General features: G+C 44.6%; 4 protein-coding genes across 14 annotated transcripts; all 4 read right to left on the reverse strand.

The window, feature by feature from the left end:
• Positions 1-15,218: 15,218 nt before the first annotated feature.
• Positions 15,219-117,300, reverse strand: gnb5b (guanine nucleotide binding protein (G protein), beta 5b). Of its 2 annotated transcripts, none has more exons than XM_085968651.1 (13): positions 117,192-117,300; positions 116,292-116,433; positions 111,176-111,287; positions 106,669-106,805; positions 69,676-69,717; positions 64,269-64,345; positions 59,040-59,172; positions 46,479-46,622; positions 39,504-39,595; positions 39,150-39,198; positions 33,666-33,762; positions 23,706-23,872; positions 15,219-16,434 (listed from the first exon to the last, which is right to left on the reverse strand). In XM_085968651.1, exons 2-13 carry the CDS (start codon positions 116,415-116,417, stop codon positions 16,423-16,425), a joined length of 1,188 nt encoding a protein of 395 aa, XP_085824777.1. In that variant the 5' UTR covers positions 116,418-116,433; positions 117,192-117,300; the 3' UTR covers positions 15,219-16,422. The 2 variants fall into 2 exon arrangements, with proteins under 2 accessions (XP_085824777.1, XP_085824778.1); XM_085968652.1 differs by having other exon boundaries at positions 116,292-116,429; positions 117,192-117,298.
• An 18,467-nt stretch (positions 117,301-135,767) lies between these two features.
• Positions 135,768-236,860, reverse strand: myo5c (myosin VC). Of its 4 annotated transcripts, XM_085968655.1 has the most exons (41): positions 236,652-236,860; positions 215,721-215,831; positions 211,300-211,471; positions 211,049-211,193; positions 208,941-209,097; positions 207,937-208,080; positions 205,915-205,996; positions 205,633-205,740; positions 201,545-201,651; positions 199,786-200,051; positions 196,546-196,627; positions 196,219-196,359; positions 194,355-194,480; positions 194,129-194,212; positions 189,800-189,934; positions 189,602-189,699; positions 189,385-189,471; positions 189,184-189,295; positions 187,586-187,797; positions 184,443-184,608; positions 181,173-181,319; positions 180,267-180,431; positions 179,884-179,977; positions 174,462-174,525; positions 171,042-171,222; positions 166,618-166,711; positions 164,289-164,352; positions 162,182-162,262; positions 159,660-159,840; positions 155,563-155,656; positions 155,216-155,279; positions 153,300-153,468; positions 152,179-152,266; positions 151,765-151,872; positions 149,761-149,915; positions 149,293-149,382; positions 144,042-144,192; positions 141,353-141,638; positions 138,676-138,850; positions 138,006-138,086; positions 135,768-136,535 (listed from the first exon to the last, which is right to left on the reverse strand). In XM_085968655.1, exons 1-41 carry the CDS (start codon positions 236,676-236,678, stop codon positions 136,383-136,385), a joined length of 5,247 nt encoding a protein of 1,748 aa, XP_085824781.1. In that variant the 5' UTR covers positions 236,679-236,860; the 3' UTR covers positions 135,768-136,382. The 4 variants fall into 4 exon arrangements, with proteins under 4 accessions (XP_085824781.1, XP_085824780.1, XP_085824783.1 ...); XM_085968654.1 differs by lacking the exon at positions 236,652-236,860 and having other exon boundaries at positions 215,721-216,311; XM_085968656.1 differs by lacking the exons at positions 135,768-136,535; positions 138,006-138,086; positions 236,652-236,860 and having other exon boundaries at positions 138,735-138,850; positions 141,477-141,638; positions 215,721-216,440.
• A 4,822-nt stretch (positions 236,861-241,682) lies between these two features.
• myo5aa (myosin VAa) lies at positions 241,683-480,727 on the reverse strand. Of its 4 annotated transcripts, XM_085968661.1 has the most exons (42): positions 480,611-480,727; positions 480,405-480,510; positions 392,021-392,131; positions 386,011-386,182; positions 381,801-381,945; positions 362,682-362,838; positions 350,415-350,558; positions 349,011-349,092; positions 348,079-348,186; positions 346,083-346,195; positions 333,382-333,647; positions 330,365-330,446; positions 328,979-329,119; positions 328,232-328,357; positions 325,433-325,516; positions 318,806-318,955; positions 316,202-316,299; positions 308,928-309,014; positions 308,634-308,742; positions 300,444-300,655; positions 298,276-298,432; positions 295,505-295,744; positions 293,971-294,219; positions 293,499-293,592; positions 290,320-290,465; positions 287,765-287,890; positions 286,956-287,099; positions 285,202-285,261; positions 280,005-280,232; positions 277,797-277,897; positions 266,669-266,746; positions 264,348-264,546; positions 260,316-260,390; positions 258,979-259,072; positions 258,128-258,274; positions 254,260-254,414; positions 251,015-251,104; positions 249,852-250,002; positions 248,750-249,032; positions 246,876-247,050; positions 244,773-244,853; positions 241,683-244,118 (listed from the first exon to the last, which is right to left on the reverse strand). In XM_085968661.1, exons 2-42 carry the CDS (start codon positions 480,429-480,431, stop codon positions 243,966-243,968), a joined length of 5,640 nt encoding a protein of 1,879 aa, XP_085824787.1. In that variant the 5' UTR covers positions 480,432-480,510; positions 480,611-480,727; the 3' UTR covers positions 241,683-243,965. The 4 variants fall into 4 exon arrangements, with proteins under 4 accessions (XP_085824787.1, XP_085824784.1, XP_085824786.1 ...); XM_085968658.1 differs by lacking the exon at positions 266,669-266,746 and having other exon boundaries at positions 480,611-480,726; XM_085968660.1 differs by lacking the exons at positions 260,316-260,390; positions 266,669-266,746 and having other exon boundaries at positions 480,611-480,725.
• A 12,029-nt stretch (positions 480,728-492,756) lies between these two features.
• On the reverse strand, positions 492,757-502,472 carry arpp19a (cAMP-regulated phosphoprotein 19a). 4 transcript variants are annotated; one of them, XM_085968665.1, is made up of 3 exons: positions 502,379-502,472; positions 497,353-497,475; positions 492,757-494,465 (listed from the first exon to the last, which is right to left on the reverse strand). In XM_085968665.1, the coding sequence occupies exons 2-3, from the start codon at positions 497,470-497,472 to the stop codon at positions 494,295-494,297; spliced, it is 291 nt and encodes a 96-aa protein (XP_085824791.1). In that variant the 5' UTR covers positions 497,473-497,475; positions 502,379-502,472; the 3' UTR covers positions 492,757-494,294. The 4 variants fall into 4 exon arrangements, with proteins under 4 accessions (XP_085824791.1, XP_085824790.1, XP_085824792.1 ...); XM_085968664.1 differs by having other exon boundaries at positions 502,274-502,437; XM_085968666.1 differs by lacking the exon at positions 502,379-502,472 and adding an exon at positions 502,185-502,249.
• Between the last annotated feature and the right edge of the window lie 16,045 nt (positions 502,473-518,517).

The following is a 518,517-nucleotide window of genomic DNA, read 5'->3' on the forward strand; positions in this document are numbered from 1 at the left end:
AAAAGCTCATCATTGAGAAAATCCAGCCCATAGAGTTTCCCGCCGACTAATCTTTTAATAAAATAAATCTGCAACCGTTTTTACAGAATGAAGGTTTCTGGATATCCCAGCTTTACTATAATATGTAAACATATCTAAGGGCTATTTCCTTCTATTTGGTTGCTAGCTCCTTGCCACAATGGACAAGAACTAGTCTAAATTACAAATTAAAATAAAATATGTTAGCCGAGACATGATGCAACAATTATGATGAAACATAATATTGGAACCAATAGAACTGTAGGAATTCCTGCTAATCTCATCACTGCAGTGTTTTCCATTCAGCGTCGAAATACTAATCAAATAAAATGAACTAAAAATGACAATTGGGAGTGTGTACCAGTTTCACATCAGTTCTCTGATTGACAGCGCCAGTAATCCTTTGTCATTCACAGCTGAAGAGTTTACTGATTGTGTTTCTCCAAGTCCCAGTAACTGGATTGTTCGATTGGCAATGTATTTTGAAAATGTTTCTCTCTCCACAGATGCTGCCTGGGATGCTGAGTATTTTCAGCATTTTCTATTTTTATTTCAGGTTTCCAGCATCCGTAGTATTTTGATTTTGCCCTATTGGATGTCGCATTGCTGAGCCTTTAATTGGCATCTGTAGCAACCAATCAGAGGCACTTGCCTTCCCATCAGTCTCATGTATCTCAGGCAAGTGGTTTGTTCCAAGTAATTTGTTATCAGTCAGATAGGCTCAGAATGCAGCGTTTCAACGCCTTCGGGACCTCTTATGCAAAATTGTGATACACGGACAACAATTCACATTACGTGCACTAACTGAGCAAATTGGCCGGATTTGTCACAGAATGTTGCATTGTGATAGATGCTTGTCCTGTTGACATCAGAAGCCCCATCTGCAACTTCCGGGGCCAGACTCAGACTCTTTGCAATCTTTAGGAGCTTTCCTTTTAAACAGAGACAATGTCGCATTTTTGATTTAATAATTCATCCAAATGAAGCAGATTCAGTTACGGAATTTCATGTCATGTAGAGATCAATGGAATGAAAATCGGGCAGGTTCCGCAATGGAGGGGCAATTCGCTATGTCAGGTTACTGCCTAGGCGGCAAAATCGAAAATGACTTCCAAATGTAACAAAATGTTTTAGTAGTATAACTTCAGTACATTTAGTACTATCATCTGCATAATAACGACCTGGCAAATAGCAGCCAACATGGATTTGTAAGAGGAAGATACTTACATAGGATTACATAGGCTATACAGCACAGAAACAGGCCATTCAGCCCAACCAGTTCATGCCAAAGTTTATGCTCCACTCGAACCTCCTCCCATCTTTCCTCATCTAACTCTAGCAACATAATCCTCTATTCCCTTCTCCCTCATATGCTTATCCAACCGCCCCTTAAATGCATCGATACTATTTGCTTCAACCACTCCCTGTGGTAGCGAGTTCCACATTCTCACCACTCTCTGGGTAAAGAAGTTTCTTCTGAATTCCCTATTTGATTTCTTGGTGACTATCTTATATTGATGGCCTCTAGTTTTGCTCTTCCTCACAAGTGGAAACACTGGCCGCGATTTTGCAAATGGATGCGGCTTGGGAGCAGGTCAGCTGATTTCCGGGTTCCAGTCCCGCCCTCAACTGCATCCAACCAACGGACGTGATTTTACGTCGATTGGCCTTGTTAAGGGCAATTAAGAAGAAGCCAGTCAGATAATGTCATTTGATGATGCGCCATCTGTCGGTTTTCTTAAAGGGACCACGCACAATTTTTTTTTTGACAGCTCATTTCTCGGTGTTTGACCACATTGAGGTGCTGCAAACACTGACAATGACTGTTCACAGGTGAACTCTTGCACCGAGGCTCTCCAGTGACTCCCTCCATAGGCTAGAATAGATGGCAGCTGCAGGTGAGGTTACAGAAGCGATCTGTCACTGGTGAGAGAGGTTCTTCCAATGAGGTGGGACTAGACAGCCAATTCAAAACTTGTTACTTACAGAAAAGTGTAAATGCATTAAAAATGTTTTTCCCAACATTTCCTTGCCTCTGAAACTCACCAGTGCACCATTGGATCCTTCACACCACTTCTGCAGCTGTCATCAATGCAGAAACATTACGGACGTCGGGGAACCCAAGGCAGAAGTGGCAAAATTGAAAAAGAGCCTGTTAACAAGTTAACAGCCAGGTAAGTGGCTATAATCCTCTTCCTGCCGCTAGGTGTCGGGTCCATGCGCAAACCGGGGACCCGACACTTGGGAGGATTGATTGGAGGTGGGTTGACAGCGGGTTTCCTGCCCGCTGTCAATCTTTGCTATTTTGACAGCTGTCCCGCCTCCAATCCCGCACTCTGGGGACCGGCAAAATTCCGGCCACTCTCTCTCTGTATCTACTCTATCAAAACCTTTCATGACTTTAAAGACCTCTATTAGATCAACCCTCAGCCTTAGACCCAGCCTGTTCATCCTTTCCTGATAGGTATACCGTCGGATTTCTGGTATCATCCTTTAAATTTTCTCTGTCCCCTCTCCAGTGCCTCTATATCCTTTTTATAATATGGCGACCAGAACTGTACACAGTACGCTAAGTGTGATACTACCTGACTAACTTCCTTGGCTATTTTAGGGAAAGGACTTCCCAAGTGGATAGTGGAAATCCCAACAACATGGTACATCTTGGCTTTTAAAAAGCATTGGTAACGTTCTTATTATTATTTAATTTTAAAGCGGTGGGGATTCGGGGAAAATCTGGAATTGGATAAAGTTAATTAGCAACAGGTACTTATTAAAGAAGTATCTTGAGTGCAACATTGAATGGGGTGTCCCAGGGATCAGTGTTGCAGCCTCCACTATTTCTATTTTACATTAATGATGTTGGATTCAGAAGGTTAGGGTAAATTTGCAGATGATACCTGTAGTGTATGTACCTTTAAGGGGAGAACTACTTTTTACAGCTCCTGTATACTGTAGTACCGGCAGTGACCACACCTGTATATGAACCCTGAGTAGGGATCTGTACTGTTAGTTTTTAGAGTAACCCTTGTAATGATATCAGCAAATAGTGATGGTATTTGCCTGTTTGATTATGATGCCTTACCAGCATATTTGCCTGTTTGATTATTTATGCCTTACCAGCAGAGGGCATGTGAGAGAGAGAGTTTAGTTTTAGTTTCGGTTTTAGATGGATCTCTAACATGGTGTCTCCTGTAATGCTGTTAACTTAGATGAACAAACTTTAGATTAAAAGACATTCTCTTTCATGATTGTGTCGTCATTGAACCCACATACAAATCAATACAACCCTCATCCAGTAAACACCTGTTGATTGTTCCTCTGCAGTCTCTGTCTATTTCTTGAAGGACACCATACATCAAGATTCACGGACTTAACATTGGCGACGAGGCGATTCGAACCTACCTGCAACCCTGCAGAGGAAGGCCGATTCCAGAGGCACGGGCGTCGACCATCTGGCGGAGACTCCAGCGAGGCGGGCTGGCAACAGGTACGGCGCAGACCCTTCCCGCACAGCGACGGCTAGAGCCGACTGACGGCACAGGAAAAGGTCGAGCAGCATCGACGGGAGCAGAGAGAAAGGGTAAAGTGCACAGGGCGCAGCCGGGGTTCAGGACCAAGCGGCGTCAACGAGAGAGGCGCGCAGGAAAACGCGCAGAGCGCGGCCAGTGTTCAAGGGCTGAGCAGCGTCCACGGGGGAAGAAAGGAAAGCGCGGGAGACGCCATTTGAGCCGCAGCGGAGAAGAAGGGAGAGCGTGGGAGATGCCATTTTTGAGCCGCAGCGGAGAAGAAGGGAGAGCGCGGGAGATGCCATTTTGAGCCACAGCAGAGAAGAAGGGAGACGCCATTTTTAGCCAGTCTAACCACACCCAGGGATGCCGAAGAGTGGCAGTGTCACAGCGTTTGACAATGAAGTCGAAGATTCGGCGACATATGTGGAACGCATAGAAGTGTACTGCAAGGCGAATGAAGTGCCAGATGCCAGGAAAGCACTGGTATTGTTGAATTCCATGGGTGCAAAAATGTATGGCTTACTGCGAAACCTAGTAACCCCAGAGAAGCCAGTGGAAAAGGATTTTGAAAGCATACTGGCAATCCTACAGGACCACTTAAACCCCACACCGCTGCTGATCGCAGTAAGATTTAAGTTTCACAAAAGGAACCAGCATAAAGACGAAAGTAATGCTGAGTATTTAACGGAACTGCGCAAGCTATCGAAACACTGCCAGTTTGGAACAGGACTAGCAGATACTTTAAGGACCAAGTGTGCAGACAGTGTGGAAAAGTAGGACACATAGCAAGAGTCTGCAGGTCGGAAAAGAAAACCAGCAGCAAGAAATCTCCACAGGAGAAGTACAAGAAGGTACATAAGGTGACGGAGAGTAGTTCAGATGAACAGAAAAGGGATACAGACTCCGGAAGCAAGGAGCTGGGTTGTCTGAAACTACATAATGTGATCAAAACGGAGGATCACCAAACTATCTGGGTCACGCTCAAGATAGCCGGAGTCCAAGTGAAAATGGAATTGGACACAGGATCAGCCCTAACAGTCATAAACCGAAGGGACTACAAGCGGCTATTCTCACATATACCCTTGAGAGATACAGAGATCGTCTTGAAGGCGTACACGGGGCAAAAAGTCTACCCCAAAGGAAAAATAAGGGTGAACGTTATATATAACGGCAAGGAAACACCAAAAATGGACCTATATGTATTGCCAGAGGGAGGACCACCACTACTAGGACGTGAATGGATCAGGAAGATACAGCTAGATTGGCATTCCATACAAGCACTGACTGTAGATGCCAAAAAGGATGACGACGTCACACCTGGACGACTGTCAAAAATGCTAACTGACGCACAAGTAGTGTTCCAGGAGGAACTCGGAACACTAAAAGGCATAACAGTGACGATCAAAATAGAGGAAAATGCAAGCCCAAAGTTTTTTAAGGCCAGACCGGTGCCTTATGCGATCCGCCCAGCCGTCGAAGCAGAGCTGGAAGGTTTGGAACGTTCAGGAGTACTGTCCAAAGTGGACTGGAGCGAGTGGGCTACACCCATCATTCCTGTAATGAAGAGGTCGTTGAGTAATATGCCTGGGGAACCAAAGAAGGTTTGCATCTGTGGGGACTTTAAGGTGACAGTGAACCCAGTCCTTCACACGGTACAATATCCGCTTCTGCGGATTGAAGATATTTTCACCTCGCTATCTGGAGGGAAATGCTTCACTAAGATTGATCTGGCCCAGGCGTACCTGCAAATGGAGGTAGAAGAAGCCTCGAAACAGTACCTCACGATCAACACTCATAAAGGTCTCTACCAATACAACCGGCTGGTGTTCGGGGTAGCATCAGCTCCGGTTATTTGGCAAAGGGCAATGGATCAAGTCCTGCAAGGGATTCCAGGGACCCAGTGTTATTTGGATGACATCCTGGTCACGGGCGAAAATGACAGTGATCACCTCGCCAACCTGGAGCAGGTGCTCACTAGATTGAAGGAATATGGGCTCCGAGCTAATCGCCACAAATGCGAGTTTTTCCAGAAGCAGATCTCGTATTGTGGCCACGTTATTGATGAAGAGGGGTTACATAAGTCCCCTGAAAAGATTGAGGCAGTAGTCAAGGCTCCAGTGTGGTGTATGTAACCTGTTCCACCTTAAGAGAACTTAAGCCTGTTCCACCTTAAGAGATGTACTACTTTCTCTGGCTACTGTATACGTAATACCGGTGGTGACCACACCGGTATATAAGCACTGTGTAGTAATATTGTATTCAGTATAGTCCCTACCTCCAACCAGTAAAGACCTGTTGAATTTACTCTTGTAGTCTGTGCAGTAATTATCACTATAACACACAGACTTAACAGTGGCGACGAGTCCGATTCTTACCCTGCGGCAGTTATTTCCACGGCGGCTTCGTCCACAGACAGGACGTCGAAGAGAGGTTTCCACCCTCATCACCCTACTGGAAGACACGTCGAGCGGCAGGCATCGAGAAACCGGAGTGCAGAAGACATCCTGACCTCGAAGCCTCCATCAGCGACTGTCAGCTTCTTCTTTCTACCTCGGTGGTGGGTAAGCCGGGCAGCGACGCGACAGAAAGTCAACCGCGTTGGCTGTACAGACGGGGCTGGGAAGACGGAGGAATAAGGGCGGTGAGATTGATCGCGACCGGAGATAAGGGCCGGGCCGCTTTCGAGTGAGAGGCGCAGCGTGGGGACATCGATCGCGACCGGAGATAAGGGCCGCATTCGGGCTAAAAGGCGCAGCGTCTGGGGAAACTGAAGGCGCGAGAGCCGCGGTGAAGCGGAGACAGCATCGGGGGACGGTTGAAGACCGCCAAGCGCGGGAAAACCGCCATTTTGTGGGCGGAGAACGTCGACAAGAGCGGGAAGCCGCTATCTTGGATAACATAAAAATACAATAAATTGCAACGATGCCTAAACATGGGAACATTAATACCTTTGATAGTGACATCGAAGATTGGGCCATGTATGTAGAACGCATACAAAATGATTGTAAGGCAAATAAAATTCCTGATGCAGATAAAGCACTAACATTATTAAATTTAATGGGTGCGAAGACATACGGGCAATTGAAACACCTTGTATCACCAGATGAACCGGCGGATAAGACGTTCGAGGAGATTGTTACTGTCCTGAAAAATCATCTAAACCCCACGCCGCTGATGCTAGCGGAACGATTTAAATTTTACGACAGAAGGCAGCTGCAGAATGAAAGCAATGCTGAATTTTTGATGGAATTACGTAAGCTAGCAAAATATTGTCAGTTTGGAACGGGACTGACAGAGGCACTACGAGATAAATTTGTGTGTGGTTTATTTAAACAGGATACACAAAAGCGACTGCTCGAGGAGAATGAGCTGACGCTTGAGAAGGCGGTCACTATGGCAGCAGCACACGAAGCCGCAGCGAGAGGCACGGCAGTAATGCAGCTACGGTCACCGGAACTCGGTACAAACAAATTGGGTTTGCGTTCTGTCAAAAGTTATCGTTGTGGAAAGACAACGCACGATCAGAACCAGTGTTGGTTTAAAAACCAAGAATGCAGAACGTGTGGCAGGCTTGGCCACATAGCTAAAGTATGCCGGTCAGGAAAGAAGACCAGCAACAAAAAGTCACCGCAAGGAAAATACGCAAAGGTACACAAGGTGACAAAGAACAGTTTGACCGAACAGAAGTCAGATTCAGACGCTAGCAGTAATAAACTGGATAGCTTAAGAGTACACAACGTTGGTAAGGATGCAGATCTCCAGACAATTTGGGTCACTCTTCAGATAGCAGGAGTTCAAGTAAAAATGGAATTGGACACTGGATCGGCATTGACGGTCATGAATAAGAAAGATTACAGAAGGTTATTCCAACATATTCCCCTACAGGATACGGAGATTATATTGAAAACATACACGGGGCAAAGAGTGTACCCCATCGGAAAAATAGAGGTAGAAATGGTCCACAAGGGCGAAGAAAGCCAAGTAATGGACTTATATGTGCTACCTGAAGGAGGTCCACCACTACTAGGACAGGAGTGGATTAGGAAAATGAATATGGACTGGCACTCCTTGAAGGCACTAACGGTAGATTCCGGGGAAACAGATGTCAAACCTAAACGATTGTCCAGAATATTGGATGATGCTAAAGAGGTGTTCCAGCAGGGACTGGGAACACTGAGAGGAATTACGGCAAACATCAAGATTGATGAACATGCACAACCAAAATTTTTTAAAGCCAGACCGGTACCCTATGCAATACGACCTACTGTTGAAGCGGAACTGGAAGCACTAGAACGTTCAGGTGTACTGTCTAAGGTAGATTGGAGTGAGTGGGCTACGCCCATTGTTCCCGTTATGAAACGTCCTGCGAGCAACAAGCCAGGAGATCCAGGGAAGGTTCGCATCTGTGGAGATTTCAAAATCACCGTTAATCTGGTGCTTCACACGGTGCAGTATCCGCTTCCACGGATTGAGGATATTTTCACTTCATTGTCTGGCGGGAAACACTTCACCAAGATAGACCTGGCGCAGGCGTACTTGCAGGTGGAGGCTGATGAAGAGTCACACCAATACCTCACGATCAACACGCATCGAGGGTTGTACCGGTACAATAGGCTGGTTTTTGGAGTGGCATCGGCTCCAGCAATTTGGCAGAGGGCCATGGAGCAGGTATTACAGGGAATTCCAGGCACACAATGTTACCTGGACGATATTCTGATCACAGGTGATGGTGATGAACAACATCTCGCAAACTTGGAACTGGTGCTCAACAGACTGAAAGAGTATGGACTTAGAGTAAATCGGCAGAAATGTGAGTTCTTCCAGAAGCGGATCTCGTACTGTGGCCATGTCATTGACCGGGAGGGGCTTCATAAGTCTCCTGACAAGATTGAGGCAGTTGTAAAGGCTCCCGCTCCGGAGAATGTCTCTCAGTTGAGGTCGTTTCTAGGATTAATTAACTATTACCATAAATTTCTGCCAAATCTATCCACGGTACTGCACCCGTTAAACGCTCTTTTACAGAAAGGGGTACCATGGGAATGGGGCGAAAACTGTAAGAAGGCATTTCGCAAAAGCAAAGAATTGATCACCTCAGAGGAAGTGTTGGCTCACTTCAACCCGACACTGCCTATTCGGTTGGCTTGTGATGCTTCTCCATATGGTATTGGGACAGTACTCTCACACAAGTTGCCAAATGGCACGGAAAGGCCAGTCGCGTTTGCATCCAGATCATTGACCTCCGCTGAGCGCAACTATGTGCAGATCGATAGGGAGGCTCTTAGCCTTGTATGGGGAGTGAAGAAGTTTAATCATTACCTGCAGGGCCAAAAATTCACACTTCTGACAGACCATCAGCCGTTGGTATCCATTTTTAACCCTAAGAAGGGTGTTTCGGTGATGACAGCGCAGCATCTCCAGAGATGGTCTCTTTTCCTAGGGGCACATCAATATCAAATAGAATTCAAAGGTACGAAACAGCATGGCAATGCTGATGGGCTGTCGTGCCTGCCACTACCTGAAGAAGAAGACACGACGAAAGTTGACCCTGTTGAGTTATTTCATTCGACCATCATCGAGTGTTTACCAGTCACCAATGCAAGTATTGAAAGAGAAACCAGGAATGACCCGACACTGTCCAGAGTCTAGGAGGTGACAGTGAAAGGATGGCCAACACGGGGTGATCCTCTGTTACCGGCATTTTCGGCAAGGCGAGACCAGCTGTCCGTCTGCCATGGTACCTTGATGTACGGGACAAGAGTGATTATTCCTCCCAAGTTAAGGGAAAGAGTTTTAAACGAACTGCATGAAGGTCATCTGGGGGGAGTTAAAATGAAAAGTCTTGCTAGGGCTTATGTATGGTGGCCGGGTATTGACCAACAGATTGAGGAGTTAACGAAAAGCTGCGCTGGGTGCCAAAAAGTGCAAAATGCACCTCCGATAGCACCGCTACACCCATGGGAATGGCCTTCAGCCCCATGGCAACGCGTACACATTGACTTTGCTGGTCCATTCATGGACTCCATGTTCCTAATCGCGGTGGACGCACATTCCAAATGGCCAGAAGTCATCAAGATGAATACCACTACTTCAGGAAAGACAATTGCGGTGTTAAGAACAATATTCGCAAGGAACGGATTGCCAGAACAGATCTGTTCGGACAACGGACCACAGTTTGTATCGGAAGAATTCCGACAATTCTTAAAGAAGAATGGAGTAAAACATTATACCTCTGCCCCATATCATCCGGCGACAAACGGGTTGGCTGAAAGATTTGTCCAGACATTCAAAAAGGCAATTAAGGCCATGAACGATGATCAGATTCCGCTGCAACACAAGGTCGACAAGTTCCTGATGTCATATCGAAACGCCGATCATGCAGTGACTAACCAAAGTCCTGCCATGATGTTTTATAACAGGAGGTTGCGGTCCAAGTTGGACTTGTTAAAACCAAATGTGCGGAGGGAAGTGGAAAACAAACAGTTTCGGCATATTAACAACAAGACCACTCGAACTTTCGACGTAGGACAACCAGTGTTGGCAAGGGGCTATGGAAACGAAAAATGGCAGTCCGGAACAATTCGGGCCAGACAAGGACCTCTGATGTACACAGTAGATATTGGTCATAATGTGATAAGGCGTCATGCGGATCAACTGGTAGAGTCGAGAGCAAGGGTCGAACCCATGGTTGTGACAGAGACAACTGTGGAAGACGTTAATGAACCTGAAGCATCTACCTCGGCAGGGAATGTACTTGATGATGATGACACCCAATACATTGGAAACCAAATAGAGGAGGCACCTCAACAACAAGAATCAGAGACTACTGAGAGGCGTTATCCAAGCCGCATCAGAAAGCCTCCTGAGAGACTGAACCTTTGAACTGTTATACCTGAAGTTATATATGTATATATGTTATTATGTTATGTTAAATGGGGATATGACTGTTAAGCTAAAAAGGGAGGATTGTGGTGTATGTAACCTGTTCCACCTTAAGAGAACTTAAGCCTGTTCCACCTTAAGAGATGTACTACTTTCTCTGGCTGCTGTATACGTAATACCGGTGGTGACCACACCGGTATATAAGCACTGTGTAGTAATATTGTATTCAGTATAGTCCCTACCTCCAACCAGTAAAGATCTGTTGAATTTACTCTTGTAGTCTGTGTAGTAATTATCACTATAACACACAGACTTAACATCCAGCACCGGAAAATGTGTCACAACTGAGGTCGTTCCTCGGGCTGGTGAACTACTACCATAAGTTCTTGCCAAATTTGTCTACCGTACTACACCCACTGAACACCCTACTGCAAACGGGGGTACCATGGAAGTGGAATGACGAATGTAAATGAGCTTTCCAGAAGAGCAAAGAATTGATCACATCAAAAGGTGTTGGCTCATTTCAACCCAGCACTACCAATTCGGTTGGCGTGTGATGCATCACCCTATGGCATTGGCTGTCGCACAAATTCTCGGACGGCTCAGAGAGGCCAATAGCCTTTGCGTCATGATCACTAACCTCAGCCGAGCGTAAGTACGCCCAGATTGACAGGGAGGCCCTCAGCCTAGTGTGGGAAGTGAAAAAGTTCAACCACTATCTGCACGGGCAGAAGTTCACCTTGCTGACTGACCACCAACCACTTGTCTCCATCTTTAATCCAAAGAAGGGCGTTCCGGTGATGACTGCGCAACGGCTACAAAGATGGTCCCTTTTTCTAGGGGCGAACCAATATGAAATCGAGTATAAGGGCACGAAACAGCATGGAAACGCTGATGGGCTATCACGCCTGCCACTGCCTACTGCGGAGGAAGCACCAGCAGTGGACCCTGTCGAAATATTTCATTCGACTATAATTGAACGCTTGCCTGTAACTAACGCTGAGATAGAGAAGGAGACCCGAAATGACCCGACACTGTCTCGGGCATATGACTTGACGGTGAAGGGATGGCCAACACATGGCGACTCACTGTTGCCAGCATTCTCATCCAGAAGAGAACAGCTGTCAGTATGCCAGGGGACCTTGATGTGTGGATCCCGAGTGGTAATTCCACCCAAGTTAAGGGAGAGAGTGCTCAATGAGCTTCACGAAGGCCATCGGGGAGGGGTGAAAATGAAAAGCCTTGCTAGGGCTTATGTGTGGTGGCCGGGGATCGATCAGCAAATCGAGGACCTGACAAAGAGCTGCTCAGGATGCCAGAAGGTCCAAAATGCACCACCACATGCCCCTCTACACCCATGGGAGTGGCCCTCATCTCCATGGCAACGGGTGCATATTGATTTTGCTGGTCCATTCATGGTCTCAATGTTTTTAATAGCCGTGGATGCGCACTCGAAATGGCCTGAGGTGATCAAAATGTCCTCCATCACCACGGATCAAACGATTGCAGTCCTACAGACCATATTTGCCAGGAACGGCTTGCCAGAGCAGATTTGCTCTGATAACGGACCACAGTTTGTGTCCGAAGAGTTTCGGAAATTTATGAAAAGGAATGGGGTAAGGCATTACACATCCGCCCCGTATCATCCAGCCACAAATGGATTGGCTGAGAGGTTCGTACAAACCTTTAAAAAGGCAGTAAGGGCCATGTGCGATGACGACATTCCACTGCAGCATAAGGTGGACAATTTCCTGTTAGCCTACAGAAATGTGACACATGCAGTCACCAACCAGACCCTGGCCATGATGTTCTTTAACTGAAGGTTGAGATCTCGTCTGGATTTGCTCAGACCAAATGTACGAAGAGATGTTGAGGATAAGCAATTCCAGCACATCAATGAGAAGCCGACAAGGAGCTTCAATGTAGGGCAACCAGTCTTGGCCCGCGACTACCGAACAGAGAAATGGCAACCAGGAACGATATGCACACGGCAGGGGCCACTAATGTACACAGTGGATGTTGGGGAGAACATTGCGAGACGCCATGTCGGCCGGATCCTAGAGTCACAGGAACGGGTCAACCCCATGTCTCGCGTACCTGGTGATGAACCCGATATACAGGTAGCATCTACCCCAGAAACAGTAGCATCAGAAGCTGATGAACCAACCGACGACAGGGGGCCAGAATCGCTTCCGCACCAAGAGCAAGACACTCAGGAAAGGCGCTATCCAGAAAGGATCAGGAAGCCGCCCAAAGACTGAATTTATAAATGGACTATTTTCAGTTAATGTTGCATGTTAAAAGTGTTAATTGTTAAATGAATGTTATGGTACTGTTAATCTAAAAGGGGAGGAATTGTAGTGTATGTACCTTTAAGGGGAGAACTACTTTTTACAGCTCCTGTATACTGTAGTAACGGCAGTGACCACACCTGTATATAAACCCTGAGTAGGGATCTGTACTGTTAGTTTTTAGAGTAACCCTCATCCAGTAAACACCTGTTGATTGTTCCTCTGCCGTCTCTATTTCTTGAAGGACACCATACATCAAGATTCACGGATTTAACAATACCAAACTAGGATGGGCACTTGCATCTGATGAGGCAATTTAGGAGCTACAAAAATGGGCAGATTAATGGTAGATGAAATGTAATATGGATGAGTGTAAAGTACTGCACATGGGGGGAAAAGAATGGGTAACTGTTACAAATTTCAATCCTGCACTAGATATTCCCTCGGGTTCAGCATTATTGGTCACACCATAAGTGGACCACACTTCCCCTATGATCTGGAGAGCTCCAGAGTGTGCTCAAAACTGATGTGGTATGTGAGTTTATACCTCTTAGATGGCTGCTTTGTCTGGTACTGTAATTTGCCCTGAACATTATCTCTGATAGTTTGGATGTCTCTGGGAGTTGGCCCTTTGTGAGCTTAACCTAACATCATCATCATATAAATCAAACCAAAATCCCTGCCAGACCAAATAAGGTAAACATTTCAAAATGTTCATGACATAAGTACTCCTTAAATGGTATTGAAATAGCTATTAAAAATTAAATTGAAAGAGATCTAGGGGTTTAATAGACTTGATGCTCAACATGTTCAATCATGGTGCACGAATAGTCAACAAGCCAACTAGAATGTTAAACTATATTGCCAAACCAGCGGCGTGCAAGTCAGAAAGACTCATGCCCAAACTGCATAGTGCTCTGATCAGACCACCTTGGGTACTGTGTCCACCTCTGTCCACCAAGGCACAAAGGGGACACTCAAACCCTGGAAGTGGTTCAGAGCACAGCCACAAGACTGATTTCTAGCACTTGGGGACTGAGGAAAGACTCGAGAATATTCATGCAAACCAAACCAATTCAGATCTAAGCAGATTGTGCCGAACGTCAAGTGTTGCTTAGATCTGTGGAATTCTCTACCACAGAAGGCAGTTGAGGCCAATTCATTAAATATATTCAAGAAGGAGTTAGATATATTTCTTAAGGCTAAAGGGATCAAGGGATATGGAGAGAAGGCAGGGACAGGGTACTGAGTTTGGATGATCAGCCATGATCTCATTGAACGGCGGAGTAGGCTCGAGGGGCCGAATGGCCTACTCCTGCTCCTATCTTCTATGTTTCTATGTTAGATCAATTTAGATTTTGAACACATGCAGGCTATTTTAAGCAGGACTACTCGGGTATTGTTCCTGGATGTAAAATGTTGGAATTCCAGTGCAGAGAGTTCCAAGGATGACCATTGTTGAATTGTAATTATCCTTTGCCATCTGCCCGTTCCAACATAAGTAAAACTAAGCCTTTTAGAAATCCATTTCAAGTTGAGATTTCATAGGGAGCAAATTTGTGAGTGGGTTGTTTAGGTCTGCAGAGTGTGGCATAAAATCCCTATTTACTAACCAAGCATCATATTTAATGTCATAAAAGATATACCTAATGTGAACAAAACTGATAGCTGTCATTACAGTGGTTGAGTGCATGAATGATGTCACTTAATTAGGACACGATATGGCGTTATTAAGATACAAATCAAATGGGTTTTGGAAAAAAAATCAGTTTGACAAATATTCTCTGTAATTTCTGAAAAATATGTCCTCTAAACCTGGAGTTCCAAGTTAAAAAAATCTATGAAATCAAAGGTTTTTTTTCCCCTTTTGATTTACGGTATATTCTTCAGTGCAGAAAAGGAATCAAATATCCTTCAGCTCCAAATATTTCTGATTGGCTGTCCTATTTCTGCACCATATTCATGTCACAGTAACTTTCAGGAGCAGAGGCCCATCAGGATAATAGTAACCTTTGCTGGTTGATACAACTCTTTTTTTTGTTTGAGATTGAGCCCCCTCCCGAACAATTTCCTGGGCCTCTGGTTAGGACCCAGTGCACTCTGGTAATCAAGAACACACTGGTAACGCACTGAATCGCAAGAATTCCTCTGTCTGCTATTTTTAAATGAATGAATTAATGGGCTCATGTGAAATTCCTCGCTATTTTCACAAAGTCATCACCAAAATTCCCCGTTCATTTTTGTTTTTGGGCTGCGCAGACCCTTTAAGCGGCTGCGCAGCCCATTCAACATTCCGTGCATGTACGGTGTTTCCTGTTTAAAAGCCAGTGCTACACGGCCATGTTTCTTAAAGGTAACGTTGGTCATCACCCTATTTATTCTAAATGGGTTAAAAATCACGCACAGTGGAATCTGTAACTGGCTCCTAAATCTGCACAGTCACCCTGTTCCGTACTTGCCCGTCAGTATAACTTAAAATAACCAACTGAAAACTGCGCTGTAAAAATTAAAACATCCGACATTATTTAAAATATTATATGTGCCATTTATTAATTTTTGGTACATTTCAAAAGATTTACACAAGTGTGCACCAAAAGAACTGTTGAAGTAGACACAAAACAATTACAGAAACAAAACCAACATCATACAATTGACCCTCGAGAAAATAGGTGCTTTAACAAGGACCCTACATAGAGTCAGAAGGCATTACTTTTTTTGCCTAGATCCCAGTAATGTTGTAATATAATATTGCACTTCTTACCCAAGTGAATTAAAATCTGCAAAAGTTCACAGTGCATTTAAATCTACTGCATTGGATTACATCAATCGAATTTTACAATTTACCGCTTTAAACAATTCTGATTAGAGTTTCTCTCACTTCAATATGTGAAGTTCTCAAACAGTCGTTGTCTACAGACCTACCCCAGATTTTTCATCTGCTATTAAACATTATTTTACAATTCTGTGTATCAAAAACAAAAAAAAGGTATACTGACAAAATGGACATGCTGAGCTTTAAACAAAAGAGAACTTTGCCACCCATATGTAGTGTAACTATTCAACACAATTCAAATTGCATAATATATATATATATATTCCAGAAAGGACTAGTTTAAATAGATTCTCTACACTTTTCATTATCTAGTCCATTCACCGTCATACCATAGAGTTTCACTTGTAGTTATTTTTAGTCATAGAACATAAACAATTCTTTGTAACAATCTATCGGCGGGTCTGTCCCCATTGTAGCCGCCAGCTTGGCCCAAGAAAGCATTACAAACAAACACAATTAATCATTCTGGTTTGGAGGTTTTCCTTAAGCCTAATTTTTCTCAAACAGAATGGGGAATCAAAGGTATGGAAATGTGAGAGTTTTAATATAAATGTGCATATAATAAAATTTACAAATGGGAACATTATTAGAAAGTGGGGAAACTTATTACTGATCGGCATTTTGGAAAAGGCGGCAACTATTTCTAAATATTTTGTTTGCTACAAGTTCAACTGAATTATGATACCAATCTCATGATTCCCTAATTCCCTCCTAGGATTCTTAAATAATTATATAGTCACTACAGACTCGGTTAAATGTCACAATCCCACAATATTTGCACATTTCCTAAAACAGACACAAGATCTAGGCGTTGAGCCATCATACTGCAAATGCCAAGAAATCCCGGAATGGAATCTTCATTCAGAATTGGAGGAGCAGCTCCAAGAAAACCTTAAGCCCAAATCTGCAGAAACAGAATAATAAATGCAAATTCAGTTTTATTAGTTTGTGCTGCTAATGATCTCAAGAGTGTGAAGGGAAGCCATGTTGGACCGTTCATGGATTTTGAAATATTTGGAGTTCATGTGGTAAGATTTCCTCAGTGTGCTCACTCCAGCAAAAGTGTAAACTTGTTTACACAGAATGGGTTTATAATTTCACTAGTCTAGCACACGGAAACCTTCCTCCATGGGATGTATAGTAACTCGATATTACACAACCACAGCAGTCAAGAGAGAGTAATGATGCTTGGAAGCGATTACAAGGTGGTAATCTAATAGAATTGCTCAGGTCACTTCACAAGCTACAGGCATTGAAAAGATATATATTAACAGCTGGGTTTATTCAATTTTGGTGGCAGCAGTTCGTTGTCAGTAAATGGGCAACTGTCAGTCTGTTCCATGTCATCAAAGTGTGATCACATTCACACTATACCTTCATGACTGTAGGCTAATTGAGAGATAACTTGCAGTACATTACAGTAGTAGCATACGACAGGCAAAACCATAATTAAGCTTTGTGTCTGTGCGCCTGTAATACTGAAAAAGCAGAATACTGTCGTGCGCCTTCACTGCTACTTATTGGTTCATGCTAATCACATTGCGCTACAGACCAATCAGATACAAGCATTGGTCAATGCTAACCAGGTGATACCACGAACCAATCATCACATTTGAGAAAAAAAATCCAAATTATTTTTGGTGCCGTATGTTGTTATCATTGATCCCCCTCATGAATCCTCCACCTCTGTCTTTTTACCCACTCTGTTCAGACTCAGCTCTTTTTCAGCCACCCCCCCCCCCCTCCTGAGTCTCTGCTCCACTTCTGGCTGTGGCCCGCACTCCACACTCTCCCAGGCCGACCACGAGTGCTTCCGCTCGCCTCCATTCCCACGCCTGCCCCAGGTACTCCAGTGCTGTCTTTTCCCTCTCATTTGGTGTTGGTGGGTATATAATAAAGTAAAATGCAACTTTTGTGAGGGAGCATCCACTCAGGCATTTTCACCAATGTAAGCGGCGGCAGCGAGGCGAGGCCTGACCAGAGCAGCGGAGCGGACCTGGGTGTGGAGTGAGGAGCACGGCGAGTTTAAAAGCGAGGCAAGGCTTACCAATTCAGCAGCGGGGGAGAGAGGTAAAAAGTAATCAAAGTGTGAGGTCACCAGGATGCAGTGATTGGTTGGTGAGTATTTTTCTCTTTTTAAACTTAAACTCTGTGGTTTACAGTTGCTAAGGTCTCTCTGGTGTAGCGGGGTCTGTTGGTAAACCATTTAACTGTAGTGTAATTAGGGGGATTGATTGATTTAATTTAATTTCAATTAATTAAAGGATAAGTCATGGCACGACAGCCCGGCCACGTGGTATGCTCCTCCTGCGATAGGAAGTGCATCCAGCTGCAGCTACTGACAGACCGCATTGCGGCACTGGAGCCGAGATTGGATGCATACTGGAGCATTCACGATGCTCGGGACGTCGTGAATAGCACGTTTACGGAGTTGGACACACCGCAGGTAGAGGTTGGACAGACAGAAAGGGAAGGGGGTGACCAACAGGCAGAGTACTAGGCGCAGGCAGGTAGTGCAGGGGTCCCCTGTGGACATCCCCCTCTCAAACAGATACACCACTTTGAGTAGTGTTGGGGGGGATGGCTTATCAGAGGAAAGCAGCAACAGCCTACTTCCTGGCACCAGGTGTGGCTCTGCTGCACAGGACGGGAGGAAAAAGAGGGGTAGAGCTATAGTAATAGGGGGTTCTATTGTAAGGGGAATAGATAGGCATTTCTGCGGCCACAAATGAGACTCCAGGATGGTGTGTTGCCTCCCTGGTGCAAGGGTCAAGGATGTCTCAGAGCGGCTGCAGAACATCTTGGAACGGGAGGGTGAACAGCCAGTTGTCGTGGTGCATATAGGCACCAACGATATAGGTAAAAACCGGGATGAGGTCCTAAAAGCTGAATATAGGGAGTTAGGAGGTAAATTAAAAAATAGGACCTCAAAGGTAGTAATCTCAGGATTGCTACCAGTGCCACGTGCTAGTCAGAGTAGAAATAGAAGGATATTTCTGATGAATACGTGGCTAGAGGAATGGTGCAACAGGGAGGGATTCAAGTTCCTGGGACATTGGAACCGGTTCTGGGGGAGGTGGGACCAGTTCAAAACAGACGGTTTGCACCTGGGCAGGGCTGGAACCGATGTCCTAGGGGGAGTGTTTGCTAGTGCTCTGGGGGAGGGTTTAAACTAAAATGGCAGGGGGTTGGGAACTTGAGCAGGGAGAGGAAAGGGAAACAAGGATAAAAGCAAAAGATAGGAAGGAGAAAAACAAAAGTGGCAGTCAGAGAAATCAACAGTTTAAATCAAACGTGGCCACAGTAAATAATAATTCTAATAATTCAAAAAAAACAAGCCTGAAGGCTTTGTGTCTTAATGCGAGGAGCATTCGTAATAAGGTGGATGAATTGGCTGCGCAAATAGAGGTAAACGAATATGATTTGGTTGGGATTACGGAAACGTGGCTCAAGGATGGCCAAGGCTGGGAACTCAACATCCAGAGGTATTCGATATTCAGGAAAGATAGGCAAAAAGGAAAGGGAGGTGCGGTAGCATTACTGGTTAAAGAAGGGATTAACACAATTGTAAGGAAGGATATTAGCTCTGATGATGTGGAATCTGTATGAGTAGAATTGAGAAATACCAAGGGGCAGAAAACGTTAGTGGGAGTGGTATATAGACCTCCAAACAGTAAGGCGGAGGTTGGGGATGGCATTAAAAGGGAAATTAAAGAAGCATGCAATAAGGGCACAGCAGTCATCATGGGTGACTTTAATCTACATATAGATTGGGCTAACCAAATTAGTAATAATACTGTGGAGGAGGAATTCCTGGAGTGTTTACGGGATGGTTTCCTGGACCAATATGTCGAGGAACCAACCAGGGATCAGGCCATCTTAGACTGGGTATTATGTAACGAGAAAGGATTAATTAGCAATCTTGTTGTACGAGGCCCCTTGGGTCAGAGCGATCATAATATGATAGAATTCTTCATTAAGATGGAGAGTGAAGTAGTTGACTCAGAGACTAGGGTCCTAAATTTAAATAAAGGAAACTACGATGGTCTGAGGTGCGAGTTGGGTAGGATTCATTGGGTAATGTCACTCAAAGGGTTGACGGTGGATAGGCATTCAAAGACCGCATGGATGAACTACAGAATTTGTTCATCCCAGTTTGGCATAAAAATAAAACAAAAAAGGTGACTCAACCGTGGCTAACAAGGGAAATTAGGGATAGCATAAGATCCAAGGAGAGGACATATAAATTGGCCAGAAAAAGCAATAACCCTGAGGATTGGGAGCAGTTTAGGATTCAACAAAGGAGGGCAAAGGGATTAATAAAGAAGGGGAAAATAGAATATGAGAGTAAGCTTTCAGGGAACATAAAAACTGACTGTAAAAGCTTTTATAGATATGAGAAGAGAAAAAGATTGGTGAAGTCAAGCGTAGGTCCCTTGCAGTCAGAATCAGGGGAATTTATAATGGGGAACAAAGAAATGGCAGACCAACTAAATACATATTTTGGTTCTGTCTTCACAAAGGAGGACATAAATAACCTCCCAGAGATGCCGGGGAACATAGGGTCTGATGAAAGGGTGGAACTGAAAGAAATCAGTATTTGTAGGGAAATGGTGTTAGGGAAATTGATGGGACTGAAGGCCGATAAATCCCCAGGGCCTGATAATCTACATCCTAGGGTACTTAAGGAAGTGGCCCTAGAAATAGTAGTTGCAGTGCTGATCATCTTCCAACATTCGATGGAATCTGGAACAGTACCCATGGATTGGAGGGTAGCTAATGTTACCCCACTATTCAAAAAAGGTGGTAGAGAGAAAACGGGGAATTACAGACCGGTAAGCCTGACATCGGTAGTGGCGAAAATGCTAGAGTCCATTATAAAAGATGTAATAGCAGAGCACTTGGAAAACAGTGACAGGATCGGACAAAGTCAACATGGATTCACAAAAGGTAAATCGTGCTTGACTAATCTACTGGAATTTTTTGAGGATGTAACTGGTAAAATAGATAAGGGAGAACCAGTGGATGTGGTGTATCTGGACTTTCAGAAGGCCTTCGATAAGGTCCCGCATAAGAGATTAGCGTGTAAAGTTAAGGCACATGGGATTGGGGGCAAGGTATTGACTTGGATAGAGAACTGGTTGGCAGACAGAAGGCAGAGAGTTGGAATAAACGGGTCTTTTTCCGAATGGCAGGCAGTGACTAGTGGGGTACCGCAGGGATCGGTCCTTGGACCCCAGCTATTCACAATATATATAAATGATCTGGACAAGGGAACTAGATGTAATATCTCCAAATTTGCAGACGACACAAAGCTGGGTGGGCGTGTGTGCTGTGAGGAGGATGTCGAGAAACTCCAGGATGATTTGGACATGTTGGGTGATTGGGCAGAAACATGGCAGATGCAATATAACGTGGATAAATGTGAGGTTATCCACTTTGGTGGCAAAAACAGGAAGGCAGATTATTATCTAAATGGCAATAGATTGGGAGAAGGGGAAGTGCAACGAGACCTGGGTGTCCTTGTGCACCAGTTGCTGAAGGTAAGCATGCAGGTGCAGCAGGCGGTTAAGAAGGCAAATGGCATGTTGGCCTTCGTAGCGAGGGGGTTTGAGTACAGGAACAAGGATGTCTTGCTGCAGTTGTACAGGGCCTTGGTGAGAACACATCTTAAGTATTGTGTGCAGTTTTGGTTGCCTTATCTGAGGAAGGATGTTCTTGCCATGGAAGGAGTTCAGCGAAGATTCACCAGGCTGATACCTGGGATGGCAGGAATGACGTATGAGGAGAGATTGGGTCGACTGGACTTGTACTCGCTGGAGTTTAGAAGAATGAGAGGCGATCTCATTGAAACTTATAAAATTCTGACAGGACTGGACAGACTAGATGCAGGAAGGATGTTCCTGATGGTCGGGGACTCCAGAACCAGGGGACACAGTCTAAGGATAAAGGGTAGGCCATTTAAGACAGAAATGAGGAGGAATTTCTTCACCCAGAGAGTGGTGAACCTGTGGAACTCTCTACCACAGAAGGCGGTGGAGGCCAGTTCATTAAATATATTCAAGAAGGAGTTGGATATATTTCTTAAGGCTAAAGGGATTAAGGGGTATGGAGAGAAAGCAGGGACCGGGTACTGAATTTGGATGATCAGCCATGATCGCATTAAATGGCGGAGCAGGCTCGAGGGGCCGACTGGCCTACTCCTGCTCTTATCTTCTGTTTCTATGTTAATATATGCTTCTGATGTGTGGAATGGAATGGTTAATATTCCAGCAATAAACCCATCCTGATCGTTCAGTACCTTTATTCTTGTAGGCCTAGAAATTGGGTTGGGGCGCCAAAGTGGCGCAAAAGTCGCCTGAGCGCAGGATTTAGCGCAGCGATCGGAGTAATTCCAATCGCCAGAAATTCAGTTTCAGTGCCGCTCGAGGGACACGGGGCGAGGGTCAAGGCGCTCCGCGTCCCTCTTAGGGCGCTGAAACTGATTATCGCAGCGCAACGTGCCGCAGCTCCACACGCTGCAGCACGGCACGCTGCGGTACTGCAGGCCTTCCTCCCACTGTTAAGGGGGAGGTGCCTGCAACAGCGTGATCCCCGATCGCGAGTGCCGGCAAATGAGCCCGGCACCAAGGAGAAGTGCCGGGCTCTCGGGAAACAGCCGGCAATGCCGCGGGGGGGGTTAGGAGGCCGGGGACGGAGGTGCTGGCAGGCGGCCGCCGAAAAAGCGGCCGCCCCGCACCTCCACCTTAACTTGCGCCGCTGCCGGCACAGTAAGGCCCTGTGAACTGGGCGCGGGTAGCGAGCGGTGCAACTGCGGCGTTCACTACCAAATATCGCGAACGGGGCACGAATGGGGCGCTGCGCACACTGATGACGTCATCGGTGGCGGCGCAGCGCAAAAGCCTAACGCCACCATTAGCGCCCCTACTGAATATCGCGGGAGATGCAGCCAGTGGCGCTACAGCCACTGACTGCCTCTTTAGGCGCTAACAGGTGGCGCTACTCACCCAATTTCTCCCCCGTAATATTAGTGTTCGTTTCAGCATCTCTGTGACTAAACCAAACAAACCTTTGTTTTAAAATTTAGCCCAGGTCAAGGAGCCTGGAATTATCCAGGGCCTTCTCAGCGGTTTGACGATTAAATTTCTGGAAGATACAAATCAACAAAACCGCCTTCCCCAACTGATACTAATGGGCACCAACATACCTCATCAACTCAGCTATACAAGGAAGGAAAACGTTGGTAGAGAAAGGGAGCAGGTTATGGTTGAAGTATATGGTCAGTTTGACCCTATTTATATAACAATCTCTCCCAAAAAGACACACTACCCAGTTTCTGTGAGGCAGAATCTGCCCTGTTTATACTGTGGTGGAGATCACATCTGTTGAAAAGTCGAGAATGCAACCCTGAAGCGATTGCGCGGACACAGTCCTGCGTGTGTGCGGTGCAGTACCGAGCTTACCTGGAAATTTATCAGTCTGATCACAGACCTTCTGTCAGCATTGGGCAAAGATCTGTGCAAGCCAGCAATTCCTTCCTGTGTGTGTGGGTTGGGGGCTCAGTCAACCCATGGCTAACTCGATGGCAAGTCGTGGCCACTGCTGCTGGGAGTATGTTGACGGTGGCAAACAGAGAAACTATCTCTCAGTGCCTTGGGAGGCAATGAGCAGTTCCTCATTTTATATTGTGGGTTGTTTCTGGAGGGGGTGATACTTGGTTTTGAGGAAGGGTAAGGAGACTCTGCGTTGGATCTCTCCCTTGAGTGCAAAGTAGAAAAATGATCCTGTTCAGCATCCTGAGGTTAAGTAAGGATATGCACAGATTATTAAATATATAGGAGCAGGAGTAGGCCATTCAGCTCCTCGAGCCTGCTCCACCATCTAATTAATAACATATATAATAAATAGACTGACATAAATCGTGCCATTCATGTAGAAAGGGCTTATGAAATATACTGGACGGCCTGCTGGTGGCACTGTCCAGGGAGAGTATAAATACTCAGGCACGGGCCCAGCTTGCTCAGGGACATTTTGTAAACAGGAACTAGTGAAGGATAACTAGACTTCCATGTTGTGAAACAGTCGATTAAAGCCTTGTTTAATACTCTGACCAAGTGCCTAGTAGTTTTCTTACATTATAGACATTGTATAATAAATAATAACAAAAACACCAACCCTCAGAGTATGATCCCATGATCCTGAGGAGAACGCAGTGCCATCAGGGGAAACGCGTAAAGTGCTGACTCGGTTCTCATGTCCAAACAGAATTGACACTCGAGTTCCCTTCAATACATCCCACACATTGATGGTATAATCGTTGTAACCAGCGAACAGGAGACGACCTGCAGAATAGTCCAAGTGTATTATTGATCATTTTTACCTTTATAGTAGTTTCTCCTACCTTCGTCCCTCAGTGGGGGAGGGGGGGGACTAGATTCTGAGCTGTGGATCGCATGGCTGCAACTCCATACCAGCAGAAAGGAGGCAGAATGACAAAGAGTGTTTTCCCTAAGATGAGGCATTCTGTCATGAAACACTCTATCCTACCGATGGGCTGGTGAAACAAACTCATCGGGAATAGCTGGTTCAAAGGCCGATTATCATTTCACGATGCCTGGGAAATCACCGCTCCCCAGGAGCAGCAAATAGGAACAAAGGGGCGGAATCCTGTTGCATCAGGTCCCCGTGCCACTGCACTGCCCTGGGATTTCCTGGGCCTCCCCATGGTACGTCTTTGGGCCTGTGCCTGCTGTAGGTGCAAGTCCGGCTGAAACAGTGTAAATGGGGTGGGAGGGGCTTTCTTGGCCTCTCGCCCCCCTATGTTTCCTCCTCCTGCTCCCCGGTGGAGAGACTCCTGAAGATACCTGGTGCAAGGACTCACGCTGGTACCCGCTACAGATGGAAAGGGGTCTGTGGGTGTGACCCCGGGGCAGTCCAAAAACGAATGGGGCAGGTTAGTGTTTATTTTAACACCGATGTCCTCTTTCCCCCCAACGAACGATAGGGTTGGGGCTTCATCACTACTACGGCTTTCCTCCCTGACCTTCTGTTACAAGGCCCAGACAAGGGGCTGCAACAGGAGGGCTATGCAAATGGAATTGGGCAGGAATATCACGTGCTCCCATTCTTTAACAGGCACAGTGCACCTCGGGGGGGGGGGGGTGAGTGGTGGGGGGGAGGGGGTGGGGTTTGCACCTAATGGGTGCTCAGCAGTCACCATTAAAAAAAATAGGCCGTTATATATTATTCAAGGCTGTCACTCAAACTCAGGCTCAGCAGTCCTGCACTTCACCAGTGCAACCATTGAGCTGGCAGTTTCACTTTGCGAGCATAAGCAAGATGTAAAAATAACAGTAGCTTTCCATTCAATGATTCAACTCCATTTAGTACAAGCAAGATGGATTGAAGACACCTTCTGCACTTTAGCTCAGAGTTTTGTTGAACCCAGCGCCAGGTTGAAGTGATTAGTTGAAGTCTCATCTCTTTTTGAATAAATGACATTTCCTCTTCACCGCTGTCAACATGTTTTTGTTCTGAGCTACAGTTATACTGAACAAAAATATTTTGCTTGGAAACTCCCCACACCGTTAAAATTCCTGAGAGCTACCAACAATATTTTTAATTGGATTGGTCGTCAAATATATTTTATGAGGCCTTTTGACAGTTATTTTTTTTAACGGCAGTACTGGGGGGGGGATGGAGGGGCACAGAGCCTAACACATTTGTTTTACTGTTTCAAAGCACTTCCACAGAGCTGGAGTCCTGCACAACACGACAGTCGAACCAATGCAAGGGATCTTCTTACATTATAAGTTACAATCACTAACGTTTTGCTGGTACTTTTCTGTGGACAATTTGGCCTCTAATTTCCTCCAAGTGAGTTACGCCGCTGTTGCACCGTTACAAAATCTTGCGCTTGCCGGCGGCCTGCGGGTTTCCTGGGTCAGCTCATTTGCATTCTCAGTGGGGCAGTCGCTGGCGTAAAACCCGTGCATAACGGGTGCAAACAGCGAAACCGCCTCAATACTCCTGCGCAGCCGTGAAAAAAGACAGGTCAGTCTGCACCCTTCAGCAGCAGACTGGGGCACAAGCTAGTAGTTGAAGAATGTGTGCCAAGTGGCATAGAAAGGCTGAAGTAAGAGATGTGGAGGTGTGAGACTGTTAAAGTGGAGGAAGGAGTTTTCGGGTTGCGAATGCCAGTTATTGGTGTTAGGGGAGCTGTCTAGCCATAGTGCGTGAGACGGAGTCTGAGCTGCCCCTAATCAGAGTGTACCGTGAATGATTAGTTGAGGAATAGAGCTTGGCTTTCGCGCCACTCTCAAATAACTTCACTGCAGGTCACAGCAATAGTCTTATTATACTTGTAGAGAATAATGAGCACCATCTGTGCCGAGATGGCACCAGGGCAGGGCCCCATCCAGGAAAGAACACAAAACTTTACTGATGCCAACCTCCAACCCCCTCCTGGAACAGAATGAAGGCAAGAGGCACAGGCTCTCGGGTGTGGGTGCCATCAAGCCTGGCAGGAATGTCACTCGCGCCATCTGGAGGGAGGTGGCACAGGCACCGAGTGCCAACTCCTTTTAACCCCAGGACCGCAGACCAGTGCCGCAAAAAAAAGTTCCAACAAAACCTCAACAGGGCTGGCATGGAAACACAGTGGCTACTTTCACCTTTTCTTCCTTGCCCACTCTGGGCACCAGCACAAATCTCACCTTCTTAAAGCAACGCTGGCTCAACTAATCATTCACGGTGCACTCTGATTAGGGGCAGCTCAAACTCCGTCTCAAGCACTATGGCTAGACAGCTCCCCTTACACCAATAACTGGCATTCGCAACCCGAAAACTCCTTCCGCCACTTAACAGTCTCACACCCATACATCTCTTACTTCAGCCCTTCTATGCCACTTGGCACACATTCTTCAACTACTAGCCTTACACTCATTTACTTTATCTTCCTGCCAGACAAATTAGAATGCAATGCCCACCTAAGACAGGTCACCGGAGGGGGCATGCTCACCTTTAAACCCCTCAGTCCCTTTGAGAAGGTCATGGAGCTAGTATGTATTCACTCAGCTCGCCGCTGGAGATGGCATTTTGCTGGTGCCAGGTTGATGACTGAGAGCCCACACTGTCTCCCTGGCATTCCTATGAAGAATCAATCGGACTTCACCTTTCTCTGTCTCCTTACTGCGAGGGGGTAATGCTGACCCATCCTTAGTTTCTACCCTCCTTTCCTGCAGATCCACCACAGCAACAGGGTGGAGGAGGGATGATGATGATGATGATGATGAAGAGGAGCACTTGGCCAGATATTTCTCCCTTGTGCTGCTACTTCATCCTGCCCCCATCTTCATCTGCCCCAATCCCCACCAACTCATCTCCTGCTGCACATGCTTCCTCATCCCCAGGCACCAGCTCAGATTCTTCCACCCAGGAGGAATTAGATAGTGGTAGTGAGAATGTGGCACTGGGTGATTCATTGAGCTTGAGAAAAACCCGTGGAGTGGAGAGTGGGTGAGGATGTGTCACCTACCCAGCGGAGACTGCGAAAGCTGCCAATGGCTCTGAACCCAGAACCTATGGGTAATCGGCTGAAAAGAAGGATGTTTGAGGAAGATCATATCTACATGCAGGCTCTGATGTTAGTCTCCGAGGATGTGTGGCAACTGGCAATCTACAGCCGTCCTTTGTGGCAACATCACAGAAGCTTTCTCTTCCTTGGATCCAGTGGCAACTTCGTTGGAATCTGCAGTAGATCCCCATCTAAGAAGCAGCCAGGGGCCAGAAGGTGCCTCCACCTTCACAGAAGCATAGATTGCAGCTCTAGAAGCAATATGGGACCAAATGGAACATAGTATGCACCAGGACTTCCAGAGTGTAGCGACCATTGTTTCTCAGGACTGTCAGGATCTTATAGCTGCCACTAGACTAGTTATGCCTCTGATCATTGGGGCCACAGATCTAGGGGCCAGTGAAATGGAAACCACTGGAGACCCCCTACCAGATACTGACGTCACTCGGGACAGCAGCACATACCAGGCCTCCAGCCTTCTCTGTCAGGCCACCACACCAATGGAATGCGGGAGTCTAGACCAGGCTTCCCAGCAGCACCCTCCAGCTGGCAGCTCCATGGCAGGTGCCAGCTGCATGAGGGCCACCACAGTCCTATGACCCTTCTGTAGCGCCACCTCTTGCGATCCAGGCCTTCGGGTGGCACTTCGAAGTAGCACTAGAATAGGTGACAGAAAGGCACGTGTAGGCAGCTGGAGGAAGGTGTTAGGAAAGAGTAGGGTGATTGTTTGCACTTTGCAATTATTGTTTTCAAAGAGACTGTGCACTGACACATCGCTTTGGTATTCATGGAGGTTACAGGCATCCAGCAAAGGGTGCAATCATTGGTGCTGACTTATTCACACAGATGATTATTGGCACAGTCATGCCAGGGCAAAGACGGCTGAAGTTTTATGTTGTAGGATGAGTAATGGATTAAGGAATGTTGCTTTATTTGCAAGTGGAGAAGAGGTCAGGCTGTGGTGCCAAAGGGAGGACGAGTTAGAGCAAGACGACTTTTGGGATGATCTGTCCTCTGAGTGCATGTCATCCTGATAGCCTGCTCCATGTAGCTCTGGATTCACTGGAGCCAGGGACTTCTCCTCAGCTATTTCAAAAACCAGTCCTTCCTGAATGGACGAAAGTCCTATTTTTTCCCCATGTGCTCCAACCATATGCCCAAGCACTAAAGAGGAACATCTGCCTCCTAACGTTTGCAGTTAAACACTTACCAATTTGGTCTTAATATATCTGTTATTGAACAACCATCTTAGATGAGAAAAATTTCTAAACAAGCTGTTAACTTTAAAAGGCTACCCTGCTAAATTCCCTCAGCAAGTAATGATTAACCGCATTAACTCATTCTTCAAAAACCATGGAAACTATGTACAGAATATCTGGCACCAATAGCTTGGAATGTTATTTACATGATTTTCTTTCTTCGCATTCCTACCAGTCACTCATTATGTATTTCATTCTTGACTCTGAAACTGGAAATACTGTACTGGTATTAGACTCACAGGTCAGGTATCCAAGAGCAACTTAAGACCATTTGATGACTGAGTTTCTGCTGCCAAATGGCACTGGAAGTACCGATCACTGCCATTAACCACATGTCTTTCCTGGTATTCAACTAGATAATAAGTGTTTGTACAGCACAAAGGATTGGAATACAAGAACATAAGAAATAGGAGCAGGAGTCAGCCATTTGGCCTTTCGAGCCTGCTCTGCCATTCAATAAGATCATGGCTGATCTTCTACCTCATCTCCACCTTCCCGCACTATCCCCATATCCCTTAATTCCCTTCGTTCCCAAATATTTATCGACCTCTGTCTTGAATATTCTCAACGACTGAGCCTCCAAAGCCCTCTGGGACAGAGAATTCTAAATATTCACAACCCTTTGAGTGAAGAAATTTCTCCTCATCTCAGTCTTAAATGGCCTACCCCTTATTCTGTGACTATAACGCCGTGTTCTAGATTCCCCAGCCAGGGGAAACATTTTTCCAGCATTAACCCTGTCAAGCCCCTTAAGAATTTTATATGTTTCAATTAGATCACCTCTCATTCTTCTAAACTCTAGGGAATATAGGCCTAGTCTACTCAATCTCTCCTCATAAGGCAATCCCCTCATCCCAGGAACCAGTCTAGTGAACCTTCGCTGCACTCCCTCTAAGGCAATTACAGGAAACTTTTTTTTATCCGGCACGGACGGGACCGACGTGGTGCCGGTTCATCAAAAATTCCGGATAACCGAACGCTATAGTAAAAGATACAGAGCTGAGAGCTCCGTATAAAGCAACAAACCCTGTTGCTTAGCAACAGCTTCAGAACAATGTCCACAAGTTGCAAGCGTCTCTGTAGCTTAGCAACAGCTGCAGCCACACCCTTGCCTTCCTCCATTTGTTGCTGTGCAAGTAATAAAAGTTACCTGAACCGACTCCTGAACTTTGCCGGTTAACCGACATTTCCGGTTATTTAGGTGCCGGTAAATCGAAAGTTTCCTGTATGTCGTTCCTTAGGTAAGGAGACCAGAACTGTACACAGTACTCCAAGTGTGGCCTCATCAATGCCCTGTATAATTGTAGTAAGACTTCTTTACTCTTATACTCTAATCCCTTTGTAACAAAAGCTAACATTTGCTTTCCTAATTGCTTGCTGTACCTGCATGATAACTTTGTGATTCATGTACAAGGACACCCAGGTCCCTCTGAGTGCAAACATTTCCCAGTCTCTCACCATTCAAAAAATATTCAGCTTTTTTGTTTTTCCTACCAAAGTGGATAACTTCACACTTCCCCACATTGTATTCCATTTGCCATGTTCTTGCCCACTCAGTCAACCTGTCTATATCTCTCTGCACTTTCTTTGCATCCTCCTCACAGCTTACTTTCCCACCTAACTTTGTAACATCAGCAAACTTGGATACGTTACACTCAGTCCCTTCATCTAAGTAATTAATATAGATTGTAAATAGCTGAGGCCCAGGCACTGATCCTTGCGGTACCCTGCTAGTTACAGCCTGCCAACCTGAAAAAGTCCCGTTTATTCCTACTCTTTCTTTTCTGTCCATTCACCAATCCTCAATCCATGCTAATATATTACCCCCAATCCCATGAGTCTTAATTTCTATGTAATCAGCTCTTGTGTGGCACCTTATCGAGTGCTTTTTGAAAATCCAAATACGCTACACCCACTGGTTCCCCCTTATCCATCCTACTAGTAACATCTTCAAAAAACTCTTAACAGATTTGTCAAACACGATTTTCCTTTCATAAAAGCATGTTGATTCTGCCTAATCATATTATGATTTTCTAAGTGCCCTGTTACCAGGTCCCTAATACTGTAATAGATTCGAGCATTTTGCCTACTACTGATGTCAGGCTAACTGGCCTATAGTTCCCCATTTTTTTCTCTTCCTCCTTTCTTAAATAGTGTGGTTATATTTGCTACCTTCCAATCCTTGGGGACTGTTCTAGAATCTAGGGAATTCTGGAAGATTAATACCAATGCATCCACGATCTCTGCAGCTGCCTGTAAGGACAATCCTAGTAACTACAGGCTGGTCAGTTTAACATCAGTGGTGGGTAAAGTTTTAGAAACAATAATTAAGGAAAAAATTAACGGGCACTTGGAGAGGTTTAAGCTAATTAAGGAGAGCCAACACGGATTTGTAAAAGGCAGATCATGTTTGACTAATCTAATTGAATTTTTTGATGAAATAACAGGGAGGATTGATGAAGGGAATGCAATGGATGTTGTCTACATGAATTTTCAGAAGGCGGGTGACAACTACCACATGAAAGGCTGGTTAACAAAATAGGGCTCATGGTATAGGTGGGTCAGTGGCAGCTTGGATAAGGAATCGGCTTAAGGACAGAAAACAGCGAGTTGTGGTAAATGTCTGTTTTTCAGACTGGAGGATGGTAGACAGTGGTGTTCCCCAGGGGTCAGTGCTGGGGCCACTGCTTTTTTTGATGTATATAAATGACCTGGATAGTGGAATACAGAGTAGAATTTCCAAATTTGCCGATTACACCAAACTTGGGGGTGTGGCAAACAGTGAGGATGATACCAATCAACTGCAAGAGGACATAGAAATGCTAGCAGAATGGGCAGACAAGTGGCAGATGGAATTTAATACAGAGAAGTGTGAGGTGATGCATTTTGGCAGAAGGAACAGGGAGAGGCAATATACACTTAATGGCATAGTTTTAAAGATTATGCAGGGACAGAGGGACATGGGAGTTAATGTGTATAGGTCCCTGAAGGTGGCAGGACATATTGAGAGAGTGGTTAGCAAAGCATATGGGATCTTGGGCTTCATAAATAGAGGTATTGAGTACAAAAGTAGAGAAGTTATGCTGAACCTTTATAAAGCGCTGGTTAGACCACAACTGGAGTATTGCGTCTAGTTCTGGTCACCACACTTTAGGAAGGATGTGAAGGCCCTGGAGAGGGTGCAGAGGAGATTTACCAGAATGGTTCCAGGGATGGGGGATCTTAGCTACAAGGACAGGTTGGAGAAGCTGGATTTGTTTTCATGAGAGCAAAGGAGGTTGAGGGGTTATTTGATAGAGGTATACAAGATTATGACGGGATTGGATAGGCTAGGTGGGGAAAGGCTGTTCCCACTAGTTGATGGTACAAGGACTAAGGGACACAGATTTAAGATTTTGGGCAAGAGATAGAGGGGGGACGTGAGGAAAAACTTTTTTACGCAGCGAGTGGTGAGGACCTGGAACTCGCTGCCGATGGAAATGGTGGAAGCGGAGACACTCAATGTTTTCAAGGGGAGACTGGACAGGCACTTGAGGGAAATAAACTTGCAGGGCTATGGGGATAGAGCAGGGGAATGGGACTGATTGGATTGCTCTACAGAGAGCCGGCACGGACTCGATGGGCCGAATGGCCTCCTACTGTGCCGTTATGACTCTATAACTCTATGACCTGTTTTAAAACCCTAGGATGCAGGTCCTCAGGTCCAGTGGATTTGTTGCCGCTTAGTCCCATTCATTTCTCCAGTACTATGGCCTAGAAATTGGGCGCCAGTCTCGCCAGGGCGCCGGAAGTACCGCCCCGGAAGGAGTCGCGGCCGCCCGCCGCAAATTCAATTTCAGCGCCCCAGACGGAAGCGCGGCGCTACTCGAGGCGCCCCGCATCCCTCTTGGGGCGCTGCAACTGAAAATCGCAGTGCAACGTGCGGCACGGCGCACTGCAGGCCTTCCTCCCCTTCTTAAAGGGGAGAGGCCTGCTGCAGCGCGCTGGAAGAGCGCGAGTGCCGGCAAAAGAGCCCGGCACCGAGGAGAAGTGCCGGGCTCTTGGGACATAGCCGGCACTCCGCGGGGGGGGGGGGCTCAGGAAGCCGGGGACGGCGGCGCCGGGAGGTGCTGGCAGGCGGCCAGCAAAAAAAATGGCCGCCCCGCAGCTCAGCGCCTCTACCGCCGCAGGTAGGCCCCCCTGAACCGGTCGCAAATTGCAACCGGCGTTAAAGCAGGGGGTGCTACTAAATTCCGCATTCGGGGCGGTAGCGGGGCGCTGTGCACACCGATGACGTCATCGGTAGCGGCGCAGTGCTAATGGTTAGCGCCGCCATTAGCATCCCGCTAAATTTAGCGGGAGGCGTGGCCAGTGGCGTAAAACCCACTAAGTGCCCTCTTAGGGCGCTAACGGGCGGCGCAGCCCACGGAATTTCTAGGCCTAGGTCTTTACTTATACTGATTTCTTTAAGTTCCTCATTCTCTCTAGACCCTTGGTTCTCCATTATTTCTGGAATGTTTTTCGTGTCTTCTGCTGTGAAGACAGATGCAAAGTGTTTGTTTAGTGTCTCTGCCATTTCCTTATTGCCCATTATAATTTCTCCTGTCTCTGCCTCTAATGGGCTCATGTTTACTTTCACTCATCTCTTCCTATTTACAGACCAATAGAAACGTTTACAATTTGTTTTTATGTCTCTTGCTAATTTACTCTCATATTCTTTTTTCTCTTTCCTTATCAAGTTCATGGTCCTCCTTTGCTGAATTCTACTCTTTTTGGCAAGATTATAAGCCTTTTCCTTTGATCCAATACTATCTTTAACTTCTCTTGTTAGCCACGGTTGGACCACTTTTCCTGTGGGGTTTTTGTGCCTTAAAGGAATGTCTATTTGTTGTAAATTATGTATTAATTCTTTAAATTCTAGCCATTGCTTGTCTACTGTCATACCTTTTAATATAGTTTCCCAATCTACCTTAGCCAACTCGCCCCTCATATCTATGTAGTTTGTTTTGTTTAGGTTTAAGACCTTAGTTTCGGATTTAACAAAATCACTTTCAAACTCAATATAAAATTCTATCATATTATGGTCACTCTTCCCTAAAGGCCCCTTTACTGCAAGGTTATTAATTAACCCTTTCGCATTGCAAAATACTAGATCTAAAATAGTCTGTTCCCTAGTTGGTTCCTCAACATACTGATTTAGAAAACTATCTTGTATACATTCCAAGAAAGAGTTTAGATTCATGTCATCTTCTTTTCAGTATATAGAATGTAATCCCAATTCCCTAGAATTGGCAGGTTAAGCAATTGTACTGACAGACTCACCACTGAGGGAGAAGTCCACACTGGAGGCTCCAAAGATGATACTGTCCTTCGAATAAATAGCTACTTCTCTGTCTGCACGGAGATCATACAGACGACACTGAAAAAAGGCAACAGTCTTATTTAAACCTCAAATTATTAGAATTTCAGGTATACTTTTGAGAACTATAGGAATTCTGACAAGGTTTCAAATTGGTCAAGGCAGAAGGGGTTACTTTAAAATGTCAGCTGTGGCTCAGTGGGCAGCACTCTCGCCTGCGTCAGAAGTTGTGAGGTTCAAATCCCACTCCAAAGACCTGAGCACAAAATCTAGGCTGTCGACCCAGTGCAGTACTGAGGGAGTGCTGCACTGTCGGAGGTGCCGTTTTTTGGATGAGACGTTAAACCGAGGCCCCATTTGCTCTCTCATCTCATGGCACTATTTGGAAGAAGAGCAGGGGAGTTCTCCCCAGTGTCCTGGGCCAATATTTATCCCTCGACCAACATCACTAAAACAGATTATCTGGTCATTACCACATTGCTGTTTGTGGGAGCTTGCTGTGCGCAAATTGGCTGCCGTGTTTCCTACATTACAAATGTGACTACACTCCAAAAAAAAGTACTTCATTGGTTGTAAAGCGCTTTGGGACATCCGGTGGTCTTGCAAGTCTGTTTTTCTAGTATTTCCGCTGCAACTGAGTATCGCCCCCATTCCAGTAGCTCTATGCTGCATCACTGTCCCCCAATGCACTGAATTTAAAAATCGCGTCCTCACCTTCAAATTCCTATGCAGTCTCGCCCCATCCTAACTTTACATACACCTTCAGCCTTACATTGGTTTCTGTGCCCTCCAATCCTCCAACTCTGGCCTTTTGCGAATTCCCCCATTGGCTAGCCCCAACATTGGTAGTAAAAACTTCAGCTGCCATTGCCCCGCTCTTTGCCATTTCTCTCTTCCTCTTTAAAAACTCTCAAAAAACCCGTCTTTTCGACTAAGCATTCAGCCACCTCTAAAACCCTCCCACCTTGGCTCAGCACCTGTTTCTTATTCCTCTCATCTTTTCTTTTCTCTCCCCCCACCCACCTCCATATGAAATGCCTTGCAACGTTACACTAAAGCCTTTCTATAAATGCCAGCTGTTGTTGTTGGCAACTATTCACAGACACGGAGTGACTCGGTCCAGCCCACCCACCATTCATGGAGTGGGTATCTTTGTTTATATCAATCATTGATGGAACACATAATCCTCAGAGCTACCGAGTCTTTGGTTAGGTCTGGAAAAAAAACATTGGGCCAGAAATTCGCGGCCAGAAGCGTGAGTACGGTCGGGGTACTCACGCATTTGGCCGTTGGAAATGCCGGCGTTCAGCAGGAACAGCGCATGCGGGGAACGCCGGCATTTCCAGACCCGAGGTCTATTCACAGCGCGTGCGACTGCACAGGCAGCGCTTGCGCAGTGAACTTTGTGGATTTCAATGATGGATTCAGTGAGGGTAAGTCCTTAGAAGTTACACTTGAAAAAAGCAAGTGTAAAGTTGTTCATTGGCTGCGGAGGAAGATATATTTTATCGTGGAGCTTCTGAAATGCAATATTTTTGTTTGGGAAAGGGAGGGAAGTTATTTTAAGAAATTTTAAGTAAGTTTTAAAGTTAAAATTTTTTTTTTTTTTAAAAGGGTTTTCAGAACGGTAGGTAGAAGGAGCAATTGTGGCTGTGTGAATGGAATGTGAGAATGAGTTATGTATGTATGTCCACATATATTCCTTTACGTATATGTATGTATGTTTTATATTCCTTTACTAATGTGTATGAATGTATGTTTTTAATTATGATTTTCCAATAAGTTACTTTCTCTGAAAGTCATAACTAAATAATACATTCATACACATAAGTAAAGGAATATATACATAACACGCAAAGGAATATATACAGACATACATACTTTCAGAAGCTCCACGATAATAAATATTTTCCTCCGCAGCCTCTGGAGCAACTGTACCCATGCTTTTTTCATGTGTAAGTTGTAATGATTTGACCTCACTGAAAGCATTAATGAAAGCGGCGAATTATACTGCGCACGCGCTGCCTGTGCAGTCGCACGCGTTCTGCCTCTGAACCCCTTCGTTCAGAGGACAGGAAATGCCGGTTTTCCCCACATGCACTGTGCATGCTGAAAACCGGCATTTCATCCGGCCAGATGCGTAAGTACCCCGACCGTACTCGCGTATTTGGAAGGGAATTACTGGGCCAACATTTTACATGTCAATAAAATGAAAAATTTAACAATTGCACGACTTGCCCCCTCGCATCTGCGACTGAGGGTCCAAGGAGGTGCATTGCGCAAGAGGTCATCATCGTACGTATCCTCACACTGTTCCCTTTGGGGAACTGTATGAAGTGGTGGAAGGATTTATGGCCGTGATTAACGCTCAATCCGTGACCGTAACCATCTTTGAACCAGCCATTAGGGTGGTTAGTCCTATGGCGGGAGGGTTTTACGGGCTCCCACAACCTATCTGGGGGGGGGGGGGGCCACCAACACCCACGGACGCAAGTATCCCGCTGGATGTCCACCCAGAATTTAAAGTTGGAGCTCCGACTCCACTTGCCGGGACTGTCTGGAGTGGGGTTCAAAACCCTACTCCTTCTGGCCCAGCGGCGGGGATGCTTACTGCTACGCAAAAGGCCCACTCCGCACAAAAGGTGACACCCATACGTTTCCTGCGCCTTTTCCCTCCCCGTGACTGGAGCCCTATGCTGCCATTTCACGTTGCTAATCGGATTGGGCCTTTGTCATAGCGGTAGGATCCCCGCCGCTGGGCCAGATCAGGGTAGGGTTTCGAACCCCGCTCCAGACAGTCCCGGCAAGTGGAGTCGGAGCTCCGGCTCTAAATTCTGGGTTGACATCCAGTGGGATATTTGCGTCCATGGGTGTGGGTGGCCCCCCCTCCTTGTATAGCTTGTGGGAGCCCGTAAAACCCTCCCGCCATAGGACTAACCACCCTAATGGCTGGTTCAAAGATGGTTACGGTCACGGAATGAGCGTTAATCATGGCCATAAATCCTTCCACCACTTCATACAGTTCCCCAAAGGGAACAGTGTGAAGACACTTATGACGACGACATTGCTAAATAAATAAATGGAATTAAAAAAATTCTTTTAGGGCTTTTAAAAGTCTTTAAATTGCTTTAATTCTCTTTAAAACTACTTCAGATTACTCAAAATAATGTAAACATTTTAAAAAGTTTATAAAAGTTACCAAAATCTTCAAAAAACTTCCAAAAACCTATTTAAACTGCTGCTTTGCATGTAAAAATGCTTAGCAGCTTGACAGAAACATTGGGGGCGTGTCCAGTGAAACTGAGACCTCAAGGGGCGTGTCTCACTTGCACTGCACGCTCCTGGCTTCGCGCTGGCTGCACTCCTGGGCGGTGTGACGTCATACGCTGCCCGGGATTCTTCTTTTTCAAACACCAAGTCCAGGCGTCCCTGGAGCTGATCGGCAGTAGCGCGGGGTAAGTGCATATACGGGGCTTGCACGCGCGGCAAGCCCCGTTCACCAATTTCTGGCCCATTGGCTATCTTTCCCCAAATGTTTCCAAGATTGGGCGCTGATGGATTCCAGCTCTAGAGAGAAAGGCTAACAAAAGGTTAACAAAATCTGAAGGTTTAGATTATAGAATAATTGCAGTTCCTGTATTCTCAAATGTCAGGATATGACATTGGAGAGTATAGATTATTCTTTTCTAATGTGTTTTTATTCTTTCTCTACTCCATTTTCCTTGTTTGTACGCTGCATATTCCGATCCTGGATGGATCCAGTCAGAACCATCAAAATGACAGCAAACATATAAAAAGATTAGGTATGTTTTAATGTTTTTCTCAAGCAAATTAAAGGCTTGAAACAATGAATTCTGTGGTTTTTGATTTCCTATTGGGGTCTAACCCATGAAATACTAGGGAACTTCTCAACCTACATTCAATGTTAAAATAAACCCACGCAGGTCTGTAAAATCCCAGCTAAAGGATTAAAAGCACAGCATCATTGTTCAACTTTGATGACTCAGTCCTTTCATCATTGGTAATTTCTATTTCTGCAGCACCTCTTGTTGAAGAGCCTGAGGCTCCTGGAAAGGTATGAGAGAAATGCTCCCATCTCTGAAGATTTCAGAACATGGTAGGTCCTTGCCAGTGAGTCGTTAGGTTAAATAATACAACATGTTAGTCAACCTCAGTCAGGAATGGAGAGCGAGAGTGATTACTCACTGAGCCAGATCTCCATTAGGAGTGATATACTTATTGGGGGTATTGCTGATCTCCAAATCCATAGTTGAAGATTCCACAACATGGCAAGCAGCATTTTCTATTTTATCATATTTTCTACCCGAGAAGGATGAAAGGCTAAGCGAACCCTGCCTGATTCAAACCCAAATGTTCAAGCTTCCTTTGCAGCCAAGTGAGCTACCCCATCTTACAAGATAAGATAAGATGGGTAGCTTAGTCAGATGGAAGCTTTCACGGCAACTCTGTAGGTAAAAAGATAGACTAGCTTTTATATAAGCACCTTTTTAACGACCCAAAACACTCTGAGGTGCAGTTACTGTTGTAATGTAGAAAACACGGTGACATGAATCAACTGAGCGGCCTGCGGGTGGCGCTGTCCAGGGAGAGTATAAATACTCGGGCATGGGCCCAGCTTGCACAGGACATTCTTAACAGGAACTAGTGAAGGACACAACTAGACCTTCATGTTGTAAAACAGTTGATTAAAGCTTTGTTTAACGCTTAGACCAAGTGCCTAGTAGTTTTCTTACATCACACGGCAACCAATCTGTGCACAGCAAGGTCCCACAAACAGCAATGATAGTGATGTTTATTGAGCTATAAATGTTGGCCAGGTCACCGGGATAACTCCCCTGCTCTTCTTTGAAATAGCGCCATGGGATCTTTTACATCCACAAGATGGCAGACGGGGCCTCGGTTTAATGTCTCATCCAAAAGACGGCACCTCTGACAGTGCAGCATTCCCTCAGTACTGCACTGGAAGTGTCCATCTGGATTTTGTCCTCAAGTCCCTGGAGTGGGACTTGAGCCCACAACCTTCTGACCCAGAGGCGAGAGCGCTATCCACTGAGCCAAGGCTGACACCATGTTTGGGAATAATAGTTTTACCCATGGAACCACAAAGCTCCTCTTGATTTTTTTTTTAAAAACCAGCTGCCTCAAAAAGATGTCTTTAAATTCACTGAAATGGAAGACTGCCTGAGAACAGAAAGTTAGAACTACCCACTTGTTATCATTCAATGTTCAATGGAGGCAAACAAAAAGCACAACACAAGCGTTATACTGTACCTAAAAGAAACTTATCAGAAGGAATCACAGAAAACAACAACACTGTCAGCTTACTGATCATATCATGTTTGTAAGGACCTTTTCTGAAAAAACACCCCCCTTCTGTATAACATACAAAGGAAACAATGTACAACCTGCGATTAAATTGGACTTACTGTGGCATCATCTGAACCAGAGGCAAAAGCATCACCACTGGGGAAATACCTGTTGTGAGAGAGGGTACTTTAGTATCATCTTTGCGACAGACCAGCGTTAATACTGTATCCCAGAATTTTGTATATTATAGCTATGCAACTATAGCTTCAATGCTAAAAGTCTAACTATAAGCAGTGCACAATCATTACTGCTTACATGACACACGGAGGTTTTCTCAGGTCTGAATGTGGTGCACTTGTGGTAGTTACGAGTGACGCAGTTTGTTAAAACATTTGAGAAAGTTACTTCAAAATCAGCTGATGCCGTTTCAGGCCTGAAAGACTTTTACAGAATAAATCATTAAATCTACTAACCGCACACTATTTATATCAGACTCATGAGTCTCAAAGGACTGGATACACTGGCCAGACCGCATGTCCCAAACCATTGCTTTCTTATCGCAGCCCTGAAAGTAAATAGGAACAAGAATAAGTAAGACAAGAAATTGAACTGAGCTGAATTTAATTGACATTCATGACTATTAAGCACATCCAGTACACGCGTAAATTAAAGGAGGCAAACAATAATCTGAATGGCCACATACAATCTACTCCTGCTATCTCAAAAGTCACGGAATCGGAATTATCCATAATTTCAATTATTTGGGGCATAAAAAAGAGTAAGTGCTGTTATAATTAAGTTGCTTTGTTCAAATTATTGGATCATTTGATTTCTTTGTGCAAAAATGATTAACTAATAGGAATAGACTGCAAGGTTCCCCCTAAGCTGCGCAGGCGCGCAGTAATCCGGAGGTCACGCGCAGGTCGCTCACAAGCTGGAAGAGATACCCTGCATGCACGACCGCTAAAGGGATCACACAAGAAAACAAATTAGAGGGAACATTGCTAGATTGCAATGTGAAATGTTATATAGGGAGAGATCTGTACAAACACTGGTAACTCCCATGCATCCCTCATTTTATGTTATATTGTGTCGTATTCCTGCTGACTTGTGAAATCATCGGTTTGCGTTGGGGAGCTTGACCTGGTTGGGGAAAATCCTCCTAACTAACCCGGCCCTCTCCTTCTCTGTGAAGCCACCTCGCCCTCTCCCTCAGCAGGTTTCCACGTGACTAACTTGGCCACCGGGCCGAGAGAAGGAAAAGAAAACCATAACTGAAAATGAGAGGCAGTAGAGTCAGAAAACGGTCGGTGGAAGGCGCAAACTTGATAGCTTTTTTTCTCCTACCATGTTTTGTTATGGTTTTAAAATACTGGGGGTGATTTTGGCAATGGGGAGCTTTTGGAGGCGGGACTCCCACTTGTCGGGTTTCAGCCCCGCCTCCATCAACTTCTGGCCAACCCACGCTATTTTCCCTTGATTGACCTTGTTAAGCCCGTCTCCTGGCAAGATGGCATGGAGGCGGGTTGGGCACCCGCCCCCAAATTCTGCCATTTCCCCGGCAGTCCCGCCTCCCCAGGGCTGGCAAGATCGCGCCCACTGTGTCCAATACACACATGTATCATTATTGCACAATTCTTTCCCCATGTTTTTAAAAATCTTTAGCTTTCAATTGTGATCCTTCCGGCAACCACCAAAGTAAGTTGAGGGAAACGCTACATGTGATGGGGAGTAGGTGCGGCGACTTTTTTTCCCCAAAAGAAAACGGAATGCAATCTTTGAATGTTGGAACATTTTTTACTTTCCTGCAGAACTCCAGGTTGTTTTGAACACTCATACTTTCCATAAACTAAACAAGTATTGGATTTTTTTGCATTCATCCATGCCTTTGTTACCTCAATGATTTGACTATTCCAACGCACTCCTGGCTGGCCTCCCACATTCTACCCTAGGTAAACTTGAGGTCATCCAAAACTCGGCTGCCCGTGTCCTAACTCGCACCAAGTCCCGTTCACCCATCACCCCTGTGCTCACTGACCTACATTGGCTCCCGGCTAAGCAACGCCTCGATTTCAAAATTCTCATCCTTGTTTTCAAATCCCTCCATGGCCTTGCCCCTCCCTATCTCTGTAATCTCCTCCAGCCCCACAACCTCCCGAGATCTCTGCGCTCCTCTAATTTTGCCCTCTTGAGCATCCCCGATTATAATCGCTCAACCTTTGGTGGTTGTGCTTTCTGTTGCCTAGGCCCTAAGCTCTGGAATTCCCTGCCAAATCTCTCCACCTCTCTTTCCTCCTTTAAGACGCTCCTTAAAACCTACCTCTTTGACCAAGTTTTTGGTCACCTGTCCTAATATCTTATGTAGCACGGTGCCAAATTTTGTTTTAGAACACTCCTGTGAAGCGCCTTGGGATGTTTCACTGCTATATAAATACAAGTTGTTGTTGTTGAATCAAGGCCTGCTCCCTTGTTAGATTTCCACCCCACTGACATTGTGATGCTAAGCTCCAACTTCAATGTGACTGAGAAGGGCTCCCCAAACTCACAATGTGGTTACAGAGAATTCAAAGCAGGAGCCTGTTGTTCTTCTTCAGTATGCGGTCTCCACACACTGCTGGAGTGGCCAAGACGAGGGCATGTGCTTAGACAAAAGATCACATGGGGTGGAGTAACCTCTTTACGATGCCATGGTGCTGTGTCTTCAGAGGTGACCCATCTTAGAATCGTAACATTTTCAGCACAGATAACCATTTGACCCCTCAGGCCTTTGCTAATGCTAGCTCTACATTGCAGCTGTCTCCTCCAATCCTATTTCCCTGTGCCCTTCAATATGTTTCTTCCTTCAAGTGTATATCTAATTCCCTCTTGAATGTCCTGATTGAAGTGGCTTCAATAGCCACTTGTGATAATGCAATCCATATTCTAATGCATTGCATACAATAAATCCTTCTAACCCTCGCGTTACATTGCTGGCACTAATCCTAAATCTAGGCCCCTTATTTTTTTTACCATTTGAATAAACAATGTTTCTCTGTTTCAAAACAGGATTGGAAGGGAAGGAAATGTTCCACTTTTTATTTCAATGTATTTAATTCTCTTCCTGCAGCAAGTCTCACTAAAAGTTGAATTCATTCCAATAATAAAACTCCAAAATCTGCACCACAGCATATTAGATGATGTTGACCAGTAATTTCCCAGATACATGAATAATGAAAGAATGGAAAGTACCTGAGCAAGTCAGCCAACTGGGGAGTGGGCGGGGAGTGGAGGTGTCTGACTGTTTTTAAACCAACAAAAAAAATTGACTGGAATTTTAAAAATTGAAAATCTTGGTAAAATAAGAGGAAGTCCCCGTAGGATTCTTTAGGACTTTTTGATGATACATCACCAGTAGAATATCTAGTGAGTGCAGATCATAGTTGAATGGTGCTGTATGCTAAAGAGTGTCGCAAGCAGGGACAGACTGACCATATGGGAAACCCAGAGATTTTCCGAGTGCCCCTTGCCTGAATGGTTCCATTGGGCTGCATTATCCCTTTTCCTGTGAGGATCCCAAAGAATCTTGAATCCTTTCCCGGGGGGGGGGTGGGGGGTGGGAGGAGAGCCAGTCCGCCCCTGGTCGCAAGACAACTTTCACTGCTTCCTCTATAAAGAACAATGGTGGGGTTTGACAAAGCCAGCCAATTGTTTCTGCTTGTGCAAATTCTCAGTGAGAATAAAGGCAAAAATGATCAAAGCTTTTCATACGAATTCACACACCAGCAACAGCAAATCACACTGGCCACCCTGCTACCTTGCACCAGATACCCTGCTACATTGCTCGGTCTAGCGGACCCAAGTCTATAAATGGAATCCATTATCTCCCTAAAATACAATTTAAAGTTAATTACAGATGGAGATCATGGCATTTTATGGATGGAGATTTTAGCTGCTGTTCCTATTAGGGACAAATTAAACTGATGAAAAAAAACAGAAACAAATATGGAACAAATCAATTGAAATATCAATGTACTTATTATACCCGCAGTCCATGTGATGTAAGAAAACTATTAGGCACTTGGTCTAAGCGTTAAACAAAGCTTTAATCAACTGTTTTACAACTTAGAGGTCTAGTTGTGACCTTCACTAGTTCCTGTTAAGAATGTCCTGCGCAAGCTGGGCCCCTGCCCAAGTATTTATACTCTCCCTGGACAGCGCCACCCGCAGGCCGCTCAGTATTATTTCATAAGTCTTTCTTTCATGAATGACAGATTCATGTCACCATGTAATGATGAAATCTTTCCAGTATTCTAACTGTAACCGTCAGAATGGTTAAGCATTAAGCCAACTCATTAAAGAAGGATATTTAGAATCATAGCTTCTTACAGCGCAGAAGGGGGCCATTCGGCTCATCGTGCCTTGTTGAAGGACTAACTCCCCCGCTCTTTCCCCATAGCTCTGCAAATGTTTCCTTTTCAAGTATCTGTTCAATTCCCTTTCGTTCAGTAACTTTCACTAGTTAAAGGGATGGTGCCACCGTTACAATGTTCTTCTACTGCCCTCCCACCCTGATCGCACGGCCTGCGATTTCTTTCACACATTGAAATGAATTGGTTGGAAAATCACTGACTTTTGAGCCGGCTATTTCCTGCGCTGTGCTTCCTGCAAGACGCCACCTTCCCGTTGACTGGGCAGAACTGGCCTTTATATTTGTGTGTCAGCCATGGCTCAGTGGGTAGCAACCTCACCTCTGAGTCAGAAGGTTGTGGGTTCAAGTCCCACTCCAGGGACTTGACCACATAAATCTAGGCTGACAATCCAGTGCAGTACTGAGGGAGTGTTGTCACTGTTGGGGGTGCTGTCTTTCGGATGAGACATTAAACCAAGGCCCCGTCTGCTCTCTCAGGTGGATGTAAAAGATCCCATGGCACTATTTTGAAGAAGAGCAGGGGAGCTATCCCCATTGTCCTGGCCAATATTTCTCCCTCAATCAACATAACAAAAACGGATTATCTGGTCATTATCACATTGCTGTTTGTGGGCGCTTGCTGTGCGCAAATTGGCTGCCGCGTTTCCCACATTACAACAGTGACCACACTCCAAAAAGTACTTCATTGGCTGTAAAGCGCTTTGAGACGTCCGGTGGTTGCGAAAGATGCAATAGAAATGCAAGTCTTTCTTTACACACGGGGGGATTGCAGTGAGGCTGATGACCACACAGGGCAAAGAGCATTTTAGCTCAAACCAAGGCGGAATCTGAAAACTGCATTGAATGGAAGGTCTGATGCCACATTTGCTAAGATGGCGCTGAATATATGATAGAGTTCACTTCAAAATTTGAAGAGTAACGTTTCATTATTAAAATAAAACTGCTGCCTCACAGGAGGGAAGAAGAACAACAACAACTTGTATTTATATAGCGACTTTAACGTAGTAAAACGTCCCAAGGTGCTGCACAGGAGTATCTTAAGACAAATAATTTAACACCGAGCCACATAAGGAGAAATTAGGGCAGGTGACCGAAAGCTTGGTCAAAGAGGTAGGTTTTAAGGAGCGTTTTAAAGGAGGAGAGGTAGCGAGGCGGAGAGGTTTAGGCAGGGAATTCCAGAGCTTAGGGCCGAGGCAACAGAAGGCACGGCCACCAAAGAACTGCTTTGGTTACTATGCGTGCTGCATTTGTAAATATGCTATGTAAATATTTCTCACAAAATCGTAAAGATGTTCATGATTTCGCAAGAACTACCAAACAAACAAAATCTGCATGAACTCATTTACACTTACAGCGCACATAGCAACCAGAGCAATTCCTCTCCCATTCGAGACTGGAATTTCCTGCGTATTTGCGCCCAGATATATGGGGTGCAATCAAATACGCGGCCTAAAGGAATACGGAATTTTGGGCACCAGTACAATAGCGACCAAATCTCCTTCATCTTTTACGATCGTCTATCAATCCCTCCGTCCGAACGCACCTCCGCTCATAATAATGGCCCTGCCCCCCCAAGTGACAGAGCCTAACACGCGACTTTCCTGCGATTGCGCTTGCTCAGAGGCTCTCTTCAAATTACGACCAGATTTTCAGTCGCAGCAGGAAACAAAGTCATTTTTCTGGTGTTTTATATTTAAAAAATGATCCTCCCCGAGACCTACACTGTATTTTTGTTTCACTGAATGCATTTTTATGGCATAAGTATAAGTCATGTTAAAAACTGAATAGCTTCCCTGATTGCAGGTTGTTTAACATGCTCTGCCTAATGTACACGAATGATGGTTAAATGAATTGAAATTTTAATTTTCACACTTAAAGAAGAAATATATGGTGCGGGTTCGGCACTTTATTGGGCCCTGATTGTTTACGCTGATTTACGCCCATTTTCAGTTTGGGCGTATTCTAATGAGATTTGCAGGAAATTTGAGCGTAACTTGACATCGGCAAAATGGGTACGTTTTTGGGTCTAACTTCCGGGTTCTGCCATGGAGGAAACCCAGGCCATAGGCCTAAAAATTCAGTTGCTTTGCACCTCCCGTTAGCACCCTAAGAGGGCGTTAATGGGGCGCAAAGCAACTAGTGCCCGGGCGCTGCCAACGCCTCCCGCGAAATTCAGCGGGAGGTTAGTGGCGGTGGTAACCGTTAGTGCCCCGCGGCGGGGTGCTGCGCCGCCGGCGATGACGTCATCGCCGTGCGCAGTGCCCCGGCCGCAATCTTCGGTAGCGCCCCGACTTACCACTGAACGCTATGTCCGACAGGGTCAGGGGGGGCCTACCTGCGGCCAGGGCAGCGCTAATTAAAGGCGAGGTGCCGGGCAGCCATTTTCGTTGCTGGCCGCCTGCCAGCTCCTGCCCGTGTTGCCGTCCCCGGCCTCCTGACCAGCACCCCCACGGAGTGCCGGCTGCGCTCCGTGAGCCCGGCACTTCTCTTGAGTGCCGGGCTCTTTTGCCGGCACTCCGATCCCTGGTGGTCCAGCTGGACCCCTCCCCTTTAAGGGGAGGAAGGCCTGCAGTACCGTGGCTCTTGGGGTGCCGCGATATTCCCTCGCAGCACCCTAAGAAGGAGGCGGGGCGCTTCCAGTAGTGCCCCGCTTCCCTCTTGGGGCACTACCGATAAATTATGGCTGCGGGGGGCGCTAATTTTTTCGGGGCACTAGCGCCCCAAAGGGGGCACATCTCAATTTCCCCCCCAGTGTTTAAGCATATAATGTAATTACACGTTTATCCAGCAGAGGGAGATTACTCATTTGGCTGGGACGTTGTTAGGCTGAAAAGAAAATGGCTGATGAATAAAGAACACAAACATTTTGAGCTAGTAAAAAACATGTGACTTCTCTTCAGTGTTATTCAGAATCAGTTCCGCACACACAATCTCACCAAGTTAACATTCCACACTGTGTTCTATACACTACACTGTAGCTTCTTCAAATGGTCTAAATTGTCTTCTCCTTGACTCCGTGAAGTGGAGAGAAACCACTCACCCCTGACACAAATGTATGTCCGGTCTCAGATGGTGCCAAGTCAAGGCAGAGGACATCAGCACCATGCCCATGAAAGCTCTGAAGCAGTTGTCCACTCTCAACGTCCCAGAGTGCGCAGGTTCCATCACCACTTGATGTCAGAATCTAAGGAGATGCATAAAGAGAAATAAAGACAAAAAGGTCATCAAGGTGGCAGGTGCTAAGGAACAAAGGCAAAAAGTGTCAACAGCAAGCATCCCAGCCAGGTGCAGAATAAAGCTATCTCCACTCTGCCCCAATACCATTCCTCAACCTCAAAAGAACACCCATTACTACAATAGCATAAATTTTTTTCCATTTCCCACAACAGCCATCTTGTGGTCTTTCTGAGCAAGACTGTCAATTAGTGCTAAATTAAAAAGAAAAGACTTGCATTTCTACAGCGCCTTTCATGACCTCAGCACGTCTCAAAGCGCTTTTCAGTCAATGATATACTTTTGGAGTGTAGTCACTGTTGTAATGTAGGAAACGCAGCAGCCAATTTACGCACAGCAAGCTCCCACAAACAGCAATGTGATAATGACCAGATAATCTGTTTTAGTGATGATTGAGGGATAAATATTGGCCAGGACACCGGGGAGAACTCCCCTGCTCTTCTTCAAAATAGTGCCATGGGATCTGTTACATCCATTTGAGAGAGCAGATGGGGCTCAGTTTAATGTCTCATTTGAAAGGCGGGCAGTGCAGCACTCCCTCAGGACTTGAACCCACAACCTCCTGACTCAGAGGCGAGAGTGTTACCCACTGAGCCTCAGCTGTCTCCTAGCAACAGTTCTTGCACCCACACCCACTAGAAACTGGAATGAGATTGCCCAAATTCATTTGACAAAGGTCCCTTACAGCCAACAGGCATCCATCAGTCTGGGCTGAATTTGAACTTGGGCTTCCAGAAGTGAAAGGCCGGAGTCTAACCTCACTGTACCATGAATTCCCCAAATGGATATATTTTTAAAAATACAGTATTGAAGTAAGCCAAGGAATAAATGTATCAAAGGGGCGCACTTGATAAGCTACTTCTGAACATTATGTAAGAAGTCACACAACACCAGGTTATAGTCCAACAGTTTTATTTGAAATCACAAGCTTTCGGAGCGCTGCTCCTTCGTCAGGTGGAGTGGAGTCAGGCATCTCTCCACTCCACCTGACGAAGGAGCAGCGCTCCGAAAGCTTGTGATTTCAAATAAAACTGTTGGACTATAACCTGGTGTTGTGTGACTTCTTACATTTGTCTACCCCAGTCCAACACCGGCATCTCCACACCATCTGAACATTATGGCTGAGAGTTTTTGCGGGGAGCTCAGAATCTCCAGCCGTAACTTTGGCAGAATTCCCAGAGAAATGTCCTTTAAGCTGCTTCCCAGGAGGGTTCTGCCAATCTCCCGCTGTAGTACTCCCTCGGCAAATTTAGGCGTATGTGACATTGGGCCAACATTTGCGATCGCAGGCTTCCCGTGGGTGGACACCTCTGACCTGCAAAATGTCTGCGAAAGTACCTGGTGGCCCGGGAAGAATGGCGGCTTGAACTCCTGGGCCTCTCTGGGTCCGCGTGGGCAGAGCCCCACGTATCCCAGGGGCGCCGGCGTTTCGTAGGCGCTCCTGGGATCACGTGGGCCGGCCCAACCAATGGAAGAAGAGAATCCCCATTCAACCTTTTGACAGGTCCGTATGTACAGAACTGCCAAAAGTATGAATGAGGATCAGCTAAAAAATACACCAACACATTAAATAAATAAATTAAAAAATTGCATATTTAAAATGTCATTTAATTAAATATTTTAAACAAAAATGTAATTTTTTTTTCAAAAAATGAAATGTTTTTATGGGGCTAAAAATAAACTTACCTTTTTGAAGAGTATTTTTAATTTATAAATGAGTTTCCAAATTTCATTTTTCTATTTTTTTTAAACTCTTAAGTTGGTAGAAGCTGGCCTTACGCCTGCTTTTACCAGGCGTAAGAAGTTGACAGTCATTCAGCGGGCAGAAGCTGTACAAAAAGCGCACTCTCCACCCGCAGAGGCACTTTTCTTGGGCATACGGATGATCTGTCAAGGGGATTCCTGACAGATCGCAAGTGCCGGGTTTCAGCTCTTCGCATGCCTGAAACCAGCACTTGCGCGGCTCCTACAAGTGCATACGCACCTCGTACGCACCTGTGGGGGTCGCAAAATACGGCCCAATGTCTCTCTCATGTTATTAGTAAATCTGTGAAGGGAAAAACATTTGCAGGGCTATATGGAAAGTGCGGGGGAGTGGGACTAATTGGATCGCTCTTTCAAAGAGCCGGCACAGGCACGATGGGCTGACTGGCCTCCTCTCGTGCTATATGATTCTATGACATCAGTGCCTCGTTAGACGTTTGTGGCAAGTTCATTCATGCATCAGCTTGTCTCAAAATTCCCACTGCTGGACACATTGTTCTGCTCACCGATTTTCCCTGCTCCCCATCTCTCCTGAAAGTGACTGCTCGCTGGGAAAGGGTCCCACGTGCGCCACGCACCCTGGGTGGCTACTTTTCACGTGTCAGCACCACGAGAGCCATCACAACCAAGGCAAACCCTGTCCTCACTTGACGTCCACACACACGAACAGCAATGAGGATCGGAACCTTCACAAATTTCCCGTGCCTGCCTCAGAAAGCCAGCCGAGGTCATCTGACTCAGCACAGTCCAGGGATTGTACCCGGGATCTTCCTAGTCTGTAAAGCTCAGCTACACGCTGGATGAACTCACTGAACCATCAGGGGAGCCTCTGCAAACATTTTCAAAAATTTTTTTCAACTAGCTTGAAGATTAGAAATAAAATCTGTGCTCACGCAATCATCTGAGAGGCGAAACAAAACAAAAAGGATAAAAACTGACACCGATTTAGGAAAACTCTGGAAAATTTCTCTCCGTTCCCCCGCCCACTAAAGGCAATCACTTAAGCTCCAGGAGATTGGGCTCAGTCACCCACATGGTTAAATCGCTTGCGAACATGATGAAAGGCCACTTCAGTGAGAAAGGACGGTGGTCCTTATGGAATCAAACCCCAAGATCTTCAGCAGAGGAGGATTAAAATAGAAACATTTCGAAAACTAAAAATAATATGTCCTTGCAAACACAAACTGGGTGGCAAGAGGATATTGTACGACCATCATGCGCCTCTCTATTTGATTATTTCAGTGATGGATCTCACACAACTCTGCTCTTTTAAACTTCAAACTTCATGAAGCCATTTGCTACGCTCATACATTGCCCACTTCCAGCTATTCTTAATAAACTGGATAAAATGTCAACGGATTATCAGAATCATTAACATATATTGGCAAAACTACTAGGGGGAAAAATTCAGTTGGTTTGGGGCGCAAAGCAACTAGCGCCCGGGCGCGGCGATGTTTGCGCCGCTCGCGAAATTAACTAGACATTTTGCGGTGGCGCTAAACACTACCGCCACGATCTCCTGCGCCGGCAGATCGTGACGTCAGTCGAGTGCGCAATGCCCCGGTAGCGCCCCGGACCAGATATTGAGTGGCGCCCCCTGCCTTACCGCCTGCCGCTAGCAACGACGGGTTGAGGGGAGCGTTTTGCTGTCAGAAAGGGACTGGGGAGCACTATTTAAAGGTGACCACTTCCTGCCTTTTTTTGTTGGTGACATTTTTGCACCACGCATTCTGAGAGAGAGAGAGAGAGAGACTTCAGGAGAGATTCAACGCTGTGTGAAGGAGTTTTGAGTACTGAGCAGCACTTTGCAGGTTTATTTAGATTTGCCCTTCCTTGCTTCACCAGCGCTCTGAGGTAGCGCCTCGCTTCTCAGCCTTAGCGCCTTAAGACAGGTGTGAAGCGCCTGATTTAGCGCTCCAATCACATCCAGGGGCGATAAAAGCCAAGTTTGCCGTCGGAAGCGATAATTAGCGCCAGGTGCTAAACTTTGCGCACTGCCGATAATGGCGCCCCAAAAGGGGAGATACTGAATTTTTCCCCCCTAGAGTCCAAGGAAGGGACTTTCCACTGTGCAGAAGAAATAATTTAATATGGATTAACCCACAGTGTGCAGTTTGTCAGACGTGTTCACATAACAACAGTCACTGCACTTCAAAAAAAGTGATGCATTTTGGACATCCCCAGAGATGTGACTAGGTGCTGTATAAATGCAAGTTGTTTGTAACTGCTTCATATTCCAGTATGGTGCATAGCTGCCATTTCCTGTACACATGTGCCATCTAGTGAGACAAATTCATTCACTGATCTTGCCCTTCGTAGCGGTATATCATTTGTGCCTGAAGGTACGTTTGTGCTTTTTAATCAGAAATTGGCATGTCATTCTCATGCTGCGGAGCTGAGTTGATGGCCCAAACTCATTTGACATTGAGCCTGTACAGCGAGCAGAGAGAGGAGCCTGTCTGGGCTTGAATTCGAATCCCAGAAGTGGAAGGACAGTGTTCAGCCCCATTGCACCACTCAGCCCCTACTGACAATGATTCTTAGTTGCTTTACAGGTGCCAGCAATTTGCCATGACACCTTTTCCTTTGCTACTAAACATGAAGTGATCGGGGCAAACATCTGGATGGTCCTGCAGCACTCAACATTCCAGATGTAGCAACTACAAAGCCAAACACAAGACCAGCAAAGGAGTGGCGATAGAGGGGGGCCTCCCAAAAACCAACATGGGTCTCTAATGCAACGTGCACTAGGCTGCTGGTGAACTCTGAAGCACTGCCTCTACAACGGCACAAACTCCCACCAAATCTGCATTATCCAATGAATCATTATAGACAGATCATCTCTTCCAGGATTCTATATCCATTGATGTTAAGCCACTCCATTGCTTTCTTCCAATAAACTTTGACATAAGAAAACTACTAGGCACTTGGTCTAAGCATTAAACAAAGCTTTAATCAACTGTTTTACAACATGGAGGTCTAGTTGTGTCCTTCACTAGTTCCTGTTAAGAATGTCCTGCGCAAGTTGGGCCCGTGCCCGAGTATTTATACTCTCCCTGGACAGCGCCACCCGCAGGCCGCTCATTATTATTTCATAAGTCTTTCTTTCATGAATGACTGATTCATGTCGGACTTCTTATTCTGTCTACTTAAAAGTGCACAAAATATTAGAAATGAGCTTTCAACTTTGCAATAATACTCATTAATGATCAAGGCCTGTGAACCAAGGAGGTGAATTTCTGTGGAGTTTCCCCCCCCCACCCCCCCCCCCTCCCAACTCTTCAATGGTTAAACATGCCTACCTACATACAATTGTTCTTTCTTTTTGGGTTTCATCAGACTTCTATCCTTGAAAGGGGGGTGGGGGGCAGGTGGGGCTCAGTGGGCACCCTTCCCCAGCTGCAAGATGGCAATGACTCTTTCTCCACACCATTGCATGGAGATGCTGACTGAATGTTGGGTGCCTCCTCACAGTGGTACAGCTTAGATCAAGAACTCAGCAGAGTTAGGGGATTGGCCCTTGCAATCCTCAACACTGTGCCCCGTGCGTCATTATTATTAATTAAGAGCTAGAATTTCATGGTCAACGTATAAAGACGAATGATAGAGCAGGCTTCAAGACAAGCTTCAAAGTCTTGAATTTATATAATGCCTCAGAAATGTCACAAAGAGCTTCCCATACAGCGCAGTGACTGTTGTTATGTGCACAAACACAGCAGCCAATCCGTGTGCAGCAATACCCCACAAACATAAAATGAGATGAGTAACAAGATGATCTGCTTTTGGTGGTGTTGGGTGAGGGAGGAAAGCTGGCCAGGGCACTGGAGAACTCTCTGGTGGTGCCATTGGACCTTGAACGTCCACCTGGACCACTGAAACAGGCAGAAGGGCCTGAGTTTAATGTCTCCTGCAAAAAACGTAGCAAAGAGATTTTCATGAGTTACAAGTTTTGTCTTAAATTTCACTAATGTGTGTAAACCCGCAACATTCTCCTGAAGCAGGTGTTCTTTCACTACAACTGTGCAACGTTAGCTTTCTAAACTAAGCTATGTACTCAATATAATACTTCCGTATACTGTACACAACATCCATTGCAGAAAATCGCTAACTTATTTTCTCCCTTCGCTACAGTTAATCATAGATCAAAAGAGCCAAACGCAGAATGTGTGTGGATTATGGCCCTGCAATAAATATGAATTCTTTTGACAACATGTCAGCACACATTTTTTAGATAAAAGTGTTTCACTTTTGAACATTTTTCAGCAAATCATTTGTATAATAGCTCAGCAAGATTGGTTTTTGTAAACCCTTAGGATTGATTAAATCAGGCTCCTACTGTTGGTGCCACAGTGGATCACAGCAGAGGCCTCTGGGTACATCCTGCACTTTTAGCCGCTGCCATGGTAACTGGTTTCAGAGCCACCAATATATAACCGTAACCACAGGACAAGACTATAAATGTATCCTAAGGAAGGCTGCAGTGTACCAAAAGGATGAGTTAAACTGAATTAGTATTTTTGCAGAAACAATGATTATGTCCTGCAGTAAGGGCATGCAGATAAAAAAAAATTATAATGCATTCAGATAATGTATTAGCTGAAGGGATGTATAGAATACTCAGCGGGAAACTAAAATATAAAGCGAAGTAGGATGATAATTCATGAGTGATTAAGTCACAAGGGTTATTAAAAGGTCTTTCTTATGAGTAGAATTCTTCACTGTACAGTTCCCCACTGACTGTTCTGTTAAGACTAGTCACATCTCATCTTGAATATTTTTTTCTCTTCATCATCAATATTCAGGCCTTAGTGACCATAATGCACTAAAGTGTTCCATGGACTATAATTGATGGGGAAAATCCTTGTTCTTAATTGTGACTAAACTGACAAGAGAATCACAGAAACCTCCATTACAAAAAAGGAGACCATTTGGCCCATTATGCCAGTGCTAGCTCCCAATCGATGCTGTCTATTCAAATTAAATTTTCCTGCTTTTCCCTGTACTCTTTAATATTTTCCTCTTCAAGTATTTATCTAATTGCCCCATAAATGTTGTGGCCGACTCAGCTTCAACAGCCACTCGAGGCTACACATTCCAAACTCTAATAACCCGCTGTACAGCTGAAAACGGTACAGATATTCAAGCCCTGCTCACACACGACATTCTGTTTCTCTCACGTTCTTCCTTCACTCTCTTTCCCACCATCTTTCTTCACTTTTGTGTTTTTATCTCTCTCTCTCTTTCTACTCCATTTTTCCTCACTCTTTCTTCTCCACTTTTCTTTTCAGATCTCCTTTACTTTGATCTCAGTCCTCCTTCACTTTCATCTCTCTCTCTCTCTCTCCGCACTCCATTTTGTTTGCCATTTTCAGCTAAGTAGACTTGAAACAATCTATTTTGACTTGGGAATATAAATGGGTTGTGTTCAAAAACATGCCAGTGTAGCCGTTATGTTTACATTGCACAAATGCACAACTGTAGGCTGATATTCCAAAAAATGAAACTGTCAATGACATCTGCTTTATTCCACCTGCCCGACACCACCCACCATTCCTCGGAGAGGAAAAAAGATGACTTTCCCTCAGAGATTGCCACTTTTTGAAGAAGTTTTTTTTTTAGAAAGGGCACAAGAATGGAAAAAAATAATTAATTATCTAATTGTCCTACTCCCTTCAGAGTTTTGAACAATGCTGTCAACCTCGAAATCGGCCATTCAGAGACACAACTTACTAAAATCAGGTGAAGATGATCAAAATCAGAGACCATTGTCTTTGACTGCAGGTACCACCTCAAAGAAAGACTTGCATTTATATAGCGCCTTTCACGACCGCAGGACGTCTCAAAGCGCTTTACAGCCAATGAAGTACTTTTTGAAGTGTAGTCACTGTTATAATGTGGGTAACGCGGCAGCCAATTTCCGCACAGCAAGCTCCCACATACAGCAATGTGATAATGACCAGATAATGTTTTTTTTTAAGTGACGTTAATTGAGGGATAAATATTGGCCAGGACCATTGATCAAGCCTGCCTTGCATTTTAACTTACATATTTCTGTTTGCATAGTATTCCACCTCAGACCCACAGCACCTGCAAGACACCCGCGCCTTGTTTCAATCCAGGTAAGCTAGTTTTACAGGCCAATTGTGATGTTGGTGTGGTGTTCTTTTGGGTGCAGATGCAACAAAAGTGCAAAATGGGCAAACTCAGATCAATACATTGCCAGTGAAGCCAGCTAGAAGTGGTGATCTCACTGGCAATGCGAGGATGGGCACTGCCCGTGGTGTAAAAGCAGCAGGTATGATGCTCCACACAGTTACGCTTTCTGGAGACCTGCTGTACTATCGCTTCCAGCGTAATGATTGAAAACAGTTGACTTGAACCAATTGTTAGACGGGAACACAATAGAGAAAGTTGAGAAAAATAAAAAGACTGGTCTGTTAGTTTCACATCAACAAAAGGGTAGAAGAGGAAGTTAGATTCTAAAAGATAACATTCATAGTGTAACTGGAGAAGATAAAATGTTAAAATATTTGTCCTGGCACTATTCACGGAAAGGGACAATAACATAGTGTCCAATTGTGGATTACACCCAATACCCTAGCAGATAGCGAGGTCAGTGAGGTGAAGGTCATAGAGTCATAACGGCACAGAAGGAGGCCATTCGGCCCATCGAGTCCGTGCCGGCTCTCTGTAGAGCAATCCAGTCAGTCCCATTCCCCCGCTCTTTCCCCGTAGCCCTGCAAGTTTATTTCCCTCAAGTGCCTATCCAGTCTCCCCTTGAAAACATTGAGTGTCTCCGCTTCCACCACTTCCGTCAGCAGCGAGTCCACACCTGCATAAAAAAGTTTTTCCTCACGTCCCCCCTGTATCTCTTGCCCAAAACCTTAAATCTGTGTCCCCCTAGTCCTTGTACCATCAACTAGTGGGAACAGCCTTTCCCCGTCTAGCCTATCCAAACCCGTCATAATCTTTTACACCTCTATCAAATCACCCTCCTTTGCTCTCATGAAAACAAATCCAGCTTCTCCAACCTGTCCTTGTAGCTAAGCTCCCCCATCCCCGGAACCATTCTGGTAAATCTCCTCTGCACCCTCTCAAGGGCCTTCACATCCTTCCTAAAGTGTGGTGACCAGAACAATACTCCAGTTGTGGCCTAACCAGCGCTTTATAAAGGTTCAGCATAACTTCTCTACTTTTGTATTCAATACCTCTATTTATGAAGCCCAAGTTCCCATATGCTTTGCTAACGACTCTCTCAATATGTCCTGCCACCTTCGGGGACCTATGCACATTAACTCCCAGGTCCCTCTGTCCCTGCACACTCTTTAAAACTGTGCCATTAAGTGTATATTGCCTCTCCCTGTTCCTGCTGCCAAAATGCATCGCCTCACACTTCTCTGTATTAAATTCCATCTGCCACTTGTCTGCCCATTCTGCTAGCCAGTCGATTGGTATCATCCTCACTGTTTGCCACCCCCCAAGTTTGATGTCATCGGCAAATTTAGAAATTCTACTTTGTATTCCAATATTCAGGTCATTTATATATATCAAAAAAATCAGTGGCCTCAGCACTGACCCTTGGGGAACACCACTGTCTACCATCCGCCAGTCTGAAAAACAGCCATTTACCACAACTTGCTGTTTTCTGTCCTTAAGCCAATTCCTTATCCAAGCTGCCACTGACCCACCTATTCCGTCAGCCTCAATTTTGTTAACCAGCCTTCCTAAAATCCATGTAGACAACATCCATTGCATTCCCTTCATCATATTTGACAATATTTGGCATATTTGTATTTGACAAGTTCCCTACATTACAACATGGGCTACACTTCAAAGGTACTTAATTGGTTACATAAGTGCAAGTCTTTTTTTTCAGTTAAAAAAACTGAACACTAGCAAATTTCTTAGGCCAGATGGCATATACCCTAAGGTTCTGAGGAAGTGTGGGGAGGAAATCTGTGCTGTGCTGGCTATAGTCATGCAGGAAGTGTTGGGCACTGGGGAGGTTCTGCAGGACTGGAAGCAAGCTAATGTGATACCTCGAAGCAGAAACGGTGACAAAGCCGACACCAGTAAAATACAGACCCGTTAGCCTCACAGCCATAACAGGTAAACAAGGTAATGGCGACTATTCTTCGGGGTGGTCTGGATTGTATTATAATCATTTAGTAAGAAATAGCTGGCGGGGGTTTCAATGGGGAAGATTCTGCCTGAGAAACCAATTGAGATAAGTTAAAGATCAGATCGATAGATGATGGTACTGACGTAATAAAACTCACTACACACTTGGTTTGAGCATAAAGCAAGGCTTTAATCAACTTGTTTCAGAACATGGAAGTCTAGTTGTACTTCACTAGCTCCTTGTCTTACAAAATGTCCCTGGGCAAGCTGGGGCCACGCCCGAGTATTTATACTCCTTGGACGGCGCCACCAGCTGGCCGTCCAGTGTTATGTCATAAGTAGTTTCTTGATGATGAGATTTATAACAGGTACAGTTTATCTGATTTTTTAAAGGGCTTGTAAGTTGGTTACTAAATAGGAAGCAGAAAGTATTCAGAGAACAGCAATGTCAGATTGGGAGGGGGGGCCGATGCTGAGTGTGATCTTTCAGTGATCAGTGCGAGGGCTCCTTCCTTTCCAATCCACGTTAATGACCGAGGTATCAAAACTAAACCTGGCAATTTAGTGATGACACCAAACGAGGGAGAGCAGTAGGAACAGAGACAGCAGAGCAAGACTTACAGAATGACTTAGATAGGCTATGCAACTGGTCAGACAAATAAGTGTCAACCTACCTCCCTCTGAACTTGCAGCACTCCATTCTCTCAGATCCAACCCCAACATTGTCATTAAACCGGCTGACAAGGGTGGCGCTGTTGTTGTTTGGCGAACCGACCTCTACCGTGCGGAGGCTGAACGCCAACTCTCCGACACCTCCTCCTACCTCCCCCTGGACCATGACCCCACTACCGAACATCAAGCCATCGTTTAAAGCTTTCACAGGCAAATAAGTGTCATTAGTACAGAATGGCCCCAGTTTTGCTACTAAAATAACAGCGAGTTTAATGGCGCTCGCCATTATTAATGTGTAAATCATCCAGCAACTTGTGGCAAGGAAGAGAAATCCCAAGAATTGCAAATCGCCACAAGTTACTGGACAATTTGTGCTGCTGCGCTGTTAGCCTCGCGAAAACGGCAGCGCACCCTCAGCTTCCCCGTTAGTTTCAAGAAATTGCTGTATTTGCACCTTAGTTGCCAACTAAACTCGCTGCAGAAAGTTAGGGCTAGTACTTAACAGCGCAAGTACCCTTTTAATGAGGAGATTTATGCTCCTGCAATGCTACTCAACCTCTCCAGCCCAGAAAGGGAACAATTGAAAATGTGGAGTCTCATTCCTACAGGTAGTAAATTGTTGGTAGAGATTTTTTACATTTTAAATTTTTTCTTACTTTTCCTTTCTGTCTCTCTTTCTCTCTCTCTTAATCCAATCTTTATTTCCCTCTCTGTACCTAATTCACCCGATTTCCTTCTACATCGCTCCTCTGTTTCTTTCTCAATCCTTAAATCTCGTTGGTTAGGGAGATAGACTGTTGGTCCCATTGTTCACCAATGCGTTGTTATCAGCTCGCACTTCTAGCAACTTGCCGGGCAAAATCTTTTCGAGCTGAACAGCGAGAGAAAAAGTCTAACTAACAGGGCACGCCGCAGATTCTGGGCCAACAATCGGACCTGAACTGGCAGGAGGAGACTTAGAAAGAAGCCTGACAGCAATGGGTGACCTATCACTTTCAATGTTTAGACAATGTTGGGAAGCTATTAGAAAAAGCAAACAGACTGCAGTGATGTATAGTGGAGAAGAGTAGAGTTCCACTCTGCTTCTGATATTTCAAAGTCATTTTTTGCACTAAAGATTCAAATTAATTAATTGGAGGAAAACAACACTAGAGTTATTGTTTAGTGCAATTCCAAATATGAATTATTCAGTAATTCAAAATGAAGTGGCTTTGAATTATCAGGAACAAATTGGGGTTATGCTGAGGCATTGGGCAGATCCATTCCTCAGTACTGAGTTTAATTCTGGTCAACACAAGGGTTGCAGAGAAGAGCAGTAGGACCGATCCCGAGTGTAATGGGGATGAGCTCAGAGGATGACGAGAGAAAATTAAGCTCTGTCGTTCAGAAGAGGGGTTAAGCAGGGACCTCAATGAATTATGCAAGATATTCAATTAAATGGTACGAAGAGGATATTTCTTCAAAACAAACCAGGGGAAAGCAGGGCCTAATTTAAATGAGTGAAAAATTCTTTTAAAACAGGAACTAGGAAGGACTTCCTCACTCAGTGTGCAAACAGTTCGAAACAATCGTCCAAGAGGCAGAAATGTTAAGATGTTCCAAAAGAGGGTGAATCCTACAATGGGAAAGCCAGAACATTAGAAGGATGGACCTCAATGGGCCCAATATCCTTTTCATAACCTTGGCTTTTATGTTCTGATGACTTTCCCCTCATTGCTGGAGGTGGGAGGCCTGTAAGCCGCACGGGATTGTGTTCAGCAGACTCTATGATCATTGTTAAAAATGAAAATGCTGTACCTCATAGCCTTACCTGCATATCAGAATTAGTGAAGCTGCAGGCAGACAGGTAGTTTGTGTGCATCGCAACGGACTTCTTCTTTGCTGCCATGCTCTCGTTTTTATCAAAGGTTAGAGGGTACACGGAGCACTTGTTGTCCAAACCACTGGAAAAGTTAAAGAGTTGCCCAGGATTACTGAACACAATAGTGCAAAGACTCCTTAACGTTCTCTAGGATCACCGAAATGACAACACAGACTGAGGCCATTCAGCCCATTAGACCCATGCCGGTGCTTGCTCTTTCACTGAAGCTTTCTCCTCTAATCCCATTCCCCTGCCTTTTCCCCATATCCTTTTAGATGGAATGAGAAAAGGACATTCAGCCAATCCAGCTGATTTCAGACTTATTTCTGCTGTGCACCAGTTTTCTCATAACAGCAGATCTGACTTGAATACTAGTACCTTCCAAGGTAATGATAATTACTTAGGTTTGTTTTCATACCAGTGACCCCCTGGGCATTGGGTGATGGAGGGGGCTGGACATTCATTCTTGAAGCCTGGGACTCAATTTCCGACACGACAGGAGGGATGAAACTCTCCTCTCTCAGCAGCTATAAGGAACCTAGCTGAAAAGATCACGCAAGAACAAAAGTGAACCCACGCCATAGCACGCCATGCTGTGTGTGTCAGTCTCAATCAAGTTGCTGGTGGCATTAGTATATACAACGACCTAGAATTCAGTGAGTGCCCTGCACAATTCACACTCAAGTGTTGAGCGGCCTAGCCAGAGGCTCTTGAAGGTACCACTGGAGGCCGCTGACAAAATGGCCTGGGAAAGTCCTTGTACCCACCCCCCTCCAAAAAAAGCCTCCATCCTGCTACAGGCCGCTCAAGGCCTCTCCACGGGATTGCACCCCTCCCAGACCCGGCATGGGAGCTGGCCGATTTTCCACCCTCCCACAACCGGCGACTCTAGTGGGGCACCCACTTGGCAGCTTTTAAATGAGGCCTGGGTTTTCAATTGGCTCAGGCCTCACACGCACTGGATGAACTCAAGTGAACCAGAAGGGTTGACGAGCCCCCATGGTCTTAGGCTGCGACTTGCTGAACTGACAGTCTGAGCGGCACCATTGTTGGGCAGCACTCAAGTGAACCAAAGGCAGTTCTTCACACAAAGTATAGAATACCAGAGTACGTGTCATCACCAGACTGAATTCAGACACCTCCCAGCAGCCATCTTAAGAGCTGCAGTGGGGGGAGCTTGGGTAGAGGGCACCCATTTTCTTAGCTTTTGTTGCTAAGTGGCCATGGAGGCCTGAATAAAGCAGAGAGCAGATAAGTTAAGAAAAAGGATCGATTTTCTGATCAGCAGAATTGGAAAATTGAGTGAGCAGAGCTTAGCCATGTTTCTTGCCGGATTCCTTCTACCAGTGATTTCCTGGCTGGCTGCATGTTGCGTGCTTGTGTTCTCAAACATTGTGCACCCACACCCACATTAAGGTGCCAGCATTCATGCAAAAAATATTTAAATTAATGCAGGAGGTACAAGGTGAAAGAAACATAGAAGATAGGAGTAGGCCATTCGAGCCTGCTCCGCCATTCAACTAGATCATGGCTGATCATCCAAACCCTAGCACCCGGTCCCTACACCGACAGCTGTCCCACCCAAGCCCTATCCCCATGTATTTAATCCCCCCTAACACTAAGGGCCAATTTTTTTTATCATGGTCAATCAACCTAACCCGCACATCTTTGGACTGTGGGAGGAAACCGGAGCACCCAGAGGAAACCCACGCAAACACAGGGAGAATGTGCAAACTCCACACAGACAGTCGCCCGAGGCCGGATTGGAACCCGGGTCCCTGGCGCTGTGAGGCAACAGTGCTAACCACTATGCCACCGTGCTCGGGTAATCAGCACTGGCTACACCTGCTATTATAACACCACCAATATCTTCAGGCCTTGGCATACCCCCAGAGGCCCTGTGGAATATTTACTGACTTAAAGTCAATAAAAACACCCCGTACAGAAGTGATTATTTAAAAACTTTACTTCTTGCTCGCTCATCCTTTTCAAGATCTTTGTAAATACACACTGTCAGGTAAATTCAGTGACGCTGCACTCCTATAGTAACAACTACTACTTGCATTTATATAGCTCCTTTAACGTAGTAAAAAGGCGCTTCACAGGAGCGTTAACATAAGTAGATATTAGGGCAGGTGACCAAAAGCTTTGTCAAAGAGGTCGGTTTTAAGGAGCGTCTTAAAGGAGGAGAGAGAGGTAGAAAGCTGGCGAGGTTTAGGGAGGGAGTTCCACAGCTTAAGGCCTTGGCAGCTGAAGACACGGCCGCCAATGGTGGAGCGATTATAATCAGGGATGCTCAAGAGGCCAGAATTGGAGGAGCACAGAGATCTCGGAGGGTTGTAGGGCTGGAGGAGATTACAGAGATAGGGAGGGGCGAGGCCACGGAGGGATTTGAAAACAAGGATGAGAATTTTAAAATCGAGGCGTTGTTCAAGCAGGAACCAATGTAGGTCAGCGAGCACAGGAGTGATGTGTGAACGGGACTTGGTGCAAGTTAGGACACGGGCAGCAGTGTTTTGGATGACCTCAAGCTTACGGAGGGTAGAAGATGGGAGGCCAGCCAGGAGTGCGTTGGAATAGTCAAGTCCAGAGGTAACAAAGGCATGGATGAGGGTTTCAGCAGCAGATGAGCTGCTTAATCATAACATCCTAGATTACTATAGCAGGGGCGGCGACGGAGGTGGAAGTAGGCGGTCTTGGTGATGGCGTGGATATGTTGGACGAAGCTCATCTCAGGGTCAAACATGACACCAAGGTTGCTAGTGTGGAGCCTCACTAGATGGGAACACAGATCGGAGAACTGGGGCTTAATGGGGATGATATCCATCTTGGGCAGCAGCACAAAATGGACGACTGAGAATCGGCCGGCCGTGTTACACTGCCAATGGAAAGGAAAATCAGGCGGAGTGTAAAATGGGCTGCTGATTCACTACCGTCCGTTTTGCATTGCCGCCCAAGATGGATTTTACCTCCATTGTTATAACCTTTCCTCCAGTCTGCGCTCCCATCTGGCACGGCTCTGCTCCGAGCGCGCAGCCTTGCTGAGGTTACCCTCCCTACACACCAGGCTTTCAGCAGCTCCAGCGTTAACATTCAGGGGACACAATCCATACAAACATGCAGGACTATGTGGGGGCGTTTCCACTGAGCTTTATCAGTCTCTTGGCCAAATCCTTTACTGTGAGAGGCGTCTCACCAGAAACAAAGTCATGAAGTGGCGACCACAGAGGGAAGAAGCTTGGTCACTATTGTGTTACAGTGCGGAGATACCAGTGTCCTGCAGCATGGAGCACTGTGCTGTTTCCCCATGGTGCAGTGGCGCCTTTAGAAGTGGATTTGCTCTGCATCTGGAAGGGGTTTGGGGCACCCGCCATCCTCCAGAAAATATTTATTTTCAACACTTCATTTATGTGCATTCTGCATTCAAATGTTGCACGTTATTTCGTGGCTGTTACAGAAGTGGCCTTACTGCAAGGTGCACCAGATGCTGCAATGGTAACGAACCGCAGAGATTGCCTGCGTACAGAGAAATTAACCGATCCAATTCAGGACCGACTCCTGACTGCAGCACCACGAGGTGAGTGGCTCACAAGGCTGCTGCATACAGGCACCAGGAGGGACAAACCCTTATCTCCTTCGTTCCTCCTGTGGCTCAGTGGGTAGCACCCTTACTTTGGGGGTCAGAAGGTTGTGGGTTCAAGTCCCACTCCAGAGACTTGAGCACTAAAATCTAGGCTGACACTCCAGTGCAGTGCTGAGGGAGTGCTGCACTGTCGGAGGTGCCGTCTTTTGAATGAGATGTTAAATTGAGGCCCTGTCTGCGCTCTCAGGTGGATGTAAAAGATTCCATGGCACTATTTCAAAGACGAGCAGGGGAGTTCTCCCAAGTGTCCTGGCCAATATTTATCCCTCAATCAACATAACAAAAACAGATTATCTGGTCATTATCACATTGCTGTTTGTGGGAGCTTGCTGTGTGGAAATTGGCTGCCGTGTTTCCTACATTACAACAGTACTTCATTGGCTGTAAAGCGCTTTGGGACATCCTGAGGTCGTGAAAGGTGCTAATAGAAATGCAAGTCTTTCTTTCTTTTTCCCAACGCTGGCGATCCGAAGAAGCCTTTGCTGCCGTTGCCAGCGACTAAAAAGTGAGTAAATGCTTCTCTCCTGGAATTAAAATCAGGCACACGGTCTATACTCTAGGAAGGACAGAGGATCAGAGGGACCTTGGTGTGCCTGTACATAGATCCCTGAAGGCAGCAGGACAGGTAGATAAGGTGGTTAAAAAGGCATATGGGATACTTGCCTTCATTAGCCGAGGCATAGAATATAAGAGCAGGGAGGTTATGATGGAGCTGTACAAAACGCTAGTTAGGCCACAGCTGGGACACTGTGTGCAGTTCTGGTCGCCACACTATAGGAAGGATGTGATTGCATTGGAGAGGGTGCAGAGGAGATTCACCAGGATGCTACCTGGGCTGGAGCGCTTCAGCTATGAAGAGAGACTGGACAGGCTGGGGTTGTTTTCCTTAGAGCAGAGAAGGCTGAGGGGGGACCTGATTGAGGTGTACAAAATTATGAGGTGCATAGATAGGGTAGATAGAAAGGAACTTTTCCCCTTAGTAGAGGGGTCAATAACTAGGGGGCATAGTTTCAAGGTAAGGGGCAGGAGGTTTAGAGGGGATTTGAGGAAAAACTTTTTCACCCAGAGGGTGGTTGGAATCTGGAACTCACTGCCTGAAAGGGTGGTAGAGGCAGGAACCCTCACAACATTCAAGAAGCATTTAGATGAGCACTTGAAACGCCATAGCGTACAAGGCTACGGACCAAGTGCTGGAAAATGGGATTAGAATAGACAGGGCTTGATGGCCGGCACAGACACGATAGGCCGAAGTGCCTCTTTCTGTGCTGTATAACTCTATGAATCTATGACTCGGGTGTACCCATGTTCTTTAACTAACTGGTCTTATCTGGGACTTCTTAGAAAGTACTGAGCAGGACAAGAAAAGGGAAAGAAAGCAGGGAGGAGGGAAGTCACGCTAGCTGCTTTTTCCGAACTCCTGGTAGACTTTTACCTGGAAGTACTGCCAGAGAACTGGGTGTGGGCTAGCTGCCCATTGTGAGAGGAAAATGGAAATAAAGCATATAAGAATTACCACCCAATATAATTGTACTCACCCACATGCAATAGCACAGCCTGATGGGGCATAGGCACAAGCCATCACCCAGGTACAGGGCATGGTCACAGCGTGTTCCTGCAAATGCACAGATACTAATCAGTCAACCAACCAACACAAATCAGGATTGGTCAAAATGAACCTCAAACCCCGAATTCCACAAGGAGAAGAAAGGAATCTTGGAATGTGCTGCGGGCCCAGGATTTTTGGTTGACTTTAAACTTGAATTTACACTGAAAGCTGGAAGTAGAAGCATCAATTCAAGGGAGACAGTATTTAAGGATAACATGCAGTCAGTGCGACAGCAGCGAGCTTTACACTCCGGCTTCTTGAGCCTGCCTTCAGTGTGAACAGAGTCACTTTGTGAAGCAGCAGTGCAATGAATGCGAGTGCTGAGCCCAGACACAGGTCCCGATCTCAGCCTAAATAACATACAAACTGCTCGGCACCAGGTGCTAACCTGCTGTATTGCTCAAATACATTCTTCCGAACCAGACTCGTTTCAGAAAAGTTTTGTTTAAAGGACAATTGTGCTGACTGCTTGTGTTCTACTGAAAGTCCATTTGTACATCTTTCAAAATGCACACAAATAAGTGCATTACTAGGTGTATGTGCGTGAAGTGTGTTTGTGTGTGTGGTGCATGTCTACACACGCAGTGTGTGTGCGTCTGAGAGGTGTGTGTGATGCGTGTGTGGTGAATGCATATGATGTGAGGCGTGCATGCGTGTGATGCATGTGTGATGCGGCGTGATGCATGCGCGTGTGTGACGTGTGCGTGACGCATGTGTGTGAGGGTGTGAGTGTGTGCGCGCACATGTGTGGCATGTGCGCGCTGCGTGTGCATATGAGGTGTGTGTGTGAGGTGTGTGTGCATGCGGTGTGTGAGGTATGTGTGAGAGGTGTGTGCGTGCGGTGTGTGTGTAAGGTGTGTGCGTGTGTCCGAGTGTGAGTGTGTGCGCGCGCGTGCGAGCTGCGTGTGCATGTGAGGTGTGTGTGTGTGTGTGAGGTGTGTGTGTGTGTATGAGGTGTGAGTGTGTGTGAGGTGTGTGTGTGTGAGGTGTGAGTGTGTGAGGGTGGGGTGTGTGTGTGAGGTGTGAGTGTGTGTGAGGTGTGTGTGTGTGAGGTGTGAGTGTGTGAGGGTGGGGTGTGTGTGTGAGGTGTGAGTGTGTGTGAGGTGTGTGTGTGTGAGGTGTGTGTGTGTGTGTGTGTGAGGGCGGTGTGTGTGTGTGAGGTGTGAGTGTGTGTGAGGTGTGTGTGTGTGAGGTGTGTGTGTGTGAGGTGTGTGTGTGTGAGGTGTGTGTGAGGGTGGTGTGTGTGTGAGGTGTGTGTGTGTGAGGTGTGTGTGAGGTGTGTGTGTGAGGTGTGTGTGTGTGAGGGTGGTGTGTGAGGTGTGTGTGTGAGGGTGGTGTGTGAGGTGTGTGTGTGAGGTGTGTGTGTGTGTGTGTGAGGTGTGTGTGTGTGTGTGTGTGTGTGTGTGTGTGTGTGAGGGCGGTGTGTGTGTGTGAGGTGTGAGTGTGTGTGAGGTGTGTGTGTGTGAGGTGTGTGTGTGTGAGGTGTGTGTGTGTGAGGTGTGTGTGTGTGAGGTGTGTGTGAGGTGTGTGTGTGAGGTGTGTGTGTGTGAGGTGTGTGTGTGTGAGGGTGGTGTGTGAGGTGTGTGTGTGAGGTGTGTGTGTGTGAGGTGTGTGTGTGAGGTGTGTGTGTGTGAGGTGTGTGTGTGAGGTGTGTGTGTGAGGTGTGTGTGTGTGAGGTGTGTGTGTGAGGTGTGTGTGTGTGAGGTGTGTGTGTGTGAGGTGTGTGTGTGAGGTTTGTGTGTGTGAGGAGTGTGTGTGAGGTGTGTGTGTGTGAGGAGTGTGTGTGAGGTGTGTGTGTGTGAGGTGTGTGTGTGAGGTGTGTGTGTGAGGTGTGTGTGTGAGGAGTGTGTGTGAGGTGTGTGTGTGAGGTGTGTGTGTGTGTGAGGTGTGTGTGTGAGGTGTGTGTGTGTGAGGTGTGTGTGTGAGGAGTGTGTGTGAGGTGAGTGTGTGAGGAGTGTGTGTGAGGTGTGTGTGTGAGGTGTGTGTGTGTGAGGTGTGTGTGTGAGGTGTGTGTGTGTGAGGTGTGTGTGTGAGGTGTGTGTGTGAGGTGAGTGTGTGTGAGGTGTGTGTGTGTGAGGTGTGTGTGTGAGGTGTGTGTGTGAGGTGAGTGTGTGTGAGGTGTGTGTGTGTGTGGGGTGTGTGTGAGGTGTGTGTGTGAGGTGTGTGTGTGTGAGGTGTGTGTGTGAGGAGTGTGTGTGAGGTGTGTGTGTGAGGTGTGTGTGTGTGAGGTGTGTGTGTGAGGTGTGTGTGTGAGGAGTGTGTGTGAGGTGTGTGTGTGAGGTGTGTGTGTGAGGTGTGTGTGTGTGAGGTGTGTGTGTGTGTGTGAGGTGTTTGTGTGTGAGGGTGGTGTATGTGAGGTGCGTGTGTGTGAGGTGTGTGTGTGAGGTGTGTGTGTGTGAGGTGTGTGTGTGTGAGGTGTGTGTGTGTGAGGTGTGTGTGTGAGGTGTGTGTGTGAGGTGTGTGTGTGAGGTGTGTGTGTGTGAGGAGTGTGTGTGAGGTGTGTGTGTGTGAGGTGTGTGTGTGTGAGGTGTGTGTGTGTGAGGTGTGTGTGTGAGGTGTGTGTGTGAGGTGTGTGTGTGTGAGGTGTGTGTGTGTGAGGAGTGTGTGTGAGGTGTGTGTGTGTGAGGAGTGTGTGTGAGGTGTGTGTGTGTGAGGTGTGTGTGTGTGAGGTGTGTGTGTGAGGTGTGTGTGTGAGGTGTGTGTGTGTGAGGAGTGTGTGTGAGGTGTGTGTGTGTGAGGTGTGTGTGTGTGAGGTGTGTGTGTGTGAGGAGTGTGTGTGAGGTGTGTGTGTGTGAGGTGTGTGTGTGTGAGGTGTGTGTGTGTGAGGTGTGTGTGTGAGGTGTGTGTGTGAGGTGTGTGTGTGTGAGGAGTGTGTGTGTGAGGTGTGTGTGTGTGAGGTGTGTGTGTGTGAGGTGTGTGTGTGTGAGGTGTGTGTGTGAGGTGTGTGTGTGAGGTGTGTGTGTGTGAGGAGTGTGTGTGAGGTGTGTGTGTGTGAGGTGTGTGTGTGAGGTGTGTGTGTGAGGTGTGTGTGTGAGGTGTGTGTGTGTGAGGAGTGTGTGTGAGGTGTGTGTGTGTGAGGTGTGTGTGTGTGAGGTGTGTGTGTGAGGTGTGTGTGTGTGAGGTGTGTGTGTGTGAGGAGTGTGTGTGAGGTGTGTGTGTGTGAGGAGTGTGTGTGAGGTGTGTGTGTGTGAGGTGTGTGTGTGTGAGGTGTGTGTGTGAGGTGTGTGTGTGTGAGTGAGGTGTGTGTGTGTGAGGTGTGTGTGTGTGAGGGGTGTGTGTGAGGTGTGTGTGTGAGGTGTGTGTTTGAGGTGTGTGTGTGTGAGGTGTGTGTGTGAGGTGTGTGTGTGTGGGGTGTGTGTGAGGTGTGTGTGAGGTGTGTGTGTGAGGTGTGTGTGTGAGGGTGTGTGTGTGTGAGGTGTGTGTGTGAGGTGAGTGTGTGTGAGGTGTGTGTGTGTGTGGGGTGTGTGTGAGGTGTGTGTGTGAGGTGTGTGTGTGTGAGGGTGTGTGTGTGTGAGGTGTGTGTGTGGTGTGTGTGTGAGGTGTGTGTGTGTGTGTGAGGTGTGTGTGTGTGAGGTGTGTGTGTGAGGTGTGTGTGTGTGAGGTGTGTGTGTGTGTGGGGTGTGTGTGAGGTGTGTGTGTGTGAGGTGTGTGTGTGTGTGTGAGGTGTTTGTGTGTGAGGGTGGTGTATGTGAGGTGCGTGTGTGTGAGGTGTATGTGTCAGGAGTGTGTGTGAGGTGTGTGTGTGAGGTGTGTGTGTGTGAGGTGTGTGTGTGTGAGGTGTGTGTGTGTGAGGAGTGTGTGTGAGGTGTGTGTGTGAGGTGTGTGTGTGAGGTGTGTGTGTGAGGTGTGTGTGTGTGAGGTGTGTGTGTGTGAGGTGTGTGTGTGAGGTGTGTGTGTGAGGTGTGTGTGTGTGAGGTGTGTGTGTGAGGTGTGTGTGTGAGGTGTGTGTGTGTGAGGTGTGTGTGTGAGGTGTGTGTGTGTGAGGTGTGTGTGTGTGAGGTGTGTGTGTGTGAGGTGTGTGTGTGAGGTGTGTGTGTGTGAGGTGTGTGTGTGTGAGGTGTGTGTGTGAGGTGTGTGTGTGTGAGGTGTGTGTGTGTGAGGTGTGTGTGTGAGGTGTGTGTGTGGGGTGTGTGTGAGGTGTGTGTGTGTGAGGTGTGTGTGTGTGAGGTGTGTGTGTGAGGTGTGTGTGTGAGGTGTGTGTGTGAGGTGTGTGTGTGTGTGTGTGTGTGAGGTGTTTGTGTGTGAGGGTGGTGTATGTGAGGTGCGTGTGTGTGAGGTGTATGTGTCAGGAGTGTGTGTGAGGTGTGTGTGTGAGGTGTGTGTGTGAGGTGTGTGTGTGTGAGGTGTGTGTGTGTGTGTGAGGTGTTTGTGTGTGAGGGTGGTGTATGTGAGGTGCGTGTGTGTGAGGTGTATGTGTCAGGAGTGTGTGTGAGGTGTGTGTGTGAGGTGTGTGTGTGAGGTGTGTGGTGTGTGTGTGAGGTGTGTGTGAGGTGTGTGTGTGGTGTGTGTGTGAGGTGTGTGTGTGAGGTGTGTGTGTGAGGTGTGTGTGTGTGTGAGGGGTGTGCGTGTGTGAGGTGTGTGTGTGGTGTGTGTGTGAGGTGTGTGTGTGAGGTGTGTGTGTGTGTGTGTGTGAGGTGTGAGTGTGTGAGGTGTGTGTGTGAGGTGTGAGTGTGTGAGGTGTGTGTGTGAGGTGTGAGTGTGTGAGGTGTGAGTGTGTGTGAGGTGTGTGTGTGAGGTGTGAGTGTGTGTGAGGGGTGTGCGTGTGTGAGGTGTGTGTGTGTGAGAGGTGTGTGTGTGAGGTGTGTGTGTGAGGTGTGTGTGTGTGTGTGAGGTGTGTGTGTGAGGGCGGTGTGTGTGTGAGGGCAGTGTGTGTGTGTGAGGGCGGTGTGTGTGTGAGGGCGGTGTGTGTGTGTGAGGTATGTGTGTGTGAGGGCGGTGTGTGTGTGTGAGGTGTGTGTGTGTGAGGGCGGTGTGTGTGTGTGGGGTGTGTGTGTGTGAGGGCGGTGTGTGTGTGTGTGAGGTGTGTGTGTGTGAGGTGTGTGTGTGTGAGGTGTGTGTGTGTGAGGTGTGTGTGTGTGAGGGCGGTGTGTGTGTGTGAGGTGTGTGCATGTGCGCAGTGTGTGTCGATCCCTTTCTCCTGGTCCTGAGGCCAATTGCTGCAGCCCCTGCGACCATTCCAATGGAGATTAGCCAATGGAACTGGGGACTCCTGGTCTGCACGGCTGAGTTAAAGTTGGGGCATTTTTGGAGCTTGGTGACTTGTTTAAATCCCAGGTGTTAACATCATATGACTGTAAGAGTACAGAGTTGATATGTTAATACGATTTGGAACCTACCTTGTTGGTGGTGAAAGCATCCCACACAATAACCTTTCCATCCTGGGAACAGAAGAAAGATCAGTCAGCACACACTCTCAAACAGTTTATTCAAAGCACTATTTACAAGGGAACGCAACCCTAATCCAGTGTGGATGCAAAACCGTCCTGTCTCCGCAGGTGCCACCAGGTGTTTGTTCGATTGTTTTTCTCCTGAACATTTGGGAGACTCAATCCTAGCACGAACACAATATCCTCGCACCCAAACCGAGAGAAACCCATTCTAAAAACCGACACATCTCAGCATCCCTTGTGAACTGGCCAATTGCCCAGAAAATGGTAATTTTGTGCAAAATCTTGACTAGATACAGCTAAAAAAATGAAATGGTTCCTTTATTTTCAATAAATGTGCCCATCAGAATAGTCTTCTGACATGCGGCAGGGGAAGCTTAAAAAGGGCCCCTATCTGGCTATGGGGGAAGTTTTGAGGGGAAAATTCAGTCGGTTGCTCTCCTCATTGTTCTCACTGATATGCGGCTAGGCCGTGCAGAACCTCCGATCGCATCACTGCCTGATGTTATGTGAAGTGCCTCAGCAGTGACCCATTTCTGTTCGAGCGCAGGCTTCATTGTGAATGGGTTTATCTGTCAAAATAAATCCACACGGGATCTTATCCAGAATACTGGATAGTAGGACGGCAAATGGTGCATCACGGGAACAGTTGCTGGCAATGGATCTCACACACAAAGTGGGGGTGTGGGGGAGGGGGGGTTGATGACAAAGAAGCATAATGTCAGCCTCCCCTGTGCTGAAGGCAATTCATTGAAAATGTAACGTGCATTTCCACAACACAAACATTCCTAATGGATGTTTCGTTTAATGGGTTGGGTTTCCTGTTAAACACAAAATAAAACATAGCGCCCCAAATATTACACCGCGGGATACTGGTCTGATTTTGCACAAACTTCCGCTCACTGTTATTCTAGTGGTGGCAGTAACCCGCTCATTTTAAAATGGGTTAACACCTCCAGCTCATCCGCTGCTGAAACCCTCCTCCATGCCTTTGTTACCTCAAGACTTGACTATTCCAACGCACTCCTGATTGGCCTCCCACATTCCACTTTGCGTAAACCTGAGGTCATCCAGTACTCAGCTGCCCGTGTCCTAATTCGCACCAAGTCCCGTTCGCCCATCGCCCCTGTGCTCGCTGACCTACATTGGTTCCCGGTTAAGCAGCGCCTCGATTTCAAAATTCTCATCCTTGTATTCAAGTCCCTCCATGGCCTCGCCCCTCCCTATCTCTGTAATCTCTGTCAGCCCCACAACCCCCCGAAATATCTGCGCCCTTGAGCATCCCTGATTATAATCGCTCAACCATTGGTGGCCGTGCCTTCTGCTGCCTAGGCCCTAAGCTCTGGAATTCCCTGCCTAAACCTCTCCGCCTCTCCACCTCTCTTTCCTCCTTTAAGACGCTCCTTAAAACCTACCTCTTTGACCAAGCTTTTGGTCACCTTCCCTAATATTTCATGTGGCTCGGTGTCAAATTTGTTGTCTTAAAATACTCCTGTGCAGCGCCTTGGGATGTTTTACCACGTTAAAGGCGCTATATAAACACAAGTTGTTGTTGTTGTTCCAGACCAACAGGTTCAGAGTCCAGGCGCTAATGACCCGTGGTATAATGCCTGAGAAAACGGGGAGAGGGCGAGGGGCCCCATTGGTGCCCAAGGCCTGCCCGATCCCTCTGAAACAGGCGTACTGCTGCTCAAATATGCAAATCGATGCCCTGTCCGCCGGTTGTAGGACCCTGACTGCAAAATTCAGTTAAAATGGGCGGAGCTTATGCTGAGGAAGAGGCCACAAAAATTTAAGCGAGGAATTATTTTCGTGGTGTCAGGAAGAGGAGGAGGACGACCTCTGACCTCCACAACGTTGGGCCGCTGCTGCCCCATGCCGCCGCCCCCCCCCCACCCCCCCGTGTTCGGTCCCCCTCCCACCATCCGACCTACCTTCCCGCCGGCTGGTTCAGTCTCAGGGCCGCCAGGAGCCGGCGAGCTGCAGCGGGACAATATCCAGGCTTAAACCTGAAGTTGGTTCGGGCCTCGCGCCAACACGAATGGGCGGGCAGAGCTGCCGCACCCCTGACTTCATGCCCGTTTCGGGCGGAAGTGGGATTTCTCCCCCATTGAGGGTGGAGGGGTCAATAGAAAATACAATGAACTGCTGCAAGATTAATGGATCCGAGATACATATGTAATCATGGTCGGTATTCGTATACCAGCCCCGAGCAATTATCCGCTATCTTCAGATTAAAATTATTCAATTCCAGAATACAATGGTGTTTAAAAGCTTGTCTTTCACATTTTCATGCGTATCTATTTTGTCGTCCATTGTTACTGAGTCAAAGTCCTGGAACTCCCTCCCCAACAGCACTTTCACCTCACAGACTGCAGCGGTTCACGGAGAAGGCTCACCATCACCTTCTCAGGGAAATTAGAGATGGGCAATAAATGCCAGCCTTGCCAGCGATGCCCACATCCCGAGAACGGAAAAAAAGAAAGTGTTCCATTGTACCCATGCGCCAGAATCTTGATCATCAGTGGTCAGTGTCAAGCACCCAGGAGTTTATTCACCAGCACCCACGTAATACGATGCATCATCACTACTTTTAATTAACAGAGCTGTGTGAGTCCACAGCACAGCACGCAATCAACGCCCCTGGGATTACGCCTCTTCTCATGCACAAGCGTACAAGGTGAGGCAGGCTGCCTGTCTGCTGTGCCTCTGGCTCCATCACAAACACACTCCTTCTTTCCAAACTCCACAGTCAACGACAGAAAGGTGTGAATCTGTGTCATATGTTCTGCAGCCTCCCTGCAAAGCATTCCCTCTTCCATACAAGCTGCTCTCGCTCCACTTCGCTCTTCAAACACTCTCAAAAGTTAGCAGACACAACACCCAGCAGCCACTAATGATTGTACAGGATTGCATCCTCCACAGTTACACAGTGACGGGTCAATATGGTTCTATATCCATAGAAACATAGAAGATAGGAGCAGGAGTAGGCCATTCGGCCCCTCGAGCCTGCTCCGCCATTCAATGCGATCATGGCTGATCATCCAAATTCAGTACCCTGTCCCTGCCTTCTCCCCATATCCCTTGATCCCCTTAGCCTTAAGAAATATATCCAACTACTTCTTGAATATATTTAATGTATTGGCCTCTACTGCCTTCTGTGGTAGAGAATTCCACAGGTTCACCACTCTCTGGGTGAAGAAATTCCTCCTCATTTCTGTCCTAAATAGCCTATCCCTTACCCTTAGACTGTGACCCCTGGTTCTGGACTCCCTGACCATCGGGAACATCCTTCCTGCATCTAGTCTGTCCAGTCCTGTCAGAATTTTATAAGTTTCAATGAGATCCCCTCTCATTCTTCTAAACTCCAGCGAGTACAAGCCCAATCGACCCAATCTCTCCTCATACATCATTCCTGCCATCCCAGGTATCAGCCTGGTGAATCTTCGCTGCACTCCCTCCATGGCAAGAACATCCTTCCTCAGATAAGGCGACCAAAACTGCACACAATACTTAAGATGTGGTCTCACCAAGGCCCTGTACAACTGCAGCAAGACATCCTTGTTCCTGTACTCAAACCCTCTCGCTACGAAGGCCAACATACCATTTGCCTTCTTAACCGCCTGCTGCACCTGCATGCTTACCTTCAGTGACTGGTGCACAAGGACACCCAGGTCTCGTTGCACTTACCCTTTTCCCAATCTATTGCCGTTTAGATAATAATCTGCCTTCCTGTTTTTGACACCAAAGTGGATAACCTTGCATTTATCCACATTATACTGCATCTGCCATGCATCTGCCCAATCACCCAACCTGTCCAGAACATACTGGAGTTTCTCTGCATCCTCCTCACAATATAGTTCTATATCCATGTTGCAAAACAGTAATACTGCGGATTATCGCTTGGTGATATTTGCACAGTGCTGCCCCCACCTTAAGTCACTTGCTTTCCACTTCTTGTGACAGTAATTAGTAGCTGCAGATTTCAGGCAGCACTGCTCCACTGTACTGTAATATAACTCTTCAAACCCGTCAGGCTATATTTTAGCTACTGCAGTATCCTCAATAGTTAATACACGCTTGAATTCTCTGATATGTTAAAGCACATTTGGTTTCGATGCTGCAGCTTTAAAAAACCCTTGGGGCAAAGTTTGTGAATTTCACTGCCAGAAGCGAATTTCCTCGGCCAGGAGCTAGGGTTACCAACCCTGCAGGAATGTCCTGGAGTCTCCAGGAATTAAAGATTGCTCTCCCGGACTCTGCTATGAGCAAAACATGGTGACTTTTTTTTTCAGTGCCTTGGACCACTTTCATTTATTAGTTACTAGCTGGAGTACCCGGCGTTGCCGAGGGAAATGAAAAAACCTCTGCAACTCCAAGTGTGGTTAGGAGAGAGAGAGAGGGGGGGGAGGGGGGGAAGGAGAGAGAGGGGGAAGGAGAGAGAGAGGGGGAAGGAGAGAGAGAGGGGGAAGGAGAGAGGGAGAAGGAGAGAGAGAGAGAGGGGGAAGGATAGAGAGGGGGAAGGAGAGAGGGGGAAGGAGAGAGAGAGAGAGCGGGAAGGAGAGAGAGGGAGAGGGAAGGAGAGAGAGAGGGAAGGAGAGAGTGAGGGAAGGAGATAGAGAAGAGAGGAAGACACCCCGGGGAAGGGGCTGGACTCAGAGCCTGGCGGGTGAAGAAGGGCGGCCGCCATTTTGTGAGGTCGGCGGGAAGTTTGAATTGCAGCGGCCGAAGGAAGGAAGGAAGGGCCAAGGTGAGATTGTGGGTTTAAATTTTTTTTTAAAGGATCCAGAGAGCGGAGATGTAGGTGAAGCCGAAGGTTCTCATCGCTCGGGCTGTGTGTGTGTTGTGTGAGGAGACAGAGACTCCCTCCCCGCGCTCCTTCTCTCCCTCCCTCTCCCACCCCCTCACTCTTTCCCTCTCTCTCCCTCCCCCTCTCTCTCCCTGCCCCTCTCTCTCCCCTCTCTCTCTCTCCCCTCTCCCTCTCCCTCCCCGCTCTCTCTCCCTCCCTCTCCCTCCCTCCCCTCTCCCTCCCCGCTCCCCCTCCCTCCCCGCTCTCTCTCCCTCCCTCCCCCTCTCTCTCTCCCTCCCCCTGTCTCTCCCTCCTTTCCTCTCTCTCCCTCCCTCCCCTCTCCCTCCCTAGGGCCTCAGGCCCGGCCCGACTCACCTCAGCTGAGCTCCCGCTCCGGCCCAAGCCCCCGTGCGCGGCCTAGCGCCTCAGGCCCAGCCCAACTGACCTCAGCTGAGCTCCCGCTCCGACCCGAGCCCCCGTGCGCGGCCTAGCGCCTCAAGCCCGGCCCGACTCACCTCAGCTGAGCTCCCGCTCCGGCCCGAGCCCCCGTGCGCGGCCTAGCGCCTCAGGCCCGGCCCAAGTGAGCCCTGATGAGCTCCCGCTGTGGGCCTCCGACGCCGCTCCGCTGCTGGATTTATTTTGGGATTAGCCTGGAGAGAGAGGGGGGGAAAGAGCGCCTCAGGCCCGGCCCGATGGACCCCTGCCGCTCCGGTCTCTGGTTTTTCGCGCTGCCGCACTAACGGCAGTTTGAAGGATTAGGCCCCGCCCACACATGCCATGTAACGCCCCCCCGTGACGCAGCACGCTCCCCCCGTAGGATTGGTCAACCTTCACGTCACTCAACGCTAATGAGCCGTAGGATTGGTCAACCGCTAATGAGCGGATTTTGTCCGTTTTTTGTATAGTGTCCGAACAATTTTTGTCTGACCAAAAAGTAAATATGCCTATGACACTCCCCTAATCATAAGCTTTCTTTTGATATAACATATGTGTAGGTATGCTCTATAACTTTTGAGTTAAGCCCGGACATACAGACAGACAGACAGACACCACGATCCTTTTATATATATAATAAATAAATAATATAAATAATAGAGATAAAAATATCGGAGATGGGGGCAAGGGGGGGAAAAGGCTGTTTGACTGACAGACATGAATCATCCAATCAGGTAACGAAGAGGTTGCTCGTGTTCTGATTGGGGTGGGAAGGCGGTGCGTCATGAGGATGGTGACCAATGGCAGGAGAGCAGGGGCGGCGCTATTGGTAGAGAGAGATCAGGTGATATAACCTCCAGAAATACGCCCAACCAGAGCTAGCAGCACAAACAGGAGCATGCACCGGAAATCAGAGGCTAAAGGGGTCAAGGGATATGGGGAGAAGGCAGGGACAGGGTACTGAGTTTGGATGATCAGCCATGATCTCATTAAATGGCGGAGCAGGCTCGAGGGGCCGAATGGCCTACTGCTGATCCTATCTTCTATGTTTCTATGCTCACCGCGGTTTTCCATCATGGACAAAAAACTGTGGGGGGCCACGACCGCGATTTGTGCTTGGCTCCATGCCGGGAGCACACTTTTGTAAAATTACCCGACACAACCAACCTACCCACTGTTCTTTAACAAGCAATAACATTGGAAGCTTTTTTTTCTCTTTCCCAGTTTCTCCCTTCCTCTCCTGAAGCCAATGACTTGCTCTCATGTGGTTCCCAACTGCTGATGACACTCGGGCATTTCACACAAGCACCCATCTTTTGTGTGCTAGCGTAGACAGTATCAGCGGGTGATTCGACCATGGGTTTGCACCACAGCTGACAGTCACACACGCGAGCCCTAATTTTCCTTCCCCACCACCCACCCCCCGCCTTCCCACCCCATTGCAAGTTATAAGCCCTTGACCTCAGCCGATTCTGGCCGTATTTTCTGGGTTCAGCTCATTTAAATGGTCTGGCTGAACACCAGGCAGGCTTAATGCCTTGGAGTTGACACTTGCCCCAAATCAGGTAAGAGAAATTAATGGCCTGGAGCTTTACGTGGGTTAGAAACAGCAGCCAGATGGCCTCCACCCTGGATACCTTGAAACATTTCAAAAACATACTTACCTTAGCTAAGTGGAAGTCGCTGGTTGTCCCTTTCACAGATCCCGTGATCTGAGGGGCAGCCCCACAACCTTTAACATCCAGTTTCTTTGGATGGTCCACTTGGTAGCATCCTTGGAAACTGACGTAGGTGACATCATTCCCACGTCATCTACATAACATTTCAATACTCCCACCTGTTTCAGGCCGAAGCTTCCTGCCCACACTGCAAATGCCTCAGGAAATACGCGTCAAGCGCCAATGGGACGGAGATTCGGTGCTACGGGTCTCTGCCTCTTATTCCTCTCACTAACACCCGGAAACTGGAGAATGCTGGCGAGGAAGATTGCCTCTATTATGTCCGTGTATAATTGAGACACGGACTGCAGGAGTTGATTATAACAAGTCTTTACTGAATGGAGACAACCTGGAAACTGAAACTACAGAAGCCTGCTAGGGCCTTTTATACAGGGGTGGTCACTGCCGGTACTGCAGTCTGAGACCAGTTATTCCCTTAAAGGTACATACACAACAATTCCTCCCCTTTTAGATAAACAGTACATAACATTCATTTAACAACTAAATAATAACTAATTACAATTACAATTACGGTTGCTAGATACATTGGTTGAAGTTAAGCAATTATGGCCTAGAAATTGAGTTGACGCCGCGCCAGGGCTTTAGCGCCGGAAATTTAGCGCCGGCGCTAATTCCCTTGCGCGCGCCAAAAATTCAGTAGCGCCGCGCCCAGACGGCTGCCGGCGCTACTGGCGGGCGTGAGCGCCTCCCAATGGGCGCTGAGTGCCGAATTGCGGCGCTAATCCGGCGCTGCGGCACCCGATGCGGTGCGGCAGGCTGGGGAAGTGCAGGCCTCCTCCTTCAGTTAAGGAGGAGCTGCCTGCACCCGCCCGCTGTCCGTTCAAATCTTGAAAAAATGAGCCCGGCACCTCGGACAAGTGCCGGGCTTGCAGGCCAGACGCATCTGTTCCGCGGGGGGGGGGGGGTGGAGGAGTCCGGGGAGGGAGGTGCGGGCAGGCAGCCGACGGGAAAGCGGCCGGCCGCAGCGCGACCTTAATGCGCCGGCGCTAACTCGGGGAAGACTCGGTTGCCAGAGTCTTAGTTGCGGCTGCCACGGGCGAGGCGGCCGCAACTGAATTTCGGCGCTGGGGCCCGTCGTCATGGCAACCGGGACGCTGCGCACACCGATGACGTCATCGGTGCCGGCGCAGCGCTACCGGCTTAACGCCGACGGAAGGGCCCCACTCAATTTCCCAACTGGCCATAACTCCGGCGCTAGGCCCTCTAGCGCCTCAAATGCGGCGCTAAGGCTACTCAATTTCTAGGCCTATAAGTTCAGTCTTTGAGGAGGCTTCCTGATTCTGTCTGGATAACGCCTCTTTGGGATATCAGGTTCTTCTGGCAAGGTTGAGTCGGGATCAATGTCGTTGTTTGGTTCGTCTGCTTCCAATATCACCAATTCTGCGGTAGATGCAATTGGTACTTCGGTTTCATCGCCAGGTGTATCAGATCGTGGTGTGGAGTTGACGTTTTCCAGTGACTCTAGAATCTGGTCAGCATGGCGTCTTACAATGCTCTCTCCAACGTCCACGGTATACATTAGAGGTCCTTGCCGTGTACAGATCGTTCCTGGCTGCCATTTCTCTGTGCAGTAGTCCCGGGCCAAAACTGGTTGACCTATCTTAAAACTCCTGGTCGGCCTTTCATTCATATTCTGAAACTGCCTGTTCTCCACATCTCTTCTGACGTTTGGCTTAACCAAATCCAAGCGGCATCGTAGTCTTCGATTGAAGAACATCATGGCTGGAGTTTGGTTGGTAACCGCATGTGTCGCATTCCGGTAGGCAAACAAGAAGTTATCCACCTTGCGTTGTAGGGGTATATCTTCATTACACATTGCCTTGATAGCCTTCTTGAATGTTTGAACAAACCTCTCGGCCAATCCATTAGTGGCTGGATGATATGGAGCAGATGTGTAATGCTTAACACCATTGTTCTTTAAGAACCTCCGGAACTCTTCAGACACAAACTGTGGTCCATTGTCAGAGCAAATCTGTTCAGGCAGCCCATTCCTGGCGAATATGGTTCGTAAGACTGTGATAGTTTTTTCTGTGGTGGTTGAGGACATTTTTATTACCTCTGGCCACTTTGAATGTGCATCCACCGCAATTAAAAACATCGAGTCCATAAAGGGACCAGCAAAATCAATGTGCACCCTTTGCTATGGAGATGAGGGCCACTCCCATGGATGTAGAGGGGCTTGTGGTGGGGCGTTTTGGACCTTCTGGCATCCAGTACAGCTCTTGGTCATCTCTTCGATTTCTCTATCGATTCCCGGCCACCACACAAACGCTCTGGCTAAGTTCTTCATTTTTACCCCTCCCAGATGACCCTCATGAAACTCATTGAGCACTCTATCCTTCAATTTGGGTGGAATTACTACTCTGGATCCACACATCAAGGTTCCTCTGCACACTGACAGCTGTTCTCTTCTCGGCGAGAATGCTGGCAGCAGTGGTTCGCCATGTGCTGGCCATCCCTTCACCATTAAATCATAGACCCAGGAGAGTGTCGGGTCATTTCGTGTTTCCTTTTCTATGTTTGCATTCGTCACAGGGAGACATTCGACTATAGTCGAGTGGAATATCTCCACTGGATCCACTGCCAGTTCCTCTTCCACCGTCGGCAACGGTAGGCGCGACAATCCATCAGCATTCCCATGCTGTTTAGTTCCTTTGTACTCTATGTCATATTGGTGTGCCCCTAGGAACAGGGACCACCTCTGTAGCCGTTGTGCCGTCATTATCGGTACGCCCTGAGGGTTGAAAATGGAGACGAGAGGTTGATGATCAGTTAGTAGAGCAAATTTCTGACCGTGCAGGTAGTGATTGAACTTCTTCACCCCCACACCAGGCTGAGGGCCTCTCTGTCAATCTGAGCGTAGTTACGCTCGGCTGAAGTTAACGAGCGTGACGCAAAAGCTATCGGCCTCTCTGAACCATCAAGGAATTTATGTGACAGTACCGCCCCAATGCCGTAGGGAGACGCATCACACGCCAGTCTTATCGGTAGTGATGGGTTGTAGTGAGCCAATACTTCTCTTGAAGTGATTAGGTCCTTACTCTTCTGAAAGGCCCGCTTACATTCATCGCTCCATTTCCATGTTACTCCCGTTCGTAGCAGGGCATTCAATGGATGCAGAATTGTGGACAAATTCGGCAAAAACTTATGGTAGTAATTCACCAGTCCGAGGAATGACCTCAGTTGCGACACACTTTCAGGCACTGGAGCCTTAACTACCGCTTCAATTTTGTCAGGGGACTTATGCAACCCCTCTTCATCAATCACGTGGCCACAATACGATATCTGTTTCTTAAAAAACTCGCACTTGGGGCGATTGGCTCGTAGCCCATGTTCACGTAGTCTAGTGAGCACCTGCTCTAGGTTGGCAAGGTGTTCACTGTCATCTTCACCTGTCACTAGGATGTCGTCCAAGTAACACTGAGTCCCCGGAATCCCTTGCAGGACTTGTTCCATCGCTCTTTGCCATATCGCCGGAGCTGATGCTACTCCGAATACCAGTCGATTATACTGGTAAAGACCTTTGTGAGTGTTTATCGTGAGATACTTCCTAGAGGATTCTTCAACCTCCATCTGCAAATATGCTTGTGCTAGGTCAATTTTTGTAAAACGCTTCCCTCCAGATAGTGAGGCGAAGATATCTTCTAGCCTTGGAAGAGGATATTGTACTGTGTGAAGGACTGGGTTCACCGTCACCTTGAAGTCCCCACAGATGCGAACCTTCCTTGGCTCCTCAGACTTATTGTTTAACGTTTTCTTCATGACAGGAACGATGGGTGTCGCCCACTCGCTCCAGTCTACCTTAGATAACACGCCTGCATTCTCCAGATTCTCCAGCTCTGCCTCGACGGCTGGGCGAATTGCATATGGTACCGGTCTTGCTTTGAAAAACTTGGGAATTGCATTCTCCTCTATTTTTATCGAGGCGGTTACGCCTTTAAGAGTGCCCAGTTCTTGTTGAAATACCTCTTTGGCGTCAGCTAAGATTGTTGACAATCGTCCAGGAGTGACGTCGTCATCCTTTTTACCAGCCACCGTCAGTGCCTGAATGGAGTGCCAGTCTAAACTTATCTTTCTGATCCACTCACGTCCCAATAACGGTGGTCCACCATCTTGCAGAATGTAGAGATACAATTTTCGTATTTTCTTGCCGTTGTATTCGACAGGCACCCTTATTTTTCCTCTGGGGTATACTTTTTGCCCCATATACGTCCTCAAGACAATGGATGCCTCTCTCAAGGGTATGTGTGAGAATAGCCGTTCGTAGTCTCGTCGATTCATGATGGTTAGAGCTGATCCTGTATCCAATTCCATTTTGACTTGGGACCCTGCTATCGTGAGGGTGACCCAAATGGTTCGGTGATCCTCTTTTGCGATTACGTTGTGAAGTTTGAGACAGCTTAGTCTCTTGTTCCCGGATTCACTATCGCTCATCTGGTCTTCGGAACTACTGTCCGTCATCTTTTGTACTTTCCTGTACAGTTCCTTAGTAGCCTTTTTGTTGTCATTGGTCTTCTTCCCAGACCTGCAAACTCGTGCAATGTGTCCCATCTTTCCGCATTGCCTGCATATTTTGTCCTTGGACCAGCAGTCCTTCTGGTCATGGTTTGTTCTGCCGCAGCGATAACATTTTGCAAATCCCCGTGTCATTTTGTGGGTGCCGTATTCCTGTGGCTTTTGTTGTATTTCCGCAGCTCCCCTTGCTGCTGCTTCGTACGATACTGCCACGCTGAAAGCCTTATCTAGCGTCAGCTCTTTCTCTGAGAGTAACCTCTTCTGGGTTCCTTCACTCAGGAGTCCACAGACAAATTTGTCCCGTAAGGTATCTGCCAGTCCTGCTCCGAACTGGCAGTGCTTTGATAGCTTGTGTAGTTCCGTAAGGTAATCAGCATTGCTCTCATTTTTATGCTGATTTCTCCTGTGGAATTTAAATCTTTCTGCTATCAGCAGCGGTGTAGGATTTAGGTGTTCCTGTAGGATAGCAACAATTTCGTTAAAACTCTTCGCCTTCGGTTTGGCTGGAGTAATCAGGTCCCGCAATAGGCCGTACGTTCTTGCGCCCATTAAATTTAGCAATACCGATGCCTTTTTCTCATCGGCTATTTCGTTTGCCTCGCAATATACCTCGACTCTTTCCACATACGTGGTCCAGTCTTCTATTGCATTATCGAAGGCAGTGATATCGCCAGTCTTTGGCATCTTGAAAATCTAAGATGGCGCCTCCCGCGCTTTGCCTTCGTCCCCGATGGATCAAAATGGCGCCTCCCGCGCTTTTCCTTCTTCCCCGCCGAGTTAAGATGGCGCCTCCCGCGCTTTCCCGCCGCTGCCGCCAACGTTGTTGCTGGCGATTATATCTATTTTACTATCCTGTAATGGCGACGCCCTATGGTCTTTGCGCCTCCCCGATCGCTGCTGCCAACGCCGTTCTCCGTGGTATTTTTATTTTTCTATCGCGCTTCAATATTTGCTCCGTTAATTGAAGAACCATTCCCGTCGTGGAGCGGACCCTCTGGGACACTTCCCTCCCTCTTCGGATTATTTTTCTTCTGGCTTCGACCTTCAATAACGTCGTCTGAGGTGCTGCCGAGTTGCAGGTAAGTTTGTTTCTTACTCGTCGCCAGTATTATGTCCGTGTATAATTGAGACACAGACTGCAGGAGTTGATTATAACAAGTCTTTACTGAATGGAGACAACTTGGAAACTGAAACTACAGAAGCCTGCTAGGGCCTTTTATACAGGGGTGGTCACTGCCGGTACTGCAGTCTGAGACCAGTTATTCCCTTAAAGGTACATACACAACAGCCTCCATGAAATTTTACACTAAGGGTCACTAGGTAGTGCTCAGGACCAGGAACCCAAGCTGATCCTATCCCACTACTCCCTTCCTTCCAAACTCAGAATCACCAAAGCCAATTGTACATTCCCCATGCTGGCCTAATTGAGATTAAGGATCTCAGTACAGAGCAGGATCTTCATAGTCAACAATGAAGCAGTATCACTCCACGTGGTGTATTTACCCAGTGACCCATCAGGGAAACTTATTGCTCAGACCTTTGATGAATGACCACACTCTGAAGCTAAATCCACACAGAGATTCAGTGATGACTCTCTCTGTATTAGAAGTTTCTTCAGATTTTACAGAGGTTTTCAAGCATGCAATAAACCCTGATTTCAAGCAACTTTTTTAACCTAATGTGCCCCCATATAGATATTTGTAGGTTTCTGGAGAAACATAAACCACGGCCCCTGAAAATCCATGGGGGAACACATTCCCAGTGCAAGTGCGGCCTATGCCTGCCCACCGCCTCCGTCAATGACACTGGCCAAGTTCACGGGGTCAAGGGGCGGGCTGCGATCAATGGGCCATTGGCGGTATGGAGGCCCCACCCCGAAGAGGAAATACCTGCTGAAGCTTGCCAGGCTGGAGAGTGAGCGAGGGCGAGGGTGGGTGGGGAAAGTGCCAGCCTTCCCCAGAAAGTGAAACAGGCTCCTCTCACCAACCTTGTCCAAAAAAAATCCAGCAGATTTACAATTTCCCATTTCTGATGTACGTTCCCACCAAGAAGAGCTTGTTGTAGTGAGCACAGTGCTGGGAAATGATCTCTTCTCATATCCCTACACTGGCCTCTGAAATGCACTCTACCCTGAAGTGTAGGTTTGTGCTATTGCTGCTAATACAATCACAGCAATTGCTGCCAGCTTCAACCACTTCCATTTTTCATCTGAAAATAGTTAAGAACTATAGATTTTTTTGGCAACAATGCTCAGCTGGACTGATATTGTAACATCAGGAATATCACTGGCTATATCGTATCACTTCACTCCTACCGTTAATAATCAATATTTGTACAAGCAGGGGTTAGCAATATAAAGCTCGAGGAACAGCACCTCATCTTCCGATTAGGCACTTTACAGCCTTCCGGACTCCATATCGAGTTCAACAATTTCAGATCATAACCTCGGCCCCTATTACATTTTTACTTATATTTTTTATCCACCCCTTTGTTTTGGCCCTTCCCCCCCTTTTTTTCTCTCCCACATGGCAGCTGTCTCCGATTCTGCCAGCGCATTTCACACCTCATCTAGAGCCGTCTTTTATCTCCACTAGTCCTGTCACCATCTCGTCTGGTTTTGAATACCTCTTAATGTCTCTTCACTTCTCTTTTGTTCTCTCCCAGCCCCCACACTGGCCTTTTAATCTGTTTCATTTCCTGAGCTTTTTCAGTCTTGCAAAAGGGTTTCGACCTGAAACATTGACTCTATTTCTCTCTCCACAGATGTTGCCTGGCCTGCTGAGTTTTTCCAGCATTTTCTGTTGTTATTTCGGATTTCCAGCATCTGCAGTATTTTGCTATCGTATTAGCAATATAAAAGCTTTTCTGATCTCCTTTCTGATATACACTGACCCTGAAATTCAGCACCTGTTTCAGTGCACACCTGCTGTAATGTTGGGCGGGAGTCTGCTGGAACGTCCCTAACCTCAGCCAGGACGTGGATAGGCAGGGTGCTGGCCATGGGTTGAAGTTTCTGGGATGGCCTTATGGGGCAGAGCCCTCTCCAGCCTCTACAAGACCATCAACATGGGGGAGGGCAGCTGGGGTCGTCCAAGTTTGGAGATCCTGTGCCCCATCTGAGTCGGGGCCTGGCCTAGGGTCGGCGCAGGTACATCTTGTGAGATCAGGCAAATCTCGTCGACAAGTGAGAAGTTAGGGTCCACCTGAGGCTTGAGGCCAAGATCAGGGCCAGGACCGCTGAAGGTGAGGCGTTGAGTTTTTATATATATATATAGCCCCTGCCACAGGAATGTTTAATATGCGCTCTAAGCGTGCAAGGACACTCTCCTTGTCGAAAAATCACCCCTCTACTGTGTACTAAAATTAAAAATTATTTGTTATGGAAATTAAACTAATTAGTTGGGGGGAGGTTTCTAGAGAGCAAATTATAAAAATGACAACAGAGAAGGTCATAGACTTAGATAGCAGTGGGGGAATTAAAAAACAGAACTTGTCAGGAAGGGACAGAATGTATGGAGTAAAAGGTAAAGTAGTAAAAGGGGAAAAAACAGGAACTAAGTGTCACAAAACATATTTGAAAGTTCTTTATCTGAATGCACGTAGCATTCGTAACAAAATGGATGAGTTAACGGCACAAAAAGCTACATATGGGTATGATCTTGTGGCCATTACAGAAACATGGCTGCAGGGTGACCATGACTGGGAATTAAACATACCAGGTTATTTAACAATCAGGAAGGACAGGCAGGAAGGAAGGGGAAGTGGGGTGGCTATGTTAATAAAGGAAGGAATCACTATAATACAGAGAAATGATTTTGGGTCAAAGGAGCAGGATAGTGAAACAGTTTGGGTGGAGATAAGGAATAATAAGGGGGAAAAAACACTAGTGGGCGTAGTCTATAGGCCTCCGAACAGTTGCAACTCTGTTGGACGGAGTATTAATCAGGAAATAGTTGAGGCTTGTAATAAGGGAACAGCTATAATTATGGGGGATTTTAACTATCATATAAACTGGACAAATCAAATTGGGCAGGGCAGCCTTGAGGATGAGTTCATTGAGTGTATTAGGGATGGGTTTCTTGAGCAGTATGTAACTAAACTGACCAGGGGGCAAGCAACCTTAGATTTGGTCCTGTGTAATGAGACAGGATTAATTAAAAATGTCCTAGTAAAGGATCCCCTTGGAATGAGTGACCATAACATGGTTGAATTCCATATTCAATTAGAGGGTGAGAAGATTGGATCTCAAACAAGCGGGCTGAGCTTGAATAAAGGAGACTATGAAGGTATGAGAGCGGAATTGATCAGAGTGGACTGGGAAAATAGATTAAAGGGTAAGACGGTATATGATCAGTGGTGTACATTTAAGGAGTTATTTTACAACTTCCAAAAAATATATATTCCACTGAGGAAAAAAGGGTGTAAAAGAAAAGATAGCCATCCGTGGCTAAGTAAAGTAATTGAGGATAGTATCCAACTAAAAACAAGGGCATGTAAGGTAGCCAAATCTAGTGGGAGGATAGAAGATTGGGAAGTCTTTAAAAGACAGCAAAAAATAACTAAAAGATTGATTAAGAAAGGGAAGATAGATTATGAAAGTAAATTAGCAAAAAATATAAAAACAGATAGCAAAAGTTTCCATAGTTATATAAAAAGAAAAAGGGTGGCTAAAGTAAATGTTGGTCCCTTAGAGGATGAGACCGGGAAATTAATGGTGGGAAACATGGAGATGGCAAAAACGCTGAACAAATATTTTGTATCAATCTTTACGGTAGAGGATACTAAGAATATCTAAACACTGGACAAACAGGGGGCTCTGGGGGGGAGGAGCTAAATACAATTAAAATCACTAAGGAAGTGGTACTCGGTAAAATATTGGGACTCAAGGCAGATAAATCACCTGGACCTGATGGCTTACATCCTAGGGTCTTGAGGGAAGTGACGGTAGGGATTGTGGATGCATTGGTAATAATTTTCCAAACCTCCCTGGACTCAGCAAAGGTCCCGGCAGACTGGAAAACTGCTAATGTAACACCCTTATTTAAAAAGAGTAGTAGGCAGAAGGCTGGAAACTACAGACCTGTTAGCCTAACATCTGTGGTTGGTAAAATTTTAGAGTCCATTATTAATGAGACAGTAACGGGACATTTGGATAAACATAATTTAATAGGACAAACTCAGCATGGTTTCATGAAGGGGAAGTCATATTTGACAAATTTGCTTGAGTTCTTTGAGGAAGTAACATACAGGGTGGATAAAGGGGAACCAATGGACGTAGTGTATTTAGACTTCCAAAAGGCATTTGACAAGGTGCCACACAAAAGATTATTGCTCAAGATAAAGAATCACGGGATGGGGGTAATATTCTGGTGTGGGTGGAGGATTGGCTATCTAACAGAAAGCAGGGAGTTGGGATAAATGGTTCATTCTCAGACTGGCAATCAGTAACTAGTGGTGTTCCGCAGGGGTCAGTGCTGGGTCCCCAACTCTTTACAATCTATATTAACGATTTGGAGGAGGGGACCGAGTGTAACATATCAAAGTTTGCAGATGATACTAAGATGGGAGGGAAAGTAGTGAGTGAGGAGGACATAAAAAACCTGCAAAGGGACATAGACAGGCTAAGTAAGTGGGCAGAGATTTGGCAGATGGAATACAATACTGGAAAGTGTGAGGTTATGCACTTTGGCAGGAAAAATCATAAAGCAAGTTATTATCTTAATGGCAAGAAACTGGAAAGTACTGTAGTACAAAGGGATCTGGGGGTCCCGGTGCACGAAACTCAAAAAGTTAGTGTGCAGGTGCAGCAAGTGATCAAGAAGGCCAATGGAATGTTGGCTTTTATTGCTAGGGGGATAGAATATAAAAACAGGGAGGTATTGCTGCAGTTGTACAAGGTATTGGTGAGACCGCACCTGGAATACTGCATACAGTTTTGGTGTCCATACTTAAGAAAAGACATACTTGCGCTCGAGTCAGTACAAATAAGGTTCACTCGGTTAATTCCGGGGATGGACATATGACGAGAGGTTGAGTAGATTGGGACTCTACTCATTGGAGTTCAGAAGAATGAGAGGCGATCTTATTGAAACATATAAGATTGTGAAGGGGCTTGATCGGGTGGATGCGGTGAGGATGTTCCCAATGATGGGTGAAACTAGAACTAGGGGGCATAATCTTAGAATAAGGGGCTGCTCCTTTAGAACTGAGATGAGGAGAAACTTCTTCACTCAGAGGGTGGTAGGTTTGTGGAATTTGCTGCCCCAGAAAGCTGTGCAAGCTACATCATTAAATAAATTTAAAACAGAAATAGATAGCTTCCTAGAAGTAAAGGGAATTAAGGGTTACGGGGAGCGGGCAGGAAATTGGACATGAGTCTAAGTTCGGAATGGTCGTGGCCCTGTGGGTAGTGGAGTGGGCCCAGGGGCCGTGTAGCCTGGTTCTGCTCCTACTTCTTGTGTTCTAATTCTGTTAGATTTCAGGAGATGGTTTTATTGCTGTTCCTGGCTGGGGTGGAGATCGCCTTTACAGAAGGTAAGTACTGCCTTCGATCTAGTTCCTTTTTGAAGAAGGGTCAAACCCGAAACGTCAACTCAAATTTCTCTCCACGGATGTTGCCTGACTTGCTGAGTTTTTCCAGCATTTTCTGTTGTTATTTCGGATTTCCAACATCTGCAGTATTTTGCTATCGTACTGTAGAAAATATAGGGACAGAGTGATCTCCTGGACGAGTTTCGATCGCCTAGATGGGTCGAAGAGGAATTTCCCAGATTTTTTCTCCCAAATTGGCCATTGGGTTTTTTTAAACCTGTTTTTTTGCCTCTCCTGGGAGATCACATGGGTTCGGGTGGGATGGAGAGTGATAGTATATTTGAGGTTAGGATCAGATCAGCCATGATCTTATTAAATGGTGGAGCAGGCTCGAGGGGCCGATTGGCCTACTCCTGCTCCTATTTCTTATGTTCTTATGAAACAATTGTGTTTACAGAACATCCCCAGCAACCATCCCAGAGAGGTACATAAACTAGTGGCAAAGGCCAAAAAGGATTCCTGAAGCTGTTATTATATCGCTATTTAACCATTCGTCTCCTGCGGCCAGCAGAAACATTAATGTAAATCTGTCAACCTCTAGGTTCCTCATCCAGTACCACTACACTCCGTACCTATATATAAAGAGCATTTATCATTTTACTATAAATCTTATCCCATAATTACTGATGTAAAAATACTACTGAGCGTTTGGTTTAACTATAAAACAAGGTTTTAATCAACTGTTTCACAACCATGAGATTTCTAGTTACATCACTAGGTCCTGGTTACAGAAACATCCTGAGCAAGCTGGGCCCACGCCCGAGTATTTATACTCCTTGGACGGCGCCACCAGCTGGCCGCCCAGCGTTACTTCATGAGTCATAAGATTCATGACAATTACCAAAACCAGAAGGGAATTTTCGACTTCCACCTGAAGAAATGTACAGAGCTACGGAGAAAGAGCCGGGGAGCGGGACTAATTGGATAGTTCTTTCAAAGAGCTGGCACAGATGCGATGGGCCAAACGGCCTCCTTCTGGGCTGCATCATTCTATGATTCTTTGAAACAGACACAAAGTTGGAGGAGTGGAGGCCCGAACCTCATTTGAATGCTGCCAGTGAGGTGTGGGCACCAAACGGGTGTCTTGCTGCAGCTCGCTGGGCGTGGGAGAGCAGGATATCGGTCGATTCCCATGCTGAGCTGACTGGCTGGTTGGGCGTGGGGGGGGTGGGTGCGGGGGGGGAAGGAGGGGAGGGACAATCCTGGAGCGGGTGGAGCATGGGCTGGCAGTGAGCTGCCATATTTTTCGTGCAGCCAGGAGGAGAACTCCAGCTCCACCTGGCCCAACCAAATTTCTCCCCCAAAATATTCCGGGGCCTTTTCTGTCGTGGCCACCAGCAGTCCCTTTAAGGAGCACTGGTTAGGCCGCTCACTTCCTGGCACAAATGGGTGAAGCGTGTGTGGCACATGATCCACCCATTTGTACCTGAAAATTGCGAACGAGGTCCTACAATCCCGATTTTCATATTTAAGCAGCCAAAGCAGACCTGCCTTAAAATTGCATCGGGCGGGCCATGGGCATCAATGGGGCCCAACCCCATCGATTTTCAGCTGCCACCGCCTGCTTTTCAGGCAAGAAATGGATGGCTGGCAGTTGGAAAAATCGCCCCCACAACGTTTTCCTATGAGCTTTTCCATTGCTGGCTGTACAAATGTAAATGATCCCGCTGATGGTCTGGTGCTGTATAGTTCTTAGGTTGGTGCTCAGCACCTCGGGGCTAGAATGAGCAAGGGGAATAATCAGCCTGCACTCGCACTCCTGATCCTAGCTAGTGACCCAGGCTAGAGAATAGGTGTCAGGTGGGAACAGTTCGGGCTCAGCTGTGATGCCCACCTTGTCAGAATAGCCCTCCGACAGTCACTATTGAGGTGATTCTACGATCTGGTGCTCCCTATGTGTCGTGTATTGATTGCGAGTTTGACACCGGTTAATACGGTAATGTAATGTGCGAGTTTAACACCAGTTAATACGGTAATGTAATGTGCATTGCATTATGGGAATTACCCGGGAAAGCTGCAGTCAGCCATTTTAGGAATAAAGTAAAGATCACAGTTATAAGCCTGTCTGCCTGACTCTGATTTAATTTGACATATCTACATGCTTGATTGAATGCATTAAAGCATAGATACAACACTATGGGGAGCAGTGCTCACAGGGACTGCATTGTGGGACGTCACGGGGCAGGGGGCTTAGCCCATTATTTCCCGTCGGGGGAAGCACTTCTTGTACAGGCTCCCACATGAAGGATGGTCACTTGGGTCAGGCAACAATGGTCTGCTGGCACCTATTGGGGGGGGGGTGGGCGGGTTAATGAATGAATAACTCTCCATTTTAATTGCTTATACTTGGGTTTTTTTTTTAAAACAAGATTAGAGAAATCTAAGCAGATGCATACAAATGATAATGGAAATTGGGCCCTCTTTAATTCTCTCTCTGAAGTGGCTACTTCATATATGTGATGTTAATAAAACAAATGAGCTTCCGTCTGTTCTACAGGGAGGCTTCGTGTTTGGTTCTCTTGACAGATGTCGCAGCTCTCTGGGGCCTGGCTGGAACAGGTGCAAAAACACTGAATGGAATTTCATGACTTCTGCCGCAATGCTGGAACCCCAATAGGTGCCCAGTGGGAGGCTGTCGCTGTTAACTACAGTCAATGCGCTTCATTTGACTCAGTGAATTGGCATTTTCTTTTCTGCCCTCTTCAATTTTGAATAAACTGCAAATATAAATTTCCTTTTGAACGCTTCATCATCTGGAAAACCTACAATTTGATAATCCGAGTCTGGCAGCAATGAAATCGAATGAATCCTTCTCTCGGGGGTGGGGGGGGGGCGGAGGGGGAAAGAGCACTGGGTGAGACAATAGATTTGCTTCTCGAACTTTACTGCAATTAAGGGGAAGCTGGAACACCACATGGGCTTGAGCCAGACAGGCTGGAGCTCTGAGCTGTAACAGACAGGCAGGTGGAGCACTGTAACAGAGGGCAGGTGGAGCACTGTAACAGAGGGCAGGTAGAGCACTGTAACAGAGGCAAGCAGGTGGAGCACTGTAACAGAGGCAGGTAGGTGGAGCACTGTAACAGAGGGCAGGAGGTGGAGCACTGTAACAGAGGCAGGCAGGTGGAGCACTGTAACAGAGGGCAGGTGGAGCACTGTAACAGAGGCAGGCAGGTGGAGCACTGTAACAGAGGGCAGGCAGGTGGAGCACTGTAACAGAGGGCAGGTGGAGCACTGTAACAGAGGGCAGGCAGGTGGAGCACTGTAACAGAGGGCAGGCGGAGCACTGTAACAGAGGGCAGGCAGGTGGAGCACTGTAACAGAGGGCAGGTGGAGCACTGTAACAGAGGGCAGGTAGGTGGAGCACTGTAACAGAGGGCAGGTGGAGCACTGTAACAGAGGGCAGGTGGAGCACTGTAACAGAGGGCAGGTGGAGCACTGTAACAGAGGGCAGGTAGGTGGAGCACTGTAACAGAGGGCAGGTGGAGCACTGTAACAGAGGGCAGGTGGAGCACTGTAACAGAGGGCAGGTGGAGCACTGTAACAGAGGGCAGGTGGAGCACTGTAACAGAGGGCAGGTGGAGCACTGTAACAGAGGGCAGGTGGAGCACTGTAACAGAGGGCAGGTGGAGCACTGTAACAGAGGGCAGGTGGAGCACTGTAACAGAGGGCAGGTGGAGCACTGTAACAGAGGGCAGGTGGAGCACTGTAACAGAGGGCAGGTAGGTGGAGCACTGTAACAGAGGGCAGGTGGAGCACTGTAACAGAGGGCAGGCAGGTGGAGCACTGTAACAGAGGGCAGGTGGAGCACTGTAACAGAGGGCAGGTGGAGCACTGTAACAGAGGGCAGGTCGGTGGAGCACTGTAACAGAGGGCAGGTGGAGCACTGTAACAGAGGGCAGGTGGAGCACTGTAACAGAGGGCAGGTAGAGCACTGTAACAGAGGCAAGCAGGTGGAGCACTGTAACAGAGGCAGGTAGGTGGAGCACTGTAACAGAGGGCAGGAGGTGGAGCACTGTAACAGAGGCAGGCAGGTGGAGCACTGTAACAGAGGGCAGGTGGAGCACTGTAACAGAGGCAGGCAGGTGGAGCACTGTAACAGAGGGCAGGCAGGTGGAGCACTGTAACAGAGGGCAGGTGGAGCACTGTAACAGAGGGCAGGCAGGTGGAGCACTGTAACAGAGGGCAGGCGGAGCACTGTAACAGAGGGCAGGCAGGTGGAGCACTGTAACAGAGGGCAGGTGGAGCACTGTAACAGAGGGCAGGTAGGTGGAGCACTGTAACAGAGGGCAGGTGGAGCACTGTAACAGAGGGCAGGTGGAGCACTGTAACAGAGGGCAGGTGGAGCACTGTAACAGAGGGCAGGTAGGTGGAGCACTGTAACAGAGGGCAGGTGGAGCACTGTAACAGAGGGCAGGTGGAGCACTGTAACAGAGGGCAGGTGGAGCACTGTAACAGAGGGCAGGTGGAGCACTGTAACAGAGGGCAGGTGGAGCACTGTAACAGAGGGCAGGTGGAGCACTGTAACAGAGGGCAGGTGGAGCACTGTAACAGAGGGCAGGTGGAGCACTGTAACAGAGGGCAGGTAGGTGGAGCACTGTAACAGAGGGCAGGTGGAGCACTGTAACAGAGGGCAGGCAGGTGGAGCACTGTAACAGAGGGCAGGTGGAGCACTGTAACAGAGGGCAGGTGGAGCACTGTAACAGAGGGCAGGTCGGTGGAGCACTGTAACAGAGGGCAGGTGGAGCACTGTAACAGAGGGCAGGTGGAGCACTGTAACAGAGGGCAGGTAGAGCACTGTAACAGAGGCAAGCAGGTGGAGCACTGTAACAGAGGCAGGTAGGTGGAGCACTGTAACAGAGGGCAGGAGGTGGAGCACTGTAACAGAGGCAGGCAGGTGGAGCACTGTAACAGAGGGCAGGTGGAGCACTGTAACAGAGGCAGGCAGGTGGAGCACTGTAACAGAGGGCAGGCAGGTGGAGCACTGTAACAGAGGGCAGGTGGAGCACTGTAACAGAGGGCAGGCAGGTGGAGCACTGTAACAGAGGGCAGGCGGAGCACTGTAACAGAGGGCAGGCAGGTGGAGCACTGTAACAGAGGGCAGGTGGAGCACTGTAACAGAGGGCAGGTAGGTGGAGCACTGTAACAGAGGGCAGGTGGAGCACTGTAACAGAGGGCAGGTGGAGCACTGTAACAGAGGGCAGGTGGAGCACTGTAACAGAGGGCAGGTAGGTGGAGCACTGTAACAGAGGGCAGGTGGAGCACTGTAACAGAGGGCAGGTGGAGCACTGTAACAGAGGGCAGGTGGAGCACTGTAACAGAGGGCAGGTGGAGCACTGTAACAGAGGGCAGGTGGAGCACTGTAACAGAGGGCAGGTGGAGCACTGTAACAGAGGGCAGGTGGAGCACTGTAACAGAGGGCAGGTGGAGCACTGTAACAGAGGGCAGGTGGAGCACTGTAACAGAGGGCAGGTGGAGCACTGTAACAGAGGGCAGGTAGGTGGAGCACTGTAACAGAGGGCAGGTGGAGCACTGTAACAGAGGGCAGGCAGGTGGAGCACTGTAACAGAGGGCAGGTGGAGCACTGTAACAGAGGGCAGGTGGAGCACTGTAACAGAGGGCAGGTCGGTGGAGCACTGTAACAGAGGGCAGGTGGAGCACTGTAACAGAGGGCAGGCAGGTGGAGCACTGTAACAGAGGGCAGGTGGAGCACTGTAACAGAGGGCAGGTGGAGCACTGTAACAGGGGGCAGACAGGTGGAGCACTGTAACAGGGGGCAGGTGGAGCACTGTAACAGGGGGCAGACAGGTGGAGCACTGTAACAGGGGGCAGGTGGAGCACTGTAACAGAGGGCAGGTGGAGCACTGTAACAGAGGGCAGGTGGAGCACTGTAACAGAGGGCAGGCAGGTGGAGCACTGTAACAGAGGGCAGGTGGAGCACTGTAACAGAGGGCAGGTGGAGCACTGTAACAGGGGGCAGGCAGGTGGAGCACTGTAACAGAGGGCAGGTGGAGCACTGTAACAGAGGGCAGGTGGAGCACTGTAACAGACAGGCAGGCAGGTTGTTGAAAGGGTAAGACTGTGTTTGGGGACGATCCTCCAGTATGAGCTGTGCTACAATATCAATAGTTATTCAAGTACTGTATATATTTTATATAGCAGGGCATTCTGATGTCCACGGGCCGAAGCAGCAATGTAGAATGGTTGCTACAAGCACAAAATTACTTAAAAGACTCCAGGGATTTAACATCCACTGCTGTACCTGGAAGTTAATTCCGTGTGTTATCACCCTTTGTGTGAAGAAGAACTTCCTAACATCAGTCCTAAACTTGATCTTGACTAGTCTGAAACACTGGGGGGTAATTTTAATCTAACGCATCGGGCGGAACACCCACAGGATCAGGTGAAACAGTCCACCCAATAATATTCTCCATTGGCTCTGGGCGGGTTAGTTTAAAATTGTCCGCACTGTCTCCTTGTCCTAATTTGAAGCAATATTCTGGATTTGCCTGTTCCTTCCTGCTTACTCTCTCATTTCTCTGGGAGAGCAGCTCTCAGTCTCTTTTCAAGGCTGAAAAGTCTACGGGCAGGTTGTCCCGACCCTGTGTCTGGGGCTTCTGAATCACATGGATATCAGAAATCGGTCGGGGGAAGCGCACGGCCATAACGGAACCTCCCGATACTTCATCCATTTAAACGAATGGATAGAAAGTCAGACGGCCTTTGTTAGGGGCATGCGCTCTTCCCTGCCAAATCCTCCTGTATTCACTGTACTCGCCCCAGGCACAGGAACAGGCCTACTCTCATAACTCAGACCTTTAAAATTAGAGATCAACTTCATGGCTTTTCTGTAAATGATGCCACTGTTTTGAATGCCTCCTTTGTATCTCAGTGACCAGAAGTAGATACAGTTCTAGTCTGACTAGTGGCAGCTGTGGCTAAGTAGGTACCACTCTTGCCTCTGAGTCAGAAAGTTGTGGGTTCAAATCCCCCTCCAGACACCTGAGTACATAATCCAGGCTGACATGCCAATGCAGTATTGAGGGAGTTCTACCTGGTGCCTGGCCAATATTTCTCCCTCAACCAAAAACAGATTTTCTGGTCGTTATCACATTGCTGTTTGTGGGATCTTGCTGTGTGCAAATTGGCTGCCGTGTTTCCTACATTACAACTGTACTTCATTGGCTGTAAAGTGTTTTGGGATGTCCTAAAATTGTGAAAGGTGCTATATAAATGCAAGTGTGTGACTATGCAGTTTGAGCATGACTTCCTCTAACTAATATTCTATTGTTTGGGCTACGTGACGGCTGATATCGATATGCTGAGTGTTGAATCTACTAAAACCTTTCAATTTCATGCATAGCTATTTCAATAACATTCATGCAGTATGTATCTTCCCCATTTTTCTTCCTACATGCAACACTTGTCTGCTAAATTCCATCTGCGATTTTTCTGCGTTCCAGACCCTCCCCACCCTCTGGGTGAAGAAAGTTCTCCTCAACTCCCCTCTAATCATGCTACCAATTACTTTAAATCTAAGCCCCCTGGTTATTGGCCTCTCTGCTAAGGGAAATAGGTCCTTCCTATCCACTCTATCTAGGCACCTTATAATGTTATACACCACAACTAAATCTCCCCTCGGTCAACTCTGTTCCAAAGAAAACAACCCCAGCCTATCCAATCTTTTCTCATAGCTAAAATTCTCCAGCCCAGGCAACATCCTCGTAAATCTCCTCTGCACCCTCTCTAGCGCAATCACATCCTTCCTGTAATGTGGTGACCAGAACTGTACTAGTGTTTTATACAGTTCAAGCATAACCTCCCTGCTCTTATAAGGGAAATGTTCACAGTCCATCTGGTGGATCTGTTCCTGGGCTTGACTACAACCACCATTCACAGGTCCAGGATGCACAAGATCTGTGGACAAGGGGTGGGGGGGTGGGGGGTCTCCCCCGACAGTTTGCCGCTTTCTCTAGACCTTATGTGCAACTGGGTGGCCATAGAAAGAGATCATGATGTGTCCAGTGGTATGTCTGAAGCCTTCTGCAACCAGTGGGCACTGTTAGACACCACCTGTAGCATTGATGAAGGAAACCAGACCAGGATTTAACTGTAAACATTTAAGTTTGACGGAGTCATAGAATCAGAGAATCGTAGAATGGTTACAGCCGGAAGGCGGCCATTCGGTCCGTCGAGCCCGTGCCGGCTCTCTGCAAGAACACTTCAGCTGGTCCCACTCCCCCGCACTTTCCCCGTAGCCCTGCAGATTTCTTTCCTTCAGATACTTATCCGACTCCCTTTTGAAAGCCGTGATTGAATCTGCCCCCATCACCCTTTCAGGCAGTACATTTCAGATCTTAACCACTTGCTGCGTAAAAATTTGTTTTCTAACGTCGCCTTTAGTTCTTTTGCCAATCACCTTAAATCTGTGTCCTCTGGTTCTCGACCCTTCCGCCAATGGGAACAGTTTCTATCTCTCTACTCTGTCCAGACCCCTCATGATTTTGAACACCTCTATCAAATCTCCTCTTAATCTTCTCTGCTCTAAGGAGAACCACCCCAGCTTCTCCAGTCTATCCACATAACTGAAGTCCCTCATCCCTGGAATTATTCTCGTGAATCTTTTCTGCACCCTCTCTAAGGCCTTCACATCCTTCCTAAAGTGCGGTGCCCAGAATTGGACACAATAATCCAGTTGAGGCCAAACCAGTGTTTTATACATGTTCATCATAATTTCCACCTTTTGTACTCTATACCTCTATTCATGAAGCCCAGGATCCCATAAGCTTTTTTAACTGCTTTCTCAACCTGCCCTGCCACCTTCAACGATTTGTGCACATATACCCCCAGGTCTGTTCATGCACCCCCTTCAGGATTGTAACCTTTAGTTTATATTTCCTCTCCTCATTCTTTCTACCAAAATGTATCACTTCACACTTCTCTGAGTTAAATTTCATCTGCCATGTGACCGCCCATTCCACTAGCCTGTCTATGTCCTCTTGAAGTCTATCACTTTCCTCCTCACTGTTCACTATAGTTCCAATTTTGAAATTGTGCCCTGTACGCCCATGTCCAAGTCATTAATATATATCAAGAAAAGCAGTGGTCCTAGTACCAACCCCTGGGGAACACCACTGTATATCTTACCCCAATCCGAAAAACAACCATTCAGCACTACCCTCTGTTTCCTATCACTTAGCCAATTCCGTATCCATGCTGTCACTGTCCTTTTTATTCCATAGGCTTCAACTTTGCGGGCAAGCCTCTTATGTGGCACTTTGTTGAACGCCTTTTGGAAATCCATGTACGTCAACCGCATTGCCCTCATCAACCCTCTCTGTTACCTCATCAAAAAACTCGATCAAGTTAGTTAAACACGATTTAACAAATCCGTGCTGGCGTTCCTTAATTAATCCACACTTATCTAAGTGACTGTTAATTTTGTCCCTGATTACTGTTTCTAAAAGCTTCCCCACTATCGAGGTCAAACTGACTGGCCTGTAGTTGCTGGGTTTATCTTTACACCCTTTTTTGAACAATGGTGTAACATTTACAATTCTCTAGTCCTCTGGCACCACCCCCGTATCTATGGAGGATTGGAATATTATGACGAGTACCTCTGCAATCTCCTCCCTCAATTCCCTCAGCGTCCTAGGATGCATCCCATCCGCTCCTGGTGATTTATCTACTTTAAGTACAGCCAGTCTTTCTAATACCTCCTCTTTATCAATTTTTATCCTATCAAGTATCTCCACTACCTCCTCCTTTACTATGTCTATGGCAGCATCCTCTTCCTTGGTGAAGACAGATGCAAAGTATTCATTTAGTACCTCAGCCATACCCTCTGCCTCCATGCATAGGTCTCCTTTTTGGTCCCTAATCAGCCCCACCCCGCCTCTTACTACCCTTTTACTATTTATATGTCTATAGAAGACTTTTGGATTACCTTTTATGTTGGCTGCTATTCTATTCTCATACCCTCTCTTTGCCCCTCTTATTTTCTTTTTCACTTCTCCTCTGACCTTTCTATATGTAGCCGGATTCTCAGATGTATTCTCGACCTGACATCTCTCATACACACTCTTTTTCTGCTTCATCTTACTCTCTATCTCTTTCGTCATCCAGGGAGCCCTGACTTTAGTTGCCCGACCTTTCCCCCTCGTGGGAATGTACCTCGACTGTACCCGAACTATTTCCTCTTTAAAGGCAGCCCATTGTTCCATTACAGTTTTCCTGCCAATCTTTGATTCCAATTTACCCGGGCCAGATCCATTCTCATCCCACTGAAATTGGCCTTTCCCCAGTTAAACATTTTTACTCTAGATTGCTCCCTGTCCTTTTCCATAACTAATCTAAACCTTATGATACTATGATCACTGTTCCCTAAATGTTCCCCTACTGACACTTGCTCCACTTGACCCGCCTCATTCCCCAGAACCAGATCCAGCAATGCCTCCTTCCTCGTTGGACTGGAAACATACTGACCAAGAAAGTTCTCCTGAACAAACTTCAGAAATTCTTCCCTTAACACTATTACGATCCCAGTCTATATCAGGATAGTTGAAGTCCCCCATTATTACTACTCTATAGTTCTTGCACCTCTGTAATTTCTCTGCAAATTTACTCCTCCATATCTTTCCCACTATTTGATGGTCTATAGAATACATCTAGTAGTGTAATGGCACCTCTATTATTTCTTAACTCTAGCTATATAGATTCTGTCCTTGCCCCCTCCAGGACATCCTCCCTCTCCAGCACTGTAACATTCTCCTTGACCAATATTGCCACACCACCGCCTATCTTTCCTTTCCTGAACACTTCATAACCAGGAATATTAATAACCAATCCTGACCTTTTTTGAGCCAGGTCTCAGTTATTGCCACAACATCATATTCCCATGTGGCTATTGTGCCTGCCGCTCACTTACCTTGTTTACTATGCTTCGTGCGTTCACATACGTACACTGTAAACCCACCTTAGACCATCCTGTCTTTCTTAGTTTGACCCCCCAATACCTTACTATTTCTTACTTTAGTGGTCTCTGCCTCTCCCAATCCTTTGAGCACTTTATTTCCTCTTTCTAATGTTACATCTTGGTGCCCATCCCCCTGTCAACTTAGATTAAACCCTCCCCAATAGCACTAGCAAACCTTCATGCAAGGATATTGGTTCTGGCCCTGTTGAGGTGCCACCCGTCTGGTCTGTACAGGTCCCACCTCCCCCAGAACCGGTCCCAATGCCCCAGGAATCTGAAGCCCTTCCTCCTGCACCATCTCTCCAGCCACGCATTCATCTGCGCTATCCTCCTATTTCTATACTCACTAATGCGTGGCACCGGGAGTAATCCGGAGATTACTACCTTTGAGGTCCTGCTTTTTAATCTCTTTCCTAGCTCCCTGAAATCTGCCTGCAGGACCTCATCCTTCTTTCTACCTATGTTGTTGATAACGATATGGGCCACGACCTCTGGTTGTTCACCCTCCCACCTCAGAATGTTCTGCAGCCGCTCGGTGTCATCCTTGACCCTGGCACCAGGGAGGCAACATACCATCCTGGAATCATGACTGCGGCCGCAGAAACGCCTGTCTGCTCCCCTAAGAACATAAGGACATAAGAACATAAGAAATAGGAGCAGGAGTAGGCCAATCGGCCCCTCGAGCCTGCTCCGCCATTCAATAATATCATGGCTGATCTGATCCTAACCGCCAATCTACTATCACTGAACCATCTCCTGAATCTAACAGAATTAGACACACGAAATAGGAGCAGGATCAGGCTACATGGCCCCTGGGCCCGCTCCGCTACCCACAGGGCCATGACCAATCCGAACCTAGACTCATGTCCAAATTCCTGCCCGTTCCCCATAACCCTTTATTCCCTTTACTTCTAGGAAACTGTCTATTTCTGTTTTAAATTTATGTAATGATGTAGCTTCTACAGCTTTTTGGGGCAGCATAGTCCATGGACCTACCACCCTCTGAGTGAAGTAGCTCCTCCTCATCTCAGTTTTGAAAGAGCAGCCCCTTATTCTAAGACTATGCCCCCTAGTTCTAGTTTCACCCATCATCGGGAACATCCTCCCCGCATCCACCCGATCCAACCCCTTCACAATCTTATATGTTTCAATAAGATCGTCATTCTTCTGAACTCCAATGAGTAGAGTCCCAATCTACTCAACCTCTCCTCATATGTCCATCCCCTCATCCCCGGGATTAACCGAGTGAACCTTATTTGTACTGACTCGAGAGCAAGTATGTCTTTTCTTAAGTATGGACACCAAAACTGTATGCATTATTCCAGGTGCGGTCTCACCAATACCTTGTACAACTGAAGCAATACCTCCCTATTTTTATATTCTATCCCCCTAGCAATGAAAGCCAACATTCCATTGGCCTTCTTAATCACTTGCTGCACCTGCATACTAACCTTTTGAGTTTCGTGCACCAGGACCCCCAGATCCCTTTGTACTTCAGTACTTTCCAGTTTCTTGCCATTAAGATAATAACTTGCTCTACGATTTTTCCTGCCAAAGTGCATAACCTCACACTTTCCAGTATTGTATTCCATCTGCCAAATCTCTGCCCACTTACTTAGCCTGTCTATGTCCCCTTGCAGGTTTTTTTATGTCCTCCTCACTCACTACTTTCCCTCCCATCTTAGTATCATCTGCAAACTTTGATATGTTACACTCGGTCCCCTCCTCCAAATCGTTAATATAGATTGTAAAGTGTTGGGGACCCAGCACTGACCCCTGTGGAACACCACTAGTTACTGATTGCCAGTCTGAGAATGAACCATTTATCCCAACTCTCTGCCTTCTGTTAGATAGCCAATCCTCTATCCATGCCAGAATATTACCCCCAATCCCGTGATTTTTTATCTTAAGCAATAATCTTTTGTGTGGCACCTTGTCAAATGCCTTTTGGAAGTCTAAATACACTACGTCCACTGGTTCCCCTTTATCCACCCTATATGTTACTTCCTCAAAGAACTCCAGCAAATTTGTCAAACATGACTTCCCCTTCATAAAACCATGCTGACTTTGTCCTATTAAATTATGATTATCCAAATGTCCTGTTACTGTCTCCTTAATAATGGACTCCAATATTTTACCTACCACAGATGTTAGGCTAACTGGTCTATAGTTTCCAGCCTTCTGTCTACTGCCCTTTTTAAATAAGGGCGTTACATTAGCAGTTTTCCAGTCTGCCGGGACCTTTGCTGATTCCAGGGAGTTTTGGAAAATTATTACCAATGCATCCACAATCCCTACCGTCACTTCCCTCAAGACCCTAGGATGTAAGCCATCAGGTCCAGGTGATTTATCTGCCTTGGGTCCCATTATTTTACCGAGTACCACTTCCTTAGTGATTTTGATCGTGTTTAGCTCCTCCCCCCCATAGCCCCCTGTTTGTCCAGTGTTGGGATATTCTTAGTGTCTTCTACTGTAAAGACTGATACAAAATATTCATTCAGTGTTTTTGCCATCTCCATATTTCCCACCATTAATTTCCCGGTCTCATCCTCTAAGGGACCAACATTTACTTTAGCCACTCTTTTTCTTTTTATATAACTATAAAAACTCTTACTATCTGTTTTTATATTTTTTGCTAATTTACTTTCATAATCTATCTTCCCTTTCTTAATCAATCTTTTTGTTACTTTTTGCTGTCTTTTAAAGTTTTCCCAATCCTCTATCCTCCCACTAGATTTGGCTACCTTATATGCCCTTGTTTTTAGTCGAATACTATCCTTAATTTCTTTACTTAGCCACGGATGGCTGTCTTTTCTTTTACACCCTTTTCTTCTCAGTGGAATATATATTTTTTGGAAGTTGTAAAATAACTCCTTAAATGTACACCACTGATCATGTATCGTCTTACACTTTAATCTATTTTCCCAATCCACTCTACTCAATTCCGCTCTCATACCTTCATAGTCTCCTTTATTCAAGCTTAGCACGCTTGTTTGAGATCCAACCTTCTCACCCTCTAATTGAATATGGAATTCAACCATGTTATGGTCACTCATTCCAAGGGGATCCTTTACTAGGACATTTTTAATTAATCCTGTCTCGTTACACAGGACCAGATCTAAGGTTGCTTGCCCCCTGGTCGGTTCAGTTACATACTGCTCAAGAAACCCATCCCTAATACACTCAATGAACTCATCCTCAAGGCAGCCCTATCGAATCCCCCACCACTATTGCTTTCCCACTCTTCTTCCTCCCCACCCACTGTACAGCTGAGCCACCCATGGTGCCGCAGACTTGGCTCTGGCTATGCTTCCCAGAGGAACCATCGCCCTCACCAGTACTCAGAACCGAATACTGGTTGGAGAGCGAGATGCACTCGGGGGACTCCTACACTACCTGCCTGGTCCTCCTCTTCTGTCTGGTGATCACCCATTCCCTTCTGCCTGCACACTCTTGATCTGCGAGTCATTTGTATTAGTGGTGCCCTCCTCTTGATGAGGGCACTTGGTGGCATTGGACAAATGCCAGTGGCACTCTGTTGGCCTAATTCAAAATAGTTCACACTCCACGTGGAATGCCACTTCTTCTAAAAAGTCAAGGTGATTGATCAGTCAGGGTCTTCCTCTTCTGAATACAAGCTGACTGCTGTTTACTATATTATTATTATACAGGTAGTCCTTAAGTTTACTCCTGATAATCGATCCCATTATCTTACATTGAAATAAGACTAATGGATCTGTAGTTCCCTGCATCTGAATGCTCGCCCCTTCTGCAAACAGGCACCACATTAGCCTGTTTCCAGTTCACTGGTACCTCCGCAATGTTCATCCGCTCTCTTACAATCATTGTCAACACCTCACAAATCTCCTGCCTTGTGCTCCAGGATACAAACCATTGATCCAAGTGCTGACAGCCTCACCGTTATTCTTACCGCAAAATACGGGCCAATGTTAGAGCTTGAGGCTAAGTTGAATGGTTTTGGGTTCTACATAGAGGGTCAATGATAAGGTTTCCCTTTCACTCGGCAGTTTATTAGACAAACTCGAAAGATGATGCATTGTTCCAATCAATAAATGTTGCTTTCTCCTGATAATCTATTCCCCTTCGTTTTGGTGACTTTATTGTATTCATTATTGCAAAATACTGCACAGCGGAAGCATTTTTATTGTTTGAACAAAACAAAAATGGAAGGTGGCAGCACAAATATAAACTTAGTTAATGCCATCTGGAGTGCAGCTTGTTCAAAGAGAGCTAATGGGATTATGCTGCTTAACTGCATTTATGCAAAATGCCAGTGCCCTTTCCCTCATTTCTGTGAAACCAGTGCTGCGTTACATTTTTCAGTGAAGGTACGTCAAGCTAATGTAAAGAAAACAAAATATTACATATAAACCTCAAAGTTAGGGTATTCCAGTGATAGATACAACATCGCTTCCATACACCAGTTATAAATCTGCTTGTGGAATGCTGTCCAACCAGAAACCCATGGTTATTGATCGTCAGGATAGGGAGCTAGCTTTCCTCGGGAGTCAAACACACAACTAAAGCAGGGGATAGGGCCACACACCATCCACTACCCTGGCAAGTGCCTCACATAATGAACAGCATTATACTTTCAGTGATTTGTCCCATCTTCTACCCTACATTTTTCAACCTTGTTGATGTCCTGCACTATGGGGCTTGGCCCTCCACCATGTTTTCTCAAAATAAATGGTACGGCCCCTTTTCATTTGCTTGTCCTACAATGACGCAATTCGCAATGTTGCAAAATCACCATCACATCACTTGTGCATGATAATCACCACGACCAATGAACAAGGGGCTCTTCTCCCTTCTCCGCCATTAAGGCAATGGCTCCTCAACAATCAATAGCCTGTGACCAACGTGTAATTTAAAAATGGCGGAAATGCACAGCCCAACATTGCAAACCACTCAACAATCTTTACGCACAGTAGCATACTGGCCCAATTAACGTTAAATGTGGTCAACGTCACACCCACTTCATTTCTAAATCTGGAGAAACGTTAAATGGAGGTGTGCTTGTAGTGAAATACAACAATGTCAGCATGTAGTGAACGGGTTAACTAGAAAAGTAGCTCTTTCCAACTGGACCAAACTGTGGTATTATTGGACACAATTGTATTGTACTGTATTGTGGTATTTGTTTCATTTCCTGTGCTTTTTCAGTCTTGACAAAGGCTTTCGACCTGAAACGTCGACTCTGTTTCTCTCTCCACGGATGTTGCCTGGCCTGCTGAGTTTTTCCAGCATTTTCTGTTGTTATTTCGGATTTCCAGCATCTGCAGTATTTTGCTATCGTATTGTTGGACACGTTACTCTCACATCTATTCTTGTTCACCATACTTGCATCACCTCCTCCCCCATCCCTCACAGCTGCCACTGACTTCCATCCTAACAGTTTGAGTTCTACTTGTACGTGTACCAGATGGCTCCGAGTGTTACAAAATAATTCAACCAATTTAATAAAAGGTACCGACACCACTGGGACGAAGAAAGTTCCATTAAGTGTCCCCGGAACATGTATCAGCCTTTTTTGTTTACAATGTTACAGACAGAGGTTTATGGTCCCTGGAGATGAAGAGGCAGTCCATCATTCAGAGTAAAGATGTTTCAACTTCACAGAATTAAACAACAGTACTGTCTTTTTAAAGGTTAAATTCCACCCCCCCACCCCACCCCACCCCACCCAAACTGGAAGCAATTTACAGCACATTCCTGTTTATGATGCTTCATGTGAAGGTAGATTACTTCCTTATCTGTCAATCAATAGGTGTGGGAGAAGTTTAAAACATGTTAATTTTGAAGAGAATTAAGGGAAATGCCATAATTGTCACCCACTAGAAAACTTGGATAAATAGTATTAGATATTGTATTATTTGTGTTTGAAGAATTAAACAACAACTTGTACTTAGATAAAGCCTTAATATACAAAACATTCTACTTCGCAAAGGGGGACTGGACACAGAGCAGGAGTTGGGAGCAGAGGTAGGGGAAATAAGTAAGGTGTGGCTGAAGAGTTATGTTTTGAGGAGGCTTTTGAAGGTGGGGAAAGATGCAGCAAGGTGCAAGTATTTAGCAAGAGTTCTAAGGATGGGGCCATGATGGATAAAGGCCCTGCCACCAACGGTGGAGTAGAGGCAGGGGCGGGAGGAGTACAGAGCAGTCCAGAGTCAAAGCTGTGAAATATGGCGAGAGGAGGTTGCAAAGAAGTGGAGCAAGACCATGAAGGGATTTGTAAATGAAAATGAGGATTAACATGAATGTGGGGTTGGGAAGGCAGCAGAGGACAGGGGTAATAGGCGAACAAGACATAGTGCAGGATAGGGTGTGAGTAGGAGAGTTCTACATGAGCTGGGGTTGCTGTGGAGTGGTGCTCATAAAGCCAGGTGGCTGGGAGGAGACAAAATCGTGGATGAAGGTGGAAATATGATACAGCGAATCTTATTCGCAGTTTTGGTAATGTTGAACCAATGCTACAATTCGTCTTACGGGCTTCACCTAAGGTTTAGCTGGACCAGCCACATAAATACTGTGGCAACAAGAGCAGGTCAGAAGTTGGGTACTTTGCAGTGAGTATCTCACCTCCTGACTCCCCAAAGCATTTCCACCATCTACAAGGCACAAGTAAGGAGTGTGATGGAATAATCTCCACTTGCCTGGATGAGTGCAGTTCCAACAGCACTCAAGAAGCTCGACACCATCAAGGACAAAGCAGCCTGCTTGATTGGCACCCCATCCACCACCTTAAACATTCACTCCCTCCACCACCGGCGTACTGTGGCTGCAGTGTGTACCATCTACAAGATGCACTGCAGCAACTCACCAAGGCATCTTCGGCAGCACCTCCCAAACCCGCCACCTCTTCCACCTAAAAGGACAAGGGCAGCAGGCGCATGGGAACACCAGCACCTGAAGGTCCCCCACCAAGTCACACACCATCCTGACTTAGAAGTATATCGCCGATCCTTCATCGTCGCTGGGTCAAAATCCTGGAACTCCCTCCCTAACAGCACTGTGGGAGTACCTTCACCACACGGACTGCAGCGGTTCAAGAAGGCGGCTCACCACCACCTTCTCAAGGGCAATTAGGGATGGGCAATAAATGCTGGCCTTGCCAGCGATGCCCACATCCCATAAACGAATAAAGAAAATTATAGTGACGTACCCAAAAAGCCCCAGGACACTTTGGAAAGCCATGACTGAGAAAAGATTTCCTTACCTCATACAAGCAAGACAAGCTATAAAATGCATTGTGTAAATAAAGCTAAAGTATACCGATCATAGACAGTGTTCGAGTGCCTTTTAAGCTCCTCATTTCTAGATAATAAAGTTTTTAAAACTTGGCTGGGCAAAGTTTTTTTCTACCCATGATTAAGAGTTCCCTGAAATGGTTGCACCGTGTTTATAGTAAAAGAACCACAGTTGTCCGTAATCCAAGCATCTGAGCATCATCCATTCCAGTCTCAATTCCAAACTTTAGTTCAGGTGATTCAAATATTCCAATCATAAATTTGAAATTAGATTATTTTCTTCAACAGCAAATATACAAATATAAATGATCAAAAGTAGGAAAGAATTTAACGTAGGCTGCTCTAAAAATTGGGGACAGAGAGATAAGTGCATATTTTCTTGAACTATCTCCAAAATTAGGAGCAAGACCATTCCCTCGCCAACAGATAACTGTTTTTCTTTGCTGCATTTGAGACTTCTCAGGACAAAAGCAGAGGCAGGTTTTATGGCCGGCAAGTTGTTACTAGGAGGATGGAGGGTACTCTCAGTTTAAAATGTACCTTTGCCTGTTGCCAGTGCCATTATCTCCAATAATGCACTGGCAATCAAATGGTGGGTGGATGAACAGCACTGGGCGACATGAATCTAACCTGGGAGGAACTGACAATTCTTCTCTTGTCTCTGCACCAGTCCATGCACAACACTTTGTTTCCATGGCCTTTTAGAGTCCGTCTTGTCTTCATCACAAACTGTCCGAGAGCCTCTGTTCGCTCAGCCACCTGGTGAACTAGATAGGACAGCAAAGAAAAGAATATTTGATGATTTTTAAAACCCAGACATGGCATACGGACAATGACGGACAGGTAAAAACCCTCTGGTCCATCCAGCCTGTCCTGCACAATTGTGATGTCTTGTGTATCACAAAATATACACTCTCCACCCCACCCGAAACCATGTGATCTTCTGGGAGGCGCGAAAAACAGATGAAAAAACCCAGGCCAATTTGGTGAGAAAAATCTGGGAAATTCCTCTCCGATCCATCTAGGCGATTGAAACTAGTCCAGGAGATCACCCTGGCCCTGAATTTCCTGCAGTGCCCACCTTCTATAAGAGGTGATCTCCGCCCCAGCCACAAACTGGTCCATCTCTCGCTTGAAGGAATTCAGCAAATCAGCATCCATTGCATGAGACGGCAGCCTCTCCAGTGATCCACTATGCTCTGGGAAAAGAACCACCTCCTGACATCTAACCTAGATCTGGCTTTATACAACTTAAATCTGTGTCCTCTGGTCCTCCCTCACCTATTTAATTGGAACAAACTGTCAACTGGAACACAATCTATTCCCTTCATTATCTTATAAACCTCAATCAGATCCCCCCTAAGTCTACGCTTCTCTAAAGTGTAGAGTCCCAACTCTTTTAGCCTATCTTGATAACTAAGATGCTTTAAACTGGGCCCTCCTCTGCACCCTTTCCAAAAAGTGTGAGATTATAAAGTGGTTTATACCATGCCATTTGAAGTGGACAGTTCATATAGTGAAAAGTATCTCCATCATGGTAACCCTCACTGTTGCCGTGCCAAATATAAGCAGCACACCTCCACACTGACTGACCACACGTTAAACTCAGGAGGATGCGTGGCATCAATTTAATCTTCCTTCACCATATACATTTTAACACCCAAATGAAAAGTAAAGAGGCTAAATACTGCAGAACACAGAAAATAGAAGAACTCTGGAAATAAAAGCTGGTATCAGAAAGAGTGACCATGAAGCTGTTGGATTGTTGTAAAAATCCAACTGGTTCACGAATGTCCTTGAGGGAAGGAAACCTGCCCTCCTTACCCGGTCTGGGCCTATATGTGACTCCAGTCCCACATCAACGTGGTGGACTGTTAACTGCCCTCCGAAGTGGCTAAGCAAGCCCCAAGGTTGTATCAAACCGCTACAAAGAATTGCAGTGGTTCAAGAAGGCCCACCGTCAGCTTCTCAGGGTAACCGAGGATGGGCAATGAACGTCAGGCTTGCCAGCGACGCCCACAGCCTGCGAATGAGTAAAAAGAAATATTCGTGTGTACCCTCTCCTGAAACAAAAACTAGGAAATTAAATCTTGTCCTATTCTGAATGTAGTTCAATGTACAATAGAAGACCTAACACATTAGATAAAGGTGCATGATAATTCTTCACACAGGCCCAAACTATGTCAGATCTGAGTCTCTCATTTTGTAAGTTGCCTCTCCTGAAACTGTTGGGGTTGTGCAGCCAGTGTGCTGTACTTTTGATCAGTGATTTCTTATAAATGCCAATCAAGTAAAGTCTGCTTTGCCTGACTTCACCTGACGAAGGAGCAGCGCTCCGAAAGCTTGTGATTTCAAATAAAGCTGTTGGACTATAACCTGGTGTTGTGTGATTTCTTACATTTGCCTATTGAAGTTTAAGACCCCCTTTCCTGCAACAACTAAACCACAGTAACAGATACCCAATTCCCATTCATTCAAATAGGTCAAAGTGAAAACATTTTATACAGCCCAGTGCATGTTTTTGAAAATTTTATTTCCATCTTTGTTGTTTAGACTTTCCACCTTCTCTACAACAAGCCATTATTATCTCCCATTATCATCACAGGGCCAAAAACACAGAGACAGCTCTGACCACAGCCCAGACCACAATAAAATAACAGATACGATAGCAAAATACTGTGGATGCTGGAAATCCAAAATAACAACAGGAGATGCTGGAAAAAGTCAGCAGGCCAGGCAACATCCGTGGAGAGAGAAATAGAGTCAATGTTTCAGGTCGAAACCCTTCGTCAGAACTGAGAAAAAAAGGCAGGAAATGAAACAGATTAAAGGGCAGTTTGGGGGCTGGGAAATGGGGGATGAAAGAAAATCACACAGAATCACAGAAACCCCACGAAAAGGGAAGTGAAGAGACATTAAGAGATATTCAAGACGAGACAAGATGGTAATAGGACAGGTAAAGAGACAAAGGATGGCTCTAGATGAAGTGTGAAATGCGCTGGCAGAGTGAGAGACAGCTGCCATGTGGGAGAGAGAAAAAGGAAAAGGCACAAACCAAAGGTGTGGATAAAAAATATAAGTAAAAATGTAATAGGGGCCGAGGTTATGATCTGAAATTGTTGAACTCGATATTGAGTCCGGAAGGCTGTAAAGTGCCTAATCGGAAGATGAGGTGCTGTTCCTCGAGCTTACGCTGAGCTTCCGTGGAACAATGCAAGAGGCCGCGGACGGTGAGGTCTGAGTGGGAATGGAGCAGTGAAAATAACAAATAACTTCTTAATGTTACATTTGTTGGAGAAAATAATTCACTCTTTGTTGTTAGGCCGCACAAATATACTTCTAGCAACACTATGAACCAGCACAAGAGCACAAGGATGACGTGCTACTGTCTTTACTGTCACAAGTTATTTTAATCCACGGTCCATTATCCACTACATAACTGGATGTTAGGATGGAATCAATAGTCTATGAGAAGAGCCAAGATTTTCACAATTCCAAAAGGGCAAAGACTTGTTTCAAATGGGCTAGTAAACCACTAGGGGAGAAGCACAATGAAAACCCAAATTTGATACTTCATGTTAATTTGTAATACTTAAATTCTCCCTCTTTTTTCCCCCCAATATCAGCATACAGATGCAATCACACAAAATGTCCCTCTGCCTATTTTCTTCATCTCTCCAATGTTGTCATTGTTGTAGTGGTAGGTGTTAGAAACATAGAAGATAGGGGCAGGAGTAGGCCATTCGGCCCCTCGAGCCTGCTCCGCCATTCAATGAGATCATGGCTGATCATCCAAATTCAGTACCTTGTCCCTGGGCCTAGGGCCACAGACAACGGGATGAAGTTGATGCCTTTTAAAAATGTGGCCGGGAGCTAGTTTATCTGATCTACTTAGAGTCTAGTAGGAAGAGGCTGATCTCTGGTAATCTAATGAGTGAATGAAAAGAAAGATAACAGCAGATCATTTGTTGATTGTTCCTGGATACTGTCAAGCAGATTCTGAGATGGTGAAAGGAAGTGTCCATATCTGATGTCTGGCAGTGTGGAAATGAACATCCATTAGCTATAAATGCAATGGATATGCCAAAATTCCTTGATGGTCTCAGAAAAAATCCTGAGCTGGTAATTCAGATCAGGTATTCAGATTTGTAAATACCCTAATATTTTACTTCCAGAGCCAGATCCTGAAGGAAAGAAAGGATGGGAAACAACCCATTTAATACATCTGATAGGGGAACTTAGGAATTGTAGGATCAGAAAAGACCATTTTGCTGATCCCAGCATATTTAGTATTTGAGATAGCAGAACAATCGTCCCCCTCGCAAATAGCCCCAGAAATGGTTACGGTGAAAGACAAGGGGAAGGACAGCTGATATAAATATGGTATAGTGGACATATACTGGTGCGTTCCCATGTTTAACAACGAGAGACCTCGCTGCATAAATGTAAGACGTGTCCAATGCTCTTTGAAGCATGATAATTCTGACACTGTTCCTGCATTCATTTTTTTTTTAATGAAGTTACATTTAAGCACTGGCTTCTGTGTCAGGGGTTGGGTCAGAGAAAATCTTGTGAGCTTGGCGTCTCGCGAAAAAGGTTCTTTCACACCTGTGGGACCAGTGAGCCTAAAATGGTTTTTGCTAACTCACTTCAAATATAAGAAGTTTATTCAACAACAACAAAAAATGCTATCTTGATAGAAACTGACGTAAATATGCCCAATTATAAGAAATCATATTCCTGGAAAATCTTTCACATGAATGGCACAGGGAAGCTGGCGAAAGCAGGCAGCTACTCCCATTCGAAGCAGACACACTGTGCAACTAATTGATCGGTTGTTTTATTTGCTAATGCTACATTGTGAACCTTCTAACATTGCTTGTTAAACTGGTTATTTAAAAAAAATCTATGTGTGTGTGTGTGTGTGTGTGTGTGTGGCACACAGCAACATGCACTATCTCCAAAATAAATCCCTTTGCTGTTCTGGTGGCCTGGGGCCATTAAGGAGAGTGCTGGCAACACACACACACACCATCACAGCCACAGACAGAGTGACTCCATGTTCAGACTGAGCCGAGGACAGACTCTGGGCCCCGGTTTCCCCCCCTCTCTCTCTCTCCTCTCTTGCTGTACTTACGTTCTACATCATGGAGCTTTGCCCTCTCCTCCTCCAGTTTACCCTTGAGCGTCTCTGCCTCGTCCCTCAGCGAAGACACAGTTTCGTTTTCCTGCAGCCCCTCGGTTGCCATCTTTCGACACCCCAAAAAAAAAACAACCAACAACAACAAAAAAATATATATTAAAAAGACCAGAGGATTTTGGTTTGTTGTCAGCCGGGGAGATGCCCAGGACCAGCGGCTGCAGCCCAGCCAGTTAGATGGAGGCTGGCTGACGTCAGTGGGAGGATACTGAGATTCAGCAGAGCCTCCACAATATAAAGATTTCCTTCTCCTCAAGTGACCAGGGTCCAGCACACACACAAAATAACAAATAAACCATTCAAGCCGCTCGCTTTAGGAAACCAGGGCTTGGGAAGAGCAGTCACATCCGACAGGCTGCAGCCGAGCTGCTGTATCTGGCAATTATGTTGGTTTCTGCCTGATCCTATTCCACAGGGAGCCAGCATTTGGTCCAGGAATGTGGGAGCGCGTCAGTTCAAAATGTCTAAATGCAGTACATTCCAGGCCAACAAATCCAAATCTCGATTGCGAGAATAAAAGTGCTGATTTACAGATTAAATTAAATCGCTCTCCCGTCACTCTCTTAAGTGCAAAAGGGAGTATTTTGAGTTAGGTTTGCCCATCTAGTCGCAGCTCTCAGTTGTCATTTCCAGTGCATTGCTCGAGCAGTCAGTAAATTATAGGCTGCAAACTGCAGATGGACCCGACCCCATCCACCCCAAAACTCCTAAATTATTCAGGCATGCAATCTGCAACCAGAACAGACCAGTCAGAGCAGATTCCATTAAAGTTAATGGTGTCATTCTATCACAGATTTTTGAAATTATTAAACTGGCAGAGTGGGGGGTGATCTCATTGTTTTATTAGCTCCTCTCTATCCTGGAAGGATTTAATTTCCCTCCCCCATTTTTCTATAGACTGGAAATTGCTGTCTATTAATGTTAGTGGATGGACGTTTAACATATTGCCACAAAATGTGTGTGTTGGTTTAAGAGGGGTTAACCCTAAATGGTTTACTGGAAACATAAGAACATAAGAAATAGGAGCAGGAGTAGGCCAATTGGCCCCTCGAGCCTGCTCCGCCATTCAATAAGATCATGGCTGATCTGATCCTAACCGCCAATCCACTATGACAGGACTATCTCCTGAATCTAACAGAATTAGACACACGAAACAGGAGCAGGATCAGGCTACACGGCCCCTGGGCCCGCTCCGCTACCCACAGGGCCATGACCGATCCGAACCTAGACTCATGTCCAAATTCCTGCCCGCTCCCCGTAACCCTTAATTCCCTTTTCACAGAATCACAGAAACCTCACAGTACAGATAGAGGCCATTTCGGCCCATCGAGCCTGCACCGACACATATCCCACCCGATCCCCGTAACCCCTACACCAACACATATCCCACCCTATCCCCGTAACCCCACGTATTTAATCCCCCTAACACTAAGGGTCAATTTATCATAGCCAATCAACCTAACCCGCACATCTTTTGGACTGTGGGAGGAAACCGGAGCACCCGGAGAAAACCCACGCAAACACGGGGAGAATGTGCAAACTCCACACAGACAGTCACCCGAGGCCGGATTCGAACCCGGGCGCTGTGAGGCAACAGTGCTAACCACTATGCCACCGTGCTGTTCTAGGAAACTGTCTATTTCTGTTTTAAATTTATGTAATGATGTAGCTTCGACAGCTTTTTGGGGCAGCATATTCCATGGACCTACCACCCTCTGAGTGAAGTAGTTCCTCCTCATCTCAGTTTTGAAAGAGCAGCCCCTTATTCTAAGACTATGCCCCCTAGTTCTAGTTTCACCCATTATCTGGAACATCCTCCCTGCATCCACCCGATCCAACCCCTTCACAATCTTATATGTTTCAATAAGATCGCCTCTCATTCTTCTGAACTCCAATGAGTAGAGTCCCAATCTACTCAACCTCTCCTCATATGTCCATCCCCTCATCCCCGGGATTAACCGAGTGAACCTTCTTTGTACTGACTCGAGAGCAAGTATGTCTTTTCTTAAGTATGGACACCAAAACTGTATGCAGTATTCCAGGTGCGGTCTCACCAATACCTTGTACAACTGAAGCAATACCTCCCTATTTTTATATTCTATCCCCCTAGCAATGAAAGCCAACATTCCATTGGCCTTCTTAATCACTTGCTGCACCTGCATACTAACCTTTGAGTTTCGTGCACCAGGACCCCCAGATCCCTTTGTACTTCAGTACTTTCCAGTTTCTTGCCATTAAGATAATAACTTGCTCTACGATTTTTCCTGCCAAAGTGCATAACCTCACACTTTCCAGTATTGTATTCCATCTGCCAAATCTCTGCCCACTTACTTAGCCTGTCTATGTCCCCTTGCAGGTTTTTTATGTCCTCCTCACTCACTACTTTCCCTCCCATCTTAGTATCATCTGCAAACTTTGATATGTTACACTCGGTCCCCTCCTCCAAATCGTTAATATAGATTGTAAAGAGTTGGGGACCCAGCACTGACCCCAGCGGAACACCACTGGTTACTGATTGCCAGTCTGAGAATGAACCATTTATCCCAACTCTCTGCCTTCTGTTAGATAGCCAATCCTCTATCCATGCCAGAATATTACCCCCAATCCTGTGATTTTTTATCTTAAGCAATAATCTTTTGTGTGGCACCTTGTCAAAGGTGTTAACTCTACCATTAACACGGCAGAGGAAAGTGTTAAAAAACAGAAAATGTGGGAAATGCTCAGCAGGTCAGGCAGCATCTATGGAGAGAGAAAACTGCTGTCTGGAAAAAAATGGGAACAGTAATTAGGATCTGCAATTGTTCTAAATCTTCAGGACTCAACATCTGAGTGCAACAATTTCAGATTCTAACCACTGCTCCCATTTTGTTCAGACAGCAGGTGCTGGTAATGGTTCTGCTGTTGCTATTTACACCTCCTCTAGACCCATCTTTTGTTTCTTCACTTGTCCCATTACCACCTCCTTTCACCTTGCACCATCATCCCCTTTGTCATTTAATCTCTCCTGCCTTCCACCCTATCGCAGACCTTCCCTTTTGTTCTCTCCTCCCCCTTTCTCTGCCTTTGTACTTGCTTGAAACCTGTTTAAATCTCTAACTTTCTCCAGTTCTTACGAAAGGTCGACCTGAAACATTAACTCTGTTTCTCTAACCACAGATGCTGAGTATTTGCAGCATTTTCTGTTTTTATTTCAGGTTTCCAGTATCCGCAGTATTGTGCTTTTGTGTTAGAGAAAAGTGTTCAGTGCTTATGTCGCTAAAGGCAATTTCAAATCTTACAGGAGAAATGACAGAATTGTGGAAATTTCAACACAGACAGGCCTTTCAGCCAATGGTATTAGTTCTCCCAGCAGAGCTATCAAACCCAATTTAATTTTCTTACTCTTTCCCCATGCCCTCAATATTTCCCTTCAAGTGTTTACCTAGCTCCCTCTTATGGGGCATTTACAATGCGAAGAAATTTCCACTTTGCACCAACACTAAACGATCAGTGTTAATCTGGCATCAGCGCCTGACGTGACTCAGGAGCGAAGTGGAACGAGACTCCAACTGCTTGGGTTTGGAGTGTAAATCCAGTGCAGGATCACATCTGATTTGCCAAGTGCTTACGGGTTTGTTGGGCCCCCTAGACATATTGTAGACCTACCGGACATGGATTTCAATATCTCGAGAGCAGAGATTCTCCCTTCTCCAAGTTCACTCCTAAAACAAGATGGTTAACGTTGCAGCCAGACTGCAGCCAAGCAACGTGAATTAGATTCTGCCTGGCTGGAACCACAACAGGTTAGTTACATCCTCCGAATCTGTGATTCACTCAGCTTCAACAGACACTTGTGCTAATGCATTCCAAATTCCAATAACCCTATGTGAAAACAATCTTCTATGGGCACATTCTGACTGTACTGTGAAGCCTGTGTGAAGTGCTTTCACTCTGCACTGACACTGCATATATCATATAGAGTGGAATGCACTGTCTGAAAGGGTGGTGGAAGCAGAGTCAATAGTAACTTTCAAAAGGGAATTAGAAGAATACTTGCAATGGAAACCTTTGCAGGGCTTTGGGGAAAGAGTAGGGGAGAGTGGGACTAATTGGATAGCTCTTTCAAAGAGCCGGCACAGGCACGATGGGCTGAATGGCCTCCTTCTGTGCTGTATCATTCTCTGGCAGAAAAAGGAGCCTGAATCCAGCATCCTGAAAGAAGTGGAGTAAGAGTTCCTGGAGAAGGAAGTCTCACCGGGCTTCCTTTTGGAGTCATTTCCGGCCGCTGCTGAAACCCTCCTCCATGCCTTTGTTACCTCTAAACTTGACTATTCCAACGCACGCCTGGCCGGCCTCCCACATTCCACCCTACGTAAACTTATGATCCAAACCTCGGCTGCCCATGTCCTAACCCGCACCAAGTCCCGTTCGCCCATCACCCCTGTGCTCGCTGACCTACATTGGCTCCCGGTTAAGCAGCGCCTCGATTTAAAAATTCTCATCCTTGTTTTCAAATCCCTCCATAGCCGCGCCCCTCCCTATCTCTGTAATCTCCTTCAGCCCCACAGCCCCCCTGATATATCTGCGCTCCTCTAATTCTGCCCTCTTGAGCATCCCTGATTATAATCGCTCAACCATTGGTGGCCGTACCTTCTGTTGCCGAGGCCCTAAGCTCTGGAATTCCCTGCCTAAACCTCTCCGTCTCTCTACCTCTATTTCCTCCTTTAAGACGCTCCTTAAAACCTACCTCTTTGACCAAGATTTTGGTCACCTGCCCTAATTTCTCCTTATGTGGATCAGTGCCTAACTTTTTGTCTTAAAATACTCCTGTGCAGCGCCTTGGGACGTTTTACTATGTTAAAGGCACTATATAAATACAAGCTGTTGTTGTTGTTTATATTCCAAGTATAGCGTCCATGTGAAGGCGTTTTGGGTTCACACCCGTAGTAAATTTGTGGAGTAGTAATGCTGGCTAAGTTTAATAAAGCACCCATATTCCCTCTATGAACCTGCTAAAACACTTTTGAAGTCTGAACCATTTTGGTTGACCTGGCAGATCACGTGGGTGTCGTACCATCTTGACGCACAATGAACAGTAGTTGATCTGCTCTGCTTTGATGTAAAGGTTCCGCAACGGTCCGATTTCGTGGCATTTTTCACAGGGTCCGAAGGTCGCAGCAGCAAACGTCTGGTCACACATCTCTCGGGAAGCCTGGCTTGGAATTGCAGAAAGTAAAAAGGAAAATCAGGGAGGAGTCAGCAGATGTGCAGAAGGACATTCGGTCAGTAATGGCAAATCTGCACAGCCTAATCCGATCAGGCACAGCTACACACACACACATTGCCTTCCCTTCGACCTCATTAACACAGGGAGACAATCCATTCAAAGGCTCAGTTGCATTTTGCCAATTTTGTTTCCATAAAACCACATTCCATGAAGGTAAATCTTCTGATATCTTTATTAAAAGAACATCAGCCCAGATCAGACCACTTCCTCACACAATTAACTTCTTCAGTTTGAAGATTGATCTGACAACCAACCCTGATAGTTTATTCATGTGTTTTACTCACATACAAAACACCCTTAAGTCTGTACTAGATTTAGTCATATATAGAAACATGTGGAATATCCACAAGGTTTAGCAGTTAGAATCGTCATTCAGTTTTCATGAACATTTTCCTTGCTGCAGGTTATTTTCTAGCCTTTTACTGCTGAAAATCAAATCATTCAAAATATGTGCAGGTTAGGTTGATTTGGCTCTGATAAATTGACCCTTAGTGTTAGGGGATTAAATACATGGGGTTACAGGAATAGGGTGGGATATGTGTCGGTGCAGGCTCGATGGGCCGAAATGGCCTCTATCTGCACTGTAGATTCTGTGATTCTGTGATATGCTGGAATGGGCACGTGTAAAACAATTATTTACATTTTAAATGTCTGCATTTGAACACCGAGAGCCAAGGTCACACGTACCTGATTATTGTAGGAAGAATACGGATGGGAGGCTGAAGTCAGGCTCCGAAAGACTGAGGACTTGAGAAACAGATCAAATCTAAAGGACCATCCGATAATCTTCTTAAGAGGTTACAGGGTCATTTGAATATTTTTACTGTCACCTTCACATAAGGCTTTACATTCGCTACAACTTTATTATAGAAAACATAGAGGACTCTAAAACCAAAATGTTTTAAATATTTCACAGCCGTCCCGTATATTTAGAACTATTCATAGTTCAGACGATTTAAGGCTCATTTGACAGCCTCAAATAGATCAACAAGTTGGTCACATGGCTTCGTTTGTCAAACACACATCACAATAGTTTAAAACTGTCAATCATTCCTAAAGCTTTTTTAAATAAAAGTTTAGCACCATTAAGTGGAGAGTAAAATAAGTATGGATTTTAATTCAAATGTACAACCTTGGATACATCAAGCAGACCAGGAGAGGTCTTAACACCCATTGTGGGCGAAAGCTGGGTAGAACATTTACATAATGGGATGATCACTCATAAATTATGTTAATTAAAGTTTTACCAAGGTACTCGACCTCCTCAATGTTGGGCACAAGAGAAAATAAAAGGAAAAAAATAACAAATGCTGGAAATCTGAAAAAAAATAGAAACTGCTGGAAGTACATAGGCCAGTCAGCATCTGAACAGAGAAAGGATGGGTTAATGTTTGGGTTAGGGACCCTTGATGTGAACTAAAGGATGCAGTTTTCGGCCCCTGTTGGATATAGTATCTATCCAACCAGCTTCATATGCAAAAGAAACATTATCAGGCATTCTATGCTGTGATGGTTCCTTATTGGAAAAATATCATATTCACCCTGTCACAACATTTTCTGTTGATGTGTCAGAGAAAGATATGTTGCTGGGATTTTATGTGCAGAAGGTGGGGGAATCCTGGTGTTCGATGCATGATCATCTTCTCCCTGCCTCAATACACCCATCTGACACAGGGCTGCATTAAGAGCCACTGTCTTCAAGTTAATTCAAATCTGTGGGGCTACGAGGGTTAAAAGGATTAAAAGCGGATTACAGGAAGTCACTCCTAGACGGTCTAAAGACCAGGATGTGGTATAAATTGTTTTGCTGGGATCTTTGGGAAACGCTGGTATGTAAAGAAGGGTTTTGATCAGACAGTGAGTGATAATTTGTTACCAATTACTGTCAAAAGTCAAAAACAAGAACGTAAGGTGACCTCAGTATAAACATCAGTGAATGTAGTTATTGGGGTTGTCCCAGTGCTCTGCTTTGCGAACTTACCTGGACTCGGTGCCTTATTTTTCTTCCTAAAATCAATTACTCCAATTTAGTTGATAATGTCACTAACAAAATTCGATAACATATTGAGGGTTTTCTGGTTAAGTTCAACTGTCTTTTCCAACGTATTTGTACATTTTATTTAAGATTTGTTGGTGTATGAGTTAAAGATGTGTTGCATTTTTGCTATATGAGTGGCAAAAATGAATATAAGAATTCTCATAAAACTAAAACACATTGTATAGTAAAAAAAATCAATTTGCTTACTTTTACAAACTAAAAACTGATCCTTTTTTTCCAGATCTGCCATTTTGGATTAATGAATGGGGCCCAGAGGTGGATAACTGTGATACCACATTACTATTCTCTTGTAGAATGATCATGTTATACTAATGATGCTACATCAAATGTGGTGTACAAATCTAACTATGACACTAATGTCCTTGAGAGAAAAGATCAAGGAGGCAAGGTTCACTAGACTTCTGTTTGAGATACTTAAATAATTAACAAATGTACATGTGGTATTTTTTTTAATTATTGCAAAATTCAGGAAAGGGAAACTGCCACCCCTACCTGGTCTGGCCCAGGCAATATTCGTCCCACACTACTGGTTGATCCTTAAGTGTCCTAGCAAGCCACTCAATCGCAGCAATCACAGAAAAGCAAAAAAAGCCCACCACCATCTCAGAAACAACAGTTACTGCACTTCAAATGTAATTCATTGCAGTAAGTGTTTTAAGATATTTTGATAAGATGCTATATAAATGCATATCCATACATTATAAATTCCTTCTCTAGTGGTCCAAAAGGACAAAGTTCAGGAAGCCAAGCTTTACAAAACCTGGAGCTGTTGAACCCTGTGACTGAGATCTCTGGGGGCCTGCCATTCAAGTGTGTCTACATCAAATGCTTGAGCATACAGACCTTTAGAGTCAATCCCATTATGAAAGACACCTCAGGTTACCTCAGTTTATACTTTCAGAAGGGCTCAGTGGCCCAATGTTGGCAGGAAGCACTACACTCCTCGGGGGAGAAATTCGGTATCGCCCCGTTTGGGGCGCTAGTATTGGCGGTGCGCAAAGTTTAACGCCAGGCGCAATTTATCGCCACCTCGAGCGATATTGGGTAGCTGCGCCCCTGAAGGTGATTGCGGCGCTAAATCAGGCGCTGCACCATAGTCTTAAGGCGCTAACCCGGCGGCGCGACGCAATTTCTCCACGGGCGGGCGCAGCGCAGGTGCTGACAATTATCGATTTCACCCAGACACTCTGGTGCCAGCCAGCTCTTAAAGGGTCGGATCGATTCTCATCTGCAGCCACACTCTGCGCCTTGTAGGCCTCAAACTCGGCGGCAACCTACCTGTGGCGGGCAAAACTTCAGCAGCATGGAGAGGGTCAGGGAGAGAGCGCAGCGGTTCAGCGAGGGGGCATTGGATGCTCTGGTTGGCGCGGTGGAGCGCCGGCGAGCTGTGCTGTACCCGGAGAATGGCAGGAGGCCTCAACACACCGAATACCGCAGAGCTTGGAGGGAGGTTTCCCAAAGAGTGACCTCCAGCAGCATGGTTCCGAGGACTCCTGTGCAATGCAGGAAGAAGTTCAACGACCTCACTCGGGTCGTCAGGGTGAGTGCCTTTTCCAGAATCATCTTCATCCCTCCATCTGCACCTCACTTTATGGCCAGAGGGTGTGCAAAGCCCCAATGGCCAGCTGTCATCCAGCACCCATGGCCCTTTCTGGAAACACACACGCACATTCAGCTCAGTGCATAATGTAAGGGCTATTCGACCATGGGAGGCATGTCATGCCAAATCAGGGCAACATAATGTAAGGGCTATTCGACCATGGGAGGAATGTCATGCCAGATCAGGGCAGCATAATGTAAGGGCTATTCAACCATGGGAGGCATGTCATGCCAGATCAGGGCAGCATAATGTAAGGGCTATTCGACCATGGGAGGAATGTCATGCCAGATCAGGGCAGCATGTTTCATCACACCCCATCCTTTCTCTTGCAGGCCAAGCTGGCGAGTAACCGCAGGCAACAGCTTCGGACCGGAGGAGGCCGGCCTCACCTGCAGACCCTTTCAGACCTGGAGGAGTGAGTCCACCGGATCGTTGCAAGCTGGATGAGTGGCCCCGTCGCCTCTGGAGATGCCAACCCCATTGTGGACAGCGATGGTAAGGTCATCACCTTTTTGACCTCTCTCCTTCCACTTGTTCCCCACACCAGCATGCTTTTTCATTCTCGAGCCAACTCAGAGCATTGCAGCACTCATGCATCCCTTGCTGCCACCCTGTCCTTTCGCTAAAGCCACTCTTGAACCTCCCTGCTTTCAGATGCTGCATCACCAGCTCGGGAGGCGGGCCCTCAAGCTGCCACTGCAAGTGACTCCGGAGGCGAGGAGGAGGAGGAAGCCGGACCATCCGTACCACCCTCAGGCGAGCCAGCCCATCTCCAGACTGGGGAGACGCCTTCCCTGGAGGGGAGCGAGGGGGAATAGTCTGAAGAGGATCCAGCTCCAGGACCCAGCGGCCTGCAGCAACGCGAGGGGCATAGGGAAGCTCGGAGGCTGTCTCCCCGGAGGGCGAGTCGGGCCGCGAGTGCTGCTGCACAGACCGCAGAAGAGGTGCGTGCCTTCACTGAAATGAGCACCCAGGCTGGGCTGAGGCACACTGAGCTCATGGCTGCAGTGGGAAGGATGCCCGAATATCATTGAGACACTGGCAAGGAGTGTCCAAGACTTCGGCGCAGCACAGGCAAGGAGTGTGCAGGACTTCGGCGCAGCACTGGCAAGGATTGTCCAGGGCTTCCGCGAAGCACTGGCACCTGCCATGCAAGTGCTGAGTGCTGCCACGCAGTCACTCGCTGGTCTCATGCAGACGTAGATTGAGGCCACGCGAGCACTGACTGCTGCCACCCTCGCTGGATCAGGCAGGGTTCCCCAGGGCCCTCGCCGCGCCACAGCAGGCCAGCAATCTGTGCACCAGCCGATTGCTGCGCATGCTGCGGTGCTGCCCCGTCAGAGTGCCAGTGTGTCGGCCGACCAGGGAGCTGCTGTCTGCTCTCAGGATGACAGCATTCCTGCTGCCACCACTGGCACTTCTCCACTGCAGCTGCCACCACCTGTAGGACAGACTGCTGCCGCCCATGCAGAGTTGGAGCAGTCAGCAGCCGGGCCCTCCAGGCCCAGAGCTTGTCCAGGCCGTCCCTCAAGGGCGTCTGCGGTTTTGGCCAGTCAGCAGGCCTCCCCCAGCCTTGCTGCAGCCACTGGGGTCCCATTACGGAGGAGCTGCAGGGCGGGAAGGGGTCAATTCCGAAAGGGAAGCAGATCACCAGCGAGGGGGGAAAAGTAGAAGGTGCTGCTGATTCCTGTGATTTGTTTCATTCAAGGCCGAGGATGCTGGTCTGAATGTTAGTTATGTTTTGGACAGTCTCCCGGGTGTGACAGTTATGTTTTGGACAGTCAGTTTGTTTATCTTTTTGTTGCCATTGCTTTGTCATGCGGGAAGGAAACACATTTTGTTAAATAAACAACTTTCTTTATTCACAATGGCCATGTCTGTTCTTTGTACAAATTTTGCCCTTGACCGGCTTAGGGGTAGCAGAACGGTTCCATTCATGTTCTTGGAATGGCAGCAAGCCTTCCCTGAGAGGGGCCTAGAAGCGACTTGCTATAAACCTCTGACGGATGACCCTTGCAGTTTGTGCCTCCCTCCCGTCTTGGTGCTCCTCCTCCTCCTCCTCCTGCTCCTCCTCTGCTGGTGCTTCAATGTCTGGTGGCATTGGCTGGGTCCTGAGGATTGCCAGGTTATGCAGCATGCAACACACAACCACAAAGCGGGAGACTGGCTCAGGTGAGTACTGAAGGGCTCCTCCGGAATGGTCCAGACAGCGGAACCGTTGCTTCAGCATGCCGATTGTGTGCTCAATGATGTTCCTGGTCGCTTGATGGCACTCATTGTAACATTCTTCAGCAGGGGTGCTGGGCGAACGGAGCGGGGTCATTAGCCAGGGGCACAGAGGATAGCCCTTGTCCCCAAGAAGCCAGCCTCCTGGGTGAGCCGGGGCCTCGAAAAGGTCTGCCACAGAAGTCTGGCGCAGGATGAAGGCGTCGTGGCTGCTGCCTGGAAAGTGGGCATTCACAGCGAGTATCAGCTGTCGGTGGTCACAGACCAGCTGCACATTCAAAGAATGGAACCCCTTTCAGTTGCGGAAATCCTCCGCGTTCTCTAGAGGCGCCCGCAAAGCCACATGCGTGCAGTCAGTGGCGCCCTGCACCATGGGGAAGCCCGCTATCCTTGCGAAGCCCTCTGCGCGCTCTCGCTGCTTGTCCGGGGTCATTGGGAAGGAGATGTACTGCCGTCTCCTTCTAAAGAGGGCATTAGTCACTTGGCGGATGCAGCAATGCACTGCGAACTGTGAGATGTTGGCAATGTCCCCAGTAGCGGCCTGAAAGGAGCTGCTGGCATAGAAGTTTAGAGCCACAGTGATCCTCACAGCCACCGACAGAGATGTCCTGCACCTTAGCTGAGGCTGCAGATCTGGCTGAAGCAGGTTGCAGAGCTCAGTGACCACCTCCTTACTGAAGCGCAGCCTTCGGAAACATTGCTCCTCCGACATGTTGATATACGAAAACTGTTCGCGGAAAACCCTGGCAGCGTAAAGTCTCGTGTGGCGACGTCTGTAGGCCCTCCTCTGTCTGGCCATGCCTGCCACTCTATCCCTGCGTCTCAGTGCCCTGTCAATATGATTGAGAAGGACGACGTTCCCATCCAATGCAGCCCCCATAGTAAGTGCGCACTGAAAATTATGCCACTTGAGAAGCTTACCAACTGCAAAGTGATGTTCAGAAGGCTAAAGTTCCTCAGCCAGCGCTGGCTCACTGCAGAAATGGCTCTCCGTGTGTCGCTGAGCAACTCTCTCTCTCTCTCTCAAAGAAGTTTTGGTCCAAAAATGGCTCCCACTAATAATCCAGGAAGATTCCCCTTTAAATAGTGCCCCCCCAGCCCGACAGCAACTGGGAAACATTCCAGGTAACCTGTCCTTGTTAGCGCCAGGCGGAACGGAGGGGGCGCCACTGAATTTCCGGTCCGGGGCGCCCCAAGGGCGTTGCACACTGAAATGATGTCATGATCTGCGTGCGCCGGTGAGCGGGCGCTACGGTTTAGCGCCAGCGCTAAATGTCCGCTCAATATGGGAATAGGCGCAGGGTTCGCTGCGCCCGGGCGCTAGTTGGTTAGCGCCCCACTTCTCCACCTCTTTAGGCACTAATGGGTGACACAACCAACCAAATTATTCCCCCCTTGGATTATCAATTCCTGAATGACTCACCCCAAAATTTATACCGCAGTTACAACCCCACTGATAGGGTAGACTTCGCTCCTCTTGACATTTTGGATTTGAAGTGGTCGTCTTGGCAATAATTACTGACTCTAAGAGGGTCAATCAGATTTATTTTCCAAGTTAGCAACTGATTATTAAATTAAAAATATTAGTAATACCCATTGGGAAGCTAATTAGCTGATGAATGCTTAACTGTGTTCCAGTTATAGGTAAGTCAGCACACTATGCCACTGTAATAACGTGATGGGATGAATAAGAGGGCACTCTTTTGTTTGGTCCCAAAAAAAAACCAAAACAAATTGGACTGTAAATTAACAAAAGTTCAACTAAAACTTAACAAATCAAATTAAAATTTGGTTTTCCAGGTTGATGATGCACTCCAGTCCCCGCGGCGCCCACCGGTCGCGGAAAATGAATAAGAGGGTAGAGCCAGTCAGTCCATGAGGACAACAATAACAACTTGTATTTATATAGCGCCTTTAACGTAGTAAAATGTCCCAAGGTGCTTCACAGGAGTATTAAAAGGCAACAAATTTAACACCGAGCCACATAAGGAGAAATTAGGGCAGGTGACCAAAAGCTTGGTCAAAGAGGTAGGTTTTAAGGAGCGTCTTAAAGAAAGAAAGACTTGCATTTATATAATGCCTTTCACGACCACCGGACATCTCAAAGCGCTTTACAGCCAATGAAGTACTTTTGAAGTGGAATTACTGTTGTAATGTAGGAAAAGCGGCAGCCAATTTGTGCACAGCAAGGTCCCACAAACAGCAATGTGATCTGACCAGATAATCTGTTTTGTTATGTTGGTTGAGGGATAAATATTGGCTAGGACACCGGGGATAACTCCCCTGCTCTTCTTCAAAATAGTGCCATGTGATCTTTTACGTCTACCTGAGAGAGCAGACGGGGCCTCGGTTTAATGTCTCATCCAAAAGAAGACAACTCCGACAGTGCAGCATTCCCTCAGCACTGCACTGGAGTGTCAGCCTAGCGTTATGTACTCAAGTCGCTGGAGTGGGACTTGAACCCACAACCTTCTGACTCAGGGGCAAGTCTGCTACCCACTGAGCCACAGCTGACACTGGAGGAAAGAGAGGTAGTGAGGCAAAAAGGTTTAGGCAGGGAATTCCAGAGCTTAGAGCCTTGGCAACAGAAGGCATGGCCGCCAATGGTCGAGCAATTATAATCAGGGATGCTCAAGAGGGCAGAATTAGAGGAGCGCAGGTATCTCAGGGGTGGGGGAGGGGGTTTTAGGGCTGAAGGAGATTACAGAGATAGGGAGGGGCGAAGCCACGGAGGGATTTGAAAACAAGGATGAGAATTTTGAAATCGAGGCGTTGCTTAACCGGGAGCCAATGTAGGTCAGTGAGCACAGGGGTGATGGGCGAACAGGACTCGGTGCAAGTTAGGACACGGGTAGAATGTGGGAGGCCAGCCAGGAGTGCATTGGAATAGTCAAGTCTAGAGGTAACAAAGGCATGGATGAGGGTTTCAGCAGCGGATGAGCTGAGGCAATGGGCGGAGACGGGCGATGTTACGGAGGTGGAAATAGGTGGTCTTAGTTATGCTGCGGATATGTGGTCGGAAGCTCATTTCAGGGTCAAATATGACACCAAGTTTGTGAACAGTGTGGTTCAGCCTCAGACAGATGTTAGGGAGAGGGATGGAGTCAATGGCTAGGGAACGGAGTTTATGGTGGGAACCGAAAACAATGGCTTCGGTCTTCCCAATATTTAATTGGAGAAAATTTCTGCTCATCCAGAACTGGCTCTCGGACAAGCAGTGAGACAATTTAGAGACTGTGGAGGGGTTGAGAGAAGTGGTAGTGAGGTAGAGCTGGGTGTCATCAGCGTACATGTGGAAACTGACGCTGTTTTCTGATGATGTCGCCATGGGGCAACCTGTAGATCCTTGGGGGACACCAGAGGTAACGATGCGGGAGTGGAAAGAGAAGCCGTTGCAGGTGATTCTCTGGCTACGATTACATAGATAAGAATGGAACCAGGCGAGTGCAGTCCCACCCAGCTCGATGATGGTGGAGATGCATTGGAGAAGGATGGAGTGGCCAACCATGTCAAAGGCTGCAGACAAGTCAAGAAGGACGAGGAGGGATAGTTTACCTTGTCACAGTCATAAAGGATATCATTTGTGACTTTCATGATAGCCGTTTCAGTACTGTGGCAAGGGTGGAAACCTGATTGGAGGGATTCAAACATGGAATTACGGGAAAGATGGGCACGGATTTGGGAGGTGACAACACGTTCAAGGACTTGAGAGGAAAGGGAGGTTGGAGTTGAGGTGATAGTTTGCAAGGATGGAGGGGTCAAGGGTTGTTTTTTTGAGAGGGGTGATGACGGCAGATTTGAGGGAGAGGGGTACAGTACCGAAGGAGAGAGAACCGTTAACGATGTCAGCTAACATGGGAGCCAGAAAAGGAAGTTGGGTGGTCAGCAGTTTGGTGGGAATAGGGTCGTGGGAGCAGGAGGTGGGTCTCATGGACAAGATGAGCGTGGAGATGTCATGAGGGGAGATCGGAGAGAAACTGGAGAAAGATGCAAGTTCAGGGCTAGGGCAGGGGGGAACCTTGGAGGAAGTTTTGCACGGTGGGCTAGGGGAAGGAAGGGAAGTGGTAGAGGCAGCTGAACGGATGGTCTCAATCTTAGAGACAGAGACAGGAGAGAGGTGGGGCCAGGTCCATAGTGCTTGAAACTAGATAGCATCAAAGTACTTTCCAGAAAACCGTGGCTAGTTTCAAACCCAGAACAATGTCTTGCTCTACTTGTGTGGGAAATTTTAATCTTTTTGCCACAGAGAGATGAATCATCATGGGATTGTTGTGCAGGGGAATGATTTAACTCTCTGCACTGGGTTCGCTTCTGCAGCAAGTCCTTTCTTATAGGGTACCTCTTGCCCTTGGATCCAATCCTGCGGAGTGTGTTGAGAATTGAGGCAAATTTGATACAATGCCATGTCGTGCTTTCATGATAGAAACCAAAGGCATGGGTCATGGTCACCTGGCATTGAAAAGGCCCAGGTGTAGATAGTGCAATGCTTCAAAGTGCAATGCTTCAAATGAGACAATGGCTTCGAAACATTCAACAGCTCTACAGGAACATTTCAGAAATGGAGAATATGTTGAACAATGTTGAGAAAACTTTGAAGAAGATTGAAAAAAAAAGTCTCGAGTGGGAACAGCAGCAGAGTTTAAAATACAGGGCGCGATCTTGCCAGTCCTGGGGAGGCGGGTTTGGAGGCAGAACTGCCTGGAAAATGGCAGAATCTGGGGGCGGGTACCCATCCCACCCCTGTGCCATCTTCCCAGGAGGCGGGTAGCCAATCTGCGCCGGGTCCCATCTCCTGGAGGCAGGAAGGGGATTACAGCCACTTAACTGCCTGTTAACAGGTAGTTAACAGGCAGTTAAGAGGATTATCCCCATTTTTCCACCAGAGGCGCGAGCTTCCTGACGTCGGGATACCCCGGTAGGGTCACCGAGGCGAGCAGTGGGTCTGCGGGGGTTGGAGGGGTGCAAAAGTGTGCTGTGGAGGTGAGTGATGGGTGCAAGTGTGGAGAGGTGAGTATGTGAGGTGAGTGGAAAGTGATAGAAAATGTTTACTTACCTTTGTTTCTTCCTGCAGGCTTCAACAGTTGGGGATGCGGAGAGTCTCGCATCTCACCGGCAGAGATGACAGATGGCTGCTACATTCTCCAATGCAACAACCATCTAATTTCTGCGCACAAAAGAGGTTTGATGAGTCTTGAATACAAGGACTCATTGTGATGAAATATTCCATTCATCACTGCCTGTGACTGTGGTCGGTTTCAGGTTTCTCCTCACCATTGTATTGTATATCACTGCCTGTGATTGTGGTTGGTTTCAGGTTTCTCCTCACCATTGTATTGTATATTGGAATGTATGGAATGCATTGTGTGTAGGGCTCCGCCCATACCTGGCCCCTATGTAAGCAAGTAGTCTGGCCTCATATCCAGTACTGCAGACCTCCAGATGGAAGATACCTCTCTCCACTGCGTGTTATCTTCTAAGTTAATAAAAGCCTTGTTTTGTTTCGCTAACATCGAGTCTCGGAATTATTGAGGCGCATCAATTTTATTAACTTATTTTTCAACACAATGGATCAACTCCTGAAACCCGAACGTTTGGATTTGGATCAGCATGCTCCGGACGCATCAGCACGCTTCGGACACTGGTTTATGTGTATGGAATTCTTCCTGGACAATTCCGCAGCCGTCAAAGACGCTACAGACGCTGCGAGGATGAAATTCGGAATTCTGCGGAATTGGGTAAGCCACCGGGTTTACCCCCTCATCCAAGACGCCGACACGTACCTGGCCGCCTGCGACATCTTAAAGGCGCATTACCAGCAGCCTACGAATGAGGTGTATACTAGGCATCTGCTCGCCACTCGCGCACAGCGACCTGGGGAATCGGTGGAGGAGTTCCTAGGCACCCTGAAAATGCTTGGCAAAGACTGCAAGTGCCGAGATGTAAAAGCCGCAGTGTACACCGACGAGCTTGTTCGCGATGCCTTTATCACAGGCCTCAGCTCCACTTACATCCGGCAAAGACTGCTGGAAAAAACGGGATTGGACCTGAAACAGGCTGCGGACACCGCGCGATCCCTGGATGTGGCCCAGAGAAACTCGGACGCCTACTCTTCAGCCCGCGCCGTCCACGCCGCCACGTGTGCACCAAGGGCGCCGCCATCTTGGAAGGCATCTTCCCCGCCCGGCAGCCCGACACCGTCGGGGCCCCGCTCTCCCCCCAGAAGCCCTACGACAGCCGCGACGCGTCGGGGACCCAACTGCTACTTCTGCGGGCAGCCAAAGCATACCAGAAACCTGTGCCCGGCGAAAGGCACCACCTGCTTTAAGTGCGGTAAGAAGGGACACTTCGGGAAGGTGTGCAGAGGGAACCCCGCCGGAAAACCAACCGCCGGAAAACCCGCCACCGCCGCGTGCGCGCCGTGGGAGCGGCCATCTTGGACGCCATCTTGCCCGACCTCGTGGGGTCCACCATCTTATGAGCAGACAGCGTGGATGCCATCTTGTCTCGATCAGGGCCCTACAGTGGCATCGGTCACAGTGGACCAGACCAGGCCGCACCCGCTATCCAAATCAATGGTGGACATCGAGGTAAACGGGTGCAGGGTTAAATGTTTAATTGACAGTGGAAGCACAGAGAGTTTTATCCACCCTGAACTGGCACAACAACTCTCCCTAAAGGTGGTCCCTACTCAGGGTACCATCTCTATGGCTGATAAAACCCAAACATCGACCATTCTGGGTTACTGCACGGTACAATTGTCCGTTAACGGAACTGTTTATGATAATTTTAAAGTATTAATCATGAAGAATCTATGTGCGAGCGTGATCTTGGGCCTGGATTTCCAGTGCAACCACCAAAGCATCACGCCCCTCACACTGTGTGGTCTGGCTACCCTGAAGGTAAAGCCGCCTTCGCTATTCGCGAACCTTACCCCTAACTGCCGGCCAATAGCGACCAAAAGCAGGAGGTACAGCTGGGAGGACAGGCGGTTTATCGCGACCGAGGTAGACAGGCTCCTGAAAGAGCGCACTATTGAACGCAGCAACAGCCCGTGGCGCGCCCAAGTGGTAGTGGTAAGGGGTAGCGAGAAGAAACGGATGGTGATCGACTATAGCCAAACGATCAACAGGTACACCCAACTAGACGCCTACCCGCTACCCCGCATATCAGAAATGGTGAACCAAATCGCCCAATACCGGGTGTTCTCCACCATCGACCTTAAGTCAGCATACCACCAGCTCCCTATCAGACCAGAGGACCGCCCGTACACCGCCTTCGAGGCGAACGGACGCCTCTACCAATTCCTCAGAGTCCCCTTTGGGGTGACGAACGGGGTCTCGGTCTTCCAGAGGGAGATGGACCGCATGGTCGATGACCACCACTTGCAGGCAACCTTCCCCTACCTCGACAACGTCACCATCTGCGGTCACAACCAGCAGGATCACGACTCGAACCTCGAGAGGTTCCTGGAAACCGCACAAAAACTCAACCTCACCTACAACGAGGACAAGTGCGTTTTCAACACCACGCGCCTCTGCATACTAGGCAGCGTGGTGGAGAATGGGGAAATCGGACCAGACCCCGACCGATTGCGCCCCCTACGGGAGCTGCCCCTGCCCAACACTCCCAAAGCCCTGAAAAGGTGCCTGGGGTTATTTTCTTATTATTCCCAATGGGTCCCCAACTACTCCGACAAAGCCCGCCCCCTCTTGAAAGCATCCTCTTTTCCGCTCTCTGCTGAGGCCCACGCCGCCTTCAAAAGCATTAAGCAGGATATTGAGCGGGCCACGCTACAGGCAGTGGACGAGAACACTCCATTTCAAGTGGAAAGTGATGCGTCTGACTTCGCCTTGGCGGCCACCCTCAACCAGGCGGGGCGGCCTGTAGCTTTCTTCTCGAGGACCCTCCAAGGGCCCGAGATCAGACACTCCTCCGTGGAAAAGGAGGCCCAAGCCATCGTGGAGGCAGTGCGCCACTGGCGCCACTACCTAGCCGGCAAACGCTTCACCCTACTTACCGACCAGCGGTCGGTAGCGTTTATGTTCAATAATAAACAGAGGGGGAAGATTAAAAATGATAAGATTCTTAGGTGGCGGATCGAGCTCTCCACCTTCGAGTATGACATCATTTACCGGCCAGGGGCCCTTAACGAATCCCCTGACGCCCTCTCACGAGGGATGTGTGCCAGCGCCACCGGGGATCGGCTACAGACCCTCCACAACTACCTCTGCCACCCAGGGGTCACGCAGCTGTTCCACTTCATAAAGTCCCGTAACTTACCCTACTCGATTGAGGAAGTTCGGTCTCTGACCAGGAACTGCCGCACTTGCGCTGAGTGCAAGCCTCGGTTCTACCGCCCAGATAGAGCCCACTTAATCAAAGCTACACGGCCCTTCGAGCGGCTCAGCTTAGATTTCAAGGGCCCCCTCCCATCCGTCGACCGCAATGTTTACTTCCTGAACATTGTGGACGAATACTCCCGGTTCCCATTCGCCTTCCCCTGCCCAGACATGACCAGCGCCACGGTCATTAAATGCCTCAACAGCCTGTTCTGCCTGTTCGGTATGCCGAGCTACATCCATACGGATAGGGGGGCGTCCTTCATGAGTGAAGAGCTACGCCAGTACATACTGTCCAGGGGGATCTCCACGAGCCGTACCACCAGCTACAACCCCCGGGGTAACGGCCAAGTGGAGCGAGAGAACGGGACAGTATGGAAAGCAGTCACTCTAGCTCTAAGGACCAAGGGCCTCCCTATCTCCTGCTGGCAGGAAGTCCTCTCGGATGTGCTCCATTCGATACGGTCGCTATTGTGTACTGCCACTAATGTCACGCCTCATGAACGAATGTTTGTCTTTCCCCGGAAATCCACCTCAGGCGTATCCATGCCGTCATGGCTCTCCACCCCAGGTCCGGTATTCGTGCGAAGGCATGTGAGGGGCCACAAGACGGACCCTCTCGTGGAGCCAGTGTACCTACTCCATGCCAACCCCCAATACGCATATGTCCGGCACGCCGACGGAAGGGAGGACACCGTGTCCATAAAAGACGTCGCCCCAGCCGGTAACGACAACAACCACGGCGATAGCAGCGACAACGATCGCAGCAACCCTTACCCACCCACTACTCTTTCATCACCCCCGGAAGAACATCGACCAACGGCACCCCCACCAACTACCCCTTCAACAACCCTGGCGGCACCCCCGGCAGAGACCCAGGAGGCCCCCGGGGACACCCAGCCGACACCCGCGACACCACATCAGCCACGTCGGTCGCAGAGGACTACCAAACCCCCGGACAGACTAAATCTATGGAAGGGGTGAATGTGATGAAATATTCCATTCATCACTGCCTGTGACTGTGGTCGGTTTCAGGTTTCTCCTCACCATTGTATTGTATATCACTGCCTGTGACTGTGGTTGGTTTCAGGTTTCTCCTCACCATTGTATTGTATATTGGAATGTATGGAATGCATTGTGTGTAGGGCTCCGCCCATACCTGGCCCCTATGTAAGCAAGCAGTCTGGCCTCATATCCAGTACTGCAGACCTCCAGATGGAAGATACCTCTCTCCACTGCGTGTTATCTTCTAAGTTAATAAAAGCCTTGTTTTGTTTCGCTAACATCGAGTCTCGGAATTATTGAGGCGCATCACTCATCAAACTACAGAGAATGTCCGTGTTTGACAGCTTCTCTGTAACCGGCTTCCCCTTAATTGGCCTGCTAAGCCCACTGGGCGGAACAAGGTCAATCAAGGGAAAATAGCGTGGGTTGGCCACAAGTCGATAGAGGCGGGACTAACCTGACAAGCAGCAGTCTTGCCTTCAACGCGCCCCCATTGACAAAATTGACCCCAGTTTCAAATGATAGCCACAAAGAGCTTAGGTGCCGTACACTTGAATCCTTGCAATGGCAAGAACTATAGCTGATCCGACAAGAGAACCTGTATGTAACAGACGACGACAACAGACTAGGTAAGCACCGGAGGCACCACTTCTTGTTTGTGAGACTGCTCTATTTAAATCACAGCCTCACAGCGCCAGGGACCCGGGTTCAAATCCGGCCTCGGGTGACTGTCTGTGTGGAGTTTGCACATTCTCCCCGTGTTTGCGTGGGTTTTCTCCGGGTGCTCCGGTTTCCTCCCACAGTCCAAAGATGTGCGGGTTAGGTTGATTGGCTATGATAAAATTGACCCTTAGTGTTAGGGGGATTAAATACGTGGGGTTACGGGGATAGGGTGGGATATGTGTTGGTGTAGGGGTTACGGGGATCGGGTGGGATATGTGTCGGTGCAGGCTCGATGGGCCGAAATGGCCTCTATCTGCACTGTGGGGTTTCTGTGATTCTGTGAAGAGGGGATAGGGGCAGAATGCAACGATGGCAACAAGAGATGCTAAAGGCGCTCACTCTATTTTCTCAGCAGGAGGGATAAATTAGGAGTTGCATGATCTAAGTTTGTAAAATTAGAAAGGGAATTAAGGTGGGTGAAGAAAGGAACCAGGAGATATGATTATTGGAAGCTAAGAAAGCGAAATGTAATTTAAGGAATGTATTTCTAGAAAAAAATTGTACACTAATGGAATATACTGCCATCTAGTGCATGCAAGAAAGAAGCATACAAATTTTGATTTAGCAAGAGTAGAGGGTTGTGATAGTCCTGAAGCAGGAGGAAAACAAAAATGGTCTGTGGCGAGGATGTAAATAAGGGGCAAAGTGGAAGTACTGAATAACCTTTTTCCCTCATACCTTATGTTCTCAGAACGTTAACAGTTTATTCAGAACAGGTTGAAAGTAGATATTTCATGGCATTTAAGTAACACACACACATACAGTTATGGTTATCTAATGCGGCAGCAAGACTTCCTCTCTGGCCTGCAACATAATAAATGCAGTCATGACAATCTTCCTGTTTGGCACTTCTAGCCAAATCATAAGCAAATTCTTTTAGGAATACTGAACAGAGGAAATCTTCAACATATTTACAATGTCACTGAACATAGTGGGTTAGATGCATTCTTACCCTGTGGTGTCTAAGTTTCAGACATCTGCTAAAGCTTCACTACAGATTCCGAGTTCCTACAGATCTCCAACTATTTACTTATAACCACCATGTTTTACATTAAATAGCAACAATAGAAAAATTAATTTCATAAAAGAACAATTTAATTAAGTTCAGGTTTGTGTTGGTAAATACAACCTGTTTTTATCAGTTGCCTGTAGTTAAGAAAGAACTTGGATTTATATAACACCTTTGATGACCTCAGGACATCCCAAAGCGCTTCACAGCCAATGAAGTATTTTGAAGTGTAGTTACTGTTGCAATGTAGAAAGATTTGCCAAATTGCACATGGCAAAGTCTTACAAACATTGAAATAAATGACAAGATAATCCGTTTTAGTGATGTTGATTGAGGGGTAGAAGTTGGCCAGGACACCGGGGAGAACTCCCTGCTCTTTTTCATATAGTGCCTTGGGACCTTTTACCTCCGCCTGAGAGGGTAGATAGGACCTTGGTTCAACATCTCACCATGCTCCCTCAGTACTGCAGTGAATTGTCAGCCTAGATTTATGTGCTGAAGTCTCTGGAGTGGGGCTTGAAGCCACAACTGTCCGACTCAGAGGCCAGAGTGCTACCCACTGAGCCCAGGCTGACACTTAAAATAATAAAATTCATTGCAGCCATGACGTTTATCAGGAGGTTGACAGCGAAGCACCAGTTGGGCAGTAGTTACCTTTGAGAAAAGAATATCACTTCTGTTCAGTACTAAATCAAACAAAATATGATGAAAGCCCAGAAACTAAAACAGATCTTCAAGTTTATGTAACTGCTGTTAAAAACTGTAAACTGTTATGTTGTTCTGAAACATTATAGATAAATAGTTCACCGGTTAGATGATTTTAAAAAGTGCCATTATAGCACTAGGTAACGTCTAGGTTAAAGAAGGACTAGACGACCCATGGGAGTGAATGCATCTGAACATTATTCTTGGATTGCAGTCAATAATTACCTTCCTCCTCTTAAAAAAAAAGTATTTTGTAGCACATCATTATTGTAGCCATACACCAGCAAGATTTGTAATTAAAATGGTCAATATAATAAAATAGTACAGGTAGACTATCCTTTATCCGAACTTCCGAAAACCGAAAACCTCTAAAAACCGAAAGTTTTTTCGTTCAGCGTAAGTCGTGCGCACGACCCCCACCCCCTGCCGACCCCCCGCCGATGCCGACCCCCGCCCTCCCCCGCCGACCCCCACCCCCGACAAATTTCCCAGTCTTATAAAATACCTTCTGAAATCCGAAATTTTCCGAAAACCGAAACACGGCTGGTCCCAAGGTTTTCGGATAAAGGATAGTCTACCTGTACATTATAAAGGGATGCACTATAATTTGATAAAAATGATAGTAAAGTTAAATATATTTTTTGACAGCTGTGTGGTATTAACGAGTTACAAATTTATGTCACTGCCCGAGTGTTATGTCACTGCCCGAGTGTTATGAACAGTTCAGTTAAAACCATAATAACAACAGAAAATGCTGGAAAAGCTCAGCAGGCCAGGCAACATCCGTGGAGAGAAAATAGGGTCATCGTTTCGGGTGAAAACCCTTTATCAAGACTAAAGAAGCACAGGAAATGAAATAGATTAAGAGGCCAGGCTGGGAGAGAACAAAAGAGAAGAGACATTAAGAGGTATTCAAAACGAGACGAGGTGGTGATAGGACTAGTGGAGACAAAAGACGGCCCTTTTCCAGCATCTGCAGTATTTTGCTATCGTACTAGTTAAAACCATTTCAGGTTAGTCACAAATGGCTGACTCCATTTCCTCCTGAAGTCAAGTAGAAGCTGCGGTACTTCATTTTATGGCAAAACCAGGTCTGGACACAGTCGAACAAGTGACTCCAGTCTGGTAACAGTTTAAACCAAGTTGAATACAATATGGACACTTTCAATCTAGTTCCATACTGCAGAATTCTTTTTAAATAGATTACCATGTGACAACAAGACACTTGAAATCAGGAGAGGGAACTGGCTGATCAGCATATTGCACTTCAATTCCTTTGTTTCCTGCCAGCAAAATTTGGAACAGCACTTGATTCATGCCACAAGGAGAACTCTATCGCGCAGACAGATCCACCTTTGTAGGATGATGTCTAGTTGTATGTAGCCTTGGGGGAATGGGGGAGGAGCGGATCAGATGGAATACAGTAAAAGAGGCAACTGCCTTAATATGCTGTGAGCAGTCTGCAGGAAATTATAGGGAGGCAATAGCCACAGTTGTTTATGTTTTTACAAAGCAATGCATTCATAATTTATGATAAAAAAGAGTTTTTCTTTCAATTTTACAATGTGCAGTGAAACTTCACACAGAAATCAGACAGTGCTGGCACAATTGTTTTTATTTTGCTTTTTTGAACACTCATGGTATAAAGATAAAATATATTCTGTACACAGGAATCAATGTTGTGATAAATAGGTTCATTAAGTGGTGTTCCTATTTTTTTCCTTTGGCTCTAAACATGCATTAATTTTCTATGTCTATTTAAAAATATCTGTACAGCCCAAACCATTTAAAAAAAACCACTAGTACATATTGTTGGGAGAATAATTTATCATCAACATTATGAAAAGCATCACTCTGCCTTCATCTTTATGCTAAAATTTATGCAACTTAAGTCTGCAGCTGCTGGTGAAAGACTTCCACAAATTTGTTTTAGAAGAATTAAATACTGTAATTGTATGAGCAACCAATCCAAACTGAGCATGTTTGAAATTTTGTAAAAATAGACTGCATTATTTTTTTAAAAATGCACAATATAAAAATGTACTTAAACTCAAATAAACCATTCATTTTGGCACTTATTATGAGGATAAAAAGAAATAAACACCCAATCTCCACAATCCAGACCATCAATCAATGTCTTAGATATTCATTTCCAAAATAACTCTCATCTTCATTCAAAGTTCACCACAAATATTCTATGCAGGAGCATGCTTTAGATCCGAGTAAGGAAGTTTAGTTTGAAGCTGTTGGGAATCTGGATTTTCTCCAGCGCCTGCGAAGATGGACTGAATGGAAAAGTCACTTGAAAATGATATTTGGCATCGATTACTAACGTTGAGCCATCTTCACGACTGTTCAGTTGTGACTAAAAGAAAATAAGAACAGTGAGTTTTACTTTTTAAATAGTTTTATAATTTTTCCCTTAACTTCTGTCTCCAAACCCCTGCTTGGGCCTTGGCTCTCCAATACTGCCCTCTTCCTCCTTGGCCAGAAACGCATGGGTTGTTGCTATCTCTGTGGGTAAGATCAATCCCACTCACTTATACTCGATCTAGAATTGTCTGCAGAATTATTCATGAAAGCGGTAGTGTTGAATTAATTCCAAATTCACCCACAATATTTCTAACCAGAATATCTCTTAACAAGTCTGTCAGTCTTTAATATACCACCTACTTAATGCCTTGTTGAAAAAATTCTTCCAATTCGATTTGCCACTATCAATAATTTGCTTTATATTGTCCTTTTGCCCCTTATATTATTCATTTTAATTATACTGACTTTTGCATTACTGCAAGTCACATTTCAATATTTCGTGTGTCTTTAAGTTACTGTATTTTTGTTCTTGCTATTGATATTTTTCTCCTTACAGAAAGCTACATGGAACATGCACACAATAAACAGAAGACTTCCTTTTGAAATGCAATACTTTCTGTAACTTGGTAACTTCAGCCACCAATTCTACGTTTACACTAGATTTAGTGTCATTTTCACAGATGATACAATCTTGCTTACAGCTTATACCAAGGGATGTATTTGAACCACACAGGTAGGTTTACCTGCAGCAGATGACTTGATCAAGACTCATGAAGCTAGCCTTCTAGGAGAAGCTAGAGCACAAATGTCAGTGAAGACTATTGAAGGACGTGACCCTGCTGACACTGGTGAAGCTTCCTCTCTACTGGAAGCAAATGCATAACTCAGTTGAGACGAAGATTTTAACTCTCTTAGTTAGGGTTCCAAAACTCTATAACTATAACTATTAGGCACCTCAAATATCTGTTCTTAGAAAACTATTTTATTTTGGAGGAGGAAAAATAATGCATTTAACAGTCATCAGGCAGAAGCTTTCATCTCATCTATCTAGACTGAATTTACAAGTGTCCCATTATGGGAAAGGAAAGTGTTCTAATCAACTGTACTACATGACTTCCAAATCAATATATTTAATCTTTTGCACAATTAATACCTGCTGCACAAGTATTTTATATTCAAGTAATCCTTTCTGTTTATACTAACTAGTAGACCACCTCTGGTGCTGCTCATAGTGGTGAGTGAGTGGCTCTAGATTTAGCTTGAGTTGGAGACTGTTGCAAAACAAAATCAGCAAAATGAAGAGTTCCAAGGCAAGAGCTTTATAATTACCTCCCCTCTCAATGTTCTAGGATCTCTGCTAAGTATGTGATTGATAATACCATATGGTTAGTAAAGACCAATCAGAAAGTCAGGAGGAACTCTACCACGCGCATTCCTACAGACACTAAGCTTATTAGCAAGATTTATTTGTGTGTGGACTGTGAAATTAGGTTTAACCTCTTAAAATATTATTTTTGCTCACCTGAACTTTGCGTACAAAGGATGGAGCCAAACGTTTCTCAAAGTCATCAATTGGCGTGTAGGAATTCAAGATCTTGACAATCTGTTGAAATAAAGTACTGAAACGTGGGACAGAAATTCCACAGAAGACACTCCCTTAGTCCATAAAGGTATTAGCCATTCAATATGAAAGAACTACTACTGAAAGCTGGTTAATTTGGTGAACTGAACCAATTAAGACAAAATCACAATATTGTATGTCCCTCTATATATATTGTGTAATGGTGAGGATAGTACAGCAACAATCCTTCACCTGACTCTTTCTGATAGAAAACCCATCAGAAATGTATATTATATTAGAAGTAATGGTAAACCAGAGGCAATTATACAAAGGCATGTTGGAATGCAGATGATCAAACCAGAAACCGAAATAGATTAAACCAAATCAGGCAAATAAAAATTACGGAATGGCACTTGATCTTATAAAATGTCTTATCTAATTAACTGATCAGAAATACAGAGATTGAGACAGAAGAAATGAGAGAGTAGGGGGACAAGCAGAAATACATTTGGAGAAAGTGAGAGAGAGAGAGAGAGAGAGAGAGAGAGAGAGAGAGAGAGAACAAACTTAATAACATTTGTCTGACAGCAATCATGGAGGTCAACCAGTAATAATGAAAGCTAAATCAGACCTGCACAGCGGAAAGAGATGAACATCTTTTGCATATTTCCTTAACATCATCATCTGTTGTTTTGTTGACCTGAAGTAGCCAGGCAGCCTGAGAAAGTGGCTCCAGGGTCTCTTTTGCATTGCTACTCAAAATATTCTTATCCTTCAGCCACTCTTCTAAGTAACTAATATTACATCTGTATCAAGAATAAAATAAATTATTCATTAAAAATACGCTGCAACTAGACATGTTAAAAAATTACTGATAGTATCCAACATTGGCACCACAGTGTGAATGATGTTGAACTAAAAATGCATTGCAAATAATTCCATTTAATACACAAAGAATGTGATTTACATTAGTTCCATTACTTTAGTAAGATGCCATTTAACTTTGCAAGTTTAATGTCCTGTACACATTTCTCCCCTTCCCTTAGTCTCCTCGCTAAATGGCAGACATCCATGTTTGTGTCCAGTTTCACTCGTGGCAACAGTGCTCTATTACCACCTGTAAAGCATTACTTTTTATTGTTTAGGTGAATAAGGTAATAGAATGCAAGTTGGAATTAGTGTTTACTGAAAAATAGATATTTTTTCTTACACATTAATTATTCACATTTGTGGTGTTCATGAGTTATGCAGTAGGTGTCGTTCAGTGGTTTATTTTTGCAAACCTGCAGTCTCCATTAAAGCTTATGTCATGTTTACCGCGAGTACATAATCCTGAAAAGGCTAGCACAGTTGAACATAACAAATGCACTCAGAAATCTATGTTTTTTTTTAGCCTTGGCTCACTGGTAGCACTCTCACTTTTGAGTCAGAAGGCTGTGTGTTCAAACTGGAGACCTGAGCACATAATCTAGGCCAACACTTTGGTGCAATATTGAGGGAGTGCTACAGTGTCAGAGATGCTGTCTTTCAGATGAGACATTAAACCAAGGCCCCATCTGCTCTCTTAGGCAGACCACGGCATGATTCGAAGAATCTCTTGGTGTCCTGGCTAACGTCTAACCTTCAACCAACACCATTATAACAGATAATCAGGTCATTAATCTCATTGCTGTGTGCGAGACCTTGCTGTGAGCAAATTGGCTGCCGTGTTTCCCCACATTACAACAGTGACTACAATTTAAAAGTATTTAATTGGTTAAAAAACACTTTGGGATGTCCTGAGGTTGTGCTATATAAATGCAAGTTCCTTCCTTTCTTCCAAGTCCTCTGTTCAGCTTTCAAAGTAAGAGAGACACATAGGGCTGAATTTTCCGTGGTGGTAGCGGGCACGATCAGTGGTGGGCGGGCGGCGAGATGGCAAGTTGGTTTTTTTGACAGTGGGTCGGGGACCCGCTGTTAACTCGTTCCCACGTGTCTTTCCCACAGGTGCGTCTGTCAGCGTGGAGCCGACCCGACCTGCAGCAGCGGGGGACCCAATTGAAATCATTATGAGGTACTTTAAGGCACTTAAGAGCCTTTCTCCCCCCCTACTTTTAAAATTTCCCTGCATGGCCACGGGATTCACACAGCTCAGGAACCCCGTCTGTCAACCTGAGGCGGGAGTTCCATGGCCATTGCTCCAGCTGATTACTGGACAGCATGGAAAACAAACCAAAATAAAAACATGTTGATTACATCAGCTAACAGATTGATGGAGACTCTGTACTACTTGGTAAATGTTAATTTTTCACTGGCCATTCTCGGCTGTTGCCTTCCAACTCAACAATAATTGCAGTGAATTGATCTGCACTGTAAAAAATGACATATACCATTTAAATAAATGTTTGTGTTGTTTCTGGTCAGGCTTTTCTCACAGTATACTGTGATTGTCCAGTTACACATTAAATCAAGTCATCAACCGTAACAATTTCATTCTCATCACTCATTCCACTGGTTCAATTTGCTTTCAGTCCCTGAATATAACTAATTTAATTTTTCAGTCTGAGACTTTAGGGTGAATTTCTGTGAAGCTTCTCTCACTTGTCCATTGTTAACTTCAATGGAAGAGCTACAGAAATCCCAGAAACAAATTGTAAGCACCAATTACACTGTTTGTCAGGGATTCTGCTGCTCTTCCGCTGAACTTGCATAAGATTGTAAATCCACCCCTTTGCAACTACATTTAAAATCTGCTTAATTTTATATATTACCTATACACACACATCTTTTATTTGTACCAGTTACTGATACAAAGTTTATAGATTTGTGATTAAAGCACCAAAAACTTCACAATTAATGTACTTTTTTAATTATGTTCTTGATCATATTTGTAGATGGGGTCATATTACTTAATGATAATTTTATTTAAATATTTGTCACTCATACATAACTTTTATGATTGTACAGTAAAGATTCAACACTCACTATGTTAGATTGAACTTAAAATTTAATGTGGCCAGGGTCCCTTTAAGGATCCCGGCTTAAAACGAGTCATGAATGACATCACCAGACCCGCTCCATCTCATTGGGCCGGGTAACGCGCTGGGCGGGCTTAATAGGCCCCATTAAGGTAAGTTCATTTTCTGCAGTAGGATGGAGCCAGCAGCAGGGTTGGAACCCGCCACGGACATCGACCGCACCAGACCCGCCAAGGTAAGGAAGATTCGGGCCTTAATCTCACCTGGGGTTATATCTCTCACAGATTAAACACAACTCACGCTTTGAGAGGAAGTATTGAAGTACAATGCCTACTCCATTTCCGATTTTACCTTATCTGCATTCCTTTTCTGCACGAGCACATGTCCTTGCGCAGGAAGAGATTATTAAGGGTGATTGCTCCAATCAGAAAAAATAGCTGTTTAACTGACTGTTTGATGAGCTCTGTGTCCATACCATGCTGGCACATTGTGGTAAAGTAATAGCTGAGTTGCTGCAAAATGGAAGATATGGTGTACTGGTCCATTTCTTCTTGAAAGCTTGAAGATCGTTTCCGAAATCCAGTTGGCTTCATGCTCGAAATGCCTTGAAGACTTTCATGTTTGAGCATTCCTGGTACTAAAATAGAGTAATAACAATTGTGTATCAGCAAAGGGGGACCAAGAAATTGATAAAGAAAGGGAAAATGGAATATGAACACAAACTAGCAAAAAATATAAAAACGGATTGTAAAAGCTTCTATAGGTACGTTAAAAGGAAAAGATTGGCGAAGGTAATTGTAGGTTCTTTACAGTTAGAGATGGGAGAATTTATAATGGGGAATGAGGAAATGGCAGAGAAATAAAATAAATATTTTGTTTCTGTCTTCTTGGAGAATGACACAAAAAACCTCCCAGAAATACAAGAAAGCCAAGGCTGTGGTGAGAATGAGGAACTTTAAAGAAATTATTATTAGTAAAAAAACAGTACAGTACTAGCAAAATTAATGGGACTAAAAGTCGATAAATTTCAAGGACCGGATGACCTACATCCTAGGATTTTGAAAGAGGTGGCCATTGGTTGTCATCTTCCAAAATTCTATAGATTCTGGAACGGTTCCTGCAGATTGGAGGATAGCAAATGGCAAATGTAACCCCGCTATTTAAGAAAGGAGGAAGAGAGAAAACGGGGAACTACAGACCTGTTAGCCTCACATCAGTAGTTGGGAAAATGCTGGAATCGATTCCAAAGGATGCAATAACTGGGAACTTAGAAACTAATAGAAAGATTGTGTAGAGTCAACATGGATTTATGAAAGGGAAGTCCTGTTTGACAAACCTATTGGAGTTCTTTGAGGATGTAACTAGTGGAGTAGACAAAGGAGAACCAGTAGATGTGGTGTATTTGGATTTTCAAAGGCCTTCGATAAGGTCCCACACAAGAGGTTGGTGAACAAAATTAGGGCACATGGAATTGGGGGTAATATACTAGCATGGATTGAGAATTGGTTAACAGACAGGAAACAAAGAGTAGGGATAAATGGGTCTTTTTCAGGGTGGCAGGCTGTGACTAGTGGGGTACTGCAAGGATCGGTGCTTGGGCCCCAGCTATTCACAATCTATATCAATGATTTGGATGAGGGGACTAAATGTAACATTTCCAAATTTGCTGATGACACAAAGCTAGGTGGCAGTGTCAGTTGTGAAGAGGATGTGAAGAGGCTTCAAGGGGATCTCGACAGGCTCAGTGAGTGGGCGAGAACATGGCAGATGGATTATAATGTGGATAAATGTGAAGTTATCCACTTTGGTAGAAAAAACAAAGGCAGAGTACTTCCTAAATGGTGAAAGATTGGGGAATGCAGATGCTCAAAGGCACCTGGGTGTCCTTGTACATGAGTCACTGAAAGGGAATGTGCAGGTGCAGCAAGCCATTAGGAAGGCAAATGGTACGCTGGCCTTCATTACAAGAGGATTTGAGTACAGGAGTAAAGAAGTCTTAATCCAATTATATAGGGCCTTGGTGAGACCACACTTGGAGTACTGTATACAATTTTGGTCTCCTTACCCAAGGAAGGATATACTTGCCATAGAGGGAGTGCAACAAAGGTTCACGAGATTGATTCCTGGGATGGCGGGACTGTCGTATGAGAAGAGATTGAGTAAACTAGGCCTGTATTCTCTTGAATTCAGAAGAATGAGAGGGGATCTCATTGAAGCATACAAAATTATTACAGGGCTTGATAGGGTGGATGCTGGGAGAATGTTTCCCTTGGCTGGGAAGTCTAGAACCAGGGGCCACAGCCTCAGGATAAAGGGTAGGCCATTCAGGACTGAGATGAGAAGACATTTCTTCATACAGAGGGTGGTGAATCTTTGGAATTCTCTACCCTAGAGGGCTGTGGAGGCTCAGTCATTGGGTATACTCAAAACAGAAGTCGATAGATTTCCGACTAGTAAGGGCATCAAGGGATATGGCGATAGGGCCGGTGAATGGAATTGAGGCAGAAGATCAACCAAGGTCTCATTGAATGGCGGAGCAGGCTCAAAGGGCCGAATGGCCTACTCCTGCTCCTATTTCCTATGTTCTTATTAGCATTTCCAGTAAAAGACTAACAGGGTGCTTACTAATACAATCATTAACAGTATATAAAAATCCACAGACAAACACAAACAGGCAAACCAGCCATGCATACCAGGGCTAGTGCCATCTCTTCTTTGCACCAATTCGTACATGTACATACCAGTCCGTTTACAATTGCTATCTCTCTTACCCGCCATACGCACTCTAATCATATACATGCATCACAGAAATATAACTGGAACCTTATCCGGTTTCAACTGTAGTACTTGGCATGAGCATAGACCCCAAAACACAAGTTGCATTTCATCTAAGGTTACCATTCTATCTTGTATTTCTTGCTGAAAATCTGGGGTGTATTTTGAATGTGACGCCATAAAATTTTCTGAAGTGATCTGAATCTCCCATCTGATGTACAAGCATTGATAGTTCTAAAGTTGATGAAATAGAAATCATCTTTACCTATCATTGGCTGAAGATCATCTTCCATCACTTGAATGAACTGTTGGTAGATGTGAATGGTCAAGTCACTCAGAATCTGCCTGTACTCAGACAGGTCAAAGTTCTTCAGACACTGTTTATTTTGTTGAGGATTGTTGTGCTTCATAAACTCCTTGATTAAAAACAATAAATATGATGTTAAAATGCACCAATAGTAGTAACATCACAAACAATAAGTCTCTCACATTTTTACTTTTTGAAAAATTTAAAAAACTCATAATCCAGCTGCCAATGGACTAAAGCATTCATTGCTCAAATTGTCACTAAGAACATGACATAAGAAATAGGAGCAGGAGTAGGCCATTTGGCCCTTTGAGCCTGCTCTGCCATTCAACAAGATCATGGCTGGTCTTCTACCTCAACTCTACCTTCCTGCACTATCCCCATATCCCTTAACTCCCTTTGTTCCCAAACATTTATCGACCTCTGTCTTGAATATACTCAACAGCTGAGCATCCACAGCTCTCTGGGGTAGAGAATTCCAAAGATTCGCAACCCTTTGAATGAAGAAATGTCTCCTCATCTCAGTCCTAAATGGCCAACCCCTTATTCTGAGACTGTGACCCTGTGTTCTAGATTCCCCAGCCAGGGGAAACATTTTCTCAGCTTTAACCCTGTCAAGCCTTGTAAGAATTTTATATGTTTCAATTAGATCACCTCTCATTCTTCTAAACTCTAGGGAATATACGCCAAGTCTACGCAATCTCTCCTCATACGGCAATCCCCTCCTCAAAGGAACCAGTCTAGTGAACCTTCGCTGCACTCCCTCTAAGGCAAGTAGGTCTTTCCTTAGGTAAGGAGACCAGAACTGTACACAGTACTCCAGGTATGGCCTCACCAATGCCCTGTATAATCGCAGTAAGACTTCTTTACTCTTATACTCTAATCCCTTTTTAAACAAAAGCTAACATACCATTTGCTTTCCTAATTGCTTGCTGTACCTACATGTTAACTTTCTGTGATTCATGTACAAGGACACCCAGGTCCCTCTGAATGCAAACATTTCCCAGTCTCTCACCATTCAAAAAATATTCTGCTTTTTTGTTTTTCCGACCAAAGTGGATAACTTCACACTTCCCCACATTGTATTCCATTTGCCATGTTCTTGCCCACTCAGTCAACCTGTCTATATCTCTCTGCAGCTTCTTTGTGTCCTCCTCACAGCTTACTTTCCCACCTAACTTTGTAACATCAGCAAACTTGGATACGTCACACTCAGTCCCTTCTTCTAAGTCATTAATATAGATTGTAAATAGCTGAGGCCCAAGCACTGATCTTTGCGGTACCCCGCTAGTTACAGCCTGCCAACCTGAAAAAGTCCCGTTTATTCCTACTCTCTCTTTTCTGTCCATTAACCAATCCTCAATCCATGCTAATATATTATCCCCAATCCCAAGAAATCCTAGGGGGTGAAATTCGGTTAAGCCCTGTTTGGGGGCGGTAACCGAATTAGCGCCTTATATTCAGCACCTGGAGCGGAAGTACCAGCCCAGCGGCGAGGAAGTGGAGCGCTATCTTGGGTGCTCCACTTCCTCTCGGGGTGGGGCGTTGGGCACAAAGTGCGGTAGCGCTGGAGCACTACGCGGCCACTCCGCGTAGCGCTGATGCTTTACTGCGCCCCTCTCCTTCCGTTAAAGGGGAGGGCCGCTGCGCACTCTGCAGGCCGTTTGATGGCCTCCACTAGCCCACCAGCACGGTGTGGTGCCATGGCCGCAGCCCGGCACAGAGAAGCGGTGCTGGACGGCACGATGGCAGCCACGGATCATGCCTAGGGCCGCCAAGAGGGGCCAACCTGGAGGTTGGCCAAAATAAAAAATTTCGGTGCGGCGCGCAGCCAGACCACCCCTTTAATTAACACCCTGCCAGCAGTGTGCGGCCCACCTCATGACCCGCGAGAATTTCGGCCACAGGGCGCTAAGAGGCCGCAGCAACGTGTCAAGGGGTTGCGTCACTCGGCGATGACGCCATCGGAGGCGCTAACGGCGGGTGCAAACGAGGCAAATTTGGCCCCCCCAATTTTGTGTAAGAAGTTCAAATTTTCAAACTCTACTGCTTTTATATAATATATATATATAAATAAAACTGATCAGAAATGTTTGGGTTCCACTAGGACCACTCGGCTCCAGACCGCATTACAGGTTTGGTCCAAACATGGAAACAGGAGCTAAATTCCAGAGGTGAGGTAACAGTGACTGTCCTTGACATCAAGGCAGCATTTGACCGTGTGTGGCACTAAGGCCTAGAAATTGAGTTTGCGCTGCGCCGGGGCTTAACGCCGGAAATTTAGCGCCGGTGCTAAGTCGCGCTGTGCGCGCCAAAAATTCAGTAGCACTGCGCCCAAACGGCTGCCGGCACTACTGAAGGCTGTTTGCGCCTGAAAACTGGCGCTACGCGCCGCATTGCGGCGCTATTCCGGCGCTGCGGCACCCGATGCGGTGCGGCAGGCTCGGGAAGTGCAGGCCTCCTCCTTCAGTTGAGGAGGAGCTGCCTGCACCCGCCCGCTGGCCGGTTAAATCGCCACAAAAATGAGCCCGGCACCTCGGGGAAGTGCCGGGCTCGCAGCCGAGAAGCATCTGTTCCGCGGGGGGGGGTGGTGGGGGAGTCAGGGGAGGGAGGTGCGGGCAGGCGGCCGGTGGGAAAGCGGCCGGCCGCCGCTCCACCTTTATGCGCCGGCGCAAAGTCGTGGAAGACTCTGTTGCCAGAGTCTTAGTTGCGGCTGCCACGGGCGAGGCGGCCGCAACTGAATTTCGGCGCTGGGGCCCGTCACCACGGCAACCGGGACGCTGCGCACACCGATGACGTCATCGGTGCCGGCGCAGCGCTACCGGTGTAACGCCGATGTTGGGCCCTAGTCAATTTCAAAACCGGCTGTAAGTCCAGCGCAATGCCCTCTAGCGCCGCAAAATGGGCGCTAAGCCCACTCAATTTCTAGGCCTAAGGACCCTAATAAAACTGAAGTCAATGGGGATCAGGCGGAAAACTCTCTAGAGCCTGGAGTCATATCTAACACAAAGGAAGACGGTTGTTAGAGACCACTCATCTCAGCCACAGGACATTGCTGCAGGAGTTCCTCAGGGCAGCATCCTCAGCCCAACTACCTTAGGCTATTTAATCAATGACATTCTCTGTATCAGAAGTGATGCTGCTCGCTGATGATTGCACAGTGTTCAGCTTCATTCATAATTCCTCAGTAACGAAGCAGTCCAGGCCCCTGGACAACATCCAAGCTTGGACTGATAAGTGGCAAGTAACATTCACCAAGTGCCAGGCAATAACCGTCTCCACAAGAGCCTAAAATCACATTCCCCTGACATTCAGTGGGATTACCATCACCGAATTCCCACCATCAACATCCTGGAGGTTACTATTAACCAGAGTCTCAACTGAACAAGCTTAAACATCCACTCTCTCCACCGCTGGTGTACCAGTGTGTACTATCTACAGGAGACACTGCAGCAGGTCCTTCCAACAGCACCTCCCAAACCTGTGACCTCTGCCACCTAGAAGGACAAGGGCAGCAGATGCCTGGGATCACCATCACCTCCAAGTCACACACCACCTTGACTTGGACTTATATCGGCCGTTTCTTCACTGTCGCTGGGTTAAAATCCTGGAACTCCTTACCTAACAGCACTGTGAGAGTACCTTCACCACATGGACTGCAGCGGTTCAAAAAGGCGGCCTATCACGTTCTCAAGGGCAACTAGGGATGAGCAATAAAATGTCGGCCTTGCCAGAGACACCCATTTCCCGAGAATGAATATTAAAAAATTGTTAACAAAGATATAAGAGGAAAAGTCGTGGCCAACAGTAATGTGCAATAGGTATCTCAAAAGTGTGCTGAATATGTTAACAAATAAATTATAAAACCATGAATGATTTTAGTAAAATCTCATTGCAGATTAGCACATATTGGGGGGAGAAATTCAGTATCGCCCCGTTTGAGGCGCTAACTTTTAAAAGTTGAAAAAATTAGCGCCTGTTCAACTTTAAAAAAATTTGGGGATTGTGCTCCAGGAAATGGAGCGCTAAATCAAGCTCCACTTCCTTCCTGGAGTGCAGCAGGCAGCAGGCGGGATGGTAGGTGAGCAGCGCTACACAATGGGCCGTGCAGCACTGCCGCGTTGGAAGGCACCTTCCCTCCCTTCAAGGGAAGGGCCATCACTGCAGGCTTTGCAAGGGGAAAACTTACCTGGTCCCCGACGGCAGCCGTGATCTGGCCTGATCAGCCTGATGCACTGCAGCAGAGTGCCGGGCTGATCGATCGCTGGAGAAGTCAAGGGAAAAAAAAAAGAGCATTTCATAATTTTTTTTTACTAACCTCGGCCACCTCGCCTTTAAGTATCGCTCCTGAAGCGGCCGGCCTCCTGATGAATGCCTCCTGCAGCTGCCGGCATTTTCACCCGGTATTTCTGCAGGGTGCGGAACCGAAGTTCGGGTCCGGGGCGTTACGCACGCCGATTACATCACGATCTCCGGGCGAAGGAGATCGGGCGGGGTGCAACGCCATACCGCCTCTGCAAACCTCCTGCTGAATATAGCGAGTGTCGATCTTCTCGCTGCGCCCGGTCAATAAGTGCTTAGCGCCCCCCCCCCGGGAGACGCTAACCAGAGGCACTAAGGTGCCCAATTTCTCCCCCATTGTGTCAGCCGTGACTCAGTTGGTAGCACACTCGCCTCTGAGTCAGTAGGGTGTGAGTTGAAGTCCCACTCCAGAGACTTGAGCACATAATCTAGGCCGACAGTCCAGTACAGTACTGAGAGAGTGCTGCACTGTCGGAGGTGCCGTCTTTCGGATGAGACGTTAAACCGAGGCCCCATCTGCCCTCTCGGGTGGATGTAAAAGATCCCATGGCGCTATATCGAAGAAGAGCAGGGGAGTTATCCCCGGTGTCCTGGCCCATATTTATCCCTCAATCAACATCACAAAAAACAGATTATCTGGTCATTATCACATTGCTGTTTGTGGGAGCTTGCTGTGCGCAAATTTGGCTGTCGCGTTTCCTACATTACAACAGTGACTGCACTTCAAAAAGTACTTAATTGGCTGTAAAGTGCTTTGTGATGTTCTAAGGTCATGAAAGGCGCTATAGAAATGCAATTCTTTCTTTTTAAATTTTTTTAAATATTAATAGGAAACAAATGTGTTTTGTCACAAAATTTGGAGATATGAAGAGCAAATCCAGAATTCCCAGATGAAGCATGTTCTTACCTCCTCTCCACTGTATTGTTTTAAACAGTTAAGAAAGTGGACACTGTTTGAAAGCCAGAATGACAGAATTTCAAAATCTTCATTGTGATTCTGTGAAACAAGGCAAGATTTGAAAGAATGAATATTAACAATTACAGAATTTTCTCCCGACTTGAAAAAGTTATCTTTCATATATAAAAAAAAAATCACAGGAAAATGTAACATAGTTTTGGTATACCGATAGTATCCATAAACCACTGTAGCCGTATCAATATTTCTGATGTTACCTAAACTTTAAGTACGTTACAGGCTTTTTTTGGGGGATGGCAGCTATTTTCTATATCAAATATTCATAACAAATTCTAAAAATACATATATTCTCATTTGTAAAAGCACAAGACACTTTACATGAAACACCTCATATTTTAAAAGTTCATTAAAAAGTAATAAATGTTGTATTAAACACTTCACTTCTGGAGGTTTTCTTACCTTAGTGACTTCTTTGATGCCACCAAGCAGGGCATTCATCAGGGATTTCAGCGTTTCAGCATTATTAATATCATCAGCATAGCGCACACACATGAACAGGATGTTTGCTGGCAGTCCTGGAATCATATTTACCACCACACCTCGTGGTTTAAGGTCTAAAAGTAAAACATAACCATATACATAACAATATATAAGAGTGCTATACACAAGTACAATAATAATTTAATTAATACTTGACGTAAGAAAACTACTAGGCACTTGGTCTAAGCATTAAACAAAGCTTTAATCAACTCTTTTACAACATGGAAGTCTAGTTGTGTCCTTCACTAGTTCCTGTTAAAGAATGTTCCGAGCAAGCTGGGCCCATGCCCGAGTATTTATACTCTCCCTGGACAGCACCACCAGCAGGCCGCCCAGTATTATTTCATAAGTCATTTCCACATGAATGACAAGATTCATGTCAATACTTTTATAGCCAACGCCACAATCGAGCACTGTAAAAAATAAACGACTGCAATTAAAATTGATATGTGACATGAGTGATGGGGGGGAGAATTTGAGTTATTTCCGGGAATCTGTGTAAAATCAGTGACATGTTGAAAACACGCCTGAAGACAGAGGCATGAGGTTCACTTCGAATAGGGGCTCGGGTCTCATCTTCATAACAGCAACGAGCTAGGGGCGCAAATCGGGCATCCCTATTGCAGCTCGCCAGTCCGGGCCTTCCCAAAATCGTCTGGCTTAGACACCTAACCGGCCTAGAGGCAAGTCCTGGGGGGGGGGGGGGGGGGGGGAGGGGAGAGAAGGCGAATGAGAGGGAGACGAGTACGGTCCAGCAGCAGCCTGCAGTATTGCATTACGGTATGTGGAAACCGAAAAAGGTACCTATTATTAGGCCGCCGTATGACCGGGAAAAACATGAAACAGGTGCGATACACACTCCACCCAGTTTTTGCCCGATTTGCTATTGGGGTCCTGAAACGGGCGGCAGGCCTCTGATTAACATATTTAAGGGGCCCAACTCCTGGGGCGCCCTGGGCACTCAGAAGTCACTGACTGCCAAATTAGCAGCTGGTGAACTTCCAGGAGGATCAAACGTGGGCGACTGTGCCTGGAAACTGGACCCCCCCGCACCACCACCTCCATTTCATGTCCAAAAACAGGCGCAGCAGGTACCAATTCCCACCAGAGCGAATAACTTAAACCCAGCAATCTGCAGCTACTAAAGTATTGTTTTTGATACACTAGCAGAGGTCTCATGGGGCTGCGCATCGTAAATTGGGGATTTAATGTTTTCTCAGGACAGGCACATTTTACCATGTACCCAGGAAACTTTGGTTTATCCGGAGGTTAAAAGTCCGGAAAGCTCTATCTACCGGCAAAATTCAGGAGCCGTTTCCTTTAAGTATTTTTACTTCTCGTTGCTTTTTTTTTCCCAGTCAGGCTCTGCAAGGTCTGTAGCTAAGCCACAGCTTCAGCTAGAGACGCTTTTAAGCTGCAGTCGACTGTTTTGAAGCTGTTGCTAAGCAACAGGGTTTGTTGATTCACACGGAGCTGAAAATCTCCGTATGTTTCAACATGTCCGGCAGTTTTGATCTAACGGCAACAGCTCGGTCCCGTCGGTGCCGGATATCACAAAGTTTCCTGTAGCACACAAAGTATTATTTTGCTGATAAAGTATACAAGTACTTTCTTTTAATGCTGATTGCTCCTAACAGATTCTCAGGTCAATCAGAGACCAGATAGGTTGAAGAGGATAAGCTACAAAAGGATTTGAATATACTTGAGAATTGGACAGACGGGTGGCAAATGAAATTCAATTTAGAGAAATGTGAAGTGCATCACATGGGGGAGAAAAATCTCGGAAGGGACCATTAGCCTTGTATCATGTGGCTGCGAGGATGGTAGAAGATGAATTTGGTGGACCTTGGTTTTTTTGTCTACCAATTCCTATGTTTTAAGTCCTTCAGAAATCACAGAAATTGTCTTGAAAAACAACTTTACCCAAAACTAGATTTTTGATGAGTTTTTCTTCATCTTCAGTTTTACATTCCAGCATTCCCAGGTACTCCTTCCTCACAACTTGACTCGGATTCCCATTGGCTTGATTAACTGTTTGGAATTATAAACACATTTGCGTACAAATCAGATTCTTTCTGCTTTCAAAACCACTTAAATCTTCAGACTCTCAAGTATAGCCACAAAAGTCTGCTCTATTCTTTTTAGCTCATATATTTTTGAAAAATATATATATATATGTTACATCAAATGTCAGAGAAATGTGGTCCTTTTGTAAATTAAATGATTGCTCCTTGATTATAAGTGTTAGGATTTGGGTTTAACATATTGCTATCTCTACTACATATCAACACTTTCGGCCAAAAACCACTAATTACGGACAAAGTTCTAATTACATACCTTTCTCAATTGTTTTGGTGAAGGACTTAATCTGATCTTGCAACTTCTTTATTTGCTTTTCTTTCTGGTCAAGTTGTTCCTCAAGATCCTCCAAAACAAAACAGGAACAGAATGACCTTTCTGCTGATGTCGGAGTCCGGTCAACTGATTGTCAGTGTTACAAAGTTCTGTCGCTGGTGCAACGCCACTAACTAGCTTTTTTAAAATCATGCCACAGAGTTCTTTTAATAAGAGAAAAAACTGATAATACCGCCAATCAAGTATGAAATAGTCAAGTAAATTGAAGCATGTAGATCATAAAATATGAGTTTGACAGATTATTTCAACCGGCTGCATCTAACATTAATGTTAACAGGACATGGTCACATCAGGGTTCCACCGTATACAGACTTAACCAAGAAAGTTTTCTGCTTAATTTTTTAATTTCCCTTTAGATCCCGACGACAAACCTCCAATTCCTTTTCCTTCTTTAGTTTAGTTGGAGTACTGTGCAATTTTTGTTCTTTTTGAGCCACCAAATTAAATTTTATATGGGGAGAAATCTAAATGGCATAACACTATGTACGAATTATTTCAAAACAAAAGCAAAACTATTTTCCTATTTTTCACCAGCACCAAGGGGCCTGTATGAGTTACAAACCTCATATTGCCGCTGTGGCGTCAACCAATTAAAAAGGTGCATTTTCAAGGGAACGGCTCTTTTAAGCTGCTCTTTGTCACTGCCTCATATCTAGTGGCGCGTTTTACCAAGTCGCCCAGCTAAGCAATATCAGCTTATCCGTAACAGACATTTCACGTTCAAATATCAATTAACACTACGATCAAACTCAGAATGATCTCTGTGAACTCAATTCTCTATCACTGGAGCTGATGATGCATGTTCTATGTTGTTGATGGAGATATTGAACATCCCCATTGGAGGCAGTCAAGTTTGGATGCCCTCAAGACGAGTATTCAAATTCAGGCGTTCCAGTTCAGTCTTAAGCTAAAGTTGTTAGACTGCCGTACAAAGATTGCATTTCAACAATATTCAGTCCATTTTCGATTTTAAAAGATGATTTGCATCAGCCGACATAAAAACCATTGTAGTATTTTAAGGATGGCATTATTCCAACACTCACCAAGTTTTCCATTGTTAATTGAGATGCTTCTTGTTGTATTCTGTTACTGGCTGCGCTATCAGTTTGGGTCCGATTCAGTAGTTGGTAATTCTCATTTTGAAGTTTTCTGACTTTAGCAAGCAACTCCACATTTTCTTTTGCACAGTTATCTTTCTGGGACTCTAACAATCTATATATTGTTAAGAAATTGAGAACATTTCAATGGCAAAACCTGTTACTGTACCACTGTCAACCACCAGTGCTGACATTTTTTTTATTTGGAGAGGAGCATTGGGGAATTTGCTATTCAATTTGAATATTAAGTGTCTTGGTTTAAATTCACAGAATCACAGAATCCTCACAGTACAGATAGAGGCCATTTCGGCCCATCGAGCCTGCACCGACACATATCCCACCCGATCCCCGTAACCCCTACACCAACACGTAACCCACCCTATCCCCGTAACCCCACGTATTTAATCCCTCTAACACTAAGGGTCAATTTTTATCATAGCCAATCAACCTAACCCGCACATCTTTGGACTGTGGGAGGAAACCGGAGCACCCGGAGAAAACCCACGCAAACACGGGGAGAATGTGCAAACTCCACACAGACAGTCACCCGAGGCCGGATTCGAACCCGGGTCCCTGGCGCTGTGAGGCAACAGTGCTAACCAATATGCCACCGTGCTAAATTCTGGAAACTTTCCAGCTTTGCTATAATTAGAAAACAGGAATGGTAATTTTTTGTTACTGTTTGGGGCTTTGTTCAGTTATAAACTAATTGTAAATAAAGGGACCTTTTCTTTAGATAATCAAGATAAAAATAATTATGACTCTCTATGGTTTTATTCTCGGCATTGCCTCTTGCAAGCCAACGGCAATAAGTACGGTCTATAAATCATATCTAATTTTATAATTATTCTTCTGGATGGGGGGAAAAAAATCTATAATTGCATTGGTTTACAAGTCATTCCTTATATGTGGAGGACAGGCATGAAAGCAACTTGTATACCAGATTTTACAGTAAATTTACTGGAACTTGTTCAAAAATCTTAATGTAATTATCTTGTCCAGCTGCAAAAAAAACCTAGTGCTTTACACAGTAGGAGTCACGCAGCAACAGTTTCACAGATTATAGCTCAGAGCAGAAACGAGAATTAAAACTATAATATCGGAGTAATGAGTAGCCTTGGAAATATTTACTTTTTCAAAATATGACATTCAATTAAAAAATACTGCGCAAAATATAGTTTGGATAACCTGCTGAGTGTTTTCTTCAGTAAAGGCAGGAGACTGGCTCAGTTCTAATGGGAACAAAGTAAGTCATATTTCTGGGGTTTACATTACATAACTGAATAAACATTCTAACAAACTTGAGTGTCATAAATCTGTTCTCATCTCAGACATTTCAAATTGTTCAAGGTATTCAAAATGGAATTTAAAGAAAATAACTGAATAACACACTGCCTGATCCTTCTACATAAGGATAGCTGACTGCTAATGACTGGAATAATGATCACATTCAGCAAATCAAAAATATTTAGGACTAAGGCTGTAGCAATAATACTGGTCAATTCAGTTAACATTATTTATCACACAATGTTGATGATATACTGCACTAAGCAGTAGAATTCTGACTGTAATTCCCTTATCATACTGCACAGTTGGTGCAACAGCAAAACATGCATTAGAATTCTGGTGATTAACAGAAATTAGAAGCTTGGCACCAGTGGTTAAATAGTTGGAGGCTGGTAACTAATACTCTGTTCCTGCATTTCAGTACGCACATCCAGAGCTCTGCCTTCCTGATGCATAACTTTGGCACCCTTCTCGCATTTCTGTTAAAGAGAAAATCTGCACCAATTAGTGCAGTAGAACTGATCATAAACAAAGTTAGGCCCTGAGGGAATGTACTAATATTAGAGTTTTCACACCTTCTTTGGAATCCTTCTTCTTCAAGATTGCCTTGTAATTGATCAGTAGCTTCTTCCATTTTTTCTGTAAATTGCAATTATTTAATCAGTGCACAGATTTTCTTTCATATAATGTGCATAACCTTCACAGTATCTTCGATGAGAGAAGTTAACTGGTAGCTTATTCATTACAATGTTAACAACATAATTTATCAATGCTTGCAAGGTAATGTGCAATACATGTAAAGCTGCAATTTTTCCAGAGAGTACGACAACTGCAAAAACCTTTATTAAACTCTGAAAATCAACGAAGCACACTTCATTATTTGTATGCTTTTAGATAAATGCTACACAGCATACATAGTCACCTTTCATTTCCACAACCTGTCCCTGTAAGTGGCTCTCAATGTCTTGTCTCTCTTTATGCAGCTCTAAGATTTGGAGTTTGAGTTCTGGAATGACCTGAGTGTACACAAAAGTGGTTTACGCCAATGAAACAAATTTCAACACCATCAACAACATGGAACATGCTGCAAGCTCAGTGGCATAAATGAACCAAAGCTCAAATAGCATCAATGAGAAAGATAGCTCAGCATTAATGGCAGGACACTTGGATGTCGCCGATATCTGCCACCATAAAAATGTTGGGGATACATTCCCCATATTTAATTCTTTAACCCCCCCACCCTCTCCTGCCCGTCCTGTGGAGGAGGCCTAGATGTCTATTTCTTGAACCATTATTTTCTCCTCTGATGTCAGAATATAGTTCCACTGGTGTGGGCAGTTCTCCGATACCTCATCCAAATGGTCATTCTTTATGTGTGAATCTACTCAGTGACACCTGGGGGTTCCTTCTGATCTTTTGCCGTAACTTTGGCGGAAATCCAGGAAAAACTGAGGCCATTTCTCAGGGGTTTCTGGCAAAGTGTTAGCGGGAGATCAGGAGAACTCCCACGGAAATTTTGCCTGAGTATCTAGCAGGCAATTTGATTGTGGGGCGCATCACAGCTGGGCCCAGTGCTATTCTAGCCAGTTGTTCAAAGCATCCATACTTTCCAGCAGAGGACCATTAGACAGCAATCAGAAGAGGAACACTGGCTGATTTTCCCCCACCCGAGCCTAAAGTTACTGATAGTAATTACATAGATACATAGATACATAGAAGATAGGAGCAGGAGTAGGCCATTCGGCCCTTCGTGCCTGCTCCGCCATTCGATGAGATCATGGCTGATCCTTTAATTCAGTATCCCGTCCCCGCCTTCTCTCCGTAACCCTTAACCCCTTTTGCCCGTAGAAATATATCTAATTCCCTCTTAAATATATTTAATGAGCTGGCGTACACTGCCCTCTGTGGCAATGAGTTCCACAGGTTCACCACTCTCTGAGTGAAGAAATTCCCCCTCATCTCTGTCCTAAATGGTTTAGCCCTTATCCTTAAATTATGTCCTCTAGTTCTGTTCTCACCCGCCAAGGGAAACATTCCTTCTGCATCCAGTCTGTCTAGACCTGTCAGAATTTTATACACTTCTATGAGGTCCCCTCTCAATCTTCTAAACTCCAGTGTGTACATCCCTAAACTACATAGTCTCTCCTCATAGGTCATTCCCGCCATTCCTGGTATCAGCCTGGTGAATCGCCGCTGCACCCCCTCCATGGCAAGAACATCCTTCCTCAGATGAGGCGACCAAAACTGTACACAGTACTCGAGGTGTGGTCTCACCAGTGCCCTGTACAGCTGCAGCAAGGTATCCCTGTTCCTGTATTCTAACCCTTTTGCTATGAAGGCCAGCATACCGTTTGCCTTCTTGACCGCCTGTTGCACCTGCATGCTCGCCTTCAGTGACTGGTGTACAAGAACACCCAGGTCTCTCTGTACTTCCCCCTCTCCCAATCTATTGCCATTTAAATAATAATTTGCCCTCCCGTTCCTGCACCCAAGGTGGATAACTTCGCACTTGTCCACATTATAGTGCATCTGCCATTTATCCGCCCAATCGCCCAGTCTGTGCAAATCGCTCTGGAGCTTTCTGGTCTCTTCCTCTGAGCCCACCCCCCCTCCTAGTTTAGTGTCGTCTGCAAATTTGGAAATGCTGCATCCGACTCCCTGATCCAGGTCATTAATGTAAATTGTGAACAGCTGGGGGCCCAGGACAGATCCCTGTGGTACCCCACTTGTTACTGCCTGCCATTCAGAAAATGAGCCGTTTATTCCAACTCTCTGTTTTCTATCTGACAGCCAGTTCCCTATCCACGCCAAAACTTTCCCCTTTATCCCATGAGCCTCAATTTTCCATGCTAATCTTTTATGTGGGACCTTATCGAAGGCCTTTTGGAAGTCCAGGTACACCACATCTACTGGCTCTCCCCCATCTATTCTACCAGTTACTCCCTCAAAAAATTCCAATAGATTAGTCAAGCACGATTTACCCTTTGTAAATCCATGTTGACTCTGTCCTATCCTGTCCCCATTTGCTAAGTGCTCCGCTATTTCATCCTTAATGATGGACTCCAGCATTTTGCCCACAACTGATGTAAGGCTTACAGGTCTGTAATTACCTGCTTTTTCCCTACCCCCCTTTTTGAATAGTGGGGTAACGTTAGCTACCCTCCAATCCATCGGCACTGTTCCCGAGTCTAATGAATTCTGAAAAATCATCCTTAGTGCATCCGCTATCTCTAGGGCCACCTCCTTCAGTACCCTAGGATGCATGTTATCAGGCCCTGGGGATTTGTCCACCTTCAATCCCTTTAGCTTCCTTAACACCATATCCTTAGAGATATTGATTTGCGTCAGTTCCTCCTTTGCCAATGTCCCTATTTTTCCCGATATCCCAGGGAGGTTTTTTGTGTCTTCCTTCGTAAAGACTGACCCAAAGTATGCATTTAGTTGATCTGCCATTTCCTTATTTCCCATTATATATTCCCCCGTATCTGACTGCAATGGACCAACTTTGGTTTTCACCAGTCTTTTCCTTTTGATATACTTATAAAAGCTTTTGGAGTTAGTTTTTATATTTTCCGCCAGCTTGTTTTCGTAAGCTATTTTGCCCCTCTTGATTATGCCCTTTGCCCTCCTTTGCTCTATCTTAAACTGTTCCCAATCTTCCGCTCTGGCGCTTTTTTTGGCTATTTTATACGCCCTATCTTTGGATTTTATGCTGTCTCTAATTTCCCCTGTTATCCACGGTTGAGTCACCTTTTTAGATTTCCTTTTATGCCAGATTGGTATAAACAATTTTTGCAATTTTGTCATTCTATCTTTAAATGTTTGCCATTGTTTATCTACCTCCAGTCCTCCCAGGAACGTTGTCCAATCAGACCTACTCAGTTCCCGTCTCATGGCATCATAATTCCCCTTGTTTAAATTCAGGACCTTAGTCTCTGAGTCAATTTCTTCGCTCTCCATTTCGAGTGAGAAATCGATCATGTTATGATCGCTCTGACCCAAGGGTCCCCGTACAACAAGATTACTGATTAGTCCCTTCTCATTGCACAGTACCCAGTCCAATATAGCCTGTTCCCGAGTTGGTTCCTCGACATATTGATCCAGATAACCATCCCTCAAACACTCAAGGAATTCCTCCTCCTCATTATTTTTACTGATTAGGCTAGTCCAATCTATATGTAAGTTAAAGTCACCTATGATGACAGCTGTGCTCTTATTGCACGCTTCTCTAATTTCCCTCGTGATGCCCTCCCTAACCTCTATTTTACTATTTGGAGGCCTATATACCACTCCTATTAATGTTTTCCGCCCCTCGCTATTTCTTAGCTCCACCCATATAGATTCTGTATTAACTGAGTTAATATCCTTCCTTTCAATTGCATTTATCCCCTCTTTTACTAGCAATGCTACCCCTCCTCCCTTTCTTTTTTGTAACACCCCAACTGGTATGGCCTCAAGTTTTCTTTTTTTTAGCCTTTTCCAGCAGATTGGTTGATTGCGGGAATGAGTTGATCATCTAGATGGGACAGGCTTGCTGGACCAGATGGTCTTTTCCTGTCCTTTTCATACGTTTGTATATGTTACTGCTGCCCTGGCCGAGACCAGATAACTCAGAGTATAGCAGGAACTGTCCCCGTGAACTTCTGATCTGTATGGCTTAGTGCTGCACTGGGGAAGCCACACTCTAGATGGTTTGATAGTTACTGAGCTACTGAACTTTTAGTCCATTAGTAAACAGTGCTTCAAAAATGTAGAAATATTGAAAAGTTAGTTGATGCCAGTACTAATTTGCATTCAATCTGTGGTAGAAGTAGAATTCTCTCTGCCATTTTTTCCTATAAGTACTATTGAGGGAGACCTTTATAGTTCAATATTATTCCACAGTTACTGATTGTATACCTTTTTATATTGCAGTTGATTTCTATCAGGTACTCAACTAACCAATCTTGGATTTTGCTTACGTATGTGGGAGAGAAACAGTTGTAATTCACAGCACGCAAGATCTTAATTTTATTGTACCATATTTTCGTTAGCCAGTCTGGTCAGATCCTGCCGGATGTTCTGATTAGTATTATTCTCTGCTTGGAACTTCTGCTGTAGATATGTTGTCTCTTCACAGAGATTATCAATTCTGAAACTGAGTTCCTCGACTTCCTTTTCATAACTCTCTTTCTGAGACTGGATATGCAATTCCATTACTCTACATGATACAGAAGTGCACAATTAATAGAATTATTGCAGTCACAATAGGCACAAGGTTCTTTGTAAACATAACAGAAAATAAAAAGCCACTAGAAAAGTCACTAATTGGCACACATTACTGAAACCTTTGGCATTCTGAATTGTTGTTTGTTGAACTAAAGAGAATTAAATATTTACTAGTTGATTTCCTGTGCCACTGCACATGGATAGTCCAGAGGAAGGCCACTATTGAAGACGGGAACAGACCTTTCCACAGCCGAGTTCGGCGCAGCTGGGGGCTGAGGGGCTAAGCCTGCCCTGTGTCGACCCCCAATTTCAGCTCAGCTGAAGGGAGGGAACAGACCTTCCCACTGGCAACTTCAGCTCAACAGTGGAGTAAAGGGGCAGGTAAGTGGGGGGGAATCATCAAAAAGAGGTCTGCAAGAAATGAACACAAAGTCAAAGACACTCTGATTACCATGGGGCTGGGTAGATGTGATCAGGTTGGGGAGAAGCAGTCAATGGAAGAAGTCATGTGGAAGAAGTCAAATAGGGGCCAGGAGAATCAGAAATCAGGCTTTGGAAGGCCAAGAATGAACCGGGAGATGCGAACAATGGGCTGGGCGAGGTGTAGATCGGGGCAGGAGAGGCGGGGATCAAGTCATGAGTAGTGGAGAATGGCTGCAAATGGGCAGAAAACAGCGATTGGGAGAATGAGTGTCCAAGAAGGGGCCTACAGCTAAAAAATCAATCAGTTAGGGCACAAATGTTGGGCGCGATCGTGCCAGCTCTGGGGAGGCAGGTTTGGAGACTGCCGGGAAAATGGCAGAATCTGGGGGCGGGTGCCCATCCTGCCCCCGTGCCATCTTCCCAGGAGGCAAGTACCCGACCTGCACCGGGCGGGAAGGAGATTACAGCCACTTAACTGCCTGTTAACAGGTAGATAACAGGCAGATAAGAGGATTATCCCCGTTTTACCCCTGCAAGTGTGGGCTTCCCGAAGGCTGCGAACCCCGCCAGGGTCACTGAGGCGAGCAGTGGGTCTGCGGGGGTTGGAGGGGTGCAAAAGTGCGCTGTGAAGGTAAGTGACGGGTGCAAGTGTGGAGTGGTAAGTATGTGAGGTGAGTGGAAAGTGATAGAAAATGTTTACTTACCTTTGTTTCTTCCTGCAGGCTTCAAATGTTGGGGAACCGGAAACTCCCCACATCTCCATGGCAGAGATGACAGATGGCGGCTGCATTCTCCAATGCAACAACCATCTAATTTCTGCGCACAAAAGAGGTTTGATGAGTCTTGAATACAAGGACTCATCAAACAACAGAGAATGTCAGTGTTTGACAGCTTCACAGAGCTGTCAAATGATGACAATTCATCTGTCAAAAATATATGACAGATGAAACGTCATACGCTGAAGTTCTCTGTAACCGGCTTCCCCTTAATTGGCCTGCTGGGCGGGCTTAACAAGGTCAATCAAGGGAAAATAGCGTGGGTTGGCCAGAAGTTGATGGAGGCGGGACTAAAACCTGACAAGTGGGAGTCCCGCCTCCAAAAGCTCCCCATTGGCAAAATCCAGCCCGCTGTAATCTCTAACTTCAGGAAAGGTGGCGTTCAGGGTCAGTACTATGGGGCTGTCACAAAACATTAGGTGGTGCTCCATTGCTTTCAATCGGTCATGTAACATTATCTTTACAATGTCACCTGCTCGTGCAGCACCACTGAAATCTCGAGACCACTCACTTTTAATATATAATAGATAGCAAGGATAAAGTATATACAAGATAATTGTGCAAACCAGGAAGGATATCCATGGAGGTAATAACCAGTGCACTGTTTAGTCTTAACAAAAATGTCATTTACATATAATACTGAGAAAGGGACAGCATCCCCTTGTTTAATAATTTTGTCCTTAAAAATTGTGATTCAATTTTCCCATAAACATAGGTTTACTTCTCCAACAAAAGGGCTGGCAATTCGCTCTTCACTTCCTGGGTTCATTTTTGTCCAGCTTGTATTTAAAGCCCAGTAATCAATACAAGGCTGGCACTACAGTGCGAGTATATATCAAAAAGATAAAATTCTTACAACCACCTTACAAAATGCATGACAGTAAATTGTATGAACATTAATATAATTTGAAGCACTTTAGGAAATCCTGAGGGTGTAATAATTTACTAGATAAATGCAAGCTCTTTTCTTTTTATACTTTACTTAATAATTCTATAGCAGGTGACGCAAAATATATAATTGCAATACGCAGATATCAAGACTGTGCTGCTGTAGGGAACACCCACACACAAACAATTCTGCAGCATTGCCAGTATAAATTTAAACAAAATAGGACTTAATTTATTTTCCATCACCTGGTAGCTCTTTTCAATCCTTCGTATGCCAACCAGAGCTCTCCATCTTCATTTAGCTGTTCCATGTCCTCTGGAGAAAGCCTTAAATGAAACATTATTTAAAAAATATATAACCTAACCAACTATTGCCACATTTAACCTACTGCCAATCAAACTTTTATTTGAAATATGCAACAAGTTTTTGTACAGATACACTAAACTAGGAGAACATAGTGGGGTGGCACCACAGCAAACTGCATGTTCCAATTATACCTTTATTTCACTTTTATATCTTGCTTTCACTTCGTAATGCCATAAGACTAGAGTTCCATGTTATCACGTTTGAATGTGCAAGTGCAAATCAGGCTCCTTCCCCACTATCCAACTAGATGGTAGATTTATACAATCTTCCTTATGTACAGGTTACTCAATTATAAAGTCTTCCCATCACAATTATTTAGATAGATTTAGAAATTCCCTCTCTGAGTGAGTGATTTTTTTTTAATGACTCTCCTCAATCCATTGGCCCAGATTTTACTGAGTGGCGAAGGAACGGCTTTTGCCGTTCACCTCACATACAGCTACCCACAGACTTTTAGCAGGCTCGTCAGCGCAGATTTCCAGTCTTCCGGCATCTGTTTGAATTCAGCGCCCTCTACAGGTGATCTGTGGCATCTGTGAGCAGGTCGAGCAGCAGGGAAGCTGCTCAACCAATCAGATTGAAGAATCCTCACAGACGGCAAAGCGGGAAGTAAAAAACAGGAAATATAGATTACAAGACTGTCAAATTTTCTAATAAAAGAACAAAATTGTTGATTTGGCCGACAAAAGTGATTGATTTGCAGCATTTTTCTAAAAATGTTGGCTTTGCTATTTGAATAGCTACTTCCAGGTGACGGCCTTACAGCTTAAATAAGACACTCACATTTTTTTTCTAGGTGTATGATTTTGTTCATTCTACTGGGCTGAAGCATAATGTTGAGCAAGGTATGCTGGGCTTCAGAAACCGGAAGCCAAGGTGGGAACCTTCAGATTGAGCAGTGCTTGGTTTCAAGTCTCATGATAAAAGCGAGCCAAAATATCAAGTTCATTAGAGTACGCATATTATTGAAATATTAATGTTACTAATATATAAGCAAGCAGCAAAAGATCAAAAATAACAATAATAATCACAGTAGTGAAACTTTTTCTAATGAAGTTCTCTCGTATTGATAATAGGCTAATGAAAAGCAACATCCGAATACATACACCACAACGTACATGCCAGAGTGTGTTACAATACAGCAGACAGCAACATATTTAGCAGTTTAGGCATCATAGAGAGAGTGAAGCTTGACTGGTTTATTAATTTCATATCTACCCAAAGACGTCTTACTGACCGAAACAGACCCTAGCAAGTCTAGACACAAAAGGCATCAAGGGGTATGGGGAGAGAGAGGGAATATGATATTGAGATAGAGGATCAGCCATGATCGTATTGAATGGCGGAGCAGGCTCGAAGGGCCGAATGGCCTACTCCTGCTCCTATTTTTCTATGTTTCTATGTTATTTGGTAGAATATATGGATGTCACTTAATAGGGTGGTTTTATTACACTGCCAACAAGCCATTTTGTTTTGCCTGCAAGTGGGTGTTGTGGTGAACAGCAACAGATGGCAGACTCTCTCAGTCAAAACCCCATGATTTGAACTGAACTGCTGTTCTGCCACTAATTTGACTTGGCGTGAATCCAAGTTTTATTTCACTGCATATTAAAAAGGGGAATTGTCATAAATCTCATCATCGAGAAACTACCTATGAAATAACACTGGACGGCCAGCTGGTAGCGCCGTCCAAGGAGTATAAATACTCGGGCGTTGGCCCCAGCTTGCCAGGGACATTTTGTAAAGACAAGGAACTAGTGAAGTACAACTAGACTTCCATGTTCTGAAACAAGTTGATTAAAGCCTTGCTTTATGCTCAAACCAAGTGTGTAGTGAGTTTTATTGCGTCAGGAATATCACCCCGTGTAAAATTGTTTAGCCCAAACACTAACTGACTCAGTCAGTTCCCAAACCATCACACTGCTTTAATAACGTAATGTGATAATTATTGGTAATACTGCCAAATCTAAGCGAGAGAATTCATACCTCTTTCGTAACTCCTCTCCCTCTAACCCTCCAAGGAGCTGTTTTGTAACTTCTTCCACTTTTTCTGTTAAATTGTAAGATGTTTGTACAATTTTAAAATACTGGCTGTAGATTGTAACTGCTTATATCACATGCTACAGGATGTTAAGACAGTTCAATTATTCCCAAATCTGCTAAAGGATTAGACACAGCTAGACTGAGCTCTGCCCACACAATTCCAACTTTGTGCATTAACCCGAAAATCATAAGAATATGAAATTCTGACCCTCCCTGCAATTTCATACTTCTATTTCCAAATTCTACACCATCTATTCTTAAAGGGAAACTCTGGGCTCCAAGCAACTTGTATTTAGCTGCTTTTATGTTGGGTTTAGTGGGGCGCTAGTGCCGACAGCTGTTGTTGCCTCAGCTCTTCCGCACTGTTGGCAAGCTTAGCGGCTGGTCGCTAGGAAGACACATTTACATTGCAGTTGTCACCAGTTATGAGACCCCCCCATATCAGCATGCACCAGCACCGATGCCCACTAAACTCAATACAGATTAAAAATAACTTTTAACACACCAAAAATATTCAATGCCTAGCACTGGTCCATTTTCGCATAAACAGTAAAAGAAAGCTACAATATTTCACACTGAATGGTCAGCCATTTACTGCTGTGGAGAGATTGATAGCAGCAATTTGTTCGCAGGCAATGCCATATTGCTGTTGGTGGCTGAAAAATAAAGATTTGCATTTATATAGCGCCTTTCACAACCACCGGCATCCCAAAGTGCTTTACAGCCAATGAAGTACTGTTGAAGTGTCAGAAGGTTGTGGGTTCAAGTCCCACTCCAGGGACTTGAGCACATAAAGCTAGGCTGACACTCCAGTGCAGTGCTGAGGGAGTGCTGCACTGTCGGAGGTGCTGTCTTTCGGATGAGACGTTAAACTGAGGCCCCGTCAGCTCTCTCAGGTGGACGTAAAACATCCCATGGCACTATTTCGAAGAAGAACAGGGGAGTTATCCCTGATGTCATGGCCAATATTTATCCCTCAACCAACATAACAAAAACAGATTATCTGGTCATTATCACATTGCTGTTTGTGGGAGCTTGCTGTGCGCAAATTGGCTGCTGCGTTTCCCACATTACAACAGTGACCACACTTCAAACAGTACTTCATTGGCTGTAAAGCGCTTTGAGACCACCGGTGGTCGTGAAAGGCGCTATATAAATGCAAGCCTTTCTTTCTTTAGTATCTCCTATGCATTTTAAGCAGCATGGGGACAGCATCTGCAAAAGGCTGCTGAATGTTCCTTGATGGTTTAGTGGGCAAATCCAGTGAAATAATGAGCCATGCATTCAGTCTGCATGACATGTATATCTATTGGTCCTTACCAGACATTTTGAAGTGTCTTAACAACTGACTATTTACTGCAAATATGATTTCAGACCAGACATTTCTCTGAATATATGATTGATATAATCATGTATACATGTATTTAAAAAATATTAGACTAAAAGTCTAGATGGTGCAGTAGAGCAAAATTTAAACCCATTATTTCTGCAATTTTTGTTTTTAACCTGTTGATACATATTGAGTAAAACACTGTTCTCTCCAATGGTTGTAAAGCCCTTAAGTAAAATTACTTTTATGGTATGGAGTCTAAAACAAGAACCATTTATGTTTTGATAGTCTGACTTAGAAAAACCATCAAAGCGGTGTAGAAAACCAAAACAATAACTTGGTATATTTGGGAGTGTTCTAATGTTGGAGTTGAGGAGCATTGTTGGAGTGGTGTTCTGCGTCTAATTGTTGTCACAGGAGCTAGGAAGGCTTGATGCTGACATGAGTTACATCAGCGCCCCTTTACCCCAGTGAGCACCATTTCACCAAAAACAACAGCAGTTTACTTTCTCTTCTAGGAAGTCAGTTAATCTCCAAAGTTATTTAGTAATGAAAAATACAGGGAATTTTATTAACTTGACTTGAAATTTCCCCTGATGGCTCAGCAAATTTCCTTAGTTAGCTGAGCCTTACAGAACTGAAAAGTGGCGAGTTCAAAGCTCCGTTGGTGCCGAGTTTGCTGATTTCATGTGAAATCACCGAGTCACCTGCCTGCGTTAATAGCCGGGTTGGGAATAAAGGTCTAGAAGGGGAAAAAGTAGGGGAGAAAGGACAAGGAATGCATACTTAAGTTTTCCAAAGTTTTGTTCATATAGCCCATAAAAGGTGACACTAGATAGGAGTAGCCCAGTGCCCAATATTTACTGCATATTTCCAAGTACATTTTATTAAAATGTTCATAGTATACAATGTTCAATTACATGAGCAGTCAGTCAGTTTTACCTCTCATTTCTTTTCTTAGCTTTTGCAGGCGCATTTCTAAATCTTGTCTCTTCATTTCAAGAGTTGCAACGTCCCCTTTAAGTTTTGGAATTACCTGTGAAAAGATGCATTACCTATTATTTCATATACAGGTTATATTAACTCCAATAGTCAGCCACTGTCATGTGCAGATTGATAATTGGGCCAAGATTACTGATGTAAACATATATCTTAACTGTACAAATATTTTTTTAAATTGCAAATAATGGAAATCTAAAACAGAAACAGAAACTGCGAGAAATACGCCACGTGAGTCAATATATGTAAAGAGAAAAAAAGTTTAATATTTCAGGTATAATTGTCAGAATTCAATGGCCCAGTAATTCCGGTCCCAACGCGTGAGTATGGACGGGGTACTCACGCGTGGGCCTGTTGGAAGTGCCGGATTTCAGTATGCGCGGAAAACCAGCATTTCCTCTCCTCTGAACCAAGGGGTTAAGAGGCGGTTCCCTTGCGACGTTTGAGGCAGCGCGTACGCGTTGAACTTTGTTTTTTTTGACAGGTTTGTCCGTGCGTGAAGGCCTCCACTTTTTACGAATGTAAAAAGCAGACGTAAGGACTTAGTTTTATAAGGTAAGTGGTCTAATAATTAAAGTTAGAATTTTTTTCCCACAGGTTTATTATTTTTAAAGAATTTACAGTAAGGTAAGTATTTTTGGACCCGATTTCTTGAAAAAAAATTTTGGCAGAAATTTGAATAATTGTTTAAAATAGTTTTTTTTAAGTTATTAATAGTTAATTTAATTATTGGAATGTTTTTTTTAACTTTTATTTAAAATTTAAGTAGTGTTTTGGGCGCCCGGACTTTTCATGAGTTTGACAGATCTTATGTCTAACTCATGAATGGACTTTTGTAAACTCCCATTGGTTGCCCAGTGCTCACGTGATCCCAGCCGGCTCATCGCACTAAGTACGCTGCTGGATCACGCACGTACAGCGCGCCGGGAGCTGAACCGGGCCACAGACCGGAAATCCACGCAGGCCCAGTCTTCAAATGTCAGCGCAATATGTAAGTGTAGGTCGAGGGCTTGCACCCGCGGGAAGCCCCCGACCCGAATTTCTGGGCCATTGTATTTGTAAGAAATAATATTGCCATTCCAAGATTTTTGACTGTTGAGAGTGACAGGGGTTCTTAAACCTAACTTACTTTATTGGGCCGGATTTTGCGACCCCTACGGGTGCTTACGTGTCCGTAGAGGCCGCGCAAGTGCTGGTTTCAGGCATGCGAAGCCAGTGACAGATCATCCGTATGGCCAAGAAAAGTGCCTCTATGGGTAGAGAGTTGCGATTTTTGCACAACTTCCGCCTGCTGAATGACTGTCAAATTCTTACGCCTGGTAAAAGCTGGCATAAGGCAGCTTCTACCAGCTTAAGAATTTAAAAAAGTAGAAAAATGAAATTTCATAACTCATTTATAAATTAAAAATACTCTTCAAAAAGGTAAGTTTATTTTTAACCCCGTAAAAAATTAATTTTCTTCAAAAAAATTTATTTGTTTAAAATATTTAATTAAATGTCATTTTAATTAATTTTAAATATGTAATGTTTTTCAAAAATTTATTTAATGTTTTAGTGTGTTTTTAAATGTGATCCTCATTCATACTTCTGACAATTCTGTGCGTAGAGAACTGCCAAAAGTATGAAGGGGCATTCCCTTCTTTCATTGGTTCGCCTGGCCCACGTGATCCCAGGGGCGCTTGTGAACCGCATGCGCCCCTGGGATACCTGGGCCTCTGCGCATTTCGAAGAGGAGAGTCCCTGGAGCGGAAGCCTCGGGATCTACGGAGCCAGCAGGTAAGTTCGTAGATGTTTTCCGATTGGAGGCATCCGCCCACAGGAAGCCTCCGATCGGAAATTCAGGGCCATTATATTAGTTGGAAGGCATGTACACAATTGCTTTCAATACTTCACTGTAAAACTGACGCTCTGCATGAGCTGGTTTTCTTTGAATGATTGCTCTTATTTTTCAGGCACATTAAACTAGAATTTTGTGCAACTCTTACAAAAAAAAACTGGTGTGAAAAGCACGCATAGAAACATCTGTGGGAGAGCAAGCAATAAAGCTGTCAAACAGTAACAAAAACATACGCAATTTTCAAACATTTAGCATTACCGTAAATACATTCTCTAAGGCAATCATACATAACAGATGGACAAGTTTCACAAATCTCATCCAGTACCTGTGGAGAAGAATTTACTTGAATATGTATGTTAATGAGGTCACCATTGAGTGATTATAGCAAGTACAATTTCCAACTTGCTTAATATCAAATGAATTGCCTAATGAGAGCAAAGACTCTTGTAAAGTTCCCGAAAATCTAATGTAGACATTTTTGAAATTACATTAGTGACAAATTAGTTTTCAAGTAACAGTGTGGAAGGGCCCAGTGCAATCTTCCCTCTAATTTCTTTTTTGGGTGCACGGCCCCTTAAATTTCCGCGCATGCGCGGTTTTTACATTCAAAAGCCGGTGACCGTCCTGCGCGAGACCTCCAGACCGCTGCGCAGCTTAACGGGGACATTGGCCCAGTGTACTGACAGCTATTTTTGAATGGATCCACTGTTCATAAAAGTCACAATGAGTTATTGAAGTGGCACATGCTTTCTTGCAATCTTACAATTGAATTTTGTTAATTGTACATCAGGCAGCGAAGTACAAGAGTGCAGATGGAAGCAAGTGTTGTGAGGGCAAATGTCTCACAAAATAACCCTTAGATGACAGAATGACTGGAAGAATTCATACAGTGTGCCAGTGGGCAAATAACAATATGTGGCTGAAAATCTGGTCACATGCAAATCTAAACCATCCAAATCGCTTCCATCAAAAATCCACTTTCTGATTTGACCTTGTATTTAAAAGTGAGGCTTTACATTTCAGAGGTAAATGGTTAAAGATGTTAGGATGGGCACAAGAAGAATTGGCAGCAGACCCTTGTACAAACAGAAATGGGAGGACACATTGAAAGTTCAGTTCAAATAGATGATTCATTTTTCTTCTCCACCTCTAATTTCCTCCCGTTGACACTGCCCCAGTAGCTCTTGTTGAGCTTAAATTATCATTCTTTTGCTTGGACAGTGAGCATCAATAGGTTACTCAAGTTTGATGCCCATCAGAAAGGAGTCCAATCGTGTCTTCACTTGATGTTCACACGTGCACACTGCTAGAGTCATAACGGCACAGAAGGAGGCCATTCGGCCCATCGAGTCCGTGCCAGCTCTCTGTAGAGCAATCCAGTCAGTCCCATTCCCCCGTTCTATCCCCGTAGCCCTGCAAGTTTATTTCCCTCAAGTGCCTATCCAGCATCCCCTTGAAAACATTGAGGGGGAAAAATTCAGTATCGCCCCGTTTGGGGCGCCATTATCGGCCGTGTGCAAAGTTTAGCGCCTGGCGCTAATTATCGCCTCCGACAGCAAACTTGGCTTTTATCGCCCCTGGAGGTGATTGGAGCGCTAAATCAGGCGCTTCACACCTGTCTTAAGGTGCAAAGGCCAAGGAGCGAGGCGCTACCTCAGAGCGCTGGCGAAGCAAGGAAGGGCAAATCAAAATAAACCTGCAAAGTGCTGCTCAGTACTCAAAACCCCTTCACACAGCGTTGAATCTCTCCAGAAGTCTCTCTCTCTCTCTCAGAATGCGTGGTGCAAAAATGTCACCGACAAAAAAAGGCAGGAAGCGGTCGCCTTTAAATAGCGCTCCCCTAGTCCCTTTCTGACAGCATAACGCTCCCCTCAACCTGTCGTTGCTAGCGGCAGGCGGTAAGGCAGGGGGCGCCACTCAATATCCGGTCCGGGGCACTAACGGGGCGTTGTGCACTCGACTGACGTCACAATCTGCCGGTGCAGGAGAGCATGGCGGTAGTGTTTAGCGCCGCTGCAAAATGTCTAGTTAATTTCGCGAGCGGCACAAACATCGCCGCGCCCAGGCGCTAGTTGCTTTGCGCCCCATTAGCGCCCTCTTAAGGCGCTAACGGGAGGCGCAAACAACTGAATTTTTCCCGAGTGTCTCCGCTTCCACCACTTCAGTCGGCAGCGAGTTCCAGGTCCTCACCACTCGCTGCGTAAAAAAGCTCTTCCTCACATCCCCCCTGGATCTCTTGACAAAAACCTTAAATCTGTCTTTGTGCCATCAACTAGTGGGAACAGCCTTTCCCCGTCTAGCCTATCCAAACGCGTCATAATTTTGTACACCTCTATCAAGTCAGCCCTGAACCTCCTTTGCTCTAATGAAAACAAATCCAGCTAGATTAAACGACTACACAAAAAGGGGGTTACCTGGTCTCTAGAAGCAGAAATAAAATTTGCCAGACCTTATGGGGACAGTTGTTTAGTATATAATTAGAGTTACGGTCTTTCAGGATGTTATAACACAAAAAGTTTATCACACTTACCAATGCTTCATTGGTCAGTTGTGCCACCTCCTTCCGTAGACTATCATTTACCAGGTACTCCTCCTGAACCTGTTCCTGCAACTGGATCCTTTCCTCTTGTAGATGTTTTACTTCATCAATCAGTGCTTCTATTTGCTTTTCATAGTCCTCTTTCTGGATCTGAAAATTATTCTCCAATTTTCTGAAAAGGACAGAGCAGAAAAATTACTGATTAGCATCAAAAGTGCATTACCCCACAGTTGTTGCTAAATTCCTCCCTCATGCATTTGCCCATTTTGCATATGTGTAACTTTTGATTCCAATAACTTCTTCATGGCATTGGACCTAAACATATTTAGATTTTGATAACAGAGGTCCATTTCAGGAAGAAATAGTTTGTACATCTCTTTGCTGTTCCTAATTGAATTTTTCCATTCTATTAGCTATTGCTTTCTGCTTATAATTCCCAACAACCATGCAGCCAGAATCCAGAGAAAAAAATCATAAATGTACAATTTTCTGAAATGATCATGCATTGTGAAAACTGAAGATATATCTAATGGTAATGCCAAAAATAAGTGACTTCTACAACAAAAATAATGATGCTGTGAGACTAATAGGGCATTGTACAATGAAAATGAACAATGAAGCTCGTTCTATTATGCTAAAGTTTAAACATATCCATAGTCTTTCACCATAGAAAATTTCTAAAATATTTGAATGGAAAAAGTTGGTATTTTTATATTTGAAAAAGAACCTTTTGAAGCACAGACATAGTGCTGTTGCGTACAGAAATAAAATTCTGCCCAGGCTGTTCTTGTGATCCTACAACACATAAAATATTTCCCAAAATGAACAGTTAGGGCATCCTATACCTGCTGGCTTTAGCCATATTAAAAAAGGAGAAACATCAGTAAAAAAAATTTTTTATATCTCCAAAGTGCAATTTCTTTTTAATAGAATAATAGTTGGATTGTTCCCTGTGCTGTCAAATGCTATAAAGTGTGAAATGAAAATAACTGACAAATCACACAGAATTTAGAAAAATAGTGCTAGCAAGACAGAAATGATTCTTCACTCACGAGACCTATAAACTAGCTGCAGATTTCACATGGGATTATAACAAATTCTGAAGCTGGGAAACAGTAACTTCTGTCATTATTTTTCTTTTCATCCATTTACTTGGCCGATATGTCAGTCTGAAGTTTTGGATCCAGGGATTAAGTCTGAGTTTGAATGAGGAATCTGAATCAGAACATCAAATTAGGAATGGGGTTTTCCATGTTCTTGATCTTATGTTCAGGCTTGAATTCCTTTACCAACTTTCCATAGAGCAGCTTCAAGTTTATTGAGTCACTACACTTGTATTCAGAAACACTCGAGATGCACTCAACCAACTCTACAAACTATCTGGGCTGGATTTTACCAGCCCTGAGGAGGCGGGTTTGGAGGCGGGACTGCTGGCAAAATCAAAAAGAATGGGAGCGGGTCCCGAACCCGCCTCCAAACAATCTTCCCGGGAGTCGGGTCCCCGATCTGTGCAGGGACCCGATTCCTAGCGGTGGGAAGAGGATTATAGCCACTTAACTGCCTGTTAACAGGTAGTTAACAGGCAGTTAAGAGGCCTTTTTCCCATTTTGAGACTTCTGCTGCGGGCTTCCCGACGTCAGGGAATCCCGCCAGGGTAAGTGAGGCGTGCTGTGGGTCTGTTGCAATGTTTGTGTATAGATGACAGCTGCAGAAGTGGTGTGAAGGATCCAATGGGTCACTGGTGAGTGTCAGAGGTAAGGAGATGTTGGGAAAATCATTGTTTAATGTGTTTAGATTTTTCTGTAGGTGACGAGCTTTTAAGTGTTTGTGTGACCTCACCTCATTGGGAGAAGTGACAGATCGCTTCTGTAACCTCAACTGCAGCTGCCATCTGTTTTATCCTAAGGAAAGAGCCTGGGTGCAAGGGCTCACCTTTGTACAGTGACTGTCAGTGTTTGACAGCACCTCAATGCTGTCAAACACTGACAAATCATCTGTCAAAAATAAATGGTACATGTCCCTTTAAGAAAACCGGCAGATGAAGTGTCATCAACTGACGTCATCTGACACCGGCTTTCCCTTAATTGGCCAGCAAGCCCGCAGGGTGGGGCTTAACAAGGCCAATCAGGGGAAAATAGCATCTGTGTGTCGGACGTCGTTGGGGGCGGGACTAGAACCCGGAAGGCAGCAGTCCCGCCCCCAACTCATCTCAGCAGGTAAAATCCAGCCCTCTATATCCAAAAGCATTAGAGAAAGTAGTGAATGAAGCTGTAATGGTTGATAAGAAGTTATCTACTCTTTACTACCAGGAACCACCATCTTTGATCCTCTACACGAAAATATTGCAGGTGGATTTGTTACATGCTTACGTTTTAATTACCACCCAAGCCTCTTCGCCCCTCCACTTTCTCTGAGACCCTCATTAAAACCCACCTCTTTGACTAAGCTTTTAGTCACGCCTTCTAATATTTCCTTTGGTTCAGTGCCCATTTCACTTGCTTATGCCCCTGTGAAGCACCTTGCGACGTCTTTCTGCATTAAATGCAAGATGCTGTTGTTTTGTAGGCATAAACTATTAAAGGGAAGTGTTGTATTCTAAATGGCTGCAAGGCTTTTCAGCGGATGTGCATATAAAGATGAGCTACTATGTCACCAGGGTAAAAGAAGTTCCTTAATTCAATAAATAAACTCACAAAAGTACATTAAGTAGTTTATCTGCCAGGAGATATAACATCCGCTTGTAGCTTAAATATTCCCAGTAATGAATATCTAATGTGGGATTCAAACTGATTTGGTGAAGCAGGCTGTTACTGAAACCCAGCCTGGCCCAGAAATCCTGAAAACTACAATACTCCATTAGAGGCTCACAGCTTGGGCTTTCTAATAACATTTTGTTCAGCACATGTCGATTAGAGAATCAGTAGCATTGCTTAAAAATGCTCGGCAGCTTTCCCTTCACAAACTGTGCACAAAATATGCAGCAATTTGTTAAAGTACATACAAATATATATCTGTGCATGTGTTTAAATACTTTCCCAGGAGAGTGATATCAGTTAGTATGACACTGCCATATTTTGTAACAGTTCCTGAATATTAACAACTATGGAAAAAGTGCACTGTAATTTTATGCAATTGCATATGCATAAAACCAAGCCCAACATTACATCATGCAAACGGCACAGGAGATTTAGCCAATTTTTGCAGATTTGGCCTCATTAATTGTATGGTTAGCACCTTAACAAGTGGATCAACATTATTGCAGGTGCATTATCTGCCAGTGCAGATAGTCCTTGTTCAGGTTAGCTTTTCATTGGCTAATCTATCTTAATACTGGAGAAAACCCAAATTTTATTTGGAAAATGGAGTAAATCTCAAACATGGCAAGATACAAATATCACGAGGTTTTTGTACCTCCTCTGCCGTTCTTCCCTTTCCAGATCACCAAGATGCTGCTGTGTGATTTTATCCATTTTTTCTGTGAACAAATATAAATAAACAAACAAATATTCACGGTGTAGTAAGTATACAGCAGGACCTTAGATTTCTGCAAAAATTGATTATCTTGGTACAGTTCCAATAATTAGTTTCATAAGTCAGCATTAACAGCTTTGAAGCTCTGCAAGGATCTGTGGAAGAAATTTCTCAGTTTTCTTTGTTACAGCAGTACTTTCACAAAATAAAGGTGGTGCCAATTTGGCTCAGTGGGTAGCACTCTCTCCCGAGTGTGAAAGTTGTGTGTTCAAGTCCCACTCCAGGGTTTGAGTTCATAATCTAGGCTAACACTACAGTGCAGCACTGGGGGGCTGCTGCATTGTCAGAGGTGCAGTCCTTCAGATGCTATGTTAAAAATAGGTTGCAATGCCTGTGCAGATAGACAGATAAAGATCCCATGGCAATATTAAAAAGGGACAACAGAAAACGCTGGAAACACTCAACAGGCCAGGCAGCATCCGCGGAAAGAGAAACAGAGTCAACGGCCCCGATTTCCCCCCAGCCGTCGGGCGGGTTTTCAGGCGTGTTGGGGGGGGGGGGGGAATCCCGAATTTGGGGGTCCCGACACCGTCCCGCCCAAATCCCTGTCCCACGTAAGTTTCAGGGGCGGCGGGTACCCGCTCCGCACTGGGACCCGTCGAAACCAGGCGGGAAGGGATTAGTGCCAATTAACTGCCTGTTAACAGGTAGTTAACAGGCAGTTTTTAGCCTAATCCCTATTTTGAGGGGTTTCGTGTGGGTTTCCCGACGGCTCCAAACCACGCCAGGTTAGAGCAGGCGGGCCGCCGGGTTAAAGGAGTTGGAGGGGTCGCGATGTTGGCACTCAGGTGAGTGATGGGTGCATGAGGGTAAAGGTAAGTGTGTTTGGTGTGTCTAAAGTGTGTAAAGAACTTTTACTTGCCTGTACTTACCTTCACAGCCTTTCTTTCTGTAGCCGTCGAGAGCCCATCACTCACCCGGAACTTAAAGCTGAACGGCTGCGATCTGTCAAAAGTGACAGCCTGCAGCTTTGAGTGCTGGTAAGAGTTCTAACTGAGTCTGTGCAGAATGACTCATGTCAGAACTCAGACTGTCAGTGCTTGACAGCTTCAAACAGCTGTTAAACACTGATATTTCATCTGCCAAAAACTCTTGACAGATGAAATTGCAATCTGTGACGTCACCTGTTGCCGGGTGGCCCTTAATTGGCCTGCTGAGCCCGCTGGGCGGGCTCAACAAGGTCAATCAAGGGAAAATCGCGCGGATTGGCTGGACGTCAAAGTAGGCAGGTCAAAAACCCGAAAGGGGAAGTCCCGCCTTCTTCCCGACAGGTTCGGGAAAATCTACCCCAACGTTTCAGGTCTGGGACCCTTCATCAGAACTGGAAAAAGCTGGTGATATAACAGATATTAAGCAGGTGCAGAGATGGGGGAGGAAGGAATTGAAGGAACATACTGTGCTTATGTAAGAGGCAGGAAAGATAAAATGTTACAAATGGGAATGGCAAAATCATAAGCATGAAAAATGGAGGCAGGGGTTATAGTTTGAAATTGTTGAGCTCAATGTTGAGTCCAGAAGGCTGTAAAGTGTCTAATCGAAATATGAGATGCGATTCCTCGAGGACAGCACGGATTTGCTCCTACAATCACTATTTCAAGACAGGCTCCTTTTTCTTTGAAAAAAGTAACCACAGTTGGCATTGGCACCATGCACACGGGCCTTTTGGGTACATTAGGTCTCCCACACTTTTATCTCAGCCAATCAGTATATATATAAAAATGTCATGCAAACTGCACAGGAGATTTAGCCAATTTTTGCAGATTTGACCTCATTAATTGTATGGTTAGCACCTTAACAAGTGGATCAACATTATTGCAGGTGCATTCTCTGGCTGGCTCCTCATTATAATCATTTGCAACAGATCCAAGGCAAGCACTAAGTAGAGTTGTCAGTATTACAAAAAAAGGGAGTGAAACAAACTCTTGCTCAACACACCTTCAATGCAATTTTGCTCCATCACCAAAATAACCTCCTTCCACTTCTAACATCGCCCGTCTCTGCCCCTGCCTCAGCTCATCTGCTGCTGAAACCCTCATCCATGCCTCTGTTACCTCTAGGCTTGACTATTCCAATGCACTCCTGGCCGGCCTCCCGCATTCCACCCTATGTAAATTTGAGTTCATCCAAAACTCTGCTACCCGTATCCCAACTCGCACCAAGTCCTGTTCACTCATCACCCCTGCGCTCGCTGGCCTACACTGGCTTCCGGTCCGGCAACGCCTCTATTTTAAAATACTCATCCTCGTTTTCAAACCCCTCCCCATCTCTCTAACCTCCCCCAGCCCGCCGAGATCTCTGCGCTCCTCCAATTCTGGTCGCTTGCGCATCCCCGATTTTAATCACGCCACCATTGGCAGCCTTGCCTTCAGCTGCCTCGGCCCCAAGCTCTGGAATTCCCTCCCAAAACCTCACTGCCCCTCTCCTCCTTTAAGACGCTCCTTAAAACCTACCTCCTCACCTGTCCTAATATCTCATGAGGCTCGGTGTCAAATTTGTGTTTGAGAACGCTCCTGTGAAGCATCTCAAGAAGTTTCACTAGTTAAAGATGCTATATAAATGCAAGTAGTTGTTGTTTCATACCATTAGTATTAGATTTTACAGTGAGCTACCTCCTACTACAGTGAGTGAAGACTTATTTTAGGAATTCAATAATAGATGATTAAGTATAGGAATATGGGTGGTCACCAAGGCAGGAAGGATATGATACTGGGTCAGAATTTGGGGTCGGAGGCTTCCCACGGGCAAACGCCTCCAAGCCGTGAAAAAAGTACAAACCTACCTGATGGTCCCAGAGGTTCGTAGACTCGCGCTCCTGGGCCTCTACATGTACGCATGCGTAAAGGTCCACGTATCCCCGGGGCGCATGCAGTTCGCAAACATCCCTGGGATCACGTGGGCCAGGCCAACCAATCAAAAAGGGGGATCCCCATTATGCTTATGGGCATTCCATTTACTTACAGAATCCCCATAAGCATGAATAGGAATCCCCTAAAAAACACAATTACACACCAGTTAAATAAAAATAAATCATTACATGTTCAAAATTAATTAAAATACAATTAAATTAAACATTTATACCAAAAATGTAATTTTTTGAAAAATAAATTTTAAATGTTTTAAAGGGGCTAAAAGTAACCTATACCTAAATTTATAGTTTTTTTATGTTTAAATAATTTTAAAATTATTTTAATATTTATTTAAACACTTATACTGGTAAAAGGCGGCCCTATGCCTGCTTTTACCAGGCGTAAGGGTTTCACGGGTATTCGCCCAACTCTCCACCAGTGAACGTCCATTTCTTGGGGATGCGGATGATCTGTCAAACTGAAACTTGACAGAGCGCAAGTTCGGGGTTTTCACGCATGCACAATGCATGCGGAAACCCAGAACTTGCGGGGCAATTATGGCCACGTACGCGGTCACGTACGGGAAAATCCGGGCCAATGTTTTTTACGCGTCCTATCTACACAATTATTCAGATATGCGAAATGTTCCTTTTGTAATCTGATTTTCTTGCATTTTTCTTACGTTTTAGCGTTAGGAGCTGCTACCTTCCATTAGTGCAACCAGGCAATCCCATTTGACAAAACGAGGGACTATTTTACACCTGGAAGTAACCCTGAGATACGAGATCCACTCACAGGGAGAGACTTTCACAGAGGTGCTAACACTACTATTCATGTGTTGCAATAACATAGTTTGAAGGTTTAAAATCAGCACACCTCAAATGAGACTAGAGGTTGGAAGAAACTTTCGCCCATCAACTGAGTAATGGATATGTGAAACAGACACCGAGCAAAAGAAGTTGATGCCAAGGCAATAGTCGCCTTTAAAAAAGAAACTTATCTGCTTGCAAATGGAATTGGTAATTATAAGGATTGGTATCAAACAAGGATAATCAAATACTCCATGGGACACACTGGGCTGGGGCTGGGGGGACAACAGATTACAATTGATTAGTGAAGATGTGGGGCTGAATGAATATTGCAGAGTTTTGCTGTGTTATCTTTGGGGATCAGGGAACATTTAGATAAAACTATCCCTCAGGAGATATAAAAAGGTAGAATAGATCCCATAATTAGGTAGACTGCACATGATGGGCTGGATTTTCCTAAGCCCCTGGAGTCGGGTTGGAGGCGTGCGGGCGATAAAAATCGGAGATCCGGGGGTCCCGACCCCATCCCGCCTCCAACCCGCCTCCATGTCAATTTCATAGGAGTCGGGTTGCCGACAAGCGCTGGAACCCGACTCCCAGAGGCGGGAAGGAATTAAAGGCTATTAAACTGCCTGTTAACAGGTAGTTAACAGGTAGTTTTTTGCCTATTCGCGATTTTTATTGCTGGTTTGTGGGCTTCCCAACAGCTCCAAACCACGAAAAGTTTTCGAGGCGGGACATGGGTCTGAGGTCTTGGAGGGGTCGAGATGCCCAGTGTTCAGGTGAGTGAGGGGTGCAGGAGTGCAAAGGTAAGTGTTTTGCAAGTGTTTAAAGTGTTTAAATAAGTTTAACTTACTTTTACTTACCTTTACAGGAGTCCTGCATTCCGGTGTCAGGAGTCGGCTGCAAGAACCACAGAAGCTCCGATTTAAAAAAAAAAATCAGCTTCTTGGTTTCTGCAGCAAAATGATTTTAAAGTTATCCTGAGAAAGGACTGAGGCTGAATTAGCAGTTTTTCAGTGCTTGACAGCTTCAAACAGCTGTTAAACACTGATATTTCATCTGCCAAAAGCTTTTGACAGATGAAATGTCAATCTCTGACGTCACCTGTTGCCGGGTGGCCCTTAATTGGCCTGCTGAGCCCACAGGGCGGGCTCAACAAGGTCAATCAGAGGAAAATCCAGTGGGTTGGCCACATCTCCATGGAGGCGGGACAACAAGCCCGAATGTGGGTTTCCCACCTCCAACCCGCCCCCGTAGCAAAATCCAGCCCGATGTGTCGGCTTGATGGGTGTATCATAGAATCATACAGCACAGAAGGAGGCCATTTGGCCCATCGTACCTATGCCGGCTCTTTGAAAGAGCGCTGCAATTAGTCCCATTCCCCTGCCCTTTCCCCATGGCCCTGCAAATTTTTCCCCTTCAAGTATTTATCCTTTTGAAAGTTGTTACTGAATCTGCTAACACCACCATTTCAGGCAGTGTATTCCAGATCATGTGTAAAAAAAATTAATCCTCATCTCGCCTCTGGTTCTTTTGCCGGCTTACTCTTTTCATGCTTTCTTATTATTCTTAACCCAAAGCTAACTAAATCCACTCAGTGTCGTTGATATTAGCATGAAAATGCGATTTCTACAAACAACACACCTTTCATTCCTTGGGTCTGTTCCTGATGTTGCTTCTCCAGCTTCTGGTTTTGTGCTTGCAGTGATGAAGTTTGCTTTCTAAACTCCGATAATGTCTGTGTGAATTGCAAATGGAGGAATGAATAAATTGGATTTGTGAATATTTTAGTAAAAAAATATTAGGTTCAATTCTCCCCTCTGCTTCCCCATCAAAATGGTCATATTAGATAAAACTATTCCTCAGGAGATATAAAAAGGTAGAATAGATCCCACAATTAGGTAGACTGCACATGATGTGTCGGCTTGATGGGTGTATCACAGAATCATACAGCACAGAAGTAGGCCATTTGGCCCATCGTACCTGTGCGATCTAGATTCAATGTAGTGTTCTACAAACAGAAATACCTGCTCAGTTTCCCCCTTGGATTTCTTCACTTGCTCCTCAATTAATTTCTTTTGTGTCAACGCTTTCTGAAACTCTTCCTCAAGTTTCTGAAATTTGCCTGTATCAGCAGAGTGAACTGCAGACAGATGTGTCAAGCGTTCCAGCAACCCTTTGTTCTCTTTGCTCTGGTTACAGAAAATAAATACAGATTAACATATATTTAGAGATCATTTTATCTGTCCTGCACATTTTTAGAAAATTAATAAACTAGTAATTTCAGTGCATCAAGCTAGACAAGGAGGAATCAAATCAATACAATTAAAAAAAATATTGTATTCAAATCATTTTTCTAGGTTGTGCAATTAAACTTGATTGATCCATTTCTAAGACATAACCAACTTATCATAACATTCCAAAATATTTTATCTAAAATTTATCTAAATTTTAACCTGACAAATCATATTAATTCTTACAAATAGACTTTAACCAGAGGTATCCTAGTTAACCATGGAAGCACCCTGAAACAGCTAGTCTGTGGACTACTCTTGCTAATCAATGCATACTTCTGTCCTTTCCATTATTTCTAAAAAATTATCACCTGTTTTACAACATTTCTAAAATTAATACAATTATGTAGAATTTTACAACATTCGGCCAACAGGTCTATGCTGGTGTTTATGCTCCACACAACCCTACTTCATCTCACCTGATCAACATATGCTTCTATTACTTTCTCCCTCATGTACTTATCTAGCTTTTCCTTAAATGCTAATCGCTTCAACCACTCCATGTGGTCTCAAGTTTTCACATTCTCACCACTCTCTGAGTAAAGAAGTTTCTCCTGAATTCGTTACTGGATTTATTAGCGATTATCTTATTTTTATGGCCCGAAATTTTGTTTATTTTCCGATGGACTTGTAACCCACCTGCTCATCCAGTTTCTTGTGGAGCTGTTTGACACGGAAGGAGAGCTGGATGTTCAAAACAAAGCGCCGTATACTTTGATATCTGCGTCTTACCAACCAGGCACGGACATGCTTTTGAATTATTAATGCTTTTTGATCTTGCACCATCTAGAAGAAATGTTGAACAAAGTAAAGGCAGATGTCTTCTATGGTATAAGATTGGTGACCTCCAGTAACTATAGAAAAAACCTATTCAACTGGTTGCTTAGACTAAATCATTAAATCTAAGTACTTCATTGATCAGTTATGAATACTAATCTTGTAGGTAAATTGCTGCATTTGCCTACCAGCCCACAGTGACTATATTTCAAAAAGTAATTCATCATCTCTGAAGCACTTTGGGTTGTCCTGATGTGCTATATAAATGCAAGTTCTTTCTTTGTTTCTCAAGAGTATGTAGTTTTGATACAATTCAAGGTCAGAAGATAGATACAGAAGAAGAATTTTATTCAGCCCATATTTGCTCAGCCACCAAAAACTGCTTACAGATGATTGTTAAAGGATTCCAGGGTTTTCACTTCAAGGTGAGGTGAGAGTGACTGCCCTTGACATCAATGCAGCATTTGACCGAGTGTGGTATCAAGGAGCCCTCGTAAAACTGAAGTCAATGGGAATCGGGGGGATAACGCTCCACTGGCTGGAGTCATATCTAGCACAAAGGAAGATGGTTATGGTGGTTGAAGGTCAATCATCACAGCTCCAGGACATCGCTGCAGGAGTTCCACAGGGCAGTGTCCTAGGCCCAACCATCTTCAGTTGCTTCATCAATGATTTTCCCTCCAACATAAGGTCAGAAGTGGGGGTGTTCGCTGATGATTGCACAATGTTCAGCGCCATTCACAACTCCTCAGATAATGAAGCAGTCAATGCCCGCGTGCAACAAGACCTGGATGACGTTCAGGCTTGGACTGATAAGTGGCAGGTAACATTTGCACCACAGAAGTGCCAGGCAATGACCATCTCCAACAAGCAAGAGTCTAACCACCTCCCCTTGACATTCAACAGTATTACCATCACCAAATCCCCTACCATCAACATCCTGGGGGGTCACCATTGACCAGAAACTTAACTGGATCAGCCACATAAATACTGTGGCACAAGAGCAGGTCAGAAGCTAGGTATTCTGTGGCGAGTGTCTCACCTCCTGACTCCCCAAAGCCTTTCCACCATCTACAAGGCACAAGTCAGGAGTGTGATGAAATAATCTCCACTTGCCTGGATGAGTGCAGCTCCAACAACACTCAAGAAGCTCAACACCATCCAAGACAAAGCAGCCCGCTTGATTGGCTCCCCAACCACCACCTTAAACATTCACTCCCTGCACCACCGGCGTACAGTGGCTGCAGTGTGTACCATCTACAAGATGCACTGCAGCAACTTGCCAAGGCTTCTTCGGCAGCACCTCCCAAACCCGCGACCTCTTCCACCTAGAAGGACAAGGGCAGCAGGCGCATGGGAACACCACCACCTCCAAGTTCCCCTCCAAGTCACACACCATCCTGACTGAGAAGTATATCGCCGATCCTTCATCGTCGCTGGGTCAAAATCCTGGAACTTCCACCCTAACAGCACTGTGGGAGTACCAACAGCACTGTGGGAGTACCTTCACCACACGGACTGCAGCGGTTCAGGAAGGCGGCTCACCACCACCTTCTCAAGGGCAATTAGGGATGGGCAATAAATGCTGGCCTTGCCAGCAACGCCCACATCCCAGGAGCGAATAAAAAATAACTGCCCCAACCAGAAGTCCATTTGATGTGCTCGCTCTTTGTGTGAAGAAGAACTTCCCGACAACAATCCGAAATTTGCTTGTCCTACTATCACATAATTTATTTGAATTTGTGTTCTAGATTTACCTATTTTCAAAACCATTTACTATCTTTTATACCTTCATAAGATTACATCACACTCATCTTCTTTCAAGGCTAAAAAGCCCAAGTTTCTTCAGTGTTTTAACAGTCCTCTGATGCTCAGGATCAGTCTTTTCTCTAGGACTTGAACAGTGTCCTTGTATCTCAATGACTGGACACATTAGTGAAGGTTTGCCTTAACCAGGGCACTATAAAGTTTAAGCATGATTTTCTCTGACTTGTACTCTAATGTTTTGGCTATATAGCTCAGCGTTCCAATTGTTTTGTTGATCGCTGCTCCACAGTGATTGGACATCTTGAGCATCGAGTCTACTAAAACTCTTTCAACTTCAACTTCACCTATTTCAACACCATTCATGGAGTATATGTGTTGCCCAATTTGTCCTATGTCCTAAAGTATAGTACTTTACACTGGTCAGTGTTAGATTTTATCTGCCTTTGGCCAGGCCCAGGCCCCATATTTAGTTTAACGTATTTTGTAGTTTTAAAGCTTGTTCCCCAGATTCAACTTTCCCTCCTGGTTTGCTATCTTCTGCAAATTTGACCAGTTCGCATTGAGTTTCTGAATCCAAGTCATTAATGTAAATTAGAAACAGCAGAGGACAGCTAATTCCTCATTCTCTCCACTCCAGCACAAATCCTCTAACACGTACCCACTGCTCTCTATCCTTCAGAACATATTTTTTTATCCATCCCAGATTTTCTAACCAATGCTTCAAACTCAAATATCCTTTGTTGTTTATTGCTTTTGGAAATCAAGGTGCATCACATTGTAGGATTTCTACAGTCTACTTGGAATATTACTTCCTCAAGAAAGTCAATGAGGTTGGTCAGGTTAGACATTTTCTTTCTGAATCCAAGCTATTTAATAGATTATCACATCGGCAGTCATCGAGTTTTCTCCTGATAATTGATTTCATTATTTTACTTATTAATGATGCAAAACTAATAATATGCAGTTGCCTGAGTCTGTCTTGTCACCCTTTTTGAAAATAGGCACCACTTTATCCTGTTTCCAATCTGGTAGTAATTCCCTGGAGTTCACAGACTCCCTCAGAACTTCTCTTCTCCTAGATCGTCAAGGACTGCCAGCTCATTTATATTGAAGGCATTAATTCTACTTGGGCTATCGTTATTTAGGGAGAGGAAGTATTCATGTTATGCATTTTTCCAGGTCTCTCTTTAGCCACCTGACCACTCTTTACTTTCTCCTTTTTACACTGTTAGTTCCTTTGATATGGTTCTGTTGTGGTTGCAGCTAGAGTGTGTCTCCACTTTGTGGCAGTGATAATAAGTAGGTATTCTCTTATTTTGGAGTTGATGTATCCGTTAGGTTGCATCTTTATGATTTAAATCTTACCTTTTTATATCGCCTTCTTGCTAGCCAGCCACGGGTGTATGATTGAATTGTAATGCTAGCCACCAGAATCAGCTGGTAAAGACGACACACTAAAAATCGCCGCCAGTATTTCTGGATGATAACCGCAGCCCAAGCTTCTTTTAGAGTAGTAGCATTCAATACGTGTCTTAAATTAAAATCACATATATATTAATTACACATTAAGCAAAGCATTTGTAATTATTCTGGATAGCACACGAGATGGGTATTGCATTTTATCCATAAAATGAAGTCTAATGCGTAGCGAATAAACAATCTACTCCTGCAGTCCTTCCACAAGGAACAAAATATGAGCCATGACCATGTTTTTTTTTTGACAATATCCATAAGAGTAACTTGATGCAGCTCCAGGTGATGCAATCTTTATTTCCACAATGAAGTGATCCCATAATTAATGAGCAAAAAAGTCTAAATTAAAAATGGTCAACTTAACAAGTGGAAATAAAATATGAAACATGTCCCACAGAAGAATCTATTTTTTGCCTCAATTTAATTTTTCTTTAGGCTGGGAAAGTACACAGAATGTTGGGCTGGATTTTCATTGAGGAGGCGGGACTACAACTTTCGGTGTTGTAGTCCCGCCTCCATCAAGTTCTAGCCAACCCACGCGATTTTGACTTGATTGGCCTTGTTGAGCCCGCCCAGCGGGCTCAGCAGGCCAATTAAAGGCCACCCGGCAACAGGTGACGTCACAGATTGATATTTCATCTGTCAAGACCTTTTGACAGATGAAATATCAGCGTTTCACAGCTGTTTGAAGCTGTCAAATACTGACAATCTGTACTCTTTAATTCCTTCCTCTCAGGATGATTTAGAGATCTCCCTGGAACAGAAAGCTGAATGCTGGAACTTTTGACAGATCGCGGCCATTCTGCTTTCTGTGCTGGTGAGATGAGGGACTCCCGAGGCCTGAGGGAAGGAAGGCTGTAAAGGTATGTAAATGTAAGTAAAACTTATTTAAACACTTTAAACACACCAAACACACTTGCCCCTGCACTCATGCACCCATCACTCACCTGAACACCGGACATCTCGACCCCTCCAAGCCCTTCATCCCGACGGCCCGCCTCACTAACTTGGCATGGTTTGGAGCCGTCGGGAATCCCACATTTCAAGAATGAAAATAGGGATTAGGCTAAAAACTGCCTGTTAACAGGCAGTTAATTGGCACTAATCCCCTTCCTGCCTCAGGGAGGCGGGTCCCAGTGCGGGTCGGGTACCCGCCTCCTTTGAAACTGGCATGGAGGCGGGTTGGGGGCGGGATGGGTTCGTGCCTCCCGATTTCGGGATTTTAACCCCCCACACGTCTCCAATCCCGCCTCCACGGCCCAATGAAAATCCTGCCCGTTATCTTGTCACTATTATGCAAAAAAAGATTTTTAATTTCACAATTCTGTGCCATTACGGATGACACAAAATGAGGTTGTGTGAATTTTCAGTGTATTTCTGATCTAATATACATGACAAATAGGTGTAGGAATCCTGGAATAGTGTATTCGTAACACAGTCATATGCAGTTTCTGATTAAAAATTAAAAATAAATGAATAAATAAAGTATTGTTGCATGGTAGCAATGGAAACCTGAAGTTTATCCCCAGTGAGAACTCTACACATGGAGTATGATCAAGCTGCTGGCTAAGTATATTTTCTGGTATCAGTACAACTTCGCAATCAACAGAAAATTAACTTTTTAAGAGCACTGGACACTTCATTCATGTCAGTGAGACATTACAGTGGTTAGTCGTCTCAATTTAAATCACAGACCCAGATGGAGAATTGCACTGTAGAAATAGAATTATTGGCCCCTGGAAACCTGAGAAAATATCAATAAAATTTGATGTATGGTTTCACATCCTAAAATGTCAATTCAGCTGTGAAATTACTTTTAACTTGGTTATGTGGGCAACTTGAGTATATAAATTGGTCACCAATAGCAACCTCAGCTTTAGACCAGGAGATAAAATAGCATTTGAAGGATCAGCTGAATATATTAGGATATTACTAAAAATATTATGATTAAACACAAGACACCAACAGTAAGTCAACCTTTTAACACCGAGTGGTGGAAATGATATCATGGCATATTAACTCCGTCTCAATCCCTAGATATATTACCTGGTTTGGGATACGTTCCACAGTGTTATTCTGAAACAATCACTTTTTACTGTTTTCTCTGGTGTTTGATGGTTGCATGTCATGGAAGAGAGCCATGGATGGCACGCTCTCAAATCAAATCACACAACTTGACAAGCAATGATATTAGGCAATGTGACTTGACAAGCAGATATAATCGGGATTAATTTTACTGTGTCAGCTTGGCTCAGTGGTAGGAATTTCACTTCTGAGTGAGAAAGTTGTGGGTTCAAGCCCCACTCAAGGACTTGAACACATATAGAAACATAGAAGATAGGAGCAGGAGTAGGCCATTCGGCCCCTCGAGCCTGCTCCGCCATTCAATGAGATCATGGCTGATCATCCAAACTCAGTACCCTGTCCCTGCCTTCTCCCCATATCCCTTTAGCCTTAAGAAATATATCTAACTCCTTCTTGAATATATTTAATGAATTAGCCTCAACTGCCTTCTGTGGTAGAGAATTCCACAGGTTCACCACTCTCTGGGTGAAGAAATTCCTCATCTCTGTCCTATCTAGGTTGACATTTCAGTGCAGTCATGAGGAAGTGCTGCATTGTCAGAACTGCCTTATTTCAGGAGACGGGGAACTGAGTCCCCTGTTCAAACTAAAGCAGGGGGTTCTCTCAATGTATTGGGCAACACTTATCCCTCAGCCAACCTCACCAAAAACAGATTATCGAGCCATTTATCTCATTTGCTGTTTGTGGGATTGTGTTGTGTTCAAATTGGCTGCAGCATTTGCCTATAAAACAACAATGAAATGTTTCAAATGTAATTCATTGACAGTAAAGCACTATGGAACATTCTGAGGATGTGAAAAGTGGTATATAAGTGCAAGTGGCAACTTTACTGATATATACAAGGGTATATTGCAGTTCCATTACATTTATTAAACCTTTTCTTTATATGGGACTGTTTTATAATTTCAAAGCACTGTAGTAAATTGCAGTGTTGTAAGAAGCGTTATTACCGTATGACACGCTGTCCACGAACATATTGTTGTATGATAATAGCAGCTTGTTTCATCTCAAGGAATTTTCTGCGCTGAATCCAGCAACGTAGATTTTTCTGTATAGTGACTGAAGCTGCCCTAAGTTTATCTGCTCGCAGTTTTTCCAAATACGCCACTTGTCCCGCTCGGAAGAAAATCTTTGTTTTACCAAAGTGATATTGGTTTGGATCCTGCAGAAGACAAAAAGGTCATTATTTATTCATTGTAAAATAACCAAACCAGGGACCATCGTGTCTGGATTGCATAGTTTTTCTGTTGATTGATAGATGCAGAGATAAAAGTATATTGGCCTGGATTTTGTAGTCGGTATGGCGGCGTACTCTCAGAATATGCCGCCATACCTTCTTTGAAATCCACCGCAAGTTCGGGATTTCTGCCTGCGCTTGGGCATAGGCGAAATCTGGAACTTGTAGCCTGTCGGCGTACGCGTCGACAGGCCATCTGTGCGGACCACAAAAAAGCAATCGCTGGCACAGAGTTGTCTATTTGCCCAGTGACTGGCCAGCAATTGTGCACGTAAGTGTTACGGTTGATTCAAATAGGCGCAGGGCCTGTATGCATCAATGTAAAGGGATATCGAAGCCATTAATTAAACATTTTCAGATCGTAAATTATACACATACACTGTATAGAATGAATTTCTACAAATATTGGCCCGGATTACAATTTTAGTGATGTCTAAAATTATCAAAAAATTTAATTTTTAGTGAGGTTGGTGGAATGAAGTTAATTACCGAATAAAATTCTAATTCTGCAAGTTGTAATTAGATTAGATTTCGGGATTCCGTTACATCTCATTAGGGGATTCCCTTCGTAAAAGATTAAAATAGAATTCTGCTTTGTGATTGGAGGACCAGGCCCATATGTGATCCCAGGTACACTGCCCTGCGCCTCGAGCCTTAGACCGTAAGTTTTCACAGCCTTGCCACCAGCAGGCAGGTTCGTAATTCTTTCGCGGGTTGGAGGTGTTCTCTGGAGGTAGGTACACCTCCGACCGCAATTTCTGGCCCATTGAGTTAACTATAGACATCTGAAGTTACACATATCCTCCATGAATTGATTTCATACATTTTTGATTGCGTAGCTTATTCCAAACCATAGCTATGTTAGCTCCATAGGATCGCTCTTAAAAGTATAATATATTACTATCTATGGAGCTAAAAAAAGTTAACAATTGTTATATAGTTTACATTACATATTCAAGAAGGCGGCTCAACACCACCTTCTCAAGGGCAACTAGTGATGGGCAATAAATGCTGGCCTTGCCAGCGATGCCCAGATCCCATGAACAAATAAAAAAAAATATTGGTGTTCCACAGTAATTTTCTTGTACATACACAGTGGAGGAAGTAAGAATAAAATGTGTTACCATTACAGTGTTATCGATTGATTTCAATGGACCAGGGCATTACAGCATTGCTTATTGATTTCAATGTACCAAATGTCAGAATTGTGACAAACTGATAAAAAAAAATATATAATATGTATTGACTAAGGCAGAGGATGACACCAAGTTGGACAATAGTGATTTAGCTGTACTGCCTTAACCTGCTGACCTGAATTAAACGTTTCAAGACTTCTTTGCAAATCTGTTTCTTATTGTTTATTGCAAGATCTTGTTGAGACATCAAAATGAGGTAACGACTGAAAAACTCAAAGTAAGTCCACCTGAAAATAAAAATCAATATTTAATGCTACGTAATGCTTTTCCAAACCTTCAAGCTGTAATGAAAGAACTACAAAAAGCTCAGGTTTACCTGGAAGGATAACTCTGTGCACTGATCCTAATAGTTTCCAGAACGCCACAGGCTCGAAGCTGTTGAACAACTCTCTTTGAATCATATCTAAAAATAGAAGCTTACAATGTTGCACTCTGAAGAAATTTAAGTTATTAACATGATATTTTCTTGGTTTTATAAGAACAAGTAAATATTTTCAGCTGGGAAGTTACGGTGATAAAGTAAGAAAACTTACTCAAATGGGAGCTTCAAATCATTCGGCTTAATGCAGCGCACATAGTGAGGTGTTGTAGCGTTAAGGGTCTCCATGAGCAAATGCAGAGAACTGCGGAACTGTAATCAACATGATTCAAGTAAGGTTAGTAATGCAATTTTGCTTTGCAACAATGTTAAAACACCTCAGCGTAGAAAATGACTCTCTGCACGATTATACCTTATTGCCAACAGTTGTCCGGTGCTCCTTGTTAAAGGGTTTAAACCCTGGTCTCGCAGGCCTGACTTTAATGTTTGCTTTCAAGTTCCCAGTGGATGATTCATTTTCTTGAAAGAAATCAGCTAGGAGGTGCAGCTGTATAGTTAAAATTAAAAAAAACACAAAGACTCGATTTATTGCAATATACATTAAGCTTTCCATACCACAATTCCGTATTTCTGAGCTTTAACCTAGTTTTGTACTTTGCTCTAGGTGTTTTGGCCCATTGTGGTTAGAAGATCTTTTCCATGTTTTTTGGTAAGTCATGTTTACAACTGCTTGCTGTAGTTCCCATGTACACCGGCCGATTTGTGATGACCACCTTTTTTTTCCCCCTCTCCTTTACTGGGTGCAGTTCCGCAGGCACCATTCATCCTCCAGTACCTCACCTGAGTGGTCATTACTCAAGCATGAGCTTCGACAATTAAGTGCCAGAAAGCTTCATGTTTGATCCTGTGCTTGCTCAGTGTCCACATGCGCACTCAATTTCAACTATGCAGCAGTTAGAAACTGGGCAATTTTACTTTCCCTAACTAGGAGCAGTGTGGCTAAGTCTATTGTCCCTCTGCCACCCCATCTCAGATTAGCTAATTTAGCACGGGCCAGGAATCAAATCTGGGAGCTTCCTGCTGTGTATGGTCCAGAAATGCTGACACGGTGGGCTGAATGGCCTCCTTCTGTGCCGTAAACCTCTATGATTCTATTTATCTGTGAGCCACTAGGGGAGCAGTAGAAATTTTGGTTTGTGTGATCCATCAACACTGAACTGCGTATGATAACTGTATCAAGTTTTTAGTCTTTGTGATTAGAATTGGTGTTTGCTGATTCATGTGTCTGTATCAGACCCAAGTTCTATTGGTGCTGTAACTATTGGCAATAAACACCAGTTCCTCAATCATAGCAGATCATATCTTGCTCTCAAACATTATGGGGTAAAATTGGGTAGCGCCCCCTAATTTTAGCGCCCCCGCGGCTGATTTTCCCAGGTAGCGCCCCGAGAGGGAGGAGGGGTGCTACTGGAAGCGCCCCGCATCCCTCTTGGGGCTCTGCGAGCCAATATCGTGGCGCTACTGCAGGCCTTCCTCCCCTTATTAAAGGGGAGGGGCCTGGCGCAGCACGTCCTGGCGCCCAGCTGGGCCACCAGGGATTGGGAGTGCCGGCAAACGAACCTGGCACTCAAGAGGATTGCCGGGCTCACGGGGGGCTTCGCTAACAGCGCCGTCGCTAATCTCCCGCTGAATTTCGCAGGAGGCATTAGCGTGCTCAGGCACTAGTTGATTTGTGCCCCACTGGCGCTAACGGGAGGCATAAATCAACCGAATTTAGCCCCCTAAATTTCTTACTACTGTAACATGCAACTTACCTGCTTTACCATATAAATGGGGCGGGGGGGGGGTGAGGGAAAGAGTCCAGGGAAAAGGAGGCCGAACCTTTCCTTGTGAGGCCCGGAGGAGCACTCCTGCACTCCACAAGGCAAAAAAACAAAGGAAAACCACTTGCCTTTTTGGGCCTCTTCTGGCCCCGGCTCCTCTTTCCACTACGCTGGCAGGGAAGCCACAACGGCTCCCCATGCAGGCCTCCACTTAAAATTACAGTTGGATGCTGATGCGGAGTCCGATCTGCATATTTAAAGTAGGATTTCGCTGCCTTCTGGCAGCTGTCCCTCTCCCCTGCTCAGAACAGGTTAAAACTGGAATACACAGGAAGACAGCGAGGCCTCCGAGAGCAAATCCCACAGGGGATTTTAACTGCCCATCCTGGTTTCTGCTGCACGGGTAGCGTTAAAATGATCCCTTAGTAAACAGAGGAAAACATACTCTTGGGGCTGGATATTAGCTTCGAGGCAGGGAGGGGGCGGAGGGCTATTTTGAGGTTGGGAAACCTGGAAGTATAGGTTTCCCTGCAACTTAAAAAAAAAAAATTGTAGGTTTCCCCGTCCACAGCCAGCCTGATTGACAGGCTGGCTGCTTGTCAGGTGGGAAATCCTGCAGCACAAGGCTGCAGCCGAGCTGGCCTGAGAGCAGGTAGGTCTAGTGGGGGGTGGGAGAGATCGTGGGGGGTTCCAATCGCAGGATGGGGGGCAGGTGGTAGTCGTCAGGAACAGATCGCGGGGAGAGGTTACTGGGCAGCTTGTTAGGCCTGGAGGAAACACTCCTGCTCCTCCTGGCCCACAAGCAGTGCTGTAAAAGGCACTTACCTCATCGATTTAGCCCTTCTCACCTCCTTTCACCTGCCGGGTTTCCCAAGGCCTGGGAAACCCAGCCGACTGTGGTTAAAAATAGAATTACTGTTAAAATGAAGGCACGCCTGATTAAAATATTTAAATAATAACCAACCGCCTCCTGTGAGCGGATTGGTCGCCCACATATCATCCTGCCTCTATTAAACCGGAAGTGGGCAGGTTGGGTTCCTGTTTCAGATATTTTGCTTTTTAACTTCCCACCTGAACCAAACCCACACATTTTTGGACGTTAAAATTTCCCCCTTTAGTCTCAGCTTTTATCCATCATGTACTATAGCTGAAAATATTTCAGTTTACATTAGCAAGAGCACATTTAGAAAGAAATAACTAAGCATGTCATTAACCTTACTGTTCTATTCCAGCTGATCTATTTTAAATAATAAAAACTTCAGCACAGGGCATTTTATGTGGTCTTTTCTTTACAAAGTGCTACTGCCAGCAAATGTAAAAGTAACCGGTTGCTGACAGCCCTTGTACTAGATACATCAATTTGCTTCTGGCTGCAGATGGGCTGTACTCTCAGGTCAGCCATAGGTTTTTGCCATTGTTGACCTGTACAAGTCTTCTCCAGAAACCGGAGAAAGTCTGTAACTAGCACAATAAAGGCATAAATGCAACCATGTTGTAACAGTGCATTGGCAAGACTTGGCAGCTATTATAATGCTGCATATTTGAGCCACTGTGCAGACTCAAGTCTTGCATATGCAATGTTCCACTGTTGCTTAATGTGTCCTACAATATACAGGAAACTTTAGTTTATCCAGAGGTTAAATGTCCGGAAAGCTCTATCCACCGGCAAAATTCAGGAGTCGGTTCAGATAAGTTTTTTTTCTTTTTGTTGCTTTTTTTCTCCAGTCGTGGCTCTGCACGGTCTAGCTGAAGCTGTTGCTTAGCTACAGAGACGCTTGCAAGCTGCAGCCGACTGTTTTGAAGCTGTTGCTAAGCAACAGGGTTTGTTGCTTCACACGGAGCTCAGAAGCTCCGTATGTTTTAACATTAGCGCTGGTTTCGACGGCAGTTTTGATGGGACGGCACCAGCTCGGTCCCGTCAGTGCCAGATACCAGAAAGTTTCCTGTAAATGGAACAGATTCAGCTCCAAAAGGAACTGGTGTAGTTAAGATTCCACTGGAAGCTCTGTAGAAAAAAAAGGGACATTAAAGGAGAATTAACCCCTTTTCAGCTGCAGGACAGTCAGTCCCACATAGTGCACAGTCATCTTGTATGGAATTATTAGTACAAGAGGGGAAAAGAAATGGGCTCCTATATGGGGAACAACACTGCAATAACTAGCTACAGCAGGTAAAAGATTATAGAGAAGAAATTCCGCGATGTTTTTGTACGAAATAAGTAGGTTAACAGAACATAGAAACATAGAAGATAGGAGCAGGAGTAGGCCATTCGGCCCCTCGAGCCTGCTCCGCCATTCAATGAGATCATGACTGATCATCCAAACTCAGTACCCTGTCCCTGCCTTCTCCCCATATCCCTTGATCCCTTTAGCCTTAAGAAATATATCCAACTCCTTCTTGAATATATTTAATGAACTGGCCTCCACCGCCCTCTGTGGTAGAGAATTCCACAGGTTCACCACTCTCTGGGTGAAGAAATTCCTCCTCATCTCAGTCCTAAATGGCTTACCCCTTATCCTTAGATTATGACCCCTAGTTCTGGACTCCCTGGCCATCGGGAACATCCTTCCTGCATCTAGTCTGTCCAGGCCTGACAGAATTTTATAGGTTTTGATGAGATCCCCTCTCAATCTTCTAAACTCCAGTGAGTATAAGCCCAATCGACACAATCTCTCCTCATACGTCATTCCTGCAATCCCAGGTATCAGCCTGGTGAATCTTCGCTGCACTCCTTCCATGGCAAGAACATCCTTCCTCAGATAAGAACTGAATGTGGAACGAGCATATTAAGCGAGCGTATGAGAACAGCAGCGATGGTCATTTCTACCCTTATATCTGTAAACAAACTTTTAAAATTGGTAACTTTTCTTACAAGAAGCTCTATAGATGATCATTACATGACAGAGATGGTCACAAACCTTACTTTTCTTCAGTACATTAATCAGTTCTTCATACAATGTATCTCTGTTCTTCTCGAGGAATCCCTCACATTCATATTGCACCTTGACAAGGTGAAAAACTAAAAGTAGTTTATTGCAAGACACCAGTACTATAAATCTCAGCTTCCACAGTTATCAGATATGTCGTTAATAATGGAGAAGTTCAAGGACAATGCAGAACAGAACTGCTCAGATGGTATCTTACCTTGTCAGCAAAGTGCAGGATGATGAAGGCCTTGCTCAACATTCTAGGCATCTCAAAGAGAGGGTTTTTATTTAAGTAATTATTCTGTAGTTTCTGAAGCCAGTTTTCCTCTGTTCCTTGTGGCAGCTGTATAAATAATGTTAAAAAAATCAACTTGATATTTATTATCTACTTGGAAACTACCTTCTTATTTTTCTGTGATTTTTAATGTGATACAGGTTGAGCGTCCTGAATCCGGCAACCTCGGGACCGAGGCCGAGCTGGTTTTTCATGTTTTTCCGGACGTCGGAACGTGTTTCTGATGTCCGAAGTCCGGAAATATCGCAACCTGGGCTCGGGCGTTTCCGGACTTCGGACATCAGAAACACGTTCCGAAGTCCGGAAATGCCTGGGCCGCTCCGTGTAGCGCTAACGCGTTTCTCCGCTCCCCCTCCCCTTCTGTTAAAGGGGAGGGATGCTGCGAGCTCTGCAGAGCATCTGATGGCCCACACTAGGCCACCAGGGCGGCGTGATGCCGTGGCCGCAGCCTGGCCCAAACACTTAGTGGAGCTGTGCAGGTTAAGGAGGATAAAACACAACACTAGAGTTTTATTGCATCGCTCGCATTTTTCATAGGATTTTCAAAAAAAAGACAACAAAAGTTAATGGCTTTTTGAAGTACAGGTTGAGCGTCCAAAATCCGGAGTTACGGATTCCAGAACATTTTACGGATTCCGAACGACCCTGCCACCAATCGTCCCGGAGTCCGGAACATTCTGGGACTCTGGATTTTGGACGCTCAACCTGTACTTACAATTACTTTCTCGCTCACATTAGTAACCTGAGTAATAATTATCCACTCATCTCTATTTCAGATACTACAAATGTAGAGCAGGTGCACGTGTAGCCAAGCTCTATGAGTCACCGTATGGTTATACAGCCAACTGAGGCACAGGTTAAAGTTTGGAAACACAACTTCAATTGCACATCCCTGCCCACCATAACAAAATCTCTGTTGTCAAAACAGCATCTACCAAATCCCCCTCGTCCCCCTTTATGTTATACTTATTCTGAAAATATCCTAAGGTAATTGACTATCAAATATGATTAATCAGTGCCCTTTTGTATTTTTCTTGTACTGGCCTCCCATTGTCATAAAGTTTCCATCTTGGAAAACCAATGTCTGGTAGATGGGCAAACAGGCCAATTGTGTTTTATATATTTTACTATTAATAAGCCAGATACGCTACTATCTAATTCTAGAAAGGTCAAGCTGATACACACATTGCTAAGTGCTAAAATAACACGAATGATCAGGAGCACCACTCATTATCTGGCTTTTAGGCTTCATAGCAGTTAAATAATAGTTAAATGAAATGTGGGTCATTTCCACTACTTAAATTGTAGGCACGACTCTCATCTAAGACATTATTTGCTATTCATACTCTCCAACAGACTACCCTGGTTACCCTGATATACGTTCATCTTTCATTCTTTATTGAATTTCAAAGATTCTTGAGTGACCAGAATAATGTACTACTTGCTCAATTTAAAGTTGTATCATTTACACAATAATCTACTTCACAATGAAAAGTAGTGTGAACTCATAAAACTAAGGAAATACAAAACTCCCCTTTATTCTTATTTGTCACTATATGCACTGCATAAAGAGTAGACAATTAAAAAATTGGAATCCTTTCAAAATTATTTTCAATAAAAACAAGATGATTTAAAAAAAAGCAAAATAAATGTAATGGACTACTGCGTTTGTGAGCTGATCTCCTCAATCTGAATTCCAGGTGTATCTTTCATTGCAGGGTGAAGGATCGGCTTGGACCTAAATGCTCATCAACAGTAGGCAATTATTTGAACATTTCATTCTTACCAGGCACTCCTCATCCAGTAGCTCCAGTATGCCCATCTTAGCTTCGATCAAATCAATGCAAGGCTGATTGTCGTTGAATTCTATCAATGTCCACGGAATGTCTTCCTTCATGTATTCATCTTGTTCCAGTTTAAACACATGCTGGAGAGATTTTATATCTACAGTGTTTAATTTGCATTTATTTTCAGGATAGGAAAGATAACCTAGCAGAGGATGGTTAAGTTCCGATACTGTACTGCTATCATTCCACAGAGAGGGTTAAAATTATAATCAAAATGATCGACAGACAATAGAATTAAAATGGCAGCATGCTATTGAAATACTTACCAAGTTAAATTGATGTTGCAGTTTTTCATTGGCATAATTTATACAAAACTGTTCAAAACTATTCACGTCAAAGGTTTCAAACCTAAATGGATATAAAATAATGATTTTGCTTGTCGTTTAAATGAATTTTCTGTAATAGTTTACAGGAAAAACCTATGCATAATAATTCTAAATAACACCATCAGCTTTATCTCCCTGATGGCATAATGGATACATTTAGTACTAAACCTTTCAGATTCCCGGTTTGAGTACCAGTCTGTGATGAGTTAGCTGATTTCATCCACAGCAGCAATTGGGATACTACATTTGACCTCAGTGCCCTGGGCTTGAGAAGAGAAATAAAATCATGCAGGAGTTTAACTCCATAATTCAGTCTAACGGAATAATACCCAGTCATTATACCTCTCAACTGCCCATTGTAATGGGAGATCTCAACATTAAGCAGTGCCACCAAGAAAGCACAGAAGATTCCCAAGCCAGTAAATTCAATTGATTTGCTGGTTCAGAAATCACAGAATCCCCACAGTGCAGATAGAGGCCACTTCGGCCCATCGAGCCTGCACCGACACATATCCCACCCTATCCCCATAACCCCACGCATTTAATCCCCTAACACTAAGGGTCAATTTATCATAGCCAAATCAACCTAACCCGCACATCTTTGGACTGTGGGAGGAAACCGGAGCACCCGGAGGAAACCCACGCAGACACAGGGAGAATGTGCAAACTCCACACAGACAGTCGCCCGAGGCCGGATTTGAACCCGGGTCCCTGATGCTGTGAGGCAACAGCGGTTGTACAGAAAACTGCTCTCCTGCCCCAATCCCAAACTGAATTCCCCCCTTTCAATTGTAGGTTTGAGGCGTTAGGTCAACGAACCCCTGCTGGAAAGTGTAGTGATGTCGACTTTGGATGAAGACAGGATTAGACTCAGAGGTGGTGCTCACCACAGTTGAATAGCTTACTGATACCATCAAGGGCCACATATGAAAAATGGCCACCTGGATCAGGTATCAGAGAGCCGTTAGCATTCGTTGAACTGGAATCAGTGGCTTCTGGAGACTTTTTAAAAAATCAATTTATTCTTTTATTATTGAAACATAGAAAAATAGAAGATAGGAACAGGAGTAGGCCATTCGGCCCCTCGAGCCCGCTCCGCCATTTAATGAGATCATGGCTGATCATCCAAATTCAGTACCCTGTCCCTGCTTTCTCCCCAGATCCCTTGATCCCTTTAGCCTCAAGAAATATATCCAACTCCTTCTTGAATATATTTAATGAATTGGCCTCTGCTGCCCTGTGTGGCAGAGAATTCCACAGGTTCACCACTCTCTGGGTGAAGAAATTCCTCCTCATCTCAGTCCTAAATGGCTTACCCCTTATCCTTAGACTGTGACCCCTGGTCTGGACTCCCCGGCCATCGGGACAATCCTTCCTGCATCTAGTCTGTCTAGTCCTGTTAGAATTTTATAAGTTTCAATGAGATCCCCTCTCATTCTTCTAAACTCCAGCGAATATAAGCCCAATCGACCCAATCTCTCCTCATACGTCATTCCTGCCATCCCAGGTATCAGTCTGGTGAATCTTCGCTGCACTCCCTCCATGGCAAGAACATCCTTCCTCATTATTGATGCACACTTTTGTGTTGATTTTCACTTGATTCGCCTGGTATTAACAGGGTGATAACAGACTCAAAATGGGGACATAGCATTACCACCATGTTAACCCTGACTATGCAGCCGGATCCATATTGAAAGGGGCCTACCGCCAAGCATCCAAAGCGCCAACCTGCTTTAGTCAGTAGTCACCTTCTAATATGCAAATCGGGGTCCCTGCAACATAAATAGGATCCCAATTGCCATTTTTAGATTGGAACTGGTCGGGGCCGAGCGCCTTGCTGGAATGCTCCCCTGGTCCACAAAAATAACCTAGGCTGCCTCCACCCCGGGACACAACCCCGCCCCACCCCACCCCCCCCTCCGCAATGGCGACGACCCCACCTAACTCTGGCCGAAGCGGCCCAATATTGGTAGGCCTCAATCCAGCGAACTGCATCGGGACGTCCGTTTGGCGCGCCACAACTCACTGGCCCAATGTGAATGAGGCAGGGCCTCAAAAATCACAGCTGCCTCTTCGAGTGCGGGCGACAGGTCGGCACGTTCCATCATTTGGTCGCCCAAAAGTCAAAGTGAACCCCATTGTGTAGAGTTGAAGTTTTAACTTCACAATGTTTCTTTACTTGTAAAGTGATAAGGAAGTGCAGTTTTCACTTGTCTATAAACACTTTGGGGGTGATTTTGCCAATGGGGGCGCGTTGGAGGCGGGACTGCTGCTTGTCGGGTTTTAGTCCCGCCTCTATCGACTTGTGGCCAACCCACGCTATTTTCCCTTGATTGACCTTGTTAAGCCCGCCCTGTGGGCTTAGCAGGTCAATTAAGGGAAAGCCAGTTACAGAGAACGTCAGCGTATGGCTTTCATCTTTTAAAAATGTTTGACAGATGAATTGTCATCGTTTGACAGCTCTGTGAAGCTGTCAAACACTGACATTCTCTGTTGTTTGATGAGTCCTTGTATTCAAGACCTCATCAAACCTCTTTTATGAGCAGAAAGCAGATGGCTGTTACATTGGAGAATGCAGCAGCCATCTGTCATCTCTGCCGGTGATATGCCGGAGTCTCCGGTTCCTCAACTGTTGAAGCCTACAGGAAGAAACAAAGGTAAGTAAACATTTTCTATCACTTTTCACTCACCTCACATACTCACCTATCCACACTTGCACCCATCACTTACCTCCACAGCGCACTTTTGGACCCCTCCGACCCACTGCTCGCCTCGCTGACCCTGGCGGGGTTTCCTGACGTCGGGAAGCCCGCGCCTCTGCTGGAAAAATGGGGATAATCCTCTTAACTACCTGTTAACTACCTAACAGGCAGTTAAGTGGCTGTAATCCCCTTCCTGCCTCCAGGAGACGGGACCCGGCGCGGGTCGGGTACCCACCTCCTGGGAAGATGGTACGGAGGCGGGTTGGGGGCGGGATGGGTACCCGCCCCCAGATTCTGCCATTTTCCCAGCAGTCCCTCCTCCAAACCCGCTTCCCCAGGGCTGGCAAGATCGCCCCCTTTAAATTTAAACTAAATTTTAGTCTTCATAACTTTAGCTAAACAGACAATTAAAACCCCCAGAACAAGTACCAACATTTTACTGAAAAATTAACACTACATTATTTGATATTTTCATTACCCATAAATGTCCAGAACACCAATGAATGTATGCTGTTTGCCAGAAAACTGTAAAGCCTTGTTAATGTTATCCACAATGCAGCTGAACAGATGAGCGTAGATGTGTTTGGCCAAAGCATCCCTGGCATTGATGGCTTGAACCTTGGTCATGGGTTTGATCACTGTGTCTGAGGTAGTAGCAATTTTTCTGTGGCACAGCCCATAAGCCATCTCCTGCGGCTTTATCTCAAGGAGTTCACAAAATACTTTCAGATGATTATCATCATGCTGTTCAGGGAAAACAATAAAGTGGAATGAGAATCATTACGGGTTAATTCTTAAAATTAAAATCTCAGCAGCTGAGCATACTTTTATTCCTTAATTAATTTAAATGTTATTGTATAAAGGTTTTATATTTCTGACTTAGCACAAACAGTTCATAGAATCATAGTTAATACAGGAAACTCTTTTTTTACCAGCACCTAAATATCCAGAAATCTCTGTTAACCGGCAAAATTCAGGAGTAGGTTCAGGTAAGTTTTACTTCATATTAGTGGCAGTTCCTGGGTCTGTGGCTTTGTAACTGGGGTTCGTGCACTTGTTGCTAAGCAACAGGGACGCTTGGTCTGTGGCCGGAGTTCCTGCACATGTTGCTAAGCAACAGGGAAGCCTGGATTTGTTGCTGTGTACGGAGCTCTCGTACCTTTTAACTATACCTCTCTGTAATCCGGACTTTTTGATAAACCGGCACCACGCCGGTCCCGTTGGTGCCGGATAATAAAGAGTTTCCTGTATATTAGTGGCCGTGTAACCGGGGTTCCTGGATCTGTGGCCGTGTAACCGGGGTTCCTGCACAAGTGCTGTGTAACTGGGGCTCCTGCACCTATGGCCGTGTACGGGGCTCTCGTACCTTGGTAAGTATACCTCTCTGTAATCCGGATTTTTTGATCAACCGGCACCACGCTGGTCCCGGATAAAAAAAGTTTCCTGTAATAGCACAGAAGGAGCCAGTTGGCCCATTGTGCCTGTGCCGGTTCTCTGGAAGAGCTACCAATTAATCCCACTCCATCACATTTTCCCATAGCCCTGCAAATTTTTCCATTTTATGTATATATGCAATTCCTTTTTGAAAGTTACTATTAAATCTGCTTCCACCACACTTTCAGGCAGTGCATTCCAGGTCATAACAACTCACTGAGTAAAAAGCATTCTCCTCATCTCCACCCTGGCTTTTTTGTCAATTATCTTAAATCTGTATCCTCTGGTTACCGATCCTCCTGCCAGTGGAAACATTTTCTCCCTATCTACTCTATCAAAACCATTCATAATTTTGAACACCTCTATTAAATCTCCCCTTAACCTTCTTTGCTCAATGGTGAACATTCCCAGCTTCTCCAGTCTCTCCACATAACTGAATTCCCTCATCTCTGGTACCATTCTGGTAAATCTCTTCTGCACCCTCTCCCCTTTCATCTCCTCAATCAGCTGTTTATTAATGTACCCTCTGTTAAAACTTTCTTATTAAGGGCAGAAACAGCATGAATACAATCAAAAACTGAATTAAAATATATATTTTTTAAGTATAAAAATGTTAAGCTAGAATGATTTTTTTTTTGATTTCAGGAGCTCCTGGTAAGAATGACTACGCTGAAAATAAAAATAATGGAGGATCACCAATGTAGTGATTGTAATTTTGAGCAACCTCGCGTTGTATAATTACTGTTACTGAAATGAAGTATAAGATATCACAACATACTGAAGATTTGAAAGCTGCAACTTACTTTGACTGAAGATTTATCTTCACCCACAGCTTTTATTCCTACATTTCCTAAGTGCAAAATCCCTGCCAATACTTTGAAGACATCCATCTGAAATTTTTCTTTCAAGCCTGCAACACAGATTTACTTTCAGTTAAATGCACCTTGGGTTTCTTGGGTCAGATTAGAGGATTTTAATTATCGAAAGTTGAAGTGATACAACATTAGCCTGGTGACATCACTGGACCAAGAGAGAGGGAATGTGTACAAGTGGCAGAAAACAAAATTAAGATAAGAAACAAGGAAAATTGTTTTTTTATATAGATATACTGTATACAGAATCGATTATCAAGCTCAGGTGTAAAAGTTTGAAAGTTCAATCCAGTTTGCCATTTAAACTTTATATTGTACTATTGATGGCTAATTATGATGTATTGTAGGGCCAGTCTTTTATTTCCTAACTTCAGTTTTAATTTTATTCTGTTTTTTCACTGCTGTGTTTTTACTAGTTCATTAGAAATACTGACCAGTTGAAATTTTCCCATGTTTATGATATCGCCATACATGGTGACTGGACGAAAATACCTTCAGAGGCTTTTAAATCCTAAGCTTGACGTCACTTAACCAGTACTTCCTACTTTGCCGTATCTTCTCTTTTTGTCTTGTACTATAAGAGCCTTGGCCTTCTACCTTTTTTTTAAATTAAAAAGTTTCCAGTGCATTTGCGGTACAAGTATATTTGCTGCAATACAGAAAGGCTGTGTCTATTAAATTGGTAGATCCAATAACTGCGAGACTCTGCTCCTAGTGAGGAGTCTTACTCAATTGTAGTAAAAATCGGAGAACTGGGCGGGGAGGTCGGCACACCCGATTGGTGGTGCTCCCAATTAAAAACGATTGGTTGGAGAATTTAGAGTGCCAAGAATTCGGCAGATGGATCGCCGTGCGGTCCTTTAACATTAACACAGAGGCTACACTTCAAAAGTGCATCATTGGCTATGAAACGCTTTGGGACATCCCGAGGTCGTGAAAAGCGCAATATAAAAAATGTAAGTTCTTCTTTCTTTCTTTGATTTGCATCCCCATTGATCAATCGGAGATCGGCAATTCACAGCACAGCTTTCTGACTTGAAATATCAAGGCCTAGAAATTGGCCTGAGGCGCTCAAGCAGCGCAAAGTTCGCTTGTGCGCTGGAATTTGCGCCGCGATCGCCGCATTAGCGATCGCCGCAAATTCAGTTGAAGTGCCCCTAGAGGGAGACGGGGTGCGGCTCGAGGCGCTCCGCATCCCTCTTAGGGCGCTGAAAGTGAATTTCGCAGCATTACGTGCCGCAGCGCCACACGCTGCGGTACTGCAGGCCTTCCTCCCACTGTTAAGGGGGAGGGGCCTGCAACAGCACGAGCCCCGATCGCGAGTGCCGGCAAAAGAGCCCGGCACCAAGGAGAAGTGCCGGGCTCTCGGGAAACAGCCGGCAATGCCGCAGGGGGGGGACCAGGAGGCCGGGGACGGAGGTGCTGGCAGGCGGCCGCCCCGCACCTCCACCTTAACTTGCGCCTCTGCCGGCGCAGCAAGGCCCCGTGAACCGGGCGCGGGTAGCGAACGGCGCTACAGCGGCGTTCGCTACCAAATATCGCGATCGGGGCGCTGCGCACACCGATGACGTCATCGGTGGCGGCGCAGCGCAAAAGGCTAACGCCACCATTAGCGCCCCTGCTGAATATCGCGGGAGGCGCAGCCAGTGGCGCTACAGCCACTGACTGCCTCTTTAGGCACTAACAGGTGGCGCTACTCACCCAATTTTTCCCCCCAAGTGTTTAAAACTGGAATACTTGTAGATTAATTCCTCTGTGCAATTGTTGCTGCTGTGGCAATTAGTGCAAAGGAACAATAAAGGCTTCTTGAAATAAGTAGTCATTTGAGACATGTAACATTTTATTTAATAACAAATGTAATCTACCAAAATAGAAAGAGCAGTAGATAAAATACTATTTATACATCTCATTACATTTTGCATGTCACAGCATCAAGCCAACTTTAGAATTAGTAGAGAGCTTTTCTTGCTGCAAATTCAGTGCAAACTGATCATTTTAAAAGAGGATTTGTCTGGGATCTGGTCCAATTTAAAATGCATCAGCGACAACTGCCTAGTTTAAAAACAGTTCTACAATTATGGCAATGTACATAACATTTAAGCCCTGATTTTAACTTCCAGCCGGGAATCGTGCGGGTGAGGACCGAGGCACTCCACAGCGCGAGGAGATTTTAACTCCCAGGCCCCATCTGCATCAGCTTTCCGGCCAAACCTGGACGGACGTGGTGGCTGGCTGGCAGGCGAGTGCAGGATATCAGGAAGGAGGAGGCTGCCGCTGGGGACCTGGAAGGCACAGTCTCCGGCTCTCAGGTAAGTAGTTTGGAGGGGGGGGTCGGGGAGGGGGAGGGGTGCCCATGGATGAAGACGCCCAAGGTTTCATTGTGGAGACCAGTGGAGCACTGCTGCTCCTCCTGCCCCACTTTGGAACTAAAAAAATTAACTAAAATCCACTTACCATTTTGGGCCTCTTCTGGCCCGCATCTTGCCGCTAAGTTGGCCTGGCGGAGAAGCCTCAAGGGCTCCCTCATCCAAACCTCCAGTTAAAATTAATGTCATCGGAGCCCGATCTGCATACTTAAAGTACGACCCCTCCACCTTCCAGCGGGTGCTCAGAAGAGCAGATTAAGATTACAAACCACGGTAAGGCAGCGGGATTGGTGCAGTAAGATGTAGGGACCCTTTTACCAGCCTACCTTTTAAAAAAAATTTATTCGCTTATGGGATCTGGGCGTCGCTGGCAAGGCCAGCATTTATTGCCCATCCCTAGTTCCCCTTGAGAAGGTGGTGGTGAGCCGCCTTCTTGAACCGCTGCAGTCCGTGTGGTGAGGGTACTCCCACAGTGCTGTTAGGGTGGGAGTTCCAGGATTTTGACCCAGCGACGATGAAGGATCGGCGATATACTTCTAAGTTAGGATGGTGTGTGACTTAGAGGGGAACTTGGAGCTGATGGTGTTCCCATGCGCCTGCTGCCCTTGTCCTTCTAGGTGGAAGAGGTCGCGGGTTTGGGAGATGCTGCCGAAGAAGCTTTGGCAAGGTGCTGCAGTGCATCTTATAGATGATACACACTGCAGCCACGGTACGCCGGTGATGGAGGGAGTGAATGTTTAAGGTGGTGCATGGGGTGCCAATCAAACGGGCTGCTTTGTCTTGGATGGTATCGAGCTTCTTGAGTGTTGTTGGAGCTGCACTCATCCAGGCAAGTGGAGAGTATTCCATCACACTCCTGACTTGTGCCTTGTAGATGGTGGAAAGGAGTCAGGAGGTGAGACACTCGCCACAGAATACCTAGCCTCTGGCCTGCTCTTGTTGCCACAGTATTTATGTGGCTGGTCCAGCTAAGTTTCTGGTCACTGGTGACCCCCGGATGTTGATGGAGGAGGATTCGGCGATGGTAATGCCGTTGAATGTCAAGAGGAGGTGGTTAGACTCTCACTTGTTGGAGTCAAACCTGCCTGGTTTCCGCTGGACGGACAGGGTTAAAATTGGTCCATTAAATTTCAGCACCATTAGAAATTATATATACCACACAAAAAAGTCTGAAATATATTTTACTCATTCATTAGTGAGCCATTCATAAATCTCTTTTAATTTTGCCTCTGCGTTTCTCACATCTCCATTTCCTTGGGTATTGTTGCACAATTCTGGCAGTCCTTTGGTAGCTCACTTGAGTGGTTATTCTTCTTGTGTTTTCCTAGACAGTGAGCTTTGACAAGCTATTCAACTCTGAGGGGTCGGGGAGGGGGGGGGGGGGGGAGGCGGGGACACATTATTGCCAATTCGATGCCCAATGTCCCAATACTCATTCCACATATAGGTATCCACGCTTTCCTGGATAGTGATCAGGAGCAGGAATCCTAGCTGGTTTTCACCTCCATCGCCCCAGGATGCTGACTCTCCAGCTGAGAGTACTTAACCACGCACAGAACCTTTGCGGTTTGTGTGGCTGAGTACCAGGAACAATTGGAACATTTACAAACTGAGCCATTTGGGAAGCTGTGCCATCGATTCGTCATCACTTACCCAGGAATAAAAATGTTTTTTGCGTTTCACTGAAGTCTGTTCGGTCATTAACCCCATCAATGACAGAATTTCCACCCATGTTCACGTAACTAAAGTTTTCTGCAGCAGCTGTAAATAATTGAAAATATCTAATCATAAAATATGCAAGACAACTGTTGCGTTCAAGAAAAATCTTATTTCATAGAAATTGACCTGATTAAAAACTTGTAATACAGACTCCCCATCAGTAGAGTACGCAGACTGGTAAAGTTCATATAAACAGAAAGCTATTAATAGACCTACCTAATTTCAGATGCTTGAACTCCGGTCGATTAGCGGAAGCGCAAAGCTGGTAGAATATATGGTAATTTCTCTCATTTTCAGTCTAGATTTAACAAATAGATGTTGCAATGTAAATTACAATAGGGCGAATGTAATTAGAGCATTGGTATGAACTGATGTTAGATAGCACAAGACCACATTTCACAAGGAACTTGAAATAAGATTTCTGCGGAAAAGTAGGATACAGGCGGCTAACAAGCGATTGTGCACAATGTTTAAATACAAAGCTGTGGAAGAAATTAGATTATCCAGCTGTGAGAGTGCAAGAGCTGCACAACAAAATCCTACTTCACTCAGCATGCTGGTCCTGCTAGATTCAGCATGGTTCAACTACTTATAAATATAAATAGATTAATACTCTTAGGAAAAAAAAAGAATTACAGGAAACTCTCGATTTACCGGCACCCAAACAACCGGAAATCTCGGTTAACCGGCAAAATTCAGGAATAGTTTCAGTTAAGTTTTTCTTCATATTAGTGGCCGTTTCTTGATTCTTGGCTGTGTAATCGGGGGTTCCTGCACTTGTTGCTAAGCAACAGGGACGCTTGGTTTGTGGCTGGGCTTCTTGCACCTGTTGCTAAGCAACAGGGAAGCCTGGATTTGTTGCTGTGTACGGAGATCTCGTACCTTTTAAACTATACCTCTCTGTAATCTGGACTTTGATAAACCGGCACCACGCCGGTCCCGTCGGTGCCGGATAAAAAAAGTTTCCTGTAAAATTATTTCTATTGCCGATAGGAGTGTCATCATCAACACCTTAAAACCAGAAAAACCTGATCAACCGAACAGTATACGCAATGCTCACTTCAGAATGTAACTTCCTTCATTCTTTTTTTGTTTTAAAACTGATCTATCTAGCTGATCACCCGAGTCAATAGAATTTGCCTCAATGCCCTCGGCTAGGGCGCGGGGGTGGGTGGGCATGGAAATAATGTTCATTCAGGGCCGTCCAATAACCCTTAGAGGAGGTGCATGTGACCATCAGTTTAACAGTAGTCTCATGAATTCAGAATTAATTTGTAGAATAGTTACAATTATATGAGTGACTCACGAGTTGCAGAATAAATGTCAATATTTAAATCACTGAAAAAAGACTTTGGGCGCGATCTTGCCAGCCCTGGGGAGGCGGGACTGCCGGGAAAATGTCAGAATCTGGGGGCGGGTGCCCATCCCACCCCCAACCCGCCTCCGTGCCATCTTCCCGGGAGGCGGGTAGCCGACCCGCGCCGGGTCCCGTCTCCTTAAGAGGCGGGAAGGGGATTACAGACACTTAACTTAGGCAGATAAGAGGATTATCCCCATTTTACCCACACAAGTGTGGGCTTCCCGAAGGCTGCGAACCCCGCCAGGGTCACCGAGGTGAGCAGTGGGTCTGTGGGGGTCGGAGGGGTGCAAAAGTGTGCTGTGAAGGTAAGTGATGGGTGCAAGTGCAGAGAGGTAAGTATGTGAGGTGAGTGGAAAGAGATAGAAAATGTATATTTACCTTAGATTCTTCCTGCAGGCTTCAAACGTTGGGGGTGCGGAGAGTCTCGCATCTGACCGGCAGAGATGACAGATGGCTGCTGCATTCTCCAATGCAACAACCATCTAATTTCTGCTAAAGAAAGAAGTTTGATGAGTCTTGAATACAAGAACTCCTCAAACAACAGAGAATGTCAGTGTTTGACTGCTTCATAGAGCTGTCAAACGATGACAATTCATTGACAGATGAAACATCATACGTTGACGTTCTCTGTATCCAGGTTCCCCTTAATTGGCCTGCTAAACCCGCTGGGCAGGCTTAACAAGGTCAATCAAGGGAAAATAGCGTGGGTTGGCCAGAAGTCGATGGAGGCGGGACTAAAACCCAACTAGTGGGAGTCCCGCCTCCAAACGCTCCCCATTGGCGAAATCCAGCCCAGATTTATTACTTAACTGAGTGCTATATATACATGAACATGTCTTAGAATCACAGTACTTCCCTCTACCTAATGTAATTCTTACCTGAAACACCACCCTCGACTTTTCCAGCAGGTACGTTCTCATGTTTGCACCAATGATTCGATACCGGTTATCAAAACTAATCTCAGTGTATTTACCAAAACGACTGCTATTGTCATTTCGTGTCGTCTTTGCATTTCCAATAGCCTGGAAACAAGGACACATTGCTACAGGTCTCATGAGGCAGAACATGCATTAGGTAATCCTGCAATCAAACCATTTATGAATATTTATTGGGAAACTTTAATACCAAAACTTTTATGCGAATCTGGATTTATGGAAGCTTTATTTCTTCATTTTGATGATGGAATGTTTGAATTAAGACACTAACAATTACAAATTTAACAAGGCCAATTTAACAATTTTCATTTAATATAACTATAACTTTTAATTTGAAGTTGCTTAATTGAAATTATCTGTTAAGTTGAATTCAAATCATGGAACAAAGGCATCCTGTTCTGTATAATGAAAAACTGCTTAATTTATACTGCAGGATTATTTTTAAAAATTCACAGCAAATAAAACTACTTTGAATTAAGAGTAGAGAATAATGTTACTTTGCACAATGTATACAGAGGAGTATTTATCCTTCCCAATATCTATTACCAGTATCATCTCCAAAGTTAATTTTAGTTAGTTTTATGCAATATTACCTGGACATAGACTGTGTGAGGAACTGGCTCCAGCAATATCATCATAATCACCACTGTGTGAATATCATGGTATAACAAGCACATAGATTATGTAGACAATTGGAATTAACACCAATAGCTCCTGATTGCATAAAATGTTAGCTAAAACAAAACTTCACAAATTTGAAGCACTACGTGTTATAAATAGCAACAGATAGCATGGAGTAATTTCAAGGCTGTAATTAACCTTGGGATGGAGAGGACGGTTATGAACTACTCAAGTTTTAGTGTCATGCTTTATATCTTCTGCACGCCTTGATTACTATTCCCAGGTATTATCTTTCTTAACTATCACACCATTTTGTTGCTTCTTACCTCTGTTATAGGGTTTGATGCAAGGACTTTATCTTCTACACAAGCCTTGCTACTGGATTTACTAACAGTGGCGAAGTACCTCATCGCATATCGAGCAGATACGGTCTTCCCCGCACCCGACTCTCCACTTACAATAATAGACTGGTTCCTATTCTTCCTAACATTAGGAGACATAGGATGAGGACATTATGCAACAGTTCTTCTCAGGTACCTTAATCTGATTTATATATAACTAAAAATAAAGCTACTTATTACTTTTTGAGGAAGGGTTTAATAAATTAAAGACGGAAACAATACAAAATATGGCAAACTGGAGCATGAACAGCATAATTTAATTTAATCTCATACGATTAAGGTTTTTGCTTTCTTTTTTACTTGTAAATGGCTTGTGGATTTGTACTGTAGCTAGAAATAATGAAATGGTTAAAGTTGTTCATTCCCAGGATGCTTCAGGGTTTAATGTGGCGGGGTACGGTTTAGCTGACTATGCGGTTTCGCATCTGCTGAAAATGCAGGATGTGTGATTCGTGCCTGTTGACTTCTTTTTGTCGCCACATTGTGAAACGTGATAGCCAAGATAGTCTTGAGATTGGAAGGGGACAATAAGGCCAAGATAATTAGTTATACACTTAGATGATAAACAAGTTGGCATCTGGTGTTTTGTAGGAACTATCTCAATTTTCAATTAGCTTTAAGATTAACAATGAATCACTTTATTCTAATCTCATAATAATCAAAGTAATTTTATTTGACTTAAAAACTACACCAGAATGAAATTTTACTTAGTCAATAACTGGCTTCTTTATCATGAAATATCATTTTTTCCACAGGACTGTTTTTATACCATAGACCTAGCATGAGATTATCAAAAGGTTCCTACAGACTATGACAGAACAAACAAAGGACACTAAATACTCCCTCTGTGCAAGAACATACGCGTTTACAAAAAAAAGTGATGCAACCTTCGTCGATCCTTTCGATCCCGACACACACTACAAATTGTTACGGAAAGCTCAAGAACTTTATAGGCCTCTAGTCACACACACTGTCCTAGATGATTCATTATATCCTGGTAACAATTATTGTGAATATGGCCCCCAAAAGTGAGGTCGTTCCTACAAAACACCAGATGCCAACTTGTTTATCATCTAGGCGTATAACTAATTATCTTGGCCTTATTGTCCCCTTCCAATCTCGAGACTATCTTGGCTATCACGTTTCACAATGTGGCGACAAAAAGAAGTCAACAGGCACGAATCACACATCCTGCATTTTCAGCAGAAGCGAAACAGCATCGTCAGCTAAACCGTACCCCGCCACATTAAACCCTGAAGCATCCTGGGAATGAACAACTTTAACCATTTCATTATTTCTAGCTACAGTACAAATCCACAAGCCATTTACAAGTAAAAAAGAAAGCAAAAACCTTAATCGTATGAGATTAAATCAAATCCTAACCCCACGTATATATATATATACACAACTAGGGTATCCTAGGGTACAATATGGGGAGCAGAGTTTTGGATGAAGAGGTTTATGGCGGGTGGTAGATGGGAGACCGGCCAGGAAAGCATTAGAATAGTCGAATCTGGAGGCAATAGAAGCATGGATAGATCCTTGGGGGACTCCAGGGGCAACGGTGCGGGGGCGGAAAGAGAAGCTATTGCAAGAGATTCTCTGGTTACTACTGGATTGGTAAGAGTGGAAGCAGGCGAGGGCAATCCCAATCAGCTGGACAATGGCGGAGAGACGTTGCAGGAAGGTGGTGTGGTTAACCATGTCAAAAGCTGCAGACAACCTGATACCACAGTGGGGAAGTAAAAATCATACTACAATGTAGCTAAATACCAGAAGATGAGGATTGTCACACAGTGAAAATGAGACTCATCACATGAGATGTAGAAGTCTGTTAAAAGTATTATAAATTAATTTTTGTTTGTTGCATATAACCAGGATTTTCATTTAATTGTATCACTATTCTTTTTGATAGTGAAATGTATATGATATTAATGCTGCCAAATTGCGATTTTATACAACAAATTTATGTGAAACCACTGCTCACAGACATGTATACATTTCTATTGAACCAATGGGTTGGAAAAATTGACCTGGCCATTTGTTTGTAAGCTTCTTCAGCCACTGCAAAGATATGAGGATCCATATCGCCCATATTCTGTCCACTGTAAGCATGGATGATGGCATCTCCATAGATTGGTATCTCTTTGTATGGGTTAATAGCCACAAGAATAATACCTATAAAAAAAATCAGAGACAACAGTTATCATTACTGAAAGCAATCAGAGTTAAGTCCAAATTTCCATAAAGGTGATGTGAAATGTGTTGTGTCTTTACTTCTTACCACAATAAGTGTAGATGAGTTTGGAATCCACAAAGCGCACTTTGAGGTTATGCATAACTGCAGGCTCGTGCAGATAGCTGAGTGCCGTGAGGTCATTTTCACCCACGAGTATATCAGGGTTCCGTAGAGGTGGTAAAAGTGTCTTGATTGGATCAACTGGATATTCCAATTCCTAAAATATTCCAATTAAATGAAAAAGAGAGTGTGTGACATTTACCTTTTAAATGTGCTTGCAACTATTGGACACTGAAGTAGATTAGGCTGCCCTACGATGGTAGAAGAAATATACTGTGAAACCAGTTACAGGAAACTCTCGTTTAAACGGCACCTAAATAGCCGGAATTCTCTATTAACCGGCAAAATTCATACTCCGAAAACACCTCAATAACCGGAAATGTTGCTGAGTCCGAATCTCCCGCGGTGGCCAAGTTAGTCAGTGGGGGTAGTTCTACAAACTGCCACTACTCGGCTTCTTGGCGCTGTCAGAAGTATAATTACTGTATATGGCACATTGCTTGATTTTTTAATTTTTGTTTGTTAAAAATAGCCTCGGTAGATAACCCTCTCCATCATCCGGAATTTTTAATCAACCGGCACCATCCCGGTCCCGTCGGTGCCGGATACCAAAGAGTTTCCTGTACTTTGACAGCATGAACTATGGGATGCATAAAAAAGTTTTATTACAGTGTTGTCTTACTTGACAGATGAAGAATGTGTAATTTTTAAGCTGCAAAAGCAGATAATTGCTGACTGATAATAATCAGTTACCAAATATTTGTGAGTAAATGCCATATAATTTATTTTACTTATTTTTATCTTCTTTTGTATTTCACAAACATCCCCTAAGCAGCAATAGTACTGTACGAGCAAATTTGGTTTCCAGGAACTATATCATTACAGTGGGTACACAGACAAATCCACGTATAAAAAAAATAATAGATGCCATTTATAATGCAAAGTAATTACAATTAAGTAAGGAAATAAAAGATTTATTTCTCACTGAATGGAACAGTAATTAATCTTTATAATGAGTTAATAAGTTACAAAAAAAAAAATATTTCTAATTAGTAATGTTAGCATTTCTAGGAGCACTAACATTCAAATTAAACACAGCAGTTCATGTCAAGTTATGCTCTTGGGCGCATAAATTAGAAACCAAAAAATGTGAACAGCGTTTCCTCCTGCATTGTCAATCCATGTGAAAGACTCGAGTTAAATAAGGGAGAGCAAGAAACAGGAAGAACTTGTTTGACTGGTAACTGCGTATTTGGGTACTGGATAAAATGCTGTACACGGTTTGAACTTATGAATTAAATGATCAGACATTGCTTCAGTGTTTTTGGAATATTTTAATAAGCTTAAATTACAAACAAACAATAAACTGAGTGATGCATCAGAATCTACTGTCTAACTTGCTTTGTGAAGTCATTTAGAAGAAGCACTAAACTGATGCTAAATAAATATCATTCTGGAATAGGTGTGTTGATCCTTTTCCTTAATAAATTGTCAGGTATCGTTGTGATCATCATAATCATCTAACTTGCTTCAACACATAGGGCTGGATTTTCCAAGCCCCGTGGAGGCGGGAGTGGTGGGAAAATTGCAGAATCGGGGGGGCACGAACCCATCCTACCCCCAACCCGCCTCCGTGCCAATATCCCAGGAGGCGGGTACCCGACCTGTGCTGGGAGCCGCCTCCCCGAGGCGGGAAGGGGATTAATAGTTAACAGGCAGTTTTTTGCCTAATCCCTATTTTTAGCCCTGAAGCGTGGGCTTCCCGACGGCTCTGAACCACGGCAAGTTAGCGAGGCGGACTGTCGGTCTGAAGGGGTTGGAGGGGTCGAGATGTCTGTTGTGCAGGTGAGTGATGGGTGCATGTGTGCAGAGGTAAGTGTGTGAGGTAAGTGTAAAGTCTTTTAATAAGTTTTACTTACCATTACTTTCTCCTGCAGGCTTCCTCCCTTCAGTTCTCAGGAGTCTCTCAGTTCACTGGCACAGAAAGCAGAATGGCCGCTGAAATGTCAAAATCTGCAGCATTCTGCTTTCTGGTCTGGAGAGATCTCTAACTGAGTCTGAGTAGAAGGACTCAAGTTAGAAGACAGATTGTCAGTGTTTGACAGCTTCACAGAGCTGTCAAACGCTGATTTTTCATCTGTCAAAAGCTCTTGACAGATTAAACGTCACTCGCTGACGTCACCAGTAGCCAGCTTTCCCTTAATTGGCCTGTTAAGCCAGCTGGGTGGGCTTAACAAGGTAAATCAAGGGAAAATAGCGTGGGTTGGGCACAAGTCGATGGAGGCGGGACTAAAACCCGACAAGTTGGAGTCCCGCCTCCAAAAGCTCCCCATTGAGAAAACCCAGCCCTATGTGCTAAAGCAAGTTAGGTGATTATGATGATCACAGCAATAACTGACAATTTACTAAGGAAAGAACCCTCTATTCCTTTCTCCCTCATATGCTTATCTAGCTTCCCCTTAAATCCATCTATACTTTTCACTTCAACCACTCCCTGTGGTAGTGAGTTCCACATTCTCGCCACTCCCTGGGTAAAGAAGTTTCTTCTGAAATCTCTATTTGAATTCTTGGTGACTATCTTATATTGATGACCTCTAGTTTTGTTCTTCCCCACAAGTGGAAACACTCTCTCTGCATCCGCGCTATCGAAACTTTTCATAATTTTAAAGACCTCTATTAGGTCACCCCTCAGTCTTCCCTTTTCAAGAGAAAAGAGACCCAGCCTGTTCATCCTTTGAGTCTAATCAGCGCTTGAGTGCTAAACCTGCAGGTGTCTGTTTTAGCGCCTCCAGGCAAGTTCAAATTATGGTAATCAGCAATTAGGACCAAAATTGTGTGCTAAATCCAGACTTTCAAACAGGCGTGTCTTATTAGCACAGCACACATTTAGCGCCTGTTCTCACCCTTTCACTAAAATAACCTCCATAGTCTCTATCTGACCAGCTACTTTTGTTAAAATATTCAATGTTCTTATAACCACCTGTGTGAAAAAAATCTTCTAATGCTAATCTGCCAACACCACCAAAATAGATTAACTTGTTATTTATCTCATTGCTATTTGTGGTTTTTTTTAAATGTGCAAATTAGCTACAATGTTTGTCAACATAGCAGGGGCTATACTTCAAAATAATTAATTGGCTGTGAAGCACTTTGAGATGTCCTGAGGATATGAAAGGTGCTATATAAGTGTTAAAATTGCTCCATGGCCTCGCCCCTCCCTTTCTCTTTAACCTCCTCCAGCCTGACAACCCTCCGAGATCTCTGCGCTCCTCCCATTCCGGCCTCTTACGCATCCCCGATTTATGTAGCTTCTCCAGTGCCTTCAGCTGCCTCGGCCCTAAGCTCTGGAATTCCCTCCCTAAACCTGGCCACCTTTACGCCACTCCTTAAAACCTACCTCTTTGGCCAAGCTTTTGGTCACCTGTCCTAGTAGTCCTTTACGTGGCTCGGTGTCAAGTTTTGTCTGATAACACTCCTGTGAAGTGCCTTGGGATGTTTTTACTACGTTAAAGGCGCTATATAAATGCAAGTTTTTTTCTTGGAAGTGTCTAATTAGCATAACCATTCTGATGACGGGCACATACCCGAAACGACGTAAGCTGTCTTTTGTTCTTTACAGGTGCTGACCAATTTGCTGTGTGTTTCCAGCATTTACACGTTGAAGCTTTTATTCCAAAATCTCTATGAGCAACCTCTAATCTAGTTTGAAGTAATTCAAACATAACATTTGAACAATAGTGCAATTGTACTCTTGTCAAGTTTGCAGTTTATAAAAGCTCTTGGCAGCTCCGAACACAGGCGGTTAACACTACATTCGCTGTGTTGACAGGACAAAGGGTACAAAGTGTACTGGAAGTACTTTGAAAGAAAGCTGTCGAGTATACCTCGACCACAAAGTGTAAGATAGTGAACTTACTTTTAAAACAAAACTTATAAGTTTTATATTTATGTTTATTAATTTGATATTCAACTATATTTAATAGAGAACCAACAACATACAATGGAGCTTTGTACTCATATTTCTAGGTTATTATTTAAGGGCCAATAAATGAAAAGCAGCTTCAAGGAACTTCATAAATAAAACTGAATTTTCAGTGTTGTGGAATAACGTTAGCTGCAGCCAACATCAGAGTGTATCCAATTGTGTAAAAAAAAGTGTTCTATTCCTCTTTATTAGCAGTGATGCATGGGGTAAGCAGTAGTATAGTTAAGCTCCAGTAGACTGTTGCAAAGTCTAATATAACCACAACCAAAAATGTGCTTTGTGTATTAACAGTGTACAGCAGGACAAAATGCAAACATCTAATGAGAAAAACGTATTAGTTAAATGATTTTGCAAGCTTTTTGGAAAAAAGTGCATAAAATAAAATCAGCTACATTTTTCTTTGTATTTTTTTTCAACTTACAGTGCCATCTTCTAACTGCAGAAATAGTACTTCACATCCCTTCTTATAGTCCTTGGTGATCTCCGCTGACTGCCAGACTTCATCAGGGTCAGGAATCCAAACACGATTGTACTGTGAAACAGAGTAAATAAAGCCATGTTTTCCATTAATGCAACCGATATGCTCAGCAAACTCCATCTTCTTCTTTTATTATTGCTCAATATCCATTTCTGCATTTGCAATGCAACTTGAGTCAATTACTACATTAAAGATGCTATATAAATACAAATTGTTGCTAGTGTTTCCCTCTTCCCGTGTGAACTAACTAGGTGTGGAGGATAGAAAGTATACCATTACTACTGCTAAAGCGGAGTTATCACCTGGGATTGTGGCGTACTGTGGTAATATTTGGGCATAACTTTACCTCCAGAGTCCCAACAAATGGGAAGCAATCCATTATTCTCCTGTGCATCTTAAGAGCAATTTTAAACTTTACTTCCCAGATGTCTGCCTGATCTATTCACCTTAACTCCACGACAATTGCAGGACTGCGCAGCAGCACGGACTAATCCCAACACTATATACACCACCCCCACACGCTAATGCTGCCATTATACTGCATGTACCACAGTTATCTGTGTATTACTCATCTGACAGACTAGAGTTATTATATTGACTGCACTTCATTCTGAGTTGCATTCTACTAAGCCAGGAGACACCTCTGCATGTGCATGTTTGTATGTACAGAGTTCTGCTCCCAGGCCGTTAATTTTTAATGTTAGGAGAGCACAGGCACTTTCTCCTTACATTAAAAAATTCCATATGAAAATCTGAAAAATACTCAAAGCCACTTGGGCACCTGTTGAAACTACTGACTCGATGTGGTCTTTAGTGCGCTCAGAGTCATTGGCCTGACTCCCAAGAAATGCCACTGCCTTCGAAGTAGACCCAAAGCCATTTTGTGTTGGTACGAAAGTAATATTATAAAGGAAGCCTAATCCCAGCAGGCCACAATCAAGGTTTGCTCCTCAACTGACTCCCAGTGAGAAGAGGCTCTGGATACTCAGCCCCAACAGAATGATGCAACAATTTACCTTGTGGGAGATCCAGATACTTCTACATTGTCTACATGTCTACGTTTACTGTAGACACCTTTTATAAACATGCACGATTGCGTCTTAACAATTTGGTTAACTCCCTCCTTTAGTCAAAGGCTGTTCCTTAAAATTAGCTAATATATTTTATGTTATCACTTCCTCTTCTCACAACTGTGTGCAACAAGGATGATGTGTTTTATGGGTTTAGACTGCACTCCATTACAGAGTTATGGCTTTCCTATAGTTACTTAAAAGGTTACAGGAAATAAAGGCTATGCCACCTGACTCAGTATCTTATATTTCCCTGGTAAATGCCAGAGGTTCAGTTAACTTGCAGATCCTCCTTGATTTCTTCTGTTGGGTACCGCTTAATACTGTTCATCCTCAATGGTCCTCTTGAAGACTGGAGCATGGCTTCATTTACCATTAGAAGTACTTGGGCAGTCAGGTAATTCCCAATGTGACCTCAAGTTACCAGACATTTCCATAATTAGTCACTGACTTCTTCAGTAAATAGGAAAAACTGGTATCCACATTTTACAACACTGAGATTCCCCAGAATCTATTGATTATTGTAGGTGATATATTCAAGTGCCGGGCTCTTTTGCTGTTCAGCACCATTCGAGACTCGTCAGATACTGACGCAGTCCGTGTCCATATGCAGCAAGACCTGGATAACATTCAGACTTGGGCTGACAAGTGGCAAGTAACATTCGCACCACACAAGTGCCAGGCAATGACCATCTCCATCAAGCGAGACTCTAACCATCTCCCCTTGACATTCAATGGCATTACCATCGCTGAATCCCCCACTATCAACATCCTGGGGGGTTACCATTGATCAGAAACTGAACTGGACCAGCCATATAAATACTGTGGCTACAAGAGCAGGCCAGAGGCTGGGAATTCTGCAGCGAGTGTCTCACCTCCTGACTCCCCAAAGCCTTTCCACCATCTACAAGGCACAAGTCAGGAGTGTGATGGAATACTCTCCACTTGCCTGGATGAGTGCAGCTCCAACAACACTCAAGAAGCTCGACACCATTCAGGATAAAGCAGCCCGCTTGATTGGCACTCCATCCACCACCTTCAACATTCACTCCCTCCACCACCGGCGCACTGTGGCTGCAGTGTGTACCATCTACAAGATGCACTGCAGCAACTCGCCAAAGCTCCTTCAACAGCACCTTCCAAACCCGCGACCTCTACCACTTAGAAGGACAAGGGCAGCAGACGCATGGGAACATCACCACCTACAAGTTCCCCTCCAAGCCACACACCATCCTGACTTGGACCTGCATCGCCGTTCCTTCACTGTCGCTGGGCCAAAATCCTGGAACTCCCTTCCTAACAGCATTGTGGGTGTACCTACACCATATGGGCTGCAGCGGTTCAAGAAGGCGGCTCACCACCATCTTCGCAAGGGCAATTAGGGATGGGCACTAAATGCAGGCCTAGCCAGCGACGCCCACATCCCATCAATGAATTAAAAAAAAGTCCGAATGCGGTAATTACAGAGGAGTTTCCCTGCTATCTGCCACAGGAAAAGTCATCGCAAGAATCCTCCTCAATCGCCTTCTCCCAGTGGCCGAAGAGCTCGTCCCAGAGTCGCAATGCGGATTCCACCCACTAAGGGGCACAATGGACATGATCTTCACCGCACGTCAATTACAAGAGAAATGCAGGGAACAGCACCAACCACTGTACATGTCCTTCTTTGATCTCACAAAGGCCTTCGACACTGTCAACCGTGAGGGATTATGGAGTGTCCTCCTCAAATTCAGCTGCCCTCAAAAGTTTGTCACTATCCTCCGCCTGCTTCACGACGACATGCAAGCCGTGATCCTGACCAACGGTTCCACCACAGACCCAATTCACGTACGGACCGGGGTCAAGCAAGGCTGTGTCATCGCACCAACGCTCTTCTCAATCTTCCTTGCTGCAATGCTCCATCTCACCCTGTGGAACCCTCAGTAAGCTCCCCGCTGGAGTGGAGCTAATTTACAGAACAAACGGGAAACTGTTCAACTTCCGTCGCCTCCAGTCCAGATCCAAGGTCGTCCCATCCTCTGTCGTCGAATTACAGTATGCAGACGATGCTTGCGTCTGCGCTCACTCAGAGGTCGAACTCCAAACCATCGTAAATACCTTCACCGAAGCATACAAGAGCATGGGTCTTACACTAAACATCCGTAAGACAAAGGTCCTCTACCAACCTGCCCCCGCCACACAGTGCTGCCCCCCGTTTATTGAAATCCACGACAAGGCCTTGGACAACGTGGACCACTTTCCATACCTCGGGAGCCTACTGTCAACAAGGGCAGACGTCGACGACGAAGTCCAACACCGCCTTCAGTGTGCCAGTGCAGCCTTCGGTCGCCTGAGGAAGAGAGTGTTTGAAGACCAGGACCGCAAACCCGGCACTAAGCTCATGGTCTACAGGGCAGCAGTGATACCTGCCCTGCTGTATGCCTCAGAGACATGGACCATGTACAGCAGGCACCTCAAAGCACTGGAGAGGTACCACCAACGCTGCCTCCGCAAGATCCTGCAAATCCATTGGCAGGATAGGTGCACCAACGTCAGTGTTCTTGCTCAGGCCAACATCAAAGCTCTGACCACGCTCAATCAGCTCCGATGGACGGGTCACATTGTCTGCATGTCCGATACGAGACTCCCAAAACAAACGCTCTACTCGGAGCTCCGGCACGGCAAGAGAGCCCCAGGTGGGCAGAGGAAACGCTTCAAGGACACCCTCAAAGCCTCCTTGAAAAAGTGTAACATCCTCACCGACACCTGGGAATCCCTGGCCCAAGCCCATACAAAGTGGAGGAGAAGCATCCGGGAAGGCGCCGAACACCTCGAGTCTCTTCGCCGGGAGCAAGCGGAAGCCAAGCGCAGGCAGCGCAAGGAGCGCACGTCAACCCAAGCACCCCACCCGCCCGCCCCTTCAACCACCATCTGCCCCACCTGTGACAGAGACTGTAGGTCCCGCATTGGACTCATCAGTCACCTGAGAACTCATTTTTAATGTGGAAGCAAGTCATCCTCGGTTCCGAGGGACTGCCTAAGAAGAAGAGAAGATTTAAATAAAGGAGGCTGGGGCAGGGGGAGAGAAACAGCAGCTGAAACTTTTCTCACCAGAACACTCAGTTCATTTAAACTGAGTCAGATGCCATTACATACAATAGCAAAATACTGCGGATGCTGGAAATCTGAAATAACAACAGAAAATGCTGGAAACACTGAGCAGATCAGGCAGCATCCGTGGAGAGAGAAACAGAGTTAACGTTTCGAGTCGGGGACCCTTCGTCAGAACTGGAAAAGGTTAGAGAAGAAAGATTTTTAAGCAGGGGCAGGGAGGAGGGAAGGAAAGAACAAAGGGAAGGACTGTGATAGGATGGAAGGCAGGAGAGATTGACTGACAAAAGGGATGATGGTGCAAGGCGAAAGGAGATGGTAAGAAACAAAAGATGGCTCGAGATGAGGTGTGAATGATGATGGCAGCAACATTAACAGCTACCATGTGAAAAAACAAGAGAAAAAAATAGATAAAGAAATACAGGGGCCGAGGTTATGGTCTGAAATTGTTGAACTCGATGTTAAGTCCAGAAGGCTGTAAAGTGCCTAATAGAAAGATGAGGTGCTGTTCCTCGAGCTTGCGTTGAGATTCGTTGGAACAATGCAAGAGGCCGAGGACAGAGAGGTCAGAGTGGGAGTGGAGGGGAGAATTAAAGTGACGGGCGACCGGAAGCTCGGGGTCACGCTTGCGGACTGAACGGAGGTGTTCCGCAAAGCGGTCACCCAATCTGCGTTTGGTCTCCCCACACGTCAGGCACCAGATGATACACTGTTTTAACTGTATACTTACTGGAACCTATCAAGAACTCATTAAAATAAAATAAGCCTTTTAATTTTTATTTTTTTTTAAGTACAAAGCTTTAAAGGTTTAAGCTACTACCCAGGGGATAAAAGCAGAGTGTCCTAAAATATGAATCAAGAGATAAAGGAACATGAAGGAAAAATAATGCATCAATGCATCACATATTTTGCATAGAAATTAGTTTGTTTAGAAATTTCAATTCATTTTAATAAAAAGTTGCAGTCAGTTTAATCTGAAGCTGTAGTTTTGATAAATCCAGGAGTTCAGAAAAAGGAGTTTTTTTTTAAGTCATACATTGCTGAGTAAGCATTCTACTTTAACACAATTTCATTTTTTTCTAAGCTTTTTAGTAATTAGTGGATCTCTCATGGCATTACTCATGGTGAGTTAAAAGAAGCAAAATCTTACAATGACAGATGTCTTACACTATGTAACACAATATTTTATAATACAGTTGAGCTCCTGCAGATTATGCATGAAATAAAATCTTCCAGTAACTGTCTCTTTCCTATTCCTTAATCCTTTTGTGTTACTCTCTCTCTCTCTCTATTGATGTTTACATACTTTTCTAATTGCAATGTCCACACCACTATTTTTCTTACTGTTTTTGTCTTGGTCTCTCCCCATCTGTCCTGTCTCTCCTTTGTATATCTCCATTTCCTTTGTAGCTCTTGCACATGCTTCTTTACTGATGTACTCAATATCAGTGTCTTGCCTCTTTTAAGGCCCAAGGTATACAGACAAATACAAGGAAATGTTTACCAGGAAGTTTGCCATAGAGGTGCTGCAACATAGGCTGTTAAAGAGAACATGGGCCTGAGGGTCAGGTCAGGACAGAAGGGACAGGTGGAGGGGACTACAGATGGGAAGAAGCAACAGGTTGGGTGGAAGCATGGGAGACAACCAGCAGAGAAAGGCGAGCTGGACTTGGGAACAATTGTGGTGGCTTGTTGGGCACTATAGGTTCTAAAGTTCATGCTCTAGTTTATTTTGAAATCATTGATATAAACACATTCATAATTGCTATTATAGCCGGAGAAAAGACACTTACAGTTGCTGCATGTTACCCGAGTCACACTGATGCAGGCTGGGGGATGCTCCACACGCCTACACCCAGACTGCAGCTACTGGGAATTCCAGGCACAAATGCTTACCAGGAGTTATAGTTGTTCACTGTCTTCAGCTGTCAGATTGATAGCTCAGGGAAGAATATCAACTCAAACCCTAGGCTTTTCTGACAGGGTGAGGCCTCAGAGTAAAAATGTTAACACAAGTACCTCAAAGGCATAAAGAACAATTTTATTAATATGGTTAATCATGATATTGAAAGAGATAATTTTTCATTTCTTTATTATGCTTAAACATTACTTGAAGCAATATAGATTACTGTTACTGAAAGAAGAAAAATTACAGACAATAGGATTTTGGATTAAAACATTTTGAACAGTACGATTAGTCTTGTCTTCTCTCTTTGCTGGGTCCCACTGACTAACCTTTCAGGATTGGTTGTTTACATACATGCTTAGTAGTTTCCATTCGTAGTCTGAGCTGTTTTCCACTTGTGTGTTCCCTCATGCTACAACAATAGTTATATTTCAAAATTTGCGGATGACACAAAACTTGGCGGTATAGTGAACAGTGAGGAGGCTAGGGATAGACTTCAAGAGGATACAGACAGGCTGGTGGAATGGGCGGACACGTGGCAGATGAAGATTAATGCAGAAAAGTGCGGATACATTTTGGTAGGAAGAACGAGGAGAGGCAATATAAACTAATAAAGAGTACAATTCTAAATGAGGTGCATGAACAGAGAGACCTGGGGGTTAGTGTGCACAAACCGCTGAAGGTGGCAGGACAGGTTGAGAAAGCGGTTAAAAAAGCATACGAGATCCTGGGTTTTATAAATAGAGGCATAGAGTAGAAAAGCAAGGAAGTTATGATGAACCTTTATAAAACACTGGTTCGGCCACAACTGGAGTATTGTATCCAATTCTGGGCACCGCACTTTAGGAAGGATGTGAAGGCCTTAAAGAGGGTGCAGAAAAGATTTACAAGAATGATTCCAGGGATGAGGGACTTCAGTTACGTGGATAGGCTGGAGAAGTTGGGGTTGTTCTCCTTAGAGCAGAGAAGGTTGAGAGGATGTTATTTCAGTTGTTATTTCAGATTTCCAGCATCCGCAGTATTGTGCAATTGTATTAGTGTTTGGTTCACTGCCACCTCTCTTCTAGGAATGCCTACCTTGAAGAAGTTCTGCTCTTCTCTCCGACGGGAGTTCCGTTTATCTATTCAACCTTGTTCATCTTCATTGCTTTCAGTTTCCCTTCTCGTTTTTGAACAGGATGTTCTTTCTACTCCTTCCTCCCCTCCGCACCCCCCCCCTGTCTCTGCACCTGCTTAATATCTGTTACATCTCCAGCTTTTTCCAGTTCTGACGAAGGGTCCCAGACCTGAAACGTTAACTCTGTTTCTCTCCACGGATGCTGCCTGGCCTGCTGAGTATTTCCAGCATTTTGTGTTGTTATTTCAGATTTCCAGCATCCGCAGTATTGTGCAATTTTATACGGTTGAGAGGAGATTTGATAGAGGTGTTCAAAATCATGAGGGGTCTAGACAGGGTAGATAGAGAGAAACTGTACCCATTGGCGGAAGGGTCGAGAACCAGAGGACACAGATTTAAGGTGATTGGTAAAAGAACCGAAGGCAACATGAGGGAAAACTTTTTTACGCAGCGAGTGGTTATGATCTGGAATGCACTGCCTGAAAGGGTGACGGAGGCAGATTCAATCGTGGCTTTCAAAAGGGAATTGGATAAGTACCTGAAGGAAAAAAAAATTGCAGGGCTACGGAGAAAGGGCGGGGGATTGGTACGAGCAGAAGTGCTCTTGGAGAGCTGGCACGGGTTCGACAGGCCGAATGGCCTCCTACTGTGCTGTAATGATTCTATGAGTCTATGAACCTGCAGGCACAGCCAGTGATGGAGGGGTGCAGATACGGAGTCTAGTGCTGGGGCGCCGATCAAGTGAAATGCTTTGTTCTGGATGGTGTGGGTGGAAATAGGCTCCATCTGGTGTCAAAATATTTCTACTGTATATCTTTTCATGAGAATTTTTAACTTGGCTACAGCACTGGGATTTTTAAAACGAAAGTTATGTCTGAAAGTATTTTCTTTGCCCTTTGTTTTAAGAACTGAAGGCAGAACCTCTCTCCTGGCTATGGCAGTTTCATTGTCCCAGTGGTTTCTGAACTAGAGATAACTAAATGATGGATCCTTTGAAGGACGACTACAATTTTATTTGTAGTTTCCAGCCAGACATTTGCAAAAGAATGCAAGTCACAACACAGTTAATATCTCTAAAAAGCTAAGCTATTGAAATCACCTTTGTTTTACAATAGTTCCTTAGCAATGCAGACACTGAGGGAGGAATTTTAACCCCTTAAAACAAGTGGGTTTTGGGTTGGGTGGGAAGTAAAATCTCAAACCCGAACGCAACCCGCCTCGAACCCACCCACTTCCGGTTTTAACGGAGGTGGGACGGGGACAAGCGACCAACCCGCTTCCAGAAGGCAGGTCATTCATTTAAATATTTTAATGAGGCTGCATTCTTCAGATTTTTTTCTGTTTCCAGCTTTAACGCTGGCCAGCTGGGTTTCCCGGGCTATGGGAAACCCGGCAGCTAAAGGGAGGCGAGGACTGCTGTATGGAACAGGGAAGTGCTTTTCCAGCACTGCTTGTGGGCCAGTAGGAGCCGGAGTGCATCCCCCCCGGCACCCGAAAATAAACCTGTTAACCTCCCCAGCGATGCGCCCCCGCCCCCCCCCCCATGATCCATTGCCCTCCCGATGTCCTCCATGGCCCACAATCTCTTCCCGGTACCCCGCCATGTCCTCCATGGACTCCCCCCCCCACCGTGATCTTCTCCCCTCCTCCCCGATCTCTTCCCTCCCTTCTCCCCTGATCTCTCCGACCCCTAATCTCTCCAGGTCCTCCATCGATGCCCCCCCCGCCCCGATCCCCACTCTCTCCACCCCCCCATCGATGCCCCCCACAACCCCCGATCTCTCCAGCTCCCAAATCGATGTCCCCCACGACCCCTCCCTCCTCGCCATGCCCTGGACTGCGGCCTGGTGTCAAAGGCCTACCTGCCCTACTGCCAAACAACCTCTCAATGCGTGGCTGCGACCAGGAAACGGAGTCCAAAAATGGTAATCAGGCCCTGCCTTTAAATTCGGCAGAACACGAGGGAAACCTGTTCTTCCGGGTTTCCCGAATGCAAAACTGCCTCCCTGTTAATGAGCACTGACAGTCAGGCCCTGATATTAACATGGAAAGTAAGCATCTCCCACCATTATTTCATTGATCTGTCTTACATAGAAACATAGAAGATAGGAGCAGGAGTAGGCCATTCGGCTCCTCGAGCCTGCTCCGCCATTCAATGCGATCATGGCTGATCATCCAAATTCAGTACCCTGTCCCTGCTTTCTCCCCATATCCCTTGATCTCTTTAGCCTCAAGAAATATATCTAACTCCTTCTTGAATATATTTAATGAATTGGCCTCAACTGCCCTGTGTGGTAGAGAATTCCACAGGTTCACCACTCTCTGGGTGAAGAAATTCCTCCTCATCTCAGTCCTAAATGGCTTACCCCTTATCCTTAGACTGTGACCCCTGGTTCTGGACTCCCCCGCCATCGGGAACATCTTTCCTGCATCTAGTCTGTCTAGTCCTGTTAGAACTTTATAAGTTTCAATGATTCTTGATTAATAGTTCTGCATCCAGGAGCCTTCTAGGCTGGGATAAATACAATAAGCTTTTGCTGTATCTTTAGGTTTCTGGTTTCAACTGCCAAGATTTATATAACAGCAGTAAGTCAGATGTCCACGGAGCTAAGCACCCATTTTATGGAGATCCAATTCTGAGTTAATGGACCCTGAAAAGTGGCTCAAGAATTTTGAAATGCATTATAATTTCAGAAAATGATTTAAAGTATTTGTGAAAGTTAAATACTATACTGTTCTTTATCTTGTGATTGTGTAAATTTGTATAAATTTATGCCGTACAATAAATATTTTTGTAGTTTAGCCTAAAACAGATAGCCTGTCCGTGTAGTGTTATTCTAGAGTTAGATGAGGAAAGACGGGAGGAGGCTCGAGTGGAGCATAAACGCCGGAATGGACTGGTTGGACCGAATGGCCTGTTTCTGTGCCGTATATCCTATGTAATCCTATGTAAGTATTTTCCTCGTGGAGTGATCAGTTGAAGAGAGTGCTCATCCTGCGCAACTTCCTATTGTGCAACTTGAGCAAAGAATAGTTAATCCTGCAGCACACTAACCATTCACATAACACACAAGGTAAAAAAAGCATCAGTTCTCGGAAGGTGCAGATCTGCTTAGGAAAACTGTATTGATGCAGTTGCGTGAATAAAGAGTATTGGGAGAAACACAAATTATAGCAAGTGCATACTTTCATATGCTTTCCATAGTTCCAGCCTTCCTTTAACGGCAACACCTGCATGTTTGTCCAAATCTAGATAATGACTTATGAATTCGCTCTCAGTGAATGCCAGCTAATTTTCTTGACGTACTGCCTAAATGAAGTGCAGAAACATCATCATCTTGAATATTTGCTTCTAAATGAAGGGTTCAACTGCTTAAGTTAGAGTTAGAATATCTTGGGAACAAAGGTAGCAAGGGTCGTGCTCGTGTGCTTTTGGCCAAGAAAACTGGGAAGAAAAGCTCTTCACTAGCAGAACTCTGAATGTGCAGAGAAAACGGGCACCTTCAACTGGTGAAATGAAAGAAATAACCAACCACACTCAAATATGTGAAGGTCCCATTCATTTGCAAAGTGTTGGGTGTGCTCCTCCACTGGTATGAGGAAAGCTAGTCTTGTGGCATTCCACAGGGAAAGTGGGAGAATGAACGCTGCAATTCTGGAGGACATTGCAACGTCTACCAAGTTCAGTATGTAGTCTTGGTGCCTTTAACATAAAAACATCCAAGGGCACTTCATGGAGGTGTACTCAGAAATAAATGAACACCGTCCCAAGAACGACATACTAGGAAGTTTGACCAAAAGCTTCACCAAAGAGGCAGGTTTTAAGGGTGGTCTTAAAGGAGGAGAGGGAGCTGGAGAGGCAACAGCGCTTAGGGAGTGAAGTCTAGGTGACTAAAGGCACAGCTGCCAATGGTGGGGCAAAGGGGAGGGGGGAGATGCACAGAAGGCCAGAGTCAGAGGAACAGAGGGGGGAAAATTCAGTTGTTTGCACCTCCCGTTAGTGCCTTAAGAGGGCGCTAATGGGGCGCAAAGCAACTAGTGCCAGGGCGCGGCGATGTTCGTGAAATTAACTAGACATTTTGTGGTGGCGCTAAACACTACCGCCACGATCTCCTGCGCCGGCAGATCGTGACGTCAGTCGAGTGCGCAACACCCCGGACCGGATATTGAGTGGCGTCCCCCTGCCTTACCACCTGCCGCTAGCAACGACAGGTTGAGGGGAGCGTTTTGCAGTCAAAAAGGGACTGGGGGAGCGCTATTTAAAGGTGACCGCTTTCTGCCTTTTTTTGTTGGTGACATTTTTGCACCACGCATTCTGAGAGAGAGAGACACTTCTGGAGAGATTCAACGCTGTGTGAAGGAGTTTTGGGTACTGAGCAGCACTTTGCAGGTTCATTTTGATTTGCCCTTCCTTGCTTCGCCAGCGCTCTGAGGTAGTGCCTCACTCCTCGGCCTTTGCGCCTTAAGACAGGTGTGAAGCGCCTGATTTAGCACTCCAATCACCTCCAGGGGCGATAAAAGCCAAGTTTGCCGTCAGAGGCGATAATTAGCGCCAGGCGCTAAACTTTGTGCACGGCCGATAATGGCGCCCTAAAAGGGGCGATACTGAATTTTTCCCCCAGAGAGTTTGGGATGGGGCTGTAGGACTGCAGAATATTACAGAGATAGTAAGGGGCGAGGCAACAAAAGGATTTAAATACGAGAATTTTAAATAGGACGCATTGGGGAACAGGAGCGAATGTAGGTCAGCAAGCAGTAAGGACAGGGGTGATAGGCAAGTGGGACTTGCTACGGGATAGGATACAGGCAGCAGAGTTTTGAATGAACTGAAGTTTACAGAGGGTAGAGGATGGGAGGCCCACCAGGAGAGCACTGGAGTTGTTGGTCTGGAGGTGACAAAGGCATGTTTGAGGGTTTCAGTAGTTAATGAGCTGAGGTAGGGGTGGGGGCCAGGCACTGTTACACAGGTGGAAGTAGGCAGTCTTTGTGATGGAGTGGATATGGGGTTGGAAACTCAGATCAGGGTTGAATAGAGTGCCGAGATTGCCAACAGTCTGGTTCAGCCTCAGACAGTGGCTGGGGAAGAGGAGATGGATGTAATTGGTGGCAAAGGTATGGAGTTTGTAGTGGGGAAGGCAGCCTCCACTGTTTAACTGGAGGAAACTACTACTCATCCAAGACTGGATGTCATAGAAACATAGAAGGAGCAAGAGTAGGCCATTTGGCCCTTCGAGCCTGCTCCGCCATTCAATGAGATCATGGCTGATCATCCAAATTCAGTACCCTGTCCCTGCCTTCTCCCCATATCCCTTGATCCCTTTAGCCTTAAGAAATATATCCAACTCTTTTTTGAATATATTTAATGAACTGGCCTCCACCACCCTCTGTGGCAGAGAATTCCACAGGTTCACCACTCTCTGGGTGAAGAAATTCCTCCTCATTTCAGTCCTAAATGGCTTACCCCTTATCCTTAGACTATGACCCCTGGTTCTGGACTCCCCGGCCATCATAAACATCCTTTCTGCATCTAGTCTGTCCAGGCCTGACAGAATTTTATAGTTTTCGATGAGATCCCCTCTCAATCTTCTAAACTCCAGTGAGTATAAGCCCAATCGACACGATCTCTCCTCATACGTCATTCCTGCCATCCCAGATATCAGCCTGGTGAATCTTCGCTGCACTCCTTCCATGGCAAGAACGTCCTTCCTCAGGTAAGGCGACCAAAACTGCACACAATACTCAAGGTGCAGTCTCACCAAGGCCCTGTACAACTGTAGCAAGACATCCTTGTTCCTGTACTCGAACCCTCTTGCTACGAAGGCCAACATACCATTTGCCTTCTTAACCGCCTGCTGCACCTGCATGCTTACCTTCAGCGACTGGTGCACAAGAACACCCAGGTCTCTTTGCACTTCCCCTTCTCCCAATCTATTGCCATTCAAATAATAATCTGCCTTCCTGTTTTTGCCACCAAAGTGGATAACCTCACATTTATCCACATTATAGTGCATTTGCCATGTTTCTGCCCAATCACCCAACCTGTCCAAATCGTACTGGAGTTTCACGACATCCTCCTCACAGCTTACCCTCCCACCCAGCTTTGTGTCATCTGCAAATTTGGAGATATTACATCCAATTCCCTCGTCCAGATCATTAATATATATTGTGAACAGCTGGGGTCCTAGGACCGATCCTTGCGGTACCCCACTAGTCACTGCCTGCCACTCGGGAAACGACCCGTTTATTCCAACTCTTTGCTTTCTGTCCGCCAACCAGTTCTCTATCCAAGTCAATACCTTGCCCCCAATCCCATGTGCCTTAATTTTGCACGCTAATCTCTTATGTGGGACCTTATCGAAAGCCTTCTGAAAGTCCAAATACACCACATCCACTGGTTCTCCCTTATCTATTTTACCAGTTACATCCTCAAAAAATTCCAGTAGATTAGTCAAGCATGATTTACCTTTTGTAAATCCATGTTGACTTTGTCCGATCCTGTCACTGCTTACCAAGTGCTCTGCTATTACATCTTTTATAATAGATTCTAGCATTTTCCCCACTACCGATGTCAGGCTTACTGGTCTATAATTCCCCGTTTTTTCTCTACCACCTTTTTTGAATAGTGGGGTAACATTAGCTACCCTCCAATCCATGGGTACTGTTCCAGAGTCTATCGAGTTCTGGAAGATGACCAGCAATGCATCTACTATTTCTAGGGCCACTTTCTTAAGTACCCTGGGATGTAGATTATCAGGCCCTGGGGATTTATCGGCCTTCAGTCCCATCAATTTTCCTAACACCATTTCCCTACAAATACTGATTTCTTTCAGTTCCATCCTTTCATCAGACCCTATGTTCCCCGGCATCTCTGGGAGGTTATTTGTGTCCTCCTTTGTGAAGTCAGAACCAAAGTATGAATTTAGTTGGTCTGCCATTTCTTTGTTTCCCATTATAAATTCCCCTGATTCTGACTGCAAGGGACCTACACTTGACTTCACCAATCTTTTTCTCTTCACATATCTATAAAAGCTTTTACAGTCAGTTTTTATGTTCCCTGTTAGCTTACTCTCATATTCTATTTTCCCTTTCTTAATTAATCCCTTTGTCGAATCCTAAACTGCTCCCAATCCTCAGGATTATTGCTTTTTCTGGCCAATTTATATGTCGTCTCCTTGGATCTTATGCTATCCCTAATTTCCCTTGTTAGCCACGGTTGAGTCACCTTTTTTGTTTTATTTTTATGCCAAACTGGGATGAACAAATTCTGTAGCTCATCCATTCGGTCTTTGAATGTTTGCCATTGCCTATCCACCGTCAACCCGTTGAGTGCCATTCCCCAATCAATCCTACCCAACTCGCTCCTCAGACCATCGTAGTTTCCTTTATTTAAATTGAGGACCCTAGTCTCTGAGTCAACTACTTCATTCTCCATCTTAATGAAGAATTTGATCATATTTTGATCGCTCCGACCCAAGGGGCCTCGTACAACAAGATTGCTAATTAATCCTTTCTCGTTACATAATACCCAGTCTAAGATGGCCTGATCTCTGGTTGGTTCCTCGACATATTGGTCCAGGAAAACATCCCGTAAACACTCCAGGAATTCCTCTTCCACAGTATTGTTACTAATTTGGTTGGCCCAATCTATATGTAGATTAAAGTCACCCATGATGACTGCTGTGCCCTTATTGCACGCTTCTTTAATTTCCCTTTTCATGCCATCCCCAACCTCCGCCTTACTGTTGGGAGGTCTATATACCACTCCCACTAATGTTTTTTCCCCCTTAGTATTTCTCAATTCTACCCATACAGATTCCACATCATCAGAGCTAATATCCTTCATTACAATTGTATTAATCCCTTCTTTAACCAGTAATGCTACCCCACCTCCCTTTCCTTTTCGCCTATCTTTCCTGAATATCGAATACCCCTGGATGTTGAGTTCCCAGTCTTGGCCATCCTTGAGCCACGTTTCCGTAATCCCAACCAAATCATATTCGTTTACCTCTATTTGTGCAGCCAATTCGTCCACCTTATTACAAATGCTCCTCGCATTAAGACACAAAGCCTTCAGGCTTGTTTTTTAAATGCTCTTAGACGTATTAGAATTATTATTTACTGTGGCCACGTTTGATTTAAACCGTTGATTTCTCTGACTGCCACTTTTGTTTTTCTCCTTCCTATCTTTTGCTTTTATCCCTGTTTCCCTTTCCTCTGTCTCCCTGCTCAGGTTCCCAACCCCCTGCCATTTTAGTTTAAACCCCCCCGAACAGTGCTAGCAAACCTCCCCGCAAGGATATTTGTCCCGCTCTGGTTCAGGTGCAACCCGTCCGACTTGTACAAGTCCCACCTTCCCCAGAAGCAGGCCCAGTGATCCAGGAAACTAAAGCCCTCCCTCCTGCACCAACTCTTTAGCCACGCATTCATCTGCTCTATCCTCCTATTCCTATACTCACTAGCACGTGGCACCGGGAGTAATCCAGAGATTACAACCTTTGAGGTCCTACGCTTTAATCTGCTACCTAGCTCCCTAAATTCTTGCTGCAGGACCTCATCCCTCTTCCTACCCATGTCATTGGTCCCAATGTGAACCACGACCTCTGACTGTTCACCCTCCCCCTTCAGAATGCCCTGCAGCCGTTCAGTGACATCCTTGACCCTGGCACCAGGGAGGCAACAAACCATCCTGGAGTCACGTCTACGGCCACAGAAATGCCTATCTGTTCCCCTTACGATAGAATCCCCTACCACTATTGCTCTCCCACTCTTTTTCCTCCCTTCCTGAGCAGCAGAAGCACCCCTGGTGCCGGGAAGTTGGCTGCTGCTGCCTTCCTCTGGTAAGTCATCCCCCTCAACAGTATCCAAATCGGTATACCTGTTTGAGAGGGGGATGGCCACAGGGGTCCCCTGCACTACCTGCCTGCCTCTACTGCTCTGCCTGATGGTCACCCATTTCCCTTCTGCCTGTGCAGCCCTTGCCTGCGGTGTGACCACCTCATCAAATGTGTTATCCACGACCCTCTCAGCATCGTGAATGCTCCAAAGCAAATGTCATAAGCAATCTGACAAAAGAGAGGCAGTAGCGCGCTCTGGACAGGTGGTGGAAAGGTACAGTTGGGTGTTGTCATCGTAGATGTGGAAGCTGACACAGTGTCAGTATGTAGATGAGGAAGAGAAGAGTGCCAAAGATAGATCCTTGGAGGACTCTGGAGATAAAGGTGCAAGCTTGGGAAGAGAAGCCATTGCTGAAGATGCTCTGGCTACAATCGGATAGGAAAGAGTGGAACCAAGCAAGGACCGTTCCACAGAGCTGGATAATGGAGCAGAGGCATTGCAGTAGGATGGTCAATCATGTCAAAGAGGTCAAGGAGGGATAATATGCCACAGTCACAATCACAGAGGATGTCATTTGTGACTCTGGTTAGGGATGCACAACACTGATTTCTGTTTCCTACATTACACTGTGACTACACTTCAAAAAAAAAAGTACTTCATTGTAAAGCGCATTGGGACGTCCGGTGGTCGTGAAAGGCGCTATATAAATACAAGTCCTTATTTCTTTCTTTGATGATCCATGATGGTGGTAGCAAATTATATATGTTCCACAGGTAGTTGTTGCTGATTGGTAGGTTGTGCCAGTCGTGCCGTGCCAGTCGTGCCGTGAGAGTCAGATGACTGTCATAACTGGAGTCAATACAATGAATTCCTTCCTTACAAAAGGGGTAGGAATTGGTTATGGCCGGTTTTCAACCATATAACCAAAGGCACTCGAACTGGGAGGCCCGAGGAGCACCCAATTTCTACCTCATTTCAATAATTTGAGTGAGCTTCTGCCACTCATCGCACCTCCAGATGCAGCTTGCCCATTTTAAACAGATCAAATTTGGTCCTCTCTAAGTCGTGGTTTGCCGGTGGGGGGGGGGGGGGGTGGAGACAATGGGACAGGGGACGATTGTGGGCCGGCAGTGGCCCTCAGGAGCACTGTGAAACTGGGAAGACTCTCCTCCCCCATCTGGCCCTACAACAAACTTTTAAAAAGTTACTTGTATTTTTGTTTGCTGTAGTGACCGCTGAAGAATCCTGAATGGGGCAGTCCAGCATCTATTCCACTCAGCACCTTCCAATTTAGAAGAGGGGTCCTAAAACAGATATTAGGCCCCTCATTTAAGATATGTAAGAGGCCGAACGCCTGTCCTAATTTGGGATCAGATGCCCTTGGGGTGTGGGAGACAGCACCATGAAACAATCAGTGCAGCAGGGTCCAATTTATCCCCCAAAGATTCTTGAAGGGATTCCTTGTTCAGTAACCAATACAATGCTTTTAAGATCTGTGTCAAATAAACCTATTGTCTGGGTGCCTGAGCAGGAAGATGAAATTAATTCCACACCCATTTCTATAATAACCAGAGTCAGAGACACTTCTCTGAGGTTTAGCTCACTTGAACATATTTAAATTCTGATTAGCTGAACCAGGACAAAGCATGCAGGTGCAGCAGGTGGTTAAGAAGGTATGTTGGCCTTCATAGCGAGAGGGTTTGAGTACAGGAACAAGGATGTCTTGCTGCAGTTGTACAGGGCCTTGGTGAGACCACATCTCGAGTATTGTGTGCAGTTTTGGTTGCCTTATCTGAGGAAGGATGTTCTTGCCATGGAAGGAGTTCAGCGAAGATTCACCAGGCTGATACCTGGGATGGCAGGAATGACGTATGAGGAGAGATTGGGTGGATTGGGCTTGTACTCGCTGGAGTTTAGAAGAATGAGAGGGGATCTCATTGAAACTTATAAAATTCTGACAGGACTGGACAGACTAGATGCAGGAAGGATGTTCCCGATGGTCGGGGAGTCCAGAACCAGGGGTCGCAGTCTAAGGATAAGGGGTAGGCCATTTAGGACAGAAATGAGGAGGAATTTCTTCACCCAGAGAGTGGTGAACCTGTGGAATTCTCTACCACAGAAGGCAGTAGAGGCCAATTCATTAAATATATTCAAGAAGGAGTTGGATATATTTCTTAAGGCTAAAGGGATCAAGGGGTATGGGGAGAAAGCAGGGACCGGGTACTGAATTTGGATGATCAGCCATGATCGCATTGAATGGTGGAGCAGGCTCGAGGGGCCGAATGGCCTACTCCTGCTCCTATCTTCTATGTTTCTATGTAATTGCTAATTATGCAGCTACAGACAGCGATTACATTCAAAGCTGTGAGTAGCAGCAGTGAGGAGAGACATTAAGACAGGAGCACTGGGAGTGGAGCATGGAGTCCGGTGAGGTTGCATTGAGCAGGGGACAGCAGAAAGCGATGGGGAGTGTGCTCCACCGGTAAAAATGTGGCGAGTCAGATGCACACAGCAAAAAAAGTGTGCAGCACGGAAAAGTTTGCTGAAATAATTTGAATAATAATTGAAGTGAGGAACTGAAACCAATTTTGTTTTGTTACTTTTACAAACTTTTTAAAATAAACATCAGTTTTCCTGCAGATGTGAAGTCACTCAAGCGGGTTCTCCCTTCCTGCTCGGCCACTCTGTTGGCACGAATTATGGGGAGCGTTCAGAAGCAGCTCCATTGTAAACAGCTAGTAGTGCAACATCCTTAAGGGCTGCAAGACCCAGAGAAGCTACGCTACAAGCTGGGACATTAAGGGCTCTTATATCTGTCATCTGCAGGCATGCAGTTCTTGTACCATTGACAATGGCACTCCTGAAAATAAATGACTCGCTCGACTAGTGCTTTGGATGACAGATTGTGTCCATGTCATCTTTTCCCTCTCTCCTGTTTGAATGACAGTTTGTTCATTTGTACGTGGAAGGTGAATAAATAAAGAATACACCTCTTTTATACCTCTTGTACTATGGCGTTACTACACGACTTTAACCAACCGCGCTCTTCAATACGGCTGCCAATTGTTTGAATATTAGGCTTAATTATATCCTCTATTGGGATAACACAAAATATAAACTCCAAATTAGGGTCGTTATAAACTAAACTTTCCTATGGACTCAAAATCTGGTAAGTCCCACATTTTTTAAGCTTCTAAAGCTATACTTTTTTATTATGTTGGTTATTGGATAACACAGGATAAACCAAAGACCAAGATTGTCCTCATTGGTACAAGAGCTACCATATCAGGAGAAACAATTGACACTGAACGACACCGCTCAGTGGTTGCTTTCAGTGAACGGGGTTCTCAGAGCTTTTCTTGTTTTGTCTATAACTATTAGTGCTGCTTGGAATCATCATTCACATTTTAAAGCCAGTACACAGGTACATAAAGCAAGGGGGCTGGAATACAAATGGAAGGAAATGATGCTTCTGTTGTACAGAGCCTGGGTCAGACCCCCATCTGGAGTACTGCCTTCAGTTTTGGGCACCGCACCTCAGAAAAGATATATTGGCTTTGGAGGGGGCACAGCGCAGATTCACCAGAATGATATCGGGGCTTAAAGGCTTAAATTATGAGGACAGGTTGCATAAACCTGGCTTGTATTCCCTTGAGTTTAGAAGATTGAGGGGTGATCTGATTGAGGTGTTTAAAAATGTTAAAAGGATTCGATAGGGTAGATACAGAGAAACTGTTTTCTCTAGTGTGGGAATCAAGAACGAGGGGACATAATCTTAAAGTTAGACCTAGGCCATTTAAGAGGGAAATCAGGAAGCGCTTTTTCCACACAAAGGGTAATAGAAATCCGGAATTCTCTCCTTCAAAAGTTTGTGGATACTGGGACAATTGGAGCTCGCAAGACTCGAGATAGATTTTTGTTGGGCAAGAGTATCAAGGTGTATAGAACTAAGGCAGGTCATTGGAGTCGAGGTTCGGGTCAGCCATGATCGAACTGAATTGGCAGAGCAGGCTCGAGGGGCTGAATGGCCTCCTCCTGTTCCGATGTTCCACACTGCACTTATGTCAGATTTATATATATGTAATAATTACAAAACAGATTTCCAAGCATGGCATGTCAGCTGGAGAGCTTGCAGTACATTGCGATTGCTTTTTTGTTAAAAAGGCACTTGCAAACTGTAGAGGTTCCCAGAATGTTGGCATGAGAAAGTGTGCACCTGTTTCATCATTTTTGTACGGTGCAAATCAGTCACACCGTCCAACACAAAAGAAGCAGCACATTTCACCAACAAGGACATTATTTTCATTTCCCCCTTGAAAGAAAAACTATTTCCTTTGGGAGGGGAGGATCGACTTTCATCTATTCTGGGCAAGTGCACAGAATCTATATCCTGTTACTGCATCCAGGTGATGTCATATTTCTGCACAGTGTGTGACTTTCCAACTATTGTGCAAATACTCGTCAAAACCAAGCGGCACCAAAACACATGTGAAAATGTGATATATATCTGTTGTCAATCCAGTGACAACGATAAAACCACTGTTAAAACACAAAAAGTGATTTTAAAAAATTGCATTAAGACGCCTTCCTTAAGCGGGCCAACAACCACCGAATCGGAAAAGGCGTCTTTGCAAACCGGATCCATATGGCTGGGATTGTCTTCAGCTGGAGGCATTGCTCAGTGACAACTTGGCAAAGCTTTAGTTCACTTGGGACCAAGCACTCGATTGTCATTTTACATTAACAGCAAGGGGGGGGGATATAGATTTAACTGTACAAGTTCCGGCCAACATATATTTCGTCTCAATAAGCGCATGAAGGAACTGTTGAGGAGGATGGGCTGGTTACTGAGTTACCTTGGTGTAGAGTTCAGCCACCGCCATGGCTCGTAGGGGATGCGTTGCTTCAGTGACTGTCGAAGCAGCTGGCCATAACTGGGACACTGAACAGCTCCTGTTCCAGGGTCGCCTGCTCCAACTCCTCTCCTTTCTCTCACACTCACTCACTCAGTCTCTCCCTCTCTGCACGTCCCACCTGTTGTGTACACACACCAACTCGACTTTGCACTCTCTCTCTCCGCCCACTAGAGGCACCTCGTGACAAGGAGTATCTGGAAGCAACTTGTGGAAAAAATAGTAGGCAGCCAGGTGGAAATATGCCGCTTGGGCACAAGGCAGTGAGAAAAGTTGCTCAGATTTAATCTTACGCTTGACCCTTTTACATTTGCCCATTCAATATGCAAGTGATTTTTTTTAATGCTAAACTTAATTTTAAAGTTATAATTTATCCCTTAACAGAACAAAAACAGATTATCTGGTCATTATCTCATTGCTGTTTGTGGGAGCTTGCTGTGCGCAAATTGGCTGCCGGGTTTCCCACATTACAGCAGTGACTACACTCCAAACAAAAAAGTTCTTCATTGGCTGTAAAGCGTTTTGGGACATTCAGTGGTCGTGAAAGGCGCTATATAAATGCAAGTCTTTTAATACACCCCTTTCAACATAACTTTCATTTTATCACACCTTCCAACCGGAGGTCAGTTTTATGATCAAGACTTAGGCAAGTGCCAAAGGCATAAAACTAAATTGTAGATTCAGGGACTACTTTAAGCCCCCCGAGGTTTTCCGGGTATACCAGTAAAAAAAAGTAAGCACGTTTAGAAATGCAGATCATTGTTCAGAAATGATGGGGTCATCAAAACTCTGGTATTATAGCCATTTTTAAAAATGAGACTGACAAATGGAGAAACAAGTCGATTTTAATAAAGCTAATTGTTGCCATTCCCTGCCCGTCTGTTCCTAACACTCTGCGGTCTAGATACGGCAGACCCTTTTCTGTCTGTGGCTCCCTCATCTAACATAACAACATTGTCACAGCCCTCACTCTGGATGACTACAGAAAAAATGATGAGTTGGTAAGTCCATTTCAAACTCAGGATCCTTACTTTATTTTTTAATGCATTTCCAAGATATTTCGATAAAGGTTGTAACAAAATAATTTAATGCTGTTTCTATACTGCACTTGCTGGTGTAAATTCCAAAGCGTATCTTCACTGGCAGTATTGTATGGCAACTTTAGCACCTGCTTTGCAAATCTTGAGACAGTTCCAATTCCAAAGTGCAGTATAACAGCAGCACGCAGTCATCTGTGGTCAGGTACAACAGCAAATTAGGACGACCATCTTCTGATGCCCACTCCACATTGTCAACGAGCCGGAATTTGCTGGAGTAGGGCATCTCGCAGCGTGTCTGATGGGTTAGACTTTTTCCTGCATCCTTTAGCTCAAAAAATCTTTGCCCTGGAAGTGCGAGCTGCTAACGGCGCGGCAAAGGCAACAGGGCATGTGGGACCTTGGTGAATGGTTAAAGAGATCTTCTGTTGGTCCCAATGAGATTTAAGGATTGAAAGAGAGAGAGGAAGGAGTGAGAAGGAAGGTGAATTAGAGTGGGTGAATTCATTGTCAAATCAGGCATAGGAAGAGAAATAAAAAGGAAAGATTGGATTGAGAGAAAGAAAAAAGACAAAAGGAAAAGAAAAAATCTAAAATTTGACATTTTTACAATCACCAACAATTCACTACCTGAGCAAATGAGACTCCACACTTAATTGTTCAATTTCTGGGCCAGAGAGGTTGATTGGCAGTTATTAAAAATCATGTTAAGTGTACTTACGCTATTAATTACTAGACTTAACTTTCTGTGATGAGTTTAATGCAATTAATGTGCAAATGCAGCCATTTCATGAAAACCATGGGGTTAAGGGCAAGATGCCATTTTCGCAAAGCCAACACTAGCGCAGCGCAAATCGTCCAGCAACTTGTGGCGATTTGCGATTCATGGGGTCTCTCTCCCTTACTACAAGTTGCTGGCCAATTTGCACATTAATAACAGCGTGCATCATGCAGACGCTGTTATTTATTTTCGTCAAATTCTGGCCAAATGTTAATCCTGTATATTAGTTAGAGGCTAGCTGGGACTGGGGCGCTGATGCTTACATTTGTACTGTTGCTGGAAACGTAGGTTAGGGCGGCAGGCTTAGACAGATATGAGAACATGTACTACTACTATATGCATTGTCATCAGGAATATGTAACTGTTGAGTTACAGGTTTAAGATGACAGACTAGCTGGAGTAGAAGGGCTAATCCCATTTATTTTCAAAATAAGGTAAGCAAGTTTAATTGACTTTTGTAACCAGGAGGGGAGATGAGACCTAGATTTAGTACCTCATTTGAAGGGCGGCACCTCCAACATTATCGCACTCCTGCACTGGAGTACCAGCCTTGATTATGAATTCAAACTTCTGGCATTGTGCTTGAAATCAAAACTTTCGGACACAAGAGGGAAGAGTTGTATCAATTGAGCCACACAAATACGCAGTTTATGACGTAAAATGCGGTTATCACATAATACTACATGGCATCGTGGAATGATTTTAAAACTAGTCTAGAAATAACCATAGAATGTTGTGTAACTAATGGTTCATGTCCTTTATTCCATGGGAGGATTTTGGAAATTAACCTACACCCGGAGCACTCAAGTTATATATTCAATTACAGACAAATAATGGATCCACTGTCACCAACGTGAGGTCCTGTAAAATTGTTTTACAGTTGAACATATGTTGGCTAAAAATTTGCTTTTTTCCTTCCAAATGATTGTATTGCTATTTTATTTTAATCAAAGGGTGAACACCATTTTTTCCCTTTAGTATCATGTTTTTAAATTAAAAAAAAGTTTTGAGCTATTGTATTTTTTGAGCCACACACCCATGAGAGGGCGGTCCATTCCTTCAGCAATCCCACTTCAGCTGTTCATTAGGAAGTAGAGGTGAAGGCAGTGGCATCAGCAACAGCAACAAAACAATGTTTGATTTTTTTCCCCCTGGTTTCCACTTGATACCTTCCCACGGGATGTAGCAGAGACTGAAGTCAGCACAGCAGAGAGTTCAAGTCTTCAGGCATCTACTTCCTGGTATTGCATTGGTGTTGTAATGTGCTGTGCTTCCACATTGCTTATTCATAATACCAACTGTTTTAAGACATTTGTAATAACAGCATCCACTACTGTTCCATTGATACACTTGAGAAACTCTCGATTTACCAGCACCTAAATAACCGGAAATCTCTGTTAACCGGCAAAATTCAGGAGTAGGTTCAGCTAAGTTTTACTTCATATTAGCGGCTGTTCCTGGATCTGTGGCTGTGTAACTGGGGTTCCTGCACCTGTTGCTAAGCAACAGGGAAGCCTGGATCTGTTGCTGTGTACGGGGCTCTTGTACCTTTTACTATACCTCTCTGTAATCCGGACTTTTTGATAAACCGGCACCACGCCGGTCCTGTCGGTGCCGGATAAAAAAAAGTTTCCTGTAGTAAGCTGTACTACTAATCTTTTGAAGATATGCTACCATTGTTGAGTGCAGGACAATGTGCTTATAAGTGTTTCTCTTCGATATTACTCTTTAAGCGAGTTGTAAAAAGAAATCACAAGATTTTGCAATCTAAGTGCTTCAAAAAACAATAAAATGTTCCACACATTAGAAACAATGCATTGTGTCATTACTTACCTTCATGGTTGCTACTTAAAGCTACAGTGTCCCTTAAACTTGTTAATGTGGGCATAAGGTCAGAAGTAAAATAAGTTCACTTATTGAAGAGGCGTCTTAATATTCCTAATTTTAAAGGATTAGTTTTTTTGGGAGGAGCTAAAATAGCTTTCTCCAATGCTTGTGATCTCAAGTTTGGGCAAGATCACTCCTGAATTGCTCGTCCCTTCCAATCAGAGATGAAGTTTACCTAACAGAAAAACATTAATCAAATGGTTTTACTGGAAAGGTACAGCCAAACATTGGTGGGATGTGGTTACAAAAGTCTGAGCTGTTTTAGCAGAATGACAAATCAAAAATCAGAATTACTGTGATGACAGACATCTTCCAGTGTCCAAAAACTCAGAAACCTGCTTACTCTTTCCGAATCCTAGTTCACTGTTCTTTCAGCCGAACCTTTGCTTTTTTATTTTTAAGTGGTTGCATATTCTCTTAGAAATGTTGATTAATATGGAGTAAACTATAATTAGATGTCATATTACTTTAGGAAATTAATGATGTATCTGTCCTTCAGCAATCATCCCATGCTGAGCTTAGATTGTGCAGCAATGAGCCATGTTGGGAGTGAAACAGAAGAACAATGACCTAAAAGTACCTATCCTGCACAAGAATGGAGAGTTCCAAGAAGCACTGGATATTGGGTCTCGGACCTCATTCAAATAGGAACGGTGGGAGGAGCCCAAGGTGGCGAATGGACGATTGGGCCACTGCTAGCATTGCAGCAGCCCACAGGTAACTGATGGCCTTGGGAGGGCAACAATGGCCCGCGGGATCTGGGAACTGCAGCGATCAGGTGGGTGGTTTAATGTGGAGTGGGGGGGGGGGCAGAGGACCACTCCTGCTCATCCCGGCTCCACATTCAGAGGTAAGTAACTTGCATTCTGAAGGGTTGGTTTCCCCGAGTGCAGGCTGCGATGGCGCTGGCTGCCTCAGGGCACATCAATCTTGCACTGGAGACTTCAAACAGGCATTAGGTCCTATATGCAAAGGGCCTAACGTTTGCTTCAGGCATGGGTGAAGGACGCCTCATTTGTCCTTACCCAAGCACGCGTTTCCTGCCCGCCATTTTGGGGACTTAGCTGACTGCGTCGCACCTGTAAAACGGGCACTACATGGGCCAATTTCTAGGCCGTGGTTTTCAACCACTCTCTAAAGGCAAACAACCAGTTACTGATTGTGAAAATTCCAAACATATGAAGATAAAACCCTTTACATAAACACAAACAACATTGAAATTGGACAGTGGTTGCATCATCACTTTCTCCAAAAAATATAAAAGCTTGCTTATAGTGTTGAAATTTTTATTTGTTTTTACAAGTTGGACATTACCTTAGTACCTAATTCAATATACATTTGCCATGATGCACACATTTACTAATTGCAACAAACAGGAAACGCTAGTGTTTTCAGAACTTCTCTGTACATCAAGACCATACTCATTGTTTGCTAGCTGGTTAAGTACAGAAGTAGTGATCCATGGCCAATATCAGTGCTCTACGTAATATAACAACTGTTTTCAGCTGACCACTGTTGTCGATATTTGAAATATCTCCAGTTTCTTAACACTAACCACTAGTAATGTACTTACGTTTTGTAACATTTTATGATACAAAAAAGTAAAATACAATATAAGCAGGAAACAAAGGACTATATATACGCATAGGGTAAAACTAAAGTGCATAACCAATATTTCAAAGGAAGATTGCCTTCATATTTTCTTAACACCATTATGGACAACGTAACATTTTTTGTTCTATACGCGCTGAGATTCAGAACACAAGTTTTACTTTTGTACCCTGGTTTTTGTGTAAAATTTTAACAACAACAAAAAAACACTGTTGAAGAGGTACAGTATTGATGAGTGACAGCTAGTAATTTGGAGTATATGGATTTCCTAGACAATCTTTCTTTAAAAATGAAACCCTTTTCTGTCTGCAGTGTTTGCCCCCTTCACAAAAAGGCATGTTTTAGGATAACCAAAGCACATTATGCTTTTATTCATTTTGTAATGGGCAAATTAAGCAAACATCTGACAAGAGGGAAAGGTAAGGCTCTGGAGAATTTGATATTTTAAGACATTAATAGATTGAAATGTACAAAAATGCAAAAAAAAAACAAAAATAGGCAAGGAGTACATCACAGATTCAGTAATGTTTCTATCAAAATATTGCTCAACTTTGATTTTTTTTTTTTAAAGACGATAATTATGGAACTTATAAACTACTCTGTAAATTGACAGAGTAGCTTATTAACTTTTACTCTATGGGACCTAGAAATACCATGCCTTTCAATTAAATATTGGGTATTCCAAAAGGACTATAAATAGGCACACATAATACACCATTTAGATATGTAAACTATTGTTCTGAAAATCAAGTTTCTGAAATTGGATGCTTGGTCAATATATTGAATAACTTAAAACATGTAAACAATGAAGGGTGCAACAAGTATATATTTTTTGGCCACCATGACGTGATTATGAACTTACTATTGGTTCTATTTCCAGTCACAGCACCTATTGTCCTTAATTGGGCATATCCATTTTAAGAGCTTTCAGAATTAAATCCACAGTACACTTGCAACATTGGGAGCTTTGGGGGATTGGAGTTGAGGCTTCCCTGTTAGGGTGATGCCGGCATTTTATCACTGCAACCTGTATGAAACCTGACCCTAAGGTCACTAAATACTGTACTGCAAATACTGGAAAAAAAATACTTCTACTCTGCTTTTACAGTTGTCCTCTTTTACCCTAATATACACAGTGACAAACAAATGAAATAATTGAGCAATTCCTGTATTGTAAAGTCTTAAGAGCTTCCAAAATGGGCATATTTATAAAGGAAAATAAAGGTATTACCTCAAATACTGAAAAAAAAAGTTTTGTTCAACCTGCAATATTTTTAATCTGCTGCCAAACATCTTTACAGTTCATCTGAGAATTTAATATTTTGCCCCTGTGTGTGCTTTTGTGCTCAGTCAAATTTTGAACTTAAAATAGCAATAACTACAGATACTTGCATAAATCAAGTTTAAAACTGTTTTGAAAAAAGGTGTAAAGTTGATGTGAAATATTTTTTAGTTAGAGTCACAACTTAACACTTAATACAGCGCAGTGCTAAATGAGTGTAGTTCAGCATATTCAGAGGACACTGGACAGGGCAACTATCATAATGTGCTAAGTAAAACACCAATACTAACAATGTAATCTCTAGATTATATTCTAACAGACCTTTGTATTCTACATCATTTAGATATTGACTTAAATAATAGATATTAGACAAATGGTGCTATATACGACAGTTGTATTTCCCCTTAGTTCAGATTCCTAATAAAGTATGACACAACCTTAATTTACAGTTGTTAAATTCAAAGTATATTCATTGGAACTGCACATTAGCAGTCATCACCAGGTACTTATTGGTGCTTCATGAAAGTGTTGGGCATTCTTTACTTTCGGTGCACATTCCTTTCTAATGCAGATACTTTAACATTACTCTAGCTGTGTGTAGCGAATGGGGATGATTATTTTCTGACCAATGTAGAACTGATATCTTGCTTAAGTGTTCCTCAGACACGCAACAGGAATCCAAGGTTCATGCTGCTTGGAATCTGAATGCTTTCGAGTGCCAAAGAAGATGGATTGAATGGGAATGTGACTGGGAATATGTGTTTTGCATCCATTAGCAGCTGAGGAGAGTCTTTTCGATTTTGTAAACGTACCTAAAGAGTAGGAAAAAAATTATTGGAACATAATTAACACAGTTTAAGTAGAGTTTCAGATTTAAAATGTCCTCAATACTGGAACTAGGTTTTCTGATCGCTGCAGGTTTTTTCTAAATGTGTGCAGTACATTCTTGGAAACATTCATGTACCGACATTGATGCTTACTAGAAAATAAATAAAGCAATCCCGCAACACGCGCTGTTGTTTCTTGTACAGAGGGACCATGTAAAATACCCAAGACCTTCTACATATTTTCCCAAAGAGAGGTTATCCTGGAAGTCCTATACTGGAAATAAATTTTATAATAAGGATGATTACTACCCGTCTGGTTTGTAGGAACACACAGTAACAACGCAAAGAACAAACTTAGCTCAAAGTTGCTCGACTTGCTGAAAGGAACCATGATGAAAGCAACTCACATAACAGAAGCAGCTTTATTACTAAAATATTAACCCTTTACTACAAAAGTAGAGACTTAAAATGAAATGCCATATTCCAGTATCCCCACAGTAAGTTCCCAAAGATAAAATTGTTAAATGCACATGAAAGGAGGAGGGGGGGGGGAAATATATGGACTAAACAATCTTTATTGCTGATAATTGTTCTTTTCCATCGAAAAGTAAGAACGATGTTATGCTCTTAAAGTCTTACCTGAATAGTACGGATGAATGAGGCAGTTACACGCTCTTCAAATTCATTAACAGGAGTGTATAAATTTAGAACTTTCACAATCTGTTTGGCAAAGAAAGAAAATGCAGTTACTATTATAAGCTTTCACTACACAAGTTCGAAGCCTGTTGCTGTAATTTAATTTGATGTACTTGTACTACAATGGAATCCAACACTATCTGATGATGTTGTCATTCAAGAAATACTCACTTAATGCAATTCTAAAGGTACACTATTCCCAACATGAATTGATTAGCCCAAGCTGCTGCCTCTATGTGCAGTTAAGCTTTTTTTATTAATCACCTCCAATATGAAGCTAACAAATACATCTTAATGCTTTTTCTTGGATTCTTGTACAAATAGCATGATTGATAAAAACCACTGTCAATATAATGACCTAAAGTGTCAGCTGTGGCTTAGTTGGCAGCACCCTCACCTGTGAGTCAGGAGGTTGTGGGTTCAAGTCCCACTCCAGAGACTTAAGCACAAAAATCTAGGCTGACAGTCCATTGCAGTGCTGAGGGAGTGCTGCACTGTTAGAGGTGCTGTCTTTTGGATGAGACGTTAAACCGAGGCCCCGTCTGCCCTCTCAGGTGAATGTAAAAGATCTCATGGCACGATTTCAAGGAAGAGCAGGGGAGTTCTCCCCAGTGTCCTGGCTAATATTTATCCCTCAATCAACATCACTAAAACAGATTATCTGGTCATAATCATGTTGCTGTTTGTGGGAGCTCACTGTGCACAAATTGGCTGCCACGTTTCCTGCATTACAACAGTGACTACACTTCAAACAGTACTCCATTGAGTGTAAAGTGCTTTGGGATGTCCGGTGGTCATGAAAGGTGCTATATACATGCAAGTCTTTTTTTCTCTTTAAAGTAAACATTTATTTCCCTACTCCTCCCCCTCCCCCCCCCCAACCCCCACCCAAGTATTTAGTTGTGTCCTTCTGTGTTTTTCACAAAACATTTTTAATTGGTGGAAGGGGTGGGTAAGCTTATACCTAGAACATCCTGCACTGAAGGCTGCGTGCCACTATGTCAGTCACCACAACAAGTTTGCATTTTCAATAGAAATTTGTTTCCACTAAGTTTTAATGTTTTGTCTTAAACTACAAAAAGAATGTACTGTTAGACATGTCACCACACTGGTGATTGTGTCCTTACAACCATCTCTGGGTGCAAGAGACACTTTACCACAGTAACATTGATCCATTTTAAGTTTGAAAATAGATAATATACATATATGACCACAATTCTGTGAATGTACTAGATGATTTGATTTATTAGTATTTTAGAAAGCTGATACTAATGAGCAGAAAGGTCCCAGTTTCATATTCTGATCCGTACTGGGGCAGCAGTAGCGGCTCTGCAGTTGGGCTTAATGCCCCTGTGTTGGGGAAAGGGTAATTGATCATGGTTTCTGTTTCTGATTGCTATCCAACAGACCCTGTTGGAGATGTACAGGAAACTTTCTGGTATCCGGCACTGACGGGACCAAGCTGGTGCCGGTTGATCAACACTGCCGGAGAAACCAACACTAATGTTAAAACATACGGAGCTTCTGAGCTCCGTATCTAGCAACAAACCCTGTTGCTTAGCAACAACTTCAAAACAGTCGGCGCAGCTTGCAAGCGTCTCTGTAGCTAAGCAACAGCTTCAGCTAGACACTTGCAGAGCCAGAAATGGAGGAAAAAAAGCAACGAAAAGTAAAAAAGGTTATCTGAACCGACTCCTGAATTTTGCCGGTGGATAGAGCATTCCGGAGATTTAACCTCCGTTTAAACGAAAATTTCCTGTACTTGTGTGGACGTTGGGCGAGGACTGGATCGGGTTCAGCTGCGAGGCCTCGGTCAAACAGACAGCAAACATTTGCCGTCGAGACTCAGACATGAATGATGGCCAATTGGCCAGGGTACCAGAGGGTGATCAGTACCTGTGGAATTGTACCCCAGCAAAGAGTCAACACTTTCCAAAAAAAAAACACACACACACAAATTTGGCAAGAAAAAGGTTTTAAAAATTAATTTGATATGGTTGTTATCTATGAATGTCCACTGAAACGCAGTTTATTTTTGCAGCATACCTGAGCAGTGGTAAGGGCACTGCACATTGAGCAAATGGCCTCTGCGTCCTCGTCCGTCTTCTTCTTCACCTGCAATAGCTGTGCAGCCTGAATTAAAGGCTCTAGAGTTTCTTTAGCACCACTAGTCTGCAGATTCTTGTCCCTCAGCCACTCCTCAAGTTGGCTCACATTGTACCTGCAGAACCAAGAACAAAATCAGGTTAGATTGGTTTCAAATACAGAGCGCCGATAGATTAATTTGAAATTAGGACATACTCCATAACTACTAAACAGGTTAAACATAGAAACATAGAAGATAGGAGCAGGAGTAGGCCATTCGGCCCCTCGAGCCTGCTCCGCCATTCAATGAGATCATGGCTGATCATCCAAACTCAGTACCCTGTCCCTGCCTTCTCCCCATATCCCTTGATCCCTTTAGCCTTAAGAAATATATCTAACTCCTTCTTGAATATATTTAATGAATTGGCCTCAACTGCCTTCTGTGGTAGAGAATTCCACAGGTTCCCCACTCTCTGGGTGAAGAAATTCCTCCTCATCGCTGTCCTAAATGGCTTATCCCTTATCCTTAGACTGTAACCCCTGGTTCTGGACTCCCCGGCCATCGGGAACATCCTTCCTTATGCACAAATAGTTCAAGCAACATAAATTGACAGACCAACGTTAAATTGGAGTTAACACATGGATTTTTGTGGTGGGGAGGAGGGAAAGAGAAGTAGCCAGGTTCATTTCACCTCGTGTACCAGGAAAGAATGGGGAGGGCAAAAAAAAAATTAACAATTGGCCTAAAAGCCTACAAAAACATAACTGCCATCAGGAAATACATCTATAAAAATTCAGAACAGCCAAGAAATAAACTATAAGCACTTTACCTAAATCAGTGAGCTTCTTAAAGGCCCTTCCACCCAAAAGGTGCCCCCGCCCCACCCCAAGCCCCATTCCTGCCAGGGCTGTGCTGGGAACTTGGTCTCCAGCAGGCCTCCCAGCTACTTTTGAATATATAACGAAGCTTCTGCCCGCTTCAGATGAGAGCTTCCAACACCAGCCACAGTCCCAACTGGAATTTGGTGCAGTGACAAAATTAGGTGGCAATCTGGCAAAACTCAATTTCTGCCAGATTTCACTGCCCAGTACACCCTGCCTGCACCGAAAAATGGGCATGGACAAGGCATACTGGACACTGAAATCAGTTCTCAAATGAGATCCAAACCTAAATCCTTAGGTAAAGAACTTTCTCCTGAATTCCTTATTGGATTTATTAGTGACTATCTTATATTTATTACCCCTAAGTTTGGATTCTCCCACAATTGGAAACATCTTTACCCAGAGAGTGGTGAGAATGTGGAACTTGCTACGACACGGTGTAGTTGCGGCGAATAGTATAGTTGCATCTAAGGGGCAGTTTTAAAAATATATATATTGTATTTAAAAAAACATTTCTTATGCATTTTGTTTTGTTTTTAAGAGAAACTATTTGAATTGGGTTTTGGTCTGTTGGAAATGTTTGTTAGAAAGTTATTTCTGGTCTGAGCTGATGGCTGAAAATAAGTTGAAGAATATGTTACTCTTTACTAACAAACGACGTAGCACTCTTCTACTGCTGTCTAAAGGAGTTCATTACACAAATTTAGTCTACATCTGAATGTTGTGTGTATTAAGAACTAATTATCATTCAATATTTTTCCACACTTTAGTCTAAATTTTTCAGATTTAAGGAGATAAACAAGAAACAATCTAAACCATTTTGAAAATGAATTATTTTTGCGTTTTTATATCATGTTATTGAAAATGCAAGCCATTACAAGTGATAATGTTGTATTATGCAACAGTACTGCAGAGTACTTGAACTTTCTAACGATTTTGGATGGGTCACTCACCTGATCTGCATCCCTTTGCTCCAAGAACACATGTCCTTGCGAAGAAGCAGGTTGTTGAGGGTGACAGAGCCAATGATGTAAAACATCTGCTTGACGATCTGTTTGATGAGCTCTGGATCCATGCCATGCTGGCACATTATAGAATGGAAATTATTCAGCTGCCGAACAATGGAATCTAGAGTATAGGTTCCTTCATCTGCAACGCTGGAAGTCCTCTTACGAAATCCTGTGGGCTTTAGCCCGGATACTCCCTGAATAGTCTCATGTTCCAACATACCTGAAACTATTTCACAATACAAGAAAGTTAGTAATATAACTTTCAATCCAATTTTCTCTTTGTAGCAAGAATGAAGATTAGTAGCAGCCCTTTATGGTGGACAAGTTAGTCTTCCTCACAAAAAGTTCAATATATTTTAGAACTCTGTTCCTTCAAACAGAGACATTACCAATGAAGGACTGTTACTTTCTGTTTGAGAATAATGTGGGAAAAATTGGAATTTAGTTGTTACAGCCCAATAAAAATGCTCAAAGTACACAATAGATAATCGGGTTTTAACTTGACAGATAAAAATAGCTTCCATCTTAAAATACTGTTTTTTGTTTTGTTTTTTAAGCAATTTCATATTGTAGTTCCAAAAGAATTGACCTGACTAAACCCATTCGAGGCTAGAGCTTTGATTTATTGTAATCCTGAATGAGTGAATACTCCAGTTTGATCAGATATAGAGGGCGCTAATACCTTTTGATAGTGAAAACACTTCACCCATATACTGAAAATTGACTTTTGGAAGATAAATTCCAATGTTGAAGGTGGTGCTTCCTACAGTGAACAATAACAGAAATATTGTGACCTGAGATGGAAGAAGAGCCTGAAACAAGGAGTCAAGATCCTGCTGGTGGAAAGCTGGAGAGAGGGGAAGTCTTTCGGAACTACAACAGCAATATGAAATTGCTTAAAAAAAGCCAAATACAATCTCTTATTTCTTTGAATGTTCAATAAACTTGAGGTTCAGCAACTTCCTGTTTTCACAAGTTAGAGGCAATGGTTTTTTTCTGAAGAACAGATTTATTTTCTTAATTCTCATCATCTCCAAATACTTACCAATCATTGGCTGTAGGACATTCTCCATGACCTTGGTGAGCTGCTGATATATCTGAATTGCTAGATCACTTATGACCTGTCTGTATTCAGCAAGGTCAAAGTTTCTCAAGCAATGATCATTCTGTCGAGGACTGTTGTGCTTCATGAATGCCTAAAATAGTAGGCAAATTACATTAGTGAAACAAAAAACTTGTAAAGGAGCATGAAAGCTGTTTGCACTGACAATCCACTCTTCAGCAAGCTACTCAACTAATAAACTAAAACAAAGAAAATGTATCACAGGCTATGAACGTCAATAAAATAATTCATCAGTAGAACAATAGAAGAAACCTCTGACTACTTTCGATGCCAGTGTTATTTTAAAACTCTATGGGATCTAGTTTTCATTGGTAGTACAAGGTTTATCTAATCTGTGTGTTAATTTAATGCAGTCGTTAAGCCATTTTAATTAACGGACATAAATGCCATGACCTGGTGGGCCCCTTAAATTCCATGTCCAGTTTGAAAACGTATGGAATAGTAAGTCTGGATTAATGTACCAGGCCACACCTCTAAGATTACTCTGAAAGAGAGAGAGTTGAGAGCTGACTAAAATAGGCTGTGTATTCATTGTTAGCATATTAATACATGGCTGAGTATAATCTATATTCTGATCAGATTTTAAATCTAATTAATTTGACAGGAATTTAGAACAAATTCTTAAATCACCACCATTTAATTAAAATGTTACGTCAATTTATCCTACAAACTTTGGTCATACTTATTGTAAGCAAGACGATTCAATGGCAGAAATGAGCTATTTGAGCAAAGTAAAGTACTTGGCCATCACACGGTGCCTGATTTTGCTTTGTCCCCTCTTCCAGCATTGAACCTGCTGGTTCATTCACAACAAAAGTCTCCCAAGTCTTCGAGAACTTCAAAAAGTGTTTCTACATCAAAACAACAATGCTTGGAAAATTGCGACTTGTTTCTGTGGTACCACACACATTTCTTGAGTTATCTTTTACCATTTTTAACATAATGTAAAAAAAGAGCTAGAGTGATGTTTGCAGTTGTAATAAGAAGGAAAGGTGTATATTCTGTAAGCTACAAAAGGATGACAGCAATGAAACACATTTATAAGATAACTTTTCCATGAGAGACTGTACAAAACTGCACTTTACCTCTTCCCCACTGTATTGCTTCAGACAATGCAAGAAGCGGCACGTGTTGGACAACCAGAATGACACAATTTCAAAGTCATCACTTCGTTTCTGCAATAAGAAAGGGGGTGGGAGAAAGCAAGAACATCAGGAAAACATGCCTAAAGTAAGCGTAAAGAAAAATATTACCATGTGAAAATATTTTAACACTAGATTACTGAGTGCTCAATTTACATATTCAATATCTGCTCAATCTGTTCCAGCAAAATAGAACCAAGTTTGGATGGGCAGGTAATCTGTGCAGGCGTTCTGGATATTGAGCTAAATTTGTCTTATGACACACTTCATGACACACACAAGCTTTGTACTTCGAGATAATGATTGTATAAGTATCGTCCTAAATGCTGTCACTAAATAGACAACTCCTAAAATATTTACCTATTAAGAGACAAGAGAACTCTATTCTAAAATTTAAGGAGTTCAACAAGCGTGCAAATTCAGTAGTAAAGGTATACCCAAGTTCAGTGCTGATTCCCAACAGAAGTTATTTTGCGAATACTCTCTCAGCAAGTGATAATTTTAGGACCTTCATCTCACCAAAAGCCTAAAAGTACTGCTTGCTGACAGAGTCCTGCTAAAAGAAAGATTTTGTGATTCATTGTTAAGCTCAGTGTTGAATTTGGATCGGGGTATTACAGTCAGTGCTCAGCCCCCCAAATGGCACACGATGACACAGTGGCACCAAAACCTTCCAAAAATGAGTGTGGAAACTGTGTAATGGTTGTGTAATAATAAAGGAATATGAAATGGTTTCAAGAAAAGATTAGGTTAAACTTACATTTCCCATATTGGTATCTGACAGTCTAAAAGAGAAAGCTTGCAAATCCTTTTTGTTTTGATCTGCCACTGAACTAATGATTTAACGATGGTTGATAAACCACACTGTTTTTGGAGCTCTTCATTCACATTCCCCACATCAGAATTAAGCTCCTTCAGTCTTTTTTTTTGGTAAAGTGGCCTCAGAAAGAATATATTTGAAAAACTACAGATCTGGCTTTGGTGCATTTATAATGGGGGGGGAAAAAAAATCTATAAAAAGTTCACATTACTTTGTAGCTGTTTAGAGTTTCCACCCCAAGCCACGAACCCAGCTGCTGGAATTTCTGACAAGTTAATACTGTGGACTGCATTTTCAGGTATACCACTTTATAAAGCTTTTTTTTTGTTCATCCATGGCCGGGGAATTGTGCTACTGATTTCAAGTGCTGTTCCTAAGTGACTATTCACTGCACATATTGGCATACTATAGAACAAACATTACCTTGACAATCCTACGGAACTGCTGCATCATAGAACTTTGCAGCATAGATGATGGCTATTTGCCCCATGCCGACTCTGACAGTCGCATTTCCCTTGCCCTTTCCCCAAACCCTTTTAAATTTTCCCTTTTCAAATATTAACCACCTTCCTTTTGAAGGCTATTATTATGGATTCTGCTTCCACTACTGTTTCTGGGACAGCATTTCATGTCCTAACAACCCTCTGTGTTAAAAATTATCTTAACCTCTCCCTTTGTTCTCTTGTTGTGATCTTAAATGTATGCCCTCTAGTTACCGACTCACTAACCAGGGGAAATGTTTTTCCCCCCGATTTCCTTGATCAAAAGATCTCAGAATTTTGAACATGTCTATTATATCGCCTCTTAAAACTTTTTTTTTTTTTTGCTGTGGTCCCACTTTCCTTAGTCTTCCCTCATAACTAAAGCTTCTCATTCGTGGTAGTGAATCTCTTCTGCACCCTCTCCGCCCATTACTTCTTTCCTAGCCAAACTGGACACATTATTCTAACTGCAATCTAACCAATGATTTGTATAGATATCATGAGATCGGAATGTATTGTATTGGATAGATTCACTATTATTTATATTCATTTTAAAATTAAGTTGCGAAAGCTTTACTCACATTTAGTAAACAAACTACATGCCAACTGGATACAACAAACCTAAGCAGACCCAACATCCTAGAAACTCATGACTGCATCATTCATGTTATTTAGTATGTTCCACCTTTTGTACAAATATCATATCTACTGGGTTCCTGCCATGTATTTCTCTGTCTGTCATATCTATGATTCTATGTATCCTTTATTTACCATTTACCTTTCTCTCAGGTGCAGTGTTGCTGGATGGTGTTTAAGGTGATCTTTACTTGTTCCTTAAAATACTCTTTCTCTTACCACCCCCGCCCCGCCCCTGCCCCCAGTTCTGGTGGTCACTGCTTGTATATAAACACAAGATAAATGATTTCTAATTGTACAACATTCTCTAAACAAAGAAATTCCTGCTAGATTGATTTTATTGGTCATCGTAAGGGAGTATTCACGTTAATGGTCTGATTACATATCAAGGATATATTCAACTTGAGATCAATCTGGGTTGTGAGGTTGGATGGTGTGACTGCCAGTTCTGACGAAAGGTCATCGACCTGAAACGTTAACTCTGTTTCTCTCTCCACGGATGCTGCCCTGGCCTGCTGAGCTTTCCCAGCGTTTTCTGTTGTTATCTCGGATTTCCAGCATCCGCAGTATTTTGCTATTGTAGTCAATGTATTGTGCTTCATTGTGGAGCAGGTCCAACAGCAGCACATTGAAATCATACCAGTGCCAGAATCTACCCCATGCAGTAGATCGAGGTATGCTTAACTCACAGTAAACACAAAACAAATATACATATGTACTATGATGATATATTTTTAAAAATACAAATGCCGTAAATCTGAAATAAAAATGCTGGTCAATCAGCAGAGAGGAAAAATAGGTTAACCTTTTGGGTAGAGAACCTTGGTCAGAACTTCCGACAAAGCAGACTAGATTTTACGATCAGCGTTTTTATAAAAAAACACTGGCTTTATTTCAATTATTTTGAACAAGTTACCAATTGGTAAATTTAGGCCGAGGTCTCTAACTGAAATGTTAAACAATCTTGACTCTTTTTCACATACTGATGGACCTGGTATATATTTCCAGTATTTGCAGTTATTTCTTCTTCTGTCCATCAAGAATTAGCTTGAGTCGAGTACAACAGCTGAGTGGTTATGATACTGGATCGGCAAACTAGAGAGTTCAAATCCCATCACGGCACAAAGTAACTACCATCCGTTGTATCTGCTGATTCTAGGAGGTGCACTTGGGGGAACAAAAAAGTGAGGTGGATCATTTCAATATTTTTATTTCCAGATTCGTACTACCCTTGAAAAGAACAATCATACCTTCAAGATTTTCTTGATGCCATTAATAGTTGATGTCAGCAGGGATCGCACTCTTTGATCATCATTAATGTAATCAGCATGGCGTACACACATAAACAGGATGTACGCTGGCAGTCCGGGGATCAGGTTGACAGCCACACCACGAGGCTTTAGTTCTGGGGTTTAAACAGAGTTTTATTTTACTTTCAGAAAGGCGGTACAAGAAAGTACTGACTAAAGAGCTACAGGCCAAACACAAGCCAGACCTAGATTGCTGCTTGCCTATCGACTGCAGGCACATTCCGCAGGGCTCTCTCCGGCACAGATCATCCGCCAACTAAAGAAGAGCAGACATGGAGTTCTCCACAATCTTGAGGATGCTGCTCAAGTCTAAACCAACGTACAGCAGAGGCTTGGTGGGAGAGCTGGAGCACAGGTTCATCCTCTCCACCCACACGCCAGGGTGAATGCTAGCTTACTAATGCCACGAAAGCGATTCTCATTTCTGTGCAAGTGATAAATGACTGGTGGTGACACAGCCACGTAAACATCTAATGCAGTCACTCAAATGGTTCCTCAGTGGTCATAACTGAAATTTTCTTAATAATGAACTGAGAAAATAGACCAGCTCTTTGCGCCGTTACAAATCAATATTAGGCAGAAATTTATATTTTTGCTTTCGGAAACAGACAGCAAAAATCTCCAGCCAGCTGAACAAATGAGGCTGTATTCCCTGCTTTCGCCCCATAAACCTTGATCCCTTTAGCCTTAAGAAATACATCTAACTTCTTCTTGAATATATTTAACGAATTGACCTCAACTGCCTTCTGTGGTAGAGAATTCCACAGGTTCACCACTCTCTGGGTGAAGAAATTCCTCCTCATCTCAGTCCTAAATGGCTTACCCCTTATCCTTAGACTGTGACCTCTGGTTCTGGACTCCCCCGCCATCGGGAACATCCTTCCTGCATCTAGTCCTGTTAGAATTTTATAAGTTTCAATGAGATGCCCTCTCATTCTTCTAAACTCTAGCGAATACAAGCCCAATCGACCCAATCTCTCTTCATACGTCATTCCTGCCATCCCAGGTATCAGTCTGGTGAATCTTCGCTGCACTCCCTCCATGGCAAGAACATCCTTCCTCAGATAAGGTGACCAAAACTGCACATAATATTCAAGGTGTGGTCTCACCAAGGCCCTATACAACTGCAGCAAGACATCCTTGCTCCTGTACTCGAATCCTCTTGCTATGAAGGCCAACATACCATTTGCCTTCTTAACCGCCTGCTGCACCTGCATGCTTACCTTCATCGACTGGTGCACAAGGACACCCAGGTCTCGTTGCACTTCCCCTTTTCCCAATCTATTGCTGTTCAGATAATAATCTGCCTTCCTGTTTTTGCCACCAAAGTGGATAACCTCGCATTTATCCACATTATACTGCATCTGCCATGCATCTGCTCAATCACCCAACCTGTCCAAATCATACTGGAGTTTCTCTGCATCCTCCTCACAGCACACACGCCCACCCAGCTTTGTGTCATCTGCAAACTTGGAGATATTACATCTAGTTCCCTCATCTAGATCATTAATATATATTGTGAATAACTGGGGTCCTAGCACCAATCCCTGCGGTACCCCACTAGTCACTGCCTGCCACTTGGAAAAAGACCCGTTTATTCCAACTCTTTGCCCCCTGTCTGCCAACCAGTTCTCTATCCAAGTCAGTACCTTACCCCCAATCCCATGTGCTTTAACTTTGCACGCTAATGCGGGACCTTATTGAAAACCTTCTGAAAGTCCAAATACACCACATCCACTGGTCCTCCCTTATCTATTCTACCAGTTACATCCTCAAAAAATTCCAGTAGATTAGTGATTTACCTTTTGTATGATGTGCCCACTTAATTTAAATGTATCTCTTGGGGTGCTCTCCATATCCCAGCATTTGGGCATGCAAGACATCGAGCCAGAATTTACCGAAAACCTAATGGTGCATCTATGGCGTATGCTATTATGAAGATGCAGAAATTCCAGGGAATTATGGCATGAGTGACTTATGCCATTATGTGCACCACACCCTAATTTTCTGGGACTTTTGCGCTGCTCCACAGACACCCTCGCCGAAAAGGTTGAACAGCAAATTATCATAGCTCCGCTCCCATTAAAATCAATGGCGAGATCGAGTTTGCTGAATTAACGCCACTGAGATCACCACAGCCGCTTAGACCATTGCACAATGATACTGGCGGGCTCCGTATGTTTGGTCAATCAGAGGAATTGTAGTGTACCTTTTAAATTAAGAAAAAATTGTGTTTCCCTCATTAGATGCTTTTTTATTATTCAGTGGTGCCGTTCTGGCAGTATCTCGGGTCACTGGTGCAAAGTAACAGAAATAACTATAGGAGCAGGTTGCTGGTCCCTCGCCTTAAACTACTATAGATCGAAATTTGACTTTTTGAACGTGAAATTCTGACCGTTAATCCTACACGCTGTGAATGTGGTCGTTATTGATCAAAATGTGTCCATTTACACCATATTCAAACCCAAGTAATAAATCAGAAATAATACAGGGATTACAGACTGCTTGAGCAATGTTTCTATGAAGACTAAAAGCCTCTGGTTTCCGAGTTGTTTGTACAACCTCAATGGGAAGTGTGGGGTGGGGGGGGGGGGGGGGGTGGAAAATCACTATTCCATCTAGTGAACTAACCAAACAGATATAAAAAAAACAGTCCTCAAGGTAAATCAGTTCTCTATAATTTGAATTTGCACTTTTTTCTGCTCATCAGTTCAACCTTCAAGGACATTGCATCTGCCATGCAGCGTAGGGCTAGCACATCCAGTAACTTTAATAGTCAAGAGTGGCCTGAAACTTGGCTCTACCTCTTTTCAGGTATGGTGTAGTGTTGACCTATGGGGATGGTAGCATGGAATGGCACACCTACCTCATGCAGCTTCATCTCTACTCCAGCAGCCAACAAACAGGGGTTGGGCGCTGGGCTATTCCATCACTTGCCTACAGACGCGTGTCTGCAACTGGGGTTTCTTTCCCTTCATTTTTGCTGGTCACTTTTAGTCCCTTCCTCATTCAGTGTTAGCAATTTCTCCAAATGAGTGAGCCTTTCTAAAGGGTTTGGGAATTTATGTCCCTTATTTAGATATACATTTAAATTTCACGTGCATACAATTTTCTGCTCCCACCACTTGTGTGTTCCCCATACCCATTCAAATCTACACTTTCTTTTTGTTTGTTCTGGGGATGTAGGCAACAGTGGCAAGGTCACATTTATTGCCCATCCCCAGTTGCTCTGAAAAGGTGGTGGTGGGCCACCTTCTTGTATAGCTGCAGTTCTCGTCGTGCTGGGGTTCCCACAAATGGTGTTCGGGAGGAATTTGAGGATTTTGATCAGGTGATGATGTAGAAACAATGGTATATATCCATGTCAGGACGGTGTGTGACTTGGAGGCGATGGTGTTGAAGGCAGGCAAATGAGCAATTCTTGGAAAAATTGGGTGCAAATGGCACGCTTCATTCCGAGTCTAAGCTACTGGAGGAAGATCTAGGTGATGCTTTCCCCGTGGCTGTTAACCTGCTATGTTTCTATAGGGTACTGAGTTTGGATGATCAGCCATGATCTCATTAAATGGCGGAGCAGGCTCGAGGGGCCGAATGGCCTACTCCTGCTCCTATCTTCTATGTTTCTAACTACAGTATCACTCCAAAGTTGGCTTAATTCAAGACCAAGTGCATTTTCTCAAAAATAATTAATTACTCTGCAGAAACCACATGCCAAATATTACACTTGCAGAACAGTAGAAGAAAAAGTGCTTAAGTTTCAAATGATAAGTGAGTGAACAGAGCCAAGACTACAGAAGTGTATACTTGCCTAGTATGAGATTCTTGATAAGCTTAAGCTCATCATCCTTCTTGTATTCCAACATTCCCTGGAAATCCTTTTCTTTCCTTGGAATGTTCACAGGACGGATGGGTTCATCTGCTAGCTGAGCTGGCGATACATTCTCTGTCTGACCCACTATTACAAACAAAGACACCATGAACAGACAAATCTTCCAAGTGACCTGTTTATGTTCAGTATTGCACACAAGTCGTACAAGGAGGAACAGGTCTTAATTACTTTACAAGGCATTACTTTGGCAAAACATATGAACTGTGAAACAAGTTCTCAAAATACTAGGGTAAAACTACATATGCATCATAAAGTTGCTTAAATGGGAGCACCAATCGATACTCCCACCTTGCAGACGGCTATTTTACATTTTATAAAAAATATTAATTTCTGCACGATCTCTTAACTGAGCAACGCAAGTTGCACTTAAAACCATACTGCACATCATCTGTATAATATAAAATATAAATTGTAAAATATTAAGTTGAGATAGGAAGGAAGCATTTTAGCATCATTATGCAAACAGATACTACATCTAATCCACAGTAAGACCTTTTCAGGCAAGGGGGCCACAAAGTAGAAGTCACTGTACATTTGTGCACCTTTTTCATTGTTGTTACCTAGTCGAAAATGAGATTGTATGGTTTCAACTCAGTTTTCTGAAAAAAAAACGTCATCTTACCCAAGCAAACGATACAAAGAATATTGCACAGCAAGATTACAGAAGCATTCATCATACTCTGTTCAAAGGGACTGCAATAAGATTCCGCTTATTTTACTCACGAGCAACTATTTTGAGAGAAGTTTGTTTTCAACCGATATAACCATACCTTCTAGTTCACCAATTTTCTTTGCAAATACTTTAAGCTGCTTTTTCAGCTTCCGGACAGTCTTGTCCTGTTTCTCCAGCTGCTCCATTAGATCCTGTAGCAAAGGGCAAAGAGAACCAAGACTGAAAATACTGAACTCTAGCGCTACTGAAATTATGTTGCTGCAGGTGAAAATTGCCAACACTCAAGATTAGTAGAATAGCATGATGCAAGGAAAGTGTAGACAGCTGACATTAGCTGACATTAACTGATTAGCACAAACAAGCGTAAATCACAGTGCAGCTGGTGATTGATTGATGCAGTTTCAGAGAGGTGTAAACATGGCTGACAGAGACAAAGTCTTTACAGACTAATTTGCTGGATTACCACGAACGACGGAAGCAAAATCTCATCTAGAATGGTCAGCCTGATTCAGTGAGTTCGGACAGTTTTTGGTCATGTACCTGTTGGGCCAGACAACTCTGGGGGAGCGTACAGCTGGTACAATCAGCTTGCCCCATTGCACCTGCGCCTCCTAGCCTAAGAAGATGAAACTAGCTGGGTTACATATGCTTGAGCAAAATGCATTTTTAGCTCCTCACAGTGGACGTACACATGTGTTCTTTATGGATTTTAAGAATTAAATTGTCTTGCACATGAACAACTGCGCTATTTTGAGACTTCAATCAAAAGTCCATTCCAAATCAAAAGGTGTAGGTTCAACCCAGAACTGATGAATCTCTCTACTTCAGATGAGCTCATGTTCCAGAGCACCTCCAGTGGCCTGGGTAGTGTCATGGAGTCATCCATGATCCGGTGTCCTGTCTTCCCCGCTGAAGTATGGCTGAAGTAAAGTAACAAATTGCTTCTGGTCAGAAACATAAGCAATTGCTCGAGTTCTAAGGAAGTCTGTCTAGTTGATAATGCAACGATGCACTGAGTAAATGCTTTCCTTAATTTGTGCAAGCTGGGCAATATACTTGAACGGAGCAAGTGTTGAAAAAAAGTGACCACCATCTTGATTATTCGGTAAATTAATTTAAGAAGCGGTAGCGAAGTTAGCAAAAAAGAAATGCTAAAATATATTCTCTGACTTGTACTCTAAACAAATGACTTTGTTCCATTGAGATTAAGACAATAGAATTAACAAAAAACTGCAGTGAAAGTACATTGCTGCACTGTGTTAAAAGTGATGGCAGTAAAACAGTAAGGCGTTGTGTAGCCACAATACATAGAAGAAAACATGGACTTTTCTTCGCAGGTGCAGAGGCAGGTCATTCTTCTGTTAGTGCTCCAGAACAGTGAAACAGTGGAAAGAGAACAATTTAGGCCATACAACAATGGTTTGATCTACATACAATGATCCGTTTGTATAGCGAAATCCTGTAGAACTGATACTTCATGGGGTCATCTGCATATAGCTCCTCATAATACTGCAAAAATAGTGGTGAGATTTGTGCTATTATCCAAACGGTTTAGAAATTATGCCAGTAAAATGGGAAATAGTCAGTAGTTGTTTAACAGGAGTGCATGTGTTCTATGGTCTTCACTTTACCTGTGTGCATTTCTTTTTTAAATTCAACCTGCCAAAAGTCCTTCATATTTCATTGGTCAAACAACTATCCTTCAATTCCGAGCTGCACCATTAAATAAACTGAGTTTGTACTCTTGACTTAACCTGGTCATCATGCAGAGTTTTGTATGGCCAGCAGGTCATGTACAATGCAAGAAGACAACTTGCATAGTGGATGATCAATAAGACCGCTACTCAAAGCTGCCAAGGGCCTCAAATGAATTGCTGGAGTTTGCCTGTATGTTTGAAGAAGCATCACTGCATCAACTGACTGCTCAAAAGATTGGTCTGTTAACAGCAGGAAAAATTATGGTGTGTTTTGTTATCTGCATGACTAATTTGCCTCTGATAAAAGTCTAGTTTAACATTGTGTGAGATGCTATCATTGCTATACGATAGAGTACGGAGCACAGTGACTGGTTGCCATTGTACCTCATGAATAGTATGTTTGAACAAGTGTTTGAACAAATTAAACCTAAAAGTTACTGCTCATCCATTTCCGCAGCACCTCCTGTTAAACAATTTATCAACTTTCATTGCAGTAAACAATTTTTCTTTAAAGTCTCAGTCTTGATATTACATCTCTTTGGAGAAAACGTTTGAAGTATACCAGGAGAATCGAGTGCACTTATGAACTGTAATGTGATTTTGGTAACGGCACGTGTCGCAAGTACAATCTTTCCTCCAAACGGAAACACACGGCAAAAGGATTAATGTTGCCAAATTTCCTACAGCCCTGTGTCCTACAATCTTAGATTGAAGACGTTCCATTTGAAATAATGCAAACATGGGGGGAAAAAAAGGATCAATATTTGAAAATAAAATATTGAAATAAAAAGAAAAAAATGCTGAAAATACATAACAGATCAATCAGCATTTGTAAAGAGAAAATACTGTACATAGTTCTGCCATTTTGAGTGTGTACCCTTCATCAGGATTCACTCATAACCAATGCTCCCCCTAATTTTTTTTTTGGGTGCAGGGCCCCTTCACAGTTTTGCTCCTGCGCGAAATTTAACACTGAGAATGCCAGTCCCAGGATGTGAGGGACCAGCAGAGAGCTGTGCTGACACGTGGATCAGAGGGAAAGTTGGCCACAACCTGCCTTTGCTCTTTACAGATGCTGGTTGGTTTGCTGTGTAACACCAGCGCATTGGTTTTATTTTTAACGGATATTCAGCGTTTGCAGTGTTTCCTTTTTATTTAAAAAATATGGTTCTGCATTTTGGCGTGCCGTATTTCAATTTTACAGCAGCAGCTGTATACATTGGTGATGGGGATTAGTTCTATTTAATTGTAATGAACACTTCAGAAGCTTAGAGAGTGAGCAAATCTAAAATGTGAATCACTTCCGCCCGTTACTTTTTACCCCCATACACTTTCCACAATTTTCTTCCCTCTCCTGAAGGTGATGGCTTTAACCGGGTACAAATTCCATTGGTGCCAGACGGCATTCTTTGAGAGAGAGATGATATGATGTCTATTTGACCATCACAGCCAAGCTTTACCCTGTCCTCACTGGACCCCCCCCACAAAATGCACAATTTCGAACAGAGGCATTGGGTGGCAATGTAGGTGTGGCTGATGTAGGTGTGGAGCAACAACTAGAATTTTACATTTCGGTGGTTAAGCCAGATAATTGCGTCAGAGTAGCGGAGTGAATCGCGGTGATGCCTCCTCCGTATTTGTGAATCGGGCATTGAGTCGTTATATGTTCCATGATCTGTTCTGGGTGGCCACAAGTCGCACACTGGAGAGTTTTTAATTCTCCGCTTGTGCATCAAGTATCTGCATCTGCCGAGGTTTGCGCGGATGCGATTTAGGGTTGCCCATAAGCTCCGCGGAAGATCGAAGCCAGGGATCTGCCGCGTCAGGTCTCTCACGAGGTGTTTGTTTGTGATTTGGGTGGCAATGAGCAGCAGTAACCCTGGCTAAATTATCCCCCTCCCAGAAACGGCAAGGCCAATTTGAGAGTTCCCAAAGATGCCCTGATCTAGATCTGTGCTCAAATTAGGGACACAATACAGTGCATCTACTGACAGAGCCATCAGGGAGCCCAGACCATTTGGAGCCGTACTTCCTTTTGGGTTCCACTGTATAACTTTTAAAGTTGCACCTCTTCAGTCTAGAAACCTGAACTGGTGTGGCTATGTTTTACTCTTCACCTTCACATTTAGAAGCCAATACTCTGACATATACTGTCAAGCATCTATCGGTTTGTCTTTGCTATCTGATACATAAAGAGATAGTTGATTCCAGTCTATCCGCCATTCCCTTTTATTTATTTTTTTGTCCTCCTCCCCTATGCCACATATTACTCTCTGGCTGAGGGAAGCCCTGCTTCAACCAATGCTGCTCTCAAGGTGACTTGCTCTTTGGTTTTCCCATCGAGAGGCACCAAGTCTCCATTAAAAGCCAAGATCTGTCACGTGAGCACAAATCCTCATCTCTGGCACAACATATTGGAGCACCAAAGCTTGGTGCGGGCAACTAGTTAATGATAAATAATTGAATCAGTTTAGTTAGTGAACAAGAATAGATTTACTGTATTAAGTTGAAGCAGGTTTTCAGTTAGATTCCATGTTATGCATCAATATTAATTCGTTCATTTGTAAAATTGTAGCTAATGTTGTTGGAAGCTATAGTGCCACCATCCCATTTTCCTCAGATACAAATAGGAGGTAAAGAGACCAAACTACCAACTTATGTTTGTTCTCATCCTGTCAGCTTTCAAGGTATTGCATTTAGTTTTTATATTGGGGTGGGGGTGGGGGAGTGCAATCAGGCTGCTCGCTGATACTCGCCATGTCTGGATTCTGCAATTAGCGATAATCATTTTTAAAACGTCAATGGATAGAATTTGAACACTGCTCTCCTGCTCTCCACGCACCCACCCCACAGGTAAGATTTAGTTAGATGTGGAGAAATGTAAAACTTGGGATGGGGTAGGCACTGATTTAGTGTTATAAATTATTGTATGAGGAAATGCCAAAATGATAGATCCCCTTTTCAGTATGAATTGGTTGTATTGCTCGTTGCGGAGTAAGACATAATATACCATTTAGAACCAGCGACTGTTGGCCATTTTAGTCAGGAAACTATTTTTAGTGCCTCAGTCAATATGTGCACAAATGCACTTACTCAATCTGAATGGAAGAATCATCATGACTAATGGATCATCTCAGAAATGACAACAGATCCATTTCAGGTCAGACAGAAATGTTACAGAAGAAGTAAAGTCCCCACAACCAGGATACCAGCGATTAAATCGTGCTTTGCCAAGATGCTGTGCCCTAAATAATTGCATGCATAATTCTAAAGCAAAATGAAGAGTTTCATGTTGCTGGTCATAACAAGAAACCATACAAGCAATCATAACATGCCAGAACTACTAAAAATTATTTCACATTCTGTGCGTAATGCTGAATGACTAAAAATGACCTCTTTCTAATGGTTACATTTAAGTAAATCATCGTCTTCAGTTTCATAATATATGCACATACACTATAAAGACACTGCTCATCATTAAAAACATACATTTTTACTCTAACTAAACTCTACACCTAACCCCATTATTAAACTGTAATATTTCACAATGATGGACCAGCTACTTCAATAGCATGCCTGCTTTTCTCAGATCGAAAGGTTTGAGTAAATAATTCTGCTAGCACTATGCATATAATTATAGTTGTAAACAACACGCACCTAATCATTATGGCTTGTAGCGTGTATATGTAGAATAGTGCCAAAAAAGAAATGGGCTTGCTGTGTTAACTTACACCATCACGTTAGTCTGACAAAGCAAGGTAATACTTACAAGATTTTCATTGGTTAACCTGGTAATCTCATGTTGCAGGCTGGCCTCAATTCGGGCCTCAGGCGGCAGTTGCAGATTCTGGGCCAAGAGTTGCTGCTGACGATTTATCTCCTCCTTGAGATTCTGAACCTCCCCACGTAAAATCTCCAACTCATTCTCATAATTCTTTCTCTGGCCCTGAAGCTGAGATTCCAGCAATCTGCGGGAAAAAGGGCATTGTAAAATTGTAACGGCCCTCCTCCAAGCCAACATAGCTCCAGTAGAAATAACAACAGCAAACGCTGGAAAAACTCAGCAGGCCAGGCAACATCCGTGGAGAGAGAAACAGAGTTAACGTTTCAGGTCGAAGACCTTAGGGCAAATGTAAAGGCACAACATCTTTTAAACCTTGCAAAGTGGTACAGGCAAGTGGATGAAAATATTCATAAAATTATTTTTCTTAAAAAAAATATAAGGATGAAATTTGACAGTGTCATCACCTCTTTTTAAGTTTCACAACTATTGAACACAATGATGGCCTTAAGTAACTTTAATATCAACACTTGTGAATTGAAGTACAGGAAACTTTCGATATACCGGCACCTAAATAACCGTAAATCTCGGTTAACCGGCAAAATTCAGGAGTAGGTTCAGGTAACTTTTATTACTTTTTTTACTCCATTTGTTGCTGTGCAAGGGTGTGGCTGCAGCTGTTGCTAAGCTACAGAGACGCTTGCAACTTGTGCCCATTGTTCTGAAGCGCAACAGGGTTTGTTGCTTTATACGGAGCTCTCAGCTCCGTATCTTTTACTATAGCGTTCAGTTATCCGGAATTTTTGATGAACCGGCACCATGTCGGTCCCATCCGTGCCGGATTAAAAAAAGTTTCCTGTAACACTTTGTGAAGGTTTAAATATGTAAAGCAGCAACATGACATTAACAGTAACAGCTACAAGAAACAAGCTCCTGAAGGCACATCGAAGATTGTGCCTTGCAGTGGTTTCAGTTGGCTTAAAAACATTAACATGGCTATAGCGACAGGTTACTACTGCGTTTCCAAAACAGAGTTGAGGAACTAGAGCAGCCCAGGCCAAGTGTCTGTGTATAGCTGCCATTTCTTCTCGAAAGTACGAGATTGAAAAGTCTATCTGCATGCTGCCCATCTTCAATGACTGAAAGTTTTTTGTATCTTCATTTTTTTCCTCACTTACATGAAATTTTCCACTCATCGAGATAAGGGACGCTAGCACTGAGGAACCTTCTAGTTATAGCAACCCATTATCAGGGTATAGCAGCACCAGCTACAGAGCAAGGCTCCCTGACGTAGGATAACTACTAGGCACTTGGTCTAAGCGTTAAACAAAGCTTTAATCAACTGTTTTACAACATGGAGGTCTAGTTGTGTCCTTCACTAGTTCCTGTTAAGAATGTCCTGCGCAAGCTGGGACGTGCCCGAGTATTTATACTCTCCCTGGACAGCGCCACCCGCAGGCCGCTCAGTATCATTTCATAAGTCTTTCTTTTATGAATGACTGATTCATGTCACTCCCTTTACTCTACCCAATCCAAGTGCCTCAGTGTCAAACTCAGAACAGCTCCTCCCAACTGTACTGGTGGAATATTTACATTTCCCGCACAGGACATTCTTGTGGCCTGTCCAAGTAGGATTATTAATTAGGCACAATTTCATGTTGTGGGCTCGTGCCCATTAGAAACTGAGTTGAGCTGGCCTCATTTCACAGAGAGCCACCAGTCTTGGCTAGATTTCAATGCAGGCCCAGGAGTGACAGGATGGTGTCCTCACACACAGCATCAACTGGTCCTCTGCATTTCAATCTTGGCAGCGAAATCAAAATAAATTCTCTATCACCTGATCTTTTTCCATCACTACTGATCTAGAAAAAGGGAATACTAAAGTGTTAAGGTTTCAAGAGCTGCCACCACCAGATAACATTTCACAATGTCCTCCTTATTTCTGTTATTCTACAAGTAGCAGTATATACCCAACGTTAAAAAGGATTACATTGCCACCAAGCAGAAAATGTGCATTAAAAAAATCTACGTTGAAGTTACTGTAGAGCAGCCACAAAAAAGTTAAGTTAGAATTCACCGCACACTACTACTGGATGTGATTCTAAATAGCAAATATTGACATTTTCTGGTCTAAGCTTTGTTAACACAGTAAGTATAACTCTAGGTGCAAGAGTTTGAGTAGTTTTCACTAACATTAACACTGAAACGTGCCAAAGCATATTTCTGTAACGCAAGTGCACAGCAAAGGTCTCTGGTTAGTGATGAACAAAGTGCAGACGTAGAAAGGCCCTAGGTATAAATGTGGTAACCTGCTGGTTTGTTTTAACCCTTGACAAGCCATCCAAAGCTCTCCATCCTCATTCAGCAAATGGCAGTCCTGTGATGGTCTTCAATGAGAACAAAAATGCAAACAGAAAAAAAAGGGACAAATAATGGGAATGAGTATGAAATGTTAATGACAATGCTCACAAATGATGGTAACATACAAGAGGGAGACACATTAGGACCATCTGAGACTACACCATTCAAACATTAACTGTTTATGAACTTATCTACTATTCATTTTAAATTTCATTCTGCTTTTGAAATCAAACAAGTTTAACCAATAATGCTCTACTGACAACTTGCATTTTTCTAGTTCCCTTAACAATAATTAAAAAAATCAAGGTGCTTCAGAGGCGTAGTCAGACAAAAAATGGACACCAGTCCAAAGAAGGGTGCTCGGTCAAAGAGGCGAGTTCTTAAGGAGGGTCTTAAAGGAGGAGAGGGAGGATAGAAAGGCAGAGGGGTTCAAGGAGCGAATTTCAGAGCCTGGGGCCAAGACAGCTGAAGGCACGACGGTCAGCAGCGGGGAGAAGGGAAGGGAGATGCACAAAAGGCCAGAGTCAGCGGAACGGAAAATTCGGAGGGGGAGACGCTGTCGGGGTGGAAATGGTTACAGAGTTAGGGAAAAGAGAGGCAATCAGTAGGTAGGTGTTAGATCATAATATAGAATTAGAAATCATCACACAAATTTCAAATAAAGAGCTTTGCTATCGTCATCGATATCCAAATTTAACAAAACATTGTTTTGTATATGTCGACCAGTTGGGATGAGGGTGGGGGGGAAAATCAGTAGTTTCACAGAACCACTATATTTCATAAATATTGTTTCTATCCAACCCAAACTTAATTTGAGAGAACAGTGAGGTGCAGTCATCCTCTGGGTATGGGTTGGAGACTCTGCTCCAGCTGGCCACCTGTGGACTTTGTAAAGTTTGCTTCATATAGACTATGAGGGAAGGAAAAAAAAAAGTTTTGCTCTGAAAATTACTGAGCATTTTCAGTTTTTCAAAATTTATTTAAAAAACTTAATTGAGCCCCAATTTTTGGATAATTGTGGATCTCACCTATTTGCAATTTGTCCTAATTTCTAACAGAAACCTAAAACAGCATAGTAAGAATTGCATTTGTCTGGGATTACAGTGTTACCAGTATTCTACCCTTGGTTACATTGAACACCCTGACAACCTATGTGATTTTTTTTGGTCTAGGAATAACAGTAGTAATTGCCATGGTGACTATTTGCGATTTGTGTCCAATTACAATATTTGTTTAATTAAATGCTGGAGATACTCCATTTTGAACAGTTAAAGCATAATAATATGAAGGCTCACTATCCATCTTCTACAGAAAGTAACCCTCTTATTCTCAATTCATATCGTCTGATACAATATTTTTGCAGTTCAACTGCTGTCAAAAACAAAGTGTCACAAAAATCAGGATCCTGGTGTGTGTGCTGGCTGCACTTTATGCCACTGGTTGATTAAAGCTTCCTTGAAAAAGTGCAACATCCCCACCGACACCTGGGAATTCCTGGCCCAAGACAGCACAAAGTGGAGAAGAAGCATCCGGGAAGGCGTCGAACACCTTGAGTCTCTTCGCCGGGAGCAAGCGGAAGCCAAGCGCAGGCAGCGCAAGGAGCGCACGTCAACCCAAGCACCCCACCCACCCGCCCCTTCAACCACCATCTGCCCCACCTGTGACAGAGACTGTAGGTCCCGCATTGGACTCATCAGTCACCTGCGAACTCATTTTTAATGTGGAAGCAAGTCATCCTCGGTTCCGAGGGACTGCCGAAGAAGAAGACGACGACAAGTTTAGAAACAAGAGGCCTGAAGTTCTGACATGTGTGGGAGGGAGAGTGGAATTTGGGTGAATTACCCAATACCCATAGGGGGTGCCGAAATTTGGGGTCGAATTCAGATCCACTGGGTTTCTGCCCCGTTCATTCCACAGCCCAAATTCCAGTCTGGGGGGAGCGAGGGGGAAAGGGATTGCTGGCCAGGTGAGTCTTCTACCAACCCTCCCCAAGTCTGCTTGAATCTTTGGGGCGTAACTGGGGGAGGAGGCATTCCCTAGAATTTCACCTGGTACACCACCAATGGGGAAGAGTTAACACAGCCCAAGAGAAAAGTTCGGTCCCAGAGGAAAGGGGCTTACCTTTAGAAATGTAGCCATTTGCTCTCTTAAAAGCAGAAAAAAAATAATCCTTTTTTCTTCAGCCCTTCCTAGGCCTTGGGGTCCTCCTATCCAAGTAGCTGGGTGCCACTTCGACATTTACTGGCACAAGGGGGCAGGCACCCCTGATGTGCCAATACAGGCCGCCTGTGCCAGTTATGGAAATGACCCAGTGTCCCCGTGACACGGGATGGGGTTTCGCCTGTGGAGCAGGGACCTCGGAATTTCAGAGCCAAGGTTTGCACATTCCGTACAAATCTATCAAATTCTGCAGTTCATTTCACTATGAATTAAAATCACTCGAGTTAATTATTAATTCAGACAAATCGCGGCCAGGAAAGGAAGGCAAGAGATTAATGTTCTCGGTTACAAGATCCTCAGAAGTTGGAGCCTTTCACAAAGCAGGTCACAAATTTATTACATTTAAAAAAAAATTCATTAATCCACCGTTAGAAAGAATGGACTTTTAACGTTTTACTCCACAGGGTTAGTTAGTCAAACATCAGCTTATCTTTGACCCTCTCCTGTGGAGCTTCATTTTGAGCATTATTATATTCTGTTGTTTGCCATACAGCAAGACAAGGGGCTGCAATTTACAGGCTCATCTGAAATGCTGGTATGATCCCTGGCATCCCTAAAACAGTACCTTTTCTAAATAAAATAGGAACATTCTAGTTTAATACTTCTTTTTCCCCGCTCTTTCCTCTCGTGAAGGCTTTGATTCCTTTCTAGGGCACAGTTCCATGAGAAGTGGTTGCCTTCTGGTACGTCATCCAAGTGGCAAGCCACATATGAGCCTCGACAGCAAGGGTCAGTCGTGTCAGCCAGTGGCTCAGTGAGTAGCACTCTCATCTACAAGTCAGAAGGTTGTGGGTTCAAGTCCCACTCCAGGGACTTGAGCACAAAAATCTAGGCTGACACTCCAGTGCAGTGCTGAGGGAGTGCCGTGCTGAGGGAGTGCCGCACTGTCGGAGGTGCCGTCGTTCGGATGAGACGTTAAACCAAGGCCCCATCTGCAAAAGATCCCACGGCACTATTTCGAAGAAGATCAAGGGAGTTATCCCCGTGTCCTGTCCAATATTTATCTCGCAATCAACATCACAAAAACAGATTGCTGTTTGTGGGAGCTTGCTGTGCCGTGTTTCCTACACTTCAAAAGTATTTCATCGGCTGTAAAGTGCTTTGGGATGTCCCGAGGTCGTGAAAGGCGCTATATAAATGCAAGTCTTTCTTTGGGGGAGCGCACCACAGCCAAACCCGATCCTGGTCTCTCACAACATCCACCCATGTGCATTGCCAGCATGAAGTATCAGGAGCGAGATAGTTTTTCCCTTCCCTAACCCAGGGTCAATAGGTCCCCTACTGCTGCCCCACAACACAAACCAAGGTTTGAACCTGGGTTCTTCCTGGTTTGTACAACTCATCTCAACAAGATCTGCCTTCTCCAAATAAAGGAAACTGATTACTAGCTTTATAGGCACATCATAAACTAAATTAGATATATATTGCCAATAAGTAAATATCTTAATAGGATAGCCTTTATTTTAGAATATATCCACACAATTACACTCATTGTGCAGCTGGTGTTTTGAAAAATTCTAACTAAAAGATAATTATAGTTTTGCTTTACGCCTCTGGTCAACCTGCGTGCCACTTGCATGAGTCATGGGTGTAGCTATCAGGTTTTTAAATGTTAAATTCAAATGCTGATCAAACAAAGTTATAGCAACTAGTGTACAGTGACTCACAAGATGAAAATTTGTGGGGAAATATAGTCAAATTGGCAAGATAGTTTTCCAATTATCTGATTTTGTAAAGGTTATCTGGAGGCAGGTGGCAAGAATCCCTGCCCCAGTGACAGGTCTACTCCTTCGGGTCCCATTACCGAGCCAGACAATGTGGCTAATTATTGACAGTACCCTGCAGTACCACCCACTGACCCTCCTGGGTCAAATACTGAATACGCCACAGCGGGCTGACTCCGATCCAATCTTTCAATGCCTGGCATGCCATCTTGTTGAGGCATCCTCTTTCAACACAATATTACTTTCTAGGTTAAACACATTTCACACCTAGAAACTGGTATTGCTGATTCTCCTGTTCCTAATGGATTGTGTCAGAAAGCTGTATTTATTTGCGACACCTTCCTCTACATTTACTCTGAGGCCAGCAGCTAATTAAAAAGCTAGTATCAGTAATGGTGACCATGAAACTACCGGATTGTCGTAAAAACCCAACTGATTCACTAATGTCCTTTAGGGAAGGAAATCTGCCGCTTTTACCCGGTCTGGCCTATATGTAATCCCAACCCCCAGCTATGTGGTTGACCCCTGTTCCTGGGACTAGGGACAGGGTCACTGGCAAGGCTTGGAAGCTAAGCAGAGCCAGGCCTGGTTAGTACCTGGAGGGGTGACCTTCAGGGAAGACCAGGTGCAGAAGGTCACAGAAGGAGCCCCGAGGAGGGGCGGTTGGTGAGAAGGTCACGGAAGGAGCCCCGGGAGGGGCGGCTGGTGAGCAGGCCCGGGCGTTGGGCTGAAGATTGTCGGACAGGAGGAATGGTGGAAATGGAATGGCGGCGCGCACAGACGCAGCGGCTTTGCTTCTCCCAGGACGGTGCTATTTACGTTTAATGTTAATGTTATTTGTACTGGACTCATGGGAGCTTGCAAGATCACATTTCGTTGTGCATTGTACAATGACAATAAAGTTGAATTATTATTATTAGAACTACCCTCTGAAATGGCCCAGCAAGTCACTCCGTTGTACCAAACCACTGCGACAAAGTCAGCGCTGCGGGAGTACCTTCACTACGCAGACTGCAGCGGTTCAAGGCGGTGGCTCGCCACCACTTTCTTAAGGGCAATTAGGGATGAGCAATAAATGCCAGCCTTGCCAGCGACACCCACAGCCTGTGAACAAATAAAATTAAATGAAGCCTGGAGCTCTCCAGGAAACCTATGAAAGCACTGTCTGAATATTCCTATACTTCATCAAATTCTTAGGCCTTTTGCGTGAGAGCAGTCACCATCCCGATCCTTTTCATAGCTCACATCAAACCAGTGATTTTCACAGTCATCTACCTCGTCCAGAATCACAACCAGAAGGACGACCAGAAAACTGGGATGATAACTAGACCATATTAGTTCGGGCACTCGTTGACGTAATGGACTGTTAGGTGTGAGAAGGTGGTACAGCTGCTGTAATCCTTGAGCAGTTAACAAGTATCCTCCCTATTCCATTACGTGCAAAAAGCTCCTGCAAGATCTCACTCAAAGACTTCAGTCTCCTATGAGTCATGAAGGTAACAGTTAATTCCAGTTTGGCAGCATCTACAGGTACTTTGGAACGTGTGATATCCACAGGTACAGTTCCACATAAGACAACCAAAAACAGACCAAACTGGTTATCAACGGATTCTGCCACCACCTGCTGCACAAAGAACTCTTAGTACATCTATCTGCCAACCCTTCCTCGTCATCTCATTGTTTTAAATCACTTTGATCGCTCCCTTCTCAGTTACTTGTTTTTGATGACGGGCCTAAAAAAAATTTAGTCCAAGTCCTTTTCCTCCTACTGGTTTAAGATAATGGCAGCCAAATTTGGTGACTGCACTAGGCCATGCCAGAGTACTGAATCCAAGAGGTGGGCAGATTTTAGATTAATCTGTTTTGAGGCCTTGCACAAATCTACAATATCTCCCTCCCCCACAAAAAAAGATAGCCACAGGTTGTACGTTATTCCTTTTACCTCACAAATTGTTTGTTTCTGGTTCTCAACTAATCATTTAGGTAGTAAGTAAAGCTGCAATTGAATAAAACTATGCCAGGGCATCTGACAGTCTTTGTAATCATTACCTGCACCTCATCATGCACGAGTGCTGGTTGTATTGATATTAGGGAACAGTTTATAAGGTCGCATAGCTTTTTCTTCCTTTTGTCTGATCATACCATCCTCCAAAAGTTTCTTTTTGGTTTGGTCAGCTGGATGCCTGACCTTTATGGAAACCTATTACCACGTCGAAGAGTTTCCAAACCAAACTACTGAGAATTCCACAAAAGGTAGCGTTTCCTTTTGCTTGATATGGAACACGCACTCGCTTCTCATAGGGACACATGCCCTTATCCAAGTGCAGAGTGTTCAGGCACAAGAACCAGCTTATCGATCCCCAAATGTGTGTATTGGCCAAGAAAGCATCAGCCCCTACTAATCCAACATGAGGTATTTGTAAAGTTGCAGGGAACGAAGGATTTTAATTATTGCTTTCCTTCCCTCCACCCAAGCTGTTCACCTAATTATTATGGGATGGGGAGATGGGAAGACTACCAACAGTTCAGATCTGTGGCATTGCATTGGGCATAATTACACCCATCAGTAAAAGCCATCACATTTCATCCTATCTTCATGAAAAGGTTCCCAGATTTAAAGCACATTTACCAAACGTGATTTTTACAGCAGGACTTTGAAATTTGCTGGATCTCAAATACAGAGCATTACAGAATAGATTCAAATCGTGTGGTTACTGGAAAAATGCTCACCGCACCACATATCTAGCCGATACATCCGAACCTGTAAATAGTTCTAATGCTTGCTGTTAAGGGCTTCTTTTAAACCAGGTTTGCAAATATATTAAACAGATCAACAATCATTTACCACATTTCAATTCACTAAAATAAATCACTTAATAGCTACCTGATGCAAACTGGGGAAATGAAAGGCAGAAGATAAGCTCTATTTTCTGTCACAAGCTTCACCAAAACTGGATCCTTTAACTTTCCCAAAACAACTAAATTTCAATTAAATTAATTTATCAACTCACAAAAAGTATCCTTTAATATTTTATATCACAAGTCTAGATCGAAAAACCATCAGCTGATCTTTGGCTTTCTGGTGGTGTTTGATTATAAACATTATTACATTCTGTTGGCTGCATTTTATAGGCACAATGCAATGCTGTTATGATTCACAAGAATCGCTAACATATTACTTTTTTCTAAAAGGTCTAGTTATGATTTTGATAAGTGCGTCTTAAATAAACATGAAAAACCATTACTGTAGCAATTTCAAATGGGATATCCTCAAATGGATGCTGCCATAGACGTAGTGAAGGAGGGGGTAGTGGCGACACTTGATATGATAAAAATGGATAAGGAGGTATTAGAAAGGCTGGTTGTACTTAAAGGAGATAAATCACCAGGAGCGGATGGGATCCATCCTAGGACGCTGAGGGAATTGAGGGTGGAAATCGCGGAGGTACTGGCCATAATCTTCCAATCCTCCATAGATACGGGGGTGGTGCCAGAGGACTGGAGAATTGCAAATTGTTCAAAAAAGGGTGTAAAGATAAACTCAGCAACTACAGGCCAGTCAGTTTAACCTCGGTAGTGGGAAAGCTTTCAGAAACAATAATCAGGGACAAAATTAACAGTCACTTGGACAAGTGTGGATTAATTAAGGAAAGCCAGCTCGGATTTGTTAAAGGCAAATCGTGTTCAACCAACTTGATCGAGTTTTTTGATGAGGTAACAGAGAGGGTTGATGAGGGTAATGTGGTTGATGGGATGTACATGGATTTCCAAATGGCGTTCAACAAAGTGCCACATAATCGGCTTGCCAGCAAAGTTGAAGCCCATGGAATAAAAGGGACAGTGGCAGCATGGATACAAAATTGGCTAACTGACAGGAAACAGAGAGTAGAACGGTTGTTTTTCAGACTGGAGGAAGGTATACAGTGGTGTTCCCCAGGGGTCGGTTCTGGGACCACTGCTTTTCTTGATATATATTAATGGCTTGGACGTGGGTGTACAGGGCACAATTTCAAAATTTGCAGATGACACAAAACTTGGAAGTATAGTGAACAGTGAGAGTGATAGACTTCTGGAAGACAGACAGGCTGGTGAAATGGGCGGACACGTGGCAGATTAAATTTAATGTAGAAAGAATGGGGAGAAGACATATAAACTAAATGGTACAATCCTAAAGGGAACAGAGAGACCTGGGGGTATGTGTGCACAAATAGTTGAAGGTGGCAGGGCAGGTTGAGAAAGTAGTTAAAAAGGCTTACGGGGTCCTGGGCTTCATAAATAGAGGTATAGAGTACAAAAGTGTGGAAATGATGATGGTTTGGCCCCAACTGGAGTATTGTGTCCAATTCTGGGCACCACACTTTAGGAAGGATGTGAAGGCTTTAGAGAAGGTGCAGAAAAGATTTATAAGAATGATTCCAAGAATGAGGGACTTCAGTTATGTTGATAGACTGGAGAAGCTGATGTTGTTCTCTTTGGAGCAGAGAAGATTGAGAGGAGATTTGATAGAGGTGTTCAAAATCATGAGGGGTCTGGACAGAGTAGATAGAGAGAAACTGTTCCCATTGGCGGAAGGGTCGAGAACCAGAGGAGACAGATTTAAGGTGATTGGCAAAAGAACCAAAGGCGACGTAAGAAAAAACTTTTTTTTACTCAGCGAGTGGTTAAGATCTGGAATGCACTGCCTGAAAGGGAGATGGAGGCAGACTCGATCTTATCTTTCAAAAGGGAATTGGATAAGTATCTGAAGGAAAAAAAATTGCAGGGCTACGGGGAAGGGGCGGGGGAGTGGGACTAGCTGAGGTGCTCTTGCAGAGAGCCAGCACAGGCTCGACGGGCCGAATGACCTTCACTGCACTCTATTACAGCTACTATATAGATAGCATATTTGAGAAAACCTGAAAAATAGTTTTTTTTAAATTAGATATTAACTCAATCTCTCCCAAAGGTGGTTCTGTTTTCTACAAGTTGCTCTAAGGAAGAGTCTCAAAGGAACTCTACAAGGGCACTGGAGGTTCAACATGCTGCAGCTTTGAGTTTCTATAAATGTGTATTTTTATGATGTGTAAAGCTGTTTGTTTGAGAATTTGCACAGATTTAAGGTGATTGGCAAACGAACCAGAGGCGACATGAGGAAAAACTTTATTACGCAACGAGTGGTTAGGGTTTGGAATGCACTGCCTGATAGGGTGGTGGATACAGATTCAATAGTAGCCTTCAAAAGGGAATTGGATAAATACTCGAAGGAGAATAAATTGCAGGGATATGGGGAAAGAGCGGGGGAGTGGGACTGTTGTTCGGGCGCAGACTCGATGGGTTGAATGACTTCCTTCCGTGCTGTACTATTCTATGATTCTATGAATTCTGGTAGCAGCGTTGGTTTTATAAAGTAATATTTACCCTTCTCAAAGGCTTTTTGCATTAAATAATGTGTGGTTCTACCTCGGGTTAGACCACAGGTAGAATAGCGTGTGTAGTTTTGGGTTTCCCCATTACAGAGAGCAGGCAGTGTAGATTTGCCAGGATGATGTCATCAGGGATGGGAAACTATAGTAATGAGAAATGATTGCAAAACTGTGACTACATCACTGGAGTAGAAGGCCAAAGGGCATCGGTGATGAGGAGGTCATCAGCTTAAAATATCACAAAAAGAGCAAGGAGAGAAGTTAGGAGAAATGTTTTTATGCTGAGGGTTGTTGCGGCCTAGAACGTTTTGCATAGGGAATGGTTGAGCCAGGGACCATTGCAACTTAAGGAAAGAATGGATAAATGCTTGAAGTAAAGATAAGGTGCTATAGGGAGAGAGCAGGGTAGTGGGATTGGTTTTGGATTCCTCTAGTAAAGAGCCAGCACAGACACGATGGGCCAAATGGCCTCCTCCTGACCTGGAAGCTTCTAGGTGTTGGGAATAATAACAATGGAAATATTTTAAGGTTTCCTTTCAGGAACAGAGATTACTTTTCCACTGGTCTCTTTGCAATTACAGTACTCACTCTTACTAAACGAATTCTGATATATCTTGTCTATGCGCACAAAACAATTACTTGGGGATTGCCTTTAAATGCTAATGTCAGGACCCTAGACAAAATGTCTCAATGAACAACGCCAGAAGTTATTACAGTCAACTATAGTTACAGAAACCGCACACACTGTGCAAGATAGAATAGCAGCCCAATGCACCTTTTTATTTTTGCCATTTTCAACAGTACTAATTATTCAGGGATTCCTCACCCAATGAAAAATTACCAATGGACTCTCAAATTGATATAAACACTGCAGTCTCATCTGAACTAGTCAAATAAATCTACAAGCGAGGACAAAACAGAGGTGTTCATTTAAACAGTTACAGGACTCTTGCTCAAGTTTTAACCTCAGTATTTCTTTCAGGCATTGAGTGACAATCATCCTTTGCAAATTATCGAATCACTAATATCAAGTCATTTAGCTGTGAACTTTATACATCTGTTCAAGGCAAAGGATAAAGGTGGAAATACCCATTAATCCAAGGGTATCTATTCCTACCAAAGTCACATTATCAAACTCCCAGATTAGCCGTTAACATGAGTGAGATGGTTAGATTTTTAAAAATTGTGATTCTTACAAGTCAAAATAATTCATCTTCCCATCAAATCAGGGCACATTAGTTTTATACTAACTGCACAAGCACAGCATCTTCTTGCAGATTAATGAACCAACAGAGATGATATGACAATTACCAGATCGGCATGGGGATAGATGGTAATTACACAGGATACTCTCGATTAGAAATCATCTTTGCAGCCAGATCATTGTTTCCACATGCTGTAGATTACTCCCTCTGATAAAATTTTAAAAGCATTACTGCGTAACTCAATCGCACTGCACTACAGTCATATATATTGGACCCATGAGAAAGATCTCTCCACGATATGCAGTCCTCGCTCACAACTGTTCCAGCCATTTGCCTCACTCTAATAGAAGTTACACCTGTATGCATTACCAACCCCACCTACAGATTATAACAAAAGGACATCAAAAACAGTTTGATGAAGGTGTGATGACTAATGGAAGCACATAAATGATGGGAATGTTACATGAGCGCACACAAACACACACTTTTTCACCAGTGACAAATGGAAATGCACGGGACTATTACCTGTTGGTTTCCTTGAGGCCAATGTACGCTTGGGTTATTTCGCCTTGATCCTTCATCTTGCGCACATCCTCCAAGAGGCCCATCGGCTCCGTCATTGTCTCCTGCAACAAGAACGCATTGAGAATTCCAGCAACATTCACAATAACCACTTCAGGATCCCTCTGCTGAACAGAGCAGTTTCTCCAATACCAAATAACCATCAGCATTGAACAGGGCATCTTTGGGGAGGAGATTCCTTTATTAATGAAAAATAAAATACTCTTAACACTTATTTTCTAATAGAACACAAAAAAAAGCATTCATGTAGGAGTAAGAATTTCAGTAGCAATAGTTAAGTCTGTCCTATGAAGTGGTGGCTTTAAGGCATGCACACTTGCTGGGGACAATTTGAATTTTACTTGTCTGGTTTGTGGTATAAATGCATTATTCCAGCCCCCAAATGAACACCATAGGGTCGATTCAAAATTCTCATCCTTGTATTCAAATCCCTCCATGGCCTCGCCCCTTCCTGTCTCTGTAATCTCCTTCAGCCCCACAACCTCCCCCCCACCCCCGAGATATCTGCGCTCCTCTAATTCTGCCCTCTTGAGCAGCCCTGATTATAATCGCTCAACCTTTGGTGGCCGTGCCTTCTGTTGCCTAGGCCCTAAGCTCTGGAATTCCCTGCCTAAACCTCTCCGCCTCGCTACTTCTCTTTCCTCCTTTAAGACGCTCCTTAAAACCTACCTCTTTGACCAAGCTTTTGGTCACCTGCCCTAATTTATTGTCTTAAAATACTCCTGTGCAGCGCCTTGGGACGTTTTACTATGTTAAAGGCACTATATAAATACACGTTGTTGTTGTTGTATTCCCTCTCGGTCACTAAAAATGAGCAAAAAAGGTTCGTGTTTTTATACTTGCACCAACATTTTGGCTCAGATCAGCAATTAGAGGAAAATGTTCTCATTCTGGAGAACAGAAAGATGACAACCTCATTATTTTTAGTCACAGTCTGTACTTACTTCCTTCTACTGTATCATGAAACCATGATTGAAACAGGCCTCTAAATAAAATGTCACTCTGCCTAATGCTTTCTCATGTGCGCCTCTCCATTGAATAATTATTCCAGCAATGGGAAGAGGAGAAATTCCATCACAGTGTCGATCATCCCTGGTTTCCTGTAATCCATCACACTCCAACTCCGCAAATTTCCTCAGCCACCTGATTAGCCATCGTACCTTGGGCACAGGAATCCCATTTCCACTGTTTATCTAGGGTTTCTGCCAAAGTTGCAGTGGCTGATCAGGAGGATCCCTGAGGAAATTCCGACGCAAGTTTTCAAACTTTGCCCTCCCACTCCCGCATCAAAGGTGCAACGAAGCAATTCAGGGTTTAAAATGCTGCCGTTCTCAACCCTTTAAGTTTTCTTTTCTTTTTTTCAGGCATTCACAAAGGAATGGAAATGCATTCGGTCAACAGGTGTTTAGTGTCGATGAGCATCGTCGGGTGGATTTCCGTAAAACCCCAACTGGTTCACCCCTATCCGTTAGAGAAGGAAACCTGCCGTCCCTACCCGGTCTGGCCTCTATGTGACTCCAGTCCCACACCAACGTGATGGACTATCGACTGCCCTCTGAAGTGGCCACTAGCAAACCACTCAATTGTGTCAAAACAGCTAGAAAGTGAAACAAGGATCAAACCGGACGGACCGCTCAGCTGCGACCTCGGCATCGAATCAGGACAGCATCGTGGGAGCCCCTCCACCACGTGGACGACAGCGGTTCGGGAAACCCACCACCAGCACCTCCACCTGCTTAAGGGCAGCTATGGATGGGCAATAAACACTGCCCTTCCAGTAACGCCCACGTCCCAAGGTGGAACAGAAACAATGTCAGGAGGTGTAGAAAGTGTAAAATTCAATCTTCATTAAAACACCACGGTATCACAAAGAGAAACAGAAGACATGCAGAACATTTACCTTGTTTTCCTAGAGGCGAGTGTGGGGTTCAGAGGAAAAACACAAAACAGGGTGTTAGCAGCATTAAAACATTACTAGAAAACAGTAATATAAACCAAAATTAAAAACAAAAAGTTGACTACAGAACATTACTGGATTGTTAAAGCACAAGTCTTTTTTCTGCATTGATTTAAAAGAAGCAAATGAATAAATAAGTGCAAAACATTAAGTATTTGTGCGTATTTTCCATCTATCGTAGGGTGTTCGTGTACCTTACATGCCACAGCTTCCTTTTGGCTGACGAGTTGGGATCGCAGAATGAGAACTTCCTCTTTACGAACCTCCAGCTCTTCACTCGATGCATTCAGATGGTCGAGCAGAACTTTGTAGGCGGGAGAACCAGGGGCTGTAACTTGTGGGGAGCTCTTCTCGGTCAGAGCTCTGTGCAGTTCATTCAGTTCGTTCTTTAATTTCTTATTCTCAGACTCCAGTTCTTGCCTCTGTGGAACGAAACATGGATTGATCAATTAAAAAGATAAAAGTCATCTCCACTGAATAAATTCATGAAAATTGAAGGAAGTCATTTCCCAAAATCCAGGGACTCAACACTTGTGCAGTCCAAGGAAACAGTTCCAATAATTCTCCAAAGTTCATTCTCCCTCCAATACAAAACGCTGAATAGCTTTATATGAGCATCTGGTGTGGTGGGTGGCTGCTTTGATTGGAGCGCATTTGGTAATGTAAAAAAGACTCAAAGAGCGAGAGCTTTAAAGATCCTTCCATTTCACATAGAATAGTGAAAAAATCCAATTGGAATGAGTTCAATATTCTGCATACTTTGCGAGGGATGGGACTGTATTGATCTAATTTCATAGTTCAGAGATCAGAAGTGGCAATCGACTCTGTACTGCACTAGGTGTTATTTAAGCAGAAGCTAATGTTCATGTGAAGTACTATATTTGCGGAGTGCCACATGATCTGTGCAGCAGCAATGTGGTTTTCTGCCACTAGGTGGAGGTGCTAGTCGCCTTTCACAGAACCTTCACCAAACTCCATCCCGTTTCTGGAACTGTGGCGATGCCATCGGCAGCACCTTCAAGCTGGCATTGAATCAGCAGCCCAGGAATGGCTGTCATGAACAGTGCCCTCCCCACTCATGGCAGCTGGATTATTGGCAGCAAAGGGCTCGAGCCAGATGGGATTCACGCCTTCAATCTTATTTCCCCATAGTTAGGCTGCTGCCCGGTATGAAGAAATACAAACACTGAAGAAAAACTTGAAACGTTGGGGCCTGTTTTCATTGGAACAGGAGAATATGGGGTGATTTTAACATTATAAAGGGATATTTCTGATTTTGTTAAAGGTGCAGAAAGTTCTCTCTCCCGGCCAACAATGCACTGCATGCAGGGGTGCGGGGAGCTGCAAAAACAGCACGCGAGACTACCTCTAAAACTGTAGGTAAATTGGACTCTAATGAAGGTAGTTCAGAGGAACAGGGGTTCACAGGATTTTTACAATTCGCCATTTTCAAAATATCAGAGACTGGAAACGTTCCATTATCAGAACCGTCTGGTCTATTTCAGGTGATTTCATATTAATTCATGATACATTTCTCTTTCAATCCTGTAAGCTCACTGGATCCTGAACAGTAATCCTGATTAAAATCTGTATTTTCTGTTCACTCCCTCCATTTCTTGGAAATGAGAGCAGTTTTGCAACAAATGTTGATCCACTCGACACAGGGAAAAGGCAAGTGCAACTCATGTTTGAATATACGTTGGTGCCACAGTTCAGAAAACTGTACTGAACGCCAAATGTGAAGAAACAGCTACAACTGCTTTCTATATTGGTGTCACATTGGAGACATAGGATATAGAGTCATTAACAGCACAGAAGGAGGCGATTCAGCCCATCGAGTCCGTGCCAGCTCTCTGCAGAGCAATCCAGTCAGTCCCATTCCCCCGCTCTATCCCCGTAGCCCTGCAGGTTTATTTCCCTCAAGTGCCTATCCAGTCTCCCCTTGAAAATATTGAGTGTCTCCGCTTCCACCACTTCCGTCAGCAGTGAGTTCCAGGTCCTCACCACTCGCTGCGTAAAAAAGTTTTTCCTCACATCCCCCCTGTATCTCTTGCCCAAAACCTTAAATCTGTGCCCCCCCAGTCCTTGTACCATCAACTACTGGGAACAGCCTTTCTCTGTCCAGCCTATCCAAACCCGTCATAATCTTGTACGCCTCTGTCAAATCACCCCTCAACCTCCTTTGCTCTAATGAAAACAAATCCAGCTTCTCCAACCTGTCCTTGTAGCTAAGATCCCCCATCCCGGAACCATTCTAGTAAATCTCTTCTGCACCCTCTCCAGGGCCTTCACATCCTTCCTAAAGTGTGGTGACCAGAACTAGAAGCAATACTCCAGTTGTGGCCTAACCAGCGCTTTATAAGGGTTCAGCATAACTTCTCTACTTTTGTACTCAATGGCCCAGAAACTCGGGTCTCCACGGGTGAGTACGCACGGGGTACTCATCCGTAAGCCCAATGGAAGTGCCGGTTTCCTGCACGCACTGCGCATGCGCGGGAAACCGGCACTTCTGTTCCCCTGAACGAAGGGGTTCAGAGGTGGAACGTGTGTGCAGGAGAGGCAGCGCGTGCGCATTGAACTTATGTTTTTTTCCCCAGGTTTCCCGAGAGGGTAAGTCTCCAGAAGTTAGACATGTAAAAAGCAGTCGCAAGGCCTGCTTTTTACAAGGTAAGTGGTGAATTAATTAAAATTAAAACATTTTTTCCACAGGTTTATTATTTTTAAATACTTTAAAGAAAGGTAAGTTTATTTTTAGCCCCGTTAGAAAATGTAATAAATTTTTCAAAAATTTAAATTATTGTTTAAAATAGTTATTTCATGTAATTTATAGTTTATTTTAAAAGTATGATTTTTTTAAAAAATGTATTTGAGGTTTCAGTGATGTTTTGGGGCTTATAGTATTTATAGGTTTGATAGCCCTTCCTGTCAAACTTATGAATGAAGCATTCCCTGCTACCATTGGCTCTCCATGGCCCACGTGATCCCAGGGGACGCATCGAACTAACTGCGCCTCTGGGATACGCAAGCACTGCGTGCCGGCAGTTGGAGGAGGCCCAGGATCGCAATTCCACGGGGGCTCACAGCTCAACGGCCAGCGCGCAAGGTAAGTGCAAGTCGGAGGCTTGCACCCACAGGAAGCCTCCAACCCGAATTTCTGGGCCAATACCTCTATTTATGATATCCAAGATCCCATATGCTTTGCTAACCACTCTCTCAATATGTCCTGCCACCTTCAAGGACCTATGCACGTTAACTCCCAGGTCCCTCTGTCCCTGCACACTCTTTAAAACTGTGCCATTAAGTGTATATTGTCTCTCCCTGTTCCTTCTGCCAAAATGCATCACCTCACACTTCTCTGTATTAAATTCCATCGGCCACTTGTCTGCCCATTCTGCTAGCCTTTCTATGTCCTATTGCAGTCGATTGATATCATCCTCACTGTTTGCCACACCCCCAAGTTTGGTGTCATCGGCAAATTTAGAAATTCTACTTTGTATTCCAATATCCAGGTCATTTATATATATCAAAAAAAGCAGTGGCCCCAGCACTGACCCTTGGGGAACACCACTGTCTACCATCCTCCAGTCTGAAAAAGAGCTATTTACCACAACTCGCTGTTTTCTGTCCTTAAGCCAATTCCTTATCCAAGCTGCCACTGACCCACCTATTCCATGAGCCTCAATTTTGTTAACCAGCCTTCTATGTGGTACTTTGTCAAACGCCTTCCTAAAATCCATGTAGACAACATCCATTGCATTCTCTTCATCGATCCTCCCTGTTACTTCATCAAAAAATTCAATGAGATTAGTCAAACATGATCTGCCTTTTACAAATCCGTACACGGCACAGAAACAGGCCATTCGGCCCAACCAGTCCATGCCGGCATTTATGCTCCACACGAGCCTCCTCCCGTCTTTCCTCATCTAAATCTATCAGCATAACCCTCTATTCCCTTCTCCCTCATATGCTTGTCTAGCCTCTCCTTAAATGCATCGATACTATTCACTTCAACCGCTTCCTGTGGTAGCGAGTTCCACATTCTCACCACTCTCTCGGTAAAGAAGTTTCCTCTGAATTCCCTATTGGATTTCTTGGTGACGATCTTATAGTGATGGCCTCTAGTTATGCTCTTCCCCACAAGTGGAAACATTCTCTCTGTATCCACTCTATCTAAACCATTCAAAATTTTAAAGACCTCTATTAGGTCACCCCTCAGCCTTCTTTCTTCAAAAAAGAGACCCAGCCTGTTCATCCTTTCCTGATATGTATACCCTCGCATTTCTGGTATCATCCTTGTAAATCTTCTCTGCACCCTCTCCAGTGCCTCTATATCCTTTTTATAATATGGTGACCAGAACTGTACGCAGTACTCCAAGTGTGGTCTAACCAAGGTTCGATACAGGTTTAGCATAACTTCCCTACTTTTCAATTCTATCCCTCTAGAATTAAACCCTAGTGCTTGGTTTGCTTTTTTTATGGCCTTGCTAACCTGTGTCGCAACTTTTAGTGATTTGTGTATTTGTACTCCCAGATCCCTTTGTTCCTCTACCCCACCTAGACTCGCACCCTCCAAGTGATAAGTGACCTCCCCATTCTTCCTACCAAAATGTAATACCTCACATTTATACCAAGACCAGATCTACAGGGAGGAAATAACACCATTTCGGAAAGGTGTACTGCTTTCAAAAGAACTGTTGCTTTCTTTATTGGGGGAAAAGGAGACAAGTAGGTTGTAGTAGAATTAAATAAATTCTCTGAAGAACTAGATATTTTAATCAAGATACAGCACAGACCACAGCAATTGGCAGCATTTCTCCAGTGGGAATGGGTGACGTGGGCTCACTCTCTTCAGGCTGCTGAGCAAGGGACATTCGTGAGCTTTCCCGCCTGGGGGAGGATTTTATCGATGCGCTATTTGTAACGAAATAAAAAGAACAGGTGCGGAACTTTCCGAAGCTCCATTCCAGAATATTAAGGGAATCAAGGGAAATGGGGATAGGAAGGGAAAGTGGAGTTGAGGTAGAAGATCAGCCATGATTTTATTGAATGGCGGAGCAGGCTCGAGGGGCGGTATGGCCTCCTCCTGCTCTTATTTCTTATGCGGCTTATTGGAAAATCTCGAGTGCTTCTGTCCATTGACATTAGTGCGAGAAGATTCAAGGGGAAGGATTTTCTGATGAGCCACTCGCTGCACGCGAGACCCCCGCTAATGGCACGAAGCCTCGGAAAGCTCCACTCCAGCTTTCCAATGTCGATACACAGAACACAAGGAAATTCCCCACTTCCCACCCCGCCACTTGCCCAGAAGACCCGGACCCAGTGGAGAAAATTCTACTTCTTCGAGAAGTCAGAAACCTGCAGGAACGGATCACGCAACCTGTGCCACCTTACCTTGAGGGATTCATATTCCAGTTCTACTCCCCTGACTTTAATTTGTTGATCCTCTGCCTCCTAGTTAGAAGCACAAAAAAAAAACCATTAGCTGACTGCGTAAAATGGAATTAATTTGCCACAAACTTGTAAGCAATTCTTTCACTTCTGACCATTAAGCAGATACAATCTATATTTTCACTTAGAATGTCCCATTTTCCGCCCAAGCTTTGACATAGGAAAACACAAACATAGGAAAACACAAACATAGGAAAGCACGGGACCAGAAAAGACCCTGCAGTTCATCTGGCCAGTCTCAGAAACGAAATCACTCCCTCCCTCAAACCTCTATCCAATTTGGCCTACAGGGGCGATAGCAACCCTACCCTGTGCGCAGTGACTTACCTGCCAATGTCCCGCCCGGATCTCGCCCTTTTCCATTTTAACCTGCACTATTAAGCAGGCGGTAATGGCACCTGCCTACGGCCGATAGGGTCCTTCTTTTTAAATATGCAGATCGGAGTCCGATGACATCATCGGGTCTCAGCTGCAATTTTAACTCGAGCCTGGGATGGAACAAGCCTTTGCAGAGCACCTGCCAGGCGCAGACAGCGGGAGGAAGTGATGCTTCAGTTGTACAAATCAGACCCCAATCTGGAGCACCGCGCCTCAGGAAGGAGAGTGGCCTTGGAGGGAATGTGGCGCAGATTCACCAGAATGATACCAGGGCTTAAAGGGTTAAATTATGAGAACTTGGTTTAGAAGGTTGAGGGGTGACCTGATCAAGGTCTTTAAAATGATCAAAGGATTTGATAGAGAAGCTATTTCCTCTGCTGGGAGAATTCGGAATAAGGGGTCACAATCTTAAAATTTGAGCCAAGTCATTTAGGAATGAAATCAGGAAACACCATCAACATGAAGGCTAGTGGAAATCTGGAATTTTCTCCTCCGAAAGGCTGTGGATGCTGGGACAATTGACATTTTCAAGACTGAGATTGACAAATTTTTATGAGGTAAAGATATCAAGGGATATGGAGCAAAGGCGGGTAAGTGGAGTTGAGGTGCACCCATGATCGAACAGAATGATGGGAACGGGTTCAAGGGGCTGAATGGCCGACTCCTGTTCCTATGACAGGAGAGATCCGATAAAGAGATAAGGGGAGAAAATCAAATTCTCTCTCCATTGAAAAAATACTGTTTTAACCTGGAAAAGAAAATCCCCAAATGACGACGAGTAGAGCAGGCCATAACTGACCAAGGGCATCAACCATCTTTAAGGGTGCAGTAAACTGTCCACTTGCAACTCTACAGGACCCTGACTTTAAGCAGGTACAGGAAACTTTCTTTTATCCGGCACGGATGGGACCGACGTGGTGCCGGTTCATCAAAAATTCCGGATAACCGAGAGCTATAGTAAAAGATAGGGAGAGCTGACAGCTCCGTATAAAGCAACAAACCCTGTTGCTTAGCAACAACTGTAGAACAATGAACACAAGTTTCAAGCGTCTCTGTAGCTTAGCAACAGCTGCAGCCACACCCTTGCACAGCACAGATGGAAGGCGGCAAATAAATATGAAGTAAAACCTACTCCTGAATTTTGCCGGTTAACCGAGATTTCCGGTTATTTAGGTGCCGGTAAATCGAAAGTTTCCTGTATGTGGAAAGCACTAAAGAGTCCGAAAAGAAGAGCACTTGGGACTATGCCTCATCATTCAAACGGACTTCCATAAAAAAACTTCACTTAAACTAAAGGACAGCTTAGCTCTGGGTGCTACCTTGGCTTTGCCTCTTAGTGCCTGCTCCTCTTTCCCATCCAGTTCTTCCTGCAGGGCCTGTTTCTCCTGCTCCAGCTCGGTCACACGCTTCTGTAGCTTCAGGAACAGGGACATATCCAGAGCGCCTTTCTGTTCGGGAAATTCCTATTACAAATAGAACACTTACTGATTATTTTTTTTGCTAAAATGTAACTGGATAAACTGCCCAGCCGGCCCTCTCTGAGCACTGGGACAACGCTGATTTTCCTCTGGGTTACTGACAGTGAATGTTTAGCAATACACAGAGAGGTTTTGGTACTTCATGTCTTCAAGCTCACTTTTCACTTCAAATAAGATCAGTTAGAGAGAATCAACATAAATCCTATAAGTTGATTATCTGGATCCACTATACAATCCCCATCTAGAACTACAATCCCCAACCAGAACTATTCAAATTACAGTAATACAACTCGGCCAGTGTTTTAAGCTAAAGAGAACACCAGTGTCATGACTGGTTAATTGGCACTTCTAAATTTGTGTGACTTTGTAAGAAATAGTTTGTTGTTGAAATGGACCTGGTGACCTACAGATGATGAAAGTCACTCAGCTCATCCCAGCTCAGTCATTGAGAAAGGCCCTAGAGTTACCCCTATATTAGTAACCGAGCTTTTTTCAATGATTGCAAGTTTTTTGCCTTTCCGAGAAGCACATGGTGATCACTGTGACAAACTCCCCACCATCAGTCCTAACTTTGCCTTTCACCTGATTGACCCTGGGCCCCCTGGTTCTCTCTCTCTTAGGATAAACAGTCGATGAAGGATGGTACCAACCTCCGTTCTTCTCGTCACATCCTCGGATTCTCCAGGCTCTGAGGAAAGCAGAGAGTTGTAGGTGTATTCTGACTCGTTACTGCTGTGTGTGGAGTCTGTCCTTCTGTGACCAGGCTTTATAACACTCTGTGAATGGAGTAAGTGTAATTTCCAATAAGTTACTTCAATCTACGTAACTCCAACCAAATCTAATCAAATGTTACCCTTCAGTACAGAGCATGGACACAAAGCGTGTGTGAAATAATGTAGGAGTTATTTATCATAAAATATTGCTTGGATATTTGTACAAACCACACTTGGGTAATGTTTCCTCAGGTTCTAGAATGAAATGCAGTGATAATTGGCCCTGATTTTAACTCCAGGTGGATTCCCCGCTCAGGCCGGAGTTAAAATTACAGTCGGGTCTCAATGATGTTATCAGGCTGAAACATGCATATATAAAGAAGGGCCCTGCTGGCTCCGGGCGTGTGTCCTTGCTGCCTGCTCAGGAGAGCAGGTTAAAATTGGAGATGTTGTGATCATGGCGGCATTCGGACAGGTCGATTTTAACCACCCACCCGCCAGGTTTCTGCTGAGCGAGTAGAGTTAAAATCGCCCCCAATATGTGCAATGCAATTCGATGGATATAAAGAAATAATTGGCAGTGACCCTTCCCCACCCAAATTCAAGGAATATCACGGACTTTGCTCCCCCAAACTCTTTTTAAACATTTGTGCTTTTGCCTTCAAAGGCACAAAGCCTAACTCCCTTGATGGCTCCATTTTTTTAATGCAGTACCCAATGGCAGATTGAGCATCATGGGCAAGGAAGCTCGCAGGCTGGATCCCCAGTTAGTAGAGGGAAAAAAGGAGGGAGGGAAAGGAAGGAGAACACAACATCTTGTATTTATATACAGGAAACTCTTTCGTATCCGGCACCGACGGAACCGGAATGGTGCCGGTTGATTAAAAATTACGGACGACGGAAAATGGAGAGACACACGGAAAAATGGCGGATCGGAAGAGACTACCGGCAGCGCGGGAGAGTCAGACTCCTGTTATTGAGGTGTTCGGACTTCCGACAGCGCCAAGAAGCCGAGTAGTGGCAGTTTGGAGAACTACCCCCACTGACTAACTCGGCCACCGCGGGAGACTCGGACTCGGCAACATTTCCGGTTATTGAGGTGTTTTCAGAGTATGAATTTCGCCGGTTAATAGCAAATTCCGAATATTCAGGTGCCGTTTAAACGAGAGTTTCCTGTAGCGCCTTTAACGTAGTAAAACATCCCAAGGCGCTTCACAGGAGAGTTATAAAATAAAATTTGACACTGAGTCACATAAGAAGATATTAGGGCGGATGGTCAAAGAGGTAGGTTTTAAAGAGCGTCTTAAAGGGGGAAAGAGAAGTAGAGGGCCGGAGAGGTTTAGGGAGGGAATTCCAGAGCTTAGGGCCTAGACAGCCGAAGGCACGGCCACCAATGGTGGAGCGATTATAATCAGGGATGCTCAAGAGGCCAGAATTAGAGGAGCGCAGATATCTCGGGGGGGTTGTGGGGCTGGAGGAGATTACAAAGATAGGGAGGAGCGAGGGCCATGGAGGGATTTCAAAACAAAGATGAGAATTTTAAAATTGAGGCGTTGCTTGACTGGGAGCCAGTGTAGGTTAGCGAGCACCTGGGTGATGGGTGAACGGGACTTGGTGCGAGTTAGTACACGGTTGGCCTCAGTAGCCTTGGGTTAGGGATGGCGACAAAAATAAAAGTCAGATAGACTTCCTGATCACAATCTCGTGACCACTTGTGGAAAGTGTGCATGTGCAGACATTAGGTGAGCATAGGATCAGGTTCAACTGTGATGCCCCCCTCCTGCAGTTGCAAAGCCTAATAAGGCTCATTGACTAGTTTCACACTTGAGCAATTCGGCAGCAATTTTTTTTTTTTTTTTTAAACCAGAGAGCACATGGTGCCTGTAGAACTACGCGCCAACCAGATTCAGAGCTTTCTGGGGTAGGCAGCGAGAAATAAAAAATGACAAGGACCCTTTGGACAAATAGTACCTATAGGTCAAGAACTTGCATTTCTGTAGTGCTCCTAATGTAGGGAATGTGTCAAAGAACTTTACAGAAAGGTGAAGATCACACAGGAGAGAAGGGGAGCAGGAAAGAGTTTGGGGAGGGGAGAAAGCAGTAAAAAAAAAAACAGGGTTCAAAACAGCACGGGAGTAGGCAAGGCAGAGGACAAGGGCTTAGTGTCTGATAAAATGACCAATGGTGGAGGGGAAAGCGAGAAGAAAATTGGTGTCAGAAGAGTGGAGAGTGCGTGTTGGGACATATGGTTGCAGGAGATTGCAGAGGTAGGAATGGGGTGAGGCTACAGAGGAATTTGAATACAATGTTGATCTGTTGGGAAACAGGAAACCAGTGGAGCTTGGGATATGGGATTCTGTGCCGTAGAGGAGGTTGGTGGCAGTTTATGGAGGGTAAAGGCAGGGAGGCCAAAGAAGAGAGTGAAGCCTTGAACAGAATATTCATACTTAGCATTTCAATTTGCTGAATGGAAATATATTCAAGACACTTACGACCAAAGACATCTCCTCCTTCATGTTATCGTAGCGCTCTTCCAGTCGGCAGAACTCGTTGAGCAGAGACTGGTACCTGGACCTTTCATCATTAAGGTCAATCTCAAGCTGTTTGGTCTCTTCCTCCATCCTCTTCTCCATAGATTCTGCAATGGAATACAAGAGCATTCAATGAAACAAGAAGCTGAAAACATTTTTACATAATACACAGATATTATTGGTAAACTCAGATTACAATAGTTTACTGTTTTGCCAGCTAATGTCTGATGATCGAACTCCCACGTTATACTTTTCCAGTCACTGTTGTAATGTGGGACCCACGGCAGCCAATTTGCGCACAGCAAGTTCCCACAAACAGCAATGTGATAATGACCAGATAATCTGTTTTTTTGTTATGTTGATTGAGGGATAAATATTGGCCAGGACACTGGGGATAACTCCCCTGCTCTTCTTCGAAATAGTGCCATGGGATCTTTTACGTCCACCTGAGACACAGACGGGGCCTCGGTTTAACGTCTCATCCGAAAGACGGCACCTCTGACAGTGCAGCAGTCCCTCAGCGCTGCACTGGAGTGTCAGCTTAGCTGCATGTGCTCAAGTCCCTGGAGTGGGACTTGAACCCACAACCTTCTGACTCAGAGGAGTGTGCTACCCAGAGTCACAGCTGACACTCCATAATGATATAGAAAGTGTAATGTTCAGTAGAGCTACCGAGTGGGACAGTACTTTGATGCAGGGCGCTGAAGCTCTCAAATCACATGCCACAGACAGCACATACCGAGCTCCACATTTTGGCTGTGCTTTCACAAAATGTCACTGCCCCGTGGAGAGGGGAAAGGCTGGAGAGGGGAAAGGCTGATTGCAGAAAGAGCCACTCTGGTCTGACCTTCGCGAGCAGCCAGCTCAAGAAAACAAATGGCAAACGTCTGGGAGCAAGTCACTTCTCAGTTACACTAAAATCTGTTTTAAATAAATTCATCCTAATGTTTTTGAATGATGACTCGTTAAGGTGATTTGACGAACAAGATTATGCAGCAGGTACTAGAAAGTTATTTTTTTGTACAGGTTCAGAAAAAGATATCTGCACACTTGCTTTGTGGTTAGAGTGTGAATCTGGTCTTTAAATTGAGAGGCGAGACTAACTACCCTCACCGTGCACCGTGGCTGCAGTGTGCATGATCTACAGGATGCCCTGCACCAAGTCACCAAGATTTCTTCAGCAGCACCTCCCAAGACCTAGAAGGACAAGGGCAGCAGGTGCAAGGGAAGACCACCACCTCCAAGTCACACACCATCCTGACTTGCACATATATCGCCGTTCCTTTATTGACGTTGGGTCAAAATCTTGGGACTCAACATTGTGGCAGTACCATCACCACATGGACTGCAGTGGTTCAAGAAGGCGGCCCACTACCACTTTCTCAAGGGCAACTAGGGCAGCAGTTGAATGAGTACGGCACCAAGGAGTCCTAATAAAACCGAGGTCAGGACGAAACTCTCCAGTGAAACTGTTGTCAATGGGAATCAGGGGGAAATCTCTCTAGTGGCTGGAGTCATAGCTGACACAAAGGGAGATGGTTGTGGTTGTTGGGAGGCCAATCATCCCAGTCCCAGGACATTGCTGCAGGAGTTCCTCAGGGCTGCGTCCCAGGACCAACTACCTTCTGCTTCTTCATCAATGACCGTCTGTCTATCACAAGGTCAGAAGTAGGGCTTTTTGCTGATGATTGCAATTCTTCAGATAATGAAGCAAGGTATGCCCACCTGAAGCAAGACCTGGACAACAACCAGGCTTGGGCTGATAAGTGGCAAGTAATATTCATGGCACACAAGTGCCAGGCAATGACAAGAGAGAGCCTAACCAACTCCCCTTCATATTCAATGTCGTTAGCATTCCCAAGTCCCCCACCATCAACATCCTGGAGGTCACCACTGACCAGAAACTCAACTAAAACAGCCACATAAATACCATGGTTACGGGAGCAGGTGAGAGGCTGGGTATTCTGCAGCAAGTGGCGCACTTCCTGATTCCCCAGAGCTTCTCCACCACCGACAAGGCACAAATCAGGAGCATGTTGGAATACTCTCCACTTGCCTGGATGGGTGCAGCTGCACCAGCACTAAAGAAGCTCAACATCATCCAGGACAAAGCAGTTCACTTGATCAGCAGCCCATCCACTAACTTAAACATCAACTCCCTCCAGCACCAGTGCACCGTGGCTGCAGTGTGCACGATCTACAGGATGCCCTGCGCCAAGTCACCAAGATTTCTTCAGCAGCACCTCCCAAGACCTAGAAGGACAAGGGCAGCAGGTGCAAGGGAAGACCACCACCTCCAAGTCACACACCATCCTGACTTGCACATATATCGCCGTTCCTTTATTGACGTTGGGTCAAAATCTTGGGACTCAACATTGTGGCAGTACCATCACCACATGAACTGCAGTGGTTCAAGAAGGCAGCCCACTACCACTTTCTCAAGGGCAACTAGGGACAATAAATGCCGGTCTTGCCAGTGACACCCACATACCAAAGAATGATTTTTAAAAAGACGACAGAATAACATTGAAATCAGAAAAATTATAAACTGCTTTGCTGATCAACCCTCTATCCACTTAAAAGGATAAAAGCATTTTAGAACTTCTCGTTGCGGAGAGATGTCCATCCAACGACTGTTTATGATGATTAATACACATCCTGCTTATGCCTTCTGCACCTGGTCTGTTTGCGATCAGACGTCAGGAGGGAACCACGAGCAGACTGAGGGTGCGCTGTGGGTTAACAGCGATGAACAACGTTCCCTTTAAGTTGTGCGGCCGCGCAGCGCTCAGCCGGTGAGCCGGCTTTCAAATAGAGAAACTGTGCATGTGCGGAATTTTGAATGGCCCGCGCGGGCCAAAACAAAATCAGCGGGAACATTGGCGATGAGGTTACACAACTGAGAAGGTCGCTGCACTCACTCATACGATGCGGCTTAAGAAAAGACGCTGTTTTAAATCTCTTTTTTTTTTTAAAAAAACACGACCGCAATTTGTAAAGGACTATGTTCCTAAATTATTAGTTTACGATTTTCCTGTAACGTTCCTCTGTGGTACAAATGAACGAGTCAAGATCACGCAACAACTTCGCTCAGACTGCACCCTTTCAGCAAAGACTTTCAGCACCATGCTGAATTTCACCTGTTATCTCTTTGGCCTGCTCCTGGATTCGACGATTCAGATCTTCTTTCTCATTCTTCAGCAAAGCATTCTGCTCTTTAAGCTGGGACACCATCTGTGGGGAAGGATAAGAAAGGGCAATTTTAATTGTTTTGCCTTTCTTCACAGCTAATGCGGCAGCATGTGACAGCCTTCATATTCCCCACTCAATTTGTAATCCTAAAACTCCCCATTCTACTGGGCTGCCACGTACGGTGTATTAATCTCACTCTAGGAAGAATGGAGACCTATTCAGCAGCTCTATCAGAAACTACTATAATCATCTCTGTAGAAATTAGGTCAGGCAGTGCATCTGGAGGTGCTCGTGTTTATATCAACGAAGAAAAAGAGATTACCTTCTGACACTTAATAATAATATGATTTTTTTGTTAAAGTAGTTTATTAGAAAAGTTCCCACACAACATGCAGAGCCGAATACGTAGGAAACGCCCACCTGATCCGTTTCCGTTTTGTATTTATCTGTCCTTTCTTCAAGACGTTTCTTCTGAGTCTGAGTTTCCTCGAGTTCCTTGCGGAGTATGGCGATCTCTTCCAACAAGCTAGTAATCTTGTTAGAGGACACTTTAGCGCTTCCTTCGTTTACACGGAGCCGGTCCACCTCAGTCCGTAACTTCTCCGTCTCGTTGGTGTAAGTGGTCTCCAAACTGCTCAACTTCTCCAGCAGAGATTTCATCTCTTTAGTCTACATTGAAAGAAAGGAGGGTTGTCGTCAGCTGCCCAGTGAATAGAAATGTGAATGAAAGTGCCAACATTCATTCAATCAGCTGGAGAATGGAAACTTAGTCCTGAATGGGGCTAACCTATAAGGAATGGGGCTCTTTGACGATACCACATGGAAATATGATACCACATGGGAAAATGATAAAGGCTTAAAAAAAAACCCACTATATGTATCTCTGTCAGAGAAAGGATGGGTGACCATATAAACAATACACATATTATATTATTTACAGATACTTTACCATGGTCAGCTGTTCACTAGTGTGTAGAGATTACTCTTCTACTGACCCCCCCCCCCGAAACATGCATTAACAATCTAATGTAACTAAAGAATTGGCAAGAAACCCCCTGTTAAATACTCATTGTACTTTTTTCCCCCCACTTTCCAATTTTCATCCTTGCTCTTCTGAAAGTATTGGCTCTGTCACGAGGATATGCTCCCACCGTCTGCAATCACCGTCACGACCTTTGTTCTAGTGGTCATTATTCATACGTGAGCCTGGACAGCGAGCTATCTAAGTGGGAAGGGTATCACAGCCATCACTGATTCTGTTCTCACCCAGAATCCAAACAAGTGCACTTCCAGCAAGGGTCAGTGTTAGCAATCAGGGGCAGCAACCCTCCGGCAGCCAATTTTGGCATCCCAGCAGATGAGATGAGCTCACTCAGCATCAACTGGGACATGTGTAAGCAGGCGTGTACAGAACTGTTTCCCCCTGGGTAGCAGGCAAGTGCCAGCGCACAGTATAGGTAGAGCCATCTTTTGTTCTTAACTTGTCCCATTACCATCTCCTTTTTCCTTGCACCATCTCTTAATCTCTCCTGCCTTCCATCCTATCACAGACCTTCCCTTCTGTTCTTTCCTCCCTCCCTCCTTTCCCTGCCCCTGCACTTGCTTAAAAACCTGTTCCATCTCCAGCTTTTTCCAGTTCTGACGAAGGGTCATCGACCCGAAACGTTAACTCTGTTTCTCTCTCCACAGATGCTGCCAGACCTGCTGAGTATTTCCAGCATTTTCTGTTTTTATTTCAGATTTCCAGCATCCGCGGTATTTTGCTTTTGTATAGGTAGAGCCTCGCTCGCTGCCCTTTATAATCTACAGCTACAGAATGGCACCCTAGCATAACTGCAGCTTTACTGTGTGGATTTTACTTTGAACAAAAAAATGCAGCCGTACCGCTGATGAAACGGATTCCCTTTGTCTGCTGCAGAAAATCTTCAAAGTATTGGATGAATACTGGGGTTACCTGGTTGTTGACTTTGCACTGCAGCTGCATGATCTTGTTCTCCATGCCTATGTTGAGGGTCTTGTAGTGCTCTACAGATCTTGCTTCAATCTTCAGCTTCTTAAGTTCGCGCTTTGCCATCATGCGGCGGTAGCAACACTGCAAGTAGATGATGGCGTTTTGGGTCCTCTTGTACTTGCGTTTCGCTATCCAACCGCGCATGCGCTTCTGAAGAATGACAGCCTTTTGTTCCCGGAGGATCTGTTTGAAAAAGAAAAAGTTTTAAAGATATACACAGTTATAGCAGGAGCCTTATAATGTCTGCAAATAAGAAATGGTGCCGATAATGGATCTGGGGGGAAAAATTCAGTATCGCCCCATTTGGGGCGCCGTTATCGGCCGTGCGCAAAGTTCAGCGCCTGGCGCTAATTATCGCCTCCGACAGCAAACTTGGCTTTTATCGCCCCTAGAGGTGATTGGAGCGCTAAATCAGGCGCTTCACACCTGTCTTAAGGCGCAAAGTCCGAGGAGCGAGGCGCTACCTCAGAGCGCTGGCGAAGCAAGGAAGGACAAATCAAAATAAACCTGCAAAGTGCTGCTCAGTATCCAAAACTCCTTCACACAGCGTTGAATCTCTCCAGAAGTCTCTCTCAGAATGCGTGGTGCAAAAATGTCACCGACAAAAAAAGGCAGGAAGCGGTCGCCTTTAAATAGCGCTCCCCTAGTCCCTTTCTGACAGCATAACGCTCCCCTCAACCTGTCGTTGCTAGCGGCAGGCGGTAAGGCAGGGGGCGCCACTCAATATCCGGTCCGGGGCACTAACGGGGCGTTGCGCACTCGACCGACGTCACGATTTGCCGGCGCAGGAGATCGTGGTGGTAGTGTTTAGCGCCGCCGCAAAATGTCTAGTTAATTTCGCGAGCACCACAAACATCGCCGCGCCCGGCCTCTAGTTGCTTTGCGCCCCAATTGGCGCCCTCTTAAGGCGCGAACGGGAGGCACAAACAACTGAATTTTTCCCCCCTGGTCTTTGAAGGAACAAATAAACTTTAACTCGTATAGTGCCTGATCACATCCACAGATTGCTCTTTACAGCCACTGAATTACTTTTGAAATGTAGTCCTGTCGACAAATGTAGCAGCCAATTTGTGCCCAGCATGATCCCACAAACAGCAAATTAGATGATTGACCGGTTAGTCTCTTTTTTGGCTATCTTGATTTGAAGAGGACTGCTGGCTGGGATACTGGGAAAATTATTTTTAATTAGTGCCGTGGGATTTTTAGTTTAACGTTTCATTAAAAAGATGGCGTCTCTAATGGTGCAGCTCACTTCATCGCTGCATTGAGGCATCAGGCAGCTGTTCAGGTGCCGGATTGGGGACTGAACCCACAACCTCTAACTCAGAGGCGAGCACACTACCAACCGAGCCAAGCTGATAACTCAGTTGACTTGTTAATTCAACGCACAATTTTAGAAGGAAGCCACAAATACGGTATTTGCAACAACTTTGATGCCTGTTATGTCGCAGATCAAGTGATTTTAAGCAATTGAGATAATTGGATTCTACTCTTAACTGGAATGAATATTCAGTTCATAACATTCGGTTAGGGTTATTCCATTATTGTGTGTGTGCATACGGCAGAATCCAAACCGATTAAAAAAATTACTTTTTGTTGGACTAGTTACCGGCCAAATATTGGCTACGGGAAAGCTGTACCTTTCCTGATGTCACCCAGTACTATTCCCCAGGATTTTCTGTACACTGAGTATTCACAAAGGTTCATTTTTTTTTTGTTTTTTTTGTTTAAGGTATCTACCCTCATTGTGGTTGCTTCTTGCTATACTCTGCGGCTGTGCCAGCCAGCCTACAAAAACTCGAGGGCCGCGAGAGACTTGGTGGTGCATTGGGTTTAGACAGGGGCCTTTAGTGTCCAGGTTCACCTTCAGTCCAGGTTGCTGGGATAATGGTCTCTTCTGCAAAGACGCACTGCGACATGAGTTTGGGCACTATAGACACTCATGGACATCAGCGCTAATTGGCAATCTTACTCATAGGCCACACAGAATGGATCAAGAAGATGACTGATGTAGGAAATGAAAAACTGGAACACTGTAGTATGGGGGCTGTTCTTGAGGTTCAGGCTGAGGTACATTGCTGGGGCAGAGTGGAGAGAGATTTGCTCTGCACGGTGGCATAGTGGTTAGCACTGTTGCCTCACAGCGCCAGGGACCCGGATTCGAATCCGGCCTCGGGTGACTGTCTGTGTGGAGTTTGCACATTCTCCCCGTGTTTGCGTGGGTTTCCTCCGGGTGCTCCGGTTTCCTCCCACAGTCCAAAGATGTGCGGGTTAGGTTGATTGGCTATGATAAATTGACCCTTAGTGTTAGGGGGATCGGGTGGGATATGTGTCAGTGCAGGCTCGATGGGCCGAAATGGCCTCTATCTGCACTGTGGGGTTTCTGTGATTCTGTAACCATGTTATACTGGGATGTTTGGCATTGAGTCGGAAATGGGAAACGCGTTTCAGTCAGCAGTACCAACGTCATTTATCTTGATATTACTGTACTTGCATTTATAACAATGAACACAGAACGAGTGTGCCTCCCATATAAAAGTAATGTACATTATTTCATTGTGACAGAGCAATAATAATGGAAACGTCAACATGAAACGTTACATACGCCCACGCTTTGTTGCCTGGCATTTGCATTTGTCTTTCTGGATATCGCTCTGAACCATTCAAGCGATTGGAACGAGGGAATGAAGTGAGCTCTTAAAGCAGTTGCTTACCGCCTTGTATTGTCGCCTTCCCCGGAAGCCTCGCACAAAAGACTGGATAACAATGGCTGCTGACCGGATACGCAGGAACTTTTGCCGAGCTGTGTACATACGCTGGTATTTTTGGATGAGGATTGCCGCCCGGGTCCTGCGAAGGAACTGAGCATAGCTGGAACACAACAAGTCCACTGTTATTCAATGCCTTTGAGGAGCAAAACCTACTCTGGACATCACCTTGACAAAACAGATTGATGTTAAATGTTTCTGGTGGTGGTGGTAGTGGAGGGACAAATGATAGCCAGGACACCCAGAGAACTCCCCTGCTCCTTCTTTGAAAAGTGGCACGAGGTCTTTTTACGTCCACCCAAGAGGCAGGCAGGACCTCGTTTAATGTCTCAACTGAAAGATGGCATCTCTGACAGTGCAGCACTCCCTCAGTACTGCCCTGAAGGGTCAGCTTGAACCCACAATATTCTGACTCGGGCTGAGCCAAGGCTGACATCAACTCTAAATAATACAATCAACTTCATTGGTATTGCAATATTATTATGGATATAAAGTAGTAAACATTCAATGCCACCATGAGCAGCCAGTTGGTTTTTGCAAGTTTGAATTATTGTTGAGCAGTTATTGAGCGGGTGAAAAGGAGGAATATTTCTAGAATTAGTCTTTCACACTCATTTTATTGGCGGTTTGGAAAAAAAGGTGTGCGAAGAGATTGAGGACAATGTTCCGTGCCTCACAGACTTTCAAACCATTGGAAGCAAATCATCATAAGGTGCTCAACAGATGTTGTATAAAGGTAGAACACCAGATAATTCACACTTGTTAAGAACAGGCTTGCTCTACACTTCTAATGAGTAAAATACTACAAGCTCTGACTGGATCAATGAATGAAAATCCTGAGACTATTAATAAAAATGAATGATTCATATCTGATCAATATACATTTTATACATATTCACCCTTCTTTCCTTTAGGTCCCTTCTCCAAACAAGGAGGCTTGAAAGTGACCCTGTTCCTATGCTCTCGTACTATATGGTGCACATCTGTAACATGGATTGACTCTTTTTTTAAATTCATTCACGAGATTTGGGCATCAACAGCAAAGCCAGCATTTATTGCCCATCCCTAATTGCCCTCGAGAAGGTAGCAGTGAGCCAACTGAGTGACTTGCTCGGCCATTTCAGACGGGCAGTTAAGAGTCAACCACATTGCTGTGGGTGTGGAGTCACATATAGGCCGGACCGGGTAAGGATGGCAGATTTCCTTCCCTAAAGGACATTAGTGAACCAGATGGGTTCTTATGATAATCCTTATCTGAGGGAGGATGTTCTTGTCATGGAGGGAGTGCAGCAAAGATTCAGCAGACTGATACCTGGGATGGCAGGAATGACGTATGAGGAGAGATTGGGTCGATTGGGCTTATACTCGCTGGAGTTTAGAAGAATGAGAGGGGATCTCATTGAAACTTATAATATTCTAACAAGACTGGACAGACTAGATGCAGGAAGGATGTTCCCGATGGCCGGGGAGTCCAGAACCAGGGGTCACAGTCTAAGGATAAGGGGTAAGCCATTTAGGACAGAGATGAGGAGGAATTTCTTCACCCAGAGAGTGGTGAACCTGTGGAATTCTCTACCACAGAAGCAGTGGCGGTCAATTCATTAAATATATTCAAGAAGGAGTTGGATATATTTCTTAAGGCTAAAGGGATCAAGGGATATGGGGAGAAAGCAGGGACAGGGTACTGAATTTGGATGATCAGCCATGATCTCATTGAATGGCGGAGCAGGCTCGAGGGGCCGAATGGCCTACTCCTGCTCCTATCTTCTATGTTTCTATGCTAGTCTCATGGTCACCATTACTGATACTAGCTTTTCAATTCCAGATTTATTTAATTAACTGAATTTAAATTCCCCAGCTGCTAGGTTTGAACTCGTGTCTCCGGATCATTAGCCCAGGCCTCTAGATTGCTAGTCCAGTAGCATAACCATTATGCCACCGTTCCCAATTACTCACACTCCAACTTCTCATTGGCAGCTCAGATGAGAACATGGTTCCCACATGTGAGGCCTCACAAACTCCTGCCGTCCCTCTCCAAGGTGCAGTGCAATGTTCCAGCACACCAATGTGGGTTCACATTAAGGGGTAATTTGTTGATTTGAAAAGCATCGTACCATCTGGCTTGATAGCCCCGCACGTATCTCTGAATAGTAATCGCAGCCTTTCGCATGCGCAGGTACTTCTTGCGCTGGAGCCAGCTCCGGATGGTTTTTTGGATCCTGATGCAGGCGGCTCTGAGCTTGTCTGCCCGCAGCTTCTCCAGGTAGGCCACTTGCCCAGCACGAAAGAAAATCTTTGTTTTACCAAACTGGTACTTGTCCTGGTCCTATACCACAAGCACAAAATTAGAATAGTGCAACAGAGATGGGATTGTACTCCCCCCACCCAAAAAAGAGAGGACACTTTACCCTGGAACAAATGAATCTGGCTCTCGGTGTGACAATCTCATATCTGACCAACTGGAAATTCAGATATAAATATGACCTAAATTAATCAGCATCAAAATTCCTATAGCCTGACTGGGTGGGAGTTGACGAGATTGAACTCCTGCGGGATATCCAGACTGCTCTCGAATTAAACTGACTAATCCCACAAAGTTGTATGACTTTTCCCGATTTTGGGGGATAAACACTTTAATTCCAGGTCCGAATCAGTTCCTGGCCAAATAAAAATCGAGGACTAACTCTGTCTCCAGCCAAAATACTGAGGATACGTCAGAAACAGAAGTGTGGTTAAATTCACAAACCGCGCACCGAACCCAGCTCTTGATGAAGATATTCATACGAGATGGATTCATAAACACAGATAAAGGACTGAAAGTTGTAAATGTTCACATGATTTAATAAAAGAAACATTATTTATCTTTACAAATGCATTGCCCTATCAATTGGGCCGGATATTCCGATCCCTATGGGTGTGTACGCGCTGTGTACCCACCCGTAGGGACATCGGGAATGCCGGTTTCAGGCATGCACAGCGCATGCGCTGGAAACCGGCATTTCCGATCTGTCAAGAAAACTCTTGACTGATCCTTCGGCTGCCCTGGAGAAGGGCCTCTGCGGGTGGATAGTTCCGCTTTTTGGAGACTCTCTGCCCGCAGAAAACCCTTACAATTCTTGCCCCTGTAAAAGCAAAACTTTAATTATTTTTTTCAAAAATGTAAAGTTTTGTTTAAAATAGTTAATTTATTTGTAATTTCAAGTCATTTTAAAAATGAGATTTTTTAAAACTTATTTAAAGTTTTACTATGTTTTGGGGATGATCTCCATTCATATATTTGACAGGTCTTCCTGTCAAATGTATGAATGGAGATTCCCTTCTTTGATTGGCTCCCCATGGCCCACGTGATCCCAGGGACGCTGCGAACTACCTGCGCCCCTGGGATACGTGGGCCCTGCGCACTTGGAGTTTGGAGAGGCCCAGGAGCGGAAGCGTGTGCATCCCGGGATCCCTCAGGTAAGGGCGTAGATTTTTCCAGATCGCAGGCCTCCGCCCGCAGGAGGCCTGCGATCGGAATATCTGGGCCATTATGTTTACAGTCAGGCTGTCAGCGCGACAATCTATTTATGTGGAACAAGTCATTTTAAAGATCTGAACTAAACAGTAGGTTGAACATTTATTTCAGTGAGATGGTTTTATTGTCACTGATTTATCGATACTACTCGTTAAGGTCAGTATTTATTCACACAATCTCCTGTGGTTGTGGAATACAATTTGTACTAAACCAATTCTTCAAATTCCTTTTAATACAAATGTTACATTTCCTTTCACTGAGTACCTTCAAACCACGAGCACTGACACTTACCCATATTAAAAAGGCAGAACTTGACTACTTACAAATTAAATTAACATTTGAAAACATTAAGATTGGACAACATGCAGTGTAATTATATGGTCTGAAAGTGTTACAGGAAGTAACAGTGACACTTGCAGGAAATGCACGCTATACGAAAAGCTTTTGACAGTTTAAAGAGAGAACTTGCACAAAAATATTAAAAACATAAGAAACAGGAGCAGGAGTCGGCCAATTGGCCCCTTGAGCCTGCTCCGCCATTCAATAAGATGATGGCTGATCTGATCTTGGCCTCAACTCCACTCTCCTGCCCGTTCCCCATAACCCTCGACAGCCCTGTCTATCTCCGCCTTGAATATATTCAATGACTCAGACTCCACAGCTCTCTGGGATAGAGAATTCCAAAGATTCACGACCCTCAGAGAAGAAATTCCTCATCTCCATTTTAAATGGACGACCCCTTATTCTGAAACTATGCCCCCTAGTTCTAGATTCCCCTACGAGGGGAAACATCCTCTCAGCATCCACCCTGTTAATCCCCCTCAGAATCTTATATGTTTCAATAAGATCACCTCTCATTCTTCTAAACTCCAATGAGTGTAGGCCTAACCTGCTCAACCTTTCATCATACGTCAACCCCTTCATCCCAGGAATCAACCTTATAAAAGCTTCTCTGCACTGCCTCCTTAAATATGGAGACCAAAACTGTACGCAGTACTCCAGGTGCGGTCTCACCAGCACCCTGTAAAGTTGCATCAAAACTTCCCTACTTTTATACTCCATACCCCTTGCAATAAAGGTCAACATTCCATTAACCTTTCTAATTACTTGCTGTACCTGCATCCTATTGTAGAGTACTGCATCAGGTCCTTCTGAGAATGTTACAGCAACTAGACTTCATGATCTTAAAGGGACAGGATGGGTTACACACAGCTGGAGTTTAGAAGAATGAGAGGGGATCTCATTGAAACTTATAAAATTCTAACAGGACTGGACAGACTAGATGCAGGAAGGATGCTCCCGATGGCGGGGGAGTCCAGAACCAGGGGTCACAGTCTAAGGATAAGGGGTAAGCTATTTAGGACCGAGATGAGGAGGAATTTCTTCACCCAGAGAGTGGTGAATCTATGGAATTCCCTACCACAGAAGGCAGTGGAGGCCAATTCATTAAATATATTCAAGAAGGAGTTGGATATATTTCTTAAGGCTAAAGGGATCAAGGGATATGGGGAGAAGGCAGGGACAGGGTACTGAATTTGGATGATCAGCCATGATCTCATTGAATGGCGGAGCAGGCTCGAGGGGCCGAATGGCCTACTCCTGCTCCTATCTTCTATGTTTCTGTACCCCTTAGCAGCACACTTTTTTTTTTTTAATTCGTTCCTGGGATGTGGGCGTTGTTGGCAAGGCCTGCATTTATTGCCCATCCCTAATTGCCCTCGAGAAGGTGGTGGTGAGCCGCCTTCTTGAACCGCTGCAGTCCGTGTGGTGAAGGTACTTCCACAGTGCTGTTAGGTAGGGAGTTCCAGGATTTTAACCCAGTGACGATGAAGGAACGGCGATATATTCCCAAGTCAGGATGGTGTGAGACTCGGAGGGGAGTGTGTTCCCATGCATCTGCTGCCCTTGACCTTCTAGACGGTGGAGGTCACGGGTTCGGGAGGTGCTGTTGAAGAATGCTTCTTCCCTTCTAAAACAGCCCCCAATTTACTATGAAAGATCCACTCGTACAATTTGAAAAATATTTCCACTTCTTCCTGAATTTAAACCAGTGTTACACACTCGAGACTGAAACCAGTTTACAGGAACAGGCGTAAATACAGTCTGCCCATTCACTTGAACTGAAATTATCCACAGATTGTCCTCAATCCACACAGGATGTCTAATGAGCATCTTTTATAAACTTCAGCACAGACCTTTATCATCACTCACTGATTGACTGCTTTAGTCAGATTGCCAGAGCAATTAGAATCTGTGTTTCCGGCAATTAGTGACAACCTTACCAGAGTCCTGCGTTATGACCGTTCACCGAGGCTTCTCAGTGTAAAAGAACCAATGGCACTCAGTGACACTGTCGGCAGTATTATTTTGGTCAGACTGTGTATTTCACAATTACTAATGTAAGAAACATTCAATCCTCAAGAAAGCTGCAAGTTATAAAGTGTTTAATGATTCTGTAGGAAATACATCTGCTGACCCACTGACTGATCACCCAGAAAGAATTCCAATCACATCAGCTAAGAAGAGAGCGAGGCCTTAGGTCAACACAAGCACAAGCAGGCCTCCCAAACAGACATAGCAAGACTGATAAGGGAGACAGCAGGGAACCAGCCAGCCGAATAAGCAAAACATTCTTAACCAGAATAAAACAATTAACACAAAAGATAAAATATAACTGAACTCCAGCTCAGGGAATAAGATGGTCAGGGGGTACCTTTGCCCTGGTAATAAAAGTCATGAGGTGGGTGGAAAATGATGGACATCTGTGATCCCAGCCCACTGAAATAAGATTTTTAAAATGGGCAACAGAGAGAGAGAGAAACTAGCTGTTAGAGGAAGGGCTTCCTTGGAGTGGATGAAATGCTAGCTTCAGTTTAACACTCTGATCAGGCTCGACCTCTGAGGTGGATCCCATGCTGGCTGACAGCCTAACACCTCCAACAGCTCGAGGAGAGACCGTTGTTGCAGACAAAGATATCCGTCAACATTCATCGACGTCCGTCCGTCCATCAGACGTTCGTTCGGTCATTTTGTTCCGTCGTGGGGTCATCTGTCACGGGTTGTATGTCTACTATATCTATTTCAATCGCATGTAGTAGTATCTGATTATGCTTAAACTGCAGCTCTCTAATAAAAAGCCTTACAACTCCTAAGACCCTTTGGGAAATCTGTGTGCGACCTGTGATCCAAATCTTACACTAATAAAAGCATTGGAATGGAGTACAATCCCCCCATGCTAAAACTACGTAACAAAGTGTTCACAGCAGAGCAAGGGCAGCAGCAAGTACATGTAGTGGCATCTCAGACTATACTAGATGCTTATTTTATATCAAAGGAATTCTAGTAGCATTCTCCTTGATTATTATCTCGGTGGTGTTGCAGTACAATTAATCTCCACATCACGGGGCTAGGCACTGGGAATGTAGAAATCAGTCTGGGTTGTCAGTACAGTTTGCTTTCCATTGACTTGTTAAAAACATGTGTTTAAGGACAGGATTGTGCTCAGCTGTGGGCCAGCTCCCTCCCCTCTTTCCCTCACCCCCAGCACAATGAATTTCAGCGCTAATACTCTGACTTCACACAGCTCAACCTTTCCACCTCACAACCCCTTCACTGCATCAGTGTTGTCAGATTGCTTGTCCGACATCCAATCTTAGATGAGCTGCAAATTCTCAGTTAAATATTGGGAAGACCAAAGCCATTGGGCTAGAATTTCCCAGGGCCGTGGAGGCGGGAATGGAGGTGTGTGGGGTGTTAAAATCGCAAAATCGGGGAGGCATGAACCCATCCCGCCTCCATGCCCGTTTCCCAGGAGGCGGGTACCCAACCTGTGCTGGGAGCCGCCTCCCCGAGGCGGAAAGGGGATTAGTGCCAATTAACTGCCTGTTAACAGGTAGTTAACAGGCAGTTTTTGGTCTAATCCCTATTTTTTATCCCTGAAGTGTGGGCTGCCCGACGGCTCCAAACCACGCCAAGTTAGCGAGGTGGACCGTCGGGCTGAAGGGCTTGGAGGGTTCGAGATGTCCGGTGTTCAGGTGAGTGATGGGTGCATGAGTGCAGAGGTAAGTGTGTTTGGTGCGTGTAAAGTGTTACTTATCTTTACTTACCAATGCAGGCTTCCTTCCTTCAGGTCTCGGGAGTCCCTCATCTCACCGGCACAGAAAGCAGAATGGCCGGGAGCTGTCAAAATCTGCAGCCTCTGCTTTCTGTTCTGGAGAGATCTCTAAATCAGCCCGAGAGGAAGGAATTAACTTGGAGTACAGATTGTCAGTGTTTGACAGCTTCAAAGAGCTGTCAAACGCTGATATTTCATCTGTCAAAAGCTCTTGACAGATGAAATGTCAATCTGTGACGTCACCCTGTGCCGGGTGGCCCTTAATTGGCCTGCTGAGCCCAGTGGGCGGCTCAACAAGGTCAATCAAGTGAAAATCGAGTGGGTTGGCCACAACTCGATGGAGGCGGGACTACAATCCCAAAAGTGGGAGTCACGCCTCCATTGATAAAATCCAGCCCTTTGACTTTGTCTCCTACCACAAACTTCAAATCCTTGTCACCTATTCCATCCCCTCCCTGGCTGCTGTCCCAGGCTGAACAGGCTGCTTACAACCATAGCACCCTATCTGACCCTAAGTTGAGCTTCTGACCCCACATCATCAACAACAACTTGCATTTATATGGTGCCTTTAATGAAGAAAAACATCCCAAGTGGCTTCATACAGGCATAATCAGAGAAAAATGGACACCCGACCAAAGATATCAGGAAGGCTGTCAGAGAAGTGGGTATTACAAAGAGGAGAGGGAGGTGGAGGAGGTTAGGCAGGGAATCCCAGAGCTTGAGGCTTAGACATCTGAAGGCACAGCCACCAACAGTGGGCCACCAAAGGAGGGAGGGATGTACAAAAGGCCAGAGCAACGCAGAGTTCGGGGAGATGGGGTGGCAGGCGGTTGCAAAGATAGGAAGAGGCACGGCCATGATGGGATATAAACACAGGGATAAGAATTTTAGTTTGGAAGCATTGGAGGAGCGAGAGCCACCAGAGGTCAGCAAGGACAGAGGTGATGGGCAAGCAGGAAGTAGAGCAGGATACAATATGGGCAGCTGAGTTTTGGATAAGTTTACAGATTCTAGTCAGGCTCAATACAGGAAACTTTGGTTTATCCGGAGGTTATATGTCCGGAATACTCGATCTAACGGCAAAAATCAGGAGCCGTTTTCTGTAAGTTTTTTTTTAGTTCTCGTTGCTTTTTTTTTCCCCCAGTCAGGCACTGCAAGGTCTGTAGCTATAGCAACAGCTTCAGCTAGAGACGCTTGCAGCTGCAGCCGACTGTTTTGAAGCTGTTGCTAAGCAACAGGGTTTGTTGATTCACACGGAGCTTTTCAGTTCCATATGTTTCAACATTAACGCTGGTATGTCCGGCACTTTTGATGGTACGGCACCAGCTCGGTCCCGTCAGTGCCGGATATCAGAAAGTTTCCTGTAGTTGTGTCTGGATGTAGCAATGGCATGAATTAGGGATTCGGCAACCGTTGGACTGATGTAGGGGCAGAGGCAGACTACGTTATGGTAGAAGGTATGGAGGATATGGGGTCGAAAGCTTAGCTCAGGGTCAAATAGGACGCTGAGATTGCGAACAGTTCAGCCTGCAAGAAGCCAATAGCCATCAGCCTTTATGTGGAAGCTGACCCCATATCTAAGCGTGATTTTGTCAAGGGGCAGCACGTAGATGAGGAAGCCAAGGAGAGCCCCTAGGTGACTCCGGTGGTAATGGTGTGGAGATGGGAAGAGAAGTTATTGCTCGAGATGCTCTGGTTATGATCGGATAGGTAAGAGTCGAACCAAGCAAGGGTAGTCCCAGAATCCTCTCCATCACGAACATCGCATACTTCTACCACCATAATATCTACCATCTCTGCCCCTACCTCAGTCCATCTGCTGCAGAAACTCTCATCCATGACTTTTTCGCTTCCAATCTCGACTGTTCCAATACTCTCCATCCTCCTCCCTCTGTAAACTTCAGCTCATCCAAAACTCTGCTGCCCGTATCCTACATCTCACCAAGTCCCGCTCGCCCACCGCCCCTATCCTCGCTAACCTACATTGGTCCCCAACACCTCAAATTTTAAATTCTCATACTCGTGTTTAAATCTCTTCATGACCTCTCCCCTCCCAGTCTCTATAACCTCCTCCAGCCTACATGCCCAAAGCTCTCCATTGTTTTTAATCCAGTCTGTTGAGCATCCCCCACCATTGGTGACCGTCCGTGTCTTCAGCTACCTAGGCCCCATGCGTGGAATTCCCTTCCTCAACCACCCTCTGCTTCTTTAAGATCCTCCTTGAAAGCCACCTCCTTGACGAACTTTTGTTCACCCTTCCGAATATCTCCTCCTTTGGCTGATTTTTTTTTCTTATTATGCCTCCGTGAAGCACCTTCAGATGCTTTTCTATCTTAAAAGCACGATATAAATGCAAGTTGTTGATGTAATCGTGTATATGGTCACATTAGAAGAATAGGCACTTGGACAAGGTTCCAGAGGGCTACCGGCCCCAGCATGAGTCGGCACATTTGGGAAAAATGGAGGGCAGCGAAGTGTTCCTTTTCCTGTGGAAATTGAAAACTGGGAACAGTAAGGAAGCAGATGAGCCAGTTAGAAGGGTAGGCTAGACAGACCAATACTCTTCTGCCCAAAACGTTATGATTGACCATTACGGCACATCAATGAAAACATTAAGCCTGCATTAAACTTTTTAGGAAAAGAGCAATGCTAAGTCTGCATGATTCAGACGGTCACCTTTATTAACTTTTCCAGGACATTCCTGCACGTCAGCTTTTTGTCACTGAGGACATCTTTTTGCTTCATCAGGACACGATAGCGGTTGAAGAATTCTTGATACGTCCACCTGAAAATCCAAAAACTCAATGAATCAAAGCAGATTTTCAACCAAGTTCATAGTAAAAATGCACCATGCGCAAAACATGAACATAAACCGGAACTAAAAAATGACTCAAAACAAAGCTGGTCTAATACCACCTCACATGACGAAACAATGGGATTTCCAGTTTTCCTCTGGATGGTTGGCACTACCTTGATGGGAAGCCTGCAGCACTTATCCTAATGGTTTCTAGCACACCACAAGCTCGAAGCTGTTGCACTGCTCGTTTTGGATCGAACCTATGGAGGCACATTTAGGTCAAGTTAATGTTATAGCCAGAGATACAAAATGATCAGATGAACTAGCCCAGCCAGACTCTAAACTGAAGGAATTCAAATTTCAGAAACAGACAATTAAAAGACCTGCGGATAATTTTAGCACCAACTAGAAGGGTTTTCAGCTCTAGGCTTCAACTAGAAGGTTTCTGAACTGGCCCAAAGTCGGTAAAAGGACAATACTTGGGCCCAAGGTTCCATTCTCTTTACAGTCACAATCATACAGTGAGCTCATCACTCATCTCCTTCTCTCCTGCTTTGAGAGTCAATTGAGCAAGGGTGAAAATGTTGAGATGGATAATGTTGTTAATTCAGTTTGTAACCCCAATTACTGCAGTGAAAGAATACAATAATCAAAAGAATACACTTCAGACCTAGACAGTAAACATAATCCACTCTAAAGTGGCAGCATTGTTTACTATGGAGCCAACATTGGTCCCTGCTTTGTTCCAGTCATGGTCTTGCTCATCACTACACAGATGATCAAGTGCAAACTGCAGACAGATGGGGCTGGATTTTCATTGAGGAGGCGGGACTACAACTTTCGGGGTTGTAGTACCGCCTCCATCGAGTTGTGGCCAACCCACGCGATTTTCACTTGATTGACCTTGTTGAGCCCGCCCAGCGGGCTCAGCAGGCCAATTAAGGCCACCCGGCAACAGGTGACGTCACAGATTGCTATTTCATCTGTCAAGACCTTTTGACAGATTAAATATCAGCGTTTCACAGCTGTTTGAAGCTGTCAAACACTGACAATCTGTACTCTAAATTAATTCCTTCCTCTCAGGCTGATTTAGAGATCTCTCTGGAACAGAAAGTTGAATGCTGCAATTTTTGACAGATCGCGGCCATTCTGCTTTCTGTGCCGGTGAGATGAGGGACTCCCGAGACCTGAAGGAAGGAAGGCTGTAAAGGTAAGTAAAACTTCTTTAAACACACTTACCTCTGCACTCCTGCACCCATCACTCACCTGAACACCGGACATCTCGACCCCTCCAAGCCCTTCAGCCCGACGGCCCGCCTCGCTAACTTGGCGTGGTTTGGAGCCGTCGGGAATCCCACACTTCAAGAATGAAAATAGGGATTAGGCTAAAAACTGCCTGTTAACAGGCAGTTAATTGGCACTAATCACCTTCCCGCCTCGGGGAGGCGGGTCCCAGTGCGGGTCGGGTACCCTCCTCCTTTGAAACTGGCATGGAGGCGGGTTGGGGGCGGGATGGGTTCGTGCCCCTTGATTTCGGGATTTTAACCCCCCACACGTCTCCAATCGCGCCTCCATGGCCCAATGAAAATCCTGCCCGTTTTTACGTCTAATCACATTAATGCCAACTGTTGTCTTTTTTTTTGAAGATTAAATTCCTGGTGGATTGATGAAACCTTTGTTAAACTGGCTATCTTTATCCAGTTTATAGAAAGCCTGATCCAAAATGCAAACCACTTTCTTTCATTTGTCAACATCCAACCATATAAACAGGGTTACAAGGGTTAATCATTTGGAGTTTGGTCTCTTGTTTAACCTTTTAATAGAGAAACTGATCTATGTGCAGATTTCAAGAGTGAAAGTCTTCAATTAATCTTCCTTTTAAATGGTGCTTTAATGGAGCTCAAAAACTCTCCAGTGAAATTTATAAAACTATCACGGAGACATATAAAAAAAGAGAATCATTCACATTCCCGCCTGATCTGAAATGAGTCACATAGCTTGAAGCTCTTCCTTCACCTCTGGAGAGGAATGGGCATTGGGACATTAAACAGCAACAGCCCAAAGCACTGCAGCCCACACCACCTGGCCATGTCAGTCATTACATGTTCTCTGTTCCCTCTGCAGTAGGAACAATTCCACGAATGGACAACCCTGAATAGATTCTGCACTGCCCGCTTCCCACAGTGCAATCCCTTCACATTTATAAAAACAGAAAATGCTGGAGAATCTCAGCAGGTCAGGCAGCATCTGTGAAGAGAGAAACAGAGTTAACGTTTCAGGTCAATGACCTTTCGTCAGACGAAACGTTAACTCTGTTTCTCTCTTCACAGATGCTGCCTGACCTGCTGAGTATCTCCAGCATTTTCTGTTTTTATTTCAGATTTCCAGCATCTTCTTGTATTACCCTTGACATTTATGTTGGATAAGGAGGAGCACATCAATGGAATACCCCAACTACAGTTTCCTCCTGATAATTCAGTAATTTTTGCACTATAAAAAATGAATTGTCCAACAATTTGAATTAAGCAATGCAAATAATACAGCAAAGTGGAAATTTAGTGCTAAAAATATTGAATTAACAGACTTTGAATTTTGGTGCTTTGAATTAAGAGGGGTAGGCTATACCATTCGTGAATAGCACTGTGACCTTTTGATATGCTACACAGACCCCAAGAAGTCAGGGAGCTTAGCTGAATTCATCAATTAATATTGTAACGGGTTACAATAATTTTAGGAAACTTAAAGTAAATCTGACAGTCCCAGTGATTTGGCAGAAGATCAGACTGCAAACTGTCCTTAAAACACACCCAGCCCTTTTCACGAGAATGATCTTCATGATTTACTTGTCATTTGTAAATCCCCACTCAACGAACAGACAGACTGGGAATCCAGCTATTCCCACTGTGAATCCAACATCACAGGTCAACTATCGAGAAACTGTTGACCTCGTCTCTCCATTGAACGATTCGCTTAAAACTTGGGTTTAAAACAGAACGGCTGCTTCGTTGACGACCTGTCGCCCCACTTACACAGCGGCTGTTTATTCAGGTTCGGTACCAGCTTTACAACTGCTCACAATGCAAATTTGTTCTTAAAAATGGGACAAAATGGTTAACTGCACAGCTATTAGACAATAAAAATAGCCTCTGGTGCTTTTAACAGGCTGCAAATCAGGCCAATCTGAATCAAACCGTTACCCCGCCTCACAACCAGCTGATTTGAATTCCCCGTAGTTTTCCAATCTGAAAATACAGCACGTCTGCCAGACTTTTCAGGGGATCATAGCACAAGAAGAGGGAGACAGAACTCAGTTCAGAAACAGAGTTGAAGAAATCTTCACGATGACGAATTTCCTCTGATCATGCGTCATTGTGAAAGATTATTGTTTAATCCCTGCACATTATACATTTTAACTACAGGAACTATCATTTCCTAATTATGTATTGTACATTTAAGAGTATAGGCAGCACAGAATGAGGAAAAGCCACTCAAGCTTTTCATAGATCCCTGAAGGCAGCAGGACAGGTGGATAAGGTGGTTAAGAAGGCATATGGGGTACAGGAAACTCTTTTTTATCCGGCACCGACGGGACCGGCGTGGTGCCGGTTTATCAAAAAGTCCGGATTACAGAGAGTTATAGTTAAAAGGTACGAGAGCTCCGTACACAGCCACAAATCCAGGCTTCCCTGTTGCTTAGCAACAGGTGCAAGAAGCCCGGCCACAGACCAAGCGTCCCTGTTGCTTAGCAACAAGTGCAGGAACCCCCGATTACACAGCCAAGAATCAAGAAACGGCCACTAATATGAAGAAAAACTTAACTGAACCTACTCCTGAATTTTGCCGGTTAACCGAGATTTCCGGTTGTTTGGGTGCCGGTAAACCGAGAGTTTCCTGTACTTATATTCTATGCCTTGGCTAATGAAGGCAAGAGCAGGGAGGTTATGATGGAGCTGTACAAAACGCTAGTTCGGCCACAGCTGGAATACTGTGTGCAGTTCTGGTTGCCACACTATAGGAAGGATGTGATTGCTTTGGAGAGGGTGCAGAGGAGATTCACCAGGATGTTACCTGGGCTAGAGCGCTTCAGCTATGAAGAGAGACTGGACAGGCTGGGGTTGTTTTCCTTAGAGCAGAGAAGGCTGAGGGGGGGACCTGATTGAGGTGTACAAAATTATGAGGGGCATAGATAGGGTAGATAGAAAGGAACTTTTCCCCTTAGTAGAGGGGTCAATAACCAGGGGGCACAGTTTCAAGGTAAGGGGCAGGAGGTTTAGAGGGGATTTGAGGGAAAACTTTTTCACCCAGAGGGTGGTTGGAATCTGGAACTCACTGCCTGAAAGGGTGGTAGAGGCAGGAACCCTCACAACATTCAAGAAGCATTTAGAGGAGCACTTGAAACGCCATAGCATACAAGGCTACGGACCAAGTGCTGGAAAATGGGATTAGAATAGGCAGGACTTGATGGCCGGCGTAGGCACGATGGGCCAAAGGGCCTCTTTCTGTGCTGTATAACTCTATGACTCTGTGGGGGAGAAATTCAGTATCGGCCCGCTTGGGGCGCGATTATCGGCCGTGCGCAAAGTTTAGCGCCTGGCACTAATTATTGCCTCCGACTGCAAACTTGGCTTTTACCGCCCCCTGGAGTGATTGGAACACTAAATCAGGCGCTGCACACCTGTCTTAAGGCGCAAAGGCCGAGGAGCGAGGCGCTACTTCAGAGCGCTGGCGAAGCTCATGTGATGTCAGTCAGCAATGGAACACAGACACACTGGCGCTGGCCAGTTCTTAAAGGGGATTGGGTTGATCTTGCTCTCCATCCACACTCTGCTCATTGCAGCCTTGAATCTAGGCCTGGAGAGATCTGTACTTCAAATCTGTTGGAAAGAACAATGGAGAGGCCCAGGGAAAGAGCTCAGAGTGCAGCCCCCATAGTCTCTTCTAAATCGATGCAAGGAAGATCAAATAAAAGAGAACCTGCAAAGTGCTGCTCAGTACCCAAAACTCCTCAACACAGCTTTGAATATCTCCTGCAGTCTCTCTCTCACTCAAAATGTGTGGTGAAAAAATTTTGCAGACAAAAAAAGGCAGGAAGCGGTCGCCTTTAAATAGCGCTCCCCCAGTCCCTTCCCTCAACCTGTCGTTGCTAGCGGCAGGCAGTAAGTCAGGGGGCGCCACTCAATATCCGGTCCGAGGCGCTACCGGGGCATTGCACCTTCGGCTGACGTCACGATCTGCGGACGCAGGAGATCGTGGCGGTAGTGTTTAGCGCTGCCGCAAAATGTCTAATCAATTTCCTGAGCGGCGCAAACATTGCCGTGCACGGGCGCTAGTTGCTTTGCGCCACAGTAGCGCCCTCTTAAGGCGCTAACCAACCAAATTTTTCCTCCTATGACTCTAAGCTCAACAAACTCGCTCCATCCACAGGCTATGTACAATCTGGCCTATCGTGAACTCTACTTTGCCCATTCAATTTCCTACGGGAAAGTTCTGTATAAATACTCACTGATCCCCAAAGATTATCAAGCAATCTGCCACTGTAGGTGATTGCAATGGACGAGGTTTCAGAGAAAAGAAAATCGACTGTAAACTATTTTTATAAATGGTTACTGGGAATATTTAAAGAAGCTGGATTTCACACACGTACATTATTGTTGTGGTTCAACCAGCAATCTTTGGTTTGACATGTTACAAGTGAAGGGTCTTTAGCCACTAACCCCTGCCTCCTCCCCATTTTCAGTGAGGGTGGGCTGAAGGAACTGCACATCCCCACCCACCTGGATCCTGCTCCCGTTTCCCAGATGCTTGTGCTACGGAGACAGACACACCAATTGTCATGGCCATCACGCTCTGATTGCAGGGCCGATGGAGGGGAGGAAATCAGCTGGGGGGATTGGTTCCACAACGCTTCAAAATACATAGAGTGCACAAAGAAAACAACTTTACCCCTCAGCAAGAATGAGAGCAGATAGAAAATTATCGCTGGGTCAAGATCTTGGAACTTCCTACCACCACCGTGGAGGCACCATCACCACTGGTTCAAGAGAAAGAGCCACCACCTCCTCAGAGCAGCCATAATGATGCATGATCAGAGAGCCATAAATGTATAATGTGTGGAGATTAAAAAATAATCTTTCACAATGACGCATGATCAGAGGGCCATAAATGTGGCTTTGCCGGCATTGCCCATATCCCGAGAACAAATTAATAAAAGTGTGCTTAATAAAAAAATATATACAGCTCCTTTAAGTGAAAATTTCAATCTTAAAAAAATATCCAAGTTTTATAGATGACTTTAGAGAAAGGGCCACAAGGTCATGAAATTGTTACAATAGCAAAATACTGCGGATGCTGGAAATCTGAAACAACAACAGAAAATGCTGGAAACACTCAGCAGGTCAGGCAGCATCGAGGAGAGAGAGTCAACGTTTTGAGTCGGGGACCCTTCGTCAGAACTGGAAAAGGTTAGAGAAAAAAGATTTTTTAAGCAGGGGCAGGGAGGAGGGGCGGAAAGAATAATGGGAAGGTCTGTGATATGATGGAAGGCAGGAGAGATTGACTGACAAAAGGGATGATGGTGCGAGGCAAAAGGAGAGGTAATATGCCCTGAATTCAGAAATTTGAATGACAACCAAAAACTCCCATACCTACTAGGGGAACAGAGAAATTGTGTAACCTTAGCGGCACACTATGTTACAGCTTGCCATAAACAGAGGGACAACCATTAAATCTAAGAAAAGAGTATATACAAATTATATGAATGTATATTTATACACTCAGGGATATATCTGTTTATACACTGTATGGATAGATCTGCGTTTATGTGTTCAACCATAAATGTTTTTCGATGCTTTGGCAACATAAGATGTACCTTGTCATGCCAATAAAGCGAATTGAATTGAAGTAATGGGACAAGTTAAGAAACAAAAGATGACTCGAGATGAGGTGTGAATGATGATGGCAGCAACATTAACAGCTACCATGCGAGAAAACAAGATAAATATATATATAAAGAAATACAGGGGCCGAGGTTATAGTTTGAAATTGTTGAACTCCATGTTAAGTCCAGAAGGCTCCAGAAGGTCATAAAATTGTTCTTTGTGCAACCTTCACTTTCCCCTGTGATTGTGGGCTGGAGGCTTCAAAGATGTATTGTCTGTCACGAATATACTAGCATCAAACTGTATTACACAGCAACCGCAACATTCTGATCGAGACCCAGCAACACTCGCAGGATATATTTTTTGTTGGCTAAAAGAAACCATAAATACATTCTGGATCAATTTACACAACTTTTTAGTTTAGCCCAACACAAATGCTGGTCGAGTACAAGGCTTGCATAATTACAAGGTATAAAGCATTCTACAGACTCAGAGTGACAAACAACCACAACAGACACAATGCCACAGGTTAATAAGGTGAGAATGAAAGCACATTTAGTTTGGCTTACGTGAATGGGAATTTCTCGTCATTGGGTTTAATGCATCGCACATAGTGAGGTGTTGTAGCATTAAGGGTTTCCATCAGCAGATGAAGGGAGTTACGGAACTGCAACAAATGAATATGAAACCAATATTAATTAGCAAAATTGGTGGAACATTCTCCTTAAATATGCCAGGATTTTTTCTCTTCATTTTCTCCCCGCCTTGACTCCTTGTTGGGGTTTCCATGGTTACCTTGTGCCCTCCACTATCTTGGCCAAGTGACTTCAAAAGTGAGCGCGAGAGTCATGGTCAGAAGTCTGTTTGACCAAAGACACTCCTGTTTTTTGGGAAGGAGAGTTTGGAAAAATTCACGGGCATCATTCACTGGTTCTGTTCATCTGCCTCCCAGCAGCCAGTTCTCAAGTAGTACTGGCAGAGGCCGGAGTACAGGCTGCATACCCATCTTCTCAAGTCACCGAATGGTGCATGCAGAGCAGAGAATAAAATATGTAACAGGCCATTTATGAGTCACTAAGGTACACACAACTGGAATACGGGAGCAACTGAAATCAAACAAAAGCAGCAATGGGGGAAAAAGGGAAATCTGAAAATGAGAAAGGGAGTCATTACTTTTCAGCCAGCAGTGACATAAACCAGGTAGAAAACTACCTGCCTTCCTCGCTAAACAAGCGAGGAAAATAACATATAAAAACAAAAGAGAAGAATGCATAAAGAACTGCGAACAAAAGGAGCCGACAGTGTCTCACATGACTCTTGGTGTTGAGCCGCCCTCCTCTATTCCTATAAGTACAGTAACTGGGGCCTCTTCGCAGAATTGGAATAGCTCTTCACACACAACAGCTTGGTATTATCCAATGGATTGCAGGTGCAGACAATGGAAAAGCAATAATGATGGTAGTGCTAGTTACAAACCACAATGGCATTTTGCCCCAAGAATACAACCCTAATTGCTTCATGCTTCATATCCACAGGGTTCCAGACTCTTGTACACAGCAATACCCCTTACCCCAGCTGAAATCCCAGGGTAACGCCAACTGAAATAATTCGGGCAGAAGCCTGCACCTTTTTTGCACAGCTCCGAGGGGGGTGGGGGTGGGGTTAGGTGAGAGAAACAGCTGCCCTCCCCCCATAGTGACGTTGCTCAGAGGCTCATCACTCACAGAACTCCTGCTCATTCCTTCCAAGTACACCAAGAGACATTGATTGCTGGTCGGATAACAGCAGAGAGTGAGCAACTTCTGGATTGTTGTCTGCCAGCACCCTCCACCGGAGCAGTAAGGTTCCAATCTGAAACCCCACCAGCTCTGCAGGACTGTGCCCCATTGGTGTTAGTGCGGGCGCAGGCGCCCACCCCGGATGTTCCACTTGAAGAGGAGACTCAGGACTTTAACATAAACAAGTAGATTAAAAAAAAAAGACCCAGCACTCCACTCAAAATACTGCTACCCTCAGCAGTCAGTTTATGCATCTCCCATCAGGCCATACATTTTTTTCCCCCAATCTTGGCGTGTGAGCGTCACTGGCAAGCAATGTCCCCTCTAAGCTGTAATGGGCAAGGTCCCGCGCAGGCCGCTCACCGGCTTCTCCAATGTAAATACCGAGCACGCGCGGAAATTTAAAGGGACCACGCACTAAAAGAAACAGGCCGCGCAGAACAAAGTGCAGCTTGCAGGGAACATTGCTGGCGAGGCCGGCATTGATTGTCCATAGGTGGTGGCAGGCCTTCTGTCAGATACAACTGAGTGGCTTAGGCCCCCTTCAGATGGTAGTTAAGAGTCGACCATGTTGGTGTGGGACTGGAGTCACATAGGCCAGGCAAGGGTGGCAGATCTCCTTCCCGAAAGGACATTAGTGAACCAGGTGCGTTTTATGCAATAGACCAACAACTTCATGGTCACTTTTACTGATACCAGCTTTTTATTTACAGTTTTCCCCCCCCAAACTGGGATGGCAGGAATGACGTATGGAGAGAGATTGGGTCGATTAGGCTTATATTCACTAGAGTTCAGAAGAATGAGAGGGGATCTCATTGAAACTTATAAAATTCTAACAGGACTAGACAGACTTGATGCAGGAAGGATGTTCCCGATGGCGGGGGAGTCCAGAACCAGGGGTCACAGTCTAAGGATAAGGGGTAAGCCATTTAGGACAGAGATGAGGAGGAATTTCTTCACCCAGAGAGTGGTGAACCTGTGGAATTCTCTACCACAGAAGACAGTTGAGGCCAATTCATTAAATATATTCAAGAAGGAGTTAGATTTATTTCTTAAGGCTAAGGGGATCAAGGGATATGGGGAGAAAGCAGGGACCGGGTACTGAATTTGGATGATCAGCCATGATCTCATTACATGGCGGAACAGGCTCGAGGGGCCGAATGGCCTACTCCTGCTCCTATCTTCTATGTTTCTAAACTGAATTCAAATTCTCAAAATGCCATTGGGCGGGGGGATTTGAACTAATTCTCTGGATTATTAGTGAAGGCCTCTGGATTACTAGTCCAGTAATATAACCACTACCCTGCAGTATAGTTCAGCAGCAATACACAAATGTGAACAGCTATGAATGCATACACTTGGAAGCTGTTCTTTCAGAAGCCACTTCAGACTTACCTGATGTCCCACCGATTTCTTGTGCTCTTTGCTTGGCTGCAGCGCTCTCGGCTTGGCAGATTTCACAGTTGCCCTGGCAACTGGAGGCCGTCCTCCAGTTGGGCTGGTGACTGGTTTCTCCTCTTGGAAAAGCTCCACAAGCAGATTTAACTGGTTTTGTGCAAATTACAACAAAAAGTTAAAACAGAAATCATTTCAGATCCCCAAGTCCTTACTGTTGTGCTGAAAAGTCACACAGAAATCAGATATTGTATTTGATGTTGGCACAGACCCACCTCCCATCATTCCATGGGGCAGCATTTCTATAAATGGCTCTCAAGAAAGTTATGATTGGCTTTGTGGCCCTCAACTGATATCCCAATTATACTACATAGAATTATATAGAAATTACAGCATGGAAACAGGCCATTCGGCCCAACAGGTCCATGTCGGTGTTTATGCTCCACACGAGCCTCCGCCCACCCTTCTTCATCTAATCCTATCAGCATATACTTCTATTCCTTTCTTCCTCATGTACTTATCTAGCTTCCCCTTAAATGAGGCTAGTTGCCTCAATCACTTGATGTGGTAATGAATTCCACATTCTAACCACTCTCTGGATAAAGATTGATGTAATAAAACTCACTACGCACTTGGTTTGAGTATAAAGCAAGACTTTAATCAACTTGTTTCAGAACATGGAGGTCTAGTTGTACTTCACTGGTTCCTGTCTTACAAAATATCCCTGGGCAAGCTGAGTCCACGCCCGAGTATTTATACTCCTTGGACAGCGCCATCAGCTGGCCGTCCAGTGTTATTTCATGAGTAGTTTCTTTATGATGATGAGATTTATAACAAAGATGTTTCTCTTAAAATCCTTATTGGATTTATTCGTGAATATCTTCTATTTATGACCCCTAGTTTTGGATTCCCCCTGGCCGCTGGGGGAATATCTTGATTATAGCGTCCCAAATATCTTGCAAGCTATAGCTTCTAAATGCCATTAAAGATACAACCCAACTCTAAGGTGAACTGGATCAGATCTGTAGAGACCATGATTGAGGTGTACAAAATTATGAGGGGCATAGATAGGGTAGATAGAAAGGAACTTTCCCCCTTAGTAGAGGGATCAATAACCAGAGGGCATAGTTTCAAGGTAAGGGGTAGGAGGTTTAGAGGGGATTTGAGGAAAAACTTTTCCACCCAGAGGGTGGTTGGAATCTGGAACTCACTGCCTGAAAGGGTGGTAGAGGCAGGAACCCTCACAACATTCAAGAAGCATTTAGATGAGCACGTGAAACGCCATAGCATACAAGGCTACGGACCAAGTGCTGGAAAATGGGAAACGAATAGACAGGGCTTGATGGCTGGCGTGGACACGATGGGCCGAAGGGCCTCTTTCTGTGCTGTATAATTCTATGACTCTATGACCACCGCTGGATAGTCCGCTGCCAAATTCTGGAGAAACTAGACACTGCGAAGTTCCAACCTATTCTCCAGCTGTGTTATGAATAGGTCCTGAACAGTACATTATTAAATAAAGGGGAAAACTTTGTTCCCTTAGTGCCAGTAAACGGCACTAATGCAGCCTCGAGACCAGTACTGACAGGGCGAGGTGAATCCAGCGCCGCACACCAAATCGGGACCCCCCCCCCTCCGTAGTGCAGCCGGTAACCGCCATCGCCGGGGACCTCAACGTCAGGGAGATTGTGACATCAGTGAGTGTGCAACGCTCACTGAACACCCGATTTCCCAAATTGCTTTTAGCCACTTACCCCACCACCTGGAGTAAATACCGACAGGGAGAGCTGGCATGCAGCACCAGGAAGCTGGCTGTCGGGACATTCTTTAAAGGGATCATCAGTAATCACTCGCACCTGTCAGGTTAGTGCAGTTTCAGTGGCTTTTTGTTAGTTTCAGCTACTGCAACAGTTTCATTGAGTAATTTCAAGGTTCTTTTGTATCAGGAGTCTTGTAGCAAGTGCAAAGTAGCTACATTTATGCTTCAAAGGCTCAAACTGCAACACTTGGTAAGATTAATGGGGGGCTGTACCAGCATGCCACCTCGCCCTTCATGATCTACGGCGGAGGGAGCGTAGGCAGCGAGAATGATGGGAACATGTGTGCAGAGGGAGGAGGACGAGGAGAAAGACGGTGAGGAGGAAGACGGCAAGGAACAGGAGGCAGCCGGACAAGTCGGGCTTCTGGACGGGCGGTCAGTGATGTGGTGTGCCACCTCCCTCCACATAGTGTGGCAGACTTGTGGCGAGGGCCTCCTGCCAGTTGGTGGGTACAGGACCACCCGCCTTCTCTCCAGCGCTAAAACAAAGGCCTCCAAAGCTTCATGGGAAAACCTGTGGGCTCTCTCCCTGGGGTGGCAATCTGCCATGAAGAATTGTAAATAAGTGCGCCTTCTCCTTGCCCTCCTTCTTATGGTTGTTGAGGCAGCTGCACAACCAACAACGCTGAGAATGAGGTGCTGCAGCATCATTGAACCTCCCCTTTAAGTAGTGAAAAAAGCCTGTGGCAATCACGAGTTGCGATTAGACTGCACCCGATATTGGTCCAACCTTTAAGTGTAACGCCAATGAGCTTGGGCTTTTAGACTTGATTTAAGACTCCAATCATTTGATTGAGCAGCGAGAACGAATTTTGTGTGCAGTCTAGAGCATTTTCACCTGGCACTAATTCACCATCTTTTGTCCTACCACCACCCATTCCTGGCTATAACCAATTTCTAGCCCATAAACTTCATTTCATCAAGGGAACCATTACAAATCCACCTAGAACTGAAGAAGTGCCAATCAGTCTGGTGTCCCTTCCTGAAGGCTCACGAGTTCCCTCCTCTACCCCACAACACATAACCTGTACAGAGTGTGACAGGCTGATGTCAGATGGAAAATAGAAGCATGTCAAATTCTCCAAGGAGCACAAGAAAATTGGTCCAACACAACAGTCCCCCAGAACAGGTACAATAGACCCTGGACATCCATGTCAGACAGTACATTTCTTTAATGTACATTGTGGAAAAAGGTCTCTAACTCATAAATAGAACCAGTGCGTTGTAGGCCTGTTCTGAAACGTGGAGTCAATGCTTAATCTACTCTGAGTTTCTGTAACCCATTCATTCAGATTTTTTTAAACTTCATATGCATCGCTGGTTCAACTGATTTTCAATAAATGCATTTGACTGATGATCAGACCACAGGTTAGCTTCTCTTATTTCCACTTGAAATTTTCATTAGCAAAACCGCCTTTTAAGACTCGAATGACAGAAGAGAGGCGATTCCCCCAGGTGTGATTTCAAAGGTTAATTTTTTACCTGCAAGCAGTGGGAGGGAACAGAGTTTAAGCTTGGAGCGGCGCGAACAGGCAACCTATCTGTGATCCACTCGCACTGCTCCAAAGATGGTATACCAGTTCCAACAGTACAACTGCTGCCTCCAGGGTTATACGGGAGGCTGGAGTGGTGCAAGATCAACTTACCATTTTAATAGAAGAGAGCTTCCCAACTTCACTGTAACCCACTCATTTCTAAGCACACCTGGAACACTAGCAAAGCCATCACGCAGTATACAGTTCCAGAGTGCAGTAAATTGTTATTATGCAACAGAAAGCTATTATGTTACTGTGTTTAAAATTATTTTGTACTCATCAAACATTGAATACATTTTATGAACTGTATCTGCCCTCTAAATTACAACCCTTCTCTACTGAAAGCACAGACTTGTGCTAGGGTATGAATTTTTAAGTCCCACGTGCCCTCCAGTACTTCACCCAAGTGGTCTTCATCCACGCGTTGGTAGGCTGGCTGACCACGGAGAGGAGGCAGTGGGAAGCATCGCCACCGAGGCCAATTCTGCCCCCACCTCACAACCACACACCTGCACTTTTCAGCAATACTCACTGGGTATTGATCAGGATCCAACAGCTGCAGCCGATATTTCCTCCCTAGCCCAGAGCACTGAGGCCATTTGTTGCCCTTACTCCCTGCTCCGCCCACCCACATGCGAGAGGAAATAACAACAGAAAATGCTGGAAAAACTCAGCAGGCCAGGCAACATCTGTGGAGAGAAAATAGAGTCAACATTTCGGGTCAAAACCCTTTGTCAAGACTAAAGAAGCACAGGAAATGAAATAGATTAAAAGGCCAGTGTGGGGGCTGGGAGAGAACAAGAGAAGTGAAGAGACATTAAGAGGTATTCAAAACCATCCGGACTCAATATCGAGTTCAACAATTTCAGATCATAACCTCGGCCTCTATTACATTTTTACTTATATTTTTTATCCACACCTTTGTTTTGGCCCTCCCCCCTTTTTCTCTCTCCCACATGGCAGCTGTCTCTCATTCTGCCAGCGCATTTCACACCTAATCTAGAGCCATCTTTTGTCTCCACTAGTCCTATCACCATCTCGTCTCGTTTTGAATACCTCTTAATGTCTCTTCACTTCTCTTTAGTTCTCTCCCAGCCCCCACACTGGCCTTTTAATCTATGTCCTTTCCTGTGCTTCTTTAGTCTTGACAAAGGGTTTTGACCCGAAACATTGACTATTTTCTCTCCACGGATGTTGCCTGGCCTGCTGAGTTTTTCCAGCATTTTCTGTTGTTATTTCGGATTTCCAGCATCTGCAGTATTTTGCTATCGCACATGCTAGAGGAGCTCAGACAACGGGATCGATCGACAACCTTCCGGTTCTGAAGGACTCAGTACCATGCCGGGTACTGAATTTACCAACTGAGCCAAAGGAGAGCCAAACTATGCATGCACCATTTTAAATACTGTAGATTTTTAAATAAGATGGATATTGTGACGGTGGGGAGGAGGTTAATTCCTCCTTGATTCATTACTGCCATGCAGCAGATATCTCAAGCGCCATTGTTTTTGGGTTTTAGGAAGTTGCAGGGGTAGGGGTCTCCATCTCATGCAACAGCCAGCAATGCAAACTGGAAACGTTAAAGGCTTTTACCTTCTGAGGAATAAACATCAGTGTGCATCAAACAGAACAAAAGGAATATAACAATCAGCATTAAGTCAGAAAACTCAACAAAAAAATACAAAGCGCCTAACGTCCAGCTATTCCAATTTTTCTCTCTACCCTCCTCGCTAAAATATGGTTCCACAAATATCCACTGCCCCTTGATACCGATTCCAAGTAGCCAACGTTAATGCATGATCCATTGACACCAAGTGCCAGTGGGCTATTGACCCACAGGGACTATTATAGTCGAGGCTTGATCCTTTCCTCACCCAGTGTCCATATATTCAGTTCCAGCCCCAGCGTCCATATATTCAGTTCCAACAGGGGATGCCAGATAGCAACCAGGAACAGGAATCCATGCCAATCTTTACTGTGATCCCTAACCCAGTGTGTTGAGGACCAGTTGTACTGCTGCCCAAGTGGAGATAAGTTAACTCCGCACAGACCAGGGATTAAGCTTGGGACCACTTTGCTCTGTGTAACCTAACTACACACTGGACCATGGGGGATGGGGAGAGCTAGCAAGTCAATGTCATCATCTGGAGGTCTCTTTACTTTTTATAAAATATACGGATGTGCGGTTCCCTATTAAACTCCGATTAGCCCATGGGCCTCCCGCAGCTCTCTGAATCAACTTCGTGACTGTAATTTAACCACAACTTTCAGTTTTGTCGACGGCTAACTTTAAAAACCCATGACATCGACTGGTAATCATATTGTAATCAGGATTTCATTAAATCACTTCTTTTTTGAAAAGCCTACAGGAGCAAATGTGCGAATCAGGAGGAGGCAACTGGGATGTGATTCTGGCAGGACCCAGAACGGTCAGGATTCCACCCATTGAGGTACAAACAGAGAAATTGTGCTCCCTGGGGTACAGGCACTTCTTGTGCCCACCCCATTACATCACAGAACAACTTTTGAGGTCACATCTGGGGTCGTTCCCAGGCTACCCTGGGAATTCTGCCCAGCATGCCCCTGATCGGCCCTACATTCGCTGAGAGTAGGCAGAGCTCCCATTGTAGGCCTAAAATGGGGCCTTCAGCTACAAAGGCTAACAGCAATCACTACCAGAAAGATCAATCGCCCTTGTTTCAGCAAGCCAAAGATCAAAAGTATGGAACATTTTTTGAATCATTACTTTCTCCCTTTGGCCTGATCGTACCCATGGGTGCCCTCTCTCTGAGAGCAGGGCGTCACTCTGATCTGCTTCTTCTGTAGAGTGGGCACCTATGCTATTCCACTGCGCACACCCACCTCGAATATTTAAATTATTCCATCTCCTGGATTTGGAACTCCCACCCCATTGAAATTCTGTTCTCATAATCTGGATCATGGGATTTCCAGGTTTCTTTCTTTTAAAAAAAAAGCCCAAAATTGTCTTTTAATTAAAAAATGTGAGAATGCCATTTATTTTAATTTGCATTCGCGCCACGTTCTCATACACCTGCACGGAGAGAAATACAAATTAGAATATGATCTTTTCTAGTTATCCCTTGTAGCATTGCTCACACAGATAGCCGGATGAGATGCAGTTTTATGACAGGACTGCTATGTTTCATAACACACAATGTGCCATTTTTCTGCAATGCTAGAGCCAGGTCATAACAGGTTCTAGATTTTCACACCTACAACTGTGAGGTGTCTCAGAAGGTTAGCTGCACTCACCTTACTCGTCTTCAGTACCGTGATCTGTTCTTCATAAACAGTATCTTTGTTCTTTTCTAAGAATCCCTCGCACTGGTATTCAACCTGTTAAAGACAACCAACAGTATTCATCAGGAAAAAGAAAAGACTTGCATTTCTATAGCGCCTTTCACGACCACCGGATGTCTCAAAGCGCTTTACAGCCAATGAAGTACTTTTGAAGTGTAGTCACTGACGTAAGAAAATTACTTAGGATAAGGTCCCACATAAGAGATTAGCGTGTAAAGTTAAGGCACATGGGATTGGGGGCAAGGTATTGACTTGGATAGAGAACTGGTTGGCAGACAGAAAGCAAAGAGTTGGAATAAACGGGTCTTTTTCCGAGTGGCAGGCAGTGACTAGTGGGGTACCGCAGGGATCGGTCCTTAGACCCCAGCTATTCACAATATATATTAATGATCTAGACGAGGGAACTAGATGTAATATCTCCAAGTTTGCAGACGACACAAAGCTGGGTGGGCGTGTGTGCTGTGAGGAGGATGTCGAGAAACTCCAGTATGATTTGGATATGTTGGGTGATTGGGCAGAAACATGGCAGATGCAATATAACGTGGATAAATGTGAGGTTATCCACTTTGGTGTCAAAAACAGGAAGGCAGATTATTATCTGAATGGAAATAGATTGGGAGAAGGGGAAGTGCAACGAGACCTGGGTGTCCTTGTGCACCAGTCGCTGAAGGTAAGCATGCAGGTGCAGCAGGCGGTTAAGAAGGCAAATGGTATGCTGGCCTTCGTAGCGAGAGGATTTGAGTACAGGACCAAGGATGGCTTGCTGCAGTTGTACAGGGCCTTGGTGAGACCACACCTTGAGTATTGTGTGCAGTTTTGGTCGCCTTATCTGAGGAAGGATGTTCTTGCCATGGAGGGAGTGCAGCGAAGATTCACCAGGTTGATACCTGGTACCTGGGATGGCAGGAATGATGTATGAGGAGAGATTGGGTCGATTGGGCTTATACTCGCTGGAGTTTAGAAGAATGAGAGGGGATCTCATTGAAACTTATAATATTCTAACAGGACTGGACAGACTAGATGCAGGAAGGATGTTCCCGATGGCCGGGGAGTCCAGAACCAGGGGTCACAGTCTAAGGATAAGGGGTAAGCCATTTAGGACAGAAATGAGGAGGAATTTCTTCACCCAGAGAGTGATGAACCTGTGGAATTCTCTACCACAGAAGGCAGTAGAGACCAATTCATTAAATATATTCAAGAAGGAGTTGGATATATTTCTTAAGGCTAAAGGGATCAAGGGGAAAGCAGAGACCGGGTACTGAATTTGGATGATCAGCCATGACCTCATTGAATGGCGGAGCAGGCTCGAGGGGCCGAATGGCCTACTCCGGCTCCTATCTTCTATGTTTCTATGTTACTTGGCACTTGGTCTGAGTATTAAACAAGGCTTTAATCAACTGTTTTTCAACATGGAGACCTAGTTGTGTCCTTCACTAGTTCCTGTTAAAGAATGTCATGAGCAAGCTGGGCCCGTGCCCGAGTATTTATACTCTCCCTGGACAGCGCCACCAGCAGGCCGCCCAGTATCACTTCATAAGTCATTTCCACATGAATGACAAGATTCATGTCAATTACTGTTGTAAATGTGGGAAGAACACAGGATACATTTCAATGAATAATCTCTACGACCTTCTTGAAAAAGGTCTCGGTTAAAATAAATTCAAAACAGAAATAGGGGAGATGCCGGTGCTTGACAGAGCAAAACGATAAACGACAGAGACCCGCAGGGTAGCAGCGAGAAGCGAAAAAGCTGTTAAATGTTATTGATCTTAGAGTGGTAAACATCACAACACCATACTTATAAAATTCAAACTAAACAATTCTTTGGGCAATTTCAAATTCCGTATTTCTGCCCGAGGGTGTTACAGGTTTCAACTTAGAAGTTCGCCAACAAGATCCAAACATTCTTAAAAAAGATACAATACCCATAAAAGGCAGCCTCACTGCAACCCAGGTTGAACCAGCTTTGGGGGGGGAAGGAGACAGATAAATCTGCTTAAATACAGCCAGGGCACATTAATGTAAGTAAATACATGCAATTGTTTCAGAATAGGCACTCAACTTGAGTTAGCACCATAAACAAAGTACTGATACCATTTAGTGACATACAAAGAAAATAATCCCCTCACCCTTATTACAGGCGGCACAGGATTTGCCCATCTGCCAGTATAGAGGAAGAGAGACATGGGCGACCCCATTAAAGTGCAGCTTTAAGTGTCTTGGTTAGAATTGTAATGGATTTTAAGGGGGGCATACTGATCTTAGACCAACACTGTCCAAGAGTGCCAGTTTTTAAAAAAAAATCAATTGGCTCAGCCAATTTAGTTTCTCTCCATTTTTCTCCTGAAGGCACTGACCCCTCTACTGCTTTCTCCCTCGTGTACTTAACTAGTTTCCCTTTCATTCTTTTGAATGAGACGTTAAACCAAGGCCCCGTACATGTCCACACAGAGATTAGGAATAATTGTTATGGCAGCAAAGAAGTATCAAAGCTGCCTAGACAACCAAGGATCAACTGAGCAGCCAGAATCAAAGGGATTAGGATCCTCACGTCACAGATGCCTGTGTTTGAGTAAACCTCAGCTTTGAGGCTCTGTGCACAATCTCCGAGAAATGATAAAAATCCTACACACACACACACACAGCTTTCTATGGTTATCACCAACTGGTCATCAAGCTTCAAAGTGCCACCTCTTAAAATGTTATCCACGCACTTTCACAAGGGCGAATATGATTAGAAAGTCCTTTTACCTTGTCAGCGAAGTGCTGGATGATGAAGGCCTTGTTTGACATGCGTGGTTTATGAAACAACGCACTCTTGTTTAAATGAGTGTTGTACAGCTTCTGAGCCCATGTGTCATCAGATCCTTTGGGCATCTTAATGTAAAAAGATGAAAAACTCCAGTCATGAATGAGAATCAAAATGTGCTTTTGTGAAATTAGAACAAAAATTATATAATCTCAAGTGAAAACTATTTTAAAGTCTAGGGATGAATATTTTATATTTGTTGTCGGGCAAGGCTTAGTTGCCCGGAGGTAAACTGCATAGTGTGGGATTGGAGTCAAATAATTCCCTTCCCTGAAGGACATTAGTGAACCAGTTGTTTTTTTTTGTAAAGCAACAATCCGGCAGCTTTCATGGTTATTTTATCTGTTGCCAGCCCACAAATTACCAGATTTACTGAATTCGAATTGCCAACTTGCCATAGTCGGATTTGAACTCACAAGCTCTGGACTGTTAGTCAAGTACCACAACCACTTGACTACCGTGCCCCATCATAACTTGGGCCACTGGGAACATAGGAGGAGACCTTGCACATCTGAACAAGCCTGTCAAAACCGGCTGGACAAGGATTGCCAGACTTCTGCTGTCTGAAATATAGTGACGCAAATATTTCTTAGATTTTGGTCAATTTGAACCGCTGAAGAAGCTCGACACCAAGGCAGGAGACTAGCTACTCAATGAAAATCAAACAATTTATGATTGTCGAGACTTACCTTGCACTCTTCATCCAATAGGTCTAGAATGCCAAGTTTAGCTTCAATTAGGTTGATGCAGGGCTGATTGTCATAAAAATCTATTAGTGTCCATGGGATTTGTTCCTTCATATACTCCTCCTGCTCGAGCTTGAACACATGCTGGAAAGAAAAAAAAAATTCTCCCTCAGTCATCACTGGCCTACAATCTGCTGAATGTATTAAATAGCAAAAAGTAACCTTCTGCTTATATGCTCAAAGGGAGGGCAGCAATATGTTGGAGGAAGGGCCATTTTATACTTTGCTGCACACGACGAGTGTACCCAACACTCTCGGGTTGCTATGGTGAACTGTGCTGATAGTCAAACCTGCAGCCTTGGAAAAGCCTTGCATTGAAGAACATTCTAATTCACTGGATAGTCAGTGCAAGGCTCCACCAGATTCCAGCACTTATTCAGAGCAGCTTTTAAAATTCAACCCAATATGCAGAAACCAGAACCCGTTCTGTTGGTGACATGTAACCATCATGGTGTCCATGTATTACATCTAGTTCAGATTTCATACCTTTTGATCCGGTGTAATTGAGACCCCCCTCCCCAGCTCACAGCATTACTACATATCATGTCTACGGATATGGCAGCAGTAATACATTTCAGAACCTGCTCTACTTGTCTACAGTGAAGACTCCACAGCCTGTCCTCGGAGAAAGGTGTTAGACTTTGATGATTATGACTCTTGCATCTATCTGCAGTGTACTGTGCAATGACATTTGGCTGCAGTACTTGGGCCAGAACTCTTACACAAGTTAGCATTTAATAGACTGTCAATAGGAGGGGGTAGAAATTAGTCTGGGCCTGTTTTCACAAGCAGCACGCGTGGCGGGACAGAGGCCTGCCTGAAATCGGGCCTGATCTACATCGTCGGGGGAACTGCCAGCGGCCACCCCCCCACAGGCAGTTCGCCCCACACGAAAAAATGAATTTCAGGCCCCCAGCAGCAAGTCTCTCAGGTGAGTTCTAGGAGGGGAGGCTGGATTAGGCAATGGGAGGGTGGGGGCTGATCTTCCTTGACTATTGGGTTTCTGAGAGAATCTCCTCTTAATGCGCATAGTTCAAACATCATGGGGTAGCAGTTAGTCTTGGAGCGGTAGCGTAAAACGAGCTTTGTCGCGTTAGTCGTCCATTATACTCCGTGCCTGATAGTCAGTTCCATTGCCTTCAATAGAGCGGAATATCAAGCGGGCATACAACAGGCAGCCGTTTCAATAGCGCCGGTTTAGCGCTACTGCCCAAAATGAATTTCTACCCCCATAGGCATCATCAGAAAGGTAAGTATGATAAGAGGTAACTGCCAGTTTTAAACCTTTGACAGACACACACGGAAACGCGAAAGACACACATTACTTACCATATTAAACTGCTGCTGTAATTTTTCATTTGCATAATTGATGCAAAATTGTTCAAAACTGTTTATTTCAAAAGTCTCAAACCTACATAAAAATATTAAACAGATTAAGAACATTAACTACAGTTAAAAGAAAAACTTAAACTTCTTGTTAAAATAAAATCAACAAATGAATTTCAAGAAACATGCACATTATGAGCCTCTGCCGCTAGTGTCCCCTCGCTGGGCGATGATCAGCTACTGGAGAAATTGTCGTGAATTTTTCAAATTGACCAACATAGTCGACTTGCAATGTTATGGACAGAGTAATGGGAAACATGGCGATGCCGAGTGTTGGAGCACGAACTCAGTACTGCGAAGTGGGAGGATGCAGATTCTATCTCGCACTACGCTCCGCACCCTTATCTGAGCCACACTGAATGGGGAGGTGCCAAATTGGCCTGCAGCGTCTCAGACAGGAACATGCCACCAGGGTGCTACCTCTCAGATCCCAGTGGCCGACGTAAGGAGGCAACAGCAGAAAACCCAGGAGCAGTCTGCCACACGCGCTTTCAACGGTTGATCGCAAATCCGGCCAGGCGGGAAAGGAGAACAGGGATAATTCATGGTGGAGGAAAGAAATTGAAAAATATTCCATCAGGGACTTCAGTAAATGCTCATCAGATCCACAAAACATGTAAACTTTGCAGAAATCAAAACTTTTTTTTAAATGAAGTCTGATGTAAGAAAACTACTAGGCACTTGGTCTAAGCGTTAAACAAAGCTTTAATCAACTGTTTTACAACATGGAGGTCTAGTTGTGTCCTTCACTAGTTACTGTTAAGAATGTCCTGCGCAAGCTGGGCCCGTGCCCGAGTATTTATACTCTCCCTGGACAGTGCCACCCGCAGGCCGCTCAGTATTATTTCATAAGTCTTTCTTTCATGAATGACTGATTCATGTCAAAGTCTTTGTAATATGTGCACGTTATATAGGTGCAACTGTGAATATGATAGTTGTAATATGTGAATATGATAGAAGAGAGTATGCCATAGGTAGGAGTATGATAAAGGTGCAATATTTGAGTATAACGTAGCTACAATAGGAGAGCATGACATAGATTTAAAACACAGTTGTTTTGCACTTCTATCCTTAAGTAAGAGAGAATTCTGAGCTCGCACAAACATACTCTAACTCACCCTTTTCCAAGAAACTCACAACTATGACAATAGGAGTGGCAGTGAAAGTGCTCATAGATTACAAAACGATTTGGACAAAGTACATAAATGGGCAAAACAATGACAGATGACATTTAATGAAGTTCAGTGCAAAGTACTACACATTGGAAGGAAAAATAGATGGTGCATGCGCCATGAATGGTGTTAAAACAGCTAAGGATGAAGTTGAATTAGACATCAGAGTCTTAGTAGGCTCTGTAACCTCCTCCAGCCCTACAAGCCTTCGAGATCTGAGCTCCTCCAATTCTGGCAAGTTGTGCATCCCCGATTTTAATCGCTCCACCATTGGCAGCTGTGCTTTCAGCTGCCTTGGCCTAAGCTCTGGAATTCCCTCCGTAAACCTCTCCGCCTCCCGCTCCTCCTTTAAGACGCTCCTTAAAACCGACCTCTTTGACAAAGTTTTTGGTCATCCATCCCAATATCTACTTCTGTGGCTTGGTATCAACATTTTTATTGATAACACCCTTGTTAAGCACTTTGGTATGTTTTGCTACATTAAGGTGCTATATAAATGCAAGTTGTTGTTAATACAGCTTCATAGAGTACAAACAACTACAAGATAGTTAACAGTATGGAAAACTACTTTCAACTAAATTGCAAGAGAAGATTTGATAGAGCTGTTCAAAATCATGAGGGGTCTGGACAGAGTAGATAGAGAGAAACTGTTCCCATTGGCTGAAGGGTCGAGAACCAGAGGACACAGATTTAAGGTGATTGGCAAAAGAACCAAAGGCGACATCAGAAAAAACTTTTTTACGCAGCGAGTGGTTAAGATCTGGAATGCACTGCCTGAAAGGGTGGTGGAGACAGACTCAATCACTGCTTTCAAAAGGGAGTTGGATAAGTATCTGAAAGAAAAGAATTCTCAGGGCTACGAGGAAAGGGCAGGAATTCAAAACTAAATCTACAGCTGCAACATCAAACGTTCTCAAACACACTTGTTCAGGAAATAATTACAGTAAATCGATTCTAACCGGGCTACGAGGAAAGAGCTAGAGTGGGACTAGCTGAGGTGCTCTTGCAGAGAGCCGGCATGGGCTTGATGGGCCGAATGGCCTCCTACTGTGCTGTAACCATTCTATGACTCTGTGAAGAGTAGGTTAACAAACCACAGGTTCAAGTTAGTAAAAGGCAAATCTAGGACTGAAATCAAGAAGCGCTTCTTCACAGAAAGAGTGATCAACGCATGGAATGGACTCCCAGACTTAGTATTGGAGGCAAAAATCCGAGAAGCATTTAAGAAACGATTGGATGCTACAATGGAGGAACTAACAGGGTCTTTATGGATGGATGAGCCAAGATGGGGATGAATGGTTATCCGTAATTATCTTGTGATCTTCACCTTTTTCAGACTTTCCTTCCTCCTTCAATCTACAAGATTTAAAAAACACAAGTTTGGTGTCACCTAACCAAGACTTCTTGCTTTTTCTCCTCTGCTCTCCTATTCTTTCCAAACTAGTATCCTGCACGGTTTTCCTTGACTCTTCATCTAGGTTTCTTAAAGATATACCAGGATTTATTTTAAATGAAGATCCCTGTATACACCGTCTAAAATCAAAAGGTTATTCCAAAATAAGTTGCAGAAAACATTGCAAACCACTACCACAGCTGATCAGAGTACCACTGATGCTCAATAAGCGGCCGGGACCCCTGTCCTTATTGTTGATATTAGGGGAACCTATTCTCTTTAACACGCGACTTACCATAAATTGCAGAACAGTGCCGAGGGAGTAGTACGACATAGTTACACAAAATCACTGTGTATTCACTTCCATGAAAGAGAAGGCAGAACAACGGACTCACCCATATATATCCAGCACGCCGATGAATGAATGCTGCTTCACTGAAGCACGCAGAGCGCGGTTGACGTGGTGGACAATCCAGTTGAAGAGACTGGCGTAGATATGCTTCGCCAGAGCATCCCTGGAGTTGATGGCCTGAAACTTGGGCATGGGCTTGATATAGGTCTCCGAGCCAGTGATGATCTTTCTGTGGCAGAGCCAGTGAGCCATCTGCTCATAGTCCACTCCCAGCAGATCACAGAAGATGATCAGGTGTTCAGTGTTTGGCTGCCGGAAACAGAAAACCATATCACAATCAAATTGCACACATCACTTCCGCTGGCAAAATTATAGTCAGCTCATTTCTTTTTTTTTTTTAATCAGTCAGATGGCACATAAGGGCATTGTTGTAAATGGTGTATAGTCAAACCACTTTGCAATCGTGTGGTTGGAAGGTGCACACTAGCATGTTCTAGCAAGGAGCGTTTCTGCAGGTGATGCTTTACTTGGTTCCTCTGCTCGTATGAGAAGTGTACACGAAGTGCACACGAAGTGCACTTCATCAGAAAGCACTGTAGTAGGAAAGAGAATCACATCAGAGATTGCTGTATTCCTCCTCGAGCATTTATCTTTTTCCTGTCCTTATTAACTTGGGGAGTGGCTGTGTAGAAATGTTTTGTTTGTGGAACCCCATGCTACTTCCTGCACATTAGTGAAATGGAAGAAAGACAAACAACATCCCAAAGTATCATCCAGGTCACAAGAGGGTTGGGGATCAAGCAGATCTTTTCAAATCGTCATCGGTGTCATTGTGAGGTGAAGTACTTCAATAAGCTGTGCCCAAGCTGAGAAACTTCCAACATCATTGATAGATCCCAGTGACAAGTAGTATTGCCACTGAAACTGCAAGCATAGAGGCGCGAGTTGATAATTTGTCTAACCTGAGGTGGCATTTTTAGGATTCATATTAATCCCCAGTTTCAAGAATAATAGGTCCTTCTACTGGTGTTAAAACAGACCGACTAGTTATAGTGCCTTCCCTACATCAACCAACAGAGGGCACTTTTAACATGCCAACATGAGTTGGAGGGTATTCCTTTGAGATCAGAGGAGAAATCATCATTTAAGAATTCCATGAACAGTATAAATAAATAAATAAAGTGTACTGAAATGATAGCTAGAGTCCAGCATATAATTAGCAATTCATTTTGTGTTCTGTGTTACTTGACCTTTGTCTGCATTGCCGCTTTGTATAAATGGCCTATGGAGTTAAAAATCTTCAGCGTTACAGTAATTTAAGGTAAGGTTTATTCAGCAGGCAATCAATCTCCTTAAGGATCTCAACTTGTCAGCGTTTAACATAGAAACATAGAAGATAGGAGCAGGAGTAGGCCATTCGGCCCCTCGAGCCTGTTTCGCCATTTAATGAGATCATGGCTGATCATCCAAACTCAGTACCTGTCCCTGCCTTCTCCCCATATCCCTTTAGCCTTAAGAAATATATCCAACTCCTTCTTGAATATATTTAATGAATTGGCCTCAACTGTCTTCTGTGGTAGAGAATTCCACAGGTTCACCACTCTCTGGGTGAAGAAATTCCTCCTCATCTCAGTCCTAAATAGCTTACCCCTTATCTTTAGACTGTGACCCCTAGTTCTGGACTCCCCCGCCATCGGGAATATCCTTCCTGCATCTAGTCTGTCTAGATGCAGGAAGTTTAAACTTGTTTCCAGTGCATTTTAAGAGACCTCAGGGCATTAAGTAGAAACAACAAATGTTAACATGTATTTTTGATGAAACCTTTGACCCTGTACAAAAAAACAGCTGGAAAGGTATAAACAACAAATGGGAGGCAGAAACATTAGATCACCCTGGTCTGATTTTGCCATTTAAAAAAAATTGTTTCAAGTTACCATAAAATCTGTCCTCTGTAACGCAACTCATTTTCATCATGAGCACTTTATCCAACATCTAAATTATTTCATTTGACAAAGACGTGCATCTAAATAGCTTGTTGCCACACCCACTTTTCAAAATGCTTCAGTGAAGGGTTTTGAGAGAGTAAATAAGGAGAAACTGCTTCCAGCGGCCGGTGGGTCGGGAACGAGAGGACACAGATTTAAGATAATTGGCAATAAACCAGAGGGGAGATGGGGAGACATTTTTACGCAGTGAGTTGTGATGATCTGGAATGCACAGCCTGAAAGGGCGGTGGAAGCAGATTCAATAATAACTTTCAAAAGCGAATAGGATCAATACTTGAAAAGGATACATTGCAGGGCTATGCGGAAAGAGCAGGGAAGTGGGTCTAATTAGATGGCTCTTTCAAAGATTTCTTAGCGCACATTGTTGTTACTTTATTGTGGCTAAATTTGGCAGCCATCTGGCACATGGCAAACTCCCACAAACAGCAATGAGGCGGATGTTTTGGCTGTGGTTGAGGATTAATGATGGCCAGGACACCAGGAGAAATTCCTGTTCTTCTTTGAATAATGCCACAAGTTCTAGAACATCCACCTGAACATCCTGCTTTAACTTCGCATCTGAATGATGGCATCTCCGACAGTCCAACACTCCCTCAGCCTAGTTTACGTCCTCAAAAACCGGAAGTGGAGCTTGAACCAGCAACCCTCTGACTAAGAGATGAGAGCGCTACCAACTAAGCCATGTTAAGACTGTTTTGCAAAATAACGTGGTATTTTTTTCCATTTACTAATTTTAGTGAAATGGCGGCAGACACAAGAATAAAACATGGTTTCAAACTCTCTCAATTTTTCACTAAAATTGGTGAAATAAGGAAATACACCAGTGCTGGATCTAAACCTGGGACATGGCATTTGGGGGGAAACGTTGATCAATTTGGGGGGGGGGGGAGGGCGGGGGAAGGGGTCATGACCCCCCAATTATTTTGTGTTTTGGCAACATGGCTTTGGAGGACCACCTCCATATCACTCCCAGGAACTTCCGTCACCAGTTTTCGGCCTGCAGTCTGTCTAGACCCCGGCTCGGCCTTTGGAGCAGGTTTGTCAGCATTCCCCGGTTCCCAGCTCAGTTCCCTTCCTGCCAAGTTGACTCAACTCCCCCCAGGTCGGCCTAACCTGGCTCCGTCACTGATTTGAAGTAGCATTATAATGTGCAGCACGAATAGAAGCACATTGCCCAAAGAAACAAGTACCAAAGGCACATCTCATAACTTAAGAATAATGGAAACAGACGTCCAGCAGTCTCCGGACTGACTCCATTACATCACGCACGAGCCAGAATTACTTTTCCAAAGACCTTTACTATAAAAATTAGAAAAATAAATCTCATGCTTCTGAAATCTTCCAAGAGTCTTTATATGTGAAGAATATACACAGTTTGATAGTATTGCGTGATATTATTAACAAATATGCCAACTATTTTACTGAAGGTGTAACTAGTTTAAAATAAACTAGTTAACACCTTTGATGAGGTTAGTGTCTTCATTAAAAAAAGGCAGATAAATCAATTACAAATGAATGTGTTAATCCATTTATTACCAATGTTGTACAATGTGATTTCAACTTAATACAATTTTACAAACAAATTCAAACATTTATACAAGCTATGGGCTTCACAATAAGAGAGTTCCTGGAAGTACACCACCATCGTGTCGCACCAAAGGCCTGTGTATGGGCCAGAGCCTAAACTTGAGGCCTCTCCAGTAAAAAAAAGTTAACTGTCATATAGGCCGCACCCCAACTCAAACTGATCCAACCCCCCCCCCCCCCCCCCACCCCCTTCTTATTAAAAAAAAGTTGCAGTCTATATATGTAAATAAAATGCAGCAACTTTAGACTGGAAAGGATAGGTATTGCAGTCAAAACCACCTTTCAATTTATTAAATCTATAATGTCTCCTAGTTTATCTTTCCGTGGAATCCAGACTCGTGCCTTTCCATTTCCTTGTAAATTAGAAAAAGAACATGTACACCAGCACGAACACCATGCAGCACATTACACGGGATATCGTACAAGCCCAAAAGAGGAAATGTTTTATGCCTTTATGGAATGCAGCAATCACAGGTAGGTGGAGTAACACAAGCCCCGTTACACTCATTTAGAAATAGGATATCGAAAGCAGTGAAGGGTTATGGCAAGGGCAACCACGAGACAGACTGAAAATAGAACATCACACCTTAAGTCAGGTGGGACAGAGCCAAGCCAGGTAAGAAGGATATCAATTAGCACCAACAGCAGCTGGTACTTGTTAAACAAAGCGTCTGATGTGAACATACACAAAGAGGTCATCTTGAAACTTAAGGGATGTAGCATGGCTTAGTTGGCCACAATTCAATTCTACTCGGCATTTATGCTCCACTCCAGCCTCCTCCCATCTTTCCTCATCTAACTCTATCTGCATAATCCTGTATTCCCTTCTCCCTCATATGCTGGTCTAGCCTCCCCTTAAATGCACCTATACTGTTCATCTCAACCACTCCCTGTGGTAGCGAGTTCCACATTCTCACCACTCTCTGGGTAAAGAAGTTTCTTCTGAATTCCCTATTGGATTTCTTGGTGACTATCTTATATTGATGGCCTCTAGTTTTGCTCTTCCCCACAAGTGGAAACATATTCTCTGTATCCACTCGATCAAAACCTTTCATAATTTTAAAGACCTCTATTAGGTCACCCCTCAGCCTTCTCTTTTCAAGAGAAAATAGACCCAGCCTGTTCATCCTTTCTTGATAGGTATAACCTCGGAGTTCTGGTATCATCCTTGTAAATCTTCTCTACCCCCTCTCCAGTGCCTCTATAACCTGTTTATAATATGGCGATCAGAACTGTACGCCGTACTCCAAGTGTGGTCTAACCAAGGTTCGATACAAGTTTAGCATAACTTCCCTACTTTTCAATTCTATACCTCTAGAAATAAACCCTAGTGCTTGGTTTGCTTTTGTTATGGCCTTGCTAACCTGTGTCGCAACTTTTGGTGATTTGTGTATTTGTACTCCCACATCTCTCTGCTCCTCTACCCCATTTAGATTCTTACTTTCCAAGTAATATGTGACCTCATTTTTCTTACCTCACACGTTGAAATGTTGAAAATTATTTGCCCATTCTGCAAGTTTATTCATGGCTTCTTGTAATTTGTTGCAGTCCTCATCAGTGTTGACTATCCCTCCCAATTTGGCGTCATCGCAAATTTAGGAATTGTGTTTTAGATTCCAAAGTCTAAATTATATATTTTTTTCTTTCTATATATAATTATTTCTGTATATAATTTGGAACATCTATTTAATTTTTAAACTGAAAATCAGTGTAGGCAGGCTGGGTTGACCACAGCTGCCTATCTGATCCAGGAGTAGTTTCACATCACTTTCCAGGTGCACATTACAGTGACAGACACAGTAGGAAGTCTGTCACTCAAAGGATTCAGAGGGAGACACAACTTCCTAGACTAGTGCTTTGCTATACCAAATATAAAAACCCTGCCAAGGAACAACACATTCTCCACCTATTTAAGAAAAAAAAACATTTGAGCATGTAAATATGGTGCGGACACTGTTTATACCACACTAAGCAACTTGATGAGGACCTGGAACTTGCTGCCGACGGAAGTGGTGGAAGCAGAGACACTCGTAGCTCGATTTTCATTGGGCCGTTGAGGCGGGATTGGAGGTGTGTGGGGGGTTAAAATTGCGAAAATCGGGGGGGCACGAACCCATCCCGCCTCCATGCCAGTTTCAAAGGAGGCGGATACCCGACCTGTGCTGGGAGCCGCCTCCCCGAGGCAGGAAGGGGATTAGTGCCAATTAACTGTCTGTTAACAGGTAGTTAACAGACAGTTTTTGGCCTAATCCCTATTTTTAGCCCTGAAGTGTGGGATTCCCGACGGCTCCAAACCACGCCAAGTTAGCGAGGCAGACCATCGGGCTGAAGGGCTTGGAGGGTTCGAGATGTTCGGTGTTCAGGTGAGTGATATGTGCATGAGTGCAGAGGTAAGTGTGTTTGGTGTGTGTATAAAGTGTTTAAAGAAGTTTTACTTACCTTTACAACCTTCCTTCCTTCAGGTCTCAGGAGTCCCTCATCTCACCGGCACAGAAAGCAGAATGGCCGCGAGCTGTCAAAAGTTGCAGCATTCAGCTTTCTGTTCTGGAGAGATCCCTAAATCAGCCTGAGAGGAAGGAATTAACTTGAGTACAGATTGTCAGTGTTTGACAGCTTCAAAGAGCTGTCAAACGCTGATATTTCATCTGTCAAAAGCTTTTGACAGATGAAATGTCAATCTGTGACGTCACCTGTTGCTGGGTGGCCCTTAATTGGCCTGCTGAGCCCGCTGGGCGGGCTCAACAAGGTCAATCAAGTGAAAATCGCGTGGGTTGGCCACAACCCGATGGAGGCGGGACTACAACCCCAAGAGTTGTAGTCCCGCCTCCTACACGCCTCCAGTATCAAAATCCAGCCCACAATGTTTTCAAGGGGAGGCTCGATAGGCACTTCAGGGAAATAAAGTTGCAGGGCTACGGGGATAGAGCGGGGGAACGGGACTGACTGGATTGCTCTACAGAGAGCCGGCACCGACTCGATGGGCCGAATGGCCTCCTTCTGTGCCGTTATGATTCTATGATGCTTTAGATAAGTTCCGGTTTGATAAAATACACTTGCTGACCATTATAAATAACAAAAACTTCAGCGTTATTCTAAAGGGGGTTCCATATTGGAAAATGTCTACAGGTGATTTTCAATGCAACATTTTAAGAAGAGGCGAGTTTAGTGCAGATAAATACTCCACTTATTGTCGATAGATAGCTACTTGGAGAACTACAGGCAAATATGCTGCTTAAATCTTGTGGGATATAGAATAGTTGCCTAAGAGCTTCATTTACATTCTCGATATTGTGGCAGATAGAAACTGCTGGGCTTTTTTCCCCCCAAAGCATATTCCAAGCCAAACACAAGTCGGACAATTCTCCAGCAAGACCATGTTTTATAAAATGTGCTCGTGTTTGATTTTAAATGATTTAATTGTGGATGGAATTACAGTGCAGCTGCACAAGGAGGTCAAGCACATCCTTTAATTGTTGAAATTAGTTAAGATGTCACCGTTGTCACTGAGTCACTAGACACTGAACATCAGTCTCAGGCCACATCGTGGACGAGATGATTCATGAATGAGATGAGCAGATATTCACTGCCGCCTACTTTTGAACCAAAAATAGCTGAAGAGAAATCTTTGATGCATGTAGAAGACATCCCCCTCAGTCATTGCGGCTCTGCAAACAGTGGGAAGGTTCATTTTAATGCATACTGATTGTTCCACACTCTGGGACCACTGCATACAGATATGGAGACTGGGAGCCTGGAGAGGGAAGCAGGGGAGAGTCCCAGAGAGACAGGAGATAGGGACCAGTCAGGGACAGGTGAATGTGCAGCTCAGAGTGATCGGAGGCAGAGCACCACCAGCAAAGCTTTTCCTTTCCTGCAGAGTCCTCCAAAGATCTGTCCTTGGTCTCCTCCTCTTCCTCATCTATAGGCTGGCCTTGGCAACATCATCCACAGACATGGGGTCAGCTTCCACCTATATGCTGAGGACAGCCAGTTCTACTTCTCCATCAACTCCCTTGATCCCTCCACTATCTGTGCTCTCAGACTGCTTGTTCAACATCCAGTTTTGGATGAGCCACAATTTCCTCCAAATAACCATTGGGAAGACTGAAGCCATTTTCTTTGGCTCCCCCCACCACAAACAATTTTCCTCGCCACCCACTCCATTCCATTCCCCTCCCAGGCCACTGTCTCAGGCTGAATGAGACTGCTTACAACCTCGGCATTCTATTACACCGCAAACTGACCTTCCGATCCTATATCCTCTCAATCACAATGACCACCTACTTCCACCTCCACAACATTACCTGTCTCCGCCCCCATCTCAGGCCATCTGCTGCTGAAACCCTCATTCCTTCTTCTGTCACCTCCAGACTGGACAAATCCAATACACTTCTGGGTGATCTCCCATCCTCCAACCTTCAAAAACTACAATTAATCCAAAACTCTGCTGTCCCTATCCTATCCAGCACCAAATCCCACTCACCATCACACCCGTGGTCACTGACCTACATTGGTAACCACCCATGCCTCAAATTTAAAATTCTCATCCTTGTGTTAAATCCAGTCATTCCCTCACCCCTCCCCATCTCTGTAGCCTCCTTCAGACCTACAACCTTCCCCTCACCTTCACCCAACGTTGGCAGCTATGCCTTCAGCCACGTAGACCCCACACTCTAGTATTCTCTCTCCAAACCCCTTCACCTAATCTAGAGCCGTCTTTTGTCTCTCCACTAGTCCTATCACCATCTCGTCTTGTTTTGAATACCTCTTAATGTCTCTTCACTTCTCTTTTGTTCTTTCACCCCATTTCCTAGCCCCCAAACTGGCCTTTTAATCTGATTCATTTCCTGTGTTTTTTCAGTCCTGACGAAGGGTTTCGACCTGAAACGTTGACTCTATTTCTCTCTCCACGGATGTTGCCTGGCCTGCTGAGTTTTTCCAGCATTTTCTGTTGTTATTTCGGATTTCCAGCATCCGCAGTATTTTGCTGTCATCCCTTCACCTATCTACTTCCCACTCCTCTTTCAAGACCAATCAAAATCCACCTCTTTGACCAAGTTTTTGGTCACTTCTCCTAATATCTTGTTCATTGGCTTGATGTCAATTATTTTGATTACAGCAATGTGAAGTGCTTTCGGCCGTTTTTCTATATTAACGAAGATATATATATATGCAAATTGTTTCATCACTTAACATTGCTTACCGAGCTCCAGGAGACAGAGATAAATCATTTGTCATTATTTCTCACTAGGTGCTCATGTTACCAGGTTCTCTCAGCTTGGCTTTGTCCTGGGAATTGGCGAAAGGCCCAGAACACTACGGAGGGTAAAGAGCTCCGATACCTTTTGATGTCCACTTTGGTGGACAGTCCGATAGCTCAATTTGCTATTCTTACTAAGTATTAAGTATGACAGCCTCCTTCCTCAGTTCGTCAGTCCATTGAGAGTGAGGCTGGACACTCCCGTGTTGGTAGACAAACCCTTATGTACCAGTTGTACTACAAACATGATACAGCACCAGAAATTATGTGCATAAAGTCACACTGTGGTTTGAAAGGAGCGAGGGCTGACTTATGACAGTGGTCTTCGACATTGAACACAAGATAAATGGTCAATGAAGCATACTTTCAACCTCAAACAGTGGTCGAAAATGTCTCTTATACACAATGCATACATTTTAATGTACACACAGCCAGAGAAAGAGAATAAGCATTTTAGCTTTAGCTATTTTGTGGCAATTCACCCAACCTTAGCAAAATTTATTAAGTCACTAATCATGGAATATTAACCCTTTTTCCTTCTATGATTACATTTGTTGTCACTGAGAGCTGAGAGGGTACGCCTATCAGGAAAGACTGAACATGCTTTTCTCTTGAAAAGAGAACTCAGTGGTGACCTGATAGAGATCTTTAAGATTATGAAAGAGTAGACGTAGAGAAAATGTTTCCACTTGTGGAGTCCAAAACTAGGGGCTGTAAATACAAGATAGTCACCAAAAAATTCAATAGCGAATTCAGCAAAAACTTCTTTACCCAGAGTGTGGTTAGAATGTGGACTTCGCTACCACAAGGAGTAGTTGAGGCGAACAACTTAGATGCATTTAAGGGGAAGCTAGGTAAACACATGAGGGAGAAAGGAATAAAAGGTTCTGCTGATAGGGTTAGATGAAGAAGGATGGGAGGAGGCCCTTGTGGAGCATAAACTCTGGCTTAGACCAGCCGGCCAAATGGCCAGTTTTTGTGCTGTAAATTCTACGCTCCTACTTTGTCTTTAGGTAGCAGTTAGCCCCCATTTTAGGCCAAAAATCAAGTAAATAAAGTAGAGTTTGGAGGGATACAATCTCACAAAACAGTTGTTGATTTCTCATCATATTCAAAATGTCTGAGTTTGTGATTCAGCCAAGGAGTGCAATGGGTGTCATTACAAAAGGGAGATGAGCCAGAAACTGAAGTTACCAATCCTGTCACTCATAACATTCAGCCAAGCATAATCTGAAAATTGCAGCCATCAAAAAGCAATGAACCAGGTGTGGCCAATAGTTTAAACTGTATGAGTGCACTTAGCTGAATTTATTTTGCTCTGCTGAGAAACCATTTGAGTTGATGTCCATATTTGCTGCTCTTGGATGTAGGGCAGGGTTGTCACACAACCCTTTGCCACATCTCCCCAGTTCTGGTCACTGAGCTGCCATTTATAGCAAAAAGTTTTTATTTAAACCTGAAACCAAGTCAAATTTGTTTGTATAATATAAAAGAAAATTCTTAAGTGGAGAATATTTGAGTGGTGAGCACCCACGTGCAAGTAAGTGAACAAACTGGCAACGATGAGCTTCAAATTGCTGCGTTAATTGTTCAGAGGTTTTTGATATATTTTGCTAGCGAGAGGCTGACCTCAGCACATTCACTTCTTGGGCATTAACCCAGAAATGTGATCATCTTGATTGAAAGGCAGCTTTATGGTTGACCGCCCCAGTTCTGTAAGGGTGCATCTTCAGTATTGCAGTGAAGTCGTTTCTGCTGCGACGATGAAGTTAGTGCTCAATTTATGTTTACGCACCAAGGGCTGGATTTTGTCAATGGGGACGTGATGGAGGCGGGACTCCCACTTTTTGGGTTGTAGTCCCGCCTCCATCGATTTGTGGCCAACCCATGCGATTTTCCCTTGATTGACCTTGTTGAGCCCGCCCAGCGGGCTCAGCAGGCCAATTAAGGGACACCTGGTTACAGGTGACGTCAGGGATTGACATTTCATCTGTCAAGAGCTTTTGACAGATGAAATATCTGACAGCTCTGGGAAGCTGTCAAACACTGACAATCTGACTTCTAACTTGAGTCCTTCTCCACAGACTCAGTTAGAGAGCTCTCCAGAACAGAAAGCTGAATGCTGCAACTTTTGACAGCTCGCGGCCATTCTGCTTTCTGTGCCGGTGAGATGAGGGGCTCCCGAGACCTGAAGGAAGGAAGGCTGTAAAAGGTAAGTAAAACTTATTTAAACACTTTACACACACCAAAAACACTTACGTCTGCACTCATGCACCCATCACTCACCTGAACACCGGACATCTCGAACCCTCCAAGCCCTTCATCCCGACAGCCCGCCTCGCTAACTTGGCGAGGTTCGGAGCCGTCGGGAAGCCCACACTTCAGGGCTAAAAATAGGGATTAGGCCAAAAACTGCCTGTTAACTACCTGTTAACAGGCAGTTAATTGGCACTAATCCCCTTCCTGCCTCGGGGAGGTGGCTCCCAGCACAGGTCGGGTATCCGCCTCCTGGGAAACGGGCATGGAGGCGGGTAGGGTTCGTGCCCCCCGATTCTGCAATTTTAACCCCCCACACACCTCCATTCCCGCCTCCACGACCCTGGGAAATTCGAGCCCTAAGAGTTGGCCTCAGCACTCCTAGGAACAACAGCAGACCATTCAGCCCCTTGAGCCTGTTCCACCATTCAGTTAGATCGTGGCTGATCTGCATCTTAACCTGATCTACCCGCCTTGCTTCCGTAACCATTAATATCCTTGCATAACAAAAATCTATCAATCTCAGTTTTGAGATTTTCAATTGTCCGGGCCTTAACAGCTTTTTTGGAGAGAGTTCCAGATTTCCACTACCCTTTGCACGGAGAAGTACTTCCCGACATCACCGCTGAACAGCCTGACTCTAATTTTAAGGTTATCCTGCCTTGTTCTGGCCTCCCACACCAGAGGAAATAGTTTCTCTAGAACTACCCTATCAACTCCTTTAAATCATCTTGAACACCTCAATTAGATCACCCCTTAATCTTCTATACTCATTTTCGCCTTCCTGTGATAAGAAGGGGTAAATTGCCCATGGTTCGAATTCCAGACCACTATCCCATGACTCATGTTGGAAAATCTGCTTCTGTGGATATTGGGTGAAAATGGGATTGGACTCAGATGACACCCCCTCTACCCCATGGTCAAATCACCTACCAACACTCACTGTTCTATCTCACAAATGAAGAATGTTTACTGCCCATCTCTGCAAATCAACACATAAACCACGTACTTAAACATGCATGGTTTAATCTTTGGACAAGCATATTCTACTAGTGGGATTAACCAGGTACAGCATTCAAAAGATTCACAACCAGACATAGAATGCAAAAGCTGAATGTCAGAAGAGAGACGAGAGTAGCTGTCCTCAATATCAAGGCAGCATTCAGCAGAGTGCGGCACCAAGGAGTCTGCACTGAATATCCAACCGCTCCACCACCAGTGCACTGTGGCTGCAGTAAGTACAATCTACAGCAAGCATTGCAGCAACTTACAAAGCTTATTTTGACAGCACCTCCCAGCCTCGCAACCTGTACCACCAAGGAGGACAAGAGCAACAAAATCATGGGAACATCATCACCTCCAAGTTGCCCTCCAAGTCACAAATTGTCCAAATGTGGACATATAATCACCGTTCCTTCATCATCACTGGGTCAATATCCTGGTTCTCCCTACCTAATACCGTTGTGGGAGTTCCATCACCCCAAAAACTTCCCACGTTCAAGGCAACGGCCCACCAAAATCTTCTCCGAGCTACTTGAGAGAGAGATAACTAATTATTGCAGCCTTTGCCTCGGCCACATCCCAACAACAAACGAAAGAAACTCCACAGACTTTCAAACATTCAGGGATACTCACAGGGATAAAACAGTTCTCTGCATCACGATCATTCGATTTAATTGTCACATTACCCAAGTGAAGAATGGCTGCAAGAATATGGAAGATACTCATCTGGTAGGATTCATTAATACCTGCAAAATTTTTAAAGCAATATTGTCAAACCATTTACTTTGAAATTAAGCACCATTTTGGTGACATTAGCATACAAATTAATTAATGTGTTCATATGAATCCTCGTATTTTAACAAAGCCAGTTTATGGCCCGTTTTTTTGATCGGAGGCTTCCTGCGTGTGGAGGCCTCTGATCTGGAAAAAATCTACGGACTTACCTGAGGGCTCCCAAGGTGCGTACACTTCCGATCCTGGGCCTCTCCAAACTCGAAATGCGCAGGGCCCACGTATCCCAGAGGCGCAGGCGGTTCGCAAGCGGCCCTGGGATCACGTGGGCCATGGGGAGCCAATAGCAGAAGGGAATCTCCCTTCATACACTTGACAGATAGAGCGGTCAAATATATTAATGGAGAGCACCCCAAAAACACAGTAAAACATTAAATACATTTTTAAAAACCATCACATTTTTAAAATGAGTTAAAATTACAATAAATTAAATATTTTAAACAAAAATTTAATTTTTTGAAAAAAATTAAAGTTTTTTACGGGGCTAAAAATAAACTTACTGATGTAATAAAAAGACTCACACATCAAGGAACTTTAAAGTAAGCTTTAAGCACTTATAATTAAACTATATACAAGAGCGGTCTTCACCATGCCTCTAGGTGAAGCCCTTTTACAATACTGAGCAGTTCAGTATTTATACTAGTCCAAACACAGGAAGTGACATATGCACAGGAAGTGATGTATGCACAGAGTTCACAGTTCACAGGAAGTGATGTGCACATAACTTCCCGGAAGTTATTATTATCACACTTACCTTTTTTAAAAGTATTTTTAAATTATAAATGAGTGGAAAAAAAAATATTTTTTTTTTTCCAACTCTTATGCTGGTAAAAGCAGGCCGTACACAGGCTTTTACCAGGCATAAGATTTCTAAGGGTTTTCTGCGGGCGGAGGTTCTCCAGAAAGCAGAACTCTTCCCCCCCGCAGAGGCCCTTCTCCAAGGCAGGCGCCCGATCTGCCAAGAGCATGCTTGAAACCGGCATTTCCGATGTCCCTATGGGTGTGTACACAGCGCGTACACACCCGTAGGGATCAGAATATACAGCCCATTGAACTGGTTAATGGTGCCATTAAATGGCAGACAAAGGAATTACACACATACCAACATCACAAGACATGATTTCACTTTCAAGTCTTAAAGCTGTCGTTGCAATGTTTCCTCTTGAGACAGTCTGAAAGCTCAGATTAATTTTTAAAGAGTGTACGGTCAGGATTTCTCACATCATGGCTTATCCCAAATATTATGGCAATAATGAATCACTATATTTGGAGGGAAGCCAGCGAGAGAAAACCAATATGAACATCATCCTTTCCAGGAAGATATTTCAAAATTGAATGAGTGTTTGGAGAAGAAGGTGCCAGCCTTAGTTTTAAGCAACAATTTAAAATAAATTTAGATAATGGCTACTTCCTGAATTGCTGGGATGGCCGGCAATCTCTCCCTGGGAATGTACACAATTTTCAAAAGCAATCTGTATTGATCTTGGCTCCCACATACCTAGAAAAGCAGCATGATTTACTTCAACAATGCGGTCTGGCTGAGTCACTAAACAAAGAGTGAGTGCGAGAACAGAAGCCCAGGGAAAGGAGCTTGACTTGTGAGGATTAAGTATTTTGAGAGGCGTTTCAGGTTAAAATATTTCAAAGCACAAGCAGCGCAGGCATCCCAGTGAAATGCTGACTGTTACTTAATTTACTAATCTGGATCATAAACAATTCTATCCAGTTAATGTTCAAGATGAGGAGGTTAAAAAGACATCATCAGCAAAGTCCAATTGTTTAAAATCCAGAAGCTGAAAGGTGAGATTAAAGCCAATGAAAAAGTTGAGATATTTACCTAGTAAAGTGCAAGCCTGCCTTGTATTCATCATTTCTCGGGCATCATCGATTCCCTCAATCACAGGACGGCCTCCTAGATTTGTGTAGTGGAAGTTGCGGGCATGGCCTGAAAGCAAGAAGACACCGACAGTACAATTGATCAGCGTGATATTTTTCTACTGGGAGAAACGGTAGCTTTCGAATAAAGCATTTAAAAGATTAGGCGTGCAGCACTGCTACCAAATCAACAGTGTAAATCACCTTTAGTCTGCGAATACAGATAGCCCGCTCCATTCTCCTTTCAATGGGCGGGATGAGTGAATTGGCTTTTGTAACTTGCGCCATTGGTGCAGCTTCCCAAACAAGCTGAAAAGGGGAAAATATCGGCTTGGCTGAGAAACAGGTTTATGTATCGACCGTGACGAGGATGCAAATCCACAATGACTCTAATGGGAAAGCAAAGGGCTTTCGGCTGTGATATATGGTACTTTGTGACATTTTGATAAGCTGTCCCATACAGACTAATACACAGCAGGAGTTATAAGGTTATCATTGGAAGCAATTCAAAAGGACTTCATGGTGATGGCAAGTAATTTGTTTGCAGCCATGTTATTGCTTTCAGGAGCTGGGGTTTTCACTGCCTGGGGGCTGTTTAGGCTAATTGGGCAGCCAACTGTAGAAATTTGCAGAATCCATTACAGGATGTCATGCCACAGCAAATCACTTGCCCTAGTTTTGATGCTATAGAGGGTTTTTATATGGTTTCTCGATTAATGAGGGTGCAGTCATGGTACATGAAACTATTATAGTAAAGAGTCTGACCAGGAACATTACACAGGCCAATGATGCGCATATTCCGATTAAGTTTTAAGATGATCAGCCAGAGCTTTAAATGTGAATTTCTGCTCGTTACTTCAGACTGAAACTGATACAAAGCATTGGTAAACGTACTCAGCCGGAGTTCTTTGAATTCTGGCAAGTGTTTAGAGGCACACAGCTGGTAGAGGATGTGGTAATTTCTTTCTTCCTCTGCCTGAAAGAGAAGGCAGACAACAGCTTAAAATCTCGTGTGCATAGTTCTACAGTGGAACTGAAAGACATCATTAATACCCAATGTCCAAATTCCCGTACAACTAGTTGCACCAATACAGTTAATCACTTATTTTTTCAGCTCATCCCAGCCCCATTAGATTCCCTATTGCTGCCACAACTGGGTATACAGGGCAGTCTGGACGGCCAGCATTGCTGCTCGAGTGGACTAGCTCTATAAAATCAGTACTGGCCTGGAAAGTCTTTCCCCCCCCACCACTCGCCCTGCTTTCCCCATAATGGAGGGTTCTCCTACCTCAAAGCACCACACTCAACAACCCAGACAAGAGCATGTCAGACATCTTGAGAAACAGTGAAGGCTGAGATCGGAACTCAAGCACTGTGGGCGAGAACTACTGGAGGCTATTGGCTCTATATACTTTGAATAGACCAGAAACTGCGTCGCACTTCATTCTACAGGAAACTCTCTTTTTACCGGCACCTAAATAACCAGCAAAATTCAGGAGTAGGTTCAGGTAAGTTTTACTTCATATTACAGGAGACTTTGGTTTATCCGGAGGTTGTATGTCTGGAAACCTCGATCTACCGGCAGAAATCAGGAGCCGTTTTGTTAGGTTTTTTTTTCTTCTCGTGGCTTTTTTTTCCTTCTCGTGGCTTTTTTTTTCCAACAGTCAGGCTCTGGAAAGTCTCTCTGAAGCTGTTGCTAAGCTACAGAGACGCTTCCAAGGTACGGGCCGACTGTTTAGAAGCTGTTGCTAAGCAACAGTGTTTGTTGTCAGATACGGAGATGAAAACCTCCGTATGCTTCAACATGAACGCTGGTATGTCCGGCAGTTTTGATAGATCGGCAACAGCTCAGTCCCGTCGGTGCCGGATATCACAAAGTTTCCTGTAGTGGCCGTGTAACCGGGGTTCCTGGATCTGTGGCCATGTAACCGGGGTTCCTGCATCTGTTGCCATGCAACAGGGACGCCTGAATCTGTGGCCGTGTAACCGGGGTTCCTGCACCTGTTGCCATGCAACAGGGATGCCTGGATCTGTGGCTGTGTACGGGGCTCTCGTACCTTAGTAAGTATACCTCTCTGTAATCGGGACTTTTTGATCAACCGGCACCACGCCGGTGCCGGATAAAAAAGAGTTTCCTGTATTCTGTATCCCATTCCCTGCCTAGTGGCTCCAAAGACCTAGCTTTCTATACAAGTGCTATTAAACTCCATCGAACAATTGCTAGAAGCTGTCAATATATACATTGTGTATCTACACAATATCGAAGATCTTATAGGAATGCAGTTAGGTAACACTTACCTGAAAAACAACTCTCGATTTTTCCAACAGGTAGGTTCTCATGTTCGCCCCTATGATGCGGTATCTCCTGTCGAACCCGATTTCAATGTATTTCCCAAATCGACTGCTGTTATCATTTCTGGTAGTTTTTGCATTTCCAATTGACTGGCAAGCAAAGAAAGACAAAGGTTTCCACGTCGCTCCATAAAATGATCGTTTACCCAATGCTCATAATAACAAGCTCAGTTGTATTACAGTTCGAGGACTCTTCAGGCCTGTATTTTAGTGCCCAGGTGGAAGAAAATTCTCTTGGCAGAATCAATCGTAACAGAACTGGCTAGTTCTTCTAAGAGATATTTGCCATTTGCAGAAATTTTAAGTGCAGATTAGTCAGACAAACCCAAAAATAAATTGCTAAAAATATGACTTTTTTGATAATTAGGCTCCTTAAATATAGACAATATTACATACAACATATTATTGTTCAATTTTGTGTTTGTACAACATATAGCAGCTGTTAAAGGGCAGTAATTGGAGGGCACAAAGTTAGCACCTCGTTATTTCACCTCTTGCCAGGCCCAAATCCAGCACAGACTTATGGAATACATGTCTCAGTCAGTGGTGAGTTTCCCAAATGACATGAAGTTGGATCATTTTGTACCCAAATCCCAATGGGTATGACGTGTAGCACAGAAGCGCCCGATAATTCAGCACAACTGATACACATTGAAAGTCTCAGTCAAAGTCTCAGTCAGTTCATATTGATGGCTGCTGTGGGAACTATAAAAAGATACACACTCTTACTGAGGTAAGCGTTGCATCATGATGGGCAGGGGAGAAAATTTCCTCGGTGCTAATAGATTGTGCACGGCCAGCTGGAATTCATAGGTTACTAGGGTAACTCGATCAGTTGTGAAATCTAATTAATGAATTCAGGTGAGAAAAGCAAACATGAGCCTAGGAAAATACTTCGATGTTTCACAATCATTAGTCCACCTCCATTTAATAAAAATGCAATTTTGTTCCTCAATGTACCATTTCCGAAGAGAATTCTGCCAATTCCACTTAAGTTACAAGAACAGACGCACTCTCTAGTTTCCCTCCCCTCATAAGCACATAAATCTAGGCTGACACTCCAGTGCAGTGCTGAGGGAGTGCTGCACAGTCTGAGCTGCCGTCTTTTGGATGAGACATTAAACCGAGGCCCCGTCTGCGCTCTCGGGTGGATGTAAAATATCCCACGGCACTATTTCGAAGAAGAGCAGGGGGAGTTATCCCCGGTGTCCTGGCCAATATTTATCCCTCAACCAACATAGCAAAAACAGATTATCTGGTCATTATCACATTGCTGTTTGTGGGAGCTTGCTGTGCACAAACTGGCTACCGCATTTCCCACATTACAACAGTGCCTACACTTCATAAAGTACTTCATTGGCTATAAAGCGCTTTGAGACGTCCAGTGGTCATGAAAGGCGCTATATAAATGCAAGTCTTTCTTTCTCCCCCCACCCCCCCGCCCTTCACCTTGGTCCAAAACCATAGAGCAGGCCGAACAACCATAAACACAGTCAATGTTAAATTAAACTGAAGATTAAGGGTTGGGGGTTGCACCATACTGTTGAACAATGCATCACCCTCCCCTCATTCCTCAAAGTCTGACCCTCACAAAAAGGCAAGAATTCAGTCCGAATGACAAGGTTGTTGGATTATATTTATTTTAAATGCTTTCACACCATGGAGAGGCTGAAATGCAGTAAATATAGGTTCGAGTTGAACCATTTTTGAACTGAACTTGGGAGACCAGTTAAAGGGCTTTTGTCACGTCACGCATAAATGTACAATATGTGTCGACTGGAATGTGTGTGGCATTCATTTCCAATCTGTAATCCGAGGTATATTCAGCCATTTACACTTCGCAATGGAGCTGCAGAAACCAATGCCTCGGAGTGTACTGGACCTGATCGCAAGAGAATTCCTTCACGTGCAATTGTATTTTTCCCATTTCCTCCAAATGGTAACAGAAACACGAAGAAAAAACACAACAGGAAAGCAAACTTGCAACGTAAACCAACATTCGTGTTCTTGCTTTGCATGTACAATACTCAATCAGCAACACTTAACACACACCCCCGAACATTATTTTGCCTGTAAAAATTTATTATTGTATTCATATAGTTGACCATAAAGCTGTTTTTTTGAGGCTTTATCCTTTTTATTGTGGTCAATGAATGTAATGGATTTACTATGTAATTGATGAGATGTATAAGTACTGTTGTACTTGAATGTTAAAAAAAGACAACATGTAATACCAAGCAAAAACGAAGAGTCACTAGATTGCCAATAGGACTGGCGTAAAATTGTTTTTCACTATGGGTACCTGTACTGTTAATATTATTGGTTTATCTGTAAAATTTACCACTGCATTTATACTGTTAACCCTAAAGCTGTTTTTAAGGCTTTGTTTTATTGTGGCTAATGAATGTAATGGATTTATTATGTAATTGATGAGTTGTAACAAGTACTACCATATTTAAATAAATATGTTTAATTAAAAAAAACACACATCCCCGGTCTGAACTGCGTGTTAGGTCTCGCTCAGCTGTACGAGCATCACATCTGCGTAATGTGACCAATTAAAAAAGAAATCAGCACCACAGTTACAGCCCGGTCAACCAGAGCGATTCCTGTTTTAAGCCGTTTATGTTGCTCCCATTCCTTTTGTGGCAAACAGCGACACACTCCTAGAGGCTGAATTTGCCATAATCCCTTGAAATTGGAATGCTCGCAATGATATTTACCTGACCAATCATCGGTCTCAGATTTTCGACATCTACATTCTATGCCGCCAACAAAGAGAGAGGCAGAGTCTACAAGTGCTGTGCGGAGTTAGCATCACTGGAAATGTAAGCAGAGCAGTGGATTTGAATGGTAAACCTGAAAATAGAACATGGAGTTGGGGAGGGCAGTTTCTATGGCTTTGAATTAGTGTGGCTAATTAATCTGATAAATAAGTAGCCACAGACTGGCTGGAGGTATGAAACCACTTTACTATGACTTATATTTTCAGGTTGAATACTTTCAGCTGCTTTTGTATTCCTCGGATTGTTCTTCTATTTTTCCAATTTGTCACCATTTACAAGTAACTAACATTAGCAAAATCCTCGCACCAGTAACAGGCAAGTCCGAGTTTGCACCTCTGGTCTTAAGATTTGGCAGCTTGCTAAAATGTTTGGCTTCCCAACTTTCCTGCTAACAGTCACTTTGAAGAACAATTCGGTCACCTGTAGAGAATTTGGAGAATAATCCATTTTTTCGCAGAGAACCAGCAGTTTTGGGATGGGGCCTTGGCCATTGCCGCCATGAGTCCCATTAAAGGCAATCAACCAATGGAAAGTATTTGGCGAACATGACCCATTGTACAGAACAAAATCCCACAGTACCTCCATCATGGAAGCAGATTCAGTAATAACTTTCAAAAGGGAATTGGATAAATACGCAGGGGTATAGAAACATAGAAGATAGGAGCAGGGGTAGGCCATTCGGCCCCTCGAGCCTGCTCCGCCATTCAATGTGATCATGGCTGATCATCCAAATTCAGTACCCGGTCCCTGCTTTCTCCCCATACCCCTTGATCCCTTTAGCCTTAAGAAATATATCCAACTCCTTCTTGAATATATTTAATGAATTGGCCTCTACTGCCTTCTGTGGTAGAGAAGTCCACAGGTTCACAACTCTCTGGGTGAAGAAATTCCTCCTCATTTCTGTCCTAAATGGCTTACCCTTTATTCTTAGACTGTGACCCCTGGTTCTGGACTCCCCGACCATCGGGAACATCCTTCCTGCATCTAGTCTGTCCAGTCCTGTCAGAATTTTATAAGTTTCAATGAGATCCCCTCTCATTCTTCTAAACTTCAGCGAGTACAAGCCCAATCGACCCAATCTCTCTTCATACATCATTTCTGCCATCCCAGGTATCAGCCTGGTGAACCTTCGCTGAACTCCTTCCATGGCAAGAACATCCTTCCTCAGATAAGGCGACCAAAACTGCACACAATACTCAAGATGTGGTCTCACCAAGGTCCTGTACAACTGCAGCAAGACATCCTTGTTCCTGTACTCAAAGCCTCTCGCTACGAAGGCCAACATACCATTTGCCTTCTTAACCGCCTGCTGCACCTGCATGCTTACCTTCAGCGACTGGTGCACAAGGACACCCAGGTCTCGTTGCACTTCCCCTTCGCCCAATCTATTGCCATTCAGATAATAATCTGCCTTCCTGTTTTTGCCACCAAAGTGGATAACCTCACATTTATCCACGTTATATTGCATCTGCCATGCTTCTGCCCAATCACCCAACCTGTCCAAATCATCCTGGAGTTTCTCGGCATCCTCCTCACAGCACACATGCCCACCCAGCTTTGAGTCGTCTGCAAATTTGGAGATATTACATCTAGTTCCCTTGTCTAGATCATTAATATATATTGTGAATAGCTGGGGTCCAAGGACTGATCCCTGCGGTACCCCACGAGTCACTGCCTGCCACTCGGAAAAAGATCCGTTTATTCCAACTCTTTGCTTTCTGTCTGCCAACCAGTTTTCTATCCAAGTCAATACCTTGCCCCTTGTATGGGGAAAGGGCTATGGGGAGTGGGACTAATTGGATATCTCTTTCAAAGAGCCAGCACAGGTACAATGCGCAGAGTGGCCTCCATCGGTGCTGTATCATTCTATGATTCTATTCTATGAAACATAGCCTGTACAACCATAAACCAGTTTCTGTATTTTATGCAGGATCTTCACTCCACTGTGTATTTCACACCAACAGTCACTGATGAACTAGTTCAAGACATAATACTCAAATGGAATACATTCCTGTTTTGCTCATTACCAATGGCATACTAAGCACTTAATCTAGAGACTGAACTTCCGTTGTTGCAGACTCCTTTGGAATCCAAAGAGTAAATAGGACACGTCTTATCACACATGCAGCATTTATCTTCTCACAGCAACTCCACCACCTCACGCAAGATCGAGTGACGCACTAGTACAGTGAGCCAGTGATGCAGTAGCAGTACCACATAGCACCCCAATGCTGAAATGTAGAATGACCACCCTCATCACCTTCTCACTCTTCAGGTTTCAGAACATTGGACAATAGCACTGGTTTAATTCAGTGACTGTAGGCAACGTTTCACTTTTTCAATGCCTTCAGCAGCATCATAAGTGTATCACAAGGAGCAGGTTTTTTGTAAAATATATATAGCTACCCTCTACTGCACGCCTATTAATGTTATGGAAGCCTTTTCAGCAACTGAATGATGAGTGTCATTTCCACTAAGTGTACAGTGGTTTTAGAGCCTATAAAGGATGCAGGAAATTAATGGCTTGAGCTCTCTCCTTTTAACACCTCACATTTTTCCTCCCGTTAAGTCAAACCAGTGTAAATATTGCAATGGTGTCTATTCTAATGTTGTAAAACCTTTCATTATTGTAAATGGGAAACAGCTCCCCTCCCGCCCCCCCAATAACATTATCCGATTTGTGCTCCTCGTGCGTAAACTCTGAATGTGCATATTTTCCAGAAAATCATGTATTCATCTGATAGGAGCAGGAATATGTGTGTCACCTCTGTCAAACCTCACCTCCTGTGATGTTGGGGATTAAGGCATTTTTTTTTACTGCCTGCATCATATTTTATTTGCACAGATCAATCTTGTACTGAAGCATGTTGCCAGAGCCCAGTCCAGACTGAGTGAGCTGTTCAATGAAGAGTACTTGTTCCCACCTACACTGAGCACTCATTAATCACGGAGCTCTCTTACCATACAGGACAGAATGCTGCTGAATCTGAACTAGGACGACAACATCTCATGTTCAGCCTGCCTGGTGTACGTTTTCTCTCTAATTGATCATTTTCCAGTGTTCATAGGCAAACCTACACTGAGAGGCAGGAGCTTAACTATCACAGAAATCACAGAAACCCCACAGTGCAGATAGAGGCCATTTCGGCCCATCGAGCCTGCACCGACACATAGCCCACCCTATCCCTGTAACCCCACGTATTTAATCCCCCTAACACGAAGGGTCAATTTATCATAGCCAATCATCCTAACCCGCACATCTTTGGACTGTGGGAGGAAACCGGAGCACCCGGAGGAAACACACGCAAACACGGGGAGAATGTGCAAACTCCACACAGTCACCCGAGGCCGGATTCGAACCCGGGTCCCTGGCGCTGTGAGGCAACAGTGCTAACCACTATGCCACCGTGCTGGGGTTAGAAGACAGCTCAAGAAAACCTTGCAGTATCTCATCTGCAATGTTACTCCAACCTCAAATTTCTGCCATCCTCTCCTGAATGCACATGCTCAATTTGAGGTACAGTTTTTTTGGGCAAAGCTACTTCACCCACGTAGCCATTCTTCACCATTAGGGACCAAAGTGGCAACCTGTGTGTAGAGCTGGAAGATGTAGGTGAGGTTTTAAATGAATATTTTGCATCTGTGTTCACTATGGAGAAGGACGATGTAGGCATAGAAATCAGGCAGGGGGATTGTGATATACTTGAACAAATTAGTATTGAGTGGGAGGAGGTACTAGCGGTTTTAGCAAGCTTAAAAGTGGATAAATCCCCAGGCCCAGACGAGATGTATCCCAGGCTGCTGTGTGAGGCAAGGAAGGAGATTGCAGGGGCTCTGACACAAATTTTCAGAACCTCTCTGGCCACAGGGGAGGTGCCAGAGGACTGAAGAATAGCTAACGTAGTACCATTATTCAAGAAGGGTAGTAGGGATAAACCAGGGAATTACAGGCCAGTGAGCCTAATATCAGTGATAGGGAAATTATTGGAAAACATTCTAAGGGACAGAATTAGTCTCCACTTGGAGAGGCAAGGATTAATCAAGGATAGTCAGCATGGCTTTGTCAAGGGGAGATCATGTCTAACCAATTTGATAGAATTTTTAGAGGGGGTGACTAGGTGTGTGGATGAGGGTAGTGCAGTTGCTGTAGTCTACATGGACTTCAGTAAGGCTTTTGACAAAGTCTCGCATGGGAGACTGGTCAAGAAGGTAAGAGCCCATGGGATCCAGGGTAATTTGGCACATTGGATCCAAAATTGGCTGAGTGGCAGGAGGCAGAGGGTGATGGTCGAAGGTTGTTTTTGTGACTGGAAGCCTGTGTCCAGTGGTGTACCACAGGGATCGGTGCTGGGTCCTTTGCTGTTTGTAGTGTACATTATTGATTTAGATATGAATGTAGGAGGTAGGATCACTAAGTTCGCAGATGACACGAAAATTGGTGGAGTGGTAAATAGCGAGGAGGGAAGCCTCAGGCTACAGGACGATATAGATGGGTTGGTTAGATGGGCAGAACAGTGGCAAATGGAATTTAACCCTGAAAAGTGTGAGGTGATGCATTTTGGGAGGACTAACAAGGTAAGGGAATACACAATGAATGGTAGGACCCTAGGAAGGACAGAGGATCAGAGGGACCTTGGTGTGCATGTACATAGATCCCTGAAGGCAGCAGTACAGGTAGATAAGGTGGTTAAGAAGGCATATGGGATACTTTTATTCTATGCCTCAGCTAATGAAGGCAAGAACAGGGAGGTTATGATGGAGCTGTACAAAACGCTAGTTAGGCCACAGCTGGAATACTGTGTGCAGTTCTGGTCGCCACACTATAGGAAGGATGTGATTGCATTGGAGAGGGTGCAGAGAAGATTCTCCAGGATGTTACCTGGGCTGGAGCGCTTCAGCTATGAAGAGAGACTGGACAGGCTGGGGTTGTTTTCCTTAGAGCAGAGAAGGCTGAGGGGGGACCTGATTGAGGTGTACAAAATTATGAGGGGTATAGATAGGGTAGCTAGAAAGGAATTTTTCCCCTTAGTAGAGGAGTCAATAACCAGGGGGCACAGTTTCAAGGTAAGGGGCAGGAGGTTTAGAGGGGATTTGAGGAAAAACTTCTTCACCTAGAGGGTGGTTGGAATCTGGAACTCACTGCCTGAAAGGGTGGTAGAGGCAGGAACCCTCACAACATTCAAGAAGCATTTAGAGGAGCAATTGAAACGCCATAGCATACAAGGCTACGGACCAAGTGCTGGAAAATGGGATTAGAATAGACAGGGCTTGATGGCCGGCGCGGACACGATGGGCCGAAGGGCCTCTTTCTGTGCTGTATAACTCTATGATCTATGACTATGACTTCATCTGTGATCTGGCAGAGCATTGGCAAGCTGTCACATGCAAGTCTAGTCCTGTCCTTGCAAGCACTCTTCTGCAGGCTGGTAATTCCCCTCCCTTGCCCCGAGGCAATGGAGCAGAACTGTAATGTCCCTAATGCCACACTGAGAGCAAGTGTTGATACAGAAGTTGCAAGACCTCTGAAGGCGCCTGTAACTGGAATGAGTGCTTTTACTGTAATTGTTCCCATTGTGAATAAAACATAATCCTTCAAAAGCTGCAAGATCACAGACTGCTCTCTGACTTTCATTTACACTTCTGCCTTAGGCAATATAAATATCTTCCAGTCTCAAAGACGAGACTTTCTGACAGCTCACAGCACTGCCAACCAGACAGTAGATACCTCCTGTGAAATTACAGCTGCCACTGTGCAGCCATTCTGAGATCACGTCACAAGGCTGAGTTCAGCTGATGAGCAAAAGTAACAAAGAAATAAATGGTAAACAGGCCATCAGTAAAAGATTCCCTTCAGCGATACTCTTTGGTGCAGTGAAGCTGGAATGTACCCGAGTGGAGAGGGTAAAGTTCACAGAAATGTCAATTCTTATAAAGTGGTTTGCATAGGAAGTTTGTCAGAATTATACACTTTCAAAAAAAAAATTCTCAATATTGTCTCAATGCTGACATTTTAAAAAGCCAGCCCGCGGTTCACATTCAAGAGGATTACAGCCTGGATGCTCTTCTTGGTCTAAAGACAGTGGGGGAAAAAATTGAGTCGCGCCCCCTTTGGGGCACTAACTTCGCCGGGGCGCTACTTTTAGTGCCCCGAAAAAATTAGCGTCCCTGCGGCCGAAATTCAATGGTAGCGCCCAAAGAGGGAAGCGGGGCACGACCGGAAGCGCCCCGCCACCCTCTTAGGGCGCTGCGAGGGAATATTGCGGTGCTACGTGCCACGGTATTGCAGGCCTTCCTCCCCTTATCCTCCCCAGCTGGGCCACAGGGATCAGGAGTGCCGGCAAAAGAGCCCGGCACTCAAGAGAAGTGCCGGGCTCACGGAGCGCAGCCGGCTCTCTGCAGGGGGAGGGCTGGTCAGGAGGCCGGGGACAGCAAAGCGGGCAGGTGCTGGCAGGCGGCCAGCAACAAAAATGGCCACCCAGCACCTCACCTTTAATTAGCGCCGCCCCGGCTGCAGGTAGGCCCCCTTGACCCCATCGGACATAGCGTCCAGCGGTAAGTCAGGGGGCGCTACCAAAGATCATGGCCAGGGCGCGAGCAGTGCGCCGCGCACGGCAATGACGTCATCGCCGGCAGTGCAGCGCCGCGAGGCGCTAACAGTTAGCGCCGACGCTAGCCTCCTGCTGAATTTCGCGGGAGGCTTTGGCAGCGCCGCGCCCGGGCGCTAGTTGCTTTGCGGCCCGTTAGCGCAAAGCAACCCAATCTTTCCCCCATAAACTTTCAAAAAAAAAATTCTCAATATTGTCTCAATGCTGACATTTTATAAAGCCAGCCCACAGTTCACATTCAAGAGGACTACAGCCTGGACCAAGCCACAGCCTGGATACTCCTCTTGTTTTAAAGACAGTGAATGTTATGGTCACTGTGTAAATAACTGATAAGTCATACAACCCAGAGAGTAGTATGGGTGCAAACAGCAGGGTGTGCACATCATTCAATGCAACTTCCAATCTATGTACATGTGCAATAAATTCAACACTGCAATTCTTCCAATTTATAAGTCACATGTCAACTTTCGCTACACAGTCAGGACGTGCAAATTAAACTCAACAGTGTTCCATTCCTGGACAAATTACAGGTATTAGTTACTTCTGAAGGAGGATCCATTTCACTCCGCACTCTGAAAAGGCTAAAGATCTCTTCCACTGATCTCTAGAACCATTAGCTGAGCAGCTGTAATTACTCTGATGCACGGATCACTTTTGTTCTTCATTAGCATGTGTTTTTATGTCCGCACTTCAGGAATAATTTAAAGGGAACAGTATCTCTAGGGGTAACTATTCAGACCTTAATCAATTGCAGACTTACTTTTTTTTTGGTTTAAAAATCCATTTAGAGCCCTGTAATCACCTATTCTATCAAGGAAAGAGTTAAAACACACTGGAATGATGAGAGCCAAGCAGATACCCTTGGAGCACGTATGCTCATTATTGGGAGTGTCAATGTGATTTGCCTTCTTCAGTGGATCAAAGGGATTTCTCCATCCCAAAGACTTGCTGGAGCGTACCAACGTTTTCACATGATCACATTTTGAAAACTGCCCAGGAACATGCTTTGCAAAAGCAACAAACGGTCAGGTTCATAAAGTTCAACAGATCAAAGCCAGACCATTCTCTCTATTAGCAACAGAGCCAATGAAACAATATTGTTTCTTACGTCGCCTCTTGGGTATTATGTTAACAGGAGCTGTTCCTTGCAGTTCAAAGACTTTGGACTAACCAAGGCAAGGCAAGCCTGACTGACACCTGGAAGTGCACAAACTACCATTTCCATGAGCTGCTCATGAAACAGACTGTTGAAAGCACATATTTCACTGCTCCACCTTACTAGTGCTTGGACCTAGCAATGTTCTGCTCAGGAAGCTTTACGAAGGGTGCACAATCAAGATGTCATAACTTGTCTTTACTCTTTCTAGATGGTGTGTATTTCCAGCATTTTCTGTTTTTATTTTAAGACTCTGCTTCGGCCTAGTTCAATTCAGACAGGCTGGGATCCTCACAACAGCACAAACTTTCCCATATATTTTGAGTTTGCATTCAATCCCATCAACTGGGTTCAAGAGAACATTTCACCTGTGGGTAATGCAAAACAAAGTGGGCTGGATCAGTTCAGTCAGTTTAAAGGAAGCTACATTTTCAGTCTAAGGCAGGCACAATTTGGTTTACATTGGAATGCAATGTGCGATCAGCGGCGAACACCTTTGCTTCGCCACTGGCCCTGAAGTAGGTTTCATACAAAGATCTCGCGATCTGCGGCGAGAAGTTCGGCTTTTCCAATGTGTAGTTAAAATCAACGTAGTATAGTGGGGATCCCCTAGTGCGAGCTTCTGTGACGTCAACAAGCTGTCTAAGCAGCCAATCACATTGCAGAATTCTCACAGACAGGGAGCCAGGAAATAGAAAGCACTAATAATCGATCACTTTTTAAAAAATGAGAGTAAAATAAAGATTGGGACATATACATTGAGTAGAAGCTGAAATATCATGAACAAACTTTAAAAAAAATAAATAATTTTAAAATCTAATCATTTTCAACTTAATTGGAGAAATTTGATATACCACCAACATAAAATTAGTTTTGCAGGGCCAGAACGGTTGTTTACCAGTAGTTATTACTCAGGTCGCCATTAAAAACCAGTTACACCTCATTTGAATGGGTCTAACTTTTTATGAGGTTTCTAACAGCGATATATCCCCACCGACACCTGGGAATCCCTGGCCCAAGACCGCACAAAGTGGAGGAGAAGCATCCGAGAAGGCGCCGAACACCTCGAGCCTCTTCGCCAGGAGCAAGCGGAAGCCAAGCGTAGGCAGCACAAGGAGCACACGTCAACCCACCCCACCCACCCGCCCCTTCAACCACCGTCTGCCCCTTCAACCACCGTCTGCCCCACCTGTGACAGAGACTGTAGGTCCCGCATTGGACTCATCAGTCACCTGCGAACTCATTTTTAATGTGGAAGCAAGTCATCCTCAGTTCTGAGGGACTGCCTAAGAAGAAGAAGGTTTGTTCGGAAAAGAGGAAGATTTTGTCAGATCAGTGATTTCACTGATTGCCGGCTCTGGAGGTGGGGCGGGGGTCCACAGCACAGCCTGTAGAGGAGCAGTGAATGACAGACCGCAGCCTCAGGATTTCAGTGTCTGGCTGCGCATGCTCCAAACCCTGAAGTTGAGGTCAGTTTTATGAAATGATGTCGAACGCTGCCAGTTTGCCGTCATCAGGACTGCAAATTCCGGGCCACTTTCTTGGATATTATCAACCTCAATCTCTCAATGGCCCTTGAACTGTCACAATATATTTCAGATTTAACCATCAATCTAATTGAGAAAATATCCATGTAATTAAATTGCCTTTCCAGCATCAATCTCACCTCCATGATGGGGTTGGAGGCCAGGACTTTCTCTTCCACATTAGTCTCGCTGGCAGAACCACTGACTGTAGCGAAGTATCGCATGGCGTATTTAGCCGAGACAGTCTTCCCTGCTCCAGACTCTCCGCTTACGATGATAGATTGATTCCGCTCATCTCTGAAACACAGATTATAAATTGTAGTCAGCAAAGCACAATGAAACTGTGATGTGCCTTCTCAAAAAAATGTAATCAAGCACGCAAAAAGCACCACCTTCACTTACTGCAGAATTATAGGCAGCATTTTCCAGCGAGCAAGTGGAAGGGGCTTAGAGCCAACACAGAACCAGTTATTGCCCAGATTCTTTTCTCTGCGCTGGGAGTTTATTGTGAAAGTGAGGGGAGATGTTTTTTTTAAATGGAAATACTCTGCATTTTGTAAAAAACGGGGCTACAGTTTCTCCTAATCAAGAGAAATTGGAGCTTTTCATTCCAAGGAGGCAGGCTGCAGGAGACCCGCTGTGTGTTGTATGGAGATGGTTGGTGTGTCTTTGACTCACTTTTCTTATGTGGAGAGGTTCTTTCCAGGATGCTGATCCCAGCTATTCAATACAAGTAAAAAGCTCAAAACCAGTTGGGATGGCTAATGTCGGTACTGCATTTGTGTCTTGTAAAAGTGGAGGGAGGATGAATGGAAAGTACTGGTGAAAACATGTTGACGTAAGAAAACTACTAGGCACTTGGTCTAAGCGTTAAACAAAGCTTTAATCAACTGTTTTACAACATGGAGGTCTAGTTGTGTCCTTCACTAGTTCCTGCGCAAGCTGGGCCCATGCCCGAGTATTTATACTCTCCCTGGACAGCGCTACCCGTAGGCTACTCAGTATTATTTCATAAGTCTTTCTTTCATGAACGACTGATTCATGTCACATAAAATGCCTTATCCCACAAGCATCATCCCCCCATTCGCCCTCCCCCTCGCACACATCCCCCATTCTCCCTCCCCCTCTACTACTGCAACCAATTTGCATTTATAGAACACCTTTAATGTAGTAAGCATCCCGAGGTGCTTCATAGAATGGTGAGCCTTAAATCGAAGAGGTAGGAGAGATGACTGAAAGCACAGTCAGATTTTTTAAAATTGAGACGGATTTTGAAGATGGGAATTCAGTTAGCAAGCAGGAGGGTTGGGAATAGAGTTCGAGAGAGTAGCCCTAAAATGGCTGAAGTCTCTGCCGTCGATAGTGCAGTGAAAAGGTTGGGGCATGCACAGGAGGCCAGAATTTGAAGCTCAACTCAAGGTTGAACAGAGCACCAAGGGGAACACCTACAGATTCAGCCCGACTGAGCAGCTGGGGAGGGGATGGAGTCAGGGGCACCTATTAAACTTGACGCAATTCGTTTTCACTCAATTCTCCAAAATTTGTCTAAAGATTGAATATGGCTGAAGATATTATAGCAATAAAAACGTGTAATATAAGCTTGAAGACAGCCAGCTTCCAAGGGGGCTTAACTGCATTTTTTTTATTACAGCAAAGAAAACGTGGTCAAACAACCTGCTTTCGAAGATGTGCATTTTGTAACTACAGCTCATTTAAAAACAAGTGCGCGTCACTGCCAGGCATTTAAGCGGTGAATGTCATCAGAAAAACCTCATTAACAAACGCTGCACCTCCTGAAGTGTAAAGTAGGCCTATACTGGTGTCTCTTGAAACACTATCCAATTCACGTTAAATTGAAGACAGGGCAGCAAAGTTGAAAGCCAGTGGCTGTGTTTTCGTTTACAAATATCTGCGCCCATTTCCTGCTGTTCTTTTATCTGTAATGAACAGCTGTTTGGAACATCAAGCTGCCGATGATAATCGGCCTCATTTTGAAGACAGCGTTGTTGAGAGACAGTGCGCGTGAGTACAGCTCTGCCGTCAGTCCAGCCTCTCCACGAGACATGGAGATAAAGAGAAATCAGCATTCAACACTAAGGGCAAGAGTTGAAGAAACGTTTTTTTTATTCATTCACAGGATGTGGGCAGTGCTGGCAAAGCCAGCATTTATTGCCCATCCCTAATTGACCTCGAGAAGGTGGTGATGAGCCGCCTTCTTGAACCGCTGCAGTCCGTGTGGTGAAGGTACTGTTAGGGAGGGAGTTCCAGGATTTTGAACCAGCGACAATGAAGGAACGGCAAAATATTTCCAAGTCAGGATGGTGTGAGACTTGGAGGTGATTGTGCTCCCATGCGCCTGCTGCCCATGTCCTTCCAGGTATTAGAGGTCACGGGTTTGGGACCTCTGTTTTTAATGCAAAGAGCTATTAGAATCTGGAACGTTTTGCCACAATTGGTGATCAACGCTAAAATAATTGCACCAATTCAAAATGGCACTGGATAATTACTTAAAGAACCTAACAGGGTATGGTGAGAAAACAGGAAAAGGTGCGCGCAAAACCAGCTTACGAGAGCGGCTTAAAATTAGTGCAGCCAAGGTGGGCCGATTGGCCTTCTCTTGTGCTTAAAATGTTCATGCTTGTGTTAATGCCATCAAATTCTCCCAGGACAGGATTCTGTCTTTCAGCACTTGCTTATCCGAGGCCTGTCTGGTCGTGTCCACTTTGTACAGCTGGCATTTAGCGCAAGCCAAAAGATATTGGGAATACAATATGGATGGAGTTTCCCCAGGAAAAGAAATCCAATGAAGGCTAACACCCTGACACAATGACATCCAAATTAAACAGATAGCAAAATACCGCGGATGCTGGAAATCCGGAATAACAACAGAAAACGCTGGGAAAACTCGGCAGGCCAGCGTTTTCTGTTGTTATTCCAAATTAAACAGACTGTCCCCGATTTGAAACAATTTATTGCAAGATATGTGGAACAAAATTTCCTGGTGTGCCACATACTGGGGAGGAACTAGCTGAAAACCACAGCTAAATATTGAAGCAAGTGGCTTTATGGTGTTATTTCTATCCACAGAAAGAGACAAGACCTACTGCTGGTTCCCAGTATTCCCTACTGTAGCACCTTCCTGTTACGTCCGTGAATAATTGAGACACGGACAGCAGGAGTGAACAAAGTAAGTCTTTACTGGTGGAAGTCAATAGTGAAACTAAAAACACAGAGGCTCAATAGCGCCTTTTATACAGGGGTGGTCTCTGCCGGTACTGCAGTCTGAGACCAGTTATTCTCTTAAAGGTACATACACAACAATTCCTCCCCTTTTAGATAAACAGTACATAACATTCATTTAACAACTAAATGATAACTAGTTACAATCACAATTACTGTTGTTAGATACATTGGTTAAGTTTAAGCAATTATAAGTTCAGTCTTTGAGGAGGCTTCCTGATTCTGTCTGGATAACGCCTCTTTGGGGTTTCAGGTTCTTCTGGCAATGTTGAGTCGGGATCAATGTCGTTGTTTGGTTCATCTGCTTCCAATATTACCGGTTCTGCGATAGCTGCAATTGGAACGTCGATTTCATTACCAGGTGTATCAGATCGTGGTGTGGAGTTGACGTTTTCCCGTGACTCTAGAATCTGGTCAGCATGGCGTCTTACAATGCTCTCCCCAACGTCCACGGTATACATGAGAGGTCCATGTCGTGTACAAATCGTTCCTGGATGCCATTTCTCAGTGCGGTAGTCCCCGGCCAAAACTGGTTGACCTATCTTAAAACTCCTGGTCGGCCTTTCATTCATATTCTGAAACTGCCTGTTCTCCACATCTCTTCGGACGTTTGGCTTAACCAAATCCAAGCGGCATCGTAGTCTTCGATTGAAGAACATCATGGCTGGAGTTTGGTTGGTAACCGCATGTGTCGCATTCCGGTAGGCAAACAAGAAGTTGTCCACCTTGTGTTGTAGGGGTATATCTTCATTACACATTGCCTTGATAGCCTTCTTGAATGTTTGGACAAACCTCTCGGCCAATCCATTACTGGCTGGATGATATGGAGCAGATGTGTAATGCTTAACACCATTGTTCTTTAAGAACCTCCGGAACTCTTCAGACACAAACTGTGGTCCATTGTCAGAGCAAATCTGTTCAGGCAGCCCATTCCTGGCGAATATGGTTCGTAAAACTGTGATAGTTTTTTCCGTGGTGGTTGAGGACATTTTTATTACCTCTGGCCACTTTGAATGTGCATCCACCGCAATTAAAAACATCGAGTCCATGAAGGGACCAGCAAAATCAATGTGCACCCTTTGCCATGGAGATGAGGGCCACTCCCATGGATGCAGAGGAGCTTATGGTGGGGCGTTTTGGACCTTCTGGCATCCTGCACGGCTCTTGGTCATCTCTTCGATTTCTCTATCGATTCCCGGCCACCACACAAACGCTCTGGCTAAGCTCTTCATTTTTACCCCACCCAGATGACCCTCATGAAGCTCATTGAGCACTCTATCCGTCAACTTAGGTGGAATTACTACTCTGGATCCACACATCAAGGTTCCTCTGCACACTGACAGCTGTTCTCTTCTCGGCGAGAATGCTGGCAGTGGTTCGCCATGTGCTGGCCATCCCTTCACCATTAAATCATAAACCCGTGATAGTGTCGGGTCATTCCATGTTTCCTTTTCTATGTTTGCATTCGTCACAGGGAGACATTCGACTATGGTCGAGTGGAATAATTCCATTGGATCCACTGCAAGGTCTTCTTCTTCCACCGTCGGCAACGGTAGACGTGACAATCCATCAGCATTTCCATGCTGTTTAGTTCCTTTGTACTCGATGTCATATTGGTGTGCCCCTAGGAAAAGGGACCATCTCTGCAGCCATTGTGCTGTCATTATCGGTACGCCCTTCTGAAGGTTGAAAATGGAGACAAGAGGTTGATGATCGGTTAGTAGAGTAAATTTTTGACCGTGCAGGTAGTGATTGAACTTCTTCACCCCCCACACTAGGCCGAGGGCCTCTCTGTCAATCTGGGCGTAGTTACGCTTGGCAGAAGTTAACGAGCGTGACGCAAAAGCTATCGGCCTCTCTAAACCATCAAGGAATTTATGTGACAGTACCGCCCCAATGCCGTAGGGAGACGCATCACACGCCAGCCTGATCGGCAGTGCTGGGTTGTAGTGAGCCAATACTTCCCTTGAAGTGATTAAGTCCTTACTCTTCTGAAAAGCACGCTTACAATCATCGCTCCATTTCCATGCTACCCCCGTTCGTAGCAGGGCGTTCAGTGGGTGCAGAATTGTCGACAAATTTGGCAAAAACTTATGGTAGTAATTCACCAATCCGAGGAATGACCTCAGTTGCAACACATTTTCAGGCGCTGGGGCCTTAACAACCGCTTCAATTTTGTCAGGGGACTTATGTAACCCCTCTTCATCAATCACATGGCCACAATATATCTGTTTCTTAAAAAATTCGCACTTGGGGCAGTTGGCTCGCAGCCCATGCTCCCGTAGTCTAGTGAGCACCTGTTCTAGGTTGTTAAGGTGTTCACTGTCATCTTCACCTGTCACAAGGATGTCGTCCAAGTAACACTGCGTCCCCGGAATCCCTTGCAGGGCTTGTTCCATCGCTCTTTGCAATATCGCCGGAGCCGATGCTACTCCGAATACCAATCGATGATACCGGTAAAGACCTTTGTGAGTGTTTATCGCGAGATACTTCCTAGAGGACTCCTCAACCTCCATCTGCAAATATGCTTGTGCTAGGTCAATTTTTGTAAAACGCTTCCCTCCAGACAGTGAGGCGAAGATGTCTTCTATCCTTGGAAGAGGATATTGTACTGTGTGAAGGATCGGGTTCACCGTCACCTTGAAATCCCCACAGATGCGAATCTTCCTTGGCTCCCCGGACTTATTGCTTAACGTTTTCTTCATGACAGGAACGATGGGTGTCGCCCACTCGCTCCAGTCGACCTTAGACAACACGCCCGCCTTCTCCAGATTCTCCAGCTCTGCCTCGACGGCTGGGCAAATTGCATATGGTACCGGTCTTGCTTTGAAAAACTTGGGAACTGCATTCTCTTCTATTTTTATCGAGGCGGTTACGCCTTTAAGCGTGCCCAGTTCTTGTTGAAATACCTCTTTGGCGTTAGCCAAGATTGTTGACAATCGTCCAGGAGTGACGTCTTCATCTTTTTTACCGTCCACCGTCATTGCATGAATGGAGTGCCAATCTAAGTTTATCTTCCTGATCCATTCCCGTCCCAATAACGGTGGTCCACCATTTGGCAGAATGTAGAGATACAATTTCCGTATTTTCTTGCCGTTGTATTCGACAGGCACCCTTATTTTTCCTCTGGGGTATACTTTTTGCCCCGTATACGTCGTCAAGACGATGGATGTCTCTCTCAAGGGTATGTGTGAAAATAGCCGCTCGTAGTCTCGATTCATGACGGTTAGCGCTGATCCTGTATCCAATTCCATTTTAACTTGGGACCCTGCTATCGTGAGGGTGACCCAAATGGTTCGATGATCCTCTTTTGTGATTACATTGTGAAGTTTGAGACAGCTTAGTCTCCTGTTCCCGGATTCACTATCGCTCATCTGGTCTTCGGAACTACTGTCCGTCATCTTTTGTACTTTCTTGTACGGTTCCTTAGTAGCCTTTTTGTTGTCGCTGGTCTTCTTCCCAGGCCTGCAAACTCGTGCAATGTGTCCCATCTTCCCGCATTGCCTGCATATTTTGTCTTTGGACCAGCAGTCCTTCTGGTCATGGTTAGTTCTGCCGCAGCGATAACATTTTGCAAATCCCCGTGTCATTTCGTGGGTGCCGTATTCCTGTGGTTTTTGTTGAATTTCTGCAGCTCCCCTGGCTGCTGCTTCATACGATACTGCCACGCTGAAAGCCTTATCTAGCGTCAGCTCTTTCTCTGAGAGTAACTTCTTCTGTGTTCCTTCACTCATGAGTCCACAGACAAATTTGTCCCGTAGGGTATCTGCCAGTCCTGCTCCGAACTGGCAGTGCTTTGATAGCTTGCATAGTTCCGTAAGATACTCAGCATTGCTCTCATCTTTGTGCTGAGTTCTCCTGTGGAATTTGAATCTTTCTGCTATCAACAGCGGTGCAGGGTTTAAGTGTTCCTGTTGGACAGCAACAATTTCGTTAAAACTCTTCGCCTTCGGTTTGGCTGGAGTAATCAGGTCCTGCAATAGGCCGTACGTTCTAGCGCCCATTAGGTTTAGCAATATCAATGCCTTTTTCCCCTCCGCTATTTCGTTTGCCTCGAAATATACCTCGACTCTTTCCACATACGTGGTCCAGTCCTCTATTGTATTATCAAAAGCAGTGATACAGCTAGTCTTCGGCATCTTGCAAATCTAAAATGGCGCCTCCCGCGCTTTGCCTTCTTCCCCGATTTAACAAAATGGCGCCTCCCGCGCTTTGCCTTCTTCCCCGCTGTTGTTAGCGCTGCTTTCCACGGTTTCTTGCGCGTTTAATATTGATTTTTTTTCTTTTATTATTTTCCCATCGTGGAGCGGACCCTCTGGGACACTTCCTTCCCTCCCTCTTCTTAGGTCCGAACGCTGCCCGGCTCCGAAGCACCGGCCGCGCCCTGTGTGCTCCACCCTCTCTCTCTCTCTTTGCTTCCCGACTCGCTGCCCGGCCCCGTTAAAAAGCCACCCGATCGAACTTCAGCCCGCCGCAGCCCAGGAAGGATCAGTGCGCACTACCTACCACCAGCCCGATTAGCTGGGAAACCAGACCGAGGAACCAAGCCTGGCTCTGGACAGTCTCTCCTGCAAGTTTCCAATCCGACGATTTGGAGGGCGGTTGCCCACGGTCGACGCCCGTTTCTCGAGTTTCTTTGGATTTTATTTTTATTTTTTTTCTTTCTTCTGGCTTCGACCTTCAATAACGTCGTCTGAGGTGCTGCCGAGTTGCAGGTAAGTTCGTTTCTTACTCGTCGCCAGTGTTACGTCCGTGAATAATTGAGACACGGACAGCAGGAGCGAACAAAGTAAGTCTTTACTGGTGGAAGTCAATAGTGAAACTAAAAACACAGAGGCTCAATAGCGCCTTTTATACAGGGGTGGTCACTGCCGGTACTGCAGTCTGAGACCAGTTATTCTCTTAAAGGTACATACACACTTCCTTTCTGGGCAAGTTTTAGTTCCCATGGAATAACTTGTCCATCAGTTCATGGGTTTCATACACTTTAGCAGGCTTTATACTGGGCAAGTGACTGGGAACAATTGAGGCAGAGATGAGCTACAAGGGCCTTGTGTCAGAAGTCTGACTTATGAGGAAAAATCGGATAAATGTGAGTTTTTCAGCCTTGAAAGGAGATACCTAAGAAGTTATCTTAGAGATATCCAAGATGGCTAATGGTGCAGATGAAGTAAATTCTGAAAATTAAAGTAAATTGCGTGCGTAGGACAAGAGGTTCAAACCAAAAAAAGGCCAATTTAAGACTGATATCACAAAAAGAGTAATCAACAATGGATTGGACTTCCAGATAGAGCAGTAGAGGATAAAACCCTGGAGACTTTAAAGAATTAATTGGATGTTGCAGTGGGGGAGGTTTAGGATATTATTGAACGGACAAATTAAGTTTGGGCTGAACGGCCTTCCTCATCTATAATTATCTTGCGAGGGAATCTTTGGCTTCTATCTTGTTAGTAGACTGCAAGTCTATCTCAGTCTTTCATTAATGCTAGCTTTGAAAAGTACAGACAATGCCTACTGAAGGAAGGAGAAACTCTTGTCCGAAACCTCAACATCTATGGCAGCCGCAGACTACACATGTATGATCGTTACACATGGTGGAATTGAAGAGACCCGTTATTGAAGACATTCCAGCAGCATCATGGGTGCTCAAGTTCATACAATTGGTTTACAGTTTGAAGTCCACGAAAAAATCCATAGGAGGATGCACTTGAAACAGCGACTAAAATTATGTGCATTGCAACAGTATCACTAGGGGGGTGGTTTTATCAATGGGGACGTGATGGAGGCGGGAAAGCTGCTTGTCGGGTTTTAGTTTCGCCTCCATCGACATCTTGATTGACCTCATTAAGCCCACCCAGCGGGCTTAGCTGGCCAATTAAGGGAAAGCCGGTGACAGATGACATCAGCATATGACGCTTCATCTGTCAAGATTTTTTGACAGATGAGCAGTCATCATTTGACAGCTCTGTGAAGCTGTCAAACGCTGACAATCTGTCTCCTAAGTTGAGACCTTGGACACAGGCTCACTTAGCAAGTTTCCCAGAGCAGAAAGCAGAGGCTGCTGCATTTAAGAATACAGCGGCCATTCTGTTTTCTCTGCCGGTGAGATGAGGCAGCTCCGCAGCCTAAAGGGATAAAGCCTGGAAGAAGAAGCAATGGTAAGTAATCTTATTAAAACACTTTAGACTCACCTCACACACTTACCTCTCCACACTTGCACTCATCACTCACCTGCACACCGGACATTTCGGCCCCTCCGACCCCCGCAGACCCACGGCTCGCCTCACTGACCCTGGCGAGGTTCGGAGCCGTCAGGAAGCCCACACTTTAGGGCTCAAAATAGGGATTAGCCAATTAACTGCCTGTTAACTACCTGTTAACAGGCAGTTAATTGGCACTAATCCTCTTCCCGCCTCGAGGAGACGGGAGCCGGCGTGGGTCGGGTACCCGCCTCCTGGGAAGATGGCACGGAGGCGGGTTGGGTACTCGCTCCCAGATTCTGCCATTTTCCCGGCAGTCCCGCCTGCATAGGGCTGGGAAAATCGCCCCCTAGGTGTCCATTTGGATTCTAATTACACTCTCGCCAGTGAGTCAGATGGTCGTGGATTCAAGCCCCACTTTAGGGCACATGAATCGAGGCTACCATTTCAACGCAGGATTGAGTGGGCGCTGCATCTTTGGATGAAACATTACACCAAGGCTCGGTCTGCCTGCTCAGGTGGGCAAAAAAGATCCTATAGCATTTTTCAAAGAAGAGAAGCAGAGTTTTCCTAGTATTTTCCGAACACTACCAAAACAGATTGGGGGAAAAATTCAGTATCGCCCCGTTTGGGGCGCCATTATCGGCCGTGCGCAAAGTTTAGCGCCTGGCACTAATTACCGCCTCCGACGGCAAACTTGGCTTTTATCACCCCTGGAGGTGATTGGAGCGCTAAATCAGGCGCTTCACACCTGTCTTAAGGCGCAAAGGCCGAGGAGCTCATGTGATGTCAGTCAGCAATGGAACACAGACACACTGGCGCCGGCCAGTTCTTAAAGGGGAGTTCTGACGAAACGTCATCGACCTGAAACGTTAACTCTGTTTCTCTCTTCACAGATGTGGCTTGATCTGCTGAGTTTCTCCAGCATTTTCTGTTTTTATCTTAAAGGGGAGGGTTGATCTTGCTCTCCATCCACATCCTGCTCATTGCAGCCTTGAATCTCGGCCTGGAGAGACCTGTACATCAAATCTGCTGGAAAGAACAATGGAGAGGCCCAGGGAAAGAGCTCAGAGTGCAGCCCCCACAGTCTCTTCTAAATCGATACAAGGAAGGGAAAATAAAAATGAACCTGCAAAGTGCTGCTCAGTACCCAAAACTCCTTCACACAGCATTGAATCTCTCCAGAAGTCTCTCTCTCTCAGAATGCGTGGTGCAAAAATGTCACCAACAAAAAAAGGCAGGAAGCGGTCACCTTTAAATAGCGCTCCCCCAGTCTCTTTCTGACTGCAAAACGCTCCCCTCAACCTGTCGTTGCTAGCAGCAGGTGGTAAGGCAGGGGGCGCCACTCAATATCCAGTCCGGGGCGCTACCGGGGCATTGCGCACTCGACTGATGTCACGATCTGCCGGCGCAGGAGATCGCGGCGGTAGTGTTTAGCGCTGCCGCAAAATGTCTAATTAATTTTGCGAGCGGCACAAACATCGCCGCACTTGGGCGCTAGTTGCTTTGCGCCCCATTAGCGCCCTCTTAAGGTGCTAACAGGAGGCGCAAACCAACTGAATTTTCCCCCCATTAACTGGTCATTTATCTCACTGCTGTTTGGGGGGTCCTACTGTGCTCAAATTGACTGCCACACTTACCTAAAGAACAGTGGCTGCACTTCAAAAGTAGCAGTACAATTCTTTGAGATTGAAGATGAGAAAGGCGCTTGTTAAGTTCTTTCTTTCTATTGTTAAATTGCTTTTCCGAAATGTTTTTTTACCGAGGTGGAACACGTCTGTCAACCAGTGCAACATCAAATCAGGGGCAATATGTGCCAGTTGCAGAGTAAAGACCCTCCTGCACTGCCCCAACAATTGTCTTAAACCCTCCTCCTCCTCCCCTTCGGTTTCCTTCTCTCCTGCTTTGCTCTGTCTCTCTCCGGTTTCTTTCTCCTCCTCTCCCTTCTGTTTGTATCTCCTCCTCCCCTCTTTCCCATCTGTTTCTCACTCCCTCTCAATGCGAGAGATTCTATCTCCTCCCGTTTCTTTCTCTCTCCGCGTCTTCCCACATTATGGTGGGGGATTCCGACTTAGAGGTGCATGCCTCTCTCTCCTTCACTTCTACTTCTTTTGATAGTTCCGCTGGGTGTCAAAAATGCCATGTCACTATTCAAAGATGACGTAGGAGTTCTCCTGGCCAATGTTTTTCCCTTAACCAACACCAACGAGAGAGAGAGAGATTATCCAGTATTAATTGTATTTGCTGTTTATGGGATATTGCTGTGCATCTGTTGGCTGTCATGTTTGCCTGCATAACAAAGTGACTATAACTCAAAATTACTTAATTGGATGAGTCAATTTGGGGCATTCCAAGAATTTAATATGGCATTATGTAAATGAAAGTTCCTCTCCCTCTGCCTCCTTTCCCTTGTTTGTCTCTCTCTCCTCCTGTTTTTTTCCTCCCTCTCTCTCTCTTTTCCCCTTCTGTTCTTGCAATTCTCCTTTCCCTTCCATTTCATTCAGCAGTATGAGTTTGTCTGGAGGAGCGGTGACTTCCTTGCTACAACAGACGTGACTTTTCCAGCCCCTGACAATCCAGGTCTCCCCCTTCAATGTCTTGGGATGGTGGGATTGGTAGAACACAAAGGGGGAAAAAAATTGAGTCGCACCCCCTTTGGGGCGCTAATGTCGCCGGGGCGCTACTTTTAGCACCCCGAAAAAATGAGCACCCCCGCAGCCAAAATTGAATGGTAGCGCCCCAAGAGGGAAGCGGGGTGCTACTGGAAGCGCCCCGCCTCCCTCTTGGGACGCTGCAAGGGAACGTGTTGAAGGCCTCCCTCCCCTTCTTAAAGGGGAGGGGCCTTGCGCAGCGTGATCCGGGACCCAGCTGGACCACCGGGGATCGGAGTGTCGGCAAAAGAGCCCGGCACTCAAGAGAAGTGCCAGGCTCATGGCGTGCATCCGGCACTCCGCGGGGGAGGGAGGTTGCTCAGGAGGCCAGTGCTGGCAGGCGGCCAGCAACAAAAATGGCTGCCCGACATATTGCCTTTATAAAGAGCCGCCCCGGCCGCAGGTAGACCCCCCTGACCCCGTTGGACATAGCGTCCGGCGGTAAGTCAGGGGCGCTGCTGCAGATCGCGGCTGGGGCGCTGCGCATGGCGATGACGTCATCGCCAGCGCTGCAGCGCACCAACGGTTACGAACGCTGAATTTCACGGGAGGCGTTGGTGGCGCCGCGCCCGGGCGCTAGTTGCTTTGCGCCCTCTTAGGGCGCTAACAGAAGGCACAAAGCAACCGAATTTTTCCCCCAAAAAAGGTTTTGGCTGAAACAAAAAAATAAAAATGGCTCTACAAACATTGCCCTCTGAAGGCAGGCAGTCAACAAACACCTAGGTGCATCGGTAGGCATGGCTGAGCTGAGCCAGCAAGAGGGGAAACACTGCAAAAAAAAGCATGCAACAAAAATTGTACTCCGGCAATTAGTCTGGGAGTGACAGCTCTACTACTTACAGAGATCCACTTATATACGAGGCAGAGCTAGCAGCTGGGACCCCCCATCATGCCCCAACTGGACAGGCCTCACATCCCACTGTTTGATAACCACTGTACAACATGCGATTCCAGCAGGCTCTTGCTGCGATCACGGACAGGTAATTAGCAAAGAAATAGTTTGATTGTTGTCAAGCGATCAAAAAAAAAAATTGTACTATGAAAAGGGAGGGCATCCTGCTGTGGAAAGCACTTTATTAGCTTTTCGTGATCGAGAGCTGTATTGAGGTATTCAGCTAGAATTTCAGCAGCGTGACGCAAGGGATGATCAGAGGTGTAAAGCATTCGGGCTTCAAAAAGAGCGACGCCTTGATATCAAGAAAAGCGATCAAGGGCAAAGGAAACTATCCGGCACCATGACTGAGGAAATCAAACAAGGAAGCAATGCAGGGCGAGACAGTGGTCGCACCACATGCTTCACCACAGACTGGCAGCAGTCGGGTTTGTGTCCGGCTTCAATGCAAAAATGCAGAGCAGAGACAAGCCTCTTCCCTACGAGCGCCTTGTACGAACTGGCGACAGAGGCAAAGACCTAAACCCATCAGCTGATGTGATTACCTACCCTCCCCTCCCTTGGATTGTGTGTGGGGGGTTTTTTCAACCCTAAAACTCAATTTAAAAAGGTCAGTATTCGAGCTTTTTTGCAATGGCCACCTTTCTGCTGAAAGCTCATTGAATCGATAGGTCAAATGGCTTACACTAATTTAGCGAGTGAACCGCTACTCTGGTCATGTCAAATAGTCTGCCTCAGGTGAGCCCATGAGATACCTTCCCATGGGGTCACGCGATGGTGCGGCACACTGTACTGAGGCAACAGAAACTGAGACCATCCAGCCTAAAGTACCGACCAGTCACAAAGAGGCATTGACGGGATCATGAAGTAGTCAATGATACAGATCATGCTGCAGGCAGGAGGATGTTCGATAACGAGTGACTTCCAATGGGTGAAATACAGCAGAAAGGGACGATTTGTTTTTAAATCTCAACAAAATAACAGCGAAAATGCACTGAGTGGGTCGCTGAGTAAAAGTGGCATTTTTTTGCGATCCGTGTACAGTTTCCCTTTTAAAAGAGGCCAAGAGGCTGATGTGGAGAGAGAGAAACCGAGTTAACGTTCCAGGTCGATGACCCTTCGTCAGAACTGGGAAAAGCTGGAGATGGAACAGGTTTTAAGCAAGTGTTGGGGCAGGGAAAGGGGGGTGAGGAAAGAACAAAGGGGAAGGTCTGTGATAGGATGGAAGGCAGGAGAGATTAAAAGACAAAAGGGATGATGGTGCGAGGCAAAAGGAGATGAGGACGTTCCTCATCAAGACTGAACGGGATCGGCAAATCACATTGCTTTCATTCTCACAATATGAAACGTTCAAGGTGGGAAGCCTCGCGAGTCAAACTGCTGTACATATAAAGAAAGCCGAGCCTGAATCCTAACTACCCATCAGTACAAAGGGATAAAAACATAAAAGGCTGGAAACACTCAGCAGGTCAGGCAGCATCTGTGGAGAGAGAAACAGAGTTAACGTTTCAGGTCGATGACCCTTCGTCAGAACTGGAAAAAGCTGGAGATGGAACAGGTTTTTAAGCAAGTGTAATTCTCCGCTCCTCTCCCACTCAGACCTCACTGTCCTCAACCTCTTACACTGTTCCAATGAAGCTCTACGTGAGCTCGAGGAACAGCACCTCATCTTTCGATTCGGCACTTTACAGCCTTCTGGACTCAACATTGAGTTCAACAATTTCAGACCATAACCTCGGCCCCTCTTTTTTTTCTCCTTTTTTTTTCTCTCTCACATGGCAGCTGTCAATCTTTCTGCCATTTACACTTCATCTACAGTCATCTTTTGTTTCTTAACTTGTCCCATTACCATCTCCTTTTGCCTTGCACCATCATCCCTTTTGTCTCTTAATCTCTCCTGCCTTCCACCCTATCACAGACCTTCCCTTTTGTTTTCTCCTCCCCTCCCCCTGCTTAAAATCTGTTCCATCTCCAGCTTTTTCCAGTTCTGACGAAGGGTCATCGACCTGGAACGTTAACTTGGTTTCTCTCTCCACAGATGCTGCCTGACCTGCTGAGTATTTCCAGCATTTTCTGTTTTTATTTCAGATTTCCAGCATCCGCAGTATTTTGCTTTGGTACAAAAGGGATAGATAGGCCTAAGCTTTCTGAGCCCTTTTAGAGATCTAGGGCAGACTGGGCTGGAAATGAGCTCTGGGCCTGGTTTTCTGGAGGGCAAACCCCATGGTCTCAAATAGCATTGACCACATGTGGGCGGGCACATGCTAATCAAACGCTAATGAGAGAAACACGGCTTCTGCCACACTTCCCGTGATTTACATTCCAATAATTGGTTTGAACAAACGCTACAAGAAAGCATGGACTTGAACTCAGAAGGGAGAAAAACAATTTAAATGTATCTGCTACACACAGAATATAGGCTACAAATTGCTCAGAGTCAACAAGATAGTGTCAACAAATTCAAGGGGAAACTGAATAAATATCTGGTGGAGAATGCAACTGCGGGTATGAGACGGAGTGGGCTTTGGGATTTCAGAAGTTTGGGACTGGACAGAAGAGCTACAAGGGCCTCTACTACTGCAACCTGCATTTATATAGCGCCTTTAACGTAGTAAAACGTCTCAAGGCGCTTCACAGGAGCGTTATCAAACAAAATTTGACATCGAGCCACATGAGGGAACATTAGGGCAGATGACCAAAGCTTGGTCAAAGAGGTAGGTTTTAAGGAGCGTCTTAAAAGGAGGGAAGAGAGGTAGAGAGGCCGAGAGGTTTAGGCAGGGAATTCCAGAGTTTAGGGCCTCGGCAGCTGAAGGCACGGACACCAATGGGGGAACAATTAAAATCGGGGATGCGCAAGAGGCCAAAATTGGAGGAGCGCAGATATCACGGAGGTTTGTAGGGCTGGGGAGGCTACAGAGATAGTGAGGGGCGAGGGATTTGAAAACAAGGATGAGAATTTCAAAATCGAGGTGTTGCTGGACCGGGAGCCAATGTAGATCAGCGAGCACTGGAGTGATGGATGAACGGGACTTGGTGCGAGTTAGGATACAGGCAGCAGAGTTTTTGATGAGCTTAACTTTAACAACAAGTTGTTTATTATAAATACATACTTGCTCTTTGCTGCACTTCATGGTGATGTGATTGGAATGAACTTAGTGCATAGGATGTTGGGCAGGTTAATCAACAACAGCTAACCCTCAATTGGTTAAACACTTTCTAATAAAAGCACAGAGCTCCTTTCAAACAGAAAGATTTATCTTCACAAATTAGGACTGACTTTCCATAACCAATCGCATTACTTTGATCATAAATTTAAAAATAAGTCAACAGAAATCCATCCAAACCATAGATCTAATCCATTTCTGGTCGCAAAAGGTTTATAGTGCAATAGGTTACAATATTTGAAAATGAAATGATTTTCAGCAGCTAGTTACACACTGGGTAAGGGGTTTCAAATGATTCAGACTAAAGATCAACAGGCATCTATCATTCAAATATAGAACAGTGTGCTGGTCAACATTGATTGATGAAATTAAATGGACTGGCGATCCAGACTTTTTTTTTAAAGGGTATAACATGTGTTTTGCGGTGCTTCAATAAACAATGCATACATCCTATGTTAACGAGACAATTAGGCATGAGGACGTGATCATGTAAACTGCTCTGTTTACACAAAGACACCAGAGAATGTGGTCCACAGGTAACTGCTCCATCGTATAGCTGTACGTCTGCCCTTTCCTCAGATATAACCACAGAAGTTAACGGGATGCTTAATTTAAAAACTGTTGTAAATAGAAAAATGATCTCTGGCTCGTTATAGTTCATTTCTCTTCCATAATTCAGTACTCGAGACTTCCAAAAAGCAAAATAATTATTTCACCGATTACATGACCCATTAATTTTTGGACGCTAAGAAGAACGTTCAGTTCTTAGTTTTAATAACGACAAGGCACAGAGTTGAAAATAATAAACAAATCAGCAAAGAACCAGCCAATCCACTACGCAATCCCACTAAGAAATCAAGTAAATAGTGAAATGTAAACATCTAGTCAGGTGTCATGTATAAACCATGGGGAATAAATTGGGCTGTGTAGCACCCAGTTTTTAGGTGCTACACAGCCACACAAGAATCGAAAATGGGGTCCGGGATGCGCGGTTTGTGCTTCAATGGAAGCTGTGGACATTGGCCATCAGACGTTGCATCCTGGTGGGTTCCAGGTGTGCTGATGGAGGTGACCACCCGTTCCATGTTGGAAAGAATGGGCTCCAAATTCTATGCAAAGACCTATGCCAAGTTGGTGCTGGACTCCTCCATGCTCCTTGACCGTGTGCAGGCTTTCCAGTGCACCAAGCATTTGGTTCGGTGCACCCGTCAGCCTCCTTCTGTAGCCTGGCCCATCAAAGTCCTCATCTAACTCCTCTGCAGCAGAACTAGTGTGTGACCTCACCCTCCGGTGAGTTGGCACCTGCGCTATCCTTTCCCCCCCACCCCCGTCCAGGCTCCTGTGCACTTGTGCCTGGTGTCTCACTGCGTGCAGATCCCTCCGCTATCCTAGCCTCTAAAATACACGCAGTGTCAGTCTGTAAGCCAGTGGCTGCATGTGTAAGATCGAGTGACTGAGTCTCTTCATCTTCACTGTAATTCTCCTCTTCCTCCTCTGACTGGGAAGGTTCCAGTCCCCTTGGGTATCTGAAAAAGGGGCAAGGGTTGGGTTGTGGTGAGGGGAGAGGAGAAAGTAGTGCATAATTACACCATCTGCAGCTTGTAAGTCAGAAGAGATTGTGAGATGGAAAAAGTGCGACGAGAGGAGGAGGATTAGGTATGAGGATAAACTCATCATCAATCCCTGCAGCACTGCCAGTGGCCACGGCCTCAGTGATGCCCCTTCCCATAATGGCCAGCACTATCGCCTGCATGGGGGTTAAAACCTGCAGGCGCGCTTGTCCTCCTCCAGTTCTTTCCTGCTGCATCCGGTTATGCGCCACCTTCCCCTGCAAGAAAGAGGGAAGTGTGTCAGTGAGTATCCTGCAGGATGTGGCTGTCATGGTTGAATAGTTGCCAGTGTGTGTGAGCTGTGAGTGTGAAGCTTGCAACAGCGCCAAGTGCGTGAGGGTGAGGTAAACCATAAGAATTTAAGATTGATAGATTGTTGGAGGTGTGTGATGGGGTGTAGTGAATTGAGCAGTGGGCGAGGCCAATGGTGCAGTTGGCAGGATGTGCCATTTGAAGATTGAACTCACACACCTTGACAACTCGTGTTAGATCATTAAACTTCTTCCTGCACTGCATCCATGTTCTTGGAGCTACACTCCTGGCATTGGCTTCTGCCACTACATCTTCCCACTGCCTCCTGAGCGTATGTTCCTGCTCCCCTGTGGGTACAAGATATCTCTCCTTCTCTCCACATCTTGCACCAAGACCTCCAGTGCATTATCGGAAAACTTTGGTGCACGTTCAGCCATTCTTCAGTCTTACACAGCAGATTCACTTCACAAAGGATTCCCACCACAATTCACCTCCCCATTAAGAGGTGCAGGCTGCCTTTAAGTAGTTCCAGCCATCCGCGATATCGGGCCCCCTGCTGGTGCATGCAGCCAATCAATGGCACTGGCTGCATGCAGCAATCATGTAAAATAGCAGGCAGCACCAATTTAACGTGCTGTCTACAACACAATAAATGGGCGCGGGTTAATGGTATACCGCAATCCACACGCCCGTTTTCGGGGGTTATCCAATTTAAGCCCTCATAGGTTTTCAAACAGGGTAACCAGGACCTTAGGTTGTCCACGAAGTCAGATATCTATCCAGCTGCCGTCTGTATTTTTCTGGTATTTGTTTACTTACTGGAATGTTGTCCTTTTCTTGTTCACTAATAAAAAAATGGTTTCTGAAATCATAGCACGGTTTTCCTTTGGTTGGCTCTTCGGTATGTTGGGATAAGGGGTGAATGGGTGCACGTCAATATCTGCAAGGGTGCCACACCCAGAAAAGTTGAAAGCTGCCATTAAGTTACAGACCAACAGTGACTACACTTCGAAAGTACCTCATTGACTGCGATGCACTGAAGTCAGGATAAATGCAAGTCTATCTTTCTAACAAAATAAACAAACAAAAAAAAATCAACATATTCAGGAGAAGTACAGGATTACAGACAATCTGCTAGCAATTTTTTTAGATCATTTTGAAACCTCTAGCTCACATACTAAGCGTGTGAATTATAACGAGGTATTCTCCGCTTTATTAGGACTTGGCAGTGAATGATCTAATGCACAAACCTGGCCATTTGCTTGTATGCCTCCTCAGCCACAGCAAAGATATGTGGGTCCATATCGCCCATGTTCTGCCCACTGTAGGCATTGATGATATCTTCGCCATAGATAGGCAACTGCTCATAAGGATTGATGGCTACCAAAACAATACCTAGGAAATAGAAAATATTCAAAGTATAAGCACAATATAGTACATTAAATGCAACAAGAGTTCAAATGCTACGGTAATAATTTAAAAATTAATACTTCTCTCAATCCCACCAATGCATGCACAGAGTAATCGGTCCGTAATAGAAAACTATAAGCTGCAATAGCTAAACTAAAGTCTTACAGTTTACTGCACTGGAGCAGTATACAGATCCATCAGCGCACAGAGAAAATGATCCTTATTTTCAGGAGAGCTAAAGAAAAGCAAATTCAATTTAGATACTTACGTATTGCTACAAATACGGCTGACGTTAGGTCAGAATAATGATCAAATACGAAGAGCTGGAACTCTCAATATCAAATTAAAGCCGCTTTGTTTTGATACAAATGGGTACATTCTTCTAGACAGGAGCATCAGTATTGCATTGTAGAGCCACTGATTCTAGTTCAATAGCACAGTAGCAAATTAGCATTGGTCTAATGTTGTTGTGCATTAAGTCTTTTCAAATCATATTCAATACTACACGCAAACTATAATTACATACATTTCAAAGCTATGTCAACAATCCAATCAACAAGAAGCAGAGGCTCTGCTATACAAGGAAACACAGAAGCTATCCGCTCTCCAAATCGCTCCTTAAAACCTACCTCTTTAACCAAGCTTTTGGTCACCTGTCCCAATGTCTCTATTTGGCTCGCTGTCAAGTTGTCTGATAACGCTCCTGTGAAGCGCTTTGGGATGTTTTACTATGTTAAAGACGCTATATAAATGCAAGTTGCTGTTGTTAATACAGCTTCATGGAGAACAGACCAATTCGTTCTGCAATTAAGTTGCCCCATATAATTCCCAAGTACAAGTATGGCCAAGAGGCTTACGACAGGTAACTTTCTCCTAGCTCGCCACAGGTGTAAGGCATAAAGCGGGGGGGGGAGCTAGAATTTTTTTTCCAGGCAAAGGATTTTTAGTCTATGGAATGTATTACCACATGTCTATTGAAACAGAGTCAGCATCAGATCAATAGTTGAAGAAAAATCTTCAAGAGTACAAGGAAATGGGATTAGAGATAGTTCCAATTTCAAGCCAATACTAACACGAGCACGATGGGCCAAATGCCCCACTTCTGCATTGAGATTTCTGTGATTCTAAATGACTCATTGATACTTGCTGCCAACAGCTTAGTTAAGATTGGAAATTCATGTTCGCTTTGGTCTATAACAGAGGCAAGTGCCACTCCCCTTGTTCTATTCATCCGGTTTCCTACATTACAACAGTGACTACACGTCAAAAAAAAAGTACTTCATTGGCTGTAAAGCTCTTTGGAACATCTGGTGGTCATGAAAGGTGCTATATAAATGCAAGTCTGTCTTTCTTTTCTAAATAGATCCAGGTTGTGCTTGCCTCAGGTGCAAGTGTTGTAGGATATTCCCAGAGTGAACAGCACCAAGCTTAAAACAACTGCTGCAACTCAATCTGTACGTTAAAAAACACAATGAACCAATTTCCAATGTGGCAAGGTCAATTATGACTCAAGTAAATTGCATATTAGTCATAAAACATTTAGTTGCAGATCTATTTTGAAACGAGTATATGAAATATCAAGGGGGAAAATGAGAGATTTTGGAATCAGAGGGGTGGACAAACCTACATGTTCAAACCTGGGAATCCCTGGCCCAAGACCGCACAAAGTGGAGGAGAAGCATTCAGGAAGGCGCCGAACACCTCGAGTCTCTTTGCCGGGAGCAAGCGGAAGCCAAGCACAGGCAGCGCACGTCAACCCAAGCACCCCACCCACCCGCCCCTTCAACCACCGTCTGCCCCACCTGTGACAGAGACTGTAAGTCCCACATTGGACTCATCAGTCACCTGCGAACTCATTTTTAATGTGGAAGCAAGTCATCCTCAGTTCTGAAGGACTGCCTAAGAAGAAGATGTTCAAACCCCACATCAACTTGCTGAATTTCCTTCCACCCATTCAAGGGGTTGTGAATATAAATGTTCCAGAACTTAACTGTCCCCATGAACGGTCACAGCCACCATCAATCAGGTGTACTCATCCCCTCACCTCTCCCCCTCCGATGATCTCATCGGGTTTTGGTGGTGGGCCCAAAAGGCTTCTCCTAAACAAGACTTCCCGCGGTCAATGAGCGAAGACATCTCCAATATTTTCCGTAGGTTGCAGCTGCAGTTAGCGGTATCGATACTGGCTGCAGCAAAAATGACTCGCTGAAACTCAGTTGCAAGTCTGTTTGAAATATTGACTTTGCATGAAGCTACAACTCGAGTCAACTACATTGCCAAATGCAAGAGAGTGGAGATCAACAACCAGGGCTTTCTTTTAAATAAATAACATGTCCTGGAAGTGATATATTTGACTGTGAAGTGAGAATTTACACAATAGCACTGCATTAGATATCCGAGCATCGCAACAGCAACCATCTGTGGTTGAAGCACAAGAGATAGTAGTTTGCCCATCTCCCTTGGAGGATGTGGGTTAAGTGGGATTCCTTTACAGTCAACTTGGTTGGTTCCAAGATGAACTGGCTACCGATTGGAGATTGGAATCAAAACCTTAATACTCATACTGCGAGTTTGTACAGGGGGAGTGAACAGATATGGATTTATTCTTCCGGAAATCTGTGCAGTGGGAATGGATCTAATCCACTGGACATCCATACAGAGTGAATCCAGTAACTGAGTGGCAGAGGCCAGCAGCAAGCAGCAGATTACTCCACCAGCAGCATGCTTTGGGAAGACTCTGGTTAGTTTTAAACCAGACCATCAGGGAGGCCACTTCACAGCAACACACATTCCATCAGAGTCAAAGTAAGCATCAGACCTTTGAGGAAGGTGTTAGGACAAAGATTACCAACCCATTCCTGACTGCTACAATGTCACGAAGAATCGTTCTATAACTTGTGACAAATAGGAAGAGTGGTAGTACAAGTCAATAACAACCTTTTTGAAAGGGTCCTGTGTCCAATTGACATCGACTATATTGCATTTCTTCCACCAGAGTTCCATCTTCCTACGACAGCAAAGAGAAACTGCTCGGCATTGTGTGCAGTTTTGGTCGCCTTATCTGAGGAAGGATGTTCTTGTCCTGGAGGGAGTGCAGCAAAGATTCACCAGACTGATACCTGGGATGGCAGGAATGATGTATGAAGAGAGATTGGGTCGATTGGGCTTGTATTCGCTAGAGTTTAGAAGAATGAGAGGGGATCTCATTGAAACTTATAAAATTCTAACAGGACTAGACAGACTAGATGCAGGAAGGATGTTTCTGATGGTGGGGGAGTCCAGAACCAGGAGTCACAGTCTAAAGATAAGGGGTAAGTCATTTAGGACAGAGATGAGGAGGAATTTCTTCACCCAGAGAGTGGTGAACCTGTGGAATTCTCTACCACAGAAGGCAGTTGAGGCAAATTCATTAAATATATTCAAGAAGGAGTTAGATATATTTCTTAAGGCTAAAGGGATCAAGGGATATGAGGAGAAGGCAAGGACAGGGTACTGAATTTGGATGATCAGCCATGATCTCATTGAATGGCGGAGCAGGCTTGAGGGGCTCCTGCTCCTATCTTCTATGTTTCTATTTACATCAACGCAAATATATTCTCAACACATTCACTGCTTCGCGGGGAGAAAAATACCAGCTTTTCTCCAAACAAAACCGTGCACAGTGCCAGAAAGTGGACACTCTGATCACCCAAAGTAGAATCAGATGCAGTACTATGGCCCGAGCTGTAGATTCCCAGCAGTATCAGACACTGGAAGCCAACACTGCTAGAACGACGGATTCGCCCACTCTTTACACACCGATAAATGAGATATTCCACTGGATCATAGGGTGACCACCGTAGTTAAAAAGCATTTGGTACTTTTTTGTTGGAATGCACATAACCCAGTATCAATCAGTTCACTGCGTCAATGAGTCTTGTATGTGACGGTGTTGAAAATGGCGCAACGTTCTTCTAACAACCTAATTTTTTAAAAACTCACCAATTTGTGATCCACTCAATTTGCCTTCAAAATTCACTGGCAGTGACATTCGAATAGTCCTTCACTTACCACAATAAGTGTAGATGAGTTTCGAATCCATGAAACGTACTTTCAGGTTATGCAGAATTGCAGGCTCGTGGAGATAACTGAGCGCTGTGAGGTCATTTTCACCCACAAGAATGTCAGGGTTCCGTAGAGGTGGAAGTTCCTTAGTTTTCGGATCAATTTTATATTGATTTTCCTATAATAAAGATAAGGGTAATTGCTTAGTTTAAAAGACCAAAATTGAGAGATGGGATGTCATGCACTAGTTACCCTACCCACTGGGCAAAAAGGTGCTTTGGTGCTTCTTCAAGCGAGGTTATTACTTCGGCATGTGACGCATTTTAGTTTGGTTTGTTAACGCTCCGGTGAAACACCTTGCGACATTTTACTACGTTAAAGGCGCTATATAATTGCAAATTGCAGTTGTTACGCCAATCAGGGTACAACAGAAATGGTAAAAATGTCTGCGTAGTCAAATATCAGTAAATTTGGTAATATTCGAGTTTTCCCACAAAGTTCGAAAAAGGAACTCGAGAGAAAAAGTTAAAAGTCAACGGAGTCAAATTTCACAGTCAGCTGATGAGTCATCAAATAAACCCTTGTTTTCCCTCCCCCATCAAATTAGCAAAGAAAGAAAAATGATTATGGATCTATCTTTGGACCGGCAGGGAAGAAAGAAGGTTGTTGTTGTCACTGCCAATCTCTAATTTTTTAAATCATGTTTATAGTTCATCGAGATTTCTATTCAATTGCATTTTATTTTCTGTCCTTACAGTCACAGAATGCAACGGCAATGTTAAGCTTGACCGAGCTCAAGCAGAGCATCACATCATTTGGAAATATGGCTCAGTAATGGCTCGGGAGCCTTTCACTCCAGCCCGAACACCACAAAACCCCCAGACACTACAGGTTGAAATGGAGAAAAAGTGGATTGTAGCAGAACCGGATGTGCAAGGAGAAAAACCTGGGCCAAATGTAGGGGTAAAGTTTCATTCATCGTCCATTTCTAAGAACAGGTTGTGACAGATACAGAACTCCATTGTGTCTCAAACTATTTTCACTATCACCAGAAATATAAAGGTGATGCTTTTTTTTTTTAAAAGAACTAAGGTTAGAGGGAAGCTGTATGCCAGACCAGCGTGAGATAGATCTTTTGATCTGCAGATAAGCTACGATACAATAGTTTTGTTTTAGGAGAATTTTTTAAAAATTCGATTATGGGATGTGGGTGTCGCTGGCAAGGCCAGCATTTATTGCCCATCCCTAGTTGCCCTTGAGAAGGTGGTGGTGAGCCGCCATAAGAACAGTTCTGAGGAAGGGTTTAGTGCCCGAATCTCCCCGGTGTTGTCTGACCTGCTGAGTGTTTCCAGTGCTTTCAGTTTTTGTTTCACATTTCCAGCATCTGCAGTATTTTGCTCTTTGTTCATTAAGAACGGCTTCTCTGTAGGCCAGGTGACAAAAGCAAACAAAACCCCAGATGGCCAAGAGACCACGTTCACCCCTTGTCTACTCAAGTGTTACATGTTTAATATCCTAATTGCCTGACCATTGAGAAGAATTCCTTTGCTCTTGGGTGGTGAACCCTACCTCGGAGCTTGGTTTTTCACTATAATCTCTAGTCCCCTATCCACACTGCATGGAGTCATCACTCATTTAACGTTTTATTAGAGACTCAGTTGGAATTTTTTGAAAAGAGCAATCTCTTTTGGAACAATTCAAATATCATGTACGTCAACGTATTGTACTGCTGGTTATCTGCTTCTGTGTAATGGTATTACTTGTAAATAAATTTGACAATATGGGAGGAATTTTAACTTTCAGTGGTAGCGGAAAATAAATGGTAGAAGATCAACTGCCTGTTACACACCGTTTCCGCCTTTCTTCCACCAAAATTACAGGTGGCGGCTGGGGGGGGGGGGGGGAGGGGGGTGGAGAGTGGGCAGGAGTACCCCAAAATGTTTAATAGCATGGAGCCTTTACTGATGACCCTACCTCAGCTAAAAGCAAATTTACTAAGTTTTACTGGTTAAATTACTAACACGTCCAAGTTACTGGAATGAAATGTCACCAGCACAGGCCTGTATTGTAGTGCCCCACTTACAATGTGGGTGCCAAAAAAAATCTACCCAATTAGGAGCTTGGGATCATGTAGGACGTAGGTCACAATAAGCAACACTGCCAACTGCATCTGTGGTGTGGAGATGCCGGTGTTGGACTGGGGTGGACAAATGTAAGAAATCACACAACACCAGGTTATAGTCCAACAGTTTTATTTGAAATCACAAGCTTTCGGAACGCTGCTCCTGACGAAGGAGCAGCGCTCCGAAAGCTTGTGATTTCAAATAAAACTGTTGGACTATAACCTGGTGTTGTGAGATTTCTTACAACTGCATCTGTGCCAGTGGAGAACCAATTGGCAGCACTTCAGGTTTCAAACTTTGCCCCAGACAGCAAATCCGATTTTAACCAGGATGAGGGGACAGTGATTCAGCAACACTAGCGGTCACACAATGAGACAAACAGGAGGCAATGGAATATCTGAAAGCCCGACATCCTTACTTCCGAAGTTTCTTTCAAAGTTCATGATTCTCCCTACTCAACTGACTGCTGACTGAATTAAAACCGATATTAAATAGGCCTGTGCTCTGGAATTGACTTCAGCTCGCAATGTTTACACAAAGCAAACAAGGAATCTGTTGCAGACATAAACAGATTAAAACGTTGTAATGATATCAAGGGGTTCAAAAATATAAACCATGACAGACAAGCTCAGGGGAACAAGTGAGACAGTGAAGTAGTGGGCTGTTCTTTCATCTCTCTGGGACTTGTGTTTGAATCAAGCTCAAATGTTCTTGGCATAGAGGGAGTGCAGCGAAGATTCACCAGACTGAAACCTGGGATAGCAGGCATGACGCATGAGGAGAGATTGGGTCGATTGGGCTTATATTCGCTAGAGTTTAGAAGAATGAGAGGGGATCTCATTGAAACTTATAAAATTCTAACAGGACTAGACAGACTAGATGCAGGAAGGATGTTCCCGATGGCGGGGGAGTCCAGAACCAGGGGTCACAGTCTAAAGATAAGGGGTAAGGCATTTAGGGCAGAGATGAAGAGGAATTTCTTCACCCAGAGAGTGGTGAACTTGTGGAATTCTCTACCACAAAAGGCAGTTGAGGCCAATTCATTAAATATATTCAAGAAGGAGTTAGATATATTTCTTAAGGCTAAAGGGATCAAGGGATATGGGGAGAAAGCAGGGACAGGGTACTGAATTTGAATAATCAGCCATGATCTCATTAAATGGCGGAACAGGCTCGAGGGGCCGAAAGGCCTACTCCTGCTCCTATCTTCTATGTTTCTATGTAAACCCATCGGATGAAAAGTCTCTGCTGGCCGTAAGGATTCAAAGTGAAATAGGTTTGGGCAGTCTCAATCCAAGTCCTAATGGGCATGGTCCACAGCACAGAACTGACCATAATTTGGCACTAATTGGCAATCTCACTCAAAGAATCCAATAGAATGGCTAAGGTGAGAAATGGAATGTCATACTGGTGCAGTGGGAGATGCAGTTCTGTGGTGGGATTTAGGTACATGGTTGGGGCAGAGTATAGGGAGCTTTACTGTTTAACTGGATACTAACAATGAGTACTTGAAATAGACAAGTGTTCTATTGCCTAGCAGTGACATATGCACAAAAACTCACTACCTTAAAAAAAAAGGAAAGTCACTTTCCAAACGATCAGGGTGCCAAGATTAGATTACAGATTTGAAATCGCTCTTTGCTATCAGTTATTCATTAAACATATTGCACATTTTTATGGTGGTCATTCATTTTACAAAAGGTCACTTTTTTGGTCCATGGTCCTCCATTTGGAAGCTGTAAGAGGTACGAGGATTTGGACAAGGTCCACCCTGGCAATCGGCGATTCATTTTTTAAGGAGGTCACTTCAGGCTTCCGGTTTCTGTGTGTTTAGTTGATGAGGGTTTCTGCAATAAATCAGCAGCTGACAGACGACTAGCAAGCATCATCAGAGCAGAGTATTAAAAGGTCACTTTCTTCTGATGTTTGGCCATTCTTTTTTTGTTCAGGGAGGGAGCAGAGCTCCATTCATCAGCGATGTTAGATGCAAGTGGTCCAATGGCATTTCTCTGCACAACGGACATTGTTGCATTATGAGTTTATAAACAAACATAAGCCGCTTTGCTAAAACCCTTCCCGGTCAGTTTTAAAGAGATCTATAACATAATGACTGCAAGTTTACAGGAGAAATAATCTGCAGTTGGTTATGGGAATTGAAAATACCTGGTGACGTAAGAAAACTACTAGGCACTTGGTCTAAGTATTAAACAAAGCTTTAATCAACTGTTTTTCAACATGGAGATCTAGTTGTGTCCTTCACTAGTTCCTGTTAAAGAATGTCCTGAGCAAGCTGGGCCCATGCCAGAGTATTTATACTCTCCCTGGACAGCGCGACCAGCAGGCCGCCCAGTATCATTTCATAAGTCATTTCCACATGAATGACAAGGTTCATGTCACCTGGTGTGCATCGAACTTACAACACGTCTTTGAATGAATTCTGTGACAGTTTGTAATCTCACCTCTGGACTGGCTGGCTTGAAAGAACGGTTACGGTCGGTTGGCTTGTTTCTCTGTTTACTCTCAAAACTAAAATTGAAGCTTTGAGACAGGATGATACCGGCTCTCAATTGGGTTCTTTTTTAAATACAGACACTTGCCCTTGGTCCAGAGGACTTTGATTCCGCTCACACATGGGCGCAGCTGGTGTTGTAAATCAGCAGAACCATATTGATTGTCGCATTATAAAAATGGCAAAAGAAGATGAAGGGGTAGAGTTCCTGCTTTGGAAGCAAAACTGCAATCTGGGCGCAAATTGCGCTCGTTTTTGCCGAAGTGAAGTAATGTTTCAAGTTCCTGCTCAAACTCATTTGCATAATCATAAACGTAAAATCTTCTGTGAGCCAGCGCGATCAGGCCGCGTTTTAGAATGTAAATGTTCATTTTCCCCCTTGCATTAAAAAATATTCCTTAATAGATTGAAGAGTGGTAACCTGGTGCAGTTTTATTACTACAGCTGAAAATGGGTTGATCACAAAAAATAAGCATTTTTAATAAGAATGTCCAGTCCACCACCTGTGAGCAACCCAATTTTAAATAGTTGAAAAGGGGCTTCAAAAGACTATACAGAACCAGTTACTAGTTTCATTGGTGTACACTAGTCAGTTTCTTAGTAAATTAAATATTTAAAAACTTTTAAAGAGGCGCCTAACCCCAGCTTAGTGTGAAGAGCCTCCTTGAAGGGCCGCAAATGGCGGAAACTCGCCATGCTCATTAATTTGATCCGGAGGCGTGGCCAGTTTTATTGATGGGGCCGGCTTCCAGTGCAATGTTGTTTTAAACTAAAAAAAAAAAATTATGAAAACTCAATGTGCGCGGGACGTAACTTGCGCTTGAAACTCCTCGATCTTTTCCGCTGGCTTGGCCAAATTACGCTGGCCCAATGTAACCTCGCACAAACTCTACCCCCAGATTCTTAAATGCATGAATTCATTATTCATTGTTAAACTAGAAGGTCTTGGCTTGGTCTGTGTGAGGGAGGGGGAATCTGCTGAAGTCATGGAGGGCGTCACTGTACATTTGCAAACACCAATGTCCTACTCATGCGACATAGTATAGGAAGCAAAAAAACTAATTCCCCCAAGTCAACATTGTCATGAATCTTATCATGACTCATGAAGTAACACTGGGTGGCCAGCTGGTGGCGCCGTCCAAGGAGTATAAATACTCGGGCGTGGGCCCAGCTTGCTCAGGATGTTTCTGTAACCAGGAACTAGTGATGTAACTAGAAATCTCATGGTTGTGAAACAGTTGATTAAAGCCTTGTTTTATACTCAAACCAAGCGTTCAGTAGTCTTTTTACATCAAACATGACTAATCTAGGGGTCAGGCCGTGCCTTGCAATATCTGCCAGCTCACACTCCACCGTTGATTTAACACCTCGAACTTCAATTTACCTGGTCATCCTCCAATTTCAGATGAAGCACTGTGTCTCCTGGTTTGTAGTCTTTGAGAAGCTCAGCAGATTTCCAGACCTCCTCTGCATCAGGGATCCAAACCCTGGCAAACTGCAACACACAAGAGAACAGGGACAGATTGAGAATAAGTTCGCCAACGTGAACAGAGTCGGGATAGCGGTTATTAAATGGCCCCCAATTCTGCCAGCTTTACTGTAAAATATTCTGCACACTCTAGGATATCAGGTCCTTGCAAAACTGCAAGAGTTTTCTAGATGTTGATGCACTCTAATGTCAAGGTTGCAGTGCCCTGCGAGTGGGTCATTCAGCACGATTCTCATCCCGTTTAGTAAGGGATTTACGACAGTTGTGTTGTCCACAAACCATAAACTTGATGGAACGGATTGCTGGTCGCTGCAATGATACACACATGGAGATGGTTCTAGGTCATTTCTATACATTAAAAATATATGAGGTAATAGATGGGAAGTTTAATATTCCCTTTATCAAAGAAATACCGTTAAACTTCCTGCTACACCACAGCTTTGATTGCATTTATTAAAACAGATGTAATTAGCCTGCACGGCATTGTAAAGCACAAACCAATACAAAGAAACCTTCCAGAGGATTCAGTGCAGCTGGTTTTCACCAACTATTGGAAACAGCATAAAGCAACAGGAGGTCCAACAGGAAATAGTTCAGACTGCGTTATACAATCTATTGCTGAATCAAAATCATTTAATTCAAATTCAACATTTTTAAGCACTAAGAAGCCCTGCTGTTCTATCATTTTAAACACTTAATTAGATTTTTTTTTTAATGCCAACCTTCAATTAACAGGAGTAGACTGTTTTGTCCTTTTCAAACTGGATTGTGTCAGTAATAAGGAACTCTTTGTGCACACAGTACATGAGGTAGAAGGGAAGCCCTCTGTATCAGAGAGAGAGAAATCTGCATTTTGATTTCTGGTGCTCCAAGTACAAGAATTTAGGTTCAACCTTATAACTGAGGGCAGTGAATACATAGAAAACAATGGATTTCGAAAATTAAAAAATCTACATTATAAACTCCAACTTGTCCAAAACTCTGCCATACAAAGGGCCAGAATTTGTTGAAAAAATAACGGCATTTGAACAACGCACAAATATGCCAGCAACCTGTAGTGAGGAAGAGATATCCCGTGAATTGCGAATTGCCGCAAGTTTCTGGACGATTTGCACTGCTCCGCCATTAGCTTCGTGAAAACGGCAGCTCGCGCTTAACCGCACCATGATTTTCATGAGGGTGCTGCATTTGCACATTAATTCCCATTAGTTGCCACAGAAAGCTGGCCTGGAATTTGCAGTCAGCAGCGAAGCGATGGCACTCTCCGCTGACCTCGAAGAAAGCTGCCCACAAAGATCTAGTGATCTGTGGCATCGATTTCAGCTCTTCCGACCTTTGTTTGAATCTGGCGCCAAATAAAGCGAATCCTAAGCATCCAGCAACAGTGATGTCATCAAGCTGGCTAGGCAGCCAATCACATTGAAGAATTCTCACAAACAGCAAACCAGGAAGTAAAGATTCTAATTTACTTTTATAAAAGAGATCGAAATAAAGATTGGGACATACACATATGATTCAGGTAGAAGCTGAAATATCAAACAAACTTTAAAAACAATTATATTAAAAGCTTGTAATTCTTAATCATATTAATGGAAAAATTTGACATTCCACAAAAAGAAAGTTAGTTTTTCAGGGCCAGAATGGTTGTTCAGCAGTCAGTATGCCATAAAAAACCCAGTTACACTTCTTTCAACAAGGCCTAAAGTTTTAAGGCGTCTTAATAGCGATATTCCATTGTAGAAGGGCAATTTTGTGTCCTTATATGTGATTTCACTGATTGCCAGCTCAGGGGAGTTCCACAGCGTAACCTGTGGCGGAGCAGGGAGTGACTGACCGCAACTTCAGGATTCCCACGTTTATCTGTACATGCGCTAAATCCTGAAGTTGGTCAGTTTCAGAAGGGTAATTGTTAGATCCGTGGTTCAGTGGATAAATAATTACACGGATGCTGTACATAAACAAATAACAAGTCTTTACTGGAGGAGGGCAATCTCTAGACTGGAGTACAGAGGCATGCGCACAGCTTATATACCGGTGTGGTTACTGCCGGTACTACCGTATACAGGAGCTGTAAAAAGTAGTTCTGACTTAAAGCACATACACTACAATTCCTCCCTTTTTAGATTAATACCCCCTTAATATTCAAATAACAATTACATTTTTACATGTACATTCAATAACAAAAATCCATTTATAGATTCAGTCTTTGGGGCGGCTTCCTGACCCTTTCGGGATAGCGCCTTTCCGGAGGTTCTTGTTCTTGGTGCAGAGGCGATTCTGACCCCCTTTCATCGGGTAGTTCATCGGGTTCCACTGCTACTGGGTCTGAAGTAGATACTACCGGTATGTCGGGTTCATCCCCAGGTACTCGAGACATGGGGTTGACGCATTCCTGTGATGCTAAGATCTGATCGACGTGGCATCTCACAATGTTCTCCCCGACATCCACTGTGTACATTAATGGCCCCTGCCTTGTACATATTGTTCCGGGTTGCCACTTCTCTGTTCGATAGTCCCGGGCCAAGACTGGTTGCCCTACATTGAAGCTCCTTGTCGGCTTCTAGTTGATGTGCTGGAATTGTTTATCCTCAACATTTCTTTGCACATTTGGTCTGAGCAAGTCCAGACGAGATCTCAACCTTCGGTTAAAGAACATCATGGCCGGGGTCTGGTTGGTAACTGCATGTGTCGCGTTTCGGTAGGCTAATAAGAAATTGTCCATCTTATGCTGTAGTGGAATTTCCTCGTCGCACATGGCCTTTATCGCCTTCTTAAAGGTTTGTACGAACCTCTCAGCCAATCCATTGGTGGCTGGATGATACGGGGCGGATGTGTAATGCCTTACCCCATTCCTTTTCATGAATTTTTGGAACTCGTCGGACACAAACTGTGGTCCATTATCAGAGCAGATCTGCTCTGGCAACCCGTTTCTGGCAAATATGGTCCGTAGGACTGCAATCGTTTTCTCTGTAGTGGTTGAAGACATCTTTATCACCTCAGGCCACTTTGAATGAGTATCCACTGCTATTAAGAACATTGAGTCCATGAATGGACCAGCGAAATCAATGTGCACCCGTTGCCATGGAGAGGAGGGCCACTCCCATGGGTGTAGAGGGGCATGTGGTGGTGCATTTTGGACCTTCTGGCATCCTAAGCAGCTCTTAGTTAGGTCTTCGATTTGTTGATCGATTCCCGGCCACCACACAAGCCCTAGCTAGGCTTTTCATTTTCACTCCCCCCAGATGACCTTCATGTAGCTCATTTAGCACTCTCTCCCTTAACTTGGGTGGGATCACCACTCTGGATCCACACATCACTGTCCCCTGGCATACTGACAGCTGTTCTCTTCTGGATGAGAACGCTGGCAACAGTGAGTCGCCATGTGTTGGTCATCCCCTCACTGTCTATTCATATACCCGTGACAGCGTCAGATCATTGCGGGTCTCCTTCTCGATCTCCGCGTTGGTTACTGGCAATCGTTCAATTATCGACGAATAAAAATATCTCGATAGGGTCCACTGCTGGTGCTTCCTCCACAGTAGGCAGTGGCAGGCGCGATAGCCCATCAGCATTCCCATGCTGTCTCGTGCCTTTATATTCTATTTCATATTGATTCGCCCCTAGAAACAGGGACCATCTTTGTAACCGCTGTGCAGTCATTGCTGGCACGCCCTTCTTAGGATTAAAGATGGAGACAAGTGGTTGGTGGTCAGTCAGCAAGGTGAACTTCTGTCCATGCAGATAGTGGTTGAATTTTTTTACTCCCCATACTAGGCTGCGGGCCTCCCTGTCAATCTGGGCGTAGTTGCGCTCGGCTGAGGTTAGTGACCGAGACGCAAAGGCTACTGGCCTCTCCAAACCGTCCGGGAATTTGTGCGACAGCACCGCTCCAATGCCATAGGGTGATGCATCACATGCCAAACGAATTGGTAGTGCTGGGTTGAAATGGGCCAACACCGCTTTAGATGTGATCAATTCTTTACACTTCTGGAAAGCTCGTCTACGTTCGTCATCCCACTTCCATGGTACCCCTGTTTGCAGTAGGGTGTTCAGCGGGTGTAATACCGTAGACAAATTTGGTAAGAACTTGTGGTAATAGTTTACCAGCCCGAGGAACGACCTCAGTTGTGACACATTTTCCGGTGCTGGAGCCTTGACTACTGCCTCTATCTTGTCAGGGGACTTATGTAACCCCTCTTCATCGATGACGTGGCCGCAATACGAGATCTGTTTCTGGAAAAACTCGCACTCGTGGCGATTAGCTCGTAGCCCATATTCCTTTAATCTGGCGAGCACCTTCTCCAGGTTAGCGAGGTGATCACTGTCATTTTCGCCCGTGACCAAGATGTCGTCCAAATAACACTGGGTCCCTGGAATCCCTTGCAGGACCTGATCCATCGCCCTTTGCCAGATAGCCGGAGCCGAGGCTACTCCAAACACCAGCCGGTTGTATTGATAGAGACCTTTATGGGTGTTGATCGTAAGGTAATGTTTCGAAGCTTCTTCTACCTCCATTTGCAAGTACGCCTGGGCTAGATCAATTTTTGTGAAGCGTTTACCACCAGATAGCGAGGCGAAAATATCCTCAATTCGTGGAAGCGGATATTGCACCGTGTGAAGGACTGGGTTCACTGTCACCTTAAAATCCCCACAGATGCGGACCTTCTTTGGTTCCCCAGGCGTTATTACTCAACGACATCTTCATTACAGGAACGATGGGTGTAGCCCACTCGCTCCAGTCCACTTTGGACAGTACTCCTGAACGTTCCAACCCTTCCAGCTCTGCTTCAACCGCTGGTCTGATCGCATAAGGCACTGGTCTGGCCTTCAGAAAATTTGGGCTTGCATTATCCTCTATTTTAATTGTTGCTGTTATTCCTTTTAGTGTTCCTAGTCCCTCCTGGAACACTTCTTTTGCGTCAGTTAGCATTTTTGACAGTCGTCCAGGTGTGACATAGTCATCCTTTTTGGCCTCCACCTTCAGTGCCTGTATGGAATGCCAATCTAAATGTATCTTCCGGATCCATTCACGTCCTAGCAGTGGTGGTCCTCCATTTGGCAATACATATATATCCATTTTAGGTATTTCCTGACCTTTATATGTCACTTTCACCCTTATTTTTCCTTTGGGGTAGACTTTTTGCCCCGTATACGTCTTCAAGACAATCTCTGTAGCTTTCAAGGGTATGTGTGAAAATAGCCGCTTGTAGTCTCTTTGATTTATGACTGTTAGAGCTGACCCTGTGTCCAATTCCATTTCCACTTGGACTCCGTCTATCTTGAGTGTAACCCAGATAGTCTGGTGATCCTCCATTTCGGTTACATTATGTAGTTTCAGACAACCCAGCTCCTTGCTTCCGGAGTCTGTGTCACTTTTCTGTTTGTCTGAACCACTGTCCATCGCCTGGTGTACCTTTTTGTACTTCTCCTGTGGAGATTTCTTACTGTTGGTTTTCTTCCCAGACCTGCAGACTCTTGCTATGTGTCCTGCTTTCCCACACTGTCTGCACACTTGGTCCTTGAACCAACAATCTTTCTGGTCATGTGTTGTTCTGCCGCAGCGATAGCACTTCCCTGTTCCATAGGTCATTTCGTTGGTGCCATATTCTTGCGGTCTCCGTTGTATCTCTGCAGCGCCCCTTGTGGCTGCTTCATGTGATACTGCCATACTGAAAGCTTTGTCCAGCGTAAGGTCCTTTTCTGATAGAAGCCGTTTCTGGGTTCCTTCACTTTGTAGCCCACACACAAACTTGTCCGCTAGTCCCGCTCCAAACTGGCAGTATTTCGATAGCTTGCGCAGTTCCGTTAGGTACTCAGCATTGCTTTCGTGTTTGTGTTGGTTCCTTTTATGGAACTTAAATCGTTCTGCTATCAGCAGCGGTGTGGGGTTTAAGTGGTCCTGTAGGATTTCTACTATGCTTTCAAAATTCTTGTTTACCGGCTTCTCTGGGGTTATTAGATTTCGCAGTAACCCATAAGTTTTTGCACCCATGGAATTTAACAGAACCAGTGCTTTATTAGCATCTGGCACTTCATTCGCTCTGCAGTACACCTCAATACGTTCCACATATGTCGCCCAATCTTCGACTTCATTGTTGAACGTAGAGATACTGCCACTCTTCGGCATCCTTGGTTGTGCGTTAACTATCACCAATGGCGCCTCCCGCGCTTCCCCTTCTTCTCCGCTGCGGCTTCGCAAAATGGCGTCTCCCGCGCTCTTCCTTCTTCTCCGCGGCTCAATGGCGCCTCCCGCGCTCTCCCTGCTTCTCCGCGGCTCAATGGCGTCTCCCCTTGCTTCGCCCTGCGGACCCTGATCAGCCCGTGATCCCTGGCTGTACTCTGCGCGTTCTTCTCTTGATATTTGTCGACGCCGCTCAGTCTAGAACCCGGCTGTTTCTTACCCACTCTCTCTCCGGTTTTGCAGTATTTTTCCTCGACGCTGCTCGGTGATCAACCCCCGGCTGCGCCCTGCTCTCTTCACCCTTTTTCTTACCCCGTCGACGCTGCCCGGCTCTCTCTCTCTGCCGTCGGTCGGCTCTAGCCGCCGCTGCTCGGGAAGGGTCTGCTCTGGACCGGTCGTCGGTCTCTTACTGCTCGTTGTGGCTGGGGAACCAAGCCCGGCTCTCCACAGCCTCCCCAGTGAAGTTGGATCTCTGCCTGACTGCTGGGCGGTTGCTCGCGGTCGACGCCCATATTCCTGGACTCGACTATTTTTTTTAGGTTTTTTTTGTTTAATGTTGCAGGTAGATTCGCATCAACACTCATCGCCACTGTTAGATCCGTGGTTCAGTGGATAAATAATTACACGGATGCTGTACATAAACAAATAACAAGTCTTTACTGGAGGAGGGCAATCTCTAGACTGGAGTACAGAGGCATGCGCACAGCTTATATACCGGTGTGGTTACTGCCGGTACTACCGTATACAGGAGCTGTAAAAAGTAGTTCTGACTTAAAGCACATACACTACAGTAATGACAGCAAACGCTGACCGTTTTGCTGCCATTACCACCGCAAAATCCGGGCGGTTAAGTCTAGTAATTATCAGTACAAGTATCCTTTTAACGACATGATAATTGTTAATGACTGCCAATCAACTTCTCTGGCCCAGAAAGTGAAAATTTATAAGTGTGGAGTCCCATTCCTTCAGGTTATGAATTGTTTTAGGATATTTTTAAAATGTCCCATTATAGGTTTTTTTTAAACGTCTTACTTTTCCTTTTTCTCATTTTTTCTCTCTCTTAATCCAACTGTTTCCGTCTCCATTTCTCTTACTCTACCTGATTTGACATTGAACACAGCCACTCTAATTCACCCTCCCTCCTGTTTATTTCTCATTCCTTTAATTTCATTGGTGAAGAAGTAGATACACGGGTTGTCCCGTTGTTCACCTAGATCCCAGATGCCCTGTTGCCCTCGCTGCGCCGTACTCAGCTCACACTTCCAGCAACTTTGTGGGCAAAAAATATTTAAACCTAAACATGCAATTGTAAGTCTAAGAACATAAGAATTAGGAGCAAGGGTAGGCCATTTGGCCCTTCGAGCCTGCTCCGCCATTCAATAAGATCATGGCTGATCTTTTACCTCATCTCCACTTTCCTGCAATGTCCCCCTATCCCTTGATTCCCTTAATATCTAACTAACAAGGCAGGCCGCAAGCAATGTTCCCCAAAAAAATTTTTGGGTGCGCGGTCCCTTTAACTGACTGTTTGGCCCATTCAAAATTTCACGCATGCGCGAAATGTCCCATTGAAAAGCCGGTGATCAGCCTGCACGGGAACACTGGCCGCAAGATGCACCATTCCAGCAAAATCTGGCCCATTCTGTCACACAGTAAATCCCATTTACCCATCAAACCCGTTCCCATTACCTTAGATTAGCTCCAGACCTCCAGCATGTTAAATTTAAAATCCTTATCTTCAAATCTTTCCATAATCTCGTCCCGCCTCCCCCCAATCCTTGTAATCTCCTCCATTCCTAAATCACACCACCCCCTCCCCCCCACCCCAAAATACTACGGAGGTAATTTTAGCCTAACCCACCCAGCAGGAAACTGACAGGATCGGATCGACGGGCCCATTATACACCCCACCCAAATTTACTTTCCATTGCCTGCCCATCCGATCCATCCATTTCCCCGATAGGCCTGTTAGGTTAGATTCACTGCTTCCATTTCTATAACTTTTTATGCACCCTCCCCACCCCCACCCACCTCTTCACCCCACCACTGGTGACAGAGCCTTCAGCCACCTTGGTCCTACTCTCTGGGGCTCTGCCCTTGAACCTCTCGGCCTCTCCACCGCCTACTCAAAACCAATCTCTTCAACCAAGCTTTCGGTCACCCCTCCCAATCTCTACCTTCCTGGCCCCGAGCCCAATTCCTCGTCTATATTCGTGAAGTGCCTCGGGACATTTCTTTATACTGAAAAGGCGTGAACATAAATGCAAGTTGTTGTTGTATTGCATTAGACATGCTGCAAGACGTTACACTTTTGGCTGTGGATACTTCAGTTTCTACCAAACAAAATCATATTAAGGACGACTTAAAGCTAGTCAACATTCCACGTGTCTGATCTTTGTACTTGATAACCTTGGATTCTGCAGTAGCTGGAAGAAGGCACCCCTATGATTGTTAATTTGATGATGGTCAGAGGTACTGATATTGTCCACAGGTTTTTTTGTCAGTCTGATGCGTAGGGAGATATCATTAAATGCTTCATTACTACTGATAAACACTAATGGACCAAATTTCACCAACATCTCTAATAGTTTCATGGATAAGATCTGATGAATGAATCATCCCAGCCAGATCACATAGTTCACCCAGGGAAGTCTCTAAAATAGCACTCACTTTAATTTAACTAAAGAATCCATCAGCATCTGCATGAGGCTGATTTGTTTAACATTTTTCCAATGAACTTTCATGGACTCCTAGATCCCATTAGGTGGGCCAATGCTATCCAAGCTGTTCCTGCTCGGATTTAGGATTTATCCATCGATAAGACAACAGAACTAAAATCAGCCCTCTCCAAACCCCCTCAGTCCCATAAAGTTCAAACAGAACAAAGCAGCAAATTAGAAATATAAGCAGAAATTGGACCAAGTTTTCTGGCTCGACAGGTATCAGAAGTCTCATGTGGCCTACTGATCGCTGTCTGGACACCCCGGAGACAAACTAATGTTAGAAAGAACAGGAGACAACGGAGCACAGAAGTTAGTTAGTGGTCAGCATTCGGACAGATTGTAGCAGCCTAGCTCTAATTTCTGTTCTAAACAATACTGAAGTGGGCGCACTGCCAGTTTCTTCCCTTTACACATGTGCACCACCATTTTGGGAACCAACCTCAATGTTTTTACACTCTTCTGTGTTGACTTTTTTTTCTTCCGAATTACTTTTTCCAAATATAAAAAAAGAGGTAAACAGCATTTCAAAAAAGATCTGGACCAATGAAGCAAATGGGCGAAGGAATGGCACAAGGCTTTAAACGTGGAGCAGTAAGGTAATGCCTATTGGAAACAGGAAACATGTGAACCATCAACAAAGGTGGAAAAGAAAAGGATTTGGCGGCGTTGATGTTGAACATTTCTTGAAGATTTCCAAGTCAATATGAATCGGTGATCGACAACATACTAGGGCACATAGAATCAGAGAATGGTTACAGCACAGAGGGAGGCCATTCGGCTCGTCCAACCCATGCCGGCTCTCTGCATATCCAGAATATTTGCCTAAAAATTGACATGAATAATTCTAACCTTGATTAGGTCACGCGAGCTCATATTTGTAACACTGTGGGTACCCCACTTTCACAGTTCAATGATGCACAATTGGAGGCAGTTCAGAGAAGTACAACATAGATAGTTTGAGATAAAAAGAGAAAATGCTGGAAATACTCAGCAGGTCAGGCAGCATCGGTGGAGAGAGAAACAGAGTTAACGTTTCAGGTCATCAAGATGCACAACAAAAAATGACTTGCAAAGAAAACTCGAGATACAGAATTGCTGGCAATTTATTGGGGCTAACCCGCTGTGATGAAATAACTCTGTGTTCTGGCATTTGTATTGTTGTTGTTGTTGTACTTGTTAATGTCTGGAATGTTCTACCGGTGTAACCACTAATGCTCCTCCCTAGCCCCACCCCTCTGGATCATCCGGATTGGTGCGAGTCTTACTTATAAGAGCTGGGTCTTACTCATAAGGGCTGGGTCGGTGATGAATGATGGTTGCCCTGTGTTAACTTGATGCCATGTTCTTACTTAATAAAAGCCTTTAGTTTTAAGCTTTAACCTCACGGATTCAGGCCGTTATTTGGCACATCAATTTTATTAAGTAACAACTTTTGGAAGATGGATCGATTTTTGAAACCAGAGCGTCTGGATATCGATCCCCATTCGGCAGACGCGTTGAAGAAATTTACGCATTGGCTTCGATGTTTTGAACACTTCATCGCATCGGTCGATTCAACGGTTAACAAGTTGGGTCTTCTAACCAACTTGGTAAGTCATCAAACTTACTCGATAATTGAAGATATTACTACATATGTAGAGGCCCTCGCAGCCCTTAAGGCTCAGTACCTTAAGTCAGTTAACGAAGTATACGCCAGGTATCTTTTGTCTACTCGCAGGCAATTACCCGAGGAATCTCTGGACGATTTCCTGCAGGACCTTAAGGCTTTGGCTAAGGATTGTAACTACAAGGCTGTCTCTGCCATATTGTATCAGGAAGAGGCCATCCGCGATTCTTTCATATCTGGCCTCCGATCTAATTATATTAGACAGAGACTTCTCGAGAATGACTCGTTAGTTTTAAAAACGGTCGTCGCTACTGCCCGATCGTTAGATGTAGCCCAGAAGAATTTAGAAGTGTATGCATCAGCCCACGCGTCTTTCTCAGCCTCGTATGTTCCGAGTATGGAGGCATCCATAACACCAATGGAGCCTCCACCCAATCCTATTGTTGCAGCTGTACCCCATGGGTCTAAGTGTTATTTTTGTGGCCAACCTAAACACCCCAGGCAACGATGCCCAGCCAGAGAGGCTACCTGTTTTAAATGTAAGAAACGGGGACATTTTAGTTAAGTGTGTAAGGGTAATCCTGTACCCGATGTCTTTTCTGCTGCCGCCTATCATTTTACTCTAGCCTTGGTTACGATTGACCAGGCCATACTGTGTTCCTTGTCGAAATCTATGATGGACATCAAGATTAATGGTCGTCCTACTGGGTGTTTGATAGACTGTGGCAGTACTGAAAGTTTTATACACCCCAACCTTGTTAACTCCTGTTCATTGAAGGTATATCCTACTCGAAGTGAAATCGTGATGGCGTCCAAGTCCCTTACTTCGGAGGTAACTGGATATTGTAAAGTCACATTGACCGTTAAGGATACAGAGTATAAGGATTTTAAACTCCTCATATTACCTCAGTTGTGTGTGAACTTAATTTTAGGCTTGGACTTCCAGTGTCAGCATGAGAGCGTCACCCTTAAGTATGGTGGATCCCAGCCTCCGCTCACAGTCTGTGGCCTTTCTACTTTAAAAATAAGTCCGCCTTCTTTGTTCGTGAACCTTGCTCCTAATTGTAGACCTATAGCGACTAAGAGTTCAGAAGATAAAAAAATTTATAAAAGAGGAAGTGGAAAGGCTTCAACGGGAGGGAATCATCGAACACAGTAATAGCCCGTGGCGTGCCCAGGTGGTGGTGGTTAAAACTAATGACAAGAAAAGACTTGTGGTCGATTATAGCCAGACTATAAACTTGTATACCCAATTAGACGCCTACCCTTTGCCTCGTATTTCTGAGATGGTGAACCAGATAGCTCAGTACCGCGTGTTCTCCACCATTGATTTAAAGTCTGCCTACCATCAACTCCCCATTAAAATAGAAGACCGACCTTATACGGCCTTCGAAGCTAATGGGCGCCTGTACCAATTCCTTAGGGTGCCCTTTGGAGTGACGAATGGGGTATCCGTCTTCCAACGGGAGATGGATCGTATGGTGGATGAATACGCGTTGGAAGCAACATTCCTGTACCTGGACAATGTTACTATCTGTGGGCGCGACCAACGGGAGCATGATCAAAATCTCGAAGTTCCTAGAGACTGCAAAGAGGTTAAACCTGACCTACAATGAAAACAAGTGTACCTTCAATACTACACATTTGTGTATTCTTGGTTATGTTGTGGAGAATGGGGTAATCGGACCAGATCCTGACAGATTACGCCCACTTAAGGAATTACCTTTACCTCACACTGTAAAAGATTTAAGGTGGTGTCTGGGATTCTTCTCGTACTATGCCCAGTGGGTGGCTAACTACTCAGATAAAGTCCAACCTCTTATTAAGTCGACGTCTTTTCCGCTGTCGGCGGAAGCTCAGGAGGCTTTCCTCAATATCAAACGGGACATTGAGAAGGCAGTGGTGTGTGCCGTGGATGAGAAGATCCCTTTTCAAGTGGAAAGTGATGCATCTGATTTTGCGTTGGCAGCAACTCTTAACCAAGCTGGTAGACCAGTAGCTTTCTTCTCTCGTACATTGCAAGGACCAGAAGTTCGACATTCTTCAGTGGAAAAGGAGGCACAGGCGATTATTGAAGCAGTCAGGTATTGGAGACATTATCTCACTGGCCAACGTTTTACGCTCATTACTGACCAGCGATCTGTGGCCTTTACATTCAATACTAAGCAGAGAGGCAAGATCAAAAATGATAAGATTTTAAGATGGCTAATAGAACTGTCAGCATATGACTATGATATTCAGTACAGGCCTGGAGTATTTAATGAGCCTTCGGATGCTTTGTCACGAGGAGTATGTGCTAGTCTAGGTATAGATAAGCTTCAAAGTCTCCACGACGCACTCTGCCACCCTGGGGTTACCAGAATGAACCACTTCATTAAGTCCCACAATCTACCCTACTCTATTGAGGAGGTCCGGACAATGACCAGAACCTGTCGTGTTTGTGCTGAATGCAAACCTCGCTTCTATAAGCTGTCTGAGCCAGCTCATCTTATTAAAGCAACTCGACCATTTGAGCCTCGATTTTAAAGGTCCCCTTCCATCAAGCGACCGTAATGTCTATTTTCTTAATATTATAGACGAGTACTCTCGGTTCCCTTTTGTTATCCCCTGTCCGGATGTGAATAGTGCTGTTGTAATTAAATGCCTCTGTCAACTGTTTTCCTTGTTTGGCATGCCTAACTATATACATAGTGATAGGGGTTCTTCCTTTATGAGCGAAGAATTGCGACAGTTTTTGCTATCGAAAGGGATTGCAACGAGTAGAACTATCAGCTATAACCCTCGTGGTAATGGGTAGGTCGCGAAAGAAAATGCGACAGTGTGGAAGGCTATCGTACTGTCTCTGAAGTCGCGAGGCCTGCTGACCTCTCGCTGGCAGGATGTCCTGCCAGATGTGCTGCATTCCATAAGGTCTCTTGTGTACAGCGACGAATGCCACCCCTCATGAAAGGATGTTTAGTTTTCCAAGAAAAGCTACTAATGGAGTATTGTTACCCACATGGTTGACGACCACGGGCCCTGTGTTGTTGCGCAGACATGTGAGAGGCCACAAGACTGATCCACTGGTGGAGGAAGTACAACTCCTCCATGCTAATCCCCAGTATGCGTATATTCAATATCGGGATGGGCGAGAGGATACCGTCTCTATTAAAGATCTTGCACCTGCTGGAGCTCGAAAAGAGTTCGACTCGGAGAGTAGAGTTTTCAATCGTGGTATTGGACCTTCAGAGACACAAACCCTCAGTGTGGAAAACACTGATGATTCTGGGAATTCGAACGAACCGGAGTTAGTACTCCGGGAGGAGCCTCAGCAAGAGTTACGTCGTTCCCAGAGGATTATCAGACCTCCGGATAGACTGAATCTATAGCAGGGGGTGAATGTGATGAAACAACTGTGTTCTGGCATTTGTATTGTTGTTGTTGTTGTTGTAGTACTGGTTAATGTCTGGAATGTTCTACCGGTGTAACCATTAATGCTCCTCCCTAGCCCCGCCCCTCTGGATCCTCCTGATTGGTGTGAGTCTTACTTATAAGAGCTGGGCCTTACTCATAAGGGCTGGGTCGGTGATGAATGACGGTTGCCCTGTGTTAACTTGATGCCATGTTCTTACTTAATAAAAGCCTTTAGTTTTAAGCTTTAACCTCACAGATTCAGGTCATTATTTGGCACATCACCTGCACATCTGGTTATCATGACCTGGACTACCACATGATTGGCCACTGCCTACAAACCACGGGCACTCTTTATCTGATCCAAAGGCTTAGAAACCGTTCCTGGACACTCTGAGGTATGCGGAGACTTACCCAAAGTGTATTGCTCCCACAAAGAAGCACTGCTCTGTTAAAGCAGCATTCAAAAGACACTGCCTTGTGTAAACCTCACATGGTTAGCGGAAATCCGAGAACACTCCAAGGACTCTGCCAGCACCCAAAGTTCTAAAGCCTCTTAAAAAAAAAGTAACAGTTTTTCAGTTTTGGTCCCAAATGTCAGCACTCCCAGGTCAACTGTAGCACCAGGTATAGATTAAAGTCAGTTATAAACTTAAGGGGAGCTCACTGGCTGGCACCATGGGTTGGTCACTCTTCTTTCACAGTAGACTAGCTTGGAGTCTGGTAAATGTCTCCTCTCCCTTCCAGGCACAAGGATCCTACAGAAAACAAGTACAGGTAGACTATCCTTTATCCGAAAACCTCGGGACCAGCCGTGTTTCGGTTTTAGGAAAATTTCGGATTTCGGAAGGTGCGCGAAAACACTTCGGTTTTCAGAGTTTTCGGGAGTGCGGATAAAGGATACACTATCCCTTATCCGAAAGGGTGGGATAAATAACGACTGTAAATACTGTAGTTACAGGGATAAATACTGTAGTACAGTTTATTTGTAAGGAAAACATTCAGTAAAACTTCAAACATGTACAGGTACAAACTAAGCTAAATACCTGTACATAAACATGCAATAAAGGTACATTACATCTGGCTTGAGGATCTTGGAGAAGATGGTACATCAGTGTTGTCATCATTGTCATCAGGTTGGAGTTGGACATCTGATGATGGGCCAGGAACAGGATTCTCAAGTGATGAAGCATAACTACGACAGACGGCCTTTTTAAAGACTTCTTCCAGTGTCATCTGTCTCATTAACATTGGTTTCTGTCTAAGCAGTTTCTCTTTAATTGAGTAAACTTGCATAATCTCTTGCTCACTGATAAATGCACGTTTTTCAAGGCCAGCAATTAACTGATCACACATTGTCACCATATCGTCTAAGGGGATTTTTTTCACCTGTGTTCACAATGTCATCATCATCATCACTACTGTCCTCATGCTTGTCTTTATTTAACACCATTTCAGCAATTTCCCCATCACTCAATGAATTCACAACAGGTGCATCATTGTCAATGTTCAGCACTTCTTCGATGTCAGCTTCCTCTAACGTATTTACACTTTCGGATGATAAACCTTTGGCGTAAGTGAGGAGGTTTGATATCATCATCTTCTCCTGACTGACAGGAAATCCTTCAAACTCGTCATCTGCAGGTCCATCTTCATGAAACATCGTTGAAGGCCAAAGTCTGTGCCAAGCATTTGTTAATGTTGGTTTGTCAACATCGTTCCAAGCATTAGCAACTGCATAAATGGCATCCTTAACATTGAATTCTTTCAGGAAGCTTTGGATTCCTTCGCCTCTGTTGATTGCATCAAGCATAGAGTTCAAAAAAACGTCTTTATACTTGCTCTTCATGGAGCGTAAAATTCCTTGGTCACAAGGCTGTATTAAAGATGTCACATTAGGGGGAAAGTTAATGCTGAAAACATAACTTTTCACAAGAAGTTCAGGAGGGGGATGTGCGGAGCAGTTGTCCAGGAACAATAAAATTTTGCAGTTTTCTTCCAGTCCAACTTGCCTGCAATGAGCTCGTGTCACTGGTACGAAGTGGTTATTGAACCAGTGAGAAAATATTCCTCTGGTTACCCATGCTTTCCTGCTCGCATAATAATGCACAGGTAAATTGCATACACCTTTCAAACATCTCGGATGTTGGCTTTTTCCAATCACTACCAACTTTAACTTGTGTGTGCCTGCAGCATTGGCACACCCAAGAACAGTCAACCTGTCCTTAGCATCCTTAAAACCTGCTGGTGCACTCTCATCAGCCGTTGCTAATGTTTTTCTAGGAACGTAGCGCCAGAACAGAGCTGTTTCATCAGCATTGTAAATTTGTTCAGGACCGAGGTTTTCATCCGATATTATTTTTGCAAACTCATCTATGTAATTTTCAGCTGCTTCATGATCAGCAGAAGCTTTTTCACCACAGATTTTCAGATATTTTATACCATGACGCTTCTTAAATTTATGCAGCCAACCTTCTGAATATTCACACTCAACTTCAATGTTCAGTTCTTCATGGTATATTCTAGCTTGCTTCATGACCATCAAACCAGTCAGTGGCACACGTTCACCTCTGCGTTGTCGAATCCACTCAATCAGCACACGGTCAAGGTCTTCATTTTTTGCCCTATGCAATGTTTTCCTAATTTTCATTAGTTTATGGTCATCACTGTTAGTGTAAAATTTCAACAACTTGTCTTTCTGTTTCTTTAAGTCATATACGGTGGTACTTCCCACACCATATTCTTCAGTAAGATGTCGCAGACACACCACGATCAAGCTTCTGCAATAACTCCACTTTCTGCGATATCGATAATGAGTGATGCTTCCTTCTCTGCTTCTCACTGTTACCCATTGGGGTATCTGCAGCTCTTTTTAGCATTTTCACAAATTGTTAAAAGCCAGCAAATATCTAAGAGAGCTGCAAATATCTAAGAGAGCAGCAAATATCTAAGAGAGCAGCAAATATCTAAGAGAGCAGCAAATAGCAGCAAATATCTAAGAGAGCAGCAAATATCACACAGAGCAGCATAACACCTGTGTGGGTCAAGCATCGGCAGCGTCGGGTCATGCTTTGCGCCACTTTCGGCTTTCAGAGGTTTTCTGGTTTCGGATGTGCGGATAAAGGCTGGTACACTATCTCTTATCCGAAATGGGGTGGGGTCGGCGGGGGTGGGGTACGGCGGGGGGGTCGGGGGTCGGTGGGGGTCGGGTTCAGCCGGGGGGTCGGGGGTGGGGGGTCAGCGGGGGTCGTGGTCGTGCGCATTTCGGTTTTCAGAAGTCATGCTTTGCTCCACTTTCGGCTTTCAGAGGTTTTCTGGTTTCGGATGTGCGGATAAAGGCTGGTACACTTACGCTGAACGATTTCGGTTTTCAGAAGTGCGGAAAAATGCTACACTATCCCTTATCCGGCTAGGCCTGTAAGTCGTGCACCACTCTGGTCATGTCGTGCGCACGACTTACGCTGACCGAAAAAACCTTCGGTTTTTAGAGGGTTTCGGTTTTCGGAAGTCCGGATAAAGGGTAGTCTACCTGTACGTGCCACCTTGCGCAAATTTCTGGCAGCCATTGACATCCAACTTAAAAATGGTCACAGTTTGACAAAAGTTGGCACTGACTTTGCAATCTTATTCAGGGAGGGATAATGTTGGCGTGGAAAATGGAAAATGTCATAATCTGAGGGATGTTTACTTTACATTGAACCTGGCAGCCCTTGATGCCAACACTGGGTATCTAAAGTGCCAACATCTTCAACCCAGCGACCACTAAAAAAAGTTTACAAAAATATATATAAACTTAAAAGCTACAACCCAAGGCTCCCGAGTAAATTTCCCTTCACTCGCACCCCCCCACCCCACATCTTCCTTAACCACAACTACCGCAGTACAAGTATTTCCATACCAGCTATCCTTTCTGCGTGACACTGCCAATCTAGATGGAAGAGAAAAAAAAAGTGGCGATTTAAGCAGAGTCTGCCCAAAGCTTATTTATTGCCAGCCAAGAGAAGAAACCTCTCAGTCTGAGCTGGATAACAATCTAGTCCCTTCAAGTGGGCGGGCAATGTCCCAAACCACTTCAGTTCTACACTTCTAAACATGCACCAAATCCCAACACAGGCCTTCGGACTCATGAAGCTACTGCAACATGCTGTCAGTAATGGAATGACCTCAAACTTTTAACTCAATCTACTTTAATGAGAGAATGTAAATTTACAAAGTTGTACAGTCTCATTGCTAGGCACCATTGTGCTCAAGCTATTTATCAGCTGAATTAGGCTAACCCAGATATCTTGATACCCACTCCCTGTTCAAACCACATAAAAAGCAACAGATCAAGGAGAGCAGGCAGTGATACGGTCAAACATACATTTTGCTAAGTAAACCTCGCTTTTAAATTCATATGTGACAGATTCAAGGGCTCACAGGCTTATTTGACACCATTATAAACTCCATATCACCAGCTGACACAAAGCATTATGGAAATATTTGAAGCTTGGCCACTTTATTAAACAGTGCTGACCAGATGAAAGATCACTTGCACAGCAACACTCCATAATCAATCCTATAACACACACAGCATCACTCTGTAATCAATCCTACAACACCCAGTCCACAGGCTAATGATCACTCGCACTGCACCCAGTCCACGGGCTAATGATCACTCGCACTGCACCCAGTCCACGGGCTAATGATCACTCGCACTGCACCCAGTCCACGGGCTAATGATCACTCGCACTGCACCCAGTCCACGGGCTAATGATCACTCGCACTGCACCCAGTCCACAGGCTAATGATCACTCGCACTGCACCCAGTCCACGGGCTAATGATCACTCACACTGCACCCAGTCCACGGGCTAATGATCACTCGCACTGCACCCAGTCCACAGGCATGGTACGAAACACTCCCAGTCAATGAGTACTCACATTGTCCAGAAAGAGATCATTTCCCACCCCTCAATCTGTGAACAATATTCATTTACATAGGTCAACAATTGGCTACTTGTTATCTTAAAAGGCCATGACCATCAAAAGTTTAAAATTATAGATGGAGAGTTTCCAAATCGTTAAATTTTGCAAATTACCCAAAATCAATATTCAACATGGTGTCTCTGGAGCTTGGTCACTGAGGAAAGCTTCCATACTGTAATATGTTGGCATACTTTGATCTGATTTATATTCCTCATATATGTCATTCATCATATCCAGGCCTCAGCTAATGTAGCTCTGTAACCAGCCACAACACAAGAGTGATACGAGACCACGTGACTACATTATTTCCCCGTCCCTTCCAGTGATGAAATGTCTTGCGTCTGCTATTGTGGGGGGTGTCCCCGCCCCCCTACCGGCAGACAGTGGGTCCTCGCTATGTGAGGAATAACAGGCGTGAGCCAGCCTCCTGCCACCACGTGGCACCTTGGTACATTAACACTCAAAATCCGTAAGGAAATAGCAGCTGATGTGTTGAAGATAGCAGGAGGCAACTCTCACTGCAAACTTGGTAACTCCTTCTGTACCAGGCAGACAGATAAAAGGCAACACGGATGAAGGCGAAGAGAAATAGCTGTCCAGGGGGCATTTTTAAAACAAAAGTAGTCGTTCTGTTAGGATGGTGCATAAATTGGTTCTCGTCACCTGGAAGGAATGAGACCGTCCTTGACATTGTGTGACCAAATGTGATCAGTGGTTTAGTTACTTAAAGCAGTGCCTACATTTCATGGCAATTTATTGTTGTGAAGCGCTTTGGGACATTGGACAGACTTGATACAGAGCTCCTTAAATGAGAATTCTTTCTCCAATTTTGATTTGAAGATTATGGTAAAACTGGTGTTGTGCAACTTGGATTACAGATCAGTCAGCTGACCATGTAACAGTTTAATATAATATATTGGCATAATGAGGGCAAATAAATTCCTATTCAGCTAACGGATGTATGAGAGCGAAGGAGCCGGGAAAGAGAGGGAAACACAAGCATCAGAGAGAAAATAATATCGATCTACAGTAGATCTAATTTCAAAAATATTAAGTGTCACAATGGAATGAACGGGATTTATGAAATTCAAGCTTGTTTTGACCCAGATATTCTGATGCGTCCAATAAGACTAGCACTTCAATATCAATTTAAAATGTTAGCAATCTGAGGTCAGTGGTATTGCATCAGTTTTTACAATGCTGTCGGTGTTGCACTGACAAGTTAACAACATAGCCAGCTCCTTGGAGCATAATTGGGATAACTTTATTTTAAAAAATGTCTATTACTATTTGAAATGTTGGATGAGTTGAGAACATCTCTATCCCATACCCTAACTGCTCAGAGCGCTGCATGCTCTAACTGCCCATTTTAATGCCCTTCGGGATGAGGGGGAAGCAACATCGCACACGAGGTGTTCATTGAATGGTTTCAGCACAGAAGGCGGCCGTTTGGCCAGTCAAGCCCACGCTGGCTCTCTACAAGAACACTTCAGCTAGTCCCACTCCCCTGCCCTTTCCCCGTAGCCCAGCAATTTTTTCTCCTTCAGGTACTTATCCAATTCCCTTCTGAAAGCCACGATTGAATCTGCCTCCACCACCCTCTCAGGCAGTGAATTTCAGATCCTCATGTCGCCTTTGGTTCTTCTGCCAATCACCTTAAATATGTGTCCTCTGGTTCTCGACCCTTCTGCCAATGGGAACAGTTTCTCTCTATCTACTCTGCCTAGACCCCTCATGATTTTGAACACCTCTATCAAATCTCCTCTCAACCGTCTCTGCTCTAAGGAGAACAACCCCAGCTTCTCCAGTCTATTCACATAACTGAAGTCCCTCATTCCTGGAACCATTCTTGTAAATCTTTTCTGCACCCTCTCGAAGTCCTTCACATCCTTTCTAAAGTGCAGTGCCTAGAATTAGACACAATACTCTAGTTGAAGCCGGACCAGTGTTTTATAAAGTTTCATCATAACTTCCTTGCTTTTGTACTCTATGCTGCTATTTATGAAGCCCAGAATCCCATATGCTTTTTTAACCGCTTTTTCAACCTGCCCTGCCACCTTCAACGATTTGTGCACACGTACCCCCAGGTCTCTCTGTTCATGCACCCTCTTTAGGATTATACCCTTTAGTTTATATTGCCTCTCCTCATTCTTCCTACCAAAATGTATCACTTCACACTTCTCTGCGTTAAATTTCATCTGCCACGTGTCCGCCCATTTCACCAGACTATGTCTCCTTGAAGTCTATCACTCTCCTCCTCACTGTTCACTATATTTCCAAGTTTTCTGTCATCTGCAAATTTTGAAATTGTGCCCTGTACACCCAAGTCCAAGTCATTAATATATATCAAGAAAAGCAGTGGTCCTAGAACCGACCCCTGGGGAACACCACTGTACACCTTCCTCCAGTCCGAAAAACAACCGTTCACCACTACTCTCTGTTTCCTGTCACTTAGCCAATTTTGTATTCATGCTGCCACTGTCCCTTTTATTCCATGGGCTTCAACTTTGTTGGCAAGCTTATTATGTGGCACTTTATCAAACGCCTTTTGAAAGTGCTCTCTGTTGCCACATCAATAAGCTCAATCAAGTTAGTTAAACACAATTTGCCTTTAACAACTCCATGCTGGCTTTCCTTAATTAATCCACACTTGTCCAAGTGACTGTTAATTTTGTCCCGGATTATCGTTTCTAAAAGCTTCCCCACCACCGAGGTTAAACTGACTGGTTTGTAGTTGCTGGGTTTATCCTTGCACCCTTTTTTGAACAAGGGTGTAACATTTGCAATTCTCCAGTGGCACCATCCCAGTATCCAAGGAGGATTGGAAGATTATGGCCAGCGCCTCTGCAATTTCCACCTTCACTTCCAGCATCCTAATATCATATTGGCCAGAACAATGGAGGCACCAAAACCAACACATAGACTAGCTGCAAAATCATATGAACCATCTGGGATGGTCTTAATTTCCCCTCATCGTCCTATGAAATGCCAGGCCGGAAACTACAGTTTAAGTTAGAAAAAAAGACTTGCATTTATATAGTGCCTTTCACGACCACCGGACGTCTCAAAGCACTTTACAGCCAATGAAGTACTTTTGAAGTGGAGTCATTGTTGTAATGTGGGAAATGCCAATTTGCGCACAGCAAGTTCCCACAAACAGCAATGCGATAATGACCAGATAATCTGTTTTTGTTATGTTGGTTGAGGGATAAAATATTGGCCAAGATCTTTTACGTCCACCCGAGAGCGCCTCGGTTTAACGTCTCATCCGAAAGATGACACCTCCGACAGTGCAGCACTCCCTCGGCATCTCTGGAGCAGAACTTGAACCCACAACCTTCAGACTCGGGAGGAGATTGTGCTACCAACTGAGCCACAGCTGACACTCGTCAGTTGAGCAATAGTCAAACAAACAGGATAGCCATTATCTGTTGGGGAGAGGTACGAACTACAGTTGTGATGGTTCAGGAGATGGGGTAGGTGCAATTGACTCTCCAGGAAACAAGAATACAGTCTGCAGTGTCCTTGTTCCTTGGGTTTAAATGTAGAGCCAAGTTTGTGGTTCAAGTTGTAGGGTCAAAACTAGGAGTCATGCTGACGGAATGTGAAGTCAAGGCAACGGAGGAAGGCGCAGCTTGACGTGCGACTGGAAAACGAGGCCTTACCCAGAATAGGAGTGGGTAATATCAATTCTTGCCCTATTCTGTTATCTACTGCTTAAATACATACATCTGTTACTTGTTGACAATAAAATAGCCACAAATAAACCGTATTGGTGTCGTTCTCGAACCATTTAACATTCCTCCGCAAATTAAGAAACCACAGCATCAAAGGACTGCCAGCACCCAGAGATTGTATTCCATCATACATCACCTCGATCAAGTAAGGAGGGAGAAACCCAAGTGGAAAAAATAGGTGAAGAAAATATCAGGAACCAAGACTCAAATAATTGGAGACTAGACTGTATTTACTTGATCAAACCGGCCCTTCCTGCAGATACGATACAAGGCAGCAGTGCAATTCATTCCTGTGCAGCTTTCCTGTTGTAGGTTTCTCCTGTTATAATGCAAGTAGTTTATTTTCTGTTTTTCAACCCTCTCATTAATATTTAAATAGAATTATCATCATGAGCCAGAGACAGCTGAGAGATGGATTCCCTATTATTGTAAACAAGATAATTCTGCCCTAACAATCTACTCAAGGACAGGACTATCTGAAACTGTTAAGTGCTTCCCAGTAAACATACTGTACTGGGATGTGCCATTAGCACAGAGTCTCCCCCTCAGTATGGCACTAGCCCCTGGGCTCCCCAGATGGACTACCCCAACCTACTGATGTGGGAACAAAGCAAAGTGCGACAGAGCCGCACTCAAATCATCCCACGTCGAAGTCCAGTCATATTTGGATTCTCGCGGGGAAGTAAAATTGCTTCTGCCGAGAAGTTGAGAGAAAATGTCAAGATGAAGAATCTATTTTTATACAAACACCCAACTTTTTTTCCGTTGCTAAAATTAAATCAACACAAAGAATTTCAAAACAAAAAATGGTCGGTCATATAATTGCTCATGAATACTGTGCCCTTTAAACAAATTGTATGTACAGTAGTGGGGCGGAGCCACTAAGGGACTCCAATCAATTGTATATAATTCCCTTTAATAATATGTTGGCTACAGCCTGAGTGTGTATCTTTGTTTTCACTGTTTACATGTACAGAGCGCGATCACTTTAATAGCGCGGGTAAACGTGATGACGTCACGCCGTTCATTGCGTGATCCCCCATTGGTGGGGAAAAACGTGATGACGTCAGCCACGGGGCCGCCCTAGCAGTCCTCGTGGAGCCTCCGAACTGACTAGACCTATATTCGATGTTCTCCTGTAGTTATCCGTTAAACTCTGTTACTTTTCATTAAACCTCGCTTATTTGATCGCCTGAGTGGACCTCAGTCTTTTGATAGGAACTAGACATTCCTACATTGGTGACCCCAACTTCTGCGAACGGTTTTCGCAGAAGTTACTGAACATGGAATCGAACGCTGTTGCTTTGAAGCTACCACAGTTCTGGGAGCAACAGCCAGCCGCGTGGTTCATCCAGGCTGAAGCCCCGTTCGCAATCAGAAACATTGTTGCGGATCAGACCCGTTACTATCACGTGGTCTCCGCCCTCGACAACGCCACAGCCTCGCGGATCGTCAGCCTGCTTGGTAATCCACCAGAAGATCGCAAATATGATACGATAAAGGCGCGGTTGTTACAGGTCGTCGGGCTCACGAAGTCGGAGCGCGCCCACCGGCTGCTCAATATGCCCGGCCTCGGGGACTCCAAGCCGTCCGAGCTCATAAGCCAAATGCTCACGCTCCTGGGCTCCGAACCGGAATGCTTCCTCTTCAGGGAGCTATTCCTCAGCCAACTACCGGAGCAAGTTCAGGCTGTCCTAGCCAGGTTGGAAGTCGCCGACTGCGCAGAGCTGGCTGCCGATGCGGACAAGATCTTCGCAGTGACACAGCAGTACTGCGCTGCCACGAGGTGCCCACCCCCCACAGACGCCGCTCCCGCCCCTCAACCTGTGGGGTTGTGCTTCTACCACGCCCGTTTTGGTGCAAAAGCAAGATGCTGCCGCCCTCCCTGCAGCTTGTCGCTCAAAAAAAAAAACAGCAGCCACCCTGTCGAAAGAGGACCGGTTATAACGAGCGCCCCGCAGCTGCGATGGCAATCGGTAATTCGGGAAAACTCCTCTTCATCAACGACTCCCTATCTGGTCGACGTTTCCTTTGCGACACCGGGGCGCAGTGTAGCATCCTACCCGTGTCAGATCCTGATCTACAAGTTGGGGGGCACAGCCCCTCCCTCCAGGCGGGTAATGGCGGGGCCATTCAGACCTTCGGAAGCCGGCGGGTCCAGGTGTGCTTCGGCGGCCAGCGGTTTTACTGGGATTTCATCATGGCCAAAGTCTCTCAAGCCATCCTCGGGGCGGATTTTTTGTGCGCCAACGGCCTCCTGGTGGATGTACGGCACCGCCGGTTGATCAATGTGGCCACTTTTCACTCCATCCCGTGCTACTGCGGTAACACCGTGGCACACACTGTCTCCTGCGCGTCCCCACCTCCGGATGGCTTCACTCGCCTCCTCGGAGATTTCCCAGACCTGACCAGACCCACTTTCTCTTCCACGGCCACGAAACATGGTGTCGAACATCACAGCACCACTACTGGCTCCCCGGTCTACGCACGGGCCCGGCGCCTCGAACCTGGCAAGCTCGCGGCTGCAAAAGCGGAGTTCGATACGATGGAGCGGCTAGGGATTAATTCACCGGTCGAATAGTCCCTGGTCTTCGCTTCTCCACATTGTTCCGAAACCTGGCGGCGGATGGCGGCCTTGCGGCGACTACCGACGCCTGAATGACGCCACTACTCCTGATCGGTACCCGATCCCTCATATTCAGGATTTCTCTGCACATTTGGCGGGAAATACAATTTTTTCAAAAGTCGACCTTGTCCGTGGCTACCACCAGGTCCCCGTACACCCGCAAGACGTCGTACGGGTCATCACCCCATTCGGCCGTTTGAATTTCTGCGGATGCCGTTTGGATTGAAGAACGCTGCACAGGCTTTCCAGCGCTTGGACTCCGTGCTTCGGAACCTCAAGTTTCTATTCGTCTACCTCGACGACATCCTCATCGCCAGCCCTAATAAAGAGGAGCACATCTGCCATTTGCGCACCCTCTTTAGGTGCCTCAGTCAACACGGCCTGATCATCAACCTGGCCAAGTGCCAGTTCGGCCTGCAGCAGATTGATTTTTTAGGCCATCGCATCACATCAGACGGCGCAATTCTCCTGCGAATGAAGGTGGAGGCAGTTACTCCATTCCCGCGCCCGCAGTCCGTCAAGGCCCTGCAGGAGCTCCTCGGGATGGTAAATTTTTATCACCGGTTCATCCCTAATGCAGCTCTGCTCATGCAGCCCCTGTACGAGGCCCTCAAGGGCAAGTCCGGCAAGGATCCGATCAGCTGGACGGTCGACATGGACCAGGCGTTCGTCGACACGGACCGGGCGTTCGTCGACACAAAAGGCGCTTTAGCCAACGCAACCATGCTGGCACACCCGCTGCCAGGTGCCACCATCGCCCTTACCACCGACGCGTCAGACTACGCCATCGGCGCAGTGCAGGAACAGTGGGTGCATGGGACGTGGCAACCGCTGGCGTTTTTCAGCCGTCAACTTCGGCGAAACGAACAAAAGTACAGCACGTTCGACTGGGAGTTGCTGGCTCTTTTTCTGGCCATCCGCCATTTCCGGTTCTTGCTAGAGGGACGTCCGTTCACGGCTTTTGTGGACCATAAGCCACTAGCGTTCACTATGGCCAAGACCGCCAAACCGTGGTCAGCTCAGCAACAATGTCAGTTGACGTTTATCTCAGAATTCACCACTGACATTCAGCATGTGCCCGGTAAGGACAACCTGGTGGCGGATTGCCTCTCCCGCGCAACCATTCATGCAGTCCAGCTCGGCATCGACTATGCCCTCATGGCTGCGGATCAAGCCTCGGATCCGGAGGTCCAATCTTACAGAACCAACCCCTCTAGCCTCCAAGCGGCCGACGTCAAATTCCATGCCGCGGGCACTACGCTACTCTGCGACGTCTCCGTAGGAGATCCCCGCCCTATCATCCTGGTCGCCTGGCACCGAAAAGTTTTTGACGCCATCCACGGGTTGTCGCACCCTGGCATGAAGGCCTCGCAACGGTTGATGTCATCCAAATTCGTGTGGCGGGGCATGCACATGGATGTTCGCGACTGGGCCAACACCTGCGTGGTCTGCCAAAAGGCCAAGGTGCAGCGTCACGTCAAGGCTCCATTGGCCACTTTCGCCGTTCCGGAACGTAGGTTTGATCATGTGCATGTGGACCTGGTGGGGCCACTTCCGCCTTCGCACGGGTTTACTCATCTTCTTACAATGGTGGACCGCACCACTCGATGGCCGGAGGTGGTTCCTCTGTCTTCCACCACTTCCGCAGACGTCGCTAGGGCATTCATCTCCTCTTGGGTCACCCGTTTCGGGGTACCGGCAGACATCTTGTCCGATCGTGGGCCGCAGTTTTCTTCGGAGCTCTGGAACGCTGTGGCTCAGGGGCTCGGCGTCAAGCTACATCGCACCACTGCCTACCATCCGCAGGCGAACGGCCTGTGCGAACGATTCCACAGGTCGCTCAAAGCCGCACTGCGAGTCAGCCTTCAAGGCGCGGGCTGGGTGGACAGGCTTCCATGGGTCCTTTTGGGTCTTTGTACGGCACCTAAAGATGATCTTCAATCGTCCTCGGTGGAGCTCGTATATGGCCAGCCGCTACGCGTACCAGGGGATTTCCTTCCGTCTCCAACAGAGCCATGGTCCGTGTTCCAGCAGCTCATCAGCCACCAGGAGGCAGCCAGAAGTTTCGCTCCAGTGCCTACGTCGCATCACGGCTTGCAGAGCTCCCACGTCCCAGCTGAGCTGAAGAACGCCGACTATGTGTTTATCCGCCACGATGCTCATCGGGACCCGCTCAAACCCCCTTGCACTGGTCCTTTCCGTGTGATAGAGCCGGGAGACAAATCTTTTTCGGTCGATGTCGGAGGTAAACCGGACCACATTTCGGTTGACCGGTTGAAGCCAGCTCACTTGGATCTTGACCGCCCAGTCGAGATCGCACAACCGCCGAAACGTGGCCGACCGCCCACAGTCGCCGTGCCAGATCAAATGCAACCGCCCGCCAGCTCGCCCGCCGTCCAGCAGCTTCCACTTCAAGGCTACAGAAGTCGATCTGACCTCCTCGCCGTTTTACTTTTGCTAATAAAGACAATTCTGGGGGGGCGCATGTGGCGGAGCCACTAAGGGACTCCAATCAATTGTATATAATTCTCTTTAATAATATGTTGGCTACAGCCTGAGTCTGTATCTTTGTTTTCACTGATTACATGTACAGAGCGCGATCACTTTAATAGCACGGGTAAACGTGATGACGTCACGCCGTTCATCACGTGATCCCCCACCGGCGGGAAAAACGTGATGCCGTCATGACGTCAGCCACAGGACCGCCCTCGTGGAGCCTCCGAACTGACTAGACCTACATTTGATGTTCTCCTGTAGTTATCCGTTAAACTCTGTTACTTTTCATTAAACCTCGCTTATTTGATCGCCTGAGTGGACCTCAGTCTTTTGGATAGGAACTAGACATTCCTACAGTAGTATAAACACTACTGTATTGGCAGAACAGGTTAATGTTCAGGCCAAAAGAAACCGATTCAGGAAACTAAAATTTGATCATCCACCCCCAATCTGATGTTTAAATAATTGTCCTTCTACCTCGCTCAGTTTCCCTCATGCTAAGCTCTGCTAAGGAAGTCAGGGAGCCCGTTGTCAGGGATCTGCCAAAGCAGCTCCCAAACTAGCCACTAAGGAGGCACTCAGCAGGTCAGGCAGCATCTGTGGAGAGAGAAACAAAGTTAACGTTTCAGGTCGATGACCCTTCGTCAGAACTGACGAAGGGTCATCGACCTGAAATGTTAACTCTGTTTCTCTCTCCACAGATGCTGCCTGACCTGCTGAGTATTTCCAGCATTTTGTTTTTATTTCAGATTTCCAGCATCCGCAGTATTTTGCTTTTGCACCAAGGAGGCGCAGTGCGCTGCACCAAACCTGTGCATAGCATGTCCCCGTACACTATGTTGCAGAGCCAGGCGTGCACATGGGGTGAGGAGGTATCTGAATGTTTAAATGACAGGAGTAACCCCAGCACAACGACTGCAGGAGGCAGAAGAGAATGGCCTGAGTAAAAAGAGTGCATCGTCCTATGCCTCTGTTGATTTTGGGAAACAAAAAGGTCAGTTTACCACCAGCTACAATGTGGTCTTTCTTTTCCATGGTGGGGTTGGCGGCGGGGGCAAATTGCTTGCTCCTTAGCAAGTGGGTTTCTAGTAGCGGAGTCCTTAAAGCCATTTGGTCATGTAGCGAAACACATCCAACCAGAGTTAATGCAGAAGCATGGAGGTCAATTGTAGCACTGGCACTGCCCCAGAGATCAATCAACTCTGCAGGAACCAGGAATCAAAATTGGGATCTCTCGTGCTCTTATTCCAACACCATGCAGTGCATCTTACACCCTCCCCCAACCACCAACCCCTCCGGAGTCTTTGAGGGGGGCCAAGTTTACACTGGCGTATTCTGAAAAATGACAAGTTTAATTCATTCAACAAACATTTTCGGACAGGTGAAGATCTCCATGCTGGTGGCGTGGTTTGCTTCCTTATCATAAAACCAGATTGTGTTTTAATTCGGTATGAAGTCCTTCACATTGCTACCACGCTGGTGGATTTCACGTCCAACTAAAATGGGCTCTGATCAGGTTTTAACATCTTATTAAATTTAAAAATCTTCTACCCTTAATTACAAGCAGACGAGAGATTAAAAACGGAGACAAATGTAATTGTACACCAGGATTCTCTTGATCTTGGCACAAGGTTGTGCAGCATGAACTCCACTTGCAAAGGGCTGCCAGTGTGGCTCTCAGAACAACTGTTCATCAAAGCTTCCCCTCAACTGTGGCCCCCTGAAGCAGGCAAGGTTGACACAGCAGCTGTGAGGTGTCGGACATTCTTTGTAGAACTTCAAACGCACACCCGAGATACTGCGCAACAAGATGATACTGTAAGTGGTCAAACTCCATGTACAGTAGTACTATGCTGCAACATTGGTTGTGTTCTTGTGAACAGTAATGGGCAGATGAAAAAAAAAAATTATGAAATAAAAAGCTGGAACTGGGTATCAGCTTGGACAACCTCTGAAATGGAAGGACAGGTTACTGCGCGACCTTTCCAACAGAGCTTTGAATTGCTGACCGACCTTGCTGTGAATTCCAGAATTCACAATTTTTATTTCTGCAACAAATTAAAATTTATTATACTTGATCCTGAGTAAACACATCTCTATTCTGCAATTAATTTAAATGTGAAAAGCAGGGACCGAGAAGATAATTGCCCTTGAGAGGGTGCAGAGGAGATTTACCAGAATGGTTCCGGGGATGGGGGATCTTAGCTACAAGGACAGGTTGGAGAAGCTGGATTTGTTTTCATTAGAGCAAAGGAGGTTGAGGGGTGATTTGATAGAGGTGTACAAGATTATGACGGGTTTGGATAGGCTAGACGGGGAAAGGTTATTCCCACTAGTTGATGGTACAAAGACTAGGGGACACAGATTTAAGGTTTTGGGCAAGAGATACGGGGGGGGGGGGGGGGGGATGCGAGGAAAAACTTTTTTACGCAGTGAGTGATGATGACCTGGAATTCGCTGCCAACGGAAGTGGTGGAAGCGGAGACACTCAATGTTTTCAAGGAGAGACTGGATAGGCACTTGAGGGAAATAAACTTGCAGGGCTACGGGGACAGAGCGGGGGAAATGGGACTGACTGGATTTCTCTACAGAGAGCAGGCATGGACTCGATGGGCCGAATGGCCTCCTTCTGTGCCATTTATGATTCGAGTCATTCAGCAATGGTCAAGTCCATCAGCTGACTTTTAATATCTTCTGATTGACCAAGATATCTTGAATTAGCATGTAAAATATACAGCAGAGATTTTCAGACTTCCTTTTTAAAAAAAAAAATTCTACCCTTGTTACTCTCTGACTAATGTCTCGTTGGACACTGGTTGCAAGAGCATTCACCTCAACAGCCTCCTCTATTGTTGTCTCTAGCCAGACAGTAGGTGGTGCTAAAGTATGACCCAAGGTGACTCATAGTGCAACTCCCGAGTCACCCCGCCCACCCATGCGCCTGCCTCCAGTGAATGATGCACCAAATCAATATTAGAAGCGATCAGTAATTCACCATTGGCGTGGGAAGGGGACATTAAAGCAATGTTTTTATATATCTTGGCAACTACCCAGTATATGCATCAGCCAAAATTTGTATCTGTTGCAAAATTGGGTGAAGAATTCTAGAGACATATGTTACTGCGACCAGAATTGCCCAGTGACATTTACAAGTACTTGCTGATCAATAGGTGCTTTTGGCATTTTAGCAGAGTGTTGAGTGAAGACAGTTCCTCTCTGCCTTCTTATCATAAGGCAGCATACAGGCAATGGGAAAGTGAGCTGGAGACAAAACAGGGATGGGAAAAGAAAGCAAGGGTGAAAACAAAACCCTGAAAAGCACTCTAAATGTAAGGGACTAATCATGCAGATATATTACACACAACAGCATCAGTGAGACAAGTGGAGAGGTTAGCCAGGAATAACTCAGGTGTGGCTGGTATTTACAAAAGGTGAGCATGGCTCAGAGAAGTAGTTCGAGTGAGTACAAAAAAACTTGCATTTTTATAGCCGGATGTCCCAAAGCACTTTACACAGGTACTTTTGAAGTGTAGTCACTGTTGCAATGTAGGAAACGCGGCAGCCAATTTGTGCACAGCAAGCTCCCACAAACAGCAATGTGATAATGATGTTGATTGAGGGATGATTATTGGCCAGGACACCGGGGATAACTCCCCTGCTCCTTGTCGAAATAGTGCCATGGGATCTTTTATGTCCACCTGAGGGAGCAGATGTGGCCTCAGTTTAACGTCTCATCCAAAAGACGGCACCTCCGACAGTGCAGCACTCCCTCAGCACTGCACTGGAGTGTCAGCCTAGATTTTTGTGTTCAAGTCCCTGGAGTGGGACTTGAACCCACAACCTTCTGACTCAGAGGCAAGTGTGCAGCCCACTGAGCCACAGCTGACACTCACACGGATGTGAAAACTCACACCTATGTCAGAAGAAGTCATGCTGGATTGTGCTTGAATGCGATTTCATCACTGATCTCACTTACATGGATCATATCAGGGCAAGGCTTTTTGCAAACCACACCTTGAAATTCGTAATGAAGGGTCCCACCCAACATTTTCTTTCAGCAGCTGGCTGACCAACTTCACTTCCAGTATTTTCGGTTTTTGATTTCAGATTCCTGGCACTGGTGCTTTTCTTTTTGAGTCTACCGTGGGATCTTTGGTTTCAAAGTAAGAAAGAAAACAAACAAAGACACAGAATATGAAAGGTGTCAGGTCTTCTCTTCAACTGTGTGCATGTACTGGTCAGTACTCGAGCAAAAGGATTGAGTCTTGCTTAACCCCACTCAGAAAACAGCTTTTTCATTGTCTTGGAGGCTTGGTGTACCAAACTGTAGTACTCAAGCAACCAATTGCACCACATGCAAGAAGAGACACAACTGTATATAAAGAATTGGCAGGTTTTTTATTTTATTCGTTCATGGGATGTGGGCGTCGCTGGCAAGGCCAGCATTTACTGCCCATCCCTAATTGTCCTCGAGAAGGTGGTGGTGAGCCGCCTTCTTGAACTGCTGCAGTCCGTGTGGTGTAAGTACTCCCACAGTGCTGTTAGGGAGTTCCAGGGTGAGCAATTGCCCAGTTTGGAGAAGGGAACATTTCCCATACCCAAGAAAATTGGGGCAGATAGGCCCCCTCCCTCCAGCTTCCAATAGGGCCAAGTGTCAGCTTGGCTCAATTAGTAGCAATCTGATTTCCAAATCAAAAGGCCATGAGTTCAAGGCCTACTCCTGGATTTAAGCGCATCATCGAATCCTGATATCCAGCGTGCTGAGAGCTCGCTGCACTGTTGGAGGTGCTGACCTTCAAAATCAGATGTTAAGTGGAGCTTGCAGCTTGAACCCATGACCTTCTGAATCAGGGCTGAGAATGCTACCCCTGGGCCAAGCTAACGCTTTTGACTGGCACTTCAAAAGTCTGTCAACAATAAAAATGAAATACTACATAATTACAAGCCTGTCTTTTTATTCCTTTCTCCCCCCACAACTGTGCCGATGTTGAAATTCGCAGGACTGTCACAGGATGTTACACCCCATGAGATGACACATCATGAGTTGGAACTGTGAAAGATCTGAGTTTTAAATACTGCAAAAAAAAAAGCAAATATCACAAGGGCTCCATTATACCTGCAATGAACTTGCAGAGTGTGAAATTAGCAGTTTAAAAAGCAGTAAATATGCATATATTGAACTGAATACATTATGAGCCGGCTGTGGGTGAGACGCCAATGAACCTTCTCACCGGCACTTCCTCTGAATGGTTCAGGAGTCTGCCATGCGCCAAGAGCACAGGTTCGATAAATAAGGCACCTTATTTGAATGTCACCTACAATCCACCACAATGACAAAACATCACCTCCAAAATACGTACTCATTGCGGGCACAGGGATAGTCAGAACACAGCAACAACCAGGCAAGAGAAGCACAAGTCTTTTCATGCTCACAATTTGTTTTTACTTATGCAACTGTGACCCATCAGCACCATCCAAGCAAAAATCAGGCTTGTCTTCACTAAGCACAGTGGGAGTGGTCCCAGCTCCCGGCTGGCGCACAGGCTTGTGTCTACCTGCTACAGCTGCATTTTTGGAAGAGGTTGGGCTCTAAAGGTTTGGAGGACAGAAATCAGCAGATATTTTTGCATCTTAAAACAGAAATCAGATTTGCACAACACAATCCCCTGAGTCAACATAAACCCCACCCAAGAGGATTACAGGACGTTTCAGTGAAGCAGCAACCCCACATCCACCGGCAGGTGTAGAATGACCAGGCCTGAAGCATGAACTAGCAGGCATCAATACTGGACAGCAAGGCAACAGAACTAAAACCTTAAGTATATCCACTGTTATGCACCAGGAATAAATTCCTACTCTGCTTACACATGACCTTGATTTTTTAATTTTATATATTGCACACACACACACAAAACGTGCACACACAGTGCATTAAACCTACATGGATTGCTCAATGACTGAAAACAAGGGCATATAAGGTAGCCAAATCTAGTGGGAGGATAGAGGATTGGGAAAACTTTAAAAGACAGCAAAAAATAACAAAAAGATTGATTAAGAAAGGGAAGATAGATTATGAAAGTAAATTAGCAAAAAATATAAAAACAGATAGTAAGAGTTTTTATAGTTATATAAAAAGAAAAAGGGTGGCTAAAGTAAATGTTGGTCCCTTAGAGGATAAGACCGGGAAATTAATGGTGGGAAATATGGAGATGGCAAAAACACTGAATGAATATTTTATATCAGTCTTTACAGTAGAAGACAGTAAGAATATCCCAACACTGGACAAACAGGGGGCTATGGGGGGGGGGGGGGGGGGGGGAGGAGCTAAACACGATCAAAATCACTAAGGAAGTGGTACTCGGTAAAATAATGGGACTCAAGGCGGATAAATCACCTGGACCTGATGGCTTACATCCTAGGGTCTTGAGGGAAGTGGCGGTAGGGATTGTGGATGCATTGGTAATAATTTTCCAAAATTCCCTGGACTCGGCAAAGGTCCCGGCAGACTGGAAAACTGCTAATGTAACACCCTTATTTAAAAAGGGCAGTAGACAGAAGGCTGGAAACTATACACCGGTTAGCCTAACATCTGTGGTAGGTAAAATTTTGGAGTCCATTATTAAGGAGACAGTAACGGGACATTTGGATAATCATAATTTAATAGGACAAAGTCAGCATGGTTTTATGAAGGGGAAGTCATGTTTGACAAATTTGCTGGAGTTCTTTGAGGAAGTAACATATAGGGTGGATAAAGGGGAACCAGTGGACGTAGTGTATTTAGACTTCCAAAAGGCATTTGACAAGGTGCCACACAAAAGATTATTGCTTAACATAAAAAATCACAGGATTGGGGGTAATATTCTGGCATGGATAGAGGATTGGCTATCTAACAGAAGGCAGAGAGTTGGGATAAATGGTTCATTCTCAGACTGGCAATCAGTAACTAGTGGTGTTCCGCAGGGGTCAGTGCTGGGTCCCCAACTCTTTACAATCTATATTAACGATTTGGAGGAGGGGACCAAGTGTAACATATCAAAGTTTGCAGATGATACTAAGATGGGAGGGAAAGTAGTGAGTGAGGAGGACACAAAAAACCTGCAAGGGGACATAGACAGGCTAAGTAAGTGGGCAGAGATTTGGCAGATGGAATACAATACTGGAAAGTGTGAGGTTATGCACTTTGGCAGGAAAAATCGTAGAGCAAGTTATTATCTTAATGGCAAGAAACTGGAAAGTACTGAAGTACAAAGGGATCTGGGGGTCCTGGTGCACGAAACTCAAAAGGTTAGTATGCAGGTGCAGCAAGTGATTAAGAAGGCCAATGGAATGTTGGCTTTCATTGCTAGGGGGATAGAATATAAAAATAGGGAGGTATTGCTTCAGTTGTACAAGGTATTGGTGAGACCGCACCTGGAATACTGCGTACAGTTTTGGTGTCCATACTTAAGAAAAGACATACTTGCTCTCGAGTCAGTACAAAGAAGGTTCACTCGGTTAATCCCGGGGATGAGGGGATGGACATATGAGGAGAGGTTGAGTAGATTGGGACTCTACTCATTGGAGTTCAGAAGAATGAGAGGCGATCTTATTGAAACATATAAGATTGTGAAGGGGTTGGATCGGGTGGATGCGGGGAGGATGTTCCCGATGATGGGTGAAACTAGAACTAGGGGGCATAGTCTTAGAATAAGGGGCTGCTCTTTCAAAACTGAGATGAGGAGGAACTACTTCACTCAGAGGGTGGTAGGTCCATGGAATATGCTGCCCCAAAAAGCTGTAGAAGCTACATCATTACATAAATTTAAAACAGAAATAGACAGTTTCCTAGAAGTAAAGGGAATTAAGGGTTACGGGGAGCGGGCAGGAATTTGGACATGAGTCTAGGTTCGGATCGGTCATGGCCCTGTGGGTAGCGGAGCGGGCCCAGGGGCCGTGTAGCCTGATCCTGCTCCTATTTCGTGTGTCCAATTCTGTTAGATTCAGGAGATGGTTCTGTGATAGTAGATTGGCGGTTAGGATCAGATCAGCCATGATCTTATTGAATGGCAGAGCAGGCTCGAGGGGCCGATTGGCCTACTCCTGCTCCTATTTCTTATGTTCTTATGAGCATTTCCCATATACCCCCCTCCATAAAATGGTGTTTTTTCCTGACACTTTATTTTCAAATATTTTGGATTCTACAATGATCCTGGGGTGTACTTTTAAAGAAAAATGAAGGAACACCTTACATTTTGTGAAACTGTTATTTTTATTTTGCTATTATAATAATAATTATTTTTCCCCAGTACTGTAGTAGTAAATGACCTATTACTGGGGGAGGGGGGGGGGGGGGTGCGGAAAATAGTTCATTTTATTTCAATCCTCATCTTATTTGAACATAGTCAGTGCTGTGGGCAGCAAATTCCAGCCACAGGTGGTGATTTCAAGAGGCCTCTGGAACATGGTCCACATAACCAAGTTTTGAATCTTCACGTTAAAAGTGAGTCATTCCGTAAACACTCCTTCCTCTCCAAAAACCAACAGTTCATGTTGGAATGGTTCTCCCTTTCCTCGCTCAAGCAATGCAATAAGAGGTTTTGGTTCTTTTACAGGAACTGAGGAGCAACGAAGCATAATCCAGTTAGTCATTGGAGTCCGTGGGAGTGTGATAGCTGGGATACCTGCGGTAAGCCCGTCATCAGAGGAGGGATAACTCCAGAAAAACAAGGTAAGGGAAGGGCGTAAATGGGTAGTGTAGTCAATGAAATTCTCAGCAACACAGTAATCAATGTAACAGAGTGGGGGAACCTCAGGATACAAGCCTGAACAGGACTGGAACAAGTACCCAATGACGTAAGAAAACTACTAGGCACTTGGTCTAAGCATTAAACAAAGCTTTAATCAACTGTTTTACAACATGGAGGTCTAGTTGTGTCCTTCACTAGTTCCTGTTAAGAATGTCCTGCGCAAGCTGGGCCCGTGCCCGAGTATTTATACTTTCCCTGGACAGCGCCACCCGCAGACTGCTCAGTATTATTTCATAAGTCTGTCTTTCATGAATGACTGATCCATGTCACCCAACACATCTGACAAAAAAGCCAGACATAACTGGCAGCTGTGTGTGGGTTCCCATTGCAGCATCTTTAATCTGAATAAAGGCATGGAGTTTAAGAGAAGTTGTTCAGGGTGAGAACAAGTTCAACCAGGCAGAGAAGGGCGATGCTGGATGGAAACTGGTTGGGCCACTGTTTGAGGAAGCTGGGGATCCAAAGATCATCCTGGTGAGGGATAGAAGTGCAGAGTGACTGTCCCTGATGAAAGGAGGATGATTTCAGGTTCTCAAGCCCCAGTCATCAAAATGAGGCATTATTTATATAAATAAGATGAGTTACAGACATAGGTGGACAGAGACAAGACAAAGGGGGATAAAAAAGAGTCAAGAGGAAGATAGTTCAATTGGGACAGGAGCAAGACACTCCTATTTGTGTATCTTCATTGGAGGAAGAAATGGGCTGTGAAGTTTTTTTTAAATTCTTATATGGGATGTGGTCGTCGCTGGCAAGGCCAGCATTTATTGCCCATCCCTAATTGCCCTCGAGATGGTGGTGGTGAGCTTCCTTCTTGAACCGCTGCAGTCCGTGTGGTGAAGGTACTCCCACAGTGCTGTTAAGGAGGGAGTTCCAGGATTTTGACCCAGCGACGATGAAGGATCGGCGATACACTTCTAAGTCAGGATGGTGTGTGACTTGGAGGTGGTGGTGTTCTGTGAAGAGTTGGGAAAACTATGATTGGATGTGGTAGGGGAACTGGGCAGGCTGGAAGATCTCCAGAAGCGAGGAGCTGTCATTTGGCCTCGAGCATGTCCTTCCTCCACACAACAGGCCCTTGTCAATAGGCTTGATGATGTCAGAGTTGGCACATAAAGGTACTCAGTCAGAGACCAATAAATTGCCATAAGGGGAGCGCAACAATTCAGACAGCTGATACCTCGGGAAGCAGTTCTCAATGAAAAGACTGAAAGAAGACTGAGGCCAGAAGTAATGGTTCAGGAGGATCAAAAGGTTGGGGACAGCAAAAGGGGCTCAGGTTCACATGGAGGAGTTACCTGGCCAAAAAAAATAGCACTGAAGTGAAGCTGGTAGAATGCTCAGCTTGAAATTCACTAAAGTGGGGATCACAGAGGAATGAAAACAACACCCTTGCACAGGGCAGATTATTCAGGGTCAGAAAGGGGAAGCTCAGCAATGATGGTGAAAGTCTGGCAAGCACATTTATGGACAGGAATGCAGCTACAAGGAGAGATGATCAGAAGAAGGGGAACAGGGGTCAGGGATCAGCTACCATTCAGGAACTGCTCAAGTTTCCAGTCCTTGCTCATCGAAAAGAGAGGGGGAAAAAAGTCTTTGATAAAGTGACGATGAGACGAAGAATGAAGACCAGGACACTACACTATAGAGAGAGAGGTTGATATTGATGATCAGGAGTGGATCCAGAAAAAAGGAAGGGTGAAACTTCGACTGGAATCTATGTGGGATAAGCAGAGAACACAGGTCAGTGGTGGGGCTACAACACTGGAGGCTTAATGACTTGCATTCCCTTCAAGTGCAGCTCCCTACTAGGAGTGCTGAATTTATCCTATATAAACGAAGACAAACAAGTGGAAACCCCCTTTGAAAGGGTGTGTTGCAGCAGAGACATATCACAGCCAATGACAGTGACGTAAGAAAACTACTAGGCACTTGGTCTAAGCGTTAAACAAAGCTTTAATCAATTGTTTTACAACATGGAGGTCTAGTTGTGTCCTTCACTAGTTCCTGTTAAGAATGTCCTGTGCAAGCTGGGCCCGTGCCGGAGTATTTATACTCTCCCTGGACAGCGCCACCCGCAGGCCGCTCAGTATCATTTCATAAGTCTTTCTTTTATGAATGATTGATTCATGTCAGACAGCATTTCAACAACGGAGTAGTGTATCCCTAAGTGTTTGAGGATCTTGCGACTTAGTCCATCTCAGAACTCTCGAACAGCAATACAGCCACCTTAAGTGAGGCAAATAAATCCGAGTCTATTATTGTTCAAGTCTCGTTCCATCAATACTGTAGTGATTGAATGGCCAAACTACATCTAGATTTCAGGTATAGTTGAAATTGCTTTAAACACACCTCTCAGGCCAAAGAAATACAGTCAAAGGAAAAAAAAAAATAATGTCAGAAAAGAACAAGTCTAATGCAACATACACTGCAAGGTTTGTGAAACAGCAATGGGATTTATTGTACTGTTATGGATTTTAATACTTCAACAGTAAAAGCTGTTAATCTGCTGTAAACCTTAGTGAAATCCTCCAATTTTGCAAGTTTACTTTATTGGTTAGAAGGCATTCTCTCAGAGTTAAGAGCACAGTCTCATGACTTTTCACATAACAAAACACAAGAGGTCTTGTCAAGCAGTTCAAAGGCAACTAGGAGAAAAATCCTTCTGGGAATAAGTGTAAGTATTTAACTAAATCAGCTTTTCGCCCACCTTTCATTTTACTCCCCAGTCTGTAACAGAGGGCCACAGCATCAGTTTCATTCAATTATAGACAATGCTGAAGGAGTGGCTGTGATTTCTAGGTGCGCAGCCACCTCAGAAGGGCTGCATGCTCAGTTTTTGAAGTGTATGTCCGAGACCTCTCTGTAGGATTTGCCTTAAGAGCCATTTAAGGCACCTTTATACTTGGGGCTTCTGCTCCGATCGAGGGTGTAGTGTATGTAACCGTTCTACCTTTAAGAGAACTATTGTATGTAACCGTCCACCTTTAAGAGAACTATTTTAGGTGTTGCACTACTTTATCTTGGCTGCGGTATACTGTAATACCGGTGGTGACCACACCGGTATATAAGTGCTGTATAATGAGTGATTGGGCAGATTCGCCCTGACCTTCAAATAGTAAAGTCCTGTTAAAGTTAATCTTGTAGTCTGTGTAATAATTTGCAATATAACACACAGATTTTACAGTGGCGACGAGTTCGATCTTACCCTGCGGCAGCGATACATCCGAAGCAGTTAACGAGCGTCGAAAAGAGGCATCCGCCCTCGTCGTTCTGCTGAGAGAAGACTCGAGTCTGCAGAGCAAGGAAGAAGGAAGAATTCAGACACGAAGCCTTCCATCAGCAACAGGCAGCGATCGTCCCTTCTGTCACGGTGGTGAGTGAGCCGATCAGCCACGAGAAGCAAGTCGGCCACGTTGACTGTGAGTAGGGGGGAAATAAAAAGAAACGGAGGATAAGGGCGGTGAACTCGACCACGGTCGGGGGAAAGGAGCCGGACAGAAGTCGGGGCCAGAGACGCTGAGACTGGGGCAGCGTAGGGCACGGAAGCCGCGGTACAAGCGGGAATGCAGCCGGGGTGAGAGACCGGGCTACAAGCGGGCTGGGAGACACAACAGCGTCGTGAGACAGCTCGACCGCGACCGGCGAAAAAGGCCGGGCAGCTACCGAGGCCGCGAGGCGCTGCGACCGGGATCGTAAGGCGCGGGAATAAAAAAAAAAATAAAATAAATAAAACCGCGGAGAACTCAGCCGCAGCCGGGGGAGGAAAGGACCGGACTGCGAGAGGGCTGGGAGGCGTGATTGGAAGCCGCTGAGGGAGAGACAGAGCCCGAGCGAGCGGGAGAGACAGAGCCCGAGCGATGGGGAACGGGACCGAGCGAGATTCCACCCAGCGGCTGGAACTGTTCGCCGCCAACGGGTTGTCCCCAGCGCCGGTTGCCCTGCCGAGAAAAGGGAACAAGGAACGCACTGAAGCCGGCGCGCAGGCTGCGAACCCCGAAAGCCAGCGGTCGGCGCCCAAGAGCAAAGCTTACCCCTCCCGCCAGGGGAAGAAACGCGGGAAGCCACCAGTAGGCGGGGAAGAAGACAGGAGCGGGAAACTGCCATTTTGAAAGTGGGCGGGGAAGAAGACAAGCGCGGGAAACCGCCATTTTTGGGAAAAAAAAGTAACGAACAAATTCGTTGTTGTTTCTCAGAAAGATAGTGAAGATGCCTAAGCATGGTAACATCAACGACTTCGATTCCGAGGTGGAAGATTGGGCCACGTATGTAGAACGCATCGAGATATATTGTGAGGCCAATAAAATAGCAGATGATGATAAAGGTCTAACCTTACTAAACTCAATGGGGGCGAAGACATACGGGCTATTGAAGCATCTTCTATCACCAGCTAAACCGGCGGATCAGACTTTCGCTAATATTGTTGCTGTCCTGAAGGATCATTTGAACCCCACACCGCTGATGTTGGCGGAACGATTCAAATTTTATGCGAGAACGCAACGGAAAGAGGAAAGCAACGCGGAATACTTGATCGAACTGCGTAGATTAGCGAAATACTGTCAGTTTGGGGAAAATCTGACAGAGGCATTGAGAGACAAGTTCGTGTGCGGGTTGTCGAAGGAAGGAACACAAAAGCGACTGCAAGAGAACGATCTTACACTTGATAAGGCTGTCCTTATTGCAGCATCGCACGAAGCCGCAGCGAGAGGCACTGCAGAAATGCAGCTGAAGGCAGCGGTACTCAGCGTGGATCAAATGACTTCGGGTACAACGAAATGTTATCGTTGTGGGAAGACAACACACGACCAGAACCAATGCTGGTTTAAAAACCAGGAATGTAGAAAATGTGGCAAGCTTGGTCACATAGCTAAAGTATGCCGGTCAGGAAAGAAGACCAGCAACAAAAAAAAGTCACCGCAGGAAAAGTACAGCAAGGTACACAAGGTGGCTGAGAAGAGTTCAGATGAACAGAATTCGGATTCAGACCCAAACGGCCAGGAACTGGGTAGTCTGAGAATTCACAATGCGAGTAAGGAAGCTGACCTACAAACTATCTGGGTCATGCTAAAAATAGCCGGAGTCCAAGTAAAAATGGAATTGGACACAGGATCAGCCCTATCAGTCATAAATCGAAGGGATTACAACCGGCTATTCTCACATATACCCTTGAGAGATACCAAGATCGTATTGCAGACATACACGGGGCATAAAGTATACCCCATCGGAAAGATAAAAGTCAAGGTGAGAGAGACAAGGGCAAAGAACACCAAGGAATGGACTTATATGTACTACCTGAGGGAGGTCCACCACTTCTGGGACGGGAGTGGATCAGGGAAATAAACATGGAATGGCACTACCTAAAAGCAATAACGAGTGAGAACTCGGTGAAGACAATCAGCTCAGACTCTGAAACTGATGACGATAAGACCAGCCCAGGTGCGAAAGACAAGTCTAAAATGGACTTGCTGACTAAGGTTGGAAAAACGAAGGAGTGCATAAATGCTTATGCTTCAGAGGAGAACAAAGTTTCAGAACAGAATTCCACTGAACAACAACAACATAGTTTGACAGAGAATTCTGAGTCTGTCCAGTTTACAGACATGCACAATTCTGAGGAACACCGGGCTCGAACTCAACTCCATTTCAAATTACAACAGCAATTAGAACAATTGAGTTGCCGTCTTGAGCAAGAGATGAAAGCAATAAAAAAGTTCTTTGACACAGAGTGGGAGAATCTGGAAAGACAACAGAAGCAGCTGATGGAGAAAAGGGAGCAGGAGCACACAAACCGTCTGCGCGAGGAGGCCAAACGAATCAAAGCTGATTCGGTTTCTGAAGGTGCGTGCTCTAATCTGGTGGAGCAAGATGTTCAGCAACTGAAGGCGCTTGTTAGCAGGTTGCAGGCAGAAAAGGCTGATTTGGTCGCCATGAATTCCGAGCTCCTACTGAAGTTGGGTGCAGCATCACCGGACGATTCATTTGTGGAAATTCGAATGGTGGAGGCTGCGGATGATGGCGAAGTAGAAACAGCAAAGGAGCCCCAGGGCAAGGTTATAAACATCCCTGCAGCTACTGGGAAACGGATGATGTCAGAAGAGTTAACGGTCAGCCAACTCCTTCATATGCTGAGGGACAAGACTCTGAAATGGGGACAATTTGAACATGAGCTTAAATCTTCAAAGGAGAGGGGTTTGGAGCTCTCAAAAGTTATTGAAATAGCTGAGGTTGCAACACAGACTGAGAAGATGGCAGCAGAGCAACCCTTGGATGCCAAAAGTACGCTGACTCACGTCAATGTTGAACAACAGAATGCTGAAACAACTGCTCCAGTAGAGGGATTGAATAATACGATCAATCAATCTCCGAATGAAGTTGAAGTATTGAAATCACGAATGAGGTCATTAGTAAAAGACTTGCAGGAAGCCCAGAAAAAGCTGGAGGAAGCTGAACACATGAAGAAGTCTCTTCAGGAGAGATGTCTGGAATTGGAACAAAAGCTGACTAACGTCCAGCTGGGCATGGAGGAAATAAAAGACCCTCTCGCTGGCCTAGCTCAGGACGACACCGATTATTACCACGTCCTGTTGAACGACACCGACTATAACGATGATCTGTTCTGCCCAGCTTGTGGGGAAATCTTCCGAAGTGCAAAAACCCTGAAGAATCACAAAAAGTCTAAGAAACACCGGGAGATGGTGGCGCTGCTAAGGCAACAGGAGAAAGAGGAGGAGGAACTGTGCATGTGGCTGGCAGCGGAGCACAGAGAGTCTCCAAGAAGCAGGAAAGGAAAAGACGAAACAGAAGAAGATGACCCATCTGAACCATTATCACCCCTACCAGATCACGCATGTGGTCCCTCCGAACGGAACCAAATCAGTTTGGAAGTAGAAAAACTTCCCAAGGTACTCAAGCTTTTAGAAGTCAGCAATGCTGGTTCAGAAGTGACGGAAGTTCAAGCTGTTAAGTCCAGTGAAGGGCTATTGGATGAGTCACCCCAGCAAAGTGAACCGACTACACCACAGGGAACTGCTACACCACCGAGGCGTTGTCCAGACCGAGTCAAGAAGCACAGGAGGCACCTCCACAGAGACTGAATCTGTGAACTGTTTTCCGCAGAGACTGAATCTGTGAACTGTTTTCCGCAGAGACTACATCTGTGAACTGTTTTTACATGAAGTTGGATATATGTTATGATGTTATGTTTAATGGGGAATAAGTATGTTGTAAGCTAAAAAGGGAGGATTGTAGTGTATGTAACCGTTCTACCTTTAAGGGAACTATTGTATGTAACCGTCCACCTTTAAGAGAACTATTTTAGGTGTTGCACTACTTTATCTTGGCTGCGGTATACTGTAATACCGGTGGTGACCACACCGGTATATAAGTGCTGTATAATGAGTGATTGGGCAGATTCGCCCTGACCTTTGAATAGTAAAGTCCTGTTAAAGTTACTCTTGTAGTCTGTGTATTAATTCGCCATATAACACACAGATTTTACAGAGGGGGAGTGACATTGCTGCATCAGCCCCTGCATTCACAATGCTAATAATGGCTTCCTTATCACAACACGAGTTAAAGAGTTAAAGACTTCTGAAAAGGTCAACCAGTTTTAGCAATGTATGTAATGATATCAGCAAATAGTGATGTTATTTGCCTGTTTGATTATGATGCCTTAACAGCATGTTTGCAGGTATTGATTACTTATGCCTGACCAGCAGAGGTCATGTGACCGAGACAAGCAAGGCAGTTTGGTTTTAGTTTCAGTTTTCGTTCTAGATGCATCACTAGCATCGTGTCTCCTGTAAAGCTGTAAAAAAAGAGTTGAACAAGCTTTAGATTAAAAGACATTCTCTTTCATAAATGTCTCGTCATTGAACCCACAAAGAAATCAATACATGGTGTCAGAAGTGATTGAAAGAGATGAAGAGAAAAAATCTGAAGTTAAATCAGCTCTCCACAAATTAGCAAGCCAAAAGAGAACATCGTTACTTACCATTAGAGAATAGCTAACGAAGTGAAAAATGGAAGGTTTACTCCCACCGGCGACGCTTCAGTTAACAGGTAATGTGGCTGAAAATTGGAGGAGATTCAAACAACGTGTGGGGTTGTATTTATCAGCAATCGGAGCGGACGAGAAAAGTAATAAAAATAAATCGTCACTGTTCTTACATGTCGTGGGTGATGAAGCGCTGGAGGTGTATAATAACTTCACATTCACTGCTGATGGAGACAAAATGAAACTAGATAAAATAATGGAACAGTTTGAGGCCGACTGCATACCTAAACGTAACGTGACGTTTGAGAGGCACAGATTTTTCACATGTGTACAAAAAACGGGAGAGACTATTGATCAGTATGTGACTGAACTGAGAAACAGAAGCAAATCGTGTGAATTTGGGGGACTGACAGACTCGCTGATAAAAGACAGACTGGTGTGTGGTATTCCGGATAATGGTCTAAGGGAAAGACTGCTAAGAGAGCAAGATCTAGACCTGGGAAAAGCCATAGCACTGTGTAGGGCTACAGAGACTGGTGAAGTTGCAGGCAAAGGAGCTGTTCAGTGACAATAGCTGCAACGTGGATGCAGTGAGAAAGAACGGATACAAACCGTTTAACAAAACGAGCGCCAATGTGAAAAAAGAGGCGTGGCCAGCGAACAAAAATGAAAGGGACAATCGAAAGTCATGTAGTTGATGCGGTACACAGCATACACCAAAAAAGTGTCCAGCATATGGTAAAACATGCAATAGTTGCAACAAAGCAAGGTCCATGCAGTAGATGAAAGCGAGATAGAGGAGTTCAATGTAGATGTTGTGTCTGAAAACGAAAAAGAAGAAAAGAGACTGGATGTTGACACTAAAGGTGAATGACATACATATTCCATTTAAATTGGATACTGGAGCACAAGTTAATGTGATATCAGAGACTGATTTTAAGAAAATTAGACCCAGACCAAAGATACATGGAATCAAAGTGAAAGTGACAGGATACTCAGGTACTGAGATACCAGTGAAAGGAAGATGCATTGTCAAAGTAACACACAAGGACAGAGAGCACACACTAGCACTAATCGTGGTACCAAAGGATGTGCAAGCCATACTAGGTTTAAAAGCCTGTGAGAGACTGAACCTGGTAAAGAGAGTCCTCGTTGTGGAAAGTGAAGGAGAGACAGTCTATGATGAACTGAATGTTGCATATACACCGGGTAAGCTGATGTATACAGCAGACACGTTGTCCAGAGCTGTTGACCCAGGAGAGCCCGCAAACACAGTGAAAAGACTGAAGTACAAGGCAAAAGACAGTGGAACTGACTTCTACCAGAGCATGCTTGTATACCGCACAACGCCGCTCGAGTGTGGTAAGTCACCAGCCCAACTCCTGATGGGACGTCGGCTAAGGTCAAACCTACCCATCCCGGAGAACCTCCTGAAAACAAAAGAGGGGGAGAAAGTGAGGAAGTTCAAAGAGCAACAGAAAGAAAAGCAAAAGTACTACTATGACAGAGGAACACAAAACCTACCTGAACTCCACACTGGTGACCAAGTAAGGTTCAAAGACAAAACAAACACATGGACTCAGAAGGGAACTGTCCGGAGTGAAGTTCAACCAAGATCATACACCATTCAGACAGATGAGGGTGCTGTTCTGAGAAGAAATCGTCGAGATCTTCTCATGGGACCAGCCACAGCAGGTCAAGAGACTGATACTGTTGAACAACCTGATCACACAGCTGAGAACCAATCATCTGAGGCAACAACTCAGATTCAAGGACAATCAATCAGAAAATCCTCAAGACACGTGAAGCCTCCTGAGAGACTCATTGAGCAAATTTAAGGACTATTGTTATAGAAGGAAGTAATGTTATCTTATTCTTTCTTCAAGTTCTAGTGTATTTACATATTTCATGTGAACACACAAAGCAAGGTTAAAAAAACTTGATCATGATAATGATAATGTAAGTTCATTAAGTGTTACAGTTAAAATGCAGATTAATACAAAGAAAACATGTTGTTAGTTAAAAGTAAAATACTTTTGTTTTAAGAAAAGGAGATGTAATGATATCAGCAAATAGTGATGTTATTTGCCTGTTTGATTATGATGCCTTAACAGCATGTTTGCAGGTATTGATTACTTATGCCTGACCAGCAGAGGTCATGTGACCGAGACAAGCAAGGCAGTTTGGTTTTAGTTTCAGTTTTCGTTCTAGATGCATCACTAGCATCGTGTCTCCTGTAAAGCTGTAAAAAGAGTTGAACAAGCTTTAGATTAAAAGACATTCTCTTTCATAAATGTCTCGTCATTGAACCCACAAAGAAATCAATACAATGTAAACATGGACATTCAGTGCACGAACATCACTCTCCCATGAGCCAAACTACACCAAATGCAGAAATGCCTCTAAGTTTGGTAAAATGCAGAGCGAATCAATCTGTTTTTTGGCTGTATTGGTTGAGAACGTTGGGCAGGACACTGGGAACGGTTCAGCATTCATCTCAACCATTCATTCATCGTAAAAGGGACAGGGAAATTGCAGGCAGGTAACTGCACAACTGGAAAACCCTGATCATGAACTCTAAATAGGAGGGGAATTTTAAACAATTTGTTCAGCAAATGTAGATGGAGAAATCTCCTGCAGCTGCAGAAATATTTTTCAAGCCTTATTGAAAAATGGAATGAGTGGGGGTTTTTTTTTTTTTAGGCAGGATTAATTTAACAGATAATACAGAAGCTGAGCCACAACATAAATCTATCACTTCTCTCAGGGGGAAAAGATTAAAACTTCATGTGGGCACCAAATTACCGTGGAACCTAACCTGTGGAGCAACAGAGACTGGTTGAAGATTCACGACTAAAAAACGACCAAACTTGATTGGAAGAGTTCAAAACAGGAACTTTCTACTTTTACTACCTATTCATTTGAATCTTTGCCCTTCAAGAGGGGACACAATGATAAAATGTTCAGTACTGAACTTTGGGATCAGCTGCATAACAAACAAACAAACATTGCGTAATGGTTTCCTGCATACATCCACTAATTACAGCATATTAAAACATGCTGCACAGAGAATGCACCTCCTGAATGTGTCGCACTTCACGCAACACTATTTCCTTCATGCTTAAATCTATTTATTGTACATGAGACCGCCCAGCTCAGTCTCCAAAGCATACCTGCCTCAGAGCCATGAAACTCAGGCTCTGATTCTGCTTCAGTCCTTTCCCTTCCCTGCCCCGCTGCTGCCGCTTCTATCCAGAGTACCAATGCTTTCCCCGATCCCAACTGCCTCCTCTTCTCTCCCAGTGAGCACTACCACCACTAACACCAATATAACAACATGCATTTATCGGGCACCTTTAATGTAAAAAAGTTCCAAGGTGCTTCACAGAGGTGTATGGCGGGAAAATATGGAGAGTGTGCCGAAGGAGGAGTCAGTCATAATGGCACAGAAGGAGGCCATTCGGCCCATCGAGTCCATGCCGGCTCTCTGTAGAGCAATCCAGTCAGTCCCATTCCCCCGCTCTATCCCCGTAGCCCTGCAAGTTTATTTCCCTCAAGTGCCTATCCAGTCTCCCCTTGAAAATATTGTGTGTCTCCGCTTCTACCACTTCCGTCGGCAACGAGTTCCAGGCCCTCACCACTCGCTGCGTAAAAAAGTTTTTCCTCACATCCCCCCTATATCTCTTGCCCAAAACCTTAAATCTGTGTCCTCTAGTCCTTGTACCATCAACTAGTGGGAACAGCCTTTCCCCGTCTAGCCTCTCCAAATCCGTCATAATCTTGTACACCTCTATCAAATCAACCCTCAACCTCATTTGCTCTAATGAAAACAAATCCAGTTCTCCAACCTGTCCTTGTAGCTAAGATCCCCCATCCCCAGAACCATTCTGGTAAATCTCCTCTGTACCCTCTCAAGGGCCTTCACATCCTTCCAAAGGTGTGGTGACCAGAACTGGATGCAATACTCCAGTTGTGGCCTAACCAGTGCTTTATAAAGATTCAGCATAACTTCTCTACTTTTGTACTCAATACCGCTATTTATGAAACCCAAGATCCCATATGCTTTGCTAACCACTCTCTCAATATGTCCTGCCACCTTCAGGGACCTATGCACATTAACTCCCAGGCCCTTCTGTCCCTGCATACTCTTTAAAACTGTGCCATTAAGTGTATACTGCCTCTCCCGGTTCCTTCTGCCAAAATGCATCACCTCACACTTCTCTGTATTAAATTCCATCTGCCACTTGTCTGCCCATTCTGCTAGCCTTTCTATGTCCTTTGCAGTTGATTGGAGATATTAGGAGGTGACCAAAAGCTTTGTCGAAGAGGTGGGTCATAAAGGGGGGGGGGGGCGGGGAAAGACGGCGGGGGGGGGTAGAGTTGAGAGGAGAGAGGGAAAGGCAGAGGAGTTCAGAGGAAATTCTAGGGCGCGGAGCATAGACTGCTGAAGTCATGGCCACCAATAGTGGGACGAAGCGAGGGGGACGCTTGTACAAGGTTGAAGTTAGAGGAACAAGAGTTTGGGGTGGGGGAGGGGACATTAGAGATAGGAAGTCCGAGGCCATGAAGGGATTTAAGCACGTGGATGAAAATTTTAAATTTGAGGCATTGGGTGATCAGAAGCCAAAGTCAGTCAGCAAGGACAGGAGTGATGGGCGAACAGAACATAGTGTGGAATAGGATGCGGGCAACAGAGTTTTGGATGGACTGAAGTTTTTGATGGCTGGTGGGCAGGAGATTGGCCAGGAGAGCACGTGAAGAGTCCAAGCTGGAGGTGACAAAGACATGGATGAGGGTTTCGGCAGCAGATGGGCTGATGCAGCTGATGTTATGGAGGTGGAAGTAAACTGTGCATAGGGATAGAAGCTCACTTAGGACGCCAACAGTATACCAAGGGTTCCAGTATTCACCAATTGCTTGCCAATAAGTTATGGTGACTGTACACTTATTACAGTATTTTCTGAATGTACATCAACTATTACAATATTTGCTGACTATATACTAACTGTTACATAATCACAAACTGAGAACCAGCAATGGCATTCAGAAAATCCGAAACAGCATAACAGAGACAAATAAAGACAAGGGAACAGTATTGAGAAAGGGGCACCTAACATCCCCAACAGGACCAAGGTGACACCAGGCCATGATACCCCAGATCACACCTCATTTTCCTCCTCCTCCTCGTCAATTCTTGCCAGATCTTTATCCTCTCTGCTGGAAACCTGCTCCAAATAATGCTTCTAGATTTTAGCACCCCCAATGCTTGTGCACCCCATGACCTCCTCCCCATTCCTCAGCCCCAGGACTCCCTCATCGCTCCATGACCAACTCCCAGATCCTGTTACACACCTCTCACCAGAAAGACCCTAGAACTCCTCTCACACTGCTTTGAACCACCTCAATATTCCCAGACCCCAGAACCACCTTCCCCAGTTCTCTCCCACCAATGACACCCACAAATGCAATTAGTCTCCATAATTCCCCCCACTCTCACCAAACACTACTGAATTACTGGTTCCCCCTCCAAGTGCTCCCATATCCCAGGACCCCTCCACTACTACTTCTTGACCATAGACTCAACCCTACACCCAGAGATATCTCTTCCCCCATTCCTACAACACTCTGGTACACCCTTCCCAACCCAGGTCTCTCTCTCTCTCTCCCCGCTCCGCCACACTTTCTCCATACTCCCAGCTCTCCGAATCCTGGGCTCCCTTCCCACTTCTCCAATCCTGCCCCTCCCCCTCAATTCTCCCAGACACCTCCTGGGCTTTCAAAAAGACGAGGCACAAAAATTACGTACATTGGCATTAAGTCACTTATCTGTGCCCTCCATTGGAGAACAGAGCGTGGCACAACAAAAGCTCAAAAGAAAATAGAGGGAGAAAATTAGTGTATCGCACCATATGGAGAACTGTTACCGAGGCCCCCTAATGCTCTGCACAATGCAAATCAGACTATGTTACAAAATGTTTTAGAAGGGATATTTGCACTATGGACTACAACGTATCAATTTAAACCTAACTTATAATAGCGGAGAAATCAGATGTTAGCATTCTGCAATGCTTGAGAATGAAGGGACAGGATACAGAAGGGGTTAATATAACAGTGGCAGCACAGAAAATATTGACAACTGGTTGTTAAGAAGCCACTGTGCCCCCTGTGAGAGCCAGCACAAATCCATTAGTCACGCAATGTTGCTTGGAAACCGACCTTTAGGAAATTAGAAAAAGCGATGTTCCTGTATACCACACGGAGACATCTAACCAAGATGCCTCCATTGCCTGTCTGACATTTTACAGAAATGTGCTGCTTTATTTGGTAGATCAAGCAGCATTGAGGTAAACACACCAAGAACACATTAATGTCACCCTGGCAGCAGAAGAGAGCACAAGAAAAGCTTCCCACAGCCTAATGCATCCTCACACCATCCTGATCCAGCAAGTAATGGGTGATCAAACATCTTTATTTTAAACTGAAAGTCACCAATTCAACCAATCTTTCAGCTTGTTCATGTTTTACAAGAAAAAAATAAATCTTTTCCTGCCCTTCCCCATGATCAACAAGCATTTATAATAAATAAAAACAGAAAATGCTGGAGATACTCAGCAGGTCGGGCATCATCTGTGAAGAGAGAAACAGAGTTAACGTTTCAGGTCGATGACCTTTCAGAAAAACATCCCAAGACACTTCACAGAAGAGCAGCAAAGAAAAATAAAAGGATGCTGCGCCAAAGGATATTCAGAGGGGGTACCAGAAGCGTCATTAAGGTGGGGGAGGGGGTTTTAAAATGAGTAAAGGAAGGCATATAGGGAAGGAATTTCAGAGCATGAAGCCCAGGTGGTTGAAGACATGACTGCCAATGGTGGGATAAATGGGAGGGGGTAATGCACAAAGAGGCTCAGAGTGCGGAGGGGGATGTAGGGCTGGAGCAAGTTCATGAAAGGATGAGAATTTTAAATTTGATGCATTAGGGAACCAGAGACTAATGCAAGTCAGTGAGGGCAGGGGGTGATGGGTGAATGGAACTTGGTGCAGGATAGGATGAGGACAGCAGAGTTCTGGATAAGCTGAAGTTTATGATGGGTGGAGGTTTGAGGAGGACAGGAAGCAAGTGAATTCAGAGGAGAGGGAGCAGAGTTGAAGATTGAAATCAAAGGATGAGTTGCTGCTCAAAGCAGATACCAAGGGAGGGAGCAGTAGACAAATTGAAGATTTCAAAGAAGATGTGGGTGGGGGTGGGCGGAGGTGGGACAAGGTGAAGTGCGGGATATCAATCAGATTAGAGCTGACCAGTATCGGACTTTACTTTCCCACTTTCTCCCACTGTTGGCTGCACACAACTGGAGGCAAAAACATTTTAAGATGAGCTGATGGTTTCAGGGTTGGAGTTCGAGGTATGTTTATTTAATATGTTTCCAAAAGAAGTAAGCAAATCAGCTATTAAAATGCAGCTTTTAGAAAACTTACTTTCCTCAAAAGAAAGAAAGTCTTGCAATTATACAGCGCATTTCACGACCACCGGATGTCCCAAAGTGCTTTATAGCCAATAAAGTACTTTTTCCAAGTGTAGTCAATGCTGTGATGTAGCAGCCAATTTGTGCACAGCAAGCTCCCACAAACAGCAATGTGGTAATGACCAAATAAACTGTTTTAGTGATGTTGATTGAGGGATAAATATTGGCCAGGACACCAGGGATAACTCCCCTGCTCTTCTTCAAATAGTGCCACGGGATCTTTTACATCCACTTGAGTGCGCAGACGGGGCCTCGGTTTAACGTTTCATCCGAAAGACGGCACCTCCGACAGCGCAGCGCTCCCTCAGCAATGCACTGGAGTGTCAGCCTAGATTTTTGTGCTCAGACTTTGAACCCACAATCTTCTGACTCCGAGGCGAGGGTGCTACCCACTGAGCCACGACTGACAAGAGAACCTCTTTGGGCATGCCTTGACTATTGTCTTAAATGAAAGCTTCCCCCCACCCCCGCCTTTAAGATTGAATAGAGACTCTTAAAATAAGCAGAATTTTTCCTGGTGTGAATGCGTGGACGGGCTTTATTTGAGCATTCCCGTCACGCACATATGGAATTGCCAAGGTTTAGAAACAAAATAAGGAGGTTGGTGAATTTTACTGAATTTAATATAAAAATGACACAGATCCCACTATAGCGTATTACGGTGCTGTGTGATGTTCAACATTGAACCAAGTGATGTTCTGTAACTTTGAAATGCGGTTTTCCGTTTTCCCCACACATTCGTGATGGAGGTCCTTTCACTACCATGAAATAAATCAGGCAAAGAGATCACACCACCCACCATAGCAGAGCAATCAACATCCACAGGCAAATGCAAGGAGCAACAATAACATTTAGTAAGAATGTCATTGCCTCCTGTGGCCAGTCAGGAAGGTTCACACAGTTCCTGCACTTTAGTTACAGTGAGTTATAATTAACTTCTAGACAGTCAAAAGTACATAGAAATTACGGTCAATGAACGTGAACCAATAATCAATGTCTTTTCTCAGTCTGCTATTTTTAAAAGGAGCCGACGATCCACTTTTTTAAATTTCCCATTTACAAATTAATATGACGCATCTGGTGTTAGATTCCTAGTGAAATGAACTAGACCCTGTAAAGCTGCATTGAAGACCCTGGAACTACTTTTAATTTAAAAATATAGGGAACCTAGCCAGGAGAAATTACTTTTGGCTTTTATGCAGCATTAGGGGGGAGCTTCCAGAAAGGTGTCAAAACACTAAATTGTCTAAGGGGGTGGGGGCATGGCTCCAAACCACCCTGGAAAAATGAATCGCATGCCTTCAGCACACAAATACTCCCTTCGGTCGTTTTGGAATTCCCCTTCAATAAAAGTGGTGTATATCTCAGCAAAGACTGGACAAGCACATGTCCCACGGTGCTTTCCATCCAACTCAGTTTCACATATCACAAGTCCTAGATTTAGACCAGATTTCGAGCAGTCATCTTTGTTGAAGCGGTTGGTCAGCTTTTTGCTAGTTTCCTAGGTTGGCATATACAGGGTTAGTACTGCATCTGAATTTCCCCATACAGGGGACAGAGGTCCCGACAGGTGGAGCAGTTGGTGAACCTTGTCACTGACATGCCATGCGGACCAACTTGGATTGGTACAAGGTGCTGAAGTACAGCTACAACAGCTCTCATATACCCTAGTATAAAGAGAGGGGGGGTCTGGCTCAGGCACTATTGATTCTTCTAAAACCGCTCTAATCACCATCTTCTAGAGGTCTCACAGCACAGCCACATGTCTCTAACATTGCAGACAGCATGAAGTAATCTGTCCTTAAATCAGCCCATTGGTCAGCTTGGCTTTGGACTGTGCAACGTCTAGGAGCATTGACGTAAGAAAACTACTAGGCACTTGTTCGGTGTATTAAACAAGGCTTTAATCAACTGTTTCACAACATGGAGGTCTAGTTGTCCTTCACTAGTTCCTGTTTACAAAATGTCCTAAGCAAGCTGGGCCTGTGCCCGAGTATTTATATTCTCCCTGGACAGCGCCACCAGCAGGCCGCTCAGTATTATTCCATAAGTCATTTCTACATGAATGGCAAGATTCATGTCAAGCATCAGCTAGGTTTGTTCTGGAGCTCCCCAAACAAATAGGGTTCTAGCAAATGGACAGGTACAATGCTAAAGATGGTGGCAAGCAAGGTCAGACATTCTAAAAAGGTGGTCATCAATTCTACCAGTTTTGCCAAGCATCTCTGCCACACTATGACCCAGCATAGATCAGAGAATAAGCAGAGCCCAGAAGTGGCTTTATCTACTTGTGTTTTAGTGACCTATGTATCGAAACACCAGGTCCCTCTGCTCATATACGTTTGAATGGACCTGCCTCTGCCTGAAGGAGCATTTCTGTCCAACAGTTCAGTGTTAGTGCTTAAAATTCTCCTCAGTCTTCTCTCGTTATATCACAGAAGGTCATGCCGATCAGTATATATCTGACTTGGCACAAACATAGTTTTATCTCGACTTTTATCATTCTTTGCTGAAGTGAGTATTCTGGCCACCGTAAACATAGGCTGGTTTCGAGGATCAGCCACGAAACAGCAGGTTAACCCAGTCCCCTAATCTGGTGACCAAACAATTTCAGCTGGCCAGCAATGACCACCTTTTCTGCTCAGAACCTGCCGATCGCTTTATAGAAAAAAATAATGGGTCATATTGTACAATGTGTCAATGCTATGCAATCTCACCAAAACAGATCATGTCCAGATTAGTAAAAACACTGAATACGCTCAATTCTTTGCATGCATTTATTACTTTCAGTTTGCTGTTCAAAGGTAATTTGGAAAAGATGACAATTCAACTTAAAGGATTATTGCTTCAAAAGTAGGCTTGAAGACACTACAAATTACTGCATAAATCTGAAAAACAAATCTTGCACATACTTCAACAGAATGGTTCTTATGAACGTCACTGTTCAAACAACTTTATCTGCCTCATTTACCCCATATCAATGGATCTGCCATTTTGAGCAGAGAAATATTAGCCAGAAGCTTGTGCAACATTCTGCACAACACCCTGCTGATATATTAGCTGAAGATTGAGTTTCAACCATCATACCGTTTCCAATTCAGGTCAAATAAGGAAAGGCTTGAATAATCAGCAGATGTGTGCTGCCCTAAATTTATGCAATTTAATTGGGAATTTCATGCTTTATTTTTATTTATTTTTCTGCAGAGTTTTCGTTTAAAAAGAATAAATCTAAATCATAAGGTCGATAGGATGAGGAAGGCTATTTGACTCGATTTAGCTCATCCATCCAGATGAAAGGTGTAGTTTCCCCATGTCACAGCATCTAATCTCTTTTGAAACGATCCGAATGATTGTGTCTCCACAGCCCTACCCAGCGATCCATTCTAACTGTTGATCACAGCTTGAGTAAAGAACCGCCTGACATCAGTCCTAAATTTGCCTTTTTGCCAGTGTGAACTTGTGTCCCTTATCCTATTGCTTACTATCTTGTACACTGACATCAGGTTCCCTCTGAATTGGCTCCTTTCAAAGCTGAAGAACCCAAGTTTCTTCCATCTTTCCTTCTAACTCAATCCACCGACACTAGGAATCAGCCTAATGGCTCTTCTCTGCATTGCCTCCAAAGTTTGAAGGCTTCCCTCAAGTCCCGGGTGACCATAATGTGACATGTGCTCCCTGTGTGGTTTGAAGATACAATTTTATCATGACATCCTCTGACTTGCACATTACTAATCTGATTTACGGTTCAGCATTCCATTTGTTTTGTTGATTACTGCTGGTCAGTGACTGGTATCTATGTGGTTTTTCCGTCCAATGTGGGTACGTCTCACTTATCGGCATCTCTAGTAAATGGATTGTTGTATTGTTATACAGTGGTCACCCAAATGTTGAACCGAGTTGGACAGGCCTCAGCTAGGTTAAGCTTCAGAATGGAGAAGTCCATCAAATATCGGGCCCAGCCAAGCAAATGCAGACATTGTGCAACAGCCTTGCAAACTCGATTGGCTGCCAAGGCAAACATGAAAGGAAAAAGGTCACTTTTTAAAAAGCCAATTATCTCGTGCTACAATATAGTCAATGTGGGATTCCAATTGGTATGGTTTCCAAGATCAAGGGGCACACAAGTAATCTGAAGGGCAAACAATATACTTCAACGGTGTGCCTCGCAGCTTATAAACCAGAGTATTTTCAAACCCAGTATCAATATGGAACAAACAGTTGGCATCTAGAAATATCTTCCACTTTTCAGAGGGATGGGGAATAATAACACAACATACTGTGAAATCGTACAGCACCGAGCACTTTGGAAATCTCTTTCCATTTATGTATGTGTGAAATGTTTCAGCACCAACAGCATTTATAAAAAGCCAAATACTTTCTAACCGAAGAAGAAAAATGCAATTGAACCGAGCAAGTCTGATGGGCTTATTCTACAGGCTGGCGGTGGTGTTCAGTGTTAGCGAGCAGATCTTCCAATTGGAAAGAGTCTGTGTTCTGATGTTAATCCCATGATCTTCTGAACACCAGTCATATGAATCAGCAAACAAGTCACTCCTTTTCATTGCACACCAGCACTGTCATGAGACCGGCACACAGCACCCCGCAAGGAGCCATGAAAAATCATTAGCCCTTGATCTATGAGCACTTCAGGTTGTGCCTGACTAATACTGCCCTGAAAGCAGTCTGTCTTCATCATCTCTTTCCTGTGTATCACTCCAGGAGACGCTCCTATCTTGCTATACTGTTAATAAAATGTAAAGAGCTGGGGTCATTTTTGGGAGGTCCCATACACAAGTGGCAACATTCACTGCAGTCCAAACTCGTAGAAGTTTGGAGGCACTGGTAGGAGATGAAGTGAATTGTGATAAGCGAGTTGGGGTCAAAGCAGCAGGGACAGTTACACATGAATAAGTTACTTTCCACTGCAGCATTGTTTTAAAAAAAAAAAGTCAGTGGCCCTCACACACTGTACTCCCGATGTTAGAAAATCCTGCATCATCTGCCACTCATAAATCCAGCAGCTGTACTGCTCATAGATATGAAAATCCAGCATCACTTGTAAACATGTCCAAAAAAAAAAGGCAACTGTCCCAAAAAAGCCAACAACTCAAAGACGGCTCTGGGTCACATTATGGCAAATGAATAAGTTGGTCAATTTTAACACATGGAATTCAATCATTCATAATTCTGTCCATTTCTCTTACGAAAAATGAAACCCAAAGGCTTTGTCTGGGCCATGTAAAAACAAGTAGTTACATGGAGTGAGCTTGTTTTAATGTAAACTGCAGGCATACCCAATATTCCATCACTTGTTTTGCAGGGGAAAACTAGAGCACACAAAACTGGGTTTTTTGCAATGGCCAAATTTGTGATGGGGAATAGGAGGTCTGAAGATGCAAGATTATATTCCTATTGGAGAAGGCCCCAATTTAAAAAAAAATTGTCCCCCATAAACCAAATCATTGCAGATCATATGGGCACAGGTGGGGAGCCAAAGATATCTGTGTAGCACAAAAATCAAAGATATCTCAAAATGAACTTATCGCTGTTTTCAAACAGAGAAATGTGCACACACACACAAAGCAATTCAAAATAAAAACACCACAGTCAGTCAATGTGTTGGGGGAAGGAAGCACTGCCTGACCTGCTTCTGAGCAATGAAGCACAGCCTGTCTGCATAGGAAACAGAGGCCACAACATAATTAGGTTCACTCGAAGAATAGGAAGCAGAAAAATCAATGCCCTTTGACCTTGACTGGAAAAAAAGAGAACTTGCCCAGATTACATGGAAGGAAAAACTGGCAAATGGAACCATAGCCGAGTGACACGGTCGGCTGGGGTCCCAATAATGAACAGGAAGATTAGAGCAAATTTGAAAGTATTTAGTACTTAAAAGGGCAGATGATAAAAATGAAAAAAGCAAGGACAAAATTAAGAATAGAAAAGTTAACTTAGTCAAGTTAAGGTAGAACCAGTAAGAGATGAAGAGGGAGGCAAACTTCCAGAAGAAAGTGAAAAGAATGGGAGAGATGCTAAATAAGTACTTGGTCCCAGTTTTCACAGGAGGACATTGTAATGTCCGTGTGTAATTGAGACACGGACTGCAGAAGTTGGTTATAACAGGTGTTTACTGAATGGAGACAAAACTGGAACTACTATACAAAGTTACTGCACAGGCTTATATACAGGGGTGGTCACTACTGGTACTGCAGTATACAGGGGCTGCAGAATATAGTTCCTTCTTCAAGGTACATACACTACAATTCCTCCCCTTTTAGCTAAACAGTACATAACATTCGATTAATAATTAAATAACATATTTACAATTACAGTTGCTATATACATTAGCTGAAGTTAATCAATTATAAATTCAGTCTTTGGAGGAGGCTTCCTGATTCTGTCCGGATAACGCCTCTTTGGGGTATCAGGTTCTTCTGGCAAAGTTGATTCGGCATCAACATCGTTGTTTGGTTCGTCTGCTTCCAATATCACCGATTCTGAGGTAGATGCAATTGGTACTTCGGTTTCATCACCGGGTGTATAGGATCGTGGTGTAGATTTGACGTTTTCCAGTGACTCTAGAATCTGGTCAGCATGGCGTCTTACAATTCTCTCTCCAACGTCCACGGTATACATTAGAGGTCCTTGCCGTGTGCAGATCGTTCCTGGCTGCCATTTCTCTGTGCGGTAGTCCCGGGCCAAAACTGGTTGACCTATCTTGAAACTCCTGGTCGGCCTTTCATTCATATTCTGAAACTGCCTGTTCTCCACATCTCTTCTGATGTTTGGCTTAACCAAATCCAAGCGGCATCTTAGTCTTCGATTGAAGAACATCATGGCTGGAGTTTGGTTGGTAACCGCATGTGTCGCATTCCAGTAGGCAAACAAGAAGTTAGCCACCTTGTGTTGTAGGGGTATGTCTTCATTACACATTGCCTTGATAGCCTTCTTGAATGTTTGAACGAACCTCTCAGCCAATCCATTGGTGGCTGGATGATATGGGGCGGATGTGTAATGCTTAACACCATTGTTCTTTAAGAACCTCCGGAACTCTTCAGACACAAACTGTGGTCCATTGTCGGAGCAAATCTGTTCAGGCAGCCCATTTCTGGCGAATATGGTTCGTAAGACTGTGATAGTTTTTTCTGTGGTGGTTGAGGACATTTTTATTACCTCTGGCCACTTTGAATGTGCATCCACCGCAATTAAAAACATCGAGTCCATAAATGGACCAGCAAAATCAATGTGTACCCTTTGCCATGGGGATGAGGGCCACTCCCATGGATGTAGAGGGGCTTGTGGTGGGGCGTTTTGGACCTTCTGGCATCCAGTACAGCTCTTGGTCATCTCTTCGATTTCTCTATCGATTCCCGGCCACCACACAAACGCTCTGGCTAAGTTCTTCATTTTTACCCCTCCCAGATGACCCTCATGAAGCTCATTGAGCACTCTATCCTTCAATTTGGGTGGAATTACTACTCTGGATCCACACATCAAGGTTCCTCGGCACACTGACAGCTGTTCTCTTCTCGGCGAGAATGCTGGCAACAGTGGTTCGCCATGTGCTGGCCATCCCTTCACCGTTAAATCATAGACCCTGGAGTGTGTCGGGTCATTTCGGGTTTCCTTTTCTATGTTTGCATTCGTCACAGGTAGACATTCGGCTATGGTCGAGTGGAATATCTCCACAGGATCCACTGCAGGTGCTTCTTCCACCATCGGCAACGGTAGGCGCGACAATCCATCAGCATTCCTATGCTGTTTCGTTCCTTTGTACTCGATGTCATATTGGTGTGCCCCTAGGAAAAGGGACCACCTCTGTAGCTGTTGTGCTGTCATTATCGGGACGCCCTTCTGAGGGTTGAAAATGGAGACAAGAGGTTGATGATCAGTTAGTAGAGTAAATTTCTGTCCGTGCAGGTAGTGATTGAACTTCTTCACCCCCCACACCAGGCTGAGGGCCTCTCTGTCAATCTGGGCGTAGTTACGCTCGGCTGCAGTTAACAAGCGTGACGCAAAAGCTATCGGCCTCTCTGAACCATCAAGGGATTTATGTGACAGTACCGCTCCAATGCTGTAGGGAGACGCATCACACGCCAGTCTTATCGGTAGTGATGGGTTGTAGTGAGCCAATACTTCTCTTGAAGTGATCAGGCCTTTACACTTCTGAAAGGCCCGCTTACATTCATCGCTCCATTTCCATGCTACTCCAGTTTGTAGCAGGGCGTTCAGTGGGTGCAGAATTGTGGACAAATTCGGCAAAGACTTATGGTAGTAATTCACCAATCCGAGGAATGACCTCAGTTGCGACACATTTTCAGGCGCTGGAGCCTTAACTACCGCTTCAATTTTGTCAGGGAACTTATGTAACCTCCATCAATCACGTGGCCACAATACGATATTTGTTTCTTAAAAAACTCGCACTTGGGGCGATTGGCTCGTAGCCCATGTTCTCTTAGTCTAGTGAGCACCTGCTCTAGGTTGGCAAGGTGTTCACTGTCATTTTCACCTGTCACTAGGATGTCGTCCAAGTAACACCGAGTCCCCGGAATCCCTTGTAGGACTTGTTCCATCGCTCTTTGCCATATAGCCGGAGCTGATGCTACTCCGAATACCAGTCGATTATACTGGTAAAGACCTTTGTGAGTGTTTATCGTGAGATATTTCCTAGAGGATTCTTCAACCTCCATCTGCAAATATGCTTGCGCTAGGTCAATTTTTGTAAAATGTTTCCCTCCAGATAGTGAGGCGAAAATATCTTCTATCCTCGGAAGAGGATACTGTACTGTGTGAAGGACTGGGTTCACAGTCACCTTGAAGTCCCCACAGATGCGAACCTTCCTTGGCTCCTCAGACTTATTGTTTAACGTTTTCTTCATGACAGGAACGATGGGTGTCGCCCACTCGCTCCAGTCTACCTTAGATAACATGCCTGCATTCTCCAGCTCTGCCTTGACGGCTGGGCGAATTGCATACGGTACCGGTCTTGCTTTGAAAAATTTGGGAATTGCATTCTCTTCTATTTTTATCGAGGCGGTTACGCCTTTAAGAGTTCCCAGTCCTTGTTGAAATACCTCTTTAGCGTTAGCCAAGATTTTTGACAATCGTCCAGGTGTGATGTCGTCATCCTTTTTACCAGCCACAGTCAGTGCCTGAATGGAGTGCCAGTCTAAACTTATCTTTCTGATCCATTCACGTCCCAATAACGGTGGTCCACCATCTTGCAGTATGTACAGATACAATTTCTGTATTTCCTTGCCGTTGTATTCGACAGGCACCCTTATTTTCCCTCTGGGGTATACTTTCTGCCCCATATATGTCTTCAAGACAATGGATATGTCTTTCAAGGGTATGTGTGAGAATAGCTGCTCGTAGTCTCGTCGATTCATGATGGTCAGGGCTGATCCTGGATCCAATTCCATTTTGACTTGGGACCCTGCTATCGTGAGGGTGACCCAAATGGTTCGGTGATCCTCTTTTGCGATTACGTTGTGTAGTTTGAGACAGCTTAGTCTCTTGTTCCCGGATTCACTATCGCTCTTCTGGTCTTCGGAACTACTGTCCGTCATCTTTTGTACTTTCCTGTACTTTTCCTTAGTAGTCTTTTTGTTGTCATTAGTCTTCTTCCCGGACCTGCAAACACGTGCAATGTGTCCCATCTTTCCGCATTGCCTGCATGTTTTGTCCTTGGACCAGCAGTCCTTCTGGTCATGGGTTGTTCTGTCGCATCGATAACATTTTTCAAATCCCCGTGTCATTTTATGGGTGCCGTATTCCTGTGGCTTTTGCTGTATTTCCGCAGCTCCCCTTGCTGCTGCTTCGTACGATACTGCCACGCTGAAAGCCTTATCTAGCGTCAGCTCTTTCTCGGAGAGTAACCTCTTCTGGGTTCCTTCACACAGGAGTCCACAGACAAATTTGTCCCGTAGGGTATCTGCCAGTCCTGCTCCGAACTGGCAGTGCTTTGATAGCTTGCGTAGTTCCGTAAGGTAATCAGCATTGCTCTCATCTTTATGCTGATTTCTCTTGTGCAATTTAAATCTTTCTGCTATCAGCAGCGGTGTAGGATTTAGGTGTTCCTGTAGGATATCAACAATTTCGTTAAAACTCTTCGCCATCGGTTTGACTGGAGTGATCAGGTTCCGCAATAGGCCGTACGTTCTTGCGCCCATTAAGTTTAGTAGTACCGATGCCTTTTTCTCATCGGCTACTTCATTTGCCTTGCAATATACTTCGACTCTTTCCACAGACGTGGTCCAGTCTTCTATTACATTATCGAAGGCAGTGATATTGCCAGTCTTCGGCATCTTGGAGATCAACGATGGCGCCTCCCGCGCTTTGCCTTCTTCCCCGATTGAACAAAATGGCACCTCCCGCGCTTTGCCTTCTTCCCCGCTGGATTAAGATGGCGCCTCCCGCGCTTTCTGCCTTTTCCGCTGCTGCCAGCGCTGTTGCTGGCGTTTTTATGCCTTGATGGCGACGCCCTATGGTCTTCGTGCGCTTCCCCCCGCGCTGCTGCCAACGCCGCTCTCCGCGGTCCCTGTGGCAAACTGCAGCTCCTCGCGGCTTTCTGCACTTCTAATTTCTTTTATTTTAATTACTGTTCCCGTCGTCAGAGCAGACCCTATGGGACGCTTCCCACCCTCTTCTCGGGTCTGTACGCTGCCCGGCTTCATAGCACCGGCCGCGCCCTGTGTGCTCCACCCTCTCTCTCCTCTTCCCGGCAACGCTGCTCGGCCCCATTGAAAAGCCACCCGATCGAGCTCTAGCCCGGCGCAGCCCAGGAAGGATCAGTGTACTACCTGCCACCAGCCTGATTAGCTGGAACACCATAGACTGGATAACCAAGCCCAGCTCTCGACAACCTCTCCTGCAAATCTTCGAATTCGATGAATCAGAGGGCGGTTGCCCACGGTCGACGCCCGTTTCTTCGTTTTTTTTTTTCTTTTTGGATTTCTTCCTTCTGGCTTCGACCTCTAATAACTTCGCTTCAGGGATGGATCCCCGTGAGGTGGTGCAGAACTGTAGGTAAGTTCGGATCTGTTCGTCGCCAATATAATGTCCGTGTGTAATTGAGACACGGACTGCAGAAGTTGGTTATAACAGGTGTTTACTGAATGGAGACAAAACTGGAACTACTATACAAAGTTACTACACAGGCTTATATACAGGGGTGGTCGCTACTGGTACTGCAGTATACAGGGGCTGCAGAATATAGTTCCTTCTTCAAGGTACATACACTACAGATGTGGGTATTTGGATTGTGGAACCAGAGCCAAATAGGTGTAGAACTGTTGATGAAGGTTATAATGTAAATATTATAAATGGTACTACATAAGTTATTCAAATCTAAGGTAGACAAAATTACTGGGATCCGATAGTTTACATCGAAGGATCCAGAGAGAGAAACTCATGAAGAAATGGCAGATGTTCTGACTATAATTTTCTACAATTCTATGGAAAGAAAAATTTATGCCACAGGACAGGAAGGTGACAAGTGTGATTCCTTGCTCTTAAAATGGAGACAGAGATGAGCCAGGAAAGTATAGGCCAGTTAGTCTTATTTCAGTTATTGGTAAACTACTAAAGTCTATAATACAGGATGAAACTGCTAACCACTTAAATAAAGCACATGAGTTAGTCAGGGTTATGCAGCACAGATTTCTGAAGGGCTGTTTGTGCTTGATCAATCATCTAGAATTCTTTAAAAAAAATAACAGGATGGATAATGGTAATGCAGTGGATGAGGTTTATATGGATTTTCAAAAAGCATTTGCCAAGGTACCATATAACAGACTTATGACAAAGTTAATAGCACATGGGATTAAGAGGAATGTTGCCACATCGATAGAGAGATGTTGGAGGGTGGAAAGCAAAGGTAAAATAATGTTTCGCAGACTGGAAAGATGTGGAGAATGATCTCCTGTATTGAGGCTGCACTTATCTACTACTGCACTATACATAACGGATCCAGGTTTAATCAAGGGAAAGCAACAGAAGATTACGATTAAGAAGCAGTGACGTGCTGCAGAGATGGGATGTGCATAGACTTGGTTGTAATTTAACATAGGAAAGATAAAAACCGGGACCAGACTGTCGTGGGCCCACCACGCTGAGGTCCTGGGCTTAATGGGTTGAAACCAGCAATGATTTGGGAATAACAATAGAAGGCGCTGGAAAAACTCAGCAGGCCAGGCAACATCCGTGGAGAGAGAAAGAGAGTCAACGTTTCAGGTCGAAACCCTTCTTCAGAATTGAGAAAAAAAGGCAGGAAATGAAACAGATTAAAAGGCAGTTTGGGGGCTGGGAAATGGGGGAGGGGATGAAAGAAGAGACATTAAGAGATATTCAAGGTGAGACGAGACAAGGTGCTCTACGCGGAGTGAACACACGTAAGGCTGCTGGACCGGACAGCATCCCTGGACGGGTACTCAAAGAATGTGATCAGCTGGCTGATGTCTTCACCGCCATCTTCAATCTGTCACTGGCCCAGGCAGTAGTCCCTACATGCTTCAAGACCGCCACCATTATTCCTGTGCCAAAGCAAACGGCTGTGACGTGTCTGAACGACTATCGACCTGTCGCACTCACACCCATCATAATGAAGTGTTGAGAGAGACTGGTCCTGGCTCACATCAAAGCCAGTGTTCCCACCTCTCGACCAACACCAGTTTGCCTATCGCGCACAAAGATCAACGGAGGATGCAATCACAACTGCTCTTCATTCTGCACTGAAACACTTAGACGGTAAAGAAACCTACATCAGAATGCTGTTCATAGACTACAGCTCAGCATTCAACACCATCATCCCCAACAAGCTGGCCACCAAACTCCACACTCTTGGCCTGAACACTTCCCTTTGCAACTGGACCCTGGACTTCCTAACTAACAGACCCTAGTCTGTCAAATTAGGTAACCACACCTCCCCCCCCGACCCTGAACACGGGGGCCCCACAAGGTTGTGTGCTGAGCCCCCTCCTCTACTCCCTCTTCACCTACGACTGTGTGGCTGTTCATGGTTCCAACACCATCATCAAGTTTGCGGATATACCACGGTGGTAGGCCAGATCACCAACAACGATGAGTCAGCCTACAGGGAGGAGGTCCAGTACCTCGTGAAGTGGTGCGCCGACAACAACCTGGCCTTTAACATCAAGAAAACCAAGGAAATCATTGTGGACTTCAGGAAGTCTAAAGGCGGAAGACACACCCCCATCCACATCCAAGGGGCTGTGGTGGAAAGGGTGGGCAGCTTTAAGTTCCTCGGAGTCTACATCACGGAAGACCTCTCCTGGTCCCTCAATACCTCCTCTTTGGTGAAGAAGGCCCAGCAGCGCCTATATTTCCTAAGGAGGCTGAAGGGATGCAACCTGTCACCCCGGATCCTCTCTAACTTTTACCGCTGCACAATAGAGAGCATCCTGACAAACTGTATCACAGTGTGGTATAGCAGCTGTACCTCCTATGACCGGAAAGCCCTGCAGTGGGTAATCAAAACTGCCCAACGCATTACCGGCACCCGGCTACCGACCATTGAGAACATCTACCAGAAACGCTGTCTACAGAGGTCACTGACCATCATCAAAGACCCTACCCACCCCAGCCACAGTTTGTTCGCCCCCCTGCCATCTGGGAGATGCTACAGATGCATTCGCACCCACACGACCAGATTTAGGAACAGCTTCTTTCCCAGGGCTGTCATCCTACTGAACTCTGCTAATAAACTCTAAAGCCTGCACATCTGTCAATGCACTTTATTATGTTTATGTTTATGTTACAAGCCAAATGTATGTTAAATGTCTTAATCAAAATGTACACTCTCGGGAGCCGCAAGCTTACATTTCGTTGTACTGCACTTGTGCACTGACAATAAAGTTGATTATTATTATTATTAGATGGTAATAGGACAGGTAAAGAAACAAACAATGGCTCTATGTCTATGATTTGGGAGCCCTATGTGGCGTTGTAGAGCCTTACTTCATGCAAAACGATCGGGATAAGTTAATTGCTACAGAAGTACTTTTAATTTTATTATACAGTAATCCAATTAGTGGCAGTGAATCAGTCCAAATATACAGAGATAACAGACTGGTGGGCTTAAAATACTATACTGTGTGCAACATGGACACAGCGGTGTACCCTGGAATGGGGCAACTTGAACAGCATACAGTTGGAAAAAAATGAAAGCGCCTCAATGCTGCACCAGTCTCCGCTTGATATATTTATCCACTGGAATCAGACAGTGTGTGAATCGTGTGGCTGAAATTGCATTGTGCCTGTATCTGCTCTTACAAGCCTGATGGAGACACCCATCAAAGTTAGGGCGTGTTTGCCACCATGGCTTTAGGATCAGCTGAAAGAAATCAGGCCACTTAATTTGGGCCGGCTTTCTGAGCATTTTTTAAAGGGAGATTACTTGCACACTAGAATCGTAGAGCACAGAAGGAGACCATTGAGACTATTCGGTGTTCTTTCTTCTCTCCCATTTTAAATGCATTTTTCTTCACTCAGATTAGAAATCTCAAGCTATGCAACACTGTCCTTCTCCAACTCCTTGGCTATTCTTTGGCTGGATACTAGAAAAGGCGTCAGAGCAGCCTGACATATCTCCCTCCTTCCTTGATCGCCGAGCACCAAGTACACACTCAGTGCCTGCTTCACACAGCATGGCTCAACATACAGGGGAAAACCACCAGCATAAACCAACGTCTTAACACCAAGTGGCATTAAAACACTGCACCACCTTTACTTTCTATAGCAACCACCAATAAACACCAGGAAAAGAGCCTCGCCAGATGTGCATGCCATACATTTGATTGGGAACAAATGGTCAAGGGAACAAATGGTCAAGGGAAACGAGAAAGAAGCTTGCATTTATGTAGCACCTTATCACTTCAACACGATATCCCAAAGCTCGTTGCAACCAATGAATTACTTTTGATATACAGTAACATATAAAAACTGCACAAGAAAGTATTTTGAATTCAGTTACTTCACAATTTTTTTTTTAAATGGTATAATGCAAATCAAAAAGTTGAATTCAAGGGATTGGAAAAGACAACAAAAAGTAATGAATCTCGCTGTATAATGCACATTTACTTTCTTAAACTGTTCCTACACTTCATTCAGGGGCTTTCAAAATCCTACTCAAGCCAACAGGAATCCAGACAAATCTCACAGCTGTGTACAATGTCAATCACCGAGGCCACATCCTCACTTCACTGCAACAGACTTTTGAATAAATTTCCTCTCCGCAAACTGGAAAAGACTTTGCCAGATTCGGAAAAAGAAAAAAAAGGCAGAAATAACAATTTACTTCTCCATTGCCACAGCAAGGCACTGCGGCATCAGATCACCAAAGGAGCGGTTTTCCTTCTACGTATTCTATTCACTGTACTGTTGGCAATATTGGTTTGGTGAATTAATTCAACGTTGCACAACTGGCAGAACCACAGTGGTGGGTTCTGGCATTGATGACTGGTGGTTTTAATTCCAACCAAGTGAGAGAGCTTACGTAGATCACAGAATTGTAGCATTTTGCAGCACAGAAGGCCATTCAGCCCATCACATTTGTGCTGGCTCTCTGCCCTTTCCCCATAGATGTTTATTTTTCAAATATTTCATAGAATCATTCAACACAGAAGGAAGCCATTCGGCCCATCGTGCCTTTGCCGGCTCTTTGAAAGAGCTATCCAATTAGTCCCACTCCCCTGCTCTTTCCCCATGGGTCAGCAATCCCCCCCCCCCCCCTTTATATCCAATTCCCTTCTGAAAGTGACTACTGAATCTGCTTTCACCACCCTTTGAGGCAATGCATTCCATAAGAACATAAGAAATAGGAGCAGGAATCGGCCACTTGGCCCCTCGAGCCTGCTCCGCCATTCAATAAGATCATGGCTGATCTTGAGCTCAAAGCCACTTCCCCGGCTGCTCCCCATAACCCTTCACTCCCTTATCTTGTAAAAATCTGTCTATCTCCACCTTAAATGTATTTAATGACCCAGCCTCCACAGCTCTCTGGGGCACAGAATTCCACAGATTTATGACCCTCAGAAGAAATTCCTCCTCATCTCAGGTTCCTTTATTCTGAAACTATGCCCCCGAGTTCTAGATTTCCCCACGAGGGGAAACATCCTCTCTGCATCTACCTTGTCGAGCCCCCTCAGTATCTTATATGTTTCAATAATTCCAGATTATAGCAACTCGGTACGTTAAAAAAAAAAAAATTCTCCTAATCTCCCCTCTGGTTCTTTTGCAAATACCGTAAATCGGTGTCCTCTGGTTACCGACCCGCCCGCTAGTGGAAACAGCTTCTCCCTATTTACTCTATCAAAACCCCTCAGTTTATTTATCCACTTTCCTTTTAAAAATGATCATAGATTCGGTTTCCACCACTGTCACCGACAGCTAACATCCCAGGTCCCAACAACCCTCTGCACGAAAATAAATTCTCCCAACCTCTTCGGTCTTTTGATGGTCTTAAAAGCTGATGAACAGAGCCAACTGTTGGCACTAACAAAGCTCACAGATACATTTTGTAGATGAAAAAAAAGTTTCTGTGAAACCTTACATGCAGTATTACATTTAAATAACGGTTTGCAGAACAGATTACTCAAGGCCACTGCAGGAACAATATGACATTCTGTTAAAAATCTAAAAACATATAGAACGTAACAAAGTATAAAAAAGAATGCAGAAAACTGCTGACGTCTTTTCAGACGCCAGTTATTTGTTTGGGGACTCAAAAAGATCTCCAGGAAACGGAAGATTTATTGTTATCCGTCAAAAATGTCATTCCTCAAGAAAATGAATGTTGTTGACACAAGCAGCTTAATCCAGGTTACATTTAGGAAAGAAGTTCATATGGGGGGGAAAAAATCAAAGTGCAAAGCATCCGGATATAGATGTTAAGATTTTTCACCAAGTATCACAAATGAAGGAGAAAACAAACAAACTTGCATTTATATAGTGCCTTTCACATAGTCAGGCCATCCCAAAATGCTTCAAGAAGCTATAAATTGCTTTTGAAGTGCACTGACTGTTATTCAGGCAGACATTACAACACTTCAAAAGTACTTCATCGGCTGTAAAGCGCTTTGGGACATCCGGTGGTCGTGAAAGGCACTATACAAATGCAAGTCTTTCTTTCTTTCAGACACAGCAGCCATTTTGCACACAGCAAGAACTCACAAACAGCAATGAGATAAATAGACAGTTGATCAGTTTCGGTGGTATTGATGAGGGATGTTGCCCAGGATCCCAGAAAACTCCGATACTTTTTGAATAACAGCATGGCATCTTTGAGTATAGAGAATTAAGAGGTGATCTAATTGAGCTTTGTATAATCGGATTAAAAGGAATTGACATAGCAGAGAGAGAGAAACTATTTCCTCTGGTGGGGGAGTCCAGAACAAAAGGGGCAGAACCTTAACATTACAGCTAAATCATTCAGGGTGATGTCAGGAAACACGTCTTCACACAAAGGGTAGTGGAAATCTGAACTTTCACTCCCAAAAAGCTGTTGAGGCTGGGGGTCAATTGAAAATTTCAAAACGGAGATTGATAGAAAAGCAGAGTATTTTTTAAGTGGAGAGAGATTGGGAAATGTTGATGTTCAGAGGGACCTGGGTGTCCTTGTACACGAATCACTGAAAGTTAACATGCAGGTACAGCAAGCAATTAGTAAAGAAAATGATATGTTGGCCTTTATTACAAGAGGATTTGAGTCGAAGAGTAAAGACGTCTTACTGCAATTATATTAGGGCCCTGGTGAGACCACACCTGGAGTATTGTGTACAGTTTTGGTCTCCTTATCCAAGGAAGGATATACTTGCCATAGAGGGAGTGCAACGAAGGTTCACCAGACTGATTCCTGGGATGGGGGTATTGTCCTATGAGGAGAGATTGAGTAGACTAGACCTATATTCTCTAGAGTTTAGAAGAATGAGAGGTGATCTCATAGAATTTTGTATGTTTCATACAGGGCTTGACAGGGTAGATGCAGGGAGGATGTTTCCCCTGGCTGGGGAGTCTAGAACCAGGGTTCACAGTCTCAGAATAAGGGGTTGTCCATTTAGGACTGCGATGAGGAGAAATTTCTTCACTCAGAGGGTGGTGAATCTTTGGAATTCTCTACCCCAGAGGGCTGTGGAGGCTCAGTCGTTGAGTGTATTCAAGACAGAGATCGATAGATTTTTGGATATTAAGGGAATCAAGGGATATGGGGATAGTGCAGTTGAGGAAGATGATGAGCCATGATCTTATTGAATGGCAGAGCAGGCTCAAAGGGCCAAATGGCCTCCTTCTGCTCCTATGTAAAGCCCACCTAAACCACCGAACAAGCAGTTTAAAAAAATTAGGCAAACAAATTCAAATGCAAGCACTGGGAACGGCAATTCTCCAGGTAACATTCATGCTCTACCCACACCTGAATCCAAGTGGAATGTGGAATGTGGTGAGAGGGGTAGGAAACCTGTCTAGACAGCTTTGAAACAGCCAGCAGCACAAGCTGGATATTTAACTACAGTTCGTAGAGTCAGAAAATGGAGCTTTTCTATCAGGATCCTAGTACCGTGACTTAGAAACTGACCACTTACTGACCCCAAAGGATAAAAGAAATCATAGGCAGGATTTCTACCCAAAGCTTTAATGGAAAAACAGCTCGTGATACATCAATATAATTACTCCTTTGCTCAAGCACAGAGTTGACATAGTATAAACCCTGCGCTCCACCTTAGTCTGCAGTTGCTGATGCTCCGTAACCATGGCAATGCTGGATCATGAAAACATTGTCAGGCACCCGCCTATCCTACCTTTGCTGAGGTATTGCTAAAAGTGGATTCTTTTTCTTGAGGCGGAGAGCAGGTGATCGTGTGTGCCCCAGCCTGCCACTCTCTCTTTCCAAAAATCTGTCATGGGCTTGGCAAGTGTGGGCCTGGACGGGCCTTCAGGGAGAGCATACACCGGCTAGTACATTTCAAGCGGTCAGCCCGTGTTTCACCAGCCGGAACACAGGTTAAAATCTGGCTGCAGAGGTTGTCCCATGAGCCATTGTGGCTCAGTATTTCTGCCCAGGGACTGTTGCAGCACAGTACACAACAACAACTACAACAACAACCTGCATTTATGTAGCACCTTTAACGTAGTAAAAATGGCCCAAGCCACTTCACAGGGGCAATTATCAGATGACACTTGACACTGAGCCACATAAGGAGCTATTAGGGCAGGTGACCAAAAGCTTGTTCAAAAGAGGTAGGTTTTAAAGGAGGACAGAGAGGCGGAGAGGTTTAGGATCTAGGCAGCTGAAGGCCAATGATGAAGTGACGGAAATTGGGGAATGCGCAAGAGGCCAGAATTGGAGGAGCGCAGAGATATCGGAGGTTTGTAGGGCTGGAGGAGATTACAGAGATAGGGAGGGAGGGGCAAGGCCATGGAGGGATTTGAACACAACAATTAGAATTTTAAAAATGAGGCGTTGCCAGACCAGGAACCAATGTAGGTCAGAGAGCACAGGGATGATCATTGAACGGGACTTGGTGCGAGTTAGGATACGGGCAGCAGAGTATCTGTCCTAGATTTCTTGTAGGATCCTACTGAGTGGAGAGTTGCTCCGGACTGAAAGAAGTGCTACTGAAAATGGTAATTTTAGTCAAATTTTTATAGATTTGTTTGGGGTGGTGGGTATTGAACCTTAGTTAACCTCTTTGTCAAAGTTTAATTAAGATTCAGCAACATTCTTTTTTCTGGTTAGGGGAATTACAGGTTTAAAATGCGAATTTGTACCCTGCCAGGTTATATGAAACTATATACAGGAAACTTTCGATTAACCGGCACCTAAATAACCGGAAATGTCGGTTAACCGGCAAACTTCAGGAGTAGGTTCAGGTAACTTTTATTACTTGCCTTCCTCCATGTGTTGATGTGCAAGGGTGGGGCTGCAGCTGTTGCTAAGCTACAGAGACGCTTGCAACTTGTGGCCACTGTTTTGAAGCGGTTACTAAGCAACAGGGTTTGTTGCTTTATACGGAGCTCTCCGCTCTCCCTATCTTTTACTATAGCGTTCGGTTATCCGGAATTTTTGATGAACCGGCACCACGTCGGTCCCGTCCGTGCCGGATAAAAAAAAGTTTCCTGTACCACACAAGCCAACTGTCTGTGTTTCGGACCCAGTGCCTGCTTGGGGTGAAAACATTTCACCAAGGCTGTCCCCTGTGCCACTGCAGTTTAGTTGCAATAGTCCCGTTCTGCTCTCAGCCCATCTCCTCTTCAGGATCTTGGTAGGTCAGTCTTGGCTCAGCGGTAGCTCTCTTGCCTGAGTTAGAAGGTCAGGAGTTCTAGCCTCACTCCAGGACTTGACCACCTAATCCAGGCTGACACTCCAGTGCAGTACGGAGGGAAGTGCAGCACTGTAGGAGGTACCGGTCTTTCGGATGAGACGTGAAAACGTCTGCCCTCTCAGGTGGTTGTAAAAGATCCCATGGGACCAATCGAAGAACAGGAGTTCTCTCCAGTGGACTGGCCAATGTTTATCCCTCAACTAACTTCACTAAAACAGATTATCTGGTCATGCATCTCACCGACGTTTGTGGGACCTTGCTGTGCGCTAATTGGCTGCTATGTTTCTTGACATTACAACAGTGGCTCACTGCATTGGCTGTAAAGCACTTTGGAACATTCCAAGGTCGGGAAAGGCGCTATGTAAGTGCAAGTCCTTTCCTTTCATCCGACCCGCCTGCTGCTTTGTTCAGGGATTAAACTATGGTGCACGCTGAAGGAAACAAAGACGGCAACCAGATGTGACAATGACAGCTGAAATCAAATTGTAAAATAAACCGATACCCGGAGCACAGTTTGATCCCCAGGGCATCAGATAGGATCTGGGATCAGTAGTCAGGAGCAGGCCAGAACAGCGCCAGCGTGCAATAGGTGAGGAAGCAGAGAAATTAGTACAACAATGAACCGAGGTGGGAGTGGGGGGGGGGGGGGGGGCCGAGAAAATTGCCTCTGTATCATTGACAATGGTAGAAACTATTCTAAAACAATTCATCAGACTTGGCAATGGAGAATTCCAGATTAGTCTGCAATTCCTTTGCAAGAAATTAGGGGAAATCCCTGCAATCTCCCACTATACAAGCAGTTGAATGTAACTATACCTCATAGACCTACAGTAAGGGTTATTTGAGTTGTCTACCTTTTTCAGGACACAGTCAACTTTTGCTCATTTTCTAGGCTAGCGTGCATACAGGAAGGGGTCCACACGGTTTTGTATTTCCCCAATTCCAAGTGGAATAAGTTCCAAAGATGCTTTAATCCACACATTTACACTGAGGGGAGGGCAGGAAGGAATATAGGGCTTTGCCATAGCAGAGGAGTGCTAGTCTCTGCATCTCAGACAACCCTGGGGACTGGCCCAGCAAATAGCAGAGCAAGTCATAGAGTCATAGAGTTTTACAGCACAGAAAGAGGCCCTTCGGCCCATCGTGTCTGCGCCGCCCATCCATCCCTGTCCAGTCTAATCCCATTTTCCAGCATTTGGTCCATAGCCTTGTATGCAATGGCATTTCAAGTGCTCATCCAAATGCTTCTTGAATGTTGTGAGGGTTCCTGCCTCTACCACCCTTTTAGGCATTGAGTTCCACATTCCAACCACCCTCTGGGTGAAAAAGTTCCTCCTCAAATCCCCTCTAAATCTCCTGCCCCTTACCCTGAATCTATGCCCCCTTGTTATTGACCCCCCTACTAAGGGGAAAAGTTCCTCTTTGTCTACCCTATCTATGCCCCTCATAATTTTGTACACCTCAATCAGGTCCCCCCTCAGCCTTCTTTGCTCCAAGGAAAACAACCCCAGCCTGTTTAGTCTTTCTTCACAGCTGAGGCGCTCCATCCCAGGTAACATCCTGGTGAATCTTCTCTGCACCCACTCCAAAACAATCACATCCTTCCTATAGTGAGGCGACCAGAACTGCACACAGTACTCCAGCTGTGGCCTCACCAGCGTTTTGTACAGCTCCATCATAACCTCCCTGCTCTTATATTCTATGCCTCGGCTAATGAAGGCAAGTATCCCATATGCCTTTTTAACCACCTTATCTACTTGTTCCGCTGCCTTCAGAGATCTATGTACATGTACACCGAGGTCCCTCTGACCCTCTGTACTTCCTAGGGTCCTACCACTCATTGTGTATTCCCTTGCCTTATTTGTCCATCCAAAATGCATCACCTCGCACTTTTCAGGGTTAAATTCCATTTGCCACTTTTCCGCCCATCTGACCAACCCGTCTATATCGTCCTGTAGCCTGAGGCTTTCCTCCTTGCAATTTACCACCCCACCAATTTTCGTGTCATCTGCAAACTTACTGATCATCCCTTTTACATTCTCATCCAAATCATTTATGTAGATCACAAACAACAAGGGACCCAGCACCGATCCCTGAGGTACCCCACTGGACACAGGCTCCCAGTCACAAAAGCAACCTTCGACCATCACCCTCTGCCTCCTGCCACTCAGCCAGTTTAGGATCCAACGCGCCAAGGCACCCTGGATCCCATGGGCTCTTACCTTCTTGACCAGTCTCCTATGCATGACTTTGTCAAAAGCTTTACTGAAGTCCATGTAAACCACATCCACAGCATTTCCCTCATCCACCTCCCTAGTCACCCCCTCGAAAAATTCAATCAGATTTGTCAGACATGATTTACCCTTGACAAAGCCATGCTGACTATCCCCGATTAATCCTTGCCTCTCCAAGTGGAGATTAATTTTGTCCCTCAGAATTTTTTCCAATAATTTCCCTACCACAGATGTTAGGCTCACTGGCCTGTAATTCCCTGGTTTATCCCTGCTACCCTTCTTGTATAATGGTACTACATTAGCTGTTCTCCAGTCCTCTGGTACATCCCCTGTGGCCAGAGAGGTTCTGAAAATTTGTGTCAGAGCCCCTGCAATCTCCTCCTTTGCCTCCCACAGCAGCCTGGGATACATCTCGTCCGGGCCTGGGGATTTATCTACTTTTTGGCCTGCTAAAACCGCTAGCACCTCCTCCCTCTCGATGCTAATATGTTCAAGTATGTCACAATCCCCTTGCCCGATTTCTATGTCTGCATCGTCTTTCTCCATAGTGAACACAGATGCAAAAAATTCATTTAAAACCCCGCCTACATCATCTGGTTCTACACACAGATTGCCACTTTGGTCCCTACCCTTTCCCTGGTTATCCTCCTGCCCTTAATATACTTATAAAACATCTTAGGATTTTCCTTTATTTTGCTCGCCAGTGTTATTTCATGGCCCCTCCTCGCCCTCCTAATTTCTTTTTTAAGTATGCCCCTGCACTTTTTATACTCCTCTAGGGCTTCTTCCGTCTTTAGTCTTTTGTAACTGCCAAAAGCCCCGCTTTTATTTCTAATGCATTTTTGTATCTCCCTTGTCATCCAAGGTTCCCTTTGCTTGTTGGTCCCACCCTTGACCTTTACAGGAACATGTTGGCGCTGTACTCTCTCTATTTCCCTTCTGAAAGTCTCCCACTGTTTTGATGTGGATTTTCCTATAAGTAGCTGCTCCCAGTCCACTTTGGCCAGATCCTGCCTTATCATATTAAAATCGGCCTTCCCCCAATTTAGAACCCTTATTTCCGGGCCGTCTTTGTCTTTTTCCATGACCACCCTAAATTTCACCGAATTATGGTCACTGTCGCCAAAATGCTCTCCTACTGATACTTCCACCACTTGCCCGGCTACATTCCCCAGAATTAGGTCCAGTACCGCCCCCTCTCTTGTAGGACTTTCTACATGTTGGCTCAAAAAGCTCTCCTGGATGCACTTTAAGAATTCTGCACCCGCTAAGCCTTTCACACTCTGATTATCCCAATTTATATTGGGGAAGTTGAAATCCCCCACTATTATTACCCTATTATTTTCACACTTCTCTGAGATTTGCCTACATATCTGTTCCTCTATCTCCCCCTGACTGTTTGGGGGCCTATAGTACACTCCCAGCAAAGTGCTTGCCCCCTTTTTGTTTTTAAGTTCTACCCATATGGCCTCATTTGAGGAACCCGCTAATATATCATCCCTCCTTACAGCAGTAATTGACTCCTTAATTAATATTGCAACACCTCCTCCCCTTTTACACCCCCCTCTGTCTCGCCTGAAGATTCTATACCCCGGAATATTGAGCTGCCAGTACTGACCCTCCCTCAACCATGTCTCCGTGATGGCAACAATATCGTACTCCCATGTGTTCAACAACTTCAGTTCATCCACTTTATTTGCAAGACTCCTTGCATTAAAATAAATGCCTTCCAGCCCTGCCATATTCCCTTTTGCCTTCACATATTTGCTCTGCCTTCCCAGCTGACTTGTTTTTTCCTCTGTATTTGGCTGTAAATCACCCCCTACTATAGCTCCACTCTGTACCCCATCCCCCTGCCAAGTTAGTTTAAACCCCCCCCAGCAGTGCTAGCAAACCTCCCCGCAAGGATATTGGTTCCCCTCTGGTTCAGGTGTAAACCGTCCGACTTGTACAAGTCCCACCTTTCCCAGAAGCAGACCCAGTGATCCAGGAAACTAAAGCCCTCCCTCCTGCACCATCCCTTTAGCCACGCATTCATCTGTTCTATCTTCCTATTCCTATACTCACTAGCACGTGGCACCGGGAGTAATCCAGAGATTACAACCTTTGAGGTCCTGCTCTTTAATCCTTCACCTAGCTCCCTAAATTCTTGCTGCAGGACCTCATCCCTCTTTTTACCTATGTCGTTGGTACCAATGTGGACCACGACCTCTGGCTGTTCACCCTCCCCCTCCAGAATGCCCTGCAGCCGCTCAGTGATATCCTTGACCCTGGCACCAGGGAGGCAACAAACCATCCTGGATTCACGTCTGAAGCAATCTCAATGCAAGACAAGGCTTTTGTGGCATCCTGGATTGTTGTCCAGAATGGTCGGATTTGAGGACATGTGCGGAAGCACATCAATCTAGCCACATCCTCTCCAACACTGATCAGACAGAATGGGCAAAATCTATAGAGCTCATGCAGGGTACGGTCCGCTCAGTGTATGAACTCTCAGTTAAAAGAAGGCCATTTAAATGGAACCAAAAGGATACAAGGGATTTGCATTGAAGCACATTTACTTGGATAACTAAGTTCCCTTGAAGCAACACCCACTTCCAAAACACTAAACTATCACAGACTATGACTGCGTCCATCTGGCGACATGCTGGCTTGTTTTATGCTGGGCCATTTGTGCTGCTCGATACAAACCATGATTAATGATGCAATGCTTTGTTACTTAAAAGACACCAATTTTTGCCTGGGGAAACTGTAGCCAGGGTTTCAGTCCATGCGATAAATTAAAAGCGGCAATCCTCCGCTGCTTTCTTAATAATTAGTGTACAATAGACCACACCTGGCTCAGTAGAATTTAGTGCCTGGCGACTCCCCTGTGGATTTGCAAAGTATTTAAAGCAGCAGATGTCCATCGTTTGGTTTGATATTTACATGAAAATGTTACATACCAACACTGATTTCATGCTGTTTAAACGCCCAATGCTCACTACTGGCATATTAGTAATCCAAATAGTTATATGGAAAAAGGTTCGAGGGAAATGTCTAAATAAACGCCAGTGAAAACTGGCAGAGGTACATTTGGTAGTAACCCTTTATATAAAGCAAGCGGTGTTCATTCTATTAAGCATAAAATGTGGTTAGTTTAAGGATTGTAGCTGTCACTTTGAAAGCTTCAGCTCAGAATAACCGTAGAATGCACTGCCGCTACAAGTTTAGTGTCGCTGCAAAGCAGGAGTCGCTGCAGTTATTATAGTATATAAGCAGCCTGAACTTGGTGTTGGGGTCTGACAAGGGAAGGAGGTAGTCTCACTCCAGAGCACATTCGAACATTACACTCCGCAGGTTTAGTGGCAATGCGAAGCCAAAACCACTCTCCATCGACCCCAAGCCTGCAGTGTAAACACACTGTTGGAAACCTCACTGTAAAATCAGTGTGTCACCACCAACGGACTCAAAACAAGGTCTATTACTGTCAATTATTGAATTTAATGGCAAAAGGAGGGAATCGGTGCTATTTAGCCCTCGGCAGAAAGGCCGTAGTACTGAAACGGTGAGCAATGCGTTGAACACAATTTATAACATAGAAGCATCGTCAACAGAGACAAAGGACAGTGCCACTGGTCAACGCCGATAGAATATTGGAAAACCATATATTGTCAGGGACAAAATAGATCACAATAAGTGCTTCATCTGTGGATGACACTGATCTCTCTGCCATTGACAACTATAGTCACCAGGAGCCAATTAACCTTGATCAGATACATGATATATGCACTGCTTGGTAATAAGTTATCTGCTTGGGCAACTAAGTAATGCACACTAAAAAGGTTAATAATTTTGTTAAGAAGAAAGGCTAATCTGTGGGTATAGGAATAGAGGCCAGCACTACCCCTGTAAGTATACACAAAGTAATAAATAGCCACTCAAAAAGTTCACATCCATTCGATTGTGGAGTATTTTAATTCCGATTCCCTGAGATTATAAAGAGAGTTGTAGGTAACAGCAGGAGAGATTGTGCACTGGTTTGCTGCAAGAAAGTTCCATTTATATAGGACCTTATCACATACTCAAGTTATTCCAAAGTGGTTCACATCCAATCAATTAGAATCATAGAAATATACAGCACAGAAGGAGGCCATTCGGCCCATCGTGTCCGTGCCGGCCGAAAAATCTAGCCCAAAAACGTGCGGGTTAGGTTGATTGGCTATGATAAATTGACCCTTAGTGTTAGGGGGATTAAATACGCGGGGTTACGGGGATAGGGTGGGATATGTGTTGGTGTAGGGGTTACAGGGATCGGGTGGGATATGTGTCGGTGCAGGCTCGATGGGCCGAAATGGCCTCTATCTGCACTGTGGGGTTTCTGTGATTCTGTGATAATCCCACTTTCCAGCTCTTGGTCCATAGCCTTGTAGGTTACGGCACTTGAAGTGCCGGTCCAAGTACTTTTTAAACGTGATGAGGGTTTCTGCCTCTACCACCCTTTCAGACAGTGAGTTCCAGACCGCCACCACCCTCTGGGTGAAAAAAGGTTCTCCTCAAATCCCCTCATATCCCTCTACCAATTACTTTAAAAATCTTATACAAAAAGAAAATACTGCAGATGCTGGAAATCTGAAATAAAAACAGAAAAAGTTGGAGAAACTCAGCAGGTCAGGCAACATCGGTGAAGAGAGAAACAGAGTTAATGTTTCAGGTCATGACCTTTCGTCAGAACTGGAAAAAAGCAGGAAATGGAACAGATTTTTAAGCAAGTGAAGAGGCTGGGAAATGGGGGAGGGGATGAAAGAACAAAAGGGAAGGTCTGTGATGGGATGGAAGGCAGGAGAGGTTAAGAGGCATTAAGAGATATTCAAGGCAAAAGGAGATGGTAATGGGACAGGTTAAGAAACAAAGGATGGCTCTAGATGAAGTGTGAATTGCGCTGGCAGAATGAAAGACAGCTGCATGTGGGAGAGAAGAAAAAATATATATATGATGGGGGCCGAGGTTATGATCTGAAATTGTTGAACTCTATGTTGAGTCCGGAAGACTGTAAAGTGCCTAATCGGAAGATGAGGTGCTGTTCCTCGAGCTTACGCTGAGCTTCCGTGGAACAATGCAAGAGGCCGAGGACGGTGAGGTCTGAGTGGTGAATTAAAGTGACAGGCGACCGGAAGCTCGGGGTTCCCCTTACGGACTGAACGGAGGTGTTCCGCAAAGCGGTCACCCAACCTGCGTTTGGTCTCCCAGAGGAGACCACATCGTGAGCCGCGAATACAGTATACTAAATTGCGAGAAGTACAAGTAAGTCGCTGTTTCACCTGGAAGGGGTGTTTGGGGCCCTGGACAGTGGGAAAGGGGGAGGTAAAAGGGCAGGTGTTGCATCTCCTGCGCTTGCACGGGAAGGTGTCAGGCGAAGGCCCCATATATATATTTTTTTATCCACACTTTGTCTGTGCCTTTTGTTCTTCTCTCCCACATGCAGCTGTCTTTCATTCTGCCAGCACAATTCACACTTCATCTCGAGCCATCCTTTCTTAACCTGTCCCATTACCATCTCCTTTTGCCTTGAATATCTCTTAATGTCTCTTAACCTCTCCTGCCTTCCATCCTATCACTGACCTTCCCTTTTGTTCTTTCATCCCCTCCCCCCTTTCCCTGCACTTGCTTAAAAACCTGTTCCATCTCCAGCTTTTTCCAGTTCTGACGAAGGGTCATCAACCTGAAACGTTAACTCTGTTTCTCTCTCCACAGATGCTGCCTGACCTGCTGAGTTTCTCCAGCATTTTCTGGTTTTATTTTTAAAATCTTGCTCTGTTGGGGCGATCCTATTTAATAGGGAAATACTGTAGGTCCTTCCTATTTTATAGTTCCAATTTTATACACCTTAATGAAGTCTCCCCTCAGCCTCCTCTGTTCCAAAGAAAACAACCCCAGCCTATCCAATCTTTCCTCATAGCTAAAATTCTCCAGTCCTGGCAACATCCTCGTAAATCTCCTCTGCACCCTCTCTAGTGCAATCACAATTACTGTTATGTAGGCAAATGTAGCAGACAATTTGCACATAGCAAGGTCCCACAAACAGCAAATATATGAGATAAATGACCAGCTAATCTCTCTTTGGTTATATTGATTGAGGGAGGAAATTGCCACACCAGGAAAACGCCTCATTCCTCTTTAAACAGTGCCGTGGGATCATTTACACCGACCTAAACGGCAAACAGGGCTTCGGTTTAATCTCTCATCTAAAATACTGTAGATATTTTGTAACTTTAGACCCTTAACAATACTCAACAGATTAATCAAGGATTACTTTTAAAAAAAAGTTTTTAAAAAATCAATCAATCCCCCTTGGCTGCTCCTCCAATCACAATGTGCTCGTACACCCCTCAATCGAACCTCTGCTTAATGGAGAAGGCATTGGGACCCGAAAACACAAACATTACTGTCCTTTTAATAAAAAAGGAAAGACAAAAATATGGTTTCCTCTGCAATACTTCAGTGTTATCATGGCACCAAAGTGTCTGGTTATTCGACAAGACACAGTTATCTTCCCCTCATACCATTCTCCAATTAACATTTCTAAATCTAATTTTACTTCAGTCTGGCTATGTAGAATTGGGTGGGAGCCTGAAAAAAATTTAACTAAATTTGGAAAGCAACAAAAAAAAACTGCGGATCCAGTTTTAAAAGTAAGCATTTTTTTTCTAACTGTACAGAACAATGATAGAAGGTTTACCAAGTACTTACTTTCACATACATAAAATCCAAATCCATCTCTTAATCCCCTCAGTCATGTAATAGACCCAAGTATTGTGTTGGAACTATTTTCTGCTCGTATAGAAGACTGGTACATTTTAGTCACATTGGGCCATATGTGGACTGCAGCATCCCCACAAATAAAACGGAACATTTACTTGTGAAATAGTAAAGCACATGATAATCCCTCCCCCCAAACATACAGGAAAGCATGACAAAAATCACAATCCTGATGTGACTGGAGAACAGAACATTTCTAGATGAATGAAGTCTTTTATGCATTTTTTTTTTTTTTTTTGCATAGCCCTAGAACAACATTCCCGTCATCCATTCAAGCACAAGAGGCAGGCTGTTTGCAGAGAAGTGATAAATTTATCTTTGTGTCCCTCGGATGACAATAACAGGATTATGCTCTGCAGAAAAATGCAGAATAATCTTTGCTCTCTTGCTGGTGCTTGGGAGACTGTTCAAACCTCAAGCTTGCGTAACCCTTTCAGGGCTTCGGTGTGGAGATAAAGGGAGGATTTCACAAGCTGCTCAGCCTGGAAGCAGACCACAGTCTTGCCTGGTGATTACGTCATTTCCCAGAGGACGGGCTCAGCTGGTATTCCGCACGTAGATGACCCTGAAATAACAGCCTCTTCGTCAAGATTCAGTATCTCTGCAGATAAACGATTCCCCTTCCTCACAACAACAGTTAATTGATAAATTTATTGCTGATCAAAAATAAAATACATCTAGGGCTTACCTAAAACTAATCTTCACCTTTTTTGATACACATTTTCAATGCATTTCTAGAACAAAAACTCCAATTGTCTTGCTGGCATAAGGAGAAGAAATTAATTGAACAAGCTACTGTGGAATACTGTAAATGGGACCCTCACAGAAAGCATAAAATGTACAGTACTGCACTGTGTGTGCTATTTTAATTCTAAAAAACTTGATTGTTTAACCCCATTTGGTAGGGAATTTTAAAATATTTTGCATGAAGACTCCAGACCACAAACTGGCTAGTCTTGAATTCCTGAAGGCTAGGATTGAAAAAAAAAACTACAGTAGAGGAAGAGAGTGTTAAAGCATGAAACAAATTCAACCCTTGTCTTTTAATTATAGGGGAGCTGTATATCAGGGGTCAGAATCTCGGTCAATTTTTGCTTCCCGAACTCCAATATCACTGTTTCCAATTTTAGCCCCCCCTACTGAGATCAACTAACTTGGTACAGGCCAGCACACATGGGGATGTTGTGTAAAGACATGATTGGGCTTGGTGACAATGCCCCCACCATTGAATGGCCTGCTCTGTAATGGGGAAAATTCAAGTTTAAACAAACCTACTGAAAAATAAATGAGAAACAGGAATCCAATGTGAAACAGAAAATTTAAATCCATCTTTCCAAAACATACAGCAGCGTTCTTCCGGAGCTATAATCCATCAAGTTTTCTTCTTTGAAAATTGTGTCCAGAACATCCCATTTAAAGTCAGGTTATCACAGGATCTTTGAGAACATCGCAGTCTCCTTCTCCACAAAAGCAAACACCCCATCCATAAGCTTATCAGGAGGTTTACATAGGTCCCAGCTACATGATGATTCAAAACTTATTTTGTCCAGAAAACCCTGCACAGAGAAACCTGTACAGCTATTCTTCTATAATATTAAACAGAGGGTGTCAAAAGTCCTATCAACAATTTCCCAATAACTTAGAGGGTAAATACACTGAGTGGTTATGTTAGTTAGACCAGGCTGCCAAGAGAAGACAGGATATGCTGTCACTGCAGTCAGGGAGTAGTGGAGACAGAGATGCACTTCCTCACAGCCTGTGGAAAATATCAGGGCATCAGGGAGAAATTCTACCAAAAATTCTCACAAATATGCCCTGAATTCAGAAATCTGAATGACAACCAAAAACTCCCATTCCTACTGGGGGAGGAGAGAAGCTGTGTAACACTGGCGGCACACTATGTTACAGCTTGCCATGAACAGAGGGACAACCAGTAAACTAAGAAAAGAGCATATATAAACAATGCGAATGTATATTTATACACTCAGGGATATACCTGTTTATACACTGTATGAATAGAACTGCGTTTATGTGTTCAACCATAAATGTATTTTGATGCTTTGGCAACATAAGATGTACCTTATCATGCCAATAAAGCGATTTGAATTGTGAATTGTGAATTATGTTAGTTGTGGTGGTGACGGGGGTGGGGGCAATACAATTGGGTTCAATGTCTCCAGGCTAAGAGGCGGCAAAGAAAATACTCCTATTCTCAACTACTGTACAGCAACTCCATTCCAAAGTGCAGGTCTGGGTGTTTGGCAAAGACAGTTTAGAAGAATGAGAGGGGATCTCATTGAAACTTATAAAATTCTAACAGGACTAGACAGACTAGATGCAGGAAGGATGTTCCCGATGGCCAGGGAGTCCAGAACCAGGGGTCACAGTCTAAGGATAAGGGGTAAGCCATTTAGGACAGAGATGAGGAGGAATTACTTCACCCAGAGAGTGGTGAACCTGTGGAATTCTCTACCACAGAAGGCAGTGGAGGCCAATTCATTAAATATATTCAAGAAGGAGTGGGATATATTTCTTAAGGCTAAAGGGATCAAGGGATATGGGGAGAAAGCAGGGACAGGGTACTGAGTTTGGATGATCAGCCATGATCTCATTGAATGGCGGAGCAGGCTCGAGGGGCCGAATGGCCTACTCCTGCTCCTATCTTCTATGTGTCTATGACAGGATTGGGCTTAGCTGTGATCCTTCTCTCATGGGGCGAATAAGTTGGCAATGTTCACGGTCACACTTGCTGATAACATTTTCATGAATGACTCAAAGTTTTGACTTCAGAGCACTGAAGGTATAGAATGGTAAAAAAAAAGCTGAACAGGCAAGATCTAGAAATCATAGTGTTAATGTGAAAACTTTTACCAGAACTTTAAAGATTTCTTCCCCATAATCTTTAACATGCATCACTTGCCCTCACACTAAACAACAACATTGCTATATATGTAACAAAACTCAGGAAGTCCAAGACAAAAGAAACCAGGGGCCATCTCAACATCAGTTTCTCATGGGCACAACACCAATAACAGAACTCAAAAGAAATAATACTCGACAAAAGTCCCTGACAAAATAATGCATTGCCACTAAGTTACGCATACGTAGCAGTGCAAATGGCACAGAAATAAATCACGGATCTAGCGAGTCGGTCACACTCCTACCGTTAGCAGTCTGTTGCTAAATGTGCTGATTTTGATTTAGCAGAGGGTGAGGCCAATGTTAATTTCAGGCTCTGCCTGCAATTTACAAGCACTGCCTGTCACAGCAAGTTAGAGTGAAATTTCAGATGATCAAAAGAGCAGCTGGAATACAACATTAGGTTAGGGAGTTTACTCTGTGGGCTCTCAGCTCCTCAAAGAGCACCATTTATTTCCGCTTGGCAAGACCAGCCATTAAATAATAACATGAATTATTGGTTCGGATCTTCACAGATGCAACTATGGCATTTAGACTGTATTCAATTTACTAATTGAGAGGCCATCATAGAATAGTACAACACAGGAGGCCATTCGGCCCATTGAGTCTGCGCCAGCTCTTTCACAGAATAATCCAGTTAGTCCCACTCCCCCTGCTCTTTCCCCATATCCCTTCAATTTTTCTTCCTAGTGTTTAGCCAATTCCCTTTTGAAGGCTCCTATTGAATCTGTATCCACCACCCTCATCAGGCAGTGCATTCCAAATTCTAATCACTCGTGGCGTAACAAAGTTTTTTCTCATGTTGCCTTTGGTTCTTTTGACAATCACCTTAAATCTGTGCCCTTTGGTTATTGACCCTTTTGCCAATGGAAACAGTTTCTCTTTATTTACTCTATCTAAACCCTTCATGAGATCAAGGAAAGTAGCCAAGATTGTGAAATTTGATCCCCAAAACATGGGTATAAAAAAAAATACCCAGAAAGATCCAGTCATCCCACATAGTGAAGCAGAGTTTGACTTATTCTGTCACCGTAAATCAATGGCCCTGCAAATCCTGAATTAAGAGAAACGGGAACTAATTCTCCTTTGAGAAGGAAGTCGTGGCATTGTATAGGACTGGGTAGCACATGAAGTTAGAGCTATAGATGGTGATTCCAGGGACCAAGTCGGAATCCAGCTAGAATTCCAAGTGAACTGGGTTTGGGCAGCTTCATCCCAGTCCCTGTGGGCAAAAATACAAGCCCATAATCCACTGCAAATGAGCAGAATCACCCGAAGAGGCCAGAGTCAGGTCAGAAAGTAGGAAACTAGGGAGTCAGGAAAGTAGGGAGTCAGAGTGCACTTGATGTTGGGGTTGAGGTCAAAGGCTGTTTAAACTCATTGTGTTTGGCTCATGCTATCCTCGAGTTGCTAGTATTTTTTTGATGGTGGCACTGACTCGGTGACAAAACTGGAAAAATGTTCCATTCCCGAGCATGGACATCCCTCATTTTGGTGAGCAGAGAATTAATCTCATCACACCTTCCCAAAAAAAGGTCAATTTAAGACCATACAAAGTCCTATACAAGGAACGAGCTTAGCCCCATCTCCGAAGAACTCAGCAAGTTAATCCGTTGAGTCGTGAGCTAGAAACCAGAAAGGTCCCAGCTCAATATGGCTCTGTGCTAAGTTTCCTGTTGGCAGCTTGGGTAGTGGTTGGGACACTACAATTGGACTCAGTTCCCCACCTGCTAAGTTAGGAAGGATAAAACTGATCAAGTTTCCCTCCTGATTGTTATCCAGGCATCCGTACTGAAAGCACAAGTGTGGATGTCAGGCAAGGGCAGGATTAGAGTGGCTGTGGTGCCTTGTAGTTGAGTAGCCTACTGACACGCACCATCACCGCTCAATTGAAAAATGGTCATTGAGGGGGAGATACCAGAAGGTGCCTGGCACCCATAGAACCAAACCCCAGGGGAAATCTACTCCTCCAGATAAACTGTGAAACTGCTGCAATAAAATGTATTCCAGCATACAAGTCTTTAGTTTGGTAACTGCCACATCTAGTGACTGAGGATTCAGCATGAATTCTGCAATGTCACTACTGGATATGATCCTGACCACACATTTAACAAAGACATTTTACTACTTGAATGGTTGCATAATCTGAATGTCCCATTAATCATTTCTGTAACGGATGGACTAATTGATGAAAATCAATCAATAATGGTCCTACACACATGAATATCCACCCTGAAGTAAAATGATCAGTTTCTTGGAATGAATTTCTGTATATGGCATGGTCACCTAATGGCTGACTAAATCATCATCTGGTGGCACTATGCCAAAGTGTCTACGCCACCGCTAGGTGAATTCTGAGATGCATTGCCTAAAATCAAAATCAAAGAACCTTATGGATGCATTGCTGATATAAATAAAACCAATGTATTTATTGAAACATTTTCAGCAAGACTTTTAAAGTAACAACAACTGAAAATGCTGGAAACACTCAGCAGGGCAGGCAGCATCGTGGAGAGAGAAATAGAGTTAACGTTTCGGGTCGATGACCCTTCGTCAGACTTTTAAAGTAATTGGTAGTAGGATTAGGGGAGAACTTCTTTCACCCACAGGGTGGTGGGGGTCTGGAACTCACTGTCTGAAAGGGTGGTAGAGGCAGAAACCCTCATTACATTTAAAAAGTGCTTGGATATGCACTTGAAGTCTGGTAACCTACAGGACCAAGAGCTGGAAAGTGGGGTTAGGCAGGATGGCTCTTTTTTCGGCTGGCACAGACACGGTGGGCCGAATGGCATCCTTCTGCGCCATAAATGTCTACGAGCCTATGAAGACGATCACAGTGAATCTGCAAATCAGCGACTTAAATGAAGGAAGATTCACAATGATTTCAAACATGATGGGCTTGGCTGTTGTCAGAATGGAGACAAATCAGTCTTTAATAATATGGGGAATTAATTTAAAATGCCAGTGTTCTTGGACGAGAACTGTATCGAAATGGTGAATCCAAATCGGCCCCACCAGTGAATACAAAGCCCTGAGCTTGTCTGTCCAGAGGCCTGGCTGCCTGCTCGCTTCAACACTCGTCATTCAGCCGCCAGGAACCAGGCTCGGATGGAACCGTTTCAAAATGGCCCGTCAAACGGCTACAATTTGTTTGTTTTTTTAAAAACACTGGAATAGGTTTCAGTGGCGAGCAACACACTGAGAAATTTCTAAATCTGGTTCAAAAACGCTGTTGAAAAATGATCACAACCACACGAGCCAAGCTGGCTTCATTCATTTCCGAGATTGGTGTGTCAATGTTGCTCAGTCTGTGACCTTAGGAAGTGCCGATGATGCCGAGAACCAAAATGCTTTCCTCTTCCTGCTTTCACTTTTTTTTAGGTCAATAAATCAGCTGGTCGGATACATTTCCTTGACGTAGCGAGTCCAAGTAATAGGGAGGAGGGCTTCTATTTTTGGGGTTAAAATCTCTGCTTCCAAACAGTGGGAGCTCGGTGAACTCTGGATTGCACAGCCCTGGGTTGAGGGGAGGGGGAAATCGGACTGCTCCATTTTAGTGCAAAAGGTCCACATGAACAAGCTAATCAATCGCATCTAGCTCTCTGTCCCCCTCACCCACCAAGATGCCATACACCAGCACAATCTGAGCTGCTCTCTTGCTCCCCGCTAATTCATTATTAAATCTAAAGGACGTGTCTAAATCGGGCCGCTGCAGTGACACGGGGAGAAGGACCACTCACTGATCCGTCTCGTCCCCCTTCTCCAACCATTGTTCTCCGAAAATCTCTCGCCTTGGAAGCAAATATTGGCCCTGATCGTCTCTGCATTCCGCATCGCAGTCAAATGAGATGCAAAAAAACCCCCCATCATATTTTTTTAAATACGAGAACTATATGTGCTTCGTGGAGGGTGCGATCATGTTGCCGGCAACAAACACATTGAAAGTGGAAGTGCAAAGGCTGTACCTTGGTGAAGAGCTCGGATGCTGCCATTCTCCTGCGGTGCGAGTCTGCGGCTGTAGCGCCGTCCGGAGCAGCCCCTTGTCAACCGGCTGCAAAGGTTCAATGTCAGCTGCAAAAAAATAAAAAATAAAGGCTTTCCAACAAAAAAAAACCGTACCCCACCCCACCTCCCCAGAATACTCAGCCCAAGGTACCAAACGCCATGTTACCTGTGTTACTGGAGTGCTACCCGGCTGTGAATTCTGGGTACAAGGGAAGATAGGCATGGAGATGCTTTCGTGCAACACACAAAAAAAAATCCGTGCTCAATGTGCCTCCCATCGGCAGCACCGAGTCACAGAGCAAAGCGTCAGAAATCTGGCTGGAAATACAGCGCCACCGCAAGGACCATCCCGGTGAGGCAACCTCGCCCCAGCATCCCAATCCCAGAAAATACAACACGCGAGACACCAGAAGATGCACAGAGCATCTGAAAGGACACTTTCCGCTGTGAGCCACATCTAGCTCGCTGGTAAACTGGAACCCGTGTTGGTAGAAAAATTCTACACTGAACCAGTCTGGCTTAACCTCACCCAAAACGGCTGTAGAGAACTGATAACACTAGGATAGACCACCCCCCCAGCGCTACTTATCACAATGCACCCTCAAACTGAGGTGGTTAAAGGTTTGTCTGATAGTTTTATTGGTTATAAAGATTAGGTCACATCCCTCTTGTACACATGTAATTGACATCGTAAAAATGAGTGGGAGCTTTAAAAAAGAACTTGTGCTTCTTTTTGGGATTTGGCTTGACAGATTCCACCAAATCAAATAATCCCAGATATAAAAACAGGAAATGCTGGAGACACTCAGCAGGTCAGGCAGCATCTGTGAAGAGAGAAACAGAGTTAACGTTTCAGGTCATGACCTTCGTCAGAACTAGAAACAAGCAGGAAATGGAACCGATTTTAAAGCCAATTTAGGGGCTGGGAAATGGGGGAGGGGATGAAAGAACAAAAGGGAAGGTCTGTGATAGGATAGAAGGCGGGAGAACGAAAGAGATATTCAAGGCAGGAGAACGAAAGAGATATTCAAGGCAGGAGAACGAAAGAGATATTCAAGGCAGGAGAACGAAAGAGATATTCAAGGCAGGAGGAGATGGTAATGGGACAGGTTAAGAAACAAAGGATGGCTCGAGATGAAGTGTGAATTGCGCTGGCAGAGTGAGCGACAGCTGCCATGTGGGGGAGAAGAACAGAAGGCACAAACAAAAAGTGTGGATAAAAAATATATAAATAAAAAAAAGCCGAGGCAAGCACAGGAGATGCAACACCTGCCCCTATACCTCCCCCCTGCCCACTGTCCAGGGCCCCAAACACCCCTTCCAGGTGAAACAGCGATTTACTTGTACTTCTTGCAATTTAGTATACTGTATTCGCTGTTCACGATGTGGTCTCCTCTACATTGGAGAGACCGCTTTGCGGAACACCTCCGTTCAGTCCGTGAGGTGGACCCCGAGCTTCCGGTCGCCTGCCACTTTAATTCTTCACACCACGCCCACTCAGACCTCACCATTCTCGGCCTCTTGCATTGTTCCACGGAAGCTCAGCGTAAGCTCGAGGAACAGCACCTCATCTTTCACAATTAGGCACTTTACAGCCTTCCGGACTCAACATAGAGTTCAACAATTTCAGATCATAACCTCGGCCCCAATCATATATATATATTTTTTATCCACACTTTTTGTTTGTGTCTTTTCTTCTCTCCCACGTGGCAGCTGTCTTTCATTCTGCCAGCGCAATTCACACTTCATCTAGAGCCATCCTTTGTTTCTTAACCTGTCCCATTACCATCTCCTTTTGCCTTGAATATCTCTTAATGTCTCTTTAATTCCCCTGCCTTTTATCCTATCACAGACTTTCCCTTTTGTTCTTTCATCCCCTCCATTTCCCAGCCCCTAAACTTGCTTAAAAATCTGTTCCATTTCCTGCTTTTTTCCAGTTCTGACGAAAGGTCATCGACCTGAAACGTTAACTCTGTTTCTCTCTTCACAGATGCTGCCTGACCTGCTGAGTTTCGCCAGCATTTTCTGTTTTTATTTCAGATTTCCAGCATCTGCAGTATTTTCTTTTTGTATTAGTAGCAAATAATCCCAGAACTGATGGCTTGATCTCGCGCGTGTATCTCTAAGGAAGGAATCATTCACTCTCCATGAAGCTGCACACTCTGTAAAGCCAGGAGCAGCACACAACTAGGAACAAACATCCTGCTGTAGAAATGATTTTACTTTGCACCAGGTTGGCTGTTGCAGCAGGTGTCATTGCAGCATTCATGAAACCCGTTGCAATGAACACCTGCAGTTCTGTTTAATTAAATGCAAGATGAATAAATTAATCAATAGCATCAGCTGGAATTATGTTACCGTATCGCTGATTGCAAGCCCATATTAGCTGACCTGCTAAATAGTTTTGCAAAATTAATTTACCAAACAATAGCAATAAATAATCAATTACATGTTGCAGTTGTGTGTTTAAACTGTAATTAAACAGCTGAAATCTGTTAACGTGTGTCAGAGAGTATGACTGAAACAAAGACCCAGAGAAAGACTGAGGTGCATTTGCATTGCACATTTAGTGTTGGTGCAAACCGGCTTTGAGTTCACACTTATGTTCAGCTTCTGTAATACAAATAAGGCCCAAACTCATTTGGTCAGGCCCTGATACTTGATTCAGGTTGCAATTACCAGAGACAACACGAGGGGGAGGGGGAAATATGCAGGAAGCTGTTATGATCTGGAATGCACTGCCTGAAAGGGTGGTGGAAGCAAATTCAGTAATAATTTTCAAAAGGGAATTGCATAAATACTTGAAAGGGAAAAAATGGATAAAGAGCAGGGGAGTGGGACTAATTAGATAGCTCTGTCAGGGAGCCGGTACACACACAGAAACATAGAACAAAGTGCAGCTCGCAGGGAACGTTGCTGGCAAGGCCGGCATTTATTGTCCATAGGTGGTGGTGGGCCTTCTGTTTAGAAACATAGAGGATAGGAACAGGAGTAGGCCATTCGGCCCCTCGAGCCTGTTCCGCCATTTAATGAGATCATGGCTGATCATCCAAATTTAGTACTCTGTCCCTGCTTTCTCCCCATATCCCTTGATCCCCTTCGCCTTAAGAAATATATCTAACTCCTTCTTGAATATATTTAATAAGTTGGCCTCAACTGCCTTCTGTGATAGAGAATTCCACAGGTTCACCACTCTCTGGGTGAAGAAATTCCTCCTCATCTCAGTCCTAAATGGCTTACCCCTTATCCTTAGACTGTGACCCCTGGTTCTGGACTCCCCCGCCATCGGGAACATCCTTCCTGCATCTAGTCTGTCTAGTCCTGTTAGAATTTTATAAGTTTCAATGAGATCCCCTCTCATTCTTCTAAACTCTAGCGAATATAAGCCTAATCGACCCAATCTCTCCTCATACGTCATTCCTGCCATCCCAGGTATCAGTCTGGTGAATCTTTGCTGCACTCCCTCCATGGCAAGAATATCCTTCCTCAGATAAGGCAACCAAAACTGCACACAATACTCAAGGTGTGGTCTCACCAAGGCCCTGTACAACTGCAGCAAGACATCCTTGCTCCTGTACTCGAATCCTCTCGCTATGAAGGCCAACATACCATTTGCCTTCTTAACCACCTGCTGCACCTGTATGCTTACCTTCAGTGACTGGTGCACAAGGACACCCAGGTCTCGATGCACTTCCCCTTTTCCCAATCTATTGCCGTTCAGATAATAATCTGTCTTCCTGTTTTTGCCACCAAAGTGGATAACCTCGCATTTATCCACATTATACTGCATCTGCCATGCAACTGCCCGATCACCCAACCTGTCCAAATCATACTGGGGTTTCTCTGCATCCTCCTCACAGCACACACGCCCACCCAGCTTTGTGTCGTCTGCAAACTTGGAGATATTACATCTAGTTCCCTTGTCTAGATCATTAATATATATTGTGAATAGCTGGGGTCCTAGCACCGATCCCTGCGGTACCCCATTAGTCACTGCCTGCCACTCGGAAAAAGACCCGTTTATTCCAACTCTTTGCTTCCTGTCTGCCAACCAGTTCTCTATCCAAGTCAGTACCTTACCCCCAATCCCATGTGCCTTAACTTTGCATGCTAATCTCTTATGCGGGACCATATCAAAATCCTTCTGAAAGTCCAAATACACCACATCCACTGGTTCTCCCTTACCTATTCTACCAGTTACATCCTCAAAAAATTCCAGTAGATTAGTCAAGCATGATTTACCTTTTGTAAATCCATGTTGACTTTGTCCGATCCTGTCACTGTTTTCCAACTGCTCTGCTATTACATCTTTTATAATGGACTCTAGCATTTTCCCCACTACCGATGTCAGGCTTACCGGTTTGTAATTCTCCGTTTTCTCTCTACCACCTTTTTTAAATAGTGGGGTTACATTAGCTACCCTCCAATCCATGGGAACTATTCCAGAGTCTATAGAATTTTGGAAGATGACCAACAATGCATCTACTATTGCTAGGGCCACTTCCTTAAGTACCCTAGGATGTAGATTATCAGGCCCTGGGGATTTATCGGCCTTCAATGCTGTCAATTTCCCTAACACCATTTCCCTACAAATACTGATTTCATTCAATTCCTCCCTCTCATTAGACCCTATGTTCCCTGACATCTCTGGAAGGTTATTTGTGTCCTCCTTTGTGAAGACAGAACCAAAGTATGTATTTAATTGGTCAGCCATTTCTTTGTTTCCCATTATAAATTCCCCTGATTCTGACTGCAGGGGACCTACGCTTGACTTCACCAATCTTTTTCTCTTCACATATCTATAGAAGCTTTTACAGTCAGTTTATATGTTCCCTGCAAGCTTACTCTCATATTCTATTTCCCCCCTCTTAATTAATCCCTTTGTCCTCCTTTGCTGAATCCTAAACTGCTCCCAATCCTCAGGTTTCCTGCTTTTTCTGGCCAATTTATATGTCCTCTCCTTGGATCTTATGCTATCCCTAATTTCCCTTGTGAGCCACGGTTGAGTCACCGTTTTTGTTTTATTTTTATGCCAAACAGGGATGAACAAATTCTGTAGTTCATCCATGCGATCTTTAAATGTTTGCCATTGCCTATCCACCATCAACCCTTTAAGTAACATTCCCCAATCCATCCTAGCCAACTCGCTCCTCATACCATCGTAGTTTCCTTTATTTAAATTCAGGACCCTAGTCTCTGAGTCAACTACTTCATTCTCCATCTTAATGAAGAAGTCTATCATATTATGATCGCTCCTCCCCAAGGGGCCTCACACAACAACGTTGCTAATTAATCCTTTCTCGTTACATAGTACCCAGTCTAAGATGGCCTGATCTCGAGTTGGTTCCTTGACATATTGGTCCAGGAAACCATCCTAGGAATTCCTCCTCCACAGTATTGTTACTAATTTGGTTAGCCCAATCTATATGTAGATTAAAGTCACCCATGATAACTGCTGTGCCCTTACTGCACACGTCTCTAATTTCCCATTTAATGCCATCCCCAACCTCAGCATTACTGTTTGGGGGTCTGTATACAACTCCCACTAATGTTTTCTGCCCCTTGGTATTTCTCAGCTCTACCCATACAGATTCCACATCATCAGAGCTAATATCCTTCCTTACTATTGTGTTAATCTCCTCTTTAACCAGCAATGCTACCCCACCTCCTTTTCCTTTTTGTCTGTCCTTCATGAATATTGAATACCCCTGGATGCTGAATTCCCAGCCTTGGTCATCCTGGAGCCATCTCTCCGTAATTCCAATTACATCATATCCGTTTACATCTATTTGCGCAGCTAATTCATCCACCTTATTATGAATGCTCCTCGCATTAAGACACAAAGCCTTCAGGCTTGTTTTTTTAACACTCTTAGTCCTTTTAGAATTATTATTTACTATAGCCCTGTTTGATTTACACCGTTGATTTCTCTGCCTTCCACTTTTGCTTTTCTCCTTCCTGCCTTTTGTTTCTATCCTTGCTTCCCTTTCCTCTGTCTCCCTGCACAGGTTCCCAACCCCCTGCCATTTTAGTTTAAACCCTCCCCAACAGCACTTGCAAACACTCCCCCTAGGACATTGGTCCCGGTCCCGCCCAGGTGCAAACCGTCCAGTTTGTACTGGTCCCACCTGCCCCAGAACCGGTTCCAATGTCCCAGGAATTTGAATCCCTCCCCCTTGCACCATTCCTCTAGCCACGTATATATCTGAAATATACTTCTATTTCTACTCTGACTAGCATGTGGCAGCGGTAGCAATCCTGAGATTACTACCTTTTGAGGTCCTATTTTTTAATTTACCTCCTAACTCCCTATATTCAGCTTTTAGGACCTCATCCCATTTTTTACCTATACCGTTGGTACCCATATGCACCACGACAACTGGTTGTTCACCCTCCCCCTCCAGAATGCCCTGCAGCCGCCCTGAGACATCCTTGACCCTTGCACCAGGGAGGCAACATACCATCCTGGAGTCTCGTTTGCAGCTGCAGAAACGCCTATCTATTCCCCTTACAATAGAATCCCCTATCACTATAGCTCTCCCACTCTTTTTCCTCCCATCCTGTACAGCAGAACCACCCATGGTGCCAGGAAGTTGGCTGCTGCTGCCTTCCCCCGATAAGCCATCTCCCTCAACAATATCCAAAGTGGTATATCTGTTTGAGAGGGGGATGGCCACAGGGGACCCCTGCACTACCTGCCTGCGCCTACTACTCTGCCTGGTGGTCACCCATTCCCTTCCTGCCTGTGCAGCCTTTACCTGTGGTGTGACCAACTCCCTAAACGTGCTATCCACGATGTCCTCAGCATCTCGAATGCTCCAGTATGTATCCATTCGCAGCTCCAGCACCACAATGCGGTCTGTCAGTAGTTGCAGCTGGATACACTTCCCGCACTCATGGTCGTCAGGGACATAGGAAGTGTCCCTGATTTCCCACATAGCGCAGGAGGAGCATGCCATGGGGCCGAGCTGTCCTGCCATGACTTACCCTTTAATTAATTTAAATTAAATTAAATCAAATCAATACCACTAATTACACTACAATTAAATGATATACTCAAGGGCTCTTGGTTACCAGCACTCCCCCATACACAACAGAGACCGTAGAAACTATAACCACAAAAATTAAGACCTTCTAAATTTTATAAACGATTAATTTTAACTGACAATCTATAGAGTAGTATAAATACTCAGCTGGCCGTACTCACCCAATCAGCTGCTTCCTCTTGCCCGTGTCACTTTTTGAATTGTGACATGGCTCCAGAACGCCGCCGCCGGTCTGTGAGATTGGTAAGCCTCTGAAAAAAAACCCGCGAAAGTGAGTTGAAGTGCCCACTGTAATGCCGCTCTCTGCGCCTCCCAACACTGGCCTCTGTAAAAAAAAAGCCCACGAAAGTGAGTTTAAGTACTCACTGTACCACCGCTCTCTGCTCCTCCCGACACTGGCCTCTATAAAAAAAAAGCCCACAAAAATGAGTTTAAGCACTCACTGTACCACCGCTCTCTGATCCTCCAGTCACTGGCCTCTGTAAAAAAGCCCATGATGGGCTGAATGGTCTCCTTCTATGCTGCATGGTTCAAGGAACTGCAGCATCAGCCTGAAGCAAAACTGTGCCGGTGAACTAAGGGACTCCCGAGAACTGAAGGAAGGAAGCCTGCAGGAGAAAGTAAAGGTAAGTAAAACTTATTAAAACACTTTACACTTACCTCTGCATACATGCACCCATTACTCACCTGCACAATGGACATCTCGACCCCTCCAACCCCTGCAGACCTACGGTCCGCCTCGCTAATTTGGCGTGGTTTGGAGCCGTTGGACAGCCCACACTTCAGGGCTAAAAATAGGGATTAGGCAAAAAACTGCCTGTTAACAGGCAGTTAATTGGCACTAATCCCCTTCGGAAATGTTATGTCTGACATTGGGGATAGGTACTCGATTGCCTTGGCCTGAGCACATGAAGTTTGATAGTGCTGTTATCGTTATATTATGTCTGACATTGGATATAGGTATTCGATTGCTTTGGCCTGTAAGAGTGTGGTTGCATCAGCCATTAAAAGCGACATGAGTTGAGTTCTACATACGGCCTCTGGATTATCTTGCAAACGCAACACTGATCATAGGAGCAATAGAAGTTAACAGCACAGAAGGAGGCTGTTCAATCATGTCTGTACTAGTTCTTTACAAGAGTAATCCATCATTAATCCCACTGCCCAATTCTCTCCTCACAGCCCTGTATTTTCCTGTACTTCAAATGTTTAACCACTCTTCCTTTAAAAGATACAATGGTCTCTGCTTCAACTGTACCCAATGGCAATGAATAAAAAATTCTCCTAACCCCTCTCCTCACTCCCAGTGACAATTTTAAATTGATGACCCCTCATCAACAAGTCCTTAAGCAGAGGAAAGTCTTTACCTAATCGCCCAATCAAAACCCTTCATGATGTTAAAACACCTCTAGTGAACCTTCTCTTACCATTTTCTGCTCCAGTCCAGTGGAAATAGTCCAGTATCTCAACTTGAAGAAAATTGAAATGTAAAATACAAAAAGATAAAATCATGCACGTGCAAACATGTATCGTGCGTGTAGGTTATTTTTGTTTTACAACCTTATTCAACCAATCCCTTCAATGTAGTCAAGGCGCACCAATGTTTAGGGTGCAAGCTGATCTAGGAGGCAGGTGAGGTGGCACTTATTCAACTTGTATGATTTGGAATGAAGCCTGCTGAGCAGCAAGTTTACTTCAAAACTCAACTGCATCTACTCAGACCAACCATTGATGCTTCAATCCAGGTCCACATGAATGCAAGTCCATAGGACAAGAACTCGATCGGTTACTGATTCATCAATGACACTGGGGGTAGTGAGCAACAGGACTCTTATGCTGGGATTAAAGAGAATGAGGGGGAAAGGATACTGCTGATTGCATTTACTAGTATCTGACCTAAAAGTACTGCTGTCATCAATAGATTTAAAGTTCCCACATTCCCCAGCACTTCATCACTTATCTCGAGTACCTACAGATTTTTAATTATATGAAAAGGTTACCTTCATACACAGACTGCTGATATTCAATTCCTAGATGAGGCTCTGCCCCCCCATCATCCCCATGTCTGCCCTCTCAGGTGGACGTAAAAGATCCCATGGCACTATTTTGGAGAGTAGGGGAGTTATCCCCGGTGTCCTGGCCAATACTTATCCCTCAACCAACATAACAAAAACAGATTATCTGGTGGTCAGCACATTGCTGTTTGTGGGAGCTTGCTGTGCGCAAATTGGCTGCCGCATTTCCCACATTACAACAGTGACTCCACTTCAAAAGTACTTCATTGGCTGTGAAGCGCTTTGAGACGTCCAGTGATCGTGAAAGACGCTATATAAATGCTAGTCTTTCTTTCATTGAATGGGGGCTTTTAGCGGTCTTTCCCATTTGACATATGAAGGACTATAAAAAATACTAACACTGCACATTGAAATTAACTATTATTCAAAATTAGCTGCAAGGTTCTAATGTGGCCTCAGGATGAAATGTTTTGGCTCAGCTAGTTAATGCAAATATTGAGCCATGAGACGTACAACTGTATTACCAAATGTTTTGATAATTTATGGCAGAAATCACTGACATTCACCAAAATAAGTTCCGGTGAAAATTCTGATTTAAAATCAATGTAATTTGACATATAGAAATGGTAAGGATAATTGATATAAAGAACTGATTTTTATTATTGCATTATTCATACTCCAGCCCGCCAGTCTCACTCCCACAGAAACAAAGGCCAACTAGTGAAAACAGCAAGTAGAGGTCACATATTCCATATTTCTTCTGTGATCTTGTACCTGGACAGTGCTGATAGCTTTCCATCTGTAATTTTTGTATTTGAACTTCCAGTTACTTTCCACTAATACTGTCAAATTAGCACAGGATCCTATAGCTTTCATGTAGTGTGAGTCATAATATAATTTCAATATATATATGACCACCTCAATAGTAGATTACATTTCAATGTTATAGATTAAATTAAAAAACACTTGCGTTTTACGCCTAGATTCAATGTTTAGAATTTTAGACAGTTTACCTTTAACATGTGATTTTTACAGAAATTTCAGCTTGAGGTTTTTCCTGGTTTTTTTTATATATAAATGCAGATTATTTATTACACAAGTATAAGTTACTGGACATTTAACTAAGTTATTGCAAAAAAGCGGTCCCAGCACTGATCCTTGTGGAACACCACTTCCCACCGTTTGCCAATCTGAGTAACAACCCTCAACTCTTACTGTTTTGTAGCCATTTGAACCTAGACAAGAAGCCTCACAGCGGAGCACCAACCTACCCTCATTCTAGGCCCACAAGAATATACTTTCAGACAGGGATCACCGTATAGCAGACAGAATTGGGAACCCTGGCTGAGGATTTATATTTGGTAGAGGAATATAAAGTTCTTCTACTCCCACCTTGCAAAATAAAATGTGGCAAGGATCTTACCTATGCTTTCTTGAAAATTCAGTTAATAGTGACTATCGTGTGCTAATACCAGATGCTTAATTTAGTTCTACAATGTTTTAAATGTTTGCCTCTTTTTGTTGATCCCTGACCAGAGATATTGTGCCCAAGTGTTATTCTTCCTTGCCCGTTTCTGTAACTTTTTTTTTCCCCCATGTGGACTAGGGCTTTTCCAGTGTAGTGGAACCGTTTACTCTGCTGGTAACTGGAACAGAAAGGCTACTTCCGAAAATTAGCCTGGAACCTTCAGCAAAGGGCAGTTTGTATAAAACTGGTTATGGAAGTATTTCCTCCAGCTTCTAAAGGATTTTTTCCTCCAGAAACCCAAAAAGGTAGTGGGCACTCCCACAGTATGTAGATACGGTTGAAAGCATGCTATGTTAATAATGCAGATTTTCCAATTTATTTTAAAAGTACGTATTACTTTTTAAAAGTAGTTCACTATTTTATACTCTTTTTACTACAAATTGGCAAGAAAACCTAGGCTGAGTGGCGAATAAATCCATGTAACCATCTTGTGATGTAGAAGAGGCAACAAGAAGCACCTTGAGTGAGCAGAGGGATGAAGTACAAATCAGAAAAGTTGCACTGTTTCAGTATAACACATTCATCAGACCTCATCTTAAGTAGCGTTGTTCTGGTTACCCAATAGTAGGGAGATTACCTTTGATAAGGTACAGAAGGCAACTAAACTTAAATTAAAGGAAAATCTTGGGAAATTAGGCTAGTTTTCTTCAGAAAGAAAAATGGAGGTGATCCAGTTGAAGTTCAAAATTACAACAGTAACCACACTTCAAAAGTTCTTAATTGGCTGTGAAGTGCTTTGGGACATCCTGAAAGGCTCCATATAAATGTTAATCTTTCACTTACAAGTGAATTGGTAAAATTTGTTCATGTAAATGATAAGAGTTCAAATACCAGAGATGAAGAAATTAATTAGAAAACTAGGTGCAATAAGAGTCAGGTAGAACGTCACTTAAGAGGGCAATGGTTGCACATTAAACACCTGGGAAGGTTACTGATGCAGATACTGAGAGTTCTGAGAATTGAACATAGAATGTGGGATTATGGCAAAATAGAGTTAATGTCTGAAATAGGGACTTTTCCTGTTCCAGTGTAAATAGGTCATCCCCTGGTACAATAGCAAAATACTGCAGATGCTAGAAATCTGAAACAACAGAAAATTATGGAAACTCAGCAGGCCAGGCAGCATCTGTGGAGAGAAACAGGCTTAACGTTTCAGGTCTGGTGAAGGGTCCCAAACCTGAAACGTTAACTGTTTCTCTCTCCACAGATGCTGCCTGACCTGCTGAGTGTTTCCAGCAGTTTCTATTGGTAATTCCCTGGGCCCGTTGATGCATTCAGTTCCCACTAATCTTAACATGCACTTGGATATTATGAAATAAAGGCTAGAATAAAACATTGGAAATTCAAAGACTTGTTTTTCTCTGCAACTGAAGGAAGCTACCAACATGGTATATTCAGCCTAAAACACTAAGCACCTAAACTACCCCCTTAATATCAGAGTTATATCACCTACCTTTCATATGCTCTTCCTCATTAAAGATTGGATTATTCTCCACACATCAGCATAGGATTTTTATACAAATGAGGGAGCAAATCCAAAGTCCCTCAAGAGCTTTTGTTCACAGTAGCCTCCACATCATAATATATTGTTGCTATGCTGTGGTAGAGCCACAATCCCATTTCTTAGTTCTTTGAAAGAGACAGCCTGCAGGGTGGAGGCTGCACTTGCACGAAGGAGGAATCAATTTTGTAAAGTACTGTTCAGAGGAATAAAACAGCACTGTTCTTTGAACATGTATAATTTAATACAAAATTTAAGGCAGACAAACTTACAATTGACTGGCAACATATCAAGATATTATAGCTAGCATTCAAGTTTTGAACTTTATTGCAATATACAACATACTACTCCCAACCTGCTGTCAAATCAGCCAGTCTTGCATCTTCACCAAATTCATCAGGTCAGTGAGAGCGCAACTTGATCAGCCAATAGATGATGCCTATTTGCCCTTGATGGTTAACCATTTGGAATGAATTGATGCAATTACTGTCCCAAACATGATCACTATCTAGACTGGTTGTAGATGTATATGGGAATTAGCCAATTTGGTACAACTGCAGGCAGATCAAATGAATCCAATTGGCAAATGTTAGCACAAGTCTGCGAGGATTGTATCCACATACACATTGAACAACGGATAGTGATTATTTGAACACTTGAGTATGTGAATTATTGTAAATGCTAACTTGAAGTGTTTGGAAGCAAGATTTCTTTCAAGGAGTACCTCAAGTCTCACTGCAACGTCCCCATCTGATGGCAGGTTAATAATTCCCACAGCTCTGTCGACTAGCCACAAAGTGGCTGATCTTCCTCAGTGATGTTTGGAGGACATGGAGCACCCTATTGTTTTACAGCACTGGAACTTCAACAGTGCAGAGAAGATTTCAATTGATTCTCTATACTCAAGATTTGGAGCAGATTTGGAGCAATCAGCTAATTACAAATAACTCCCCAGTACTTAAAGGCAGCAACAGCACATGTTGTGCAAAACTATTTTATTTACAAAAATGGCACAAAGTGACTGCACAGTCTATGCTCATGCACATTTCAATCACCTTGAATATACAACAGTCCTAACCTACCAATCTTTAGTGAATACCATTCAGTACTGCTAGAGGCACAAGTAGTTATAAATTGAAGTATGTCGAGGAGGGTTATATTGGAGTGGACAAATATTGTCCAATTAACAAACATTTAAATAGGTTTAAAGCTCTTTAAGCTTCTCAAGACTAGTTGAGGAATGGGCAGCTATCCTGGTTTTCAAACATGCTCTATGCATTTTTGTGTTAACATCCACAAGGATTGTTACTTGCAGTATTGAGATTAGTAATATACAAGAACATGGAAAAATAAAAATAATCAAGGCTAACCTAATTCAATCCAGACTTTACAGTAGCTTTATACTAATTTATGGGAAACTGGAAACAGTAAAAATGTAAAATACTTAATGTCACTACTTCTTGGGACTGCTTCTACATGAAGTTACTATATGTACATTTGTGCCTCAGTATCGTAGTCCACTACTTCCTATTTTTAACATCAAAGTCCTTGTCATCAGTGCATGGTTTATAGTTTATGAAATCCCAGGCTGGTCCTCAGTCTGTGTTTACAGGACTTTCTTGCAACAACAGCATTATACTGTAGTTATCTGCCAAGCTGTCAGTCATGTTGATGTAATGGCACAAGAAAAAAGCTAAAACACAGGAATTAATAGCAAGAAAGAGGAATGACAAGAGTTTTATGCATTCTTCATGGAGGTATCAGACAGCCAGTTTGCTAGCAACAAGAGAAGGTTTTCTCTGAGGCAGATCTTGCGGAGTGGGAATGTGTTCCCCAGTCACTTGGTTCTTGTCTGCTCCACTGTTTGACAGCTGCTTGTTCTTGATTTTAGCTTTAGCCATGTTGTAATCTCCTGAATCAAAGTACTTTGGCTGCAACATAAACAAAATTAGTTCACACTGAAGCAATCATTCTATTTTTAAAACTTGATCATAACTAGTTACAAGTTTAGCTTTTGATAGTCATAATTCGCAATACCTCACCATCAGCAATTTTAGCATGAGGTTTTGCACCGCAAAACACCCTATTGCAATTAGCTTTTACAAAAAAACTTCAATTAAAATGCTGCACATATATGCAAATAGAGATGGGTGAAAAGAGTAAAAAGACAAAAGAAATACACATTTTGATATAGCCCCTTTCATGTACACAGTGCATCCAAAACTACAACCAGCAAATTACCTTTTTTTGAAGTGCAGTCAGTTATTTAGGCAAACAGGAAAGGAAGAAGCTGGAGTTGTATTAGAAACAGTATAAAATCGCTTGTATGTGAAGATTAGCACTACAACATACAAATTTAAAGAGAAGTGATCCAATCAGAATCCCTTTGGATTAAATTGAGGCAGAGCAAAGGATCAGTCACATTACTGATAGTGTATTACAGACCAGACAGTATGAAGGAAATAGGCACATTTTTAAACAACGTAGAGGCATCAAGAGTTATAATTTCAATTACCCAAACAAACTGGGACAGTGAAAGTGTTTGGTTGTGAAAACAAAAGATGTTTTACATTCGTGTTCAGCATTATTTTTCTCAGTCATAACATTGCAACAGTAAGGAAAGAAGCATTGCTTGTTCTGGCTCCTAGCAAATAGGAGAGCATTTGGGAGAGAACAATGACCACAACACAATTGACTTAATAGAAGGAAAAGAAAAAAGGTTGAGGGAAAGGGAACATGACTGGGGGGTAAAAAATCTGGAGAGAAGAGGGATCTTGCCCAGGTTAAAATGGAGGGGAGGTCTAGCAAACAGACCCAGAGCTCAGCATGCTCAAATCAGAGATGGACGTGTACAAATCAAGTGCATCCAGTAAGAAAGAGCATATAGTAGGCTGGGGCCCGATGGATTGAAGGGGCTGTTAAAGCAAAATTCAAAAGTTAAAAAGCATTGATTACAGGGCACATATGGCAAATATTAAAGCTCCAAAAGGCAGCTGGGGGAGGAGAGAGAGAGAAACTGAGTTTAAAAAAAAGTATGATCAAAAAATGCTTTATTTAGACACATTAGCAGTAAGAGGAGAATCAAAGTAAGGTAGAGTCACCAAGCGATGAAGGAGAAAAGTTTTAGTGTTAGATGAGGGATGGCGAAAATACTTCAGCTCAGTTTTCACAGAGGTTGATATTGTAATTGTACCAGCAAAGGTGGGTGTGGAACAGTTATTCAAAGACAAATGATATTAAAGTTACTCAAACTTAAAGATAGATAAATAACAGGATTTACATCCAAGGATCCCAAAGGAAACTAGGGAAGAGAGGCGAACAATTTTCTAAAGTTCTTTGGAAAGGAAAATTGTGCTAGAGAACTCGAGGGTGGCAAATGTAACACCCCTACTCAAAACAAAATGGTAAACTAGAGTAAAATACAAGATGAAATTACAAAGTACATGCTAAATGGTCATTCTGTAGTTCGGAGCACCCCACAAGGTACAAGAGAAATAGTGTAGGTTCACTAGGATGTCACCAGAAAGGAGGAGTTAGTTTTGAAGTGACTGAGAAGCGAGGGTCTCAATCTCTCCACCAAGCGGAGACGCTTAAGAGATGAGAGGTCCTCAAGGTGAGGGACGACAAGGTCATGAACGACATAGTTTCCAAAGGTGAGAGAAAGACGGTAAATGGGAAGGCACAACTTCAAGTTAACCACAAAAAATTTTAAAGGAGGTTAGAAAAAAAGTGGAAGTGATTAAAATGTGGAACACTATCACACAGGATTTAGACAATTACTGGAAAAGGGGGAATACCAACAGGTATTATTTTACCTGATTCTACCAACATTTATTCTATGCCTGGGAAAGTCAAAGTTTCCCAAGGCACAGACCAACAGCTCCTTGAAATGGACCATTTTGGCAGTCCCAAAAATAAGTATTTCCCTGGGTAGAGAGGTGTCAGCTATTAGATGCAGGATTTAGTCTTTTTAACATTGTTTCAACATGATGGCCTTCCAGCAAATATGGGAAGTGAATATTTTTGCTGATCATCATCCAATACCAGTAGACAACAGACCAAGCAGAGTTCTGGCAGCTCAGAAGAATCCATAGCCTTCATCCTTGAAGTCAGGCATCTGCATCAACCAAAGGTAGTGTTACACTGTCAGACAGACCAGCATCAGTAGACCAGCTGAGACACCAGAGTTAGACTGCTGGATTTAGCACTCAGAGGATCTTGGTGCATGTGTCCTTACATGCCTGCAGTGTTCTGCTGCCCAACCACCTAACTTTGAGTTGTCAGGAGACAAACTGTTGTAATAAAGTGCTCAGACCATCACAATACTGGACCATTTAGTGTGCCTTTGCACTGTGCTGGAGTTACACCAATGATGAGGATTCACTAAAAACATTTTTTTTAAAACTTCTGGGAAGCAAAGAGCCACAGAATTTAGAAAAAAACTGTTAAGACAGGTACAATAGTGCAGCCACCGATAGAAAAAAAACAAGAACGCAGCTCCTTCTATACAATGCTAAGCAGAGTTGCTGGTCCTAGTGTCCTTTCTCTGAAGGCAGAAGTCACTCAGATTCAAGTTCTCCAATAACCTTAGTTTAGCAGATTCCCACTTGCAGATAAATTGCTTGCTATCTTGTCAACTATGTACCAAGAAATTGCACTCCAATAACCATATGGCTTTAAAGACATCCATATTTGATATATGGTTAAAAATGCTATAATTAGGTATACATGCCGAGTATATATAAAGCATTTTTAAAAATCTGAAAGCACCTGCAAGGTTTAACAGATGTAGTAAAATTACTTCCTACAAATACTTACATCCTTCTGTAATCGTTTCCTCAAAAATTCTGACCCACCAGGTTTCTGTCCCAACTTCGGATACTTTAACTTCAATTTCGCTTCCTCAGCCTTTTCGGGACTGATTACCGTGTCATCCATTTCCTGAAAAGCCAATAGATTAGGAAACGTAAGAGAATATATAGTTCAAATGCCATTTGATCATAACTCTTGCTGTAACTTACTGAAATTGTTCAGTACCTGTTCAACATTGAAACATTCTGTATGTTTTATTGCCATCTGTATGTTACATACTGTTCACAATTAAAGCACACACTCAATTTCAAAATTCTCATCCTTGTTTTCAATGGCCTCACCCCCCCCCAGCTCTAAACTCCTCAGCCTCACAACCTACCCCCTGAGATATCTGCACTCCTCAAATTCTGCCCTCTTGAGCATCCATTATAACCGCTCAACCATCGGTGGCCGTGCCTTTACCTGCCTAGGCCCAAAGCTCTGGAACGCCCTCCCTAAACCTCCCTGCTTCTCTCTCCTCCTATAAGACGCTCCTTAAAACCTACCTCTTTGACCAAGCTTTTGGTCACCTGCCCTAATTCCTTAGGTGGCTCGGTGTCAGTTTTTTGTCTTATAACGCTCCTGTGAAACACCGCGGGACATTTTACTACCTTAAAAAGTGCTATATAAATACAAGTTGCTGTTGTTGTTGTTCAGGGATTTGAGAACTATTCCTACAGAATTATGAATTCTAGTAACAAAATACTGTACCAGGTGGAAAAAACTGAAATATCTGCAATTCAGAGATTGAGATGTTCAGTCTCAAAGTGAACGAGTTAAAAAGATTTGACAAATCAAAATCTGGACTTAATTTTGGTCAGGGGTGGGACAGAAAGTACCAAGTTCAATATATACAACATTGCTCTATTTTGCTCTTCCTCCCTTACTGACTCTAAACCATCAGATTCCACATCCATTACCAGGACATCAGGCTTTACAAGTTCACCATATAACCTTATATTGTTTCTTCATGTAACCTTCAGCAAACTGGTCTCATCTTCCTCCACATTCGCTGGAGAAAGACCATAGTGAGCTTATTTGCTCTGATCACTGTACTGCACACTGCCTGAAAAACTGGGTCAGACTGCAGATGGATGATAACAAGCCGCTAGTCTTGCTTAGTAAGCCCATATCTAAAATGACAGCTCTGGCAAGGTAGCAGCTGTGCTATTGTATTAGCTTGAAGTTTAATTTTTAACATACAGAAGTGGCAGAGCATCCAGCAACATTCGGATTCTGCCAGTAATTGGGGCATTCTGCACAGCAGACCATTTCAATGTTACCAAACTGATCTTCAGCTGTTTACAGAAGTAAAGAAAAACAGGTCATTGATGTTCCACAAATCAATAGTAACAGCTCAATTCACAGCAGTCCTAAAATAAGGGAGGAGGACGGGTTCAAATTTAATTGAAAATGCAAAAAAAACCAAACGAAATAAATGGAGTCCAGCTTGAAATGTCATTCAAATGACTTATATTTTACAAAGCTAGCTGTCCTATAAGTGGCTCCAAGCATCTAATTTTAATTAATATAAAGCACAAAGTAAATCTGGCTACAAAACAGAGAACAGTAGAGGTCAAAGGCAATGTTCCCTGTAATTTGTTTTGTGCGCCGGCCCCCTTTAACTGGCTGCGCAGCCCATTCAATTCTTCACGCCTGCGCGTTTATTTCCATTGAAAAGCTGGTGAGCGGCCTTGCGCAGGACCATTGGTTAAAAGTACTTACTCATTCTGGCAGGGGGTGGGAAGTGGTGTTCGACAGGGATTGATGCTGGGGCCACTGCACCATTTACATGAATGATTTGGACTCGGAAATCAGAAGTACAATACCAAAATTTGCAGACACCAAATTGGGGGTATAGTTGATACTGAGGAAGACTGCGACAAAATACAAGACGACATAAACAAACTTAGAGAATGGTCATGTAAATAGCAAATGAATTTCAATATAAAGTGTGAGGTGGTGCATTTTGGTAGGAGGACTAAGGAGGTCAGCTACTCCATGGAAAAGAGGCTACATTTTTTTTTAGAGACAATAATACAGGACAAAATTAATTGGCACTTGGAAAAATATAGGTTAATAAATGAAAGCCAGCACGGATTTGTTAAAGGCAAGTTGTGTTTGACTAACTTGATTGAGTTCTTTGATGTGTAACAGAAAGGGTTGATGATGGTAGTGCGGTTTGTGTATGTGACCTTCATAAGGTGTTTGATAAAGTACCATATAACAGACTAGTTAGCAAAATTGAAACCCAATTAAAGGGGCAGTGGCTGCTTGGAAACAAAGTTGACCAAGGGACAGAAAGCAGAGTGTAGCGGTGAGCAGTTTTTTTTCCAGACTGGAGGGAAATATGCAGTGGTGTCTCCCTGGGGTCGGTGTTGGGGCCAGGTATGCAGATGGCACGAAACTTGGAAACATAGTAAACAGTGAGCAAGATAGCAACAGACTTCAGGAGGACATAGACAACTGATGAAATGGGCAGATACATGGCAGATGAAATTTAACACAGAAGTGTGAAGTGATTCCATTTGGTAGGTAGAATGAGGAAAGGCAATATAAACTTTTATAAAATTTTAAAGGGGTGCAGGGAGAGAGATCTGGGGGTGCACACAAGAGTCTTTGAAGGCTGTTAAAAAGGCATAGAATACAAAAGCAAGGAAGCTATGCTAAACCTTTATAAAATACTGGTTAGGCTCCAACTGGAGTATTGTGTTCAATTCTGGGCATCATACTTTAGGAAGGATGTCAAGATGTTAGAGGAGGCAGAAGAGATTAACTAAAATGGTACCAGGGAGGAAAGACTTCAGTTATGTGGAGAGATTAGAGAAGCTGGGGATCTCAGAGCAGAGAAGGAGGAGGGGAGATTTGATAGAGGTGTTCAAAATCATGAAGGGTTTCGAGAGTAAACTGTTTCCAGTGGCAGAAGGGCTGGTAACCAGAGGACACAGATTTAAGGTAATTGGCAAAAGAACCAGAGGTGACATGAGGACAATATATAAACACGAGTTATGAAGATCTGGAATGCACTGCCTGAAATGGTGTTGGAAGCAAGTTAATAACTTTCAAAAGGGAATTTGATGAATACTTGGGAGGGAAAGTTGGCATGGCAATGAGGAAAGAGCCGGGAAGTCAAAGAGCTTTTTCAAAGAGCCAACACTGGCACCATGGGCTGCATGGCCTCCTACTGTGCAAATGGATCTAGGGATAGATTCACAAATTGTTAAAAGTATTAATGTTGGTTAACAAAGCTAGAAAAAGTGCAAATAAAGCAGTGGGGGTCATGTCTATAGAAATATAATATCTCTACTTTTGAATTCTGTTAAACTTGTATAGCACCTTGGATTAGACCGCACTTGGAATATTGTGCACAGTTCTGGTCTCCATATTGTAGAAAGGATAGAGGAGAAAGTGCAAAAAAGATTTACAAGGACGTTACCAGAACTGAGGGTACAATTACAGTATAAGGAAAGATTAAACAGACTGCTACTCTTTTTTCCAGAAAAAAATGACTGAAAGTTGACCCAATAGGGGTCTTTAAAATTATGAAGGGGCTCGATGGAGTAGATGTAGAGATGATGTTTTCACTTGTGGTAGAGTCCAAAACTAGGGGCCATAAATACAAGACAGTCACTAATAAATCCAATAAGGATGTCAGGAGAAACTTCTTCACCCAGAGTAGAACTTGCTGCATGTAATGGTCGAGGTGAATAGCATAGATGCATTTAAAGGGGAAAACTAGACAAGAACATGAGGGAGAAAGGAATAGAAGGACCTGTTGACACGAGTGAGATGAAGTAAGGTGGGAAGAGGCTCATGTTGAGCATAAACACCAGCATAGACCAGTTGGGCCAAAAGAATTTTACAGCACAGAAACAAGTCAATGTAGACAGGGTTAATAACAATAGAAATGCTTTCATGCCACCAAAGCAACATTAAGTTTTGTGCATTACTAAAACACTGTACAATTACATTAACCAACAGAATGCATTCCTTAATTTGCCCCATTCAGGATGGTAGCAGTGCAAGAGAAAGGGTGTATTCACCCTATAACTAGTGCCAGGCCAAAGTGATTTAATATCACACCAACCCTGCAGTTATAGTGTAACGGCAGCCTGAATCCAGAATTGGGACCAGCCCAATTTGGGGTGAGAAGGAGCAAGAAAAGGGTACAGTTAAAGTCAAAACCACTTCAAACAGACACTAAACTTTAGTATGAATGCCTCAGCAAAATCAGGACCTGTAGTCACAACTGTCCCTCAGCTCAGCGGATACAGTAAATAAAATTTAAAAAATCGACACATATGCAAGCTTCAATGCTTCCAATTAGGAATAGGCTGTGTTGTGCCGCAGGAGATAGACGCAGCAGAAATAATGCAACCTCCCTACAGATGGCCAGTGTTACCATGGTCAGTGGCAGCACTGGGACACACACACTGGGGGGCCATTCAATCACTGGCTCACATGTCCTCCAACAGCTGCATTCACTGGCGCATTGTGCACCAAAGGCGTCCCGGGACTGGGAGCAAACCGCTGCAATGGCACCCGTAATCCCCTTGGGGAAGGGGTTCAGAGAGATGCAGGTTGGGACCAGCAGGAGCTGCAATGGGCTCTTTCTGCAATGCTGCCGGCCTCCCAAGAGACTAGGCAGAACCGGAGCGCCGGCAGGCTGGGAATTGAGCGGGGGAAGAGGGGATAGAGCGGCTGTTCAATCTCTTCCCCGCGGAGGAGAGAGGGCCAGCCTCGCACAGGCCGCTTTCCCCACTCCCTCGCTCTCTCTCAATATGAAGCGATGGCCGCACCGTGTGTGGGCTTCGATCGAGGCCGACTTTTCAAGCAGGCTGTAAAACCCGCCGCTCCCGCTGGACTGAAGGCTCCCGATCCGCCTCACCTGCCGCTCTTCGGCCGAAGGTTGCTCCGACCGCTTCACCGCCTCGTATCTCAACGACATTTCTCGCCGAATTCAAACAGCGCGAGCTGGTTAACTGGGCCTCACCGGAGCCGTATCCCTCCGCACTGCTGCCACTCCGCCTCCGCCTGGGGGTGTGGGCGCGCGCGCAGCCGCTCACTCTCCCGCCCCCTCCGCATTTGTGACGTCATCCTGTTTCCGCAAAATACCCCAAACGATTTTTTTCCCCTCTCTCTCCTAATTCCACCGGAAAAAATATTTTAAAAAAAATGTCATTCGCCTTCTCCGATTGACTTTTTTTTGATTAACTTTTTATTTATTTGGGCACCCGCCGCCCTCCGGTGACGTCGCGCGCGTTGGATTCTGGGACTTGTAGTTTTCTCTCCTCTTAAAGCGCTCCCCACCCATCACCTTTCAGTGACCAGCTTGCATCTACTTTTGGCAAACCTCACAATTTCTTTGCCCATGAGAGTGTCACGAAGAAGCAACATATTCTCACGTGGCATTGTGGTGGCTAAAGCGTCCATAATACCTTGGAATAAAGTCAATAGAAAGATAGGAGCAGGAGCAGGCCATTCGGCCCCTCGAGCCTGTTCCACCATTTAATGAGATCATGGCTGATCATCCAAATTCAGTACCCTGTCCCTGCTTTCTCTCCATATCCCTTGATCCCTTTAGCCTTAAGAAATATATCTAACTCCTTCTTGAATATATTTAATGAATTGGCCTCAACGCTAATCTCTTATGCGGGATCTTATCGAAACCCTTCTGAAAGTCCAAATACACCACATTCACTGGTTCTCCTTTATCTATTCTACCAGTTACATCCTCAAAAAATTCCAGTAGATTAGTCAAGCATGATTTACCTTTTCTAAATCCATGTTGACTTTAGAGTCATAGAGTCATAGAGTTATACAGCACAGAAAGAGGCCCTTCGGCCCATCGTGTCTACGCCGGCCATCAAGTCCTGTCTAACCTAATCACATTTTCCAGCATTTGGTCCGTAGCCTTGTATGCTATGGCATTTCAAGTGCTCATCCAAATGCTTCTTGAATGTTGTGAGGGTTCCTGCCTCTACCACCCTTTCAGGCAGTGAGTTCCAGATTCCAACCACCCTCTGGGTGAAAAAGTTCTTCCTCAAATCCCCTCTAAACCTCCTGCCCCTTACCTTGAGTCTATGCCCCCTTGTTATTGACCCCTCTACTAAGGGAAAAAGTTCCTTTCTATCTACCCTATCTATGCCCTTCATAATTTTGTACACCTCAATCAGGTCCCCCCTCAGCCTTCTCTGCTCCAAGGAAAACAACCCCAGCCTGTCCAGTCTTTCTTCATAGCTGAAGCGCTCCAGCCCAGGTAACATCCTGGTGAATCTCCTCTGCACCCTCTCCAAAGCAATCACATCCTTCCTGAAGGGATCAAGGGATATGGGGAAAAGGCAGGGACAGGGTACTGAATTTGGATCACATTGAATGGCGGAGCAGGCTCGAAGGGCCGAATGGCCTACTCCTGCTCCTATCTTCTTGTTTCCTATAGTGTGGCGACCAGAACTGCACACAGTATTCTAGCTGCAGCCTAACCAGCGTTTTGTACAGCTCCATCATAACCTCCCTGCTCTTATATTCTATGCCTCGGCTAATGAAGGCAAGTATCCCATATGCCTTTTTAACCACCTGTTCTGCTGCCTTCAGGGATCTATGTACATGCACACCAAGGTCCCTCTGATCCTCTGTCTTTCCTAGGGTGTTACCATTCATTGTGTATTCCCTTGCCTTGTTAGTCCCTCCAAAATGCATCACCTCACACTTTTCAGGGTTAAATTCCATTTGCCACTGTTCCGCCCATCTGACCAACCCATCTATATCGTCCTGCAGACTGAGGCTACCCTCCTTGCTATTTACCACTCCACCAATTTTCGTGTCATCTGCGAACTTACTGATCATACCTTTTACATTCACATCCAAATCATTAATGTAGATCACAAACAGCAAGGGACCCAGCACCGATCCCTGCGGTACCCCACTGGACACAGGCTTCCAATCACAAAAACAACCTTCGACCATCACCATCTGCCTTCTGCCACTAAGCCAGTTTTGGATCCAATGTGCCAAGGCACCCTGGATCCCATGGGCTCTTACCTTCTTGACCAGTCTCCTATGCAGGACATTATCGAAAGCCTTACTGAAATCCATGTATACCACATCCACTGCACTACCCTCACCAACACACCTAGTCACCCCCTCGAAAAATTCAATCAAATTGGTCAGACATGATCTTCCCTTGACAAAGCCATGCTGACTATCCCTGATTAATCCTTGCCTCTCCAAGTGGAGACTAATTCTGTCCCTCAGAATTTTTTCCAATAATTTCCCTACCACTGATGTTAGGCTCACTGGCCTGTAATTCCCTGGTTTATCCCTACTATCCTTCTTGAATAATGGTACTACGTTAGCTGTTCTCCAGTCCTCTGGCACATCCCCTGTGGCCAGAGAGGTTCTGAAAATTTGTGTCAGAGCCCCTGCAATCTCCTCCTTTGCCTCACACAGCAGCCTGGGATACATCTCGTCCGGGCCTGGGGATTTATCCACTTTTAAGCCTGCTAAAACCGCTAGTACCTCCTCCCTCTCGATGCTAATATGTTCAAGTATATCACAGTCCCCCTGCCCGATTTCTATGTCTACATCGTCCTTCTCCATAGTGAACACAGATGCAAAAAATTCATTTAAAACCCCACCTACATCTTCTGGCTCCACACACAGATTGCCACTTTGGTCCCTAATGGGCCCTACTCTTTCCCTAGTTATCCTCTTGCCCTTAATATACTTATAAAACACCCTAGGAGTTTCCTTTATTTTGCTCGCCAGTGTTATTTCATGGCCCCTCCTCGCTCTCCTAATTTCTTTTTTAAGTATCCCCCTGCACTTTTTATACTCCTCTAGGGCTTCCTCTGTCTTTAGTCCTTTGTATCTGCCAAAAGCCCCCCTTTTTTTCCTAATCCATTCTCGTATATTCCTTGACATCCAAGGTTCCCTGGGCTTGTTGGTCCCACCCTTGACCTTTACGGGAACATGTTGCCATTGTACTCTCTAAATTTCCTTTCTGAAAGACTCCCATTGCTCCGATGTGGATTTTCCTACAAGTAGCTGATCCCAGTCCACTTTGGCCAGATCCTGCCTTATCATATTAAAATCGGCCTTCCCCCAATTTAGAACCTTTATTTCCAGTCCATCTCTGTCCTTTTCCATGACTACCTTAAATCTCACCGAATTATGGTCACTGTCACCAAAGTGCTCACCTACTAACACTTCCACCACTTGCCCGGCCACATTCCCTAGAATTAGGTCCAGTACCGCCCCCTCTCTTGTAGGACTTTCTACATGCTGGCTCAAAAAGCTCTCCTGGATGCACTTTAAGAATTCTGCACCCTCTAAGCCTTTCACACTCTGACTATCCCAGTTAATATTGGGGAAGTTGAAATCCCCCACTATTATTACCCTATTATTTGCACATTTCTCTGAGATTTGCCTACATATCTGTTCCTCTACCTCCCCCTGACTGTTTGGGGGCCTATAGTACACTCCCAGCAAAGTGCTTGCACCCTTTTTGTTTTTAAGTTCTACCCATATGGCCTCATTAGAGGAACCTGTTAATATATCATCCCTCCTTACAGCAGTAATTGACTCCTTAATTAATATTGCGACACCCCCTCCTCTTTTACCACCCCCCTCTGACTCGCCTGAAGATTCTATACCCCGGAATATTGAGCTGCCAGTCTTGCCCCTCCCTCAACCATGTCTCCGTGATAGCAACAATATCATACTCCCATGTGTTCATCAGCACCTTCAGTTCATCCACCTTATTCGCAAGACTCCATGCATTAAAATAAATGCCATCCAGCCTTGTCCTACTCCCTTGTGCCGTTACATATTTGCTCTGCCTTCCAAGCTGACTTGTTTTTTCCTCTATATTTGGCTGTACATCACCCCCTATTATAGCTCCACTCTGTATCCCATCCCCCTGCCAAGTTAGTTTAAACCCCCCCCAACAGTGCTAGCAAACCTCCCCGCAAGGATATTTGTCCCATTCTGGTTCAGGTGCAACCCATCCAACTTGTACAAGTCCCACCTTCCCCAGAAGCAGACCCAGTGATCCAGGAAACTAAAGCCCTCCCTCCTACACCAACTCTTTAGCCACGCATTCATCTGCTCTATCCTCCTATTCCTATACTCACTAGCACGTGGCACTGGGAGTAATCCAGAGATTACAACCTTTGAGGTCCTGCTCTTTAATCTGCTACCTAGTTCCCTAAATTCTTGCTGCAGGACCTCATCCCTCTTCCTACCCATCTCGTTGGTCCCAATGTGAACCACGACTTCTGACTGTTCACCCTCCCCCTTCAGAATGCCCTGCAGCCGTTCAGTGACATCAGTGACTTTGTCCGATCCTGTCACTGTTTTCCAAGTGCTCTGCTATTACATCTTTTATAATGGATTCTAGCATTTTCCCCACTACCGATGTCAGGCTTACCGTGTGATGTAACCTCCAGGAATGCGTCCAACCAGAGTTGGCAACCCTATTAAGGTGCCTGAAATTGAAGTGTTCCATCGGTCAGCATTAAGATCCTTTGCTAAGTACAAAATCATAAAAGATGCATTAAAATTTAGATTGGATTTTGATGCCTTTGTTTTTGTGGCCGTAATAGCCGGTACCAATTGCTGCGTTGCTAAAATATCAGTATACCGAACTTTAAGACTAGGAATCTCGCCAAATATATTTCATTAATAATATGGCATAGCAAGAGACAATAGTAAATTAACACACATGCACACATCTGCCCCCCCAGAAGAAATTATTTTTTAATATTTGATGTTTGTGCCCACTATGCTGTTATTTAGCACATTGCTCCCTGCTGCCTCCTTTTCCTGAAGCTGGGGATAATGAAACGTTCTCATTTATATTCATCCAACATTGCGTACATCACATTACATGCCTTCACACTTTGTTACAACTTTTTAGATCCCAATTTGTTTTCTTGAATCATGTCTTCATTACCATCTAGTGCCCGGCAAAACAAGATATTATTTTTAAACTACACACACTTTCTCTTTTTACAAACTCCTGTTCAAAATCCTGCCTATCACTTCTAATGCACCCTGTTTACTTCAAACCCAGAATGGTTTTTTTGTATCTTAAGGGCAAATTTTCAAGTTCTGTCAAAATAGCTAAGTGCTAGTGCAAATCTAACTAGAAGTGTAAGGTGCTGATTGCATGCAATTTTCTCAAGTTGGTTGCGTGCAATTTTGTTAAGTTGGCTCATTTTTATCATAACTGACAGCTCCCAGATCCACTTTGGTCTTGTGCAAGGAGCTAATCTCATAGAGTGAAGGTCCTAGAAAATCATGGTGTAGATGAAATTTATAGCACTGTGGCAACTTGACGAGAAGTGGGGTGAAAGACCTTATAGCCTAATCCTTTGGCAGCCCTACCCAAGGTGAAGGTGGAGAGTAGGGAAAGAATTATCAGGCAAAAATGCAGTGATAGGAAACCCTATAAAGAAAGACTTGCATTTATATAGCATCTTTCACAACCTCCAAATGTCCCAAAGCGCTTTACTGTTGTAATGTAGGAAATGGGGTAGCCAATTTGCACACAGCAAGGTCCCACAAACAGCAATGTGATAACGACCAGATAATCTGGGTTTTTTTGTGATTTTTATTGGCCCCAGGACACTGAGGAAAAGTCCCCTGCTCTTATTCGAAATAGTGCTGTGGGATCTTTTATGTTTTATGTCTCATCCGAAAGATGGCACCTCCAACAGTGCAGCATGCCCTCAGTGTCAGCCTAGATTTTTGTGCTTAAGTCTCTGGAGTGGAACTATGTGGAGGCATAATAGATAGTCTGGGGGTCAGTGTGCAGTGCAGCTCAGCATCTGATCCCATGTTCTACGGCTGGCAAAATAGATGTGATGTTGCATGAGATGGGTACGAGAGTAGTTGCTTCCTTGGTAGTGCAGGATATCCTTCTCATAAGGCAGTAATGTAGCATGCCTGCAGTGGGCCTGAAGCAGAAAAGATATGGGCTGAAATGACCTTTGCGTTCAGTGGTAGTTCTGTATCTTTGGTAGAATTTGACTGTTGGTCAGATTGTAACATGAGGCACAACTCTGCCGCTGCCTAAATGATGAATCGGAGCCAACGCATATAGCATTCCATGAACCAGTCCAGACAATTGCATTTCTCCCTGTGTCAGCAGGTGGGAGGGTAACAGCGGATGGGCAACGTCATCATGTGTCGTAACTTAATTTGCCCATTGTCCCTTCATTGATCCTCTTGCTCCTAAAAACATAAAAATAGCGGGATTCCCCTTGGGAAATCCGCTACCTCCATTTCTAGGATTCAAACAAAATGTGGTACTATCAGAACCCATGGTGCAAAGCCTTCTAAATAACAATGTGGCAAAATAATAGGTGGGAGAAAAAGCACAAAAAAACACTTAGGCCCTGAAATTCCACAGAGGTTCTACATGTCTCTCACCATAACTTTGGCAGGAGACCAGCGAAACTCCCAAGGAAATGAGGGGAGACCCAGTTATGTCAGGTCTCCGCCATTTCGGCCAGTTTTTACAACCACGGAGATCACCACCCATGGAATTTCGGGACCTCACACAGCATCCTGCAAAACCTATAGTTTGACTCCTCTGGCCTTTTAAATCTGCACATCTGCATTAAGCAACTGCCTATCCCACCCTGGATGTCCACTGTACTTAGGAATAAGGATGACTGAGTCCAGATCCAGTGTCAATGCTGGGAAATAGCAGGGCTGTCTATATAACATATTTGACCTAAATTTAAATACTCTAATGAAGCTCCTTCATCTTTCTGGTGGGGGCTGTTCATATTTCCTACCTAAAATATGTCTCATGCACATTAGGGACATAGATCAAGTGTAACTGATCTATGTCCATTTTAACACTTCTGTTATGTCCTGAGTGCATCCAATTACAGGGTGTAATGGAGCCAAGAGGCTCGGCTATAGTATTTCCTGTATCCTTCCCACTTTCACTTTTAAAGCTGTCTGACAAGATTGCGGCTACTTTACCCACAACCGTGATCTGCAGTGACATTTCCAATTTTTTCGATCCAGTCCCATTTCTGAATGCCAGAATGTAGCAGTTAGGGAGGTCCAATTAGTTTGCTTGGCCACTCAGGACTGAATCCTTTCATTGATCATCTTTTTCAAACCAAAGCCACATACCTCAACCTCTGCTGAATCAGGATTTGGTCAATTGCCATCTAAATGCTTCAGTGGTGTTAATATGCACGCATTAGGTGACTGCCTATTCCACAAATCTCTGCGACTTAAGCATTAAGAAGGTATTCTTTATGCCAAATTTAACTGGTGGCTTCTTCTGTTATAATCACAGCATCTGATTCTTTTATCCTGGTTTTGTACAAAATATTTCCCTACACCTACCTTATCAATTCCTTTTATATTAGCTTAAAAACTCAGATCATATTTCCTGCTATCTTTTTTTGAAGCACTTCCGATTCCAGAGTCCAAATTGTTTATGTGAATGGTGAACAGCAGTGGTCCCGGCACCGATCCCTGTGGAACACCACTTCCCACCTTCCGTCTGTTTGACCCCTACTCACTATATAGCTCAGTGTTACTGCGTTTTAATACAAATAATACTGGTGCAAAAGGTGCAGCATTTTGCTATATCACATATATATCTTGACCTAAAACAATATATTTAAAAACTTATAGATGCTCCTTCTTAAATGCAACAGTGCACAACTGTTAGCTTCCTTTGAAGGCAATAATTGAAAGGTCACCATTGACCAGAAACTTAACTGGACCAGCCACATAAATACTGTGGCAACAAGAGCAGGTCAGAGGCTAGCTATTCTGCAGCAAGTGTCTCACCTCCTGACTCCCCAAAGCCTTTCCACCATCTACAAGGTACAAGTCAGGAGTGTGATGGAATATTCTCCACTTGCCTGGATGAGTGCAGCTGCAACAACACTCAAGAAGCTCAATACCGTCCAGGACAAAGCAGCCCGCTTGATTGGCAGCCCATCCACCACCTTAAACATTAATTCCCTCCACCACTGGCGTACCGTGGCTGCAGTGTGTACCAGCTACACGATGCACTTCAGCAACTCGCCAAGGCTTCTTCGGCAGCACCTTCCAAACCCGTGACCTCTTCCACCTAGAAGGACAAGGGCAGCAGGAACACCACCACCTCCAAGTTCCCCTCCAAGTCACACACCATCCTGACTTAGAGGTACGATGGTCTGAGGAGCGAGTTGGGTAGGATTGATTGGAGAATGTCACTCAAAGGGTTGACGGTGGATAGGCAATGGCAAACATTCAAAGACCGAATGGATGAACTACAGAATTTGTTCATCCCAGTTTGGCATAAAAATAAAACAAAAAAGGTGACTCAACCGTGGCTAACAAGGGAAATTAGGGATAGCATAAGATCCAAGGAGAGGACATATAAATTGGCCAGAAAAAGCAATAATCCTGAGGATTGGGAGCAGTTTAGGATTCAACAAAGGAGGACAAGGATTAATTAAGAAGGGGAAAATAGAATATGAGAGTAAGCTTTCAGGGAACATAAAACCTGACTGTAAAAGCTTTTATAGATATGCGAAGAGAAAAAGATTGGTGAAGTCAAGCGTAGGTCCCTTGCAGTCAGAATCAGGGAAATTCATAATGGGGAACAAAGAAATGGCAGACCTACTAAATACATATTTTGGTTCTGTCTTCACAAAGGAGGACACAAATAACCTCCCAGAGATGCCGGGGAACATAGGGTCTGATGAAAGGGTGGAACTGAAAGAAATCAGTATTTGTAGGGAAATGGTGTTCGGAAAATTGATGGGACTGAAGGCCGATAAATCCCCAGGGCTTGATAATCTACATCCTAGGGTACTTAAGGAAGTGGCCCTAGAAATAGTAGATGCATTGCTGGTCATCTTCCAGAACTCGATAGACTCTGGGACAATACCCATGGATTGGAGGGTAGCTAATGTTACCCCACTATTCAAAAAAGGTGGTAGAGAAAAAGTGGGGAATTATAGACCGGTAAGCCTGACATCGGTAGTGGGGAAAATGCTAGAGTCCATTATAAAAGATGTAATAGCAGAGCACTTGCAAAGCAGCGACAGGATCGGACAAAGTCAACATGGATTTACAAAAGGTAAATCGTGCTTGACTAATCTACTGGAATTTTTTGAGGATGTAACTGGTAAAATAGATAAGGGAGAACCAGTGGATGTGGTGTATTTGGACTTTCAGAAGGCTTTCGATAAGGTCCCGCATAAGAGATTAGCATGCAAAATTAAGGCACATGGGATTGGGGGCAAGGTATTGACTTGGATAGAGAACTGGTTGGCGGATAGAAAGCAGAGAGTTGGAATAAACGGGTCGTTTTCCGAGTGGTAGGCAGTGACTAGTGGGGTACCGCAAGGATCGGTCCTAGGACCCCAGCTGTTCACAATATACATTAATGATCTGGACGAGGGAATTGGATGTAATATCTCCAAGTTTGCAGACGACACAAAGCTGGGTGGGAGGGTATGCTGTGAGGAGGATGTCGTGAAACTCCAGTACGATTTGGACAGGTTGGGTGATTGGGCAGAAACATGGCAAATGCACTATAATGTGGATAAATGTGAAGTTATCCACTTTGGTGGCAAAAACAGGAAGGCAGATTATTATTTGAATGGCAATAGATTGGGAGAAGTGGAAGTGCAAAGAGACCTGGGTGTTCTTGTGCACCAGTCGCTGAAGGTAAGCATGCAGGTGCAGCAGGCGGTTAAGGCGGCAAATGGTATGTTGGCCTTCGTAGCAAGAGGGTTCGAGTACAGGAACAAGGATGTCTTGCTGCAGTTGTACAGGGCCTTGGTGAGACCACACCTTGAGTATTGTGTGCAGTTTTGGTCGCCTTATCTGAGGAAGGACGTTCTTGCCATGGAAGGAGTGCAGCGAAGATTCACCAGGCTGATACCTGGGATGGCAGGAATGACGTATGAGGAGAGATTGTGTCGATTGGGCTTATACTCACTGGAGTTTAGAAGATTGAGAGGGGATCTCATCGAAACCTATAAAATTCTGTCAGGCCTGGACAGACTAGATGCAGGAAGGATGTTTCCGATGTCCAGGGAGTCCAGAACCAGGGGTCACAGTCTAAGGATAAGGGGTAAGCCATTTAGGACTGAAATGAGGAGGAATTTCTTCACCCAGAGAGTGGTGAACCTGTGGAATTCTCTGCCACAGAGGATGGTGGAGGCCAGTTCATTAAATATATTCAAGAAGGAGTTGGATATATTTTTTAAGGCTAAAGGGATCAAGGGATATGGGGAGAAGGCAGGGACAGGGTACTGAATTTGGATGATCAGCCATGATCTCATTGAATGGCGGAGCAGGCTCGAAGGGCCGAATGGCCTACTCCTGCTCCTATCTTCTATGTTTCTATATCGCCATTCCTTCATCGTCGCTGGGTCAACATCCTGGAACTTCCTACCTAACAGCACTGTGGGACTACCTTCACCACACAGACTGCAGCAGTTCAAGAAGGCGGCTCACCACCACCTTCTCAAGGACAACTAGGGATGGGCAATAAATGCTGGCCTTGCCAACGACACCCACATCCCATAAGCGAATAAATGAGAACTACAGAAATAAATCAATAGTATTACAATCCCCTAATGTAAATACTTTATAGGCCACTTGATATTAGTACATCAGGTATATATTGAAACTTATTATAATTTTATTGGGCTGGATTTTGCAGTAGAAATAATGGTAAGGCTAGTGGCACTCAACCTTATTAAACTATAAATTGAACAGCAACTAACGATGACTGCACATGCGGTTAAATGTGGAAATCCAGAAGTTGCTGTCTGAGATGCTCTGCTCCTTCAGAAGCTGCGTGATATCGGTATCTCGCCGAGAGACTCAGCATTGAAATACCTGGAACAGTGTGATGTTGCTGTAGTTAAGTAATATATATTCAACATACTTCCCATAAAAATTTAGTGCTTGTCCATTCCAATGTAAGTACCCTTTTAACGGCATGATAAATCTGAGTTACTGCCAATGAACCTCTCTGCCACTGAAAATTAACTTTAACAAGTGTGGAGTCTCATTCCTTCAGATTTTAATTATTGTTGGAAATTTAAAAAAATTTTAAATAACTATTTTTTCTTTTCCTTTCTGTTTCTTTTCTCTCTCTGTCTTAATCCAATCTTTCTTTCCCTCTCTTTCTGTACCTGATTTGACATTGAATTAAGTATTCTAAATTACACTTCCTGGTTCAGACTCTGCACTGCTCATTAACGATTCTTCAGTTTGATTGGTTAGGGGGATACACAGTTGCTTGCCCTGTTCACACAGGTCCCAGATGCCCTGTCGAGGGTGCTGCACTTTTTCAATAGTTGGCTGACAGGAACTTCCAGTGCAAAAGCCCATAGAAAGGTTATTTCCTTGTGCATGTTAAAATATCTTTATATATTGCTGATCGTCATTGTGTCTAAACATGTAGCTCAGCCAGATTACTCCTAAATTGTCCTTGATTTTCAAATGTCTAAATTTTCTTCAGTTTTTAAGGATAACCTTTATAAAACTCTACTAATGCCAACTGTCTAAACTATTAGATTAGCTACTTTACTCATGGGACCCTACACCATAGTTTGCAAGTGTGAAATTAGAACCTATCATGTGCATGATAGCATTGGACATGAATTTTCCAAAATATGCTATGTTCATAAATTCCTGCTGCAACAGATAATCTAATTGGTTCTTTGAAAATTATAAAGATATGAGTTTTGTGTCATTCCATAGCAAGGATGACAACTTGTTAATAACAATCATAATTGAATGTAATTCCCTGGCGATGTATGCAGCATTGTCTGTTACTTTACTTTTGCAGATTAAAATGGAACATTTATTCTCAAGTAATATATCAAATTTTTTGTCTCACCAATTTTCTTCCCTTTCTATTTTATTCTAATCCAGATCCCACAAATGTTAGGAGCGTGTTCTAACCCACTGTGCCTACACACCCTTGCACGTGGACTTCTGAATATCATTGATAGGAATGCAGCAAATTATGGATAATAAATTGCACAGTGAACAAACACACACTGTACTATGTCATGACTCCAGTCATAGTAGAGTGGTGGTTGCACTTGTAAGTTTACAGGATGCAATTGTAATTTCATCAGCATTATACTATCCCATGTGTGACAGCGACTGGTTTGACAAGTCAGTTTGTGGCAGATAGAGTCTGCATTGATGTAATTTCGCTTACTGCAGGAGAGCAGTGTTGTAAAGAACAAAGAATGGAAGCCACAAATAGAAAGAAAAGAACTGCAAAATGCTGGGAATTGGAATTAAAGCTAGAAAATACTTGAAATACTTGCAGCAGGTCCATCGTAAGCTGACAAGAAAAAAGATGGGTTGTTTCAGATACAGACCAATTAGTTACTTGACAGGAACTTAACATGGTGGGAGAAATGGGATGAAAAACTGAAGGGATATTTACTAGTCCTAGCCCCTTTAGGGCTACCCCAGATTAGGCGTATTTCTCAGACGTTCACTTTCAATTAAAGTTTGAGGTAGCCGAATCCTAAAGATGCTTAATTGGGTCTAAAGGTCCGGGCTATCTCTCCCTAAAGGAAAGGAACAACCCAAGAATGTTACCGTCCCCCAGATAGTGCTTTTAATAAGTTTAGCTAGACTGTAACGTTCCGGATATTATGAGGGTCCTGAAAACTCCCTCAGGATTCTGTAACTCTTCACCAAAGGGTGTACAGAGATTGAGTTCGCGAGTTTTTGATACAGAAGACTTATGTGAGACAATTCTAAAAATATATAGAGATTTATTAAAGAACCGACATGCAATTTACAGTTGGTGAATCAGTCAATCACAACGTTAACAGTTCTAAAAAGAGAAAAATACTATCTTATTATTAACAGAGAATCTTACTTTTAAATCTTAACTTCGCTACAGTATTACAGTTCTTAAAATTTTCTACACAGGATATCCAGCAATATAAAATACCTTTGATCCCCAAGGTACAAAGAGTGGTAGACCACAGAACTGCCTCTGTAGCCGAGAATTGCTTTGCCCAATTAAAGCGACTCTGATATCCCATTTGAAACTTCAATATTTACACCCCTTTCCAGTTGTGTTTCCTTTAAGGTTTTCTGCTGATGTAAATCAATTATCCCTATTCATCTTTCTGCCGATCTCTGCAATTCTTACTGCCGCATCAGCTTGTAATATTACAGAATCTTGTCTCGTCTCCAGGTGTTCTGAGTTTACCATATAGAACGGTGTGACGGGCAGGTGTTCCTTATTTTATGTCATCTTTACGAGGGCAGATGTTCCTTATCTTATGTGCCATCTTTAGAACACCTTATCCAGGGTGAACCATTGTTTTTGTTCCCAAAAGGTCAGCCTGTCGGAGCCATGCACCTTCTGTTTCAATAAGGTTATTTATTCAGGGTCAACAACTGTCTTATCTCAATAGCCAGAATTCTTTCATAGCTTTTTCATCGTTAGGTTTCTAAATTTCCAAACCCAGTTTGTCATGTTTCAATAAGGCCAGAATACTTTCATAGGATAGTGTATTTTTCTGAATAGGTTATATGGCTTATTCCTTCACAAAACAACAGGTAGAAGTCAAGAGCCAGGAATGCTGACTCCTGCCGTTAATGACCAGGAAACAGTTATTTTTAAAACGCTAAAAAGAGGTGAAACCTGTTGGATGATGTACAAAGATTATTTCGTTGAGACAGTGAGAGTAATTTAATGGACGCAAGGTCACAAAAATAGTTAAGTGAGGTGGTGAAAAGACACGGGAAAGATAAATCCAAAAGGCAAGAAAATGGGAGAAATGAAATGAAAAGGGAAAAATCAGTAAAATGCAGGAAATCTGAAATTTAAAAAAAGGAAACCCACACGCCTTGTTATAATATTACAGTGAGGTATTCTTAGGGTGTGGTGTACATCTGCTCCAAAAATCATTGGGACGTGGTTGAAGCGGTTACGCCGCGATCGCGCATCCTGGTGACTTGCAGCGTTGAGCCTGCCAGAATTTACTGGGTCGGTGGAAGAGTAGCTAATTTGCACAAGGCAGGCGGCACAAGCAGCTCTAAGGGAACAACTCGGCACCCGCCTTGCTCATTGAGAGGGGATGAGTTGCCCAGACTCCACCTGGCAACCTCAGCTATGCCCCCCTTAGCTCCCTCGGTAAGGGACAGCGAGCAAGATTTTTTTTTTAAGAAATGCCCCATCCAGGCTGCTTCACAGGCCTGAACCCCAGGCTCACTGTCTCTCGCATGGAGCCTCAACTCCCTTGGCAGACTGGCCTCCTGACACACAGGGTCACGACTGAACCAGGCAAAGCAGGAACTCTCAACGTTGGGAGACCCTACCCTTGGCTCCATTCCCCGATGGCATTTGCTTTGTAAGGAGAGGGCAGAGTCTCCAAGGCATGTTGGAAACTCCCGGAAATGGCGGAGGTGCAATTGGGTCACTGTTATTTTCCGGTGGGTCCTGCCAGCCTCAAGCTGGAGTTACAGCGGGAGACTGGTGGTTTTTCCATGGATTTTCAGGGGGATGGGAGGGGGGTTTTTAAAGTGATTTTCATTGATTTTGTCTAAACTAAAAGTGTAGAGATTAGGAGAGACCGCTTCTTGCCTAATACCTAAGTAAGTGCACATGGGGATATCAACACTGCAATCCTGTAATTGACAACAACAACAACAACTTGTATTTATATAGAGCCTTTAACGTAGTAAAATGTCCCAAGGCGCTTCACAGGAGTATTATAAGACAAACATTTTTTTGACACCGAGCCATGTAAGGAGAAATTAGGGCAGCAGTCCAAAAGCTTGGTTAAAGAAGGAGCATCTTAAACAACAAAAGCTTGTATTTATATAGCGCCTTTAACGTAGTAAAACATCCCAAGGCGCTTCACAAGAGTATTTTAAGACAAAAAATTTGACACCGATCCACATATGGCTAAATTAGGGCAGGTGACCAAAAGCTTGATCAAAGAGGTAGGTTTTAAGGAGTGTCTTAAAGGAGGAAAGAAAGGTAGAGAAGTGGACAGGTTTCGGGAAGGAATTCCAGAGCTTAGGGCCTAGGCAACAGAAGGCACAGCCACCAAAAGTTGAGCGATTATAATCAGGGAATCCTCAAGAGGGCAGAATTAGAGGAGCACAGATATCTCGGGGAGTTGTGGAGCTGAAGGAGATTACAGAGATAGGAAGGGGCGAGGCCATGGAGGGATTTGAAAACAAGGATGAGAGTTTTGAAATCGAGGCACTGCTTAACCGGGAGCCAATGTAGGTCAGCGAGCACAGGGGTGATGGGCGAACGGGACTTGGTGCGAGTTAGGACACAGGCAGCCGAGTTTTGGATGACCTCAAGTGTACGTGGGGTGGAATGTGGGAGGCCAGCCAGGAGTGCGTTGGAATAGTCAAGTCTAGAGGTAACAAAGACATGGATGAGGGTTAAATTAAAACTGTATTTGTTTCACAGCAGCATACTCTTTGTTCTTTTGAAAGTTATAAACAATTCTCCTTTCAATATGCACAGGAAGCAGTGTTTGGATCTTTTCTGCCCTTTTTGCTTTACATAATTCAATTTCTGTATTTTAGACCATTCTTATAGATGAGTCTTAGCGCCCTAAGCCATTATGAACATCTTCACTGGCTCTGATATCTGGGTGCATTTTGATAGTGTGCCCAGGATAATGAACAGAAAACTTTTCTTTAGATCTCATTAGCTAGTGGATCTTACCTGTGATGCCACAGGATTCTCATCTTCAAATGTGACAAAGTAATACAGAGAAAAGTCCTTATTGTAGGCTTTAACTGCCAAAGCAATTTATTGAACAAGCAAATTTTTTTTTTTTTAAAGCTTGTTCATTGATTTCAGCTTCTACCTTAACTCCATGTGAAAGTCCCAATCTTCATTTTGGCTCTCTGTAACATTTTAAACAAGTGCAGATAATCATTGCTTTTCATTTCCTGGTTTGCTGTCTGTGAGAATTCTTCAGTGTGATTGGCTGCTTAGACAGCTTGGTGACATCACAGCTGCATCGCACTAGGAATCCCCTATTGACAGCGCTACAATCAAGTACACATCGAGAAACCTAAAGTTTTCGCCGCAGAGATCATGAGATCTCACTGTGCAGCTTTCTT

The sequence above is a fragment of the Somniosus microcephalus genome, chromosome 27 (genome assembly GCF_052327205.1).
Source record: "Somniosus microcephalus isolate GS21.2 chromosome 27, FLI_Smic_1.0, whole genome shotgun sequence".
NCBI classification, from domain to species: Eukaryota; Metazoa; Chordata; class Chondrichthyes; order Squaliformes; family Somniosidae; genus Somniosus; species Somniosus microcephalus.

Excerpts from the sequence above, each read along its gene's own strand:
- gnb5b (XM_085968651.1), bottom strand. The coding sequence starts at position 116,417 with ATGTGTGACCAGACGTTTGCTGCTGCGACCTTCGGACCCTGTGAAAAA. Across the intron at positions 69,718-106,668 it reads GAATTGTCAGTTCCTCCCAG|GATGGAAAGGTTATTGTGTG; the intron begins GTTAGATTCATG and ends TTCTGTTCCCAG. Across the intron at positions 23,873-33,665 it reads TGTGGACTTCTCCCTCAGTG|GTCGTCTCCTGTTCGCTGGT; the intron begins GTGAGTCTGTCA and ends ACTATTCTGCAG.
- myo5c (XM_085968654.1), bottom strand. The coding sequence starts at position 215,897 with ATGGAGTTTGCTGAGCATATCGGTTGCATTAATGGAAAACATGGCTTT. Across the intron at positions 189,700-189,799 it reads GGACAACTGTTGGCAATAAG|TTCCGCAGTTCTCTGCATTT; the intron begins GTATAATCGTGC and ends TGTTGATTACAG. Across the intron at positions 162,263-164,288 it reads GGAGAGGAGTTACGAAAGAG|GCTTTCTCCAGAGGACATGG; the intron begins GTATGAATTCTC and ends GTTTCATTTAAG.
- myo5aa (XM_085968661.1), bottom strand. The coding sequence starts at position 480,431 with ATGGCAGCATCCGAGCTCTTCACCAAG. Across the intron at positions 362,839-381,800 it reads GCATACAAGCAAATGGCCAG|AGATGAGCGGAATCAATCTA; the intron begins GTTTGTGCATTA and ends TCTGTGTTTCAG. Across the intron at positions 258,275-258,978 it reads GAAAATTGGTGAACTAGAAG|TGGGTCAGACAGAGAATGTA; the intron begins GTATGGTTATAT and ends TGTTTGTAATAG.
- arpp19a (XM_085968662.1), bottom strand. The coding sequence starts at position 498,657 with ATGGTCTGCTGTGCAGAATGCCCCAATTACTGGCAGAATCCGAATGTT. Across the intron at positions 497,476-498,588 it reads CTGGATGCTCTGCCACTTCT|GAAATGGATGACACGGTAAT; the intron begins GTATGTTAAAAA and ends TTGGCTTTTCAG. Across the intron at positions 494,466-497,352 it reads GGAAACGATTACAGAAGGAT|CCAAAGTACTTTGATTCAGG; the intron begins GTAAGTATTTGT and ends TTTATGTTGCAG.